General features: G+C 41.5%; 4 protein-coding genes across 7 annotated transcripts; 3 read left to right on the plus strand and 1 right to left on the minus strand.

Annotated features, from left to right (window-relative positions):
• The first annotated feature begins 28,128 nt into the window (after nucleotides 1-28,128).
• abcg4a (ATP-binding cassette, sub-family G (WHITE), member 4a) lies at nucleotides 28,129-159,534 on the plus strand. 3 transcript variants are annotated; one of them, XM_052040061.1, is made up of 16 exons: nucleotides 28,368-28,440; nucleotides 34,963-35,018; nucleotides 61,854-62,091; nucleotides 112,374-112,491; nucleotides 113,415-113,547; nucleotides 119,801-119,851; nucleotides 120,980-121,125; nucleotides 123,794-123,917; nucleotides 133,898-134,012; nucleotides 137,117-137,259; nucleotides 139,928-140,026; nucleotides 143,867-144,035; nucleotides 145,184-145,284; nucleotides 147,642-147,800; nucleotides 150,443-150,561; nucleotides 153,476-159,534. In XM_052040061.1, exons 2-16 carry the CDS (start codon nucleotides 34,983-34,985, stop codon nucleotides 153,699-153,701), a joined length of 1,977 nt encoding a protein of 658 aa, XP_051896021.1. In that variant the 5' UTR covers nucleotides 28,368-28,440; nucleotides 34,963-34,982; the 3' UTR covers nucleotides 153,702-159,534. The 3 variants fall into 3 exon arrangements, with proteins under 3 accessions (XP_051896020.1, XP_051896021.1, XP_051896022.1); XM_052040060.1 differs by lacking the exon at nucleotides 34,963-35,018 and having other exon boundaries at nucleotides 28,129-28,440; XM_052040062.1 differs by lacking the exons at nucleotides 28,368-28,440; nucleotides 34,963-35,018 and adding an exon at nucleotides 45,487-45,713.
• Nucleotides 159,535-165,277: 5,743 nt separating this feature from the next.
• On the plus strand, nucleotides 165,278-206,021 carry rnf214 (ring finger protein 214). Of its 2 annotated transcripts, none has more exons than XM_052039903.1 (16): nucleotides 165,278-165,410; nucleotides 172,278-172,513; nucleotides 173,688-174,210; nucleotides 177,474-177,533; nucleotides 179,218-179,358; nucleotides 181,885-182,024; nucleotides 189,120-189,188; nucleotides 190,437-190,533; nucleotides 191,543-191,631; nucleotides 192,045-192,126; nucleotides 193,300-193,398; nucleotides 196,337-196,593; nucleotides 197,971-198,085; nucleotides 199,055-199,195; nucleotides 199,693-199,788; nucleotides 202,071-206,021. In XM_052039903.1, exons 2-16 carry the CDS (start codon nucleotides 172,338-172,340, stop codon nucleotides 202,134-202,136), a joined length of 2,151 nt encoding a protein of 716 aa, XP_051895863.1. In that variant the 5' UTR covers nucleotides 165,278-165,410; nucleotides 172,278-172,337; the 3' UTR covers nucleotides 202,137-206,021. The 2 variants fall into 2 exon arrangements, with proteins under 2 accessions (XP_051895863.1, XP_051895862.1); XM_052039902.1 differs by lacking the exon at nucleotides 165,278-165,410 and adding an exon at nucleotides 165,428-165,474.
• Nucleotides 206,022-215,603: 9,582 nt separating this feature from the next.
• bace1 (beta-secretase 1) lies at nucleotides 215,604-320,751 on the minus strand. The gene is made up of 9 exons (XM_052039831.1): nucleotides 320,100-320,751; nucleotides 295,784-295,872; nucleotides 269,551-269,767; nucleotides 240,009-240,146; nucleotides 237,595-237,729; nucleotides 236,494-236,595; nucleotides 232,833-232,982; nucleotides 230,491-230,662; nucleotides 215,604-220,244 (listed from the first exon to the last, which is right to left on the minus strand). Exons 1-9 carry the CDS (start codon nucleotides 320,352-320,354, stop codon nucleotides 220,003-220,005), a joined length of 1,500 nt encoding a protein of 499 aa, XP_051895791.1. The 5' UTR covers nucleotides 320,355-320,751; the 3' UTR covers nucleotides 215,604-220,002.
• A 570-nt stretch (nucleotides 320,752-321,321) lies between these two features.
• Nucleotides 321,322-485,382, plus strand: LOC127583595 (centrosomal protein of 164 kDa-like). Its single transcript, XM_052039718.1, has 29 exons — nucleotides 321,322-321,503; nucleotides 341,272-341,381; nucleotides 361,963-362,074; nucleotides 367,822-368,023; nucleotides 390,534-390,701; nucleotides 392,994-393,107; nucleotides 395,656-395,733; nucleotides 406,851-406,961; nucleotides 408,446-408,943; nucleotides 416,822-416,893; nucleotides 441,254-441,318; nucleotides 444,261-444,461; nucleotides 445,365-445,496; nucleotides 448,259-448,475; nucleotides 452,926-453,003; nucleotides 455,581-455,700; nucleotides 459,116-459,238; nucleotides 460,158-460,302; nucleotides 465,405-465,561; nucleotides 466,351-466,475; nucleotides 466,967-466,971; nucleotides 467,623-467,684; nucleotides 468,996-469,203; nucleotides 469,852-469,959; nucleotides 472,037-472,151; nucleotides 474,201-474,554; nucleotides 476,273-476,339; nucleotides 482,985-483,107; nucleotides 484,976-485,382. Exons 2-29 carry the CDS (start codon nucleotides 341,300-341,302, stop codon nucleotides 485,112-485,114), a joined length of 3,981 nt encoding a protein of 1,326 aa, XP_051895678.1. The 5' UTR covers nucleotides 321,322-321,503; nucleotides 341,272-341,299; the 3' UTR covers nucleotides 485,115-485,382.
• Nucleotides 485,383-535,849: the final 50,467 nt, after the last annotated feature.

A 535,849-nucleotide genomic window follows, 5' to 3' on the forward strand; every position in this document is an offset into this window, starting at 1 on the left:
AAGCCTTGATCAACCAGTGGCTGATCACTGTGCACTTTCTCTGTAACACTATATTCTGCACTCTATTATTGTTTCTCCTTTTGTACCACCATAATGTACTTATGTATGGAATGATCTGTCTGGATGGCATGCAAACAAAGCTTTGTACTGTATCCCAGTACATTTGAGATTAATAAACTAAATACCAATTAGCCCTCGACCAGCAGTTCTGTAGATGGAGTGTTCTGATGAAAGCAGAGCCTAAAATGCATGCCATTTTGTTTTTTTTTGGGGGGGGGGGTGTGGGTGATCCAAAAGCTAAAAAGGAAGTGAAGAAAAGGAGAGAACTATGGTTTAGGAATGGGAAGAGAAGAAAAGACAGGATGCAAGAAAGCAGTAGAAGAGGAGCCAGAAGGTGGAGAGTGCTTAAAGGCTGTTACATTGCATTTAATTCAGTGGTGTGTCAAATATATTGTGTCATTATATTTGTTGCAGCTGTTAATTAGAGTTATTAGATATGTTTTAAGATTTATGGGAACTGTTCACTGCATACAGATGGCATTAAGAAGATGGTGATCCAGTGCAAGTAACACAAAGTATTTAGAGGGAGATAATTATCTTAATACAACAATTAAAGACAGGATGCCAGACCAAATGTACATAACATGTGGTTGAAGAAGCGATTCTGTAGAATTACCAAAACCTTTGAAAGACCCTTCAGAAATGTTCAGTGCAGCTTATAGTGAATAATTTTGTAGACAAGGAACTAAAAGACTGAGTGAATTTATAATTGGTCAAATTCATAGTTGTGGACTTTATATATCTGTCAATGATTTGTCAGTTGCATAAACTTCATGTTGATGGTTTGTATTTGTTTATTTTTTTAAGGGAAATCAGTGAAGTGTATAGAAGTGTCTAAGAACTGAGTGTACAAGTGGTATGACCATACTACATCGTTGTATCAGACACTGCTGTTTCATTTGGGAACAGCTGCCTTCAGTAAAAGATTTTCTGTTATTAGCTTTGTCTGGCCTGAGGGCGGCAATACTAGAAAAAAACCCACAGACGCTACTGGCAAGCATTTGCCGATTTAGTTACAGTAATCTTTGACAAGGGAACATTAAAAGAGCTTTGCAAAAGTGACAGAGAGATGGATCTAATTGGACAATTCCTTCAAAGTGTCAGCACAGCTACATCAGGCCAACTGTGGGTGCAGTAACATGGTAGTTATGTTACTGGTCCAGTAACTGTGAACACTGGGCAAATAATCAAGGACATGTGCTTAAATTGCACCTAACAAATTCTAACTAATTATTTAAATACAGAATTAAAATTCAGTCTCAGTAATGATATCTCTCTGTCAAAATAACCCCATCTAGTTCAATTATATCTGTCACAGAAGGAAATGAAACCTGAATCATCAGATACGATCCATAGTTAACCCTGCACCAACAGCATTGTGATTGGTTCTTAGCTGTCTCTGATAAAACTTAAATAAAGATAAAAATGTTAGTGTTGTGATCACAGATGTGGTCTGTCCTGCTGGGTATTACTAGCATTTTCCACTTTTATTTTAGATCTCCGGCACCTGCAATTTTTTTTTGATCTGCAGTTGTTTGATTATTTGATAAAACTTACCAAATTCAAGGCCATAAAAGGATGGACAATAGATACTAGCTTTGAGAGTGATGCCTACATCCTGTGAATGAATAGTTTTAATTTATCATTGCTCTGTTAGAGAAGACTGGGATTAATTGTCCATGTGTGGAACTGCTGTTTAATTTGTCCTTTCTAATGCTGAAGGTGTCCAGTGAATGTAGATTATAGACTCATAGGTGCATATCACCTGGTAATAAATGGATATGTGGATAATGAACACCAATAAGATATTCAGCAATGTAGAGCATTCAATAGAGTCCTGTCCTCATCCAATGAAGGCAGATTTCAGGACAGTAATTGTGAGCAAGAAGCCTGACTGTTTTTTGGCTTCTGTTATTAGAATAGAGATAGCAGGCCAGGTGCAGTCAGGAGCTAAACCTGATGACTTTTTAGTCTCTGTAGTATTACTGCAGAGGACATCTTCCCAGTAAACTATACAGAGAATCGAAAGAGAAATGGGTCTCATTCATGAGAGGTGCACGGTATAGTTCATGCAGTTATAAAGGGAGAGATCATCATAAAGTGGTAATTATTTTGGTAAATGCCTGCTTGAAACTGCTTTAAACAAACCATCCAAAAGATTCAGCATGCAACTTAACTGCAAACTCAGCAACTTGACTGACAGATCTAACGTGTCACTGGGTTAAAAGTCTACATGTAAAGGTCAATCCCTTTTATGGAGTGAGAGGAAGCTTATGCTTCACACACTGGCTCTATTTAATTTTCAATTACAAGAAAAAGATAAGAACATATGAAGTCGGAGCAGAAGTAAACCCTTGAGTCCCTTGAGCATTCAGCAACACCACAGCTGACCCGATCCAGGCCTCAGTTCTGTCATTCTCCATATTCCCCACAACTCTTGATTTTCCTAAATTCTAAAATCCTCTTTTAACCCTGAATATGCCTAATGAAAATGCCAAAAGGTAAGGGAAAAATCTTACCTTGTTGTTGATATCACTATTTAAAAGACCCTGTAGGCAGATAAGTGTCTAAGGAGGCAACAGCTAAATTAAGCAATGGTCATTAACTATAAACTCAGGTCACCACCTGAAGTTGAGTCCTTAATTTTATTACTTAAACAAAAGATATATTGAAGGGTTTAATCTTTTATTTCATTAGTTTCCTTCGCTTCCTCTGCTGGAGGAGGTTGTTAATTCTTTGCTGGCGATTTGACAAGCCTAATTTGTTGTCCAACTCAAGTAACTCCTACTTCCACGTAATTCTTGACATGAGGCAATAACGAGTTTACTATTGAAGCTTCAACAGACAGTCCCAACCCCGCCCGCACAACAGAATTATACTTTACGGTGCAGGAGAAGAACCATTTTGTCTGGCACAGTTCTTTGTAAGGTCAATCGTTTTAGTCCCGTTCTCCATCCTGCAAAGGATTAAAGGGATCGCAAGGGATCTGGAGTTAGTGGTGACTGGTGCTGAGGTAAAAGATCCGCTATGAACTCACTGAACAGTGCAGCGGACTTGAAGGGCTGAATGGCCTGTTCCTGTTTCTTTTTAGTGTGCTCTTATCCACTTCAACAAGACACATAGTTAAATGTTGTAGTGCATCATTGGCTCTCCTTAATGGAGTTACCAGTGGGGACACCATCAAATAGCAAAGCAAGAGTGTGCCATGGGTACCCACGCTGTATCCTTGGCTACAGAGGATTAAGGCCTAACCTCCACCTAAAACATGGTTCAATATAGCTAGCCCATGAATGAACTGCTGGAAGTTGACACACAGAGTTGAGCGCTAAGGCCCATACTTTACTGAAACAGAATCAAGTTTATTATCACTGACATATGTCGTGATAAGGTCCTCTCACACTGCAGGTTCTTTGGTAGTTCATTTACAGGCTATGGACATTGCTGACAGGGCCCATTCTTATTTTTAATGGAGTCATTCATATGATTTGGACATTGCTGACAATTGCAACATTTATTACCTATTTGAATCCAGATGAAGGGGCTCGACCCAAAACATTGACAATTTCCCTCCATAGATGCTACCTGGACCCCGCTGAGTTCCTCCAGCATCTCGTGTGTTGCTCCAGATTCCAGCATCTGCAGTATCTTGTTTCTCCATTTATTATCTATTGCTCATTACATCTGAACTAGGAAGCAGTAAGAGTCAGCCACATAGGTGGGTCACCAACACTCCAGAATGGGAAAGGACCGCAGATGTCCTTCCTTGAAGTAAATTAGTGAGACAGGTCGGGTTTGAACAGCAACCAGTTCTCATGGTTGCCGTCAGTGAGATTTTCTTACTTGATTTTAGATTCAACCACTATGCAATTCAAGGCCACATTGTGAGTCCTGGAGTCACTTATAGGGTTATCATGGGGTGTGGAGATGGGAGAGATGGGAATGTGGGGTGGATGATGGAAGGATATTCTTTCCTGAAGAAAGTTATTGAACCAAATAGGTTTGATGACAATTTGATTGTTTGATAGTCATTGTTGCTGAGTCTGGCTTTTTGCTCAAAACTTATTTAATTAATTTGGTTATTAACTAAACAAATTTCCCAGTTACCAGGGTGGAGTCTGAGTACTTGTCTCCTGTTCGATACTGCCATCCTCATGTTAGTTCACTCGTCAGCTGTGGCAGACCCAGACTGGCAGAAATGTCCTTCAGGATTTAGTCAGCTCAGTAAGTGGTGGTGTTACCTAGCTATTTCTTAGCGATGGATATTGAAGTCTCTCACCCAGAGTACATTCTGTTCCCTTTCTACTTTCCGTACTTCTCCCAAGTCTTGTCCAACATCGAGAACTGGTTCATCAGCCAAGGGAGAACAGTGGGTGGTAATCAGGAAATCTCCTTGTCCGTGTTTGCCCTGATACCATGTGACATCGTGGGCCTGGAGTCAATATTAAGGACTCCAAGAGATATTCCTTTCCACCTGTACACTACAGTATTGCGAGTGCTGTTGGGTCTGTCCTGCTACTGAGACCGGTCATATCTAGGGATTGAAATGGAGGAGTCTGACATATTCTCTGTAACGTATGATTCTGTGAACATGACTAGTCCATGGGATAGTCCTCCCAATTTAGGCAGCAGTTCTCTGATGTCGAACACCATGAACATCGAATTCTCCCACTTTATGTTGTCCCCACCCCCCTTTCCCCACACCCCTCCTCCCCACAATATTTCTTCTCTTCTTCCCTTTCTTAGCCTATCTCACTTTTTTCTACCCCTTTTTTCCTTTCTCTCCTTAACTTTGACCCATGCCCCAGAGGATCTGCTCTCCCCACCTCCCCCGCGCCTGCCTATCACTATCTCTTACCTCCATCTACCTATCACCACCTTGTGCCCATCCCACCTCCCCTCTTTTGTCCACCTATCACTGCTCTGCTTTTCCCTCCAGTATATTGGGCTTCCCCTTTTCCTATCTTCAGTCCCGAGGAAGGGTCCTGACCCGAAAAGTTAACTGCCTGCTTTTCTCCATGGATGCTGCCTGGCCTGCTGAGTTCCTCCAGCATCATCGTGTTTTTCAGTTCTCTGATGTCAGTATGGAGGACAATTGCAAGGTCGACTGGGCTGCATGGGACTTTACTATGTCCAGCTTCAGTGGCCGAATCAATGTCAGGTGGTCGAGCCAGCTTTATTCTTTTGCTGTTTCAACATAGTAGCAATGGTACAACTGAATAGCTTGCTGGGCCAGTTGAATAAACATTTATGAGGCAACTACGTGGGGCAGGTCTGCAATCTCATATCGGCTAGATCAGGGGATAGGATGGCAGATTTCTCCCCCAGAGGATATAGTGAACCAGATGTGCTATTGTGTCAATCTAGTTTTTGAGGTCACTATTGCTAAGACTAGTTGTGGCTTTACCAATTTCCAGATTATCAAATGAATTTAAACACCAAACCGCTTCCCCTTGTCTTGTTCAGCATTTGAAAAAAATTGTAATTCATTGCACAGCTACAAATAAATTGTTTTTAAGGAAGAAAAATACATTGGATGATTCTGCAGGTGTGTCTGTACACAACGAACGTCACTACTTCCTCCATCTCCCTTCAACTTCATTCTGTTTATTTGTTGTAATTCCCTGAGTTAACCAGATCCCAATTTATCAAAAAATATATTTCTGCGTGGTTTAACTATTTCTGCAGCAAAAATGCTTCTATGGGGAAAAGTCTGAGTGTCTGTAGAAGTGGTGAGTGGGTTTTATAATTCTGACATTTATTCTTTCAAAGGCTGATGGGGACAAACCCAAGTTGTGAAACTGTGGTTGCTGTCAGTCTGTTGACTTGCAAATCTTCATGGGAGCCACACCACAGGGACTTAGAGAAAAAAGGAGATGGCTAAACTTCAGCAAACCTGAAATACCCTTTCCTCTACCTTCTTCATCTCACAGTTTGTACTTTGAATGTTCATTACAGATCTTTTTGCTTTCTTAAAGTATGTTGGGAAATTAAACTGTGTGGGCCTCAAAACTGCCTTTACTGTGTGGCTGTCTGACCTTGTTACTGTAGGTTTGGTTAATTCTGTACTTGGTATGGCTGCTCTTTACTAGTTGCCTAGTTTTGCTTATATTTACTTTGCTTGTTTTGTACCCAAAGGTTTACTTAACCTTGCTCCACAATGTGAAGATCATGAAAGGCCTGCTACGCATTCAATTAGAGAACAAGTTTATAAAGATCCATCAGCACAGTGAATATTCAAGACATAATGTGAAAGAAAAAGTATTGACTAACTGGTAGGAAAAGAGAAGAATGTTAGAGTTAGAATCTGAGGAAGATAAATACAGTGAGCAAGTTTTTAAGTGACCTTTATTTTACGTGAATGAATAAGGAAGTAATGAAATTTTGCTGTATTTGTGCAGGTCTTTAATAAGACCACACTGGCAGTACTGCTGCAGTACTGCCACCATATAGATACACAACTCTATATCTGGATGGCGGCAGTGCACTGAATCCTGGGATATGGGAATTGAAATTGGTTTATTATTGTCACTTTACCGAGGTACAGTGAAAAACTTGTCTTGCATACAGTTCATACAGATCAATTCATTGCAAAGTGCATTGAGGTAGTACAGGGTAAATCAATAACAGAATGCAGAATGAGGTGTAACAGGTACAGGGAAAGTGCAGTGCAGGTAGACAATAAGGTGCGAGGTCAAAATGAGGTAGACTGTGTGGTCAAGAGTCCATCTAATTGTACTAAGGAACCATTCAATAGTCTTACAACAGTGGGATAGAAGCTCTCCTTGAGGCTGGTGGTATGTGCTTTCAGACTTTTGTATCTTCTACCCAAGAGGAGAGGGGATAAAGGAGAATGTCCAGGCTGGGTGGGGTCTTTGATTATGCTGTCTGCTTTACCAGGGCACGAGGAGTGTAGACAGAATCCATGGAGTTTCGCTATCGGAGTGGAAACAGCTAAAGCAGTGCCATTGGTTATAGGCGAAAAGAGGCATAGTAGAAAGATGAAGGGGCACATAGTGTTGTGAAGAATGTTGAATATTATTTAATCTAACATAATAGTGATACCTTCACTCCTCAGCAGCCCAGTCATCCCATAAATACAACAGAACAAAGCTGAAAACTGGCCAATGATTTTATTCATTTTAATGCAAAACACAGAGTACAGTGATCAATGGTTTTCCAGTTCACCAAAAGTTATTGCTACAGAGAGTTGTTGATACAAAAAGATTGCTTTGAGCATTTGCATTTCAAAGAACACAGTGTGAGATTTTGTACACCTGATTTTCTGTGAGATTGAGTGGCTACAATTATTTGCTTAATCTCTGAATTTGTTTTAACCCACTCCTAACAATGCTGATGTTCCTAATAACTTGGTTTCTAGACTTTAGCAGACCTTTAACATGTCACTAAAATAGCCACTTTTCACATGTGAATATAGTGAATAGGCTGTTAGCAGAGTCGCCAAAGATTTACATTGATGAATGTTGGTAGGGTTTTGAATAACCCATTTAATCCATCACTTTACCCTCTGATGCATACATAAGGCCATCTTCAAAAACAGAAGCTTCCTCCCTCCCTAACCCTAACTTGGATTGTCACTTGTAGAGCTCCTACTGCCCTCGTCACAGCCAAGATCACCATCATCCCATCCTTCTTACAACCACCCCATTGCCCCAATGAGATCAGGATTGTTCTGAGAAGTACCACTTGTCATGAAAAGGTTTTGGATGAATTACATCAGTAATTTTTATTCTTTTGGGATCCCAGACACAATCCTCCTCTAGACCACTTCTCACCATCTGATTGTTTGGAGGGCACCAAGCAGTGTCATAGCCATGACAATGCCATGTCTTCTGGAGTGGGTGTCGCTGGTAATCTATCTTTATGACTTTTCCCACATTGACTCGCAATTTAAGTACCACCCTTTGACTTATATCTAGTTCCAGTGGATATCTACTGGCTTTCCGGAGGTCTCGGCTAACATAGACTCCAGGACCAAGCATGCCATCCTTAGATCGACGAAAACCATTTTTCATGATTGATTTTGCATTTTCAGCACTGGTTCCATGGTACATCACATAGATCTTGTTTTCCTGTGGTTCCACGTAGCTTTCAAGACACGTTGGTCTAAAATCAAGTCCATCCTCTTCAGCCCAGATATTTTGAGAATAGTATGCCATGGTAGCGAGTTGAAGTTGAAAACTTGCCTATTGACAAGTTAAAAGAAAATAAACATAAAAAGAGTCATCTTAATTCTGTCCTGAGTTGTTAAGCAAAATCTGATTATACTTCCTTGGCATGCTGGTGAATCTATCAAATGGATTCTGGGAAAAGCATATCCTGGCACTTACTCAACCATAGTCCTAAATATGGAAAAGCTATTTAATGCATTATGATATAGAGTTATACAACATGGAAATGGGCCCTTTGGCCCAACTCATCCATGCCATCTAAGGCCCAATTTGAACATAGAACATTACAGTACAGGGACAGGCCCACAATGTTGTGTCAAACTAAGTAAACTAGTAATTAAATGCCTAACTAAACTAATCCCTTCTGCCTGTACAATGTCCAAATCCCTCCATTCTCTGCACATTCATGTGCTTATCTAAGAAACTACTACAACACCTGGCAGTGCATTCCAGGCACCCACCACTCTGTGTAAAAAAAAAACGTGCCCCGCACATCTCCTTTGAGCTTACCCCCTCTCACCTTAAATGCACATCCTCTAGTGTTAGACATTTCAACCCTGGGAAAAATATACTGTCTCTCTAGCTGTGCCTCTCACAACGTTATACACGTCTATCAGGTCTCTCCTCAGCCTCTGCCACTCCAGAGAAAACAACCCAAGTTTGTCCAACCTTATAGCACATGCGCTCTAATCCAGGCAGCATCCCCAGCACCTTAAACCTGTGTCCTCTTGTGGCAACCATTTCAGCCCTGGGAAGAAGCCTCTGTCTATCCACACGATCAATGCCTCTTATCATCTTATACACCTCTATTAGGTCACCTCTCATCCTCCGTCGCTCCAAGGAGAAAAGGCCGAGTTCACTCAACCTGTTTTCATAAGGCACGCTCCCCAATCCAGGCAACATCCTTGTAAATCTCTTTTGCACCCTTTCTATGGGCTTCCACATCCTTCCTGCAGTGAGGTGACCAGAAACTGAGCACAGTACTCTAAGTGGGGTCTGACCAGGGTCCTATATAGCTGCAACATTACCTATGTTGCTGCAAACATTACAATATGGTATGGAAATGTGCTTTAACTTGTACTTTGTGGTCTGTCTTTTTTAAATATTGGCTGGGTTATATGCTTTCAGTTTCCTTTTCTATGTAGAGAATAAGTTTGAGCAACTAATATGATTTTGTGATAGTGGAAGTGAAATTGCTTCTAGAACTATGGACCCAAAATTTGCTTAGCTCTCCATATAATGACTTTTTTAAAAACTTGTACCATCTAATTAACTTGCAAATAGTTCAACCTCAGTAGACCTGACCAATATTTCTATACCTTTCAAGTCAACTGCTTGAAATATCGCACAAAATTCTAAAAAATGGTTTCAATAACAAATTATACTGAGCTGTAATAAAAGCATAAAACACCATAAATACTCAACAGGTCAGATAACACCCGTGGAGAGAGATAAGCTGAATTAACATTACAGGTTGATGTCTTACATCAGAACTGACCACTTTGGACACAAATTGCAAGAACTGATTTTCTGAAACTAGTGAATTCATTATTGAGCCTGAGGGCTGCAGTGTACCCAAAGGGAAGGTAGGCTGATATTACTGTGAAAAGGGAAGTGGATGTTGTTGGAAATGTGAGATTAAATCGGAAAGTCTCTTCAGAATGCTGAAAGGGGAGAGGAGGGGAAGAAATATCTTCTGATAGCTTCATGTTGTAGCGGTTAGCAAAATGCTTTACAGCGCCAGCAACCTGGGTTCAATTCTGGCTGCTGTCTGTAAGGAGTTTGTACTTCTCCCCGTGTCTGTGTGGGTTTCCTCCAGGTGCTCCAGTTTCCTCCCACATTCTAAAGACGTACGAGTTAGGAGAGTTGTGGGCATGCTATGTTGGCACCAGAAGCATGGCGACACTTGTGGGCTGCCCCCAGAGCACTCTATGCAAAAGATGCATTTCACTGTGTGTTTGGATGTACATGTGACTAATAAAGATATCTTATCTTATGTTGAAAGGGGAGAAATTAGGGAGGAAATGAATATTACGGAAGTGCAGTATTTATGGAAGTTGTAAAGAATTCTAAGAAATAATCTTCCATGGAGCAGGATAGGGAAAGGTTTACAGAGTAGATGTGGCTAAGCTGTTTCCCTTGGTGGGTGAGTCCAGGACTAGAGGGCACAGTCTTAGAATTAGAGGTTTCAAACAGAAATGAGGAGAAATTTCTTTAGCCAAAGGGTAGTGAATTTATGGAATTCTTTGTCACATACAGCTGTAGAGGCCCAATCATTGGGGGCGTTTAAGGAGGAGATTGATAGGTATCTAATTAGTCAAGGTATCAAGGGATATGGGGATAAGGCTGGAAATTGGGGCTGGATAGGAATAGTTTTAGTTTAGCTCATGGAGCAGACTCGATGGGCCGAATGGCCTATTTCTGCTTCTTTGTCTTGTAACATTGTGCAGAAGACATGAAGGTACCATGGTTTAGGTTGGCAGGAAGCTGTCCTCATTTTCTTCCAGAGTGCACAAAGTCTTAAAATGATCCTCAAAGAATGACATTACTAAAAGTTCACTGAGTTTTGAATTCACTGAGTGAATTCAAAATTTAAAGTCAAGGAAATAATTACACTGACATTATTCACAAGTTGTGTGTCTCTTTGATTTCTTGTACTAGCAACACTAAGGTCTACTTCACCTCACATACCATTTATTATCCCTGATTACATCAGGTTTACCTTGCTGTTTACTCAGTGTACAACTTTTTAGTGTCCAGGCTCACCCTTTTTCTAACATTAAAATCATGAAACACAAGAAATATTTAGCAATAGATGTTTCCAGAGGAAATCCAAATTCAATTCTTGTGTGCTTGCAATAACAGAAAACAACTCTACAAATGTGTAGATCTGTTCATCTGCATTCTGAACAACTTATGGACAGAAGCTGGTTCATGAAGACTTCAGTTTTCTTAAAACGGTCTCATTTCCCCAGAAAAAAAGGCTTAACAGCTTTTAAAGCTAATATTCCCAAGAGAAACATTTTGTTTTTATTTTTGTGCTCCTTCATCCTTGCGACGTAGAGTGAACACCACTCAATATGCCGAGTGCGTTCAAACCATTATTCAATAGAACTGCAAGAGCAACATGGAATGTACGATCCAGAAGGAGTTTAATCAGCAATTCCCCTTCCCAAGCATGTAATGTTTGACAGAGTAATGCAACTAGTTCCACACACCCTGCTCTTGTTCATAGACCCATATTTTCATTCTTTTCAAGTAAATGTCCAATTCCCTTTTAAAATTTCTGCTTCACACTAAATCAAATGTGTAAAAATGTTCTCCTCTTCCCCTTGATTCCCTCACCACTTATATTTGGATTATAGAGACACAAATGGATAGTAAGAAATCATCTTGTAACTCACCTCTCCACACAGGAAGTAACTTTGCAGCAAGTCTGAGTGACATCCCGAATTTATCGTGAAATTTTCAAGGTTTCAGTTTCAATTCCCCTGAACTAATTTTACTTCAGGTTTCGACTTGAAACGTCCAGTAAACAAGACCAACATCCTGACTGATTCAAATTAAAAATTAACTCCAGGTGCTTGAAATCTGAAATGGAAACAAAGTGATGGAAATACAGAGCAGGTCAGGCAACATGTGGAGAGACAAACAAGGTTAACATATCAAGTCAGTGGCCTGATCAATAATGAGGGAGGACTATTGGCTTGTTTTTCTCTCCATAAAATGTTGATGACCCTTATTAATTCTTCAGTTTCCTTCTTCAGACAGCTTCTGAGAGAATTGACCTGCTGTACACTGCCAGCTCTCTCTGTTTTTCAGATCTTAACATCTTATTCACTTGATCACAAATAATTTCATTGCATTTGATCAATTTTGTTGTTATCTGAAATTAGAATTAAAAAAATATCCATATTAGCCATAGTTTATTCATAGCAGACAAGAGAATAGAGTCACAACGTTATACAGCAACTTGTCCATGCCAACCAAGTGTCTATCTAAGGTAGTCCCATTTGCCCACATTTGGTCCATATACCTCTAAACCTTCCCTATCCACGTACCTTCCCAAATGTGCAATATGAGATGATTTTTAATCCATAAATGGATCTCCAGAATGATGTACCATTGCACTTTCATACAATACCTTCAAGTCTTCTTTCAAGGCATTGGAGTATTTTCTGAAGTAGAGCCAATGTTGGGTGTTGTTCATTTGTCTGCCTCTGGCTCATTGTTGCTTTAAAGGACAGAATAAGTCAAGTCAACTCGAGATTATTGTCATGATGAGATGGGATGATGAGATGGACTCTGACCTCACGATCTACCTTGTTGTGACCTTGCATCTCATTGCACTGCACTTTCTCTGTAGCTGTGACACTCTACTCTATACTGTTATTGTTTTACCTGTACTACTTCAATGCACTCTGTACTAACTCAATGTAACTGGCACTGTGTAATGAATTGAATCGTACGATCGGTATGTAGACAAGCTTTTCACTGTACCTCTGTACAAGTGACAATAATAAACCAATACCAATACCAATGTGCACAAGTCCGGTGAGGTACACGTATAATGTAAAACTTGTTAGCAGCAGTATCACAGGCATGTAGGTACAGACAACATGGACATAGGATGGGGTGGGGGGGGCAGCGGGGGCTGAGGGGCCCATCTCTCTGCTGTATGTCTCTATGACTTTATGTCACATGCCAGTCCTGTTGGTATTTCCTCAGATGTTTCAAAGACCTCCATTCAGTCTGAGAAATGGCAGCGAAGGAATACCTACCTCTTCCAAAAGATCTGGAGAATGCTTATTTGAAAAGAACTCCTGAAGAATAAGAAACGTAACACTTTAACATGAAATTACAGAACAAGGCCTGGGTCTCAAAGCACTGGAAAGCACTCAAACCTTTTATAAAGCTCTGGAATGCAACACCTAGGATAGGATGCACTTCCCGAGATGGTGCTGGAGGCAGGTTCATAATATTTAAGAAGCATCTGAATGAGCATGGGTCAATGAGGCAGAAGAGGCTATGTTCCAAGTGCTGGTACATGGGAGCAGTATGGATGGGTACATGATGGTCACCATGGACACAGTAGGCTGACGGGACTGTTTCTGTGCTGTATGAGTCTGCAACTCTGTGACACCCAGATCCGTTATTAAATGCCCTCTGCTAAGCACCCTGGATGTTGGTATTGTGAGGTGCTGGCAGAATGCATGAATTATTTACAATGCGTGATCACAGAAATTAATGCCTGTGACATCCCAAAACACTTCAGAACCAGATTTATTTTCACCGACTTATATGAAGTGAAGTTTGTTGTTTTGTGGCAGCACTACAGCGCTAAGGCATAAAATTACGATAAATTACAAAAATAAATAAATAGATTTAAAAAAAGGAATAATGAGGTAGTGTTCATGGGTTCATGGACTGTTCAGAAAGTGCAGTTACAGGGAAAGTGCAGTGCAGGTAAACAAATAAAGTTCAAGGGCCACGACAAGGTAGATTGAGAGATCAACTGTTCAAGAGTTCATCTTTTAGCATATGAGAGGTGCGTTAAAGAGTCTGATAACGGTGAGATGTAATGATATCTTCGTAGGCAGAGCCACCAACAGAGCATCCTATACTGAAGGCAGCCATTCTCAGACTAAACAGGAGGGACTGGTACAATAATGCATCAAGATCACATCTCACAGTAAACTTAGTTCCTAATGACACCCTTGCAGTTACACACACTCTAATCACCTTTTCTTTTGTTCTGAGGTTTCATTCCTTAACTGGTTGAAGTCTAAGACCATTTACAGCTGTGTTCTTAATTTAGTCTCTTCAGGGGTTAATCATAAATCAAGATCCTCCGGAAACATAGAGCAACATTCTCTATAATGTGTTGCTGGATTAACCTCCTGATGAAGGGAGTTTCCACAAGGGAAGCTGCTGTATTAAGAAAACTACCAAAGCATGTTTAAACACTTGTCCGCACCACATACCAAAATGTCATAAGTACCACTGCCCAAAGGGCAAATGATCTTTCTTAACAGGAATGCTAGTGTAATGGTTATGTTAAAGATAGGGACCATTGATCCAGTGCTATGAATTCAAATCTCACCATGACAACAAGGGAAGTTAAATTCAAGCAATTAAATAAATCTGCAACTAAGAAGTTGGTGTCTGAAGGAGATCTGCCATCCTAACCCATTCTGGGCTATATGAGACTCTGACCAATGCGTTTGCCTCTTAACCATCTCTTCTTTAGGGGCAATCAGCGGTTGTCACAAAATGGTAGTTTTGTTGGTGCCTATGATATTGTATACTTAAAAAAAGTAACATTGAAAAATGCAGGACCATGGCAATCAGAAGGTGTTAGGTGTAGAATATTGCATCAGTTCTCTGAAGGGTTATCAAGGAAGTCATAGACATGTGATCTCCCTCCTCTCGAGCTGGGTGCAGTGATGCATAATCATTTCTGGCTGGAATTTTCTACGGTTCCAGGAATGTCAGGAAATCCAGCTGCCCAAATTAAGAAATTTCCTTCATCATCTTCAAGTGAGGATCTTCCCAACCCTGCGTGAACCTTCACACCAACAATTACCTGACCTCAGCTGGGATGGGGTTAAAAAGTCGACAACTGACCTTGGCACAAAAAGTATAAACGTTTGAAGAAAATTTTAAAAATATCATTGCAATGGGGGCTAATATTTTGGTGGATGGGCTTGTTGATATTTCAAAGCATCTGGGAGGATGTGACTGCACATTTTGCACTACATGCTGAGTTTTTAGTCTCATTAGGCAGGAGGTTGGGCAGCAGGTGAGAGGAGAGGGCTGCAAGAGTAGCACAGTCAGAAGTCTGGAATCAGATAGCTCACCTGCTCCCTCAGCTGGGGTTATTAAGTATTGCTGAGATACTGAGAAAATAAAGGCAAACTGAACTTCTTCTATCATAAAAGGATTTTGTCTTAATGATGTGTATTTTTGTCAATTATTTTTATTTAATGCAAAGGATCAGTTGTCAAGATACATGAGTTTCATGTGTCACATGGATACCAATCCAATGAAGACTACTGAACAGTCCCCTAGTACAATAAGATGGACTCTTGACCTCACGATCTACCCTGTTATGACCTTGTGCCTTATTGTCTGCCTGCACTGCACTTTCTCTGTAACTGCAGCACTTTATTCTGCATTCTGTTATTGTTTTACCTTGTAATGAATTAATCTGCATGAACGGTATGCAAGACAAGTTTTTCACTGTACCTCGGTACATGTGACAATAATAAACCAATACCAATACCAATACCAATGTGACTGGAACCAGAGGCAGCAGTTTGGACCAACATGGTTTCACAAAAGCTACATCCCTTTACCGAATGGTGGCAACTTTTAATACAAGATGAGCTGTATTCAATTTCCTCTAAATTTCACTTTAATATATTGGTACAGCAGAGGCAGTGATCATCCAGGACAAAAAAAACAAAATCATTGCAGCTAGTGGTACAGAATTTATTTTCTCAGAACCACATTGTTCAATTTATTCTCATAGCAGTCAATTTATGAACACAGAATTCTATTATATATTACACAGCATTATTGTAAACATATTAAGGATTTTGAATAATACCTATTACAAAATTACTAGTGCACTGTCATAGAAAATGACATTTACTTATATCGGTGTTATATCCACCTAGAGCACTATTTAATTAGTGTTATCTCTTTATTGATAAAAAGACAGTGATAAATGTGAAACAGTAAACTCAATACTGTATATTAGACAACATTATTGTTATAGCACAACACTACCACACCTTGTAACTGTGGGCTGCAACACAAAACAGAAGCATGATCCTTCCAAAGAGAATGGAACACTAGTTCACGTCTTCATCTATCTGTCTTCATTTGCCACAACCATCGTTCTCCTTCTCTGCTCATTGACTTTTGTGCCAGTCATCCATTGGCACTCATTGTGTGTTCACTTAGATAGTCAGGGATGGCTAGTTGTTATCACAGCATCATGGCCAACTCCAATATATTGCTTGTTTGAAGGTGCTCACAGATGGTCACCAAACCAGGACAGATTGGACTGAGAGGTGATCACAAGCTGGAACCTTGGGAGACCTTCCTACTCCTTTCTTGAATGATGAATGGGCAAATTGTAGCACCCAAAATGCCAGTCCATCTGAATGCACTTTATTTAACCTGGAAATGAGCCTTCGATGCTCCTAGACTGTACCACTCCATCTCTGGATGCTCTTATCCTTGTCATTTTTGGGGAAATCCCTTTAGACTTCTGAATATGAATGTTATTCTGGGCTCCTGTTAGATGAAAAACTTGAGTAATTTAATGTAAGATTCTTGGGGATTCATTTCCTCTGTAAACATACTCTCATTATGCACAAAGAGAAGGCAGCAAAACCACACAGTGAAAATCATTATACCACCATTGCATCTAAGCAACAGAAGTGTACCAGCAATAATAACACTACCTTAAAGTAAACGGGTGCTTTTGAAAGGATATTATACGTTGTTATCCTGTTAGATGGGTACATGAAAACAAAGTCAACAGAAATCTGCAAGGCTTGTGCCTGAACGAATTGTGTTCATACATATAAAATCCACATATTGGCACGCACGCACGCGCACGCGCGCGCGCACACACACACACACACACACACACACACACAATGAAAGAGCATGAAATTGTTGGAAAGTATCATTCTTTAGGACTTGTTTTTGTGTTGCCTGAAGCACTGTACCTGCTTAACTGCCTTGAGATCTTTTGCTCCGATACATTCTTAGATTGTGGCAACACCTTTTATCTCACTACAAAAGTAAAAAATGCTGGATATATCTACTTAGCAAGATGGGTGGCATCAGTAGGGATGGGGAGAGAGATTGAAGGGGGGGGGGGGGATGGACAGTCGGTTAATGCTTCCTGCTGATGAGCCTCTGTCAGAAATCTGGTTCTAATCACTGGCAAAAAAATTGTCAACGTAAAACATAAAAGCTTTTCCTCTCTTCACATGAGCTCTTAAGCACTTCCAACATTTTCTGTTTCCTTTCACCTTCATTCCAGTTTCTTCTGCATTCTGCTTTTCTCCATCCTTACCATCCCATTTGTGGATGTCAGGCAGGTAATCAGTTACACCTAATTCCAATGAAACAACCAACTTGTTGGGAGATACAAGACACTGCAAACGCTGGAATCTGGAGCAATAAACCATCTGCTGGAGGAACTCAGCAGGCCGAGCAGTATCTTGTTCAACCATTTTGTGACCAAGGGGAATGAAGCTTAGATCCACTTAGAGGTTTCTAAAGATGAAATTTCATTTATGAAGGACAAGTTAAAGGAAGTAGTTTAAAAAAACCTTGTAATTATATATTTTACACAGTCTAGAGTTTTCCAAATAACCTTACAGACTATTAAGTACTACTCAAAAGCAGTAAATATTGCACAGAAATGTGGCAGCCAGTTTGTTCAGTTTCTCTTTCTGAAAAACAGATTGTCCAACAGTACCAAACTCCCTCAAGACCACTACCGAGAATCAATCTGAAGTTCTGTGCTGAAGTTTTAAAATGGAACTTGAATAGGTAGCCTTCTCACTCAAAGGTTTGGATGGGAGGTTTATGGAAAATAAAAAGTGGGAAGAAAAGCCAGGAAAGGATTAGAATAGTGGAGATAACAAGACATTTACAAATGCTTCAGTAGCCTGCTTTGCCTTGTGTGGATAACAGAGGGTCAGAATGTTCAGTGCTCCAAAAACTGGGAAAAGTGGGCTGGTAGGAACTGAGCAGTGAGCTGGGTCCAGACAACTCTGCCCATTGTATGATCCAGACGTATCTAAAGGGGAGCAGGATAAAGGGATCAGACTGATGCTTTGGATCACACCCTGCCCTTTGAGGGCTAAGATCTGCATTCAATCACATTCTCTGATAATGTGAATTAAGCTATCTTTAATTGTTCCTGATTGAAGAAACGTTCCCCTGGCATTAATTATTTTGTTGCATTTCCGACCAAAGTATATATGTAAGATTTAGAACATAGAACACAGAACAATACAGCACAGGAACAGGCCCTTTGGCCCATGATGTCTGTGCTGAACACGCTGCCAAACTAAACAAATCCTGTCTGCCTGCGGATGATTCATATCCTTCCATCCCCTACCTGTTCATGTGCCTTTCTAAGTGCCTCTTAAATGCCACTATCATCTCTGCTTCCACCCTCACCCCTGGCAACGCGTTCCAGGCACCTACGCTCTGTTTAAAAACCTTGTCCTGAACATCTCCTTTAAACTTTTTCCCCTCACCTTAATTCTATGCCCTCTAGTATTTGGCATTTCCACCCTGGGAAAAAGACTCTATCTACCCAGTCTACGCCTTTCATAATTTGGTCTCCCCCATGCTTGTAGAGAAAACAATCCAAGTTTGTGCAACCTCTCCTTATAGCTTATACTTTCTGATCCAGGCAGCATCCTGGTGAACTTCTTCTGCACTATCTCCAAAGCCTCCACATCCTTCCTGTTACGCAGTGGCCTAAATTGAACACAATACTCCAAATGTGGCCTAACCAAAATTTTATACAACTGCAATGTGACTTTCTATACTCAATGTCCTGATTGAAGGCACGCATGGCATATGCATTCTTTACCATAAAGTAAACAAAGTTGTGACCAAAAGTATTGCAAAATATGAAGCTTAGATTCTCTAAGTTTCTAAAGATGAAGGCGTGGCGACTCACCGTCTAGTCGGGCGAACCGGCTCGGCAGTCGGGTCGCGCGGCGTCGGAGCGACGAGGCCCAAGATGGCGGCGGGCCTCGTCTTTCCGAGCGACGGGGAGAACCCGCGCGCGGGAAAGTCCTGATGACGTAGGACTTACATCATTGCCGGTTGTTTTGGGCGGGAACATTCTCCTTTAAAGGGCCCGCGCAAGGCGGGAAAATAAACCAGTTCTTGTCTGGCAATCCTCCGAGTAGAGTCTTGTTTTATTCCGCGGTAGCGACCGCTACATTGGTGACCCCGACGGTCCAAACGGCTTTTGGACCCGCGAAATGGACGACAGCGCAGCAGCCAACGCAGTGGCCCTCAAGCTGCCCACCTTTTGGACACTTCGGCCCAGTGTCTGGTTTGACCAGGCCGAAGCGCAATTCCACCTTTGGCAGATCACCTCCGACTCCACGAAGTACTACCATGTGGTTAGCTCTCTGGACCAGGAGACAGCCGCCCAGGTTGGAGACTTCATCCAGTCGCCTCCGGAGGAAGATAAGTACCCAGCTTTCAAAGACCTTTTGTTTCGGACCTTCGGCCTCTCCCGTCGTGAGCGCGCCACCCGCCTGCTTCATCTGGATGGCCTGGGGGACAGATCCCCATCCGCCCTAATGAATGAGATGCTGGCATTGGCCGAGGGACACAAGCCATGCCTGATGTTCGAACAGGCCTTCCTCGAACAGCTCCCCGATGACATCCATTTGTTGTTAGCTGACGCCGACTTCAGCAACCCCCGTGAGGTGGCCGCCTGGGCAGATGTTCTGTGGAGGGCCAAGCGCGAGAGCGGTTTGTCCGTCAGTCAAATCACCAGGCCGCGAGCCCAATGCCCGCCTCGCCCGGCCCCAGCAACCGAGCAACCACGCCCCAGGAACGCAGACGACGACACAGGTGACCAGCTGTGCTTCTACCATCAGAGGTGGGGTGCGGAGGCCCGTCGATGCCGCCCACCCTGCAAGTTTCAGGGAAACGCCAGGGCCAGCCGCCGCTGATGGCTACGGCGGCTGGCCGCCGACAGAGCCTCCTCTTCGTTCAGGACAAGAAATCTGGATGGCGTTTCCTCGTTGATACTGGAGCGGAGGTCAGTATTTTGCCCCCGACAGGCCGCGACACTCGTGACAGGCCACCAGGTCCTCTACTCAATGCCGCCAACAGTACAACGATACGGTCTTTCTGCACCCGTACACTTCAATTACACTTTGGCGGCAGCCGTTTTACCTGGACCTTTACCCTTGCCACCGTCGCCCGACCACTCCTAGGAGCCGATTTCCTTCGGGCCCACAACCTGTTAGTCGACCTGCGAAGGAAGCGGTTAGTCCACTCTAGCACTCTCCGGACCTATCCCCTGGGAGAAATCAGCCCACCAGCCCCGCGCCTGGACTCCATTTCCCTTTCTGGCGACGATTTCGCCAAGCTCCTAGCCGAATTCCCATCGATTTTGGCACCTTCGTTTACAAATTCTAGGCCCACACACGGGGTACGGCACCACATCATTACCACAGGGCCACCCCTTCATGCCCGAGCACGACGATTACCTCCAGACAAGCTCCGCCTGGCAAAGGAAGAGTTCCGTCACATGGAGGAGCTGGGGATTGTTCGCAGGTCAGACAGCCCCTGGGCCTCCCCCCTGCACATGGTCCCCAAAGCCACCGGAGGGTGGAGGCCCTGCGGCGACTACCGCAGGCTGAATGATGCCACCACCCCGGACCGCTATCCCATCCCTCACATCCAGGACTTCGCAGCGAACTTACACGGGGCCCGCATCTTTTCCAAAGTGGACCTCGTTAGGGGATACCACCAAATCCCGGTCCATCCGGATGACGTCCCCAAAACTGCGATTATCACCCCATTCGGCCTGTTCGAATTCCTTCGGATGCCGTTCGGCCTTAAGAATGCCGCGCAGACCTTCCAGCGGCTGATGGACGCGGTAGGCCGAGACCTGGACTTCGTGTTCATTTACTTGGATGACATACTGATCGCCAGCCGTAACCGCCAGGAACACCTTTCCCACCTCCGCCAGCTGTATTCCCGCCTCTGCGATTTCGGCCTCACGATCAACCCGTCCAAGTGCCAATTCGGACTTGATTCTATCGATTTCCTCGGCCACAAAATCACCAGCGACGGGGCAACACCCCTTACCCGCCAAGGTGGACGCTATCCGCCATTTTGCCCGCCCCGACACAGTCAAAGGCCTACAGGAATTCTTTGGGATGGTCAACTTTTACCATCGTTTCATCCCTGCAGCAGCCCGTATCATGCGCCCTCTGTTCTCGCTGCTGGCTGGTAAGGGCAAGGACATCACCTGGACTGACGAGGCTGCGGCTGCTTTCGTTAAGGCCAAAGACGCCCTGGCAGATGCCACGATGCTGGTACACCCAGGGACTGACGTCCCGACTGCCCTCACGGTAGGAACGCGTCCAACACCGCGGTGGGTGGGGTACTGGAATAGCTACTCGAAGGCCGCTGGCAACCCTTGGCATTTTTCAGCAAGCACCTTAGACCGCCCGAACTGAAGTACAGCGCTTTTGATCGGGAACTTCTAGCGCTGTATCTGGCGGTCCGGCATTTCCGATACTTTCTAGAAGGCAGGCCTTTCACCGCTTTCACCGATCATAAGCCTCTGTCCTGGATCTTTCTTTTCCTTCACTTTCAATTGACACAATCTCTTCCCAAAGCCATGGTTTTGCTCTCCCTTCCAATCTTTGTCTTCCTGATCCCAAATGATCAGTTCTACGGTTCACCACAGTGAATTCTGATGGAGGACCATTGACCTGAAACAGGAGCTGTTTCTCTTTCCATGGATGCTGTCTGACCTGCTGTGTGTCTCCAGTATTTTCTGCTTTTGTATCTCTAGCTAAGCCTTCGGTCATCCCTTCTAATCTCTCCTTCTTTAGCTTCCATTTTAATTGAATATCTAGAAGTGTTTATGATCTCTTTCTATGTTGGAACACAGTATAAATACCCCTCTATTTCACATTTTCAGCATCAGCAATATTTTGTTTTGGGTCCATAGTCACAGTCGAGTTTATTGTTATAGTACATGTCTGCGCAGGTGCAATGAAAAACTTACTTGCAGCAGCATTACAGTCACATAGCATTACATAAGCAGCATTCACAAGAAAAACATAAATTAAACATAAAGTATACACTATTTTTACAAAAAGAACACAATTAGAACAGAAAAATAGTCCATCTTAGTGTAAAGAGATTAAAGTGGTCATGGTGTTGCTGAACTCTAGTGATTAGGGCTTTGCTGGTTGGTTCAAGAACCAAATGGTTGAAGGAAAGTAGCTGTTCTTGAACCCAGTGGTATGGGACTTCAGACTTCTGCACCTCCTGCCCGATGGTAGCTGCAAGAAGATGGCATGGCCGGGATGGTGGGGATCTCTGATGATGGATGTTGCCTTCTTTGCCAGCTGCAGAATCAAAAATTACAGAGATAAAAGTTCTTCTAAAAAATGCTAATACCTGAAGCCTGAAAAAAAACAAGTTAATTCGGGAAGTTTATTTCAGGTCAGTAACAGAATAAGAATGAGTGAAGACAGTTTATTATTACATGACTAAAGTATCAACGTATGTTTCCTCTTTTCTGATGCTACAGTGTTTGCTTGCTTTCCAGCAGTTCCATTTTTTTGTACTCTCTGAACATCTTAAATTACTAGAGGAAGGTGGCGATAATGTAGAAATCTGAAAGGAAAACTGTAGTTAACCAAGGGGGAAGAAATACTTTGTGGGGTAAACAGCACCTGTGGAGAACAAAGTAGAGTTAACTCTTCAGGTTATTGGCTTCCATCAGGATGCCAAGGCAAAGAAGACCACAGGCCAAGTGCTGGTAAATAGAACTAGTAATTGTCTGTTGGCATGAACACGATGGGCCGAAGGGCCTGTTTATGTGTTGTATGTCTCCATGAGTCTATGAGTCATAAAATGCTTTAAAGATCACAGCGCAGGATAGGTAATGTACATCATATGTCAGGGATTGTGTGCAGCATGTGCATATATTTTCATCTCTTTATAGCAACAGGACCTGTGAAACGAAAACAATATTAAATGAAATAAAGCAATTCTGCAACTCAAATTAGGTAGAAATCTCTGTGGCAAAGTGTTGCTTTAAGTAATCTTTCATTTGAAATAGACATGACCATGAAGTAGTAAAGGATGGTTGAAAAAATAATCCAATGCAACGCTGTCTCTGTGATATTACTTACTTCCCATTTGTGGACTCCACATGTGACTTCATTCATCTTGCGGCTGCCTTCACAATCCATACAGAAGGGAGGTTTTATTGATTTATGGAATAGGATTTTAGAATTACGCCCATCATGCCTGTACCAAGTCCAAAAGAACAACCCACTCCTGTAGCCCTGCCTTTCCCCAGAGTCCCATAAATTTTATTTTATCATGTTAACCTAATCATCATTTCAAAATCATTATTGAATCTCTATCTCCCTTTCTAGATTATAACGACTTGGTCTGTAAGAGTAATTATTCTCATCTGGAGACACAGGAGACTGCAGATGCTGGAATCTGGAGCAACACACAAAGTAATGGAGGAACTCAGCGGGTCAGGCAGCATCTGTGGAGGGAAATGGACCATTGACTTTTAGGGTCGAGACCCTTCATCTGGACTTCATCTATTCTCGTCTCTCAGGTTTCCTTGCCAAATGTCTTCAATCAGTATTCGTTGGTTACTGCCATCTTGCAAATGGAGATGGCTTCTCCCTATTTGCTCTATCGAAGACTCCTCATAATTTAAACAGCTCTGAATGACTGTTCAGATTGCACTGGGCAGGCACGGTAGTGTAGCAGTTAGCGTAATGCTATTACAGCGCCAGCGACCCAGGTTCAATTCCGGCCACTGTCTGCAGGGAGTTTCTATGTTCTCCCAGTGTCTGCATGGGTTTCCTCCAGGTGCTCCGGTTGCCTCCCACATTCCAAAGACGTACGGGTTAGGAAGTTGTGGGCATGCTATGTTGGCACCGGAAGCATGGCGACACTTGCGGGCTGCCCCCAGAACACTCTAAGCAAAAGATACATTTCACTGTGTGTTTTGATGTACATGTGACTAATAAAGAAATCTTATCTTATATCCCAGAGTACAAATTAGGTCAGAGGGCACAAATAAACAAAGCTAAAGTTTTGCCGTTCTTTACTCTTCCACTAGAGGTCATCAGTTTCCTATACATGTGGTCCTCTCAGCAGAACCCTGTGGACCCAAGTATTAGAACGTAGAACAGTCCAGCACAGGAACAGGCCCTTCAGCCCACAATGTTGTGCCGAACCAATTACACTAGTAATAAAATGCCCAACTAAACTAATCCCTTCTGCCTATACAATGTCCACATCCTACCATCTCCCTCACATTCATGTGCCCATCTAAGAACTTCTTGAACGCCCCTATTATAGTTACTTCCACCGCCACCCCAGGCAGCGCATTCCAGGCACCCACCACTCTCTATGTAAAAAACTTGTCCCGCATATCTCCTTTGAACCTACTCCCTATCACCTTAAAAGCATGCCCTCTGGTATTAGACATTTCTACCCTGGGGAAAAGATACTTGCTATCTACTCTATCTGTGCCTCTCACAATCTTATAAACCTCTATCAGGTTTCCCCTCGGCTTCCATTGCTTCAGAGAGAACAATCCAAGTTTGTCCTATCTCTCCTTATAGCACATTGTGACTAAGGTTATTAATCCAGCGGTAATTTTGGTTTGGTGGGAGACAAAAACCATTTAGCTCTCACCAAGTGGCTGTTGCATGAATCCTTCTTTGTATCACTCTTTTTTTACAGTGCATGAGAAGCCTAGTCCTAAGTCTAGGGGCCCCATCAAGAATGAAAAGAACAAATGATGTGAAATAAGTGGGTAAGCTGTGGTTTGTTAACACAGTCATAACCATGAAAGATTGTCCACACGATTTAGCTCATTTTCAAACTAAAATATGACTTAAGAATCCCAGAAGATCATTCACGTAGTCCCACATGGGACTTGCACTGTGCCTCGCATTGTCACATTGACAATGTGTATGAAAACATGTTAAGGGAATCGGCCTCCTCACAAATCGTGAACTCGAACTCATGTCCTTCCAAATTTTATCAATTATAAACCTATATACTCATTTTTGCTGTAATCCTATTTCTTACAAGGGAGAAGCTGGGAGAAGAGTTCTGTATTTTGGGATATGGGGACTGAATAAGACTGACTGGCCACTCAGAACAAAACTTGAGCTATTTCAGAAGCACCTTGTAAATCTGTGATCTTCAACACTAACAAGAGACATATGGGAACACCATAGGTTCCTGTCCAAGTCACACACAGCGTCATTCGCTTTATTATAGGAAGCCAATCAGCCCATCTAGTCAATGCTAGCTCTTAGAGTATTCCCATCATTTCCATTCCCCTACTTATTTCCCTATGACCTATTCACTATCAGAATCAAAGTCAGGTTTATTATCACCCTGACATATGTCGTGAAATTTGTTGTTTTGTGGCAAGACATAAAAATTACTATAAGTTACAAAAATAAATAAATAGTGCAAAAGAGGAATAACGAGGTAGTGTTCAGAAATCTGACGGCGGAGGGGAAGAAGCTGTTCCTAAAACATTGAGTGTGGGTCTTCAAGCTCCTGTACCGAAAAGAGGGCATGCCCCGGATGGTGAGGGTCCTTGATGATGGATGCCGCCTTCTTGAGGCACCGTCTCTTAAAGATGTCCTTGGTAGCGGGGAGGGTTGTGCCCCTGATGCAGCTGGATGAGTCTACAACCCTCTGCAGCCTCTTTCGATCTTGCACATTGCAGCCTCCATACCAGGTGGAGACGCAACCAGTCAGAATGCTCTCCACCGTACATCTGTAGCAATTTGCAAGAGTCTTTGGTGACATACCAAATCTCCTCAAACTCCCAACGAAGCAGAGCCACTGGCATGCTTTCTTCATGATTGCATCAATGTGCTGGGCCCAAGATAGATCCTCCTAGATGCTGATGCCCAAGAACTTGAAGCTGCTCACCCTTTCCACCGCTGACCCCTCAATGAGGACTGGTGTGTATTCTCCCAACTTCTCCTTCCTGGTCCACAGTCTATTCCTTGGTCTTGCTGACATCGAGTACGAGGTTGTTACGACACCACTCAACCAGCTGAACTATTTCACTCCTGTACACCTCCTCGTCACCATCTGAGATTCTGCCTACAACAGTGGCGCCATCAGCGAATTGATAGATGGCATCTGAGTCGTGCCTAGCTACACAGTCATGTGTGTAGCGAGAGTAGAGCAGTGGTCTAAGCACACATCCTTGAGGTGCGCCTGTGTTGATTGTCAGCGAGGAGGAGATGTTATTACCCATCCGCACTGACTGTGGTCTCCCGTTAAGGAAGTTGAGGATCCAGTTGCAGAGGGGGTTACAGAGGCCGAGATATTGAAGCTTGTGGATTAGTACTGAGGGGATGATGGTGTTGAATGCCAAGCTGTAATCGGTAAACAGCAGACAACAGTATGTATTGCTGTTGTCTCGGTGCTCCAAAGCCAAGTGGAGAGCCAGTGAGATTGCATCCGCTGTAGACCTGTTGTGGTGGTAGGCAAAATCACATGCCCATCAACTCCCCCAGTCTTCCTACCATGCACTGATAGGGGTGATCTACAGTGGCCAATCAACTCATCAGTCCACACACCTCTGGGATGTGGGAGGTAACTGGAGCACCCAGGGGAAACCCACGCAGTCACAGAGAGAACATGCAAACTCCACACCAACAGCACCAGAGGTCAGATTCCAACCCCTGCTGCTGGAGCTATGAGACAGCTGCACTGATTCCTGAACTACCATGACACCCTTGGAACCTTATCACTGTTCTTTCAAACTCACTACTCGATAACACTGTGGAAGTGCCTCCATCAGCTGCAAGGAGACAGTTCATCACTTTCTCAAGGGCAAGTAGGGAAAGACAATAAATGCTGTGATTTTAAGTGATGCCAACAGTTGAAAAATGATTACATTTTAAAGAAAATCTCACATGTAGCTAAGTGATGGAATGGGAAGTATTCCCTTCGCTCCTGCACTTTGGAGGCATGGCCTTGATCCTGGTGCAAGGCCTCCACAGGCACCTCCCATGGGGTGAGGAAGCTGACAATCAAATCTGAATCTCAATTTGAGCAGGAGGCTCAGTAGTGCAGTGGTTAGCGTAACGCTTTACAGCTGCCAGTGACCCAGGTTCAATTCCGGCCCCTGTCTGTAAGGAGTTTGTACGTTCTCCCCGTGTCAGCGTGGGTTTCCTCCGGGTGCTCCGGTTTCCTCCCACATTCCAAAGACATACGGGTTAGGAAGTTGTGGGCATGCTATGTTGGTGCCGGAAGCGTGGCGACACTTGCGGGCTTCCCCCAGAACACTACGCAAAAGACGCATTTCACCGTGTGTTTCGATGTATATGTGACTAATAAAGAAATCTTAAAATATACAATTTTTTGAGAGGGAGTAACTCCGTATAAAATGATAAATTGAAGCACCATTCTCAATGTCTCTTTCAAAGCCAAGGCCAACATTTCATTGCCTATCCTGGTTGGTGCTTTGACATTGAATGTACGAAACTGAAGACACTACAAATCTATAAACTTAACAACACTGTGAGTGTATAGACTAGACGACACTAGGAATATAAAGAAAGCCATGTACTGTTTTGCATTTCTTTTATATATAAGGGTCAGTTTTGAAATCTTGGCATGAGGCGCTGGATGTGGTTAAGTCACTTCAGAGGGTAACTGGAGTGTGAACTGTCATGGGATTAAAGCAATGCATACAGCAGATCAGGTAAGGAGGCTGGATATGCAGGAAACTTGTTAACTCATTGGCTTTATATCACAAAAGAAGTTTGGAGTCACTCTAACAAATGCCTGGTTTTGCTTATATATTTAATTTCTCAAATGCAGCGGTTGGGTTTGAACTCATTATAGTTTCTATGGATCGCGAATCGAAGGCTCCTCATAATTAGCCCGGGAACAAGATTACTTTGCTGCCACATCCGTCTGCTGGAGACCATCTTGCTTACTGCACAAGCAACAGGTTGCAGAGGATGTGCATGGGGAAGTGATGACTTCCACAGTCAAATAGCCACCAGTGTAGAAGGAACAGAGGGTTGAGGGTTGCACCCCGGCGTAAGTTAACGCTTTCGCAGCGGTAACGAACGGTGCACCTGTTAAAAGGATGTGAAAGGAAGCGCCTTTCCCGTGCAAATCTCTCTGCAATCTCCCTGAAGAAATAACACCCAGGCAGTACGCGGTAGGCGCTTGCCTTGAGACTCGCGGACGGTACACGCAACAGTTTCGCAGGTGATTAACAGGACTGCTCCATCGCAAGCCCCAAACGACTGAAACAGGATTAGGAGACTGCCGCTCTGCATCCCAAATCATGGCATCATCCTGCTTCATCTCCGCATTATCACCGAGTAGGAAGGTGTGGTACATGTTTTATTAATATGTCTACGAGACCGACGGGTTTGAATATTGCATATTCCCGTAAACTGCAATTTATTCTAAAATTTAACGTTAAGATTCGAATATCTCGCAGTATTATTTATAGTTGGGATGATTGCTTTGTACATTCAAATGGAGACGGTGTACTGCAAACAAAAATAATATCGGTTGTATCCTCGTTAAATTATTCCGGCCATGTTTAGAAGTTGTGGCAATGTGAAATGAATTTTATCCTCTTTTTAGAAAAATATTTTGCTGATTCCTGGGTTTATTCAGTTGGGTTCCGCGGGGAATAACAGGTTGGAGAAAGTAAAAGCTTGTGACCGAGAGTAACCCCGGAGTGTTTTGACCGAGAGTAACCTCCTGCCTTGCTGCGGATTCCGAAACTGCGCTAGGAGAGGTGCAGACAGCCGGCGTCGTTTGTAATGGGCGCATTACACGCCAGGAGCTCAGTGTCAAACCCAAACACAGCAATTTGCCTCCAGCACATGTGCACGAATTGCTTATTGTCATTTCCAGTTGCCATTGTCCAAATCTGAGTAATGTTTAATGTTGCATTATTACCCTATATGTAATGTTGTACCCCGCCCCTCTACTGCGATGATGTGGAAGTTTTCCTTTGGCAAGTAACTAGGAGTAGGCCACTCGGCCCCTCGACCCTGCCCCACCATTCTCTAAGATCGTGGCTAATGTGCCACAAGCCTCCACTCCTCCTGTGTACCAGTTCCCCATAACGTCGAATTCCCCGATCTTTCAAAACAAATTATCTACTTCCTCTTTAAATATCTGCAGCGATCTCACCTCCACAACCCTCCAGGCTGGGGAATTGAAAATGCACCACCCTCTGCAAGAAAAAATTCTGATGATCCTCAGTTTTAAATGACCAGGCCCTTGTAACTATTGAGTCACTACTCACAGAAATAGGTCCTTCGGCCCAACTCACTCATGTCAACCAAGATACCTATCTAAACTAGTCCCATTTGCCCATGTTTGACCCACATCCTGTAAACTTTTCCTGTCTATGTACCTGACCAAATCTCTTTTAACTATGTCCTGTTGCTCAACTCTCCCACTAGTGGAAACAATCTCAACATCTACCCTGTCAGGCTTCCTTAGGGTCATTTGTGTTTCAATAAGATCACCCCTCGTTCTTCTAACTCAAAATAATACACTTCTAATTTTTTAGTTATTTGCATTATAACGATGCTCTCATCCTGGGATTTTGCCCAGTGAATCCTTTATGTCCTACCTCCAATGCCGGTATATCCTTTCATAAGTAAGTAAACCAAAGCCATATGACAACATTGTAAAGGAGGGAAGGAATGACTTGGGAGTTATTTTGGAGCGTGGACTGTATTCATGAGCTGTAGACATACAGCAGAGAAAACAGCCATTCAATCCAACAAGGCCACATTGACCAATAAGTACCTATTTACACTAATCTTGCACTAATCCTATTTTATTCTCCTCACATTCCGAAACAAAAGGAACCACATGTCTGGTATAGAGAATGGAAAACAGGAAGCCCTTCAAGGGTATAGAGGGTGCTTTTAAAATTAAAAAAAAAGGAAGGCAGTGAGGGGCACAAAATATCACTGGCAAACAGGACTAAGGAAAATCCCAAAACATTTTATTAGTATATTTAAGGCAAAAGGTTATCCAGGGAAACAGCAGAGGACAGAGGTGAGATAGTTGTAGATAAAGTCACGGGGCTCTGCAGCACAGCAATGGGCCCGTCAACTCACTACGTCCATGCCAATCCTTTTGCCCACGTGTACTAATCCCATTTGCTCCATTGGGTCCATATCCTTTGATGCCTTGCCTGTTTAAATGTCTGTCTAAGTGCCCCTTAAATGTAGTGATTGTATCTGATTCTACTCACTCCTGTGGCAGCAAGTTCCAGACATCAACAGACTGTATGCCTTAGCTATGCCTCTCATAATCTTTTATACTTCTGTCAGATCACCTCTTGGCCTCCTTCGCTCCATGGAAAACAAAGCACAGCCCATCCAATCTCTCCCCATAAGTAAAGTCCCCCGATCCAAGCAACATTCTGGTGACTCTTCACTGCACTCTCTCCAAATTTTAAATGAATACTTCTCATCTGTATTGACTGCAGAAAAGGATATTGCAGTTGAAGGAATTAGGGGGATGCTGAAATGTTAGAACAAATTTAGAATAAGGAGACAGCACAAAGTTTGATGGAGTTTGCCGATGACATGAAGATTAGTTGAATTGTTGACAGCATGGAGGCTAGTTTTAGGCTACAGGGTGATATCAATATGATAGAGAAATCGGCTGAGAAATAGCAGATGCAGTTTAATCCAGATAAATGTGAGGTGATGTGTGTTGGAAGTACTAATGAGGCTAGGACATACACCATGAATGGTAGGTGCTGGTTAGTATTGAGGAACGGAGAGACCTTTGTGTACAAGTCCAAATATCCTTGAAGGTGGCAGTGCAGGTAAATAACATGGTTAAGAAGGCAGTTGGGATATTGGCCTTGTTAGTCAGGGTGTCGAATGCAAGAGCAGGGAGGTTATGCTCCAACTTTACAAAGCATCGGTCAGACCTCAGCTGGAGTACTGCGTGCAGTTCTGGTCACCACACTTTGGGAAGGATGTGGTAGTGTTGGAGAGAGTACAGAGGAGATTTACCATGATGTTGCCTGGACTGGACTATCTCACTCATGAGGAGAGAATGGAGAGGCTAGGTCTGTTTGATGGAGTGGAGGAGGTTAAGAGAGGACATGACTGAGGTGTATAAAATCATGTGAGGTATAGATTGGGGAAAAGTTTCCTGCAGCTTCCCCAATCAGAGGTAGATAAAATTAGAGGACAAAAATTTAGGGTAAGGGGTAAAATAATTAGGAGGATCTGAGAGGGACCTTGTTCACCCAGGGAGTGGTGAGTTTCTGGAATGCACTGCCTGAAAGAGTGGTCAAAGGAGAGTAGCTGACAGCATTCAAGAACTATCTAGATGAGCATTTGAATTGCCCAGGAATTGAAGTGCAGGAAGGTGGGACTAATATGGATGGGAGCCCACTGATCAGCAGAGGTGTGGCAGGCCGATGGCCTGTTTCCATACTGTATAACTCTTACTCTGACTCTGAAAGGTGGTATTAAATATTTTAACAGGCTTAAAGGTGGATAAATTCCTGGGGCCTGATGAGATATATCCCAGGTTGCTGGGGAGAAGGGTGGGGGCAAGGGAGAAACTTGCTGGGAACTGACAAATTTTAAAACCTTCTCTGGTCACAGAGGAGGTGCCAGATAATTGGACGACAGCAAATGTGATACGATTATAAGCCAGGTAATTATGGGCCAACATCAGTAGTAGGGACAGGATTAACCTGCAGTTGGAAAGGCAGGGATTGATTAGGGATACTCAGCATGGCCTTATTAAGGGAAGGTCCTGTCTGACTAATCAGTTGGTAAGATGGGCACAGAAGCAGGAGGTGGAATTTAATCCTGAAGAATTGGAAGTGTTCCATTTGGAGGACTAATAGAGCTAGGATCTACACAATGAATGGAAGTAGCTGAAGAAGTATTGAGGATTAGAGGAACCTTGATGTACATGCTCATGATTAGAGTCATAGAGCAATACAGCATGGATACAGGCCCTTTGGCCCAACCAGTCCATGCCGACCACATTGTCCACCCAGCTAGTCCCAATTTCCTGCATTTGGCCCATATCCCTCCAAGCCCCGCCGCTCCATGTACCTATTCAAATACTTCTAAAATGATAGTATTGTACCTGCCTCAACCACTTCCTCTGGCAGCTCAGTCCATATACTCACCACCCTCTGCATGAAAAAGTTGCCCCTCAGGTCCCTTTTAAATCTTTCCTCTCACCCTAAATCTATATGCCCTAGTTTTGGACTCCCCTACCCTGGAGAAGAGACCCTGTTACTATCCACCTTATCTCTATGCTTCTCGTAATTTTAAACATTTCAATAAGATCACCCCCTCATTCTCCTACATTCCAAGAAATAAAGACCTAGCTTGGCCAACTTCTCCCTATAACTCAGACCCTCTAGTCCTGGCAATCTCCTCGTAAATCTTTTCTGCACTCTTTCCAGTTTAACCATGTCTTTCCTATAACAAAACTGTACACAGTACTCCAAGTGCAGCCTGACTAATGACGTGTACCACTTCAACATAATGTCCCAACTCTGTACTCAATGCCCTGACTGATGAAAGCCAGCATGTTAAACTCCTTCAACCCCTATCTACCTGTGATGCCGCTTTCAGCAAACTCTGCATTTGCACTTCTTGGTCCCTCTCCCCAGGGCCCTACCATTCACTGTATCAGTCCTACCCTGGTTTGATCTTGCAGAATGCAATACCTCACATTTATCTAGATTGAAAGCCATTTTCCTGCATACCTAGCTGATCAAGATCCCCTGTAATTTTTTATAACCTTCTACACTATCTACAACACCTATTTTAGTATCATCTGCAGACTTACTAACCATGCCTTGTACATTCACATCCAAATCATTTATATAAGTTACAAACAACAAAGGTCCCAGCACCAACCCCTGTGGCACACCAATAAACTCAGGCCTCCAGTCTGAGAAACAATCCTTGACCATCTTCCTCTGCTTCCTATCACTGAGCCAATTATGGATCCAATCTGCTCTCTCCCTGTGAATCCCATGTGATCTAACCTTCCAGACTCGCCTGCCATGAGGGACCTTGTCAAAGGCCTTGTTAAAGTCCATGTAGACAACATCCACTGCCCTACCCTCATCTACTCTCTTGGTTACCTCCTCGAAGAACTACAAGAGATTTGTTAGACATGACTTCCCAAGCACAAAGCCGTGCCAACTGTCCCGAATCAGACCCTCTCCAAATGTTGGTAGATCCTGTCCCTCGGAATCCCTTCCAGCAATTTACCCACCACTGATATCAGACTCTCTGGCCTATAGTTTCCTGGCTTGTTTTTGCTACCCTTTTTTAAACAATGGTACCAACATTTGCTACCCTTCTTAAACAATGGTACCAACATTAGCCACTCACCAGTCCTTCGCAACCTCGCCTATGGCCAGAGATGAAGCAAAAATCTCTGCAAGAGTCTCTGCACTTTCTTCTCTGATTCCTGAAGGGAGCAGCACAGTGAGATGCAGTGATTCCGAAGGCATATGGAACACTTGTTGGGGAATAGAACATAAAAGTGGGGAGGTTATGGCACAGCTTGGCCCACTGCTGGAGAATTGTGTGTAGTTCTTTGTCACACAATATGAAGGATGCGATTGCATAGAGAGGGTCCAGAGGATATTCACCAGAAAATTGCCTGGGATGGAGTGTTTCAGTAATAGAAGGGACTGCATCGGCAGGGTTTATTTTCTTTGGAATGGAGAAAGCTGAGCGGAGAACTGACAAATGTACAGAATTATGAGAGACATAGATAGGATACATACTGAGAAACTTTTCCCACTTGTAGAAGAATTCCTGACCAGAGGGCACAGGTTTAAGTTGCGCATTAGAAAATTTTGAGGGGATTTGTGAAAGAATATTTTTCATCCAGAGGGAAGTTGAAATCTGGAACTTGTTGTCAAAGAGGCAGTGGAAGCAGATATTCTCATAACACTTAGTAAGTATCTAGATGAGCACTTGGACTGCCATGGCATAGAAGACTGTGGCTGAGTGCTGGGAAATGATATTAATATAGATTGGTATTGATGGATGCCTTTAACATAGCGGACTGAAGGGCCTGTTTCAGTGCTATGTGACTCTATGACTATGACTCTACATTAATCACACCTGAAAAACAATTCATTGGCTCTAAAGTACTTAAAAACGTTCTGAGCATTATGGAAATTAAGTAGAAGTCTTCTAATCTTTCACTGAAAAATTGACCTTCCAATCATGGTCAACCCATCTCTAATGCCAAGATGATGGGCCATGCCTGACCTCCATCTCCAACTCACTTTGCCAAGTGGTTAGGATGGAAGAAGAGATGGTTCCTGACTCTCATCTCCTTCTCAGGAGCAAAAGTTCGGCATACGGATAGACGTGGGTGCCCGATGACGTCAGTACTTTCCCAGCACTAGAGAACAAAAAGTGACTCATTACAGTATCATAAATCAGTGATATTGAGTCATCTGCAGAGATGCTGAAAAGCCTTTAACTAATCAAGTTTTGATTTAAAATAATGTATATCTGGTGGTCAAATGCATATTTTCTTGGAGCCTAATGAATTTTTTTTGTTGTTTTTGTGTTCATATTTTGCCATTATTGCCAATGCTTTGTTTGACTTTAGCCCAGCTAGTTTCCTCCCCTTCCACAGTCTCCCTAGCTGTTGAGAATGTCACATCTGAAAAGAACACCTGATTATTGGTTTCATTCCTTTTCCCTGTTCTCCATACAAAGCTATTTCAGCATAACTGTATTTCTAACTTGTACCATTAATTTAACTTTTATCAATTTTATGTATACTGTATCAATGACGTCAAGGATCTCTTCAATGCTCACATCAATATGTTAATTTATTCCAGTTTCTTCCATTCCTCTCCTGATGGCAGTGATTCTTCTTGGGCATTGCTCCACGGATGTAAGAATATCTTCAATATCTTGTCTAAGTAATCGCTTTAGTGTGATTTGTCTATGCTTTCTTTACAATTACAACCTCTGATTAGGCTTCCAAGCACTCCAGTTCTCCTGCTTCATCAGTGACCTTGTCTCCAGCATGAGTCAGAAGTAGGATATTTGCTGACAATTGTACTACATTCCCTCTGTTTGTAACTCTTCAGATAATGCTTCATCTGTTCCTCCATGTAGAGTGACCTTCACAACATCCAGACTTAAGGTAATAAGTAGCAAGTCACAAGTCCCACCCGCTGCCTCCTGACCCCCCCCCCCTCCCCCAACAACCATTTTTATTCCCCTCCCCATTCTGGTTGTATCCATCTCCTACCCACACATTTCAATCTGGTCCTGGATCCATCCGCCTTTAACCTCTTTCCTAATGGTTCCCATTGTCACCTCCCTTTTTACTTTCAGATTCCAGCAGTGGTAGCCATTGTGTCCCTGCTTATCACCAGCTGTCTCCACCTTCACCCTCACACCTGGCTCCATCCTTTTTGTTTTGTCTGCCTACATCTGTCATCCACCTGCCTCTTGTCTCCCAGCTCCACCCTTCCCCTGCCCTGCTTAATCTGCCTGTCATCCTTCACCCCCTCCCCTCCCAGTCCACATATCACCTCTGGCCCCTGCCTCACCTGTAACCCCCCCCCCCCCAATACCGCCCATCTCCCCTCTTCACTCTTAGTCCTGATGCAGGGTTTTGACCCAAAACATCATTCATTCCTCTTCTTCCCCCCCCCCCCCACAGATGCTGCTTGACCCATTGAGTTCTTACAGCAGATTGTTTGTTGCTCCAGATTCCAGCATCCGCAGTCTTATGTCAGAAAGATGCATTTGTTCCACGCAAGTGCCAATCGAAGACCATCTCCAGCATAATGATATCGAGTACTTAACACCCTTGACGTTAAGTGGCATTGCTATCTCTGAATCCTCCATCATCAACATTCTGGGACTCGCTCATGACCAGAAATTTAAGTTAGTTAGCTAAAAAAGTTCTATCTTTACAAGAGCAGGTGGTAGCATTCTATAGTGAATGACTCTCCAGAAAGCCACAAATCAGGAATACCTGTGGAGAGAGAACCTGAGCTAATGTTTCAAGTTAATGACCTAAAATATTAACATTGTTACTCCCTCCACAGCTGCTGTATTTCCAGAATTCTGTTTTTATTTCAGATTTTCAGCATCTTCAGTTTTTTGCCTTTTCTTTACAAGTAATGGGAGATATTTCACTTGCCAAGGTAAATGTAGCTTCAACTTAATTAAAGTACCTCAGTACCATTCAGGACAAAGCAGTCTGTTTGGTTGGCATCTCACCTACTAGCTGATGTGTACAGTCTACAAAATGTGCTGCACAATCTTCCAAGGCTTTTTCAACAGCACCACCCTGTACCACCTCCAGGATAAGGGCAGCATGTCCATGGGAACACCACCACCAACAGGTTCTCTCCCAAGGTGCATACCATCATAACTTGCAAAATTAGAGTTATTACTTCATCACTGTTGGGTCAAAGGCAGGGAACTCTCACCAACTGCATTGTGGGAGTATCTTCCCCACCATCTTCCCAAGGACAATTAGGAATGGTCAATAAACATACACCTTTACACTAAAGTCGTCATACTGCATACCAATATGAGAGATTCCTTTCAAACCCCCTCGCCTCACTCTGACTCCAGCTGACACTCATATGCAGTCCCAGATTAAGTTCCACTTGTGTAACCTTAACAGAAAGTCTCTTTGGTCTACCTGGTCCACCACTCTCATACTTGCAAACCTTCACATTTGCCTCGACCCTCAATTCATCAAACCCAAAGGACTTGTTTCCAAATTGTCTAGAGCTTCTCCCTTGTGCTTGCATCTGGGCCATGTTGTTACCTGTCTCCTCCCCTATCAACAGCCGTGTGTTCTGTCATCTTGACCTTGCTCTTTGAAAGAACCTCTCTTTTTTTTTAATAAAATCACCTCAAAAGCCCCTGTGAACTATTTCACAAAAGCTCAAAGTCTGTGTTGTATTTTAAAGACATTTCTTCTGTCAAAGAACAGACACCAGCAAACGGTTTGCATTTTGACATGGAATAATGGCAATTAAGAACTTAATGCGAAGTATTGTCAATGGATTAGTGAATTATCCTCCACTCTCCTGAGCCTAGAAATTTCAAGCATTAAATTTTTTTCTTTATGTGCTCTATTAAAACTGAATTAGATACTTTAATAGAAGAAGCATCAGTGTACACTGATATACAATTTGTAAGGTAGGTATCAAAGCTTTATATGCTGCAAAATCTTTCTCTTGTACATTAAGAATAGATATTTTTCTCCTGTTTTCCCCATTCAATATGCCTAAGTCACAGACTCTCACTAAGTTATATTTCCAAAGCTACTATCTGTCATTCACCACTTCATACATTAGGCTGTTCTTTCTGGGTCCATAGACTTGTCTAAATTCTGCTGGGTTACTTAATTAAATGGGAATGATTGGCAATTTTGATGCTATTTCAAGCCTATGTTCGTAAACCACTGGGCAGACCCATACTTTCCCACAGGGGACATTGGTTGGTGTACGTTGGGGCAATTTAGGAACAGTTTCCCTTTACGTATTCCAGGGGAACCAAGGCCATTTCCAATCTATCACTGCACTTTGAGCAAGATCCATTAACCTGGCACAGAATGGAGAATATAGATTCAGATAAAGTGGGTGCATAAATTGCATTTCTCCAACATGAGTATTAAAATATTATGTTACAAACTCTCTGCATAGAGAATATTATATCTAAAACAAGAGTGGTGCTAAAATGAAATAGGCTGATGGGCTCCAGTCTTAGAAGCCCTTCCGGGAAGGCATGGCTTAGATACTGTGCTACAGAGAATGAAACCTCATGTGCTGAAGGAATTACTATTCATCTCTCTCGTTAACCAGTCAACAAATTGAGCTGATTTATTGATTTCTTTGCTTATTTAAACAAGGCAGCATGACCCAAACAACAAATGAAAGATTTCACATCCCATTTGTGTGCTGTTTCTCTATGAATAAGTGATGATCAAAGTGTATTCAAAAGAGATTTCCTCTCTGTATTGCAAACTAATGATGAAGATTTTGTTATGGCTAGTCTACCATGGCACATTAGATAGATTAGACATAAATTATCAAGAACTGGGGCCTTTGTGCTGTCTATATCATATACGAACCAAAGTATTACAAAAGTATTCTTTGATATCTCAACAACATTCTTACAATCCATCAAAAACTTTGATTTATTTTTTGATTGTTTATGAAATTTTGCTGTTTGTAAATTGGCAATCTTTTGGAAACATGGTAGTCTCTGAACTTCAAAGTAATGCACTGAATGTAAAGTACCTTTTTGAGGGGGGAAAAAACTGAATCTTTTATTTTAAGTAGTAATGATAATACAATTTAGCCAGTATTCCTATAGTAAAATACTGCAGATGCTGGAAATCTGAAATATGACAGAAAATGCTGCAAATGCTCATCAGGTCAGGCAGGGTGTGTGGAGACGCACAGGGTTAATGGGTTAAGGTCAATAACCAATTATCAGAATATGTCATCTTTTGATTAGTTGCTTTAAACCTTTTGGCCATCACCATATTCAGCAACTTCACATCGTAGCCACCGTTTGTTTCTCCTGCTGGTGCTAGTGATAATTCTGTTTGCTGTTAACACCTCCCTTGGGTTGATCTTTACTGTTTCATCACCTCCCTTGTTGCCGTTTAATCCCTCTTGTCCTCCCTTCACTCTCCCGCAAACCTACTCTTTTTTTTGTTATTTTCCTCTTCCAATAGCCCATTCTCCATCTCGTACAGCCTCTGTACCTCGTTGTACACTGGTCTTTCAGTTCCGATGAAAAATGATCAACCTGATAAACTCTTGTTTCCCTCTCCATAGAGGTAGTCAGATCTGATGAGTATTTCCATCTTTCTGTTTTTATTTCAAAATTTATCCAGTGCCTGTTAACATGAAATGGAAGTGACCCCTGATGAGATGTGTACTGGTACACTGTAAGGTGGTGTGGGAATTGGGAAAGGTAGTTCTTCATAATCCTTGCTCTTTACATTTACCATTGGAAGTATTGCTAAGTTTAAGTTGGTCCTATCTCCAAAACAATCCTCGGTGAAGTAGGAAACTTCATCCCAGAATGTTATGATTAAGTTATCAGCATTTAACGTGCATTCCTTGCAATACTGAAGGTTAGAGGGTGAATGAATAAGACCTGAAGATGATTAAAAGTGTAATGTAATTATGTAAAACTATCTTCTCTTGTGTGGGGCAGAGGGCATGACCTTAATTATATATAAGCCATTCAGGGTGAAGTTCACATAAAGGAGAGTGGAAACTAGAACAGTCTCCTGAATATCGGCTGAGTCAATGGATGATTTCAAAAGTGAACCAGATAAGTTTTTGTTAGACGGGGGCTGCTAAGGGTTAAGATGGATGGTTTTAAAATGGAGGGCAGGATTGATTTGTTGATAGAACATATTTTAGTGATGGTGTAGTTTTCTCATGATCTTGTGTTTCTATGTTCTGTTGAGCATAAGTTCTCAGACAGTGAAGCTAGGTTGACAATTGCACTCAGGATCCAGGATGACAGCATGGAAAATGAAGGCACCAGGAGATTTCTTCTAGGATTGGACTCTGATGCAATGTCAGAGTAAAGGAATGCCCAAAAATTTACAGTTGAAGTTGCATACACACACATGTCCTTAATGTTACAGAGGAAGTATATGTGTGTGTCTTTATAAACTCTGCAAAGCTTGCCAAACATCCAGCCCCTTCCCACCACCAAGCCATGTGTCCCTGGGTGGGGTTTTGAATTGGAGGAGCTGTGCTCCTCATCACATCCACACTACACCTGACCTGTCAGTGTTTGGTACTGATCCTGGATTAACCTGAATTAGCAAAAGCTCCACCTCCCAGCTGCAATAGAAACCTGTCTTTATTTCTGTTTGATAAACAAAATTGGTTGAAGGTAATTCTTACAAAACAAACAGAAATCTTCATTTCCATGAATGGAAGGGCACTAATTGAGAGAGGCTGATCTGTTCTTTGTCAGGTGGTTTTTATTGTACACAGTATAAAAGACCTTGAAACATGCAGTTAGTTCTCCATTGGTCTAATGTTGGTTGCCATTGCAGAAGCAACAAAAAAAAGACACCATTGCAATTAGTGGAAGTAATAATAAAGAGCAAATTATCTTTAAGAACCATCACATGGCCCTATACAATGATTGAGCATAGGTGCTTGTTCAATCCCCATGTTAATGAACAAGTAACATCTGTCATCTCATTATTGCAAAACTGGGAGGAAAGGGACATAGCACCACACAAGGGAGACACTTCGGTGATATTACTGGATTTGTTGCTTTCACATCAATTTTACTAAGTGCCTATGGAGTTCATAGGCTTCTAGAAGTGAAGAATTGATGAATGAGCTTGTTATGCATGCAAAGTTAAAGGATAAACTTTTCCTGGCTCTGCTTGGTTCATATAGTCATAGAGTGATAGTCATGGATTTGTACAGCACAGAAGCAGGCCCTTCAGCCCAACATGTCCACACGTACTGGCAATCAATCATTTACACTAATCCTATGTTATTGTCCCCCACATTCTCATCGACTTTCCCCAGATTCTACCACTCACCTACACACTGACAGCAATTTATATTGGCCAATTAACCTACCAATCCACACTTCGTTGGGATGTGGGTTCCATCACATTACTAAGAGTTAAGTTCAATGTGACATTAGCCAAGCTAAAGTAATCTCTAGTTTCCTCAGCCGCAGTAAGAGTAGATCTTATGAAGACCAGGAACTGACAAAACATCTAAGAATTTTACCTTGAGGTTATAAAAATTAGTGTGGCAGTCACTTAATTGAAACAATAATTGGACATTTGCAAAGAGTTAACAAAGCCCTTTGTTTTAAATTCATCCAGATAATTCATCCTAAATCTTAAATTTGGCTATCTGAAATTTAGCACTTGTGAAGAACAACAATATTTTTAATTCATGAGAATGCAATATTTATAACCGATCTATTTTTAAACTCAGCCATTCAGTTTTTGACAGGTCATTTTTTGGTGTAAGACTTTGATAGAAATGGGGAGAAAGTTGATTGGGGAAAAAATGTTATGACCAGAGCACATGGGTTGTGTTATATCATCTTTGTTCAGTTGGTAGCATGTTCATTTCAGTGAGGTAACTATGGTGCATACTCTACCAGCATCTCAGCTATTACTTCAGCTCAAAGCTAATGGATTCTATTGTTGGATGTGTCATCCTTCATTCAATAATGTACACAGTTCCATCTGTTCTGAGTGATGATTCAAGATTCAATTTGAAGAGAAGCCATGGGCACTCTCTGGGCAATGTAGCTTCAAGCAGTGACCAATGGGTTCACTTTCTTGATTAATCAGCTGCTGCTAGTTCAAAGCTGTCAAATCTGTGTATACAGCACAATGACTGCACTCAATTGAATAAAGCACATTTAATAGTTTAAACATATTTCATAAGTGTAAACCATTCTTTCCAAAACAATTTACACGTGAATTTTTTTTTGGGTTTCCCGAAGAGATTCAATGGAGGACAGTAAATCCTTACTGGGGAAGGGCAATTTCTGTAGTATTCTCTCAATTACCCAGTACAACTTGTGTGAAATCCTGAAGAAGGCAAAATCCATGGAGATCTGATTCCTGGAGACCACTTTCCCCCCCCCCCCCCACTTCTTTCTCCTCCTCCTCCTCCTCCACCCCCCCCCCCCAATCACACACACACAAGTTCCTGGTGCACATTCCTGCCTAAATTTCCGACCATCATTCACATTATGAAGTATTAAATTACATTGACGTGGAAGACCATGTTGGAATGACAGTCTTGTCCAATGGAGCCACTCCAGCACCACCACTGGAAGGAGGACATTGAATTAAATCACAGACTCAAGGGAGTAAACAGATCTATGTTCCACTACTAGACCAAAGAGGAAGGGGTTGGGAGCTTCTAAAATGAGACATAGAAATGCAGAGGAGCTTGTGTAAGCAGACAAGAATACAAGCATCCAGATAACGTTCCAAAAGTATAGCAAAAGTGCTACACTTTTGGAAGTTCTATCTTCTGGGGACAGCAATAAATTGTTCTTGTGTAAAAGAACACATGGCATTATTTTGAAGTTGCCCTAAGTGAGCTGATCAATATTTATCTTTTAGTCAACATTATGTTTTTAAAATTGACAGTTTGGTGATTATCACATTGCTGCTTGTGGGAACTTGCTGTGCAAGAATTGGGTGACTCTGCTTTAAAAATACTTCAGTTGTAAAGCCCTTGGAATGACCATAATCTGCAAAAAGTGGTTTGGAAATGCAAGTCTTTGTGGTTTAATCGTAATGCACAGGTGTCCTTGTAATTGTGGTCATCTTCAAGATGAATTTGATTGTTGTAAATAGAGAAGGGTCTTGCTGTTATCTGTCAAAAAGAAAGTTGTCACTTGGGGCCTCTCAACCTCCTTCTCCCAGTGGGTGAAAAGCTGCGCCCTAAATTGCTGTGTAGATTTGTGTCTAGCCAGAGGCACAGTGGACACCGATCTTCATCATCTGGCAACTCCAGGTAAAATGCAGGGGGCAGCATCATACATGGTCTTTTTCAACTTCACTAAAGCCTTTGACTTTAGTCAAAGGAAGGGGCAGTGGTGCATTCTCTTCAAATTGGGTTGTCCACAGAAATTTGTCTCCATCTTACCTTTGCTTCATGATGACATGCAAGACAAAATCCTAATCAACAGGTTCACAACCTCGATCAAACTGGTATCAAGCAAGCACCTGTCATTATCTAAACATGTTTCAAATCTTTCTTACTGCAATGTTGCAACTTGCCTCAAACAAACTTTGTGCTGAAGTGGGATTAATGTACAGGACTAATGGGAATCTGTTCAAACACTCCAGAATCAAGGTCACCCCAATGTTGGTATGAGCCACAATTTGCAGATAATTCTTGCATATGCACGTAATCAGAGAGTGAGCTCCATGTTATTGTCAACTCATTCACAAGTATATGAGAGCAAGGGCCTTGCATTTAATAACTGCCAGACAGAGGTCCTCTATCAACCTGCCCCCAGTGTGCAATAAATATCCACAGCAAGACCCTGGAAAACGTGGACCAATTTCCATATTTCAGGAGCAACCTCTCGGCAAAGGCAGACCTAGATCATGAAATTCACTGTTTACTTTTGGTGCACCAGTACATCTGAGGAAAGGGCTGTTTTAAGATAAAGACATCAAACCTGGCACAGAAACTCCGTCTACTGGGCAGTGGTGTTCTCTGCCCTCCTATATGCTTGGACAACTAACAGTAGAACCTCAAAGCACTGGGGAGATGCCAGCAATGCTGGCTCCACAAAATCTTTCAAATCCACTGGCAGTAGAAGCAACTAAATATCAGTGCCCTCTTCTGTACTAACATTCCCAGCAATGAGAAACTAATTACAGTCCATTGGTTCCATTGGACAGGCCACATCATTTTCATGGCTGACACCAGGCTCTTGAAATTGATACACCATTGAGATCTGTGTAACAGTGAGATGTTTTCAGAGGAGAAGATTCAAGGATGTTCCTAGAACCTTGTTGAAAAATTGCAACCTACCCACTGTTCCTAAGAGACTCTGGCCCATGGTCACTCTAAGTGGAGAAAGAGCATTCTGAATGGTACTGACTACCTGGATTCCAAATGGGAGCACACAGAGATCCAGAGTAAATAGTGGAAGGGAGCCCACCACCTCCCACAATTCCACCAAGCACTTCCTACCCCACTTGTTACATAGTGCACAGGTCCCATGCTGGCTTTATCCCATCCCACAGAATGAGAGTTGATGCAAGTCTTCCTCAGTCTGAAGGGGCTGCCTAAGGAGAAGAGCATCAACATGCAGAGAAAGGTGGGGAGCAGAGGAGTAGAATTGTTGGGAACATAAGGGTTTCTCTGCAGTACCAGATGGAGAGCTGGGAGATTCACAGCATGGAATGGTACCAGCCACAGGAGTGTGGGACACATCATGCCTGAGGGAAGTGAATCTGAAGGTGTACTTAGTGCATGGAATTAATGTAGGCATCCTCCATTATTTATGTAGATATATATTTTTATTATTCATTCAAGAGATGTGGGCTTTGCAGGTTGAACCAGCATTCAATTGCCCATCCCTAGTTGCCCTTTGGTGAGCTACCTTCTTGAATTACAGCAATATGGATATGGAAATGTCTAATAAAAAGAGTGTGTGATATATCACTGTATTTAAAGAATATGTATGGTCAGGCACGGTAGTGTAGCAGTTAGCATAACGCTATTAGAGCGCCAGTGACCCGAGTTCGATTCCAGCCACTGTCTGTAAGGAGTTTGTACGTTCTCCCCGTGTCTGCATGGGTTTCCTCCGGGTGCTCCAGTTTCCGACCACATTCCAAAGACGCATGGGTTAGGAAGTTGTGGACATGCTATGTTGGCACCAGAAGCGTGTCGACACTTGCGGGCTGCCCCCAGAACACTCTATTGCAAAAGATGCATTTCACTGTGTGTTTTGATGTACATGTGACTAATAAAGAAATCTTATCTTATGTGGTAGATCTAAGTCTTGTATCTTTGTACTTTACATATTCAGGACTATTTGAATCTAACCACTTTGCAAAGTTGCTGAAATAAGGCAGAGATAGGGAGGGAGTTGGTGTGAAATTATCATCATAGAATTATATAGAATGGAAACAGACTCTTCAGCCCAACTGATCCATGCCAGCCAAGATTCCTATCTAAGCTTATCCCATTTGCCTGTATGTGACCCATATCCCCCTGAACCTTTCCTATCCATGTACCTATCCAAGTGTCTTTTGAATTTAAAAACAAAAATTGGAAATAAAAACAGGAAATTCTGGAAAACTCGACGGGTCGGGCAGCATCCACGGAAAGAGAAGTTTCAGGTCTGGGACCCCTCATCTGAACCGAGAAAGAGAGAAACAAGTTAGTCTGGGTAGCAGAGAAGATGGGCAAGGAAAATGCTGTGTAAATCCGAGCAAATATTTAGTGGTATCAGCACACGGCGGGTTCCACCTTTGCAACACAAAACATATATTTTTATCTCAAATTTGAAGTCTTTTAGGCAAGTGTGATGCCCAAAGCAGCCAGAAAGGTTGGTTCGTTGTAGGTACGTTTCCGGTTTAAGTGAGAAACGAAGTCCTGCCCCCTTCTCATAACATTACCGCAACTGGGCGAACCTTCAGCTTCGGTCAAGCACATGCGGTGTCTGTTTGCTGTGACAATAACAATGAACAAATGGGTCAAAAATATGATCTGAAAGTAACCCACTGAATTTAAACCTCGGTGACTTATTCCGAGCAGGTTGGAGTCTGTTTAAGAATTTAATTTTCAAGAAAGATTGAGCAACTAAGAATTCTGCTCGTGGGATCATCAGCAATTTAATTGGGATTATTGATTTTTTTTTAAATCGTGCTTTAAACAAGGAAGGATTAAAACTGCTTTGTCCGTAAGACGCCAGAGGAGAGAGTGTGTGTGTGTTGTAACCGGAATTATCGGGAGCTTCAACTCTATGGGGTGGAGAAGGGGAAATCGGCCGTAGGAGAGGGTCCCCACCACCGCTAGAATCGACAAACCGCATTGATAACACAAAGGTATGGAGAGAAGCTTCTGCTGCGTCTACTTAGTAGATACTGGGCTTTTAAAATACATAATTCCAGCTTTTTTGCCAAATTAGTTTCGCAGTGATGATAATGCACATAATTTGCACATATTTTTGGTAAAAATAGTTTTGATTCCTTATGTATGTGAAATGTTTGCATTTTTTACACCGTGGCCGGCTTCGCGAGTCGCAGTGGTTATTTTTCCTTGTTACACATCATTCCCAAGGACATTCGCGGACTCCTCCACCTCCCTTTTAATGCGAATGAATATTATCACCGGGTGGTTCCTTTCTGCAAGATGATCTGTATTTCCTGAGGTTTGGGTGGAGAAGCGACGCGAATCCATCGCCGATTGATTATGACCTGGGGTTTGGAAGATGTGCTTTAATGGAATAGCAAGATTGCAACACGAAATGTTAAACCATCCCAGTTATGGTGTCGCAGCCTTGCTAGTTTGCATTCCTTTTAGGTTGGAAGCTTTAAATGGTGAAGTATAGTTCTTGAGATTTATTATATTATCCATATGTAGCGTTCTTTTGCTGAGGATATTGCTTTGTGCCTGCAGTGGAGAGCGAGTGCTCGGCAGTCATGCGGCCGATTAATAATTCAGAGGTGTGTTTAAATCAATACACTTAAGAGTTTATCTCCTGTTTTCTGTCACCCTTTTAAGTGCCCACCCAGCCCCAGTGCTACTCACTCTCCCTTATAGAGAGGAGATTCTCATTAGCTCAACTTTGGAAAAAGGTATGGTCTTCACTGAGTTATGATTTGGAAACTCATTTATCTACCTGGACTTAGGTCAAGCAGCTCCTATCAGTCAGGGAGGTATCAGGGGAGCAGTGGACAAGTTTATACCATCTGGTTCAGTGGATCAATATGGGTGATATAGATTGGCAAGGTCCTTGCTTCATTTCTGGTTGGTTGGTTGGCTTAAGTGATGCCCATGAAGGAGTTTTGGCTTCAATGGGAAATGGATGGTGTTGGCATCCAACTCTTGATCCCTTTTGGAAGGGAGCATAACCGTAAGGTTGGGTTGGGTTTCTCTGCAATGACTTGCACTCCCTCTGCCCAACACGTCAATATTTCAGTGGTCACAATCTCAGCATTTAGTGTTAAGAAGCTCATTGGTGTGAGGTATGAGAAACATCCGTTATTTCCTTTGGCAGCAGAAGAACCAGCTTTGGAGTGATTGGGTGATTAAAAACATAATAATCAGTTGTGAAATATAGTCGAGGGAATTTTACAGGGGAAAATGCTTTTATTGTGTTTGCGTCTGGAAAGGCAAAGAACATCCAGTGGTTGTGGACGATAATGGTGCCTTGGCTAATATTACATTCTGCTAATAGTCTTTGATGCTATGAGCAGTTGTTTTGATGATCACACAGACAATAATCTTCCATTGAATAAAAAGTTAGAATGGTAAATACTGGTTTCCATTGAGTTTTCTGCTGGGGAATAGAAAGATTATCATTAAAGGATGTTCTTTTTGTTTTTGTTTCTTTCTCTCCTCTTTTAAACATTTACTTTCTAGTGTTTTCTCTCTTTCCCTTGGAGGTTTTACCTGGAATAGTCCAATGGAGTGCATGTAGTTGGATCTCCACTCAATTCTTATTATGTAGGGAATTGGATAGAGATCATGCAATCATTTGGGGCAAGATTGGTGCAGCATTTTTTTTGTTAGTGTGGAGTTGCTTTTTTCCAAAATACTCACAGGCTTAAAAATTTTAAATGCTGGCAATTCACTTGTCCTGATAAAAGAAAAACTCTTCTAGTATAGTTCTAATTCTCAAAACAATCTCAAATTCAAGTGATGGTTGGTTACTGGTGTGGTGTTAATTTTTTGTTTTGGATTTGTGCCTTTTTGCTTGTTGCTGGAAAACATTGTCACAGCTGTGTAGAGCTCAACATTGTGTAGTGCTCAGTGGACATGATGGATATCTGAAATATTAAAGTTCTTCACTCTCCAACATGGGGATCTCTTATCTAGATGGGTACAACTTGGGGAGAAATTACAAGATATTTTGTGAAGCCACCTTGCTTCTCAATCAGTGTTATGGGTCCCAGCCCACTTTGGAGACCTGAGCTCAATAATCCAGCCCGGCACTTGCGTACAATTCTGAAGGAATACTATGTTGGCAGATCTATAGACTTGTAGATGCCTTAAACCTTTGACTTCATTCCCCTACCAGGTGAACATAAAACATTGCATCTCTAAGATTTATTACTAGCAAGGCACTTAGAAAATAATCATATGATTGGGCAAAGCTCGCATTGATTTATGAAAGGGAAGTTAGATTTGACAAATATGTTCCAAGTTCTTAAAGGTTGTAACTAGCATAATAGATAGAGGTGTACAAGATGATGAGAGGCATAGATCGAGTGGACAGTCAGAGACTTTTTCCCAGGGTGACAATGGTTAACACGAGGGGACATAATTTTAAGGTGATTGAAGGAAGATATAAGGGGGATGTCAGGGGTAAGTGTTTTACACAGGTGGGTGCGTGGAACACATTGCCGGCCGAGGTGGTGGAGGCAGATACATTAGGGACATTTAAGAGACACGTGAATGATAGAGAAATAGGCGGCTATGTGGAAGGGAAGGGTTAGATAGATCTTAGAGCAGGATAAAATGTCGGCACAACATTGTGGGCCGAAGGGCCTGTACTGTGCTGTAATGTTCTAGATAAAGGAGAACAAGTGGATGTGGGGTATTTCAACTTTCAGAAGGGCTCCGATGAGATATAATGCAGGGGATTATTAAACAAGGTTAGACCACACAGTATGGGGGATAATATGTTGGCAAAGATTGGGAATGGTTAACAGACAAACAGAGAATAGAAATAAACGGGTCATTTTTGGGGTGAGAGTCCATGACTAGTAGAGAGCCACAGAAATCAATGATGGGTCCTTAGCTGTTCACAATCGATATCGAAGGTTTGGTTGACGGAACCAAATGTGCTGATGATACAACTGATGATACAGAGCCGGATGATGTGTTGGTTGTGAGGAAGATGCAGAGAGGCTTCGGGGAATATAGAAAAGCTAAGCGAATATTTGAGGATATGATGGAGGGAATATAATGTGGAAATGTGAGGTCATTCAGCTTGGATGAAAAAGGAGAGAAGCAGAGCTATTTTTAAAATGGTGAAAGATTGAAAGGTTCAGTGGGACCTGGGTGTCATTGGAAATAAATCGCCGAGAGTTAATGTAAGGGGGCAGTATGCAATTAGGAAGGCAGCTGGTATATTGGCATTCATTTCAAGAAACTTTGAGCGCAGGAGTAAAGATGTCTGTTTTCGATCGTACACAACACTTGTGAGACCCACCTGTAATATTGTGCACAGATCTGATCTCTCTGTCTAATGAAAGATATGCTTGCAATAGAGGAGGGTGCACCAGATTTATCCTCGCAACGAGAGCTTTGTCATATGAGGGAACTGGGTCTCAACTCTCTAGAGATTCGTAAAATGAGAGGTGATATTGAAACCAACTCCTTGCAGGGTTTGACGGGACGGATGCAGGGATGGTGTTCCCCTAGCTGGGGTGTGTGGAGCTTCAGTCAAAGGCTCACAGTCAAAATGTATAGAGTTGTTCTGAGATGAGAAGGGATTTCTACATCCAGATTGTGACAAATCTTTGGAATTTTCTACCCAAAAGGTTGTGGAGGTTCAGTCACTGAGTACACTTAAGACAGAGATCAATAGATTTTTAGATATTAAGCAGATCAAGGAATATGGAGTTAGTGCAGGAAAATGGCACCTAGGTGAAATATTGGCACAATGATATTGAAAGGTAGAGCAGGCATAAATGACTGAATAGCTTATTTCTATTTCTTGTATACTACTGTAAAACAAAAAGTAAATGTTCTATTAAATAAATTGCTGTTTGTAGGAACATACTGTGTACATCCTAGCTGCCTTATTTCCTGCATCATGACAGTGACTGCATTTTAAAAGTCCACATAGACTTTGGGACATCCTGTCTTTGTAAATGGTGCTGGGTAAATGCAAGTTCTTTTGTTCCTGCAAGGTGGGGTCTGGCAATTCTAAGGAACCCACAAAAGTATTTTGTGAAGTTGCTCTTTCTGTCATTCTAGAACACACAAGTCAGCACTTCAAGCAGTATTTAAGAATTCTATTATTCTAGTTTTGCAGTTTGCCATCAAACGAAATTGTAAATGAAAGAAAGGGATGGAATGTGAGAAGCATATTGGTTCCTCCAGTAAGCAATTGAATTATGATACTGAAAGGGGACAGGGCTGGTTCCTAGTCCGTCTTACAGGATACAAGTTTGTCGGTAAAACAAGTAAGATAGAAAACAAAAATAAAGACCAACTGAGAAAGATTGTGCAGCAGAGTGCTCTCAACACGACATTCATGAAGTACAAAATTCTAAGAGGACTGGACAGATTACATGCTAGAGCAGTGCTCTTACTGGCAGGGCAGTGCAGGACCAGGAATTAGTCAACAAGGGGTGAGCCATTTAAGACAGAAATAAAGAGAAATTTCTTCTCCCACAATGGTGAACTTGTGGAACACTCCAACACAGAAAACAGTTGAGGCAATAACATTAAATGTATTCAAGAAGGAGTTTGATATTGTTCATAGGAGTAGAGGGACCAAAGCATATAGGAAGAAAGCTGGAATAGAGTGCCAAGTTTGGATGGTCATACTGTATGGTAGAACCTAGTCCTGCTCCTGTTTTCTATGTGTTCTACTCCATTCAGCCTGTTGTGTTCAATGAATCCAGATGACTTTATTAAGTACTCAGGAACAGTTTCTGCTCTACAGCTTAATTCCACCGATAGATAAAGGCCCAAAAAAATATGTTTGGAGCAGCCATCTCTCTTGTAGCATTGAGTTTGTATTAGTTTATGCTGCAAGTAGGTTATATTTAGAAATAAGGTTAAGTTTGTCCATAAGATATGCTCTTTTGTTAGACTGTCTTTATTAATGTTTTTCCAAAATATAGTGCTCCGTGAGAGGTCCCTTGTGTATCCTTTGTTCCTAGCTTCCTTCTCACCCAATGCCTCCATAACATCGGATTCCCGATGTGAATCCTCGCTACACATCACACAACTCTCTTGATGCCTCTGCGGTCTTGAAGGTGTCAGTCTGACTTCTGTAAGTCCAGTTCCGGATATCAGACAGTTTCCTCCAACTAAACACAAAATGCTGGAGGAACTCAGCAAGTCAGGCAGCATCTGTGGATGGAAATGGACAGCCAACGTTTCAGGTTGAGACCCTTCATTTGGACTAAGGGTCTTGACCCTAGACATCCACCTCCCTCCATAGATGCTGCCTGACCTGCTGAGTCCCTCCAGCATTATGTGTGTTGCTTCAGATTCCAGCACCTGCAGTCTCTTGTGTCTCTTCTATCTAAACATGAGTGAGACTGAAGTCACTATTTTCAATCCCTCCACAAATTCTGTTCCCTGGCCACCTCCACCTCCCTGCCAATTGTCTGAAACTATACCATATGTACTCGTTCTTACTGTTAGAGCACGTGTATCTTTCTTGTTCAGCTTGTATCATTGTTATGGTATCTCTCTTGAGGAAGGTGTCACTTCTTGACTCATTTTAGTGGGATCTTGTCACTAAAATCCACAGTTTCCACTGGATCAGCTTCTGAAATATAATTATTAAGGGCATCAAGTGCTCGTGCAGGAGAGTGTCAGCCATGGTCTTATTGTACGGCAGAGAAAGCACGAGAAGCCTATGACCTAATCCTACTTCTAATCTCATTGTCAGAAAACACTTTGATATTTCCCTTTATATCCCTTATTGGACTTAAGTGATTTATGCGTGCACTTATAAATTCGGTATCTCTTGTATTTTTGCACAATAACTCTCTACTGCACATTTCAGTAATCACTCCAACATTCCATTTCTGTCACATTTGAGAGGTGGTGTTAACAGAGCTCTGTCATGATGCATGAATTGTATCTTTCCACGCCTTGACTCAGAATTTTCAAAACGTCTCAATTGTCCCTCTTCCACACTCCCCTTGAAATTTGACTGAACTCTGCTCAATCTTGTTCTTGGCCTTTGACACATTAGGAACTCAGGAGTATAGCCATCATGGAATGTGGCATTATTTTCTAATGTCAAGTTAGCTAATTAATATCTTTTAAACTTGAGCATTCTCTGTAATACTTCAGTGCATTTTTTCCAATTACTTCAATGCTGCTTTGAAAATGCTCACTGGTTTCTCTGCCGCACCAGTTTGACACTGGATGGTATGGTGAAGTAACTTTGTGCTTTATACCATTTTGTTTCATAAAGTGCTCAAATAGCAATGAACAAAATTGAGGATTCAAACCTAGTTCTTCTAGTAAGCCATGGCTTTGAAAAGTGGATCTAATCTAATGCTTTGATGTAATACAGGAACCAACATGTTTCCAATCACGTGATAATCCATGAGGACTAAAAGGCCTCAATAATCATTTTGTACTGGAGATGTGTGGGGCAAGTTTTTCACACAGAGAGCGGTGGGTTCCTGGAATGTGCTGCCAGGGGTGGTGGTGGAGGCAGATACAACAGGGACATTCAAGAAGCTCTTAGATGGGCACATGAATGTGAAGGGAAATAGTAGGATATGGACATCGTGTAGGCAGAAGGCATTCATTTAGTTGGGTATTTTGTTACTAATGTAATTGGTTTGGCACAATGTTATGGGCCAAAGGGCCTGTTCCTGTACTGTACTGTTCTATGTACTCTTTGGAGTGGTCTTGTTGGCCACTTCCAAAGACGTCTTCATTGACTCTGTCCAGACAGTCCCAGAGAATAAACAAAACTTCCAGCTATTGTCTTCATGCTCACAATATCAGAATGTTCAGTGTGAAGCTCTTCTAAAATCAATCTCCTTTGTCAGATTGAGGATGACTTGCTCCTACTATGAGGTTTTGCAGGTTCTGAGGTGACTGATGAGACTAATGTGGCAATTCCAGACTCTCCCACAGATGGGGCAGGCAGGTGTGTGTTTTGTGAGGTAGAGTTTTGCTGCTTTTGCAGACTTCTATGTGCTGCTGCTCCGTGAACAGGAAGTTCTCAATACCATCCTGGATACTCCTCATCCACTTTGAGCAGCAGTGGGTCAGGGATTCACAGGAGTCAGTGGGGATGTTGCATTCCTTCAATAAGGCTTTAAGCACATACTTGAATCCTCTCCCCCATCCCCCTGGTAATCTCTTTCCATAAAAGACCTCAGAATAGTGTCCTCTCTGTGTACTCTGTCCCATTTAGTATACTCTTGTTCTGCTGACGACTCATATCCTTGGTTGTTGGATGGGTCTCAAGTCTTCTTCTGGACACTTCTCTGATTCATTTCATCCTTTTATTTTTTTTTCATCCACCCATTTCACAATCAATCTCTTTATGAGCACTTTTTGTGTATTGCTCCAGATTCCAGCATCTGCAGAACTTTTTGTGTCTTTATTATGAGGTTTCTCTGCTATCTCCATCGCTGTATTAGTATCTACCTTTTATCAGTGTGTGTGACACTTAACATGATTGGTGTTACTTAACCATTGTCCAATGGCACTTACCCTGTAATTTGAAGCATCACATACAAATGTCATTGTATTTGTTGTATCATAAAGATCTGACAAAGGTTTGCATCCCAGACTCCTTGTAGGTAAATTGAACAGCCAAAGGCAGACTTTGCCCCAGTTCCATTTTTTTGCCTTTCTTCAATAATTTGTAGAAATGGCATCAATACAGTTTTAAGGTCTGGAAAGACTCCAGCACAGTACTGCACCATGCTTAAAAAATTTATCTAAGTTTTGCAGCATTTTCAGGTTTCCTTGCCAAAGTACTCGTCCAGAAGCCTCTCAGGCTGCACTGTTTCCATCTTCTTACCCATTCTAATGTAGTCTCCTAGTTCAAAAACCTGTGGTTATCCAAAACTTTGTTGCCTGGGACCTAACTTGCTCATAGTTCACTTTCCCCACCCCATGTTAGCTGACTTGTACTGATCCCTGGTTAAGCCAGGGCAAGAATATTGACCAGAAAGTGAGTGTGACTCAGAATGAGCAGATGACGTTGGAATCTGTTTACAACACAAGCACATCGGATCACAGAAATGCACAAAACCCACAAATGTTGGCCTGTCGCACATCTAGAAATAACAAAAAAAACATTCTGCCAACGGTAATTTGTGAATGTATTCCGGCTTGATAGTTGTCACCCTCCACAAAGACATAGCCTGAAATGAAAACAGCGCAGATAACAAAAGATGATCAATTTAAATTCATATCTGGTTCCTTTACATTTTGCAAATTAAGGATAAAAAGAACATTTGTGTAAATGTTTCTGTTTTAGAAAAGTATTTAGTGTGGTTGATCTAAGCAATTATACTTCTGGATAGAAGAGCAGCAATGTAATAACCTAAACGTGTTGTATGGGAGAACAAATTAAAAGTACAGGGCTCATATTACCATGGCAAGTCACCTCGCATCCTGCTTCATCGTACACTGGTTCCTATAAAGAGAACTATTAATAATAATACATGTATCTTCATGCATTTTCAATACATGTCTTAATATATATAGGAGATCAATATAAGCCACAACCATAAAATGGTCTTAATAAGATGGAAAAACATTCTGGTTGCATCACGGCCTGGTATGGAAACTCCAATACACAGGAACACAAGAGTCTACAGAGATCGTTGTACCCAGTTCCATCTTGGGTACAGCTCTCCCCACCATCAAGGATATCTACAAGAGGTGACGTCTCAAGAAGGCATCCATCATCAGGGACCCTCACCATCTGGGCCATGCCCTCCTCTCGATGCTGCCATCAGGCAGGAGGTACAGGAGCTTGAAGTCCCACACCTCAAGGTTCAACAACAGCTTCTTCCTCACTCCCGGCACGCGCGTGCGCGCGCACACACACACACACACACACACACACACACACACACACACACACACATATATGTATCTCTCTCCATCTTGTGCTAGTGTTATGCTTATTTTGCATACACATAGTATAATTTGTGTTAATTTAAGTTTATGTTAACTTGTGTTTGTCCTTGCAATGTAGTATGCTGCTGCTGTAAAAAGCTAATTTTCTTGGCATCTACACCCTGTGTGTGTGTGTAGGCCTATGACAACAATAAACTTGAATTTTACATATGAGCATTTGTCGGATCTTGGACTGTACTCACTGGAGTACAGAAGAATGAGAGGGAACCTCATAGAAACATTTAAAATGTTGAAAGGACTGGACAGAGTAGATGTGGCCAAGCTGTTTCCCTTGGTGGGTGAGTCCAGGACCAGAGGGCATAATCTTAGAATTAGAGGGTACAGGTTTAAAACAGAGATGAGGAGAAATTTCTTTAGCCAGAGGGTAGTGAATTTATGGAATTCCTTGCCACGTACAGCGGTGGAGGCTAGATCGCTGGAGGTGTCTAAGGAGGAGATAGATAGATATCTAATTAGTCAAGGTATCAAGGGTTAGAATAGCTTTTTTTTTCATCCCCCCCCCCACCATTTCTCACTCTTTTTCTTTTTTTTTCCCCTTTTCTTTGGAGCAGACTCGACGGGCCGAATGGCCCACTTCTGCTCCCTTGTCTTGCGATCTTGTAAATCCCATAGGAAATTCAGGAGGGTGGAGGTGGTGGTGCAAGCATTGTCGTTGTTAAGGCAGCGATAGATCGATGCTTGAGAAACAAGGGGTTTGAAAGGAGGATGGGAATGAAAAGCTGAGGTTACAATCAGCAGAACAGGATTGATGGGCAGAATGACCAGCTCCTACCCCTTTATTTTATATTTATATGTTTTGTATAATGTATGTGTGCATACAAATGTTTAAGACTTGGAATGTATAATCTATAAACAGACCATGTGTTTATACTCCACATGAAACCCCTTTGTCTTGTTCTAACTCTATTCTTTCCTCATTCCCCAACTACCTGCATTTATCTAACTCTCCATCAAAGGGGTTCTATCCCGTCGGTCTCAAGAACTACAAACGGGAGCGAGTTCCACACAATCTCACCGTTGCCCTGAATTTCCCATGGGATTTATTCTAGTCTGTCTCTTGCAGCCACAACTATTGGTCTCGCCTATATGTTACATACACAGTCTTCAGTATCAGCTCGCTCGTTACCTTGCGTGAAAAGAAACTCACTTTTGTGCTAAACAGCTGGGCAAGGAGTTTGATAACAACTTGTTAGGAGTTCGTGCAGAAAAATACTTACCTTTTTAGATGTGTGTAGAAATTGAATGAGTCACAAAGCAAGGGATCTGCAGCATTGATTTGGAATCACTAATAACATTAACATCGTTTGCACAACTTGACGAGCACAGTAATATATTAAGTGTTCTCACCTAGAGAAAAAATAGACTTGCATTTTCACAGCCTCAGGGTGTCCCTTAGCACTTTGCAGTCAATTAAGTGCTCTTGATGTATAGTCGATAATGGTATCCGATAAAAGTTTTCTAGAGTATTTTTCCCCCTTTTCAATTTCCTTTAGTCTGGTTAGTTCTTGCATTATTCTTACCAGTTGATGTATGGCATTGAACAGACGTGGCACTGAGGGAGAGGTTGTTTGGTGCATGGCCACAGCCTCAATACTGGCAAGTTGGTAGTTGCTCTGATTTCCATCTGGATTCACCAAATAAACTGCTGGAGAAACTCAGCGGGTCGGGCAGCATCTGTGAAGGAAAATGGACAGTCAATGTTTAGGGTCAATGAAGTGTCTCAACCGGAAATGTTAACTGTCCATTTCCCTCCACGGATGCTGCCTGACCTGCTGAGTTCCTCCAGCAGTTTGTTTTGTGGTCCAGATTCCAGCATCTGCAGTCTCTTGTGTCTCCTGTCTGGGTTCACAACCCTCTCCTAAAAGAAGACTGACTCTTATCCTTTGACCTTGCTGCTCTTACAGAGACCCAGGATCTTTATTAGGGAGGAGAAATATCCAGCAAAAAAAAACTTCTGAAGAAAATCAGAAATAAATGAATAGTTAAAGCCTAGAAATTGAATCCATTAACACCTGTTTTACATGTGTAAATCGCACAAAGTAATTTTAACTTGCAGTATGTTGCCTTAGCAATCATTTCTGGGTAAAATCCTGCCCATTATGAATATGGCCCAAGACCCAATTCACCTTGGCGTGTCTGATATCTTCCCTGCATATGTAGTGATATCACAGTTGGCACTGTATCTTCTCCTTTACCAACAATAATTGGGACTTTTGAGTGCAACCTAAGACCTTGGTTGAACACTCACTAAAAAGCTAGGAGCACTTTGCGCTGAGATCACCAATGAGACGTCGTGTACAGGGGCTGACCTTGATGTCTTACACACAGCATCAGCCAGCTTCGGTTTATAATGGTGAGAGCTCTGAAACCTCATGACTGGTTGTTCCATCGATCACTGACTGCAACCTTCTTATAACCAGCTGCCGTCTCTGCTTCATGGACTCTTCCCACTTCATAATGGCAGTGTGGGACCCGATCATTTTAGTTTGTGGGAAGTGTCAACGTGTGTACAGGAGATCCCATTCCTTCATGTTTTCCCACACCTGCATGTCAGCCTTCGGTGCAGTAGCTCTGCAGCTCCCATGGGAAGAGTTAATTTAAAGTTGGTCACCCATCCCGTGGATCAGTGTGGCAAAGGCACAGCAGTGAGGAACTTTCCATGCATTCTCCTGTCAGGAACCACGTTACTCTCATTTTACCACATGATTCTGGATGTAAACCACAGTGGTACTGTTTATTTTAATCTGTTTCACAAATATTTTTCAGGGGACTTGAGTGGCCATTAGCACTATACACAACATATTAAGTGCATCAAAAAAGAGTGAATCCTGTTTCTTGGGATTAATTCACTCAGCAGATCCAAGGTGGGGGAGAGAGAGGAGAACGAATTAACATTCAGGTCAATCACCATCAGAATTGGCAGAATTTGGATTTCTATATCAAGTCTTCCTTGTCATCTGTTGCTTGATTCTTCAGAAGCTCAACCTGGTTTCCAACTGAGCCATCAGGTAGGGTAGCACATTGGCACAGCTAGTAGGGCAGTTTCTTAACTACTGTAGTGGCCCAGGTTCAGTCCTGACCTCAAGCTGTTGTGTGGAGTTTGCACGTTCTCCCTATGGTCACGTGAGTTATCCTGTCCTCTCCACCGTATTCCAAAGACATGCAGTTGGCATGTTAATTGGCCACTTGTGTAAATTGCCCCTTGTGTGAAGGTTAGTGGTAGAATCTGTGGGAGAATTATTGGGAACAGCAAGAACAGCATTAGTGTAAAAGGATGCTTGATGCTGGCCCAAAGGGCATGTTTGCACCACGTACGTCTCTACAATCAGGGAACTTTTAAAAATCTTTTTAATAGGATGACCGTTAAACCTATTCACTAACTCAAAACCAAAATACAGCAGGTGCTGGAAATCTGAAATGAAAACAAAAGATGATCAGGCAGTATCTGTGGAGCAAGAAACTGACTTGCTAAGTCAGGTCCACAGTATTTTTAAACCTATTTACTCTAGGTGTTAGTGAAAAGATTCTGCCATTCTTGAAATTGTTGCCAAGTTCTATGCTAGCATATTCACTGTTTGTGATTTGTAACCTGCAGGCCAGTGGCTTTTGACATGACTGCTTTGAATGTTCTTTTCCACTCACTATCTCCATGTGATAGCAGGTGCTGGGAGTGGCACTGTAAGAATGAATCAGACTGCAGATGAAAGGAGCATTCGTTTGCACTTTAGGCAGCAGTAGGCTTTTGGGAATCAATTCTTAAGGATCCTTCCTTTGTGAGGAAATGAGTAGACATTCTCTAATTGCTATAACCACTGGTTGTCTCTCCCTAGTGTCTCCTAGAGGGAACTGTTTAGTAGTCATAGGGGAAGAAACTGGCTGTGGTTCATTCCTCTCCAAGACACTCTTCGTTTTGATAAACACAGCTTGACATGCATGATATGGAGGTATAAGGCGATCGTCACAGGACGTGATCAAGACTGAATGGTGTTAGTTGGATGACACTAAGCCGAGGTTTTATAGGAGGAAGAGAAAACTGAAAGATAAGACTCAGAGCCCTAGATAGAATTAGATACTTCTCGAGTTTCACATGAATAAATACATACATCGCCTGAGCATTCTTGAAGGAAAGAAGGTCCTACTGGCATAGTGGGGGAAAAATTGGTCTTCGTTCATTTGAGCTATATGTGTGCAGAAATGTCATCTGCCAGTTGACGAGAAATCAGTTGTACCATAGTCTGAAAATGTAGGAGTGAGTCCAATTGCATTCAGTGCTTCCTGTATCTCACTGCTGCTGACGACCAAAGTGAACTTCTCCCACTGGACAGAGAGCAGATGAACATGGTTAAAAAAACAGTTTGATGGGTCCTCAAGAGAAAGGGTAGTCTAATTAGGTCCTAAAGCCCATTTTGTTCTTGACCTACCAAATTATGAATCTTGTCTTTGTATGTAGCTACTTATTTCATGGTAGTCAGATACAAAGGCAGCGAGATCCCAGGTGTCAGCTGCTCACTCTGGCAACCTGTCACGGCTGTTGATTGGCTTCTTGCTGGCACCTGTTAAATGCTTGTTCTCATTATAACAGATCTTCAAGCTGCATTTAAACTTTCTCTGTCATTTAATTCTGTAGAATCGCCTCAGAAACATCTCTTGGAAGATGCATCTCATGTTTACATTTTTCTTTTGAGTTTTACTTTTGTATTTAGTGCAAAATATTACAGTTACATGCTAGAAATAAGGACATTCTTGATTCATTGACCCAATAGGGTATTTGGCAACCCATAACATTACCCTGTAAGACTGTATGACGAAATACCTTCATTAATATGAGATCATGGTACCTACTAACAGATATTTGTGCTGCAACCTGTTAAGTGGCCAATTTTTTTTTTGACAGATTGTTGCCTTAAATTACATCCTTCAGAACAAACTTGCAGTCAACATGAAGAACATAATGTATTTGTGTCTCTGGGAAATGTAAACACCTTTGCAACTTGTGAAGGTTCAATAATAGCGTTAGAATTGTTGAGATGCTCCTCATTTGTTCAGTTTCTCATTTTCTATGATTAATAGGCTTTTCAGCTTCCAGTAAGTATTACCCAAGGCTTCAAATAAGATTGTTAGATATATTTTGGTCTTGTAGCAATTGCAAAACATTTTTTCTGGTGAGTTCAAGGTGACATTTACATGATGCTAGGATATTTTTTCTTTTTCTCTGTTTTCTACCTTCCCACGACTGAGAAAGACTTGCATTTCTATGTTTGTCACATCCATCAGAATGTTTTACCAACATTGCAATGATTGTTTATATATCAAAAGTAATTTTTAATTTTAATTACTTTAGCTCATTATTCTTTTTCCAGCTCTTATGTGTTGTTCACCAGATCGGAGTATGGGGAGACTTCCTGGGTATTTGAAGGGCTTATTTGCTTCTGTTGAGCTGCATGAAGTGTGAGATAAATGTGTGAATGATTGTAACGAAGAGCCTGCCATGTGGATACGCTGCATGGATGTCACACTGTAATATGGCGTAGCAATGTGGACTGTCGCAATAGCTAACACATTCTAAAAGCATTGGCAATAACACTGTGTCTCCAGATGTGCTGTGGACTGTAATTCTAATTTTATTTTTGATGCATGACTTTTGCACACTTTCATCAACATCACATCTGCACTCGCTGGGCATTTCTGTGTACTAAATAAGTAATGGATCCCCGGTTAGCTCAGTGTCCAAATGTGCTGCGTAATATGGCAAACATTTATTCTGGTGGGTTCAAGGTGATACTTGTGAAGTGCTAATTTTTTTTTTCCTTTTTGCCCATTTTCCATCTCTCTAGTAAGAAAGAAAGATTTGCAATTCTCTGTCCATCATGTCAGTTAAAATATTTGACAGGCATTGCAGTGATTGTTATATGTGAAAAATAATGTTTTAGTTTTAACTCCATGGCCCTGTGAGTCTGCTGATCTGTATCCCAGTATTGAGAGAAGACCAGGCAACATGTGTAATACTAATTAAGTTAAAGACAGTCTGCACCGTGAAAAAACACTTTTTCCAATATTCCAGATTGTGCAAGCAAATTCAAGCTACTTCTTTTAGGGGTGCTGTGGGATGCCTATCTCAATAGAATGTATCTCAACAATTGTATGTTATACACCATGTATCTCTGATATTTCAGTTTGAAGCCCTTTGTCTGAACTGAAAGATGGAGGGGAGATGGCCGTTATGAAAAGGTAGAGGGAAAGGGGGAGCAAGAGCTACTGAGGGATAGGTGGATCCTACTACCCCTCCTCACCTGGATCCATCAATTGCTTGCTGGCTCTTGCTCCACCCCTTCCCTTCGCCTTTTTATACTGACTACCTCCCCCCTCTCTTTCAGCCCCGTTGAAGGGTCTCGACCTGAAACATTGACTGTCCATTTCCCTCCATAGATGCTGCCTGACCCACTGAGTTCCTCCAGCATCTTGTGCGTTGATCTCGATTCACAAGATAACTTCTAGCACTCAGCACAAGCTGATGGTGATGGGACAGTACCGGTTGAGAACTTGGGTGGAAAGGTTATTGATCCCAAATCTCGCATCCACAAAAACAGACCAGAAGAAAATCCTACAAGGCCTGTCGACTTCACTGCCTAAATCACTGAGGTGTGCTCCCAGGGGATGCAGCCATGAAAGTACATGATCTAAAGCGTGCCGCTGTTGTTGCAGGCACCAGCAACATCTGTTGAATGTAGAGGCTGGTGGATGGATAGTGAGGACAAGGACAATCCTATCTTTACCCTGGGTGGAAGGAGAGTGGAAGTGTGGGAAATGGATCAGACGCGGTTTAGAGCCCAACCAGCTATGGAGGGAACGCCATGGTTGATGTAAAAGGAAGACAGCACTGGTGTAGAAAGTCTCAGAATTGATACGATGAAGATGTAGCTGGGAAAGTGGAATGGAGCCCTTGGAGACTGGGTTGGATGAGGTGCTGTAAAGATAGCTGTGGGAGTCTATGGGCTTGTAACCGATCAATACCCATTACCCACAGAAATGCATAACAGGAAAACCTAGTGCCAGCCTCGCTCAGTTCCCGTAATACGTTGGAACAGAGGACAAGCCAACAGTTCACCCATCCTGATTTAATTTTTCTCTCTTTTCCCCCACAGCGTGGAGTTATGGCCGAAAAGCCACTTGACGCTGGATGTGTGTCGATTGCTCTTGAAGACACTGTGTGCAACGGAGGGTCCCAGGACGCACCGCTCCTCACCACACACCTGAAGAAGGTGGAAAACCATATCACAGAGGCTCAGAGGTTCTCCCATCTGCCCAAGCGTCCGGCTGTGGACATAGAATTCAGTGACCTCTCCTACTCTATAAGGGAGGGACCTTGTTGGAGGAAAAGAGGTAGGGGAAGTTTCATTTTTCTGCTTTGTTTCTTTTATAATGTTTTTTGAACATATTCCCAGGGTAGGTAAAGACAGAAGTAGACCATTCACACCTTAACACTATTCTGTCTTTCATTTAGACTATAGTTTCATTCATGAGCCTTGACCCCTCACCTTTGTACCCTTGCTCAATGAAAACCTATAGAGAATCATGAAATCGTACAGTAAGGAAACAGGCCCGACCCAAGTTGTCCATGTCGACCAAGATACCCATCTAAGCTAGTCCCATTTGCCCATATTTGGCCCATATCCCTCTAAACCTTTCTTATCCATGTACCTGTCCAAATTACTTCTAAATATAGTCATTGACCTGCCTCAACCACTTCCTCTGGCAGCTCATTCCACATACACACCACCCCCTGTGTGAAGAAGTTGCCCCTCAGGTCCCTTTCAAATCTTTCCCCTCTCACCTTAAACCTATGCCCTCTAGTTTTTGATTCCCTTTCCCTGGGGAAAAGACTGTGCATTCACCCTAACTATATCCCTCATGATTTTGTACACCTCTGTAAGGTCACCCTTCGGTCTCCTATGCTCCGAGGAATAAGATCCTAGCCTGCCCAACCTCTCTCTGTAACTTGGGCCCTCGAGTCCACATAAACATTCTCGTAAATCTTCCTTGCACTCTGTCCAGCTTAATGTCGTCTTTCCTATGACAGAATGACCAAAACTGGACACAATACTCCAGTTATATATGACCATGAAAAACACGATGATGCTGGAGGAACTCAGCAGGCCAGGCAGCATCCGTGGGGAAAAGCAGGCAGTCAACGTTTCATGTCAGGACCCTTCTTCAGGACCTTCTTCAGTCCCGAAGAAGGGTCCTAACCCGAAACATTAACCACCTGCTTTTCTTCACGGATGCTGCCTGGCCTGCTGAGTTACTCCAGCATCATCGTGTTTTTCATCTAGATTTCAGCATCTGTAGTCCTTTGTTTCTCTATATATGACAATTCTAGTTTTGACCTTTTGGAAGAGGGAGTTCCACTATTCCATTTGAAGGACTGCTTGATATCACTACTGAATGGTCTGACTATGTTCAATTAAAATCAGCCAAAGAGAACAAGGATGAGGTGTTTAATTGTATGATCCAATATATTCCTTTGTTTATTCCATCATTGATAATGGATGGCTTTTCAGAGCAAAACATTTCGAGACACATATTCAGATGGAGAGCATCTGGTCTGATTAGCTTCAGTTTTGAGTTAGCCATTGGCTCCCAATGTGCTGTTTTACAGGCAAGGCTATTATTGTAACTTTGAAGCTTTGGGAGATTTTTGAAGTCTAGGAGTGGATAAAAAATCCTCTGAAGGATTGCAAACATGTAAAGTCTATTGTAGGGATCGGGGAAAAATTGGGATATGGGCAAGTATTACATGAGCCTTCAGGAGAAAGCAATGGGGCTACCATTATTCCTAATTCACATTTATGATCTGGATTGAGAAGCTCGGTGGGATTTTCAAGATGACACCAAACTAGGAAAGACCATTCACTTGAAAGAAGAGATTCAGAAAACATAGGATGAACTGGATTAAATATGAGTTTTGGGGTTGGTCGTTGGGGAAGGAGGAAGAAACTTAATATGGACCAATGTAAAGTACGGGCATTTTTGTTTTGCTTTTGAGGGATGATAGAACCATAGAACACTACAGCACAGAAAAACAGGCCATTTGGCCCTTCTAGTCTGTGCCGAAACGTTATTCGGCTAGTCCCATTTACCTGCACCCAGTCCATAACCCTCCAGACCTCTCCCGTCCATGTATCTATCCAATTTATTCTTAAAGTTCAAGAGTGAGCCCACATTTACTACATCAGATGGCAGCCCATTCTATACTCCCACCACTCTTTGAGTGAAGAAGTTCCCCCTAATGTTCCCCTTAAACCTTTCCCTTTCACCCTAAAGCCATGTCCTCTCATACTTATCTCTCCTAATCTAGGTGGAAAGAGCCTACTCACGTTAACTCTGTCTATACCCCTCATAATTTTGTAAACCTCTATCAAATCTCCCCTCATTCTTCTGCGCTCCAAGGAATAAAGTCCTAACCTGTTCAATCTTTCCCTGTAACTCAACTCCTGAAGACCCGGCAACATTCTAGTAAATCTCCTCTGCACTCTTTCAATCTTACTGATATCCTTCTTATAGTTGAGTGACCAGAACTGCACACAATACTCCAAATTTGGCCTCGCCAATGTCTTATACAACCTCACCATAACATCCCAACTCCTATGCTTTGATTTATGAATGCCAGGATGCCAAAAGCCTTCTATACAATGCTGTCTACCTGTGACGCCACTTTCAGGGAATTATGTATCTGAACTCCCAGATCCCTTTGTTTCTCTGCACTCCTCAGTGCCCTACCATTTACTGCGTATGTCCTACCTTGATTTGTCCTTCCAAAATGCAACACCTCACACTTGTCTGCATTAAATTCCATCTGCCATTTTCTGGCCCATTCTTCCAGTTGGTTCAGATCCCTCTGCAAGCTTTGAAAGCCTTCCTCGCTGTCCACTATGCCTCCAATCTTAGTGTCATCAGCAAACTTGCTGATCCAATTTACCACATTATCATCTAGGTCATTGATATAGACAATAAACAACAATGGCCCCAACACAGATCCCTGAGGCACACCACTATTCACAGGCCTCCAGTCTGAGAAACAATCATCCACTACCACTCTCTGTCTTCTCCCACACAGCCAATTTCGAATCCAGTTTACAACCTCTCCATGGATACCTAGTGACTGAACCTTCTGAACTAACCTCCCATGTGGGACCTTGTCAAAGGCCTTACTAAAGTCCATGTGGACAACATCCACAGCCTTTCCTTCATCTACTTTCCTGGTAACCTCCTTGGAAAAACTCCACAAGATTCGTTAAACACGATCTACCACGCACAAAGCCATACTGACTATCCTTAATCAGCCCTTGGCTGTCCAAATACTTGTATATACAATCTCTCAGAACACCTTCCAATAATTTACCCACTACTGATGTCAGGCTCACCAGCCTGTAATTACCTGGTTTACTTTTAGAACCTTTTTTAAACAACAGAACAACATGAGCTACCCTCCAGTCCTCTGGCACCGCACCTGTGGCTAAGGACATTTTAAATATATCTGCCAGGGCCCCTACAACTTCTACACTAGTCTCTCTTAATGTCCGAGGAAATGCCTTATCTGGCCCGGGGGATTTATCTACCTTTATTTGCTATAAGGTAGCAAGCACCTCCTCCTCTTTAATCTCTATATGTTCCATGACACTATTGCTTGTTTCCCTTCCTTCCATATCCACTATGCCAGTTTCCTGAGTAAATACTGATGCAAAAAATATGATGATACGCTGGAAAGGCCAGCATTTACTTATGCAGAATAAATTGGCATTTATTCTGATTGCACTTGAAGGTTGCGGTGAGCTGCAGCCTTCAACTGCTGCAGTCCTCCTGGTGAAGTTCCTCCTACAATGCTGTTGTGTAGAGTTCTAGAATTTAGACCAAACGAAGGAACAGGGATATATTTCCAGCTCAGGAGGTGTGTGTCAGGCAGGAGAACTTGCAGGTGGCAGTGCCTCCACACATACTGCCTTTGTCCTTCTTTGTGAAAGCTATTAAAATAACCAAGAGTGAAGTCAAAATAGATCTAAGAGTCTTTGTGAGCTGCTCAACGTGCAATTTATTAGAATATCAAACTTTGTAAGTATAACTTTATTTATGTAAACACTTTACGGAGGATTATCAGAACAAACTTGGCATTGATCCATAAAAGGAGATAATTGAACTGCAATAGCAGAGTGGGGTGAAGAAGTTTCATTTAGCGAAGGAAATCTCTTACAGGGATGAGGAAGCTGAGCAATGGGATGATTAATATCGTGGATATGCAAGAAACTAGAATTGGAAGAGCACAAAGATTGAGGAGTTGTGTACGACTGATGGAGTAACATATCGCTTGGATGAAGTTTCAACTGAACCGTAAACTGCTTCTGGGAAGACCACATGAACGGTGTATCCACTTGTAGCCAATGACAAATTCTAGTACTGGGGGTAATGCAGAAAAGAGTTTCAAGGCAGATCTGAAATGCTCAGGTTTGAAGAAAGACTGGATTCCCTTAAGGTTTTCACTGTGAAAAAGATATCAAAGACTGGACCTTGCATGCCATGAATGAGAATTAAATTTGGACTATTTTCATGTAGGGGTGAACGAGGAGGGGGGTTTGCATTTTTGATTAGGGAGAACATCATGACAGTACTTGGAGAGGATATTCCCGGGGAACTGTCCAGAGAGGCTATGTAGGTGGAACTCAGAAACAAGAAGTGGATGATCACTTTGATGGGATTGCACTACAGGTTCTCCAGTAGTCGAATGGGAATTAGGGGAGCAAATATGTACAGAGATTGCAGTTGTGTGAGTTGTTGGTGAGGCCACACTTGGAGTACTACGTACAGTTTTGGTCACCCTGTTATAGACGTGGTTAAACTGGAAAGAGTACAGAAAAGATTGAGGGTGTTGCCAGGACTAGGGGGCCCGAGTTACAGGGAGAGGTTGGCCAGGCTGGGTCTTTGTTCCTTGGAGCATAGTAGAATGAGGGGTGATCTTATAGAGGTTTATAAAATCATGAGGGGCATAGTTAAAGTGGATGGTAGCACTCTTTTCCCCAGGGTAGGGGAGTCCATATCTAGGGGGCATTGATTTAGGGTGAGAGGGGAAAGATTTAAAAGGGACTTGAAGGGCAACTTTTTCACGCAGGGGGTGGTGAGTATATGGAACGAACTGCCAGAGGAAGTGGGTGAGGCAGGTACAATAGTATCATTTAAGAAGCACTTGGATTGGTACATGCGGGGGGGGGGGGGGGGACTTAGAGAGAATGCAGCAAATTGGGACTAGATGGGTGGGCACCATGGGACTCGTTGGGCTGAAGGGCCTGTATCCATGCTGTATTGCTCTATGACTCTGAGATCGCAAATAGCTGTAAGAAGAATAATAGGGTTGTAATGATTTTAACCTCCCTAATATTGATTGGGACTGCCACAGTCCCAAGGGCTTGGATGGGGAGGACTTTGTTAAGTGCACCTGGGAAAGTTTTCTCAACCAATATGTAGATGGCCCTACTATAGTGGGGGCAACACTCAACATCCTATTGGGAAATGAGGCAGGGCAAGGGACTGAAATGTCAGTGGGAGAGCACTTTGGGATCAGTGACCATAATTGCATTAGCTTTGAACTGGTTATGGAAAAGAATAAAACTGCTCAACAAGTTAAATTCCTAAGTTGGGGCAAGGCTAATCTTGATGGCATTAGACAGGAACTTGCAAAGGTTGATTGGGAGAGGCTGTTTGCTGGTAAAGGAATGTCTGGCAAGCTTTTTGAAGAGATGACCAAGAGGATTGACGAGGGCAGAGTGTTAGATGTTGTCCACATGGACTGTAGAAAGGCCTTTGGCCAGGTCCTGCAATGGTGGTCTGGTGCAGAAGGTGAGATCATGTGGGATCCAGGGTGAGCTAGCCAATTGCATACAAAATTGGCTTGGTGGAAGGATGCAGAGGGGGGTAATGGGTTATTTTTCAGATTGGAGGCCTGTATGCCACAGGGATCGGTGCTGGGTCCACTGTTGTTCTTCATTTATATTAATGATTTGGATGAGAATGTATTTGGCATGGTTGTTAAGTTTGTGGATGATGCCAAAATTGGTGGTAAAGTGGACAGTGAAGGTTATCCAAGATTACAGCAGGATCTAGATCAAGGTGGAAAGTGGGCCAAGGAGTGGCAGATGGAATTTAACTTAGACAATTGCAAAATGTTGCATTTTGGTAAGTTAAACCAGGGCAGGTCTTGCACAGTAAATAGCTGGGGCCCAGAGAGCATTGTGGAACAGAAAGACCAAAGGGTACTTGTACACAGTTCCCTGAAAGTGGTGACATAGGTAGACAGGTTGGTGAAGAAGGTGTTTGGTAATCACCTTCATCAATCAGGGCATTGAGTACAAGAGATGGGATGTCGTGTTGCAACTGTACAAGTAGGTGGAGAGACCACACTTGGAGACTGTGTGCAGTTCTGTTTGCCCAGCTATAGAAAGGATGTCATTAAGCTGGAAAGGGTCCAGAAAAGATTCACAAAGATGTTATTCAGACCGGAGGGCTTGAGTTATAGGGAGAGACTGGATAGGCTGGGACTTTTTTTCCCTGGAGCATAGGAGGCTGAGGAATGACTTTGCAGTTGTATATAAAATCGTGAGGGGCATAGATAAGGTGAATGGTCACAGACCTTTGCCCATGATAGGGGAGTCTGAAAGTAGAGGGCATAGACTTAAGATGAGAGGGGAAATATTTAAAGGGGATCCAAGGGGAAACCTTTTCCACACAGAGGGTGGTGGGTATATGGAATGAGCTACCAGAGGAAGTGGTAGAGAAGGGTACAATTATAACACTTTAAAAGACATTGGACAGATACGTGGATTGGAAGGGTTTAGAGCAATATGGGCCAAATGAAGGCAAATTGCACCCGGTCAGCTAGGCAACTTGGTTAGCATGCACGAGTTGGGCTGAAGGGCCTGTTTTTTCATGCTGTATAACTCTATGATGATAATTAGCAAACATAGTGTGGGTCATATTTAAATCTTTTACTCGCTTCAATCTGGAACCATCGTCAGGAAATTCTTCAGTGAGCAAGAGATAATCAACATGTGAAATAGACCCAGGAAGATTGTTGGAGCTAAAATCTTTGAAGAAACAATTGGATATGCAATGCTGAAACTTTAGGAACTTTCTAGATAGATGAACTTGAATAGTGTGAAAAGTAGCACATAATTGTTTCATGACCTGGTACCAATTTCTAAACATGTAACCACCTTTTCCAATGTGAGGAGGCTCTGATTTTTCTGTAGTTCACAATGGAATTATTTCAAGTGACATCTTCACTGGCACGCTGTACTGCTTTCTTGTGGCTGGACATTACCAAATGGTGGAAAAAAATAATCTGAATAAAAATTGTATATTCCTTGTGCTGTTATTAGTCCTGAGCCAACCTTCAGTCTTCACAGTGAGGATTTTATAGATCTCCAGTCTAGTGAGATTGGCAAAACATTGATTCCCACAGAATGGGGAAAATAGTTGAGAAAATTCTTCCTGCTGATTAAGAAGTGATAATTGGTATCGACTGATTAGTACATGCAGATAGATACAGGTCTGTATTGGTTCAGTGTGAACTTAGGTACTCCAAATGCCTGAGAGGCCCTTGGGTGATTCACTGGGAGTGATCTGTGGCTGCCGGCCAGTTAATGCACCTCATTGTGTTTGCTGCACTCACTGTAAACCAAGTGAAGTGGTCAGCAATTTCTTGCTAGTGTAACGTGTAATTTGAACCTGGTTTTGGCGCTACACAAACCACACAACTTGCACACGTTGCTCTCCACTGTTAAAATGTTAAAGGTAAAAGCCCTGGATATTCTAATGTTTTGAAATTTGGACATTTACAAATTGTTTCATCGCTGGTCTTTGATCCTCTAGCACATTTTGCTAATGCACACTAATGTGCTTGATACAAATACAAAGACTGGAGAATTCTTGGGCAGTTTTGTCAAGATCTGCCAGCTTAGTTTTGGAGAGGGGTATGCTTAGAATTTATTCAAAGCTTAGTACAATATAGAAACAAAAGAAATAAAAGCCAAAATGAAACATACCATCCCTGAAGCCTGCTCTGGCATTCCATATTCCATGTGGGAAGGAAGGGTTAGATGGATCTTAGAGCAGGATAAAATGTCGGCACAACATCATGGGCCAAAGGCCCTGTACTGTAGTGTTCTATGTTCTATAACATGGCTGATCTGTGCCTTGTCCAGTTTCCCAACTGATCCCCATATCCTGTGACTTTATTTGTGATCAAAGATCTATCAGTCCTCAGTAGCTGATTCTTCACAGTCCTCTGTGGTAAAGAATGCCAAAGATTTACAACGCTCCATATAAAGACATTTCTTCTTGCCTCAGTTCTAACTGGCTGCACACCTAGCCTGAGATTATACTTCAAGTTAGTGAGAGAAAGCAACTACTCAGCATCTCCCCTGTCAACTCCTTACAGTGTTCCACATCTAAATGAGATCACTTCTCATTGTCTTAAACTCCAGTGAGTTTACTCTCCCTCAATCAGTCCTTGTGGGACAACCACCTATACCCAATAATCAATCCAATAAAGGAACATTGCACTGACTCCAGATCCTTTCTTTATGTACAGAGACCAAAACTGCTCAAGCAACACCAAGAACATAAAGTTTACCTTGCTGCTTCTCTGTATTACTTTCTGCATTTCATGAACCAGCTCACCAACAACCCTTTGTACAACATTTACAAATACACCACTGTTTTTTAAAAAAAAAAGTTCTGTTTGTAGAATCATACAGCACAGAAATGGGTGCTTTCAGTTCGCCTCATTTATGCCGACTGTGGTACCTATCTACACGAATCCCATGCCCGCATTACTCCTTTCCTTTCCAGGTACCTGTCCAAATGCCTTTTAAACGTTGTAATAGTATCTGCCTCCGCCACCTCCTCTGGCAGCTCATTCCAAATATTCGCCATCCTCTGTATGGAAAAACTTGAACCTCAAACCTCCTTTAAATTTCTTCCTTCTCACCTTAATCTTCTGCCCTCTAGTTCTGGAGTCCCATGCCCTGAAGAAAAATATTCTGACTATCCATCCTATCTATGTCACATAAGGATGTGCTTCCTGACACATTTTCCCATGTTATACTCCATCTGCCATTCCCACCCGCTTAATATCTATTTGCAGGCTCTTTGCCTCCTCTTTCCAGCTCGATCTTCACTTTGCTCTGTACCATGAGACTTGGATATACTCTATTATGCTGTCTTTTTAATTGTCAATAATTATAAATAGTGTACAGCTGAGGACCCAAGACTGATCCCTGTGGCACTCCACTAATAACAGCCTGCCAACATTAAAATAACACTTTATTCCTACTCTCTGCTTTCTATCATTTAACCTGTCTGTGCTCATGTAGTATTCAACCCTTGAGTCTTAGTTTCTGCAATTATTTATGTAGTACCTTACCAACGTATTCTGAAAAGTCAGTTCTGCTGATTTCCCCTTATCTATCTAGTTAGTTAGTTCACTAATTTATCAAACACAATTTTCCTTTCCTTATGAAAGACACAATGATGCTGGAGGAACTCAGCAGGCCAGGCAGCATCTGTGGAGAAAATCAGGTGGTCAACGTCTCGGGCCAGGGCCCTTCTTCAGGACTGAAGATAGGAAAAGGGGAAGCCCAATATATAGGAGGGAGAAGCAGAGCAGTGATAGGTGGACAAAAGATGGGAGGTGGGGTGGGCACAAAGTGGTGATAGATGCAGGTAAGAGATAGTGATATGTAGGTGCAGGGGAGGAGGGGAGAATATTCTTTTCTAACCAGAGCTTCCCGCCGACTGTGGTCGAGAGAGCTCGCACCTGTATCTCTGCATTTCTCGCACCTCCACTCTCACCCCCACCCCTCCCAGACCCAACAGGGATAGGGTCCCCTTGTCCTCGCATTTCATCCCACCAGCCTACCTATCCAACCCTCAACCATTTCCTTCCCTTAACTATACTGGTTTTTCCTAATCGTTGTATGGCTCTTTAAGTGCCCAGGATAACCAGAAACACATTTCTATTTCATTGGTTAAGATGGCCAAACCTTCATTTAAAAAAAACAAACTTTTTAGTTTGGACAGGTTTGGTGAGGATATTCAACAAAACCAGGGCTGGAATAAAGGGAGGTTGAATTCACTAAAACCAAGGGTGGAACACAAGGAGACGGAGTGAGTCAGAAAATGGCAGCATCTAAAGACTGTTCCTTGAATAAACCTGGTGTGCAGTGCATCAGTGATAATTTTAAATATTATTGGTTAAGTTGAGTGTACCTTTTGCAGAAGGGAAAACTGGCCCAACCACAATTCCTCCTTACTTGCTCTGTCAAAACTCCTCATGATTATGGTCAGGGCTCACTCTGTTAGTACTGGGTGCACCGTGCACCATCAACAGGACTTTCATTAGTTGTTGCCCTGTGTACAGCATTACAGTGCATCATGAGACCTACTGCAGTTGCTGCACATCAAGTACCTAAGTTGTTATCCAGTTTTACTGACGTCTGAGGCCAGTTGAGCAATGACATTAGCTTTTGATTACAGATGAAAATACAAAGAGGTTAGTTCCACTCCCTGCAAATTCTGCCTGTCTGGATTACTCTAATGCAATGCCATCATGGACTTCATGTGCCAAATATGTTTCAGAAGGCAAGCTGGCCCAGAGAATGATGTAGCAAGTATGCATCACGTTGAGCATTCCCTTGCACTGCAACCATACAAGCTCCTGGTTGGGAGGTTCTTGGGTGATGTCCCCACTTACCTCTCAAACTGCAGTAAAAGAGATACTCTGAGTGGCAAGGCTTGGTTTCCTACCACTCACGATGCTCAAACTTGGTTAGATGAGACTGGGCACTACTTTTCCAAGTAGTGCCATTCGTGGCGTGGTCAGCTGGTCTTGTAAAATTCTGTGTCTAACTAGCGTCTGGGGCAGTCTTCTATGCGAAAAAACAAGAGTTCACATAAGTGTTATTCCTGTCCAGCTTCTACACCACCTGCTATCCAAAATTGCCATTCTTTTTTTAAAGTTTTTACACCTCTGGACAGATGTTAAGGAGGTTTTTATTAAAAAGAGTTGTTTGGCAAAAAAAATCTCACCCCCAGTCCCAGCCACTTATTGCACAGCAGAGCCATGTGTCAATTTATATTCCACAACACACAACCTCACAGGATGTGCTATTGGGAGGGTAATTTGTCACCAGTTGCTATCACCAAGCATATGCGAGAATAACAACCTCTGTCATACTGACTTCCTCCCATACGTTTCACTTGGATCCCTTTAGCCCGATGTGTGGGGACAAGTACGTCACTGCTGGCTTGTGGTCACTCTGTCCCCAGTTGTGTTTTTAATCATTACAGTATATCATGAGTTGGTGTAGAAACCAATCAATTTTCTCTTGAAACTACTTTGCCATCATTCAGGATTTTGTAAATGCTTTATTACTTTTTGTTTTTTGGTTATTAATATGCTTAAATTAATATGATTAAAGAAAGAGAAACATTTGCCTAAAAATTCATCAGCAGTCAGAGGTTAATAGAATTGAGTTTGAGTCAAAGGACATCTTGCTGACTCTACCATAGAAGGTACTTTGATAACAAAACTTTTAAGTGGTGTTCTCTGGAGGATTACTGGACCAAAAAGGTGGATGTCATTTTAAATTATTATATTCTATCCTCACTTTTATATACTAGTTTGAATGCATTATTATGCACTAAATAGGGAAATTTAGGAATTGGAGAAATAGTTTGATAGGAGTCCTGGATGTGCTTTGCATTCACTGGCTGAGGAACCAAGAGACACCAGAGCACAGCCATTGACAGGAAGAGACAACTCCATGTCATTTTGGCAGTTTCCATTATAAATGTAATAAAAAGATATAAATGAAAATAATTGAAAGAAGTGCACATAGGCAGTAGATAGTACCACATTTTAGTGATACACGAGACTTCATAATCCATGTTTTATGTTAAAATGCAGAGGTCAATATGCTTCTGGAATCCCTTCCCCTGAGGGAGAGGTTGTGAGTTGGAGTTCCATGCCAATGGCCTTAATTCATAATCTCCGGAGTGACACTGAGGGAACGCTGAATTGTTGGAGACACCGAGCTTGAACTCTAGCTCGGTGCTGCCTGATCAGTTTAGAGAAATCAAGTGTCACTTTCTTTTTTTAAAAAAAAAGAGCAGGGAGTTTGCTCAGTATCTTGGGAATATTCCTCCTCAACTGGTCTTGACAAAAATAGGTTAATTCATTATTTATAATGTTATAATGAGATGTTCTGCAGAAACCAGCAGCATTTTTCCCATATGTAATAGCTACCATCTAATGCAGTTCATTTGTATATGATGAGCTGAAGATAATTTTGAAGTATCCTTCTGTCAGTCAGTAGCAATACCACAAACACACTAGTGCTATGGCACAATGGACATGTTTTAAGCCATATCTGTATTCATCCTCGCTCTCTCGCTCTCTCGCTCTCTCTCTCTCTTCTCTCCCCCCCCCCCCCACCACACACACACAGACAATCTCCCTCTTGCTCTCTCTCTCATTTTCCTGTTTCTACCTCCACTGCAGTTCACCTTTCTCTTCCTTTCTCCCTCCCCAGGTATTTCCTTCAGGGAGTGGATATGAAGCGCAATTTCCCTCCCGTGCTGCGTTGTGCCCCCTCTTTTGAAAATCTGTGATCTCACTGAGCTTCGGCCCAGTCATGAAACAAGGGCATGCTGAGAGAGCTTGTCCTCTGACTGTCATTGACAACCGCTTTCTCTGCAGACTGACTGCAAGCTATGTCAGTGTTAAAGCACTCGCAGAGCATTGTTACAATTTCTAATCAAAAATATTGTGACTCCTGATGTTCACTAGTGCATGCTTGTCGAGTTATTGTACAATTGTTGGTGCTGACGTCATTCCATTGATATATTGCTAATCCATGTTGCCCCTGAGCAACAAATAGAAATATAAAAGTGAGCTCTGTGCATAACTGGCATCCAGATAGATGATGCTACATCAGTGCCAGTGGTAGAGTTTGTTAAATGTCCTTGGCATCCTGGAATAGAAGAGTAGGCACATCTGTTCTCCATATTGTTGTATAGGTTCCCGCTGCAGGGAGGCGTGTGTGTGTTAGTGTGCTCTGTTGCATTTAGTCAACTAGTTGCAGGAACTGTCACTGCACAGGCAGGTTGTATTTTCACTTGATCAGCACACAGTGATTTTTCCCAGGTTGTCACACTGCCGATCTTGGGTAAAATCTCTCAAGTGCTTGAGAAACAACTTGATTCTCCTTACTCACTGCAATATGCAAATAGAGTGCACGTTTTATGTTCAGTGAGGCTTTTTATTTTCCTGTTTGTTTGTTTTTTTTGTGGTACATTTTAATACTTCCATCACTTTCCTTTCATGGCTGTGATGTTGCTTTTCAGTCAAGAAAAAGCCTGTAGTTCTACCAATGTAACTGTCCAAAGTCGTTTGGAAGGCCAGTTTGGCACATTGTATAAATAGAGTGAGGAAGTGGGTGGGGAGGTAGGTAAATTAGATGTGAGTGGAAGGTGATACTTGGAATTCAAATGTGTGTTGGTGAACCATTGTAAAACTGGTGTAAATATGTAAAACTAGTTGTGAGCCATGTAAAACTAGTCTTGTGTGTGTGTGGGCCTTTTTGAATATTGGAAAGAATCATCTGCAGATCAGGTTCTAAGTTACTATAGAGGACAGCACAGAAATAGGACCTTCAGCCCACCATTTCCACACCGATCATTGTACTTACATAGAACAGTACAGCACAGGAACAGGCCCTTTGGCCCACAATGTCTGTTCTGAACACAATGGCACATTAAACTAATTTCCTTCTGCCTGTACATGATCCATATCCCTCCATTTCCTGCAAATTCATGTGTCTATCTAACAGCCTCTTAAATGCCACTATCGTATCTGCTTCCACCACCACCCCTGGCAGCCCGTTCCAGGAACCCAACACTCTTTGTAATTAAAAAAAAAACATGCCCCACACATCCGCTTTAAACTTTCCCCCTCTCACCTTAATGCATGTCCTCTAGAATTTGATATTTCTACCTGAGAGAAAGATTCTGAGTGACTACCCTATCTCTGCCTCTCGATCTTATAAACTTCTATCGGGTCTCCCCTCAGCCTCCAACGCTTCAGGGAAAACAACACAAGTTCAACCTCTCCTTTATAGCTCATACCCTCTAATCTAAGCAGCATCCTGGTAAACCTCTTCTGCATCCTTACAGCACCTCCACATCCTTCCTGGAATGGGGCAACCAGAATTGCACACGGTGAGTGCAGCCTAACCAAAGATTTATATAGCTGCAAATCTATACTTATCTTTACCAGTCCCTTTTACCTGCATTTGCTCCATTGCCTTATATGCACTAGTGATTCAAGTACTTGCCTTAAATGTACTACTACTTAAATGTCATGAGAGTACCTGCTTCCACCACTGACTTGGTCACTTGAAATCCAGGCTCTCAACAGAGCAGTAATCACGCAATACAATACTGACCTCTCAACCCATATGTTAAATACCAGAAGTCTCCAGAGTGGTGCTTAAACCCACAATTCTGTGACTTCAAAGAGAGCCAGAGTTTTATTTTTCCTCCAGCTATTCTTTAAAAGAAGAGGGGCGCAAGTTGAAGGCATAAGGGTGGGGAAGTAGAATCTAGTTTTTATCAATATTACAGACCTTGAGAAAGAGAATATTGTCGAGGTGAGTAAGAATTAGGTCTGAGAGGGATTGATTAAGAACTCGAGCTAAATTCTTAGTACAAAATAAATGGAAACCATTAATGGACTAAGAGGAAATTGGCTTCTGAAGAATCTTGTATTCTCAAATCACATTCTTAACCTTGGGTTTAATTTGATTGGACCGAGTCCAAAAATGAACTAAGAATCATTCCCATCCATTAGTCAGATTGTTCAGTTTTCATTATGCATTACCTAAAAGCTGTATGGATTTTATGAGCTCTTGTGGAATCTGATCACGGTATGATCCGGGTTGGGAAATGGAGCTTTGCAATTTGAACGCAGGTTGAAGCTTGCAGCAGCTTGGAAAGGTGAACATTTGCCTTGGGTGTTCAGCAGTTGTAACAGTGAGTGGATTGAGATTGCCAGTCCTTTTTGTCCAGTTGATGGTTTAGGCTTGAACAGGAGGGCATGCAAAGAAATGCATTTTTGTAGCAATGTTCAAGGTCCTTTCAGAATGACCCAAAAACACAACACAGCAATGAAGTGCTGTTACTGTAGTGGTGAAGGGAATACCTCACCAATATGTGCACATTAAACTCCAGGAAATAGCATTGTGGTACAGACTAGATAACCTGTTGTTTTAGAAATGTTGATTTTAGGGGATTAATATTAGATTGTTGCTAGGGATAACTCCCAGAAAATGTTGAAAATACCCACCAGGTCAGGCAGCATCTGTGGAGAAAGGAACAGAATCAATGTTTCAGGTTAGTGTTCTTAAACTGAAAAAAGTTAGTAATCAAACCTGATCTAACCTGGAGGCAAGGGGCAGGAGTGGAGAGAACAAAGGGAATGTCTGTAATAGGGTAGAGACCAAGGGAGACTGAATGTGGTGGTGCTGGGTGTGAAAGGCTTTGTTAATCACTGCTTGACCAAAGGTACCTCACCTGCCAGATAAGAAAGCATAGGAGATGCTATTTCCAATGAGGTGGACACTCTTTCCACAACGATAAATTTTATAAAATGGATCAAATCTACTCAATCTTACTGAACAAAGTCTACCAGACCTTTTTTGACCAAAATGTGTTCATATCAACTATTAGTTTAGCTTAAAATGACAAAATTAGGAAAATATTTTAGGAGCAATAATTGACTTTTTCAAGCATTTATGCAAATGGAAAACATTAAAAATAAGACCATTAAATGTTGCCATGTATCAAATTTGCTGAAATCCTGAAGCATCTCCCCTCACCGATCCCTGCCTTGCATGTACCTGGGTGAGTAGAGTTATTGTTGCTGGAAGTATTCCTGTTAAGGTCATCCTGAAACTTGTGTTGCTGGCAAATTGCTGTGCATAATTTATGTAATTTAAGTTTATGTTAACTTATGTCTGTCCTCGCCTTGTACTATGCTGCTGCTGCAAAAAGCAAACTTTCTTGGCATTTATACCCTGTGTATGTCTGCCTATGGCAACAATAAACTTGAACTTGATAAGGATCAAGGAAATTAGGACTTGCAACCTGGAAATATACTAGACAACTAAGTTCTTGAGCTATGTAAGCTTATTAAGGAGAAGGTGATTTCGGCAACTGTCACCAGAAAATGGTTGGTAACCTTTTAAGTGAAACGTGTGTGCAAGAAACTTGCAGCTGGATTAATAAAGGCAAAAATATATGCATTCATTTAAGGACCCATTGGATGGTGCAGCGAAGAAGTGGAGTAGAAATAAAAACAGGCCGAAGTTACCTCCTGATTAATACGGTCTGTTGTTAACAGAATTCAGTGCCTATTATTGAAGTTGTCCATGGACTCTGTCTTTACCTCTCGCTGCCTTAATGAAACAGCCAGCATAATCAAAGACCCCACCCACCCGGGTCATTCTCTCTTCTCTCCTCTTCCATCAGGCAGAAGATACAGGAGCCTGAGGGCACATACCACCAGGCTCAAGGACAGCTTCTATCCCATTGTGATAAGACTATTGAACGGTTCCCTTATACGATGAGATGGACTCTGACCTCACGATCTACCTTGTTGTGACCTTGCACCTTATTGCACTGCACTTTCTCTGTATCTGTGACACTTTACTCTGTACTGTTATTGTTTTTACCTGTACTACCTCAATGCACTCTGTACTAACGCAATGTAACTGCACTGTGTAATGAATTGACCTGTGCGATCGGTATGCAAGACGTGTTTTTCATTGTACCTCGGTACAAGTGACAATAATAAACCAATAGCAATATGTTGCACCATCTGAGTGTGAGTAGGAGAGTGGTGAGGTAGATTCCAGTCAGACTACAGTGAGATACCAGACTTGAATTAGGTCAGTGCAATTGTTGCTAATAATACATCATGCATATTGACTATCCCCATTGCCAGTATTGGGGTCAGTACTAGACTTCATTTTGTTTTTCTTTTTGTTCACATAACCTCCTATTGGAGTAGGACTGAGTATATTTTTAATGGCAGTCTATCAAATTACAAGTAGATGAGGTATTCATTACGAGATGTAAGTCAACTACTCTCAAAGATAAGCTGGCGTTTGTAGTAAAGAACACTTTGAGCCTGACTAAAATTGAAGCTGATCTCAGCCCAGGGCAGCTGTGGAGAAGGACATACATAATACAATATAGTACGCCCAAAACAAGATCGATGTAAAATAGAAAGGCATAGGTTATAAATGGGGGGAAAAAACTGCAAGTGCCCTGAGTCTTGAGCACTGCATTGCCACTTTTAGTCCAAAAGACATTATCACAACAGATCAGATGCAGTTGCTATCCTGCCATTATCCAGCTGAGTTTGAAGACAAGGTCTTGATAGAATGCTCATTCAAAGCCTCTAATCATTGGTCTATCTGATTAGAGTTATTAATATTATATGCACATTTTTAACTTTGAAAGATTGTAAGCTTTTATAGGTTTGTTCGTCCCCAGCATCTTCAGGTTTGGTAAGGCTCAGGAGCTTTCCCTTTCAAACAAGCTGCCTTGTCTGGCCAAACTTGGTCATTGGTTTGCGTGGAACCCAAAATGGCTGCCAAGCTGGTTTCTGCAGCAGTGCTCAGTGCAATCAGCAGTAATTAAATGTCTGAAGCATTTCTGGAGAACGTCAGTACAAAGTTTTATGACTAACTGTTCATCCGTCTGTAGTGATGGGATAAAGAAGGTTATTTGAAACTCAAGGGATCTGACTAATAGGGTAACGTTGGACTTCTGCCAATTTGTATGAAGGTCCCAATGTTTGCTAAGCCAGTAAGTCACTTGTATCAGTGCATTGTTCATGTTTGATGCCATCAGGGCAATGCATTTGATTACTAGGAACAAGTAAGAAGGATCTAGGTTTATGTAGCACTCCACACAACATTAGAGCATTCCAAAATACTTTACAGGCAATTGAAAAGCAGGCAAGGATATATTATAAGATATGTAGCATCCAATATGTGCACAGCAAGCTCCCATAAGCAGCAATGTGGTAAGCAGGAAGAATGTCGAGGCTTTAGAGAGGGTGCAGAGGAGGTTTACTGGGATGCTGCCTGGATTAGGGGGCATGTGCTATCAGGAGAGGCTGGACAAACTTGGGCTCTTTTCTCTGGATTGGCAGAGGCTGAGGGGTGATCTGCTGGAAGTGTATAAAGTTATGAGGGGCATAGATAGGGTGGACAAGCAATATCTTTTTCCCATTATTGAGCAATCCAATACAAGAGGGCATGCATTTAAGGTGAGGGGGGTAGGTTCAGAAGAGACGTGAAGGGTAAGTTTTTTTACTCAGAGTGGTGGATGCCTGGAATGCGTTGCCTGATAGGGTGGTGGAGGCAAATTCATTGGTGGCTTTTAAGAGGCGCTTAGATGGGCACATGAGAGGAAAATGGAGGGATATGGGCAATTCTGTTGGAAGGAGGGATTAGCTATGTCGGCACAACATTGTAGGCTGAAGGGCCTGTTGTGTGCTGTACTGTTCTATGTTCTCTCCAGATACTCTGCTTGGACATTTAAGTATTAGGAACATTTTTCTTCAGGAAAGTTAAATAGGTTTTTATAACATTAATGTAAGAGAACAGGACCTCTGTTTAACATCTCATGTAAAAGTCGACACCTCCGTCAGTACAACTCTCCCCCATTGGAGTGTCAGATTATATCATGTACTCAATGGGACTTGAACTCATGACCTCCATTTTGGGAAAGTTATTGGTTGAGCTGCAGGTAGTACTAGTGTCAAAGGAGTAGAACAGTTCAATCTGCTTTCTGTTGATGACGTAAAAGATTTTTAAATAGACGAGCAAAAATTTTGTTTTCTCTGAATGACCCAAGACTAACATTTGACAGAGTCACAGGCATAGCTTGCAAAAAGGACGAGAGGAGGATCTACCTTGGGTGATATTAGTGATTAAGTAACTCTTTAGGTTTTAAAGCACTGCATGTGATAGGTTTGACAGAAAAGGTGAGAGACCTCTGGAATTTTATCTTTCAGGTCCTGTAAAACAATCATAGCATCATACAACATGGAAGCAGGCCACTTGTCCCACCAAATCCATGCCGACTATCAGTCACCCATTTCCACTAATCCTACATTAATTCCATTTTTTTTATTCTCATCAACTCCCACCAGATTCTACCACTCACCTACACACTAGAACAATTTACGGTGGCCAATTAACCTGCTGACTCATACATTTTTTTGAACATAGGAAATCGGATCATACAGAGGAAAGCCAAGTGGTCACGGGCACAACATGGAAACTCAGACTGCACCCGAGGTCAGGATTGAACCCAGGGTCTCGGGCGCTGTGAGATGGCGGCTCTGCTAGCTGCACCACTGTGCAGTCCTCATTGGTTAATGTGGGGGGTGGTGTTCTTTGCTGAGATGTTTACTTAGTTTAGTCTATTCATTCATGGTCGACAGTCTTGGCTTTTGGCCTGGTTGAAATCCCAAGTGGAAAGAGGCAGATGACAATACTTGTGTTCATTCAGACTCAGCTGTTACATGAATACTGAAAAACTGCAGATGCTGGAAATCTGAAATAAAGGCAAACAAAGGTAATATTGGAAACACCCATAGGTCAGGCAGCATTTGCAGAAAGAGAAGCAGAGTTAACTTTTTAGGTCAAAGGCTTTGTCAAAACTGCTTTTCTTTCCACAGATGCTGCCTGACCTACTGAGTGTTTCCAGCATTTTCTGTTTTTATCTCGGCTGTCATATGATGGGCACAGTTACGGGCAGGACAGTTACGGTAAGACTAACACGAGGGGGCATAATTTTAAGGTGATTGGAGGAAGGTATAAGGGGGATGTCAGAGGTAAGTTTTTTTACACAGAGTAGTGGATGTGTGGAACGCAGAGGTTGTGGGGGCAGATACATTAGGGACATTTAAGAGACTCTTAGACACATAAATGATAGAGAAATGGGAGGGAAGGGTTAACATTTGGGAAGAAGGGTTAGATAGACAGAGCAGGATAAAATGTTGGCATAACATTGTAGGCCGAAGGGCCTGTACTGTACTGTGCTGTAGTGTTCTATGACAGTTAGCGGTAGTGCTTCTCAGCACCAGGGACCTGGGTTTGATCTGATATTGGGTGCTGTTCATGTAGAATTTGCACATTTTCCCCATGACTGCATGGGTTGATTCATGGTGCTTGGGTTTCCTGCCACAACCCAAAAATGTGCAAGTGTGTTAATTGCCAACTGTAAATTAGTCCTTGCTGTAAGAAAGTCATTGCCGAGTAAGTGAAAGAGAATAAATTGCAGGAATATAGGGAAACAGGAGAGGGGGCATGGAACTAATGGGATCATTCAGCTGAGAGCCAGCATGGAACACTGAGCTGAATGGCCTCCATTATCATAATGTGTTATAATAAATAAGTCAGAAGCCTCCTGCAGTAATAGGACAACCTCGTGCACCAGCCACAATGATAGCACACGACTAGAAATTGAGCACATTCTCTGCATGTTGACAGAAAAAGGAGACATGGTGGGGTTCACACATTGTTTCATAATGTACTTGGTTGCACTTACAAATGTTGGGTTTGGCGTGCTTTCCAAATTGCTTTCATCAAGTCGAAGAAATCATCTGCTTAAAAAGAGATTTGTTCACTCAACTTTGTTTAGGTAAGTGTTCAGAGCAGCAAACCTCATCTTGTGGTGCCCAGTGTTCATCCTCTTCTTGGTTTACATACCTTGGTGTTGACTCTCAGCCTCAGGATGGGGAGAGGCAGTGGGCTGAGAGACAGTCAATTAGAAAGAAACATGAGCCCAGAAGTTAACATAGATCACACTGGGATTTACAAGTAAGAGCAATTGCAGCAGCAGCAAGCATCATCAGCAAAGATAACTTGGAAGGATATTAACTTGCAAAGACATTTTCAGACAAACATGGTAAAAGCAGATTCAAAACCTGCTGTCAGAAGGGAGTTTGATAAATACATAAAGGGTAAAATTTTGCAAGGCTCTGGGGGGGGATGGAAGGTAGGGAAACTCTTTCAAAAATAAATTGACAGATTCTTCTCCTAATGCAGGGTTTCAACCCGAAATCGTCAGTTCTTTTTCTCCCACAGGTGCTGCTCGACCCACTGAGTTCCTCCAGCAGATTGTTTGTTGCTTCAGATTCCAGCATCTGCAATCTCTTGTGTCTACACTCCCATCTATGGGCACCCGGTGGGAGGGAGGGTGGAAGTCAGTCAGGAAACCACCTCCTCTTTGGTCTGCTCCTGGCCATGACCAGGTTGGCCATTCAAGGTTCTGGCAGTGGGACATCAAGGGATCCATCCAAGCTGACTGCCTGCCCCTCTTCCAAAGGTATGCCTATGCCTGGTTGTCCTAAAGAGGGAGCACATAGTCTGTTGGCTTGCTAGAGGTCTTCCAGCACTGGTTGGTGTCATGAGGGCTTGGGGTACATCCTGGATGTTGAATTTGAGACTTGGGGAGGAAGTTTCAGAGCTTAGGCTTCAGGTGATGCCAGTGGTGACGATCATGTGGTGAGGTCAGAATTGGACCTATAGGGATGGAGGTTGAAGGACATGAAAGAGATGGGTAAGTATGAGGCCTCAAAGAGGAATGAAGCATGGGTGTGAATCTTAAAATTGGGGAATTGCTTCACTTGGAACCAGAGTAAGTCGATGAGCAAATGAAGGGGCTTGATGCAAACAAGTACCCATGCGGTAGGGCTTTGATGACCTGGCTTCTCAGAGGATGGAAAGTGGGAGTTCGGGAGAGAACTGGAAGAGTGAAATTTAGAGGAAACAAGGGCACGAACGTCGTGTTTCGACAGCAGATGAACTGAGGTAACTGATGAACTGGAAGAGATAGCAGGCACTTTTAGAGATGGTGCTTATAAGATAAGATATCTTTATTAAATATGTAAATCATTTTTAAATAACAGCTACAATGGCTGACTGCCCTCTATCTGTACCTTTATAATTTTCTTATAAGAGATAACTTGCAGAAGCAGGGTGTCTGCTTGCATTTTTTTAAGGGCAAATTGTGTGTGTCACAAAACTGCCATGAAATGTTTAAAGGATAATGAGCCAGGGAAATTACTTTACGTGGGGAACTGTTAAAGTTGATGAACGCTTGTTTTTTTTTGTGACAGGAACTGCAATGAGTTCAGCACAGCACTCTCAACCAATGAAAGCTATTTGGGTCATTGCTGGTTTATGACTTGTTTAAAAAAAATTCCCTTGCAGATGGCTATAATGATCTACAGTAGCCTTGCTGCAGATAAAACTTAATTGATGTAATCGGCTCATGCATGTTGAGCATTGCAGTGAAGAAGAGCAAGAGGGGATTTGGAATTATGCAGGTGTTAGTGCATTAAATAACTTGGATGACTTGCACTGGAAGTTGAAACTCATTTGAGGTTAATGTGAAAAGTTTACAGTGTAATTGTATCACCAGAGTTCAGGTAGTGAGGGACATGAGTTACAAAATAATTTACATTTGCATAACACCTTTGACAAAGCAAAATAGATTGATGGGAATGCTCAGAGAACCAGCATAGACTCAATGGGCTGAATGGTCTCCTGTCATGAGAAATAGATGAAAGTTTCAAGTTGCTTTAAGGGACATATCAAATAAGCTTGGCCCAGCTACTTAAGGACAGGTGACCAAAAGCTTGGTCAAAGAGAAACATCCAACAAGAGGTCAGCTGACACTTGGGGAGGAAGTTTCAGAGTTTAGACTTCAGGTGATGCCAGTGGTGATGATCATGTGGTGAGGTCAGAATTGGACCTATAGGGATGGAGGTTGAAGGACATGAAAGAGATGGGTAAGTATGAGGCCTCAGAGGAATGAAGGATGGGTGTGAATCTTAAAATTGGGGAATTACTTCACCTGGAGCCAGAGTAAGTCAATGGGCAAATGAAAGGGCCTTGATGCAAACAAGTACCCAGGTGGCAGGGCTTTGGATGACCTGGCTTCTCAGAGGATAGAAAGTTGGAGGTTGGGAGAGAACTGGAAGAGTGAAATGTAGAGGTAAAATGGGCACGAACGTTGTGTTTCAACAGCAGATGAACTGAGGTAAATGATGAATGGAAGAGATAGCAGGCACTTATGGAGATGGTGCTTATAAGATATCTTTATTAGTCACATGTACATCGAAACACACAGTGAAATGCATCTTTTGCATAGAGTGTTCTGGGGGAAGCCTGCAAGTGTCGCCACGCTTCTGGCACCAACATATAGCATGCCCACAACTTCCTAACCCATACGTCTTTTGGAATGTGGGAGGAAACTGGAGCATCTGGAGGAAACCCACACAGTTACGGGGAGAATGTACAAACTCCTTACAGACAGCAGCCAGAATTGAACCTGGGTCACTGGCGCTGTAATAACGTTATGCTAACCGCTACACTACTGTTGGAAGCTCATTTAGGGGTTAAGTATTTCACAAAGCTTGTGAATAGTCTAGTTCATGGTTAACCTTATAGAAGGTTGCCAGGTTGAGAAGGATATGGAGGGGTAGTTTATCATTGCCACATAATATCTCATATGTGGCTTTAAGAGCCATTTCCCTTCGGAGACAGCAACACACATTTCATTGGTGGGATTCAAACAGAGAGGTCCACAAAGGGTGGACACCAATTTAGAAGGTGACAGCACCTTCCAGGACTCTGGAGAGGAAAAATTGAGGAGATAGGGTGGGAGTTTGTAAGAATGGGGGATTAAAACCGGCAAATAGTTATGTGTTAGAAGGTGAGTAACTTCAAAAACCCATGGCCCATTCGCTGCCCCTACTCCATACTGCCCAGGAGCAATTCTATCAAGAATTCTCAACGGAGTGCAATCTGAACTTGACCTCGAGACACAAGTTTATGGGACTGGGTCATGCTCTATCCAACTTGCTGGCCAGACTCTTCCCATGGCTGCACCAAGTATTTGTAGCTCAACAGGCCATATTGTACTGGAGTCCTGGCTTCTGCAAAGTGGAGTCAGCCATGAGTGCAACTGGGCCTCAGGTGGTGGATCCTGAGCCCCAACCCAGATCACCCTGTAAAACTTTACCCAGCTTTATAGCATTAAGTAATTAAAAAAAAGAATTATTCAAAATTACTTTTAAATGCTAGAAATTAATTTTCAACATTAATATTTAGTGATATAAATTACAAATCTGCACTTTGCTTTACAATCAAGGTTGGATGTGCTGGCATCTGACTCCAGAATGTACCTGACCTGGGCTTTTGAATTCTGAGGAGTGTAATCCAGAGCAGCTGACCTATACTCTGCAGCAAGCTGGCAGCTCTCTGTGTATCTACTGAAGAGTGGCATGATGTGGTCCATCGAGGAGGTGGTGTGCGCCTTCTGGTGCAGATATGTGTCAGCCCATTTCCTGGCACAACAAGGTTGTCCTTGGAGACACAAGACTGCGGATACTGGAACCTGGAGCAATACACAGAGAGCCAGAGGAACTCAGCAGGTTAGGCAGCACCTGTGGAGGGAGAGGGACAGTCAACATTTCAGGTTGAGACCCTTCATCTGGTTGTCCTTTGCATCACTTTCATGAGACATATGCAGCAGTAACCTTGCCAGTGTTAAGACGAGCTTCTGCACCGTTCTTTGTGGGATGTACTGCAATAGACTGCAGAGCCTGTCTGAACTTTACTGAACATCTCTGACTTTCCATTGCAGACCTGATCATTAATTCTTTTTCTGGACGAGAAGCTCCACTTTGTGCTCCCATTGTCAATGTCAATTGTTCTACAGTTAACACAGCCAGTACAAGTTGTCTTTAATGCTGAAACAGATGAGCAACCCACTTTGCCCATGCTTACTGCCAGATGTGTTGTGGAAAATGAAGTCACGGACAGCTGGTTGCATAATAGGGAGGTCAGCAGGGGCAACCTTCTCCCCAACCCCCTCCACCACCAATAAAGTGTGTGAAGGATAACAGCATATATAAGTGTATAATGCATGTGTGTTTAAGATTTAAAATTATGGAAAGGTTTATTGGGATAGATCATGGAATCATACAGCATGAAAACAGACCCTTCAGCCCACTCAGTCTGTGCCAACCATCAAGCGCCCCCCCCCCCCCCATTTACAATAATTTTTACACTAATCCCATTTTATTCTCCCCACACTCCCAACAACTCCCCCAGGTTCTACCAGTTACCTAGATATTAGGTGCCAATTAACCTACCAACCGGCAAGTTTGTGGGACACAGGACTTGAGAGGAAATTGGAGCACCTGGGTGAAACCCACGCAGTTACAGAGAGAACATACAAACTCCACACATGCAGCACCAGAGATCAGGATTGAAGCCAGCTCTATCAGTTGCACCACTGTGATGATGTGGAGAAGATATTTCCACCTTAGGGGGAAGATTAAACGATAGAGGTCATAAATAAGAAAAAAAATCACACATAATCTGGTAGCAGACCCAAGAGGAGTTGACAAAAAGCACATTCTAAAGGAGAAAGGAATGGAAGAATACAGTGAGGGGATTAGTTGAAGAAGGATGGAACAAATCAGAAATGGACTACTACTGATCTATAAATTTAGTGTATTTTGTTGTGTTTATATATCCATACTCAATTCCAGAACAGCGTAAGATCCACCCCCGCATTACTCTCCTGAAGATGTTTGATCCTCTTGCCATTTCCATTGTCTTCAGCAGGTCAAAGAAATCCAGTTACTTTTTCCCCTTTACTCCTGTCTGAGGTATGAACGGACAAATTAGGAGCAGGAATGAGCCACCTGGCCCCTTGAGCCGCCCCCTCTGTTTAATAAGATCACAGTTTGATTGAAACCTCAACTCTGCATTCTCGTTTACCTGCAGCAACTTTCACCCAATTGTTTATCAAGTATCTACTTCTGTCTTAATATTTCAAGTCTCTGTTTCCACTGCTCTTTGAGCAAGAGTTCCAAAGGCTCGACAGAAAAAAATCACCTCACTGCAGTCTCAAACGTGTGATCCTTCAGTTTTAAACAATAACTCCCCAGTTCTCTCTCAAGAGGAACCATCCTCTCAGTATCCACCCTGGCTTGGTCTTAAAAGAAATGAGTCGTGAGATGGTTGATGTGTTTGTGAGATAGTTGTTGTCCCTTCTTGCTCTTCTGAACTCCAGCAGGTATAAACCTAGGCTGTTTAACTTTCCCTCACAAGACATGTTCATTGTATTAATCTTGTAAACCTTCTCTGAACTGCTTCTAACATACTAGTATCTTTCCTTAAATAAGACCAATCCTTCACAGTACTTCAGATGTGGTCCCATTAATGCCCTACATAACTGAAGCATAACCTCTGTACTTTCATTGTCAATTCGCCTTTGCAATAAACACTAACATTCTGTTGCCTTTCCTAATTACTACTTGTATCTGCAGACTAGTGTTGTGTAAATCATGCAATTGGACACACAGATTTCTCTGATCTTCAAGCTCTGTAATCTAACACCGTTAGATAAGTTTCTTTCTTTTTTTATTTCTTTCTGCCACAATAGATAATTTCACATTTTTCCACATTATGCTCCATTGGCCAGATCTTACTCCACACAACCTTTCTGTAATTCCTTTGTAGTTTCCTTTAATAACTTTTTCTACCTATCTTTGTATCACCAACAAATTTAGTAATCGTATATTTGATGTCTTCATCCAAGTCATTTATATAAATGGTTAAGTTGTAGTCGCTATGCATGCCACTCGTTACATCCTGCCAATCAAAAAAAAAACACCCATTGATTCTTTCTCTCTTTCCTGTTAACCAGCCAATCTTCCATCCTTGCCAATATGTTACCTCCTACACCATGGAATTTCATTTTCCGTGATGTGGCCCTTTATTCAACAACACCTGGAATTCTCTGTATGCTTCACTGATTCCTCTTTATCCACAGGTGCATGCTACTTCTTCAAAAAATTATAAATAAATTGGTCAAACATCATTGCCCTTTCACAAAACACGTTTGACTTTGCCTGATTATCTTGAACTTTCCTTAGTGCCCTGCTGTGACATCCCTAATAGTAACTGCTAACAATTTCCCTCTAACATATGTCAAGCTAATCGGTCTGTAGTTTTCTGCTTTGTCTCCCTTATTGAATAAAGTAATTACATTTGCTATTTTCCTATTTAAGGGCACGTTCTCTGAATCTTGGAAAATTAAAACAAACACATCAACTGTCTCACAAGTCACTTCTTTTAGGACCATTTGATGAAGTCCAACAGAACCAGGGACGTGTCAGTCAATTTACTCAATACCACTGCCCTGGTGATTGTATGAGTTCCTCCCTCCCTCCTAATTCCTGATTTATGGATTTCTCTGTGATGTTACTTGTATCCTTGATGATGAAGACCAATGCCAGGGTCATCACTAATTAACAGAACCATTCCTCCACCTTTTCCTTGCTTCCTTCCCTTCCTAACTATCATGTACCCTTCAAAATAAGGGTCCCAGCCTGTGTCATTCTGCAGCCATATCTCTGTACTGGCCATCAATTCATAAATATTTAGTTCTATTTGTGTTCTCAGTTTATCTGTTTTTTAAATGCTCTGCTCATTCAGGTACAAGGCTTTTAGTTTTGCCTTTTTTATTATTTTTATAACCTTTATCGACTGATTCACTCTTAGATTTGTACTCAGCGCCCCTTCTTATCACAGTCTAATTAACATTTTCCATACTAATACCATTCTCTCTAGTCCTGTCTCAACTCTTTGGTTTATTGTATCTTCCCAATTTTGTTCTTTTGCCCTCAGTTTAAAATCTTTTGTACTTCCCTAGGTTTGCTCAAACACTGGCCCCTGCCACTTTAATTCTCCATCCGATTTCCACTCTGACCCATGTGTGGCCACCTACATTTGCAATGAATCCCAACACAAGCTCGAGAACAACACCTCATCATCTGTCTGGGCACGTTGAAGCCTTCTATATGTCTTGCAAACCTGCGGAGCAGGCTCGACGGGCCAGATGGCCTACTCCTGCTCCTATTTGTTACGGTCTTAAGTACTTGCTATAGAAGTCTCCAACTTTATAAGAACTGGCCACCTCTGCCCGTCATCCATCTGTGTCTTTTGGATCAATTCATCCTTTCTCTCTCTAGTAGTATAGTCTGACCTGTTGGGCATGTTCTACAACTCTCATATTAGCAACACACTGCACAGACATATTTATTATTGCCATGTATATTGTTTACTCCATGATCTTCATATGAACAAGGAATTTCATTGCACCGTGGTGTATATGACAATAAACTAATATATTCTATCTGTTCCAGGAAACCAATTCCACCTCACCGGTCTTTGAGCCATGTATTTATTAATTTTATTAGCCCTGTGTTAATGTGAATTTGGCTCTGGTAATAATAATGGGAGTATAATCTTTTTGAGGTCCCTGCCCAGACCATTAACCATTTCCTGCTTACACATAAGGCTAAACTTTGCGTCAGCCACCATATATTATTATGGAGGATAAGTGAATAGAGCAACAGGAGTTTGGTAGCTGGAATGACATTTACATTGAAGCATCAGATAATAAGCAGCTTTGTTTTGTAATAGCAAATCATTCCCAATTGGGATGCTTCAGTTTTTTTTTTACAGTAAGTAGTTGGCTCATTACTGGAAATAATGGTGTGCTTGCCATGTTCAAATTGATTGAAGGCCATCTACATTGTCCACTTGCATTCATATGATAGAAACACACACAAGTTGTGGTTTTGAAGAGCAGAACTCAGCATAATCATGAAACCCAGCACAGTAATATTGTCAGAAGACCCTTGAGAGTTAAGTGCTGTCACTGACATGAAATTTCCAGAATGATCAAAAAGGACTTGCCGGTTGTACTCTCTGAGGAGATGTCAAACTGGCGCATAGTCTTCTCATAGGTACATGTGAAAGATCCCATGGTATTACTCAGAGAAGAGGAAGGAAGTTCTTCATTATGCTCTGTTCAATATTTATCCCTCAAACATCATCACAAAAGCTGGTTGTTGGCACATTGTTGTTTACGACATCTTGCTGTGCATGAATTAACAATTGTGTTTGTTGCATCACAAAAATGACTGCAATTTAAAAACAAATGATAGTGGCTGGTGGAAGATGCTATTGAAATGCATTTCTTTTTGTTTTCTATCTTTCTATTTCCCACACATCTGCTCTCATCCTCTCTCGTCCTGGGCAGACAAACATCAGAATTCCCCTTCACATTCTACTCCACAAGTTTCTGCATTCAACAGATCATTGGTAATTTCCACCAGCTCCAACAAGGTTCCACCACTGGACATGTATTCCTGTTCCCCCCTCCCGCCCCCCCCCCCCCATTTTTTTAAGAAGGGGATCACTCCCTGGTTCGTTTTTCCATCCCCACTAATCACCCCCTGACATATTACTCTTTCCCATGCAATCAGAGGAGATGCAACACTCATCCTTTTACCTTTACCCTTCTCACTATCCAGTGATCCAAATGGGTGCAGGAATGAGTTTCTCATTCCTAAATTAAAGTTTTACTCTTGGGTCATCGGTGTTTTCTTTCCTTGTGCCTGCCTGATGGGTCCCAGATCTCTGTACAGCAGAACAGCTCTGAGAGTAGAAGTGTTTGTGGCAGGTTGTCACTGCCCCAGTGAAGCAATGATTCGTTTGCAGTTCTTCCAGTCTAGTGTACGGCATTTGGTGGTCTTTATTTTGGAGAAACCAAGTGCAGATTGGCTCACACAGAAACACAAGAGATTCTGCAGATGCTGGAATCTAGAGCAACACACAGAGAAAATACTGGAGGAACTCAGCAGGTCAGGCAGCATCTATGGAGGGAAATAAACAGTCGACTTTTCGGGTTGAGACCCTTCATCAGGTCCTTCTGGTTGTCTGCCACTTTAATTCTCCGTCCGATTTCCACTCTGACCCATGTGTGGCCACCTACATTTGCAATGAATCCCAACACAAGCTCGAGAACAACACCTCGTCATCTGCCTGGGCACGTTGAAGCCTTCTATACTTCTTGCAAACCTGCGGAGCAGGCTCGACAGGCCAGATGGCCTACTTCTGCTCCTATTTGTTACGGTCTTATGTACTTGCTGTAGAATTCTGCAATTTTATCAGGACTGGCCACCTCTGCCTGTCATCCATCTGTGCCTTTTAGCTCAATTCATTCTTTCTCTCTCTAGTAGTATAGTCTGACCTGTTGGGCATGTTCTACAACTCTCATATTATCAACACACTGCACAGACATAATGTGCTTCTAACTGCCACGTTAACCCATTTGGGCTCACCGTCTCACTTTGACATTCACTTTGTACTACCCATTCCTCCCGCCATCTTCTTTGCAGCTAAAGCTAACTATTATTCTCTCTTTCTCAGTTCTGATGAAGGGTCTCAGACCTGAAAAGATAACTCTGTTTCTCTTTCCACAGATGCTGCCTGACCCGCTGAGTGTTTCCAGCATTTCCTGTTTTTATTTACCAGTCTTGGATTGTGTTTATTTTCCTGTGATTCCTCAATCTGCTTAACACTTGAACAGCACAGACTGTCTGGGCTGAAATTGGCATGTGCCCAGGAGCTGAGATAAGCACATCCCTAATGAGGGGAGCCTTGCAGTCGCATCTCTTTTTGCCTTCTCATGAGTGATTGTTAGGGTTGGCATGGACCAGTTGGCCTGTTTCTGTGCTATTTGACTCTATGACTCTAGAGACTGTCAAGTTTCCAGTCACCCAGGGTATGGTGAGGATGTGGTGAGGCTGCTGAAGCATTTGGAGAGCCAGAAAAAATAGATTTGGGGATGGCAGTGCAGTCGTGATATATTTATTGCAACACAGCCAGTATGCTTACAAACTGTGCTATAGATTGACTACATACATCTCCTCCTTGGAGAGAAGGAGGATGAGAGGTAACTTGATAGAGGTGTACAAGATGATAAGAGGCATAGATCGAGTGGACAGTCAGAGACTTTTTCCCAGCGCAACAATGGCTAACACGAGGGGACAAAATTTTAAGGTGATTGGAGGAAGATATAAGGGGGATGTCAGGGGTAAGTTTTTTACACAGAGAGAGGTGGGTGTGTGGAATGCAGAGGTTGTGGGGGCAGATACATTCGGGACATTTAAGAGACTCTTAGATGGACACATGAATGATAGAGAAATAGAGGGCTATGTGGGAGGGAAGGGTCAGCTAGATCTTAGAGCAGGATAAAACGTTGGCACAACATTGTGGGCTGAAGGGCTTGGTACTGTGCTGTTATGTTCTATCAGTGAAGACCCAAAATTTTAACATGTTATAGCTGGCCTGCATTGTTTAAAGGACACAGCTCTTCTTGCTAAGGCACCAAGCATTGACCTATATTATTCACTATATTTGCCACACAGTCGTTCTATGCTGAGGGTGGCTTCAGTAAAGCAATGCTGAAATCTGTTTCTGGTAAAACAGTACGTGTGCAATCATTGGCACCACACAAGCTAGGCAAACCTCATATCCCAGCAAACTTGTGTGCTCTGTTTATGCACTGGTCTCTCATAAAAAGAAATGCAATGTAGTTGGATCTCTTTGAATTGAGAGCCTCAAGAAGTCTTTTCATCATGTCAGACTGCAAGATGGCAATCTTGAGCTGCAGTCTGGAAGGAGCCAAGCTCACTAAAGTGTATTGCCATGGTTGCCATAGCACCTACTGGCAATGTGGTCCTTGCTCTGCTTGAGGTTTGCAAGTGTGGCTGAAGCAGGTGGTCTTTGAAGCATCGATCGTTCATCTCCAGTTCCTTGCTGATGCTCGGGAAGAGATCTCCCTGCCACTTTGTGTGGATAAGGCTGCCTACTCTGAACACCTCTGCCTTTCTGCTTTTCTTTGAGCAATTCTAAAGCCTACTTCTCATTCTCTCAGTCAAGCCAAGTTCCAAGAGGAATGTCTACTAATGGACCCATGTCTAATTACAATGAGCGGTGTGGACGTCAGCAAAAAAAACTTCAGTGCTAGCCAAAATTTTGCAACGTAAGCTACAGAAAATGCCACAAGTTTATAGAATTGCAGCATTTGTCTGAAGAAATCAGCCAGCAACCAGTGTGTAAGGAGTTGATGATCTCTTTAAATAAGATATTGTAGCGGCTAGCTACACTACTATAGAATAAAGACACGGAGTCTGTTGCTTGGAGTCAGGAGTCGATTGATCGACAGAAGCGCGGTGCGCCTTTTAATACCGAAATTCTTCCCGCGTTTCAGTTCCTGCGCTGACGTCACGCGCAGGTCACCTGACCTTCCCGCGTGCGGGCTTTCCTAGCCCAACGATGGAGAAGAAGGAGGGCCCCGCGCCATTCTTGGGTCAGGGCCTCCAACGACGTTCGTGATCTCGGGAGCCGGTTCGATACCGGTAAGGTGAGTCACCACAATATCTTTATTAGTCACACATACATCAAAACACACAGTGAAAAATACATCTTTTGTGTAGAGTGTTCTGGGGGCAGTCCGCAAGTGGTACAAGTTTACAACATAGCTTTATCGTAGAAAGTGGCAATGGAATGAATTGATGCAGTCCCCATTGGAAACACTGATTTAGTCATTTTGTTAGTTTTGTGATACCACTGTGTCTAACTTCTCAGGGTTAAGTTGTACAAACAAATAAATGTTACCAAACGACTCAGCACCATGAAATAGATAAAATATGCTTCCGGCGCCAAAGTAGCATGCCCACAACTTCCTAACCTGTACATCTTTGGAATGTGGGAGGGAAACCGGAGCACCCAGAGGAAACCCACGCCGTCACGGGGAGAACGTACAAACTCCTTACATACAGCAGCCGGAATTGAACCCGGGTCGCTGGTGCTGTAATAGCATTATGCTAACCGCTACACTACAGTGGTATTATTCTTGCTGCATAATGTGTGCTCAGTCGTGCAAATGTAAGGGAGGACATAGGCTTGCAGCCTTGAACTATACTTGCTGTGCATACACTTGGTGGAGATTAAACATGTGCTCACTAACACCCTCAGCAAGACGGCATGCAGCTCCATTTATGGAACAGTTGTTTCCTCATTAGCACGTGACACCTAAACAGTGGGTGCCAAAATTCCAAAAGTTGTATCCTTTTGACCAGACGTAGTAAAGGTTGTGACCAATTTGCTGTAAAATGTGACTAAAAATAGTTAAGACTAGTTGTCTTGTGATTTGACTAGTAGTAGCGTGCTGTCATAAGAGGAAGTCCTTTGCTCTATGTGCAAATTAATTTTAATTGAACTGCTGTTATTACATTCCTAATTTAATTAAATATTTTTTCTTTGATTTTACACAGAACTCCATAGAACCCTGGATGACAAAAATGCTCATCCTTCAGTTGTTTACTGCATTCACTCGTTTGGCTTAGTATCGAGCTTAACTTCACAGCAGGTGGCTTATTTTTGAATTGTTAAGCATTGCTTTATAGCTGAAAGATGAGAAAAATGGACTGAACAACAAATTGTTACAAAGAGCCATAAATTATAATCTGGAAACCAACATCAAATACTTGATCCTTTTAATATAGTTGCAACCAGGTGACTGAATCTCTGTGAAACTCTTTGATGTTAACTATGGGGGAAAAAGTATTATCTGGCTTAAAACAAACTGCTGGAGAGACTCAGCAGGTCAGACAGCATCTGTGGAGGGAAATAGATCCAGATGAAGGATCTCAACCCAAAATGTCAACTGTCTATTTCTCTCCACAGACGCTGCCTGACCCTCTGAGTTCCTCAAGCGGTTTGTTTTCTTTTTGCTCCAGAACCCAGCATCTGCAGTCTCTTGTGTTTCTATTATCTGTCTTGGCTGAAACATCAGGTTTTCCAAGGTTGGTTAGCTTATGAATATTGAATTTTTGTTGACTTCCAGTTCAAGTGGGATCCCAACTTGTGATCCTAAGGAGAACAGATGGAAGTTGATCCAAAGCAAATTGTCTTCTGTGTTGAGAATTCAGTTGTGAGGGATGTGAAAACCCTGGGCAAGTAGGTGGAGTACCTTTTTGTTTTGCATTAGTTTGGATCAGCTGGTAGTCTCAACCCTTAATGGGTAGATAGTGGGATCAAGCACCACGTTGTATACAAGAATGACAGAGGCACATGATGTTGTACTGAGGGCATGCTTCATTGGTGGATGAGCTCCTCTTTGGGGCGTTATGATGAAGCTCCATCCACCTTCTCTGGAGGCCAGATGGATATGAAGACCTGAGTAATACCTTCAGGTAATAACTGAATACCACAACTAACACCAATGTGATAAATGCCCCTCTGCCTCACCATAATCTGTTGACCTCAAAGCCTCTTTCTCCCAGTCATTGTGTCCTATATGTGATAATGCCCCATACCAATAGAACTGAATATTAAATACCCTGTGAAGTATCTATTATAAAAATAAGAAAAAAAGTCTCTTTAAGATTATGAAGGAACCCCTAGTAGCTTCATTATCTTAAAGGTACACCCCCAGAAACAATGCACCAAGAAGTCCAGTTCCAAATTATTGTTGCCTTGGTAAAACAGCTCTGCAATTTAGTACCTTAGCAAGAACGAAGCATCTTGCTCATTTTTTTTACTCAAGTAACCATGCAGAATGAGCAAATACATTATTTTTCTGCCTCAGAAAATTTGCAGTGGCCTCAGCGTTGTTTGTAATCACTGACTGATAGGCTGTGTGAACTGCATGCTGAGCTTAAATGCAGAAGCTCCCATCAGTGACAGCAAGCTGGGTTACTGGCAGTCGTCGACCTGTAGTAACCCTCACTGCAGAGGACAGCAGGCAGCTCTGCGCAGTCGCCTGGTGAGATTTAATGTGTGTTGATGCAAATCAGCTACTGCAGTATTGGTCTGCCAAAAGGAAATCAAATTGATACTTAATCTATTCAGTTAATATGTAGGCTTGTTCAGGTCTGGAAACCTGGTTTACAGAATAAGTCAAGTCAACAGAGCAATGTAAATAAATTTCTATTGTTACAGATTGTGTTTCTAATTACTTTTCCTGTACAATTTGTTCTTTACATATTGATTCTCCGCAGGTGCAAACAGCCCTCTGGTTCCTAATTGGCCATAAAAATCTTCAACACACTACAGGAATTGGAGAATTCCCCCAAGGAAACCTTGTCTTGTCCTTGCTGTGTGTCAGTATCCGTATGTTTTACACAGGAGTCACTGAATACCACAACTAACACTAATGTGATAAGTGCTCCTCCAGCACTAAGGACAGCTCTGCTTCACCGGATCTGTTGACCTCAAAGCCTCTTCCTCTCAGTCATTTCAGTTGAAATATTGACAGCCACCTGTGTGGAAGAAACTTCCAAGCCCAGATTGATCTAATCAGCCATCTTGATACACATCGCAACACTGTAGACTAGATGTCATGGTGTTATTCAAGAACAAGTGACGAACAACAACATTTTACACAGGAGTCACTGAATAGAGATCAAGACCAGGAATCCAGAGCAATTTGTCTTCTCCCTGAATAGGGGCACCATGCTAGTAGAGGTGCTGCCTCACAGCACCAGAGACCCAGGTTCAGTCCTGACCTCGGGTGCTGTCTGTGTGGAGTTTGCACTTCCTGGTGCTCCAGTTTTCTCCCATATCCCAAAGACATAGGTTGATAGATTAACTGGCCTCTGTAAATTGCCCCTAGTGTGTAGAATTGGGGGTAGTTTGATGACAATCTGGGAGAATGGACAAAATCAGATTAATATAGTATTTGTGTAACTGGGTGGCTGAAGGTCACTGTAGGCAATGATCTGAAGGACCTCTTCGTGCTGTATTTTTCTATGACTATGACTAATTGAAGGTGTCCATTGGCTGAACTTAGCACAAGATCAAGGATTTAATCTGGAATAGTTCTGGATTGTAATTTTACCCAATGGAACATCCGGGGAACAAAACAAAATATGATTGAGGAAGAGTAGGGCTGGGGAATTGGAACAATGCTAAAGTTGAAGCTGGGCATTGATGGAGAGGTTGTTAGGTATAGGGACTTGGGAGCAGAAGTAAGTTTGGGGAGAGTGCAATGCTGTAGGGTTGGATCATTTTGGTGCAGTTGTAGGCAGGGCTTCCAGAGGATTAGAAGTATGGAAGTCAAGTTACAGTGATTAAGAACATATAACAGTACAGCACTAGAACAAGCCTCTCAGCCCATGCTGTCTGTGCCAAACATGATGCCAAGTTAATCTAAACCTATCTGCATGCACATGATCCATATCCCTCAGTTCCCTGCAAGTTCATGTGCCTGTCTCACTGCCTCTGAAAGCACCACTATTGTGTCTGCTTCCACCCCCATCCCTGGCAGCAATTTCCAGGCACCTACTCTCTGTATTTTAAAAATAACTTACCCCCACATCCCTTTTTAAAATTTCCTCCTCTCACCTTAAAGCTATGTCCTCTAGTATTTGACATCTCTACCCTGGGGAAAAAATATTTCCCCTGTCTATGCCTCTCATAATTTTATATACTTCTATCAGGTCGCCCCTCAGCCTCTGATGCTCCAGAGAAAACAATTCAAGTTTGTCCAACCTCTCCTTACAGCTGGTACTCTCTAATCCAAGCAGCATCCTGGCGAACCTCTTCTGCACCCTCTCCAAAGCATCCTGTCTAGCACTGTCTAAATGTCCTGGATGTGGCCAATGACGGCCACAGCCAGGGCAGCTTGATCCAAATTTCCCCTCCTAATATTTTAAACAGAGCATTGCAGGAGAAATGGTGTTATCCCTTGCACAGTTGATACAGAAACAGCATTGGGCAAATTTTCTGGAATGATGTAGAAGATCTTTGTCATCATATTTCACTCCGGTAGAAGTCGATTTTTAATTCCGTAGTTCTGGGAAAAAAACAACGTTCTGTGATTAAATTTCTGGGCCAACGTGTTTATTAGTCTGTAAGAAATGTCCATGTGGTTTGGAAAAGCAGACCACTAGAGCGGAAGGGCTAAACCAGATAGCAGAGTATTGAGTGTTTAAGAGTGCACATATCAATTGAATGTAGATCTTGTGAAGTGCGTTAGATTGTCTCAGAAATACAGAGTCTATAACTTAAAAAGGGCTAGCACCTGTTTGTTACCTTTTGCAACCTTCAGTTGTCTTAAACACTTTACAACCAATGAAATGCTTTCTGAACTACAGTCATTATTGCAATGTACGAACATTGCAGGTGCTGCACTGAAAAGTGTTTTAGTTACTAAACCAGTCTAAGATAGTCATTGGGTGATGGTAACTTTGTTAACTCAGTCTTACTGTGGGGATTGTGGTGGTGGAAGGGAAGCAAGTAACTTCCCTATGTGATCAGAAGGCAAACTGGGTTGCAATTTACATTGCTCTCCAGACATTTTATACCCCCTTTGCATAAAATGGTAAATGCACTATGATGTATCTGAGTGGAACTGCTGTCAGGTGAGGGGAGAACAATCATTCTGAGTCTCTTGCCTGACCAGATACAGCTCTCTGTTAGTACTCTCAGTACTCCATGGACAGGAAGTGTGCACCTGTCTCAGATGAAAATCGGTTTGGTTTAGTTGATTGAATTTTCATTTCTAGAATCGGGAAATGGTGTTTAGAATCCCACAGTAACATTGGACAATTTTCCAGCAAAGCGTTGAAGGATTCTGCATTATCTGAGGTCTCTCACATGAAATTAAGGTCGGAACTGTTCAGTTTGATGTTAAAGCCTAGGGTGTGGGCTACACGCGTTTCAAGGATGAGATGAAATGGAGTACAGGTTGTTCACCATCCAAACCCATTTTGGAATTAAATCTGCAATACGACCCCACTCACTCACTCAGCTCTTCATCTCTGCAGCCTCCTCCAGCCCCACAACTCTCTCAGATACTGCGACTGCTCTAATCCTGGCCTTCTGGCTATCCCTGAATGTAATTGCTTTACCAGAACAACCATGCCTTCACGGTTACCAGTGCCTCAAGCAATGGAATTCTCCCACCAAACCTTACCACCTCCCTGCTTGCTTTTCTCCTTTAAGATGGTCTTTGAAACTGGTCTCTCTGTCCAAGCTGTTGATCACCTCCTATAATATCAAGTGTGGTTGAAATATTCACATGTGCACTGCATTGAGATGTATTGAAATAGAAATGGTTGTTGCTTCTACTGTAAAAGAAGCAATAAGTGTGGCAATTCCACTTGGATTAGTTTCTGGATTTAAGTTGGTATGCAGGCTGGATCTTTCTGTTCTTATTTTCAGTTTTCACTATCCGCAGTATTTTTGCTTTTGGTTTTTCTGTGCCATTAGCCGAGCTTGTCTGTCTCACTGAAAAATAAAACAGCATTATTTATTACAGGAGCCACATGCCAGCCAACATGCAGCTTGATTAAAATGTAAATGGAGTCAGTGATTTCTGTGCTTGGTTCTAGCCCCTGGTGTCCCTGAATCAAAATGATATCTCACTGGTTTAATGGATAAGTGCACCATAGGATGAGATACCAAGCTAGTCAGATAGGAATGTCTCAGTCACCAGTTAATGGTGAGTTAATTCTTGTCAGTCAGGGCAAGCATACAAAACCATTTCTGATGCTGTTGAATTCACTAATTAAATTATCTGAAGGTCCCTGCCTTTTAAAGTCACGATGACAGCCTGCTCAATTGGCTCAGGTTAGCGTTGTCTCAATATATTAATGAAATTGGGGAAATCGGGAACTAAAGTTACCCCAGTCAGACTGGGCTGAAAATATCTTGCAGACTTTTAGCTCCAGATCACTATCCTGGTGGTTTCACCTAGACTGGAGGTAGTTGGTGAGGATTTGAATCCGCTATCTGTGATCCCAACTTTGACGAGCAGGGAACTGTGGCCCAATAGCCTGCCATTAAATCGACGCACTAAATAGCTATTTTTATTTGAACTGAAGCTCTTGTTGAACCTCATTCTACACAAATTGACTACTGCATAGTCCCTTAGAACATAGAACATTACAGCACAGCACAGGCCCTTCAGCCCACAATGTTGTGCCGAAATTTTATCCTGCTCTAAGGTCTATCTAACCCTTCCCTCCCACATAGCCGCCCATTTCTCTATCATTCACGTGTCTACTTAAGAATCTCTTAAATGTCCCTAATGTATCGGCCCCCACAACCTCTGCAGGCAGTGCGTTTCACACACCCACCACTCACTGTGTGTAAAAAAAACACAACTTACCCCCTGACAATCCCCCTTATACCTTCCTCCAATCACCTTAAAATTATGTCCCCTCATGTTACCATTGTCGCCCTGGGAAAAAGTTTATGACTGTCCACTCGATCTATGCCTCTTATCATCTTGTACACCTCTATCAAGTCACCTCTCATCCTCCTTCTCTCCAAAGAGAAAAGCCCTAGCTCACTCAACCTATCCTCATAAGACATGCTCTCCAATCCAGGCAGCATCCTGGTAAATCTCCTCTGCACCCTCTCTCAAGCTTCCACATCCTTCCTATAATGAGGTGACCAGACTGAACACAATACTCCAAATATTTAATTGACTGTTAAATTCTTTGTGCCAGTCTAAGGTTCTTAAAAGTGCTACAAAAATGCATAACAGAAATGTCTAAAGCCAGGAGGAATGGGTTTAAGGTGAGGAGTAAGAGGGTTAGAGGGGATCTGAGGTAGTTTTGTTTTCACCCAGAAGGTGATTACAGTGTGGTGGAGGCAGGTACTCTCACAACATTTTAAAAAGTATCTTGATGTGGGCAGGCACGGTAGTGTAGTGGTTAGAGTAATGCTTTACAGCGGCGGTGACCCAGGTTCAAATCCGGCCACTGTCTGTAAGGAGTTTGTACGTTCTCCCCGTGTCTGCGTGGGTTTCCTCCGGGTGCTCCAGTTTCCTCCCACATTCCGAAGATGTACAGGTTAGGAAGTTGTGGGCATGCTATGTTGGCGCTGGAAGCGTGGCGACACTTGCAGGCTGCCCCCAGAACATTCTATGCAAAAGATGTATTTCACTGTGTGTTTCGATGTACATGTGACTAATAAAAAAGTCTTATCTTATGAGCACTTGAACTGCCAAAGCATAGAAGGCTACAGACCAAGTGGTGGTAAAAGGGATTATTATTGATGGGTACTCGATGGTTGGCTTGGTCTTGATGGGTCGAAAGGCCTGTTTCTATGCTGAATGATTCTAAGATGTAAACGTGTCATTTATTTGATGGTCAAGTATCGTGGTACCACTCACACATGAAGAATGGTCACTTGGGCAGGTCCTTAATACCCACAGAACCCCCAACATTTCAGCAGCTTTGGAGGGGGAAGAAGGCCAGAAAACAGGGTTGGAAAAGCAGTTAATTTAAAGCTAAGTTGTTTTGAAGCTGTTATACCAGAGAGTGGAGTGACGAGCGGCACCCATCACCTTGGGGTCTTAGCTGTTCTTGAACGTGCAATGTTGCAACAAAATACATTGCTGTTTTAAAATGATATGATCTGCAATGACCCAGTTGTTTACTGCAGGGACCATAGCTCAGGCGATCAGGAGCAGCGGTGGGACCAATATCGTCGTCTGATGTTAAATGTCAGCCTGGTGTACCACATACCCAGCACTGAGATTAGAGGGAAGTGAAGTAGAAGTACTTCAGATGTCACTAAAACGTAAAACTTAAAAGGGGGAATGTAATAGTGTTGAATTTTTTTTATATAAATTGTGATACTTAAATCAAGGGTCTAATGCTGAGGGTGCTGGTATTACTTAGACATTTTTTTGGAGGTTTTATAAGGCGACATACAGGCCTCGGAATTCAGCCCTGGTTGGTAACATTAATTCCATTATATAATACTGTCAATGCATTATACATTGAGTTCATTGACCTCTGAGGCAGCTCACTGATAACCCTATTCATCAGGATAAACCTCTAAGCACTTGTCACAGTTTCATGATTAAGACATGGAGACTGGCTTTAAACATGAAGAATCTGGGCCTGTTCAGTATAATATTGTGTTTAAACATTTTGAATATCTTTTCATTAAAATGCCACAAATAGAGTTGTATTTTGGGGATTTGGTCCAGAGAAAGGCTTGTGCTCCCAGGAGCATCTTTGGGTCTGAGATGGGGGTGGGGGGGGGGGTGTGAGTCTGGTGGGGGAGCTAGTTAGAAAATGAATACAGTGCTAAGCTTTATGCTGGAGATACTGACACACTTTAAGAGGGTGAAGCAGCGTGCAGATAATTTTTGCATTTTTAGATACATCCTCCCTACTAGGAAGTTGACATGGGAAAACCTCGCTGATGGTTCTTGCGTGTCCTTATTGGGATAGGTGTTGAGAATGAGGCAACTCCACACCCCAAGAAAGGACACAGCCAGGAAACATCTCCAAGAGTTTCCCTGTCAATCACTTGGGATGGCCAAGCATTATATGTGATCAATAAGCAGGGATCGATCTCATCGCTTCCCATATGATCTGATGATTGACAAGCATGAAGTTTGCCAGTGACTCAGTCTGTTGAACAGTTGGGAGTTCAGCAATCCCCTCATTAGACTGTGTGAGGCAAGCATTATGATAAGATATCTTTATTAGTCACATGTACATTGAAACACACAGTGAAATACATCTTTTGCACAGAGTGTTCTGGGGGCAGCCCGCAAGTGTCGCCACGCTTCCGGCGCCAACATAACATGCCCACAACTTCCTAACCTGTACGTCTTTGGAATGTGGGAGGAAACCGGAGCACCCGGAGGAAACCCACACAGACCCAGGGAGAACATACAGACTCCTTACAGACAGTGGTGGGAATCGAACCTGGGTTGCTGGTGCTGTAATAGCATTACACTAACCGCTACACTACCGTGCATTATGGCTGTAAACCATCAGTGAGATGGGAGTGAATGTCTAGGTGGATGATCAGGCCCAATGGTTATCCCTCAATCAATGTTACTAAAACAAATTATTGGATCATTATCACACTGGGAGTTTACTGTGTGCAAATCGACTGTCGATTGAATCTCAGCAAAACCACTCAGCTGAGTAATAGCAACTCCAACAAGGTAGGAATGCATCAGAACATCAGCCTAATCTTGTCCTCGAGTCGATGGAGTAAGACTTAAACCTTCTGATTTGGAGGTAGGAGTGTTTACTACACACAGATCCAGTACTAGATCAAAGCTAGAGACACGAGATTGCTGGAATCTGGAGCAACGGATGTAACATCAAAGATTCGCTTTCTCACCCCAGGTTCTTTGTGACAACTAATTCAAAGTTGCTGCAATATCCAAGATAAGAGCATATGAATGGATAGACCTTGTATGATGTAATGATTTTTTTCTAGGCAAGAGTAATGTTTTAATCTTATTTCTAAATTACATAAATGTATGACAAAATTAATATGTTATCCCCGTAGACCTGGTTAGGACTTGCTGATAGGTCGGCTTTTCTATAGAAAGCCTGTTGTGCTGGTCGGCATATATTTGTCTTCATTTCAGTTTTGCTGTATTATTAATAGGTTAGATCATCTTTTTCTTTTACTGGTTAATTTTGCTCTATTTTTAATGCTTTGGAGCATAAATTCTCCCTTTTCTGACAAGTTCTATTAAAACTATCAGTCCCATTAAACTATAAATAGATTGCAATAAAGCAACTGGAATTTTATTCAAAACTGCCGTTTCCATTTGTGGAGCTGAGAATGCTAGGAATAGGAGAAGGAGGAGCCATGCCTTTTGAGACTGCTCCTCTATTCATTCAGATCATGGCTGATTTTCTATTCAGCACCATTTTCCAACACTACCTGTGTTTCCCATCTCCCATTTCCCATGTTAATATCCTAACCTATGTGGTGGTTCAACTCGAAACAGGGTCCCAGACCCTGATTTCTTTTGACCCCACCTAAGGGATGCCAAATATCCTTGGTTCCCTTAAGGCCCAGAAATCTATTGATTTCTGCTTTGAATTAACATAACGACTGAGTCTCCACAACCCTCTGAGGTAGAGAATTCCAAGTATTCACCAACCTCAGAGCGAGGAATTCCTTCTTAAATCAGTCCTGAATGGACTGCCCTTAATTCTGAAATGGTGCCCTCTTATTCTAGAGTACTCAACAAGGGGAAGCATCTTTGCTGCATCTAAACTGTCAAGCCCTTTAAGAATTTTGTTTTGATGTGATCCCTTTTCATTCTCCTAGATTCTAAAGAATACCATCCCAGTCCATTCAATCTATCCCAGTGCATTAAACTTGCTCTGCTTGGAACCAGGCTAGTGAATCTTAAGTTTAAAAAAAAAACGCTGGCATTTTGTGTACACACTTGTAATTCTGTATAATCTGTATTTCCCCTTCAAGTAAGTGAAAATCAAAAAAAACAACTGCAGATGCCAGAAACCTAAAATAGGAACAGAAGATGCTGGAAATACTCAGCAGGTCAGGCTGCATCCATAGGAAGAGAAACAGACCTATCTTTCCAGGTCAAAGACCTTTTCCCTTCTGTCTCTCCCTTTGAGCACACCCTCCTCCCACCTCTAACTACCTACAACCCTGAGCTATCCACACAGAAACCTTCACAACACTACCAATCGCCTCTATAAAGCCTCACAGTGGCAACATGTCTGTACTTTTATTTTTATTTCTCTTCTTTCCCCACACCCAATTTCCCCTTCCTCACATCCCATTTTGTGGATGAGATGTATTATATAAAGTGCAGGTTGATGGATTGCTCAAGACGTTACCCAACAAAACCAAATCCAAGTATATTTAGATGTACTTCCTACCATGTTAAGGCAGTTCTTAAAATGCAGAAATCTAGGAGCTGAAATTCTTTGCTTTCTATTGCTATAAATCACATCAGCTAAAGCTTTCTGTCACATCTCTTAGTGCCAATACATGGGACAGAGCAGTGAGATTACGCACTCAATCAGTGTCGTATGTAATATTGCTAATGATATAAGGGAAAAGAAACGGAGGAGGGACTAGCACATCAGACGAGGTGTAATTAGACCGCGGTGTCAGGGATCAACTCAAACACGTTATTTGTAACTTTATTTTCAGATGTATTTTCAATAGTCACTCAAGGGCAATAATAAATGTGTTTGTTGGTGACACATAAATCATTGCCAATCCTGGCATGACTACTTTATTATGTCTCCATACAAGTACTAATGACTGTCCCAGTCCCATAAGAACTTCAGTCATGTTGAGGAATTTGTTCCCCTTTAGTAACTCCCAGTGAGATATCTTGTGCTTATTTTGGAGAAGTCACTGTGATGTGTGGCTTGGTATACCGTGAAAACCATTTTGTCACATGATCTTTTACCATCATGCTTACTACAACACAGAAGAGGGTCATTCATTCCACTGTCCCCGTGCAAGCTCTTTTGAAAGACTCTTCAACGATCCCCCTACCCGTCTTTTTCCCTGTAAACAAATCCTCCAACGGTCCCAATGCAGGGTTTTGACCTGAAACGTCGACAATTCCTCCCCCCCGACCCCCACCTCCCACAGATGCTGCTAGACTCTCTGAGTTCCTCCAGCAGATTGTTTGTTGCTCCAGATTCCAACATTTGCAATCTATTGTGTTTGCTCCAACTATATGTTCAATTACCTCTTGAAAGTTCTGAAGGAATCTGATTTCACCACCCCTTGCAGTATCATATTGCAGCTCGTAATGATCTGTTAACGACTATTTTGGAAACCCATATCCCTTTGGCAGGCATGGTAGCGTAGCAGTTAGCGTAACACTATTACAGCACCAGCGACCGGGTTCAATTCCGGCTGCTGTCTGTAAGGAGTTTGTACATTCTCCCTGAGTCTGTGTGGGTTTCCTCCGGGTGTTCCGGTTTCCTCCCGCATTCCACAGACATACGGGTTAGGAAGTTGTGGGCATGCTATGTTGGTGCCGGAAGCGTGGCGACACTTGCAGGCTGCCCCCAGAACACTCTACACAAAAAATGCATTTCACTGTGTGTTTCAATGTACATGTGACTAATGAAGATCTTATCTCTTATCTCTGTCACAATTTTGAATGTTAGCTCCAACAAAACCAATCCTATATTCTCCAGTCTCTTCATGTTACCTGATGTTAATCATCCCTGGTGGATTTTTTATTGGAGCTTATTGTCTACCTGCCCTGCAGTTTCTCTGTAGCTGTGCCACTTAAGTCTGCATTCTGTATTGTTCTATCATCATATCATATATATGTTTATTAGTCACATGTACATTAAAACACAGTGAAATGCTCTTTTTGCATTAACAACAAGAGCAGCCTGCAAGTGTTGCCACGCTTCCAGCACCAATATAGCATGCCCACATCTTGCTAACCCGTACGTCTTTGGAATGTGGGAGGAAACCGGAGCGCCTGGAGGAAACCCACGCAGACACGGGGAGAACATACAAACTCCTTACAGACAGGGGCCGGAATTGAACCCAGGTCGCTGGCGCTGTAATAGCGTTACGCTAACCGCTACACTACCGTGCCTCCCCTACCTTGTCCTACCTCAATATACTGTGTAATGAATTGATCTGTGTGAACAGTATGCAAGGCAAGTTTTTCACTGTACCTCGGTACATGTGACAATAATAAACAGATTCCAACTCAACAGGTACCTTTTGTGTAAAGGAAATGCTTGCCCTACTTTTTCATTCAGCAGCATTCTTTTCCAGGTCAGACCAGTATGAGTTAGACATAAGGTGAAGCATTTAGCTCAGCGGGGCATTGTACTAATTGGTGTGATGCATGGCTGTATATTTATACTATGACATGAATCCCACCACAGCCCCTCAGCATAAATCTTCTGGAATCTGTTCTACCTATTGGAAGGACTGTCTCAGAAAGACTACTTGTAATTAAATTGTATCAGGGCAATGTATTTGAACTGAGAGTGTTCATGGAACAAGGAGTCACAGACAATCTTTGATGGGAACCCAAATGATAGCACAAACTTAAAATATGAGTAACCTATTCCGCCCCCTGAGTGTTCGGTTACATCATGGTGCAACAGTCAGACTTGGCCCACCAAATCCACGCCAACCATCGGCCACCTATTTACACAAGTCCCATTTTATTCTCCCCACATTCCCATCAACTCCCCCAGATTGTGTCACTCACCCACAAGGGGCAGTTTACAGCGGCCGTTTAACATACCGATCCACACGTCTTTGGAATGTGGGAGGAAACCCACACAGTCAGAGGGAGAATGTGCAAACTCCACACAGACAGTACCCAAGGTCAGGATGGAACCCAATTCTCTGCCACTGTAAGGCAGCAGGTGAAGTAGCAACGCCACTGTGTCTTAACTCTATCCTTTGATTCTATTACCTTTAGCTTTAATGTCCTTGCCTATAGAAATACACTGGTCTCAATGTTGCAATTTTCAGCTAAACTCTAACCTCATTTCCTATTTGGTGGAAAAACTGTCCTAGATCTCCCACTGTCCTTTGTGTTAACAAGTGTTTCTTAAATAGCCTAGCTGTAATTTTAACATTATGCCCTTCCATTACCAGAGGAAATTACTTCTTGTAAATTCCTTAAATCACCTTAATACATTAATACCTCTATATAATGCCACAGAGTGCAACTTCACCTCCAAGTCGCATCATTTTAATAGGCTTGCATATAAATAAAAATCCCTGCCCAATAGCTTGCAGCATATAGATGGGGTTCATTCAGAATTGATTTCTTGCCACTTTGCTATGATGATAACATTGTATACAGGCTTTAATGTAGCTAAACATCCAGTGTGCCTCATAGGAGTGTTCTCATACCAAAGGTGACACTGAGGTGATTTGGGCGCAGATGTCCAAAATGGTTGAAAGCATCTGCAAGTGGAAAGATGGGGAATTGGAAAGGTTAAAGGATTAGAAGCTATGGTTCTCAGTGATTGAGTTAATAAGAAGTCTGAAATGGATATCTTGGAGGAATCCAGGCTGGCAGAGATTACAAAGTTGAGGAGTGGAGTGGGATAGAGCAAGGTTGCTGTTGAACTGATCATTGTTGGCAACTTTATTTCTGGCCTTGCACGATGATGTCACCTTCCCAAGCACAACGCTAATCATGTAACAAGATCTGCTCCTGAACTGAGATTTTGTTAGCTGTTGGCATCTAATTCAAGTGTTTAAAATTTGTCTGAGTGAAGAAAAGCAGTGTTTAAGAGCTAATCAAAAAGTCTGCCAGCTCCCTTTCATTAGCTGTTGACTTTTAGCCTGAAAATGCATTACAGAAATTAACATTCAGTTTTATATTAATTTAGATTTTGAAAGGAAATCTCATCAATTTGATGTAAAAGTTTTCCAACAAACTTTCTGAAGCTTTGATTCTTTTCATCACCTGCGAGTGATGACTTCTGGGTTGCATTTCCCCACCCTCATTCCCATCTTTATTTATAAAGTGTGAGTGTAGGTGGGCTCGTTGGCTACAGCATACACCGCACCTGACTCTCACCTTGTCAGCAGTTCATGTTCACACACACACACACACACACACACACACACACACACACACACACACACACACACACACACACACACACACACACACACACACACACACACACACACACACACACACAGCTTTAGGCAAGGCTTAGTGAATATTGATCAGTTTGGAAACTCCCTGCTAGTAATCCTTCCTCCTTCCCCTTTTCTAATTCAGGGATCCTGAAGGCAGTTACAAAAGTTATAACCGACCAGATGAATCTACATTCAAAATTGGGTATTGTATCTACCAGCAGAAGTGTCAGAACAGGGTAGCTCCTTGCAAGTAGTAGAGATAGATGGAGACACAAGAGGTTGCTAATGCTGGAATCTGGAGCAAAAAAACAAACTGCTGGAGGAACTCAATGGGTCAGGCAGCTTCTGTGGAGGGAAATGGACAGTCGATGTAGAGAGAGACATATCAGGCCTGACCACAATGGGTTTAGCTACATGTGGCAGTGGTAGACCAATTGTAGTTGCAGCTGTATACAAGGTATTCTGACCCATCAGCATTCTACCAGCTCCACTGTCTATTGCAGGGTTGATTCAGCAGCCTCTACACAATGAGAGGCAGAAAATTAGGTCAAAATTTTCAAACCTGCTACTGGTTTAAAAATAGTTTTTCCTTACAAGAATAATTTCTGAAAGGAGTGTTACTGTTGTGCATTTTAAACAAGAATTTACTTTATGATCCCATCAATTCTGATTACATTCTAATAAGTTGCAGTTCTAAGCTACATAGAAGCTATATACACATTTGTCTCTGTTCCCAGCTGAGAGAGCACTTGGGCACATAACAATTTAAAACTTGCTCTTATAGAGTCCCAAGGGGAAGCTGCCCTTTGATTTTCCCCTCCCACCCTCAGTTTGGATACTCTCTGATTTAAGAGTAGCAGCCCTGCCAAAAGATATTTGGAAAACGTTAATTCTAGGTCAATTATGTCATCATTGTACCAAGTGCAAGAGTGAGGTGCTGGGATGTTCCCTGGATCTCGGACATCACTGTGGATGGGTGTCACAGTATCATCTGCATCCACCTGAGATGTAAGACAAGGATCTGACTTTAACATCCTATCAAGACAAGACTTTGGCACTCCTTCAGTACCAGAGTGATGGCCTGGATCTTGTGCCTAAATCTCTGAGGCGGAGCATGAATCTACAGCCTTCAGGCCAGAGGTGTGTGTAATGAGAGAGACCAGCAGGAGCATGGATATGCTCTTGCAGTCATTATGTCTAAGAAGTCATTGAACCCAATACATGAGCTTGAATCCCGTCATGGCAGCAGAGAAGTTCAAATTCAACATTAAAGAAAAATCCACATTTTAATTTAAAAAGCTAGTCTCAGCTCTGGTAACCATGGAACTACCAGATTATCACAACACCCATTTGGTTCAGGAAAAATCTGCTGTCCTTTTTTGATCCGACTGATATGTGACTCCAGTCACACCAATGTGGTTGACTGTCTTAAATGCCTTCTGAATTCAGAACAATTGTGGATGGAGAATATTTTTTTAAAAAATCATGTTAAGTAATGGGCACATTCACATGTTTATAATTCATAGGTTTAACATCCCTCCAAGAGCATTCAGATTTAATTCTGGGTGTGAACTCTTGCTCCTGACTCAAAGACAAGTCACAGCCAATGCAAACACCTCAACACAGAAGTCAGGCAGGTCTTTGAGATGCCAAATGTTCTTAGCTACTTAAAACTTGTTAGATTGACCAATAACATGTGTTAAATGTAAGAAGTAGTACAAGAACTGTCCAAAATGAGGAACTACAGAACTTCAAGAAAAATCTGCCCCAAAGATTAATAAAATGAAAGTATCAGGGAAATTGGTAATTGGTTTATTATTGTCACATGTACTGACATGCAGTGAGAAACTTTGTTTTGCATGCCATCCATACAGATCATTTCAAAACGTTGAGTACGTTTCAGTACGTTGAGGTAGTACAAAGGGAAAATAAATAATAGAAAGCAGAATATAGTGTTACAGTTACAGAGAAAGTGCAGGTAGACAATAAGGTGCAAGGCCATGATGAGGTAGACTGTGAGGTCAAGAGTTCATCTCAGTAACACAGGATATGGATGGTTCAGTATAAAAAAGAAGTTTATGGGAGGAAAAGGGATTGAAACGAGGAGGTATCTGGTTGCTCTCTCAAGAAGCAAGAGGTTTGTAGAGCTAAATGGGTGGTTGATGGTGGGTGCAGCCTTAGTGAACCTGTTTCCATGTTTAATCTTTCTTTACATTTCTCTGCACAAATGACTGTTTCCAATTCCTAAATATATTCTCATCTTAAGTGCCCCATTAAGGGGAGATGGGAAATGATGTATTCGTGCCAGAGAAGGGAGCTCATTGGTGCTTCCTGACTTACACTTGTTGGTATCTAAAGAGCTACACTTCAGGGGTAAACTTAGTAAAACTTTGTGACTTAACTTGCAGTATTCTTGGCTTCTACCTGTGGTGTTCTGTCTCCATAGTTGAATTGCAAGCTTTCTTGCTTCAGAGTCGCAAGGCTTTAGTTTGAAGACTAAGCACAAGACCTTGGACATTTTAGTTTAAGATAAACCTCACGAAAAGTATTGCAGCAGCAATGCTGTATTCTCGGATAATGATCTAGCAACATTATCCCTTCTGGATCCTAAGGATAATAATAACACATAATCAATCGAGCCTCATTTAGGTAATTTTGGGGTCGGGTGACTCCTGTGGTGCTGGATCTGGATATTATTTTCATCATCTCTGCTGGGTCAGGCTTCATCGCAGTTTATTACTGGGAACGGACTAACCAATCATTTTAAATCTCTCCTTGTCTAACATAGCATTTATGTCTCATAGAAATTTAAAATAAATCTTATCCTTTTGCTAGAATGGGCATTCAGAGATTTTTTTGAAGCATATGATGTTAAATGTTCTACACTGCTTTAACGATGGTCTTTCCACTGGACCAAGCATCTCTGCTGTATTGGTTTGACTCTTCTACCCCCAAATCCCATCCTTCTGGACCTTTTCTGACAGTTTGATATCAATTTAGGGGAATCTTTATGCCTGTCCCTCTCTCTCACTCTCTCACTCTCACTCACACAAAGCAAGGAGACTTCCATCTATCTTGAATTCAAATAAATTTCCAAAGGATCATCCTTTCTGATTCAACCCCATTTTTTTCATGCACAAATTTAACTTTGCCTTTTAGGGTACAAGACTCTTTTAAAATGCCTTTCTGGAAAGTTCTGCAGTCGGGAGCTAATCGGCATAATGGGTCCCTCAGGCGCTGGGAAGTCTACCTTCATGAATATTTTGGCAGGATACAGGTGAGTGACAGATGCTTATTACTATTGATTCCTGTGTCATTACTCTGATTATCCATTTACCTATAGAGGGAAGATAGTAAACAGTAGTGAAGTTCATATCCTACATCTCAAACAGCTCATAAAATATATAAAAGGAAAAAAATACTGACTTCTGGATTTGGGAACAAGCATGAAATGGTAATTGTAGAATCTGGTGAACCAAAGTGGGCATCAATGGACAGACATTTCCTGCTCCAGATGTGTCTCATGTTTTTCTATACAAAATATTTACTCCAAAGCTATCTCAGACTAGCAACTGCAAACTAAAGAAAACTATCAGAGGACAACTGGGAGATAACAAGTCAAAATGGACCTTTCTTCATTTAAGTTACAAGAATCGAGGCTCAATTCAGTAGGTTATACACTCCCTTTAAGAACAGACCCTTTAAAATAATCTCTAAGTTCCATATTACATGTCCATGTAGCAGGAATTCGAGTCTGTGGTTTAATGGTGTATGCTGTGGCTGGATCAAATAATCTATAATAAGACCAATTTTCTACCAGAGTTGAAATGATTTGTGGGGGTGGGGATCTAGACCAAGAGGTTATACTTTTCAGAAGTGATTGAAGAACTTTGAATTTGTTTCCCTAAAAATAGTAAGATTGAGATGAGACTGACCAGATCTTTTAAGATTCCGAAGGGGAAGGTATTGCAAAGACATGGGTGAGACCAGAACTGCGAATCATATAGGTATTTATTAATAAATCCAGGTAATTGTTAGAATGCGGAAGAAGTAGTTAAGAAGAACACTAACAAAATATCTATTGGAAAGAGTATTGATACATGAACATCGGCCTGTTAGGCTGAAGGGCCTCTCTGCTTTTCATACTTAGATATTTCAATAAAAATGTTTTTATTTACACTTCCTTTGTGCTCCTTTTAGGAAAACGGGAATGAAAGGGCAGATCCTTGTAAATGGGCAGCCTCGGGATTTGCGAACATTCCGGAAGATGTCCTGTTACATCATGCAAGATGACATGTTGCTGCCACACCTCACAGTCCTGGAAGCCATGATGGTATGTGCTCAGCACGGACATGCTATTTTCGTACATGAAGTAGCAGCAACCTGTATGGCACGTATTGGAAACTTGCCTCAGTTGGGGAACCATGTTCAATTCTGGCTACTGTACTGTCGGAAAGACGTCAGTCCCCTCAAGTGGGTATAGTGATTTACTAGAACAGTGCCAGGGATAAGAAGCTTTACAGGTGGGTGAGCATATTGTCCACACATGAAATTGGACACTAGTTGCAAGAAGTGTCCAAACTAGAGAGGCACAGTGGTGGATTAGGTAGGCAGAAGTGCCAGTTTCCATGCTGTATTTCTCCATGACTCTCTAAGTTCTCCTTAGAGTTAAGTTAGAGCTGTTCAAAATTATGAACAGCTTTCTTGAAGAGAAACCTGCTGCATTGGTAGGTAACCAGTGGACTCTAAGGTGATTATCAAAAATGGAGGGTTTTTTTTTTACACACTGTGTCGGTCATGATGTGATGGAAGTATACATGGGTGAATCGTGCTGACTGTAGCTAGAAGCAGAGCCACAATCATCCAACTTTTCGAACCGGAAGGAGGTTCCTATCCTTGGCGAATGTGCTCTGAGGTCCATGGCTCACTTGCTGGTTCCAGAGCTCAGGGCCGTGATGATTGAAGTTAGGTAAGTTACAGCTCATTAGGTATGAGCCAAAGGGAGTGGTGGATGGGCAGGAGCCCAGAACTGCAGGAATGCAGAGTTCTTGGAGGGCAGAACCTGCTGCAGGTTACAGAGATGCAGAGCAGGGTGAGACCATGCAGAGGCTTCAACACATGGATCAGGGTTTTAACTGTGAGGAACTGGTGGGGCAGGAGAGTGCTGTTTGGAAAGGAGATTACACTCTTGGGATTTAATCAGAAAAGGATGGTTTTAACCTACCATCCACCCAGCTTAAAGTACTGTCAAGACTTGTTTGACAACTGCATGGTTTCTCTCTCTCTTTTGCCAGTGTTGTGGTTTTGTGCTGTGGGGTTATGGGATGAAATTGAACTTGACAAACTTTATTTCAGTTCGTAGGGTAATCTCCATGGAAGCAGGCCCTTCGGCCCAACTCATCCATGCTGACCAAGATGCCCATCTAAGTCAATCCTGTCTGCTTGCATTTGGCTCAAGTCCTTCTGAACCTATCCATGTATTTGTCTGAGTGTTTTTTAAATGTTGTTATCGTACCTGCCTCAACCACTTCATCCAGCAACTCATTCCATATACCCACCACCCTCTGTGTGAAGAAGTTGCCCCTTGGCACCCTTTTAAATCTCTCTCCTCTCACCTTAAACCTATGCCCTCTAGTTTTTGATTCCCTTTCCTGGGGAAAAGGACTGTGTGCATTCACTCTATCTACATTCCTCATAATTTTATACACCTCTATAAGGTCACCCCTCAGTCTCCTACGCTCCAAGAAATAAATTCCTGGCCTGCCCAGCATTTCCCACTAACTCAGGCCCTCAAGTCCTGGCAACATTCTCGTAATCTTCTGTGCACACTTTCCAGCTTAATAACATCTATCCTATAACAAGGGAAACAAAACTGTACACAGTACTGCAGGTACAACCTCACCAATATCTTGTGGGATGCTTAGAACCTATACACAGACAGGACTTGCAAACCAGATTGTACCTGAGCTGGAAAGGTGAACATCGAGCACATTCTGCTGCTCAATCCCTTGATGAACAAAAACTCTAGGTCCTAGAAACCTGAAATAAAAATATAAAATACTGAAAATACCCAGCAGGTAAGCTAGCATATGTGGAAAGAGTTAATGATTTGGGTTGATGGCCTTTTTAAATATAGATATTGATATTTATTTATTAGTCACATGTACAGTACATCGAAACACACAGTAAAATGTATCTTCCTGCGTTACTGAGAATGTTCTGGGGGGCAGTCCACAAGTGTTGCCACACTTCTGGCGCCAACATAGAATGCCCACAACTTCCTAACCCGTACGTCTTTAGAATGTGGGAAGAAACCAGAGCACCCGGAGGAAACCCACGCAGACACGGAGAACGTACAAACTCCTTATAGACAGTGGCGGGAATTGAACCTGGGTCGCTGGTGCTGTAATAGTGTTACGCTAACTGCTACACTACCGTGCTGCCCTGATGTAAATTGGAAATTGGAAATTTCGGATGTAAATTGGAAAGGCTGGTTACTTGAAATTGTTGAAGGTGTTTTGGACATTTAGATTCTGAGTGGCAAATGAAAGATCAAAGCTATCGTGATTGTGACATTCTCAATCTGCTCGCCCTTGTTTGCCAAACAGGGGAACTGGTTTGCAAATCAATTTACCAGATTACATTACCACTGAAAGCAAGATTAGGCTGGTCGCTATTGCATTACTGATACATTTCATGGATTGAAATAGCGTGGGATGGAGATCACCCTGCAAATATTCATCCTCCCCCGTTTGCATGCTGGTTTTGCTTTTTAACACTGTTGTGTGCCAGTTTTGCAAGTAATTGCTTTTGGAAGTGAGCAAACACAGGCACCAACGCGTTGAAGTGAAACTATCCTTCTGCGGTTCTTTAGAAACAAAAGAGGGGAAAATGCACAAGCTGAACAGGACACAAAAGGACAGGAGTAAATCCCTCAAGCAAATGGTCACCACCTGGGGAAAATGCAACATAATCTCCCACAATAGCTCCAGTCCCAGTCTCAGATTCCAAAGTTGAATAGTTCAAAAATGCTTCTCAATTCCCATTCATTTCTGATATTACTGTAAAATTCTGCACAGAAGATCCACAAGCAAAGCGGTTCTATTGACTTCAAATTCAACAGAAGCAAAGGATGCAGCTTAGTTACTGCTGTACATGTATGTTTATCACAGGTAATCAAAATGCACCACATGCTCAGAAGGACCGTGTTTGTCTACATTGGAAGAGTTGCTGCATCTCGGAAATAATTCATAGCAACATAGAAGAGCAAGACAAAAACAAGTTCTTAGCTCTTATAAGTGTGGAGGAACAGAGGGATCTTGGGGTCCACATCCATAGATCCCTCAAGATTGCCGCGCAGGTTGATAGGGTTGTTAAGGAGGCATATGGTGTGTTGGCCTTCATTAGTTGGGGTATTGAATTCAAGAGCCGCAAGGCAATATTGCAGCTCCATAGAACGCTGGTCAGACCACACTTGGAGTATTGTGTTCCGTTCTGGTCGCCTCCTTATAGGAAGGATGTTAAAGCTTTAGAGAGGTGTGAAAGATAGCTGGGAACACAAGGGTTAACAACTGGCAGTGTAAGGGTTAATAGTATGCTTTTTTTTAGTATGGTTCTCACTGTGAAAGGATTTTCAAGGTAAAGAATGATCTCATTATGGCGTGATTTAGTTATGTCTAGTTTAAATAACAGGCGCAAGTGGGAAGAAGTAGTTTTTATACCTATATCTTGTTATGTTCGAAACTTTATGTAAACAATTGCCTGTGTAAGAGTAGTTTCTCACCTAGCATTCCCACGTAAAAGGATATAAAAATACGCTGTAGCCGAGCCTTCTTTGAGTGGGTCTCGGTATAAAGTTAGAGTTACATGGTTTACTCTGTCTCTTTATTTTCCCACTCCCGCTAGCGAAAGCTAATAAAGCACTTATCGTAAGTTCTTTGGTTCTACTGCTGTCTGATTCTTTCCAGAAGCGCGGGTCGACTTTGACGGAGGGTGCAGAGGAGATTTACCAGGATGCTGCCTGGATTAGAGAGCATGTCTTATGAGGATAGGTTGAGTGAGCTAGGGCTTTTCTCTTTGGAGAGGAGGAGGATGAGAGGTGACTCGATAGAGGTGTACAAGATGACAAGAGGCATAGATCGAGTGGACAGTCAGAGACTTTTTCCCAGGGCGAACATGGCTAACACAAGGGGGCATCATTTTAAGGTGATTGGAGGAAGGTATAAGGAGGATGTCAGAGGCAAGTTTTTTTTACACAGAGAGTGGTGGGCGCGTGGAACGCACTGCCTGCAGAGGTTGTGGGGGCAGCTACATTAGGGACTCTTAGATAGCCAGATGAATGATAGAGAAATGGAGGGCTATGTGAGAGAGAAGGGTCAGATAGATATTAGAGCAGGATAAAATGTCGGCACAACATTGTGGGCCGAAGGGCCTGTACTGTGCTGCAGTGTTCTATGTTTAAGTCCAGAATCTATCTAGTCCACCTTCCCTAATTACAGTAGACCATAGATACAATGATATTTGAAAACAAATTGGCGAACTTTATAAGTGAGGTATTGCCTGCCTGGGAGCAAGCACGGGCAATGGGTGAAGAGGCTTTGTACTAAGACTCATGCATCAGAAGTTTGGACCTGCTTTGTTTTCTGGAGATTTGAGGATTTGAGAACAGTTGGTAACTGAGGAAGCGATGAGGGTTTCATCAGGAGATGAACCTTTATTTTCTTTCCTTTGTGCTGGGGAGCTATCAGCCTTTAGAGGCAATGCTCGAGATTGTTGAGAAGTGACCGTCTTGACGTAAATATAATCAACGTGCAGAATTTGTATGGAGGAGAGAGGGGTAGCTGGAAATGTGCAGATCAGCCAACATCTAATTGAATTGGGGAATGCTGTTCCTTTAATCCTCAAATATCGAAAGCAACTGTGCCAAAGTTTATTCGCAGAACGTTTCAGTTCCCACATGTGTGATCTTAAATAGTTGTATTCCTTTTAATGTTGTTGTGCTTTTTATCCTCAGCCTGTCGGCACATCTTTCTATTCCTTTCGCTTTTCTATTTTTGGAAGCAATGCTGGTCACCACAGTACAGGAAGGATGTGAAAGGTCTTGAGAGGGGACAGGGAGGAGGGTGGTCCCCAGAATGAAGGACTGCATTTACAAAGGTGGTCTACAGATATTGGGGCTGTTCTTCTTTGAGCAGAGAAATGGTGGAGGTTCGAAAATTGTAAAGGGCTGTGGCAAAGCGAATAAAGAGAAAGTGTTTGTGCCAGTGAAGGACATGAATTTAAAGTGACTGGACTAAGAACCAGGGTGTTATGAGAGGAAATCTTTGCAGTGAGCAGTTATCATTCAGCAGAAGCAGATGGAATGAAGATCATTGGATAGATACTTAAGAGAGAAAAGATGGCAGGTCTAACGAGGGAAGAGGACTGACTGAGTTGCTCTCACAGAGCGTAGCCATGGATTAGATGGGCCAAATGGCTTCCTTCCATGCTGTAACCACCTTGGCAGTGTGTTCGATTTCTAACCACCCTTTCAGCAAAGACTTCCTTTATCCTTTATTACTTTCTATTTCCTATGTGCTCTGCCAAAATTCCCTTCCCCTGTTATTTGCCTGAATGCCTAATATAACTGCCCTCAGCTGATGGAACCTTTAGCATCTCCTCTGCTACATCACAGCTCTGTTGCATGAGGAGACTTGTCCTGCACCAATGAAACTACTGGGGACACAGTTCAGTGAAGATAATTGTTTGAAGTGAAATAACTCTTAACAACAATTTTTCAGTTTTGGTCACACAAGAGACTGCAGATGCTGGAAATCTGGAACGTTCTTCCTGTGTTTCATTTGTTGCTTCGGTTTTGGTCACTCTGCTTTAGGAAAGATGCCATTAAGCTGGAAAGAATGCAGAGATTTAGGAGAATGATCCCAGGACTTGAGGGACTGAGTTATGGAGAGAGGTTGAGCTGATTGGGACTTTATCCATTGGAGCGTAGGAGAATGAGGGGTGATATTATAGAGGTGTACAAAATCATGAGGGGCATAGATAGGGTGAATGCTCACAGTCTTTTTTCCAGGATTGGGGAAGCAGACACTAGAGGGCATAGGTTTAGGGTGAGAGGAGAGAGATTTAATAGGAACCTGAGAGGCAACTTTTTCACCCAGAGGGTGGTCAGTATATGGAATAAGCTGCCAGAGGAAGTGGTTGAGGCAGGTACATTGACATTTAAAACACACTTGGACAGGTACACGGATAGGAAAGGTTTAGAGGGATATGGGCCAAATGCAGGCAAATGGGACTAGCTTAGATGGGAATCTTGGTTGGCATGGACCAGTTGGGCCGAAGGGCCTGTTTCCATGCTGTATGACTATAACAATCAGAGAAAATGTTTGCGTATGCATGTGTCTTGTAATTAATAACAGGCTGTAGAATTGTGCCCTTCCGTCTCTGGGGATTAAAGATTGTTAATTGGTGCATTCATTCCTGTGAGCAAGCATACTTCAAGTAATTTCACAATCAGCACTTTGATTCTTGAGTTATATTTTTCTACTTTTACTTTTCTGAAGTGTTGAATGTTACTGTTTTATTTAAAGGTTTCAGCCCACCTTAAGCTGAAGGAGAAATTGGAAGTTAAAAAGGAACTGGTGAGTCATATAGTTCTTTTGATAATGGGTTGAAGTGAATTTGACCAGTTTGGTTTGTGCTATTTATTGGAGCTATTGACTGTGAATCAAGGGGTTTAAAAACTGAAAGCATAAATGTGTCTGCACTTGGTAAATCATCAGTCAAGCTTGCCTCAAATTATGCAGCAATCTTCCAGAGCTGGGTCACATAAATAAAAATATGTTTTATTGATTGGTGCTCCTGTGAGGAAGCTTTTCATGACAGGCAGCATGTGCAGCCTCAGAGAGGATGCATTCAAGATTCACCAACACCCTTGCTGGCAGCTTTGGTAAGAAGAATGAGGAGCAGTTTGAACTAAATGGTACTGGTTGGTTGTGTAAGTAGATAGTCACCTAGGGATTCAGATTCACAATTTTTGGAGGTGATGCGACAGGCAACTGTTATTATAAGGTACACAAACAAGGAAGAAATGGTCAGCCTTTAAGGTCAGGCTGCAACAGTTGTGCTCGATTCTAGTTATCACATTTTAGAAGGAAATATCACGGCTCAGGACAGGGAGTGGAAGTGAGTCACTAGAATGGGTACCAGGGCTGAAGGACTTTGACCTTGTGGAGCAACCAGTGGGGCTGAGGTTGTTCTACCTAAAGCAGGGAAGATGTAGACTGTAGCTCAGTTGAGGAGTTCAGTCAACTCCTCAAGATGCTCACCCAAGGGTGTGGTGTTTGGAGAATCATTCAACAGAGGAGAGACAAAGGACGTACTAATGTTCTCCTGCCCTTTGAAGTTTATCATTTTCTAAAGAAATCAGATATGTTTCAGACAAAAGCCAAACATAAACTACTACAATCTGGTGGCTAAGGATAGAGGCACATGAATATCCAGAAAATGGAGGGATATGGACCACGTGCAGGCAGAAGGGATTAGTTTAATTAGGCATCATTAGCTTAATTAGTTTAGCACAACATCATGGGCCGAAGGGCCTGTTCTTGTGTTGTGCTGTTCTATGTTCTAAAATGACTGTAACCATTAATGCTTCTTTCAAAGTGCTTGCACAGGTAATCATGGGCTGAATAGACTCCAATTGTAAAGTGTTGTAATCTGTAGTTATTTGCGTGGTTCTAACTCTTTGAGCGATTTCCTGTTGTAAGGTGAATGAGATTCTGACAGCACTGGGACTGCTAAAATGCTCAAACACCCGGACCCTCTCTCTGTCTGGTGGACAACGCAAGCGGCTGGCCATTGCGCTGGAGCTCGTCAACAACCCTCCCGTTATGTTCTTCGATGAGCCGACCAGGTAAGAGGAGGGGTATGTTCCAAAGAATTGGGTCACTTCTTGGGAGTTGGAGGACATGTAACCTTTGTTTAGTCTACGTCTCAAGCTACATCCATACTGGAGTGTGTAATGTAGAGGAGATGGGACCAATGGGTCCCATAGCAAACCATGCCACCACCAGGTGTGTTCTCCAGCTGCAGCACACCCAGGAAAACCCTTAAGGATAGAGGTGGGGTGGGGGGGTGCCACCAATAAACTCATTGCAACATGGAACTTTCATGCAGGGCTCGGTAGAATAGATGCAAGGAGAATGCTTCCCCTGTGTCTAGAAGCAGGGAACATAGTCTCAAAATAACGGGTCAGAGACTTGGAGAAATTGCTTCTTGGGGTCCAAGACCATAGCTCCTTGAAAATGGCTGCACAGGTCAATAGGGTGGTGAAGGAGGCCTATGGCATGCTTGCCTTTATTAATCAAGGCATTGAGATCAAGAGTCAGGAAGCTATATTGCAGCTTTATAAACCTCTGGTTAAGCTGCATCTGGAATATTGCATTCAATTCTGGTCACCTCATCTTAGGAAAGATGTGGAGGCTCTGGAGAGGGTGCAGAAGAGGTTTACCAGGATGCTGCCTGGATTAGAGGGCATGTGCTATAAGGAAAGGTTGGATAAGTGGGTTGTTTTCTCTGGAGCGGTGGAGGCTGAAGGGAGACCTGATAGAAGTTTATAAGATTATGAGAAGCATAGATAAAGCAGACAGCCGGTATCTTTTTCCCAGGGTCGAAATGTCTAATACTAGAAGGCATGCATTTAAGGTGAGAGGGGGGTAAGTTCAAAGGGGATGTGGTGGGTGCCTGGAATGCTTGTGGTAGTGGAGGCAAGTCTGATGGAGGCATTTAAGAAGATGTTAGATAGGCACATGAATGTGCAGAGAATGGAGGGATATGGGCATTGTGTAGGCAGGAGGGGCTACTTTAGTTAGGCATTTAATTGCTAGTTTAGTTCGGCACAACATCGTGGGCCGAAGGTCCTGTTCCTGTGCTGTCCTGTTCTGTGTTCTTCACTGGCAGGACAGTGAAACTTTGGAATCCTCAACCCAAGAGGGCCATGGAGTACATTCAAGGAAGAGGTTAATAGATGTCTCGATGTGACGAGAAGCCGGGGAAATGGTGTTAGTGCAGGAAGATGATGCTGAGGTAAAAAGTCAGCTGTGATCTTACTGAATGAGCAAGTACAAGGGGCTCAAAGGCCTACTCCTGCTTATTTCTAATGTGATTTCCCTTGGGGGTGTCAGAGAGAGCAGCCAGCCAGTTCCTGCAGAGCATTAGTGCAGCTTCTGCACATCATTCCCCAGAGGATCTGAATCTTTATTGCATTGAAGCTGTTGCCTTAATCACCAAAGCTGAAAGCATACCTCAGCACAGCACGATGATGGAGTCCACAGTTCCAGCTCCAGATAGTGATCATGTCATCCATCTGAATTACTAAAAGTATTGCAGATAAAGAATTATCACTGAGCTGGAGAAGGAGATGTTGGTGCAGAATCTTCGTCAAACAGAACTTAAAGAGAATCTTAACCTTTTTAAGTTTTACGATGTTCCTTAAGAACTACCTGTTAGTAAGGTGGAGAGGGATGGGAAAGAAATCCAGAGTGTAGAGTCTGCCTGGTTCGATATATGGCAGCCAGAAGTGTGGCAAATCAAGCAGGAGATGCACAAGAGCCTACAGTGGATAGATTATGGAACTCCTGAGGGTTGAAGGGCTACGGAAGGTTATAGAGAGATGTAGGTCGAGCCATTGAGGGAGTTTGAGCACACAGCTGAGGATTTTGAAATCCAGATGTTGCCTGAATAGGTTAACAAGACGGGGGATGAAGGGTGAATGGATGTATGGATTTGGTGATAGGAAGCAGAACTTTGGACGAGCTTGTTTATGAACCTGTGGAAATAATCTCCTTTTGCTTTTACCCACGTTAGTTTAACACCCAATCCAGAATTTCTGTTTGGTTCTTTATTCCTTGGAGTTTGTTCTGGCTTTAACAGTGGTTTTGGCTGAATGGGATTCATCGCTCCACAGACATTGTGTGACCCACCTACCACCTCTTCCTATCCGGCAGTTGGAACCCTGCCTGTATTGGTGTGGAGGTGGCTAACTGGGCTGATATTTTCTACACGTGACTGATAAGCCAATAGTGTTGCTGGCTCTGGTTTGATGAATTCTTGAAGGTTTCATTGTGGATCCTCTGGTTCCTACATCCCTGCACAGCCAAGTAATCTTTTCACAACCAATGAACATCTTTTGGAAGGCAGAACCAAACAAAACATAATATTCTTTAATGATTTTTCTGTAGGGTTGCTCAGTGCATTAACCAAGAGATTCTTCATTTAATTCCTTCCTGTTGGAAACACTAAACAACTAACCAAACAAAAATGGTTATCAATGGAGCTTTGTTGAATGGGCAGTGAACAGCCAGTGACACAGATACATCAACTTCCATCAAGGCGCTGTGGGAAGAGAGGAACAGGGAAACAAATGACCATTGACTTGTATCATGAGCACTGGACGAGCATAACTATATTTATAATCGCTCTCTCTCTCTCTCTCTCTCTCTCTCTCTCTCTCTCTCTCTCTATCTCTATCTCTCTCTCTATCTCTCTGCCCCCTCTTTCTGCCCTCTCCCTCTGCCTCTCAGTGGTCTGGACAGTGCCTCTTGCTTCCAAGTTGTGTCGCTGATGAGGTCACTAGCTCAGGGCGGGAGAACCATCATCTGCACTATCCATCAGCCCAGCGCTAAGCTCTTCGAGATGTTTGACAAGGTATGATTTATTTTCAACTCCCTTAGTGATGAAGTGAAAACACAACTCTTATCTGTGAAATACTTTGTGTTATTTTTGGAATCTGATTTTACATCAGTCGATTTTACATGGCCTGCTTCATCCAGTCCTGTCAGTTTCTCTTTTAGTCCTTTCTCCCTCATCTACTCATCCAGCTTCAGTCCTCTTCACTGCGACTAGTCTCTGTGGCTGACTTCCACATTCCCACACCTCCATGAAAGAATTCTCCTCAATTCATAGAAGCATATCAGCTTCACAACACTGAAGGAGACCATTCAGCCTATCATGTTTGTCTTGCTTGCAGAGCCTAATTCCAGCTTCCAATACTTGTTCTATAGCTCTGTGGGTCATGGCTCTTCAAGTACACATCCAAGTACAGTGGAAATGTGATGTGGGTTCCTGCCTCCAACACTCTTTCAAGCCATGAGTTCCTGACCCTCTGAGTGAAGGAATACTTCCTCATCTCCCCTCTAATCCTTCCACCAATTACTTTAAATCTATGCCCCTATGCTAGGAGAAACATGTCCTTCCTATCTATTCTTTATAAGTCCCTCATAATTTTATACACCCAAATCTCTCTTCAGCCCCTCTCTTCTTTGTGGACTAATTGTCAAATAACATAACTTCTGGTCATTAATTTTGGTATATCCTACAAGAGTAAACATCTTCGCTGTGTCTGAATCAATTAAGTCCTTCCTAATTTTAGACCACTAACAAGTCAGCCTCATTCTCATTTCTGAAGAATAGGAACAGGTTCAATTTGACGTCACAGGTAGACAGGGTGGTGAAGAAGGCATTTGGCACGCTGGCCTTCATTAATAAGGGCATTGAGCTTAGGAGTTGGGACATTATGTTTCAGTTGTACAAGACGTTGGTGAGGCCGCATCTGGAGTATTGTGCACAGTTTTGGTCACCCTGTTATAGGAAAAATGTCATTAAGCTGGAAAGAGTGCAAAGAAGATTTACGAGATACAGGGAGGGGTTGGGGAGGTTCGGATTTATACCTTGGAGCATAGTAGACAGAGGGGTGACTTTATGGAGGTGTATAAAATCATGAGGGGCATAGATAGGGTGAATGCACACAGTCTTTTCCCCAGGGAAAGGAAGTCAAAAACTAGAAGGCATAGGTTTAATATGAGAGGGAAAAGATCTAATAGGGACCTGAGGGGCACCTTCTTTACACAGAGGGTGGTGCATATATGGAATGAGCTGCCATAGGCACTGGTTGAGGTAGGTACAATAACAACATTTAAAAGATACTTGGAAAGGTACAGGGATAGGAAAGATTTAAAGGGATATGGGCCAAACATGAGCAAATGGGACTAGCTTAGATGGGCATCTTGGTCGGCATGGATGAGTTGGACTGAAGGGCCTGTTTCTGCGCTGTATCACTCTATGACTCTAACCTGTATTAAAAAAAGATCTGTCTATGCCAAGCAGGCAAACTGACCTTGCCCCATCTCTGAGACTGGACGCACTGAGAGGTTTATAATTTAGTGGTGGGGCATGTAATTCAGTTAAATCTCATAGTATTGTAGGTCCTGATTTGAAATCAGCATTGAGGTTGGGTTTAGTAAATATCACTTGCCATTGTAAGATGCTGTTTTCATCTTAACATGATAGGGTGAGAATTTATTTTCTCAGTTCCCGTGGTTCCTCAGGTCCTGGAATTACACTGGGTGTGTTTCGTGTGTATATCCAGACAATAATTCCTGTCTGCTGATTTGGCTGTGGGTTGCCTCACAACTTGTCCTTGTTTGTTACCTGTCTATGTGTGGTTTACAACAGGTTTTCCTGAGGGGCAGACACCCTGGCTAGTTCATGGACACTCTAACACAAGTCAGATGCAATACCCACGCACTTTGAGTTCAGCTGATCCAGTACAAACCAGCATTCAAACTTGGCTTCACCTATTATACCAGGCATTGTATTGGTTCAGTGAGCTACAGAGGGAGCAAGATTAAATACAAATATAATTCTTTCATTGATATAATACAGCGTAGTAGTGTGATCCTATTAACAGAGTACCAGTGCTCTTGATTAACAATTCCGCTGTGGTCATGTGAGAATTTGCAATCAGTTTTAACAATCTGCAAGTAAAAAAGCTGGAATTGGTTGAGTGACTGTGCAACTGTTGAGGTGTGAAAAGCAGTGGGTTCACCAGCCTCCTTTAGGGCAGGAAATCCTACCCAGTCTGTAAAACAAAAATATATACATATAAAATAGTGTACAAGATGATTAAGAGGCATAGATCAAGTGGACGTCAGAGACTTCTTCCCAGAGCGACAATGGCTAACACGAGGGGACGTAATTTTAAGGTGAATGGAGGAAGGTATAAGGGAGACGTCGGGTAAGTTTTTTTTTACACAGAGAGTGGTGGGTGTGTGAAACACACTGCCTGCAGCGGTTGTGGGGGCAGATACATTAGGGACATTTAAGAGACTCTTAGATAGTCACATGAATGATAGAAAAATAGGGGGGCTATGTGGGAGGGAAGGGTAAGATAGATCTTAGAGCAGGATAAAATGTCAGGACAACATTGTGGGTTGAAGGGCCTGTACTGTGCTGTAGTGTTCTATGTTCTAATATATATATAGACTCCCTGTCCTGTGAAATGACCTTCAACAACTGCAAAGGTTCAAGGCCAAGTATACCTACCTCTATAATATTCCTTGTATCCCACAAATAAATTAGATAAGGGGAGTCCTGGTTAGCTAATTACTTATATCAAAACACTTAAGCAAGGAATGAATTAAACAAACAAGCAAGCAATAAAATATTCAGCTGTGTGCCCTGAAGTTAACATTAACATTCTGGTTGGGGATAGGGCCCATGAGAACCATGCTCAAGAGTTTTCGTCATTTACAGGGTTCAGGCCTCTGTCTTCATTATCTGCTGACTGACCTTAAGGTAATCCATTGATCTGAGTTGGAGATTTTATTTGAAGAGTTCTCCTGTTCACCCATTCCTCCTTCATTCAGCATCACCAAGAACACTCAACTGCTCATTTGCCTCTTTAGCCTCCATGTGTGGGTTCTTGCTGTGTAAACATTTGTCAACACAACGGTGCAATTCCCGGTCTGTGGGGTGCATTGAGCAGGTTCTGTGGTAAGCTGCCTATCCCTTGTAGCCTCCACTGAGATGTTTTGTACCAACAAATTATTTTTCAGTACCTAGGGGCACTTCCTTTCACCCTAAGCGTCACATTATCTCATTTCATTTTATTTCTTATATTTCTTATGATTTTGAAGGAGGCCATTTGTCCTATCGGGTCCCTGATAGCTCTTGGAGCAGTCCCATCAGACTGATTTCTCTGTAGTCTATTCCCCTCACTTGAGCCTCATCTCCTTGAATGCGTCGCTCCATAAATGTTTAACACAGACCTAAAACAGCTGTCTTCACCCATTCAGGCAAGAACAGAAAATCTTCAGGGAGAAGATGTTTAATTTGACACTAACTTGTTTGCAGACTGGTAGAGTTTCCTTCCCCCATGTGGTTCTAGCTCACAGGGCATGAGCTAGGTGGCAAACCACTCGAAGTATTTTTCAGAGACCATTTCTGTGGGTGCAGTATGCTAGCGATAGACCTGTGGTTTCCAAACCCTGTGGAGGTTTCTCACCTTATTGCAGTAGCTGCTGTAGGCTGCGTGTTTGAAAGTGATCCTTTAGCGGATGGCAAAGTGATGAAGTTGACACACTTTGGGCTTCTTCCAGCTATTCTTCTTCCTGTGTGACTCATAGCAAAACTTCATACTGGCTGCTATACGGTGGCAGGGGCAGGCACGGTAGTGTAACGCTATTACAGCGCCAGAGACCCGGGTTCAATTCCCTCCGCTGTCCGTAAAGAGTTTGTGCGTTCTCCCCATGCGTCTGCGTGGGTTTCCTCCGGGTGCTCTGGTTTCCTCCCACATTCCAAAGACGTACGGGTTAGGAAGCTGTGGGCGTGCTATTGTTGGCGCCAGAAGCGTGGCGACACTTGCGGACTGCCCCCAGAACACCCTACACAAAAGATGTATTTCACTGTGTGTTTTGATGTACATTTGACTAATAAAGATATCTTATCATATCTTATACTATCTAAGGATATAGAGCATTGGTGAGGATGTATAGAAGGTTTATATTTCTCATGATGTGGACAGAGACCATCTGTCTAATCAGGTCTATACTGGCTCTTAGAACAATCTCATCAACCCCATTTCCCCACTTATTTCCATGTAAGGTACATGGATAGGAAAGGTTCAGAGGGAAGTAGGCCAAACATGGGCAAATGGGGCTAGCTTTATTGGGCATGGATGAAGTGGGCCAAAGGGTCTGTTTCCATGCTTATTACTCTATTCTATACTATTCTCTTTTACTTACCTATCGACTCCTTCCAGTTCTCCTACCACCCACCTATGCTGCAGGCAATTTACAGTCACCAATTAACCTACTGCCAGCACATCTTTGGGACATGAGAGGAAACCAGAGCACCTGGGGGGGAAACCCATGCAGTCACTGGGAGAACGTGCAAACTCTGCCCAGATAGCACCGGGGGTCAGGATTGGACCTGGGCCACTGGAGCTGTGAGGCAGCAGCTTAACCTGGTATGCCACTATACCACCCAAAGGGGTAGGGAGTACATTATCAGGGAAGGAGGTACAGGCTCTTTTCTCTTGAGATCTTATGGAGGTCCTCCTAAAATGTGGAAGGTTTTGGTGGAATGGATTCAGAGAGAATGTTTGCACATGGAGTGAAGAGTTGATCAAGAGGCTGCCAATATAAGACGCTGCTGGGAAATCCAATGGGGAATTCAGAAGAAAGGAAAGAGGTAATATTTCAGTTTGATCTTTCTGAAGGGATGTCATCAACCTGAAATGAAAACCCTGTTTCTGTCTTCACAGATGCTGCCTGATCCAAAGAGCAGTGAGAATATGGGGCTCGTTACCACAGAGGGTGGTTGAAGTGAATAGTAAAACTGCATTTATATAAAACAAAGGAGATAGAGGGTCAAGCTGATAGAGTTAAATGAAAAAAGGCAAGGAGCATTTAACTCCAGCATGGATAGGTTGGGCCAAATGGCCATTTCTATGCCAATTACACTCTGTAATTTACTTGTGGTTTGAAGAGTCAAGGCGGGGTGAATTTCTTACTTAGCATAAGGATGTTAGCATGAGAGAGCCACTTCCATTTTAGTACTTGGTGCCTCAGTAGTGTCCCCGGAATGGGTACACAATGGATGAAAAAAGGAAAACTCCCTCTTCACTATCCCATCAAAACCCTCCCAGATCAGGTGCAGCATGGGTTAGGTATGGGGAAAAATCCCTCCCATCCCATCTCCCTCAGAAGACCTGTGGCAAGTACAGCACCAGTTTAACACACAATAAACCATAACGTCCCTGTGTAGGGAGAGGGAAAGGATAAGAATAAAGAGTGAAATCTCTTTTGCTGCCACAGATTCCTGACAGCTGTCCAGGGCCAGGGGAGGTGCTGGGCTGGGTTGAAGTAACATCCAACTGGGTTAGGTGACCAATCCAGATTTTCGTAACGTCAAAATTGACTCAAAAACTATGATTGGGTTTTTATTCAAGCAAACTCCCAGATTCAAGATTTATCTGTACCTTTCAAGATTTGTTTGCCCCGAATGTCCACACTTACCCAGTGAATGCTTCCTGTAAGATGTTAGTCTGATCCTCAGCGTCGAGGCCTTGTGTGCATGTTGGTTGTCACGTTCAGTGTGTGTGTGTGTGTGTGTGTGTGTGTGTGTGTGTGTGTGTGTGTGGTTGGGGGTGGGGGGTAGAGCAGGGGAAGAGAGTGAGTAAAAGCTGCACCCACTAAACAGCTGAGTAAAAACTTTAGGCAACTGACTAAGCCACACCCAGGCTTAGCCAGCTGTTAAAACTATTTCTGCCATTCAACATTAAATAAAAATATTACAAATCATAGGATTAAAAATATGTATAATTTATTTGAAATTTTAAAAACATTTAAACTTTTAATAATACAAAAATAATTAAGAGCATTTAATTAAACTCAATTACTTGTGTATTATCTATTGCTTATCTTGCTCCCTCATAGCCATTCTTCTCCGTTCAAGGCACAGTTCTTGCATCAGGTCAAACCCAGTACAGATCTTTGGGTGGATTCCCCAGTGGATCTGCCACAGCTTCACACTCTACCACAGGAACACGTGAGGAGTCCGGTGTTGTGGCACAGCTATGAACAGGCTGGCAGAAGATGCCAACAGCTTTCATTCCTCTCTGTTCGTGTGCACCTACACCACGGTCCTTAACAGTGACAGTTGAGTGCTGAACTTTCGGCTTTTCCTGGCAAAGTTTGGGCCGGTGTTAGTTGATTTTTGTTTTGGGTTTGATGCCACATTCTCACGAAATGAACAGCTGTGCTCATGGATCAACAGTTGCACTGTCTTGCCCATTTATAACATTTGGTCTGGGTAAATGGCTGTGCCCCATGTGGGAGTATCTGATATCTGAAATAAGACGATTCAAGATTTGGGGACCTGGGAAAATAACAGGAGAAAAAAATGGAGTTCTTGACGCACTAGTACCAAGCTTTGCAACAGTTTTATTCTTGTCCCTGATCTACAGCCTGTTGGCGGGTCTGCTCGTTCAAATCCAAGTGATTCCATCCCAAGAAAAATACGTCAAGCATCAAAGAACTCATTTCCGCAATTCAATCCTGAACTTTGGTGTTGACTGCCACCTCCTGTTGCATGCTGGCATTACAAGTCAAAAAAAATGACCAGAAGTAAGGCGGTCTTTGTCCTGTGTTAAAATGTTTTGCTTATTAAATCATAGAAAATAGAGCAATACAACACAGGAACAGGCCATTTGGCCCACCATGTCTGTGCTAACCATGATGTTAATCTAACTAATCCCATTTCCCTGCATGTGGTCTGTATTCCTCTGTTCCCTGCCTGTTCATGTGTCTGTCTAAATGCCTCTTCAATGTTGCTATCATGTCTGCTTCCACCAGCTCCCCTGGCAGCTTGTTCTGGGCACCTACCATTCTGTGCCACATGACTCAAGCCACATGACTGAGGGGCACATTTACAGTGTTGATTTGACTTGGCTCCTTCTCTCTGTAGCTTATGAGTCAGTGCTCATTGCTCTGTATGAGGAAAAAGCATTCAAGTGCTGCACTTTTGGAGACGAGGCCCGGAATGAGTGGAGGTGGGAGGCACCCGGGGTTAGGGTGGGATATGTGACAATGGAGGCAAACGTAATGGACGCTTGACCAAAATATCTACAGTAACGATAACTGCTCAGGGAGGACAGTTGGCAAAGACAGCAATAAGATTTCCCTGTCAACTCTATCTTGGGATGACTAGACATCCAACAAAGCAGCCAATCAGGAGCAGAGGTTACAAGCTCACATGAAGGATGGATCCGTCAGTATTATAGCACTCCATCGGTACTGCAGTGGGCTGTCAGCTGGGATTTGAACCCACAGCTCTCATTAGTCAGAGGAGGGAACAGAACCAACTGAGCCATGTCAGAAAGAAGATTGGAAAATGGTATCAATCGTGCTCCCAGTTAGTAGGTCTTCTTTCCTGCAAGGTGTTAGTGAAGCAGAGGGAGGTTTTACAACAATCAAGTAGTTAAATGGTCACCATAAGAAACAGGAGCAGGAGTCGGCCCACTGGCCTGTCGAGCCTGCCCCACCATTCAATAAGATCATGGCTGATCTGGCTGTGGAGTCAGCCTTTTCTCCATAACCCTTAATTCCCCTACCATGTAATAATCTAACTGTGTCTTAAGTATATTTAATGAGGTAGCCTCTACTGGTTCCCTGGCCAGAGAATTCCACAGATTCACTACTCTCTGGGAAAAGCAGTTCCTCCTCATCTCCATCCTAAACCTATTCCTGCAAGTCTTGAGGCCATGTCCCCTAGTTCTAGTCTCACCTATCAGTGGAAACAGCATTCCTGCCTTTATCTTATCTATCCCGTTCATAATTTTATATGTTTCTATTAGATCCCCTCTCATTCTTCTGAATTCCAGCGAGTATAGTCCCAGGCGACTCAATCCCTCCTCAGGCTAACCCCCTCATCTCCGGAATCAACCTGGTGAACCACCTCCACGCCGCCTCCAAAGCCAGTATATCTTTCCTCAAGTAAGGAGACCAGAACTGCACGCAGTACTCCAGGTGCAGCCTCACCAGTACCCTGTACAGTTGCAGCATAACCTCCCTGCTCTTAAATTCAATCCCTCTAGCAATGAAGGCCAACGTTCCATTTGGTTTCTTGATAACCTGTTACACCTACAAACCAACTTTTTGTGATTCATGCACAAGCACTCCCAAGCTCCTCTGCACGACAGCATGCTGCAGTCTTTCACCATTTAAATAATAATCTGATCTTCTACTTTTCCTTCCAAAGTGGATGACCTAGCATCTACCAACATTGTACTCCATCTACCAGGCCCTTGCCCACTCACTTAACCTATCTATATCTCTCTGCAGACTCTCTGCATCCTCTGCACATTTTGTTTTTCCACTCAATTTAGTGTCATCAGCAAACTTAGATACACTACAATCGGTCTCCTCTTCCAAATCGTTAATGTATATTGTGAACAGTTGCGGACCCCCCCCGCTGATGCTTGTGGCAGTCTGTTCTCCACAGATTGCCAACCAGAGAAACACCCATTTATCCCAACTCTCTGCCTTTGATCGGTTAACCAATCCTCTATCCATGCTAATACATTATCCCCATATCCATGCATTCTTATGGATAAGTCTTTTATGCAGCACCTTATCGAACGTCTTCTGGATATCCAAGTAGCCAACATCCACCTGTTCCCCTCTATCCACTGCGCCCATTATATCCTCAAAGAACTCCAGTAAGTTTGTCAAACGGGACCTGCCCTTCCTGAATCCATGCTGTGTCTGCCTAATGGAACTACTTCTATCCAGATGTCTCTCTATTTCTTCCTTAATGGTAGCTTCAAGCATTTTCCCGACTACAGACATTAAGCTAACTGGCTTATAGTTACCTGCCTTTTGCCTACATTCTTTTTTTCAAACTGTGGCATGACATTTGCTGTCTTCCAATCCGCTGGGACCTGTCCAGAGAATTTTGGTAAATTATCACAAACGCCTCTTCTGTAACTTCCGCCATTTCTTTAAGTACCCTGGAATACATCCCATCAGGATCAGAGGACTTGGCTACCTTTAGGCCTACTCGTTTGCTCATCACTACCCCTTTAGTGTCAGCGATTGTATCGAGGTCCTCACCTCCCATTGCATCCATAACATCTCTTTTTGGCATGTTAGATGTGTCCTCCACCATGAAGATCAACACAAAATAGTCATTCAAGGCCTCTGTCACTTCCACACTACCCAATATTAATTACCCTTCTCATCTGACAAGGGACTCACTTTCAAGAAACTATGATTATCACCAACATTTTATTACAGTTTGACATAATTGATTGAATTTATTTCTTCCAGCTTCTATGATGGAATTGAACTGGCATCTCAGGATCAGTGATCCAGGCCTCTGGATGTTAGTTTGGTGATTTTAATCAGTAATTAGTGTATCATTAACCCACCCTCATTATAGCATCAGCAACTGTAACTCCATCAGCGTAGCCTACCCCATGTTCTTGTGCCAACTATTGATACATGCAGTGATTTACAGAAATGATATAACTGGGGAAAGTTTTCCACACGCAGGGTGGTGGGTATGTGGAGTGAGCTGCCAGAGGAAGAGGTAGAGGTGGGTACAATTGCAATGTTTAAAAGACACTTGGACAAGTTTAGAAGGATATGGGCAAAACGAAGGCAAATGGGACTAGCTCAGGTAGGCACCTTGGTTAGCATGGACAAGTTGGGCTGAAGGGCCTGTTTCCATGCTGTATAACTCTATGACAAAAAGTAAAGAATATGGTTAATGTGGCTGAGTTTAAAGATGAGGCGTGTTTAACTGTGTGCAGTTTAATTCAAGTCTCCTTCCTCTCCTCACAGCTCTTCATCGTGAGCCAAGGGCAGTGCATCTACAAAGGGATTGTTCCCAACCTCATCCCCTTCCTTAAAGGACTGGGACTACATTGTCCGACCTATCACAACCCTGCAGACTTCAGTACGTAAGGAAAGCATTATAGGGGTTTCGACAAAAGCTTTGGTGGTCAGAACACAGGACCCCAAGGTCTACATCCTGTATGTAATGAGTTGCCTGATTTTGGTCAGATGCTAGCTGGGATTTGCCTTCAGTATGTCATGTGAGGTAGGAAACAGCTAAGGCTACCCCACCCCCAGCCCTTCCTCTGTCCCCAGTTCGTCTGCATGTGTGTGGACACCTATTGGATCAGGATCAGATTTGGTTGAAGGAGCGGCATCGTGGCATCACTGTTAGAGCTGCTGCCTCACAGCTCCAGTGACCCAGGTTCAATCCTGACCTCGGGTGCTGTGTGTGCGGACTCTGCACCTTCTCCCTGTGACTGCATTGGTTTCCCCCCAGCACTCCAGTTTCTACCACCATCCCAGAGACATGCAGGTTAGTAGGTTAATTGGCCCCTGTAAATTGCCTCTACTGTGTAGGTGAGTGGTAGCGTCTGGGAAGAGTTGATGGGATTAGTGCGAATGGATGCTCGATGGTCAGTGGGGCCGAAGGGCCTGTTTCCGTGTTGGACGACGCTTCACCTCAGCTCACAGGTGATTAGTGTCTTGCCTGGAACCAGGGCTCCAGAGTGTGACCCTTTGGAACACACGCTCCAGGTCCACACCTTCAGGAAAGGAGAGGCAATGGGAACTGTGGAGTACTTCAACCTAAATTCACAAATATTTTACAAGAGCCAAGAGGGTTTTTAATATTTCATTTATTTCCTCTACATATTAATTGAATAACTTTTCTCCCATTTGTAGCTGGGTAATGTGACCTAAAGAGGCTAAATAGGGAATTAAAAAATAAAGGAAAAATAGAACTTCAGTCTGTGTTTGAACACTAATTGCATTACAAACAATCTGATGGTGCTGCTTGTGTAATACTCATTCAGTATGTTTGGGCTGCTCCAGTTATGATTAAGTGAATTTCAGTCTTAAAAATGCCCCCATTGCTTTGCTGTTCTAATGAGCTTGGGCCTATTTTAGTTCAGATCTCATGGGTAACCTGTATAGCTGATAGTTTGCTATGTGATAGTTTATTTGCTGGTTTGGGGGTATTATTCTGGTACTAGTGCTAGTGTAGAGAGTTAGAGACCTACTGCATTAAGTCTTGTTCTCACTGGAAGTCCTTCAGGACCAAGGGTGACTGGCTTTCACTCCAGTTCTGTGGGTTGTGATGTAGCTGATGAGGGAACAGCAGACTCTTCCACAGACAGGGCAGGTGGTCACTGAGCAGTGGGGTGGGATGGATAGGGGGGCAGGTGCCTAGTTTGTGAGGTGGCTCACTCCTTCCATGGCTTAGGCAGAGCTTCTACGTGCTCCCGCTGCACAGCCTCAAAGTTCTCAATACCACCGTGAATGCTCCTTCTCCACTTTGAGTGATCATGAGCCAGAGGTTCCAAGGTATCAGGGAGATATTACATCACTTCAAGGAAGCTTTGAGTAATCCTTGAATTTTTTTTTTCTCTGTTTTGTCCACCTGGTAATCTTCTCCTACTACAGAGCTTGGAATAGAGTGTCTGTTTAGAGAGTTTGGATTCAGGCGTGCAAGTGATATGCCTGTTCAACATAGCTGACTGAGGGCTATGTTGAGCTAGGGCCTTAATACAGGGAATGTTGGCCTGGGAGAGGACGTTGACATTAGTCTGCTCATCCTTCCAGTGAATTTGGAGGAGTTAGCAGGAACAGCATTGGTATTATCTGGTGTCTTGAGATGCCTGCTGTAGGTAGTCCAGATCTCAGAAGCTTATAAGAGGGTGGGGATCACAGCTGAATGGTAGTCCATGAGCTTTGTGCCAGTGCTGAGGTCTTCATCTTCAACTACCCTTCTCCTCAATTGACCAAAGGATATGCTGATGCATTGAAGGCAGTAGTGAGTTTCATCATCAGTGCCTGTCTTCGCTGAGACAACTGCTGGAACTACTCAGCTGGTCAGGCAGCATCTGTGGAAAGAGAAACCAGTCAATGTTTTGGGTCAACAACCCTTCCTCAGATCTGGGAGAAGAGTGGAGGGGAGTCAGTTCGGAAAGCGGAGCTGGGGTGAGGAATGAGGGGCAAGACAAAAGACTGGGGAGACTGGCTCAGACTGATCAAGTGATGAGGAGCATGAGTACTAGTCATGAGCGAGATATTTTAAAGAATGAGGAGAGAAAGGAACAGAAGCACAATGATGGGAAATGATGAGAGAGCAGTTTACTTTACGTTGGAAAATTCAGAATTCATTCCAGAGGGTTGAAAAGTGCCCAGGCAGAAGATAAGATCTGTTCTTCTAATTTACATTGTCTACACTGTGGAAGTGGAGGAGGCCACAGACAGACAGGCCAGAATAGCAGTGGGACTGGGAATTAAAGTGGCATGTAACAGGAAGCTCAGGATCCCCCCTGTGAACAGAGTACAGGTACTCTGCAAGACAAAATCACCCAATCTGTGAGAAACAAAGGACTGCAGAAGATGTAAAACACGACTATGCTGGAGGAACTCAGCAGGTCAGGCAGCATCCATGGAGAAAAGCAGGCAGTCAACGTTTCGGGTCAGGACCCTTCTTCAATCCTGAGGAAGTGTCCTGACCCGAAACGTTGACCGCCTGCTTTCCTCCATAGATGCTGCCTGGCCTGCTGAGTTTCTCCAGCATCATTGTGTTTTTCACCCAATCTGTGTTTGGTTTCTCCAGTGTGGAGGAGGCCACATTGTGAACACCCAGTGCAGTACACTAGGTTAGAAGACGTGCAAGTGAATCGCTCCCTCACCTGGAATGATTGTCTGGGTAGACCCCACCCAGGGTCTGCCTTCACCGAGACTACGGTGTAGTCCACAGAGTAGGGGCATGCTTCAGTGCTGACTCACTGAGTAGAGGGTGCTGGTTCCTGAAGGTGTTGAGTTACAACCTCTAGCGCCAAACTTGGCTCTCATCTCTCCGCTTGTTTTTTTTAAAAGTTTGTGTTGGGGAAGCTGCATTGTGACTCCCTCAGAATCCAAAACCTGGTGCATCTGCTGGAATCTCCATCCAACCCCTACTGTTGCTGGGTTTTCAGATCCAGGCTTTTCATTTCCAACCATGACTACTGCTTTTGTTTCTTTGTCCAGTCATTGAGGTGGCTTCAGGTGAATATGGAGACTTGAACCCTCTGCTCTTTAAAGCTGTGCAGGATGGAATGTGCACCATGGCAGAGAAGAAGAACTCAACCAGTGGCAGTGATCCATCAGGCTGGAAGAGCCAGAGCCTCACGGTAAGAACTAGCAGGGACCGGATTGTGACCTGTAGAACCGTGACACCGCGTATCAGCTCGGAGGAGCTTTCAATGGCTGCCTTTCATGGTAAAAAGAACTAGGCCACCCAGTCTCTTCTGAACTGTCTTATTTGAATAAAACTCTTAGAGAATGCTGAATGGATTTAAAAACTACAGTGCATATCACCACCTCAGAACGTGTACTTTTAAAGTGCAGATACTTTTGAAGTGTAGGAAACGCAGCAGGCAGGTTCCTGCAGGTAATGACTACATAGGACACTACAGCACTGTACAGGCCCTTTGGCCCACAATGTTGTGCTGACATTTTATCCTGCTCTAAGATCTATCTAACCCTTCCCTCCCACATAGCCCCCCATTTCTCTACCATTCATGTGACTATCTAAGAGTCTCTTAAATGTCCCTAACGTATCTGCCCCCACAACCTCTGCAGGCAGTGTGTTTCACACACCCACCACTCTCTGTGTAAACAAAAAAGTTACCCCTGACATCTCCCTTATACCTTCCTCCAATCACCTTAAAATTACATTCCCTCGAGTTAGCCATTGTCACCCTGGGAAAAGGTCTCTGACTGTCCCCTCGATCTATGCCTCTTATCATCTTGTACACCTCTATCAAGTCACCTCTCATCCTCCAAAGAGAAAAGCCCTAGCTCACTCAACCTATCCTCATAAAACATGCTCTCCAATCCAGGCAACATCCTGGTAAATCTCCTCTGCACCCTCCCTAAAGCTCCCACATCCTTCCTATAATGAGGCCACCAGAACTGAACACAATACTCCAAGTGTGGTCTGACCAGAGTTCTACAGAGCTGCAACATCACCTTGCGGCTCTTGAATTCAATACCCCGACTAATGAAGGCCAATATTCCATATGCCTTCTTAACAACCCTATCGACCTGCGTGGCAACTTTGAGGGATCTATGGACGTGGACCCCAAGATCCCTCTGTTCCTCCACACTGCTAAGAGTCCTGCCATTAATCTTGTATTCTGCCTTCAAATTCAATCTCCTGAAGTGTATCACTTCACACTTATCCAGGTTGAACTCCATCTGCCACTTCTCAGCCCAGGTCCGCATTCTATCAATATCCTGTTGTAATCTACAGCAACCTTCTACACTATCCACAACACCACCAACCTTTGTATCATCAGCAAACTTACTAACCCACCCTAGTGTACTGCACTGGGTGTTCACAATGTGGCCTCCTCTACACTGGAGAAACCAAACCCAGATTGGGTAAAAAACACAATGATGCTGGAGGAACTCAGCAGGCCAGGCAGCATTCGTGGAGAAAAGCAGGTGGTCAACGTTTCGGGTCAGGACCTTTCTTTAGCCCTAAAGAAGCGTCCTGACCCGAAACCCTACATAACACCAACATGCAAAGTAGGAGTAGGATTGGACCCTCATTGAGAGGCTGAGGATCTGCCCCTCAGCCCTGCTTCGCTATTTAATGGCATTCTGGCTGATCTGATTGTAATCTGAACTCCACATTCCTGTCAACCCGCGGTCACATTTCACCCTCTTTGTTTATCAAAATAGTCAAGGACTCTGCTTCCACTACCCTTTGAAAAAGAGAACTCCAAAGATAGTCGCCCCATTACAGGAAGGATGTGGAGGCTTTGGAGAGGGTGCAGAGGAGGTTTACCAGGATGCTGCCTGGATTAGAGGGCAGGTGTTATAAGGAGAGGTTGGACAAACTGGGGTTGTTTTCACAAGATCACAAGACAAAGGAGCAGAAGTAGGCCATTCGGCCCATCGAGTCTGCTCCATGAGCTAAACTAATACTATTCCTATCTAGCAGTGGCGGAGGCTGAGGGGAGACCTGATAGAAGTTTATAAGATTACGAGGGGCATAGAGAGAGTAGACAGCTGGTATCTTTTTCCCAGAGTTGAAATGTCTAATACTAGAGGACATGTATTTAAGGTGAGAGGGGGTAAGTTCAAAGGAGATGTGCAGGGCAAGTTTTTTTTTACACAGAGGGTGGTGGTGGAGACAAACATGATAGCGGCATTAAAGAGGCTCTTAGATAGGCACATGAATATGCAGAGGATGGAGGGGCCTGGACTTGTGGAGGCAGGAGGGACTAGTTTAGGAGGCTTTTAATTAGTTTGGCACCACCTTATGGGCTGAAGGGCCTGTTCCTGTGCTGTACTGTTCTATGTTCTATGACCCACAACAGTCTGGGAGAATTAAAGAAAGTCTTAAGTGAGGAACCCTTTATTTTTCAACTATGAAGTGATCACTAGTTGTAGATAATCTGTACAATGATGCTGATTAAGGCTAAATATAGGACAGGGCGCAGGGCAGAACTCTCCTGAGCGTTGAACCTGTGTCATAGCACCTTTAATACACACCAGAGAGTTTCTGTGTGTCTCAATTTAATGCCACATCCAGACATGGCTCCCTCAGCATTGTCCCAGAGCAGGGAGGGGTTTCTGATATTGATATGCTCATGGAATAGGTCAAGGGTGTACTTCTGTGAAAGGCAGTCATGAAGTTGGAAAAGAAGAGCCTTCCTCTGTTTCAGGCTCTATACACAGGGATCCTCAATGTTAACATTGAAGGGAATCCGTTCCAGCTCACTGCAATGGCATTCACAATGTGACTATCAAGCGATCCACTCTGATTCTCTGTCTGTCTCTATCCAGGACTCTGGTCCAATTGAGAGCCGCACTTTTGCCATAAGCTCCTTCGCTCAGTTTTGTATCCTCTTCAGAAGAACCTTTGTTTCCATATTGAGGGATGCGGTAAGTCCAGCTGCCTTTGTCATTCTGTTTTAGGACCTTCAGTTGTGTGACACGAAAAGCCTTGAGTTTGACAGTCCATACAATGGCCTCTTGAGTTGCCAGGAGGAGGAATGAGGTGTTTCCCGCTCACCTTGGCCAGTTGATGTGCTGGATTCCATGATTGGGGATTCTGGCCACAGTTATCATTGAGGTCATTGAGCATCTCCACTCGTTGGAGCAGATCCTGGTCTGGGCATGTCCAGCTGAAGGCCAACCAATATCTGAGGGAAGTTGAAACCAGGGATCTTGACTTGTGGGGTCAGTACTGAGGTCAATATTCTGCAACTGGATGTATCCCATCCTTTTCAAAGTACAAACTACTTTGAGCATTGATGTGGAGAGAACATTCCGATTCACTTCACCTCTTAGATGGTGAGGGAACTTTCAATATACAGGGATCTCGTCCCACCCACTCTACTTGAGAGAGTATGTGAGACCAGGATCAGAAAGAGGACTTTGGGAACCTGAAATGAATGCAGAAAGTTGGACATGCAATGGAGGGTCAATTCCAGATGGGGAAAGGCAAGTTGCCCAGTATTTCGTCACCCATTACTGATACCTAAATATAAAGTCAACAACTGTGAGGGTACAGAGGACAGGACTGAACACTGTGGAAATGTCCGTGGCAGTTGATCCAACAAGCTTCACTGAAGCAAAAACACATCCAGGACATTTAACTTAAAAAAAATCAACAGATCAGGCAGCAGCTGTGGAGGCAAAAGCATTGAACATTTCAGGTCAATGATCTTTCATCAGAGCTGGAAGCTGGTAAATGTGAACAGATTTGACACAAGACAGGTTTGAGGCAAGAATAAAGGAAGGGAAAGAGTGGTGAGGAAAGTGAGTGAGGAGACAAATTTACTTTTCCCTCACTGATTCCACACCTAAATTGTGGAATAAACTTAACAAAAAAATTAAGCCAAGTTGCGGACAAAACCTAATGAAGTTGTGGAATGGTAGAATTAACTTATTTTTAATTGCTCAGCGTGGTGCAGCTAGTAGAGCCTCTGCCTCACAGCGCCAGAGGCCTGGTTCAATCCTGCATTCGGGTGCTATCTATGTGGAGTTTGCATGGTCTTTCTGTGACCACATGAGTTTCCTCTGGGTGTTCCAGTTTCCTCCCACATTCCAAAAACGTATGGGTCGGCAAGTTAATTGGTACTACTGTAAGTTGCTTTAGTGTGTAGGTGAGTAGTGGAATCTGGTGAGAGCTGATGTGGATAAAATAATGGGATTAATGTAGGATTGGTGTAAATGGGTGGTTGCTGGTCAGCATGGACTCTGTGGGCCGAAGGGCCTGTTTCCATTCTGTACCTCTCTATGATTCTATGAACTAGAAATGGGAGTAGGCCACTCTTCCCCTCAACCCTACTCCACCATTCAGTGAGGTCCTGGCTGATCTGATTAATTCCACATTCTTGCCTGATAACCATCTTCACTGTCAACGATTCCACCTATTTTAGTGTCGTCTGCAAACTTACTAATCATGCCTTGTACATTCTAATCCAAATCGTTGACATAGATGACAAACAATGGGCTTAGCACAAATCCCTGAGGCACTCCACTAGTCATGGCCCTCCAGTCTGAAAAACAACCTTCAACCATTACCCTCTGCTTCCTACCTTCACACCATTCCTGCATCCAGTTAGCTAGTTCTCTCTGGAACCCATGCGATCTAACTTTCCATAGCAGCCTACCATGCAGAACCTTATCAACGGCCTTACTGTGGTCCATATGGACCACATCTACTGCTCTGCCTCATCGACCTTTTTAGTTACTTCTTCAAAAAACCCAGTCAAGTTCGTGAGACATGATCTCCTACGTACAAAGCCGTGCTGACTATCCCTAATCAACCCCTATCTTTCCAAATGCATGTACATCTTATCCCTCAGAATCCCCTACAGTAACTTAGCACAGATGTTAGGCTTACTGGTCTATAGTTCCCAGGTTTTTCTTTGCAACCTTTCTTAAATAAAGGCGCAACATTAGTCACCCTCCAGTCTTCCAGCACTTCACCCTTAGCTAATGATAATTCGTACATCTCAACTCCACATTCTTGCCTACACCCAGTATCCTTTCACCCACTTATCAAGAATCTATCTTTCTTTGCCTTAAAACTATTCAAAAATTGCTTCCAACAGCCTTTGAGGAAAGTTCCAAAGATTCACAAACAATTGAGAGAAAATTTTCATCTCACTTCTGTACGAAATGGGTGAATCCTGTTTTTGAACAGTCGGCCCTAGTTCTATATTTTCCAGCATGAGGAAACATTCTCTCCACATCCACCTTGTCGGCATCTGATTTGGATCAATCAACTCTCTTCTCACTATTCTAAACACCAGTGGATACAAGCCCAGAGCAACAAACAATCTGCTGGAGGAACTCAGCAAGTTGAACAGCACCTGTGGGAGGAAAGGAATTGTCGACGTTTCGGGTTGAAGTCACCCACTGGCCCCTGTCTCACCTCTTAAAGCTGGACATCTTCCTCTCCATCCTTAGCACTGATGCAGGGTTTTGACCCAAATCATCAACAATTCCTCCCCTGCCCCCGCCCACAGATGCTGCTCAACCCACTGAGTTCCTCCAGCAGATTGTTTGTTGCTCCAGATTCCAGTATCTGCACTCTCTTATGTCTCCACGGCTACAAGCCCAGCTTGCCCAGTCTTTCCGCATGAGGCAGGCCATCCACTCCTGGGTATCAGTCCAGTGAACCTCCTCAACTGCTTCTAACATCCTTCCTTAAATTAGGAGCCCAATACTGACCACAGTCCTCCAGATGTCTTAGCAACGTCCTTTACAAAAGATGCATAACTGCCCTCATTTTGTATTCAATTCCCTGAGCAACAAACAATAACATTCTGGTGGCTTTTCTAGTTCATGCTATATTTGCATGCATTAGGATACCAAGATCCCTCTGCACCTCAGAGCTCTGCAATCTCTCACTAATTGGATAACACACTTCTATTTTATCTGCCAAAATCAACAATTTCACAAACAGCAAATCCTGGGAGTGGCCGAAGGTGGGGTCAGAGATCCTGGGAGTGGTTGAAGTGGAGGCTCAAGATGGCAGGGGTGACCATGACAGAGGTCAGAGACCCCTGGAGTAGCCAAGAAGGAGTGGCGGAGGTGGCCATTGACCCTGGGAGTGGGAGGAGGATGGAAAATCTGGCCCATAGGTCCAACACTGTGAAATGCAGTTTCTTCAATATCACATTTTAGGTAGGACTTTATTAATTAATCCTTCCCTTCATCCTATTATGACACTCTCTCCATTTTTCTTTACCTCCTCATATTTTCCTTGACTCTGTACACGCCTAAAAATGATTCACCACCAGCATCTCCCAGCTCCGATTCCACCACTCCCACCAGATTCTACCACTCACCTACACAGTGGCCAGTTAGTCTATGCACCCATACACTTTTGAGATGTGGTCGGAAACCAGAGCTCTCGGAGGAAACCCACGTGATCGCAGGGGGAGCATGCAAACTCTAGCACCCATCATCTTGCGGGTCATCGACCGGAGGTGTTAACTCTCTCCACACCTGCTGAGTATTTCCAACACCTCCCTGCCTTTCCCTGCATGAAAATTGGTGACTCAGCCAAAATGCCCGGGTGCTGCTGAAGGAGCAAACTCTTGCAAAGGTGGAAAAAAAAATTAAAAATTGAATATAGTATGTTGTGTGTTTATGCGTGTATCTTTTACATGTACGAGTGTGTGGCATTGTACACATGACCATTTGAAATATCTTCGACCTTGGCTGGAAGTCTCACGGTGTCCCCATTTGTCTTGCTCACCGTAGGTTCTGACCCATCTGCGTTTCATCTCCCACATTTGCATTGGAGTCCTGATTGGTCTACTGTACCTCAACATTGGTAACGAGGCAGAGAAAGTATTTAACAACACAGGATGCCTCTTTTTCTCCATGCTCTTCCTCATGTTTGCTGCTCTGATGCCGACTGTACTGACCTGTAAGGAAAGATCCTGTCCTCCCCTGATCATAACTGGTCGGATGTAACTTTATGATTTGATTCTCCTGAACGGTTAAATACTAATAATTAAATACTGAGTGATTAAATGCCAGGGAAGAAAGTCATCCATTTATATAGAGACTTTAACAACCTCAGGACGTCCTAAAGTTTTTCGCAAACTATGAAGTTGGACATAGTTGAGCTAACTCATGCAAGACTTCACAAACTGGAATGCACTACTGACCAGATTATTTGAGTTTTAGTTTACGTGATGCTGATTTAGGGATAAATATTTGCCAGGAAACCAAGAACAACTTCAAAGTACTCTCCTGGGAACTTTTCCTCAGCACTAGCTCAACTCACATAGCAGTCTAGATTTCATGAGAGGAATTTGCAGCTGCAGCCACGTTACACGGTGAATGCTGATTCACACGTCATTAATTGCACTGGACATTTTTCCTGCATTGTGTAATTTTTTTTTATCAATGATGTAAAGTTGACCATTATTGTGTCCACATTCAGAAAAAGTCCATGTCTACTTAGACCACACTCTATCCGTCTTTCCATGAAATTATTCTCCAGGAAAGTAGTTCTGTAACCAGGAACAAGGCTTTCTTAGTTATAAGGGGTGCGGTAGTTTAGTCGCTACATTCCTAGTCTTGTATCTAGAATATGTATGTTCAAATACCACCAGAGAACTGGGGAATTTAAATGCAGTCAATTAAATAAATCTGAAATTGAGAAAAATAGCAACCATCATTGATGAAAGCTATGAACCTACCAGATTGTTGTAAAATCATATCACTGATGTCCTTCAGGGAAAGAGATCTGCCATACATACGCGTCGGGCCGATATGTGATACTGGACCTGCCAGTGTGGTTGACTCTTAACTGCCCTCTGAAATAACTCAGTTGTATCAGACCCAAGATGCTGAGCGATGCATCTTGCTTAATTCTTATTGCATAAGACACAATAAGAAGATACACTGTCCACCATCAATTTAGATCCTGACCAGTACTAAATGGGTAGTGGCAATTAGGGATTGGTAGTTACGCCCAGGCCTTGTGAATGAATTAACAAAAATCATTAATTTAAATCTGTGCAGAAGGAAATTTTGATCATTTTTTCTTTTTCTCTCTCATTCCAGTCCCTCTTGAGATGTCTGTTTTCTTGAGGGAGCACCTCAACTACTGGTACAGTCTCAAGGCCTACTACTTAGCAAAAACTATGGCGGACGTTCCTTTCCAAGTATGTACTGATTAAACATCTATTAGCTTCTGCCATTGAATAATTATTACGTTGTAGAACATGAGAACGAAAGCCATTCAAACCCTTGAGCTGGTTCTAAAGTTCAAGGTTATCATGTTTTATCCAAATCATAATTGCATCCACATACTTTGGCTACATTTCCTTCTTTCATGCTCTGAGATAACACTGTTAATTGAGCGAGTATCTATTGTTCAACCGTTCTACATTGTGCTGCTGAAACTGATGTTGACAGAATAGCACTGGAGAAAACCACGCAATCAAATCCCCAACCCAGACACACATCTTCCTAATTGAAGCCACGATCCCACAATTGTGGTTGGGGACACGGGCCAGTGATGTTACAGGTTGGGGGCCACGATCCCAATCCCAGCTTTCCATTTGCATCGTTTTGGTGCCAACGTATTGTTGACTTGGGGCATCCTGTTCTGGAACCTTTGAGTCATAGGGTCATACAGCACGGAAACAGGCCCTTCGGCCCAACTGGTCCATGCCGAACAAGACGCCCATCTAAGCTAGTCCCATTAGCCTGTGTTTGGCCCATATCCTATCCATGTACCTGTTCAAATGTCTTTTAAATATTGTTAATGTACCTGCCTCAACCATTTCCTCTGGCAGCTCATACCACATACATACAACATACCGTGTAAAGAAAAAAACAAGTTGCTCCTCAAATTCCTATTAAATCTTTCCCCTCTCACCCTAAACCTCTGCCCTCTAGTTCTTGAATCCCCAACCCTGGGAAAAAGATGGCGTGGATTCACCCTATCTATGCCCCTCATGATTTTATACACCTCTATAAGGTCACTCCTCATTCTCCTACGTGCCAATGAATACACAAAAAAAAGCCTCAACAACTTCCTCTGGCAGCTCATTCCCTATAGTGACCACCCTTTGGTGAAAAGGTTGCCCCTCCGGTTCCTATTAAATCTTTCCCCTCTCATCCTAAACCTATGCTCTCTAGTGCCTGATTCCCAATCCTGGAAAAAAGACTGTGCGCATTCACCCTATCTATGCCTCTCATGATTTTATACACCTCTATAATATTACCCCTCATTCTCCCATGCTCTAATGAATAAAGTCTCAGTCTGCTCAACCTCTCTCATAACACAGCCCCTCAAATCCTGGCAACATCCTCATAAATCTCCTCAACACTTTATCTAGTTTAATGGTATCTTTCCCATAACAGGGTGACCAAAACTAACATCCCAACTTCTATACTCAATGCCCTGACTGCTGAAGGCCAGCGTGCCAAGAGCCTTCTTCACCAGCCTGTCTACCTGTGACACCACTTTCAGAGAACCATACATTTGTACTCCTAGGTCCCTCCGTTCTATAACAGTCTCCAGGGCCCTACCATTCACTATGAAATTCCTACCCTCCTTTGTCTTCTCAAAATGCAACACCTTGCACTTATCCAAATTAAACTCCATTTGCCATTCCTCAGTCCACTCTCCCAACTGGTCAAGATCCCTCCGTCACTCCTGACAACCATCTTCACTGTCAACAATTCCACCTATTTTAGTGTTGTCTGCAAACTTACTAACCATGCCTTGTACATTCTAATCCAAGTCATTGATATAGATGTCAACAATGGGCCTAGCACAAATCCCTGAGGCACTCCACTAGTCATGGCCCTCTGGTCTGAAAAACAACCTTCAACCATTACCCTCTGCTTCCTACCTTCACACCAATTTTGTGTCCAGTTAGCTAGTTCTCTCTGGATCCCATGCGATCTAACTTTCCATAGCAGCCTACCATGCAGAACCTTATCAACGGCCTTACTGTGGTCCATATGGACCACATCTACTGCTCTGCCTCATCGACCTTTTTAGTTACTTCTTCAAAAAACTCAATCAAATTCGTGAGACATGATCTCTTACGTACAAAGCCGTGCTGACTATCCCTAATCAACCCCTATCTTTCCAAATGCATGTACATCTTATCCCTCAGAATCGCCTACAGTAACTTAGCACAGATGTTAGGCTTACTGGACTATAGTTCCCAGGTTTTTCTTTGCAACCTTTCTTAAATAAAGGCGCAACATTAGTCACCCTCCAGTCTTCCAGCACTTCACCCTTAGCTAATGATAATCTGTATATCTCAGCCAGGGTTCCCGCAATTTCTTCTCTAGCTTCCCACAGTGTTCTTGGATCAGGTCCCGGAGATTTGCTCTGTACTGAAAGGCCTCCCTTTGAGGGAATAAAAATGTTTCCTGCACCATCAATAAAGCCAAATGATTTTTAATGTCCTAAGCAGGAAATGATGCATGAAGCTTCCTGGGCATTGTTCTGAAGGACATGTTGACCAACCCCAATAAATGGGTCTTCCTCCTGCAGGTGATCTGCCCAATTGTGTACTGCAGCATTGTGTACTGGATGACGGCGCAGCCTCCCGAGGCTTCACGGTTCCTCTTATTTGCTGCACTTGCCACAGCGACTGCATTGGTGGCCCAGTCACTTGGACTCCTGATCGGCGCTGCTTCCACGTCTTTACAGGTAACGCTGTGCCTCGGTGTAGATGCAGGTCTACCTGCACTGCACTTCTCTCTGTAACTGCAACACTATATTCTGCATTCTGTTTTCATTTTACTACCTCAGTGTAATAATTCTGTCGGCATGTTCTGTCGGGATGGCATGAAAAACAAGCTTTTTACTGTATCTCGGTACATCATAGAATAATACAGCACAGAAACAGGCCCTTCGAACCAACTAGTCCATGCCGACCACAGCATCCTCCCTGCGAGTCCCAGTTGCCTGTGTTCAGCCCATAACCCTCCAAGCCCCTCCCCTTCATGTACCTATCCAAATGCCTCTTAAATGCTGCAATTGTACCCATCTTGACCACTTCCTCTGGCAGCTCATTCCAGGCACTCACCACCTTCTGCATAAAGAAGTTACCCCTCAGGTCTCTTTCAAATCTGACCTGATCTGAATGTAATCTTGTCTCCGCTGTAACTATCTGGGCCATGTGGCAATAATAAACCAATACCATTGCCACTCCGAGTTACCTAAAGATTGCTTAATCATTCTGTGACTGACACACAAGAAGGCCATTCAGGCCATCATGCCTGTACTGGTCACCTTTATAGTGCCTGAAAAATAAGGAATGGATTGTGGATGGGGCTTGACTTCCCTTGTTGGAAGGATTCCATCTACTCGCCACCAACAATTCCTGAAGGATTGGCCCAAAGTTGGTGACAGTTTGTGTCAGGAATCACTGACCACGATATCTAGGGTGTCCTGCAGGTGGACTGAGATAAAATATTATCATGGAGTCATTCATTTTGGGACCCAGCCCCTGAGGTGATCTCTGAGTGAGTGCCGAAGTTGATGAAATGCTACAGGAATTTTATCGATGCACCATAGAAAGCATCCTATCTGGATGCATCACGGCTTGGTATGGCAACTGCTCTGCCCATGGCCACAAGAAACTGCAGAGAGTTGTAGACGCAGCTCAGCCTTCCCTCTATGGACTCTGTCTATACTTCTCGCTGCCTTGGAAGAGCAGCGAGCATAATCAAAGACCCCACCCACCCTGGACATTCTCTCTTCCCCCCTCTCCCATTGGGCAGAAGATACAAAAGCCTGAAAGCACATACCACCAGGCTCAAGGACAGCTTCGACCCTGCAGTTATAAAACTATTGAATGGTTCTCTAGTACGATAAGATGGACTCTTGACCTCACAATCTGCCTCGTTATGACCTTGCACCTCATTGTCTACCTGCACTGCACTTTCTCTGTAGCTGTTACACTTTATTATGCCTTCTGTTATTGTTTTACCTTGTACTACCTAAATGCACTGTGTGATGAATTGATCTGTATGAATGGTATGCAAGACAAGCTTTCCACTGTAGAAAATCCGGGGACCCAAAGAGTCCTTTCAGGTGAGACAGAGATTCACCTGCACCTCCCATAATATCATCTACTGCATCCGGTGCTCTCAGTGTGGCCTCCTCTACATTGGTGAGAGCAAACGCAGACTAGCTGACTAGTTTTGCAGAACACCTGCCCTCTGTCTGTAACCGTGGCCTGCATCTTCCCGTTGGCAGTCACTTCAACTCCCCCTCCCACACTATCAGTGAGATGACAGTCCTTGCCCTCCTCCACTGCCAGGAGTATTCCAAGCGCAAACTGGAGGAACAGCACCTCATTTTCTGTCTTGGAACCTTGCAGCCTAACGGCATGAATATTGAATTCTCTCACTTTAGGTAATCCCCACCCCCCTTCCCCACAAACCCTCACCATGCTTCTTCTCTTCTTCCCTTTCCTAACCTCTTTTTTTCTCTTTCTCTCCTTACCTTTGACCCGTCCCCCGATGGATCTGCTCTCCCCTCCTCACCCGCACCTACCTATCACTACCTCTTACCTGCATCTACCTATCACCACCCTGTGCCCACCCAGCCTTCCCTCTTTTGTCCACCTGTCACTGCTCTGCTTTTCCCCCCTATATATTGGGCTTCCCTTTAGTTCCTGACCCAAAACATTGACCGCCTGCTTTTCTCCACAGATGCTGCCTGGCCTACTGAGTTCCTCCAGCATCATCGTGTTTTTCATCAAGCTTTTCACTGTACCTCGGTACATGTGACAATAATAAACCAATTCAAATTCCAATTCCAAACTGAGCTTCCTGTGCCAATATTGTACAGGGCAGGGGTTTCCCCATACAGGACCATTGAACCTCTTTGAAAGACATCCTACATTTAGCAACACTAGTCCACTATTTCTCCACAATCTTCTATATCTTTCCTCTTCACATATTTACCCTTTTAAAATGTACTGTTAAATATTTCCAACCCTGACCTCACTCTGTCAGAGATATTCCCTTCGTCTTACCCACATCTCCCCCACCGTCTCTGCATCTTGATACTAACTTGTTTTTTCTCCTTCCAAGTAATGAAGAAGGGTGTTCAACCTGAAACATTAACTGACTCTCTTTCCGCAGATGCTGCCTGAACCTACTGAATGTGTTTTCACTATTTTCTGGTGAATCCTGGGGCTTGTTGTAAACTGTGCCTGCCAACTCACCAAAGCCCAATTCTGAAATATTAGAAACATTGCAAGAAAAAAAAAATCAATGTTATATCTAAATAGTATGTGATTGATTTGAAGATTTAATTCCAACTCTTCATCCATCCAGGTTGCCACATTCGTGGGCCCTGTCACTGCTATCCCCGTGCTCCTGTTCTCTGGATTCTTTGTTAGCTTTGACACCATCCCCACATATCTACAGTGGAGTTCCTACGTCTCTTATGTCAGGTACATTTTCGCTTCTCAGCTCTTCCTGGCTTCTTCACCCGCTGTAGTTCCTAAATTCCAAATCGTCCCTGCTCAACTTGCATGCTTAATTCCTGCTGCCTTGACATTTAGACATATCCCCCAAAGTGTCAGTGGATAATTAGTTTGGTTCTGTGTTGTCAGAGAGGGTGTGGGCCCAAGCCATAAAAATTGGGCATGAATATCTGGACTGATGATCCTGTGAAATACTGAGGGGGTGCTGCATTGTCAAATGTGCTGTACTTTGGGTGAAGTCTAATGTCCTATTTACTCTTCCAGATGGATGCATAAGATCTCATGGCAGTGTTGAAGAACGGCTAGAGAGTTATCCCCAGCCAATGTTTCTTAGTGAGCCAATTTCACTGCAATGAGTTAATCTGGTCAGTTTTACATTGCTGGATGTGGAATCCTTCGGTGTGAGAAATTGCTGATGAGTTTCCTACATTATTAGTTTCCTACATTCCTACAAAGTACACAGTTAATGGCAGGACCTAGTGTTGACGTTGATGAGGGATCTTGGGATCCAAGTCCATAGCTCCCTGAAAGTGGCCACACAAGTTGATAGGGTGGTATAGAAGGTGTATGACAAGCTTGCCTTTATTGGATGAGGAATTGAGTTTAAGAGTCAGGAAGTTACGTTGAGGCATTATAAAACGCTGGTTAGGCCGCAGCTGGAGTATTGCATTCAATTCTGGTTGCCCCATTATAGGAAGGATGTTGAGGCTTTGGGGAGGGTGCAGAAGATGTTTACCAGGATGCTACCTGGATTATAGCGCATGTGCTTTAAGGAGAGGTTGGACAAAGTAGGGTTGTTTTCTCTGGAGTGGCAGAGGCTGAGGGAAGATCTGATAGAAGTTTATAAAATTTTGAGAGGCATAGATAGAGTAGACAGCCAGTATCGTTTCCCTAAGATCGAAATGTCTGAATCTAGAGGGCATGCATTTAAGGTGAGGGGGGAAGATCAAAGGAGATGTGCGGGGTAAGTTTTTAACACAGAGGGTAGTGGGTGCCTGGAATGTGCTGCCAGGGGTGGTCGTGGAGGCAGATATGATAGAGGTGTTGAAGAGGCTCTTAGACAGGCACTTGAATATGCAGATAATGGAGGGATATGGACCTTGTGTAGGCAGAAGGGATTAGTTTAGTTAGGTGTCATTAGCTTAATTTGTTCGACACAGCATCGTGGGCCAAAGGACCTGTTCCTGTGTTGAACTGTTCTGTGTTCTATTATATCCCCATCTACCCTTCAGAAGTATTGTATTGGTTGTGAAATGCTTTGGGAAGTCCTGAAAGATGCTACAGAAATGTATCCATTTTTTTTGCCATGTGTTCTTTTCAGGAAATGCTCCAGTAGTCCTCCAGATTTTAGTGCTCAGACCTGGTATCATGCAACATTTTTCTGATTTCTTTGTGCCCTCTCTCAGGTACAAGTCAGGGGACAGCGCTCTGAGTCAGATTGCAGGAGTGGTTCAATTCCTGCTCTTAACAATTTGTGCCACAAAATTCAGGCTGGTTTCAGTGTAGCGCTGGGGGAATGCTGCACTATCGTCTTACAGAGGAAACCTTTTTAGCAACAGCCTCATCCATTTTCTCAGGAAACCATCCAGAGAAAAGCAGGGAATTTCTAGCTGGTAGTTTCCTCTCAACCAACATCATTAAAAATAGATCATCTAGTCAGTGTCTCTTATGGGTTTTATGTGGTGTCTTGTTGTGCATAGATTGGTTCCATGTATTACAACACTGACTTAATTGACAGTAAAGCACTGTAGGATATCCCAAGGCCAGAAAAGGCATTGCATAAATACAAATACTGATTTTTCTATTAATTCCCTATACAGATCCCTCTTTTAACTGTTGGCGTACTAAGTTGTAATCATAGTCAAACTTGTGTTGGGTGTGATATTTGACTCTGCTCCTGACTTCACCTTTTGCTCACGTATTTCTGGAGAGGGCCTTTTTGCTATCCTGTACAGCCCCAATTTTAGGCGTTCCACTACCAGTGTAAAGGTTATTATACAAATGCAAGTTATTCTTTCCTTTAATCTTTTCTGGGACCTCAGAACTGTAGAACTCTGCATTTCTTCTTTTTCCTACACCATAGACAGAGGCTTCTTCTTTAAACCTTTCCAAGTCTCTAATCTCTTCCTCCCTTAAAGGTACTACTTCAAATCTGCCTATCTAACCAAGCTCTGTATTAGCTAAACCTGTGATCTCTTTCTATGCCTCAGTAACAAATGTTGATTGAGGCGTCTTGGATTGACTTGCTGTGTTAAAGGCTCTGCATGCAAGTCTATGTTTGTTAAGGTCTGCGGTGGGATCACCAGCAGATTTCTTTCTACCACCCTTACTGGTCTCTAAAGCCTCAAAGGCTGTGATCCGCTTTATCATTCCTCACTGGAGACACCATAGAGTCAGATGGCATCTATTACACAGAAAGAGGCCATTTCATCCAGTCTTCTTGTGCTGGTGTGTATACTCCTCTCAAGTTTCACCTGAAGTGGCTTAAAAAGGTGGCTCACCACCACCTTCTCAAGGGATGGGCAATAAATGCTGGTCTTTCCAGAGCCACTCTGATCCCGAAAATGAAACTTTTTAAAAAGACTTTCTTCTACCATTCCTTACCTAATCCTATTAGTGTATCTTTTGCCTTGATCTGGTTATCTCCTTCCCTGTGTGTTAACATGGATGTAATACAAATGCATAAGGTTAACATGGTAAACATTGCCATGATTTTCTCGATGGTGTGTAAGTGGATCTCATGGGATAATATCGAGGTTAAGGCATTCTATGTGGGTAATGAAGAGTTCTAGGTATAAAATAGGCAAAAAGCCTTCTAGAATATAAGTCATTCTGAAAGATTAACAATGCCATTTGTTTATTTACTTGCTTGGTGAAACAGATACGGCTTTGAGGGTGTCATCTTGTCAATTTATGGATTGGACAGAAAAAACCTGACCTGCAATACCGAGTTTTGTCCTTATAAGGAACCAAAGAAAATTCTGCAAGAGTTGGATGTGCAGGACGCAAAGCTTTACATGGACTTCATTGTCCTGGGTATTTTTTTTGTTATTTTGCGTTTGATGGCCTACCTCGTCCTGCGTTACAAAGTCAAATCTGAAAGATAGAAAGGGAATTGCATACAGGTGGATATTTTGCGGCATTTCGTCACACTGTCTGTGAACTGGATCCATTCTCGTGAGGTTTCGGAATTGCTGAAAGCCTGTGTTAAGATTGGGAACTGCTAGGCCGTAAAGCCTGAACGGTAATCTCTAAAAAGGAATCTTCAAACATCATGATGGCTTTTGACAGGCCTTTTGGTTTTCTGATTTTTATTTTTTGCCTCTCTAGTTTTCCTTTTTGAATCTTTATCAATTCTCACCCCGCGTGGAAGATGGTTTGTCAGAGAAAACGACCTATATAATGAAACAACTGTGCTTTGGCCTTCTGCACAATGACAATGTCAGAACGATGCACCAACAACTGTTGAAAAAGCCCCATTTGTGAATTGTTAGACAGATGTTACTCTGAAGTGTATGTTTTTTTTTAAGAAGATACAAAACAGAACTTTGATTTTAGAACCAGATTGTGAATAAGCACAGTTTTTGTAGAACAATGTACGCTTTAATCTGTCACCTTGAGCATGTTTGCTTATAGCACGTTTTGTCAAATTATACTAAATGTAAGTTTAAATAAGGAAGCAAGGCATTACAAACTAGGCTTTAAATATTGTAGTAGGCATTGTGGAAAGTCTCTATTACTTTTTGACATTTTAAAAGTATATTTAAAAAGCTACAGTCTCGAAAGCGTAAAACATTTAAAAAAAAAGGTAGTGTTAGCAATTTTACCAAATTTTGTATTAGTATTATGGTTTTTATTTTTTTTTGGTACTTAGAGATTTCCTTTCTCGGTTATTAAATAATATCTAAATTATGTCTTTCTTCTCCCCCACACCACAGTATTGTTTTTTTTAGGAATCTTTTAATCTCTTGAAAGCAACTCCCATTTTGTGTAGCTGCACTGCACTGTATCCAGATGTTTGAACAAATCACTGTGCTTATCATTTTGAATTGCTCCATTTCTTTTCTAAATTTAATGCTACTTCAGTCCCAGAGCAAAAGGGACAATAATCATCATTTCATTGTGACATATGGTTCTAGAATGTTTACTCTTCAATCAAGTTCCAGTAATTATAAAGATTCATCTTCATGAAGCATGCAGAAACTCCTGGTAATGTCCTTACACTATTATAGAAAATAACATTGCAAAGCTCTTAGTCAATATTGCAGTATTTTATGGTCTAAGTGTTCATGGTCTGTTGACACTTTGACTTTATCTATGTGGCTGACTATGGTGTGGGAGAGTGTACAGTTTTATAATTTTAATTTCAATACACATAAGTTCGACTTTTTAAAAGAGCAGTATCCTTACTGCAGGCTTGCACATTGAATCTCCAATGGTTAGCATTTTGTTTGTGGCTTAAATGTCATTTTCCTCCACAAATATCTTTTCATACCAGTTTCAAATCTCTATTTTTCTCTCCAACAATTTGTACATTTAGTCTAATTTATTTGATTGTAAAATTCTCAACTCTGCTCGTCGGAGTCTAAAGTGTGCATTGAGGACAGAAGGTAAAATATAAGGCTGTTTTAAAAAAAATATATTGACATTTTGACAGTGATCCTTTCAATCCTGTTTCCCAGCTCCTGCTTTCTCATAGACCACACAAAGCCAAAGTCAATGCTGAGTTTATTGTTATATGTACATGTATGCACAGGTGCAATGAAAAACTTGCAGCAGCATAAGGGCTCCCTCAACTGCAGGAGAAAAAACAATTAGTCCACAGTCAGTGCATTGTGTCCAGTTCTGATCACCACACGTGAGGATGGAAGGTCTTGGGTAGGTGCAGAGAAGGTTAACCAGAGTGGTTCCAGGGATGAAGGTTCTCAACTACAAGGTCAGAGAGGGGTGGCTGGCGCAGTTCTCATGGAGCATAGAAGCAATTGAGGAGATTTAATGGTGGTGATAGACCCCGAAGGATTTAAATGTAGAGAAGCTCAACCCATTGATGGATGGTTGTAGGACTTGTGAGGGGAAAAAGACAGAGGCAATGTGGGGAAAAACCTTTTTGTTTAGACCCAGGAAATGGTTTTGATCCAGAGCTTGTTGCCTTTGAGCCTGGTGGAAATGCAGTCATTTCGGGCTTTCAAAAGGAAGTTTGTTAGGCATTTGAGGAAGAATAATACACAGGACTACAAGAGCAAAAGAATTGGGTTGAATGGATTGTTCTACAAGAACTAGAATTGGGTTAATGGGTTGATGGTTCCCCCCTGTGCCATAACAAGGATTTAATTCTGTTCAGTAATTCAGATCCTTCAATATCAAAAGGTGTAACTCTACCCAAAACTCTGTATTTAAGTTGTGCAACTTGGATCTGTTGTCTTCTATGTGACTCTTGAATGGTCCCAGTAGCTCAGGGAATTAGTGCATTCCAAACAGTATTCAGTAATCTTCATTGTTACATTCGGTGCTCTGTACCACCAATCCCTTGGTTAGACCCATTATTGTACCTCACCCGTCTGCCTCCTTTCCATTATCACCATCTGCGGCTGGTATCTTTGCCTCAGATCTAATTCCTGTTCCTTTTGAGGTTAAGTCTTGTCCAATTGAAGTAGGCAGATGAGAACATAAAAAAGAGGAGATTGAATTTATGGCACTGCTGAAGTTGTATTCAAAATTCAAGTTGCAGTTTAATGAAGACAAAGACAATATTAAGGTCTTGGTAGGAGGAATCTGTGTTTGACATTCATTCCTGCAGCTTTTCAACCCATTTGAACTTCTGCATCAAATGATTGCTTCATAATTTTATTAAATTTTGCATTTATGTTTCTAAACCTACATTCTGCAAAATTGATTATTTATGTGTTCTTTAGGAACCAAGTGGATTTAAAATATTTCTTGTGCAAGCCTGGCAAGAGGGGAGCTGCCTCTTTGTATTTGCAGAATCAATGCAATTGTAAGATTTAACTGCCATATATGTGTAAATAGAGCTAAACAGTCTGCAAGGATGTCAAAGAATTCAGCACGTTCACAAGACCCATTTGCACTGTACGAATTCACTTGGAAATTAACGCTGTGGAATTTTGGTATTATACTGTTTGAGCAACATTTAAAGTAATTTTTGCAATCATAACAGATAGAGCCTAGCCAATCAGGAACACCTTTTTCTCAGAGACACATAGATAAAGGAAATGAAAATTTGCAAGAAGTCAGAAATCAAAACAAAAATGCTTTACAACTTAATTTTTCGATTCAAATCAAAATGAGAAAACAAGACAAAATTTCCAATGCTCTTTTAGTAAAGAATGCAAATTGTAACGATGTTATAGCCAGGTGGATTGGGGAAATTCCTGTGTCAAGCAAGTGACCGAGATTGATGTTATGTGCAGAATGTATATGTAACTACCTTCCATTCACCATCTTTCTGGGAAAATTATCCTTTTATGGAGGGATTCGCTTTAGTTTCTGTTTCCTTTGCTCTTTAAACAGACTCTGTTTACTAAGTGAATTGGCATTGTTTACTAATCAACAGACCAAGAGTTAAAAAGTCTGCCCCACCTCCAACTCCTCGGATGTAGCATGGCTGTCAGTGAATGCTCTTTATTAAAAGTGCTTAGTTCAAACTAGCAGGTAAATTAAATGTTTTATTGAACAATAACAACTTAGCAACTAATAGATGTATGTGCTAGTCTGTCAGAGCAAAGCTGATTAACAATTTTTGTGGATCTATTAGCATAAAGGAAGAGACCAACTCAAAGCACTAACTTCTCTTCCTGGTTCAAATGTAAGTCATGATATTTACTTAAAAGATTTGGGATTTATTTTAAACTTTCGTTTTTCTTTACTGGGAGTTCTTGTTCAAGCATAGAGTATTCTCGCTGCTCCAGGTGAGTAACAATGAGAAGTGACTGATACCGTTGTTGTGGGGGAATTGACTGGGATCATTCATCTACCAGGATTTCTGCTCCTCTTCATATGGGCACAACCTTGTGGCTCCTGCTAGGTAGTTTGTATCAGTGGATGTTGGATGACAACAGAGTTATAACTTGATGGGATGCAGTCTATGGTCCAATAGCCTGCCAACACTCACTGCGTGCACAGACCCAAGCAGTATGAGCACTTTTGAAGGCGTGACAGGGTTTTCCCAGAGCCCAAGGAATGTTATCTGAACAAGGCAGAAGTGTGGAGAATAGCAATGGTGATAACAATCACCGAAATTAATCCTAATTAGCAGTCATTTTAACATGGATCCCGATGGTGAGTGATCCCTCTTTACAATATTTCTTTTATTACTTTAATGACTGTTTCACAACTCTTTCTTGAGGTAGGGGACAGAGAGAATTAACAGTAGGATCCCACCAAATTAACATCTTTGAAGTAGAGGAAGAAAAAAAGAACAGGTGTTTCTGTGTAGTTTCCATCACTACTGTTTCCTTGGTGAGCTGACAATCATTTTGCTTTGACCCACAACTGTCTCTCCTCCCCATTCCCTGTGCATTCCCATCACCGTGCAGGGCAGTCCTCTTCAAGGAAATATTAGGAGTGCGGGTCAGAGAGAGAGAGAGAGAGAGTGAGAGATCGCAAACCTGTTGGGATGTTGGGAATCTTGACATGGAGCTTGGGTCATGCCCCATACTGGTGCAGGTTCCCAGTTTAGCTGCAAAGATTGCCATGTCTGTTCCCCTGACCTGTGTCCCCTGTTGTCAATACTTGGCCCAGAACTTGGGATCTCTGACAATCTCCCCTCCAGGGCTGCATCAAAACAGGTAACAGAAAATCTGCTGGGTTCCTTGAGTAAAATGTACTTGCACGATATTGACTCATCACGGACTGTAGCTGGAATGCGATAGATGTATTCTGAAAAGATTGGGTCCCCAGTGAGCTGAAGACCCTTCCACATCCATGCCAATCTTATTCAGTCTGTAAATGAAAGTAAGAAAAATGTGCAGATGCTGAAAATCTGAAATATAAACAGAAAATGCTGGAAACACTCAGCAGGTTGGGCAGAGTCTATGTTTCGAGCATTTTGTTTATATTTCAGTCAATAGTTGCATTTAATCAATTTCTGCAATGAAGCAAGAGAGATTATTAATTTTCCGTTCTGGGTGGTTTGCACATTAGTGTTAAAAGAAAGATATAATTTTACAACTTTGGAGAAAGATATTTAAATCAGCACTAGAATTACAAAATCCCAAATTAGTCTGTGATGTTCAGTTGGCACTGAGTACCAGCTCACAGTTAAGAACGCAGCTAACAGGAAATCCTGAAAGGGTTTAAGCACTGCTGTTTTTTTGTTCCACTCCTATCGAGGTCCAGTGTTGTGCAGGTAGGAAGACCCTTGGTGCAAGTGGGATAGTTTGATACCGTTTGAGAAATTGGGATGTGGGTGCTGATTTCAGCAACACTTAAAGGCTTGGCAGAAAGGGAAAAACAAATCGACCAGTGGCCCTGCCCCTAACTGATGTTCAGTAGCTCATGTAGAAAACTCCTGCATATTGCATCTCTCCAAAAGAGATTGGCCATGAAAGTGGGACGTACCACAGGTAAATCATCTACTGAAGATCAATGAATGCCTAGTTTGCTGATAATTTTACATCAGAGGAGGCTGTGCCTTTAAAAGAGAAAGAAAGGATTTGATGGAAATGCTTTTAGAATGTTTTATTTTAGAGAATGAATCAAATACATTTCCTTTCCATGGCTTATTCTGTTTATATTGCACGTGCTAAAAACTTGACTGTCAGGCTGATTTTTGAACAGAACTAAAGTCAACACACGGGTCACATATTAATAATGTTTATGCAAATCAAAGATGTAATGTCCAAAGTTGCTAATGAATATTTATACCAGTGACTGTTGTTGGACTGTATGTTACTTTCTGTAAGAAGTTTCTGTTAACATATTACTAATAAAACAACTATTTATACCCTGGGCTTTTGTTCTTTATTGTGTTACTTTTATGAATAGTTTTAAATATTTGTGTAGTGTTACTTCAGAATCAGGTTTATTATCACTGACTTATGTAATGAAATTTGTTTTGCAGCAGCAGTACAGTGCAAGACATAAAAATTAATATAAGTTACAAAAATAAATCAATAGTGCAAAAGAGGAATAATGAGGTAGTGTTCATGGACTGTTTAGAAATCTGATGGCAGAGGGAGGAAGCTGTTCCTGAATCACTGAGTGTGGGTCTTCAGGCTCCTGTACCTCCTCCCCGAGGGTAGTAACAGGAAGAGGGTGTGCCCCGGATGGTGAGGGTCTTTAATGATTGGCACTGCCTTCTTGAGGCACCGCCTCTTGAAGATGTCCTCGATGGTGAGGAAGGTGTTGGTGCCCATGAATGGAGGCTGGCTGAGTCTACAACCTCTTGATCCTGCTCATTGGAGCCTTCATACCAGGCAGTATTACTTATTATTTTGGCTCTAAGCAATTAAAAGTAGACTGGATTGAAAGGTGACGGCTGCCTCACATCACTGCCTGAATTCTACCAGGCTGTTCCTGGCATGAGTGAAATGGTGCACTTTGATTGAAAGGAGAGGGAGAGAGGGAGAGAGGGAGAGAGGGAGAGAGGGAGAGAGGGAGAGAGGGAGAGAGGGAGAGAGGGAGAGAGGGAGAGAGGGAGAGAGGGAGAGAGGGAGAGAGGGAGAGAGGGAGAGAGGGAGAGAGGGAGAGAGGGAGAGAACAGAAAGAACAGAAAGAACAGAAACAGGCCCTTCAGCCCAACTCGTCCATGCCGATCAAGATGTCCATCTAAGTTAGTCCTATTTGCTTGCGTTTAAACTACATCCCTTTTAAACCTTTCCTATCCATGTCCCTGTCCAAATGTCTTTTAAATGTTGTAATCGTACCTGCCTCAACCACTTCCTCTGGCAGCTCATTCCATATCCATACCACCCTGTGTGGAAAAAGTTACTCCTCAGGTCCCTCTCACCTTAAACCTGTGCCCTCTAGTTTCTGATTCCCTTTCTCTGACTGTGTGCATTCACCCTACTTATGCCACTGATGACTTTATACATATCTACAAGATCACCCCTACAAGCTCCAAGGAATAAAGTTCTCCCCTGCCTAGCCTCTCCCTATAACCCAGTCCCTCAAGTCCTGGCAACATCCTCTTAAATCTTTTCTGCACTCTTTCCAGCTTAATGGCATCTTTCCTCTCGCAGCATGACCAAAACTGAGCACAATACTCCAAGTGCTTTTTAATGGTCTTGTTCCTGCACATTCTTTACAACTGTGCTAGTCCATAGAATAAATAGTATAGTTCTAAAGAATGTGCAAGAACATTTAAAAAACAAGCAGGAAAGGGCCTTCAGGCCTTTTCATTAGCCGAACTGCCATTCATCAAAATAATAGCTGATCTTCATTTTCCTGCACTTATTCCTTGATCTCCTTAATTCTGGAAAACTATTGACGTCTATTTTGGATAAAATCAACAATTACACCTCCACAGTCCCCCAGGGTAGAGAATTCCAAAGATTCATCAGTCTCTGGGTTTAGAAATTTCATAGAATTATGGAAAATAGGAACAGGAATAAGCCATTCAGGCCTGCTTCACTATTCTACACCATTGTGGCTGATTGTCCACTTCAGTACCTTGTTCCCACCTTTGCTTTGGCATTAAGAAATATCTACCTCCTTGAATATATTTAATGACTTATTTTATATTTATTGTAAAGATGTAAGTATCTTTGCATCCTCCTCAGAGCTCCCGCTAAGCACACAACCTCCCTAGAATCATTCCAGGAATGAGGGATTGCACTGGGTAGAATGGAGAAGCTGGGGTTCTCTTTGGAGCAAAGAAGGTCGAGAGATTTGGTAGAGATGGATAAAATCATGACAGGCCCAGCAAAGAATTTGTTCCCATTAACAATGGTTTTAAGACTGGGGACACAGATTTAAAAGATGAGCTTTTCTGACAGTGTTATGATCTGCAATCCCTTGACTGAAAGGGTGCTGGAAAATGAATCAATCGTAGCCTTCAAGAGGGAGTTGGATAGAGGGCTGGAGGAGAAACAAAAACTTGTAGGGCAGTAGGGAAAGATCAGGGTACTAATGGGATTGCTCCACTAGGAGTCAGCATAGTGTTGAAAGGCAGAATGGTCTCCTATAATGTAACAATTCTATGATTCTTTGAGCACTGAGGCTGTGAAGGGCACAATATGAAGGCAAGGATTTTATCCCTTCCTGTGAAACAATTCATCCACCAGCAAGACTATCTTCCAGTTCATATGGCCATGTGGACCACGCAACATTCCGCATGAAAAGCAAATGACAATCCTCCCTCTCCCACCATTTTAATATTATAGTGGTGGTCCTCCATTTTAGATGGAAGCTTCTGGAACCTCTTATCATTGCCCAAAACAAGGGAAAATGCAAAGGGTGCAGATTCAATGTTACACATGATCCCAGCCCAACTCCCTAATTTTTCAATCAGATTCAAAAATTTGAGGAAATGGGTTTAGTAAACCCATTCTATGTATTACAAAATACAAGTCATCATTGTCTAATCGGCATGATATCTTTAAGCAAATGTTACAATCTGAGTAATCACCAAGTGTTTAATCAATACTTCCTGACTGACCAGAGCTTAGCCATTTTGGGCACTGCAACATAACCGACTTGGGAAAGAGCAGGGAAAAGCTGAGAGTCTTCCTGCTTCAGATCATCATCTCACCTACTCAATACCATCACCAGCTAAGATGCACTGGAGTGATCCAATATCATCACTTCAGTTCTTGACCTGCTGACTTGGTGTGGAGGCAATTTAGCAAATTACAGGTAATCCAGTCCTCCTCTCTCCCCTGAGCTAAGATGCTTAGTCACTCCAAGTTCCACATTGACCTTTTGCACCAAGATCTCCAAGAGAAGAATGGTTCGTTTCTCGAAGGAGAAGCTAGCATAAAAGGTCTCACCAGAAATACTAACCATTATCCTCGCAAATATCAACAGATCTTTTCTAGTAATCCAGTGCTTACCATCAATGCAATATGTAATCATAGAACATTACAGCAGCATAGTACAGGCCCTTCGGCCCACAATGTTGTGCCGATGTTTTATCCTGCTCTAGGATCTATCTAACCCCTCCCTCCCACATAAACCCCCATTTCTCCATCATTCAGGTGTCTCTTAAATGCCCCTAATGTATCTGCCTCCACAACCTCTGCAGACAGTGCATTCCACGCATCCACCACTCTGTGTAAAGAAAAATTACCCCTGACATCCCCCTTGTATCTTCCTCCAATCACCTTAAAATTATGTCCCCTCGTGTTAGCCACTGTCGCCCTGGGAAAAAGTCTCCGACCGTCCACTTGATCTATGCCTCTTTTCATCTTGTACACCTCTATCAAGTCACCTCTCATCCTCCAAAGAGAAAAGCCCTAGCTCAATCAACCTATCCTCATAAGACATGCACTCCAATCCAGGAAACATCCTAGTAAATCTCCTCTGCACCCTCTCTAAAGCTTCTGCATCCTTCCTAATAATGAGGCGACCAGAACTGAACACAATACTCCAAGTTCACCAAAGCTTGTCACCAATCATGTCACCAAAGCTTGTTAATTAAGAAATCTCAGTTAGTAGATATTTTGGGTGCACATTGAAGTATCATGTCCTGATTAATAGGCATTGATTTTGAAGTTATAAGGCCGATCTGCTTCAATTTCAAATCACCAGGAATTATCATGTAGCCCTTTTATGTACCAGTGTAAATCAAAGAATACACACAAAGGTACAGCAGTTCAGTGGATGCATGGCAAAGATAGCCAAGTTAACATGAGAGGTTTTGCAATAGTTAAAGGGAAAATAATCCCTCTAGCGAGCGATTAAAATAACTGCAGGTTGGAATTAAAATCAATACCAAAAGATTCAGAAGAGACATCTTATCTTTTTATAATGACACAGAGTTAGAACGTAGGACAGTACAGCACAGGAACAGGCCCTTCAGCCCACCATGTTGTGCTGAACTAATTAAACTAGCAATTAAACTTGCACCTACACAATGGTCATATCCCTCCATTCTCTGTACATTCATGTGCATATCTAAGAGCCTCTTGAACACCTATTGTATTTGCCACCACTACCACCCTTGGCAGTGCATTCCAGGCACCCATCACTCTCTGTGCCCCGCACATCTCCTTTGAACTTACCCCCTCTCACCTTAAATGCATGCCCTCCAGTATTAGACATTTCAACCCTGGGCAAGAGATACCAGCTGTTCATTCAGCCCATTGGGTCCATGCCAGCTCCCAAGTCAGCAATCCCATTGATGCCATTTCCCGCTCCTATCTCCCTATACCCTGCAACTTATTTATATAAATTATCCTTATGAGAGAGAAGGTGGCCATTCAGCCCATCGAGTCTACAAGGGGTTTCAGGGCAATCGCATTCATTTCCCTGGAACCTATTGTCTAAACCTATTATTATCTCTTGCCCCACCCGATTCTCCTCCCACTACACACCTATATCAGGGTTAATTTACCGCCAACAGTGTTTGGCATACACATGGAACCAGGGGCGCCCGGGACAGACCCACGAGGTCACACAATATTCTCTCTCACATATTTGCCCAGCAACTCTCCTTTGAATTCCTCACTAAGATCTAACGCGTCTTACCTGAAGATCTCACCAGAAGAGCAAATCGGCAACACCGGTTTGATGGGCCGAATGGCCATCTCCTGTACTTGAGGGTTCCATGATTCTCTGACTGCAGCCCTTCAGGATCAGGTGCGGTGGATTAAGTTACAGGATACCTGCAACAGTGATTAGGAGGCCCACCACAGCAGCTGCAGGCACTTTAAATTCAAGTAATTAAGTATATTGGAATAAAATGCTAGCCTCAGCTATAGTGACCACTAAACCACAAAACTGTCGTTAACACCCATATGGTCACTAATGTCTTTCAAGGAAGGAAATGTGCCATCTTCTGGTAACCACACCAACGTAATTGGCTCTTACCTGCCTCCTCAATGCCCGGACAATTAGGGATGGACAAAGAACGTTAGCAGGGCCAAAAAATACACAGTCCATAAATTAACATTTTAAAAAAAATCCATGTTTGCTGAAAGCTGTTATATCAAAATAAAAGCAGAACATGCTGGAAATACTCAGCAGATTTCCAACATCTGCAATTTTAATTTTGATTTACATCAATAGCTTCCTTGCTATTCTGCTCTAGATTATTTTTTTAAATCCGTGATTGCTGAAAGCCGGAGACACAAGAGACTGCAGATGCCGGAATCTGGAGCAATCTGTTGGAGGAACTCAGCGGGTCGAGCAGCATCTGCGGGGGGTGTACAGCATTGGATCGGACCCCTGCACCAGCTGCTGAAAGCTGTTACATCAACAGCTTCTGTCCCAGATTTCAGGATATCTCATTCATCCAACTCTCTCGAACTTCGGTAAGTATTTTGCGAGCATTCACTGTGGTATCTTGTCAACTGGCCAGCAGAGGGAAGAGTTTAACCTCAAACTTGCTCCCACACACGATCCCATTCTGTAGTTTTACGACGGAGTGTCCTGCTGGAGTGCAGCATCGAAGCAGAGCAGACTTCACTCATCTCACACCGCAGGACCTCGCTTCCAGCATTCCTTCAAACGCCACTTGAAACTAACGTGTAATAGTCAGAGCAGGGGAGGAAATGACATCAACTCCAGAACTACCAAGGGCTCCAGTCTCTCGGAGACCAGCCCATTGAATTGTTGAAGCCGTCTAATTGGTCTGCAGCTCAGAATAAGCCTGGGTGGATTGTCTAGGGCTGCTCCAATGAGCTGTATTGTTGCAGGTTGGTGTTCAGTGATCCCAGTTCAGTGGAAGGTTGAGGGTCTGTGTGCAGAGCGGTACCACTGGTAGGTTTAAAGCATAACGGTTGTCAGAATTGGTATTACGTTTTGTGTTTTGGAAGAGGTTTGCTTTCCCGATGGTTATGTAATCTAGTGTGGGAGGGACATAAATTAGTTCTGTTAGATTAGTGAGGGAGAAAACTGTAGGCTCGAACAAAGTTAATTAACTGTTCTGGTCCTGAAAAGTTTCTTAAATATCACAAATGAGGCTTTCAGATGCACTTAGGAACCAGCCATTTGGTGCGTGTGACCCTCTTCCTGTGTGTGTGTGTGTGTGTGTGTGTGTGTGTGTGTGTGTCTGTGTGTGTGTGTGTGGAGACAGCCCCCTCTCTTTGACTCCGTGTGTCCATCTGTACAAGAACACAGAATCAGGTTTATTATCACTGACATATATCGTGAAATGTGTTGTTTTGTGGCAGCAGTACAGTACAAGACATAAAAATTATTATAAGTTACAAGAATAGTGCAGGAGAGGTATAACGAGGTAGTGTTCATGGACCGTTCAGAAATCTGATGACAGGGGACAGAAGCTGTTCCTAAAACATTGAGTGTGTGTCTTCGGGCTCCTGTACCTCCTCCCCGATGGTAGTAACGTGAAGAGATGCCTGGGTCAATGTTAGTTTTAAATTTAAGCATTACAGAGCCATTTTTAATGCTAAACAGCCAATGATTAACTTCTGATCTTAAGTTTCTTAGATTGTATTACATGCAGCATCAATGTGCCTCCAACTTCAATGCTACAGTGTGGATTCAAAATTGGCTCGGAGGTAGGAAGCAGAGGGTGGTGGTTGAAGGTTATTCCTCGGAATGGAGACCGGTGACTAGTGGTGTGCCACAGGGGTCGGTGTTGGGACCCTTATTATTTGTTATTGATATAAATGATTTGGATGTGAATGCACAAGGCTTGATCAGTAAGTTTGTAGATGACATGAAATTAGGAGGTGGTGTTGATAGTGAAGAAGGTTATCGTAGATTGTAGGAGGATCTTGATCAGTTAGGGAAGTGGGCTGAGGAGTGGCAAATGGATTTCAATATAGTGTGAGGTGATGCATTTTGGAAAGTCAAACCAGAGTCGGACTTGTACTACAAATGGTAGGGCACTAGGGAGTGTAATGGAACAGAGGGACCTTGGAGTCCAAGTGCATAGTTTGTTGAAAGTGGCATCACAGGTAGACAGGGTAAAAGGCATTTAGCTCACTGGCCTTCATCAGTCAGGGCACTGAGTATAGGAGTTGGGACATTATGTTGCAGTTGTATAAGTCGTTGGTGAGGCTGCAGTTGAAGAACTGTGTACAGTTTTGGTCACCCTGTTATAGGAAAGATGTGGTTAAACTGGAAAGAGCGCAGAAAAGATTTACAAGGATGTTGCCAGGACTAGTGGGCCTGAGTTATAGGGAGAGGTTGGCCAGGCTAGGGCTTTATTCCTTGGAATGTAGGAGAATGAAGGGTGACATTTTAAAAGTGTTTAAAATTATGAGGGGCATAGATGTGGATGGTAACAGTCTTTTCCCCATGTAGGGGAGTCCAAAACAAGGGGGCATAGGTTTAAGGTGAGAGGGGAAAAATTTAAAAAGGACCTGAGGGGCAACTTTTTCCACACAGAAGGTGGTCAGTATATGGAACGGGCTGCCAGAGGAAATGGTTGAGGTAGCTATAATAGTATAATTTAAGAGGCACTTGGATAGGTACTTGGAGGGGAGGGGCCTGGAGCAGTATGGGCCAAACGCAGGAAATTGGGACTAGTTAGGTGGACAACGTGGTTGGCGTGGACTCGTTGGGCCGAAGGGCCTGTATCCGTGCTGTATTGCTCTGACTCTGTAACTTATATAATTTGATAGAACATAGAACAGTCCAGCACTGGACAGGCCATTCGGCCCATGATGTTGTGCCAATTTTGTGCCAATATAAATGTCCTCCTCCTGTGTATTGTCCATATCCCTCCATTCCCTTCATATTCATGTGTCAATCTAAAAATCCTCTTAAACTCCATCAAACCACCTGCTTCCTCTCCCCAACCTTAAAAGCATGTCCCCTAGTGTTTGACATTTCTACCCTGAGGAAAAGATTCTGACTGTCTACCCTATCTATGCCTCATGATTTTAAAAACCTCCATCAGGTCTCCCCTCAGCCTCTGACGCTCTGGGGAGAACAACCCAAGTTTGTCCAACCTTTTCTTATAGCTCATATCCTCTAATCCATGGCAGCATCCTGGTAAACCTCTTCTGCACTCTTTCCACGGTCTCCACATCCTTCCTATAATGGGGTGACCAGAACTGCACACAATACTCCAAGTGCAGTCTGACTAAAGTTTTATGTAGCTCCTGCATGACTTCCTTAATCTTGTACTTAACACCCCTACCAATGAAGGCAAACATTCCATATGCCTTCTTTACCACCTTATCCACTGGCATAGCCACTTTCAGTGAACTATGGACCTGGATCCCGAGATACTGTACCTCAGTGATTTTAAGGGGCCTACCATTAATTGTATACTTTCTCCTTTCATTTGACCTCCCAAAGTGCAACGCCTCACACTTGCCTGGTTTAAACTCCATCTGCCAGTTCTCTGCCCATATCTGTAACTAATCTATATCCTGCTGTATTCTTTGATAGTCCTTTAGAACATAGAACAGAGGTCCGGGCACCAATCCTTGCAGAACATCACTGGTCAAGGACCTCCAGCCAGAATAACAACCTCCCACCCCTACTCTCTGTCTTCTATGTGCAAGCTAGTTCTGAATCCAAACTTGCAGTTCACCCTGGATCCCATCCATCTTTATCTTCTGAATCAGCCTACCATGAGGGACCTTATCAAATGCCATACTAAAGTCCATGCAGATAATGTCCACTGTCTTGACCTCATCAAGCACCTTTGCACCTCCTCAGAAAAACTCAGGTAAGGCATGACTTACCCCGCACAAAACCATGCTGACTGTCCCTTGGTAGGCCATGCCTTTCCAAATGTGCATAAATCCTATTCCTCAGTATCCTCTCCAATAGCTTCCCTGCCACTGATGTGAGGCTTACTGGCCTAGAGTTACCTGGATTACCCCGATTTCCCTTCTTGAACAGAGGCACAACATTTGCTACTCTCCAGTCCTCCGGGACCTTGCCTGTTACTAGTGAGGATACAAAGGTCCTCGTCAAAGCCCCAGCAATCTCCTTACTTCTTATGGGGACATCCACCTTAATGCTTTTCAGAAGACCCAGCACTATCTCCTCCTTGGTATCAAAATGCCCCAGCACATTAGTATGCCCCACTCTGTTTTCACTATCCTCCAATTCCTTCTTCTCGGTAAATACCGACGCAAAGTACTCATTTAGTACCTCAGCCACTTGCTCTGACTCCAAACGCAAATTCCCTCCTTTATCCTTGAGTGGACCTACCCTCTACTTAGTTATTGTCTTTTGTATAAAATGCCTTTGGATTATCCTTGACCCTACTCGCGAAGGATATTTCATGGTCCCTTTTGGCCTTGCTAATTGCCTGCTTGAGCATTATCTTTATATTCCACAAGGGCCCAGTTTGATTTTAGCTTCCTGAATCTTGCGTATTCTTCCTTTATCATCCTGACTAAATTTATGACCACTCAGGTCATCCAAGGCTCCCTTACCTTACCATCCTATCCTTAGTCCTTACCGGAACATGCCGGTCCTGAGCTCTGCTCAGCTGGTCTTTAAACAACTCCATGTCAGACGTGGACTTGTCCAACAGCAGCTGCTCCCAATCAATGCCCCTCAGCTCCTGTCTTATCCTGTCGTAATTTGCCCTCCCCCAATTTTTTACCTTCCTGCAAGATCCAATTTTATCCTTACTCCTAACTGTCTTAAAACATAATGAGTTGTTGTCACTATTCCCAAAATGTTCACCCACTATCAGCTCTGTCATCTGGGCTGGCTCATTTCCCAAAACTAAGTCCGGTATGTTCTCTCCTCTAGTTGGACCCTCCACATACTGTTTCAAGAATCCCTCTTGGATGCACTGAAGAGATCTTCTCTATCCAAGCTTCTTGTATTAAGGAATTTCCAGTCAGTACTGGGGAAGTTAAAGTCCCCCACTTTGACAACCCTTTTATTTCTGCACCTTTCCATAATAGTCTACATGTCTGTTCCTCCACTTCTCGGTGGCTGTTGTAATATTGGTTGAGGGATGGCTATTGGTTGGATTCTCAGGAGAACTCCCATGCCTTTCCTTGAAATAATGCCAAAGCTCCTTTTGGAGTTTGCTTCTGAGAGTAGTCACATCCTTTGTTTCGAGGGACTGAAACTTCCTGAAGTGGTGTGTTGTTTGGGATCCCTTCCCACCAGGCCCACTCTCAACTTTACTGGGGTGCTGGAACAAACTAGCTCTTGTAATAAGTGTCTGTACAAACCCTGTCCATGATTAAATCACTCCATAGGCTGATCCAGCTGTCCATCTGCTTGAGTGTTTGTGTGGTCTAACCAGAGTTTTATAGTCTGTCCTGGTCAAATCATGTAGATGCCATGGCCAAGAAAGCTCACCAGCACCTCTACTTCCTCAGGAGTCTAAAGAGGACATTCTCTCTTCTCTCCTCTTCCATTGGGTAGAAGATACAGGAGCCTGAGGGCACGTACCACCAGACTTTAGGACAGCTTCTACCCCACTGTGATAAGACTATTGAACGGTTCCCTTATACAATGAGATGGACTATGACCTTACGATCTATCTTGTTGTGACCTTGCACCTTATAGCACTGCACTTTCTCTGTAGCTGTGACACTTTACTCTGTACTGTTATTGTTTTTACCTGTACTACTACGATGCACTCTGTACTGACTCAATGTAACTGCACTGTGTAATGAATTGACCTGTACTATCGGTTTGTAAGACAAGCTTTTCACTGTACCTCAGTACAAGTGACAATAATAAACCAATACCAATAGAGCTGCAACATTACATTGCAGCTCTTGAACTCAATCCCTCGACCAATGAAGGCCAGCACACCATATGCCTTCTTAACCAGCCTATCAACTTGTGGGGCAACTTTGAGGGATCAATGGACTTGGAAAATATCCCTCTGTTCCTCCACATTGTTAAGAATCCTGCCATTAACCTTGTACTCCACCTTTAAGTTCAATCTTCCAAAGTGTATCACTTCGCACTTGATTACCCTGTAGTCTGTTCTCTCTAATGCCCAGTATCACCCCCTGATTCTCCTACAACCTATCTGCTCTGGAGTAACTTGTGTTAGCCAGTCAACTAGCCAACCAGTACATCTTTGAGATGTGAGTGGAAGCTGGCGCTCCTGAAGGAATCCCATGCTGTCATGAGGAGAATATGTAAACTCTACACAAACAGCACCAGAGGTCTGGATCGAACTTGGATTGCTAGAGCTTTGAGACAGCAGCACTACCTGCTGCAGCACCGCGGCACTCCTGTTACTGAGTTACCTATGTTTTGATGGAGAGGCTGTGGTGTGGTGTAATCATATAGGCTTTTGAGAGAGCAAATGAAGAGGGACCTTTTCCTGTCTCAGTTGGCCTACTAATCAGAATACACAGTTTTAAGGTCATTTGCAGTCATAGAATCATATAACACTGAAACAGACCCTTTGGCCACTCGTTCATACCGAACATCAGGTACACACTACAAGTTAATCCCATTTACCAGCACTTGGTCCACAGCTGTTGTGAGAGTACGTTCCTTCAGCACCTTCTCAGGCAATGTGTTCCAGATTGCAACCTCTCTCTAGGTGAAAACATTTTTCCTCAGATCCCCTCTAACCCTGCCACTCCTCACCTCAAACCCGTGCCCTTTGGTTTTAGATATCTCCAGTATGGGGAAATGTTTCTCGATATCCACCCTATCTCTGTACCTTTATCAGGTTCCCCCTCAGTGTCCTCCGCTCCAAGGGAGCCAAACCCAACCCTTCCAGTCTCTCCTCATAATCGAAACAAAGAGGATAAAAAAAATATCCAAGGCAACATGAAACTTATTTTATGCAGTGAGTTCTGACCCGTGTTGTGTTGCCTGAAAGAGATTTAATAACTTTCAGAAGGGACTTGAATAAATGTCTTTGTAAGAACACAGCACTTGGAGCAGAGGGAAGGAATCAACTGGATGGCTCTTCCTCAGAACTAGCTTAGGATTGATGGGCTGAATGGCCTCATTCTGGAAGGCTATTTGTGATTGTAGAATGAAGATTGTAACTTTCCTGTTTGAATTCCAGATCTTTGTCACCAATTTGTAGATTGACACAGACATCATTTTGTCCTCTGCACAGTGGTGTGGCTGCTTCAGCTCCAGCAACCGAGGTTCAATTCTTGCCTCCAGTGTAGAGTTCGTGTGTTCTCCCTCTGACTGCATGGGTTTTCCTGGGTCCTAAGTACGTGTTAGTTGGCTGCTGTAAGATGCCCCTAGTGTAGGAGGGAGGGAGCAGTTGATGGGCATGTGAGAGGTAATAGGTTATAGGGAAATAAGTGGGAGAATGGGGTTAATGGAATTGCTCTGAGAGCCAGCATAGATTTGATGGACTGAATGGGCATCAATGTCATTAGGAGATAAGATATGAAGAAGGAAAAACCAAAGGGTTAATCAGTGACTGTACAGCGCTTGGTCCATAGCCTTTGTGAGAGTATGTGCCTTCAACACCACCTTACGCAGTGTGTTCCAGATTGCAACCTCTCTCTAGGTGAGGAAAAAAAATCATCTGAAAGCTGAAGGTACGATTGAAGTGTCTGGTATCACAGTACCTCGAAGCTTGTCACTGGGCCTGTGGCTCATATGTATACAGTTTATCAAAGTGGGGAAGAATTTCACAAAATAAAATACTTTTTTTTTAAATAAAGGAGTGAAATCAAATTTGTGGACCTTGTGTAGCCTGCAATATCCGTTACTGTTAGTAACACATGGAGTCTGCAGAAGTCCTGGATTCTCAAGAAAAACCTGAGAAGACACCTGCTACCCTGAACCTAGAACCAGCAGATCAGGATTGTGATGCCTCGTCCACTGATGTTCCCGCAGAGACTGCGGGGAGTGTTACCGACCCGGACTGTGGTGCATCACTGGCAGCCCTGGCTCTAAGGTACCCACAAGCAATCTTACACTTCTCTTTATGCCACAGTAAATGGTTCCCAGTATATGCATTTTCATTTTCCAACAAAAGAAAGACTTACATTTATATGTTGGCCTTCACATCCCTTTCCAAACTTCTAAGGCTCTTTACAGCCATTCAGCATCGATGCATTAAAAAGGAAACAAATGTGGTACCTATTTTTACACAAAGATTCAAGAGAATCTGGAGCAACACACAAGATGCTGGAGGAACTCAGCTAGTCAGGCGGCATCTATGAAGGGAAATGGACAGTCGCTGTTGCGGGTCGGCAGCCTTCATCTGGACTGAAAGATAGAGGGGAGGTAGCCAGTATAAACAAAAGGTGAAGGGAAGAGGTAGAGCAAGAGCTGGCAAGCAATAGGTGGATCCAGGTGAGGGGTGATAGGCAGATAGAGGAGGGAAGGGTGGAGATAGCGATGGAGGCTGGGCGGTGATAGGTGGAGGCAACAAAGACTGGAAATGTTAGAATCTGATGGGAGAGGAAGGTGGAGCGTGGAGTCAAGTATGGGAGCTAATTTTACACAGTTGGCTCCGGTAAATAGGAATATGAAAATGATTCAAGATTTGATGTATTAATCAAGGGGTTAAATACGTTGGCTAGGACAGAGTTCCCTGATCCTCTTCAAATGACCACGTATTCCTTTGGGTCCACCAGCAAGAGCAAAATATCAGTTTACCACTTCATCTGAAAGACTGCACCGCTGACAATGCAGCACTCCCTAGCACTGCAGTAGAATATCAGCTAACACACGTGTGTGCAAAGTGGAACTTTAACCTTGTATCTTCTAACTCTGGGATGAGAGGGCTACTGACCATCTGTCATTCAGCCATTCCTCGTGAACACTGTGTTGCTAAAGGCAGGTTCAAATGTAGCTGTGTAAGGTGTGTATAATTTAAATAATCATGATGCTATTGTTTTACTTTGATAACCTGACTGAAAGTCAGGCAATTGCTTGGAGTATGACAAGGGTAGCTTCGATCTGCTCTAAATTATTTTAATAATGACATTGGATTGTTGTGCTTGAATTCTTTTCAATTGTGAGTGAATTGGAAATTCGATTTTGATTAATCATCCAATTAATCTGAACTTACAATGGTATCAAATAAAAATGCATGTATAACCATGTTGTTTATTTTGCTCCAGTGATTCTGACCTCCCCCCAGCTGATCAGCAGCCCCCCAGTGCGGATTTGGAAGCAGCAGTGCTCCCTGCTCCAGGTCCACTTGCACAGGACTTCGACGACATTTACAGATCTGACCCAGAAAATGAAGTGGAGGAAGAACTGGCCATTTATACACCAGACATGCTGGGTGCCCATGGTGTACCCGAAACAGTGCTTGGAGACCAACAGCCTGTGCCCTATTATATTGATTGTGGAGAAAGCCTGCCTCCGGACTTCTCAAACTATCCAGAACACAGCTGGTTGCCTGATGCAACCCAGGGCCAGTTCCCCAAACCTTTTGCTGATGAATCGTTAGGGCATTCTGCCATGATGGCTGGTTACTGGCAAAATGCAGAGGGGTGGAATGTTGGCATGGTGCCAGCTGATGAAGAAATGATGGTATCAGCGCTGTATGAAGAGAAACCAGATAGAGGTTCTGACACAACATCCAGTGACTTGAAGGAACCGCCGCCCTTGAAGTCATTAGCAGATTCTGCAGTACAGGTAAGGCAAAACAAGAATATAAATGGTGTCGTGCATGGAAGGTTCTGGGTTCCTTTGTTTGAAAGCTCTCAGGATTGATCCAGTCTCCAGAAGCATCATGACAGGTCACCAGAGGCTTTGTTTCGCTGCTGGTCATTCCAAACTTGGGTCAGATCATTCCCACAAGCCCTAGTTGAGTCGTCCTTACCTGATGTAATGATGGGTGGAGTGGAGGTCATTGTCGGGTATGGACGGGGTTATGGATGGACTGGGGCATGTGGTATCAGGGCTTTGATGTTGGTGTTGTTGAGCTTGCACCATTTGGAGTACCAGACCTGAAACGTTTGGGGTCAGTTCACTGGAAAGATGCCCAGTCCAAAGGTTATCAGCTTGAAGCCAAGGCTGATGGATTTGGTGCAGTACTGCAGGAGTGCTGCACTGCTGGAGGCATTGTCTTTCAGATGATGCTTTAGGGTCCATAAACCAACGTGAGACCATGTGTATCCATAACATCTCTTTGGTCAGTTTGCTCAGTGCTGGTTTGGATTAGTTATGTGAATCAGCCCAGGTACCAACAAGGTCACTAAGTTACCATGAAACCAGTTTTTTTCCCCTCATGTATTTTAGCTTGGATCGGTTCTGTGCTGAATAAACCCAACAGATTTAAAACTTTGATGTAGGAAATGGAATCGTGTGGCGCATCCAGGAGGTGTGTTTTGTTAAAGGATTAACTGGAAATGCAAATTGTTCACAGAAGGAACAGGCCATTTAGCCTATCATACTTGTGCCAGCTATCGTGCCAAAGAATAAGTATGATAAAATATTGATAAGAGGAGATATCTTTATTAGTCACATGTACGTCAAAACACACAGCGAAATGAATCTTTTGTGTGGAATGTTCTGGGGGCAGCCCTCGAGTGTTGTCACACTTCTGGCACCAACATAGCATGCCCATAACTTCCTAACCCGTGTGTCTTTGGAACGTGGGAGGAAACCGGAGCACCCGGAGGAAACCCACGCAGACACGGGGAGAACGTACAAACTCCTTACAGACAGTGGTTGGATTTGAACCTGGGTTGCTGGTGCTGTAAAGCGTTACGCTAACCGCTACTAGTCAAAGGAATTTCAATGATATCTTTTGAGTTTGTAAAGAGCATGAGGTTAACTAAGGAGGATGAGGGGTCTACTAGGGATCAAAGTGGTAACCTGTGCGTGGGGCATAGGATATGGGTGAGGTTCTCGAAAGAAGGTGATGATGCCAAAATGGTAGTTGATGATGGATGGATAACAACTGAAAAGGAGGAAGTATCCAGGGGTTTGCATCTTTAAAAATGGATGTCATCGGCCCTGGATGAAGTGTATTCCAGGCCATTAAAAGAAGTAGCGGAGGAAATGGCAGAGGTTCTGACGACTGTTTCCCAATCCTCTGTTAGAAGTGGCACTTGAGGGTTAGCAGACTGCTCTTGTTTAAAAGGCAGGAAGATATAAACCAAGCAAATACAGGCTGTTAAATTTGATGGCAGGCAGACCATTGTAATATGTTCTAAGAGACAAAATAAGCCTTCATTTAGAAAAGCATCAGCTTAGTTGGGACAGTTAGCATAGTTAAGGGAAGATCTTACCTGACTAACCTGATTTGTCCTCAAGAAATCAATGAGGCAGTATGTTCGACGTAGTCTGTGTCGATTTCTGCAGTGTTTTTGATAAGGTCCCATGCGGCCGACCGGTCAAAAAATGTAAAAGCCCACTGGATGCAAGGTTGAAGTGAACTGGGTCCTAAATTGGTTCAGTGGTGGGAAACCAATGACAATGATTAATGGGAGTTCTTGTGACCGGAAGGCTGTTAACAGTGGGGTTTCATAGGTTTTATATTTAGTCCCTTGCTTTCCGTGACATGTATTAATGTAAGGTGTAAATCTAAGGCGCAGGGCACATGATAAAAGTTTGCAGACAACACAAAAATTGGCAGTGTGACTGACAGTGAGGAAGAAAGTTCTTGGACTGCAGTAAGATGGACTGGGCTGTTGGGTGAAACAATGGCAAATGGAATTTAATCCAGGAAAAAGTGAGGTGCTGCATTTGAGGAGGTGCAACAGGTAAGGGAATTGGCAGAATATTGAGTGGGTCTGAAGGAACAGGCACCTGAAAGCCTATGTCCACAGACCTTTAAAGGTAGCACAGTTGGTCAATAAGTTGGTTTAAAAACACATGATGCTTTTCTTTATCAGCTGAGGCACAGTATATAAGAGCAAGGAGGTTATTGCTAGCACTGTGTACAGCATTAGGCCACAACTTCAGTATTCCTACAATTCTGGTGCCTGCATTACAGGAAAATTGTGATTGCTCTGGATAGGGTGCAGGGAGAATTAGGATCTTTCCAGGACATGAAAGTTGTCGTCCTGAAGGAAGGTTGGATAATCTAAGGTTTTTTTTCTTTGGAACAGAGGAGGTTAGAGAGGGCAATGAGGTCTGGAAAAGGTAAATAGGAATGACCCATTTCCCTGAGCAGAGGGGTCAAAAACCACAACATAGATTTAAAATAATTAGCAGAAGGTTTAGAGGTGTCACGAGGAAATATTTTTATTTTACTCCCAGATGGTAGTAGGGATCTGGAATTATCTGCCTGAAAAAACAGTGGAGGCAGACACAATGGAGCCAGATGGTTTCCTGTATCATAAATGTTCTGTTTCTATTTCTGTAATTCCATTATATCCAATCATCATTGACCTATAGTTTTTTTTTGACCAAAAGAAGCCTTCAAATATTTATCCCTTTCTTCTTTTAAAAGCAAAAGTAGGTCTATTCCTGGTGAGTGTTCCATTTTTCCACCCTTTAGAAATATAAATAAGTTCTCCAATACTTTCCCTTTTGACTCTTTTACTGTAACTAAACAGATTTTCTGGCCAGCATCTAATTATCGTTTGTGGGTCTTCTCTGTGTACAAGCTTGCTGCTGTGATTCATCCAGTGTAGCATGTATCTCCTTGTTTCTTCATATATATAATTTTGAGCCTTTCCATCAGATCTTCAATTAATTATCTCGTCTATGTGAGAGAATGCAGTTGTTAGAATGTAAGGATATATATCAGTGCCCACACTCCAGAAAGTACATTATGATTCCCTAAGGAGATGGTTTGTGATGTTAAACATTTGTGACAAATGCATTTAATAATGTCAAAGCTATTCTTTTGATTTAATTGTCTGAATTAAATAAGATTTAACAAATGCTCCACCAGCCCTGAATCTGCTTGGAGCTGAACCTAAGCAAAGTCTTTTCCATTTCAGACTGATTGTGTTACTGTGGATGCAGAGGTCAGTACAGATCAGGATGTTGAAAGATACATGGTAAGTGAACACTGTTGTCCTGCTGTTAACTCTGGTGCTGAGCAGTAGGGTTCTGTAATTCCCATTTCCTCATTCCTTGTCCTCTAGAGACTGGTTAAAGCCCCTACACTTTCTACTTGGTTCACCACTGGGCAGATTAAAATGTATTCAGATGGTCATTTTGTTTGCTGAGGGGTGGCAGGAGGAGACCAGGTTTTTTTATTTCTGACTTATTTTGGTAAATATAGAAATTGAAGAAATCATCAGGGAAGGGAGTCCCTGTGCCAAATTATTGCTATATTCCATCATAAGAAGTGATGTGCAACAATTAGTGAAAAGTGAACAATTCCCCAGCAAATAAAGCCATCTATTCTGTCGTGGAATAAAACCTATTCAGCTTAGGTAGCAAGTAACATCTGTGAATTAACAGTGCCAGACAATGACCTTTTCCAACAAGTGGTAGGGAGAGTCTAACACTACCCTTGACTTTACCATCATCGAGTCCCCCATTATCAACATGCTGGAGGCCATTGACATAATTAATCAAAGACCCCACCCACCCGGGACATTCTCTCTTCTCTCCTCTTCCATCGGGTAGAAGATACAGGAGCCTGAGGGCACATACCACCAGGCTCAAGGACAGCTTCTACCCCTCTGTGATAAGACTATTGAACGGTTCCCTTATACAATGAGATGGACTCTGACTTCACGATCTACCTGACCTTGCACCCTATTGCACTGCACTTTCTCTGTAGCTGTGACACTTTACTCTGTACTGTTATTGTTTTTACCTGTACCACATCAATGCACTCTGTACTAACTCAATGTAACTGCACTGTGTAATGAATTGATCTGTACGATCGGTTTGTAAGGCACTGTACCTTGGTACAAGTGACAATAATAAACCAATACCAATACCAAATTGAACTGGACTAGCCCCACCCATTCTGTGGCTATTAGATCGGGTCAGAGGCTGGATCTCCTGTGGTGAGTCCTGACACCCCAAAGCCTACCCACCTTCCTGATGAGCGTCAGTGAAATACTCCCCACTTGCCTGAATGAGTGCAGTTTCAATAACACTCTGAAGAAGCTCAGCACCATCCAGGACCTGGAAGACCATTTGATTGACATCCTACCCACTACCCTAAGCATTCATTCCCTCCACAACCGGTACACAGAGGGTACCATCTACACATTGTACCACAGTTACTTACCCAAACTATTCCACCAGCACTTTCCAAAGCCACAACCTCCATCACCAAATAGAACAAGAATGGCAGGCACATGGGAACACCACTACTTGCAGGTGTTCCCTCCCAAGTCGCACACCATCCTGGTCTGGAAATATATTGCCCTTTTCTTCAAGGCGAGGTCTAAATGGTGGAATTCCCTATCCAGCCGCACTCTGGGTGTATCCTCACCAGCAGGGCTGCAGCAGTTTAAAAAAACGGCTCACCACCACCTTCTTAAACCACTGCAGGTAGGGATAGGAAATAAATGCTGTCCTTGCCAGTAAGAAACAAGTCTGGAAAAAAAAGAATGAATAAGCAAATTTGTAAAGTAGCCAAGCTTGGGTTCCCAGTTTGGGTCAGCTGATCATTCTGAGACCAGTCTGCGTTATTGCTGGCGCATTGAAGGCAGGATTTCCTCTGCACGCGGCAGGTAGTTACTTTTCTTTCTAACCTTGCATTGCGGGTTGTTTCAGAATGAAGTGACAGCTGAACGGGAGGTCCTAAAGGACAAGTATCAGGAGGTGTTGGATCGACAGACGCAGGTGGAGAACCAGCTCCAGGTCAAAGTCCGTCGCCTTCAGCAGCAGCAGGAGGAAGAGGAGAACATCTACCAGGTAAATGCACGTAGAAAGAAACAGAGACTTGCATTTACATAGCACCGTTCGCAGCCTTGGTAATTCCCAAAATGCCTTGCAGCCTACAAAGTGCTTTTGCAGCAAGTGAAATCCCTGTTGTAATGTGGGAAATGCACCCAGCTTGTACACAGCAAGTTCCCACAAATAGTAATGTGACACTACCAGATTATTAATCTTTTGGTGACTTAATAATCTGGTAGTGTCACACTCCTTGAGGGCCAATATATGGAGAAAGCATTTATCTATTTCCTAGAACATGTTGAAAAGGCACCTGATTTAGCTTCATGTCCATGCTAATGGGCCTGCGCTCCCAGACCATTCCATTGAATGAAGTGCCAGGAAAGCTTTGTTGCAATGACATTGTATGCCAAAAGCAGTGTGCACTGTGTTTAGATTAGTCTGAAATCAGTGGGACAAACTTTTCAGTGACTGGGGTCATACCAAGCACAAAGTAGACAGTCCAGCCCAGACCAGTAATCACCACCACCTGAAAGATGGACAGCGCGTCAGAAAGCAATTGCTTCCAGGTAATGCACTGTTAAGGCCTGGGAAACAAAGGACTGCAGATGCTGGAATCTAAATGAAAAACACTATGATGCTGGGGGAGCTCCGCAGGCCAGGCAGCATCCGTGGAGAAAAGAAGGCGGTCCAAGGGCCCTGACCCGAAATGTTGACCGCCTGCTTTTCTCCACGGATACTGCCTGGCCTGCTGAGTTCCTCCAGCATCATAGTGTTTAAGACTTGGGGAAATTGCCTTTCTGTTTCTTCATTGTGATTGGCCAGAACTGTGGTACAATGACACCACACTGGCAATGCAAAAAGTTGCCCCACTACCACCTGGAGTTGGACAATAAATGTTAGCCACATCCCAAGAACACATTTTAAAAAAAAGCCTGCATAACCTTTGGAGCTTAGAATGTGTTTTCTACTGACCATAGGCATAGTACTTTTCACCTAACTTATACATTTTAGGCTGTGCTCAAAATTGAACTGTGCCAAATGTTATTTGAGCAAGAATTGTCCTTGAATTAGCATGTTTGTTCTGAATTTTCCAGTTGCTACGTAGTGGTTTAAAGTGAAGATTTGGCCTCGTTTGACAGAGCTGCAGTTGGAACAGCCTTGTATCTTTAGCTATAGCTACCACTGCAGTGGTTCTCCTGTGTCCAAGGGTTTTTGTATAAACACAACCATATAAGCATTTTAAAAGTCAGCGGCCGAGCAATTTTTCTGAACTGAGAAGGTGAATTAATTGAGTGGTGCGCAGTGGGTCCACTGTCATGTTTGTGCATGTTTTTGTTATGTCATTAGCACATTAGTTGAACAGAATTCCCCTTGTTCTGGTTAAAAGTTGGTGGCCCAATTGCAATGCCCTGGATGAGGTTTTGTGATGACATGTAAAGTTGATCAGGTGGCTCCCTACTGCTCCTCAGAGATTCCTTGATTGGTGCAGGCCAAGGGGTTGGGAGTTGGGGTGGTGTGTTTTTATTTTGCCCTGGTTTAGGGAGAACTGATCGACCTAATTCTACTTTTTGCCATCCCATTTGGTGCAAAGGATGATTCCATAACCACAGAACTGTGGAAGCATTTTGCAAATCTGTCTGGAATAGAAATACACCATTAGAACACAGAACATAGAACAGTACAGCACCAAATAAACTAGTAATTAACTGCCTAACTAAACTAACTCCTTCTGCCTACACAAGGTCCATATCCCTCCATTTTCTGCACATTCATGTGCCTACCTAAGAGCCTCTTAAACACCTCCATCGTATTTGCCCCCACCACCCCTGCCAGTGCATTCCAGGCACCCACCACTCTGTGTGTGTGTGTGTGTGTGTGTGTGTGTGTGTGTCTATATATATAAAAAAAAATTGCCCCACACATCTCCCTTGAACTTGCCCCCTTTCTTGTTAAATGCATGCTTTCTAGTATTAGATATTTTAACCTTGGAGAAAAAGATGGCTGTCTACTCTATCTATGCCTCTCATAATCTCCTAAACATAAATCTTATAAACTATCAGGTCTCCCCTCAGCCTCTGCTGCTCTAGAGAAAACAACCCTAGTTTGTCCAACCTCTCCTTATAGCACATACGCTCTAACCCAGGCTTCATCCTGGTAAACCTTCTCTGCACCCTCTCCAAAGCCTCTACATCCTTCCTAGAATGGGGCAATTGAATGCAGTTGCAATTGAATGCAATACTCCAGATAAAGTTAGTAATGTAACTGAGCTTAATTTAGTGGTACTGAATTAACATTCGCTATTAAACATGAAATCCCCAAGGCTGTAGTGCCATTGATAATTCGAGTCCCACTCCCAAGCTCAGTAACTCTTTTTGAAGTTGATTACTGATAATGCAGTCAGCATTTATAATTTAAATTAAAGTGTTCCATTACATATAATCACCAAAAATGAAGCTGCTTTTAGTAATATTTTCCTCTCTTTGTGGCGGCTGAGTTGCACAACTGCAATGTGAATAACCTTTTCTCTCTCTCGCAAAAATACAGGATAATGTTAAGCAGATCAAGGAGATGAAGGTAAAACTGGAGGAGCTGAAGAGGAAGTCTGAAAAGGAGAAGAAAGAATTTGCTCAAAAAGAACAAGAGTTGAAGAATGAAGTTGAGAGGCTGTATGAGAATGGGAAGCGGTACGTAAACCTTTGTTTCAGTGACTGAAATGGCAAATACCTAATGCATTCAAAACCTTAGAAAATTGCAGCTTTATTGGTTTTTTTTTTGCTGGAAACACTCAGCAGGTCGGGCAGCATCTGTGGAAAGAGAAATGGTCGACGTTTCGGCTCCGAGACCCTTCATCAGAAAGTTCTGATGAATGCTCTTCAATCTGAAACATTAACTTTGTTTCTCTTTACACAGACTTCTCTTTCTGCCTGTTGGAATCAATCTCAGGATATCCAGTAAGGCAAGAGAGGAGATTGCTGGGACCTTAACACAGATCTTTGCATCCTCTTTAGCCATGGGCAAGGTGCCAAAAGACTAGAGAATAGCCAATGTTTTTCCTTGGTTTAAGAAGGGTAACAGGTAGGCGGAAATTATGGAAGAAATTTCTGAAGGACAGGATTTACTCACATTTAGAAAAGCATAGACTTGTTAGGGATAGTCAGCATGCCTTTGTGGGGGGAGGTCCTGTCTCCCAAATTTGATCGAGTTTTTTGATTAACGAGGATGATTGATAAGGGTAGGGCAGTGGATGTTGTCTGCATGAACTTTAGAAAAGCACTTGACAAGGTCCCTCACGTTCGGCTGGTCAGAAGATTAATTCACATGGGATCAATAGAGAGTTGGTAAGTTGGATCCAACATTAGCTTGGCCTTAGAAGAGGGTAGTGTGGAGGTGTATTATTCTGACAGGACGTCTGTGACCAGTGGTGTTCTGCAAGATCAGTGCTGGGACCTCTGTTATTTGTAATACACATTAGTGATTTGGATGAAAATGTAGGTGGTCTGATTAAGTTTGCAGAGTTGTGGATAATGAGGAAGATTGTCAACGGATACAGCAGGAAATGTGGGCAGAGAAATGACAGATGGAGTTTAATCTGGACAGGTGTGAGGTGTTGCATCTTGGAAGGTCAAATGCAAGAGGAAAGTATACAGTTAATGGCAGGACAACTAGGAGTATTGCTGTGCAGAGGGATCTTGTGGTGCAAGTTCATAGCTCTCTAAAAGGTGCAACCCAAGTGGCAGAGGGGCAACCTGAGATAGGTATGGGTAGAGTATATAGGCAGAGGCTTTTTCCCAGGCTGGAAGTGTCACATATTAGAGGGCATAGGTTTAAAGAGAGAGGGGGAAAGTTTAAAGGAAGTTTGTGAGGCAAGTTTTTTTTTACATGGAGTGGTAGGTGCCTGGAATGTGTTGCCAGGAGAGGTGGTAGAACGGTGTATGGTAGCAAAGTTTAAGAGGCATTTCGGCTGATACATGAACAGGTCTGGAAATGACCGTGTGCAGGCAGATGGGATTAATTTAGATTGGCATCATGGTCAATGCAGACGTGGTGGGCAGAAGGGCCTGTTCCTGTGCTGTACTGTTCTACACTCTGTGCAGATGCTGCTGGACCTGCTAAGTTTTTAAAACATTTTCTGTTTTTAATTTCAGATTTCCTGTATTTGCAATTATTTTCATTCTTATTAGTTTCTGAACTCATGGTCCAGTAGCCTAGAGGAATGAAAAGGTCGCTTTGTTTGAAATCCCACCAGCTGAGGATTTTAAATTTGGTCAGTTGAACCAAGAATTAAAAAGTTGGCACCATGAAACTTGTGGATTGTCAGTTAAAATCCTGCCATGCCTTGGGCAGAGCAGTTGGCCATCCTTACCTGGTCTGTTGTGTCCATGACTCTAGACCCAGACCTGCCTTCCTGAAATGAGCTTGCAGGCTAGAACAGCACCAGAGGTGGCTCACAGTCACCTTCGTGGGTTTTTTAAGATGTTTGATAAAGTGCCACATAATAGGCTTGTCATTGAGACCGAAGCGGATTAAACAAGAGTGGCTGCAACAATTTGGGTGGAAAATTAGCCAAGTGACAGGAGCAAGAACAGTAGTGAATGTTTCTTTGTTTTTGAGTGTAGCACAAACATTCAGTGTTCCGCAGGGGATAGTACTGCAACTTTATTTTAATACATATTTGTGCCTTAGACTAAGGTACAATTTGCAGATGATGTGACAGTGAGAGTCATGGTAAACTGAAGAATGTAATAAGTAGTAACCAAGGGGATATGGACAGGTTGGTGAAAGTTAAAAGGATGTGAAGTGGTACATTTTGGTAGGAAAAATAAACTAAATGATAAAAGAATGGGACAATGAAGTGGCAGGGCAGGTTGAAAAATTTTTTAAATAAAAAAAAATGCATGAGGTCACAGGGCAAGCGTAAAGAATTTCTTTCAGGTCCTAGTTTGGCTAAAGTTGAGATATTGTGTCCAGTTTTGGGCGCTACACTTTATGAACAACATGAAGGCTGTAGAGAGGGTGAAGACAAGCTTTTCTAAAATGATTCTAGAGATTAGGGACTTAGGTTACAGTGGAAGTTTGGAGAAGCTGAGGTTGTTCTATGTACTGGAACGCACTGCTAGGGGTGGTGGAGGAAGCAGGTACGATAGAGGCGTTAAGAGGCTCTTAGATAGGCACATGAATATGCAGAGAATGAAGGGATATGAATCGTGCAGGCAGAAGGGATTAGTTTCGTTAGGTGTTATTCGCTTACTTAGTTTGGTACAACATTGTGGGCCAAAGGGCCTGTTCCTGTGCTGTACTGTTCTATGTACAGTGACAATTGAGAAGGGACCTGATGAAGGTTTTTGAAATCGTAGAGGATTTAGACAGTAGCTGAAAATGAATTGTTCCTGTTGATGGAAGGATCAAGAATTGAAGGACATAGAATGAAGGTGATTGGCAAAAAAAAAGGTCAAAAGTAAAATGAGGGAAGTATTTTATGCAGAGGGTCAGATTCTAGCATGTACATCCAGGAGATATTCAATCACAGTAATCCAGGGCAAACTGGATAAGTACTTGTAAAGAAATAGTTTCAAGGCTTAGGGGAGCAGGACATGCTGGATTGTGTTTGCATAGTGATGGCACCGACAGTGAGGGACTGAATGATCTCCTATTCTGTTTTAAGGGCAAGTTAGGATTGGTGTTAAACACTGCCTTTCCCTGCACCTTCCATGTGCTGAGTATATTTAGTTTTATTTTGTTCTCAAAATAATTGTTCTCAAATAAAACTGTATATATTTTTATCTTAAAAAATATAGTTTTTTTTAGAACAATTCCACACAAGAAACAAAATGGGCTGTGGAAATATTACTATTGGACAGAAATGAGTTGGATCATTAAATGTTCACACTTGAAGCCAAATATAAGCAGTATTTCTATTGCATAAAGAGTAAGAAGCTGAAATAAGGCATTTGAGACCAGGATATTGAACTAATTTATGAAACTGCCAGATATATTAATAGGAAAACAGTGGGATATATATTTTGAAAATGTATCATGTGGCTTCATTGAAATTAGCTTGAGTGCTTTTTGTCAGCTGGCATCTGTTAGCAGTGACAAGTTTTAAGCTGCAAGTCTTTACCGGCATTCAGAAGAATTCTTGATGCTGCTTTCTCTCCCTGGGGTTTGTCTTTAAAGGAGTGCTTCAAAGCTTCTCCAGCTGCCTGTCAGACCATATCTAAGCCCTAGTGCAAGTACAATTTCAATATTATTGTTTTCTACTCGAGTCAGGGGAAGAGATCTCTATGGAGAAAATCCAAAGTTGCTATTGATAAAATGCATAGGAGCAAGGGTCATTACTCCCTTGTTCGTTCATCCAGAAAGGTACTAATACCCCCTTCTCAACTATAGCAATTATATTAGTACCTCCATGGTTTTTACCTTCAATGTTCCACATGGATGTTTATTTTATATATTGATCCCTACTTAAAGGGCCGGGGGGAGGGGGTGGGGGTGATTTATCAACTACAGTTGCAGAAAAAAATTACTTTGAAGATGCAGTTGTATTTCAAGTGATGCATTCATTTTCCTCTCTTGACAGATTTGCAGATTTTCTTTATGTGAGAGTGCCTCTCTGAAACTTCTAGTCACTGCCTACATTTGCATAAGGAAATTTGAGTATTTCTTCTGCTATAATACGACACTGATGTACCTTATTGCCAAGAGCAAATGACCAAATTTCCTTTCTAACTGGGCATCTATATTAGGTGTGAAAAATATTGTTTGGCATTTTGTGAACATGTGGGGAACCCTGCAAAACTAAAAAGTGCTTTCAAAATGGAAGAGATGAAATGGTCAAATTCTTTTGCGTCATTATCTTTGGAACCATATAAGTGGCGAAGATGGCAGTGTAACCAGGGAGGAGGTGAAATGTTCTTAACTTGTGGCACTTAAACCCCCTCTTGTTAATATTTACACTGAGAAAGTTGTAACTCTTGCCTTTCATTACCATTTAACTGTAGACACTTGATTGGAGCTACTTTTATATCTGAACCAAAGACTCATAACTGGCTCTTCCTTCTAAAATTGTCTTGCAAGCTACAGAAAGTGAACTTAGTCCCAATGTAAAGTTACCTTTTGAGCCAAGTTCTTTTGCTTTATGATAGAAAACTGCTTCACAGGAAGAGATTTCCCTAATAACTTCCGTGTATATGCAGAGTATTATTTTGTTGGGAGAGATATTGACTGAATAGTCACAAACTTGATGGTTTGAAGGAAATTAATAAACAGCATTGCTTGTGCATCATGGACTGCTGCCTCTTGCCTGCTAGAGTCCATTGCCGATATTGTCATTTATTTACTCGAGATTGTAGTAACCTAAAGTCCAATATTACAGCAAGCAGCCTGGTTTATATTTTTCACTTGTGTATAACTAACATGGAAACTTTGTTCTTGGAAAATCAAGAAAAACTGCAGATGCTGGAAATCTGAAATAAAAACAGAAAATGTGAGAAAATCTCAGCAAGTCGGAGAGCATCTGTGGAAAGAGAATCGGTCAACATTTTGGGTCTGTGAGCCTTTGTCAGAACCGTTCCACAGATGCTGCCTGACTTTCTGAGCTTTTATAGCATTTTACAATTTTGTTTCATTATTCTTTGATTTTGTTTTAGGAACAGCTAGGAAACCTTCCTGAGCTAAAGTCCCACCACAATCAATTTCAAAGTGTAGCAGGAAGCCTTGCTGTTTAATCTTTAGTCCTACCTCAACGCTACCCTACTTCCTGTGGCTAGATGTGTGTCACAAAAAAAGCTTGCAAACCTGCGTGTGCTGTCCCTGAGAAGATTGTGCAGATAAGATTACCACAGAATCATTTTCACTGCAACATTTGTGACCTCCATAAAGCTATCAGAGATGCCAAGAGACAATACCAGTCCAAAATCAAGACCCTGACCAGCTGTCAGTTGCAGCAGGGCTTACGTGCTATAACGGGCTACAAAATGAAGTCGGGCAACATTGCTGACAACAGCGAATCCCTTCCTGATGAGCTTAATGCATTCTATTCACGTTTTGAACAGAAGGGGATTGGAATGTCCCCACCTCCCCCAACAGCACCTATGCACCTGAACACAAAGGCACCATTGTAAGATTAGTCTTCTGGAGAGTGAACCTGCAAAAAGCATCTGGCCCAGATGGTGTCCCTGGACGTGTCCTTAGATTCTGTGCAGATCAGCTGGCGGGAATAGTTGTAGACATTTTTAACCTTTCCCTGCTTCAATTTGAGGTTCCCACCTGCGTTAAGAAGGCCACTATCATCCCGGTACCTAAGAAAAATAAGGTAATGTGCCTTAATGACTACCGCCCGGTGGCTCTGACACCCACAATCATGAAGTTCTTTGAGAGGCTGGTCATGACACACATTAACTCCAGCCTCCCAGACAATCTTGACCCACTGCAGGTCACCTACTGCCGAAACAAGTCTACAGCGGACACCATCTCCCTGGCCTTACAGTCATTTCTGGAGCATCTAGACAGTAAAGATACCTACGTTAGACTACTGTTCATTGACCACAGCTGTGCCTTCAATACCATAATTCTAAGCAAACTCACCTCCAAACTCTGAGACCTGGGACTCAACACCTCCCTTTGCAACTGGATCCTTGTCTTCTTGACCAACAGACCGCAATCAGTAAGGATAGGCAGTAACGCCTCCGCCGTGATTATTCTCAACACTTGTGTCCCACAAGGCTGCGTCCTCAGCCCCCTACTCTACTCCCTATGCACTCATGACTGCATGGCCAGATGATACCACTTTAGTAGGCCATATCTCAAATAATGATGAGTGGGAGTATAGGAAGGAGATAGAGAGTCTGGTGACATGGGGTCATGAGAACAACCTTTCCCTCAATGTCAATAAAACAAAAGAGCTGTTCATGGACTTCAGGAAGAGGGGCAGTGCACATGATCCTGTCTACATCAATGGTGCTGAGGTTGATCACAAATAGCCTCTACTTCCTCAGGAGGTTAAAGATATTTGGCATGTCCCCTTCGACCCTCACCAATTTTTATCAATACACCATAGAAAGCATCCTATCCGGATCCATCAAGGCTTGGTATGGCAACTGCTCTGCCCGTGACTGCAAGAAACTGCAGAGAGTTGTTGCACGGCTCAGCACATCACGGAAACCAGCCTCCCCTCCGTACTTGTCACTGCCTCGGTAAAGCAGACAGCATAATCAAAGACCCCACCCATCCCAGACATCCTGTCTTCTCCCCTCTCCCATTGGGCAGAAGATACAAAAGCCTGAAAGCACGTACCACCAGGCTCAAGGCAGCTTCTATCCCACTGTTATAAGACTATTGAATGGTCCTCTAGTACAATAAGTTGGACTCTTGACCTCACAATGTACCTCGTTATTGACCTTGCATCTTATTGTCTACCTGCACTGCACTTCCTGTGTAACTGTAACACTTTATTTTGCATTCTGTTGTTGTTTTACCTTGTACTACCTCAATGCATTGTGTTTGAATTGATCTGTATGAGCAATATGTAAGACAAATTTTTCACTATACCTTGGTACATGTGACAATAATAAGCCAATTTACCATTTGCAGGTATAGAAATTTTGGGGTGGTCTTTTTCCAAATAAATAATTAATTTCTCCTTCAGAAATCAGACACAAAGAAATCATTGTTAGTTCAAGGAAATTGATTTTTGTAGTTTAGAAAACACAGTCCTCAAACCCATCACAGATTGATAACAATTTTTTTTTTCCCTGTTAGTTTAATATGTCCCTCTATTCTAGGCTGATGAAGGAGCAAGAAGAGAAGGGGAAACAGGTTGCCATCCTGATAAGCAATCATTCGGACAAAAAGTAAGTCTTTGCCTCATTGTCCTTCTTTCTTGAGACGAGGTTGAAGGGTCCCATGTGACCCAATCAGTGTACAGCTTCAACCCACGTTACGCACAGGGCACTTTGTGAGCCGCAAGAGTAACCCACTGTGGAAAATAGGTTGAGTACAACTGTTCCAGGTTCCGGTGCTAAATAAATTAGCTAGTGCTGCTGCCTCACAGCACCTGTGACCCGGGTTTGATCCTGATCTTGAGTGCAGCTGAATGTGTGCAGTTTGCATGTCTGCCCTGTGGCTCTGTGGGTTTCTCTCCAGTGCTCTGGTTTTTTTTCTCCAACTTGCTGAAGATGTTCTGGAAGGTGAAATGGCTGCAGCAAATTACCTCTAGTGTGGTGGGAGGAAAATTAGAGGAGAGTTGATGAGGTGTGAGAGAGAATGGGTCAATGGGTGAGTTGGACTGATAAGAATACTTTGAGTGCTGGCATAAGCTCAATGGGCCAAGTGGCCTCTAGTGAGGAAAAACAAAGTGATTGACTTGTAGTTTCAGCTAGGTGTTGCAGGTTTGGAGAGCTTTTTTGTGGAAATCTGCTAAATCAGTGCACTGATTAAGGAATTTTGCATGTAAATTATGTTCTGCGTATATCTAGTTTCTGTTGTCAGTACATCGGTGGCACTGACTGTTGGTACAACAGCCAACAATCCCAGATGAAATGAATTACTTCATCTCCACCCAAATGCTGCAGCATCTGAGCTTCATCATAGCTGTGGCAATACAACCCTGGAGAGCACTAGGTGACAGGAAAAGAATCATGGAAACATTCTGGTGGAGTAAGGTTAACACAGTGTTCTATAATGTGGTCTCAATCCTACACCATGGCTGCATGTAATCCAAGTGTGAATTCCCACTGTAATGCAGGAAATGTTAGCAGGACAGGGCTCGCTCACGGGAGTCATTGTGGAGCCCATGGATGGGGATCAGACAGATTTCTACTTGTGCTGATTTGCTAGCACAAGTCAGCATGGTTGTCTCCAATCTTTTCTCACTGTGTATGTTCTGATTGTGTTCCAGCCTTTGAACACTCATTATTTTTTTCACCTTTTTATATTTTAAGTATATGGTGGACACCGATGGTTTAGATATTTTATGTGGGGTTTTTATGAGAATATTGGATGTTGCCAGAATCATCTGAATCTGGAAGTCTGAGCCATTGAAAACTGCAATCTATTTTCTTGCAAATTCACTTTTAATCTTGGCTGGCTGGTTGTTACAGGGAGAAGCTGAATGAGGATTTGGCAAAACTGCGGCTCCAGCATAACAAGCTCAGTGAGAACATCTTGGAAGAGACGGAGCGCGCCTTAAAAGCTGAGGTTGATGTCTTTGTTGTATGTTCTGGGGTTTGGGTATTCTGTCAGGTACAATGGTACCAGTCACGGGCACGGACAACTTTTACACTTGCAATTACTGTCTGGTATCTAAGATTTTAAGATATCTTTATTAGTCACATGTACATCAAAACACACAGTGAAATGCATCTTTGCATAGAGTGTTCTGGGGGCAGCCCTCAAGTGTCGCCACACTTCCGGTGCCAACATAGCACGCCCACAACTTCCTAACCCGTACGCCTTTGGAATGTGGGAGGAAACTGGAGCACCCGGAGGAAACCCACGCAGACACGGGGGAGAACGTACAAACTCCTTACTGGCAGCAGCCAGAATTGAACCCGGGTCGCTGGCGCTGTAATAGCGTCACGCTAACTGATCTTGTGTAACACGATCCCTAATGATGGCATCTCCTGTGATCTGAGCTTTGTCATATTTGTATTGAGTCTTAACAAAGGCAAACGATGGTAAACAAGCCCAGATGTGAATTGTTAAACTATTTTGTTTTGGGGGTTAAATGCATCTTTAAGGAGATCTGATAGTAAGTAAGCTGTATTGTCTGAATTAAGGCTGGCACTCCAGTGCAGTAATGAGGGAGTGCTTCACTGTCAGAAGTTATACCCTTTGGATGGGACTCTTCTGCTTTCATTCACTTTTTAATTTTTTTTCTCTCCTTTTTGCTCTCATTCTTATCATTCCATAATAAAAACAAAAAAGTGAGCAAGCTGTGCTTTTTCCCATCAACGGGTAACCCAGCTTCATGCATGCGAACTAACTCTTTGATTATCTTCATCGTGAACCTGAGTAACACGTCAATTGTCTTTGCTGGGTCCTAATTAACCCCATGTGAAGCTACCTTCACTATGTGACTCAACACTACCACCTTGAGGGCAGTTGGGGGTGGGCAATAAACGTTGGCAATGCCTGTACCGTGAGGATGAAGGAGAAATAAGTGTCCACATTATCTTACAAATCGTTAATGCTTAAATTGTTGCAGGTTCAATCCCTAGAGAGCAAGAGAGAGATTGCAGTTATGATGTTGGACCAGGCAGCTAATGAGGCAGAACTACAGATTTTCAACTTAAGGTCAGAGTCTATTAGCTTCAGATTTTTTTTTTCTCTCACCAATTTATTACATCCTCGCCCAACTGGGCAGCACTTTCATCGAACAATCTGAAGGACATGGAGCAAATGTAAACCATTCATCAGACCAGTATTCCGTGAAAGCTGAAGGGGTTTATTGACAGACCGGCTCCAAGATGAATTGTTTTCATTTCCTCTGTGCCCTTCAATTCATTGCAAAGGCAGCATCAAAGTTAAAGTTTAGAAAAAGCCCCTTTGGCACAGGGCATTAACAAAATACCAAAATTACTTTTGGATCACTCCAAACAAGAAATAATGCTTTTTTTTTCCAGCCTAACTTGGTTTTTAACTTTTCATGAACGTATAAGATTTTGCTGTGTACCATCAACTTGTAGAATCTTTTTTTTTGTTCTTAGGTCCATAACAGGAAGTTCAAACCTTGCGCGTGAATGGCAGAGAAGATTGAATGACATCCAGGTTCAAACAGAGAATATAAAGGTGAGACTGAGACAGCAGCTGTATTGTCAAGAATTGTGGTCCAGTGTCTATAAAAGTGGGCGACTGGCCCACACAGCTGTTTATGTACACACTGAGCAGCACAGGGAGTGTTGCTTTATTCTAGCTGTGTCGTTAAATACGGGGCAGCTAGAAGCCATGAGCTTTCCTGAAATTATAAGGAGTCAAATTAGTTAATACTGGCAGGTGGTCATTCAGAATCTCAAAGGAAACTGTAACAAGGTAGAGTGGGAATATGTATTGTTAGGCTGGGTTCTTTCAGAATGGCAAGAGTTTCAGAATAGTTTTCCAGTTTATTTTATCTGTGGTTCTTTATTCTTTTGATCAGTAGACTTCACATGTAGTTAAACAGATCAGATTTTTACCTGACTCTCAGGAGATTATCTTTCTCTTTTGAAGTGCTGATGACTTCACTCTACATTTCCAGCAGTTCTTTTTGTTACAAATTTCCTGCACTTGTGGTTTTCTTTTTTTCCTCTCTCCTTCCCTGAGTATGCAAATTTGTCACAAATCCAAGTAGTTTTTGTAAGTACTTCATCTGGCCACCAGATGGGGAATCTTTTCTGTAAGAACTGCAGCGGGAGATCAAATTTATGACAAATTGCCTCTTTGTCTTGGGGCCAGGCTGGTGGCTTGCTTTTGGAACTTGCTGAGAAATCTATAGCTTGGATTATTGCGCCTGCCTGCTGGATTTGCACAGAGCGTGAGGAATATTGCAAAGTTTCTGCAGAGCACTTGGTTCTCTGTGGTTAGTTTGTGTCAGTTATGGCTCAGTGTATCACCCTCTCATCTCCTTGAGCTAAAAGGTGATGACTTCAGGCCCCATTCTGAAGGCTGGAGCACAAAATCTAGACCTGTGTGAAACTGAAGGTGTTTGACTTAGTCAGAGGCACTATCTTCTGACTAAGATGTCTAACTGTGGCTGTGTATGACCCACTTCAGGTGACGAAAGATCTTCCAATATTTATTCCCCATCAAATATAACATAACATGATTTGATCATTATCTCATTCTGTTTGTGGGCGCTTGCTGTGTACAAATTTACTGCTGTTTCTCTATGTTGAATTTAAGAATACCACTTTGACTTGCTAATGGTACAATTATAAATGCAAAGATCTTTTTTTCTCATTTTTAATCTGCAAATCTTATTCACAGAATCAGTACAAGGATCACATTCAGATGGTCAAGAACGGTGCAAAACTCAACAGTCTACCTCCCATACAAACGCCAACACTGCCGCCTCCCCCTGCAGAGGTAATTGTAAGGAAGCCAATACAATGATGTAATCCTTTATTCGTTCAAAGGATGTGGGTGGTGTTGGCATTTTTTTTTGTCTGTCTCTAATTGCCCTTGGACTGAGGGGGCAGTTAGGATCTGAGGTCACATGTCGGACAAACCAGACTATGGAAATCTGATAGTTTCATGATTGCTGTTACAGAGACCAGCTGTGTTTTTTTTTAAGATCCCAAATTGATTTAATTACTCGAATTTAAATTCCCCAGCTTCTGTGGTGGGATTTGAACTCTTGTCTCTGGATCAATGATCTAGAATTCTATCTGCTAGTCCAGTGACTTAACCACAATGCCACTGTTCCCCTCATTAACTAAAGAGTAATAGTTTCCTCATCAAATTCAGACATCTGATAGTCAGCTGTGTTCTGTGTTCCACTGTATTAATTGAAATTCTCTTTTTCAATAGCAGTAATTTGTCTAAAATAAGTAATCCATTAAAATAGTGACAGGATCAATTTGATAAGTATGTGTTAATTCTGGGAACGAAGGCAATACTAATTTCTATAGCATTTCATTAACCTCCAGAAATGGAAGCAGTACAACCCCTTGAGCCTGCTGCACCATTCAGTAAGGTTGCGTCTCAAGTGCCGGGACTGTCTCCTGTGCTGTCCCCATGTCCTTGATTATTTTCTTAATTCAGAAATCCATTGATCTTGCTCTGGAAGATGCATAATACTCCAAACGTCCCCAGCCTTCTGGGGCAGAGTGTTTCAAATACGCTTAACCCTCTGAGTAAAGGAATTTCTGTGCACATCAGTTATAATTAGCCCTGCTCTCATCAATCAGTGTCCCATAGCTCCAGACACTTCAGCCAGGCAGAACTGCCTCATCACCCATGCTATCAAGGCCTCTGAAGAATTTTCTTTTACATTTCAATGAGTTTACATTTCAATGAGTTCACTTTTCTCATTCTTTTATACTCCAGGCAATATAGACTCGTGCTATTTATTTCCATTGGATCAATCATTTTCATACCACACATCTAGCTAGTTGTTTGACGTAATTGAACCACAGAAACACTGGCTTGAACTTCCTCAGAGATTCTGCTGGCTTTGCACCATATAAACTCCAATCAGAATGCGTGTGAAATTTTACTGAACATTATCCCATTTAAAAGACCAGTATTCTTAAATATGCCGTAGCCATTTGATCGGGTGAGCTTTGATCTTAAGCAACAACCAGTCCACTGGAGGAACTCAGTGGGTCGAGCAGCATCTGTGGGAGGAAAAGAATTGTCGCTGTTTCAGGTCGAAACCCTGCATCAGGACTGAGAGTGGAGAGGCGAGATGGCCAGTATAAAGAGGAGAAGGGGAGTGGTGAGACAGGAGTCCGAGGTGATTGGTGGACTGAGGAGGGTGTAAGATGATAGGCAGGTTGGTGCCAGATAGGAGCGGGGAGGGGGTGGAGTTGGGAGACAGTGGCAGGTGGGTGATGACTGGAGGCAGATGACATGCCTCCAGTATCTGCAGTCTCTCGTGTCCTCATTATGTTTTGATCTTATCCCATGTGCCGTTTTTGACAAGTTCCACTGGTAATGTAGTTGTAATCATGAACGTCCTTAGATGTACTTTTTTTTGTGTATTGGTTTATTGTTGTTACTTGTACTGAGGTACAGTGAAAAACTTGTCTTGCATACCAGTCGTACAGGTCAATTCATTACACAGTGCAGTTACATTCGGTTAGTACAGAGTGCATTGAGGTAGTACAGGTAAGAACAATAACAGTACAGAGTAAAGTGTCACAGCTACAGAGAAAGTGCAGTGCAATAAGGTGCAAGATCACAACAAGGTAGATCGTGAGGTCAGAGTCCATCTCATCGTACAAGGGAACCGTTCAATAGTCTTATCACAGTGGGGTAGAAGCTGTCCTTAAGCCTGGTGGTACGTGCCCTCAGGCTCCTGTACCTTCTGAGGAGAGAAGAGAGAATGACCCAGGTGGGTGGGGTCTTTGAGTAGGCTGGCTGCTTCGCCAAGGCAGCAAGAGGTAAAGACAGAGTCCAAGGAGGGGAGGCTGGTGTCTGTGACGTGCTGGGCTGTGTCCACAACTCTGCAGTTTCTTGCGGTCCTGGGCAGAGCAGTTGCTGTACCAAGCTGTGACGCATCCAGATAGGATGCTTTCTGTGGTGCATCGATATTCATTGGCACATAGGAGAATGAGGGGTGACTTTATAGATGTGTATAAAATCCATGAGGGGCATAGATGGGGTGAATCCACGCCGTCTTTTTCCCAGGGTTGGGAATCGAGAACTAGTCGGCATAGGTCTAAGGTGAGAGGGGAGAGATTTAATAGGAACTGAGGGACAACTTTTTCACCCAGAGGGTGGTCGGTATATGGAATGAGCTGCCAGAGGAAGTGGTAGAGGTGGGTACAATTGCAATGTTTAAAAGACAGTTGAGGCAGTTACGTTGACAATATTTAAGAGGCACTTGGACAGGTACATGGATATGAAAGGTGTAGAGGGACATGGGACGAACATGGGCACATGGAACTGGCTCAGGTAGGCAACTTGGTCAGCATGGAACAGTTGGGCCAAAGGGCCCATTCCCATGGTCTATGACTCTATGTTTACAGAAGATGGAAGTCACTGGCAATGCCAGCATTTATTGTCTATATTTGATTGCCCCTGAACTAAGGAGACAGTTTAGAGTTGACCACAATGGTGAGTCTGTGGTCTGCAGACTGGGTAAGAATGGCAGATGCCCCCCGCCCCCTGCCGAAGAACATGAGTGAACCAGAAGGATTTTAATGACAATCTGGTAGTTTCACGGTTATTGTCACTGTGACTAGCTTTCCTTCAAATTCCGGCTTAATTACTCAAGTAATTAGTTTGTATCATTGCCAACTCTGTTCTGTCTCAAGCCCAAGGCTCATAATTCTTTGTGTTTCTTTTAAACCTACAGCCTGATTTTCTGTCCCAGAGGAACTGGCACCCCTCTCCCACACTGCCCCCCTTTTTCCCTAGTAGCCTGCCTCCTTTGGCAGCATTTCCCCCCGTTGCCTTTTACACCCAGCCCGTCCCGTCTGCTCCAGGTTTTCCGCTGGGATTGGGGCATCCAGCTGAGGTGGAAGATCACAGCACCCCGGTTGTTGCCAGCTCAGCAACAAAACTGGAAAAACTTCTCGGCAAACTGGAGTTGAAGTTTCCAAACTGTAGCAGGTATGGCCGCCTAAAACCCCAGACTTGTTCTGGTTCAGTGGGAATTTTAATTAAATCTTAACTGGGTCTAACCTTCAAAGAGCTCTGTGCGACTTTTATCCCCTCTGTGTGTTATCCCAGGAAGAAGGATCCATTTTGGAATCTTAACTTTAACCAATTTATCCATGGAAAATTAGAGAGTTAATGAAGGTGTGGGTGGGGTGGTGGGGAGAACAGAGGATGGAACCAACTGTCCAGCAGAGGCAGAATGGGCTGATCACTGGAGCCAGTGGAGCTGCTTCCTCGCACTCCAGTGGTCAGAGTTCGATCCTGCCCTCCGGTGCTGACTGTGTGGGTTTTGCATAATCTCCCTGTGACCTCTGATGCTGTCTCCTGAGTACACCATTTTCCTCCTACGTCCCAATGACATCTGGGTTTGCTGGTAAAGTGTCCACTTTAAATTGACCCTGGTGAGGGGGTGGGGAGGAGCTGATGGGAGAGGGGACCATCATTCCAAGATTAGATGGGGGTCATTTAAAACTGAGGTGTGTAGGAACAACTCCTCGCAAGCATAGTGAATCTCTGGAATTCTCCACTTCAGAGGATTGTGGAGACTGGATCATTGGGGGTATTAAGAGGAAATGGATACATTTTAGGAAGATCAAGGAACGAGTATGGGGAGGAGGAGATGAAATCTGGGGCAGATCATCCATGATCATATAGAGCAAAGAAGATTTACGAGAATGTTGACTGGACTCGAGAGCCTTTTAGGGGGAGAGGTTGGGCAGGCTAGGACTTTATTCCTTGGAGTGTTGCTTTTATTTTTGTGAATTCAGAGGAGATGACCTTATAGAGGTGTGTAAAATCATGTGAGGCATAGATAAGGTGAATGCACATAGACTTTTCCCCCAGGGAAGGGGGATCAAAGAAGGCATAGTTTTAAGGTGAATGGGGAGACCTTTAAAAGGGACCTGGGGAGCAACATCTTCAGGGAGAGGATGGTGGGTATCAGGAATGAGCTGCTGAAGGAAATGGTTGAGGCAGGTTCAATAACATTTTAAAAAGACACTTGGACAGCTACATAGATAGGAAAGGTTTAATGGTATATGGGCCAGACGTGGGCAAATGGGACTAGCTTCGATTGGCATCTTGGTCAGCATGAATGAGTTGGGCTGAAGGGCCTGTTTCCCTGTTGTATGACTCTCTGAATGGTGGTACAGGTTTGAGGGGTCGAGTGACTTAATCCTGCTTCTGTTCTCTTGTGTTATGGTACAGAGAAACCAAATCGGGATTGAGAATTGCTCTGTGTGCCAGCAGAGACTTCATAGACTGAAATGGCCTCCTATTTCTAAAAGGGGCTTTATGATTCTATAACTAACAACTTCCTATTCTCAACAGACCGCAGCTGATGCACATCCTGCAACGGATAAAGACTTCACGTGGGTCTATAGCTGGCCTCTCAGTGGAGGAACTAATTCAGCAAGTGGGTGAACGTCTCAGTGACCCAGACCAGGTACTCTCTGGAGCAAGAGTCCAAAATTCAAACCAGTAGCTGAACAAGAAGGCTGATATTTTCTGATCAATGCGTTACTCCGTTCCTCACTGAATTTGACCTACTTTCTTAATAACTTGTGTTTGGGACAAAGCAACTATCCTAAATTTGTTGCTGCTGTTGCTATCGTGATTGGAATTTGCTGGCTGTGAGAGAACTATAAACTTTCCATTATAACTGGGTGTCAGAGGGTGATGCAGTAATGAAATGTGCATGGATAGTGATCGGTGATGGCTCAGACCCTGAGAACGATTTCAGAGCTTCTGGCTGTTGCAAGGTGGGATTTGTATGTGGGTTCACAGCATTTGGTTAATCAGACTTCTGAAACAATCACCTCTTTCACATCCCCTTTCTGATAGTGCTGCCGTCTTTTTGAACCCTTAATTCTACCTCTTTGGTTATAGTCGCTTTATCATTTCTTTTTGCACTCTCTCAGTTTGTACTGCTATACTTTGCACCATTCAATTGTTCTTCGATTTTGTCACTGTATTTGTAGTTATATTCATTATTACCATGTGTATTATTTACTCTGTGAGCTTCAAGTGCAAAAGGAATTTCATTGCACCTGGTGCATGTGACAATAAACTAATGTGAATCTAATGGCACCGACGACAATGTCAGTACACTCGGAAATTAGCCCACTTAAGGAGCAGAGGAAAGAAACAAAACTGCAACAACATCCCCTAATCTAAGCAGGATATTTTCTCCAGAAACGCAGAGAGTGCAGACAGTAATTATATAGCTCAACCTTGAACCTCAGCTTGACTGATGGTAGAATTACCCAATCACATCAGGTAGTGTTGTTAACCTTTTTTTTAAAGAAAGAGAAATGGTTTATTGAGTGAGTGCAGAAGCTTAAATGCAACGTGCAGCTGTTTCCAATGCTACTGAATGTCAACTTAAAGTGTATTTTCTCTCCTCACCAAACAGTGTCTGCCGTCAGGCCCCCCTGGTGTCTCTTCCAGCATGTCTGGGCACTTCCCACCAGCTGCTACTCTGATCAGTCCTTACATGGCCTTGCCCAAGAGCAGAAGTGGAGCTCTGCCTTCATACCAAGAGAGACCAGCACTGGTTAGTACACTACCTCATCTTCACAGAGCGATGTTTTGGTTTTTTTGTTACTCCACTTTTTGTGAGTAACTTCAAGTCTGTAGGACATTATTTTCTAGAGACTTGCTTTTTGCAGGCTTGATAAAAGTTGGGAGAGCTGTAGGTCTAGGTTTGTGTCCAAATAATAAGTGTTGTTAAGTGATATGAAGAGTGTTGTTTGTTGCTGCACTGTGGCTTCACTGTACATACGAACTCTGTCGTTAAAACCGAGCTAAGAGAAGCTGCAAAATACAGAGCTGGGGCGCAAATCACTCAAGGCAGATACACAATGACCTGAAGTAATGGGGTGCTGTTGGACTATTAGCATTAATGGCGCTTTAAGAGTACTTAAATATAACTTGACAGATTCAGGCTTGCCTTGTTTTCGTGACTTTTAAACAAATTGCTAAATTTAATTTTAAAATATTCTAAGTGTGCCAACTGGCCTTAAACATGAATTGGGTTCCTCTGAACTTCAGGTCCCTGGGATCCCTCGACTGTGTTTGATGTGTCAGAAGGTTGTGCCCGTCAGTGAGGTGCATCCAATGGCATGCTCCCACATTGTCCACAAAGAGGTGAGTGGCCTGTTTTCTCCTATTAATCAAGATGCTGATTTTTCACTTTTACTAGCTGTGGCTCACTTGGTAGCATGTTGGCATCTGTATCAGGGACTGGAGCACAAAATTCCCGGCTGATGCCTCCAAGGCAGCACTGAGGGAGTGCTGCGCTATCAGAAGTAACATCTTCCCAATAAAATGTTAAACCGAGGCCCTGTTTGCCCAGTTGGATATTTTGAAGAGCAGTACAGGAGATCACCACGGAATCCAAGCCAATAATAATCAGTGTTTCTCAAACATTGCTGTTTGTGAGAGCTTGTTTTTGCACAAATTATCTGCCATATTACAAGCATTACAGTGATGACTCCATTTCAAGTGACCGTAAACTGCTTTGGGTTGCTCTGGAAGGCTCCACAAATTGCAAGTTTTTTTTTAAACTTTGGTAAAAAACTTAATCCTTTTGTTTTAAAATGTGAAATATTTCACTTGAGAGCTGGATTGCCTTTCACTACTTAGCAAAATAAATAATCATTATGCAAGTACACATAGTCTAAAGTGGAATAATTCATCAAGTTTATTTCTGTTCCCTGTGCTACATTTCTTAGCTAATCATCTACATGCTAGAGTTCTGTTAAGAGCAGGTGTCGTTACCTGCGTACTCCTATTGGAGGTTGGCATTGATTGTTTTTGGGTTTCATTAGAAGGTTATAGGATTAATCACTAATCTTCGGGGTGCAGCGGGAGAAGGTTGACTTCAAAAAGGAAAAAAATTCCTACTCTTGATATTTCGGTTCCACTTTGGCTTCAAGGAGAACTTGCACATCTTCCATTCACGGGATAATGGAAATTGGTTGCAACAGAGGAACCTATTTGGTCCATTGTGTCCACGTCAACCAAAAATGAGCCACTGAGACTTGCTCCATGCCTCAGGAGGTTACGGCACTTCAAATGCCCACTGAGGTAAATGTATCTCCTCCACCTGAGTTCCAGACCACCACCACTCTTGGTTGAAAAAATATTTCTTCAACTCCCCTCTGACCTTTATCCCCGTTACATTAAATCTATTCTCGCCAGCTATTGACCGCATGTGTATTTCTCCTTGCAATCTGTCCTGGTCTCCCCTTTGATTAATTCCTTGCTCAGCCACCTCCTGTTCTGGAGAAAACTCTACTCTGGCCATTCTTATGGCTGGAATTCTCTAGGGATATAGCAATGTTCTCAAAACTCTTCCATCTCCTCTAGCCTATCACATTCTTCCTGTGATATGAGTAGGACTGTACCTAGTACTCTGGACCCCATTAGTTTTAAGTAGTTCTGCTCTGACTTCCCAGGTTTTCTCTCCATGCCTTGTTCCAACAAAGGAAAGTCTCCCCTTATTTCTAGGCTGGCTTTGGTCCATTCCATCCCCTTTCATATTTTGTATATTTTCCTTGCAACTTGAAGGAGGCCATTTGGCCCATCGCATTTATGCCAGTTTTTGGAGCAAACCAATCAATCCCATTCTCCAGTGACTTTCCCTGTAGCGTAATCTTTCTCTCGTGCTCACTCTCCCTTCGTTCTCTTACCAGCTGTCTGATTTACAGGAGCCAATTAACATACCAGCATAAACTTAGGATATGGGAGGGAATCAGTATCCAAGAGGAAAAAGCTTGCAAACTCCACGTAGAGAACATTTGGAGGTCAGGATCAAACCCATTGCTGAAGCTGTGAGGCAGTAACTGTACTTGCACCACTGTTCTGCTCTCTCCCTATCCTCAGTGCCATAGGTCTCCTAACTGCAGTGACCCAGTGCTCTGTCTTGAACTTAAGGAGGTGGTTTGCCTGTGGCTTTGGAGCTTGGATGCAAAGGGTGGCCCAAGATGTGTGCACAGGCTGGTTGGGGCAGAGATACCTCTTTGGTTCAGTACCTTGCTCCTTCTGTTACATAGTACTATATGCAGTTTATGTCTAACCAGGATTTAGAGGCGAAATTAAGTTCTGTGTTGTAACTGACCATCCAGGTCAACACAGGCAGCTTCCAGCTTAGCAGGTTATTAATGATCCCTTCCAGAAGGTCATGCTGACAGAACACAGTTTCCTGTGGTTACTGCTTTCATCTTTAAAGAAAATGCACAACGTCCACTGAGGAAACTGTAATGATCAAGCCACTTCTGTCCCTGCAGATAATTGAGTAAGCCTTCAGAATATGCAGTGGGTTTTATATGATGTGACATTTGCACCATTACACCAGCTCTGGATGTCTCACTTATTGGGCAATATCTCGATCTCTGTTTTTTAACAAGCGTTATCTCCTCCCCCAGTGCATCAAGTTCTGGGCACAGACCAACAAAAACAGCAGCTGTCCTTTCTGCCCAACACCACGGTGAGGGACATTTCTGGACTCTTGGGCTGGAGGAGATGGAGGAAGATGGAAGTGAACTTTGAGGACTGTGCCAGAGCCGAACAACACGAACTATTTATGTTAAGAGAAAGGATCCACACCATGGGAAATAAATGGATATATTTGTGGCATGTTGCCCATTTAAACCAAACTGGCACCAGTGTTCTGAACATGTTATAAATGACATTGAAGTGGATCACTACAGCTCCGTGTTCTGGGAGTTAAGACTACCATTAAGTTTTTCAGCTACCTGAAGAATTAAGCTGACTTTAAGTGATGAAAGATTATCAACCCAAAATGTTAACTGTGATTCTCTCCCTGCAGATGCTGCCTGACCAGCTGGGTATTTCTAGCATTTCGTTTATTTTAGGTTTCCAGCATCTGCACTACTTTTGATTTTTATTTCCCAATTACTTTGTGTAGTTGTTGACCATATTTTGAGTGCATTAAACTTTTATTTACATGCTTGCTATTTGGCAACAGTGGTACACAGTACACAAAATGTTCCTGAATATATTACTTTGCAGGGCTGAAGTTCGGCCATAAAATAAAAAGCAACAGATAATATTTAATATAATTGGCACTCCAGAGCAGACCTGTCTCCAAGTATCTGGCAATTTCTCCAAATCCTGTACCTTAATTGAAGAAATATTTAGGTTGACTGATTGAAGATAGACCTTAAAGTGGGTAGTTTACTGTGTGCTTAGGAGTAGCTCATTGTTGAGATCTTGTGGTTAATCATATCCCTTTACCACCAGAGACTGCTTTAATGTTTTCTGTGGATACCTTAGGGATAATTCTCACAGCCAAGGTGGCCATGATTAAACTGAAGGTGGATGAGCCATTTACCTGTAAAGCTGTCAGAAATATAAGATTAACCTTGACCCCCTTCGGTGATTGAGGTTACATTTCCAGCAACGTTCAAAATCTGGAAATTTCCCCTACCGCCCCTCCCCAATCTTGTTCTCCCTTTTCACCACAGGGTGGGTGCCCTCTTCCAACTGGCCCCCTGACCCAAGGGCTGGGGTTAATGTGCAGCATCAGCTCCCATCCTTGCTACAAGCAAAGATAGAACAAGCCACCGTAACTCGCTGTTTATTAGACACTCGTTTCCTTCACTACACTGTGAAATCCTCAGTGATCCGAAATTCTGTCTATAGATTGTCTTGTAGAGAATGTGGAAAAACAATTTTTTATATAATTAATTTATATGGTTCTGACCTTGCAGATCAAGCTGTTGCCACAGATAATGATGCCAAACAACTTCATGAGCATAGCCTTTTGTTGCGAGCCACCTTGTTGAATTTTGTAAAGGGTAGAATGTGCTGACCTCTAAGAATAAATGGGGACTGGTATGAATTCATAGTTCCTATCCAACAGTCATTATTTAGGCTCTTTCAGCTCCCTACAATAACTGCCCCTCTTATTTTGCATAATTTAGTTCTGTATTTAAACTGGATACTTTTATAATTCTTTGATTTAAGAAGTTGTAATTGAAGAGAGAACATTAGTTAAGTACACCATTTGGCTTCTGCACCAAGTCTACTGACCTGACAATTTTTATTTATAGACTCAGTTGAGCTTGTGTGATGCATTTATCATAGAGAGATGGCAGGAACCACTTGAGAAAAGCAGTCATAAGGTGACTGAAGAACAAACCAGTGGCAAGGAATCGGTGTTACTTGTTCCTTGGCATCTGTTTACACCATCCTTCACCAAGCCAGCACTATAAGTGTCCTGAGGCACCTCGCTCTGACAAAGTCCCACGCCCTACCAAAACGCAGTGCAGATTCAGAACCTCTGCATTAAATTGAACACCTGCTGTTCCAGACCACACAGATAAGTGACAGAATGTTCATCCATCTGGCAAACTGTTTTAATGATTCCTTTAACTTCCAAATGTGATTGGGTTAAGGACAGAGAAATGTTTTTAGAAGCTTAATGGAAGATTTTAATTTTGGTGATGGTCTAGATGGATCATCATGGATCATCATGCCAAGTGGATCATCATGCCCACCCAATTGAATGGGTTAATTCCCCACAAAAGGATCGTCTCCCAATCCTCCAATACTTTACCCAATGGCCAATCTTGATTCTACACTGGTGATCGATTTTCTTTTTGACAGTGGACACTACGCGTGCTGAACCCAATCCTGTCGACTGCAAACATGTTCTAGCAAGGGACTGGATAGCAGTCAGAGCCCCAAGCTGAGTTTGTCTTCCATTTTTGTGTGCGTCATTGACAAGGCCAGTATTGATCCCACATGTCTTAATTTCCTGGTGGGGAGCATTCAATCCATGTGGTGAGGGTGCACCCGCAGTGCTGCTGGATGGGAATTCCAGGGTTTAGACCCAGGGACAATAAAGGAATGGTAATGCATTTCTGAATCAAGGTAGTGTGTGACATGGAGAGGAATTTCAGGGTTGTGGTGTTCCCCTTCATCTTCTGTCCTTATCTTTCTAGCTGGTAGAGGTCATAGGCTTGGGAAATCCTATTAAAGAGGCTTTGGCAAGTTAATTCCATTTTAATGACATAAGGTATAAACTGGAGCTAATGGTTTGCTGATTGCGAAGGGACAGCGGTAGCTGGGATGGGTTGCTGGTTGAGTGTGCTGCTCTGGAGATGAGTATTATGGGAGCTACAGTCATTCAAGCAAGTGAGAATTATTTTACCACAATCCTGACTTGTCTGACTAGCTGCTCTCTTTTTCCTCCACTCTAGAAACCAAATTAGACACTGAAATTCTTTAAACCAGTGGTCTTGTCGTTTGGGCAAAGCAGCTGCCCTTTTGCAATCAGGATTATATTGTTTTTGCAGAACCATCGAATTACCCTTAAATACCAGATTAGAAATAGTCTCACTATGTATTGGAAAAGGATTCTATCTGATGAATTGGTTTTCTTGCCTAAAATTTTCTCTTTGCCTTCTGGAATGCTTGTCAGAGCTGGCACTGGTGTAGGGCTGTGTGAGTTGAATCAGTTTATAATGTTATTGTTTTCATAGCTCCCTCTTCTCTGGATATCCCCGAGCCTGCCTTTGAACCTTGCCTGCAATATTTTTTTTCAGCCATCCTGTTTGTTACACTCACACATTTCTGACATTGATTTAATAATGCTTTTATAACATAACATTGGAAAGCGGTAGCCCGACGCTATAATTTTTAATGAGTAACACTGACAGTTTCTATTCAGCACTTTTATGTGAGTATCCTGAAGATCAGTGTTTGCCCTCTCAGAAACCTCCAAGGCAAACACCATTTTTTTTGAAGACCTTTTGATTAAGGCTACAGGATGTTCTGTTCTTTAAAAACATGATTCTGATGTAAAGACACAAGAGGCTGCAGATGCTGGAATCTGGAGCAGCAAACAATCTGCTGGAGGAACTCAGAGGGTCGAGCAGCATCTGTGGGGGGAAAGGAATTGTTGACGTTTTGGGTTGAGACCCTGCATCAGGACATCCGAGATAGCTCTCCAGTTTGATTTCCTTTGAAAATAAATGTACAGAACAATTTTGCAGCAGTCCAAATTTTATAGAAGATAGGTTGTGGTGAGGAAAAGCAAAATATTAAGGAGCAGGAAGAAAATTGTAATTTCGACATGTACCGTAAGTTATAAAATTTATACTTTGTTTCTCATTGTACTTTCTTCCCCATCTCCTTTCCTCCAACATGGTCCCTTCTGGGTTATTTAAAGCATAGCTGCTCCTTTAGTGTAAATATGATACTGTTTATCTTTGCAGCAAAAGGACATTGATCTCCTAAGTGGGAAACATAAATCTTCAAATAAACAGGGTAAATGATGTGCAAAGAAGAGTGCCTTATCATTGGAGGATTCTTGGCTCTTGCGCAGCCACATTACCCTGTCGGAAGATGGAGCCCATCCCTTTATCCCGCCGTGGCATTGTGTTATCTCCCTCCTATATATGAGGTTAGAAGAGTTTAGCACCAGATAAAAGCTCATTTGGAAAGAAAATGGTACAACCAATTATGCCATGTGTATTAGCTGGTGTTCTGTATTCTTTCGAGGATTTTAGGTGTTCTGTTGACTTGCCCTATTGCAGGGCATGGCATAAGGGTGGCTCAGATGCTGACTTGAAATCATAGAATGGTTAAGATAAGATATCTTTATTAATCACATGTACATGGAAACACACAGTGAAATGCATCTTTTTGCGTGGAGTGTTCTGGGGGCAGCCCAGAAGTGTTGCCACGCTTCCGGCGCCAACATAGCATGCCCACAACTTCCTAACCCGTATGTCTTTGGAACGTGGGAGGAAACCAGAACACCCGGGGGAAAGCCACGCAGACACTGGGACAACATACAAACTCCTTACAGACAGCGGCCAGAATTGAACCTGGGTTGCTGGCCAGAAGGGGTGCCTCTTTCTCTGTAGATATGCAACTTTTTTCTCTTGTAGGTTAGAGTGAAACCTGCCTCCCACACAACTCCAGGCAGCACTTTCCAGGTTCCAACCACACCACATTTAACCTACTTTATTCCTCCAGCAGGGTGAGTTACTACTTATGAGGTTTTGCTTTATTTGAAGAGTGCACCAGAGCAAATTTTAAAATGTATTATATGTGGTGGGCAGCTCTAAACCTATTATAACACCTCCATTTATTTTAGTAGTCTTTATTGTGTAATTTTGGCCATATTGAGATGTCATTGTCATGTCTATCATTTCCTTTTCTTGCATAGATGCAAAGCAATTTTTTTGATAAATCCTTTTTAGTCGACTGAGTTAGACCTGTTTTCTCAACAACAGGAATGAGTTGTAAGTAGGCATATGGATTTCCCCTCCTCCCGATCACCACAAAGCACATTAAGGACACGAGCACGTGTTTAATGTAACCCTTCCAAAAGCAGCAATGTTTAGATTCCTATGCACTTTTACCTGTAGTGTTGGGTGACTGCTGATCCTGACTAAACAAGGAAGACTGCCAGTTGGGATAAGTTTTCTTGTGTCCAGCTTTGTAATTGTATTGGTAGGGCTGTTCTAGTGTTCCCACTTTTATCTCCAGAGTAGAATGAGCAGCAGAGCTGCAGTTTAATGGCTCTTCTAAAAGACCTTCCACAGTTCAGCACTCCCTCCATACTGCACAAGATTTTCAACTTAGATTTTGTGCATGAGTCTATGTAGAGGGACGTGAACCTAGATTTCTTCTCTGACTGAATATTCTTGCCATGCATTCTTATCACTAAGCCTTTCACCTTCAGTGCTAGAAATTAGATGGCTCCCTGGACAGATAGTTCCAGAAATTAGTGCATCTAAAGAAGGGGAGAAAACGTGGGAGAGCTTAAGTTCTGGAATCTAGGATTTAATTTGCAATCAAATTAAGATGGTGTGAATTTGTACACATTTTCTTTCATATTATTGAATTCCAATAAACAAGTGATTACCTCAAAGGCTTTGGAGAGGAGAAAAACACACATTGTAATCACCTGATAAACCATTTTAAATCTCAAGGTGTTTTTTTCATCATACAAATCATTCTTATGGCTTATGTACATAAAATCAGACATAACAATTGCACATTACAGAAACATACCAGCACAAGGGTCTTTACATAATACATAATCAAATTTCTATGTTGTACAAAGTTTCCAAAAGACATTCACTTAGATTGGGGCAAAAATTGTACAAAATGTTTAATGTTGATGATAAAACTTATCCTCTTTTCTAACGGTGTTGGGACATGCTGTTCTATATACCCACATTGTGACTTATCAATATTGCTCAGATTTTATTATTGAAGGCAATAAAAGTTATTTCCTGTCCATTCCAACTCTCCAAATTTTGCAAGAGTTGTATAATGTTGAAATTATGCTCATCAGTGAGGATGAATACAGTCAGATGCAACTTGCAAAGAAGAGTGAATGCTTGGATAGGGAAGCAGAAAAAAGTGTTAACTTCAGTATTAAGAAGGAATTGGGCAGGCATTTGGTGAGAAAATCAATTGATGGGATTAACTATTGAGATGCATAATTGGTTTTTGGAATTTGGAGTCTGCCAGATAGGAAGAAGTGAAAGCCTCTGCTGGCCCATGTGTATGTAAAGGTACATCCCATGTATACACAGATTAATGTGATCTTTGTGTACCTGAGATGCACAGACTGGCATCCTATTTCTGGCACCCTGCATATCCCTGAATTTACTATTGCTGGCCATGCTTTCTGTTGCTCATGCTCTGTGCTCTCTATTTCTTTCTCTATCACTGTCTCTACACCTCTCTTTCCTCCTCATAAAATGCTCCCTAAGGGAAAAAAAACTACCTCTTAACCAAACTTTTAGTCATCTTTGCTAATATCTTCTGATATTGTTCAGCATCAGACTTTAGTTAAATACCTTGGCCATTTTTGCTATGCTACATAAATGAATGGAGAGATTGGGGATTGTGAGTGTCGGCTTTGCAGCTGTTTATACATTTTAACCTGAGATGTAATTGTTAAGGAAAGTTCTCCATTACTTGAATTTTAAATTCAATTCTAAAATCCTGCAAATGTTGATTATGTAAAATGAGTTAATGCAGAAGCTTTACCACAGAGATTTAAATGGCAGCTGTAACCTCATCAGGGTTTTGCATACTGGCTAATCTGTTGTATTTTCCTAACATTTTCTATTGGACCAAATTGGCCATAAGTTTCTGGATTTGGATGATCTAGACCAGATTTCTAATGACATCACTATAATTGATCTCCATTCCCTGGTCATGAAAACTACAGCCAAGTTTCCTGAGTTTTAGTCTCCTGCCGACCAATGTGGGAATTACAATTATAAACCTTTGTCTGAAGATCGACCTGGCTCTCACTCGTGAATAGATAGCTCAACTGATGGTTGACAGTACCTTTTTAGAATCGTACCAAACGAGCTAAGAAGGGGATGTGAAAAGTGGTGAACATAACAACAGGTAAAGCTCTCCTGGGTAAGGATGTAATTTGGCTCCAGCTTGCATGATACATTTGCAAAGAATAGAACCAAGTGACAATACTGAACAAGTTCACCGATAATGTAAAGTTAAAATGCCAAAGCAACCTACTAGTAAGAGGATATCAATACAATGACATACTGCTATTCATATTTTCACCCTATCAGAGAAATTTCCTTTATTCCACCCATCGCCTTCCCCACCTAGATTAACTCTGTTTCTCTCTTTTTCAATTCTGATGAGGGGTTCCATATCTGAAACATTAACTCTTTCTCTTTCCACAGGTGTTGCCTGATGACTTTTTCAAGCGTTTTCGGTACTGATTAGAAATGTGAGAAGCTGCTTCCAAATCTATGCAGGGATAAGCTAAATAGTAGATTAGGTAAATAATTAAGGGGTTTTGGGCAATACAGATGTTTTGATTGCTTCAGTACTCTGAAGAGCATGCAATTGTCAGGCATCATTGGAGGGAACTATACAGACCAGCACAGCTAGAATCATGCCTTTCGCTAAATATCAATGTGGATTTTAAAAAAAATTTGCAAAATTAGAGAGAGAACAATTACTGTTACCATGCAAGTTATTTTTTTTTAAATATCTAGTGCAGGATTTGGATCTGTTCAACCTGATCTTCACCAGCCTACAAATACTTCCCACAAAGCGGCATGGATCGGGAAGTACCAAGCTGTTGCATAGAGATTGTTACTGGACCATATTTCAGAGGCTATGATTGGGGAATTCTGTTTGAATCTCAGCACAGCAGCTGAGAAATTCAGTTCAAGTAATTAAATAAACCTGGAATTAAGACGAGAGTGTCAGTAATGGTGACCTTATCTGGCCCACAAACATCAAATATCCTCTGGGGAAGAGAATCTGCCCTCATGCTATGACTCCAGAAACACAGCAAAGTGGTTGACGCATACATACCCTCTGAAATGGCTTAACAAGACATTCAGAGTAGGGGTAATAAATGCTTTCCTAGTTGTTGAAGTTAATCATTCTGTGAGTAGATTTTTTAAAAAAAGAGGGATAGTTTCTGTCATAGAAACAGTGGCGTCAGGCCATTAGCTAGTCTCCATTATTCCAAAAACATCACCGTTTCTATTCTATACAAAATGACCAATGAGATTTGAAATGGAGCCGCAAATCTTATTTAATAGCCATGGGAACTGGAGAATGACATTTAACCCCTTGACCCTGTTTTAACATTCACTTAGCTCATTGCTGATCAATATCTTGATTCCATTTACCTGCCTTTGCTCCACAGCCCTTGTTTCCCTTACTCTTGTGAAGATTGATGGATTGAAGTATTGAAAGATATTGCAGCCACAGCCTTTCAAGAGAAAAGTACCAAATTACTGCTGCTGTTTATTTGAAGCTGTGCTGACATAGCTATTTCAACAGCAGTTACGGCAGCCAGATATTTGTGACCTGCACGTCACATTTTACCAAGGTGAAGGAAAGGCGTTTGTTGTTGACAGGCGCTGTTGGTATTGATATGTAGTTGAGCTTTCAGTCAGCAGTTCACAATCTGAAACACCTAAACTCTACTGTGAACTGCCCCTTTATTGTGACTTGTATTCTCAACTGGCACTAATGTACAATGTCCAAATTCTACCTGGCAAGATGATAAATGTGAATATGCTAGTTTGCATTGGGAGAAGTTGATAAGGGATCTATGCAGGGATAAGTTAATTAACACAGCTTGTGTCAATGCTCAAGACACTTTTTTAAGAAACGGTCAAACTATGAAGATAGTTAAAAAGAGAAATAGTATTCGATGATACTAGACTGGAGCTGGAGTTCAAAATCACATTGCAGTAAGATATGTGAATTTAATATCTGCTTGTTTGTAGGCTGACACAAAGGGAGGGAAAAAACATATGAAAGTTGACAGATTTGTTGTGGAAAGCCAAATGTTTTGGTAATAGCTTCTGGAAAAGTGAACTTGTTGCCTTGATTCTCCTGTATCATTCACCAAATAGCTTTTTTTTATATAATAAATACTCTATTTGTCTGATGTTGCTAAGCATCTTATGTTTTGTTGCTGGCATCAGTTCATGGGCTTTGCTGACAGTTATCACCTTGGTTAGAGTGGGAAAGGTTTTCACATTAGAGACAATACTATATTGTCTCCTCTTGTATTCTTGCCACTTTGTGTTGCATTTAGGCATTATCTGAAATATTCCCTCCCTCCCTGAAAGAATCAGAGAGAAGCCTGACAAAAGGTAAAGCTCCTATCTTATGAAACAGCACAGAAAGAGGCCAATTGGCCCATCCGATCAATGCTGGCTCCAGGAGAGAAATCCCATTAGTCCCGTTCCCTCTCCTTATTTCCCCTCTACTCCATTGCAAGTTATTCTCTTTCATACATGCCCATCAAGTCTGCTTTGTGCTATTTACCCACTCTAATGAGTAATTTACAGTGAAGACACAAGAGACTGCAGGTGCTAAAATCTGGAGCAAAAATAAACTGCTGGAGGAACTCAGCCATTCAAGCAGCATCTGTGAAGACAAAGGGATGGTTGATGTTTCAGCACTTTACAGTGGTCAATTAACCAACTAGCACAAATTTAGGATGTGGGAAGAAACCGGAGCACCTGGAAGAAACCCACATAGTGACAGAGAGGAAATGCAAACTTCACATAGACGGCGTCTGAGGTCAAGATGGAACCTGGGTCCCTGGAGTTATGAAGCAGCAACACTAACTGTGTCTCAACTGCACCGCCCTATTCAATCTTCCCAGGGTAAGTGCATGTATTAATTGATAATTAGTTATTACTCCAACACATTTTAAATTGTTATTATTTTTCAAAACTAATTTATTTAACATCTAGATCCCTATTTTCAAATGCTGATTCCTGTGATTTGTGTCTTTTTTAGTACGTAGTGGATTCCTCCCTGACCATTGGCTTGTGGTATCTGCACCAACAGACAGCTTACCACAGGATCAAAAGGTTGTGTGAGATGTTATAATTTATTACAATGTTTTTAATTTCTCTTAAATATCTGCTGTTTTACTGTTCCTTCCATGTTTGTTTATTTCCATTTTCAATGGGTAAGGGAGCCCTTTGTCAGTGAGACAGAGTGTTAAGACACTGGATAGCACAGTGGTGCAGTGAGTCACAGCTCCAGAGACCAGGGTTCAATCCTCTGGCACTGTCTGTATGGCATTTGCACTTTCTCCCTGTGACCAAATAGGTTTCCGCGGGTGCTCCAGTTTCCTCCCACGTTCCCAAATATGTGCGGGTTGATAGGTAATTTGCCCCTAGTCTGCAGGGGAGAGTTGATGGGAACGTGGGGAGAATAAAATGGGATTAGTGTAATTGAGTGGTTCACAGTCCAAGGACTCATTAGGCTGAAGGGCCTGTATCTCTCTATGACTCTATGAAATGAAAGGAAGCAAGGAATTGTTTCCAATCGCGGGATGTAGATGCCAGTCAAACAGGCATGACAATGAGCTGTGAATTTAAACATTTTAACTATCGTAGTAACAGCTTTCCAGCTCAATACTTAACTCCTGCAAGATGTTAGGACCAGTGAAGCAGGCTGAAATTCATTTAGTTCCTGTTCACACTGCAACAGCCTTTCTCATTAAGTCATTACAGAATTATCTTATTTGTTCATAAAATAGATATTATTATCAGCTACAGGGTTGAAATCATTGTGATCGATATTGGCAACCAGCTGATGAAATTCCTAAATCCATTGGTTTTCCAAACATGTTTATTCAGGACAAGTTAATGCCATTACCAGAAAATGGGATCTTATTACCAATTTCACCCAGTGTCTCCATTGGCCAATTGCAACTGATTTACAATGTTGGAAAATGACATTTTAGTACTGAGACTGCACGTGTTAAATTCTAAAAATGGGATTCCAATATTTTCCAGAGTGAATGTTTTGGGATTGCAATGTACATTCTGCCCATTTGTAATTAGGCTGATTGGTTATGGGGACTGAATAACTTGAATTCTGTTTCAATATTTGGGATTCTGGGACCTTGACCAATATGTTGGGTTTGTATTCTGCAATTCCATACATCTTTCCCCACAAAATGCTAAATTACTCTAGTAAGCAGTCTTCCTCTTTGCAAATTTGCTCCTCGCCCCACTGTGAGCTTGCATGTTGGTGTGCATTCCTTGCTGGATTAGACCCAGTGCCAGGCAGACTTGAATCCCTACCAGTAATTTGCACGTGGTCATTCCCTATAGATGGACTGGGTAATAAACTGGATGGCAAGGGAAGGCTGCCAAACCCATCTCTGCCCACTCAAATGCTGTGGCTGAATAGGAACCCAGGGTAAATTTTATCCCCTCACTGTTGCAGAGTGTTGAGGCTAACTTGAGCAGCACTATTTTCAGTTAACCCCAACAGCAGACTGGCTGTGGAACTTTGAATTGCCCTCTTTCATTAGATATTATAGCATCTTACAGGATAAGTACTTCAGGGAACTGGATTAATGATTTTAAATCCCACCATTGCTTAGGAATCTTTAAATGAAAATAAATTAATCTGGAACAAAATGTTATGGTTAAAAATGGTGGCTTTGAAACTGCCAGATTAATGTAAAAATCCAACTAGTTCAACTAGTAGAACAACAAGATGGCGCCAGAGTGTGGTGACTTGTTGCAAGCTGCTCTCTGCGGTTCAGTTGTGTTCTTCAGGGAACGAAATCTGTCATCTTTGCGTAGCCTGGTATAAATGTAACTCCTGTCCCACAGTAAAGTGTTTCACTCTTAATTACCCTCGCAAGGGCAGTTAGGGATGTGATTTGTGCCAATGACTCCACATCCTGTGAATGACGATGTAATCATGATTTTATCACATGAGTTCCTAGAGAGAGTCCAACCAAAGTCTGGATGTCCAACCAAAGTTGTGGATGTTTTCAGGGGGGGCTCCAGAACATAAGATGGTCTCTAATTGAATGGGAAAATCTAAAGGAATCTCTTTACCCACAAAATGGACAGAAGAGGGAGAACATAAAAGAAACCAAGGGGTGAGATAAAGGGTGTGAAAGGACTCCTTTAGAGCACAATCACAATGTGAATTTCCTTCTGTAAATACCATACAACAAATTCAATCTATACAAAATGAATTTTATAGCACTCGTCAGAATCAGAATTGTAACAGTAGGAGGCTATTCAATCCTCTGTTAGCTCTCTGAAGGCCCCTTTTGCCATATCCTTTCATTTTCAAGAATTTATCCATTTTCCTTTAAAGACTTTTGCTTTCGCCTATGAATTCCAACAGGGTAATCCATACCTGAATACGCTTTCCTCTCTTTCTTCAAGGAAACCTAAGCTCTCTACCTTTCTGTTTTGCTGAAGACCTCAAGCAGCCATGTCTGAATCCTGTAAAATATGATTTTTCGTAAGTGAGTGTATCAACTAGCTGGAGGAGGATCTCATGTTGACACCAATGGTTGCAATACATCTCGAGGACGACAAGGTTGTATGTTATGTGTCCATTCCTGCCTCGGGCCATGTAGACGGGTATGGAAGCTATGAAAATAGCCTGTGTATCTCCTATACATTAACATAGTGGAGAGAAAGCTACAAGTAGAGCCTGAAGATGCAAGGGAATCCATTGTTTTCTGATCAATATCTCCTTCAAAATTCATGGTACACGTGTGCTTATTTCCCAAATTACGAATTTCCAACTGGGCGATGCAGTTGTTTCGTAAATTAGACTGGGCACATCCTTTCTTGATTAAAGTGCTGTCATTGGGAGGCTTGAGTGTGGGGTTGGACTCCAGCTGCTTGGTCAAATTGATGTGCATTTGCTACAAATGCTCACTGTAGCCTGCATCTTAGAAGCGCGACTTCTTGCGGGGATAAAAATTTAAAGCCTTGTAAACTGAATTGCAGTTAATAGCATTTTCTAAAGTTCAGTGGGTAGATTGGCTCCTGAGTGTGATTCTAAGCTGTTTGAAGTTTTTTTTGTTATTCAATGTCTGGCTGGTTTAGAATTAGTTCATTCTAACCACATATCAGTAAGGTCACTTAAGTAAGCACCCTTAGTGTAGTCTACTATCCATTGACTTTAACAAAACAATGAACGTAGAAGGTTTAAATTTGTCTTTGATTTTCCCCAAAGACACATCAGTTCGTCCAGGCTAGTGGTTTACAATGTTTTCTTTAGCATAACCCCATCTAAACACTGACATTTCGTTTTGTGTGATGTAGGCAATAAATCATAAATAGGCACTACACTGCTCATTAAACATCTTTGTCACCTCAGATTAGGTCCCAACACCAAGGTTGGGAGCCACTGTTCTATGCTCTGCAGAGGATGGTATTTCCAATAATCAGTTTCAGAGTTAAACTTCTGAACTGTTTTCGACAGATGTGCCCTGACTCCAATCTCTTAACATGCTTTCCCGTGTTTTATTAATTTTCCCTTACACCACAAATAATGTTAAGAAATTGAGGTGAGGTTGCCAATTTTGTGCTTTCTTCCATGTCCCAAACTGTACCCAGATTGTGCTGAGCACATTGTAGCATAGAGACACATTACCATTCAAGTGGAATGTCAAGTTCATATATTTGAGGATATTTCACAAAATGCAACAACATCCTTGTATCCCTTCATACAAGCATTTAAAGATGTTCCCTAAAATATCAATGTTGCAATATCCATAGTGTTAATTCAAAACTGGAAGGTCAGAAATTTAACAAGATCTTTAGGGTGGCAGTGAGTTCTTGAAAATGTTCAACCACAGGTAGTTCCTTTTATTAATCATGATGTACAGTGGTCATACAGTAACTGGGTTTGGGTAATATCGAGTAGAGGAAGATAAGATCTCTGCACAATCCATTTAAGAGAAAGTGGACCATATTGTAAAAGACTGTATTACTAGAACATTGACTGCTTCAGATGAGCATTAGTTGGTACCAATTAACTTTGCATTTGAGCTGAAGTCAAGCTAAGATGGATTTAATTAGGGCCTCTTTTTAATATATAGATTCCTTGCAAATCCAAAGGAATCCAGAGGGAAAAGCTTAATGGAAAAGGAACAAAATCCCAATGAACAAGAATCCATGTTCATAACCTGTCTGTAGGTTTAATTTATTTTAAGGTGTTTGCTGCAATTTCTTAATTAAGCACGTTAAAATTTAGGCTGGTTTACAACCCCTCTGAGATGAAAATAACCTTTCTCAGAGACTTCTACGTCTCGACAAATATAAATTTTCACGACTAAACAGAACCATTTACAGGTGCAGGAACTGAGTTGTTCTTTTTGTTTAAAAATCTGACATCCTGGGATAATTTCGGATCTAGATTGTACTTGGAGAATGTTTAGCTGGTAAACTGAAGCTTTGTTTAACCTGGGCTATCCCTTTAACTGCAGATTATGCTTAAGAAACGGTGGTGTAATTAAGATTCTGGACCCATTTGTTGGGGAATTTCTGCACATAGGCAGATGCTTGTTTTTAAAAAACTGCTGGTTTTGTCTTTGCAGAGAGACCAGGTCATGAGTCATAAACATCAGTTGGACGTGACTTATTTTTCTTTAGGATGTAAATAATGACGGCACTTTGAAGTGGGATATTGGCTTTCTGGAAGGTGCAGATCATGGTGCAAGAATTTTCATTACTAGACCCTGTCCCATTTGTTTTAAAATAATAAGCCACATTCGTTTGACTGCAGAAGATTCTCCTTTGCATCTCTGATAACTGTTGAAAGCTTAAAAAGTTGACTTGCCTTTGCCAAATCCCTTGCAGGATCAGTAACGTGCCTCTCCTGAGCCAACCATTCTTCCCTCCTCATTGAGTATATTCTCTCCCATTTGCCTGTCATATCCCTTCCGTTACCACTTGTATACTCTCCCTTGTGCTCCCTTTCCCATCATTGCCTTACCAGCTGTTTTTTCTGTCATTCTGTATCTAGTTCGCTGTCAGTTGGTGGGTGAGATTGCCTTTGCCTTTGTCCTCTTGCTTTGTGGCTCTCAGTGTCTTCTCTGCTTGCTACTGGAATCTGTACCAGACACTTTATGACCTTGTCATTGTACTGTCCTCCTTTGCTCTTCACTCTTGCTGTTCTGCCTCCTCTCAAATCCTTCTCACAACCTTTTTCCTCTCTTTACAGTTCTCTGACTGCAACTTAGCACAGGCAGCATACAAAACTGTATTATATTACAATTGGTAGCACTGCCTTGACCTTGTTTCAGGTAGCAACTACTCTCCATAAGTGGATGATTTTATAGGGAGACAGAGCAGGGTTGTCACCCTTAGACAAAGAACATCCCCTTACTCCAGACCTTCTGAGACTTGCAATAATGGGGCCTCCAACCATGAAAGTGTTGAAAGTTACCTGGGTTTTCCAACTATCCTTGACAAGTGTCTAGTTCATTTAATGAGCGGTTGTTTCTATTGAACATGTTTTGAGAGTAATCGCAAAAAAATCTTAATTAATGCTAACACTGAAACATTCCAGATACTGAAAATGAGATGAGGGACTAAATTAGGAGGAGCAGATTGTAGTGTTCTCATTGCTTTAATCCTCAAATTGCACCACATTTTTATGAAAGATATGGATGAAATAATGTTGTCTACTTTAACTCTGCCACCAGTTTGATATGTGGTGTAAACTTCAGCAAGTTAACAATTCAATGTTGCTTAATCAGTGCTAGTGTTAATGTCATCAAAAATCAAACTGCTGGAGGAATTCAGCAGGTCAGGCAGCATCTATGGAGGGAAATGGACAGTGAACATTTTGGGTCGAGACCCTTCATCTGGTCCAAATGTCAACTGTCCATTTCCCTCCTCAGACGATGAATTCCTCCAGCAATTTGCTTTTTGCTCCAGATTCCAGCATTGTGTTTCCAAGGTGTTAATGTCGATGGAAGTCATTACCCCATTAGCAGGACATTCGTTTTAGAGTGTGTAGCATCTGGGTTTGAGTTCTGCTCCAGAGACTTGAGTGCAATAGTCTAGGCTGTTGGAGCCTGGAGTTGCTGTTAAATCAAGCACTAGTCTGATATTTTTAATGGATCCCATGACATTATTTTGAAATGCAGTGAGAGAGATGAGCCCTATGTTAATCCTCCAATCAATATTAACAAAATGAGACAGAGTAGCTTATCACATTGGGAGCTTGCTGTGTGCAAATTTGTTTTGTTGTGTTCCCTGTGTTCCAATAGTGAGTACACTGAATGATGTGCTGTTATTGTGTGAAGAGCTTTGGGGGGACATCCTGTAGGGCAAACTATAGGTGCAATTCTTCCTCAACAAAGATAACAGATTGGCAGTAAAATATGGTATCCATGGAAATAAAGCAGAGGTTGTTAGCAAAGGCTTCAATGTTAGCTTGCTGGTTTATATTTGAAAAGCTGTTGGATTAGTGTGGAGACTACAAGAAATTACTCCTCGATAACCGTTGACCTCTTATTTTAGGAAAAAAAACAAGCTAAATATAGTCTCCCTTTGTGGCTCAGTTGATGAAAATGCCCTGTAAACCCAGAAGTCCTGGTTCTGCAGTCTATGTTGACTTGCCAGATTAAATTTTAGAATAACAAAAAGGAGTACAAATTGGCTTTTATTATTTCTGGGCCAGGTTAGGGATAATCAGCCATGGTTGTCACCACTGCATACTATCTGGTACTCACATTGGGTTGGGGGCAGTGGGTAGCACCCTTGTGTAAATATAGAGGGAGACTCCAGCTCTCTACTCTCAATAAACAATCTGCTGGAGGAACTCAGCGGGTGGAGCAGCATTTGGGGGGAAGGAAATATGGGCGTCTTGGGTCAAAACCCTGCATCAGGATTGATGCAGGGTCTCAACCTGAAATGTTAACCATTCCTCTCCCCCAACAGATGCTGCTCGACCCACTGAGTTCCTCCAGTGCTCTGTGCGTTACTCCAGATTCCAGTATCTGTAGTCTCTTGTATCTTACTACTGTCACCTTGGCTGTTCCAAAAATGAGAGGTCAACTGTTATCCAGGAGTAGCTCCGGTAATCAGACAGCATTTTAATAGCAATGGCTCATGTATAAACTGGCAAGTTAACACAGTCAGGCTTAGCTGGGGTGAAATCCCGGATCACATTACTTGTTGACATTTATTATCTGGGCTTGGCTTAAATGATTTTCTTTCCACAAGTACTAAGGATGGCCAGCGTCCATTAGAAAGTACTTTAGTAAGGAATTGGGGGTCTTCTGGAGGAGAAGGCGAAAGCCCCTTGCATGATCATTGTCATTATGCAATGGTCCATTGCTGTTCTGTAAATGATGCTAAATATAATGAAAATTAAATATGCAATACTGTAATGTGTACATTTATAGATATTTACACACAAATGTATACATCACATTTCCACAGTTTAAATGTTGATGCTAAACTTACAGTAATGTAAAAGTGCTGGTAGTGTAAAACCATATTGCACTCTTTGTAGGAAATAGTGGCCACACTAGGGCTACACATGCCAGAAATCAGCGATAATCAAGGAGCGGTATTTAACAATCATTTCTATTGCTCATGTATTTTCCGTTAGTCCAGTGGAACATATGATTGGTTGTGACCCAAGATGAGGAATTAAACAGATAAAAAATATTTCTGTGGCTTGTATTTACAGTTTCTTTTGGAGATATCTTGGTGGATTTTGTCTTTTAAATTCTATGTTGCAAGTGTAGAGAATTTGCGTACCTGTTGAGTTACTTGACTCTCAAACGTCACTGCTGACCTGTGGGTATTTGGACACAGGCCTCGAATGATCTGACTAATTGAACATGTGATGAGGAAAGGCAGGTACAAATGGGAAGTTACCTTGCATACGCTACAATTGTTGTTAAGTCTCAAACCAGCCATATGGCTTTCGACTTCAATACTCTACACACCTGCCCTTCTGTTCCGCACTGTAAACTGCCACGTGTTTAAAAAATGGAGAAAGAAAAGTTTTCTTCCATCTTGAAGAGTTCTTCTGCTGTCACTTAAGCAGCGATATGTCATCTGCAAAGTCATCGTGCTCACGGCGAAGGCAACGGAAACAGCGCCACTGAAAGACCATCAGGCACAAGGGCAGCATGAAGAGAGCGCAGATGGCCGCCATCACATACGCAATTGTCATCAGCGTTGACTCGTCCGTCTGTGGAATGTTGTAGCCACAGTCCTCCATGTTTGTACTGAAGAAGGGACCCTCCACCGTGGCTGAGCGGAACTCATCGTGCACTGAAAGCAAAGGGTTAGGGAAAAGATTAGCCTCCAAGCTGGAGGTTTGTCCTGTGTAATCCTTTATGTGGGTTAGTCTACTGTTTGCCTCTTTACATTCTGCTGGTGTTCAAATTCGTCCATGGGCTCGACCCTCCCATGCTCTGTAATTTGCAGCCCCACAACACCCAAAGGTAACTGCACTCCTGTAAACTCTGACTCCTTGATCACACCTCAGTTTAATCACTCCACCACTGGTAGCCATTTCTTTGGCTGTCTTCGTTCTCTCGTAATTTAAGACCCTGTTTACAACCTACCTCTTTGTAGGCACCATCTCCTCGTGTGACTCAATACCAGTGTTGATGGCACTCCTGTGAAGTAACGGCATGTTTGGTTGTCAGAGGCGCTATCTAAGTGAACTCTGGAACGGGGGAACGTCTCTCTTACAGAAGGGCTTGGGTCTGAGGCTGACGATTGTTCTTGAAAGGATGCTCACTAAATCATTCCCTGGAACGAGGTTAGTGCTATTGGAATAGTGTGACCTAATTTAAAATGTTACATAATGACTTGAAGCATTCTGTGTAAGTTGGATGGTATTGTCAGTTTCCTGATAAATGTAGAGTTGGATTGACAGCTCTCTAGCTAGAGTGAGATAGGCAGGAAGATTCAATTTTCAATGTTAAGACAGCAAAAGCCAGACCCTTGGTGCAGTGACTATGAAGGACCAGGTCTTGTTGGCTCAGCTCCCACCCCACGAACCCCTCCACCCCAAATCCCAGTGGCACAGCTAGTAGAGCCACTGTCTCACAGATCCAGAGACCCCAGGTTCAATCCTGCTGTCTACGTGGAGTTTACACATTCTCTCTGTGACCATGTGGGTCTCCTCCAGTTGCCTCGCTTTCCTCCCACATTCCCAAAGCTGTATGGTCTAGTAGGTTAATTGGTCACTCTAAGTTGCCCCTAGTGTGTAGGTGAGTGGTAGAACATGGGGGGAGTTGAAGAGAATGTGGGGAGAATTTTTTATAAAACGAGATTAATGTAGGAGACACGAAAGACTGCAGAAGGTGGAAATCTGGAGCAACACACAAAATGCTGGAGGAACTCCGCAAGTCGGGCAGCATCTATGGAGGGAAATGAACAGTTGACGTTTTGGGCCGAGACCCTTCATCAGGACTGGAAAGGAAGAGGGCAGAAGCAAAAGGGTGGGGGGAGGGGGAGGGGGAGGTGGACAAGCAGAGCAGGAAACGCCACCAACGCAGTCTTCAACGTAGTGGAGAAAGAGTTGGGGAGCGTTACCGGTGTAGGTTTGAAACATGGATTGTTCCACATAGCCAACGGAAAGGCAGGCATAGCTGAGACCCATGCGAGTGGCCTGGCTACACCTTTGGTCTGGAGAAGGTGGGAGGAGCTGAAAGAGAAGTTGTGAAGGGTGAGTACCAGTTCTGCCAGATGGAGGAGGCTGGTGTGGTGGAGGGGAACTGGTTAGATTTGTGGATCTTGGGTAGGAGGTAGAAATAGGCAGTGTGGGGTTGGGGAACAATGAGGTTGGAGGCTGTGGAGGGGAGATCTCTGGAGGTGATGAGGTTGGTGATGGCGTAGGAGACAGTGGCCTGATGCTTCTCAGTGAGGTCCAGGTTCAGGGGTAAGTAAGAGGAGATATCTGAGAGCTGCCGTCTGGTCTCCGAAAGATAGAGGTCAAGCTGCCAGACTACAACAGCACCGCCCTTGTCTGTGGGTTTGAGAGTGAGGTTGGGATTTAGTGCGGAGAGAGTGGAGGGCAGCGTGTTCAGAGGGGTGAGGTTGGAATAGGTGAGGGGAGTGGTTTAGTCGAGACGGTTCATGTCCCATCAGCGGTTAGAGATGAAAAGATCCAGAGCGGGCAGAAGGCCAGAGCGGGGCTTAAGGGAAAATCCTTGCCAAAGATGTAGGCCTGGAGATGGAAGAAGAGCTTGGCGTCATGCCGGGCGCAGAACTCGTTAAGGTGCGGGCGCAGGGGGATGAAGGTAAGGCCCCTGCTGAGGACGCAACGTTCCGCCTCAGAGAGGGGAAGGTCGCAGGGGATAGTGAAGAATCGGCAGGGGTTGGAGGTCAGGGGTTAGAGGGTCGGAGGAGGGTTGAGGTGGGTTTAGTGTAAATGGGTGGTTGGTGATCAGTGCAGACTGGTGATGGGCCGAAGGGCCTGTATCTCTCTCTGACACCACTCAGAGTCTCTCTCAGCCATCCTGGTCTGGCTGCAGAGGGTGTAACTTGCTATGCTAAAGCATCTGTGCCTCCAGTGGTTGCATTGAGTGGCAGCAGGGACCAATGTTGCATTGAGGAAGTCCTGCCCCAACAATACCACTAAAAACTCTCACAGCTGGCAAAGGCCTGTGTCCAGCTTTTGCTGCCTGTCAAAGTGGATGTTCATTCCATTGTTCTTAAATATCACTGCCATTCAGTAATGTTTATCCTGTAATTAATTATAACATTTTAATCTTTAAATTTTCAAACTAAAAGCTTAATTAAAATATTGAACTAAAGCAAGAGTAACTGTTATACATGGAAACTTGCTTCCCCTTGCCTCCTAATCACATTGGGCTGTCAGCTCCTGTGCCAGGTCTGATCTTGTGTAAATGCTGAGGAATTTCAACAATGTTGAGTGTTTGGAATCCATGAGCGAGTCCATGGTTTCCACATTCAACTGGGCGTGACTGCAAGTCCCAGGCTTAGTCATACAGTTACACAGCATGGAAACAGGCCCTTAGGCCCAACTCGTCCGTGCTGACCAAGGTGCCTTCCTGAGCTAGTCCCATTTGGCCTGTATCCTGCTAAACCTTTCATATCTATGAACATGCCCAAATTTCTTTTAAATGTAATTGTACCCGCCTCTACTGCTTCCTCTGGCAGCTGCTTCCATATACCCACCACTCTCTGTGTGGAAAAACTTGCTCCTCAGGTCCCCTTTAAATTTTTCCCCTTTCACTTTAAACCTTTGTCCTCTAGCTTCAGACTCCCCTAACCTGGGAAAAATGCATGTGACCATTCCCCTTGTCTATGTCCATCCAAAGGTCAATCCTCGGCCTCCTTTGATCCAGGGAAAACAGTTCCAGTCTCTCGTAATAACTCAAGCTCTCCAGTCCCGGCAATATCATTGTGAATCTTTTCTGCACCCTGTCTATCTTAATCACATCCTTCCTATGGTAATGACAACCAGACGGTGCACAGTATTAGAGGTGCACTCTTACCAATGTCTTGTACAGCTGTAACATGACGTCCTAACTCTTGTACTGACTGCCCCGTTCAATGAAGGCAAATGTGCCATCTGCTGCCTTCACCCCTATTCTGTACCTGTGCCACTTTCAGGGAAGTGAGGGGATGTGGACTTGCTGACATGCTGTTGGATGAACGCTGGTTGATTCATTCAGAACAGCCAAAGTTAGCCAATGAGACCCAGCCCATTAGCTACAGGCCCCCTTGGTTAAATAAGGGAACATCAGACTGATTACCATCTTGGGTATAGTCTCAATCAAGGATACTTTGGAGTTTGAACTGAATTAATTAGTCTGAAACCAACCTGGGTTTATCAAATCAAGGCAATCTAAAAAGAGGTATATCAAGAACGATGGTTGGACCAAGAGGTCCAAACCTGCCTCACAGCTCCAGCAATCCGGGTCCAATCCTGACCTCGTGTGCTGTCTGTGTGGAGTTTAGATAGTCTCCCTATGACTGCATGGATTTCCTCTGGGTGCTCGAGTTTCCTCCTGCATCCTAAAGATGTGCGGGTCGGTAGGTTAATTGGCTGCTGTAAATTGCCCCTCGTGTGTAGGTGAGTGGTAGAATCCAGGACAAATCGATGGGAAGGTGAGGAGAATAAAATGAGATTCATGTGAATGCGTGTGTGATGGTTGACATGGAGTCGGTGGGCTGAAGGGCCCTGCTGAGTGACTGTGACTCTGACTAGTGGCAGTGAGACTGAACCCAACAAAGTCAGGAGATGTACCGTGAGTCCTTGCTGTTGGCCAAATCTGCCTATCCAAAGTTGTGCCCATTGCAGCATAATCCTCCATCAGTGGAAATGTTGCCCAAGTAACCATTGTACACATAGTGCAAAGCTATTCTGCAAAGGAAAGGATTGTTCTCATTCTCCTCTTGTTTGATGCAAGAGAGACTAAGAAATGAGAAGATCTGGATGATTCTCAGCCCGGAGATGATTAATAGCCCTGCAAACAAGCCCACGGTTGCCAAACAGTTAATTCTTCGGGACTGGTTACTGTTGACCATTTCTCTTTGTCCTCATTGCCCTCTTCCTCTGCCACTGTCATTCCTTCGGCCCCACATTCAGGTTCTTATTCAACTGAGGCAACAGCTGGTGGTTTACATACTGCGACCCTAAGTTCACTCCTGTCCTCGTTCAAGCCCTTGTCATACAAGCAGGAGAGCTATGCCATTATCTGGATGAGTCATGCTATTTAATCAGCTATTTTAATACCAGAACTGTTTTTTTAAATGTTCTACTCATTCATTAGCTGAGTATCTGAAGTACGATGAACTTTAAGGTTGAATCCAGGACCTTTTTGAGCATCTACAGAACACTGCAGGAGGTAAAAAACATATTACAAGGGATTGAAGCAAAAACAAACCACTGGGGGAGCTCAGCAGATCAGGCAGCATTTGTAGAAGCAGAGGCAGAGTCGACACTTTGGGTCGAGAGTGTAGAGGGGAGATGGACAGTATAAAGAGGTGAGGGGGAGGGACTAGGCAGACGGTAAGTGGAACCAGGTGAGGAGTGGTATGATGGGCAGAGGGACCCTGATGGGAAAAGAGTGGAGTTAGAGACAGAGGTCGGGAAGGTGATAAGTGGAGACACAAGAGGCTGCAGATTCTGGAATCTGGTAAGTAAGGAAGGCGGTAAGTGGAACCAGATAAGGGAGGGATGTTGGGCAGATGCAAACAGTGGGGGGAGAGCATAGGAGACCCAGTGGGTTAAATGTGTGTGTGATGGAGGGAGGGGAAGGGGAAAAGAAACTGGGTAACAGGGGGCTGATGGGGTGGGCGTGGTTGAAGGGAGGGAAAGGGGGGTGAGGGAACCTGGGTGGATCGGAAGAGAAAGGAACACAAGGGTGTGCGTTACCTGAAACTGGAAAGTTCATTTTTCGTATCAGTGGGCGGAATATGAGGTGCTTGGCCTCACCCTGGCAGTGAAGGAGACTGAGGCCAGACAAGTCAGCACGGGGACAGGGAGGGCAGTTGAAATGGCCTGCATCCAGCAACTCAAGGTGGCCATTGTGGATAGAGCACAGAGTGCTCAGCAAAGCAGTCACCTAGTCTGCACTTCGTCTTGTTGATGTGGAGGAGGCCACATCATGAACCACCTAATGCAACAGACCAGGTTGGAGGAGGTGCATGTGACTCACCTGGAAGGGCTGTTTTACGTCTCTGGGAGGTGGTGTAGGGACAGGTATTGCACCTCCTATGGTTGCAAGGGGAAATGCCAGGGGTCAGGGTGGGGAGGAATGAGTGAACCAGAGACTTGTGGAGAGAGTGGTTCCATTGGAAAGCAGACAGTGGTGGAGAGGGGAAGACGAGACTAGCGGTGGGATCGCCTAGTAGTTGGAGGAAATGACAAAGAATGATGTACTGGATGTGGAGGCTGATGGGTAAAGGGTAAGGACTAAGGGAACTATCTCAACTATCCCCCAGATGAGGGGTGGGTGAGAGCAGAAGTGTGGGAAATGGAGGAGATGCAGGCGAGGGCTCCATCTACGAAATGTTTCCTGAAAAAAGGAGGACATTTTAGATCTCCTGGAACGGAAAGTCTCATCTTGAGAGCAGATGTGGCAGTGATCGAGAAGCGGTAGGTGTGGCTGGGGCCCATGTGAGTGCTCATGGCTACACCTTTGATTTGTAGAAAGTCAGAGGAATCGAAAGAGAAGGGTAAGAACAAATTAGTAGAGGGGAACTGGTTGGATCTGTGCTCCAGAAAGAAGTGGAGGGCCCCAGGACCTTCCACGTGGGGGGGGTGTAGGTGTATAGGGACTGGACGTCCATGGTGAAGATGAGGCGGTGGGGACCAGGGAATTGGAAGTTGTCAGAATGGTGGAGGGTATGTGAGGTGTCCTGTATGTAGATGGGAAGGGATTGGTCAATGGGGGCAAGATAGAGTCAAGGTATCAAGAAGCAAAGTCAGTGGAGCATGAGCAGGGCAAGTAACAATGGGCCTACCAGGATAGACCTGCTTCTGGATCTTGGGTAAGAGATGGAAGGAGGCAGTGTGGGCTTGGGGCACTATCAGTTTGGAAGCTGTGCAGGGGAGATCTCCTGAAGTGATAAGATCTGTGATGGTCTGGGAGGCAGTGGCCTGGAGTTCAGTGGTGGAGTCATGGTCCAGGGGTTGGTATGAGGACATGTCTGAGAGCTGCCCTCAAGCTTCTGCAAGGGATTGAAATTTGCCTGAGGTTCACATGCAATATCTATGTGATGTGCTAGCATGTGTGTTGCTCAAATTCTGTTCCATTTGTAGCCCAAGTAATATTGAATGGGGACCCCTTGGAGTATTATACACAGTTCTGGTTGCCATACTACAGGAAGGATATGGTAGTAATAGAGCGAGCACAGAAGAGAATCACCAGGATGTTGCCTGGAATGGAGGGCTGCAGTTATAAGGAGAGATTGGGTTTATTCTCACTGGAGCATAGTAGGCTGAGGGGTGACCTTATAGAGGTTTGTAAAATTATGACGGGCAGAGACAGGACAGACAGAAAGAATCTCTTGCCCAGGGCAGGGGAGTCTCGAACTAAAGGGCACAGGTTTAAGATGAGAGGGGAAAAATTTAAAGGATGTTTTTTAAACACAGATTGTGGTGGTTATCTGGAACAAGCTTCCATAGGAGATGGCAGAGGCAGATACAATTACAACATTTAAAAGGCTTTTGGACAGGTACTTGCGTAGATAAGGTGTAGCGTGATATGGGCCTAATGCGGGCAAATGGGATTAGCATAGATGGGCATCATAGTTAGCATGGGCATGGTGGACTGGTGCCAGGCAAATGGTAGAAATTGTTCTATCCCTCTGTGTTCTTTTGTTTAACAGAACATTGTTTAGATTAATTTACCAGCTTATCATTCAGTATGTGAGTGAGAGACACCGCCTGACAGTTTTCACTCAAGGAATCAAAGCTCAGAAGCCAAGTCCAATGCACAAGTGCTATGTATCGCATTTAGTAAATACGAGCATGGATGCAAACATAGGAACAAAACAAACTGTCTGACAGCCGGCAGTTCCTTAAGCAGTTCCTGTTCAATTTGTTTCTGACTTCTGCATGCTCGGTCAAACATGAACCTGGGGCTCAGATCCCAGTGCACCTGACCTCCTGCTTCCCCAGGTGATTCACCATCGAGTTCCCTGCAGAAGGGGGAGGGGGTGGGTTGTATACACTTTGTGTCCAGCCAGAGGAGCCTCACTTTTGACCCTCTGCAAAAAGGTTTTCAAATTCTTTATTTTAGTGTCTTCAATTACTTTTTGACCATTTTACAGACTATCAGATACATTTAAATACTATCTTATCCTTTGCCCATGGGGGAACAGGACCCCTGAGATCTGTCAGCTGAAGCCTACTTGCTGAACAGAGCCTGCAGAACACTTCAGGTGTTCCGAGCCAACTCATCTGGCCCTCTGCAAGTAGAAAAGTTGGTTTCAACAGGCAGGCAGCGGGGTCAGTGAGTCTGGTCAATGGGCATAATCTGTAATGCAAGACACAGAAGAGTAGGCTGTTTGGCTCCTCAAGCCTGGTCTACTATTCAATAATTTTCTATACTGTTATAAGACTCCCTAATACGATAAGATGGATTCTTGACCTCACAATCTACCTCGTTTATGGCTTTGCACCTTATTGTCTGCCTGCACTGCACTTTCTCTGTAACTGTAACACTTTATTCTGCATTCTGTTATTGCTTTTCCCTTGTACTACCTCAATGCACTGATGTGATGAAATTATCTGTATGGATGGCATGCAAAACAATGTCTTTCACTGTTCATCAGTACATGTAACAATAATAAACCAATTTACCAAATTTCTTTCCTATACTAGCTCCATATTCCTTAACATCCAAAACACTGTCGATCTCTTTTTTGAATACCCAGTGACTAAGCCTGATGAGGTAAAAAAATCACATGTTCACCACTGGGTGAAGGAATTTCTTTTCATCTGTTCTGAAGTTTGACCTCTTGCTTTGAGAGTGGGACACCCATCATCTCTGAGTAAACCATCATTATGGCATCTGTCCTATCATGTCCAGTAAGAATTTTGTGCATTACCTCCCAGTCTGTTTAATCTCTCCTCATTGTAATCTCATAGGGCAATACCTCTCCATTCCCATGAATCAATCGAGTGAACCGTCACTCGTGTTTCCTCAAGTACCATGGCAAGTACTTTTGGACCAATAAAGAGAGTTTGTTTCTTTGGCTTTCCATGCAAGGAGAGATCTGCTGTCTAAAGATCTCGGATCTGAAAGGTTTCTCTTTCCACAGGTGCTGCCTGATCTGCTGAGTGTTTCCAGCACATGTTTTTATTTCAGATCTCCAGCTTCTGTGGTTTTTTTTGCATCAGTCTCAATACAACCCACATGCTGGTTATGGTGGGTGCTACCTCATTTACATCTGAAAATGAATAAATTTAAGATGTATCAAAAATCTTGTGTTCACTAAATCATATTTCTGTCTTACTTCATTGCTTTCATTTTCGTCCTGTTCCTATAATTTATTCTAATCTTTAGTTTTCTGACCTTGAGTAAGACCTTTAATACCGTCTGCTCAGATGGATGTAAAGCTCCCTTCAACACTGCCTGGGAAGAGTTCAGTTTCCCCTGATATCTGGCCAACATCACGTACCCCCACCAAAAAGAGCCATTAGCTGGGCAGTGGCTTCACTGCTGTTTATGGCACCCAGCTGTTCTCAATGCCAACCATGTTACTTCAACAACAATAATCATTGCACTTCAAAGTTAAATGTTTGGTGGAACAAGCTGTAACATACAGGGCTGCCCTTAAACTTCTGTTCTTTCCCTCGCCTTACTGTGTTTCACCTGCCAAATAAATCCTCAGTCCAGCAGGAATTCCTGCAATGCCTAAGTTTTGAGTGATGCAGTAATTAACTTCTCCATGTCACTGCTGGCTCCAACACGTGACTGCAGTCATTTCTTGATGCTGTGCAGAAATTGAGTAGTAACTCAATAAAGCCAAAAGTGGCAGCAGTCAGAGTCTGCACAGCAGAAGAGGTCGACAATGTACATTGTGCTACGTGAAAAAAAACACCCTAGCAATTACAGGGAATCACGTCCTCTACCCATGAGTATTTCTAAGTTTACTGCTGAGACACCCAATAAGGCACTATAATAAGTGGGTGGGCAAAGTGCAATGCACAGCCAGAGACAAGTACCAATAACAGGTTTAGCAACGGCACCATAACACACTACCTCAAGTACAAAGTCTTATGCAGCTCTCCCAGTTTCACGGTCCTTGCACTTGCCCCATTCCTCTGCAGTTCTTTTTCTTTTTGAACCATGCATCTGACTCCCGTTTGAATGATCTTATGGGCAGAGGAAATGAACCCAATCAGCCATTGCGATCCATATCCTAACTGCTTCCTTGCCTAATAGGCCTGTGAGATGTTCCGATATTTTCAGCTGTGAGTTGTGCCTGATGTGCAGTGTCTGAAATCTGGTGTTATAATTTGGATTTCTGGCTGATGAACTTGCGAGGTTTTATAAACTACAAAGCCTAGGAAAGGGTAGATTTGCTTTTACCGGGAATATTTTGTGGTTATTAAAGTAAGGGCTGCCTAAGCTCTGTATCATGCAAGGCCAGGTCCAATTAAATATAGAGTGAAGCTCCAAACGCCTCAACAAACTGCATCAAATACAAACTACTTTGACTTTTCCTTTAGCCTGTCCCTCCCTTTTGAGGTAACCAATTTGCTTTATGGTAGTTTTGTGGCCTATACTAGCAACCAGGTTGAAGTGATCCACTACATAGTATTGAGGAACAGGATCGTGGGCTGGTGCAGTGTTTTGCAACAGTGCTACATGGCATGATCTCGGCCTTGCTGAGGTGAGGAGGACCTGCTGGAGGGAGGCAGGCACCTTCCCATGAAAATGCGAAGAAAGCATTGGAGGCCCAGTCTCATGTTTTGCTGAGTTGGAGTGGTAACTGGTCATTTTTATGAATGTTATACTTGGTCTGGGATGAGAAACAGGACCACGCAAGGCAAATAAACAGGGTTCATCACACTCACCGTGACAGGTGCTAACTGCAAATCCAATGCGCTTTCGGGCACGGTCGAAGACGACATAAAACCCCTCCATGATGACGGCCCCCATCACAGTTCCTGTGGTGGACTGGGAAATGGCAAACTTGTAGCAGTCATCCTGAGAGGTGGCCACGTCTTCTACTGGACGTAGGTATTGCTATGTTTGAGCGAAATGAAGAATTGGAAGTCAATCATATGTTCACAATTGAGTTGTTTAACCAGATGCATTTCACTGAGCAGAAGTAATAAAAGCAGTCCACTCTTTGATGCTGCTCTGCCATTCACTAGGACCGTGACTAATCTTCTACACGACTGCTATTTTCCTGCACTATCCTCATATCTCGATTCTCTTAAATGTACAGAAATCTGTCCATCTGTTTTGAATGAACACATCAACCGAGCTCCACAGCCTCATGAGGTAGAGAATTCCAAAGGTTCTCTACCCACTTAGTGAAGTAATTTCTCCTCCTCTCAGTCCAAAATAGCCTACCCTTCATTCTGAAACTGTGTCCCCCTGATCCTAGACTCCTCAGTCAGGGGAAACATCTTCCTGCTCTGTCCTATTAAGCTCTTTAAGAATTTTGTATTTTTCAATGAAATCTCCTCTCATTCTTCTAAACTCTGGAGAATACCATCTGAGTCTATTCAGTTTCAGACAGTAAACCCACGATCCCTGGAACCAGTTTGGTGAATCTTTGCTTCACTTCTATGGCAAGTACATTCTTTCTTGGGTAAGGAGACTAAAACTGTATGCAATGCACCAAATGTGGTCTCCTCAAGGCCCTGTACAACCGTAATGAGACTTCCTTTCTCATGTATTCAAATCATCTTGTAATAAAGGCTAATGGACCATTTGCCCCCTTAATGACTTGCCTACATGTGGGCCTTCAGTGATTTCTGTATAAGAACACTAAGGTACCACTGATCATCAACACCATTCGGCTTCTCACCATTTAACTGATACTCTACCTTGTTATGTGTGGCAAAGTAGATAACCTCATATTTTTCCATACTTAGCCCACTCACTTAGCTTGTCCGTATCCCCTTAGAGCCTCTATATATCATTCACTGCCCTCATTATCCCACAGTCGCACTTTGGCAGTGAGACTTCTCTTAGCCACTGCACAGTGGAGATTTTCATCTCATCAATTCGGGCAGAGCGGAGAAACATCCTCGTAGCTATGATCTTTGCTACTTATTGAACTTTACAACCACAGTTCCAATTCTTTTGTTAATGGATCTCAATCAAATTAGTAATAAGGATGTAACAATTGCCTTTGTTGCCCTTGAGTCAACATAAAATTCACCCTCTCGCCCTCCTTCAGTAAGGTCATGGCCTTAAAACGTTCACTGACCTCGTTCACTTTCCTTCCAGATCACAATCTCTGCTGATCTCTTTCAGTCCTACAATTTATTGATTCCAACCTTGAATAACCTTGAACTGTTCACAGTTCCCTGAGTAAAGAATTCCAAAAATTTACAACCCTCTCCATAAAGACCTTTCTTATTCAAGTCCCAACACCCAAACCTTTTTTTTCTGAGACGATGCTCCCTTGGTCTGAACTCTTTACTGAAGAAACAACCTCTGCATCCACTCCGGCAATCTCTCTGAGATTCAAATAGACCTTGCTGAGATTACTTCTCATTTCTTCTAAACTCCACAGTGTAAAAGCCAAGCTGCTTCTGTCATTCTTCAAAGGACACTCGTCTCGCCATCCATCTTACAAATCTGTTTCATTTTTTTGCTTCATTATCCAACACCAGACACACATCCCTATGCAGGCTGAGTTATAAAAAGCAAAATAGAGGATAAATGAGAAGAAAAAGCGAAGAGAAGGCTGGATTAATGGTTCCAGTTCTGGTGATGGGACCAGGTATATTGCAGAAACTTCAACTCTGTTCTTAGATAGATATTAGAGCAGGATAAAACATTGGCACAACATTGTGGGCTGAAGGGCCTGTACTGTGCTGTAGTGTTCTATGTTCTTAGTGAAGATGCTGCCTGAAATGTCGAATGTTTCTAACATTATTCTCTTTGTATTTCAGTTTGCCAACATTATTTGGTTCAGTCTATTAATGAAACCTGGCTTTCCTGCAAGATAGTTTAGCACTGTTAATCAGGTTTTTAGTTTGGCACAAACATAACCATGACTAAAAACCTCATGCCCAAGATCCATCCAATAGCAGGAGCTCTGGGAGCTGCATAAAAAGATATTTGAGGTGGGGGTGGTGTAAACCTTACAAAGAAAAGCATAGGTTCAAGGAAATAAATGCAGGTTTGAAGTTAAATGGGTTGTACGTTGTAACTGGATGTCTTTCTGACCTACTTGTGGTAGGATGGTGATTTGGAAAGATTGATTGGTGGCCTCTCCCATGAGGTACAGTGATATTGTAGGGAAGATGTGCCAGGGCGTGGTGCCAACCTGCCAGCATACCAGCTGCTCACCCAACCAGAACCCATCAGGGAACTTCTCCGTCTGTCAAAAGAGAGAGAAAAAAAATTAAAAAGTGAAGGTAGTAATGACGATCATGAATATTTCATTATGCCAGGAGTCTTTAATCAACACCAGATGTTGTACAAGTTTCCCACTACAGTCATTTATCATTTAAAACATATGTATGTGTGATGTGTATATTAAGACATTACACGAGGGAATCTGTTCCGCTGCAAATTCTTGAGACTTTTAGATGAGGAATTTACAACTGTGTCCTCAGTACATCAACTATTTCTTACATGAATTCAAAAACTTGTTTCTCCCAATACCTCTTAAGGAAGTCATCAATCTGCGTAGAAAGTCCTTTTAGAAAGTCCTTTTGATATCATTTTCTTAGTTTGCAAAGCACCTTGAGAAGGTTTGGTATGCTAATGATGCTATTTAAATACAAGATGTTATTGTAACAATGAAGAAGAGAAACTTGCATATATTGTCTGCTGCATTGGTCCTTTATCTGATGAGGTGTCTGAGACTTTGCATTTTTATACTGCATACAACACGAGTACCCTCCGTGGGAATGTTTCTGAGTTGCTATCCTTTAAGGCTGGAAAAGTTGGAATCAGTCCTTTGATAATGGGAACCTATCTCTTGGCATTATTTTTCACTGTGTCCCTGGGTGTTTCACTAGCTGCCAGCCCAGACCAGTAAGAATACTGATGGGGTAAGGCTGAGCAACGTGCAATTTATAGTTGCTTTCCTTCACCCGATATTACCTGTATGATTCACCATCATCAATGGCTGCATTTTAACAACTATGCATGTTGACCTCAGCCTCGTAATATCCCAGTGAAACACTTGGCTAATTCAATACCATTCACAGACTACTGATGGCACCCACCATTTTCTGGAGGAAGGTTATAAACTTAGGACATAGAGCACAGAACAGTACAGCACAATACAGGCCCTTCCGTCCACAATGTTGTGCCGACCTTTAAACCTCGCCTAAGACTATCTAACCCCTTCCTCCCACATATCCCTCTATTTTAAATTCCTCCATATGTTTATCTAGTGAATTTGACCAACGTACCTGCCTCCACCACCGCTCCAGGCAGCGCATTCCATGCCCCAACCACTCACTGGGTAAAAAACCTTCCTCTGATATTTTCCTTGAACTTCCCACCCATGACTTTAAAGCCATGCCCTCTTGTATTAAGCATTGGTGCCCTGGGAAAGAGGCGCTGGCTGTCCACTCTATCTATTCCTCTTAATATTTTGTACACCTCTATCATGTCTCCTCTCATCCTCCTCCTCTCCAAAGAGTAAAGCCCTAGCTCCCTTAGTCTCTCCTCATAATGCATACTCTCTAAACCAGACAGCATCCTGGTAAATCTCCTCTGCACCCTTTCCAACACTTCCACATCCTTCTTATAATGAGGCAACCAGAACTGGACACAGTACTCTAAGTGCAGTCTAACTAAAGTTCTGTAGAGCTGCATCATTACCTCATGGCTCTTAAACTCGATTCCACAACTTACGAAAACTAACATCCCATAAGCTTTCTTAACTACCCTATCCACCTGTGAGGCAACTTAACCACTGGCTGATCCACTATGTATTTTAGATTATTTGCAGGGCTTTGGGTGAGGCTATTATGAAGTTTGATCAGATTACATTTCCATGATTCCAGGCCTGTTGCTTTCTTCAGCTTTTTACCCCAGTGGCAAATTGATCTTCACCACCCTTGAAGATGGAGAAAACCTGAGATCATGGAAACCCCTCAGATTCTCTCCTGAACGGTAAGTGCGACCCAAACTACAGACCATACATCAAGAATATTTTGAAAAACACGTGCCTGTGTCAGGGGAATCATCCTCAATACTCCCCAAGGTGATACCACAGAACTTAACTCATGATTAGGTTAGCTGGCTCCCTAAAAGAAAATGTTACTGTAGGATTCTCAGTTGTATTATACAGATCCATAGTTAATTGGCATTGCACCTATCATGACCTTGTGATGTCCCAATGTGCTTTATGGTCAATGAAATACATTTGAAATGTAGTCATTTTTGTAATGAAGGAAATGTGGCTGCTAATTTCTGCACCGTAATGTGATAATCTCCCTTACTAGTCTTGGTCTTGCATAAATTTAGGTAAGGTATCAAAGAGATTTCCTTTGTTCCTCTTAAAAATAGTGCCATTGGGTCCATTATCTCCAATGGAAAGGGCAAAATGGGCCTTAGTTTAATAGCTTTGTTGAACGTTATCATGTGCTGAATGCCTTAGGTGATGTGTTTTGCTGTCCTCTACGTCCAGATTCTGTACTAAGTTATTTTTCTCCATTTCTGCTCTGTACCGACTCACATGAGCTGGAATTACGCAAGTGCAGGCTGTCTCCCATCTAAGGTATCTATTCAGTAAGTTGGTCTTAAGTGTCATCACAGTGCAAGATCCAAAAATATCAGAAATAAAAACAGAAACTGCTGAAAACACTCAGCAGATCAGCATTTATGGAAAGAGCAACAGTTAAATTTCAGGTTGAAGACTCTTCATCTGAACTTTTGATTTCTAAAAAATATCAAACATATATGTACCAGAACGAAAGTGATCAGAAGTAAACATATACACTTTTTCTCTTCTCTCTTCCTACTAAACAAGCAAACAGCTCTTCAGCTGTGACAACTCCTTGTGACTGAATGGTTTTAGTCTCCTGCCCCTTCCTCATAGCCCTGCAGAGAAAACAGTTGCCATTTCAGGTCAACACATTCCGTGTTACCATTTCAGATCAATGACCTTTTATCAGAACTAATGAAACATCATCAACCTGAAACATTAACTGTTTCTCCCTCCACAGATGCTGCCTGATCTGTGGACAATTTCCAGCATTTGCTGGTTTTTGTTTTTATTTTGGATTTCCAGCATTTTCCATTTTGCCTTTTGGTCTCCATCATTGCCTGGTTGGGATCTGTTAACTCCCCACAAGCAATTAAGTCAAGAACTTTTGGAAGGTTTAATGTACGGCATTGTATAGTGTGCATCTTTACAATGAATCATTAAGAGATTCAAGGCAGAAGGAGGCAATTCAGCCCATCATGCTTCTGCAAGCTCCTTAAACCTTCCATCCAATGAATTCTACTCTCCTCCCCTTTCTTCCTAGCTCAACATGGTCTTCCATTTCAAATAGTATCAATGCTATTCTGATAGCAGTCCCCAACCAGTAATTTCTACCACCAAGAAGAACAAGAGGAGCAGGCACATGGAACACTACTATTCAAGGGCACGTTCTCCACCATGTCACACACCAGTTTATAGTGGCTCCTTCATAATCACTGGGTCTAAATCCTGGAACTCCCTGGCCAACAGTATTGTTGGAGTACCTTCATAAGAAGGACCACAAGAGTTCAAAAAGACAGCTCACTGCCATCTTCTCAAGGGCAGCATTGCCCATATACCAAAAATTGAATAAAAAAAACATATTTTGAGGACGAAATGGGGAGAAATAAACAGTTTAAAAGAATACATCGACTTTCTTTCCTTTTAAGAAACAATACTCAACAGAAGACGCGGCCTTGATGGATTTCACTGCAGCTTGGAAGACCTTCTTGGGCAGCCTGAGGTTTGTGGTTCCACTGTCTACGATGCTCTTGTCGTAGTTGTACTGAAGAAACCAGAAAGTAAAACAGGAGAGAGATAATGAGTTTCAAACCAAAGACACAGTGAGTGATGTCAGTGAGGATGTGAAATCCAGAGGATTAAGACGGGGACTTGTGGCATCATCAGTCTGAGCAGAGGACCAAGGACCAGAATTGTTGCTGGCTCATCTCTACACCTGATCCATCAACAAGTGGGGGCTGCCACAAATGTGCAGCACAATTAGACACTCATTTTTTCAAAATTCTACAATACATACAAGACCTGAGGAAACACTGAGGCAGGTCTTAATTGGAGGGTTAAGGTCTCCTTTGAGGTCACCTTTTTCTTGTTGGATGTCTTCTTTGACTTTTTACTGATTGCACTCCCGACCCCATCCATTCAACAGCTTCCCCCCCCCCCCCCCTTACCTCTGTGTGATCCTCTCCCCAGTTACTATCTCCGCCATCTCCACAATGGTGGGAGATCATGGACAAAGGGCCTGTTCCACCACACACAATGCCTTTGGCTCCTTGAATGGCTAAAGCCTTATGGAAGACCACGGCAAGAATTCACTCAGGCTAAATGTGGCACATGAGCCATACTTTGAGCATCCTTGGGGGAGCTTTGGGAGGTTATACAATACTGATACACACATACAATTGCCCAGATCGGGATAATCAGTTACAATCTTTTACTCAATGTCACCTATTATTCCATGTCTAATACATTTCCATTGCTATTTGATAATCCTCAAAATTATTTTGTTTTGTACTACTGAAGTATAATTCAGCATCAGGATACAGTAGCAGGGTACGCCAGCACAAGGGTGCTTTTGGTGCAAGGTTGTGGAACAGGCCCAGGGACATGTATGATAGTATATGCTGGGCCGGTCACTCAGTGTTTGGGATTCAGTATGTGCTATGCATGTTAGTGTGCAGCTCGTTGGATCTGGGGATGTATATAGTGTGCGAGGAAGGTGTGGTGTCTGGTGCAGTATGGGGTTCAACAAGCAGAGCTTCCTCACCTCCTTACAGTCCAGATTCAGGTCTTGTCCATTGATCTCAATCTTTACTATAATGACTTCATAGTACCACTGCTTCCTGATTGGTGTGAACCAGATGTTGCCCAGATACAGGGAAGAATCAACTCCACCTATTATCTACAACATGGCAGGGAGAAAGTAAAGAATGGTCAAGGGTATTCCATCAAGCCTTCCTTAACTCAGCAACATTATTTTTTACTTAAGAATAATGGTTCATATCTGTGGTGATCCTTATGCTTTATTTGTCTGCCTGCACTACACTTTCTCTGTAACTGTAACGCTATATTCTGCATTCTGTTCTGTTTTCCTTACCTTGGTGTAATTATGCATGGCATGATCGGTCTGGATGACAATGAGAAACAGGTGCTTTTCACTATATCTCAGTACACGAACACTACTTCGTTATCGATTTCTCTAACCTCCAGTAGCCCAACCCTTTCTTTTTCTATCTCCCCCCCCCCATTCCCTTGTCGACGCTTATTCCTATGGCTCCCTTTCCCCACCTTGATGACCTGCCCATCTCCTCTCCTCCCCCCCCCATCCTTTATTCCATGGTCCACTGCCCTCTCCTAATGGATTCCTTCTTCTTCGGTCCTTGGCCTCTTCTACCTATCACCTCTCAGCTTATTACATCTTCTCCCCCTTCCCCACCCACTACCTTCCCCCCTCACCCGAACTCACCTATCACCTGCCTGTGTGTGCTCCTCCCCCTCCCCCTACCTTCTTATTCCGGCTTCTGCCCTCTTCCTTTCCAGTCCTGATGAAGGGTCTCGGCCTGAAATGTCGACCGTTTATTTCCCTCCGTGGATGCTGCCTGACCTGCTGAGTCCCTCCAGCACTTTTTGTGTGTTACTACTTTGTTATTCACTTTATTTTGCACTATTTATTCTGTAATTTATCGTAATTGTTATGTCTTTGCACTGTACTGCTGCCGCAAAACAACAAATTTCACGACATACAAGTCAGTGATAATAAACCTGATTCTGAAATGATAATAATAAACCAATAATAATATTAACTACTAAGCATAATCTTTAAAGTGCTACAGCAGCTGACATTTATCAGCAGTTTTTTTTCTCTCTCCCTCTCTCTCTTACACATGTTACTTCCTTTCCAGTGTGAGATGACTAACTAGGATTCAGTCTAACAGATGGCATTGCCCTTCACTGCCTTGCCCATTCTGGCAACGTTGTGCACAAGTCTAGACTCTATTGGTATATAGCTCAAAGGGAGAGGAGTAAAGCCATTGCATCCCTCACCAGACATACATGCAGAAACCATTGAGTGGAGACCAGGAAGGGTGGCCCTGACTTATCTTGTTAACTGGAGCAGATGAAATGGTTGCCATCCCACACGTATTGCCTGGAATGAGAGCAACTAACCCCATCTGGAACAGTCAATGGAAGCAGCCCCAGAGTATTTCCCCAAAAATGGCACGGAGCAAATGCACCTCCTCCTGTACTGAGTGATTCAGGGAAATGCCAACTCCATTTAATATCTGCTGTGTTGTAGGGAGAAGGCAACCAATGCCAGGAATAGGCAAACACCATTCAGCCTCTGTAGCCAGTTCTGTCACACAGTCAGATCATGGCAACTCCATCTGCTCCACAGAGACCCAATAACCTCCAGTTCCATTAGAGAAGGTACAGAGGAGATTTACCAGGACGCTGCCTGGATTGAGAAAGCTCCTGGTCTGAGGAGGACACAGTAGACTCACCCATTAGGAATAGGAGGGCATTAACCTTGGTCATTGGCCACCCTACCAATATCTACCAGCACCCATGAGCAACTTGGGTAAACCAACAGCTGGTTGGCAGATAAGAAATGAGAAACTGCTGCTGGCTCTGTTGAGGAATTACTTTCAAAATACTGATCTTTTTCTGTTAGATTCCAACTGATTTCATTTCAGATTACAGACCCTTGGACACTAAATCAAGAAATGAGGGAATGAGACGGGACAGGACAATGGGATCAGCAATGATTTTTGAATTAAAGTACCGTATAGCCTACTCCCAATCTTGTTACTCGCAATCACATTTTATTTTTCACACAGAAATCAGAAGTACACTCGATTTCCTCGATGCAGAGTATCAGGAAGAGGTAAGGGTAGTGGAAATTCACACAGATGCACCAAGCACACATTTCTTGTCGGTCTTATACAAGCCAGAGAAGCATCTGCTTTCAGTATCCCTCACTTTGTCTCAGATTTTGTTTCTGCAGTTCTTCTATTGTCAAGGCCACCTCGTCTCAGGGCCTGGATGGTTGCCAATCTAGATTACGTACTGGAGAAATAAGCAAGATTAGCAATTTTTCCCTGAATAACTGATTACAGCACTTAACTGCACGATGCCTGAATTCAAGAGAAGTACTTGCAGTGGAGAAGAGCTGTCACTCACCATGCTTCCTCCCACAGATGATGTTGCATCCGTATCATTCAGGGTAAAGCCTGCTCCACACAGCTGCAGTGAGAAGATGTTGGGGACCTGGGTCTGCTTCACCAATGAATCAAAGAAGGGTTCCAGGTTTTCATCAGGCTGTGGAGAGAATAACGGGAGTGGGCAGGGAGAGTGGGGAGACAAGGGGAGGAGACAAGCAATGGTTTAACATCAAAATCATTCTTTCTTACATGGTAAACCTGATCCGTCAAATTTGGGGCAAGATCTTTTAGCCCTTAGTCTGGATATCCAAAATCAGCTTCATGTAGACAGGCAAGAAACAGAGAAAGGTGCCAGAAGAAAGGACCTTGCAGGTAGAACGTATCTTAGAAAGATGACAGCATCCATTAACAACCAGGTGAACAGAAACTTAAGAAAACCAGTCACATAAATACTCCAACCCTCAACAGCAGGTCAGAGATGGGGTATCCTGTGGAGACTGGCTCAGCTCTGCACTCGCCTAAACCTTTCCACTATCTACAAAACACAAGTCAGAAGTATGATGGAATACCCTCCACTTGCGTGGGTATGTGTGGCTCCAACAACACTCTGGAAGCTTGACACTTTCCAGAATAAAGGAACCCCCTTCATTGGCACCACACCCACCAGCAGAAAGGTTATTCCCTTTACCACTGCTACACTGTGTACAATCTACAAAAGGCATTGCAGTTATGGAAACACCACCAGTAACGGCAGCAGAGGGACTGTGGTGGTTCAGGAAGGTGTCACCTCCTCATTACAAATGGGCAGTGAATGTTGGAACTGTCATCCTGAGAATGCAAACCCAAAAAGAACATGATTTTCAATATCACTCTTAGATCTACTTTACAAAGAGCCACAATTTTCATAACAAAAATTAATTCCTCATCATCTGGTTTCTTCTGATTGTGTTCATTATAGGAAGGATGTGGAAACTTTAGAGAGGGTGCAGTGGCGATTTACCAGGATGTTGCCTGGATTGGAGAGCATGTCTTATGAGGATAGGTTGAGTGAGCTAGGGCTTTTCTTTTTGGAGAGGAGGATGAGGAGAGGTGACTTGATAGAGGTGTACAAGATGATAAGAGGCATTGATCGGGCGGACAGTCGGAGACTTTTTCCCAGGACGACAATGGCTAACACGAGGAAACATAATTTTAAGGTGATTGGAGGAAGATATAAGGGGGATATCAGGGGTAAGTTTTTTTACACAGAGAGTGGTGGGTGCGTGGAACGCACTGCCAGCAAAGGTTGTGGGGGCAGATACATTAGGGATATTCAAGAGACTCTTAGATAGACACATGAATGATAGAGAAATGAGGGGCTATGTGGGAGGGAAGAGTTAGATAGATCTTAGAGCAGGATAAAATGTCGGTACAACATTGTGGGCCGAAGGGCCTGTACTGCGTTGTAGTGTTCTATGTTCTATCTCCAAAGTTCCCATCACAGACATTCCTGTAAATCCACTTTACTTTCTCATCAGGTTCCCAATACCTTTCTTACCAGATGAACTTGCAAAACCTTTTCCCACTCCCTAGTCTAGCTACAGTCTAACCCATGTATCATGTTAACATATCTCTTTGCTTTTGTTTTAATTTAATTTAATGATTTGCCATATATTTTTGTATTGAACAAGGATATTCCCTATTAATACTGCTATGTCAATGAAATTATCCATGTTTTGAGAGCTGACATATAAAACCAGCTGTGTTTTATATGGGATCTTTTAAATTCATAGTGTTTCAAAGTTTTTACTGTCACTAAAGTAGTTTCAATATGTGAACATTGTTTTAATGTAGGATACCGGGCAGCCAATTTGAACATAGCGATGTCCCATAAACAGGTATGTGACAATGACCACATAATCTGTTTTTAGTGCTGTTGATTAAGAGATAAATATAGGATAGGACACCAAGAATAGCTCATCTGTTTGTCTTCAGAGTAGTATTCTTCACATCCTTCTGAGAGCAGTCAAGGATGTCTCACCCAAAAAGCAGCATCTCTAACAGGCCTGCACTAAACATCAGCTTAGATTTTTGTTCTCGGGTCTCTGAAGTGGGACTCGAAACTGCAGCCTATTGAGTGAAGAGGCAACATTGCTACCAACTAAGTCCTGGCTGTCACTCAGTAACTCTCTACCTTCTGCAGTAAGCCATAGGATAGCAGCAAGTTTCCAGACAGTATTAGGAGCATTCTGAAGGGACTGTTCTCAACTGAAGCTGCTGCAGTAACACTAGATAGTTTGCAAGAAACTGATAGCAAAATTACAAAAAATACATACAAATATTATCACAGCAAGGGGAATGGTCAGTTAATCACTTAAATTGTAAAACTGAAGTTAGAAAATGTATAAATTGTACATATAGAAATTGGGAGTTTAATTTCCAATTGGTACTATCCTTACTGAAATTCCTAATGCACATGTTGACCCATTTAAAGTAAGATCAATTCATTCTATATGCAAACCTGGAGTACAAAATTGCTCATTGGGTTGAAAAACCTCGCCCTAAATGTTAAAAAGATGACAGAGAAAACTTTCATGATGAATGAGTTAGTGGCTTCATTGAAAGAGCTCAGAGAAACTCGACACTGTGCACAGGAATGTAAACCCACAGGTGTTAACTATTTTCAGACAAAGGCACCATGATGATTAGAACAATGAGCCAACAGAGCTGGCCAGGTCTAAAGGCTATAAATAGAATGCTGAATGTTAAATTTGTAAATACAAGCCACAGTCATACTGTTACTCTCAAAATATAAAAATAGCAAAGGCATACTTTCAGAGTTTAGGTTATTATGCTGACCTTCTAGCATGGAGAGCCATCCGTTCAAATAAATGAGCCCATCTTAAAGCCAGCATGCCACAAAACCATGCACAATCTGCTTGTCATAAACTCTGCTAGTACATTTATTTAATTGCCTGCTGGAAAGGTCATTTACAAATCAGTTCCTCATGCTCAGAAATCATCCAGAATATTCCTCTGCGTAACAGTCAAGGAGTAATACAGGTTGGCAACAGGCCATTCAGCCCATACCACCAGTGGCACCCATCCATACTTACATCATCTTCCAGTGTTTGGCCCATAGCTTTCTATGTCTAGGTGATTCATGTGCTCATCTACACATTTTATGAGTGCTGTCAATGACTCTGCTTCCACCACTCTCTCTGGCAGTGTATTCTAGATACTCCCCACTCTTTGGATGTAAAAGGCCCCCCTCAACTCTCTTACCCCTTACTCCAAGCTTATATCCTCTATTTTTTATCAACCTCTGAATGGGGAAATGATTCTTGCAGTCTACCCTATCTATACCCCTCATAATTTTATATACTTCAATCACATCCCCTCAACCTCCTCTGCTCCAGTTTAAACAGACCTAGTCTCTCCAGTCTCTGCTCATATCTGAAACTCTCCATTCCAAGCAATGTCCTAGTTTATCTCCTCTGCACCCTCTCCAGCGCTATCATATCCTTTGTATAATGCGGTGACCAGAGCAGCACACAGCCGAGGTCTGACCGATGTTTCATAAAGTTGAAGGATAACGTCCTAGTTCTTGTATTCCCTGCCCCAACTGATGAAAGCCAGTCTCCCGTATGCTGCCTTAACCATGTTAACTACCTGCACTGCCACCTTCAAGGATCTTTGTACACAAAGGTCCCTCTGTTCTTCAGTACTCCCCAAGACCCTACCATTCATGGTGCATGTCCTAAACCCCAAAATATATCACCTCACATTTACCTGGATTAAACTCCATCTGCCACCTCTCAGCCCATTTCACCAACACTTTGATATCGCCCTGTAGCCTAAGACCATGCTCCACACTATCGACAACTCCACCAATCTTGCACTCTGATGATTCTCCCCTCCCCCTCACCACCATCTCTTTTTATCCTTCCTCAATCTCTAAACTGTCAGCATGCTTGTCCAACAGATCAGGCAGAAGAGTACTCCAACTAAATCCTGGAAACACCAAAGTGATTGCCATCAGTCACCAACACAAACTCCATTCCCTGGCCAACGACTCCACCCCTCTCTAAAGCTTGCTGGGAGTGGTGGTGCGGCATTTTGAGCTGCTGCCTCACAACTCCAGGGATCTGGGTTCGATCCCGATTCGCAGCGCTGTCTGTGTGAAGTTTGCACATTTTCCCTGCGACCGTGTGGGTTTCCCACGTGCCCTGGTTTCCTCCCACGTCTCAAAGATATGCTGGTAGGTTCATTAACTACTGTAAATTACCCCAAGTTCAGCTAAGTGGTAAAAAGAATCAAAAGGGAACTGATGGACATATGAGAAAAAGAATAAGCAACAAGAAAAAAAAGGAGAGGGGGGATAGGAATGTTGGGATTTGCTCTGCTGAGAGCAACATGATTCAATGGGCCAAATGGCCTACTTCTGTGTCATACTATGCAAGTACAAATCTGTCTGGAACTTAACAGGTTCAGACCACATATACAAGCCATTATTAGGTCTGCCTCAAATTACCCTACATTGCTCTTGCCTCACCTTACCCTCATCCCTCTCTTGATCTGACTGTTGTATCACCATCTTTCGCATTCCTTAAACTCCATATCCCAACTTTCACCAAGACCCATTCACCCGTTATCCTTGTGTCTTCTGCCTGACATCAACTCCTGGTCAAGTAAAGCCTCAATTTTAAAATCCACATCTCATTTTCAAGTCTGTCCATGTTCATGTAGACGCCACGGCTGAGAAAGCTCACGAGCGCCTCTAATTCCCCAGGAAGCTAAAGAAATTTGGCATGTCCCCTTTGACAATCACCAACTTTTATTGACGCACCATAGAAAGCATCTTATCCGGACGTATCAAGGCTTGGTATGGCAACTGCTCTGCCCAGGACGCAAGAAACTGCAGAGAGTTGTGGACACAGCTCGGCGCATCACGGAAACCAGCGTCCCCTCCATGGACTCTGTCTATGCTTCTCACTGCCTCGGTAAAGCAGTCAGCATAATTAAAGACCCCACCGACCCCGGACATTTTTTCTTCTTCCCCCCTCCCATCAAGCAGAAGATACAAAAGCCTGAAAGCACGTACCACCAGGCTCAAGGACAGTTTTTATCCCGCTGTTATGACTATTGAACAGTTCCCTAGTACGATAAGATGGACTCTTAACCTCAAATTCTATCTCATTATGACCTTGCACCTTATTGTCTACCTGCACTGCACTTTTTCTGTCGCTGTGAGACTTCACTCTGCACTCTGTTATTGTTTTACCTCAATGCACTGTGTAACGAATTGATCTGTACGATTGGTATGCAAGACAAGATTTTCACTGTACCTCGGTACATGTGACAATAATAAACCAATTCCAAGTCTCTCCCTTCCCTGCCTCTGTGACCTCCTTCAACCTTGCACATCCTCAGACATACCGGCACTCCTAGTTATACATTATAGTTTCATTTTGCAAGGCCTGAAACTCCAGAAATCCCTCCAAACCCCTCTACCTCACTTTCTTCCTTTAATGCTTATTAAAACCACCTTCTTTGCCAAGGATTTGGTCATCTACCCTGATAAATTGTTCAGCATCTACATCCTGTGAGGCACTCCAGTATGTTAGAGGTTCTGAATATATGCAAGTTGTTGTCATTAAAGATGCTAACTAAATATAATTTTTTTGAATACAAACACAACAAAACTTTGAATCCCAGTACACCACTATTTCAGAACTAATCTGAACATCTTTTTAAAATTAATTTTCTCACAGTGAACAAACTTCCTAGTGCTCCATTATAAACTGGTTTAATTCTCTCTCTGATGTTTCAGCTGGGGACTGTCCTGAGGGACTGAACTATAAGTTGCTATGTAGCCTAAAGCAATTTCTTTGAAAAAAGCAATAAGGCTCAATTAAAAATATAAAATTTAGATGAAATGATGGTCAAGAGCTGACTGAATAACCTTCTATAAAATAAAGTTAAATATCCATTCTTTTTAAACTGATTTTATTGGCCAGATTTATCTCTCGTATTATCTGGGTGGCAAAATGAGAATTCAAGCCAGGCAAACCCTCTGTTACAACAACATAACTTTCAGTAGGTAATTCTGGTAAATAAACTGGATAAAAAAATTGAGTCTAACAATGCTAAGAATAATAATTCTGGTGAATCTAGCAATTAAAATGATTGCATCTGATGTACTACAAGCCCTTTAAATTTGTCTTGTGGGTCCTCCAGTTTATAATCTGTCCTATCATGCTGGCTTTGCACTAAACCCCTCTCACCATCCGCTCAAAAGATTTTTTTTCATTACTCTGTGAATTGGATCTTGTCCACCTTAATCTGTTTTCTAATGAGAATCGATTTAGGTTCCTTCTGCTAAGTTTTCAGCAAGCTAAAATAAAGAGCAACTTTCTCCTTCAACACAGGTTTCTGAATATCAAAAGTAAGCTCCATCACTTTACATCCTGTTATTATTTCTGAATGGACTTTATGTACCCATGCATGCACATACGATCTCCAGCAATGAAATGCCTCCAGTTGATGGCTGACAGTAGATTAACAGTAATCCCTGCAGTTCTTAATTCTTCCACATCTTCAGAACTAATAGTGCAAATGCATTTCTTTCTCAAGAAGTAATGGTGTAACCTCTCTCAGCATCTTACAACATACACAGCTGTAAGTCACTTCCAATCTTGGGTTAACTATGCAATAAGGATACCCAAAACTGTTTGCTTTACATGGGGCTACATTCAATGTTCCCAATTCTGGTCCTACTCCTTCCCTGATTTTCATCACTCATCGGCAGTGCCCCTTAGGTACCATGTCCTAAACTCTAGAATTCCCTTACTTATCTCAACCCTCCTTCAATTCCCAGGGACAGCACTGGAGACAGACTCAGTTGTGGCGTTTGAAAGGTGTTGGGTGCACCAACGCTCTTGAAAGGAAGAATTAGCAGGGCAGGGGGAGAGGGTTGGGGAGTGGGACTAGCTGGATTGCTCTTGCACAAAGCATAGGAACATATAGAGACAGAAGCAGAAGGCCATTCGGCCCCTCATGCTCCCTCTGCCTTCCAATGAGGTCATAGATAACCTTCAACCTCAGCGCCACTTTTCTGCACAAATCCCATATCCCTGGGTTCCCTTCATATCCACCTACAGTTTACATCAACTGGAATGAGCCAAATGACCTCTTCTTTGATAAGGAATTATATTTTCTTTCATCCTTTGATAACTTATGTAATTTCATAAAACCTATCTCTTTGACCAACTTTTTTTTGTCACCTCTCCTAACGTGGCTCCGTGTTTATAATGTGTGATAACCTCTCCATTCTACAAAATGCCTTGGGGTACTTTAGCATAGTAAAAGCATTCATGTGTTCAGGTTGTAGTTCATTAATGTCTCCAGGAAAGCAAAGCAGTGCTCCTAATCAACAATTGTCAAAATGGCTTCAAATCAAATCGCTTCTTCCTCAAACATCTGTTTCCATGTAATGTAATATTCGGGACAAACTCACAAAGTCAACTCGTTAAGTAGAGATGTGTTCTGACATGGGCCGTAGATTGCTATGCAGTCACAAGATGAGCATTCTCATTCACTTGCCATTGTTGAATGTGCCAAGTCCAACAACACTCTAGCCTTGCTGGAATTGGCACATTCAACAATGGCAAGTGAATGAGAATGCCCATCTCATGAGAGAGTAATATAGCACTGAAACACCCTTTGGCCCAACTCGACCATGCCAACCATGATACCCATCTCAGCTAATTCCATTTCCCTGTGTTTGGCCCATATGCCGCTAAACCTTTCCTATCCATGTACCTGTCCAAGTATCTTTTAAATGTTATTATTGTACCTGTCTCTACCACCACCTCTGGGCTCACTCATTCACCAGAGGTGCATGGCGGCCCTGGTGTGTAGCACCTACAAAATGCACTGCAGTTACTCACGCAGGCTACTGCAACAGCACCTCCCACCACCAAGAAGGACAAAGGCAATAGGTACATGGGAACACCACCAGCAATTGCAGGTTCCCCTCCAAGTTACGGAGTATCCCTACATGGACATATATTGCCCAGACCTTTGCTGCAACTGGTTCTAATTTATCGAACCCCCTTCCCCACCAACGCTGTGTAGGCACCTTCCCTAGAAGGTCTGCAATGGTTTAAGAAGCACCCCGCCACCTCCTTCTCAGGTCAATAATTAATGAGCAGTCTTGCCTTGCCAGCAAAGCCCAGATCCCGTAAAGGGATATAAAAAATTGCATCATCAGTCTAGCACATTCATTTTCATTGTTGCATCCATCTTCACTGACATTCTCTATCATCCTGAATCGACTTGTACTGACAATAGGTATAACCGATGTTTGGTGACTTGGTGTTTTACCTCTGCTAAGGAGAATGAGTGAAGAAGAAAAAAAGACATGTACTTCTGTATCCCACTCCTGAGGGAGGAAGCCAAGCAAGTAAAACATTTGAGGGTAAACAGTATCTTTGCAATTCAAGTAGAACTGTCAACTGCAGAGAAATGTTGAGATTGATATTTATACTCAGCAAGTGGAAGATAGTTTGCCACATATTTAAACGCATGAAGCTAGGCATCCGTCAACCTTTTGTGAGTCAGTCCCAGTGAGGGATGCTCGGTAAACCTTAAATGCCAGGTACTTCTGGCTGTTCTGACAGGACAGGTACACGCACGCACACACACACACACACACACACACACACAAATGCAGCTGCACACTGAGACACGCACACACATGCACGCACGCAAACATATCTTTACACACACACACACAGCTGTACACTCAGACACACACACACACACAGCCACATGCACGCATACACACACATACCTACACACACACACGGTGCACACAAACACACACACACACACACAAATCATGAACCTCTGTAATCTTCCAATTTACCTCCATTAATCTTTCAGAGACAGATTTACCATATCCCTAAGATCAATCCCTACACTGAGAGACTTGATTTGTTTTTGATGAAGTTTACATTGTTATTATTTGATACACAATTTAGCTAATTCCAATGGACTGGAAATAACTATTTTTGCAACTCATGAATGCTTTGCATTTTGTTAAATGAAATCTTATTTCTTTGAACTGATTAACACTTTCCTTGATTTTATTCTGCTTAATATTTTGTTCCTTACCTTTCCTTTCCTTTCCTGCTGACTGTTTCTGGGCTATCGTTCTATAGCCACATCAATATTCCTCCTGTAGCACCAAAGGTTTGAAAGAATTTAAAGATCCCTGACTATCCAATTAAGAGCACTGGGCTCCTTCCAAGTATACGGACCGACATTTATGCCTGAAACCAACAGTACTAAATTACTTGATGATTTCTCCATTTTTGGGGAGCTCACTATGCACACAATTGTCCACCGTATTTCCTAACTAGTTGTGAAACACTTGAAGCATTCTGAGGTAGCAAAAGGCACTATATAAATGCAGGATCCTTCTTTTACCTCTTTTGGAAATCTGCTGAGATAGGACAGGTTCACACCCAGTGCCACTACAGTTCAATGGAACACCAACCACAAGAATAGTTGGGCATCAGCTTGTTTATCCAAGAGGACATTTTCTTGTTGATTAAGTCAGGGCTCCACAGAATAATTTTAATGGCAAGATCAAAAATTTAGAAACATATTTCTGAACAGCTGCTTCCTCAAGTCATCACAATTAACTTGTCTGTAAGTAACACTGATAATGCATGTTTGGTTGTGATTACTAAACTGTAATTGAAAGAATTCAGATGACGATATAGATGGTGAGAATTACTAATGAACCACTTAGTAAGTAGAAGGCTCCTGAGGATGTGTACACTTTGCAAGTAGTTGGTTGCATAGTAACGAGAAAAAGGTGACATAGAACTTGGATTACATTTACAAATTAATCCTGGTCTCAACTGGTCCATCCTGTACTTAACTCCCTCCTTCACATAAATTCCTCAACATAACCTTGTATTCCTTCCCTTCATCTCTATCCCCCTTCCCCCTGAGTGCATCACTCGCCTCTATCATTCTTTGAAAAAGCAAATTCCCCCTTCCCATCACCTTCTGGATGATCCTACGTCTCCCAATGTTTCTGAGCTCTTGTCCGAGAATGATCGACAAATGCAATGCAATTCCAAGTCAGGAAGTGAAAGCTTAAGTGTGGAATGATCGAAGTAGCACTTGGATGACGTTGGCAGTGAGGTGTCCGTGCAGGCTCAGTGTAGGGATCACACACAAGCTAACGTGTTTGATCCCTGTTTTCCTTTGCAAACGCAGGAGATGCAGCACCTGTCCTTTCACCTCTTCCCTTCCCACCATCCAGGGATTCAAACAGTCCTTCCAGGTAAAGCAGCGATTCACTTGCACTTCTTCCAATCTAGCGAACTGCATTCGCTGCTCACAATGTGGTCTCCTCTATACTGGACAAACCAAGTGCAGGTTGGGTGACTGCTTTGCCCAGCTCCTGCATTCAGTCCACGGGGGCAACCCCAAGCTCCCCGTTGTCCGCCACCTTATTTCCCCAGCCCAGTCCCACTCTGACCTTTCTGTCCATGGCCTCCTGCATTGCTATAACCCAATGTAAGCCTGAGGAACAGCACCTCGTCTTCCACCTGGGCACATCACAGCCTTCTGGACTCAATACTGACTCCTCCAACTTCGGGTAACTAAATTTCTCTGTCCATATCTGAACGGGCCATTTCTGCTGCAGCCCATCCAAGAAAGCTCACCAGCGCCTCTACTTCCTCAGGAGGCTAAAGTAATTTGGTTTGTCCCCTTTGACACTCACCAACTTTTATCAATGCACGATAGAAAGCATTCTATCTGGATGCATCACGGCTTGGTACGGCAACTGCTCTGCCCAGGACCGCAAGAAATTGCAGAGAGTTGTGGACACAGCCGAGCGTGTCATGGAAACCAGCCTCCCCTCCTTAGACTCTGTCTTTACCTCTCGCTGCCTTGGCGAAGCAGCCAGCATAATCAAAGACCCCACCCACCCAGGTCATTCTCTCTTCTCTCCTCTTCCATCAGATAGAAGATACAGGAGCCTGAGGGCACATACCACCAGGCTTAAGGACAGCTTCTACCCCACTGTGATAAGACTATTGAACGGTTCCCTTATACGATGAGATGGACTCTGACCTCACGATCTACCTTGTTGTGACCTTGCACCTTATTGCACTGCACTTTCTCTGTAGCTGTGACACTTTACTCTGTCCTGTTATTGTTTTTACCTGTACTACCTCAATGTAACCGCAATGTGTAATGAATTGACCTGTACGATCGGTTTGCAAGACAAGTTTTGCATGGAAGCAATAATAAACTAATAATAAACCAATACCAATACCATTTTGTGAAATTGGCTCAGTTTTTCTCTTTCCATTTTTACCTCCTGACCTGCTGGGCACATCCCACAGCCCTGCTATTAGCAACACTTCTTTGCCTGTATTGTTACCTTCCAATTGTCCCCATTAACCCATTTGACCTAAGGACCCCTACAGTTCTTCCCTATCGCACACATGACCTCAGCCGATCATATTATTCCCTTTGTCCTAATCCATCCTTCACCCCAATTTGTCTGCAAATTAAAACTACCTTTTTTTAAAAAAAGTCTTTTGCAGTTCTGACAACTGAAACATTAACTCTGTTTCTCCCCCCAATGATGCTGCCTGACCTGCTGAGTGTTTGCAGAAATTTCTGTTTTTTTAAAGGTTTCTAATATCCCTTTTTTTGTGATTTTCAGATGATTCAATTCTTGTACCCTCCAGCCTCAAAAGTGAGAAACTCACACGGATGCTTACAGGAAGGCGGAACTTGTGACTGCAAGGTACAAGATCCACCAATCATTTCAGCTCATCCACATTTTCGGAAGAAAATACAGATGAGCTAACATGATTGGCTCCCATTCCTTTACCTTGCACCCTCAAAAGTGAAGGATCTTTGGGGTGGTATAAGCAGATTGAACTGGTGACTGAGTTAGTTCATACAAAGATAAATTAACCCGGTGGGTTCTGTGCACTCACAACTGTGCACATTGCTCACTCACTGCCTGATTGCTTAATGCTGCAGCTGACAGGAAACCATCTTCACTATTCTTCAGTTCTGACTGATGAAAATAATTGCTCACCTATTGGTCTCAGACTATAACTCCATTTCCATCACTCACTCGTACTCCGTAAAAAGCTCCTTGACTTGATATATATTCTTATTAATAAAATAATTGCAGCGATGTATTATGTTCCAAGATTCCACAGGAGCAACTAAATGGGTTACTTTCACCTTGTCAAGCGAGATAGACAGCTAGACAGGCAATTTCCTCGCTGTCAGTTGCGGCATCGTTGCTGCCAGGCATAATGCACAGACAGCTACATGGGGGCTTTTTGTGCTGTCAATTGTGACAGTTTGGATGGTTAAATGGGGTACTTTTACGCCATCGACAGTGTCAAAAGCCATCACCGACCCTTGCTGTCGGTGTTCTTATTGTCCTGATATAGGCAGCCCTTTGCATTACTTTCTTTGCTTCCATTAAATATGTAAAACAGAAGAGTGTCCTTCATCTGAATTCTACACAGCACACAGCAAGCATTGAGCTCAACCCCTCAGCAAATTAATTAAGGTTATGAGACAGTGTGATAGTTTTGTTCCCTCTTTACACAGCTTGATTGAAAACTGCAAATAGATAAATGTTAAATAAAAAATGATTACAAATATTGTCGTAAAATAAATAGCTTGTAAATGGACAAATGAGGAGTGAGGGAGAGAGATAATTTTGTGATATAAACATTGACACCAAAATGCCCTGGACAATTTTCATCCATTAGCCAATGGTACTACACTGCTACTTGCAGAGAACTTGCTGGGTGCCTATTGTCATCAACTACGAGGTTCTTGAACTGACCTGCACACCCCCAACCCTAACTCAGCAACGGAACACTACAGACACCTTGCACTGCATTGGACTTGTCTCTGATTGTGGTTTTTGTTTTTTAGAAATGTCTTGTTTTGGAGAATCTTTTTTTTCTTCAGTCTTTAGTATAATTTATGTACATTTATGTTCTGTGTGTTGTCTGAACCTATGTGTCCGTGATGTTGCTGCAAGCAAGTTTTTCATTGTATCTGTAGCTCACTGTATGTGTGCATATGACAAAAAGTTGCCTTGAATTGATTTGTCCGCTGCGCTGCCTATGTGACAACAGTGGCTGCGCTTACAAGAAAGCACTGTGATTGTAAAGTAGAATGGGAAATCCTGAGCTTGTGGAAGGTACAATGCATAAATCCATATCTTCGAGCGTTCTGGAAGGTGAACTCACCCTCACATTCTTCCCTTCCAATCGCCGCACCGCCAAACCAATCTGCTTTAGCTGAAATACTCAGCAGGTTAAGCTGCTGGAAATACTCAGCAGGTTAAGCAGCAGCTGTGAAGAGAGAAACGACGCAAGCTGACATAGAGAATGGCGCCTCCTCTTCATGTACTGACCTCTATCAGATGTTTTTATCATCAGCCCCACAAAATAAACTTTTGATCACTTCACTACTATTGCAAATTAACAGCCATTTCCAGCCTCCCTTTCCCCTCCAAAGTCCTTAGTGTTTCTGCCTCCTGAATCCCTACTCACCTTTCCCACAAGCCCAGGTCGGAACTTCTGCAATGACGGCTTCCAATCATACATCACCTTCAGGGCAGCAAAAATCCCAAATAAAAAACAACTTGATGCTGAGATACATAAGGAGATGTTAAGCCAGAAGACCCAAAGTTTGGGTCAAAGTCATTGGGTTTTAGGAACGATCTTAAAGGAGAAAAGAGAGGTAAATGAGTCAAAGATGCTCAGGGTGAGAATTTCAGAGTTGAGGGCTTGTTAGCTGAAGGCATAATCTCCGATCGCATGGTGATTAAATCTGGGTAGAAATGACAGAACCTGGTGGATTGTACGGTTGCAGGAGATTACAGAGGTAGGAAGGAACAAGACCATGGGGCTCGGTAAACAAGAATGAGTATTTTACAATTATGGCATTGTTTAATGGGGAACTGTACAATATGTCATATCTGTTGTGAACACTAATTGTTGCCTTAATATGTTTTTTTTCCAATAAGGGTTATATCAGGTGACTAAATGCTATGTGGGCAGTCCATGAGGAACCCTAAAATAAAGAGGATGCACCTTATTCTGAGTTCCTTGTGCGTTTGACTACATACTCTACAAATGGATTTTGTCAGCTGTTTATCCACTGAGAAAATATCCTCGAGAAGCCAGTGTCAGTCCCAGTGGTTCCACTCAGGTTCCTGCCCCTGAAGTGCACCCAGAGTGCAGAGGCAACACCTGTGACTATGATCGTGGCCTGATTTACCCTCAGATAATTCTTGGTTTCAATTGTGCTATGTCAGTTAAGACAGATTTTGAAACAGTCAGGGACAGAAGAAATGTATACTTGACCATCGCTTCATTGCTACCAATGTCATGTTCCAGAGGTCCTGGAGCAGTTTCCCTAGACCAGCAATAATGACTATTCAACAGAAGAATGGAGACTAGGCAAAAGCAAGGAAAATATGGACAAAAAATCTCTCTTAAACCTTTTGCCAAGTCTGCATTTACCCAATTTCCGATACTAGTTATGGAAAATTTCAGGTCAAATCACTTTATCCAAGTTTCCCTGAGGGGATTACAAGGTTTGAATCGCGATGAATGGTTTTGTTCTGATTACAGAGAAGGATTAACATCTTTATCACAACTCTTGTCATGCTTACTCAAGTTTCTCTGCCATATCAAAGCAAAGGGCTACACGACAAGCTTGATCAAGACTCTAGCTTTCACTAACTGTGAAATTAAGTTGCCTGGAACCAAGCTTTGAGCCATAAAGTTATTGGCTGAAGTCCTACTCGAGATGTTGGAGCACAAAAAAAACTCGTCTGTTCCTGAGGAAGTTGTACACTCTCAACTCTCATCTCAGGTGGATATTAAAGATCCCCTGGTACAATTTTGAAAAGAGTAGAGGAGTAACGCCTGGAGCCCTATCCAGTATTTACATCTGATCCAACGTCATAAAGTTGGTTTAAGTGACCATTTTCACATTGCTGTTGCATCTTGCTGTGCACATATTAACTGCTCTATTTCTTATATTACATTAGTGACCATACTTCATTTGCTGTGAGATGCAATAGGCATGTGCTGAAGTCATGAAAGGTGCTATAGAAATGCAAGTTCTTTCTTTCCTTAAGTCTAGTTCCTTTGATTGGCTTGTAGTAGCACAGAAATCTTAATTGCCCAGAAATTCATCCTCACTTAATGTACTATTGATTGCACAATTTCATGTTAAAACTTTTGATCCTAGTCCACTTCAGCCATGCAAAGCATCCAGCTGCAGAATTACAAAAACCTTCAAATTCAGCAGGAGCCTGGAGAGAGCTGGGGACTGTCACTATAGAGTTGGGAGTGGCAGTGATAATGACATTCATTTACTGGAGACTTTGAGGTCTCACATTAAGGGTAACTGAATAAAAGAAAATAATTAGGTGAAAATATTTCATGGAACATAGACCAATACAGCACAGGAAGAGGCCCTTCAGCCCACTATTACCATGCTGACCATGATGCCAATCTAACTAATCCCAACTGCCTGCACACCGTCTGTACCCCTCTATTTCCTGCCTGTTTATGTGTCTAAATGCCCCTTAAACATTGTTATTGTATCTGCTTCTACTGCCTCCCCTGGCAGTGCACTCCAGGTACCAACCACTTTCTGTGTAAAAACCTTGCCTCACAAGTCTCCTTTAAACTTCTTCCCTCTCACCTTGAATCTATGCCCTCTGGTATTTGACATTTCTACCATGGGAAAATATCTACCCTATTGATGCCTCTCATAATTTTATATACAGGTCGCCCCTCAGCCTCTGACGCTCCAGGGAAAACAACCCAAGTTTGTCCAACTTTTCCTTGTAGCTAATATGTTCCAAACCAGGCAATATCCCGGTGAAAAGATCCATTCAAGATGCATTTCCACAGGGAAACACAGAAGCAACTATAAGGTAAGATTTCTTTATTAGTCACATGTACATTGAAGCACACAATGAAATGTATCTTTTGCGTAGAGTGTTCTGGGGGCAGCCCGCAAGTGTCGCCACACTTCCGGCGCCAACATAGTATACCCACGACTTCTTAACCCGTACGTCTTTGGAATGTGGAAGGAAACCGGAGCACCCGGAGGAAACCCACGCAGACATGGGGAGAACGTACAAACTCCTTACAGACAGTGGCCAGAATTGAACCCGGGTCGCTGGCGTTGTAATAGTGTTATGCTAACCACTACACTACCGTGCCTGCCCAGTGCACAGTGAGATCCTTCAAACAGTGAATGCCATGTCAGCAGTGAACATATTTATGGATGAGGGATGAATGTTGGGCAGGACAAAATGGGAACTTTCTGTTGCCCTTCAACAAAGCCTTGTGGCAGTTCAATGCTCTGATCACAGAACTTTAAGTGACTTTTTAAAAATGTACTCGTTTACACATTTTATGATATCACTGAATGGGTCAGCATTTATTAGTCATCCCAAACTGCCAAGTTAAGGATACCTGCCACCCTGGCTATTCTTTTTTCTCTCTTCTACCTTCTGTGTGAAGATACAGGAGCTTGAAAACTCAAAATTCAGACTTAAGAACAGCTTCTTCCACATTGCTATCAGATTTCTGAGCCAATCACTCCTGTCACACCCCTTCCCTTAACACTACCTCGAACTCTTAACACTGCCTCTGGGTTATTCCATTATTCTCACTGTAGCATTTCCTTTTGCACTACTTTAAATTGCACGACAATCTTTGCATCATTCTGTTGTTTTGCACTCATCATTGCATTTGCATTTGTTATTTCCATGTATACTGTCAACTTTGTGAGCTTCATGCAAATAAGGAATATCATTGCACCCTGGTGTATATGACAATAAACTAAACTAATCTAATCTAGTTAACTGGCTCACCAGGCCTTTTCCGAGGGTAGTTGACAAACACACTGTTGCATCCGCAGGATGGCACCTCTTTCGCTAAAGAGTCAGCCCAGATAATGTGTTGAGAGTGAAGCCTGAACCCAAAAGCCTATGACTCAGATGCTGCAGGGTTACCCAAGGTGATACAAGAAACATTTCATCACAAATTAAAATGCTTCATTCAGTGCAATTTACCCTTCATTGCAGTAGCGGAGATCGACTAAATAAATCTAGTGATGACACTACTGGGATTGCTGTACTTCCATTTATAAAGCATGATTGATTCCTCCGCACCAGTGTTATGCATATTGATGGTGTTCAGACAGAACTCAGTGAGTTTGCTGACAAGCTCAATCAAACTCTCAGGTATTGTTCCTGGGGAGAAATGTACAATTAGGTTTTTTTTATACATGCAAGTCAGATCGGTGCTGAGCTGCCACTTTAGCAGCTCTTTAATTGCATATTCATGCACAAATCAATAGAATAGTCCCATCTATATTGGAGTCAATATAATCCTCAAAGAGCTCACTTGCCCTCCACTCAAAACCAGGGGATTTAATTCATTAGTGTTCCAAGTTGACTTTTCTGAGGGACTTTCAATTCCTTTTTTGTCACCTCCTTAGTCTTCAGACAGGACCAGAGCTTTGTCCATCATTATATCCTCTCTGGTCTTTCCTCATTCTCCCCATGAGCTTTCATCACCATTGAGCACTTTGTGTGCAATTCCTCCTCACCATGTATTCCACTGACCAACTTGTTTCCTACTGAGATTATCTACACTGAGGAGCTTCCCGTGCTTATTTAGGCCACAATTGGAGTATTGTGTTCCATCTTGGTCATCCTGCTATGGGAAAGATGCCGTTAAGCTGGAAAGAGCACAAAGGGGACTTAGAAGGATATTGCCAGGACACGAGGGACTAAGTTATAGGGAGAGGTTGGGCAGGCTAGGATCTTTTTTCCTTGGAACATAGGGGACCGAGGGGTGAGCTTATGTATAAAATTATGAGGGGCACAGATAGAGTGAATGTGCACAGTCTTTTTTCCAGGGTTGGGGAATCAAGAACTAGAGGGTATAGGTTTACGGTGAGAGGGGCAAGATTTAATAGGAACTTGAGGGGCAACTTTTTTTGTTAACACAGAGGGTGGTATGTATATGGAATGAGCTGCCAGAGGAAGTGGTTGAGGCAGGAACAATAACAATTTTTAAATGACAGTCGGACAGCTACATGGATAGGAAAGGTTTAGAAGAACATGGGCCAAATGGGACTAGCTTGGATGGGCATCTTGGTCAGCATGGACCAGTTGGGCCAAAGGGCCTGTTTCCGTGCTGTATGACTCTGCAATTCCATTCATTCCATCATTGCTCTCCTGTCCTCTACGTTTAAGGTTTAAGGTGCTGGGGAGTAGATACAGAGGAGATGTCAGGGGTAAGTTTTTTACTCAGAGAGTGGTGAGTGCATGGAATGGGCTGCCGGAAACGGTGGTGGAGGCTGATACGGTAGGGTCTTTCAAGAGACTGTTAGATAGGTACATGGAGCTGAGTAAAATAGAGGGCTATGGGTAAGCCTAGTAATTTCTAGGGTAGGGACATGTTCGGCACAGCTTTGTGGGCCGAAGGGCCTGAATTGTGCTGTAATTGTTCTACGTTCTAAGTATCGATGTCAATGTCACCCAGGAATGCTGCTTAAATTTTCTGAGTCACCTGCACTCCTGGAGTAAAAAATAGCCACGAGAATAGATTGCTCCCAATCCAGTGTGGTAAGCTCATCTCTGTCCTGATAAGAATCTCAGCCTGTCTACGACAAAGTCTGATGAAAATCAAAAAATTACTTATACTGGAAGGCTGAAATGTAAAACAGGAAATGCTGGAAACTCTCAGCAGGTCAGGCAGCTTCTGTAGAAATAGAGATAGAGTTAATGTTTCAGAGTGAAGACCCTTTATCAGAAGAACTGATAAAGTCTGTCTGCTTCTACCTTTATAACCACATTACCTTCCCCTGAAACCCCCATCCATTCTTCTGGTAGCTCAAGACTCAACTACTTTGGTGCTCCTTTGACCAGACTCACATCTTCCAATTTCCACCAACTTGTTCTCATCCTAAACCTCTGCTGCCCTTGCCCAGACTTGCACTAAGCCCTGTTCACCATCACCTCTCAGTTTATTGATCCACCAAGACCACAGTCTTAAACATCCTCATAACACAGTACCACGGTGGGTAAGGAAACTGGACTAATAAACCAAAGGCTTGAGGTTAAATCCTTGCAATGGCAGTGGGGAATTTAAAATTCATTTAATTAAATTAATTTGGAATTGTAACAAAGCTACTATTAATAATGAGAACCATTAAACTATCAGATTATCATCAAGAACGATTCTGTTCATGAATAACTTTGAGGGAAGGATATCTACCATTCTCGCTTGCTCTGACACACCCAGAGCAATGGCTCAGCAACACACGGTGCAAGGGAAATTAGGTAGGAACAGTAAATGCCAGCAATGCCCACATTACGCAAAGGATTTACTTGCAAAGTTAAATGCCTCCACGATTAGAATTTGAAGTTTCACCAAAAAGAGTGCCATTTTCTAAAGAATTATTAAATTAATCATCTTTAATGGATCAGCATTGAACACTTACGAATTGCCTTTGCAGGGAGAACCATACATCACTGGTGTGCAATTCTGAACAGTGATGTTGAATCTATTTTGCTTTCCAACCATAACGGTTCAGATTAACCTGGGATGAATTGGTGCAGATTTTGCTGATTAAGGTGACAAATGTTTGTAGTTAAAAAGTAATCATTGTTGACTCTGCGGCCAGTGGTGCATGCATTTGTTTGCTCACAGTTCATTTGCCTGAAACTCACTTCCATTTATAATGCCATTGGGATACTTTGTGCTTGAATTCTAGCTTAAATTCTTATTTCAGCTGTATTCACTTCAGTTCAACATCATCTACTTCTGCTGCAGGGTTGCAACATTCCAGATGTTAATCACGATAAATCCAGTGTTCACCTGGGCAGTCTCCCACTCAACACTCACGGTAAATCTGCTACTCATTCACATGCACCCCTGTCGTTGCTGGCTTCATCAGCTCTCAGTCAGACCAGGCCTTCATTTTAAAATTTTTGTCCTTTCCATCTCTTCATGTCCTGATCTCGATAATCTCCTCCGGTCTATAACCCTCCAAGTTCTCTGTGCTCTTTTGCTCTGAGATCCAAAGCCCTGGTTGGGCTTCTCTCTCTGACATTTTCTACCTCTCTTCAAGATGCTTCTTTAATGAGTATCTCTTTAGCCAAGTTCAAAGTCACCTGCCTAACATTTATGTAGCTAGGTGCCAAATTTTGCCTGATCTCTGTAATTCCTTGAAACATTTTACAGACATTATATAAATACAAGAATTTAGTTCTAATTGTGTTCTTTCTTGTAAAAATTGTGTTTAATTTATGGTTTTCTTGTGAATGCTGCTCATATGATGCTATGTGCCTGTGATGCTGTTGCAAGTAAGTTTTTCATTGCACCTGTGCAGATGACGATAAACTTGACTTTGACTTAAAATGGGTATTTTCTATGATAAACGTGTTGCTGCTGCAAAAAGCTAACTTTCATGGCATTTATACCCTGGGCATATATGCCAGTGATAATAAACCTAAACTTAACAATCTTTACCAAGTTGCCAACTTTAAATATAAGTGTTTGTGGATTGAGGGGCAGGAATCTTTCAAAGTTTGGGTAAAGACACATTGGGGGGGCGAAAGATTTCTTTTGAATGGTAGAAGAATAAATGTTATGATTTTGCTCCACCTAATGCATGGGGGAAAGTTGCCCCATCTTTGGGGCAGTAAGGTGACAGCTTTGCTCTGGGTCACAGCCAGACCTGAGAGTGTTAGATGGTGACCCTGCCTGCCAAGAGTTGGAAACTATTCCATTACCATCCAACAGACAGAAAAAAAAACTTGGAAGTTTAATGATTGCCAAGAATATCTGTGCAGCAATCGATGGCTGTTCCCAATAAGTAGCTGGTATCCAACCCGAAACAGATTTTCCCTGTGCCATTTAAACTGTAAAAAGTGAATTAGTGCTTGGCTATAGTTACTGTAGGAGTGCTCTGCATATTAAAGTCTGAATTGCTACATAATCTGAATGATTATAAAGGGAAGTGGATCACCCTCACACTTTCTGATATCTGTAACCACATCTTCTTCCTTAAAGTAACACTGTCCTAATAACAATTAGCTCAAACTGTTTTTCATAACTATCCAATGTAATAAAATAAATTGCATTAAGATGGATCACCAGCTGTTGATTATTGTGACAAGGTCAGAAGCTGTTTATGCTTTGCATTCAATTGGTTTGTCAAACATTCTTTCATGCAGAAGCAATTCCTCTTCACCCATTAACCCTAAGATCACTGACCTTCAACCCTGAAGCTTGCTGAACTTCACCAAGCTCAGTGACCTTGACTGGGTCTTAATCATTAAACAACTTGATTTTAAAATTTCTATCCTCCTGTTCACATTCCCCCTTGAACTTGCCTGTCTCTAGCTCTGAGACCCGCTCCAGCCCCACCCTTTGTGAGTTCTTCAACTCGTCCAATTCTGATTTTTGTGTTGCTGAAATTCTTCGACTCACCATTAGCTGCCTTGCCATCAGTTATCCACGCCCCAAGCTCTAGAATTCCCTCCATAAAACTTTGTCTCTTTTTTCTCCTTCAAAGTGATCTCTATAACCTAACATTTCAGTTTTGATCACCTGCATTGTAATGTTTCCTTCTTAGACTGAATGTGCTCCTGTGTAGCACCTTGCAGTGTTTCTCCATAGAAGCATAGAATAATCATAGCTCAAGTGGAGGCTTTTCATCCATCAAGTTCATGCTAGCTCTCTGGAGGACCATTTAATCAATCCTGTTCAGAGTAATGCACTATATGAATGCAGGTTGCTGTTGTTAAAATGCCCCTTTAAGAATGATTGTTAAAGGCAACCTAGATACAGTTGTTGGTACAACAGCATTAATGTGATTAAATGTCTCTCCATCCCAATATCAAAGGGTGGTTTACATCTATCTCCATGGGAACAGGAATTATTACAACAACAATATAGGAATTAAAAAACCAGTGAGTTATCAGAAGATACGTGAAGAAATTTTATATTGCTTGGCTACATGGACACAGCAGAGGGGAATCAGCAACCATTTGGGTTATTTGCTCCGTACTGCAATTGACTGGGTGCAGCACCTGTCCAGGGTGGGGAGAGGCTTTTGCTTGTAGCCACGGGCCTGAATGAACCAGTGTTGTGTTGGGTGCATTGGATGCCTGCAGTTCAGAAGATGAGGGAGTAGTCCGAATGATTTGCGATCAGGAGTTGGAGGGTTAGCGGTGGATTCTGGGACCAACAATTATGTGGAAGGGGAAGGGAATTAGATCAGGATCCACGTGGAGGTGCACTGTGTGGTTGTGGAACACCAGATCGAGTGGTAAGGGTGCAGGTTGAAGGTGGTGAGATGTTGCTGCACTGGTAAGGTGAGGGTCAGGAAGATGAAGGTAAGTAACTTACTCTCCTGGAAGGATGTGAATTGAGCATTCCACTGGGAAAACCAGGCTGTTCCCAGAAATGTCCAATGACATGGCGTGGTCCAAGTTCTAATACAGTAACATGCATGGGGTGTGGCGTCATTATATGAATCCCCAACTTGGAAACTGTGTCAGTTTAATAAGGGTGATTCACACCTGGAAGCACTCATTGAAATTTTGAAGACTGATGTCAAATCCCTCAGGAATAGTCTGTTTTGCTTTCCATTTTAGATGAAAAATTGATTTTCATTTGTCATCTATCCCAGTATTTTCTTACGTGGTACAGAGAAAACAGTGTCATGTGACTGAATTTCTCGGCATACATGTGATGTCTAGAATAAATGGTCTGTTCTCTTAAATGGAAATTATTTAGAACCTGGATTTTCTTTCTAATGTTAGGCCCATTCTTGCTCAAGCTAACACTTCACAAGGAAGGAACACCAGCATCTTTACTTTCTTAGAAGATTAAGGAGGTTCGACCAAACACTCTAACAAACTTCTACTGATGTACTGTTGAAAGTACCTTGACTGGTTGCATCATGGTCTGGTACGGCAATTCGAATGCACAGAAATGTAAGAAGCTGCAGAGAGTAGTGGACTCAGCCCAGTACATCAAGGGCACATCCCTCCCCACCACTGGTAGTATCTACAAGAGGTGCTGCCTGGTAAAAAAAATAAAAATAAACCTTTATTCTCACTGAAACCTAAGAGGCTGAAAAGTGACCTTATAGAGATTTATAGAACTATGAGGGGCATAGATAGGGTAGATAGAATCTTTTTCTTTGGGTGGGGATGTCTAAAAGTAGAGGGCACAGATTTAAGGTGTGAGGACGGAGACTTAAAGGTGATCTGGGGGCAAATTTTCCACAAAGAGGTGGTAACTATCTGGAACTGGCTACCGGAGGAAGTGGTAGAAGTGGGTACAATTACAGCGTTTAAAGGGCACTTGTACAGGTAGTTGGATAAGAAATGTGTAGAGGGATATGGGATGTCTAATTATGTTAATCCCATTTGCCCGTATCCCTCTACTCCTTTCCTATTCAAGTGCCTTTTTTAATGTTGTAATCTGCCTCCACTACTTCCTCACCTCCCTCTGTGTGGAAAACTTACCCCTCAGATCTCCTGAAAAACTTACCCATCAAATCTCAGAAAATCGTAGGACTAGGAGGATGTTGAAGAGGTAAGCAGAGAAGGAGGCCATGAAGAGATTTGAAAACAAGGTTGAGAATTTTAAAATTGAGGTGTTGCTGGTCACCAGCCATTTTAGCTCAGCAAGTAGGTAAATGCAAGTTATAGCTGTGGTTTTAAATCTCACCATCCCATTCACCCAACACCACAATACTTGCTGTTAAGTCTTCCACACATAATTTTATAAACCTCCATAAGGTCACTTCTCAGCCTCTTAGGTTTCAGTGAGAATAAAAGTTTATCTTTATTTTTTTTTACCAGATCTTAATGTTAGTGCATTGAAGGCATTTGCGAACAGATAGTAAAATTGAAAGCTTTGACAGCTGATGAACCTGGCGGTGCAGTCTCACTGGTTAAGGACATAAGACAAGATAAGATGTCTTTATTAGTCACATGTACATCGAAACACAGTGAAATGCACCTTCTGCGTAGAGTGATCTGAGGGCAGCCCACAAATGTCGCCACGCTTCTGGCGCCAACATAGCACGCCCAAAACTCCTAACCCGTATGTCTTTGGAATGTGGGAGGAAACCCGAACACCCGGAGGAAACCCATGCAGACACACGGGGAGAACGTACAAACTCCTTACAGACAGCTGCCGGAATTAAACCCGGGTTGCTGGCACTGTAAAGCGTTATGCTAACTGCTACACTACCGTGCCTATCAGCTGTACACTATCAGCTGTGAATGCAGCTGATACTTTGCCTAGACTGCCCCTGTGCTGCACTCAGCCACAACAAAGTGGTGGGAGGCAGGGGCCTAGTCAACAGTGGACCAAACAGTGTGAACACAAGGGACAAGTGGCCCTTGATCTTAGGTCAAGAGAAAACCAGCCCGTGATATAAATGCAAGTTGTAGCTGTGATTTTAACAGCAGTATTAAAAAAAAATTATACAGATGGATCATCTCAGCTACAGTGACAAATGAGGAAGGTTTAACTTCAAATTGCTTCTATTTCTTTCATGTGGCAATTTGGAAGGTTTTGGAGAAGAGTATGGGCTGTGTGTTTACATTCAACCAATAGCGAAAGGAGTCTTAATTTGATCACTCTAAGGGCGTCCTGTGAAATATGTTTCAACAGCTTTAATCCAGAAGTTTGCGGGTACAGAATAAAACTACCCTTAATGTGGTTAGTGTCATTCAGAGAGGTCACTGGGTGCAAAGTGTGGGAAGCAGAAACTGCAGTGAGTTGTGATCACAATATATATCCAAGGAAGGACATAAATCTGGTAATGTTGGCAATACAGAAGGCGTTTGCTTTGGATGTATCTAATTCAGCTGCAGCTGGCAGTGACAGTGGGGATCTAAAATCTGTGCCGATTTCCATCTCCTAGCTTATGTACAAAAATATAATCAGTATGTCAGAATGAAATGTGTGCTGTTCAGCTAAGTGCTTTGAACTGTACCTGCCCCCAAGGCTGCATTAGCTGAAACACTATAGAGTGTGATCTGCAGCACAAGACTGTTGGTTCAATGTGCAAATCACTTGTTAGAAGCTGATAGAGGGACTCCCACCCATTGCAGCAAGGGAGGGAGGGAGGAGACAGTTACAGTGTGAGAAGCAGCTTCTCTCAACAGGAGAGGAGAGATACTGCAGCCTCTTGCTTGGCTACCAGTGCGGTTATCAAAGGCTTTATCGTTGGAAAAGAGACGACTTGTGCCTGGGCATTGGGTACTCTTGCTGAAAACAGAATGCATTTCACTAAATGTGGTGGGGGTGAGGGGACAATGTCCTGCTTTTTTCTACAACGGGCGAGATGGATTGGAAGGGCAGGTGTCTTTAAAGGCAACAAAGTGGTGGAGCTGGGGACCCAGCAGACGCTTGCACCTGGGGATGCAGTGGAACAAACAGTGTGGCCACAAGGTTCAAGAGGCCCTTGATCTCAGGTCACCAGGAAATCAGCCCGTGATATAGCAAGTTGTAGCTGTGGTTTTATACAAAAACATACACAGATGGATCATCACAGCCTCAGTGCCATTTGGTTTAACATCAAATTGATTCAGATTCACTCTAGTTCTTTCATGTAGCAATTTGGAAGGTTTTAGTGATTTGTCTTTAAAGGACACCTGGCAATGTGCCACATAAATACTACAGATTATCACCACTGAGGTTTAAATTAATCCTGTCATTAAATGCACTGAAACAGGCTTTTTTACCCAATTCCATTAAATTCCAGCTCGCTGGCTTTGTGTCAGCCAATCTCAACTGTGAGTCACAGACGGAGAAGGCACTGTGGACCCAGGTTACAGGAGTGGAGAGAAGCAGCCTGGGTTCCCACTCTGGAGGGATGGTAACTGAGAGGATTTTGGATGTGGTCGAATCAGGTTCAGTGGGTAGTGCTCTCAGCAGGAATGCTGTGGGCTCTTGCCCCAGGGACTTTAGTGCATAATTAGTGTTGGCATTTCAGAATTGAGGTTGTGCTTCATTCCTGAATTTCCGAAGAGAGTTTAAGCCAAGGCTGAAGGTTTGTCTCCCTGCTGGGATGTGGAAGATCTCTTAATTTTCCCTGGGACCTAGATAACAACCTAAGCCACATCAGAAAAGACAGATCAGTCAGCCAGTCATTCCATGCAAGAGCTTTTTTATAAAACCATCCATGGGATGTGGGTGTCTTTGGTATGACCAACATTTGTTTCCCATTCCTAGATGATGAAGAGGGAACCATCTTCCTGATCCACCAGAATGTGCGTGGCGAAGATGTGCTCACAATACTGGCAGTTTGGGAGTTCGGTGATATTTACCCACACACCTTTCTTGCCCCATCCACCGGAAGGGAGGTCATTGATGAGGGATCTGAAGATGGTTGGTCCCAGGAACTTGTGCAGCAATATCCTGGAGCACTGCCCAAAAAATATATGTTGATCTCAACTTTAATTAAACAATGACTGAGAATTCACAGCCATCTGGAGCATAGATTATGATGCTGGAGGAACTCAGCAGGCCAGGCAGCAACCGTGAAGAAAAGCAGGTGGTCAATGTTTTGGGTCAGGATCCTTCAGAACGTTGACTGCCTGCTTTTCTCCACCGATGCTACCTGGCCTGCTGAGTTCCTCCAGCATCTTAGTGTTTTTCATCTAGATTCCAGCAATTGCAGTGCTTTGTTTCTCTGGAGCATAGATTTCCAAAGATTCAGGAGATGGATGGAATACCCTCTACTTGTTCAGTTCAGTGATGCTCCAACAACGCTTCAGAAGCTCAACACCATCCAGGGTAGAGCAGCCTGATGACTGATACCCATGCACCATCCTCAACACTCATTCTCTCCACGAACAGCGCATAGTGTCTGCAGTGTGTAACATCTACAAAATGCACTGCAGTTGCTTGGCTAGGCTACCCTGACAACAGCTCCCAAATCCACGGGCTCTACCATGAAGGGCTTCAGACAAATGAGAACACCACCTCCTGCAGGTTCCCTACAAACTCACAATGCCATCTTGATTTAGAAATCCATCACGGGTCCGTCATCGTCACTGAGTCTAAATCGTGGAACTACTTCCCCATTGGCTTTGTGGGAGTACCTTCATCAGTAGGACTTAAGAAGATGGTGGTGACTTCTGAGAGACAATTACCACCTCCTTTCCAAGGGCAGTTAGGGACGGCAATAAATGTTGGCCTTCCCAGTGATACTCAGATTCCAAAGTACAAACAAAGAAAAAGAGATGTGCGAGCTAGGCAAGTGAGTTTGAGGTCAAAGATCAACCACGATTTCAGTGAATGGTTGGGACTAAGCAGCCTGCCCTTGCTCCGATGTGCAATGCTACCTTCCTGAATATGAAACCATGAGTCAGCTGCCCTGTGGATCTGACCGTAATTATCACATTATGCATATTAAGCAAAAGAATAAATGATTAGGCAAAACAAGAATAAAGGGTTACATAGGCCTTCCTTTCATAACTTAACCATGCTCACTCTCTTCAGGAAAGGAGGATTTAAAGTAGCAATCCACTACCCTGGTAAGATAGCTTTGAAATCAATCACCACTGGAGAGACCAGTCAGTAATGGGTTACCGAACTAGTACCATACAATCTCTTGGTAATTAAGGCCAATAGATAGAGGATATTAATTGTACCTTTTTGCAGCATTTACACATTCCCTAAATATTTGATGCAAGGGGACAGGATTTACAGGAACTGACTGCATTATTAATTTCTGTGACTAAATCCCAATATTTCCTGTCAGCGTACAGGCGCCAATTGGTTTGGAACTTAATCTGGATAGAGTATGAGATTCTGTCTCACTCTGCCAGTTCCTGCAACCAGTATCCAGTGAGAGGAAATCACTGTTCAGCAAAGTAAACACTACACTTCCTCTCTCACCCACACCACAGTCAATGGCTATGACATCCAAAAATAACCACGGCACCATCAAACCTTAGGCACAATGCCAGACTGCACAGATAACGGGTTTACAACAATTCTGCTCAGGGACAGATCTTGTTTGGGATTTTGAGAAACTGCTCATCTGGGCCCTGCAATAAAAATTCAAAGTTGCTAAAAAAAAAATTAAGTGGAAAAATCACACACAGGGGACTGGCAGCAGAGATATTTCTTTTATTTACTCTGAGAGATTAGCATTGTTGACTAGGGTGACACTTACTGCCAATTCCTAGTTGCCCTGGGGCGATGTGATGAGTCTGCTTCAGGAACCATGTGGGTTGCTGGCCATTTCTAATGAGTAGATAAGTTGATAAAATCCACCAGACATAACAGTTCTGTGGGTTTAAATACTTGCAATGATATTTATGTCTGATCTTCCTACTTACTTTATCCAAAGCGGAAGGATGCCATTCAGCCAATCAGGTTCCAGCAGAACAATCCCATTCCCCACCTCCTTATTCCCCTGCACCCTTACTAATTATTCTCTCTCCCATGATTAAATCCCCTTTGATTATTTTGTCACTTGCCTGCACACTAGGGGCAATTTACAGTGGCCAATTAACCTACCAGTACATATTTGGGATATGGGAGGAAACCAGAGCACCTAGAGAAAACCCATGCAGTCAGAGGGAGAACATGCAAACTCCACACAACAGCACCACCATTGTGCTGCCCAAGAATCAGTATTATCAACCGTGACTTAAAAGAAAGGTGATGAATTCATCCACTAACTCAACCAGTTCCCACGTTTCTGCTTATTCAATACTAATATAAACATTTTGAAAGAAACTCAGAACTTACCCTGACAAGGGGCAATTAAAAGTCTGTTTTGCAGTAATGAAACTCAAGTCAGACATAGGCCAGTCTAGGAAAAGCTGGGATCAATCTACTGAAAGCAGCCTTTTAATTCCAGATTTGCTTTAAAAAAATAGCAAATGCATCCTATTTAAAGTCTGTGAGAGGTGTTGTCTTTGATGGTCCTTCTTTAAAGTGGAGATAAAGAATCTCACAGCACTACTTTGAAGAAGAGGGGAGCTAAAACACATGATCTTGCCACTTATTTCAGCACTTGCTGTAGAAGCTTGCTATACTCAAATTGGCTCCCTTCTCTCCACATTACCCCATTGACTACAGTCTACAAGTTCTCAAATGAGGAACATTTAAGGATGTCTGAAGGTCACCAAGCTCTTTCTTTCTCTCATGAGCAACATAATGACAATACTACCATATATTTGCTTAGAACGGCTAAATAAAGTAGCAAAACCCACTATTTTAACCATAACTAAATCTATGGACTTGCATACTTCCAATGACACAAATGAGTCAAAATAACACAAATCCCTATATCTGGCTTGAAATATGAAAAGTTAATGAGCCCTTCCAGTAACACATTTTCATTCACCAGTCTTGGCAGACATTAACATCATTCATTGCAGCAAGCGTAACACTTACCCTGGCAATTTCAGCATACGCCAATCCCAGTATCCCCTCCCAGTTGGAACCATTGATGAAGAATTTATCAGACTCTGTGATGGCAGCAATGTTTGCTCTGACCGAGACATTAGGACCATGTGGAATGCTGACAATGTCTGTCCCGAGCTCCCCTTCCCACTTCCCCTGGGTGTAGGGAACGTAGACACTCTTCCTCAGATCTCGGTAAGTGCTGGAGCTGAAACACAAAGGAATTTGGGCTAGTAAAATAAAGAAAACAATGGCAAAAAAAAAGAATTGGGATGTTGACCACTTCAACATCAATGTGATAATCATCACAAAAAATTATGCTGTTTCATCTATTGTGATTGGTGAGTCTGACTCCGAGTGAAGCCTTGACCTTTGAAAACTGACCAGACACAAGAAAGCAAGATTACCTCACTTTATTCATTTTACTTTGAAGTCAATTTTCTCTCAATTAAAGCTAAAATATAATCTGTCATCAATTTCATTCTAGGCACATTTTCCAAATTCTCATCCTCCACAGTATTTTGTAACACTATCGTTTCCCAGACCAGCCTCCCTCATACTTTTGTCTCCCTTGGTCGGCAAATATTTCCCAGAAAATTGCGGCCAAGCTAGCCTTGGATGGATGGCCATTAACAAATAGATCAAGGTTCCTCCATTCATATCTGTCTAACATAACAGAAACGTGAACTTCATTCCGGGATAGGTTTGAAAACTAGCTGTTAAACAGGAAAATGTGATAGATTTCAATGTAGGTCCCAGTCTGAAAATGCCTCAACCCAAATTTTTCTCCACCTTCTCCGATCAGTTCAATTTTGTTTTAAGCAAGCTCCCCACGTGCTCTGCTCAGCCATATTTGTCCAATTTCTGGTGAGAAGATTCTCCATTAATTGTCAAGAAAAATCTCAGAACTATTTAGAAGCGCAAATATATCAACACCAGGTGTATTAACAGCATCAGTTTGTGTGCAGACTTATTCTGTCACAGGTAAAATTCTTGAACCAGTCATCAATGAATGATCTTCACTGTCTGTTTCCCTCAGATTTCTTCACTTTTTCTTCTCCTTATGGTTTGTCTGAAGCTGCCGTGAGAATTTAAGGTTGGGGAGAGATCAACGATATCACATCAACCTTCTACGACTGTTTGTTCACTGAGGCTGTGTGTAATAGACATGAGGCCAGGGAGATGACAAGGGACTCAAGCCATGATGGGAAAGTACATTTCAAACTCAACTTGTCATCAGAGTCACGGTGTGACACTTGACGAGGGAGCGGATGGAGATCATTTCCCAGGAGTCAGCTTCAACTGTGTGACACAATGGTGAAGCAGGTAGTTCTGCTGTCTCAAAGTGCCAGCAATCCGGATTCAATCCTGACCTCCAGTGCTATCTGTCTGGAGTTTGCACCCCCTTCCCTGTGGGTTTCCTTCCACATCCCAAAGATGCACAGATTGGGAGATTAATTGGCCACTCTAAATTGATCCTGGTGCACAGCTAAGTGGTGGTATCTGGGGAGGGTGGATGGAATGTAGGGAGAATAGGTTCTGGGAAAACCAGTGAGGAATGGGATTGTTCCGAGTCAGCATAGACATGATGGGCCAAATGGTTTCCTTGTACGTTGCAAGGAAATATGGGAATAAGTTAGTCTCAGCACCGCAGTCAGGAGGTGAAATTTGCCTTCGGAGGGTGGACGAGGCACATCCCTGGATCAGAGGGGGCTTACCGTGCTCAAATGTCCAGTCTCATTCGATCTTCCTGTCTGGGCATAATATTCTGTAAGTGCCTTTGGGTCAGATTGTGAATGAAATGAAGTACAGGTCCTCCCAAGGTTATAGGCACCTGACTTATGTACACACCAGTGCATATGAATGAGCTCTCATAAATATTATTAAATTCAAACGAGAACCAGTCCTGAAGAAAAACCTGTTTCCATGTAACCTCCCTGCAGTAATCAGACACCATTGTCTCTGAGGAACACAGGCTGTCAGTTTCATCATGGGTGGCCACTTAAGAGAGTTACTTTGGAAAATGACAAGCAATCACTTATATTGATTCTTGTGCAATGATGCTCTATTTAATAATGTGACAGCCACTGATACTTCAAGCCCATCAATGCCAGCCACTGAGTGTGGGACATTCTGATTCTGTACCATTTTAATTAGGCAGGGGAAGACAATAAATAAATGCTTATGTTAATTGGTTGTCATCAACACCATTCATTATACTGTGGAGGTCTGGTTACCGTATCGAATAATTTTGTGTATTTTCTGACTTATGGACAAAATCGATTTATGGATGTCACCCAACCCAAGTCCCTGGTTTTGGGTTGGGTTCACAATGGCCGTGGCTGGGGTGGTTTGGATTGGCCATAGTAGGGTTGGTTTTGATTGGCTGTGGCTGGGTCCAGTCAGATTGGTTGTGGTCAGGTCAGGTTTGGATTGGCTAGAGTAAGGTTGGTCTGCATTGGCCACGATTGGGTCAGGTACACAACAAAACCTGGTTAACAAGATCTGTCAAACACATTTCAGACTAACAACCGGTCAGCAAATGTTGTTGAAGGGAAATAATTGCAAACTTTGCGGATTCTGGAAGGGCTGGATGTACATTTTAGACTGTGCGCCCTAGCCCTAGACTCTGCGACCAATAATACAGGTAACTGTCCACCTGATGAATTCTCCTTAAGAGTTCAAAATAATTAACCATTCATTTCCAAATTCCTGGTAACGCAGCCTCATTAGTGTAACCTCGCTTTGTCCTCCCAAGTCTGCAATACTCACTGGCACACTCAGGCAGAGCATGATGCCACTTGGGAAGATCAATATCCATTGTCTCTTTTAGAATCACCATTTACACCATGGGTGGTTACTCAGCCCATCATGTGTGTGTCAGGAGTCCTAAAATTAGTCCGGCCTCCCTGCCTTTAACAATTGATTAATTAAATATTGACACAGTCATCAATATACTGAGTAAATTACAGTGTGCTTTATCTTGGTTCAATCATCAAAATTAATGCAATCCTTTAAAATCAATGTGTTGGCACAAATTTAGTTGATTCACAGTGACTTCATGCAAACAGCCTCATTATTGGTACAGGGCTATTTACAAGGTGTGCTCAGGCAGTTAACCAAAGTGTTTTAGTTTCTCTCCCAGAAGGTATGTTGCTTCCTCTTCCCCTTATAAACTATTGGAACATTTGCTTCATTCACATTGCAACCCTCTTTCCAACTGTGGATCTCATCTCTTGTGAGGTTGTGAGTTGAATACACACTCCAGAGGTTGCAGCATTTGAACCTACGCTGACCCCCTAATGCAGTGCACTCAGTTATGCTATCGCTGATCCACATCCTCGAGGTCAGCGCCAGGTGCCATCTCAATTTTGTTCTAACAAATATATCTATATACAGTACACGTACACATTGAGGAACCAATCATTGTCTGTATAAACAAGGTATTCCATTTCTAGACCACTTGTGTTAAGTGGCTCCCTGCCTTGCACTCCTCTAATAGATAATGGTCTTTGTTTATGTAGCTGAAGCTTGTGACTTCAAAACTGATCACGGCTATTAAGTTCTAATGTAAGTAATTTTTTAACTAATATAATTTCCTTTTAAACATTTTACCGTGTTTATTAATGTGTGCTTTTAAAACATATTTATGTTTATTTGGGGGGGTATATTGGGGACAAAGGAGAAAGCCTGAGTGGTATCTGAATTCTTTTATATAGCTGTGGGGAGTCCATGCCCCTATCTCTGGTGGGTACCAAGGACCAAGAGACAGTGCACAATCTTTCAGATGAGACATGGAACAACTCTCCTCTCTGATGGGCATAAAAGTCGTCACTGTGCTGTTTGAGCAGGGGAGCTATCCTTGGTGTCTTGGCTAACATTCAACAAAATAACAGGGAAACAAGCAGATTGATGTACCTTGGGACACCATGAGTCCATGTAAATTCGAGTTTACCTTTAACATAACAACTAGATTCAATCTTATCACTCACAATACTTTGGACTACCCCTATGAGCAACATTTTGCATCATAGAACAGAGGATATGTTGTTTATATACATCCTGTAAGACTGCACTCTGTTATGCTCCTAATCTACAAACCCTGACCGTTAAAAACTAACCGACCATTTTTAATGCACTACATAATTAACCACTCTCAGGCATATCTGCTTACATTTGGGAAATTTTAGTAAATCACCTGGGTTTTAGCTTTCGGGATCAAACGTGGTTCAGTGGGCTGTACTCTTGTCTCTGAGCCAATAGATTATTGGTTCAACTTCCAATTATGCAACTGGGCTATAAATGACTTGGCAGCTTATTACCTACATGGAGAGAGGTTGCAAATGAAGGGGTACAGAAGGATCTAGGTGTTCTTGAATCAGAAAAGGTCAGCAGTCGGGTAGTTAGGAAAGCAAGTGGCCTATTGGCCTTTATTGCAAGGAGGTTGGAGTTGAGAAGTATTCCATTCCAATTGTGTAGGGTGTTGGTGAGTCCTAGGCACAGTTTTGGTCACTTTATTTGAAAGGAATGTACTAGTGTTGGAGGCAGTTGTACGTTCCACTCTGATTCTGAAATGCAGTAACATTGACTTCACTGGAATCAAATTTCAGAAGTGAAGCAGCATGATGTCTAGCTGCAACTATATAGCACACTTCGCATTATTGACCTGGGGTGAATTTCTGGACAATTAATCTTGTTATTGTAGAATCTTAGAAAATGTATAACACAGGCCTTTCAGTCCAATGGGTCTTTGACAATCAAAACAGCTTACTCTCATCTTCTGGCACTAATTCTGTCATCCTGCAAGTCACAGCTCTTCAAGCATGTTTTAATGTGACGAGGGATTCTGTCCCTACCACCCTTGAGTTCCAGACCTCCAACATCCTCTAGGTGGAAAGAATTTTTCTCATCTCCCCGAATCCTTCCACCAGATGTTTTAAATATTAAGGCTCCTCTGCCATGACAAGTATGTTCTTCCTATTTACTCTGTGCAGAGTGCGTCATAATTTTATACACGCAATTAAATCACCCCTCAACTGTTCCAAACAAAGTAACACTGGCTTATCCACTCTTTCCTCCTAGCTAAAATTTTCCAGTCCTGGCAATGTCCTCGTAAATCTTCTCTGTGCCCTCACTGGCAACCCCACCTCTCCTGAATATGGTGACCGGAACTATAGGCAGTGTTCAAGATGTGGTCTAACTAGTGTTCTGTACAATTCCAATGTAACCTGTTTGCTTTTATAGTCCAAAACATCCCTTATGCTTTTTAAACTAATCTTATGGACCGGTTCTGCTACATTTAAGGATCTGTGACAGACAGTCCTAGGTCTGTCTGTTCCTCCACATAATCTCAAGACTCCCCCACCTAATGCATAATCCCTTGCCTTGTTGCACTTCCCTAAACAACATTTTTCTGAGCTGAATTTTATCTGCTAGTTTTCAACCCAGCTGACCAGCCTATCAATATCCTCCTGCAACCTGCAGCTTTCTTTTCACTGTCAACCAAACACGGTCACATTTTATATCATTTGCAAACTTCTTCCTCATGCCTCCTACATTTTAAGTCTAAATATATCACAAACAGCAAGAGACTAAGTACTGAGCCCTGTGGAACCCCGCTGTAAACATCTTTCCAATTGCAAAAACACTGACCAAGCATTACCACGGTAGTGTGGCGGTTACCGTAACACTATTACAGCGCCAGTGACCCGGGTTCAATTACACCGCTGTCTATAAGGAGTTTGTACGTTCTCCCTGTGCTCCAGTTTTCTCCCACATTCCAAAGACGTACAGTTTAGGAGCTGTGGGCATGCTATGTTAGCGCCAGAAGAGTGGCGACACTTGCGGGCTGCCCCCAGCACATTCTCAGCACACAAAAAGATGCATTTCACAGTGTGTTTTGATGTACATGTGACTAATAAATAATCATCTTATCTTTTGCTTCCTGCTGCTGAGCCATAACACCAAGTCACATAAAACAAAAGATCAAAGTCTATCGCGCAACCTGTTCCCTTTTCTTGCAACAAAACAATAAAAAAAAGAAAAATCAAATCGGATAATTCTAACATTACAAGTAAAAATACAGCAGGCACCACACTTGTTCACACTTCACATCAGCCAATCAGCAAAGTCGTCCATTGGTCTCCTTCCCCCACCGGCCATCGTTTGGTCATGACTTGTTCATAAGCAAGCTCAGAGAGGAGTTACAAGTCGGTGTAATTTAAATTACTGGTTTATTTATTAATCAGCCATTTTTTGGCTTAGTTTTTTTGCATGTACAATTTCACTTAATGTCATTATCAACCCATCAAAATGAGCTAGATCTAACAGGCATACTTCCATATTTTCATCCATCCCTATGCATACTCATATGTAATTCCTTCTATAATGTAATTTTAATTGTGGTTTCCAGGAATACACGCCTTCATGATATGAGGTATTCCTCTACCTTCAAAATTCTCTCTTGCTAATTTTCCACCTCTAATTTCCTCCTTTCTGAATCTATGCCTAGCCTTCTATTCCTCTGCCAAACTTGTAAACACTTCCCAACAGCATGAGTAAATACACCCAGGAAGATATTGGTCAGGATCCTGTTGAAATGCAACCCTTCTGTCTTATGCAAATCTCATCTTCCCACCATCACTTGCTACTTGAGAGACCTTGCCACATTGGCTGCCCTGTTTCCTAGCTCCCAATGGGGTCTACACTTAAAAAAAATGCACCCTGGAACGCCCAGAGTTTTTGATATACCCTGTATAATTGCAAGTCTTTTTATTCCCAGGAACTAAAATGGGGTTTGTGCAACATGGAAACCTAGTTTTATCTCTGCTGCCTCAGATCTCAGAAGTACTAATAAAGAACACTTTCTTAATTAGACTCTACTGACTGATGTGTACCAGTCAAGATTTATTTGGAGCACAGAACCTCCCCTTACCTCCTCCCACCCCCTCCTGAGACTTTCAACACATAAGCAAAGTGGTGTTTGCAAGACTCGCATCATACAGAATAATACTGATCTGCACTAGGGAGCTGGGCCCCATGACAACCAAGGACATTTCTGTTTGCTTCACTTGTTTGTTTTTACACTCTCTTCCTTTTAACCTTTCCATGGCCATGTTTCCATTTCAAACCATCAAATATACTCCAAGTCCTTGCCTGAAATTCCCAAGAGGGAATTCCTCTTTCAAGTTTCTCTTGAAGACAGGGTCTCACATCAAGCGCTTGCATTAAAATACTCATCAAAAAGAGTACTCACAAACAGAAGCTGCATCTAATCAGAGCCCCTCTTATACAGATTACTTCCTCAGTGGAAACTGGTGTATGTACATAGCATTGTTGTGCAAAGACTTAAGTTACAAACTGAATTTGCAGGAATATTTACAAGCTATGAAATATGAACTAGGAGCAGGAGAAGACCACTCGGCCCCTCAAACTTGCTTTGCCATTTAATAAGCTCATGGCTGATCTGATTGTAACCAGAACTCCACAATCGCCTTTCATCCCTTGTCTTACAAAGTGTCTGTTTCCATTGCCCTTTTGAAGAGAGTTCCAAAATCTCACGAACCTCTGAGGAAAACAATTGCCTTGTTTGTGTCTTAAATGGGCGATCCTTTGTTATTAAACAGTGACTCCTGGTTCTTGATGCTCCCAAAAGAGGAACCATCCCCTTCACATCCATCCTGTCTCCTTACGAGCGCTTAGCGCGACGCTATTACAGCGCCAGCGATCGGGGTTCAATTCCCGTCGCTGTCTGTAAGGAGTTTGTACGTTCTCCCATGTCTGCGTGGGTTTCCTCCGGGTGCTCCGGTTTCCTCCCACATTCCAAAGACGTACGGGTAGGTTAATATGGGTTTAAAATGGACGGCGCGGACTCATTGGACCGGAAGGGCCTGTTACCACGCTGTAAATAAAATTTTTTAAAAATTTAAATAGTTCAATCAAGTCCTCTCTCACTGTTCTAACATAGTATAGATCCTTTCCAGAAAGAGTAATAAAACTATTACTAAGGTGGCATCATTTTACTCCATTCTTTATGATCATTTTTGTTTAACTGGAGTTTGTGTTTGCTTAACAGTAGTTTCTGTTTGAATGGGTTCCTGACGTTTAATGTTGGAGAGTGAATCCTAGAGATTTAGTCAGAAAAGCATCAACCCAATCTGTTAACTAATTTAATGTTCTTCCTGGCCAGTATCACATTTACGTCATTGGCGCTATGTCAACCTTGGGGGAGGACACAGTCAGAATGTTCAGCAAATCCCTCCTCTACTTGCAAGAGCTGCTGGTCATGTGATTACGTTTAGGACAGATGATGCGTATTTTGAGAATGTTTAAAAATCTAAAATTACATATAACCATTTTAATGCGGAACTTCTGGAATTGGTTTAATGACATTAGATGTGCTCATACTTGGCATTAAAACCCTTGCTCAAGAAGAAATTTTTCTTGTTCAATTCTTGGCTCAGGTGGCTGGTTGTGGTTATCAGAGACAGACACAGCTAATTTTGTTGAGCAAAATTCTGATGCTCCTATTGAAATAGGATTGCTTTATCTTTTAGGTCTTGTAAGTTCACCTACATCTATTGGTCATTTACATAATCAAGGTCCCAGTTATCCTTTCAGGCGGATGTAAAAGGTCCAATAGTACTGTATCATAGAAGAGCAAGAAAATTATCCCTGTCAGACAGCCAAAAGTTCTCAGTCCATCAACTTCACTGACCCAAATTGTCTGGTCATTAATTACTCTTCGTGGAAGTTTGTTAAGGGTTAACTGGTAATTACGATTAAAGTACCTACATCATTGGCTGTGAGTGGTTGGGATGTCCTGAGGTTCTGAAAGGGGCTGGAGAAATGCCCATCTAATCCTCTTTCACTTTAACCTAATTCTACAACAATTCATTATAATCTCTCTTTTTGAGAGGTCCATCTAATGATCACTCTGCCTCTTATACCCTTCTCGAGATGGAAGCCAAAACTGATAAATCTCTCCCATCATATTCTCTTTTCCTCCCATGGGAATTATCTAAATGTTCGGGTCAGCGTTTATCATTCAACCAACGTCATAAAACAGATATCACTTTACTATTCATGGGATCTCACTGTGCATTGATAAACTGCACACCAACAGGAACTGCCTTCATTGACCAAGAAATGCAATTCAGCCATCTTTAACCCATGACTGGCGCAACATTTATGCCAGTTCCTTCCTTCATTTGCTTCTTGTCCTCAAGTTTCAGAGTTACCAAAGTGTGCCAATTTGCAGTAAGATCTGGAGGTCGGTGACCAGTGGTGTTCCACAGGGATCTGTTCTGGGACCCCTGCTCTTTGTGATTTTTATAAGTGACTTGGATGAGGATGTGGAAGGGTGGGTTAGTAAGTTTGCTGATGATACAAAGGTTGGTGGTGTTGTGGATAGTGTAGAAGGTTGCTGTAGATTACAACAGGATATTGATAGAATGCAGATCTGGGCTGAGAAGTGGCAGATGGAGTTCAACCCAGAAAAGCGTGAAGTGATTCAATTCGGAGGTCAAATTTGAAGGCAGAATACAAGGTTAATGGCAGGACTCTTAGCGGTGAGGAAGAACAGAGGGATATTGGGGGTCCATGTCCATAGATCCCTCAAGGTTGCCGCGCAGGTCGATAGGGTTGTTCAGAAGGCATGTGGTGTGTTGGCCTTCATTAGTCGGGATATTGAGTTCAACAGCCGCCAGGTAATGTTGTAGCTCTATAAAACTCTCGTAAGACCACACTTGGAATATTGTGTTCAGTTCTGGTTGCCTCATAATGTGGAAGCTTTAGAGATGGTGCAGAGGAGATTTACTAGGATGTTGCCTGGATTGGAGAGCATGTTTTATGAGGATAGGTTGAGTGAGCTAGGGCTTTTCTCTTTGGAGAGGAGGAGGATGAGAGGTGATTTGACAGAGGTGTACAAGATGATAATAGGCATAGATTGAGTGGACAGTCAGAGACTTTTTCCCAGGGCAAGTGGTAGGTGCGTGGAATGCACTGCCAGCAGAGGTTGTGGGGGCAGATACATTAGGGACATTTAAGAGACTCTTAGATAGCCACATGAATGATGGAAAAATGGAGGGCTATGCAGGAGGGAAGGGTTAAGATAGATATTAGAGCAGGATAAAATGTTGGCACAACATCGTGGGCTGAAGGGCCTGTACTGTGCTGTAGTGTTCTATGTTCTATCTCCACTTCCAGTCACTGTACACGATATCCTACCCAGCATGAATCCATGTCAGGTTAAACCTGCTAAAAAGTCTTTGGAGAATAGGCAACAAAAAAAAACTGGCTGCTAGAACTGAAAAGAAACAGACATTAAAGCTTCAATGTAAGATTCATCTTCTGTCTACCTAGAGGCAAAGTGAACATGATCTTCTCTACAACTCCAAGCGGAACGCAGGGAGCAGCACCAGGCACAATACAAAGCCTCTCGATCTCACTTAAACCTTTGACTCCATCATTTAGGACGTGATGTGGAACTCTCTTCACATTCAGTTGCCCACCAAAATTCCTCGCCATCTTACGTTTGCGCCATGGTGACATGCAAGCCATGATACCAACCAAAGGGTCTATAAACAAACCAAACTCAGTGAAGACTGGTGTCAAACTAGCTGCATCATTGCCCCAATACATTCTTCAACCCTTCTCGCCCCAATGTTGCAGCTCACCACCAACAAACATCACCAAGGAGTGGAGTTAATCCTCAGAATTAATGGGAACTGTCCAGTCCACTGTGACCGCATTCCAGAACCAACACCACCAGGCCTCAGTAACCGAACTGCAGCCTGCAGAAGGCCAAGTTCCAAGCCATCATCGACACTTTCACTTAAGCATACAAGAGAATGAATCTTACCCTAAATATCCACAAGACAAAGGCCCTTTATCAAATTGCCCACACTGTTCTCAACAATAAAGATTCACAGTGCCGCTGTTGAAAATGTGGAACACTTTTTATATCTCTTGAGTCACCTCTCGGTGAAGACCTCAGGCTTGGCACAAAACTCATGGTCTTCCAGGCAGCAATAATCCCCGCCCTCCCACATGCTCTGCCACCTGGACTATCTACTTACAAAAGGCATTGGAAAAATATCACCACCATCATCTCTGCAAAATCCTCCAAGTTCAATGGAAGGAGAAAAGAACCAGTCAGTGTCCTCTCCCAGGCCTCCTGGAAGGACACCATCACTTTCTCTTAGTTTCTCCGCCTCCATTGCCTCTGTTCTCTAGATGAGGCTTTCTGCCCTAGGACTTCTGAAATACCTTCCTACTTTGGGAGATGTGGCTTCCCCTGACATAGTTGATGGAGCCTCACACACATTTTCTACATGTCATCCCTAGGCAGAATAGAGTTCCCTTGGCCCTCATCTTTCACCTCACTAGCCCCTGCATCCAGCACATTATCCTTCACCATTTCCACTAGCTCCAACAGGATCCCACCACCAACCACATCTTCCCCTTTCCCTCCCCCTTTCTACTTTCCCCTGGTCCACTCATCCCTTCCCATCCCTGGAACTTTTCCCTGCAACTGTAGGAGGTGCAACACTTGCCCCTTCACCTCCTCCCTTACCACCATTCAGGGACCTAAACAGCCCTTCCAGGTGAGGCAGTGATTCACATACACCTCCTCCAACCTGGTCTATTGCATTCAGTGCTCGTAATGTGGCCTCCTCGACATCGGCAAGACCAAGCGTAGACAAGGTAAGCATTTTACAGAGCACCTGGCCTCTGCCCGCAACAGCTATCTTGAGCTTCGGTTGCGTGGCATTTCAACTCCCCTTCCCCCTGTTCTGACTGTCCTCAGCATTCTCCACTGCCACAGTGAGGCCAAGCGCAAACTGAAAGGACAACACCTCATATTCCACTTGAGTAGCCTACAGCCCAGAGTTATGCACATTGAATTTTCCAATTTCAGGTAACCTACACCACCAGTGTTCCTTTCCCATTTCTATCAGTCCACCCAGGTTCTGTCTCCCTTTTCCATCCATCCCACCCCCTCGTTGCCAAGACTCATCACCCTCCCCCACCCAGTTCGTTATGCCCATCATCCCTCCTCCATCTGGTTCCACTTACCACCTACCAATCTCTATTGCCACCAGCCCCCTTTCCTCCCCCACCCGGTTCCATCTGCCTATCTTTGTGTCCCTTACCTGTTTCCACCTTTCACCTACCAGCCTTTGTATCAACAGGACCCTCCCTCACCTGCCCATCATCTCCCCCCTCATCTGGTTCCACCTATGAGGCTGTCTCACCCCTTCCTCTCACCTCTAATATATTGGCTCTCTTCCCTCTCTGTCCTGATGCAGGGTCTCGACCCAAAACGCTCACCAACCCTTCGCCTCCACAAACGCTGCCTGACCCGCTGAGTTCACACAGCAGGCTCCTTGTTGCAGCACCTGCAGCCTCTTTTGCCTCCTCTCCCTGGCCAACATCCCCGATATATGTTACACTCAGTCTGTTCTTTGCATGCCAGACCGCAAAGAAGATGGTCTCTGGTGAACTCCATCGTGGGAAGCGACTCAAGGATGGGTTCAAAGTTGTCCATGCATTTCGGGCACACTGAAACTCTGAGTAAACAGTGAAGGGGGTGCACCACCTCAGAAACTACCCATCTGCCCAACCCATCAGCCAGCTCCTGCCCCATCTGCGGCAGAGATTGCAGTTCTCAGTTTGGTCTCATCAGTCATCCCAGAGCTCACAAAACCGGAACAGAAGCAAGTCATCTTGGATCCCAAAGGAATGCCTAAGAGGAAGAAATGCAAATGGGTTTCTAATGGTGAATCTCCCTCTTTAAAGATTTTAACCAATGAAGTGTAGATTCTTACTATTAAGCACACTGCATTGCACAAATGTTCAAATGGTCAGTGAAATATAATATCCATTATTTTCAGTATTGCAATCTTCACCCATTGAAGTAATTCTCTGCTCTTAATATTTTTGTTCCAACCAGAACTCCAAGCATATAAAATCCATTAACTCACAATATTAAAATGAAACTGCAATTTATATACAGTAATAGCAAGTTCAATCAGGAATCTATGCATATTGAAGTAATAAGATTCAAAGCATTTCGATATTTCAATGCAATGATGTCAGGCATCAAGGAAATAAATGGGTCTAGTAAAATGACAAAGCATTCTACTTCCCTACATGACTCCCTGAGCAAGTCTTACATCTTAATCAGATGAAAGTACACCAGTCAGCTCATGCTTCAGGGCTCTGATGAACCGTGTATCATTAGACCCACCGTATCTTTCTCCTGACCTCTCTGTTGCTAATTCGTGAATGAGCAGTGCGACGCACAACTCATCAATCCCATTCATGGGGTGGAGGCTGTGAGACCGCTTGACCAGCTTAGTCAGAATGGGAACCAGGAGAAGGACTGGATAATGATAGGGCAAGGAACCGAGTTACAACAGATGCAGCTCCAAGGGGAACCCAAATCCTGTGACTGACCAAGGAGGCCCAAGTAAATTTTGACCTCTATTGGTGAACATTTTACAGATTAAGGATTCCCCTAGACCAGCCACTTCAAAATCAAACCATTACTTTTTCAAAATACAACAGATTCTGGAGTGGTTTCTGCATATGGGAAAGTAGCAAAGATGATCGCTATACTTACAAAAGGAATGAGAGAGAAAAAAAATATAGAGAACTTCCAATCTGCTATCTTAACATCAGTGGTAGGGCAGAGGAAAAGATTCATAGAAGTGCTCAGTGCCCGCTTATAGAGATGTAACATCTCCACTCGCACTGTCCCAACAGGTACCACCTGCCCAGTCAGGGGAAGAGTCTGTAGTTACCACGATGGTCCCATCAGCCACCTCAGAAACCGGAGTGGAACCAAGTCATCCTCAATCCCAAAGGAGTACTCAAGAAGAGGAGGAAAATACCAGAATCTATAATTAAATATGTATTAACAGAACATCTTGAATTGAATAACCAGGTTGAGCAGAGTCAGCACGGATTTCTGAAACAGAAATTATGTTTGACTAATCTATCGGAGTTCTTTGAAGATGTGATATAGAAAAGGGGGAACCAGTGAATGTGGCACACTTGGATTTTCAGAATGCCTTCAATAGGATTCTCCACAGGAGTTTGGACAACAAGGTTAGAGCACATGGAACTGAGGGTAACAAGCTGGCATGTATAGAACATCAGGCAGAATGCAAAGAGTGGGAATAAACATCTTTCTCCAGCTGGAAGGCTGTAGTCAGTGGGGTTCTGCAGGGACCAGTGCTTGGGCCCCAGCCTATCTACCTCAATGAGTTGGCTGAGGGAACCAAATGACATGTTTGGGGAGAATGCAAAACCAGATGGGACTGTGAGAAGGGAAGAGAATGCAAAGATATTAACAAGCAAAGTGAGTGGGTGAATTAAAGGCAGATGGAACATATTGCGGAAAAGTGTAAGGTGATCCATTTTGGTGCAAAAAAGCAGAAGAGCAGAATAATGTTGATGTTCAAAGGGTGTCTTTGCACACAAGTCACTTAAAATTGACATGTAAGCGCAGTAAACAATCATGAAGGCAAATGGTATCATGGCTTTATTGCAAGACGATTTGAGTACATAAAGATGTCCTACTGCAGTTATATATGGTCTTGTTGAGATTCCACTTGGAATACTGTCTAGATTCTTGATCTCCTTAGCTGAAAAGCAATATACCAGCCATAGAGGGAGTACAACAAAGATTCACCAGATTGATTCCTGGAATGGCAGGTTGAAGAAAAATTGAGTAGACTATGCCTTTTTTTCTCTAGAGTTTAGAAGAATGAGAGGAGATCTACTGAGAAAAAATTCTTACAGAGCTCCACAGGGTGAATGCAGGGAAGTGTTTCCCTGGCTGAGAAGTCTAGAATAAGTGCTCACAGTCTCAGAATAAGATGACGATCTGAGATGATGAGACAGTTCTTTACTCTGATATTGAATCTTTGGAATTCTTCAACCTTTGGATTGCAGAGGCTCAGTTATTGATAAAGATACCTTTAGTCACATGTACATCGAAACACACAGTGAAATGCATCTTTTGCGTAGAGTGTTCTGGAGGCAGCCCACAAGTGTTGCCAGACTTCTGGCACCAACATAGCAAGCCCACAACTTCCTAACCCATATGTCATTAGAATGTGGGAGGAGACCAGAGCACCCGGAGGAAACCCATGCAGACACGGGGAGAATGTACAAATTCCTTACAGGCAGTGGCCGGAATTTGACCTGGATCGCTGGCGCTGAAATAGCATTATGCTAACCGCTACACTACCGTGCTTGCAGAATGAGTTCATTCAAAACAGAATTCAAAGGCTGTCTGCATGTTAAGAGAAAAATGTGATATTAGGACAGAGCAGGAAATTGGAGCCGAGTAAAAGGTCAGTCATTATCTTGGTGAATGGCAGAGAAGATACAGCTCCTAATTTTATGTTCTTGATACCATGGTCAAAATCAAGCAAACATCAAGTTCACACTCTGAAAGTGAGAAGTATACTAGTTGATGGAAAGTAAGAAAAACTATTAAGTGGGGAATTACTGCCCAGTGTTATTTTTCAGGTTATTGCATTGAATTTATGTGGTGCAATCATTAGTGTACAATTATATACTATACTATTTACTTCCTTTTCACAAGGCCCCAAAAATTCTTCACTCAAAAAATGCCATTAAACTAATAATTTAATTTTTAATTTGTCAAATTGTTGTTTCTCTTTGAAATCCTGTGCTTTCCAATAACACGAGGAGCAAACAACTCAATCCTCCAGACCTTCAACACCATTCCCCATCAAGCTACCTGTTAAATCCATTTTATTTCCTGTCCTCCATTTTCTCTGATAACCTTGCTGAACAAAAACTAATCAATCTCCATCTTTAAACCTTCATCTCTCCCCTCGCATCCATACCCTGTTTGGGGGAGGGAGTTACAGATTCCTTCAAACCTTTCTGTTTTGCCGAATTCTTTTCAGAATAGGTTGTCCTGATTCAAGTTTCCTTGCTCTCGACTCTCACCTCATTGTGCTTGAAACAGGAGACCTTGAGCTCTCAGGTCATCAACTGAGGATCTTTTTCTCCCACCCATCCGAGTCAATATCCCGCCCATTCCCCAAAAATTCCTGAAACTGACCTTACAACTGGAACCAAAAGCAATTTCAAAATCTTAATTGTGAAGGGAGGTTCTGGCTAGTTCCCAGCGAGAGGCAGATACATTTTTGAAACAGGAGGGGATTGAGAGCTATTTATTTAGGATAGTGATAGTGAGGCCACTGAGTTCACTGACAAGGAGTAATGGGGAAAAGGAGCACTTTGAATAGGAGGGACTTGTGTGCTCCATTAGCCAGTGAACCACCCAGTACGAAAGAGCACTTTGCAAATCGAGAAAAGGGAGATTCAAATCCACGGTTTGATTAAGTTAGCTGATCTCAGCCAGGGTAAGTGGTGTGGGTCCAAAAATTAGCTTCTACATTCTTGGGCTGATGATTGGACCCAGACTGCCATTGCTGACTGGTCTCCAGGAGATCCCTGCCAGGAAAACACTGGCATGGATCCCATGTATGGGCAGCAGAGCACCAAGCTGTGATGCCGCTTGCAGTCCAATAGCCAGTCAACATTTACCACCAAGGTTCACCAATGAAAATGGGAGTGGTAACAATGGTCTTTGAGTCCCTAAATTTGTCATGGGAAGAGAGCTAAACATTCAATGTCTCCTTGAAAAATCCAACATCTCCACTCACCCCTGGCAAGCTCTGGTCCATGACTGCTCAAAGCGGAGGAGGAGTGTTGGGGTTCGAGTCCATGTATCAGGAACACACAGAGGCCTTGCATAAATGGCCAAAGGCGCAAATCACCTCACAAGCTCCCCACCCACCTGCTCTATCAGGCTCCTCTACCCCATCTATGGAAGAGTCTGTGGTTCCTACCTTGGCCTCACCTGGGAACTCACGGAACCAGAACAGAAGCAAGTCATCCTCGATCCCATGGGACTGCCTAAAAAACAATAGAAGCTCTTCTTTATGTTGGAGGGAGGGGTGTCAGGTGGAGGGGCTGGTGAAGATGCAAATCATCCATTTTTTTCTTCAGTAATAGCCAAATCAATTCCCAGGATACTTTAGGGTGATAATATAAAGAAAGAACGCAAGGTATTTATCATATTTACATAATCTCTTATCACTGATCACACTTTCTCCAGTTGAATTGTCTCCAGCGTCTGTATTCACAGAAACTCTACTTTAGGTCCTAATGACTGTTTCCAAGCTGAATTATCAGGTCAAACTCATTAATTCACGTGATTCACTTAGTGTAATGAGTATTTTGTTCTACACTGCAGACACCACTGGTCCACAGATGCTCATCATTTCTTGCATACAATCCCTTAAAAGCTCCATTTCCTACTTGCCTTTTTTCTAAATGACCAGCTTTTCTGACCTACTCCTGTTGCTGAGATACTGGAGAGATGTTTTAACCAATTCAGCTTGCTGGGAAACTGATGAGGTCGAGTCTTCTTCTCATGTCTGTCCATCAGCGTCAGGGATCCTTCCATTGGTGGACAGAATCAATGACTGGTGAGAGCAGGATAGGGATGTAAAGACTTCCAGGGCCATGATGTAGTCAGTCCTGCTGGGACTGGGCAGAGTACTGATCTCACACCTTGCCAATTTCACCCTCCACTGAAATTCTGGACCATGATACTGGGAGGAGTGTAACATTGATGCTCCACCTAATCCTGTGCAATTCACACCTATTGAGATAGGTTAAAATGTGTCTATAGTTCCACATGTTAGATAGCCTAGATTGTGAGTGATGGTGGTCTCCCTGACAAGGCAAGCATCACAGCATAGCATAATCCCATTCTTACTGCATCACCATGTAAGAGTCACCGGATAACAATCAGGATTGGGAATCCTGGGTCTGGAATGGCCCTGAAGCACCAGAGAGATGTTCAGCAACCAAGCTTTTGCCCAGCTTGGTTGTACTTTTCTAAAATTATTTTAGCACCGGGATGGATGCACCATTGGAGGGTGCTATCTTTTGGATGTTAAAATGAGGCCATCTCCTTCCCTCACAGATGGATGTAAAAGATCCTACTTTGAGGAAGTGCAGAATCTCTGATGTCTTGGCCAATATCTATCCCTCAATTCAGCATCATTAAATTAGACTGTCTGGTCATTATCACCTGGTGCTTGTGGCAGTTTGCTGTGTGCAAATTAGTTACCACATTTCCCTTGTTACAACTTCTCACTGAGTGATACCCTGAGGATGTAAAAGATGCTGCTTAAGTCCAGATCCTTCCCTTCATTAGGATGTCCTAACAATGGCAACAAGCTTCAATATTACAGTCATTTCAAACAATACAGTATTTATCCAACCCAAACTGGAGGAGAATGGCCTCCTCTACTGCCACGTTGAGGCCAGATGCAGGTTGGAGGAACAACACCTCATATTCTGCTTTGGGAGTCTCCAACCTGATGGCCTCAATATCGATTTCTCTACCTTCCGGTAACCCCACCCCTTCTTTTTCCTCCCCCCCCCCCCCTCCCCACCCCCGTCTTCCCTTATTCCTGTGGCTCCCTTCCCCTGCCTCGATGACCTGCCCATCTCCTCTCCTCCCCTCCTCTATCCTTTATTCCATGGTCTACTGCCCTCTCCTACCAGATTCCTTCTTCTTCAGCCCTTGACCTCTTCTCCCTGTCACCTCTCAGCTTATTACATCTTCCTCCCCCTCCCCCACCCACCTACCTTCCCCCTCTCACCTATCACCTGCCTGTGTGCACTCCTCCCCCTCCCCCCACCTTCTTATTCTGGCTTCTGCCCTCTTCCTTTCCAGTCCTGATGAAGGGTCTCAGCCCGAAAGGTCGACTGTTTACTTCCCTCCATAGATGCTGCCTGACCTGCTGAGTTCCTCCAGCATTTTTTGTGTATTGCTCCAGATTCCTGCATCTGCAGAATTCCCTGTGTCTCTGGAGGAGAATGGTGCCCCATTCTACATTGAAGTGTAGTGAAGAAGCATATCATTACCAACAAACTGAATTCATTATGTTTCTACCTTCATCTGTCACATCAATAACATGAAGGCTGAAGTGTCCATCATGTTGGAGTAATGTTGTTCCTGCATCTGATTATACCTAATGTTCCTGAAGGCCATCCATCTCTAAAACAACAATAGTTTCCCTTTAATGTGTACAATATATCTATAATTATGTTACTTCTGAGACATATTGTATTTGCAATAACTTCATGCAGATTTGACATGTTTAAAAAAAATACTTGGGATTTATTCCTCCTCTTGTAACCTCAAGACTCCCCCAGGCACTTTACAACCAGAGAGTTATTTTTAATATATAAATACTGCTGTATGTGGGAAATCTGGCAACATATTTTAGCACAGCAAGATTCCACACACAGCAACATCCAAATCATTTGTTTAGTGGTGTTAGTTGAGTGAATGTTTAGCAGTGTTAATTGAGTTAATACATATTGATCTACACTCCATGAATGCTCCTCCAGAGGTCCCATGAAACATTCACTCAAGTCGGCAGGAAGCACCTCTAATGGCTCAAGACATTATTCCAGAGGTATTTCTGACAGTGCTGCACTCCCTCGATACCACACAAGGCCACAGTACTGTGTCACGGAATGGAATTTGGACTTGTCGTATTCTGATTCAAAGGCAAGAGTCCTTCCAAATGAACCACAATCGAGAATTCTCTTGCCTGTGGTGGCCATATTTCTGACACAGTCTGAGTCAAGTAAAGATTACCGTCCAACATACAGTTTAACAGAGACAAAACTATTTTCTGTGTACATCTGATGATGTAAACATAGCAGGGTCCCTGTGCATCTGACAGCACCCATTGTGTTGTAAGGTATCTTACATACTGAATTTCTAAATCTAGCCAATTGGTTTCTAGCCAGTTTTGTTGCAAAATTTCAGTTACAAGCTGGATGCCAGAATTTTTTCATGTTGCTACTTTTTTGTGATGAGGAGGTTCAGTCTGTAATGCCACCCTTGGTTTTAATAAATGTTTAATCAATAAGAAAGCAAACATTGGAAGTCAACCATGATGCCATCCCTCAGTTCAACTCCAGTGGTAGAAACACGAAGTTGCTAATCATTTGCCATCTCTTAGTTAATTTCTCTTTTCTCTAAAAAGGACAGACTCTAGGCCAGACACCTTCCCTTAGGCTCTACAGAGAAGTGACGATATTCACAACCAGACTGGAGATAAATGAGTAAGTTCCCTGCCAATAAAGTCTTTTGACTAATGATTGAGATTGGCTTTATACACATTTGTTGCATGTACTCATGTTCCACTTACTGTATATTCCCCAGAGAAATTACCTTGTTTTTATTGGGGGAAGATGTTGTAGTCGTGTTCTGTTTTTTTCAAGCAGACTTTTTTTTTGTGAATAAATTTACCTTTTGTTATAAAATCTTCTTTTTTGCAGTGAGCCCAGACATAAACCCCACCCTCCCTCCAAATAAAGGACTGACAGTGCTGTTATTCATACTCTGTTTACTTAAATACACCTCAAATCTGCTGCTCTGCCCTGCCACACACTGCTCCCCCCCATAAAGATGTCATTGAACACCACACCAATTTAAGGCATGTCTACCACATGTCCTAGTAATGAAGTGGTAAGATAGTAAAGAGACAAGAGTTTAGCAAGTAAAGAAATCTTCAATGCTTCTTTCCTTGCTGGGCCTGGGGCTGATTAAATGATCAAATAGCCATCTTCCCTGTCTAGAAATAATTTTTCCCCTATCTCCTCTACCAGAAGACTTCCACGATCTTAAGTGCACATAGACTATCTCGGAATTGTGCTGCATTTTACCACGAAGGGTATTGGATTCTCCTTTTATTTATTATTGTGATATGGTCATCATTGGAAAGGCCAACACTAATGCCCATCCCTAAATGAGCTTGGGAAGGTGTTGGTGAGTCACCTTCCTGAACCATTGCAGTCCTTGAGATGAAGGTAGCGAGACTGGGCCCATGATGATGAGGGAATGGTGAATATTTCCAAGTCTAACTTTCAGGAGTTCAATTACCAATAGGAGCCATGATCAAGCAAAGAGGAGAAGCAGATTTCAGAGGTTTAAGCTGGAGGCCAGGATTTTTAATCTAACTTACCTTTCCATCCTCTGCTCTGAAAGCTTGCTGCGGTACCTGAATCACAACTATCAGCAGGCAGCCTAGAAAATAAGCCTGGGACCAGCATCCTTATTATTTAAGGAGAACACACTTTGTTCTTCCACGGATCTGTAGTGTTAATTTCTAACGGAACAAAAGCTCATATCAGAGCTGAGGTTGGCTGGTTTTAATAACCCGCTGTTTAATTATAAAGGCCTAATTTCTCTCACAGCTTGCACTATTAATTGGCCAGGATCTCAAGAGGTTCATTAGCAAGAAACAAGCCTGGTGACTTGATTTAAAAATAATACGCCTGCTTTTGTTGTTCAACAGAAATAATTTATTTTTTCAGAAATATAATCTACCTATGGTACTACACTATGTCTGTGTGAGTGCTCAACAGTGAAGCTGTCAAATGTGGTCTCTGGAACTGTTGTATAATCTCTGTTTGCTGTATGATACACCTGATATTGGAGAACCCTACTCTGTGTTGCTACAATATCAATGTCCATGGTGTAGGGTCCAAGTTTTGTTGCTGTGGAATGCCTGGTTATGGTATTATTGTATTCAAGCTTCCCTGCACTTGCTAGAATTTTAGCACCACCATCTCAAGCCCGAGTTCCATTCCTAACCTTTCATGACAACCAAAGCAGAGGGGAAGTTCCACTGACATAGAATGGGTGCATGGACTGAACAGAGCAGAAAGTGTAGCAGAAGCAAAAAGTAGCGAGGCTTGAATGGAAGGACTGGGGTGATGTTACTCAGGCCTGTCACTGTAGCAGAAGCAGAACAAGCTCAAGGCTGAGACAGGTTCAAACTCTTCCCAGCAACAACTAAAGCTTAGCATTGAGAATAAGAGAGATAACTGGAACAAGGCAACAAAGTGAAAGGACGGCAACTTTGTTTCTCCAGTCTTTGAGATGTAAGCATTGTGCTGAAGGTCTTTGGTGAAACAGAAGATACAAGAGTATATCCATAATGACTCTCAAGCCTACTTTGCCATTCAATAAGATCTGGCTACTCAATGGCCCCAACTCCATGTTCTTTCTGATACCCATAACCCTGTGATTCATTGTGGTCTTTTCTGAAGTATTGAACTCAGCTTCACTTAAGACTTGGGATCCATGGCCCTCTGGGTTGGAGAATCTCAAAGATTCACAGCTCTGACAGGAGAATTTACTCCTCATCTCAGTGGAGGTTGCTGAAGTCCACACATCATAAAGTCACCTTTGACAGACAACACCAACAATAGTTTAATAGCAAGTAGGCGAGTTGGGTGCTGCAATGCCACCTGTCAGCACAACCTCTAACTCCAGTTCCTATACTCTTCCATCTCAACAAAACTGGCTGACATCCTGAGAATATGCCCCCTGATTCTAGATTCCCACTTTCCTCTCAGTAGCTACCCAATCGGGGACACTCAGAGACTTACATGCATCTCAAAGATCCCATTTCATTCTAAACTCCAAAGGATAACAGCCCATTCTGCCTACTGCTTTTTAATGTAGTCATTAGTTTAATGCAGGGAACATGGCAGACAATTTATGCACAACAAGCTCCCACAAATTCAAAATGATAGCATGCATAAAATGTGTTTTTTTTTGTGTTGTTCAGTGTTAAATAAAAACAAGTAAGGACATTGTTAGGGATTATTCTGGAGTTATGAAATTATGGATCGTGGATATCAATTAAAATGAAAACCATTCTTCAGGAAATAAAACCTGTTCACTATTTAACTTCAACTGATACCTTAAGGCTGTTGGAACCAATCATTGGGTGTGAGGCATTCTGATTCTGTTCCATTGAAACTATGCAGGAGAAGACAACAGACGAATCTTCGTATTAATTGGTGGTCATTGAAAATATAATTGTGTGATAACCTCAGGTCGGTGCCTAAATTCTTCAATTTTCCAATGTGGGGACGAGATCCGTAGACCCAGAATACTTGCAGGTGGTCCTAAAGATTCTCCCGTGTTCTAGTGGAAGGAACTATAGTTGTTGGTACCTTTGAGCAGAAGCTGAAAGTGAGCTGATTCTCATACAGCAGAGAAACAGGCCCTTGGGCTCACCATACTCTCTGCAGCTCCCAATTATTTTGTAGATATGGAACATTGTCCCCAGGGATTCGACTGGCTTGCAGTCTCCTCCAGAAGACCAGCAGGATTCAGCAGACCTCGCAACCATTTCCCCATTCCCCAGCTACCATTCTCCAATTGGCTTCTGTTGGTCACAAAGGTACTGCTATGCTCTGGGGACTTCTGTGGATGCTCGAAGCCTTTTGGTATTTTGCCTCAGGGGCATGTTCTTATGTATTAGAAGAGAACAGGAATGAGAGAAAGAATTCTACACGGCTGCTTGAGTGTAGCACATCACAGACCAGTCCAGGAGCATGTTAGGAATGTGACACTCCAAACATATACATTCTGGAGACACGCCTTTTCTTAACGTGCTTAATGATTGTAGGGATGGCATTTGGTCCTACTGCTCCCATGCCCCTTCCCCATTCTAATTCTGTCCTCACACAATGAAGGACAGTGTGGGAAGAGAAACAGTGAAATATTTCATTTTCCTTTTCACAGATGCTGCCTGAGCTTCTGAGTTTTTTCAACATTTTCTGTCTATATTTCAGATTTTCAGCATCTGCAGTTTTTTTTTGATTTGCACACAACGAGATTCTACATGTTGCAAATGAAGATGAGCGACTGATTAAACTGCTTTTACTTGTGTTGTTTAAATCAGGAACGTTGGCAAGGATCTCCAGAGAATACCCTGCCTGAATAGGCAAAGAGTGCTCTCAGCTTAGAGAATTACAGAAAGTCAGAACCTCCACTAATGCAGCACTCCCCCAGGAGTAGACTGAAGTCTCAGAGTTATACTACATGGGAGCAGGCCCTTCAGCCCAACTCGTCATGCTGACCAAGGTGCCTGCCTGAGCTAGTTCCATTTGCCTGTGTTTGGCCCATATCCCTCTAAGCCTTTGCTATCCATGTACCTGTCCAAATGCCTTTCAAACTTTGCAATTGTATCCACCTCTACCACTTCCTCTGGCAGCTTATTCCATACACCCACCACCATCTGTGAGGAAAAACCTGCCCCTCAAATCCCTTTTAAATGCTTCCCCTCTCACCTTATGCCCTCTAGTTTTAGACTCCCCTCCCCTGAGAAAAAGACTGACCATTCACCTTATCTATGTCCCTCATGATTTTAAATACGTCTATAAGATCAATCCTCAGCCACCTTTGCTCCAGGGAAAATAGCCCAAGACTATCCAGTTTCTTCTTATAACTCAAGTGTCAGCCTATGTAATGAAAGAAGGACTTGCACTTATATATCGCCATTCACAACCTCTGATATCCCAAATGAAGTGCTTTTTATTGTAGTCACTAGTTTAATATAGGAAACATGGCTGACAATTTATTCACAACAAGCTCCCATAAACAACAAAACGATAGCAAGCATATAATCTGTTTTTCTTTTGTTGTTCAATGTGGAATAAAAACAAGTGATGACATTGTTAGGAATTATTCTGGAGTTATGAAATTATGGCTAACAGATATCAATTAAAATGAGAACCAGTCTTCAGGAAATAAAACCTGTTCACAATTTAACTTTAACTGATACTTTAAGGCTATTGAAACCAATCATTGGGTGTGGAGCATTATGATTCCATAACATTGAAACTATGCAAAGCAAGACGATAGATGAATGTTCGTCTTAACTGGTGGTCATTGAAAACCAGGATGAGATCAGGGAAGCATTAAGTGGCCATCTCCTGTAATAACACATTGTTAAAGGCATATCCCTGCCACTTAATGCAAAGTTCAGGACAGGTCTGTTATGTCACTTAATATTCTGGCTGGTTGTATATTCAGCGAGCCATCCCTCAACACTATAACAAAAGAGGTATATTTTGGGCGTCTGGAGTTTGTGCTCAGAAGCTCTTGGACCAGCCACCAGCATTTGAATATTCAAAGGGGTTCTGTAGTTGGGATGTGCTAACATTATAAATATGTAATTCTGGTAAGTTACCCGTCTACGTTCAAAATGTTAAAGATAAGTAGGTAATTATAGCCACTGAAACTATAGTTAATTGTTTGTTGTTCTGGCTTCTGCCCTCTTCCTTTCCAGTCCTGATGAAGGGTCTTGGCCCGAAATGTCAACTGTTTATTTCCCTCCATAGATGCTGCCTGACCTGCTGAGTTCCTCCAGCACTTTTTGTGTATTGCTCCAGAGTGTGGGAATTGACTACTGCATCTTCCTGCATCATAAGTGATTACACGTTGGTTGTGTAGTGTTCTGGGAGGTCCTGGACAGGAGTCCCAGTTCCAATCCCTGTGGTATACCACTGGTCACAGGTTTCCAATCACAATGACATCCCTCAACTATATTCCTATCAAGCCAAGTTTGAACACTATGGGTTCTTGTCTGGGATCTTGTAAAAGGCCTCACTGAAGCCTCTGTCAACTACATTGACTGCACTACCCTCATGAAACATTTAGTTACCTCCTCAAACAAGACAATCAAATTAGTCAGTCAGAATCTCCCCTGAACAAAGTCATGATGACCATCTGTGATTAATCTCTACATATGCAAGTATAATGAGCTATCCCCTAAAATCCAGTAAATACATTCCTAGTCATCCCAATCTCTCCTCATGCAAGCATGCCTCTATCTCAGGAACCAATCAGGTAAATCTTTGTTGCAATTATTTTGTAAGTATGTATTTTCTTTTTTCCTCAAGCTAGGAGCTACAGAAATTTTATTTTATTTTACTTATTTGCCAAATGTTTTATCTATCCCTAATTGCTTCCAAACTGGAAACAGTTGAGAGTCAATCCCATTGGCACACCTGTATGTAATACAGCCTGTTAAAAGTTGCTGGAAGCTCTCCGCTTTCTCGGTCTTGATGTGGGAAAAATTAAGTGCCTTCCCACCAACAGTATGAGGAAAATCTTCCCCTGATTTCTCTGCTGCATGTTTGTCCCCCTCCCACTCCAAATAAAACTGACTATGAAGCAGGTTATTGAGCAGGGGCAAGGGTGTGGGGTGGGTGCTGCATCAGGCCTGTTGATGCAATTTCATCGTACGTGCAAAGAGTTTGTACTTACAGACTGCGGCGATAGTACCTCTTCAGGAATGGATGCGCTGCTGCACCAACAGCAAAGTTGCTGCTACCCGTATCCACCAGAATGTTCAGCTAGTACAGAAAGAGAAAGCAGTTACTTCAGTCCACTCAAACAGGATCCTGTGTTGTGATCCCTCTGTTAAAGAACACATGTACCAGTGCTGTTTGTTGGGCTCTTTGAGTGTGTTGGTACCAGCAATGTCACACTACTGCTTTTTGTGTACAAGAGAAGGGAAGGTGTGATGATATTGAGTGTACCATCCGAGAGCGCTAAACTTAAGTCAAGGCTAAGTTCTGTCTGGCATAAGCATCTTCGAGTACGCTCACTCTAGGGAGATTATACTGTATCAACCTACACTACAAGGACTAGTTTACTTCACTACAGTATTGGTATTGGTTTATTATTGTCATTTGTACCGAGATACAGTGAAAAGCTTGTCTTACAAACCGATTGTACAGGTCAATTCATTACACAGTGCAGTTATATTGAGTCAGGACAGAGTGCATTGATGTAGTACAGGTAAAAACAATAACAGTACAGAGTAAAGTGTCACAGCTACAGAGAAAGTGCAGTACAATAAGGAAAAGTCTAGCTGTCAAGAATCACTATTTCGAGCAGTGGCTCCCTCCTCCCAACCAAGGAGAAGATACTTTGAGCTAACAAAGCAGTTCAAACACAATTTATTTTCTTTTAAGTGAGACACATTTAATTCTAATAAGTAATTCTTAACAATGACTTGTAATTTACAAAGGATTTCCAAACACAAGAACAATTCTTACAAGCTAAAAAGTCATACCAACAAGTTGCAGATGAACAAATCGTCCATCACAAAAACCAAAGGCTGAGGAGGGAATTCTAAGTCTTTCTATAACCCCTTCTCTCTGTCATCCCCCACCTACCCTGACTGCTTTCTAACATTTATACTGTTTTCTCACTTCGTTGACATAATTGGCATGTGATCTTTTCTTAACCACATTTCCAGACCGGGTGAGGACTGTTTAATTCAGTAAATGTGGATCCCATTGTTCTCTTGCTTATATTGAGAGGCTGAGCAGGGAATATTGGCTAGAAGTTTTACTTAGCAAACGGCCTTGGACAATTTTTGCTGTTTGTACAAAAGGGATTTTAGCTTAATGAACAACCACTTCTTGACCTTTGGACAGGTCATGCTGTTGTGATAAAAAGCTAAGGTTAGCAATAAGCCTTTTTGGGGCGTGGAAAGTGAATATCCATCACAAAGGTCGGTGGAGTGGGTCGTGGGGACAGATGGGTTGATTTAGATTCTACTTCTTTAGTACTCAGGGCTTCATTTGGGTCAGAAATGAATGGATTGAAGCCACAACCAATTGATGTGAGAACACAGTCCAAGCCAGTTCTTCACGACTGAATAGATGCTGTACTTGCTTAAGGTTCATCTGCAGTCACCAATGTAAAAGTTCCCAGATTCAGGGAATCAGCCCAGTGGGACATCTACTCTGTTGGTTCCTAATGCATGCACTGTCACTGACCAATCCCAATGAACAACACTTTACCAGGTCTCTCTGGGTACTTGGTTAATGAATCGGGCCAGGCTACACTGGGATCGGTCAGTCGCATTGTCTGCAATAGGAGTCAACAGAGTAAACCTCCCACTAATACCAAAAGAATTCCAGTACCGTCAATGCTCTTCATTCATTGCTTCCGATCACTCCAACTGCTCCCGTAATCACTCGCTTGAGATGCACGTGGTTATGTTCTGCTCAAACACAATCCAAGAATACATGGGAATGTCTGAAAGATGTTTTACTCCATTTAACTGGATACGGAAGAAGAATCTTACATATCCTCCTTCATATTGATATTGTACAGAAATCATTTGGGCGAAAACAGGCGAGAGGGACATAGACTTACTTTGAATCTGGCTGCAGCAGTCAATCTGGACTTTTACATAAACATAAGGACCCTGCTTCGACAATACTCGAGATGCTGAGCACCATCGAGGACAAAGCAAATGCCACCTCCCGCAGGTTCCCTCCAAGTTGCACACCATCCTGACTTGGAAATGTTTTGCCATTCCTTCATTGTTGGATCCAAATCCCAGAAGTCCCTCCCCCGGAAGGCCTGCAGCACTGAGAGTAGGCAATTCACCACCATCTTCTCAAGGGCAATCAGCAATGGGCAACGAATGTTGGCCCTGCGGTGAGATCCACATCCCGAGAAATGAATAAAAATAACTTATGTGGAACCTGAAATTTTATTGAGATTGACATTTATTTCAATACAATCCATGTTTTTGCTTATTTTGCTGCTATAAACTGGTCACAATTCTACAGCTCTCACCATGGTTACCAGCACCACGAAAGGATTCTTTGAAGACGACTGCAGCTTTTTCAAAAGAAAAAGCATGTGATAGGAAACAATGGGTGTAAAAATAGATCCATGTCCCATTTTATTTAATCAAAAGCCTCGGTGAAGGTTTGAGTCAGAGGTACGGCGGTGGTGTCGTTAAATGACTGGGCTAAGAGCCAACGTTCTGGACCACTAATCCAGGGACACAAGCTGGGGATTTAAAACTGAAATAATTAAACAACTCTGAATTTAAAGAGTAACAGTAACCATGAAACTGTCAGATTGTCATAAAACCCATCTGGTTCACTTATGTCCTTTGGGGATGAATAGCTGCTATATGTGACTTTAGACACTCCAATGTAGTTGACTCTGAAATGCCTCCTCAGGGGCAGTTAGGGATGGACAATAAATGCTGGCAATGTCAGCGATGGGCACATCCCACACATGAATAAATGAAAAAAGGAAATCACAGTGACAAGGCTGAATAGTCAAAGACAAAGTAAATTGCAAAGTAGAACGGACAACTTTTAATCTATTGGATTCTAACATCCATCTCAGGATACTGAGACATTCTTGTGGTGGTATGTGAAGTCTATGAGATGTGACAGTTTCAACTGAAGCTCTAGATTGTTCAGATACATTCAACATGGTTGTTGAATCATGGGGCCCAGCATGAATGCTGAAGACAAGTCTGAAGTGTTCTCAACCTTGTTCAGCCAGAAGTGCTCAACAGGTGAAGCATCTTTGCTTTCCCCTGATATTCCCACCCCGCCATTACAGCGCACCATCCAGCATCCCTACAGTTCATTCCTTCCACCTCCAGTGCATCGAGGCTGCAGTGTTTACCATCTACAAAATGCACAGCAGTTACTTGCCCAAGCTACCCTGACAACACCTCCAAAACCCACAACCACTACTACAAAGCAGGACATGGGCGGTAAAGAGCATGGGCAACTCCACTACCTGCATGTCCCCCTCCAAATCACACACCAACCTGACTCAGAAATATACTGCTGTTCCCTCATTATCACTGGAATTAAATCCTGAAACTCCCTTCCCAAGAGTCCCTTCACCAGAACTACTGCAGGCCTTCAAGAAGAGAGCTCACCACCACCTTCTCAAAGGCAATTAGGGATGAGTAAGAATTGCTGGCTTTGATAATGACGCCTAGATTCTGGAAGGTGAATTTATATATAACAAAAATGCTGAGGGCCAAAAATAGGATACTGAGGGGATGTGTCAATGAACCAAAACGGAGGTATGGTAACACAGTAGTTATGTCACTGTACTAGTAAAACAGTACCCTGTTCTGGAGCTGTGAACTCAAATCCCACATGTGGATCAGTTCAGTTCATTGATTTAAAACAATAGAAAGGCTAGTAGTGGTAATTAGTGACTTTGAAACCAGAAGATAGTTGTGGAATGCTATCTGGTTCACTGATGTCAATAGATGAGAAGGTCAACCACCTTGACCCAGTGTGGCTCCAGCTCTACAGCTATGTGGTTGATTATTATTGGTCTTTAGTAGTGACCCAGCTAGTCATCGAATTCAAGGGCAATTGTTGAAGGACAACAAAAGCAGACCTTACCAGCAACCTTACCAGATCATGTGAATTTGAAGATATGTTCTTTTATTGTCAACTGGACCTTAGAACACAAGAGACTTTTCGCTCGTTTCTCTACACTGGCTCATAAACGGGCTATCCCATCAGTCCCCTTCCCCTGCTCTTTCCTCATTGCTTTACACCTGATGCAAAAGACACCAACGTGACATAGATGCAGATACTAATGGCATTTGGGTGGGAAAAAGATAAAATTCTATATTATCTCTGCCAATAAAGGCCATTTGGCCCATTAGTGTTCATCAATCTTCTGTCCTAACCCTCCCTTGAGGAATTGAATTGTACTTCATAGAATCGTAGAATTATACACCACAAAATTAGGTTATTTGGCTCATTGCCTGTGCTCTAAATATAGGAATAAGAAGTAATTAACCCAAACACCCATCTTGAGTGCAGAAGGAGTCATTTATTTCTTTTATAAAAGCCGACATTATAAATGTGGTAATCATGATATCCACATAAGAATCAAACTGATTATTATGTATCTGTATTTGGATCTTTGAGGAGGGATTCTCATTTCATCAATGAAGCAGTTTTTTAACACTGGAATGATTTTCATATTATGTTAATGTATTTATCTATTAATTGCTTATACTGTCAGCATCATCACTTTGCTGTTAGTTGGCTTCAGTAGATTTTCCAGTCTTGCAGTTTTACAATTAAGGGCATGAAGTAAGCAGATTTTCACAGAAAAGAAATGAAACATTTATACAATGGATTATCACATCTTCCAGTAATACTTTAATGTGCTTCATCATCTATAAATTTTGATGAAGTGCATTGACCACTGTTATGTATATAAGTGTAGCAAGTGCTTTATGCAAAGATAAATCTCACAAATTACTGAGTTGTCTGCAATTTTTAAAAATATTTTTTATTGGTTGAGCTTTATCCCAAACCCTGAAGTTAGTCAAGGAAAATTCCAGAATATTAATTTAAACCCACAACCGATCTTAAATCTCCAACCTGACGACATGAACATCGATTTCTCTAACTTCCGGTAATCACTCCCCTCCGTCCCCCTTTTTACCCCCCTTATTCCACTGGCCCCCATCACCCCACCTCCTTCCCCTCCCCCACCATCTCCATCTGCCCATCACCCACACATTCCTCCTACCGGTTCCCCCTTCACCGTGGAGAAAAGCAGGCCGTCAACGTTTCGGGTCAGGACCCTTCTTCAGGACTGAAGATAGGAAAAGGGGAAGCCCGATATACAGGAGGGAAAAGCAGAGCCGTGATAGGTGGACAACAGAGGGGAGGCAGGGTGGGCACAAGGTGATGAAAGGTAGATGTAGGTAAGACACAGTGATAGGCAGGTGTGGGGGAGGAAGGGAGAGCAGATCCACCCGGGGATGGATCAAAGGTAGGGAGGAAAAAAGGGTAGAAAAAAGAGAGATTGGCTAGGAAAGGGAAGAAAAGAAGAGGCATGGTTGGGGGGGGGGGGGGGTGGGGGGGGTGGTTGAGGGGATTACTTAAAGTGGGAGAATTCGATATTCACGCCATTAGGTTGCAAGGTTCCAAGATGGAAAATGAGGTGCTGTTCCTGCAGTTTGAGCTTGGACTTCTCCTGGCAGTGGAGGAGGCTGAGGCCCCACTTGGAATTAAGGATCAAGAAGTGTGCTTCTTAGGAATAAAACAACTTTAAATTCATGACAAGTTAAAGTATACAACTTACAAAGGAATACTGGAAGCATGGATATGAAGCTGACTAAGCAACAGGCAACAGAATGGTTATTTTCTGGACAGTAGGAAGACAAAAATGGCATTCCCCAGGGTTTTTGCTTTAGTTTGATCTATATTAATGATCCAGGCTTGAAGGTGCAAATTACAATTTCTAATAACACAAAACTTGGCAGTAGTGTGAACTGTGAAGGAGATAGTGATAGATTGCTGAAGGATACAAACTGACTGGAGGAATGGGCAGATATATGGCAGATGAAGTTCAATGCAGAGGTACGTGAAATGAAACATTTTGTGGGAGGAATGAGGATAGGCAATATAGAATGAAGGACAGTATTCTAAAAGGGGTGCTGGAGCCCAGAGAAGAGGGGATATGGATGCATGTCATTAAGCATGACAAAGCATGTTGAAAAAGTGATTAAAAGGGTGTATACAATGCTGGGCTTTATCAATAGAAGCACAGAGTATAAAAGTAAGGAAGTCATGCTGAACCTTTATAAAACACTAGTCTTGCCTCAATTGGAGTATTGTGTTCATCTCTGGTTGTCTGGAAGGACGTTAAGAGAGTCCAGAAAAGATTTACAAAAATGGTTCCTGGGATGAGGGACTACAGCTAGAAAGATATATTAGAGAATCTGGGACTGTATATAACAGTTTACTTCAGAGAAGGCTGAGGGGAGATGTGACTGACATAAATAAAATAATGAGGGGTCAGAGTCAATAGTGGGAGGCCATTCCCTTTGGTGAAGAGTTTGAGGACTAGAGGTGACAAGCATAAAATAAAGGGAAAGAAAATTAAGAGTGACATGAGGATAAACATTTTTAATGCAGCCTATTGTTAGAATCTGGAATGCAGTCTTCAGGTGGTGGAGGCAGGTCCCATTGTGGCCTTCAAGATAGAATTGGATGAATATATGGTGAAGAAAAATTGACAAGGCTTCAGAGAAAGGGACAAGTGAGTGGAACTAATGAGTTCCTGTGGTAAAGAGCTGTAACAGCTATAACAGGCTGAATGGCCTCATAGCTCTGACTAAATAAATTCCAAGTTATTTATCCCTAGTATCTTCCTTTTCATACAATATTGAATTATCACCCTTGGATCTGTTCCATCCAACTCTATCAATAAAGAGTGTAACATACTTATATATAAAGTAAGACTTACATTTACATTTCCCATCCATTTTAGGACATCCCAAACCCTCCACAGAGGTGGAAAAAGACAAGCCACAAGCCTGTGGGAAAAACATTCTTCAAACCTGCAGTCTGCAAATCAAAGAGCAGTTTCTTTTTATTTCCCTCCAGTGTACAGAGTATTAGGTCAACCAAGTCATGCAACATAAATCGAATGCTGCAGTTCTTTGTCAGGGATGAAAATCGCCCTGGATTCATCAGTTAATGCGTTCTTTGACGTTTTCATGGTCATTATTGGGTTTACTTTAAATGGGCTAATAACTGGGTTAGAATCTGCACACATGGATTGGATAGGAACTCATGAATCACTAAAAATAGCACTGTGGTATCCTGGCATTCTTATATCCTCAGTTTGGAGGTCTTCACCAAGAGGGTGGTGGGAATTTGGTAGCTGAAGTGAGCACCATGGTTACATTTAAAGGGAAGCTAGCAAGATCCAAGAGGAAGAACGAAAATGGTCATGAGGCGAGATGAAATCAGCTGTATCGAGGTTTTAGATGTTCGTAAAGAATGATTTATGATTTTATTTTCTGTGTAACCTACCCCAATACCCCAGGAGATTTCAAAGGCTGGTCATCAGAAAGCCAAGTAGTTGAGAGAAGTAGTCAACTCAGCTGAGATATAGGTTCAGACAACTCTGTTGAGCTGGGGGATTGATTTTGTGCACTCTTCTGGGTTTGCTAGTCCTGTCGGGAAATTCATCTCCTTACTCGTTGAGCAGGATTTTCATCCTGTCCAGGACTTTGTCATGATATGAAACTTCCCCAATCACAACAACAGTAGTAAAACACAGAAAATTTACCTACAGGGAGATTTTCAACCTCACTGGTTTTAAAACTGGAGCTTACTGTCATAATAACCTTAACTTTTACTAACCCCAGCAACACACAAAACGCTGGAGGAACTCAGTGGGTGAAGCTTGCTGAATTTCTCCGGTTTTTTGTGTGTTGTTCCAGATTTCCAGCATCTGCAGTCTCTTGTGTCTCCCTTTTACTAACCACACTTTTCCCAAAACCAACACTCAGACTTCATTCTTTGTCCTCACTGAGATCTGTGGCCGATAATCTCAAGTACAGCCTCACGTGCACTTCACTACCTTACCTATTGACGTCAGGTTTACGGTAACTCTGAGGTTACCAGCCTCAGTATCACCCTGAGCCGCTAATGATCTCTGCCACATCTCGCAGTTTGTTGCAGATTGCAATGTTTTGGCAATCTCCACACTTTAAGAGCAAGACACTTGCTCTACTTTTCCTTCAGCCCACAGGTACAGGGATAACAGGCGCTCCAGATCTCCCTAAAGTACAGGCATTCACATTCTGTATTTACGTTCTTACAGAGACCTCTCAAGCAACCTCATGCCAAAAGCACTAGCCTGCAACCCTAGACTTTCTTCTTGGCCCACAAAAGAACGTTTCACCTGCAGGTATTGTTCTTCACCAGATTGTCTAGGTCCCTCTGTCCCTTTGGGAGCAACCTCTGACCCCCTCCCAATATTGAGCCTCCACTCAGTAGCAAAGCTCCCTGTAACTGGAAGAGTGTTACTTGAATAGTGGTATGTCTCTTTAAAAGCTGGCTGCAAGATCACCCCTGCTGGGTTACATATTGATCTGTTATATCACTATCTCTAAACTTGTGGCTACAAAGTTGCAGAATAAAGAAAAGATTAGGTTTCCAATACAACCTCCCAATTCAACCAAATGCTTTGTACATGGATCTGCATAAAAAGCACATTCTCAAGATTTTAGGCTGTGTGGCTCTGGAGATTTTGACACATGGTTTTCTGCAACAGAATCTGTTGGTGTTGTCACCGGGTTTATTAAGCATTTAGTTTCCAATTCACTGAAGCAAAATTTGAATTTCAGTCCATATGCTTCTTGTGGGGCACCAGTGTTACTACTAACTCATCATTGTGCTTACTCCTATTGTTTATAATAACCCGTACTTCAACTTAATGTATTATATTTGTTTAAATGCATTAATAGGAAATGGGCATTAAGCAGCCAACGTAACCCTCCTACCCTGGACATACTCTCTTTTCCCCCCTCCCAATGGGCAGAAGACACAAAAGCCTGAAAGCACGTACCACCAGGTTCAAGGACAGCCTGCTATAAGACTATCAAACGGACCTCTTGTACGGTAAGATGAACTCTTGACCTCATAAACCACCTTGTCATGGCCTTGTACCTTATTATCTGCCTGCACTGCACTTTCTCTGTAACTGTAACACTTTATTCTGCATTCTGTTATTGCTTTTCCCTTTGTACTACCTCGATGCACTGATGTGATGAAATGATCTGTGCGGATGGCATGCAAAACAAAGCTTTTCACTGTACTTTGGTACATGTGACAATAATAAACCAATTACCAATTATTGTAAGGCAGTACACAAGAATGTAAGAAATAGCAGGAGTAGGCCATTCAGCCCCTCATGCCTCCTCTGCTATTCACAGCTGATCTTTTCTTTCAGTGCCACTTTCTTGCATTAACCCCAGATCCCCTGAACATCGAAAAATCAAGAGATTGCTTTCTTGAATATACTTAGCCACACCACAGGCCTCCTGAATAAAGCATTCTAAAGATTTATCACTCTAGGGTGAAGAAACATTTTCTCATCTCAGTCCTGACCCATTATTTTGAGATTCTGATCCTTAGTTCTCACAAGACAAGTCAAAGGAGCAGAAGTAGGCCATTCAGCCCATCAGCCCATCTAGTTCTAGACTCCCCAGCCAGGCAAAACATCCTCCATGCATCTACCCTGTCAAGCTCTGGAAGAATTATGTGTGTTTCAATGAGCCTGACAAACTTGGGTTGTTTTCTCTGGAGCAGTGGAGGCTGAGGGGAGACCTGATAGAAGTTTATAAGATTATGAGAGGCATAGATAGACAGCTGGTATCTTTTGTCCAAGGTCGAAACGTCTAATACTAGAGGGCATGCATTTGAGGTAAGGGGGAGTAAGTTCAAAGGAGAAGTGTGAGGCAAGTTTTATTTTAGAGTGGTGGGTGCCTGGAATGCACTACCAGGGGTGGCAGTGGAGGCAAATAGGATAGAGGTATTTAAGAGGATCTTAGATTAGCACACGGATGTGGGGGCAGAAGGGATTCGTTTAGTTAGGCATGTAATTAGTGTGGCACAATATCGTGGGCTGAAGGGCCTGTTCCTGTGCTGTACTGTTCTATGAGATCACCAAAATTCAAGAGAGTAAGTTGATTGTGGGCATCCTTCTTACATAAATGGCAGAGGTGCCTTGTGAGCCCAGTACAGAGGGCAATAAACTCAAATGGGATGAAGTGCAACTTGAGTCAAATACAGGCTGCTCGACCCACTGAGTTCCTCCAGCAGCTCATTTTGTGCTGCAGATTCCAGCATCTGCAGTCTCCTGTGTCTTAAATACAGGCCAGACTGGGTAAAGGCAGCGGGTTCCCTCCCCTGAAGGACAATAATTAAGCTGCTTTGTCTAAGTATCAGTCTAACAGATTTGTGGCACCTTTCCCAGAAACCAGCAATTTTTATTTTATTTTTGAGATCTTCTTTTAGAGCTAAATTCAAATTCTCAAGCTGAAGTAGTGAATTCTGAACTCATACTTTTTCCAGCCTGTGGATGACTAGTCAAGTAGCATAACCACAATGCAGTCGTGTCTAACAAGCTCAAATTGAGGAAGGAAGGAAGGGAAAAAGGAAAGACTTGTACTTTTATAGCCCCATTCATATCCTGAGAACCTGCAAAGAGTTCTTCAGAGCCAAGAAATTACTTTTGAAGTGTAGTCATTGTTACCTAAATCAAACAGTTGTGAGCATAGCAAAGCCGCACAGTGAGATCAATGATTAGGTAATGTAATTTTAGGTGTTGGAAGAGGGACAAGTATCAGCTTGGGCACTGGAAGGAGTCGATGGCTTTCCTTCAAAGAGCATTTTTGGATTTTTTCCCTGAGTTGAGTGGAGCACATTCTTATCATATTACAGATGTTTATCATAAAAGAGGAAGTGTATACAGCAGCAGGAGTAAGTTGTTCAGCCATTCGAGCATGATCTCCCATTCAACAAAATCACTCATCTTTCCTCAACGTCATTTTCCTGCTCTATCCCCACATCCCTTGGTTTCCAATGACTGCACTTGCAAAGCCCTCTTACTAGAAAATTCCCAAGATTCATCATCCATTAACTGAAGACATTCTCCCTATCTCAGTACTAAATGGCCTACCCCTTATTTTAAGACTGTGACCCCTAGTTCTAGATTCCTTCACCAGGGGAAACAAGCTCCCTGTATCTACTCAAGTCAAGCCCTTTTATGGATTTTCCAGTGATGTTATCACCCATTTTTCTTTCAAACTCTCCTTATATGGAATACATGACATCACAGCCTGGTGAATCTTTGCAGCACATGCTCTGCAGCAAGTTACAGAACAGAAATAGACTATTTCAGACAGCAGATCCACACTGGCATTTATATTTAATACGATCCTCATTTCACCAATTTTCATCTCTGAGCATATCCCTCTACCCACTTATATGGGGAAGTGAGCCAAGCACATATGATTCTATATGAAATACCTCACTTACTCATCAAATGAGTTCCATCCTCTCACCACTATTTGAGTCATTGATTTGTTGTGAAAATCCGTACTGGATTTGTAAGTAACTTTACATTTATGTCCCCTCGTTCCAATCTTGTCCTCGACTGGAAAAATCTACCATTACTCCATCAAAACCTTTCATAATCTACTAAGTCACCACAAGAAAAGAGCCCATCTGTTGAAACATAACTAAAAGGTGTAGCTTTCCAGGTGAGGAACATTTGTTTTTGCATCTTCTCTGGTGCTTTGATATAACATGGAATAATGTGATTGGTTCTAGTCTAAGCATTGTGTAATAAAATAGAGGAACATGGTAGTGATGAAAAGAGAATGTCCTCAATGTTTAGCAACTGTGAATTAACATTTGATGCAGGTGCAGATGCATGGTGGGCCGAAGGGCCTGTTTTGTGCTGTTGTACTATATGGTTCTATGGTTCTATGCTTCATGCAATGCAATTGGGATTATGATTGTCATGGGTTAACGTACAATTGTTATTTTGATATCACCAATGCGATCACAGATGGTGCTCAATCAACTTTGGACATTCGTATTTGGCCATCGTGTAAGAGCTACTAATTAATTGCACTCCCCTGTTGTTCTTTCACGAATGATTCCCTCTTCAAATATTTATGAAGTAAAGTGCTTGAACTGTGAAGGAAAAGCCACCCTTATGTTATCCAGAAACACTCCCATGATGTGGCTCTTCTTATAGACAATTTACATGCAGAGGAAGCCAACTGAGACTTTTCTGCATCATGGTGCAAACAAAAAAAGCTTCGGAACATCCCACGGGATGACATTTAGAATGACATTAATGTGAACACCAGCACCTGCAGCAAAAACAGAACACAACCAGTCAACCAACATCTGTGGAAAGAGAAACCAGTTGATGTTTTTGGTTAGGGACCCTTCTTCAGAACAATTACTCAGACTGATTAACTGTTTTTTCTTTCCACAGATGCTACTTGACTGACTGAGTTCTTCTAGCATTTCTGCTTTTGTTTCAGATTTCAGAATCTGTTGTTTTATTTGTTTACTAACACCTGCAAGTTCCCCCTTATGTTACACACCATCTGACTTGGAAATATATTGTCAGTGCTTCACTGATGTTGAGTCTAAATCCTGGAACTCCCTACCCAATGCCATTGTGGGAGTATCTTCAATAGAAGGACTGTAGCAGTTCAAGAAGGCAATTCACCACCACCTTCTCAAGGGCAATTAGGGATGGGCAATAAATGCTGGCCTCGTTGACAATACTCAGATCCCATGAATGAAAATAAAAAAATTTGGATTGTTCTTTTTAAACCCTAATACTTCAGAACAAATAATTCCATCAATTTTGCCACCAAATAGTCATTGAGAACTCTGCTGGCAACGAAAACAAGTCAGGCCCACAGTTAACATATCTACTGCTCCAAATTGTGCCTCAATTTTTTTTGAAGCTCACGTATCATGCGTGAAATGAAGGCAGCAAATTTACATGTTGCAAGGTTTTACAAACAGCAAATGATACAAAGACCAGATAATCTAATTGCTTTTCTTGTGCTTTAGACTGAGGGAGAGCCGCAAGCCCAAAACGACATGATGAAGAAGTTCATCGGCAGTACAGATCCTTTGTGAAATGTGTTTGCAGAATATCATCACGGGTCATGGACCCACAGTGGAAAAGCTGCCCCTAATTTAGCAACTCATTAGTACTCTTACATGAAAACACCACAAGGTAACTGGTACAGGAAATGGAAAAATGTCAGCCTGGAGCATTTTGATGAGCACCGAGAGAAATCTTAAAGCAAAATTCAAAGCCATATTTTTTTCCTTTTTACAGTGTGCGTGAGTGTTGTGGAGAAGCTGCTTAACAGGGATGTTATGATTCAGAAGCACATGGTTATACAGTTCAATAGAGTCAGTTCCTTTAGCACAACACAAGGATTGGGAATGATTTAAAGATTTTTTATGCAATGGTTACATTCACCAGTAGCAGTCCTACTACAATGAACCCATAGCACAGAAACAGATCATTCAGCCCAACAGCTCTGTACTAATGCTTTTGCCCACAAGCCTCATTCCAGCATCTCACCCTATCAGCAAGTTCCTTCACTCTCCTTAAATTCATCCACCATTCTCACCTCAACCACTCCAGGTGGTATTAGTTTCCATATTTGATCCACTTTCTGGGTAAAACTAATGAGAAGTCCGTAGGTCAGTAACTATGAAGCATAGATTTAAATTAATTGGTATGAGGACTAGAGGGAAGTTAAGAAAATATATTGGTACAAGTCAGGAGTTTACTGTCCGAAAGGGTACTGGAGGCAAAAGCCCTCAACTTGTTTGAAAAGTACCTGGGAGAGCAGTTGGAGAAGCATAACCTGCAGGACAACAGACTAAAAAAGAGTAATGTGGGATTGGCCCAAAGTCCACTTGTGGTTGGCATGGACATAATGAGTTGAATAATTTCTACGATACCATGAATGTATTTAATCAACAAAAAGAAGAAAAAAGCAGGTAGCAGAGAAATGGCCATGGGAATTGAGATATAACCAGCTGATTCAGAGGGGACACAGATGCCGGAATCTGGAGCAACAGACAAAGCCTAGAGGAACTCCGCAGGTCCGGCAGCATCTATGGAGGGAAATGGACAATCACAGAGGAGTTGGTGGACATAGTGACGGGAGATAAATGTGTGCACCTCGGCTGAAATATCTCACCAGCTTTTTGGCATGTCAGAAACCACTTTCACATTCTTTCTGCTTGAAGGATTTTTTTCATACTATCTTGATGCTAATACATTCAAGGAAAAACAGACACTTAAGGCAATACCAAAATCATTACTTTAAATTGCTGCATCAGCAATGATGGGACCATGATCATCATGCTTGAAATGTTCTACAGTTCAAAAATATTCTTCCAGTATAATGACTAAAGGCACCACTGAATTACATGCAGGCAAACACACTACTGAAAACGAAAAAAATATATACAATGACATGAGGTGGAAAACAGAGCATAGTTTTTTTTTCCCCACTTCCAGCTATACAGTCACTGTTCGCCTTCAATTTTTGCCTCTTGCACATTCTGGAATTCCCTCACACATCAGCGGCTGAGCCTTCAGATGCCCAGGCACTGGAACTACCTCCCTGAACCACTTCTGTCCCCTCTTTGGTGATGATCCTGAAGAGTTGCCTCTTTAAACAAGCTGTTGGTCCCCAGTATGAACACTTGAATAGACAGCTCAGTATCAGATTTGGTTTGGCAATTGTTCTTATGAAATACCCTAAAATTTTTGAAGATTTTAATGCTGCAAATTTAATGCTATATTTAATGCTAATGTAAGTTGTTGTTATAGTCTGTGATATGTGAATTGACGAATACAAGAGAATCACAATTGGGTTGGATTTGTTCCAACTCAACTTTAAGGTAGAGTTTCTTCCATTGACGGAAATTACAGTCCGACATACAGCCTTTATGTTCTGATGAAAGGTTGTGGTCCTAGAATATTGACACTTCCTCTGCCTACAGAGATGTCTCCTGACCTGTTGAATATCACCAGCATCTTCTGTTTATTATAGATTTTCAGCACCTGCAGCAGTTTGCTTTAGATGAACCCTCTGAGAATCCAGTGTGCTTTTGTATTAAACCTGGATGAAGATCCTATGGTCAGAATTGCCAGAGCAAGGTTTAATGGAATTGGCTGGAGGTCACAAGGTGGCACAGTGGTACAACTGGCAGAGCCACTGCTCCACAGCTCCAGTAACCTAAGTTCAATCCTGACCTCGGGCATCTGTGTGAGGTTTGTACATTCTCCCTGTGACCGCATGGGTTTCCTCCAGGTGCCCCGGTTTCCTTCCAAAATGCGAGGACTGGTAGGTTACTTGGCCACTGTAAACCCTTCCCACTGTGTAGGTGAGTGGTAGAATGTGGGGGGAGTTGACAAGAACATAAGGAGAGAAAAGACACAGGCGACAGAAGGTGCTGGAACCTGGAGCAAAAAGCAACCTGCTGGAAGGACTCAGCAGGTCAAGCAGCATCTGTGGAGGCAAAGGGATCGTCCGCACTTCAGGTTAAGATGCAGGGTCTTGACCCGAAATGTTGACTATCCCTTTGCCTTCACAGACCCTGCTCGACCTGCTGAGCTGTTCCAGCAGTTAATTATTTTGCATGCAGAGTGAATAAAATGGGCTAGGATAGGATTAGTGTAAAAATGAATGCTTGAAGGCTGGCATGGACTTTATAGCTCAGATAACCAGAGAGCACAAGACTTGCCCCCTCCTTGTTAGGTGTGGCAATAAAGTTGGGCTCTTGTGGTGCCATAGTAAAGGTAGGATGTTACCATTGAGGTTACTAGACACTTTCAGAGAACTGACAAGGAAATACTGAGTTACAGGAGCTGGGTCAGTGACCGACTAAAAGGCAAGCATAGCATTTAACACTGCACCACCTCAGCAAGATAGTGCTCGTTGCTGACAGGAAAGTTACAGTTTTCTTATTCCCACTGCCTTGCTTACTGAGCAGTAAACTTTAATGTATCTCTCGCTTGCATCTTTGGAATTCTCTCCCCCAAAGACACATCAATAATTTTGATTTCTAAGGAAGTCAAGATTTATGAGGGTTGGGTAGCAAATTGGAGTCAAGGTACAAAATCAGCCATGATCTTAGTGAATAGCTGATCATGCTTACTGCTCCTGATTCTTCTGTTAGAGTGTAAACTGTAGTGTCAAGATGATGTTTCAGAATATTATCTCAAGGAACCAGAATTAACCTTTGATGGGCAAAATTGAACAGGTCTGACATTGTGCAAGATTCAGTTTACACTTTACACTGTAAACCTTCCAGCTTTTATTAATAGTCTTCCAGAAATTGGCACATTTCCAATGAAGCGGCTTGGTACAGCAGTGTTGCAAAGGCCATGATGTTATGAAAGGTGTTATAAAAATGTAAATCTATCTTCATAAGAGACAAGATCTGGTAGTAGTGTGTAGGTGGTCACAGAGTAATCTACATGTTCTTGAAATTTTAATCACATGAGCTTCCAGCCTCTAACCTCCTGTCTTCCCCAGTCATACAAGCTTACTTTATCTATCCCTAAAACATTATAAGTAAAAAAAAACAAAAAAAAGAGGAAAAATCACACCTTTTTAATAATTTTCCTGAGTCATTAGCAGCAGTGTCATGGAGATTAATTCCCAGAGAAACCAGGACAGTTCTGGAGAGTTGGTGACGTGAAGCACAGTGTCACTTCAACCCAGGAACCTCTTCACGTCCCTGGACTGTAATGTGTAGATCTCCAGGGCTTGCCTGAGCGCCCCTTTGAGGGATGAAAGCAATTTGTTTGACGATTCTTTACTGGCTATATTCCCATTATTTCCCCTTCACCCCACCATTAGTGATGTGTCTCCAGCTATCTTGGTTGGAGGTGGTTACTAAGATGCCATTTAAAGGTTGCAAATTGTTGATGCTGTCACTGCCATGTTGTCTTCATGTCACTGTACTTCATTAATACCAGGCATTATTATTTTCCTTCCTGAGTTTTACCAAGCAACTTGATTTGGAACCCATCAACTACCTTAAACACTCAGTTCCTCTACTGCTGGTGCACCGTCTTTACAGTGTGTATTATCTACAAGATGCTCCCAGCAACCCACCGAGGCTTGTTCCAAAGTACCTCATTAATTGGTAACCTCGACCAATCCAGCATGACAGGTGCAGCAGTTCATTGGAAATCCACCATCTACTGTATCCTCTTCCAATCAGACTCCACCCTGACCTGAACATATTGTCATTCCCTCAGTGAAAATTGCCAAAATCCTTAAGCTCCAGACCTAACATCATAATGGGCACCCTTACACTACAAGACCACGTGGTTCAAGAAGGTGGCTCAAAACAAACCTCAGAACAAAAGATTAGGAACAGGCAATAAATGCAGCTTTGCTTCATGCACCTTCATTCAAATGAATTAAGAAGAATGCTTTATACGACTTGGAAACTTTGCTTAAATGGGGCATCCTCTGTCATTGACTCTTAGCCCAAGACCGAAAAATTGCAGAAGACTGCTATGTTCTTGGTATTCCCCACCACCTTGCAATCTACTGGCTGTTAAATTCTACTGGCTTGGAATCACCTAATTGATCCATCTTGTTTTCCCTCATGATTTATCCCATTATCTTGTCAGCCTTGATGATGTCCCACACTGTGAATCTTCCCCCAGCTATCTTAATTTATGGTTCAGGGAATTGGCAGTGGTTCTGTAAAGAGCTCCCTGTGATTGCTCATTCCTGTTTTCCCTTGCCCACAAGAAAGTGTTTTCAGTGCTCAATCACCACCCAAGGTTTCATTCAGCTCTGTCCGTGACAACCTTCCAGCAGGACATACTGTTCTTTTGGTTGAAGGATCGTAGACTTATCTCTGAGCAATGAATACTTATTTGCTTTAAGTAGGCTAACTTCTGGAAGTACAGCTAATTTGCTGGAATAATAAGAATAGTTAATGACTTTTATGCAGTGAAGTGCCAGCCAGAAGCTTGAATTTTGGAAATGCAGTAGAGCAGGATTAGATTGATTACACATTCTCAGTTATGCAATCCACCATGATTAATCCTCCAATGCAGACTCAAGATAACATCAATAGCATTGAGCATTCTGTCCAGACCAGAATGACCCTGATTCGATCCCTGGCTGCCATTGAGTTTACTCATCACTCCATCACAATTACCCAAATTTTCCAGAGGGCGAAAGTCAGCTAGGTTTTCCACACCTCTTTAACATCAGTTGGAACCTCAAATTAGAAAGTATACAAGTGCATCATGAGTAAGAAGATCATTCTCTCCTTAGCTGCGTAGTCAACCAACACTCACTGCCCGTGATTGCAAAGATAGACATGAACAGAGGAGGCGAACAATAATAATACACAAAAAGGAGCTTAAGGGAGAAAATGTTTTTTTGATTATATATATTTGGCATCAAACCATTGAGTGATCTGGATTCCTCCCACGTCCCAAAGATGTACTGGTAGGTTAATTGGCTACAGGACATTATCTGAAAAAAGACCCAAAGGGGAGTTGATGGGCATGGTGGAGAGAATAAGTTGTAAGGTGCCACAGAAATAAGGAGGGGGAATGGGACTGCTCTGTTGTGAGTCAGCATGGATCTTATGGGCTGAATGGTCTCCTTCTGAAGCATAGTAGGTAACTAACTTAATAATTATTCCTTACACTTGTCTATCTGGAGAACTAGCTCTAGCTGATCAATAAATAAAGGAAGAACAGTCCCTGAAACAGTTGACAACTTGAGCGCAGAGGTAATTAAGCTACACTGTGCGAGGCTCTATAACTTAAACGACAACATTCAGTGGATCATTGGCTAATGTAGGACTGCAGTAATAGATGTAATGGGCAATAGTAATAGCTTACAGGTAGCAGTGTTTTGAATGAGTTGAAATTTATGGAGGGTGATGGTTGCAGGGAACATTTAAGTAGTTGCCTGGAGATTGGATGCATGATTGAGGTGAAGCAGAGTTGAGAATCTTAGTGATAAGAAGATTTATTTTAAAAACATCATCTGGTTAATTTAACCATGCTTATATTTCAGAATTGGTAGATATTAATCAGAAAAATGGAAAGGATGGCATTTGAATTTTCAACAGAACACCACTTTCCCAAAGGTTACCTCAACAGTTCCTCAGTCACGTTCAACCCCTCACCAGTTCACTGACAATTTGTCAGTTACTCTGCCCAGCTGAACTGCAATACCTGCATGCAAACTATAGAGGAAAATTGAGCAAGGAGATACCCACCACAGTAGTGGTGTTTTAGCTACATTTTAGGTTAATAAATTTACAATTAGGCAAGCTGCCTTCCTAATGAGCAGTGCTCTGTATTCAATTATTATCTGTATGCTAGGTCCAATTGACCTGGTACAGCCAGGCAGAATAACAGGAAAATGAGCCCAACTCTACAACATTTCACCATTTGATGGAATATTCTCAGCTCTTCCAAATGGTTGATTCTTGGCACACTTTTCTACCCTCTGTTGAACTAGGGATTTTCATCCTCCCGCTAATACATTGCATCCCACCCTAATTTGAGCATATAACTATAATCATTTTCCATTTGGATTTAACCTCACACTTTTCTCCTCCTGCTACTCAGTTCCAATTGGCTGCTCTCTTTACTCTGTAACCCCATTCCAATTGGCACTATTGACACACACCTATTGCAGTTCTTTCCTACTCTATAAAGCCTTCTGTTCAAGTCTGCACACACACCTCTCTGCATGTAGTTGGCACTTGCTCTCTTTTAGACAATTGCTCTTCCCCCTGTTAAGTTTCTCATTCTTTCTTCACCCTGTGTGGGTGAAGAAAGAATGAGAAAGAGATCCAATTCACTGCAAATGCAAGCAGGACTTCCTGATTTTGTGGAAATGCAGTGGCAGGATCCTTTTTTTTAACCAGTAGCAGGATTCCCATAGGAATGGAACTACTGAAAGAAGAGTGTGACACTCACTGATTTTTGTCGATTTTTGTCAATTTTTGTCAATAAGTATGATTTTATAACGAATTCTCCAAAATGCACACAACTTTAATGATTGACATGCACCTTTGTGCAAAATTATGGGACTTTTCGAACCTGCATCTACTGAAAATGGATAAGACACTTCAAATTAACTTCCCTTAGAAGACAGAGAGAAGATTCTCTCATTTAATTGGACTGGACTAGCTTCAAATCTCAGTAGCTTTAGGACATTACCATGATATACTGTTCCCTCTGGCCCCAGTGCTACAAAATGAAGAACGTTTAACACAATGACTGAATATACTTTTGTGTCTTTCAAGGTGACATTGTTATTGTCCTTTGGCAAAAAAAAATGACAAATATTCACACATTTGTTAATATTGTGCAATATTGTTCTAATATAATTCCAGGAACCATCCTCGGGTTAGTTCCAAATGAAATCTACAAAGGTCACTGAGAAACTAAGAGCTATTAGTTCAAACTCATGTTCACAGCAATCTAGACATCAAAATATTCTCACTACACTGCCTTTAGAACAAGCTCTAACAATGCTCAACTAAAGAACATCCATCGGCCCAAGTTCTCATCTTTCCAGCTGCTACCACCCTTCAACCATATAGCTGCTGTATGGTTTCCCTCAAGAAGCCTTACTAAGAATGATCTGATCCAGTTCCCCTGCTCTTCCTACATGCAGCATTGCACAACCATGCAACTGATGGAACTACATGACTAATGCTGACGTAATCACACACTTGTGACAAATTCTCTGGAGGCTCCAATATCTAGAAATAAAATCCTTCAAGGAATTTCACATCCTTCTTTCTCCCAAGACACAAGCTGTACGTGAAAGACAATCGAATCCACTTGCTGTGGTTAAATCTGTGGGATCTATTGTTCATTGCTTCAAATTACGCAAGTCTTTTCAGCCTTTGCAGGGAAACCATATAGTTTAGTTTGGAGCAACACACCCAAAATGCTGGAGGAACTCAGCAGGTCAGGCAGCATCTGTAGGGAAAAATAAACAGTCGACATTTTGGGTTGAGACCCTTCATGAGTCCTGATGAAGGGTCTTGACCCAAAACATCGACTGTTTATTTCCCTCCATAGATGCTGCCTGACCTGCTGAGTTCCTCCAGTATTTTGTGTGTGTTGCTCCAGATTCCAGCATCTGTAGAATCTCTTATGTCTAGCTTAATTTGGAGATTTTAAACTATTAATGCAAACTATTAATGAAAACCAGTAATTTTTTATGACGTGCTGTAATTTTGCATGACATGCTGCAATTTTTCCACGATTCAGAGTGGCACAGGGGTGCCGCACACTTCTGCCCTGCAGCTCCAGTGACCCAGGTTTGATCCTGATCTCCAGTGCCACTTTAACGGAGGTCACAGAATCTCCCTGTGACCACAAAGGTTTCCTCCGGATGCTCTGATTTCCTTTGCACCAAAGGCACGTGGGTTGGTAGTTAATTGACCACTGTAAGTTGCCCCTGGTGTGCAGGTGAGTGGTAGAATGATGGGGTTGGGGGATTGGCAGTTAATAAGAATATGGAAAGGATAAAATGGGATTAGTGTATTAATTGTATAATGGCCAATATGGGCTTGATGGGCTGAATGGCCTGTTTCTGTGCTGCATGACTGGACCACTGAAGTATTGGTGGCTACAGTCCCAGAGGCACTCTTAAATAAAGGTGGTACAGGGGCAGATATCACAGACTGTCACGCAACCAGAGCTGTAATATTTCTAACTGAGAATACTCAGGGTACTCATGCTAAAGATGAAAAGACTAAAAACAGTAAATGACAAATGTTTTTTTAAAAACTTCTGAAGATTCCAGGAGGGAATGTATCTCATGCAAGTGGAATAGAAAAGGAAAATTCATAGAAGTACTGATTACGATGTTCATAAAGTTGAACATGGCAAGGGTGGTTTGGATGGAGAGACAGGGAGCCGGAAGCTACTGAAGAAAGTTATCCTGAGAAACCCTCTCACCAGCACAGACTCAACAATCGTAAAACTTTACTGAACAGAAGGGGGCCATTCAGCCCATTGTATTCATGCTGGTCAAGAATGTGCCAATCAGCTTACTTCAACTTCCCAGCTCTTGCATTTCAAGTGCACATCCAGGAGCTGTTTAAATGCAATTGGGGTTCTGCCTCCGTTGCTCTTTGAGATGCCCACCACCTTCTCGATGAAAAAGAATTCTCTTCATTGCCTCTCTAATTCTTCTGACAAATGGTTTAAATTGTTGTCTTCTGGTTATTGATCTCTTTGCTAGGGGAACCAAGCCCTTTCTTTCCACTTTAACTGAGCAACTTACAATTTTATACCCCTCAGTTAAATCTCCCTTCTGCCACAATAAACCCACCTTTCTCTTGAGCTAAAGACCTCAACCCTGGCAACATTCTTGTAAATCTTTACTGCATTCTCTCTACTACATTACATCCCTCCTGCAATGTTGTGACCAGAAGTGTGCACAATACTCTTTCTGTAGTCTACCTACTGTTTGTCATAGTTCTACAATGACCTCCCTGCTCTTATATAAACTGCCTAGGCTAATAGAGGCAAGTATTCGAGAACTGCCTATTCCACTTAGAACCATAGAACACCACAGCACAGAAAAAAGGCCATTCGGCCCTTCTAGTCTGTGCCGAAACTTTATTCCGCTAGTCCCATTGACCTGCACCCAGTCCATAATCCTCCAGACCTCTCCCATCCATGTATCTATCCAATTTATTCTTAAAACTTATCCAGCTATTTTCAAAGATTGTTAGACATGCATTCTAAAATCCCTCTTTTCCTTCATAATTCTCGTTATCCTATAATTTAACTCTACCACCACACTTCTCAATATCCTATTATTTATGATGTACTTATTTGCTCTACTTGCCCTCTCCTTCTCCAGATTGAATTCCATTTGCCACTTCTCTTGAAGTAAATGAAATATAGCAGATGTGAAAGCAGGATCTAAGCCCAAAACAGAAATGTTTGTTGGGGATACAAGATCTGTTCAGCCAAAAAAAGAAAATAAACTTGTTTGGCAACATTCATATTTATGATAGATTTTTCAGAGATCAGTGGAGAAAGTGACACCAAGAACATGGGGGAGAAACTAAATGTGATAGTTACTAATATACTTGCAAGCAGCGTGAAAAAGGTTTGTTGTAGAATTTAAAGATTTCCACTTCTCCCAAATGGGTGAGATCAAGGAGGAGTAATTTAGGCATTGCATTGAAAGAGAAATGGACAGTGTGTTAAAAATGACCACGAGATCACGTGGGCAAAGTTGTAGACCCCTATAAAGGAATTATCACCAAGATTAATGCGTTGGGTCTTATAATTCATGGAGAACATTGTTTCTCATAAAACAAATGAAGACTGATAACCTCTGTGTTGACGTAAAGTAACTTGGAGGTTGACAAGTTATCGTGGTGAAACTATTAATTGAAATTTATATTGAACCCAATTAAGAAGATACAAACCATTTAGGAATTGATACAAACATTCCTCATGTGTTAAACTAGAAACAGAAATAAACTGTGGCAGAATCACAACCAATCTGAACCTGCTCCCAACCTCCAGCAGAAGTGACTGAATAGCCATCAGTAATGGGAATGCTGCCCGATTTCTTAAATCAGTTCCTCAGTAGAGCAGCCCTGAGGCCTATACTAGGACCCGAGGATTGATATCAAAGAGCCCTCTGCAGATAACCATCAACTCTGCTGCTTTTTTTGTGTGTGCTTTATTTTTTTACATTTTACTGATCCAGGGACAGTATTTATTTTGATTTTATGCTAATTTGCAAAGATTACAACTACAGAATTTTTCCAGTAATTGAAGTCAAATGCAGATTAGCATATTGTTAGTTCAATACAAACATTGATTTTGGGCAGTACAGTGGTGTAATTATTCCCAAATCTATTTGTCAATTTTATGTTAGTTTCAGAACAGAAACATTTCTGCGCAAGGGACCCATTTACATGAAGAAGTATTCTGTAAAACCTCTTCTTTAAAAAAAATATGTTTAGGAAAGGGAAGGGGTTATGCATCACATTTGTCACACTACAATAAATCCAATGATGCATTCTGGTGAGATTGATGTCATGGTACCCTGGAAGAATATTGGACTTGCACTCCCATTTATATCGGTCCTTTAAATCCAAACCAGGTGGGAGCCAAATGCACTACTGTCAAAACAAAAGGTACAATTCTGTATAATTAACAAAAGATGGAAAGGAAAGGCATTGCCCGAGAATACTGCAATCATTTACAGTAACAATTACTACTAATGCGTTATCATTAAATATATCTAATGTAATTATACTATGATAACTTGTTATTGTCATTATTAGATGCAATTTACTGCAGAGAACATTATTTAAAGAAGCACCAATCTTACCTTCTGAGGAGGTGTTCCTATTGTCATCTCCACATAATAACCCTGCCCGGATTTCCCTCTGAGGTTATCAACCATTTCCATAAAATTGATACTTTGTCTCCGATCAGTTCCATCAGCAGCTCTGGGCACCCTGCTGGAGATCCCGATGTCATTTTTCAGAGGGACCCTGATTCCAGACGGCTCTCCATTGCAAAGCAGCCATACACTCAAAGAGCAAACCAACAGCGGAAAACGAGAAACGGGACAAAATTTCATTTCGACAACACTTTCTCGGTCTCTTTCTCTCTTCCGAGAAAAGCAAGTGCAATTGCACAGCAGTTGCTTCCAAAAAAATATTTATTCAACCCCCTCTCGCCCTACATCGAGAGCTTTAGAAGAAAGCCAAACGCGCAGCGTCGGATGCTTCATTGATGGATTTATTTTGAATAAAAGGCATTTTTTAAAAAGGCAAAAAGTAAGATATAATTACTCCTTTGCATTCAAGGACCTTTGTAAAGAGTCAGGTAAGCTACAGCAAATGCCATTATTTCGCATTATTCCGTTATTTCAGGTGGTGATTCGGAGTTTGATAGAATAAACGGGGATGGGTTGAGACAGCAACAGCGAAGCTTATACAGTCTTCCCACTTCAGCGGAAGAACTAGTGTGGATGCAATTAAATGCAGGAATGACGCTGGGAAAAGAAGGGGGAGCAAGGCTCATCAAGCTCCCTGGGTGTTGTAGTTTTACATTTTGTTGCTCTAACGTTTGACTCTCTTCTGTGGAACCCAGTGCCTCCTCCTGGTTCTCCCCACTCCTTGCAACCCATGGAGGGTGCCAATGATTCAATCCACAACTGCACTGAAGGGTGCAAGCTGATAACTCCCTCCAAATAAAAGCTTGATAAACTCCCTCCCGCATCTGAAAGGTTTGCTTGCAATCAGACCCGGGGGATGTTTCTGGGCTCACCCACTCAAACCCCTCTGCCACCTCCCTTTGCGTCCACCCCTTCCCTGCAACCGCGTCCCGCCGCTAGACTACAACTCCCAGCATGCTCCACTAACTCGTCGCGCTTGCGCAGATGTTTCCATGGCGCCGAAGGACAGACGCGGGGCGGGACCGCAAGGTGGTGAAGATTGACAGCTGTAAGAGCCATACAAAGTGCAGGGCCGCGCTAAATGACAAGCGCTTCTACCCAATGGCAGCACAAATGTAGTCGAGGGCGGGCATGTACTTGTGTTTGAACTGCGACACCGGAGACAGTTGTGTTATTTTTTTTGTTGTATGTTTCGCCGCGGTGCCGTTAGGAAGACGGTGAAGTCCGGCGGCGGCGGCGGCCTCCGGTCACCGGGGGACGTGGAGCCCGTCCGTCCCTCAACGGCGCACAGCCCGCCCCGTCCACAGCCCTCGCTGGCCTGTGCCTCAGGTAAGCGGCGGCGCCCGGTTGCTATGTTACCGCCGGCGGTTGTGGGGGAGTGAGTGAGTGAGCGGGTGGGATCCCCGCACAGCTCCCCCTCCCCGCCTCTCCCCCACCCCCGGCCCTCACTCCCCTTCTCCCTCTCCACCCCCCTCCCCTCTCACCCACCCAGCCCTCCCCCCTCAGCCCTGTCCTCCACCCACCCCGGCCCTTCCTCGCCACCATCCCGTCCCGATGTCACCCCCCCCCCCCCCCCACCACCAACCATCCCTCCCCTCCCCAGGCCCAGCCCTCAAGGACATCCGCAGTTTAACCCCCACCTCCGGCACCCACAGCTTCAGTCCTCATTGACATCCACAGTTTAAACCCCCAGTCATCCGCAGCATCACCCTCCCGACGTCTCATGGCTGAACGGACCCCAAACTCCCACAGCTCCCAACCCCTTGACACCCACTGAACCTTAAAAGACCGCACTGACACCTGCAGCTCAAGAGCCCCCTCCCCACTGCAGCTAATTCTGCTGCCCTAACATTTCAGCATTTAAATGCCCCACAACTGAACGGAAACATTCACTATCTGTCTAAATCCACAGCATTCGCCAACTGCTGCTGCATTTCTTCACCTCCTGCAGCTAAATCCCCCCCCACAATTTAACTCCCCACAGCTACAACCCTGCTCCCCAAAATCTATCTAATCCCTACATCCTAATGTGCAACAACTGGACCTCCCAACAGTTTAACACCCCAGAGAGGAACCACCAGCAACTAACAGCTGCTGACCAAGTGTCCATTGTCTAACCCCCTCCCTTTTTTCATATATTTCAGAAATAAACTTTATTCATAATAAAAAAAAAGTGTATACAGAAGAAGAAATATTGTAAAACTCTTTTATGGTCATTATATTCAGTAGTTTTATTATTTTTTTAAAAACCATAGCACCAATACCACTCACGTGCCCCCCCCCCCCCCCAGTGATAAACCCTTTCAATGTTTAGGGGGGCTTCCCCACCTGACTCAGCTCCTCCATGTGCAGCAGCAGAAAGAGCCTAGACTGTAGTCCTTCCTCACAGAGTCTTTGTAATGGCTGCAGCATGCTTAAGTGCACCCCTTGGCATGTGCTCCTGCAGCCTGGAATGTGCCAGTTGGTTGCATTCCCTCATGGACATCTTGCTGTGCTGGAAGACCAACAAGTTTCAGGCAGACCAAAGGGCATCTTTCACCGAATTGATGACCTTCCAGCAGCACTTGATGTCTGTCTCATTGTGTGCTCCTGGGAACAGCCCTTAGATCAGAGAGTCCTCTGTTGCGCAGCTGCTGGGGATGAACCAAGACAACGACCCTTGCTGCCTCCTCCACACCCTCTTAGCAAATCCACCATCTGCAAGAGGTGGGTGACACACCCCACCTCCAAAGCTTTATACCCACAACTTAACATTCAGCAGCTAACCCTCCTGACTTTGAAGATCTTAACTGCCCCACTTGCCAAAGCTAAACATGCAATAGCTAAATCTCCCTAACATCTAAACAGCTACACTCCCATCCCACTTACTGAATTCTCCAATGTCAAAACCCTCCCATGTCACCTCCTGCACCCACAGCCATCAAATCTCCATCGCACCACCCCATTCACCTATTTCACGGTAAATGCTGTTCCTTAGCCATACATCTTCTCCCATTTCCTTGATATCTTGAATACGTATGCCCATCTGTCTTACTCCCCACTGTACTCCACCCATTTTCCTGCCACCCTGAACCCCTGCATGCCCACTTCCCCATCCATGTTGCCTGCTCATCCTCCACCACCTCCCACCTCCCAACCCTTCCTTGTCTCACTCCTATACTAGGCCCTGTTGTTTCTCCCCACCATTCAGGACTCTCTCTTGCCACCCCTAGTTTCTTTCACATCCCCCCAACCCTCTACATCTCACGTGCTGTCTTTTTCCTCAAAAGTTCTCTATTTTTGAAATCGTGTGCAAGTTGTTTTAAATAAGTCCTTTTAAGTGATTCACAAAAAGCAGACTTAATGGGTTGCATTCACCTTTAATCATTTACCTTGTTTTTAATTGAGGACTCGTCAATTCTCTATTTATTCAGGCAATTGCACGCATCAGACAAACCATGTTATGGTTGATCTGCAAGTTGTATGAGTATTTACGTATCATAATTGCCATTGAAATGTCATAGCTGATTTGACATTTTTCACATGCAAACCACCTGGATAACATTGTCAGGAGGAGGAGATGGATAGAATGGATACTGGAGGCAGAGCAGGGGTACACTTTGAAAGTCTGGGAAAGAGATTAATTCATGTGTGTTCCTTCAGCTGCCTGGATCCTGAGCTGTGGAATTCTCTATTGAAATCCTTCTGTTTCTCTGTCCATTTAAAATGTTCCTTCAAACCTTGCTCTTTCACAATGCTTTTGACCTTCCCTTTTATTTCCTCGTATGGCTTGTCTTTACACCTTATTTGATGCTCTTCTGAAGCAAATTGAGACACCTTAAAAGCGCTTTATGAATGCAGATGATTGTTAATCAGGTATGTTAGAAAGCACATTTATAATATACTGTATTGTTATGTGATTTGAGTCAAGTGTAATAAGGGTTTTCTGTATATAATTTCCAGCATGTACAGAGTAATATATAGGAAACATGGAGAATTCAAGGTTCATCTTTAGACCATGTGTCAGCAAGAAACTATAAGCAAATATGTTATACTTATTTACATATACCTAATTCTTAGAGGAATCCACAACTACAAAAAAGAATTGTGCTTTTCCAAATTTAAATTTCAACTGATTCCAACAATTGAGCAATATTTATAAAATTATCTCGTTTGTTCTTCTCTATTTATGATAATGCCTGTTTCTGTGGTCACAGGCTCACTCTACACTTGTAATGGTACCAGCTGTAGGGCTTTGCACTAAGCAGAGTGATACTTCTTTGAAAACTACGCATATGGATGTTGGGTGAGACTAGATCATTTGTAATGCATTCAGCGGTCAACTTTTCTGCTGCCACTTGCTATTTGGAATTATGAACAATAGCAGTTTGGCTACTGGGAGATAGGTAGCAGCCATGCAGCTATGTTATAGCAAAAGCCAGTGTCATCAGAAGTGGAGAAAATTACATTTCAAGGTATATACCTTAATCCTAATTGTTCATTTTAGAAATCATATCATTATATAATATGCTCTTTTCATTGGTCGTTAGTAATTATGTGCTTGTGTAACTTTCTCATTGACAATTGATGCAGTTGTTCTATAGTTCAACGGAGTTCTGAGCTGGTGGTGTTAAAGATGGACAAAGAGTGCAGGCCCAATTGGTTTTAATCCCTTGTAATAGCTTCTTGATCCATTGTAAGGGGATGATTTCAATAGCTAGCATTTCTGATTTTTCTTGATTAAAACACTTATTGAAAATGTAAAATATGGCATTGATTTGAGATAACCATATGACTCTCATGGAATGAAATCACAAAGACTCTTTGACATCACAGAACAGTATCAACTAACTTTATACGCACCAAACAAAATTCCTTTCGGATAAATATTTCTCCAGAGTTGTAAACAGAATATTGACTGAGAGGGGTGTTCAATTCTTTGCTCTTGTATAAATTAACAAAGTTGTGGTAATTACATAGGAATAATTGAATTGAATATAGAAATGTATAAGATGTTTTGCATTACTCAAGGCAACTGAATGGAAAGAATCTTTAAGATGCCTTTATTTGTCACATGTACATCGAAACACTGTGAAATGTATCTTTTGTGTAGAGCGTTATGGGGGAAGCCTGCAAGTGTCACCAACATAGTATGCCCATAACTTCCTAACCCGTACATCTTTGGAATGTAGGAGGAAACCAGAGCACCCGGAGGAAACCCACGCAGACATGGGGAGAACGTACAAACTCCTTACAGACAGTGGCCGGAATTGAACCCGGGTCGCTGGCACTGTAATAGCGTTGCGCTAACCGCTACACCATGCCTGCCCTACCATTGTCCTTCGTGAAAGCTATTCACTAATTATTGTAAAATAATAAATTTGTTGAAACAGTTTAATAGCTGCTTGCATTTATGTTCGTTTGTAAAATGTTACAGGGCGTTTCATAGGGACATAAATTAGACAATAGAAATATTGGAAATGTAAGTAATTAAAAATTTGGTCAAATGACTTGCTTTTAAGGAACATCTTTTAAAAAAAAAAGCAGAGGTAGATGGGCATAGAGTCAGCATCTAAGCAAATGAAGGAATAGCCAGTGGAAAATCATGATTCACAAGGGCCTAACATTGATTTGACAAAGATATCACAGAGAGCTGTTGTTCTCGAGGAGAAACAGATGGAAATGGGCAAGGCCATGGAGTGTATGAAAGCAAGGTTGAGAATGTTTAAATTGAGACAGGAGCCAGCATAGATCAGGAGTAGCTAAGTATATTGGGTGAATGGGACTTGAAATGAGTTGGGATGAAGAGGAAGAGTTCCAGATGAGCTCATGGTCACAAATATTGGATGCATTTAGATCCTGAAAGACACAAGTTGCATGATTCTGCGAGCAACACATAAAAAGCTGGGGGCCTGACCCACTGAGTTCCTCTAGCTTTCTGTGTGTTGCTCCAGATTTCGGGATCTGCTGTCTCTTGTCTCTGTATGTTCCAATGACTGTTTTAACGCAAGTGATACTATTTGCCTACAATTTTGCAAAATTTGGGTGAGGTGTGATTAACTTATTTCCTGTGTGAAACTTTTTAATGTGGTAACGTATGACATCTTAACAAAACCATCCTAATTTTTTCAAAAGCAAAAGCCTGTAGATGTTGGAAAGCTAAACTAAAATCAGAAAATGCCGGAAATACTCAAGTTAGTATTCTGGCATTTCCACAGATGCTGTCCAATGTACTGAGTATTTCCAGCATTTCCTGTTTTTAATTCTGTAATGGTTATTCTATTATGTAAAGGATCTGTGCTCCTTTCTGAAGCTGTTTTTGCATAACACTACACCTGGGAAAATTCTCAATCTTCAGTTATGTATTCCTTGAACAAGTACTTGGACCAATGGCTGAAGCCATTTTGACCCAGATTAAATTAAAATCCAATTTTCTTATATTGATGTATTATTTTTCTATTCAACATCAACTCCCTTTTATAATCAAAAAGAAAAAAAAGTCTGCAGGTGCTGGAAATCTGAAATAATATCACTGTTACACTGTTCTAACGAAATCCAATGTAAGTTTGAGGAACAGCATCTGATCTTTTGAATGCCCACATTACAGTTAGTTCTGAAGAAAGGTCATCAATCTGCGATGTCAACTTAGTGTTTCTCTCCCTATGGATTCTGCCTGAGCTCTTGGATATGTACAGTATTTTATTTCAGATTTACAGTAATTGCAGTGTTCCATATTTCAGTTCCAGTATTTTTAATTTCCTTTCACCTCTGCCCTGATTTTATCTTTTATTTGCATATCTTCCAGTTAGATAATTTGCAATTAACAAGCTGCTTCACCCTCTATCAGCTGAGACCACCATTATTTAATGGTGATCTCTCTTGCCACCACCCTATCACAGAGTTCCTTTGTTCTCTCCACCCCTTTCCCTCCTCCAAGTTAAAAATGTGCGCATTTTCTAACTTTGCCAAGTTCTGTTGAAAGGTTCTCAACCCGAAAAGTTAACTCTGTTTCTCTGTCTGCTGAAGGTCTATCTCCCTTCACCCGCTGAGTATCTCCACCACTTTTTTTAACATTTTATTATCCCTTAGACGAGGGTTCTGTAGCATGGGCTCAAGTTTAGTATCATCATAAGCAAACATGTATTCTGATAAAACCCTGCAGTAACTCATCACTGAGTTGTCAGACTGTCCATTCTTTGTTCAAAGACCTTAATATCTCCTTATCTGATCAGATATCAAATGTTGTCTTGGAATTTTTTCTGCCAATAATGCACCTCTATTAATATAATCTACTGTTGTTGCTGCTGCACTTTTAATCTGGATTTTGACATGGGAAGAAACTCTTATTCCAGGTTTAAACAGATTTTAAATCTAGATCATTGGCAGATATGATGAATAAGGTAGCCTGGGTCATCTAATCAAACTGTAATAATGTTCAGAATCAAGAATTTTCCAGCATGGCAAAGGAAATCAGAGCTAGAATTGAGATGACAGTTTTTTAATGAAAGAAATTGTGATCTGGGATCTGCATTTTTGGGAAAAATGATGGAAGCAATTTTAAAAGTAACTTGCATGATGGAATTGGGGAAAATACTTGGAGAATATATTGCCTGCCCAAGGGCTGGACCAGGGAACTGGAACCTTTTAAGATGCTTGTGCAGGTCCTCCTCTAGTTATGATCCCTCTACTTATGGACACCTCGTACTTACAAATGTGCATTTGGGAGACCGGCGGGATAGATGGGGATGGATTTGCCAGCTGTTGTGGGGCTGTAGATGTCTTCTGCCGGGTGGGAACAGGGCATTTCTGTGTGCCTTCTCTCCCTATCACCCCTCCCCTGACCCACGACAATCAGGCTGGACTGGGCTGAGCCGAGCCTAGCTGGGAGCGCTGAGCAGACTCACTCACTGAGTTGGTGAGGTTGGCTGGTGGTCACTCTCTCCATGCCTTCTTGCTCTGCTGTTATAGCTGTTTCTGTGATCCTCTCCCACACACTGTTTTTGTTCATTTCCGATTTGTGAACGGTTAAGGTTATGAACAGTTCTCAGGAACAGAACTTTATCGTAACCTGTGGACTGCTTGTACGGTAACTTTTTGTGATTCTTTAAAACCTGCAATAATTTTCAATAAATTGTCAGTTAACCCAACTGGTATCTGTTATTTTGTTGAACAATCCTCTCTCTCTCTGCCATATCCCATCTAATATTAAAGCCTTTTGCATGGGGTCCCTAATTGTCAGCAGCTTCAGAAACAAACGATGTGTGTAGAAATAAAACACGTTGTTTGTTTCTGAGGGGTTTAGATGACTGTATAAACAGCATAGTCTTAACGTTCTAGTTCCAGTCAGCAGTATTTTCACATGACCAAGTTACCCTGACCCAGTGGGTCAAGCAGCATCTGGGGAGGCAAAACGAGTTAGTTGACGTTATAGGATCAGGTCCTGAGATCCTGCATCAGGACTGAGAGGGAAGAGGAAAGACTGCCAGTCAGCAGAAAAGTTGTGGAAAACCACAAAGGGAAAATGGTGAGGGGGAGACTCTGAGGTCCCATTATAGAGAGGAGGAAAACTTCTCCAAAGTGGGCATGCCTTGAAGCGAATTCACAGCCCAGCAGTAGTATGAAGACAAAGGAGACTGTAGATGTTGGAGTCTGGAACAAAAAACAGAATGCTGGCTGAACACCTTGAAGAAGTTTACCTCTCTATGATGGAGTTTCCATGAGTCTCTCTCTAACTGTTCTCTCTCTCATTTCTGCTGTTCTTCTGCTTACTGGTAATCTTTCCTCTTCCCTCTCAGTCCTGATGCAGAGTCTTAACCTGAAGTGTTGACTTGCATCTTTTACCTCCACAGATGCAGCTTGACCCACTGACATCTTCCAACATTCTGCTTTGGTTCCAGATTTCAGCATCTGCAGTCTCTTTTATCATCTTGCCCTAACCCAGTCTCTATCCAGATCTCATGTGACTGCCTCGCCTTCAAGTGCCGTGTTTACTTTTATTCTATGTCCATAACAATTTGGGGCTTAGCTGAGAATCATAGGGGGTGTATGGTTCTCTAATAGTGTCATTTAATCAGTCCTTCTGCTTTCTTGTTCCCCAAAGCTCTAAATTTCTGTCCCTCAACTAATTATTTTGTCAGTTCCTATTGAATCCTCCACTTTGGAGGCAATGTGTTCCAACTCTATTTGATGGGTAAACATGTTTCGTCATGAAGCATAAACAAACAGAAATTGCTGGAAATTTTCTGCAGGTCAGGCAACATCTGTGGAGATAGAAATGGTTCACATTTCAGGTTGAACGTTTTACTTTAATTTACTCTTTCAAATGCCTTCATGCTTTTGAACATATAACACATTTATTCTTAATCTTTTCTATGCTAAGGAAAGTTGCATCTATGACACTTCATCCAGCCAAAAATTTCCCTAATCCCTGGTACCATTCCAGTAAATTTATGCTAGTCTAGGCACCATTCCTACAACAGCAGTGCCCTGTATTGAAGACAAAACTTCAGTTGAGACTTAGAGGTTTAGCATAAAGGCATACATGCCTTTGTATTCTTTGTTTTAAAAAAAAATCCATGAGCTCTTTTTGCAGTTTTCCAAACTCCAAAACCATTTTGAAAAGTTGTTAAATGCATTTCAGGTTTCTTGGGTCTCAGTCACATGGTTTAAAATTATACCATTAATTCTATATTGTTTTCTCTTTTATCCTACTAAGTTGACATGTAATTTCATCTGCAAGGAAGCTGCCCTTTCAAGCAATCTCTCTTGGGCTGCTGTTCTTATTTCTATTCCTCAGTTATTTGCTATCTGCAGACTTTGAAATTGCTCCCAAACCTTCCTTGACCAAACATTGCTTGGTAGTGATGTAAATTAAACTGCTCCGCTCTCCCAGGAGGCGTAATGAGACACAACTCCCAATTAGTAGGAATGGAGGTCAAATACACTATATGAGAAGGTAGTGGAATCATCTGAATGTGTTGACAGCTTAGCTGTATATATAAAGATAATTGTATTGATCTCTGAACCTCTGAGAGCCCAATGTACTCCTGATACATTTTTCAATTGGATCTAAAAGAAGCACTATCATTAAGATTAAGAATCTTGTGTGATATTGCAGTCACGTTGTATTAATGTTTTAGCTGCATGCACTAATTTCAGCTGAAAGTTGTTTATATATATCAATCAAAATTGAAAAAAGCTACAGATGCTGGAAACTTGAAATAAAAACAGAAAATGTTGGAAACACTCAACTGATCAGGCCAGAGATAGTGTTACAGGTTGCTGATTTTTCGTCAGAATTCCAAAGGCTGGTTATTTGAAATTATTGAATTCAGTGTTTAGTCCTGATGGTTCTAACATGTCTTTTTGGAAGATGAGATGCTGTTCCTCGAGGTTGTATTGGGTTTCATTAGAAGAGCATAAGAGATTTAAAAAAGAATCTGAGTGGGATGGACAAACAACTGGAAGGTCAGTCATTCATGCAGAATGAACAGGCAGTCATCCAACCTGCACTCTATTTCTCCAGTACAGAGAGATCACATCGTGAATACCAAATGCAGTATGCTAAATTGGAAGAAAAACAGCTATTGACTGCATCACTGGAAGTATTTGGAGCCCTGGTCATTTTTAGACTTCACAAGCTTAAACCAAGAGTCGTCGCCAGAGTTAATGGACAAAGGTCTGAAATGTATCACGGCCTTTGGGGAAATTAGTTTCTTAAAGTTCAACCCAGTTTTTGTTCTTCAGTCTAAAGTAGTTGATGATTCACTGCAAACTAGGCAGTAGCTGCAGAGGCTGTTGAAGTTTTTAGTGAGGAAATTGGGAATATCACATTAGTGCAGAAGGGGTAGAGCACTGTAATTTTCAAATGAAACCAAGAATTAGCTAATGTCCCAGCTGATGGCAAATTACATAGAGTAAAGGGAATTATGAAGTATTGCACATGAGAAATTAATTGGGGGAGGGCATCAGACAGGAACTTTCAAAAGTCGATTGGGAGAGACTGCAGGTAAAAGGATGTCTGGCAAGTGGGAGGCTTTTAACAGTGAGATGAGAAGAATTTGTGACCAGCATGTTCCACTTAGAGTGAAGAGCAAGACTGGCAAGATTAGGGAACCTTGGTTAATAAGAACATAAGAAGTGGAGCAGGAGTAGGCCTGTTGATCCTGCTCTGCCATTCATTAAGATCATGGCTGATCTGGCCGTGGATTCAGGTCCACCTACCTGCCTTTTCCTCATAACCCTTAATTCCCCTATTGCTAGGGGAATAATGAGGTTGCTAAGAGATAATAAGGGTTCGTTCAGGAAAAAGAGGCATATGTCAGGTATAGGCAGCTGATATCAAATCCATTGAGGAGGAGAGGGATGTAGGAGTACACTCAAGAAGGAAATTGACAAGGCAAATGGGGCTGGCAGATAAGATAAATGAGAATTCTACAAGATTCTCAACATATTAAGGGCAAAAGGGTAGATGGGGAGAGGGTAGATCCTCTTAAGGATCAGTATGGTAATCTGTGTGGAACCACAGGAAGTGGGTGAGGTCTTAATACTTATCTGTATTTATTGTGGAGAAGGACATGGAAGTTAGTGAGTTCAGGGGAGGCAACAGTGATAGTTTGGAACATTTCAACATTACGAAGGAGGAGGTGTTGGAGGTCTTGAAATGCATAAAGGTGGATAAGTCCTTGGGGCTTGACCAGGTGTATTCTAGGATGTTATGGGAAGCAAGAGAGGAGATTGCTGGGGACTTGGCAGAGATTTCAGTATTTTTGTTAGCCAGAGGTGATGTACTAGAGACTGGAGGATAGTTAATGTTGTGCCTTTATTTGGGAAGGACAGCAGGGATAAGCAAGTGAACTACAGACCGTTGAGCCTTGCATCAGTGGTGGGAAAGTTATCTGTAGATATTGAGACACAATTTACTTGCCTTTGGAAAAGCAAAGGCTGATTAGAGATAATTAACATGGCTTTGTGCATGGGATATTGCGTCTCATAAATTTGATTGAGTTTTTTGAAGAAGTGACCAAGAAGTTAGTAAGGCCTTTGAACATAGAACACTACAGCACAGTACAGGCCCTTCGGCCCACAATGTTATGCTGACATTTTATCCTGCTCTAAGATCTATCTAACCTTTCCCTCCCACACAGCCCCCTATTTTTCTATCATTCATGTAAGGTGCTACATTGTAGACTTTTCTGGAAGGTTAGAACATACGGGTGAGCTAACAAAATTAGGTTGGTGGTAGGTGGCAGAGGTTGGTAGTGGAGAGTTGTTTTTCAGATTAAAAGCCTGGGAACAGTTGTGTATTGCAGGGATCAGTTTTGGGTCCTCTGTTTGTAATGTGTAAATAATTTGGATGAGAATGTAGGTGGGATAATTAGTACGTTTAAAGATGGCACTAAAATTGGTGGTATAGTGGACAGTGAAGGTTGTTAAAGATTACAGCGGTATAAAGATCAACCGAGAAAGTGGGCAAGGGAATGGCAGATGGAATTTAACTCAGACAAGTGTGAAGTAATGCATCTTGGCAAGTTAAACAAGGGCAGGATATACACAGTGAATGGCAGGACCCTGAGGAGTGCTGTCAAATAGAGACACCTCTGGGTACAAGTACATAGTTCCCTAAAAGTGACAATATAATAAACAGGATGATGAAGAAAATGTGTGGCATACTTGCCTTCATCGGCTGAGGCATTGAGTATAAAGGTTGGGACATCACTGTATATTTGTACAAAGTGTTGGTTAGGCCACACTAGAAGTGTCGTATGCAGTTCTGGTCACCACAGTAGAGGAAGAATGTGGTTAAACTAGAAAGGGTGAAGAAAAGATTCATAAGGATGCTGCCTGCATTGAGGGGCTTGAGTTATAAGGAGACATTGGATAGACTGGTTCTGTTTTCCCTGGAACAAAGGAGGCTGAGAGGTGTCACGATAGAGGTATATGAATTATGAGAGGCATAGATAGGATAGGTAGCCATTGTCTGTTTCCAATGGTAGGGGTGCCCTAAACAAGAGGGCATAGGTTTAAGAAGAGAGGGAGGAGGTTTCAGTGGGATCTGAGGGGTAACATTTTCAGAGTAGTTGGTATTTGGAATGAGCTGCCAGAGGTGGTGGTGGAGGCAGGAACAGTAACAACATTTAAGAAGTATCTGGACAGGTACTTGAATAAGCAAGGTATTATAGGGTATGGAATTAATGCAGACAAGTGGGATTGATACAGATAGGCAAGATGGTCGGTGTAGATGTGGTGGGCTGAAGGGCCCATTGTAGCACTGTACCACTGATTCAATGCAAAGTTTCAATAAAAGAATGGGAAAATAATGACACTTGGGCATTGAGAAACCCAAAGAAAAAAATGCAACATCCACAGCTGTTCACTGGATGTGGGTTAAGGTTCAAATGAAATGCTGAACTGATAAAACAGTGTTTATAACTTGTGCTATTTCTAATGTTCTTCTTGACCAAATAACTTTTCAGTCACCATGAAACAAGGGTTGGCATTCAAGGTTTGGTGCTGGTGCCTAATATCAGAAAACTATTCTGACAAAAACATGGAAGGTTTGATCCTTCGGAACATCATTGAAAGAGCATCTTATGGACGTATTCTGCACTGTTGGAGGTGCTGTCTTTCAATGAGGTGTTAAATTGAGGCCTTAATAAGATTTCAGATGTTCTTTTTAAAAAAAAGTACTGTTATTTTGGAGAACAATGGGGGAGCTATCTCTGATATCCTGGTTGATCTCCCCCAATCAACGTTAATAAAAACTGATTGCAGTTCGCAGGAATACACTGTGTACAGATTGACTGCCACATTTCCCTCATCACTACGGTAACTGCACAAAGTATTTTATTGGCAGGAGATTAGTTTGAAAGATATGATGTAAATGCATGTGGAAAATGAATAAAACTGCAGGTGGTAGAATCTGAAACAAATATAGAAATGCTGGAAGAACTCAACCAGTCAAGCAGCATCTGTGGAAAGGAAAACCAGTCAATGCTTCAGAGCTGCAGAAGGGTCACTGCCCCAAAGTGTTGACTGGTTTCTCTTTTTACAGACACTACTTGACTGGCTGAGTTCTTCACAGTATTTCCATTTTTGTTATGTTAAATGCATGTCTTTAATTCTGTCTTCCTTTCTCAATTATGTCATGGCACACCTTTTACAATGCTGCGCCAACTGAATTTAATGCAAGGCCATTGTGGGCAACTACTTTTGCATAATGTCCAAGACTGAGCTGCCACTTGGATCAGAATCCCATCCACTGCCCTAACTAATCAAGCACTCCCTCCAGCAGCAACACGCTGGATGCAATGTGCACCATTTCCAAAATGCATTGCTTCTAAGATTTATTAATCAGCACTTCTCAGATCTGTGTACTCCACCACCTAAAAAGAGAGCAATATCAGATATGAAGAATCACCACCCCTTGCGTAATTCCCTCCAGGCCTCTCACTATCTTCACGTAGATATGTATTGCCATTCCTTCATGATAGAACAATCTCTGGGTGAATATTCCTGTAAGTACATATACAACAAGACTCCAGAAGTAGCTTTATCACAAGATCTGCAGTGATTCAAGACCTCAGCTTTTTACCTTGTCAAGGACAGTTAATGTAACACTGTCACCACTACTCATATTCTATGAATTAAACAAAATACAAAAATCATGCGTAGGAGGAGGGTGCAGGTCCAACTGCAGAATCACTGCACCCTCTGCAATTGGAGCTGCATGTAATGGCTGAAGCATATCTGTAATTTTTTTTCTATTCTATATTTGAGACTGTCTTGGGTGAGTACAGACAGCCTTGCTGCATTGTAAATTTGTTTAGGTTGTGACTTTGAAGTTTCTGGGAATGCTGGACACTGCAACTCTAAACCTTTTCTCATACGAAGTATCTGTTTTCGCAATTTACTCTTGCAATCTCTGATGCCAGTGACATAAATTATTAAACTTGCTCAGGTGTTACATGTTTCACTGGAACCAAGGAACTGTGGATATGAGCTAGAGTAGCTATGGGCATCTGGAGGTTATTTGATTCTGTACAATCAGTGAGAATATTCTCAGTTTTTGTTTTGCTGTAGGTAAGTGACCCCTTCCCTTCCCCCTTCTGATACCGTAATTCCTGAATTCTACCTGAATTTAAAATTGGTTAAGGCTTGCAAAGCTTGTTTAATTGTTTATTATACTTATAAATATCATGACCAATACTAATTGGCTGTTGTCTTTAACAAGCTGTTCATTTAACTTTTAATATTACTCATACGTACAGTTTTTAACGAAGTGACTTTGATCACTAGTTGTACCAGTGGTCACCCAGAGGAATTTGTTCCTATGGGTACAAGGAATCAATTATTTTCACAATTTTTTTTGCAATTTACTAAAGTTTATTGTGAATCCATTCTAACACAAAAATTACACACTTGATAATTTAATTGTATCAACTTTATCTTAATCTTCTGTTTGCTGCAAGTCTGTGAAATGTCTCCTTTTTATTCCTGTGTTACTGGGTTAGTCTATCATTCCATTTGATGTTTTGGGTGTTATCATGCAAAGGTGTTTTATTGGGAATAGTATGGAGTTTTATTAACATTTTGAAGGTCAGAGTAGGTTTTGCTTCAGCAAATATCTGATCATTAAAGTTCCAAAAGTTTGTGAGAATTAACCTCGACTTGGTGGAAGTATGACTGTTACGTCTCTGGATTTGTAAATCTTGCGGTCAGCCTGGCCACAAGAGCTCAATGAAGGAAACAAATAGTAAAATTTCAACAAATGTATATCATAGTGCGATCTGATCAGTGTGAAGTCCATTCTGCTTGTCTCTCAGTATGTAGGTCCACCAGCATTTCTTTAAGCTCGCATCAGGTTTTGAGGGTTCATTTAAAAGTCCATTGGTTCCTCAGAGCATGCTAGTTAGTATATGATGTTTAGTCATTTTTATTTTGTGTGTCAAGGCTATAAAGTCTGACCCTTTAATGTTTGTTTTGAGTTAAATGGTTCTTGCTGTAAGTTTGGCAACACCACCCATGTCTAAACTTTCCAGAATATTGCTATGATGCTGACCAGACTGGTGAGATAATTAAAACTGGAGCAGTTCAGATTGGATTGGTTTCTGTTGACCTGCCAGGCATGAGGAGATAGTGTGCTGGCAGAAACTGAGAGTGCAGTGCTTTCCATCCCTCCACCAGTATTGTTGTGCTTTGTCACCTCTGTGTGGTCAGAAACATGTACTGCACCTACATGACAAATTGATAGACAAAATACTTAAATTTATTTTAGAAGCAGTTCTTTGGAGTCGAGGGTAACTTGCTTTCAATTGAGCTCTGTGGGTTGGAGAGGCTGAGTTGTATGTAGAATTCACAGACTTCACTGTAGGGCAATTGGTGCTCCACCGGTGGGTTGCTTGGGAAGAACTGTTTCTCCTTTTGCTGTTTGTTCTGTTTGCACTTAGCTTCCGTATGCTCCCCTTGTGGAGGACTGGGGTGCTCAGTCCCTACCCAGATGCTGCTTTTCAATTTTGAGAACTAATGGACTAGGAATTCCATGAGTTTTCTTCCAAGGACTTGGGGGAAAAAAACTTGAAGGATATTTTCGGTGTCTTCCTGGAAATCTGTTGTGATGGAGGTTTAAAATGTCTGGTGTCAGCCGTGAATGATACAGTTTGTCATCTGAAGCTAGTTGAATCTGAGCAGAGCCTCAATGTTGTGGATGTTCACTCCAAATCCAAACCCATTGTGGCACTACCAAGGTCTGAGTTGTGTCAGATTAATGGAGTTTTGCTGTACTTGTGAAATATAGTTACTGTTGCACTGTGGAAAATACATTGGCTATCACCCATTCTTGCCCCAAACAGCACTGAGATATCCATATATTGAATTTCTTTTTCAAATGTTGTTGGCTTACAAATAAGTATTATTCGGAACTCCTATGCTGCTTACTGAAATGTTGTCCATGGGACCTTTTGTATCTCCTGAGAGGATCTACAGCCCCTCAGCACCTCCATCAGTGCAGTGCTCCCTATGTCCTCTGCTGGATTTTCACGCTCTGGTCTCTGTAGTGGGACTTAATGAAAAAACACTATTTTTAGAGACTGTTCTGTCAGTTGATGTCACCTAACCTGCTAAGTGTTAGAATTTCAAACATCAGCAGTACTTTGCTATTTGTTCACATGTTCTGAGTCAGTCTGTTATCTAATTACAAGACCTTACTGGATGCTGTGTATTTGATGAACTGTTTCTGCCAAATGTGTTTACCTGTCTTTCTGTTAATGACCTGCATTGGTTATTTGCAAACATCTGGATGTTGGAAAATAACAGACAAAATTAGGAATGGGAGCAAAAGTTGGCCATCTGGTTTCTTGAGCTTTTGCCATTATTCAGTGAGGTTATAGTTGACCTGATTTTGGGTTCAGCTCCACTTTCCTCCCTGTTCCCCTATTGACCAAAGATCTGCTTATCAGAGTTGTGAATATATTCAATGATTCAGCTTCCATGGCGCTCAAGTTAATGAATTCCAGAGCATCGTGATCGAAGAAATACTCTTTGTATCTATCTTAAATGGGCTACCCCTTATCCTGAAATTATATTGCCTAGTTGTAGGATCCCCACAAGGGGAAGCATTGTGTCAAACCCCCTCAGAATCTTTTATGTTTCAGTAAGATTACTTCTCATTTTTCTGAACTCCATTGATTATAGGTCGAAACTACTCAAACTTTTCTCATAAGGGATAAACATTTCATTCCAAGAATCTACCTAATGAAACTTCTTGGAATTGCTTCCAGTAGTTTTATCCTTCAAATAAGGAGGCCAAAATTGTATTCAATACTCACCAACATCCTGTACACTGGTGGCAAGATTTCCCTACCTTTTTTTATTTCATCTCCTCTGCAGTAAAGGCCAATGTTTGCCTTCCTAATTAACTACCATATTGGTATGCTAACTTTACAAGTTTTGTGTACAAGGATCCCTCAGTACGGTAACAGTATTGGAACTGCTGTGGTTTTGGAAAAAATATCTACACTAAATAAAACAAAAAAAAGCTTAAAGTTCATTCAAGTGCACAATTACATTCTCATAGTGTGTTTTTGGCTGCACAACTGTAATCCTGCCAGATGTTTATTTCTTTGAACTTGGCAAGTCTTGGTTATACAAAATACACCCAAGAATCTGGGTTTAGACTGCCTTTGTGTTTATTTTCTTCTTCTTCTTCTTCTTCTCTGGCTGAACCTCAGGATCATAAATGACATGGTTCCATTCCAGTTTTGTGGGTTCTGAGGTGGCTAATGTAGGAACTGTGGACTCTCCTGAAGGATTGACAGGAAGTGCTTGATGGGATGGGTGGGAAGGTACATTGAAAAGTGTTGCACACCACCTGATTCTTACTCAGGGGTTCTGTGTGCTCCTAATGCATAGACTTGAGGTTGTTAATATCATCCTGAATGCTCTTTCTCAGCTTTGAATAACCATGATCCAGAGATCCCCAGGAGTCATTAGGGGTGTTGCAGTTCTTCAAGCAGGCTTTGAACTATTCTACTGTCCACCTCGTAATGTCTTCCCAAAACAGAGCATGGAATGGAGTGTCTCTTTCGCGAATCTAATGTTGGGCATATGCATGCGGTCACCTGTCCAACGTAGCCAACTGGGATCTCGATGCTGGGGATGTTGACTTGGAAGAAGGCATTGGTGTTGATTTGTTTATCCTTCCAGTAAAGTTAGAAGAGAGAGTGTTCCAACACCTTGAGATACCTACTGAAGGCAGATCAAGTCTCAGAAGCAGGGATTTCTACGACCTGGTAGATGAAGACCTTTATGCCAAATCTGAGATCTTGATCTTCAAACACCATTTTCCTCAATCAACCAAAGTCTCTGCTGACACATTGCAGATAAGGGTGAATTTCACCATCGATATCCACTTTCACTGAAAGGCCAGAGCCAGAGGGTTGGAATGTAGGCCCTGTGTGCAGTCAGAAGCAGGCATTGGAAATGTGGGCCAGGTGTGTGGCCAGAGCCAGGAGATGGGTTGTGGCCAGAGCTTGAGACATGGGGCCTTCGGGAAAGACAGAGAGAGAAGTCTAACTGATTAATGGATTTCAATTGAAGCTGTAGAAGTAAGTAAATTTTCATTCAAATCCCCTGTATCAGTCAGTGCTGTTTTTTTTGCCTCTTTAGCTTTTACACATATGCAGAGTTATCTTGACTACAGTATTTATTAGCACCAGTCTACAATATGCTTGTTGGTGGCAATGTGGTTGCTAAGGAAACAACTTTTCTTATTTAGCATATTACTTTCTTTAACTACTGTTTTCAATATAAGCATTCAGCTTGTTCTAAGTTTCCTGCAGAGGTTTTAAACTCAAGTTTTGAGACTTCTTGTGTTCCCAATATTGCATTTTGGGCTGAATTATGCAGCTTTTCAGAAATGTAACTTGTACTAAGATTTGTCTTGAGGTAAGATCATCTTTTGTTGGTAATTCAAAAAGATGTTGCTGGTACCTTTTTTAGGTTGCTGTTTTTCCGAAAGCCTAGTGGATGTTTCTGACTTTCAGCAGCCGTGACTGAGCCCTACATGCTGACAAATAGATATTCTGCAGAACTCTTGAGATATCCATCAAATCAATGTGAGAGAGAGCTAGGTACATAATCCATGTAACCTTACAAGTCCTGGTTAATCCTATTGTTTGTGGATTTGGCAGCCATTACTGCACGGATATCTCAGTGTGGAGCTGACTGTTTAAGCTTTTATTCATTCTTTTGTTCGTTCAGTAAAGGAACACTTTGCTAAATGGACCATGGCTTTCTAACAATAATGACTTATTTGTTGTAGGTGAATTATGATTGGATTTTAATCTTGAGGTAATGGGTTTGCTTTTGCAGTGCTGTGTAATTTCTGTGCACAATGAACTCCATGTGGAATCTGTTAATGAGTGAATATTCTCATTGAATCAGTTTTAAAAATCAAATGATTAAGAATCCTTTAATTGCTCATTTGGTTTAAACAATTAACTGAGCCACACAAACCAGGAAGATCCCAGTCTTGCCAATTTGAGGAGTTATCCGGGTTTTCACTCAATATTCATCCCTTAATATCACTAAAGTGAATCATTTAACTGATTATTGTTTGTGGGACCTTGCTGTGTGCAAATTGTTTCTGTTTTTTCCGTACTATAAGTGGTTACTGTTTAAAAAGTAATTATTTGGTGTTGTAGAGTTTTTTTTGTCATCCTAGGATTATGAAAGACATTTTATGATTATAATTATAAACATGCCTTTCATAATCCTTATAATTATTTTAATTCTTAAAAAGTTCTGAAGGTTTATTATCTTGAACTTAAGCATCTACAAAACTTCTGCATAGTTTTAAATACCTTTTTAATTGCTATTTCACAGTACTGTGTGAAAGAATGAGACATCATATTGTTGTACATTTCTGTAAAGTGTCAGCCTGGCTCAATTAGTGGCACTTCCACCTCCGCCCCTTAATCATAAGGTTACAAGTTGAAGTCCCACTTAAGAGACTTGCACGCAAACCTCTACTTGCCACTCCAGTCAGTGTGAATGGTACATTGTCAGAGGTGCCATCTTTCAGATAGAATGCTAAACTAAGGTTCTCTTTGCTCTCTCAAATACCTTTTAATTTTATCTCAAAACACGCTTCAAGTCCAGTTTCACTACCTCCCAAAACTGACAAGAAATTAGGAGGTTATCCTCATCTTCAGTCATTGGAAAGTCATCCTCAACTCTGAAGTGTGGAAGAAGGAAAGAGTGTTAAATATGTACTTGAGTGTAAAGTTCCTTCTGATGTCCTGACAGGGATATGAAGGCTATTATCTAAGAGTAAATGCTTTTATTTTTCTTCTATACGTTAAGATTAGGATGCTTGTTGACTAGGCTGGGGTCATGTCTAGTCAAGGTGCATTGGAGGCCTGTGGTGAAGCACAATATTAAAAAAAGAAGCAACATCTTCCTTCAAATGAAATATGAAAAATTTATTGATTTTTGATTCTAGTATCTTACTGCAGTCGTTCTAAGCAGTCACATTAGCATTTGAATTAAAATGAAATGTGTTTTGTCTCAATTTTACTTCTGTGGTTCAATTCATGTAACCTTGTTTTTCATTTCATAGGCAAGCACCATCACACTTTTAGACTGAAATGACAGCAACTGCACTACGGATAGGGGACCAAATAATCCTTGAAGAGGATTATGATGAAAACTACATCCCCAGTGAACAAGGTATGTGAACACCAGTTTGCTATGTATTGTGTTTGCTGATTTGAATCTTAAATCCCACAAGCAGCAGATGGATGAATGTGTAGTAATAGGAATCACTGGACAAGAAAGACCAAGGCTGGTGAGTCCAAGGCCATATTTGGCAAGAAACCAAGCACTGCACAGACAAGGTGCACATAGGCCAACATTTGTTTAAAATTGGTGTTTGGACATGATTGTTTTATGTATGAATTGTTAGTACCTCTGCAGCTTGTGCATTGCAAAGGTGTATTTTTGACAACTTGCTTCACTGCCACTATCCTGAAGGTAGCTTCTGAGAAGTAGGAATCAAAGCAACTGCAGATGGTAGAAATCTAAAATAAAGAACAAAAATTGCTGGAAAACTCAGCAGATTAGATGATGAAAATCAGAAAAAAACAACTGCAAATGCTAGAAATCTGAGTTTTTCCAGCCTTTTCTGTTTTTATATCTGAAAAGTGGGAGCCAGGAAACATTTTTGGAATTGGAAAAGGAAGGAAGAATTTTAGTCAGGACACGTACTTCTTCCTCACTTCCTGTGCTTCCATGGAAATTTTTATCATATTTTTTAAAAAAAAGCTTGCTTTTCATTGGTATTCGACAGCAATAAAGAATCCTGAGTGAGGAAACTGCAGCTGTCTCACTGATAGGTCTCCTAATTAACATATACATTGAGGTTGCATTGCCTAAGTATTGGGCATAATAATTTTTCCATTAGCCTGAACATTTGTGCAGATGAAATCTATGTCATTTTGTTGCTTGCCTCGACATCACAGAGCCTGTTTTATATTTTAAAATAAAAAGGACACTTTTGGAAATATTGATCCCCAAGGTTCATCTAATTTTGTTATCCTTGTGGATGTGCAATGAAGTAGGAATGGACTCTTAATTAGCCCTCTATTCATCTATAACAGACCCTGACAGAGTCATAGTTATTCAGCATGGAAATAGGCCCTTCAGCTCAACTGGTCCATGCCAACCAAGATACCCCATCCAAGCTGGTCCCATTTGCCAGTGTTTGGCCCATAAACTTCTAAACCTTTCTTATCCATGTTTCTGTCCAACTGTCTTTTAAAAGTTGTTAATGTTCCAGCCTCAGCCACTTCCTCTGGCAGCTCATTCCACATAGATACCACCCTTTGTGTCAAACAAAAAAGTTGCCCCTCAAGTTCCTATTAAATCTTTCCACTTTCACCTTAAACCTGTGCCCTCTAGTTCTTGATGTCCCAACTCTGGGGGGGGGGGGGGGGGGGAAGAGACCAAGTGCATTTACCCTATCTATGCCCCTCATGATTTTGTACACCCCTATAAAGATCACCTCTCAATTTCCTATGCTCGAAGGAATAAAGTCCTAGCTTGTCCAACCTCTCCCTATAATTTAGTCCCTCAACTCCTGGCAGCATCCTTATAAATCTTTTCTACACTCTCTCCAGTTTAATAACATCTTTCCTATAGCAGGGCGACCAAAACTAAACACACTCCTCCAAGTGTGACCTCACCAGCATCCTGTACAACTGCACCATGACCTCCCAACTTTTATGCTCAATGCCCTAACTTATGAAGGCCAGCGTGTCAAAAGCCACCTTCACCCTGTCTACCTGTGACTCCACTTTCAGTGAACCATGTACTTGTACTCCAAAGTCCCTCTGTGCTAAAACACTCCCCAGGGCCCTGCCATTCACTCTGAAAGTACTACCTCGACTTCACTTTCCAAAATGCAACACCTCGCACTTATCCAAATTAAACTCCATTTGCCATTCGTCAGCCCACTTACTCAGCTGATCAAGAACCCCTGTAATTTTTGATAACCTTCTTCATTGTCCACTATACCACCTATTTTAGTGTTATCTGCCAACTTACTAACCATGCCTTGTACATTCTTATCCAAATCGTTGATATAGATGACAAACAACAATGGGCCCAGCACCAACCCCTAAGGCACACCACTAGTCATGGGCCTTCAGTCCTAGAAACAGCTTTCTACCATCAAACCAATTGTGTATCCAATTAACCAACTCTCCTCGGATTCCATGCGATCTAACCTTCCAGAGCAGCCTACCATGTGGAACCTTATCAAAGGCCTTACAGAAATCCATATAAACCACGTCTACTGCCCTGCCCTCATTAACTTTCTTGTCACATTATCAAAAAAACTCAAGTTCGTAAGACATGATCTCCCGTGCACAAAGCCATGCTGACTACCTCTAATCAACCCCTGTCTTTCCAGATGTACCTCAGAATCTTCTCTAGTAACTTGCCTACTACAGATATTAGACTTATTGGTCTATAGTTCCCAGGTTTTTCTTTGCTGCCCTTCTTAAATAAAGGCACAACATTCACTACCCTCCATTCTACCAGCATCTCACCTGTGGCTAACGATGATGCAAATATCTCAGCCAAGGCTCCCCCATTTTCTTCTCTAGCCTCCCACAGTGTTCTTGAATGTACATGGGCAGGCCCTGGAGATATGTCTATACGTATGAAAGTAGACAAATAGACATATGTCAAAGAAAACTGCCAGAGGTGAGGCCTGTAGGTCCAAAGTCACCCTCTCTTCCCAAGCATTGCTACACTGTCTGCTTATTAGTCTTGAGGTACTTAAATTGTGTGTGGGACCTAAAATTTTGACTCGACGCGGGGCCTGATCAGTGGAGGCCGTCCCGAAGCCCGACCCGACGTGAGTCCCGACCTGCGGGGATGCCTGATACCAGGGCTCTTCCGGATCAGAAGCCCGACCCTACGGAGCACCTGGGGCCAAGTCCTGATGCTGAAGCCCCCCAAGACGCCCCCACTTACCTGCTGGGGCAGACCACTCCTCTTTGTGACCTTCAGACCTGTATGGGAACAACAGCTTGCCTCACAGGCCAGCTGATGCCATTCCAGGTCTTCCGAGTATGTTCTCAAGCAGTCACTTACCTTCCAGTCCAGGTGAATCTGCTCCAGGTCTTCAAGGTCTCACAGAAGAAATTGCTTATCTTCCAGTCCACGCGAATCTCCTCCCAGGTCTGTCCTTAAGCAATCACTTATCAGATGGCTCCACTCCAGGACTTCCAGGACCGACAAGTCGCAGCCACTTGCCTCGGAAGCGTGGTAAAAGGGCTGGGCTGCAGGTCAGAGTGAAACAGCGTGGATACAAAACACCCCCCCCCCCCCCCCCCCCCCAACTCCCCAGCATACTACTAGCTAATGTCCAGGCCATTGAGAACAAAGTTGATGAACTAAAGGCAGGACTGATCTACCAAAGAGAACTGAGGGACTGCTGTGTGCGATGTCTTACGGAAATGTGGCTTACACCTGCTTCACCTGACTGCCATACAACCTGAGGGCTACTCAATCCACCGAATGGACCGTAGAGCGTCCTCGGGCAAAGTTAGAGGTGGAGGGGTCTGCTTAATCAATAACTCATAGTGCTTGGACGTGACAGTCCTGGCGAACTCCTGCTTGCCCAGCCTGGAATATCTAACTGTGAAGTGTTGCCCATACTATCTGCCATGGGATTCACTTCAGCTATCCTGATGGCAGTCTACATCCCACCCCATATGGACATGAAGCTTTCACTCAATGAACCATACTCTGTGGTCAACAGCCTTGAAACAGGATACCCTGAGGCCCTCTTCATTATTGCAGGTGACTTCAACCAGGCCAACCTCAAGAGTGTGTTACCAAAATATTACCAGCACATCTCCTGTCTCACCAGGGGCCCAAACACCCTTGACCATTGCTATGCAACCATCAAAGATGCCCCACCCTCACTTTGGTAAGTCAGATCACTAGGCTGTGCTCCTTCTCCTTGCATACAAACAGAAGCTGAAATGGGAGGATCCAGTACAGAAAGTTGTACAGTACTGGTCTGGGGAAATAGATGAGCTTTTACACAACTGCTTTGAGTCAGTGGACTAGTCCATATTCAAAGACCCAGCTTCCAGCCTAGATGAGTATGTGACCGCTATCGTGGACTTTATCAGCAAGTGTGTTGAGGACTGTATCAAAGAGGACAATATGGGTGTTCCCAAACCGGAAATCATGAATGAACCGAGAGATCCACTCCCAAATGAAGTCGAGGACTGCAGCGTTCAAATCAGGTGACCCTGACCTTTATAAGAAATTGAGATACGACCTCTGTAAAACTATCAGAGATGCCAAGAGACAATGCCAGTCCAAAATCAAGTCCCAGACCAGCTGTCAGTTGTGGCAGGGCTTATGTGCTGTAACAGGCTACAAAACGAAGTTGGGCAGAGTTGTCAACAACAGCGCATCCCTTCCTAATGAGCTTAATGCAGTCCATGCACGTCTTGAACAGAAGGGGATTGGTTTGTCACCACCCACCCTGACAGCCTTCAATGCACCTGAACCCATGGTCACCACTGAGGATGTAAGATCAGTCTTCTGGAGAGTGAACCCACGGAAAGCATCTGGATCAGATGGAGTCCCTGGCCGTGTCCTCAGATGTTGTGCTGATCAGCTGGTGGGAGTATTTGCAGACATATTTAACCTCTCCCTGCTTCAATGTGAGGTTCCCACCTGTTTTAAGAAGACCACTATCATCCTGGTACCTAAGGAAAACCAGGTAACATGCCTTAATGACTACCAACCGGTGGCTCTGATATGAAGTGCTTCGAGAGGCTGGTCATGGCATGCATTAACTCCAGCCTCCCGGAAAACCTCGACCCACTGCAATTCACCTACCACTGAAACAGGTCTACAGTGGACGCCATCTCCCTGGCCCTACACTCAACTCTGGAGAATCTGGACAGTAAAGACACCTAAGTTAGACTATTGTTTATTGACTACAGCTTCAATACTATAATTCCAAGCAAACTCATCACCAAACTCCAAGACCTGGGACTCAACATGTCCCTCTGCAACTGGATCCTTGACTTCCTGACCAACAGACTGCAATCAGTGAGGATAGACAGCAACACCTCCAGCATGATCATTCTCAACAATGGTACCCCACAAAGCTGGGTCCTCAGCCCTCTACTCTACTCCTTATATGCTCATGACTGCGTGGCCAGATTCTGCTCTAACTCCATCCACAAGTTTGCAGATGAAACCACCACAGTGGGCCGTATCTCAAATAATGATGAGTCAGAGTACAGGAAGGAGATAGCAAGCTTAGTGACATGGTCTCATTACAACAACCTTTCCCTCCATGTCAGCAAAATGAGAGCTGGTCATTGACTTCAGGAAAGGGAGCGTTGGTGCACATGCACCTGTCTACATCAATGGTGCTGAGGTCGAGAGGGTTGAAAGCTTCAAGTTCCTAGGAGTGAATGTCACCAATAGCCTGTCCTGGTCAAATCACATAGATGCCACGGCCAAGAAAGCTCACCAGTGCCTCTACTTCCTCAGGAGGCTGAAGAAATTTGGCATGTCCCCTTTGACACTCACCAACTTTTATCATTGCACCATAGAAAGCATCCTATCTGGATGCATCGCAGCTTGGTATGGCAACTGCTCTGCCTGGGACCACAAGAAACTGCAGAGAGTTGTGGATACAGCCCAGCACATCACGGAAACCAGCCTCCCCTCCATGGACTCTATCTTTACCTCTCGCTGCCTTGCTGAAGCAGCCAGCATAATCAAAGACCCCTCCCACCTGGGACGTTCTCTCTTTTCCCCTCTCCCATCAGGCAGAAGGTACAGGAGCTGGAGGGCACATACCACCAGACTGGAGGACAGCTTCTATTCCACTGTTACAAGACTATTGAACGGTTCCCTTATGATGAGATGGATTCTTGACCTCACAATCTACCTTGTTATGACCTTGCACCTTATTGTCGATCTGCATTGCACTTTCTCTGTAACTGTGACACTACTCTGTTATTGTTTTTTCTACCCTGCACTACCTCAATGCACTGTGTAATGAATTGATCTGTACGAACGGTATGCAAGACAAGTTTTTCACTGTACCTCGGTACAAGTGACAATAATAAACCAATACCAATGTTACCTTCCAATTTGCATATGAATAAATCTATACTATTTTCTTCCACTTTTGCCCTAAGGAGACTGTTCCATAGTTTTAATACTTACTATCTGAAATAATGGAGGATGGTCTTAACCCTGTCTGTCCAGCAGAAACCAGGTGGGTGCACAGTTAAAATTGTTCAAAATAGTTCCCTATCTCTGGAGAGACAAGGAGATGATCGTTGCTGATTTTTATCCAGACCTAGTGAACAAAATTTAATGGACATTATTTCAAAGTTGGTGAACTTTTGTACAGATGCATGCCAGGCACTGACATAATTTGGGTCTGACTCCAATTTTAATTTGGGAGTCAAAGTGGCAATCCACAATGATTTTACCATCAGATTGGGGAAATGAATTGAAGAAGCCAAACAGTAGCCTTTTAAAATTTAATTTTTTTTTCATTTGCAGACCTGTGAGTATATGTAGTGTTCCTCCTCGGGTTTCAGGGAAACTGCATTTTCCCTGCTGCAGACCAGTCAAGTACCATCCTGACTCTCAAACTCATACCTTACAAATGCACCAGACTCTTCTGTCACAATGCCTGGCACATCCTGTCACATCAGCAAGACTGACCCATCCAAGGAAACACCCTTTGCCTTTCAGCTTTCCTGTGGAGGCCCTGGCATCCAATCCCAACTTGCACCTAGTGTCAGCTGCTGGCCTCAGGACCCTACTATTTCTTCGGCACTTCTTACCCAAAATGATTGCAGATTCATCTGACAGAACTTGGGTACGACAGTGGTCCAGAGGCCCGGACTAGCACTTTAGAGAATAGAGTATGCATCTCACCAATGTGATCAACATTTAAGTGCCTTCTGAAATGGCCTAGCAAGCCATTAACACGATGTTCAAACAAAAAGAATTAAATTGGATGTACCATCTGGCATTAACCTTGGTACTGAAATTGTACGCAGGAAAGTCACTTCCAGCCCAGTCAATCTTGCAAGGTCCTTTTTGCAAACATCTAGGAATTGGTGATTAAATTAGGAGAGCTGTCCCATTGACCAGTCAAGTAACATACTGACATTTGTTCTCTCAAATGTGGCAGACTGTTACATCATAATGCCTGGTATGTCCTTTCCCACTGGCAAAACTGGCCATCTGAGGAAAGCTTCTAAATTATCTCCTACCATCCTTCCTCAGCGGATGAATCAATGCTCCTCCATATTATATAGCACTTGGAAGAAGTGCTGATAGTAGCAGAGTCCAGATACGGGATTTCCGGGTCCTTCACTGAACTGGGCTGGTCCAGAAAGATATAGCTGCCTGACTTAGTCTGCAGCAGATGGTAAGCGAACAAACACCAAGGCTAAACCTACTTAGCCTCATGCTCTCAAATTTGGCCATGGCACTTGCATATGTCCTTGATAACATTATTAAAAGTTGCTGCCTCAGTTTTGTGGTGACAAAGCCCCATCTTCATGTTGAGGGCACTCACCATCATTATGTGCCACTACAGTCATACTAACTGGGATAGACTCAGAGCAGATATGGCAGGACTAAACTGGGCTTCCATCTGGCTCTGTGGACCAATAGCAGAAATGAACACCTCCACAATCTAACCTCACGGGCCTGATATATCCCTCACGAGTATTGCTATCAAGCCACTGGATCAACCCTGATTCAATGAGGAGTGCGGAAGATCAAGGCATATCTCAAAATAAGGCGTTGCTCACTTAAGCTGCCACACAGGACTACAAGCATATAAAACAGCAAAAACTCCATGCAATAAACAGAGCTAAATCTCTCAACCTACGGATCAGATCAAAGCTCAGCAGTCCTACCACATAACTGAGTGGTGGTAGACAATTACAGGAATAGAATGCTCTAAGAACATCTCTATCCTCACTGATAGTGTCTGTGCTAAAGACAAGGCTGATGCACTTGCAACCACGTTCAGCCAGAAATACCATAGACATGATCCATCTTTGCTTTCTCTTGGGATCCCTACCATCACAGAACGTAGTGTTTGGCCAGCTTGATTCTCTCCATGTGATGTCAAGGAGGAGCTAAGACCATTGGATACAGCAAAGTCAATGTGACTTTTTTTTAAAACAAAAGCCCTCCATGGACTCTGTTTACATTCTCGCTGCCTCAGTAAAGCAGCCAACGTAATCAAAGACCCCAGATATTCTCTCTTCTCCCCCCTCTCAGTGGGCAGAAAATACAAAAGCCTGAAAGCACAGGCTTTAGGACAGCTTCTGTCACAGTGTTATGAAACTATTGAACAGTCCCCTAGTACAATAAGATGGACACTTGACCTCACTATCTACTTCAAATGGCCTTGTGCCTTATTGTCTGCCTGCACTGCACTTTCTCTGTAACTGTATCATTTTATTCTGCATTCTGTTACTGTTTTTCTCTTGTACTACCTCAGTGTACTGGTGTGATGAAATGATCTGTATGGATGGCATACAGAACAAAGTTTTTCACTGTACCTTGGTACATGTGACAACAATAAATCAATTTAAATAATATATTGTCTTTTGCACTGCAGATCAGTGTTCCAGAACTATCTGCTCCTCTTGCTAAGCTGTTCCAGTAGTTATAATACTGGCATCTATCCAACAATGTGGAAAATTACCCAGGTTTCTCCTGTTCATAAAAAGCAGGACTGGTCTAATCCAAGACAGCAGGCATATGGGAGCACCACCACCTGCAGGTTCCTCTCCAAGTCACATGTTATCCTGATTTGGAAATGTATCTCTTGTCCCTCATTGTCACTGCTTTTAAAAAGTCAAACTCCCTCCCCTACAATAGCATAGGAATACCTTCACTAGGGGCTCTGCAGCGGTTCAGGTGTGGCAACTCACCACCATGAAGGATGATTAGGAATGGGCAATAGTTGCTGGCCTTGGCAGCAATACCCAGATTCTGAAAAATGAATAACTAATAAACCTTCGGAAAGCTATCGGGGCTGCCAAGAGGCAGACCACCTGTTGGTTATGACAGGGTTTACGTGCCATAACAGGCTACAAGACGAAGACGGGCTGCATGGTTAACAGTGCATCCTTTCCTGATGAACTTAATGCATTCTATGCACATTTTGAACAGAAGGGAAGTGGATTGTCACCACCCAACCTGACAGACTCTAATGCAACTGAACCTGTGGTCACTGTTGAGGATGTAAGATCAGTCTTCCAGAGAGTGAACATGAGGAAAGCACCTGGCCCAGGTGGTGTCCCTGGTCGTGTGCTCAGATCTTGTACTGATCAACTGGCAGAAGTATTTGAGGACATACTTAACCTCTCCCTGCTTCAATCTCAGGTTCCCACCTGTTTTAAGAAGACCACTATCATCCCGGTACCAAAGAAAAAGCAAGGTAACATGCCTCAATGACTACCGACCAGTGACTCTGACATCCACCATCATGAAGTGCTTTGAGAGTCTGGTCATGGCACGCATCAACTCCAGCCTCCCAGACAATCTTGACCCACTGCAATTCGCCTATCGCCGAAACAGGTCTACAGCGGACTCCATTTCCCTGGCCCTACACTCAGCTCTGGAGCATCTGGACAGTAAAGACACCTACGTTAGACTATTGTTTATTGACTACAGCTCTGCCTTCATTACAATAATCCCAAGCAAACTTGTCACCAAACTCCGAGACCTAGGACTCAACACCTCCCTCTGTGACTGGATCCTTGACTTTCTAACCAACAGACCACAATGAGTGAGGATAGGCAGCAATACCTCTGGCACGCTTATTCTCAACACTGGTGCCCCACAAGGCTGCGTCCTCAGTTCTCTACTCCCTATACACTTGTGACTGTGTGGCCAGATTCTGCTCTAATTCCATCTACAAGTTTGCAGGTGATACCACTGTTGTAGGCCATATCTCAAACAGCGATGAGTCAGAGTACAGGAAGGAGATAGAGAGCTTAGTGGAATGGTGTCATGACAACAACCTTTCCCTCAATGTCAACAAAACAAAAGAGCTGGCTGTTGACTTCAGGAAAGGGGGCGGTGTATATGCACCTGTCTACATCAACAGTGCTGAGGTCGAGAAGGTTGAGAGCTTCAAGTTCATGGGAGTGAACATCACCAACAGCCTGTCCTGGTCAAATCACGTAGATGCCATGGCCAAGAAAGCTCACCAGTGCCTCTACTTCCTCAGGAGGCTAAAGAAATTCGGTTTGTCCTCTTTGACTCTCACCAACTTTTATCAATGCACCATAGAAAGCATCCAATCTGGATGCATCACGGCTTGGTATTGCAACTGCTCTGCCCAGGACTGCAAGAAACTGCAGAGAGTTGTGGACACTGCCCAGCGCATCAAAGACACCAGTCTCCCCTCCTTGGATTCTGTCTTTACCTCTCACTGTCTTGGTGAAGCAGCCAGCATAATCAAAGACCCCACCCACCTGGGTCATTCTCTCTTCTCTCCTCTTCCATCAGGTAGAAGATACAAGAGCCTGAGGGCACGTACCACCAGACTTAAGGACAGCTTCTACCCCACTGTGATAAGACTATTGAACGGTTCCCTAATACGATGAGATGGACTATGACCTCACAATCTACCTTGTTGTGACCTTGCACCTTATTGCACTGCACTATCTCTAGCTGTGACGCTTTACTCTGTACTGTTATTGTTTTTACCTGTACGACATCAATGCGCTCTGTACTAACCCAATGTAACTGCACTGTGTAATGAATTGACCTGTACGATCAGTATGTAAGACAAGTTTTTCACTGTACCTCAGTACAAGTGACAATAGTAAACCAATACCAATGAAACTTGAGGCTGTGAATTAAAATTCCCCAGGCCATTGCAACTGGAACACAAATTGGGTAAAAGTCGGCTCAGAATTAAAATCAGACTGATAGATTGTTTCTGGAGATTCATATTGAGATATTTCACCTTCAAGAACAGGACGCAATCTCTGGTTCTATTGATGTCAGTAAGATGAAATAGCTATGTAGCCTCTTTAGAATTCTGGAAAAAAAACAGTTATCATCTCTCAATTTTCTTCATTCCAATGGGAACATGTTCCAATTTATGAAATCATTTATCAGGTTCCAATTCCAATCATTTTGGTCTCATTCTTTTGTTTTCTTTCAATTGCTGCAATATCTGTTTTAAATTGTAATGACCAGAAGTATATAGATATTTTAAGTGCAATTGCACTAATGGTTTATTGCTTCACTATTTGGACTAATTATTGGCCTTTGAATAAATGACAACATCTGATGGTTTCTGTTCTTATGGCTAAAGGAGGATTGTTAGCCTGGATGAACACTTTGTCCTCGCCATCAGTAATTCCAAACAAAAACTTGTCAAACACCTGATATGTCTTTTTCTACTAAATGGCTATTGAAAATGGAGAAAATGGCAGCTGGGTTTGCATCTTATAATCTAGAAATTATTGTTGAAATCCCAGTGGAGCAGCGGCAGACTGAATTTAATAAACAACATTTTGCCGGACTGGTGTCTTCCAGATTGAGTTGTACAATTAAACAATCACTGGAGCAGCCACTAATAAACTAAGGCCTTCAAATAGTAATCCAAAGTGCTGTGGTCAACTCAGTGCAGTTCTGCAGCAGATATTTTTTCCACTTTTCTAGTTCCATTGTGTTTTTTTTAAAATCAAAACTTAAACACAGAAATACAGCACAGAAACAGGCCCTTCAGCCACTGAGTTCGTGGTAACCTTCGTGCACCCATTTATACTAATTCTATGCTCATTCTGTTTTTATTTTCCCCACATTCCCATCAAATACCCAGACTCTACCACCTACCTACACACTTGGGGCAATTTACAGTGGTTAATTAACCTACTAACCCACATGTCTTAGGGATGTGCAAGGAAACCGGAGCACCTGGAAGAAACCCACTTGACAATCCGAAAAGTTCATGACTTGCTTCAAGCTATATTCTTTCCATAAGCTTTGAGGACAGGGCTCTATGCTGGACCGATTAAATTTAAAGATGAGCAGGATGCCAGAGTTAGATAGGTGTGAAAATCTCAGGGGGTGGTAGAGCAAGCAAAATTTACAGATGTATGGAGGGATTAAACAATGATGGAAATTTTAAAATTGAAGTATTGCTTAATTGTGAGCCAATGTACGTCAGCAAGAGCAGGGTTAAGGGAAGCAAGAGTTTTGGATAACCTAGAGTTTATTGGAAAGGAGAACATGATGCAATTTGATGGACCGTGCTATAGCTGATTGGTGCCAAACATTGATTTCAAATATGTTGCTTTGGGAAAGAAAAGACTATGACCCACTGGGGGAAGTCGCAAAGTATAAAGTGCTTTTGCTAGAATACTGGCAAGTCTAATTACTTGACAGTGGATAATTCCTCCAGATTAATATTGAAATAAACATAAATTGAAGCTCTAAGAATATGGTGCCGATCATTCTTGCCTAAGACTATCTAACCCTTCCCTCCCACATATCCCTCTATTTTAAATTCATCCATATGCTTATCTAGCAATCTCTTGAATTTGACCATGTACCTACCTTCACCACCACCCCAGGCAGCGCATTCCTTGTCCCAACCACTCTCTGGGTAAAAAAAACCTTCCTCTGATAGCTCCCTTGAACTTCCCACCCATTACTTTAAAGTCATGCCGTCTTGTATTGAGCATTGGTGCCCTGGGAAAGAGGCGCTGGCTGTCTACCCTATCTATTCCTCTTAATATTTTATGTTATTAAATGTTTTCAAGGAACTTCCAAATGTTGAATTATCAAAGAGGAGCCAATAAGCAATTAGTACATGACCTATGTTTTTGAACACCATCTTGCTTCTCCCCCCCCCCCCCACCCCCAACCATGCCAATAACCTGGGGTTATAAAGTCATGCAGCATACAAATAGGACCTTAAGTCTAGCCATCTACACTAATCCCAGTAACCAGGACGTGGTCCATAGCCTTCTAGCTGTTGGCAATTTAAGTGCTTGTCTACTTAAATGTTGTGAGAGTATCCATTTCCACCATCCACTGAGGCAGTGCATTCCACCCACTCCAAGGGTGAAAAAATGTTTCTCATATATTCTCTGAACTCTTTTCCCCTTACTCTAAATCTGTGTCCTCTAGTTTTTGACACCTCTATTAAGGGGAAAAGTTCCTATTGTCTAAACTGTCTGTGCCCCTCAAAATTTTGTGCCGGCCCCGCCCCACATCTGCTCCACTCTAAGGAAAACCAGTTTCTCCTCTTAAGCGAAGCACTCCATCCCAGGCAACGTCCAGGTAAATCTCTTCCCTGCTCTCTTCAGTGCATTGACGCCCTTCCCATAGTGTGGTGATCTGCATGCAATACTCCAGCAGTGGCCTAATCAATGTTTTATAAAGCTGTCTCATAATACCTTTGCTCTTATGTTCTGTGCCTCGGCTAATGAAGGCTGATCTATTGTACACCTTGTTCATCACTTTATCTACCTATCTTGCCACCTTCAGGGATTATTGGATTTGTTCACCGAGGTCCCTCTATTTGTCAACATTTGGGGCTCTTCATTGTGTACATCCTGTCCTTATCAGTCCTCCCAAAGTGCATCACCTCACACCTATTGGGATTAAATTCCAGATGCCATTGCTTTGCCCATTTTACCGGCTGTTCCTGTAACCTAAGACTAATCTCACCAACAACAATTTTTCTGTTGTCTGCAAAATTGCTTATCATACCTCCTACATGAATATCCAAATCATTAATATATGTGACAAACAGGGCCCTAGCACGGATTCCTGTGGTACACCATTGGCCACAGGCTTCCATTCACAAAAACAACTCTCCACTGTCTCTTACTGTAAGCTAATTTTGGATCCAATTTGCCATCTTGCCTTGGATATTGGGTCTAACCGTTTGAACCAGTCTCCCATGTGGGACCTTGTCCTTACTGAAGTCCATGTTGATTACCTCAACTGCACTGCCCTCATCAACACATTGTTACCTCTTTGAAAAATTCAATCAATCCAGGAGAAAAAACATTTTAACTTTTATATAAACATTACATAATTCACACCATCATTTAGCTCATGATGAGGTCATCTTTTGGGGACATTATTCCTCAATGTTGCCAAAAATGCAAATTGATTATGATGTAATTTTCTAAGCATTGCATCTGGGAATCATGGCTGTCATATCTAATGGTCTATATGCTTAATTAATGTAACAATAGGGATAAAGAAAGAGAAGAGATGGTGGTGATGCAAATACTGTGCACTAAAGTCAAGTTGCAGATGTAAAGAAATGCACAGATAGGAACTGGATTAAGAGGGAAAGAAAAAATATAGAAACAAGAAAATAATTTAAAAATACCAAAAACTTTGAGAAGAATTAACCATCTGTGGGATTAAGACTCTGAAGTTTAACTTGTTCTCGTGTTTTTAGAGACTTATAATTCTTTTTCAAGAAATGCAATATTAGCTCACCTGTATACTGAGCAATTAAGGCAGAAAATGGAATCTTGGCCTCTATTGCAAAGGGGTGGAATATAGGGGAAAAGTTTTGTTGTAGCTGTACAGGGATTTGGTGGGAGCACATCTGGAGTACTGCATCCTGCATTCACCACCTCATTTGAAGGTTACAGAATACTTTTAAATACTTTTTTACAGCAATTGGGATGTTATCACAGCTGATATAAAGCATATTGCAGCAGAACAAATATCACTGCCCTATTAAAGAATTTGGACCTGGTTGGAGTATAAGTATTAACAAATAAACAGCCCATTGAAAACGTCTTCTTGGTGATATCATCCCAGGACATTGCCAAACAGGAAATGCCAAGAGTTATATAAGAAAGACTTAATTGAGCTGTTGTCTCCAACTAGGCAAGGTATGGAATAGTTACAGGATGTAAGCAAAATAAAAGATTTCACAAGCTTATTCCCAAAGCAAACAATCTCTGCAGGAATGCAGATGTACTTTTTTCACCCTTGGAATGGGTGGAATGTACTGCCTGAGTGGATGGTGGAAATGGGTACTCTCGCAACATTTAAGATGTACTAGGTCTGAGAGAACAGATGGTCACCCAGAGGAAATGTGGCTATTAATAACTTAAGTACAAATAACCCTGAGAGGGATGTAGCATTGATTAATTGAATGAATAAATCAAAGGGATGTTTTGTTATGATCAGGCATTGACCAGGGGAAGGTTTCTCTTCTCAGGCTGGACAAGATGTGAAAGCTATATGTTCTACCTTAGTCAAAAAAATGCTCATCTATGTTGTGTAACATTAGAATTAGATGACATCAGTCACAATTATGCTTAATGTGTAATCACTGCACAAGATGTGATTCTTAGGTCATCCCAGATCACTGTATCTGGGTAGCTTCCATGTATATGTTTAATCAAACTGTCAAACAAAGGAACCCGACTGATTCTGGCAGGGGTGGAGGTTGATTCTACTCCCACAACATCATTCATAAAAAGAAATGCACGTCTTAAGAGGCAGAGTAGTTGATATTTCACTATATTGATCTCTGGGATGCACATTTGCCCTTTCATGAAAGATTGAGCGGGGTAGGCCCATAGTCTCTGGATTTTAAAAGACCGAGTGACAGTTTCATTGAAACGTAAGATTCTGCGAAGGGTGGATGCTGTGAAGGTGCTATGAGGTGGAGAGTCTTAGAATTATGGGCCACTTCAGGCTGAGATGGGGAGTTGTGAATCTTTGGCATTCCTTACATAAAACAATTTTGGTTTCTGAGTCATATTTGTTCAAGACTGAGATAAAGATTGCAGAGGATCATGGATTATGGGGATCAGACATGGAGTTGTTGTGGCAAAAGGTCAGATCACTCAAAATATTGAATGGTTGAATCGTCTCAATAAGCTGGACAACTTAGGTTCTGATGTTCAGATGCTACCCTTTATCCTGATATTTCCAGGAACTTGTATTCATTTGAGATTTTGAGCTTTGTAGTATTTTGCTTTTGCTCTGGTTAATATTGTATTTTGTGATGTCCTGTCCATCATAATTGAGTTCTGAGTTGAGCATGTAACTATTGCATGTAAAATAAAAATTTCAACTCTTGCTTGTGGAGGTTATAAAGTTAGGATGGAAAATTAATACTTTGGAGGAATGCTAATTTGATGTTTTTGATATGAGCTGTAATGGTTGGAGCTTTAAAGAGCATGCTTCACTCATTAAGCAGCTTTGCTGCATCCGAAATGGGACTACTTGCTCTTACACAAGTGGAAAGAGTGGAGAAATGTTCCATTCTTTGGAATCCATCTTTTTAACTATGATGGCACAGGTACCAAAATTTACTGCTTCTTTTATATAATGGCTAGTGTAGTTGAGTGGCAAGATGTCAGTAGATAAATCTCCAAATAGTTGACTATTGCCAAACCATTCAAAATTGTGGCTATAATTTCAATGAAATATCACTAATGTGCTGAGTAGCTCTGGTGCACTAAGTGGCTTTATCTAGAAAGTATTATGGATGCTTGTGCTGCACATGTGAGTTGATTCAAGCCACACTGTAAGGTTTTCATTGAATGACGGTGAAACACTAGACCGCCTACAATTCCTTTATATTAAACACAAGACATTACTTTGTACTTGCCATTTTTTAGACCACCCATAATTCAGAAAAATAATTGGTCTTCCTTGGATGCAAAAAGTAGTACAGGGTGGGTGGGAAAATCCCAATGCTTGATTGCATAGAATTCAGACTGTGTTTTGGCCCTGAAATTTTGAGTCACAAAACACTGTCTGTGTACCTCCCACATGACACTAAAAACCCAAGCCTAATCATTGCCCTTTGCTTACCTCCTTTTTTTTGGTATTACAAAAACCGTGATATTTTTAAAATAACATGTATAAATACTAAAAGCAATCATCGGTGTTTTGGGCAGGCAGTTTTCACTGTTCTATTACTCTTGCCGTCTGACCATAAAGTAGTAGGCTTTCAAAATCCTATTCAATCTTTGTGCAGTATATAATCTGTTAACAAATGATTTCTCTAAGAATTTAGTAGTTAAAGAATTGCAGTTGCACAGGATGTTTTCAGTAACAAATTGCTGAATAGCCTAGTTGAAATTTATATTTCGTTAACAAAGGTTTGAATTTAATTTTCTTAGGTAACACACCATTGCTGGAGGGTCTAACTGGCATTAGCAATTTCCTTATCATTAAAAAAGCATTCAGATTTGGATCAGAATTTCCAACCACAAATGGGAGCAGGAAGGAAGAGAAAACTTGAACAGGCTGAGCAATTTGACAAAATTTTCCTGTCAATGGACTGTAGCTGAATAAATGTAACAAATGATCTGATGCTACTCATACTGCACTGAAATGAATTCATGCTGCATTCTATCTCCAGCTGCACATAACTGTATGACTATTCATGTTTGCGATGCTACATTTATACAAGTGAAGCTTTAATGGTCATTCCAGCAAATTAGTTGAACTCTAACCCAATCTTTTCTAAGACTTTGATTCTTGACTTCCTCTGTATGCCTCATCTTAAAACACAGGCTTTTAAAATGTCAGCCTAACTTCATCAATATTGTTAACATCCTTGTATTTCTCAAACAATATTATCTCCTGCTCCACATTAATATTTCCATAATTTAGAGAGAAGGTCGGGGGGAGAAAGTTTGGTGCAGTAGTGGAAATAAATACAGAGATTCCTTACGCATACTAATCCATTGGCTGTGAAATCCTTTGGGATGCAATGAAGATGTAAAATTGGTTAAAAAAATCCTCCTTCATCAACAATAATGACTTTTAACCTTTTTTTATAAAATGCTATATATGCGTCCCTGATATTAACTGTTTGGGTATTGCCTTTTTCTTGCCTCTAATTTAGAAATGCAAACATAACAGTGCAGTGCGCTTAAATTTATGTAATACTTCAATTTATGTATTTTATTTTCCCCACTAATCACTTCATATTTTTTAGAGAAACAGCAACTATTGTAATGTTTACTGTGCCATGCATGGCTTAGGATCAAATTATAATGAAAACCTTTCTGAATTGTAGTTACTGTTGTCAAAAAAACAAATTTTGCCCATTTTAAGCCAGAACATAATTGGTGTCAACTTTAAACACAAAATATTGCATAATTAAATTATTGTTAAACATTGGCTGATGTAATTATAAATGTAGCTCGTATTCACAGCCGTCCACCATTTCACAGGGACAAGGTTCAGTGCAGTAGAGGGCAGTATTGTTCAAATAATGGCTAGACTTTAACTACATGGTGATGTAATTGGCCAGATAAATCTTCAATCCTTTATGGCAAAAATAAGAAATTATTTAATAAAAATGTGATTGATGGTGTTTAAATGAGTGGTTCATGGTCAGAACAGACTTGGAGGGCTAAAGTGCCTGTTTTCATGCTGTATCTTTCCACAATTCTATTGACACTTCTTAATTTGTGACTTGAAAAGAACAATTTCTGAGAAAAAATTTTGTTGCCTAATTTTATTCCCCAATCCCGCCTTCCTGTTACAGCACTGAATCTGATTAGAGAATGGTTTATGAAGATGGTCATTTTCCAGTGTTTGCAGGATACTTGATCACAAAGTAGGAAATTGCACCACAGCTGCCAATTTTGATCCTCCTTTCAAATATTTTACAGATTTCAGTTTTGTTTTTTTTTTGGCTTGAGGTCAGGGTTTTCAGTCCTTATCCTGACTGAGATTAATTGATGATGCGAATCCGAACTCAACCATTAAATCTGGGTCCCTTTGGTTTGTAAATTTAAGAAACACATCAAAATGAATTTGCTAATGAAACCATCTAGATGTTCTGCTCATTGTAACATATTTATTTGCAGCACATTTTGTATTTTTATACAGCTTTTAATTTACTCAGACTGACCATTGGGAAGAAGGGATGGGATATCATGGACAAAGGTTTTGAGGAGGCTTTTGTAGATCAAGAAACACAAACAAATTAACCCCACTTTTTTGCCATAATCAGTAAAAGCAATTTGGTTACAGTTTGAACTTTATTTGTTTCACCATTTTATTTCTGTTTTCACACAAGGGATTGCTATTCTTCTGTTTTGCATAACAGACTAGTAGGCCACTGAAACTGTGATTCAAAGCAGCAGGAAATGGGTTTTGAGTTTTCTTCCACACAAGAAAGGCATAATCAGTGATGTAGTTGTCAATGGATAGATCTCACTGAGACAGCCAGTGCTGACTGATGATGATTGGAGCCTCTAGTGGAGAGTGTGTGCTGCCTTGTTTTCTTTGAAAACTGCAGGTTTTCCTATGGTTCACAGTGCAATTCATTCATTCTCATCCTGGAGTGGAAACCTATATATTTTTAAAGTTTTTCATTGGAACAAAGTATGGGGTAGAACTTCAATTTTCAGTTGGCTGATCTGATACCCACCACTATCAGGCCACACCTGAAGACTAATGTTCCACTTGGACTTTTTAGTTTTCATCCAGAATTCATTTTGAACATAAACAAGGATGCACAATATCCAACTTGTCATATGTCCAGCATGCCGGATGGTTCTTCTGGCCTGCCTCAGTGAACAGTGAATGCCCATCTCTGCCCAAGTTTACTGTTGGCAAGAACTCCCCCACCCTCTCCATTTTCCAAAGAAATTGAGGAATCCTGACTTCACAGTTATATAATTCAGATATTTAATAAACAAGTATATTTTTCCTTGGACTCAAATATATTAAGCCAACCTGTTAATAAACGATTCAGTTAATTTTACTTTGGATCTCAAGTAATTGACACAAACCAGTTTCAATCTGACTTTGAGATTGTGTCATCGCAGCAAAAGGATTGTCTCTAGATGAAGCTGAAGTGTTCAATGTCATGAAAGTTCAAGAAACAACTGTTACTGCTTATTGCATTATTATTTTTTAATGCACACTACTTCCATTTTAACCACTGATACCTGAATGATTTTAACAGGTTGAAATGGGAACTATGTGCATTAAAATTGACAACCCAGTTTTGCTTTCCTTTGACAGTTGGTTAAGCCACGTCCCAGAATTTGAATACTTATAACTGTCTTCAACATTCATGTATATTGAAAAATAAAATTTAAAAATATATTAAAAATTCTCATTAAAAGTATATTTTTCAAAAAAAAGACAATACAAACCTAAAACACAAAACCATAGAAATTGCAGAAAAATAATTAAATACATTTAGTTCAATTAAACCCAAAATATAAATTACTTCCCCTTTCGGAGCTGTTGCTCTCCAGTGAATTGATTGGAGCTACTGAACCTGTACTGCTTCGATGCCCAACCTCCCCAGCATAACTGCTGTGAAACTGCAGGGAGTCACTCATGTAACCATTGGACACTGTGAACATTCATGTTGTGCGAGTGGACCTCAGAAATGATTTAGATTGTCAACCTGGCCCTTGCTGCAAAAAAAACTTGAGTGTAACTTGTTTAATGCTTGGGATGTCTAAATAATGAAAAAAAGAAGGAAATCTTGCTTGCGTCAAATACCTAAACCATTCCTGTTGTCCTGGGTCAGTTGGAGACCAGCACATTAACTCTGAACATTATCCTAGGGTCACTTGGGGGCATCTAATTGCCATGGCGTCCCATCAGAATTTAATGATATTGGAGTAACTAGCACACACTTGTGCATTGTGCCTTTCGTTTTACAAAAAAAATTATAACAGTTTATATATAACTTTTTTTTCTTCAGAAATCCAAGAATATGCTCGGGAGATAGGAATTGACCCTGACAATGAACCGGAGTTAATGTGGTTAGCCAGGGAGGGCATAGTGGCACCTTTACCACAGGAATGGAAACCTTGGTAAGATGGCTGTAGATTTTTACTGTTTGTAATATGATTTCAGTAAAGTATAATGATTCATATGACATTTTAAAACTTACATATTTAGTCCTTGCAACTTAAGCTGAGTTGTAGGAAGACATTAGAGCTGTGCTAGCAAGCATTCCAACATTGCAGTTTTTTTGCTTTCCCTGGTCTGACCTATTCTTAAGTTCAGTATTCATTTATGGGCCACTAATTAAGCAAAGGTTTGCACAGTGAAAATCACTTGAATATACTGGGCTAAATTATTAAGTAATGAGGACAGGCTGCAGAAACTTAATTGTATCCCTGACAAGATTGAAGTTGAGCTTACTGAGCTGTGAAAATTGCAAAGGAACATATAAGAGTAGATACAGACAACCCGCCTGGAATGAATTGGAACACTTTTAAAATGGTAGCCAGGCCATCACCAGTAATTACAAGAAAGATTCCAGATCATAGAATTGTGGAAATATGGATCTCTCTGTTTAGCCCACCACACAACAGCTTATAGGTATTAGGTCAATTGGAATTTATAAGATGGAGATCAATAGGTTTTAGTTGCAAGGATACAAAGGCAAGTTAATTGATTTGAAGTACATACCAGCCATGATCTGATTGAATGGCACAACAGGCCCAAGGGTCTGACTCCTGTTACTGTCCTAATCCAGTCTTGTGCAACCATTATTTGTCTGCCTTAGCCTATTCCTCTTTCATTTCCATATCTACATACATGTTTAAAAAAGGGTTGCATGTTCTATCATGCTTCGACCTTCCATCTGTTAATGGCCTTTTGGGAATTCAGCCATTTACATTTGGGACATAAATCTTAGAAAGGTGAGTCGTAGTATCTTGGGTGAAGAGCTTGATTTCTGTGTCTACCTATTATGTGGTATTCTTGTCTCTAAAACCCTAAGAGTATACTAGCTTAATTAAACAGTATTCCAGATGAAAGAGGGTTATCATGATTTTAAAATTTATCTTCTTCATCCAATATTAACTTTACTGTTCTATTACATATTGTTGGATACAGGGTACTGTGCCAAAATCACAAGTTGAAGAATGTCTCATGAGTAAAATAGTTACTGTGTGTCTCCAATTTCATATACATCTTAAATGTTATTAGATCCTAACTAAAGTTTGCAATTTGCAAAGTTATGTAAGGTCACCTCCATTGAAATGAAAAAGGGAGAGCTACAGAGGAAAGAATGGCAATCAAGTGAAAGTGGTGGGATGGGGAGAATTTGACAGTTTCTCCAAATTGGGTGTGAATGCACTTTGTATTTGACCAAAGGAAAAATGAAGTTTAATGGACCCTTTTTAAAATGTCTTTATTTTATTAGAAAATGCATGTTCCCTCAAAAAAATGTAATGTGAACCAAATGTTGGCAGCCCAGGGTTTGCTTGGCAAAAAAATAAAAACAGCTGCTGCCTGATGATTAAATGCCGGGTAGCACACAAGAGCCATTTATTCTTTTGTACACTCGGGGCTACCGACATTTATTGCTTAATTATAGGATTCTGTGTAGAGTAGACAGTGTTTGTTTAATCATAAATGCACCATTTCAAAGTTCAGTGGAGCCTACATAAAATCAGCTTTAATAAGGTCAAATTCCACTTAAAGAAAATTTGATCAAGAATGTGGTAGTTTTATATTGTGATGAATTGATCTTCAATGACAATCCATTAAAGTTAAAATTTAAGTTTCATTTGTGAATTAACTTTTAAAAGTGGTTGTGTTTCAATTAAACTAAATTTTTAATGAATTATCATTAAAGATGTATTCCTCTGTCATCCTTTGTCAGGGAACAGGAACAAGCTGGTTGGCCAGCCAAGCTTTTTCAAAAATTATAGTCGTGGTGCTTCTCATTGTATTCCTGGCTCTCAGCATTTTTTGCCATGGACTAATGTTCAGACCAAGACGCTCCCAATGAGGAACTGGCACTCAGAAGGAAGTGCAATCAGAATTACACGTTTCTGCTTCTGGCCTCTGACACCTGTTTTTGTCCCTGTGGAATTCATCTTGCTATCAAGCAATACCTTTTACTTCACGAGTATTTACCATTTTGTTTTCTTTTTTCAGTGGTTATTATCTTTGAATTAATAATCTTTGAGGCAATCGTATTTCTGTGTGAGGGTACTTTTTCCTTTTTCATTTTTAGCTGGTGCACCTTAAAGTCTAGAAAGGTGTATTTTTTGCTTTGAATTTTGCATCTAGATGTAATGGTCATTGCCTATCTTTTTTAATTGCATTCATTATTTAAGATCTTTACTTTTGGGGGATTAACTCAAACTTGCCAGTTCCTTCATTAAATCCCCAGTTCCTTCATTGTATCAGTCTCAGAGAGTTACCTTTATATCTTTTTTTATGTACATATTAAGATGGCCTTTATATCCTTCCTAAAATGATGTACCCACAACTGAATACAGTATTCTGAATGACATCTTTTAACAGATTATACACAACTTGTATTTATATGTTTCCTTTAACATTACAACACATCCCAATTTTCACAGGCACATTATTAAAACAATTTGATACTGATTTCAAGCTATTGGTGCAGATGACCAAAAGCTGGTCAACTGGGTAAGTTTTGAGAGTATCAAGCAAGAGATGTGCTGAGGAAGAGAGATTTAAGGATGGAAATACAGATGGGGATTGGTCTAGGAAAGATAAAGAGAAATGTAAAGAAGGTAGGAAAAGTGGAGATAGAAGTGAATGGGTTTAGTCCCATTTCTCTAATTACACTGTATTTATTAAAATGAAACTATATAAAACACAGAAAAAAAGGAACAAAGGCATTCAGCTGAGTGATATCCTTTCATCTTCAGTGATCTGCACTAATCCTATTTCATTGTACTTATCCCCATGTCCTCCTAGACTATTCCTTTCAAATACACATTGAGTCGTTTCTCAAACTGTTTTTTGCAAAATTATCCATTCATATCTTACAAATATTTGTCTTGCTTTTATATTCAGTTACTGTAGTTGAAAGTCAAAATCTTTTCAGGCCTATTGGCATTTTCTATCTGCATCACCTTTTGACCTGTGTATCTGAGCTCCTAATCAATTTGTTTCCTTTATTAAGAATTTTCCCATTTTGTACATGTTTTTCACTGTACTTTTTCTCAAAATAATCAACATAAGATTTTGAATTGTTAGATAAGCTGAATGGAGTATCCAATGAGATAAGAATAAATTGTGATCATTTGATCTTTTTTATTTCCTTATCTGTTTCCACCTATCACTCACCAGCCTTTGTCTCTAAACTCCATCTTCCCTCCCCCATCTGGCTCCATCTGTCCATCATCCCTCCCTTATCTAGTTCCATTTAGTATCTTTTAGCCCCTGTCCCATCCCTCCCTCTTACCTCTTTATACTGGCTATCCTACCTCTACACTCTAGGTTCTGATGCTGGGTCCTGACCTGAAACATTGACCATCCCATTGCTTCCACAGATGCTGCTTGAGCTGCTGAGTTCTTCCAACAGTTTGTTTTTCTGCTCCAGTTTCCAGCATCTGCAGTCTTTTGTGTCTCCAATCATTTAGTCAACTTCAGAAGATTTTTGTTCTGGAGCCAGAACGCAAGTCTGATTTGATTGTAATCTCAACTCTGCTTTCCTATTTACCCATGGAAATCTTTCATCTCCCTGATTATCAAGAATCTCTCTAATTCTGCCTTAAAATATTCAGACTATTTTTCCACTGTCCTTTGAGGTAGAAAGTTCCAAAGACTCTCAGCCTTCTACTCTCTCAGAGAGAAAAGAAAATGACTCATCTCCAATTTAAACAGTAACCCTTGGTTCCAGATTTCTCCACAAGCTGAAATTTCCTTTGGTCATTCATCCTCATGATCAGTCAACCATTTCAGGAACTCCTTGCCCAACTTCCCGCTCGTCACAAGAAGGACCACAGTGGTTCAAGAAGCCGGCTCAATAATTTTATTGGGGAAAATTAAGGGATATTAAATAATAATTAAAGGGATATTAAATGAAGGGTGGCACAACATGGTGGGCCAAAGGGCCTGTATTGTGCTGTATTGTTCTGTGGTTCTATGGTTGATCTTGTCAGCAACCCCCTCAAATGAATAAAGAAGTAATTAAGTGGGTGATAAAATTCCTCATTCCTCAAACACAAGCCTCCTCAAATGCTGTTGCTTAGAAATTCACCCCTTAATACTACTATAACCACTATACTATAATACTATACTATAATATATAATACTACCATATACTGATATATACTAATATATACTATAATATATAATATATAAAATATAAAAAAATATATAAAATATATAATATAATATATAACATAATATGTACTAATAATATAATACTACTATAATATGTAATACTATAATATTATAATACTACTATATACTTAATAATGCTAAAGCCTCCAAGTAGAACTGAATTTCATTGGCAGACCAGAGTGTGCTGCTGATACTGTACAGCACATTCAGTGTTGCTGATCGGGAATGTGGATTTTCCCTAGAAATTTTGGGTGTGTTATGCTGCTTAGATCTATTGAAAGATGAATATCCTTTTAGTAACTTTTATGTTAGACACATTTGCATGTTCAAGTGAAATTATTCATGTCTACGAATGTTAATATCTTTGACAACTTATTTAAGGAAACAAAACCATGTTAATACTTTGGTTTTAGTGTGTCCTTCCTGTGTCCTACTAATTAATAGTTTTTTTCTGTTGGTAAAGGAAGAAAATTTACTTCGGAGCCTTGCGTTCTTGATTGCTTAATTTAACCACAACTGGTTGAAGGAAATATCTGATTTTTTAAAATGAAGAATAAGTGATTGAGAGTGGTTTAATAATTGCACTGACATTTTGCTCTTTATCTGTCTGTAATTTTTTATCTGACTATATTTGTATGTTGAAATGAATGTAGGCAATTCAGGGTACAACACTAATTGCATCTTCTGAAAGCTAATTTGTTATACAAACTTTAAAAAAACATTTTGCCATAATAATATGAGTAAATTAAAATCTTCTAGATATTATAAAAGCAGCTACTTGTAACTTATTAAAACTCATTATGAGGAGGACATGCATCTATCTTACTCTCGATAAAACTGCTTTGGGTAATCTATGATCAGTGTCACTATTTTCACAGTTTAACTTTATTTACTCAAGTAACAACACATCTTGTACCACTTCCGGTTTATCAGTAATAAACCAAAAATTTTGGAAAGTCTCAGCAGGTCAGGCAAGATCTGTGAAGAGAGGAACAGAGTTAATTTTTCAAGTAAATGAACTTTCATCAGAACCGATTAAAAGATTATCAACCTGAAATGTTAACTCTGTTTTTAGCAATTACATTTGCAGTATTTTGTTTTTGCATTTCTTTTTATCAGGGGTAATTAGCACATTTTAGTGTTGTCAAAGTGGAGTTTGTTGTCATATGCACAAGTACATGTTATGTGCAGGGGCAATGAAAAACTTACTTGCAGCAGCATCACAGGCACATAGCATCATATAAGCAGCATTCACAAGAAAAACATAAATTAAACATAAATTGCACACAATTTTTACAAGAAAGAGCACAATTAGAATGAAAAAAAAACAAAGTCCATTTTAGTACAAAGTGATCATAGTGTTGCTAAACGGTAGTGGTTGGGGTTTTACCGGTTGGTTCCTGTTAGGAACATAAGCAAGATTTATAATGGCTTTTGGGATGTGATTTGAAGTGTATATTTTTAAATAAGCATTTTACTTTTCCCGAGGTAGCCAAGATGTCACAGGTGATGTCTATTACTTCAATTTTGTATCGGGCCATTCAACCTGGGACCATCCATGTGATGAGCAATACAGAAACCTGGTTTCTATGGAACGTGAAAAACTGCACGCTCTAGGTGGAAGCAAAAAGAAAGAAAAGAAAAAGAAGAAGGAGAAAAAAGAGAAGAAAGAGAAAGATGCACTTAAATCTACAGTAAGTTTTTATTCTTGAAGCAAAATGTAATAATATTGGCATCCTATTTTTCTTATTTTTTTTTCAAGCCTGTTTTTCCTCTCTAAAAGGCATTGATTCCTTTTGCATATTGTCTCAATTGTGCTGGCTGCCATCTTGAACAAATGCACACATGTGAGCTTTCAGACTGAACAAGAGCAAGTTATTTGCCAGATTCTGACCTCATCCGTCATTCATACTTGCAGGCTCATTGAGTAATTTTGGAATGGGAAGGCTGCTGATTTGTATTGCCTCTATCTTATACCTAAGCCAAGAGCATACAGGCCAATTGTAACTTGGCAAATGACTGAAGTAATCTAGCACGTGGTGGGTAAATACCAACGTTAACCAGTTGGGCAGATTGTACCATTACTCAGTTATATCTTTCCTATGTCTGTACATGCATCTTGTTGCTATGGCTTAGCTCCTCATTGTACCAGGGGGCTGAGCAACCAGACACGTTCTTTCTTAAGGTTCTTTTGATGCACCAAAGACTTGTTCAACTGAAATCTCACTCGTAGCTATACTATTATAAATTAACTATTTTGCATCATAGTATAAAAATCCTTATCAGCCTTTACTGCAACTGTTTGAACTACCATTTGTGTTCAAGTAATATTCACAGTGAATACTTAATTAGGATTAAGTGAATAATTTAATTTTCACAAGAAATATATTTAATTCACATGTTGGTTCGTCCTAATAATGATTAGTTTTATTGAAGACATCTTACAAAAGATGATATAAATATTGTCATACCATTTGGGATAAATATACCTCATGTAGTATAGAAAAAAAGGTGGGTGGGGCTTTGATGCATTTGATTTGTAAGTATTAAAATATGATTTTAAAGTACTTAAAATAGTGTTGAATTGTAAGGTAAGATCTTTCTTAAATAAAGATTTTTGCATTCAGAAGGGAAAGCTGAAACTACAGTTTATGGATGGGGCAAGAAACAGTGAAAGGAAAAATAATCATTTTGTAGCAAGGGACTAACATTAATGATATTTAAACGGTACGGGTAGTTTTACATTTTGTTTATGTGCTTCAATCATTTCAATCATGTACTTTTCAAATACAAAACACGTACTGTGTCTATCCTTTCTCCATTTAGTGAACTGGAACTTCATTGTATGCTATCTTGTTATTTCAAATGATTTTTACTTTCTTTGGGGTTGCATATGCAAGGTTGGTTCAGGTCCAACAATGATGTGGGAGGCAGGGCATGTGGCAAATCATCTCACCACAATAAAACAATGTTTTTTAGTATTCTTATAAAAAGAATCGTAACGTGGAAGATGCGGCATTGTTCCCAATACATCAAATATTTTAAATACCTCCTAGATAAATTTCACATTGTCTTCAAGCTTTTTTTTGTCCTTTGTTTAGGGAAGCCAGTTAGAACCAGGAGTACTTCCTTCTCCATCATACTGTAGCCTAGCTTGCTCCTCTCATGATTCCCTTCATCACTTTACAAGTCGTGAGTATTTGCATAATACTCAGAATGAGGATACAGACCAAATAGATGCTAGCACCTTGCAACCATCTTTGAAATCAATGCAATTCAATAAATGTATAACTGGCAATTTCCTGAGTAATCTACAACCTCTGAGAAGGGAAAGTGGTCATCGAAAAATATTTTCCGATGTTGAAAAAATTCTAGGAAGAACTCTCCCTTTTGGTCAAAGACTTGTAGCTAGTGATCTACATAGGCCAGAAAAAGCCAGGATGGCTGTTGAGGCAGGTAGATGCTGGAGTTTGTCTGAATCCAATTTGGATAGACTGAGTTTAGGACATTTAACAAATAAAGAACCAGCTAACATACCAAAGAAGCCAGTAGAATATAAAACTGCTGAACCGCTACTGTCTGACAACAAAAGAATTTCATTTGCACTTGAGGAGCAGGTAATTGTATTCAATGACACAGAAAATAAGAACTGTCCAATTGAAAATCTTCAGGAAGGTAATTCAATTCAGAATAATCAGCCAATTGATGAGATGCCACAAAGTAATATAGAAGAAAACCAGTGTGCTGAAAACTTGCCAGAGGAGTGTGATGAAGGGTCTGTAGTATTGCCAGTTCGTGACATAGACAATTTATTTTGCTTTAGCGATGATAATCAAATAGTGCCAAATTCTGCTGTTGAGCAGAAAATGATGACAAAGGTGCAAACTAATCAATGCAAACTTAATATGGTAAAGTGTGAGCCATGGATGCTAGATACCAAAGCCATAGACAATGAACAAAACACAGAACTATCTGAAAATGTGGGAGCAATAAACGTCCCCCTTAAACCATTTAGTCACTTTGGTGAAATTTTAACTGCAGGAACACTTTTTGATAAAGAAGACAACACTAAGAGAATAGTGGGCAATTTTAAAATTTCTCAAGCAAGTAACAGTGAAATAGTTAGCAAAAAAATTACTGAGAAAAGGAAGGTAAACTCTCTTAACCAGATTAGTGCTGCAAGTTGTTTGATGTATAATGTGTCAAAGAAAGATGGCCAAGGTCTGTGTGACGTTCTTGAACAGAATGAAGATCTTAAGTCAGAAAAAAACATCTCATCAGCCACCATAGATGTTTATAACCCTCATATTGATCAAAGCTTGAACCATTCAGATAAAGAAACTGACTCCTTGTCCTCTTCATATTCATCACTGAATCAAAATCTTCCCACTGCTTCCAACAACTGGCTGCAAAGTCCATCCAGCAAGAAATGCGAGGAGTCATCCTATTCAGAGGAACAGAAATTTTACCAGGAAATACTCAAAAAAGTTAAAGCAAGCCGAGAACTCAAAGAAGACTTTTCTGAAGATGCAGAGCAGATAACAAAAAGACAAACTCCCAAGAAACAAACTGAAAGTATAGCTGATGGGTTTGATTCACATGTTTACAATGATGGGTTTCAGTCCATTCTTTTAACTACCTCACACTGTGAAGAGAAAATTATTAGAATAGATCATGGAGTAGCAGTATCAATGGATGAGCTTCATGAAGCAATTGAATGTTCAGGGTCTGAAGAAGTAGCCTTCCGGAACCACCAGTTTTACCATCAGCCTGGGCAGATTACCCAAGCATTGGCAGAACTAGAAGAATGTGATAGGAATGCTGATCATGAGGTGGGCAACAACGCTAATTGGAATCTTAGAACTGAGGAGCGACATAGAGAGGGCACTGGAAAGGCAGAAGAAACTGTAAGTAAGATGGTTCCTGCCTAAAGATAGTCTAGAGATGTTGAATTATAAAGTAAGGCTTTCCTGGCTATTAGGCAGCAGAGAAGTATGCAGTTTATGGAGGTTCTTCACCACTTAATGCAGTTGGACTTTGTGAAACAAATGTATTTTGAAAAATTATTAACCTGAACCTGATTTTTTTTTAAGGTTGTCAGTTATGCAAAAGTAGGAATTTTAATTCCTGTCATTGATAGCATCATGATTGCAAACAGCTATAAGTACAAATACCCCCTGTTAGGAGATGGTAATGCCTTTTTTGAGGCAAGGGTATGCAATGTTCCCAGGCATTTGATGAAATAGTTCATTTTTCAATGAAGTGCACCATTTTTGTGCGTGTTTGTTTATTTAGTTGGAGTTTGTTCTGAAACCTGTCACCGATGAGCACATTCTTCCTAACCCAATAAATTGGTATTAGTTAATCATTACTTCCTAATTTGCTTAATCTTCTATATTTTTTGTCCTTGTTGATGTTTGGGATCTACCTTCCTCAATATTTTATTTCAAATCCCCACCTCTTTGAGTGACAGTAATTAACAGCTTTTAAAAAAATCTGGAATTAAACAATAGGATTTCCATGTCAAATTTAAAATAAACCAAATAATTTGGCAAAGGATCAGTATAATAAAGATTACTCAACATTAAAGCCTTAAGCATTCTTATTTACCCAAGATTTTGAGTGCCAGTAATCTGCAAATCTGGTGTTCAGCAATCTCATTTGCTTCCTTGTGTCTCCCTACTGCTGTGAAGCCAGGCTGGTAGACCCTTTCTTGTTGATTTAGCATAATAAATCTTTCTGCCAGGGTATGCTGGTTATAAGAAATGCAACTACTGTTGTTTTGTCAACAGTGGTTGCACTTGCTATTTGCCTCCACATGGTACAAAGCATTTGGATTTCAAATGGAATTTTGTCAGGTCTTCATGATTTCATTTGGCAGTTCTATATCTAAGCAAAACAACTAAATAAAAAAAATCATTGTAGTAAAGAACACAAAATTAAAGATGTTGAGGTTGCTGTGAGCTGATTTTATAATTTAAAAAACTTTTTTTTTATTTACAGCGTGGCAACAGGCCCTTCCGGCCCAATGAGTCCGCGCCGCCCATTTAAACCCAAATTAACCTATCTGTACGTCTTTTTGCAATGTGGGAGGAAACCGGAGCACCTGGAGGAAACCCACGCAGACACGGGAGAACATACAAACTCCTTACAGACAGCGACGGGAATCGAACCCCGATCGCTGGCGCTGTAATAGCGTCGCTCTAACCGCTACGCTACTGTGCTGCCCCTTAAGTATCATATTCCCATTGTAGACTACTGCAAAGAATTCTGTGTTCCTTGCTTTTCATTGTAGCTGCATCTTAAATTATGCAATAAACTAAACTCTACATTTCTAATTGCTGAATAAAATTTATAGAATTTCGTTTTTTAATAAAGATTTCTGATTTTTTTTTTGAAGAATATTGATACCAAACCAAATTTAGGGATTTTATTCATTAGGAGTGGAACCCTTTCTGCTTTAGATACCTATTGGCAGCATTAAATGCTCCCAAAACCAAATGTCTGCTTCAACAGTGCACCTTACTCCCAGCTCAGAAGAGTACTTTGCACAAATATATTATTTCCATTCCAAGTCAGCTTTATGTTTGGATACCTGTCCTTGAGGGACCAGATTAAGACTGCACATTAGTACAACTTCAGTTTTAAACATCACTTTTCAATTTCTGAATTATTGAAATAAGTTTTGAAGGAATTTGTTTGATGTTCACAAAAGTAAGAAAAAGCTTTTGAGTAAGACATCAATTTGTTCCTCTACCCTTTCCTAGTGCTTTCATTTCACTCCGTGTTTTGAAGAATAAAAGACTGCTGCGGTAGATATGAAAGTAGAGCAGGTCTAAAGTGCCGAAAGCAATTCCAGTAAACCAGAATCTTCCAGTTCATTTCAGGAATCGCTCACTTTTACATTTTCTTTTTCTTTTAATGTATTTTTCCTCTCTTAGCTGCTAAAGATTCACCCTAGGCATTGTGAGGAATTGATATGAAATACCTCATTGATGCATTTCATTCTTCACAATCACATTCACTTTGTTTTGCATGATCTTGCTTTCTGACTTAACCGATATGAACAGCCTGCTGATTAGGGTAGTTTACATGTGATTGACAGTAGAGGCTGTGTTGAATGCTCTGTATTACTCCCATTTGAAAATACGATTCCTTTTCTATTTCATTCTTGAAAATTAATATTGAAATCGAGGAATAAAAAGCAAATTGCTGGACAAGATCTGTGAACTGGTAGTACTTGAAGAAGCAATGGATAAGGTAACGTTTTGGGTGTAGACAGACCCAATCTTCATATCCAAAATGTTAACTCATTTATTCTTCCTACAGGTCATGCCTGACTTGCTATGCAGCTGAAAAATTTTATGTACTGGAAAGCAAACTAAATGCTGGAGGAATTCAGCGGGTCAAGCAGCATGTGTGGAGTCAAAGGGATGGTCAATGTTTTGGGTTGAGACCCTGCATCAGGACGAGGTAATATTTCTACAGTCCTGATTCAGAGTCTTGATCCTAAACGTTGACCATCATTTGCCTCCACAGATGCTGTTTCACCTGCTAAGTTCTTCCAGCAGTTAGTTTGTTTTTTGCTTCAGATTCCGGTATCTGCATCTCTGTGTCTCCACAGAATTTTATGTTCTTGTTTTAAATTTACAGCATCTGGAATTTTTTTTTGTAAAATTGCCCTGCCCCTCCAGAAACTTTATCCTAATGGTGTCTCTCCAAGCAGTTACAGTTGAGCACCTGAAGGATAAAAAGTGATATTTGCCCTTTGGTTACCCTTTAAATACATCGCTCATTTAATGGTGAAATTTTAACTGTGTTAAGTATTCATTGCTAGCAAGCAACCAATTTGGCTGTACACATTTACTTTTAACATTGTAACGCATGTGCCCAGCAGTTGTATTTTTGCAGAATTTTAAAGTTTTTTTAAAATTTTGTCTTCTTTATCTCGGCCCTGTTCCTAGTTTCATTTTCTTTTTGTTGGTTTCTGTATGAGATTGCATTGAAAAAACATTTTTACATTCTTCATTATTTGGGCTCTTTGGGTTAAAAATTTGATTTCCATTGTTTGTGCTAAACCCGCAGTAGGCACATAACACGGTTTATGTAATTCTGTTCCTTGGACTTCAATGGAACCAGGTTTCAGAATTGGAGCTCAACATACATATGTTTCCAAATTGTGCATTTAGCACTGAAGCCAAAGCCAAATTTTTGCTGCTCCGTGTCTCAGTAAAGATTCTTCAACCCATGCTTAACCTATTTGCCAGGTTCTGTGAGGTGAGTAAGCTATAATGTTGATTCTAATCACAGCAAGTCACAATGCAAAAAATCCACAACATCTTTGTGTAATTGCCAGTGCCTTTTGTTCACTAGTATGAGCAAAAGCCAGGCTATAATCTTCTTTGGATGAACAAGACGAATTTTAAGTTGTTATTCATTCACTATCAGAGGCTGATTTGATACATTCACAGTAACATTGGCACCCAACCCAGGAGTGAAAATGTGAAGATATACAGTCCTTCAGTGTTTCAGCAGAAGGTCTCAGATGTCTATTTATTTTTAATATTCAGAATCATGGAAGTGAAATAACCATTTCCTCCTACTCAGCCATTTGTCATCCCAAGTGATGCTCTATTCCCCATTTTGAATACGAGGTCCAAATGCCCAGCTGGAGTGTAAGAACTAGTTATAGGAAATCCGAAATACACTGCTATGAACATGCAGCAGGTCAGTGAGCATCTTTGAAGGAGACATTTCAGAAGTGGACCCTTTGCCAGTACTGGTCTAACGAGATAATGTGTTTCATTGTGTTCAATCATGGCCAATTCACAGTCTCGGCATAGTTGCTGAATTTGAACATGGTTAGTATTCCAAATGGTTGCTGCCTTGAATGAAATTACTTTGTAGATGTAGTGTGAGTTTAGAATACTGAAAGAATATTGCAATGGAATAGGACCTTGGTGAATTTTAACCGTGAAAACATAGACAATTTAATAATTTAAAGCCCTCTCTTTAGAGTTGCTGGAGCAATTGCCTATCTGATGAGGAAATGTAACACTTTCTGAATTCTAGGTATCGCCCTTGTAAATCCACTGTGATTTCTTAGAATCTTCTTTCAGATGCAATTATAGAGTGATGTAAACAGTTGTAAATTTCCTGTACTGCTCTCATTTTCCTGATTTAATTTATTATCATCAGTAAGCCAAATGTGTAAAGATGGTAGAATAAAAGAGAAATGGGAACTAGAAAGTTGATTTAAAGTGAAATGTTCTCATCAGGAATTTGTTGACCAAGGCCTACCAGATTTTGTTTGTTTCTTTAAAAAAAAGAACGTACTGGTTAATGTATTTGCCTAAGCTCCTTTTGTAGGTCCCTGGTGTTCACTGAGAGGAGGCGTAAATGACCTGTACACTGCCCTGCAACAATGGAAATAGGAAAATATGGTAAAGCACCTGAAATGACTCTCCAGTCTTCGAGCTTTCCTCCTCGTTCTTCCATGAACACTGTTCATGTGAGAGCTTTAACCACAATTATTGGCAGGCTCCTCAGTCATGTAGGAAGTGAACACCATTACAGCTGAGCTAAATTCCCACCTATAATAAAAATGGGAATTGATATTTTTTATGACTTTAGTTTGGGTAAATTAAAATTGCATCAGCCAGCTGTGACTCTTCAATCTACATGGAATATTCTTTGTTTTGTGACAATATCTAATTGGTCAGTACCACAATACTTATATTTAAATGGTCTCAAATAACATTGGAGAATAGCTTCACAGTGCTTGACAGAAGCATAATAGGATAAAATTGAAATGGGCAAGGGAGCAGGAGAGATGCAGAGATATGGGGAGGAATTTAAGAGTTTAGCACCTAATTGGCCAAAGACAGAGAGGTGAAGGGGCATGAAGAGATCTGAAAATGAAGATGAAAAATTTGACATCAGAGGAATTAATGCTGTTTAGGTAATGAAGGAAGATAACCATGGTGAGTGGGATGGTCCTTGTCAGACTAGACAGCAGAATTTTTAATGAAAAAAATTATTGATAATGGAGATTTAGGTGCTGATAAAGGAGCATTGTCTGAGCTAACGTGGGACACAGGAACAGATAGATGGACGGATGTAAGATTGTGTGAAAGGAAGGTCATGTTGTGACAAAGCTAAGCTTGTATGTAATGTGTATGGAGAGAACCAATAGTACACATGGAAGTCTGTGTTGCAACTGTGCCAGTCCACTTATTCACTGAGGACTTTTGTTTCTGTATTGGTTTGTGAAAACACATCTATTGTCCATGTATACGATTTTCTAATATTGCTACTTTGTCCACAATAGTTTGAGAAGGTAATTTTCTGAGGTGTAGATGTAATAGCCATGCTAGCTCAACTGGTGGTTTCATTCGAGAAAAATTTTGGTTTTTTGAACATGTTTCTTATTGTATTAGTGACATGCATAAACCAGCTTAGATTTGATTTTTAACCATTTTTTTTATCTTGGGGATAAAATGGTCTAGCACTCTAATTGATATGTGATACTATTATTGAACACAACATATTTGCCTGGAGAATGGTGACATGGATACAGGACATTGGTGTATTATATCTTTTCTTTTACTACTGTTGTGTGACAGACTCCCCTGCTGGCTGCAGAAGCTGCCTACTGGACCAAAGTTACATCTAGATAAACCACGCCTACAGCAGATGAGAGTCTAGCAGGGATACTAGGGGCTGCCTGCATGAATCCAGGGCAGGTATTCTGGGTACTCAGCACTAATAAATAAAGTCAAAGTATTTTTTAAAATTTTGCCAGCACTTAATGATGGTAATGCCATTGAATGTCAAGGGTAGATGGTCAGACTCTCTTGTTGGAAAATGGCTATTGCCTGGCTCTTCCATGCATGACTTTTACTTGCTCCTCATTAGCCCATGCCAGAATGTTGTCTAGATCTTGCTGCATGCAGATAGCTGCTTCATTTGCTGAGAGATTATGAATGACATTGAACATTGTGGCATTAATAGCAAACATCCCTACTTCTGATCTTATGACTTGAAGGAAGGTCATTCATGAAACAGTGGAAGAAGGTTGGGCATAGGATTACTGCCTTCATGTTCTACTGCAATGGGGTTGGTTGGCATGCTTGACATCTTTTTAACAAGGTATGACTCCAACCATTGAAATGTTTTCCCTTGATGCCATTTTACTGGTGCACCCTGTATCCCCACTCAATTAAATGCTGCCTCAGTGCCAAGGGCAGTTATCTGAGCTCTGCACTTCAGCATTTTGGCACGTGTTTGGAATAAGGTTGTGATGAGGCCTGGAGCCTAGTGGTTCTGGCAAAAACTCCAACTGGGCATTGGTGACAAGATGATTAGAGTGTAAGTGCTGCTTGATAGCACAATCAATGATCCCTTCTGTCACTGTTGATTGTTGAGCATAGACTGATTGGGCAGTAATTAGCCGAATTGGATTTGTCCTGCTTTTTGTGAGCAGGGCGTAGCTGGCAATTTTCCACATTTGTGGGGTAGATGCCAGTGTTGTAACTGGACTGGAGACTGAAACTGAATCTCGTTCTAAAGTGCAGGTCTTCAGTACGATAGCTCGGATATTGTCTGGTCCAATAGCCTTTTCTGTTCTGATGCTCTCAGCTGTTTCTTGATATTACATTGGCTGAAGTCTGGTTTTTGTGATGATGGGGATATCAGGAGGAACCTGAAGTCTGTTTTTTATGATGATGGGAATATCAGGAGGAACCTGAAAGTCTGGTTTCTGTGGTGGTGGGGATCTCAAGAGGAAGCCGAGTTAAATCATCTATTCAGCACTCTGGCTGAATGTGGTTGGAAATGCTTTAATCTTGTCTTTAGCAGTCATATGCTATGTCCAGCCATTGCTGAGGATGGGGATGTTCTTGGAGCCTTCTCATTCCCTTAGCTAGTTAATTATCTACTACAACACAGAGTAAATGTAGTAGGACCAAGGGGCTTCTATTTAATTTGTTGGATGTGAGGTTGCTTAGCTCCATGCATTGCAAGCTGGTTTTGATGTCATGTACTGCAGCCTCACCAGGTTGCATCTTATTTTTTTTCAGGAATTATTTGGGCTGCTTTATTGTTGTGCATTAAGGTCTTGTTCTCTGCATAAATAATACTGTAGGAATTTAAGAAAGAACATTTAATGGTTGTACACAGATGATGCTGCACATAGATTAATTTTTTAAATTCTTCTCTGAAGTAATCTCCTAAACACACAAAATTCTTGAATATAAACCTGGGGTTTGAAAATAAAATTGGGGATTAACCCAGAATTCTGATCTCTGACAAGATGATATTTAAATGTCAGTCATGCTGCAAACTCCCTACTGCCAGCACAAAACATTTAATTACACAGTGTTTATTATTAAAGATGTTTATTGTGTTTTTTAATCATTGAAATTGAAAGAAAATCAGAATCTTGCCAATAGAAAATATTTTTAGTTTTGGAAAATTATCCATATTATCAGCATAAATTAGTGTTTCAGCTTGATTAGGCATCATTAGTGCAGCATCAGCAGGCAACATTAATCCCTTCAGTCCAGGCACTGAAATTGACTGGCTGTGCTGCTTCATAAACAGTGAGCCACAAAGCTGATAGAGTATATCGAATAACATCTTTGCTTTACAACATAGCAATTTGGGACTCTCAACCGAGTAATAGTTTAGTATGCAGTGTGAGAGAGATGTTCTTTTATCTGATCCTATCTCCAAAGTACTCTATATCCCAGGTCTGTGTTCCCATGGTCTATTTTCTGTTTGCAAATCTGCTACAATTTTTCCACAAGACGCTTAGATTTCAGGGATATATTTTGGAAAATATATTCTTATATGCACTAAAATCACGATTCTTTTGTATTGCATGCTGTGTGTTTCTGTTATTGGACAGCAAGAGTACAGCAATGTCTGTCATAAAGAGAACTGATTTTGTGCAAACCTATTAGCAGAAAGAACTTTATTTCATTATATGAGCTTCAGCAAACATGATGAAAAGGGATAGTATGTTTGACAAACCTTTATTTAGTGGGCCATGTTTTATCCTGTTCATATGAATAAATGGAATTGTAATTAATTTAGAACAACTGTCTTTGTTGCTGAAGCTTAAAGTATTTTTTTGTAAAAGCTATTTGAAATCATTGCAACATGATTTCTGGATAGATTCAAACCTTAGTGTATTTGAATTTAATGAATTCAGTTTATAATAATAAATCTTTGTCCTTTGGCATACATCATTCCCTGCCTTTAAAAGGATGACACTGAGACAACTTGTGAGAGTACAAATCATGTCATTTTTAACTAATACTGGGGGACAGTGGCTGCCTTTAGTTTTTCATCATGATATGACTGAGATGAGTAGATGAAAAATCTATGCAGATTCTCCGTGCACACTGTTAGAAGGGGTAAACAGAGACCCTGTTTGGTCTTTCAATTGGATATAAGATCCCAAGATACAATAATGAAGAAATGCAGGTGAATTATCCCCAGTGTCCTAGTCAATATTTATCCCTCTCTCAAGAATACCAGAATAGATTAGCTATTGTTATGATGTTGTTTGTGGTGTGAAAATTGGCTGTGTGCTTTTCAACATTACAATGCTAACTACACTTTGGATGTACTTCATTGAACATAAAGCACTTTGGGGTGCCTGGAGTGAGTATGAAAAGTGCCATAGTAATACAAATCCAACATTTATGGCTGATCACATTGATGCTCTATACACACTTGATAGGCTAACAAGGTCCAGAGAGTGACGAGGCCGGGACCTTTCCACTATGGCATAATGGAGAGGTCCCAGCTTGAAACACCTCTGACGTGCATTGACAGAAGGCAAAACTGGGGAAGGAACTGTGACTTTTGAGGCAATTCAATTGTTTCCAGATTTCTCTCTACATTTAGGGACTTCTAAAATCTATTAAGATTGATGTCAATGCTTCAAAAAATTATTCTTACAATTAAAAACATTGACAAATAATTAAAATGCATTAAACTAATAATGATATAAGACATTTCTCTCTTCAAATTACCAGGCTGCAGATTCTGTGTAATATCTGAGTGGCTACTGAACCCCAGTCGTGGCTACTACATCCCAATTGGGGCGTAGTTAACAGCGAGGAAGGCTATCAAAGCTTGCAGCGTGACCTTGACCAGCTAGGAAAATGGGCTGAAAAATGGCAGATGGAATTTAATGCAGACAAGTGTGAGGTGTTGCACTTTGGGAGGATAAACAAGGGTAAGACTTACACAGAGAATGACAAGGCTCTGAGGTGTGTGATAGAACAAAGGGACCTGAGAATACAGATCCATAGTTCCTTGAAAGTGGTGTCGCAGGTAGATAGGGTCGTAACATGAGCTTTTGGCACTTTGGACTTCATAAATCAGGGCATTGAGTGCAGGAGTTGGTTATGTTTTTGTGAGTGTGGAGAATCTGTAATCTATTCAGACCATAGATTTATGCACAGTTTCAAATGATGGGAATCTCAGCAAGGGGCAGCCACTGTGAAGATCCAGTTGGCTTCAAGATACTGAGGAAAAATTAGTCAGCATTTCTAAACCTGAATGATGTACAGTAATCCTTGCTAAGGGGTACAGCTTGGCTATGGTTGATGAGCTTTCTGGCCTTTATTTTCTCAGCATATGGAATCCCTCCAGAATTACATAAATTTGAATGATATAAAATTGGTTTACTATTGTCATATATACCGAGCTACAGTGAAAAACTTTGTCCTGCATGCCATCCATACAGATCATTTCATCATATCAGTGCATTGGGGTAGTACAAGGGAAAAACAATAACAGAATGCAGAATAAAGTGTTACAGTTACAGGGGAAGTGCAGTGCAGGTAGACAATAAAATGCAAGGTCATAACAAGGTAGATTGTGAGGTCAAGGGTCCATTTTATTGTACTAAAGGACCATTCAATAGTCTTATAACAGCAGGATAGAAGCTGTCCTTGAGCCAGGTGGTGCATGCTTTCAGGCTTTTGTATCTCCTGCCCGATGGGAGAGGGGAGAAGAGAGAATGTCTCGGGTGGGTGGGGTCTTTGATTATGTTGGCTGCTTTACCGAGGCAGCAAAAAGTATAGACAGAATCCATGGAGGGGAGGCCGGTTTCTGTGATGTGCTGAGCCACATCCACAACTCTCTGCAGTTTCTTGTGGTCTTGGACAGAGCAGTTGCCGTACCAAGCCATGATGCATCTGGATGGGATGTTTTCTATGGTGCATCTTCAAAAATTGGTGAGGGTTAAAAAGGACATGCCAAATTTCTTAAACCTCCTGAGGAAGTAAAGGCACTAGTGTGCTTTCTTGACCATGGAATCTATGTGGTTGGAATAATAGAAATGGAAATGTTTACTCTAGAATGCTATTTAAATTGCACCACAATTGCAGGATGAGCTGACAAAATTGTAAGAGACATTGCTTAGAGTACTGAAATAAGATCCTGGTATGGTATTGGAAACAAAATTGTGCAGTCATTCAAATGATCCTTGGATGCTGCAATTGGGAGGTCTAGATTTCTCCATGGGAGGCACTGAATAGCCTCTCCTATCTGAAGACACCTTTCTAAAGAACTTGTATGTAAAGAAAAAGAGGTTCATTAGTGTGGTGGGAGAGAAACTTGTCTGGATGATGGACACCAGCTTGTGGCATTGAAAAGAGGAATCAAACACACAAAGAGGTGGGAAAATTTGCACTGATGTAGGAACTAGTGCTGTAGTAGGTGAGAAGGCCAAGACTGAACAAGGAACACAAAGACAGTTTACACATGAGCACTTCAAACCTAAGTGTGATTAATAAGACTGATAAGCTGCAGGCACAAATAGCTCTTTGGAAATCTTATGTAGCTATGATAAATAAAACAGGGCCCAGCTAAGAACAGAACTAGCCATTTAATATTCTGAATATTCGCGTGTACAAGGTGTGAGGGAGAAAGGCATTAGGGTGACATTATTGAACAAGGATGATATAGTACAGGAGAGAGAACTGTCCTTGAAGTGTCAAGAACATGATCCATTTTATTAGTGTTAATAAGTGATAAAGATACTATTATGCTGCTACAGAGGATTCTTTTGACCACCAAATAGTGAGAAGGTGAAAGGAGAACGAATCTCTAGGGAAATGACAGCACTGGAATTGTGTTACTGATATGGGGAGACTTCATTTGTGAAAATATTGATTGAAATAATGTTGGCTGAAAGAAAAAGAAATTTCTGGTGTGTTCAGGATAACTTTGATCATTATGTTTTTCAGCCCAATGTCGAAGGAAATATTATTGCATTAGTAATGGAAGCAAAATACTGCAGATGCTGGAAATCTTAGACAAAATGGAAAATTCCAAAAACACTCAGCAGGTCAGGCAACATCTGTGGAGAGAAAAGTAAGGCCAACAATTCAAGTCAATGACTTTCATCAGAACTACGTCAGACATTCACTTTGTTCTCTCCATCCCTCCTGCTCCCAGTAATTTAAAACACACACTAATGTTTCTCTGTCTATAGATGCTGCCTGACCTGCTTTTTTTTTGGCATTTTTTGTTTTTATTGCTGGATATGTTTAAGGACAATAAAGTGAACCAAGTGGCATTGGGAGAATACTTGACTAAAATTGATTCTTATATCATGAGGTTTAAACGTGTAGTGGAAAAAAGCGAGGAGTAATCTACATGAGAACAATTTAATTGGTGGAGGACAAACTGCAATAGGATGAGAGGGGATTTGACCAGGTCAAATCAAACCAAAAATTGGCAGATGAAACTGTAAAGGAAAGAAAGGGTGGCCTTTAAAGGGAAGACCCTTCAGGTACAAGCTAAATAGATTCCCACTAAGAGGATAGGTGGGAACCAAAGTCAGGGATTCCTGGATGATAAAAAATAGAGAACATAATGGAAGAAAAGCTGTAGAGTGCAAGTTTGTTCAATCATATAAGAACCAGACTGACCATAGTGAGCTGAGGGAAACAGAAAAGGAAAAGAAGACAATGTGAAAATAGAATGATATTTAATATAAAAGAGAATCTTAGGTCGTCCATGGGCTTCCAAGCAGTAACTGGGGAGTAAGAGATGGATGTTAAAGTGACTGGCAAAGGGGAGATGCAGATCGCAGTTACGGACAGAGTGCAGGTGTTCTGCGAAACGGTCACCTAGTAAGAGATGGGATAGGACCAATTAGGGACCAAAGGGATGACCTCTGCTTTTTATCCAGTTTCAGTATGATAGGCCAAGGTTAATCGAACCAAAAATCGGCAGTTGAAACTGTAATGGAAAGAAAGAGTGGCTTTTGAAGGGAAGACCCTTCAGGTACAAGCTGAAGGGTCTTCCCTTTAAATGAATTCATGTTGCCTTTACCAAGGAAGGGGACACTGCCAAAGTCTTATTAAAAAGGGAGGTAATAGAGATGATAGTTGGAATGAAAATTGATAGGGAAGGGATACTAGAAAGGCTGACTATACTTAAAATAAGTAAATCATGTAGTCTGAATGGGTTGCATCCTAGACTGCTGAAGGAAGGAGATTTCAGAAGGGCTTCCTTTTATTATGCAAGCTTCCCTCGACAGAAGGGGATGCCAAAGGACTGGAAAATGGCACACATAACACCATAATTCAAAAAGCAATGTAAAGACATGCTTGGCAACTGCAGACTGCTGGGAAATTAAAAAAAATACAAGAACAAAATTAATGGACGTGAGTAATACTGAGTTAATAAAGGAAAGCCAGTGTTTTTCCTGAAGGCATATCTATGATATTGGCTCGGTCTTTCTCTTTCTATTAGCACAGCCTGATCTGTGGGTCTGCATCTTGCATTTTTTTCATGTTCCTTTGTTTGTACTGTCACTCTCCAAATGCCCTCAGCTTCTAGCTTTTGTTCATGCTCATTCTCTCCCTCTCTTCCCCCCCCACCTCACCCCCCCCCCAATAAACCCATTGACCAGTTTTGATTTACACAATTCAAAAGGGTCTGCAGGAACAGAGGAAACTGAGGAGGTAACTGCCTTCTGTACATTGGTGAGACCAAATGCAGACTAGGTGACTGTTTCTCAGAACACCTGCGCTCTGTCCGTAACCGCGGTCTGCATCTCCCTGTTGCCAGTCACTTCAACACTCCCTCCCACTCTATCACTGTCAATCCTCGGCCTCCTCCACTGCCAAGAGAATGCCAAGCGCAAACTGGAAGAACAGCACCTCATTTTTCATCTTGGAACCTTGCAGCCTAACGGCATGAACATTGAATTCTCCCACTTTAAGTAATCCCCACACCCCCTCCCCCCACCCCCCCAACCATGCTTCTCCTTTTCTTCCTTTTCCTAGCCTATCTCTCTTCTTTCTATCCCTTTCTCTCCTTGCCTTTGACTCATCCCTTGGTGGATCTGCTCTCCCCACCTCCCCCGCACACCTGCCTATCACCATCTCTTACCCGCATCTACCTATCACCACCTTGTGCCCACCCCGCCTCTCCTCTTTTGTCCACCTATAACTGCTCTGCTTTTCCCTCCGATATATGGACTTTCCCTTTTCCTATCTTCAGTCCTGAAGAAGGGTCCTGACCCAAAACATTGACCGCCTGCTTTTCTCCACGGATGCTGCCTGGCCTGCTGAGTTCCTCCATCATAGTGTTATTCATCTAGGTTCCAGCATCTGCAGTCCTTTCTTTCTCTAGGAACTGCATGTAGGTGTACATCCTTGAACTGTGTTGGAATAGTCAATCCTGGTCAAAAGGCATGGATAAATTTAGCTGATGTTCCTTTGGTAGAAATAGGCAGAGTAACTGATCATAGAATGATGAACATAAAGAGTAATAAGAAAGGTCACTTGGCCTATCATATCAACACAGGCTAAAAAGCTTAGTAAGAATAATTCCACCTCCCAATATGCAACCCTTTGTACTAATTCAAGTAAATGTGGCAAAGGTTTTACCTCTTTGAAGGAAAAGTTCATTGTCCATTTCCTCCAACCCTCTTGCCAACGTTAGACCTCTTGTATTTTATACCTAGGCACATAAAGAACATAGAACAGTACAGCACAGGAACAGGCCCTTCGGCTGACAGTGTTGTGCCAAACTAATTAAATAATATTTAATTAATCAAATCCAACTAAACTATTCCCTTCTGCCTACACAATGCCTATTTTCTCCATTTCCTGCTCTTCCATGTGCCTACCTAAGAGTCTCTTGAACACCTCCATCGTATCTGCCTCCACCACCATCCCTGGCAGCGCATTCCAGGCACCCACCACTCTGTGTAAAAAAAAACTTGCCCCACACATCTCCTTTGAACTTACCCCCTCTCACCTTAAATGCATGCCCTCTAGTATTAGACATTTCAACCCTGGGAAAAAGATACCGGCTGTCTACTCTATGCCTTTCATAATCTTATAAACCTCCTCAGCTTCCACCACTGCAGAGAAAACAACCCAAGTTTGTCCAACCTCTCCTTATAGCACATGCCCTCTAATCCAGGCAGCATCCTGTTAAACCTCTTCTGCACTCCCTCCAAAGCCTCCACCTCCTTCCTGTAATGGGGTGACCAGAATTGAATGCAATACTCCAAATGTGGCCTAACTAGAGTTTTCTAAAGCTGCAACATAACTTCCCGACTCTTGAACTCAGTTCCTTAACTAATAAAGGCAAGCATGCCATACGCCTTCTTTACTAGTCTATCAACCTGTGTAGCCACTTTTAGGGAGCTATGGTCCCAAGATCCCTCGGCACATCAACACTGCTAAGGGTCTTGCCATTAACAGTGTACTGTCCCTTTACATTTGATCTCCTAAAGTGCAACACTTCACATTTGGCCGGGTTAAACTCCATCTGCCATTTCTCCGCCCATATCTGCAACTGATCTATATCCCACTGTATCCTTTGGCAGTCCTCTACGCTATCCACAACACCACATACCTTCGTATCGTCTGCAAACTTACCAACCCACCCATCCACATTTTCATCCAGGTTATTATTAACATCACAAACAGTAGAGATCCTAGTACTGATCTTCGTGTAACACGATTAGTCACAGACCTCCAGCCAGAATAAGTCCCACCGGCCACTGCCCTCTGTCTTCTGTGGACAAGCCAATTCTGAATCCAAACAGCCAATTCACTGTGGATCCCATGCATCTTAATCTTCTGGATGAGCCTCCCACGAGGGTCCTTGTCAAATGCCTTACTAAAGTCCATGTAGACAACATCCACAGCTCTACCTTCATCAATCACCTTCATCACCTCCTCGAAAAACTGAATCATGCTAGTAAGGCATGACTTGCCCCGCACAAAGCCATGTTGAGTGTCCCTAATTAGGCCATGGTTCAGAATCAGCTTTATTATCACTGACATATGTTGTGAAATTTGTTGTTTTGCGGCAGCAGTACAATGAAAGACTTAAAAGTTACTATGTTACCAAAAGAAATAACTAAAATAGTGCAAAAGAGGAATGACGAGGTAGTGTTCATGGGTTCGTGGACCACTGTAGTGAGCCATATCTCAAATAACGATGAGTCAGAGAACAGGAAGGAGATAGAGAGCTTAGTAATGTGGTATCATGACAGCAACCTTTTCCTCAATGTCAGCAAGCCAAAAGAGTTGGTCATTGACTTCAGAAAGGGGGCCAGTGCGCATGCTCCTGTTTACATCAATGGCGCTGAGGTCAAGAGGGTTGAGAGCTTCAAGTCCTGAGGAGTGAACATCACCATGGATGCCATGGCCAAGAAAGCTCACCAGCACCTCTGCTTCCTCGGGACACTAAAGAAATTTGGCATGTCCCCTTTGAAACTTACCATCATGGCTTGGTATGGCAACTGCTCTTCTTGTGACTGCCAGAACCTGCAGAGTTCTGGACACAGCTCAGCACATCACGGAAACCAGCCTCCCCCTCCATGGACTCTGTCTATACTTCTTGCTGCCTTGGTAAAGCAGCCAACATAATCAAAGACACCACACACCCCAGACATTCTCTCTTCTCCCCTCTCTTATCGTGCCGAAGATACAAAAGCCTGAAAGCACGTACCACCAGGCTCAAGGACGTCTTCTATCCTGCTGTCATAAGACTATTGAACGGTCCTCTGGTACAATAAGATGGACACTTGACCTCACAGTCTACCTCATTACGACTTTGCATCTTATTGACTGCCTGCACTGCACTTTCCGTGTAACTGTAACACTTTATTCTGCATTCTGCTATTGTTTTCCCTTGGACTACCTCAATGTACTGATGTGATGAAATGATCTGTATGGATGGCATGCAAAACAACGTCTTTCACTGTACCTCGGTATACCAATTTATCAATTTTATGGAGCAGATGATCTTATTCTGCACGTCTTTTTATGTTTATAAGAACTGACAGTTTTGGGAAGGATGGGTGGAAGAATTTATAATTGTTTTTCCGTTTTATTCAAGATTTTCTCCTTTGCTGACTCCTGGAAAACAATTCCTCACCTCCGTTTCCATCTTTGCTTGTGTAAGGGCAGATGGTGAATGTCATAAGACAGTTTGACAGCACAACAGCTGATCCCACCTACATTCATCTGACAATGCACTTCTTAGTTGAGATTCCAGAATAATAATCAGGATATGCTACTGTTTGATGTTAACCCCGACCAGCCCAAAAAGCATCAGTCTAATGCCTTTGCACCTGTTTCCACATCTCCTGAGGACAGCCAAATCTAGTCAGAGGTTAAACCTGCACATATTTAACACTGGTGTATCATTATTTTGAATAATAAAATTGTCTGACCCTTTATTGTCCAAAGAAACTATGTTCCCAAATGGTGCTTTTCTACTGATGGTTGTTATGCCAAAATCAATGTCCAGCTACATTTAGCTGATTCATAATCACAACCCATTGTGCAGATTACATTTGCAGAATTTTTATTGCAAGATTGAAGGGACTTAATATGAAGTAAATTAATGATTTTGTGTATAATGTAGAAGACAAATTTCAAAAAGTCTGCCAGAAGAAAAATTACACTGCAGTATTTTAATGGATTGACAGAATATTGAGTAATAGACTGCCTAGTTTTGTAATTAGTGATCGAATTGTCTCACCATCCCTCGCTGCACAACTTTGTATCCTTTTATCTGGGTTATGTTTCTGAGTTGTTCTTGTAAAATATGCTGCAGTGCATTAACCTACTTTGGTTTACCTGATGATTGAGCAATTTAACCCCATGTGTTACTGAGCCTTACTGATCACAAAAGCTTCACATTCATTCTTATGCTGATGTAACTTGACTCTACGGTTGCAATTAGCCTCAGCAGTTTCAGGTTAGATAGAGAGAAATTAAGCAGCAGTTCTCCAGCTGACCGCTATCCAAAAAACACTTGCTAGAAATACTTGTGTATAAGCATGAGAAAAATACTGCAGATGCTGGAAATCAGTAAAACAGGAAGTAGTAGAAATGCTCAGCAGCTCCAACAAGGCTGCAGAGAAACAAGAGTTACTATTTCAGATCAATGACCATTGATCAGAGAATGTGTATGTTGAATAAAACAAGGTGCTACTTGCATTTGATCACATCCAAGCAGGGAGCTGTTATCTTAGGTGAAAGAAGGGCACGTAGGAGTAAGTTCACAAATACAGACCTGATAGTTAGCAAACTGATGACTTGTGCAAATCCAGCCTTGTGTGTATGTCATAAATTCTGAATTTTCAGTCAGTAATAGAGAAGCCTTTGTGAAGATTTGGCAGTATGGGTCTTTCTCAATCCCTCTTGGTGTGTGCAGTGATGATTTTGGTATCTGAAGTATGTGAGGGAAAGGAAACATCCTCACAACGGGAACAAGCATCAAAGTATGGATTGGAAAAAACCCTAATTTTGAATTTGCCTATCAACTTGCGAATAATGAGATGTTGAAGCAGCCTATTTTAAATTATTAATTAGCAGATTGACATTTGCAAGGATTAAACATTGAGGCCATTAATCTGTGGCATGAGTGTACATTCACTGCATGGACTAGACTACACAATGAAAGCAGAAATTCTTTTTCCACAATGTTTCAAATTTTGCTGGAAAAATCAGGTTTGGCAGCATCTGTGGAAAGAGAATAGAGTTAACACTTTAGGTCAAAAGGTCTGTTCCTCTTTCCACAGAAAAAGTCATAGAGCCGTACAGCACAGAAACAGGCCCTTCAGCCCAACTGATCCATGCCGACCAAGATTCCCATCAAAGCTAGTCCCATTTGCTCGCATTTGGCCCATATCCTTCCAAACCTTTCCTATCCATGTACCTGTCCAAGTTCCTTTTAAGATGCTGCTTGATCTGCTAAGTGTTTCCAGCATTATCTGTTTTTATCTCAAATTTGCAGTTTTATTGATTTTCAACGTTTGCTCTCAGTTTTCCATTTCACAATAAGTGGTTTAAAATAGTACAGGTGTCAGAAATCCAAAATAAAACCAGGAGAGAGTGCAAATAGCAGGTTAGTGGAGAAAAAAGCTGAGTTAACATTTGGATTTAATCTATTACACGAGTTATTGATCACAGAATGGTAGTTACTGTGCTGATTTTACTTCAACTCCAATTCAGGCAGTAGAATTCAAGATAGACAATGGTCAATTGTGTTTGCTGTAATGTGCAGAGCTTTCAGTGCTCCATTGAGATAAATGTTAAATGCGTTGTGAAGTATGGGTAGGAACACAAGAATACACAATACTTGAGTAATGACTAATGTCCAAGAATCTAGGATGTCCAAAAAACCTATCCAGCGTCAGATCTTATTACAATATGAAAACTATACCCCATGCAGTGTCAAACCTAAACAATCTGATAATGTCTGTTCAAGGATTTGTATATTCAGTCTAAAAAACAACTTCTGAATTCTTCAGTCCAGAAGTTGTTGCATATGCATGCTTAAAAGCAGCATCAGGCTTTGCTATGACTTTTCCCTGAAGGTTGAATAGCCTTGTGAATTGGAGTCTCCAAATTCCCCAGGAAAGATGGGTACAGTTAAATTCTTAGTCTGTCTGCATGTTTGGTATAGTACCCTGGTTAGTGTCATTAGGCACAGATGGTAGAAATAAAGAAGAACGAAAGCCCCTCCTAGTTTTTATAGGTTTAACGTAGATATTAGTAGGGGTGTCATTTAACAGCACCACTTTAGTATTAGGACACATACTTCTTTGCTTTCTAAACTATTGTCCATTTTGTGCAATTAAAATTGTCACAATATTACCACCCATGTTCCTATCTTTATCTTTCTCAGGCACTGAATTTACCACCGACTCTTGTTATGGCACCTCAAGGAAGCCTTGCTCCCCTTCGTGGCCTTGGGGAGTTCTCAGCAAGTACACTCTGTGGTTCTTTGGGCAATGCATCTGCAACTCCCGGGGGACTGATGAAGAGTTCTCTTGGAAGTTCTCCGGCATTTGGGGTAATAAACACTATTGTATTGAAGGCTGATTTATTTCACGTATAGAATTATGAACAGATAATAACTATGAATGTTACTCATGGTATGAAAGAAATGCAGCAGCTGACTGATCAAACATTTACTGAGCTGACCAGTGACAAATAAAAGATACTATAAGTGTCTTGATTCATCCAGTGTGGAATTAGAATCAGGTTTATTATCACTGACGTATATCGTGAAGGTTGTTGTTTTGTGTCAGCAGTACAGTGCAAGACATAAAGATGTAAAAATTACTATAAGTTACAAAAATAAATAAATAGTGCAAAAGAGGAATAATGAGGTTATGTTCATGGACTGTTCAGAAATCTGATGGTGGAGGGGAAGAAGTTGTTCCTGAAACATTGAGCTTGGGTCTTCAAGCTCCTGTACCTCCTCCTCAATGGTAGTAAGGTGAAGAGGGCATGTCCTGGGTGGTGAGGGTCCTTAATTATGCATGCTGCTTTCTTGAGGCACTGCCTCTTGAATATGTCCTTGATGGCAGGGAGGGTTTTGCCTATGACGGAGATGGCTGAATCTACAACTCTCTGCAGCCTCTTTAGATCCTGCACATCGGAGCCTCCATACCAGGCGGTGATGCAACCAGTCAGAATGCTCTCCGCTGTACATCTGTAGAAATTTGCAATAATGAAGTAGAGCCGCTGGCATGCCTTCTTTGTGATTGCATCAATGTGTTGGGCCCAAGGTAGATCCTCTGAGATGTTGACGCCCAGGACACAATAGCTAATGAACAATAGTTGTGAAGTTGCAACTCAAAAACAAGTGGATGCGGCAAATTGTAAGCATCACCTTAGTTTTGTTTCCACATCACAATATTTTCCCTGTTAATTTTCTTCCTTTCCCAAACCAAGAATGCATGATGATTTCTTGTTAGAATACATTTCACAGTTGCTCGTCACTCTCTAATGCTTCACATGACCATGTATCATGACTGTGTTTAGACGGGAAGAATCAGCAGATGTTCACCAACAAGTGCCATCACAGGCGTTTTCAACACATCTGCATTTTCTAGCAGAGCTCAGGTGGCGTTTAGTGAATGGTTTGTCTCTTTGTTGAGTAATCATAACAAACTTTTTTTTTAACTAGACCATGTTTCATATTTTTATAATGTCTTTCATATTCACTTCATTATATCTCAAAGTGTTTTATAGTCACTACTGTATGTTTTTAAGGGAATATTTCAAAAACAATGTGGTAATGACCAAGTAATCTGTTTTTAGTACTGTTGATCAAGGTACAAATGAAGGCCTGAACACTGCAGAAAGTGTCCTTTTGAAATTCTGCCATGGTATATTTTACATTCACTTGAGAGAGAGGGCTTCAAATTAACTTCTCACCTCCCTCAATACTACCTGAGGTGTGAGGCTGGATGTTTGTACACAAGTCCTTTGGGTCAGATCCAAATTTAGATCCTTTTGATTCGAAGGAGAGCCTTCTATCAACTGAACAACAACTGACATTTTACTGCTATCAAATTTAGGCCCACCATTTTCGGATCAAACTGAGGTGAAAACCTAGTCTACGTGGCTCAACTTTTGTTCTCCTTCATCACCATTGTTCTTTACCAAAAACGCATACAATTTTATTTAAACTGAGTTTCAATTATTGCTTCTCTTTGAGCAGCATTGGACCAGCTTCAGATCTGCCTTGGACCTCCAATCATGCCTGCCACATGCAGAAGCAATATGAACATACAGAATGAAAATCCTAAATTCACCCTTGAAAGTAGTACCCGCTGTTAGTTTAGGTTCTCTTGATGATCAGCTTCAAGTTTATGTTGGGTAACGTTAGGGAAAACAGTGAGAAGTTACTGATTTCTTCTTGCACAGGTGGCATCTTGAAGTGGCTGAGGACAGGATGCTGAAGTGGGAATATGACAGGATGATTAAACTGGGAGTTTTAGCACCCAGCAGGCCAAAGAACTTCTGTCATCTAAATAGACAATATGCAGTGAACAAAACACAGGATGGTGTAGTATACTTGGAGTTCTAAAATGTGACCTCTTTAATATTAAAACTAGTAGATGAGTTGTTGAGATTTGTAATCTTCAGTTTGCTGCTGATCTTATTATAGCAATTTAATTAAATATTCAGCAGAAGCGATAAAACTGCTGTTCTGCTGTTGTTTTCTGTCAAAAGAAAACTGGTCTGTACTGGTGTGCATTGTGTAATTATAAAAGTTTAATAAAAATGTTTAACCATTTCAGCACAAAGTTATTGCATGACTAATAACCATTTTGTTTGTGTGTCACTAAAGATCCCTAAAACATGTGGCCTTACCAAAAGTCTTCTGGGAGCAAAGCTTGAAGAGAAGATATCCCTGCACTTAGCTGACCTCAGTGAAGATGATGAAGACCTAAGTAGAGATAAGGTAGCTACATTGGTGTTGTGGCTATAATACTAAGTTAGCTGATGAGAAATGATTTTGTGCCATTTCCACTGAGGCAAATATTGAGCTTGAGAAGCAGGCTGTTGGGCTGTGAGTTGACATCAGAAAGGTGGTAGAAAGCAGCCAGAACTTAATCATAAACCAGCACGTTTTTCCGGTAACCTGGAGGAAAGGAAATCTTGCATCCTTGCCCAAACTGGCGAAGTGTAACTCCAGTTCAACAGCATGTAGTTAACTTCTCAGGTGCTATAAAGTGGTCCAACCAATTTTATATATAAAAAAATTACAAATGAAAAGAGCCCACAGTTACCCGCAGCACTTAGGGAAAGACAATCTTTGCTGGCATCACCCAAAGCCAAAATAAAATTTTTAATAAGAATTCCATTTAATGTAAAGGTAGATGTTCTTGTCTTCAGGTTCAAGTTTATTGCCAAAAAGTTTGTAGCTGGGCCTCAGGAAGACTGCTAGAAGGCATAGGCATACAGCATGTAGCAGGCACCATGCCTTCATAATTCAAACCTGCCAAGTCTTATGGCTTTATTTTTAATATTTTGCCAATTTATGGCCATAAGATAAAATTCTTACGAGGAATCATGCCTGTATGCAGCCTAGACTCGAGGTGCTGTCTATCCCCTCCAACAATGGATGTGACCAAGAACCTCTTCCAACGTAAGGTTGGAAGCTGCTGAGACACACTCCCCATCCCTTCTCTTGGCCCCTCACTGCCCCTCCTTTTTCATGTTCCTCCTCCCTTCTCCTGCCCTCTCTCTCTCCCCTTCCCTTCACCTGCTTCCTTCATTCCCTCTCCCTTCTGAATCAGAATCAGGTTTATTATCACTGACGTATGTTGTGAAATGTGTTGTTTTGCGGCAGCAGTACAGTGCAAGACATAAAAATTACTATACGTTACAACAAAAAAAAGTGCAGAAGAGGAATAACGAGGTAGTGTTCATGGGTTCATGGACTGTTCAGAAATCTGACGGCGGAGGGGAAGAAGCTGTTCCTAAAACGTTGAGTGTGGGTCTTCAGGCTCCTGTGCCTCCTCCCTGATGGTAGTAATGACAAGGGGGCATGTCGCGGATGGTGAAGGTCCTTAATGATGGATGCTGCCTTCTTGAGGCGCTGCCTTCTTGAGGCACTGCCTCTTGAAGGTGTCCTTGATGACGAAGAGGGTTGTGCCTGTGATGGAAATGACTGAGTCTACAACCCTCTGCAGCCTCTTTCGATCCTGCACATTGGAGCCTCCATACCAGGCTGTGATGCAACCAGTCGGAATGCTCTCCACCAAACATTTGTAGAAATTTGTAAGAGTCTTTGGTGACATACCAAATCTCCTCAAACTCCTTATGAAGTTGAGCCGCTGGCATGCCTTCTTTGTGATTGCATCAATGTGTTGGGCCCAGGATAGATCCTCTGAGATGTCGACGTCCAGGAACTTGCAGCTGCTCACCCTTTCCACTGCTGATCCCTCAATGAGGACTGGTGTGTGTTCTCCTGAATTCCCCTTCCTGAAGTCCATAATCAAAAATCCCTTCACCTGCCCCACCTCCCCACCTACCTCTTATGCTGCCCCCTCCATTCCATAGCTTCTGCTTTTTCCTGCCTCCCCTCTCTGTAACCCCCTCCCTCTGTTTTCATTCCATCATTGTTCTATAATACAATTAGAGCTGCAATTAACTTTTGGAATTGCATGAAGGATGATGATTTTCAGCAACCTTAATTATGTTATAATGTTAATTGTTGATAATGTCATGTTGTACAATGTTAAAGTCAACAACCGACAAAACTTATTTTGCAGTTTCCAGTTAATAAACTGGTCAAAGTGTTATATTTTCTGCTATCATTTTTTAATACCTTGATTTTGTGTTAGTGTTAGATTTTGAAATTTCATAGCCAAATATCTGAAAGCTCTTGTATCCAGGGTGGCTTGAAAAAGTTGACTGGTATGAGATTAATGATTCAATTTCTTTTGTTTCTCTGAATTTGCTGATTTGTTAACACACTCTTTCTCTTCCTGTATTCGATGTTTTGAAACTTGAATTCTAGAAAGGTGATTACTGTGTTTCATCTGCAAGTATTTGTAAATGGTGCCTGGGTACTCAACAATCTTCATGAAAAATTTAAATGCCACAATGCTATTCTCAGCGGTCTTTTTCAAAAAAAAGTCAAAAGGCCACCTGGGTTTAAATTCTGTGCCACGTAGATGACTATATGATTTTACCACTAGACCATGAGACTAATAGTGAGCCTTGATCAGACAGTTCTTGTGAAAGGGGAGTTGTTGCATGATGTTTCTGAATGTTAATATCATATGCATTATTTATGGAGGTTGGTTTGATATGTCGTGGGATGGCATTTGTAGTCAAAAATAGCATCTTTCAAACTGATTTCATGTAAAGTAACTTGGCTGTTGCTGCTTAGTTCCTTGTCATCATTAGTATTGCAGAGAAGCCAGTTAAAGAAGAGGCTAGGTGGTTTCTTTGAGAAATTCACATTAATAAACAACTCTTTTCAAATCATTTGTTCTCAGAGTCCCCCCAATACTGCTCAGCTCATGAAAAACCTCCATATAGATGTGGGATCCCTTGGCATTGGTTTTGAATATGAGGTAAGTTGATGTTTTAATTTTCCTTTTGAAGCATAACCTCTCTATCAAAAATCAAAATCTGATCACAGTGCCCTAATTTTTTTATTTTTACATAAACATGTGTGATTCATTCTAAAGTTGCAGTCCAAATTCATAGTCTGCTAAATTCTTAGATTATAAGGAATCTTAAAAAAAGTTATAATTGGTTGTAGAATCTGAAAGATTTAAGCAAAATGTTGCAATCGCTGCTGATATTTGTCCTTATTACGACTTCCATTCTCTGTTTCTGCCGACCTAATTTCAATCGTTACTCATGTAATAGGCACAAATGTTGAAATTGCAAACACTGAATTTAATTTTAACTGTAAATGTGAAGCTAATGACTGGCAGTGTTTTAAGTCAATAATTCACTTCAATTCTGACAGTGTACAAAACCACAGGAGGTCAACTTCAGTTATAAAAGTCAGCAAATCAGCATAACAGTCGCATTCAGCTTATGAAAAGGAATATCATTGTTTAATCATGAATACTGGTAATTCTGATGTTTTAAAAGGTGGAATGCTGAAAGTTGTATCAAGCTATAAAACTAACACAGTGGCAAGGATTTTGAGCTAATGTGGTTTGCATTAAAAGGAGCAGACTAGCTTTAGTTGTATGGTAGGTGTACTAAGCAGTAGTGTAACATTAAAAGAAGATGATGCAGACAGTAACAACATAGGAGCTGAGTCTCAGCTTGGTTAGGTAATAATATGTTACCAAGCTTCTATTTGCTTCCTAGGAACTGATTACTGACAAATGCACACGGGATTATTTATATTAACTTTGGAGGATTATATATTGAGTGCCTTTTCTATTAAAAAGCTGAAAATATATATTTGAAGTGAAAACTTCAGTGTGGGTAAATAAACCAGATTTTTAAAAATGTCCTCAGGAACAAGAACATTTATTATTCACCAAATCACTCCATAAGCCTTGCTGTGTTCAGTTTTGTGAAAACAATACAAACTGTAAAGTTCATTAGGGCAGAATAGCTTTGACTTTTACCACGATTTAAATGTTTCCACGTTTCCATTTTGGGGGGAAAAAACTCGAGTTTGACTTTGATAATACATGCCTACAATAACTTTTCTTTCTCTTGCTCTGAAAAGTTTTGGACTGAGTCTTCCAGAAGGGGGCAGTAAGACACAACTGAGAAGCATTGTCCAGATCAGGCACAAGCTAACCCACAGCTTTGAGAATTTGCCATCTGTTGTTTGTGCAGCTCCTCAGATAAAATAGAGAACAAAGTCCTATCATAATCAATATACTTTTGCTGTGACGTAGAGTTGAGCAAAGCCAACTTTCATTTTAGCTTTATCACCTGTTTTTGATGTTAATAACTGCAAAGTCACTCTGTCTGCTTGTTGCCTATTGTTCACTTCCAACTTTATATGCTATTTGTTTGCAGTAGCCACAGATTATTCAGCACTGTGGATATTTTTTAATATTGATGTGTGTGTGAGAGAAATTGTTCCCATCATTTTTGAAGATAAATTTATCCTGGTACTTGGGTGGTTTTGATTTGCCATTTGAGGTCTGCATCATAAAATCATCTGAACCCTTCAATATGCTTCTGTCTTACAAGGCACTTCAGTATGTTTGAAAGATACTCAGCCACCTCCCTTTGTCCTTGTGTATTTTCTGTTCTTTCTCCCTCGCTGTGCTTTGATCATGAAAGGTGATTTCATTCAGGATAGCAGACAGTGGGAATGTTCAAAGGTGAAACAAATTCTAGGTGTGCCCTTTGTTAGAGCACTTCTTTGTAGAGAAGTGAAAATGTAATTTTTAAGTGTTTGTTTTACACTGGGCCTCTTTCCCTCATGGGTGCACTGTGCTGCTTCTAATACTGATACATCTATCTATCCAGCTCCACTGACAATATCAGGGCTGTATCTGGGCTTGTAGCATCTCTTTCCACATTGAAAATTGTCCTGAAAATCTCTCTCTGACCATAACTTTGACCAACATCCCCCCTCTCAGTACTGATCCTCCCTGCCCCAACCCAAAACCCCCAGGGGACCTTAATACATTAAAGGCAATACATATAAGTATGTTGTTATTGGCCATGGTGACGTTGAGGATTCCTGCTACTAGTTGTATAGTCGTCATACCCAGTCAGCACACTTGACTATTGCTAAGTAGGGTGTATCCCAGTCAATAGATGCCATGTTCAGGTCCACATCCAATAACCCACGTATGTTTTTATTTCAATTTGTTTGAATAATTTATCCTGCACAACCAGAGTGTTTGTAGTTCTAAGTAGAATTAATTTTCATTGGATCTTTCTTACATTTTACCTACTACATATAACACTTCTGAGCATTTCAATAGATGTCTCTCCAACACTTGAAATTATCTGATTTGTCCCAGTTGCAACAAATATCAAGTAAACCTCTTCGATCAGGTCCACACCACATAGTGCCCACTGACAGAAAGCAGTCTATATTATTATCCTCTCCAGAGCAATAGAAGTTAATTAACAAAGCCACACCAATCAGTGAGTGGGAAGAGTTATTTCTGAATTTTATACCAATTGCTGACTGGAGGCTAACATTATGTTCAAGGGATTCATTGGATGTTGAATCTATATTGTGGTATTTAGATTTTTATATGTATAATATGAAAAATGTTACTGTAGTAACATAGAATATTTTACTGTCGTATGAGAGAAAAGAAAAGCAAACAGCAAACCCAAGGGGGAACATTTAAAAATACTCATCAGTAGCTTGGACCAAATAGGGCATTTTAAGGAGTTTATTAAAGAAGAGAAGGATAGAAAGGCAAGTTAATTTAGAAAGGTACTTTCAGGCAGTAGGACCCAGATGACCAGTGCATAGCCGTCAATGGTGAAGAGGAGGATGGAAGGATGTAAAATACCAGTCAAATCTCATCTGTGGGACAAAAGAAGAAAGTAGAGGAGACGAGAGAATGTTTAATGAAAAATGAAAATTTTAATTGTGATAGACTGCTTGGCTTGGATCCAGTATTAGTGAGCAAAGGCACGAGTCTGACTTGTTCTTCTTGTGGTATTTGTTACAGGCAGGAGACTTGTGGGTAAACTGAAGTTTATAATGGGTGAAAAATGCTGAAGTCATTGGGGTTATCAGATCTGGAGATGACAAAGGAAGTTTTCAACAACAGGGTAAATCTAAAGGTTACAAGAAATTGATGATCCTTATTGTGAAGAATTCATTGTTCAGGAAAATTAATTAACTGAGCACTTTTCATACCATCAACATGACCCAAAGTCCCCTGTAATCAGTTAATTAATTTTGATGCCTACCTTGATTTCCATATGGCAGGGCCCATAAGCATCAATTTTCTTTTAATGGTGTTTGTTGAGAAAGGACATTACCTAGCATAGATGCCAGGAGAACAGTGTCAAAGTACTGCTGGGCTGAGTTTTGCACTTTTCAATAAGCAGATGGTGGCTCAGTTTAACATCTCATCTGAAAGGTAACATCTTCAACAATGCAGCACTCCCTGTGTCCTGTATTGAAGTAAGAGCCTAGAATCTTCCTCCAGGATGGTAGAGGATCCTGAACCCACAGTCTTCAGATGTGGATCATTTTTGATCTCAAACAATTCTCCCGCTGAGAGTTTTAAACCAGCTGCAGCCAAAGAAAGGAAGAGCCCTTCAATATCCATTGGCAAATAGAGCATAAACAATGGAGTTTCCCCATCAAGGCATTGCGGAAGCTGTACCAAGCTTCAGTATATCCCTCAGTACCTTGCATTGTACCAGTCTGTAACAAAGTAGTTAGAGATCTGAATGGGGAGTGGTGGTGGGTTGGATGGCTGTTTGGTGAGAAAGAGAGAATTGAAAAATGAATTGGAATTTGGAATTGGTTTATTATTGTCACTCGTACCGAGGTACAGTGAAAAACTTGTCTTGCATACCATTCATACAGAAAGGTAGTACAAGGTAAACAATACAGAATGCAGAATAAAGTGTAACAGTTACAAAAAAGTGCAGTGCAGGTAGACAATAAGGTGCAAGGTGATAACGAGGTAGATTGTGAGGTCAAGAGTTCATTTTATCATACTAGGGAACCATTCAATATAACAGCAGGATAGAAGCTGTTCTTGAGCCTGGTAGTACATGTTTTCAGGCTTTTGTATCTTCTGCCTGATGGGAGAGGTGAGAAGAGAGAATGTCTTGGGTGGGTGGGGTCTTTGATTATGCTGGCTGCTTTACTGAGGCAGTGAGAAGTATAGACAGTGTCCATGGAGTGGAGGCTGGTTTCCTTAATGTGCTAAGCTGTGTCCACAACTCTCTGCAGTTTCTTGTAGTCACAGGCAGAGCATTGCCAAAGCAAGCCAAGATGCATCCAGATAGGATGCTTTCTGTGATGCATTGATAAAAATTGGAGAGGGTCAGTGGGGACATGCCAAATTTCTTTAGCCTTCTGAGGAAGTAAGCTGGTGAGCTTTCTTGGCCGTGGCGTCTATGTGGTTGGACCAGAGCAGGCTATTGTTGATGTTCACTCCTAGGAACCAAGCTCTCAACCCTATCGACCTCAGCACCGTTGATGTAGACAGGAACATATGCACCACACCCCCCTTCCTGAAGTCAATGACCAGCTCTTTTTGCTGACATCGAGGGAAAGGTTGTTGTCATGACACCATGTTACTAAGCTCTATCTCTTTCCTGTTCTCCAATTCATCCATTATTTGAGATACGGCCCACTATGGTGGCATCATCTGCAAACTTGTAGATGGAGTTAGAGCAGAATCTGGCCACACAGACATGAGTGTATAGGGAGTAGAGTAGGGGGCTGAGGACACAGCCTTGTGGGGCACCAGTGTTGAGAATAATTGTGGCTGAGGTGTTGCTGCCTATTCTTACTGATTGCAATCTGATGGTCAGGAAGTCAAGGGTCCTGTTGCAAAGAGAGGTGTTGAGTCCCAGGTCTTGGACTTTGGTGATGAGTTTGCTTGGAATTATAATATTGAAGGCGGAGCTGTAGTCAATCAACAATAGTCTAACGTAGGTGTCTGCACTGTCCAAGTGCTCTAGAGATGAGGGTAGGGCCAGGGAGAGGGTGTCCATCCTGAGAGTAATCCCCTGGTATCTCACAGTACAATTGAGCTGTTCTTAGAAAGTGGCTTGATGCTTGCACAACCTCTGACTTCTGCAAATTCTAAGGGGAACTTGCCTTGCAAGAAATCATTATACATTTGAGAGACAATTAACATTGCTAAATATGTAAATTGGTATGGAAATGAGCGTTTAATATTCAAAGGGATTGTCATTATAATTTTGAAATGGATTTCTGTGATTGAGTCTGTTGACTGACTTTGGTAAGTGTCAGTTGTCTTTTTCATATTTGTTTCCTATAGAAAAATACAATAGTTAGATATATTAAAGACAATGGACCAGTATGGTTGCTGGTGGGATGTTGTTTTATTTGATTTCAGAGTTTAGTGCACAATATGTATGATTTAAGACATGTGTCAGTGTCTTTTAAATGTTGATGTAAGCAAGAGTGAAGCTTCAGTGGTGTAACTGCAATTTGAATGGGTCTGTGTTTTTAATATGCACCGTGAAGTTTATTGGAATTGATTTGTTTTTTTTACCCCACCACTGAAGATGGCTGTCATGTCGATAGCAATGCCCAATTGTGCACTGATAGCTATCAAATAATACAAACACCAGAGGACTAACAGTTGTGACTTAATTGTTCCAGATTGGCTGTGTATCACTCAATGTTTGATTGCTGGGTATTAATGCTGGGAGCAATCACATGGCACCATTGTTTTTCAGTCATTTACATAACCTTGAGAAGCTTGAAAGTTTTATTTGTTCATGGCTGTCCATCATCTGAGGACATTAATGTCTTTGAATAACTGTAACCCAAAGAGGCTACAGGTTTTGCGTTTTTTATATATGTATATCATACGGCATCAGCTGTATTTTCTTTTTTGGGTCTGTTTTTCCCATCACATCTTGTGTCCGAAAGATCCAGAATATGCTGGGATACCTTTCTGTATTAACTGATTGGAATCATGATTGATAGATGGCAAAGATGTGATCACTCCAAATGGAATTGTTCCATTATTGTTAACTTAAGAAAATCAGAAACTTACAGTACTGAGAGGAGATCTTTTGGTTCCTCTATATTCGTCTATATATGAAGAGGGTTTCCACCTCACTACCCTCTCAGGCAATGAATTCCTGATTCCCACTATATTTTAGGTGACATTTCTTCCTCAGTTTTCCCCTAATCCTACCTTATGTCATAAATCTATGCCCTCTAGTAATTGACCTTTCTGCTATGGGAAGTGGATCCATCCTAATCATCCTATCTAGATGTCACATAATTTTGTACACTGCAATTAAATCTCCCCTCTTTTGTTCCAAAGAAAACAACTCCATCATACTCTCTTCACAATAGTTCTCAAGCTGCGGCAATATCCTCATAAATCTCCTCTGCACCCTCTCCAACATTGTCACATCCTTCCTATGGTGTACTACCCATAACTGTAATCTAACTTGAATTTGATACAATTCAACATGATGTTGCTTTTAAAAATAGATTGCTTATATTTATATCATGCCAGGCCTCATATATAAATAGCTTTGTTTAGAGACAGTTCTGTGACTTAATTTTAACACTATCAGTTTATTACTTTGGAACAATGTACTTATTTTCCATTCTTAGAAAGGAATTGAAACCACAAATGTGCTATTCAGGCTAAAAGCCCAAATATCAGTGGAAGTCCCAAGCAGCCCCACAGTACTAGCAATCCATCTGCCTTCTTGAGGCCTGACTCAAGATGCTACAATTGATTGTATCTGCCATTTCTGGCATCCATCTGAAAATAACAGAGGTATTTGTACTTTAACTGGATGTTGTCAGTTTATTACTTAGCTGAGATATTTAATGAGAGACAATCCTGTACATGTGGAACTAAAAATGCACAATTTCACATAACCTGAGGTGCTCCCATTTACTTTTCCAAGGAACAACAGTGACTTGCATTTATATAGCACTTACAACTAAAGAAAGCATTATAGATTATACAACATGAAACAGGCCATTCAACCCACCACACCCACGCCGACCAGTGGGCAGCCATCTGTATTAATCCTATTTCCCAGCACTTGGCTCATAGCCTTCTATGCCTGGACAACTCAAGTGCTCATCTGGACACTTATTAAACACCGTCAGCAACTCCGCTTCCACCAGTCTCTCAAGCAGTGTATTCCAGGTAGTAATCCTACCTTGTGTCATAAATCTATGCCAATGTCTTCCAGTATATTCCAGTCTCTCAAGCAGTGTATTTTCACTCTCGGTGAAAAAAAGTCACCTGCAAATCCCCCTTAAAATTCTCACCCCTTACTTTAAATTCATGCCTTCCAATTTTATTCACCTCTGATAACGGAAAAAGGATTCCTGCAATCTACCCTATCTATAGCCCTCATAATTTTGTCTACCTTAACCATGTCCGCTCTTAACCTCCTCCACTCCAGGGAAAATAGACCTAGCTTTTCCCGTTTTTCCCTCATAACTGAAATGCTCCATCCCAGGCAGCATGCTGGTGAATGTCCACTGCACTCTCTGCAGCACTATCACATCCTTCCTATAGTGTGGTGACAAGAACAGCACGCAGTACTCGAGCTGAGGTCTCTGACCAATGTTTTATAAAGGTAGAGCATACTCTCCCTGCACTTTTATTCAGTTCCCCTATTAATGAAGGCCAGTACCCCTTATGCTTTCTTAACTATCTTGTCTACCCTGGCGGCCACCTTCAACGATCTTTAGATTTGTACCCCAAGGTCCCTCAATACTCCCAAGGCCCTTACTATTCATGGTGTATGTCCTACCCTTATTATTAGAATCAGAATCAGGTTTATTATCACTGAATTGTATGTTGTGAAATTTGTTGTTTTGCAGCAGCAGTACAGTGCAAAGACATAAAATTACTATAAATGACAAAATAAATATAGTGCGAAAAATGAATAATGAAGTAGTGTTCATGGGTTCATGGACCATTCAGAAATCCAGTGACGGAGGGGAAGAAGCTGTTTCTAAATTGTTGAGTGTGGGTCTTCAGGCTCCTGTACCTCCTCCCTAATGGTAGTGGTGAGAAGAAGGCATGTCCCAGATGGTGTGGGTCCTTAGTGATGGGTGCCACCTTCTTGAGGCACTGCCTACTTGAGGCACCTCCTCTTGAAGATGTCCTTGATGGTGGGGAGAGTTGTGCCTGTGATGGAGCTGGCTGAGTCTCCAACCCTCTGCAGCCTCTTGAGATCCTGTGCATTGGAGCCTCCAGGCTATGATGCAACCAGTCAGAGTGCACTCCACCTTGCATCTATAGCAATTTGCAAGAGTCTTTGGTGACATACTAAATCTCCTCAAAATCCTAACAAAGTAGAGCCACTGCCGTGCCTTCTTCATGATTGCATCAATGTGTTGGACCCAGGATAGATCCTCTGACATGTTGACACCCAGGAACTTGAAGCCTTACTCCCAAAATGCATCACCTCAGACGTATCTGGATTAAACGTCTGTCATTCCTCAATCTGTTTCACCAACACATCGATATTACCCTGTAGCCTAAGACTTCCCTCTACACTAGTAACAAATCCACCGATCTTACTGTCATCTGCAATAATGCCACCTACAGGTATGGGTAGACTGGTTATTGCATAAGATCCTTTGGGTATAATTGAATAGGTAAGCGAAGAATGAAAAGATTTTCTGCTCAGCTAAACAAAGGGAATAAACAGTCGTGCATGTATACTTACCCATGTACAATCTGAAGATGCTCGTATCTTCCCTTTAAGTGTGTTTGATTTCTGTTCTCAGACACTTGTATAGGAAAAGTGACAAAACATCAGAATGTCACCGGCTGAGGAGAGTATCTATGTCAATAATGATTCAAAAGGAGATGTATTTTTCTATGCATGACCTGGCAACAGTGGTAGTTACTTCCTCTGCATTGACTGTTAAAGTAGAATAGGAATCTATGAAGCCCACTAATTGCTTCTTTAATTTCCAGCCGTTTTTATATTATTTGAGGCATGTGTGTAGATACTTTTAATATTGCCTTACTACTCACAGGGTTAAAGATTATAACTCTAGTATATTCTCCAGCTGTGGTATAGATGAAATACCACCCCTGCTGGCAGAACGAATCGGGTAACAGTAATTAGATTTTCCCCTCTGGGATTCACAAAAAGCAACACCAAATTAATTCCTAGTTGCTTGAGCAGTTTAGTAATTATCTGAGGTGTGTGTGTGAGAAAAAGAAAACGAAAGAGCTCAGCAAATTCTTTCACCATCGGTGTTTTATAAAATGTAACTCATCAATGGTTTAGATTCACACATGTCCGAAGTGTAGCCCACCCTACCATCCACTATTTCTTCAGTGGATTTGGATTTTCACTGTGTGTCAAATAAAAAATGAAAGAGTTGGAAGTGGAGGATACAAATATGCTACCTTTAAAACCCAGATTTTAAAAATTTATGGTGCCACCTTTTTCCGCACGCGAGCCAAATTTATCGATCCTCACGTGTATACACAGAAGTCTTGCCGGTCATATTGCATTTTCTGCACTGACCAGTGTTAATGTATTGAATGCAAGTAAACAATGGAGAAGTGAATTTGATTTAATAAGAATTATCTCTCTGGTTTACTACAGTTATTACATAGGATCGCATAGAATTTTCAGCACAGAACAGATCTTTCAGTGGAACTGGTCCTATATGATGTTTATGGTCCACTTGTGCCTTCTCCCACACTATTTATCAAACCTGATTTCCATCAGTTTCTAAATGCCGTTATGGTATTCCCTTCAGCCCCCACATGTGACTGGTTCCTCATTCCAACCATTCAGCCAAAAGGTTTCTCCTTAATTTCCTAGCATCTTCTTTTATAGTTCATGGTTTTGTTCTCCCCATGTGTGGATTCATCTTATCTACTTCTGTCTTGCTCTCAGAAAACTGGACAAAGTAAACTAGTTTCAACTACCTTATGTGGCTACATATTTTTTAATAATTGGTTTACCTCCTATGGCATTACAGACCGCAAGTTGTTGCCATTTGGGATAATTTAAATCTGGCCTGAATAATTAACCTAAAAGCTATACTTATAAAATGAAGTTCAATGGAATTTCTGAAGAGTCTGTTTGTGGAGCACTAATCTGATTGTGCTTTATGACCATGGATATTCTAACCTTTATTTTTACGTGTTTTTGACCTGTTGAGGGGCACAATATGAGCAAATGTCAGAAAAGCAATAGGAACTTTGAGGAAAAGATCTTGGATTCTACTATCTTATTCTTTCATAATATGTAATCCCAAAGAGGAAACAAAAAATGTTAATAATGTATTCTTATCTGGATTTTATAAATGCAGTATCTCTTCATTAGTAATCTGTTTACAAATATTATCCAAAGCCAGCCATCAAACTATATTTATTACATCTGAAAAATACTTATCAACCTTTATATCGCCTTTATCTAGTTACTGCAGCCAGGGCTTCCTTTGAGTGCGTGGGTGATGAGGTGAATTTTATCTACTCATTTTGCACAAGCCAAGATTCTCAATCTACGGCTAAGTGGACAATCCTTAGGTACATGAGCTCCAAGAGATCTCCTTTACTTATAGAGGGAAGGCTAATGTAAACTTCCATTGTTCATTTTGGGTGCTGCAGTTTACAGGAGTAATACAATTTGAACACAAGTTATTCTCTGCTTGGATACAGTAATCAGTAGAATGAATTTGTGTTCTTTTATTTACTCTTCACCACTTACAAGGATAAAATGAAATTTATCAGTACAAGTTGTATTTCGATCTTCATCCTCAGTACATTGATATGTTTATTTAAGTTTGGCACAATAGTTTTCACTGCATTATAAGCAGGGGAATCAGAAATTCCCCATGAACTTTTCTGAAATCGATGTGTATTTCAGCAATTAAGGTTATTCTTGTTTGACTCTTGATTATGCAATTTAAGGATATGTGACAAACTTGCAAATCCATACGGGTTTAACATTAGAGTTCCTTTAGTCATTTAGTTGGAGTTAACAATGTTGTATCTTTTCACTCGCATTGATGTCACCACTGGACATTTTATTAAACATTCAGGAAAGTGCAGAGATCGATGAGGATGTGGATCAGGACCGTGTCGATGAAGGGACTGAACCTGAGCTTCAAAACCTCCCAGTGTCTGATGAAGAAGCAGAAAGTCAGAAAGAGGTGATTTTTGATTCGCTCTTTAGCATGAGACTGTTGTCTCTGAACCCTTTCACCCCCATCATGCTGCTTATTCCCTTCGTCAAATTTTCTTTTTAGAGGTGCTGGATTTTATATTTGTCGAATGGGCAAAACTGGACCCTAGCATTTTGCACTGTGACACCTAAATTTTGCATTTTAAAAGTTAGTAAATATTGATATCAAAAGAAATAGGATTTTGTTCCAAATTTATAGGAAATATCTTGCTTAAATTTGGAAAAAAATCCTATAGAGCACATTGCAAAGCATGATTATATGCCAGATCTGGATCAATACAAGTTAAAAATTCTTCCTCAGGCCGGTTACTCTTAGGAAGATAACACAGTAAAACTCTAAGCTGCTGTCCAATTGTTTGGAAACCCCAATGGTTCGACATTTGGCTCAACAGGACCCTGTTTCCTGTGCTCCCTTTAAACTCATCAGGTTCACTGGAAAATTGATTATGGTATTGTGTAACATCTTTTTCTTAAAAAGAGGTAAATTAGAAGTGTATTGGGGTATTAGCAGGAGTAATATCTAATACTGGGATAATCTGTCAGTCCGGCACCACCAAAATCTCAAGGGTTCTGAATTATCAGAGTTTTCCTTTATAATTTCATGCATTTTTGAATCCATTGAAGAAAAATGTCAACAAACATTATTTCAAAACTATCCTTGGAATGATTTGTTTGCTATACAGCAGTGAAAAAAAATCACCAATTTTGCTTTAAGTGTGAAATATTCTCCAACTTTTATGATTCTTCACTGTTTCCTGGAGCCATTTACGTTACCTAGGAGCAGGAAACTTTTTGCTGGTGTAAATGATTTCCCCAGAACTAAATCTTGTTTATTTTTACTAAAGACAATGAAAATAAACAGTAAAATAATAATGGCTGGAGAAGTTCAGTGTCTGACTCACCCAACTTCCAAATTGTAAAATGTATTTTGCTCAATGAAACCTTATGGCTGAGTTGAGACATCTGCTGTGTTTCATTTGTTTTTTTTTTCTTTGATGTTTAACTGCATTCAGCTGCAGTGTTTGTTGTCCACGTGAATTTCAATAAATATCACATCTCAATTTTTCCTGATAACCATGTCACCTCTCATGTTGAAATTAATTCACACCAAGTATCAAACATACTTGTGACAAGTGTCTTCATTTATACTGGGAGGTGATATATGCCCCACGGGTGCTACCAAATAATATGTATCACAAATTTGTTATCAAACGGTATGGAGAATGAACTGGTATAAGACAAAAATTTGTCCATGCAAAATGGTTAAAATGCATAGATGTGTTTTTTTAAAACCCTATGACAGTGTATGTCACTCTTTTATTAGTCATATGCATGTTTTAGTTTAACTTAACCTCAACAAAGTAGTAGCTTATCAATCAGTTGTGGCTGCTGAATAGATTTTACTGACCTCTTTTTTTGATGATTTATAACTTGCAAATGCAAAAACGAAAGGAGTTGTTTGAACAAAGCCACGGAGGAAGCGAGCCCAGAAGCATGCTTGATTCAGAAAGTCGTGATGTTCAGCCTCCAACCCCAGATAAGTTAACTTCTGACAAAGAGGCTGATGATGATGATGACAACATCGACCCTAATGACGAAAAGCTAGAAGTCAAAGGTAAAAGTGAGAGTGACACAGAAGATGGTGTTCTGATCAGACCTGTACAACCGGGGCATCTGGGGCGTGCAGTGGCAATTGATGAAGCAGAAAGTGAAGAAATTGGAGCAGGAGATAGTAGGTGCAACTCAGTCGATGGTACATCAAAGTTGTCTCAGGTTGGAGATGTGGACTTGAAGTCTGAGAACAAAAGTGAGGGAGACCCGATACTGACTTGCGCTGATGAACAGCCAATTGTTGTAGAAGCAGAAATCGATAAATGCAATGGACCAAACGAAAAGAAAAGTGTTATGCCTTCCAATAACCCTGATGAGCCACTTAATCCACCTCAAAAGGTATGATTCATAGCAGATGTATTATCCATATCCTGCAGTATTTGGAAGACATTTGTGACTGTGGGACATACATTAACATGCAAATTCATCTGAGCTTTTCCATCAGTGCTTATTAAAGCACATGTAAGCTCACTTAGTTTTCAACTGAAATCATACTGTTTAATGACTGTGAGCTGAAAAAGGAAAATTATTTTCAATTACAGTAAAACCCATTTTGTAGTATTTATTTCTTAGTGCAATTGGTGAGGTTGTTAAGTTGATTCTGTCCTTTAAGTTAGACTATCACCCCCTTCCCTGCCCACACTAATCTGAATGATGGAAGCTAACCATTCATTTGCACAAAGCTCTGAAGTCTGAATGCCAAAAGAACTAAGCTGATATTGGGAAGTTTACAGCTGAAAATGTTTCCCTTTTGTCAACACCTTTAAGTGAACTTAGCTTTATAATCTATCTACTTCCATCATAAAAAAGCCTCTAATTTTCATTTCATTAAACAATATTACTGTTGTTGCTATAGTAAGATCACTGTTCCCTATCCGTATTGGTTCATCGATGTTAAAGTAGTAAATTGTGGTCTCTCTGATGGCCACATGTCATTTCACTTAAAGAACAAAAATGACCACAGTTAATATTATTCTTTGCTGCAGCATGACACTGGTATCTCACTTATATGTACAGGATGCATTCCCAGGAATTAGAGTGCTAAAAGAATCAGTGCTAATAGGGGTCGTTATAGCATTATAAATAGAGAGCTGCATGACTGACAACTCCGCTGTATCGGGAAAGTGATAAGATCTGCCAGATAGGAGATACCGTTGGAGAAATGGTACCATAGGAGAAAGCTCTGGCTGGGGAGAGCTGTGCAGCCAAAGGAAGTGAAGGGGAGTCAATATCTCCTGTCGTATCTTAGCAGGTACCATTGCTGCACACAGCTGTGTTGGGAATTTGGCATGAATCACAGCTCACTATGTAGAAGCTGCCTGTTTGGCTGCTGTTGAGCAGGCCAGGGCAAGCAGTGTGGCTGTTCGCCGCACTGATGTCAAAGTCGAGTTTATTGTTATATCCACAAGTATGTGTATGCATAGGTGCAATGAAAAACTTATTTGCAGAAGCATCACAGGCACATAGCATCATATAAGCAGCATTCACAAGAAAAACATAAATTAAACACAATTTTTATGAGAAATAACACAATTAAAACAATGAAAAACAAAGTCCATTTTAGTGCAAAGTGATCAAAGTGGTCATAGTGTTGCTAAACTGTATTGATTAATGTTTTGCCAATTGGTTCAAGAACCGAATGGCTGAAGGGAAGTAGCTGTTCTTAAACCAAGTGGTGTGGGACTTCAGGCTTCTGTACCTCCTGCTCAGTGTGGCTCAGAACTGTGCCTGGCCAACAAGGTGACTGCAGACCATTGCTGGGTGTTAGGCAGCACACGCACTATGTTTTGATAGACCATCTGGATCTGATGGTCTCTCTCATCACCCACCAAAAGTGATGGGAACTGCTGTCTTCCCCTCTCTTTGTTTGGCTGTGTAGCTCTCCTCAGTCCAGAGTATTCTTTATGGTAAATGAAAATTTTAAAAAGACTGCAGATGCTGGAAATCTTAAAATAAAAATCAAAAACGTTAGAAATATTCAGCAGGTCAGGCTGCGTCTGTGGGTAGACAAACAGAGTTAATATTTCAGTTTGACCTGAAATGTTAATTATGCTTCAGAGATGCAGCCTGACCTGACCTGCTGAGTACTTCCAGCATTTTCTGGTAACAAGCTCAGCAGCCGGGAGCCACCACTGAGTTTGTTAGTTTTCCCGGCTGGGGAGAGCTGTGCACCCAAACTAAGTGAAGGGCAGGCAATATCTCCTGTCACATTTCAGCAGGAAGGGATGAGTTGGATCCCTAGCATCCAGGTGGTCTGTCTACACTTGGAGCAGGGGCAGCCGATCCCCAGCAATAGCCCACACTCACTGTGCATCCTGGGCACAGCCCTGAGCTCCACTCCTCAGCATCGACTGGCTGTATCACGTGACCCAGCTGGTCCAACACTCGCCCTCACAGGCAGCCTCTTCACACCGTGGAGTGATTCATTGCTGGGGCTGTACCAGTGGAGGACAGGGATTTGTGTCAGTTTCCCAATGCAACAGCAATGAGGGCAAGGATTGTACCAGGTACCCGGTGCGCTGCCCAAGAATAGAGGAATGCATGCTTTTGAGTGTTCGGACTCCAGGGCCAGTAGCACTATAACGAATCAGTGGTCTGCTGGGTCATGCCAAGCACTGTACCAGTGTAATATTTAAAAGAACATTTTACACATTCTTTGGATGTGAGCAATGGGCATTTACTAGCCTTCCTTAACCCTGAGAAGATTGAGGTAGATTTTTTTCTTATGAACATTTGTTTTAAGATAATAGGAATTTCCTCAGAGTCTTTTAAATGAATTAGTTTGGTCCACCAATATAAAGGCACTTGATTTGTTACAGATGTACTCTATTGAGTCTACAATTTAAAGTAAAGCTGCCTGTTTAATTTTTGTAGCAAATGTTCCTGAAGCAAGATGTTCCTGAAGCACTCATTTTCTTGCATCATTCATTTCAAAATTTTCTGCGTGAGGTGTTAATGGGGGCAGTGGTGATCATGGACCAATTTAACCAGCAAGATTTGAGGTTTGAGAATACAAGGGCTGAGAAGAAGGTGAATTAGAGTGGGTGAATTCTGTCAAAATAAGTACAGAAGTTCAGAAAGAATGCTTAGATTAAGAAGGATTAAAAGAGAAACAAAAAGAAAATGGAAATTTTGTAAATTTCTAATTGAAGAAATGATCCCCTATCATTAATTGTTTTTGTTTCTTTGGCCTGAGAGGTTGTTAGAAGGAAACATTGTATGTTCTCTTAATTATCTGACTTAACTTTATGTGGTGAGTTTAATAGACAATGTGGAAATTTCAGCAGATACAAGGTTGGCTGCATAAGTGGCTGGTCAATACGATAGGTGAAATAGGAAGTTCTGCTTTTGTGAAGCTAACAGGAAAGCAGCACAAATGATCTGTCAACGTGCAGCAACTCGCCAATTACTGATTACCTTTTGCTTGCTACAAATTGCTCGTCAATTTGTACATTAACAGCAGCAGGAATTGTTCACGTGTAGTTATTAATTCCAACACATTCTAGTCCTTGCAGTAAATTGCTAGCATATTCAAGAAGCAAATCTGTAGCAAAAATAACCCCTCTCCCCACCCCTTTTAATCAGCAGGATTAAAATGTTAAAATGCAGGATTCAGTGGCTTATGTTTAAGAGGAGTCATCTCTTTGTGATTGTGATACATGATGTTTTATGAATATGTCAATTTGGTTACTTTAATAGAGTACAGAAAAAAGAAGAAAATAATATATTTGACTTTCAACCTACAATATTATTTGCTAATTTATAAAACTGAAAAATGGCAGAAATAGTATAGTAGGAAATATTGTGGGAAGGAAATTATATCCTCGGATATTGGACTTTGGCATTGGAGGAAAACATCATAATGCATTCATTGTTATGCAATCTGTCCAAAATGCAGTCCCATTGACTTCAGTAAAATAGAATATCAGATAAGGTACATAAACAGAAATCTGATGTGATATCGCCCACTTTGTACATTAATGTCCAAAATCAATTCCACTCCTTTGGCTTTCCATAGCCAACAGTCTATTCTGACCATCCATCTTGAATCATGGATTGTACTTCAAAAAAACCCTTGCATGTTTAAGTGGGTGTTCCACATAGATTCAAAACGTGTATAGATTTATATATTAGTGGTTTGCTTCATTGAATCTTTTTAGGATCTTGTTTCAAGAGCACAGTCTCTAACCCAGAAAATGGAAGAAGAGAAAATTTAGCAAGTAAATGTGCAGCTTGAGGAGAGACTTTAGGCCTGATCTTGCTTCTCCATCCCATCCCCTTTCTTTGCCACACTACCACTCTCCTGCCACTCCTCTGCCACCGCTTTCCCCACCTCCATACCTGCAACTGTTCAGATCCAGAGGGCCGAATACATTGCATACAAGAATCCAACAACACGTTTTCAATTATAACAGAGTCTCTGATGTTAGAGTGAAGAAACCCCACCCTCTGAAATGCAAGGGGTGAAAAAATTGAGGTGGGGTTCTTAAACAGAGGTCAACAGTCAAGAACTAGATGTTGAGAAATGAATATTTCTAGACAACCAACAAGCTTTTGAGACCTGTTTACCTTAATGTAGAGAGAACAATAAGTACTAGAGGATTTAGCTTAGCTGTGATGCACTGTATAACTGAATAGCCGTAAAAATTCTCTGATCTGGTTCAGGAACATAATGGTCACTTGCACTTGATTCTGAAGGATAGTTAAATTAATTCTGGGTCGACCTAACAGCAACTGATGGACAGCGTGGTTTCTATGTGTTTGCCATTTATAAGAACTATACCAAACAGGAATCAACACCTGCAGAGAGACTGGGCAAGGAAAGATAAGTTCAGATTAAAAATATAGATCTCGCAACTAGGATTTCCAAACCTACAATGCCATGCTGCTATTGTAAAAATTATAATTCTGAAGCCACTTCAGGTTCATTGTCTTGAGAAAATTGTGTGCAATTGTTTTTACTTCACCTAATCATGCAAACACTCCTGTACAGGACTGAGAAAGTGCCACTCCATCTGACGTGTAGCCTTTACCTGAGATCTGCCATCTCAAGTGGAGGTAAAAGGTCCCATGGCTACATTCTGGCAGTTCTCCCCAGTGTTCTGGCTAATATATATCGTAACTTACAGTATGTCACTATACTACATTAACTGGTCATAATCTCATTACTGTCTAAGGGACCCCTTTTATGCACAAATTAACTATTGTGTTTTGCCACGTTAAAACAGTTTAAAAGAATTAATTAATTGCCTGTAAAGCAGAACAGTAGCTTTAGAAAAAGGGGCTATATAAATGCAAGTCTTCCTGTTTGCCCTTAAAATGAACTGGTTTCCAGGGATTCTTGAAACTTGAACACGTCATTTAGAATTTCTGCTCTATATCACTTCCCTGTTTCCTTGGATACAAAGCATCCTCATCAGCTTAGCAAAGTGCATTTTACCTGCTTGCGATATGGTTTCTAAAGCCAAAAATATAAATGCAGCACAAATGCATTCCAACTCAGATTGAAATTGTATTTTTTAATTGTTTTAACTAATTAATTTGTCAAGAATTCCAGCCAAGTAACCACTACTAACAGCTGACAACACCATTAGTCTTCATTATATTTGTTTTACAGGCTTTTGAAGTACAGTAATGCTGAGCTTCAAATAAGATTTCTGGAAATCAATTGCATTCAGATTTAATTAGTCTACAGTTACCATTCCTGTAAGTTAATTAGTTCAGTGCCTTTCTTTAAAAAAAAAGTAGTTTGAAGAAGATTAATATTTGTTCTCTGAAGGGCAATTCATTCTTATGGCCTGTTCTTGCCAAAAACCATCAGCGTTCCTTAGTATTTGTAAGATATTTACCTTCCTGGTCACTGAACCTGTTTTGGAATTTCATGTTTTAACCTTCATTCTTAAAGTATTGTAGAATATTTTATAACCAGACCATACAAATGGAAAGAACTGCTTACTTTTTTTCTCAATAAAGTTGACAACATTATTACATTTGGATACTTGATGTTAAAAGTTGTTGAACTTACCTACCGTCATCTCTTTACACTTTATGAAGCGAGTGCCCTTAAAACTTTGGAACATACCTTTCCGTTGTGGCTTCTGTTTCTTTCTGGACAAATGGCCAGATTTAGGACAAAAATACTGAGTTAGGTGAGTAGCACTTTTATTTAGCAACACTATACCCCACATAAATATGATGATACTTTTTTTTCCCAACCTATTTCCATGTGATGGCCATATGATTGGTGGCCATCATTTTGTTAGAGGAGAATACAATCAGCAAGGCTGTACAGTAGCGGGCAATTGCCAAATGCCAGGGAAGGATGTAATCAATGCAGCAAATCTTTTGTGATAGCCTGGTTTAATCTAGGTGAGCTATTTTTTCCAAAGGATTGTTAAATGTATAACAATACACCTGGCATTATGTAAGCTGCTCCGAGCAAGTTCCTGGCAAAGATATAATTAGACAGCAGACAGCAAATACCATCTGTAATCTATCCAAGATGTTCTGGCCCATCCCATTATTTTTGAAATTCACTTTACTGGATGGTTTTTGCTAGGTGTTTATGAGTAACTCATTATTTATTTCACATTTTGATCCTAGCCAGGTGGGTACCTGGTAATAGTAGTGGAATGCAAACAAAAATTGTCTTGCTAAGTTTGCAGTTGATTTTCTCGGCATCATCCCAGCCTATCAATGGAAGCACCTGCAGATTGCATTTTACAATCCAATCCAGTGGGAAGCCAAAAAACACACATATGCATCTGTTCAATAAATTGGCAATCACTATCCATGTATATTTCAACATGGAATAGCAGTCAAGATTGCATTACAAAGGTATCCATCATTTTTGTTGTGGATGCCTTCGTAATGTAATCTTGATTGCTATTCCATGTTGAAATATCACATTTTCTCTAATTCCAAAGAAAAATGGCATTCATATTCAAACACGTGTTGATATTGGAACATGTCCCCAATAAATAGTTGCACTGGTATTTAGGAAATAGTTCGTCTCTTGAATGTTAGATATGTTTTATTATCACTGCTGAATCCCAATGTTATAACTATAGCTAAAGATAAACATCTGAGGGGAACTTTCTTTCCCTCCTGATTGGGTGTACCTCTATCAGTTAATTGGGAGAGACTTGGGTGAGCTGATCCATCAGAGGTAGGTTTTAGCCCTAATGCATGTACCACTCAAACACTCACATGAGCTTTCTCTTGACAAGGCAGCACTTCTGTGATCATCAGTTGCCGTGTAGTTCGTCTCACTTCCCCAGTTAAAGACAACTGTCTGTGAAACACTAATGTTTAGGAGATGAATTAACTAAATAAGGGAGCAGCTACTGGAATAAAAGACTTGCATTTATATTGTGTCTTTTAAACATTTCAGAAATACATGCTTTTGAACTCCAAAGCAATATAATTTCAGCATCCACTTTACACATGACAATAGTGGGCAAAACAATAGTTTAAAAAAATCTAATTGATTTGTTTCACTAATGTTGGTTAAAGGAGAAATATTAATCAGGACATTGGGTAGGTTGTGGAACAAATGGTAGAATATTTCTGCATCCAGCTGAACCAGCAAGAAGATGTCATCCAAAAGAAAGATTGGCATGTCCTCATCATTGCATTGAAAATCATCTTACACTCAAATTCTAGAGTGGAGTGTGAAATCACAATCCTGTGAGTGAGATAGGCCAACTGAGCCATGGTAATGGAAAATGAACATGTGTTGAGCCGGCCACTATAGTGTGCTTAAAAAAAGGAAGTGTTCTGTTTATGTAGTGCACTTGCTCAGAGGTGTTTTCCAATTTGGGCAGCTCTGACTCGGGACACAAGACACTTTGACGTTATATGTTAATAAATTTCTAAAACAGCCATTAATTGTAGAATTGGCTAACTGTAACGAGGCAGGGGTAACTTTCACCTTTGGCATTTCCACAGGTCAATTTAAAATTACTCCCAAGGTTTGGTGTAACATCAGGTAAAAAGTAAATGATTTGGTCATTTAATCATGTAATGAAGTAGGGGAAGCATTTTCAGAGAATAAAGGGCTAGCTTTATCTTTCCCTTCCCCTCTAATGGATCTGTTAACAGTCTGGATAAATCAAAACTTTTAACTTGCCTCTGATTAAGCAATTAGAACAACAGTAAATAACAAGAGTTTATCAAATATGTTTTAAAACTAAGTTCACTTTAATTCGTCCACAGGACTCTGAACCCAGCCAACAACTTAAAGATCTGCAGGCTTCTGAAGAATCAGATGAAATCGATAACAATTTTGTAAGTGCATTATAAACATTGCATATATATCTAAAAGCTAATTTTGTTGCTCAGAGGAGTTGAAGACAAGATAATTCTTTAAGGTAAATTAGACTCTTCGCCATCCATCTACAGCTTGTTAACAGTAGCATTATGGTGCAGATTACAAAATGAAACTGATTCTGTGGTGAGTATTTTTTTAATGGAGTTGTCCTTTGATTTATATAATTTGCTCTATTCCAAAAAAATATTTTTTAGAACTGAATCACCATGAAAATAATGTAAACTATCTTATTCTAACTGAAGAAGTCCTTATTTAACTAGAGGATTGGATCTGCCAAGCCTGCACAATGTTAGCACATGAAGGATGACTGGATAACTTACGAGAAGGTTGTGGCTATTGTAGCCTTAGCTGACCAGCATTGAAACACAGACCAGTAATATAAATTAAGTCGAGATGTTCTTGTAATTTAATAAATCATAAGATTACAGCTCAAGTGCTTTATAGCTGTGTTGAAGCCTGAATACAGTGACTACCTTGTGTTGGTCAAGCCAATTTTCTCTGCTGTAGTTTTTTTGTAAATGTTTTGGATTTCATCAAATTTGTGATAAATTTATTAATGGGATCAAGGTTTTAGGAAGCCATTTTTCAAATTATTGGTAATAGAAACAGTTTGTTTTGTAATTGATGTGCATGATCTGAAAATTCCAGCAAGCTGAAGTTAAAGGTTTAAGGTGTCACATGGTGAATACTAGAGTGTTATATTTGTCTTTATAGCACACAGAAGAAATAGAGTGTGAATGTTGTGGATATCCTACATTTCCTCACAGGACAGGGAATCTGCTATAATTGGCCCTAGCATCTTCAGCAGAGGTTTACCAGCATTGGCCAGGATTCCTACTTGTGGTTGCTTTTCAGTTATTATTGCTTATAGAATAGAGATGTTACATTGGTAGATTGGAGTAGGATTAAACACAGCAACCTATTGTAGAGGAACTCATTGGCACTTATTTGCCTCATGAATAGAAATGCCCCATTTGATAAGCTGATAGAGTCAAACAACAGGGGAGAAGGCTGCCAAATAGTCACGTTTTATAAAAGAAACGGACAGCTTTCTGCTCCATATTTCTTTGTTTGAAACTTTCCTTATAATTGCAAAACTTCATGAAAGTGTGGTTAAGCATGTTTTATTTAAATTGTTGATTACTACATTCTACAGAGACTTGTTTTAAAAGATTAAGTACCCTTGCAGCTGTGCGCTATTTAAATATACAAAACTAACAGATTGATCCCTCAGCCTGCTTCAGATAAGCTTTTTGAATATCTTAATATCCTGGCCTGTTTTCACTGCAGTCCTTTCTTATTCCAGATTTCATGTATACTAAAATGTCGGGCCCTGGTATATAATTAAACCTATTTAAAATGCAGAAAGTGTAGGCACATGGAGAAGAAGAAGAGTTAAGCCCCTTTAACATCTGCTCTGCTCTGCAGGAAGTGACATCGCCACCTGCCAGTGGGAACAGGGTACACCACATCACTGTTGATGGGAAAGCATAAAAGTATTTGTAAATACTAATGAGCACTCTGTCAAGCTACATACAGAGCAAAGTGGTCAACTGACGAAGCTTCTCACTACTTTCTCTTGGGTTTTAAGTGCACTGTTATTTTGTTAAAGTATGAGATTAACTTTTTGTTTTGTTTCTCTTATAAATGCACACTGCATTTCATATTTCAGATTTAATTCTATCAAAAACTAATGAATCATAGAAACTGTTAAAGCAAGAGCAGAGCATAAAAAACATGTACATTGGATTTTGTGTCTTCCTTAAAACAATATATTCTGCCATTGAACAGTTGTCTGCATGATCACATGTTACATTTCCACAGAATAAGCTTCTAGTTGTTCTTGTGCGTTTGGGAAGAGGTTTGTAGTTTGAAATTAGCTGCCTGCCCCACAGAGAGGAGGAATATCATAAGGCTTCTAACCCTGGTTTTTATTAACAGTTAAAATATCTTATATCCATCCTGTCAGGTGGAGTATGTGAATCAGAAAATAAGGGAATGGAGTTCACAGTAAATGTTCTACTTATTTGTTTTTGGTACAGTACCACAATTCAATTGGAACCTTCAGTATTCATTTGGGAGCAACAACTATATTTTAATTGTCATCATAAATCCCAGATAATAGTTCCAATTCCAGATTAATTTGATCATGTGCTTCCATAATTAATCATTCATACAGGATTTTGACAAGATAAATTTATTATGCTGATATTTCTGTGTATTAAAGATAATTTTGTGAATTATTCACAGTTATATTTTGGCTTGTTTAAATATCTTCAGAGGTAGATGCTATGTAGAATGCATTGTTGTAGTTGGTACAAAGATTATGTTTCAAACATAACAGGTGCTTCTGGTTTCTGGATATTGTAGATAGAGGTTTGTAGTTTGCCTTTTCAAGTTGGTGGATAAGTGTTTTAATAGTAGTTACTCTTACATTTCCTATATTATTCCAGATTTGAAGACAATAAAGGAGCTATGAGTGAATACTGTCTTGTTACTTGGTATAACATTTATGGTCATAGTATTGTAGAATGCTGTTCCTATTGACAGCAGCAAATAATGAGTATGGTTAATCAAACTCAGATCAGTAAGCTATTCAGCACCAGAAATGCATAATCTGTTTTGCACAAGGCTCTGGGTTTGGGTATTTATTTATGAGTGTTATTCCTGAGTAAACTACTTCTCATTAAGAATTACAGGTTCTGAATTAGTGCCTCTATTAGTAGCCACTTGATTTCTTAAAGAATGGCAAGCACCTAATGCTAATCTCATACAAAATCCCTGTTAAGGTCAAGTTATTAATATTACATTTTTCTGATTTCTGGGTTGTCCTGCTGGTAAACCAATGAAATGAGCATCTGTCACTTAAATAGCTCATGTATTTATGTAGCACGATAGCCACTGGAATACTTTTGAAGTGTAATCGATATTATTTTGAAGGCAGGTATGGCAACCAATTTGCATGCATCAAAGTCCATAACAAGGGAGATAACCAGATAATTATAAGATATCTTTTTTAGTCACATGTACATCGCAACACACAGTGAAATGCATCTTCTGCTTAGTGTTCTGGGGGCAGTGTTGCCATGCTTCCGGCGCCAGCATAGCATGCCAACAACTTCCCAACCTGTATGTCTTTGGAATGTGCAAAGAAACCGGAGCACCCGGAGGAAACCCAGGCAGTCACGGGGAGAACATACAAACTCCTTACAGACAGTGGCCGGAATTGAACCCGGGTCGCTGGCGCTGTATTAGTGTTATGCTAACCACTACACTACCGTGCCTGCCCTCAGAGATGCTATTGCATTGGCTGGGAATCAAACCTGGGCCTCCCGCGTGGCAGGCGAGAATTCTACCGCTGAACCACCAGTGCAAGTGATCCACCAGTGCAAGTGATTTGGTTGGGGTTTAATTTTTCCCTCATCATCAAGCAAACTCCCCTGTTGCTCTTCAGGTGGTGCTATTGTATCTTCTCCCTCCACCTAAACTGGCAGATGGGATCTTTGTTTCGTGTCTCATCACAAAGAGAACGTCACTGACAATGCAGCACTCCTTTTGTACTGGCTAAATTGTTAGGTGACATTGCATGACTTGAACCCTAAAATATTTCTTGAACCCACAGTCTTCTAAATTGGAAGGAAGAATATGCTAACTGAATGAGGATGGGAAATGATTATAATAATGCAACGCCACTTTTTTTGCCTTCTCATCGGAACAGATTTTGATATCATTGTACATTTTGCAGCTCTCCTCAAAATGTACAGTGAAGCAGAAAAGCATTGTAGAGCACTGTACATTCTGGACCAGCACGAAGCGTGTCCCTCGTCAGTGCAACAAACATTGTAGCCGTAGGCCCTTTAATCGCAGGGGTTTTAGCTATGAGTTTTCCTGTGTAATTTATGGTTATAAAAATATACAAGCAATAACTTTGATTTGGGATAATAATTCTATATATACCAGGAAACCTAATCATGTAAAATGCCACAGAGGTAGCAAGAATGCTAATCGTGGTGATTTTCCAGTACTTTAAAGTTGCCACTGTATGAGAGATGCTGCTGCTGGTTTTGTTGGCCCAAAGGCATGCTGCAGTATTTGTAATAGCAGTCCAATCTCTCTCCTTAATGTCGCTTTCCCTTCACCTGCCGTGCAGTTAACATTACCTGACAATCATTTGAGGACCATTATAGCACTTTACACTTATGAATGGGCAGATCTTTTTGTGCTGTTCAAGGTTCAAAGAATGCTTGATGCTTATGGGCCTATTGGCTCCCCATAATCCTCTTGCACAATTTTGTCTACAATGACTGCAAATCCCAATGTGTCCAAGTGAAGATGGCCTGAAGAAACACAGATAATTTCTTACAAAGCAGAAGGCCATAAATCTCTCTTTGTTCCCCAACAGACCATTGTCTTTAACACCGAGATGTTGCTGTTGTGGTTGTGCTTGAATAAGGAAATTAATTCATTTGCACTAAAATACTTACTGGTATGCCCCAGTTTAAAAATTAATATCTAAGTATGTCAGATCCATCAGAATTAACGGATCTACATTTTTTTTTACATTTGGTACAATGTGACATTCTGCAGAGATTTGATTACAAAATCTAGGTTGACACTTTGGTGCAGTTCTGAGGGAGTTGAGATGTTATTTTAACTTCTCTACCGACCTGTTGGAACTCTGGTCTTCAATAAGATATTAAACTGCTGCTCTGTCTCCCATCTCGATTAATGTAAAATATTTCATAGCCCTTTGATGAGAAATTAGTTCTCTTCAGCATCAGAAGTTATTGCAGAAAATAAAAACTTGCAATGTAGGGGGCAATATATTGGCATGAATAATATATTGGCTGGCTAACAGGAAACTAGGAGTTGGCATAAATGTCTCTTTTTAGAGTTGGCAAGATGTAAAAAGTGGCATGCTGCAGGGATTGGTGCCAGGGCTTCAACTACTTGAAATTTATATAAATGACTTGGATGAATGAGGTTGATAAATTTGCTGATGACACAGAGATAAGTGGGAAAGTAATTTGTGAAAAGGATGTGACGAGTCTACAAAGGGATGTTGGTGGGTTCAGTGAGTGGGTAAAGATCTGGCAAATGGAGTAGACTATGGGAAAGTGCGAAATTGACCATTTTGGCAGAATAAAGAGGGATAATACTTTAATGGTGAGAGATCATAAGGTTCTGAGATGCAGAGGGATCAGAGTGTTCTAGTGCATGATTTGCAAAAGGTTTATATGCAGATAGAGCAACAAATTAGGAAAGCTAGCAATGTTATTGTATATTGCAAAGGAAATTGAATATAAAAGTAGGGAAGCCTTGCTTCATTCACAAAAAGCAATAGCCAGACCACATCTGGAATACTGTGTACTGTATTGTACTTTTTTAAGAAAGCAATTCAAAGAAGGTTTACTGGACCTTGAATGGCAGGTCTTCTTTGAAGAAAGTTTGGACAAGCTATGCTTGTATCCACTGGTGTTTAAAATACTGAGAAGAGGTTTGATTGAAATGCCTAAGATCTTGAAGGATCTTCACAGATTTGATATGGAGAACTAGGGGGTCACTGTTTTCAAAAAAAAAGGTTCCATCCAGTTAAGACTGTGGTGAAAGCAAATTGATTTTTTTTCTATCGGGGGTCATGAGTCTTTGGAGCGCTCTTCAAAGGGCAGTGAAGCAGAGGTAGATAAGTCCTTGGTAAGCAAGGAGTTGAAAAGTTGTTGCAGGAATGTAGGGTCGAGGTTACAATCAGAGCAGCCATGATAATAGATGGTAGAGCAGTCTCAAAGGGCATCAAAGCATCTGAGATATTATTTTAACTTCTATATCGATCTATCTTTCCTTGGTCTTCTCCATTGCTATGGAGAGGCAACTGGGAAGAACAATGTTTTGTATTCTGCTTGAGAAGCTTACAATCCAATGGTATGAACATTGAACTGTCCAATTTCAGGTAAGGCACACCCCCAGTGTTCTCCTTCCACATACTGACCCATCCATCTGGTTTCTTCGCACTTTTTTTCACCTCTTCCTTTCCCCAACCTGTTCCATCTGCCCATTATTCTTTCTGCATCTGGTTCCACCTATCACATTACCTGCCTCTATCCCACCGCACGTTGTTAAGGTCAAAATCGAGTGTATTGTCATGTGCATAAGAACACGTATGCACAGGTGCAATGAAAAACTTATTGTAGTAGCATCACAGACACACAGCATTAGAGACACAACACTCACAAGATAAACATAAATTGTGCGCAAATTTTACAAAAGAGAACACAATTAGAACAAAAAAAAGTGTAGTGCAAAGTAGTCATAATATTGCTATACCATGGTGGTGATTAGGGTGTGCACTTTGGTTCAAGAACCAAATGATTGAAGAGAAGTAGTTGTTCTTGAACCTGGTGGAATGGGACTTCAGGCTTGTGTACCTCCTGCCTGATGATAGCTACGAGAAGATAGCATGGCCCGGATGGTGGGGATTTTTGATGATAGATGTTACCTTCTTGAGGCAGTGCCTCATGCAAATGCTGCAAGTGATGGGGAGGGATGTGCCCTTGATGTATTGGGCTGAGTCCACTACTCTCTGCAGCTGCTTATGTCACTTGCCATACCAGACAATGATGCAACCTAGTCAGGATACTTTCAACAGTATATCTGTAGAAGTTTGTTTGAGTGTTCAGTGACAAGCCAAACCTCCTTAACCTTCTAAGAAAGTAAAGATGCTGGCCTGCCTTCCTTGTGATTGCATCTCTCTGCTGGACCCAAGACAGGTCATCTGATGTGTTAATGCCTGGGGATTTAAACCTGCTGACCCTCTCCACCGTCAATCCACCAATTTAGACTGGGGGTATGTCCACCCTCCTTCCCCTTCCTGAAGTCAACAATCAGCTCTTTAGTTTTGTTGATGTTGAGCGAGAGGTTGTTGTTGCAGCACCACTCAACCAGGCGTCCCATCTCACTCCTGTATGCTGACTCATCACCACTGTGATTCGTCCAACAACAGTAATGTCATCGGCGAATTTGTATATGGCATTGGAGCTGTGCTTAGCCACATAGTCTTTCTTTTTCAATCTTTTTATTAATTTTCAAATTAGTACAAAATAATATATACAACATGAGTAATTATACATATGGTGCTGAGAGATCTGGATAGCAATCATAACAGTTAATATATATAATCACAAGGAGTAAAAAAAAGTAATCTAGACCTCCCGTTCTCTTATTAAGTGAACAAATATAAAAGGAAAGATTGAAAAGAAATGAAATTTAATTATATGAAAGAACCCCCAAATCCAAAAAAATGTTAATAATAAACCAAAAAAAAACAAAAACTTCAAAAAAAAAACTGCACTGATATTTCTTCAATTAAAAAGAAAAAAAATATTATTATGTCGTCAGCTCCGCTCCTCTGTATTCAAGGGTTATTGAAAGGGATCTGAAAAAGTTCAGCTTATACCATATGGGAATATTGACTAAATGGACTCCAAACTTCCTCAAATTTAAGCAAAGGATCAACAGTAGCACTCCTAATTTTTTCTAAGTTTAAACATGCTATAGTTTGAGAAAACCACTGAAAAGTAGTAGGAGGTATTGGATCCTTCCATTTGAACAAAATGGATCACTTGGCCATTAATGTGACAAAGGCGATCATATGGCAAGCAGAAGCAGATAAATGGCGAGATTCCATCATTGGTAACCCAAAAATTGCAGTAATAGGATGAGGTTGTAAATCAATGTTCAATACAGATGAAAGCCACATAGTCATGTGCATACAGAGAGTAGAATAGAAAACTAAGCACACAGCCTTGGGATGCACCTGTGTTGATTGTCAGCAAGGAGAAGACGTTATTACCGATCCGCTCTAACAGTCGTCTGCCGATGAGGAAGTCGAGGATCCAGCTGCAGAGGGAGGTGCAGAAGCCCAGGTCTCAGAATCAGATTTATTATCACTGACATATGACATAAAATTTGTAGTTTTGTGGCAGCAGTACATTGCAAAGACATAAAATCTATAAATTACAAGAATAAATAAATAGTGGAAAACAAAAGGAATAATGAGGTAGTGTTCATGAGTTCATGGATTGTTCAGAAATCTGATGGCAGAGGGGAAGAAGGTGTTTCTGAATCATTGAGTGTGCGTCTTCAGGCTCCTGTACCTCCTCCCTGATGGTAGTAACGAGAAGAGGGCATGTCCCAGACAGTAAGGGTCCTTAATGATGGATGCCGCCTTCTTGAAGCATCACCTCCTGAAGATGTCATATCTACGATCTTTTCCCTCTCAGTCCTGATATAAGGTCTCGACTCAAAGTCAACTTACACCTTTTGCCTCCACAGATGCTGTTTGACTCGCTGAGTTTTTTGTTCAAGGGGTTGAGTGTCCCACTCTGCTGCTAATTTGTATGTCCTTTTGTCCAGATAGAGGTGCACTTATTTTGATAAAATTTGATAAATGTGGAGGATATGTCACTGAACTTGGTTTGGAGAGCAAAACTAGAGCTTACAAATATAAGATGGTCACTAATGTATCCATGAGGGAACTCATGAGAAACCTCATTATACAGGGAGTAGTTAAAGAGTAGTATTAGCTGGCTTTTGTACACTTTCCTCTGCAATAGATCCTTTTAAAGAGAAGCTTGATAACTGTGAGGCAGAAAGGAATAGCTGCACTTTCTATAGAATTCTATTAGCCTACATTTCACATCCTCTAAAATCCAAAAATCATAAATGCCCACTAGTGTGCAGTACTCTTTATTAAAAACTATTCCAATTATTAAAAGAGAATATTATTGTAATCTTCAATGAAATATCTACCATGCCTGTTGAATAGTCAATATATTTTCTTCATTCTGTTCATTTTTAGCCCTAAAAGTAAAATTAATGTAATAACGAAAAGGAAAAAGTTATACCAGCCATAATTTCATATTCTTTCAGTTTTTATTCCCCATATTGATGTCCATTGTTGTGTCTGTTATAATTAGATGTCAGCAAAAAACAATCTGCCTGAGGAGCTGTGGGTTGAGCAGCATCTGTGGGGGTGGGTAGGGCCGGGGAGGAATAGTCGATGTTTCCAGTCGACACCCTGCATCAGGACCATTCTCCAGCAGATTGTTTTATTTTGTTCCAGATTCCAGCAACTGCAGTCTTTTATGTCTCAGTTAGATGTTAGCGTTAATTTATTGGTCAATGTGCACAAAGCTCTGGATTTAAGTCCTGCCACAGGAACTTGAGCATACAATCTAGGGATACATTTCAATACAGCACAGGAATTTTGGAGCTGTTACCTCTCAGTAAGACATTGAACCAACGCCTGTATACTGTCTTTTTGATGTAAAATGACCATTTTGCAGAAGAGAAGGAAGACCTCTTCAATGTCATTTGTGGTCATTTATCACAGTATTGTTCACCAAACCTTGTTTTGGCTGCTGTAATATTTTCTATATTGGAAGAGTGACTTCATTTTTAAAAATATCCCAGTTGGCTATCCTGAGATTGTTGACTGTACAAATGCAAGTATTTTTTTTTACACATTTCAGTTCAATTCCTCCCAATATTGTAGCACTACTGCAACAACTGATTCTATTGCACCCAAATATAACCTGTAGATGGTGAAAATCTGAAATAAAAGTAGAAAAAACAACATCTGTGGGAAGAGCAAAACAGTTAATATTTCAGGTCCATGACCTTTCATCAGTTCTGATCATCAGGACACTCAGTTGAAAATGTGAATACTATATGGAGAACCTGAAACATTAATTCTGTTTCGTTCTCACAAATACTGCCTGATGTATTTAGAACTTCCAGCATTTTCTGTTTCTGTTGCTCCAAAACTGATTGATAAACACTGTTGAGAAAGGCAAAATGAAACACTAGAGGTGATGTTTGGGATTACTTTTATAAAATTGCATGCCAATTACCTGAAGTAATCACAATAATTCATGCACTTAAATTACCATTGATCTGCTTTAGTCTTTGTAAGTTTCATTCCAGTAGTAATCCCAACATTTTAGAAGTGTCCCAACAGGTAATTTCTGAATACAGTATTTAGATTTTACCTCAAAGTAGAATTGTTTCCAGGGAACAGTGATGCATTTTGTGATGTTCCTAATTTTTGTTTTCATTTCAACATGGTGAGCATTTTCAAGCTGCAGAATGATGCCTGACAAATTGTTGACAAAAAAAGTCACAAGAGATTTCAGGCCAACCTATATTTTTATCAATACAGGCCATAAAAGTGATCAGTGGGACATTCCACAGCAGTAGAAGTATTTTCTTAATCTTCATTGCAAGGCAGCAATGGAGATTAAGAAAATACTCCGTTAGGAATCACTTCAAAATTGTGGAAAGCTTCTTGATGCTACAGTCAGTTTCCTCAAATGATCACCTGTATAGGCCAGTAGTGTGCCTGGTTTGATTTTTGATGATGCTTCATTGATTGATTTTAGAAGGAAACTGATTGTTATGTAACAGTTCTTCTTGGGGTCTGTGGACTTTTTGGGGACAGGGCAGAATAAATTACCCACTGCTGCATGCAATCCACCAAGCTTTGCTACTTATCCAATTGAGTCAGCAAACAAGGTACCAATAAGGCAGCAGGGAAAAGAAAAAAATGTTCAAAAGAAGCAAGTTTAATTCCGACAGTCTGTTTGCACCCTCTGAGTCATTCCAAAGTATTCTACAGCCAAATGCGTTTGATGTCACTGTTATATGTAAGGAAATAAAAGCTAAATTATGAACAGCAATGTTCCACAAATACCAGTGATGCAAATGGATAAATAAACTTTTTTGTAGCCTTCGATGTGGGATATAATACTGCAGGACTCCCTTCTTGTGCCATGCTTATGCCATGACACTTCTTGCATCTGCCTAGGTAGTCAGACAAGAGAATACAAAGGATCAGAGATAGGCTGCCCTCCATTTAATGTTGTATAGTCATAATCATAGTCATACAGCACAGAAACAGGCCCCTTGACCCACCATGTCCATGCTGGTCAATGAGTACCTCTCCATACTAATCCTATTTCCCAACACTGGGTCAGAATCAGATTTATTATCACTGACATATGACGTGAACTTTGTTGTTTTACGGCAAAGACATAAAATCTATAAATTACAAAAATAAATATATAGCCTGGGATGCCTTGACATAGCCTGCAATGCCTTGATGATTCAAGTACTCATCCAGATGCTTCTGAAATGTTGTGAGAGGACCTCCCTCCACTTCCTTCTCAGGCAATGCGTTCCAGGTTGTAACCACCCTTCGTGTGAAAATATTCTTCCTCCAGATCCACTGTGGCCTGACTCATCTCAAACCTATGCCCTTTGGTCTTGGACACTTCTGCCATGAGGGAAGGTTTTTTACTATCTACCCTGCCTATGCCTCCCGTAGTTGTACTTACCATGTTTCCCCTTCAACCTCCTCTGCTTTGAAGAAAATAAACCCAGCCTATCCAGTCTCTCCTCATGGCTGAAACGTTCCAGTTAAAAGTAAGGACAGTAAGGGTGGGGAGAGCCAGCCTTGGATAACTAAGGAAATAAAAGAAGATGTCAAGCTAAAAGCTCATGCATACAAGGTCACCAAGAGTAGCGGGAAACTGGAAGATTGGGAAAATTTTAAAAAGCAACAAAGAACCATGAAGCAAGCAATAAGGAAATGGAAGATAGATTATGAAAATAACTAGCACAAAATATAAAAATAGACAGTAAAAGTTTTTTTATAATTATATAAAGCAGAAAAGGGTGGCTAAAGTGAATGTAGGTCCCTTGGAAGATGAGAAGGGGGAATTAATATTGGGTAATGTGGAAATGGCCGAGGCCTTGAATTACTATTTTGTGTCGTCCTTCACGGTGGAGGACACGTCTAACATGCCAAAGAGAGATATGGATCCAATGGGAGGTGAGGACCTCGATAGAATCGCTGTCACTAAAGGGGTAGTGATGAGCAAACTAGTGGGCCTGAAGGTAGACAAGACCCCTGGTCCTGATGCAGTGCATCCCAGGGTACCAAAAGAAATGATGGAAGTTATAGTAGAGGCGTTTGTGATAATTTACCAAAATTCTCTGGACTCTGGGACTGTCCCAACGGATTGGAAGACAGCAAATGTCACACCACTGCTCAAAAAAGGATGTAGGCAAAAGGCAGGTAACTATAGGCCATTTAGCTTAACGTCTGCAGTCGGGAAAATGCTTGAAGTGATCATTAAGGAAGAAATAGCGAGACATCTGGATAGAAGTGGTTCCATCAGGCAGACACAGCATGGATTCAGGAAGGGCAGGTCCTGTTTGACAAACTTGAGGATACAAGGAGCGCATTGGATAGAAGGGAATAGGTGGATGTTGTATACTTGGGCTTTCCAGAAGGCATTTGATAAGGTGCTGCATAAAAGACTCATCCATAAGATAAAATGCATGGAGTTGGGGGTAAGGTATTAACATGGATGAAGGATTAGTTAACCAATAAGAAGGCAGAGAGTTGGGATAAATGGGCATTTCTCTAGTTGGTGACCGGGGTGCAGCAGGGGTCAGTGCTGGGCCCGCAACTGTTCATGATATACATTAACAATTTGGAAGAGGGGACTGAGTGTAGCGTATCTAAGTTTGCTAATGATACTAAATTGAGTGGAAAAGCAAATTGTGTAGATGATGCGGAGAGTCTGCAGAGAGATATAGATAGGTTAAGTGAAAGGGCAAGGATCTGGCAAATGGAGTACAATGTTGGTAAATGCAAGGTCATCCACTTTAGAAGGAAAAAAATTGAAGATCAGGTTATTATTTAAATGGTGAAAGATTGCAGCATGTTGTTGTGCAGAGGGACTTGGGAGTACTTGTGCATGAATTGCAAAAGGTTGGTTTGCGGGTATAACAGGTTATCAAGAAGGCAAATGGAATGTTGGCCTTCATTGCTAGACGGATTGAATTTAAGAGCAAGGAGGTTATGCTGCAACTGTACAGGGTACTGGTGAGACCACACCTGGAGTACTGCATGAAGTTCTAATCTCCTTACTTGAGGAAGGATATATTGACTTTGGAGGCAGTGCAGAGGAAGTTCACCAGATTGATTCCAGAGATCAGGGGGTAAGCCTACGAGGAGAGATTGAGTTGTCTGGGACTATACTCACTGGAATTCAGAAGAATGAGAGGGAATCTTATAGAAACATATAAAATTATGAAAGGGATAGATGAGATAGAGGCAGGAAGGTTGTTTTCACTGGTAGCTGAGACTAGAACTAGGGGACATAGCCTCAAGATTGGGGGGAATAGATTTAGGATGGAGATGAGGAGAAACTGCTTTTCCCAGAGATTAGTGAATCTGGAATTCTTTGCCCAGGGAAGCAATAGAGGCTATCTCATTAAATATATTTAAGACACAGTTAGATAGATTTTTGCATAGTAGGAGAATTAAGTGTTATGGGAAAAGGCAGGTAGGTAGATCTGAATCCACGGCCAGATCAGCCATAGTCTTATTGAATGGCGGAGCAGGCTCAACAGGCCAGATGGCCTCCTATTTCTTATATTCTTATCCCAGGCAACAGCTTGGTGAATCTTCTCTGCACCCTCTCCAGTGCAATCACATCCTTCCTAATCTATGGTGACCAGAGCAGCACTTAATATTCCAGCTGTGCATACAATATTCTATAGATGCCATGTTTTCAAGATCCAGTTCTCTCTGATCCACATCAGGCGTTTCATCTACAGAATCCCCGATAACAGATTCTGTCCTCACCCAAACCCATTTTTTGATATGGTTTTTGGATAGCGATGAGGAATGGGAATTTCAGATGCCTCATGATTCATCGCATGGGCACAGTGGCCATTTATTGTCCTGTGACTACTTCCCTGGCTACCATCAGCTAAGTCCTTGCAAGTTGTGAATTAACCTAGAAACGTAGAGCATATCAAAGGCTGCACAAAATGGAACATTTGCTTAGGTGTCCATTGCATCATTGATGTGCCTTTAATTTGAAAAAACCCTTGTAAAGCATTACTTGATGGATATTGCCATATAAGGCTTGCATCATTATTGTCCTACCATGCCAATAATTGCGATTCTGTTTTTAAAAATAATTTTTCATGTTTTATGTCCTGGTGGGAAACATTATTAGTTATCTTAATCAAAGATGTTTCCAATGGATAAGCATCAAATCAGTTGAGAGTTGTAAAGTTGCTTATTGTGTAGTTGAATTGCTTTGCATCGCCAGCCCTTGTACTAATAATTGTGTCTGTGTGAATTCTTTGTAAGTACAACCTGACAGGGTTTTCCTCAATTTATTTCAGTAGAAACCAATGACATATGTTCGGTCTGTTGAAGGAATGCAACATAAAATTTAAATAAAACTGCAAACATTGTGCCATCCATTTTCTAATAATGAATTGGGTTTACAGCTGCTGGTTCTTCATAATTCTTTTGGAATAAGTTCTCAAATTTGTGGCTTGCAGTTAACTGCTGATTAAATAATGATTTACAGCACTGCAGTAGTCTGAACAAACAGCTTTTTTTGGGGGGGATGAGATGTGTAACATTGCTCAATTATAGATCTGCTTCAATATCTGCTTCTTAAAGCCTTGTAGCTTGCTTTTTACTTCCAGACTTGATTGTCCAATCAGTGTTGGTCAACCTCCATTCTTCTAACCACCTCAAATTTGAGATCATGTTGCCTATAGAATCATAGGGCCATGCAGCACAGAAACAAGCCCTTTGGCCCACCATGTCTGTGCCAACCATCAAGTATCTATCAATACTAATCCCATTTACCAGTCATTGGTCCATAGCCTACAATACTATGCTCATCCAAATGCTGCTTAAATGCTGTGAGTACCCACCTCCACTTGTGCATTCAAGCACCCTCTGGGTGAAAAAAGTTCTTCCTCAGGTTCCCTCTGAACTCCTTATCTTCATCTTAAACCAATTCCCTCTAGTCTTTACTCTTCCTATCATGAGGGAAAGAAGTTCTTACTACCTACCCTATTTATGCCTCTTATAATTTTGTATGCTGCTGTTAGATCCCATTCAACCTCCTCTGTGTCCTACCTTGCACCATCCCATTCAGCTGTCAGCACAATGCTCGGTGACCTTCATTAAATCCCAGTTTTTCAGTGCCTCCATTTTAAAACTCTTAATTCTTTTATCTTTGTAACTTCTTACAGCCTTGTAACTCTCTGAGGTCTCTGCAATCCTGCAATTCTGTTCTCAAGATTCTTGCTGAATTATTCCTTCTCATTGACTTGTGTCTGAAATAAGAAATAAGAGCAGGTGTAGACCATCCAATCCTTGGAGCTTGCTCTGCCATTCAACAAGATCATGGCTAATCTTCTACTCAGTACCATTTGCCCTAAATGTCCAGAAACTTTTTGATCTCTGTTTTGAATAAACACAATGACTGAGCCTCTGCAACGCCCCTGGGGCAGAGAATTCCAAAGGTTCCCCACCCTCATAATGAAGAAATTTCTCCTCATCTCAGTCAATGTACCCTTTGTTCTGAAACTCTGCCTGCTGGTCCTAGACTCCTCAGCCAGGGAAAAAAAAACATCTTCCTTGCATCTAGTCTGTCAAACTCTTTCAAAACAAAAAGTTTGCAAGTTTCAGTGAGGCCTCCTCTCATTCTTCTACATGCTAGAGAATATAGTCCCAGTCTACTCAATCCTTCATCATATACCAAACCCACCAAGGCTGGAACCAGTCGTTAACTTTTCTTTGGCTGCCATGACCCTGAGCTCAGTCTGTTAAGAAACTATTTAAAGAAAAATACTCTTGTTATTAAGATTTTGTTATTTCTATAATCTCCCTAAATAGCAACGTTTAGATTATGTTTGAAATATGGGTGAAGTTCTTTGGGACGTTTTACAACCTTAACAGTGCAATATAAATATATATTGTGTTTTTTTTTCTTTCCTCTCCCCATCTTTTCCTTTTAGCTATTTCACCTTGAGACCGCATCTCTTATTGGAGTTCTTTCCATGAGCAACATTATCTCATCACGTGACTAGTCAGGTCCAAAGGCAAAGTTCCACCTGCAGTCAATAGACTTGAGTTTAAACAGAGGCATTTCCTTGCTAGTTCACTGTTCCAGCTGTGCCAGTTTTGCTCCCCATAATATTGCTTAACTTGGCACAGATGTTGAACTACACTTCAGATCTACCAGTAATATTGGACCAATACTATATCACCTCGCACTTGAACCATTCAGGAAATCCAGATGATAATTTAGTATGATCCGAGAACCTATTTTTCATGTCACACTACCCTGGAACTGAGACCAGAAACTATTTTTCAATTGTGTTATGCTTCTTATTAACAAATAGTTTTAAATAGTTTTGGCAGAAATTCTTAAGTCAAGTATTGTGTTGTTTCAACAAAAGAAGGACTGGTTAACCACAGTTGTTACCAGCCAGCTTTAGTTTGCTGTGATTACATTAGTTAGTGAACATGAACGCATTTGTTAAAATAACTAACAGGTGGCAGTGGATGAAGAACACTGACTTGAACCACATCATTTTGATAATAAAACAGTTCAGTTTTTTTTGTGCATTAATAGTTCTGCATTGCTTTCAACATCCTAAAAATCGTAATGCAACTTGCTCTGTTTAAAATCTCCCTCTAACAATAGATGTGAGGAACTGATGTAAACTTATCCATGTTGCTCCCCATGTTAAGCACATGATTCTATCATCACCAGATATATTGTTTTATGCTTCCAAAATATTTGTTTAGTTTATAACTGTTGTTTAAAAAAAAAGCTCTTTACAAAATAAATAATTTTGTCATGAGTGATATTAAGCAAGTGAAGTGGTTAATTTTATACTGCAGTAGCACTTTATTGCAGTATTGAAATGTTAAATTTAACTTATTCTTGAATAAAAGTACACAGTAGCCTCAAAAACATTGCTGTCTAAAGCTAATCTACTAATCTCTAACCTACAAACCACAAGTAATTAAGAGAAAAGATTTTGCTTTATATGATGATCTTGAAATATTTCAAAGCTCTTTACAACCAATAAATCAGATTGTGATATATTTGTTGTTTTAAATGCAAATGTGATAGCCAATTTGCATGCAACACCTCAATTAACAAAGAACCAGATAACCTGATTTATTTATAATACTGAGGGTAAAATATTAAGCAGTACTAAGGAGAACTAACTCCCTTCTCCTCTGCCATTATCAAGAGACTATGTGCCACAAGTAGAAGAGGCATTTGTAGCCTCCAAAAAATGCTGTCTTCTGCTTAATCTCTCTCAGAATCAAGAGTAGTATGACCTGAGCCAAGTCTGGAGAAGTCAATTTGAATTAACAAAACCATAGAGAAGGGTTTTAGATAGGAGCAGAGACATTTCACATTGTGGAGGTGTAAGATTTTACTAACAATAATGGATGGAATATGAGCCTTGACCCAGGCTTCAGGTCAAACATCACACAATGCATGATACTTGGTTCACAAGAAGTAACAGATTTATCCACAGCACATCCATCTGACAACAATGAGAAAGAGTGCTTTAGGTGCTACAAATGTCATAATAACTTCACAAGTGACCTATCTTGATGAAAACATTGCTTTAGCTATTGGTGATGCTGGAGAGTATTGGGCAAGGAGAAAGTTAATTTTTAAAGAGTTTGCTGGGAGTGAAGAGTGGGTGAAGGCTGGACTTGAAATGAGGAGAGAATTAATTTGAATAGATTTAGTTGGAACACAGATAAATGACATTGCAGTGATAGCCACCAATTCTCAACAGAAGTCTAATTTTTTTTTTGCTCTTTGCTCTAGCATTTCCATTAGACTGTCATTAAATCTTAATCCTTTAATAAATATGTTGGAGGTTATTTTTATTTCTGAAGTTTCCATACAAAGGACTCCCATTACTCTAAACATCCTATTTGAGAGTTAGGGATGCATATTCAAGGGATGGAGGGACTTGTGAATATTGAAGCTCTTTTGCCTGCATTGGGGCTACAACTTGCATCTGAGGCAAATAGATCAAATATTCTAATACTTCATTATTTTCCTGAAGTGCTCTCTAACTCTTTGCAATAGCACTTGTTTCCTCCCTGCAACCCCCATCTGCTTCTCGTTCTGGTTCCATCTGCCATGCACCTCTCCCCAGTGGTTCCCATTCTCACCTCCTTTACTTATCAGTGTCGAGTACTGTTAGCCCTTTGTTATCCTGCTTTATCTCCCTCCAGCAGCTGTCTCCAACCACCCTCCTCGCTCTATCTGCTTCTCATTTTCTTCTCCCTCTCTGTCTACCTCCATCTATCATCCACCTGCCACTGTCTCTCAACTCCACTGCCCTCCCCTCCCTTACCTGACAGAACCTGCCTGTCATATTACACCCTTCCTCCGTCCACCAATCACCTCGGAATCCTGTCACACCACTCCCCTTCCCCTCTGTATACTGGCCATCTCCCTTTTCCACTCTCAGTCCTGATGCAAGGTTTCGACCCAAAATGTCGACAATTCCTTTCCTCCCCTCCCACAGATGTTGCTCAACCCACTGAGTTCCTCCAGCAGATTGTTTGTTGCTCCAGATTCCAGCATCTGTAGTCTCTTGTGTATTCACTTAATTTGAAATGTTACTGTTTTGGGAAGTTTTAAATTGTGAACTTCCCTTCATTATTACAGTGCAGCCTTCTGTGATTAGTCATTTGTGGGCCCTATGGTTAAAGACAGCAGTTGAGCCATTTTTCCCACTCCCCTTCAAATTGCTAATTGTCCCTTTGTTCTTTGTTTTGACACTGAGTTGCTTTAGTGAAGCCATTATATTACCAACTAAGTACAATTTAGTGTATTTCACTGTCTTCTCCCTCTCCCTCTCCCTGCCAGTGTTAGAGAGAGAAGTTAGGAAGAGGCAAATGTGACAGTTGGACTGAACGATGGCTTTCCTATCAATGGAAATGTTATATGATAAGTTTAATTGACATTCCAGTTTAGCATGTCCTTGTCACTTTAATATCTCCAGTTCCTAAATGAAATACAATGGTAGTTTAGTTTAGGCCAAGGAGGCAGCTATCAGCGTGGTTTATTCATGGGTCAAATGTGTCAGGTTAGCTTTTTTGAAAGTCTCAATGTAAATACGTTTTTAATAACAAAATTAACAACGATACCTTATCCAGACTGTGTCGGCAGTGGATTAACATATGAAATAATTCCACAGCCTGCTGACTGGCAGGAGAGTGTACAGGGGAGGTATCCCCTTTGAATTAATTTGCATTTTCATATAAATATTATGCTAGCATTCTGTTCATTGTGGGCTTTGGTGACTGCCATTCATGCACCCCTCCACTTCCGGACTGAACATGGGCTCATCATTATATCATTCATTGTAATTGATCTGGAGATAGCATGGAGACCACTGAAATGATCGAACTGAATGGTGCCCTGTTCTAAACATTCTTTGAAGGTTCTTCTGGTAAATGCATTCTCCATTGTGTAAATGGGCTATTAAAGTTAACAACTTCCTCAGACCATGATGTACACTGGGTTTGCAGATGTTAGCCAGAGTGTTGATAAGATTGATGCCACTGAACTAGTGTTGCCTTAAAGAAAACTGTGATTGTTTTTTCCCCTTCTGAGCACTGGAAATGGCACATGGAGATGTCAGTGACAATACTGTCAATTTTGTCTTGTGTGTTCTTCACAGTTGAATAATCCATTGATGCTTGCTATTCAGGCTTGTATAAAGAATAGCTAGAGCCCTTGGAGTCATGCCCAGTACAGGTCAGAGCCCAGAACCTTTGTGAAGAGAAATACTTCTCAAATTCATTCAGAAGTAACTACATTTACCTTCCATGGAGGGATGCTATTTATTGTGAGAATGATAACGTTGTCAGCTTGGGTAACTAATGTAAGCCAATAGCTTTATAGAAGAAGGTAATTGAGTTTGTCCAAAGGTAATCATTCAACGTAGTTATTATAAGACATTGTTTATTTTCAGTAATACATTTCTTTTAAAAAATCTCATATACTTGGTATCCTTTGAAGGAAGTATTCCAATCTTGCAATATTTTTGGACAAGATCACAAACTGCTACCACAGTCCAGGAGGAATTATTTAATGGAAAACAATCAGTCCTAAAAAAAATTGAGTTTAATTATATTTTAATGGCATGATGCTGGGGATTCCTTCTGTTGGTTCTGTTAAGAAATTCCCATGACTTGTTGACTATTTTAGAAATTTCTATTTGTGGACTGTCTGTCTGTGCTGGCACCCCAAGACCAGATGGCAGAGTCACCTTCTAGGTACTAAAGGGTTATAAATGAGGACTTGACGAACTCCATTCAAGGATTTGATATTGTGTACGATAGCGTCACTAGCAGCCGCATTCAGCTGTCCCAAATGTCAACAGAAATATTCTTTAACCTTTTAATTTGCAATTTTAATAAAAATAAGTATATTGTGCGAATTCTTTGGAGGAGCAGAGCATTTCTCATTTTTGGCTCTCCATATTGGCATCGACCAATCAGATTACCTAAACATAAAGTTCACCCTGTTCTTATGCCTACAGAGTGCCTCATCTCCAACCTCAAAGGAGTACTTCTACTATACATGTGACATTGTTGCCTTTGGGCAATCAAACATTGTATTCAGCATTTTGCAATCTGGTGTGAAACTGAATGCAGAAGTTCAGGTTCAGAATCAGATTTATTATCACAGACTTATATGACGTGAAATTTGTTGTTTTGCTGGCAGCAGTACAGTGCAAAGACATAAAATTACTATAAATTACAAAAATAAATAGTGCAAAAAAAAGGAACAACGAGGTAATGTTTATGGACTGTTCAGAAATCTGATGGCAGAGGGGAAGAAGCTGTTTCTGAATAATTGAGTGTGGGTCTTCAGGCTCCTGTACCTCCTCCCTGATAGTAGTAGTGAGAAGAGGGCATGTCCCGGATGGTGAGGGTCCTTAGTAATGGATGCCACCTTCCTGAGGCACTGCCTCTTGAAGGTGACCTCAATGGTGGGGAGGGTTGTACCCGTGGAGGCCAATTCACACTTCTCCATCCAGTATTCTTTCAAGTTACTCAACAAATGCACCCACACAGAGATACAACTTTTTATTAGTTTGTTTTTGGCCTAACAGTCATGATAAGAGTGCAGAACATATTGTAACATGTTGAGATGGCATTGTCTTCAAACTGTCAAAGTTTCAACTCCATCAGGAAGCAGTTATACTTTATAAAGTGTTTATTGACCATTGCACATTTTTTCATTTTTATTGTCTGGGATGCTCTGACAAGCAGCAGTGTCAGGCTCTTGTGTTTTTATATGCAGAAGTATATTTATTGGAAGCATCACTGTTCCTTTGTAATATAACAGCAACAGCTTCCTTTTCTATTAATTCAAATAAACTTTGAAGAAATATATAGAAGTTCACCTTTAAGAAACATAGGAGCCATGAAGGTTAACTCACTCTGATGCCAAATGCATGGTATTTCATTAAAGATTTGGACAGACCCTTCCCATCCTTCCCTAACTGAAAGAGGGTCTGTAGGTTAATTTAAAATATCAAAGGCACATTGATTATCCTCCTGAAATGCCTACTTTGGCTGCTTTGCTTCTCAATGCTGCTTTTTCTATTCTTTTATCTCCTTTGTCATTTTCTGCTTCATTTATTCTATTACATCTTTTGTTTTTTTTTGCTTTATCTTCTATTTGACTGCCAAGTGAATACAAGTCCGAATTGTGCTACAGATTGGTAGAGCACCAACAAATACAAGCTTCCCTCAGCTAGCTGTAATAACCTTGTAATATTTTGGATGGATCGGGAGGAAATAAAAGTTTGTAAATTGTTGCTTAAACAGCTGGTTTTGCTTTTGTGGATGGTCAAGTTTCAAAGCAAGCTACCCATGTAATTATCAAAATCTTGATATTCAACTCCTATAGTAATACATAGGAATAACAACAGATCTTAAGAAAATGAAAGCAGGCAGGGAAATCCACTATATGATGTAATCTTCTACCTAGTGTCCCTCTTCCATGATCCCCATTACTCTTAATTTCCTTGTCATCCAAAAATTTATGGATTTCAGCCTTGGTTGTTGTTGATGACAGAGCACTCACAGCCCTCGGGGATAGCAAATTCCAAAGCTTCCCAAATCAAGTCAAGAAATTTTTCTCAGATCTGACTGTTTATCCTTGTTCTATATTCTCCAGCCAGAAGAAACAGCTTCTCAACATCAATGCACCAATTCCCCTCACTCCCTTTTACATTTCAGTGATACAGTGCCTCATATATTCGAGATGCAGGAATTGAATACCCCACTGATTCAACCTAGGTTCAAAGTACCATTTGTGCCTCTGAGCCAGAAGATCATGGGATCTAGTTCCATTCCAGTACTTGATCATTTTATATAGGCTGGCACTGCTATGTGGTACAGATTGGAGCTGGTTGGAGGTACTATCTTTAAAATGGTTTGTCAAAACTATGACTTCCTAACTTGGGTAGATGTAAAATTCCCCAGAGCATCACTTGAAGAAAAGCAGCAAGATTCACCTAAAATTTCGGCCAATAATTATTGCTTAACTACTGTCAATCAAATAAATCATTTGAGCATTTTTCTTGTTGATAGAATCTTTCTGCATGCATATTGGTTGCCACATTTCCCTGTATTGCAATAGTGATTACACTTGAAAAATTCTTCATTGTCTATGAAATACTCTGGAGCATCCTGTGGTACTATCTATAAAACAGTTCATAGATGCCAGTACCTTTAATCGATCGAATCCTTCTCAACTGTCAGATAAAACCACTAACCATTTGTAATGCTTACACATCATACTTATAAACAGTTTCTGTATTTTTGGTGCATGAAAGTAGTTGAAAATATTGTCAATCTGCATTTACTTGTTTTTAAGGAGATATTTTGTTCATCACCGTGGCTAAATTGCTTTCAGGGGATTAGTCTTTTAACCTGCAGTTAAAAGACAAATGCTCTGAATCTTTGGGAGGACAACCTGCGTTTTAACAACAGTTCTAAGAACTAGTCCCACGAATTGAAACCCAGTAGTTTTAGTATCAAGTGGTATTTTAGGTCTTATTTCAGTGGGTTATATTGATTGCATTAACTCTGAAAGTTATAGAAAATATGAGGAATAGGAACAGTGACTGCACACTTGATAACATGTGAGCTGAATAGAGAAAGCCAACATAAGTTGTAAAAGGTGGTCTATGTCCAACAAATCAAATTGAATCTTTTGAGGACATAATTGAATGGTGGATAGGAGAATGTTTATTGATGTACCAGAAGGCACTTGATAACATTACAAGCATTTAGCTAACATTACAAGCTCAAAGAATTGAAGGCAAAATATAAAAACATAATAAGTTAATATATAGAGCTAGAAGTAGATCACAGAGCAATTGGGGGTCTGAATTGCCATTCTGTAAGTTAATGTTTATCCTGTACCTCATAGACTTTTTTGCTCAATCTCCATAACCTCTGACTCCCTCAGCTTCAATGTACACAATGACAGTTCAACCAGAAACTTGTAGGGTAGAATTTCAATGACTTAAAACCCTTTGCATGAAGAAATTACTTCTGAGCTCAGGTGCACATGGCCAAGTCCTTATCATGGACTCAATTCCATGGCTAGAGGAATCAGTTTCTCACCATCTGTTTCAGCCAATCTCTTTCAGAATCTTGTATGTCTCAATGAGATCTTCTTTCATTCTTTTAAGCCTTAGTGAGAACAAGCCAGTCTTCATCAACCTTTCTTCATAGCATTCCCTTCTCACAGGAATCAGTGTCCTGAGTCTACACTGCAGTCACTTTAAGGCTGGTGTATACAGAGACCAAAACTATATATTTTATTCCAAACAAGGTCTCATTGATTTGTGCAATTTTATTGACCTGGTTGGGCTATTAGCTGGGTAAATGAGGTTAGAAAAGTACATATTTCAATTAGAACTAAGTACTTAATATAATCTTTCAAGAATCTGCACTGTGACCTTAACTGTTCATTATATTTTGTAATGACTGAGAAAGTGCTGTAGGGTCATACATCGAAGTTTGCTGTTGGCACAAAGTCTGATGGTATGCTAATGTATTAATGGAATATAGAAAGTACGAAATGATAGATTGAATGGGCAAAAATGAGGCATGTGGATTTAGAAGCAGTTAAGTGCAATGCATTTCAAGGGAAACAAAAGATAAATCTTAATTATTCTTTAAATAGTGAAAAGCTAGATCAGTGGTGGTCTGGAGAGATTTGGAATCTGTAAACACTGATTTATTAACGTGCAACAGCCAGGCACAGAAAATATTGACAGAATGTTTATTTTATGAAATAACTCCATAAATAAACATTGTTCTGATCTCGTATTTTTATTCATAGGTGGAGGAAGACACCAAGAAGCTAAATCTTGAAGAAAGAAGGAAAAGAACAGAGGCTTCTGAAAGGTACATATTTGGTAGTCAAGTTCTAACTTTTCATCATTTGTACTTGAATTGTCAACCCAAATACCATCCTATAGCCACGGTTTTATATTATTAATCGCACACAAGGTCAGGGCACCCGCTCAGTTTGTTTATTGATAGTTTCCAGATTAAGTAATTTCATTTACTCAGGTATAAGTATGCCCTATTTCTCAATGGCTGGTTTATTTGTGATGCCTTCAAACCACAGAGAGTGTGCCTACCATGTTAATCAGTTGTGAAGATCCTTAACCATCTTCTGTTTGTAGCTGCTTAATTTAATATTATTAGTAATGTTATCATAAATAATTTAGAGATTTCTAATTTGATTTATTGGTTGCAAGAGCTATAATATTGCCAACATCTAAGAAATCACTTTGCTTCATTAATTTTGATCCTAATAAAATATTTGCTTATTATAATTCCATTATGAACATGAATTTCCATTGGTGACGTTTGTGTATTTACCCCAGTAGTTTCAATAGACAAATTGATGAGAAGTGGGCCCTTTGAGTTTTACCAGTATCTACCTGCTTAACTGCACAATGACCAGCAGAAGAAATCAAAAAATAAATACAAGAGCAAAACACCTTTGTAACTATTGTCCCTTGTATGGCTCATGATCTACACCTGCCCTACTAAACTTACCAAAAGCATTCCTGCCAGCCTAGAGCTATCATGAAGTAATTTTTTTAATGTTAACTTTTTACAAGCAAGCTTAGTGCATCCATGATAAAAGACAACTGTTTAATCTGAGTTACATAATACCGGAATGTTATGGTTTTGATAACATTCAGCTAATTTGAAGATGTGTGCAGCTGAATCAAGCTGCACACATCAAGAGATAAACTGCAATATGAATCAGATTTGACTGGGGACAGCTGAACTTACAAGGATCAGCAGTGGAATCAGTCTTTTGAGACGAGTGGCCATTTCTGATATCAGCAGAATAGGAGTAAGAACAGACAAAGAAATGAAATAACTCTCTTCAGCCATTAACATTGGTACGGTGCTTTCAGTAAATGATTCATCTGGAAGATAAAGAATAAGAAGGAAAAAATCATTTGGGGAGGGTTGTGAAAGATTAGTCCCTACCATTTTTAGATTATGTCTGTTTGCGTATTACTCCCTCGGCACCTTCCCAACTCCATATTCCGGGACTGAGGAATCCAGTGATTTGCTGACAGCTTGTCTGCTATCAGATGGTACTAGGATGACTGAAGCTAACATCATCTTCATGGAGCTGCCATCAGGCCTTGATAATGTGAGAAAACTGCGATGGTTTGTCATAATAATAGATTCTTCTGCGCTTGGTCCTTACCCTTCCTCTAAATCCCTGTGAAGCGCGAATGAGAAGATTACACATAATAACAGACACAAAGATGAAAAAGGCGAGAGTCTTTTAAGTAATCTGCCAGACAAGAAAGAAAATGATGATTGCCCTAAGGATAATGGAAGTGCAGTGGAACTAATGGCCAGCCAGAAGCAGCCTCCTGCCCCTCTGGAACTGTACAGCTTCTGAATATAGCTACAGCGTTCTATATTTTGATTAAATTATGTCATTGCATTATGGTGCCGTGCATTTGCTTTGACACTGAATGTTTGTGTTCTGTACCTTGCCTCTGTGTCAACAGGCTGTCTTTAACTGAATATTATCTACTTGCATGTTCCACAATTTTGAATGAAGTTCCATTTGTCTCATTGGCTTTCTGCCTATTTTTATACCAGAAATTGAACGCAGATTATCTGGCTCCAGCGGCCTCCTGTCAGAAAGGGTAAACAGTTGTTATATAATGATAGAAGGCAACAACACAGAAGGTGGCCGGTTGATCCACCGTACCAGTGCTGGCTCTTTGAAAGTGCTGTCCACTTTGTCCTACTCTTCTGCTCAGTAGCTCTGCAATTTTCTCTCCAAGTATATGTTCAATTTCCTTTTGAAAGTTACTATTGTATCTTCTCCCACTATCCTTTCAAGCAGTGCACTTCAGTTCATAATAACTCATAAAGAAATCTCCTCGTCTCTAGATAATAATGGGTAAAAGAGCTTCAGCAGTTAGGATGAATAATCTTGTTCGTAAAAGTGTCATTTTTGAAAAGTTTAAAGATTATCTTCTATATGGAAGCTTTTAGGGCAAAATTGTCAAAGGCTATTATCAAAAAAAATCCTTGAGAGATTCAACAGCTCCAACCCATTGCTCTGCTTTACTCTGTTAACGATGTTACAGAAAATTCTATCTCATTCTGTAAGACCATCAGTAGTCTAAACATCAATTCCCAACTGTTTTAGCTAACACTAGGAGTAATTTGGATCATTGATCCTGTAAAATATGATGTGTAGAAATATGTGTTGCTATGATTTTAATGGTTATCTGCTGGAAATTGAGAAAGGCAGAGAAGCAAAAGTGTTTTTCTGATTTGCAGTCAAGTCAGCATGAACTAATTCTATGAAGCTGTGTCACTGTGATATACTGTTAGTTTTTGGAGAAGGTGCTGGTTCAGCTTTTGTCTGTTTGTTCCTAGTTGGGAACCACAATAAGTACAGTAAATAATGATTTCATCAAGTTTTGGAATTGAAATTGGCCAAGTTATCACTCAGTAGAAAAATATCATTGACATGTTCTAAAAGTTGAGAAATACAGGTTAACAGCCTACTGTACACCACAAAACAAGGCATGGGTTAAGTGGGATAAAGTTTAACTCAAAAATCAAATAAAAAGATGGAAGGCTGCTGGGTCGACCCAACATATGCCTCGCTGTGTGTTATTGGCATATCCTAATCCAACTCTGAAGTTAGCCTTATTACCATAACAGTATATGTGGTATCTTTGAGCTTTGGTTGACCCATCGAAACTGGAAAGAAATTTTGAGCAACTTCTTAAAATGTGTTTGATAATCACACTCTGTTTGCTTGATTGCCTTAAAAATAGATGCATTTATCAGGAGCAAGAGAAGGACAAGGGACTGCTGCAGTCACAGAAATCGAAGGAGGAGTCCTATAAGTTGAACCAGGAACTAGAAGAGGAAAAGAATCAGATGCTCAAAAAGAGGGAGGAGCAGCTTTGTAAACTCGAGCAACAGGAGGAAGCGGAAGCCCAGCAAATTTATCGAGATAAAGAAGAAAGACTCAGGTATAAATACTGTGAGAAATAGTACGTTCTCACATGACACTGCTGGAAAAAAGCAAAAGCTGACACTTACACTGCAGTGTGCTACATTAATTGGGAAGTACCATTCCTCTGAAGGTTGTCTACTTATTCAGGTGGACATTACATATCCCATGGTGCTATTTGAGAAGGTTGATGGATTTACCCAATATCCACCCAACATTTCTTCATCAACCAATATCATCAAAAACAGATCAGTTATCCCATTACATTTTGAAGGATCCGGCCACGTGCAAATTGTTATATTAGTCTACCTAACAGCAATTGATTGAGGATAACTTTACCAAACATGATTACAGGAAAATCCATTGGGGTCAGTCAGAATTCCAATTTTATACTAATAATGCAGAGTAAATCGAGCTAAGTATAAGGCAACAATGCAGTCAATCTTGTCACTTTCCCAGTGGCTAGGTTAAGTTACTGTTGTTCAAGAGCTCTTTCTTTTGTAATTGACGTAGGGAGGCAGAGAAGCAAAAGTGATGAAAGTCTATTGGATATTTCCCAGTAAAAATTACTGGAATAATCTTGGGGATTCATTTTCAATGTATATAATTTATAACTATATTCTCTTAGTCAAAGAAGTGACTTTAGAGTGCAGAACTTGTTACGTGCCCCATCACTGCAACCCTGAAAGTTGCCTCCTGGTTCAGCCTTAAGCAACAGTTGAGTATATATATGATATAATGTGCATAAATAACTACTTACTGCCATTGTATACAGCCTAACTATTGGGAGGGATGTGGGGTGGCCTTCAGGATCCATCTGTGGAAACAGTTCCATGACACTTATTCTGCCAAAGGATGTAGCCAAGCTATTTGGCCATAAGAATGAAAGAAGCTTAACAGTTTTCTATTTTCAATCCTCAAGGTTATTAAAAGAAAAACTCAGGACTGAGCGAGAGGAAGAGGAGACACGACTGAAAGAAGAGCAGGGTAGTGCATTGCTCAAACTCCGAGACCAGGTTAAGACTGAAATTGAGACAACAGAGAAAGAAATTGGGTAAGTGTCATCAGAACAGATGAACTGGATAAAAAGTCCAGTGCCTGCTTTAAATACTGTTAGTTACATTACACCTAAAAATTTTGAAGCCTAAGTAAATTACTAAGGATGACGAAAATCCAAACTAAAAACAAATGCTGGAAAGACTCAGTAAGTCAGGTAGTGCCTACAGAGCAAGAAAAGAGTTAACATTTCAGGTCAATAACATTTCATCTATTTTTAAATAACCATTTGATCATTTATTTGTATCTTGGTAGCTATGTAATGAGTCTGTGATTTCTAAAGCAATTGTTTAAGAAAGGCTCGAAGAGTAAACCGGGTAATTACAGGCCAGTGAGCCTGACATCAGTAGTGGGTAAATTATTGGAAGGTGTTCTGAGAGATAGGACATATAAGTATTTGGACAGCCAAGGGTTGATTAAGGATAGTCAGCATGGCTTTGTGCTTGGTAGATCGTGTTTAACGAATCTTGTGGAGTTTTTTGAGGAGGTCACTAAGAAAGTAGATGAAGGTAAGGCTGTGGATGTTGTCTACATGCACTTTAGTAAGGCCTTTGACAAGGTCCGACATGTGAGATTAGTTCAGAAGGTTCAGTCAATGGGTATCCATGGAAAGGTGGTAAACTGGATTCGAAATTGGCTGAGTGGGAGAAGACAGAGAGTGGTTGTGGATGGTTGTTTCTCAGATTGGAGGCCTGTGACTAGTGGTGTGCCTCAGGGATCTGTGTTGGGGCCATTGTTGTTTGTTGTATATATCAATGATCTAGATGATAATGTGGTAAATTGGATTAGTAAGTTTGCAGATGACACTAAGATTGGAGGCGTAGTGGACAGAGGGGAAGGCTTTCAAAGCTTGCAGAGGGATCTGGACCAAATGGAAAAATGGTCCAGAAAATGGCAGATGGAATTTAATGCTGACAAGTGTGAGGTGTTGCGTTTTGGAAGGACAAATCAAGGGAGGACATGGTAAATGGTAGGGCACTGAGGAGTGTGGAGGAACAAAGAGATTTGGGAGTTCAGATACATAATTCCTTGAAAGTAGAGTCACAGGTAGACAGGGTTGTAAAAAAGGCTTTTGGCATCCTGGCATTTATAAATCAAAGTATTGAGTATAGGATTTGGAATGTTTTGGTGAGGTTGTATAAGTCATTGGTGAGACCAAATTTAGAATATTGTGTGCAGTTCTGGTCGCCGAACTACAGGAAGGATGTCAGTAAGATTGAAAGAGTGCAGAGGAGATTTACAGGAATGTTGCCGGATCTTCAGGAGTTGAGTTATAAGGAAAGATTGAGCATGTTAGGACTTTATTCCTTGGAGCGGAGAAGAATGAGGGGAGATATGATAGAGGTTTATAAAATGATGAGGGGCATAGACAGGGTTAATGCAAGTAGGCTCTTTCCACCTAGATTAGGAGAGATAAGTACAAGAGGACATGGCTTTAGGGTGAAAGGGGAAAGGTTGAGGGGGAACATTAGAGGGAACTTCTTCACTCAAAGAGTGGTGGGAGTGTGGAATGGGCTGCCATCTGATGTGGTAAATGTGGGCTCGCTCTTAAGAGTAAATTGGATAGATACATAGACGAGAGAGGTCTGGAGGGGTATGGGCTGGGGGCAGGTAAATGGGACTAGCCAAATAATGTTTCGGCACAGACTAGAAGGGCCAAATGGCCTGTTTTCTGTGCTGTAGTTTTTCTATGGTTCTATGGTGTAGAACTGAGGGGGCTTTGACTTCTGTGCCCTTTATACAGTGACATAGACACAAATTAACTACCACAGAACAGTTGATAGTCAAAATCCAACTTTCCTCCCAATCTTCTGCCACTCTACACACAACCTTCTTCTTGTCATATTGAGAACTGCTATTGGGCGCTGCGCTTGCATGAGTCATTGAGCTGTCTTATTTTCTGCTCCCAGACTTGCTCTGTTGAATTTAGTACTTTGTAAATTGGGGAGAGAAGAATCTTTGTAAAATGGTACATAATTTTTCTTTGCCCATGTTAGCATTTGCCTCTGTTCTCTTCTTGGCAGCATACAGACAACCTTATACATATTTCAGGGCATTGACCTCAAGTAGGCAAACAAGAAAATGGCAACAAGGGTAATGTGAAAGAGTAGTTGAAAAAATAATGTTGGCATTGCTTTTCTTTAACCAAAATGTAATGCAGAAGATTGAATTGTATTTACATCTTGCAATGAGGTCAATTCAGAGGAGCCCATTAGTGAGCTTTCACACTTCTTACTGCACATTGTTAAGAATGTTCCTTTATCAATAACCAGTCATTGAGACTGTAACATTTTTAATAACTAAAAGGAAATAAACATTCTGCCCACTTCAGAAGTAAGCTCCTTTGAAATTATAAAATTAATTTGTTAATTTACTAGCTAATCCTATCAAAAATTAGTGCACATTGCATTATATTTAAAATTGGATATTTAATATTCTTCCCATTATGTCAAATTTATGAGGAACATAAAAAGCAAAAATCATGGCAGCCCTAATTAAAAAAGGCATTGCACGGTATCTTTTATTGATCAATGCAATATAGAAGTAAAATTATATTTCAGTAGCTGTTTCCTCTGTTCAAAAGTTTTACCTTTGTTTAAGAAAAAACTAAAATAAAACTCTTAACAAGCCCAAAGAGTTGTTGGTCAAAAAGGCAACATTACAGCAGTTTGATGGTATTCTTGAGAATATTCTGTAGGCTGTATATATTTTATAATGCCATTTAATATGTCAGGTAATTTTATTTTTACTGCATTCCAGGGCTGAGAAGGAAGCAAAACTGGTGCAGCTCAGAGCAGAACTGAAATCATTTTTAACAACGGAGCAGCAAAATTTAGAGGCTGAAAAGTATGCGGTTGTGGAGCAGATGAGGAAAGAGATGGATGAAACCTTAAAGGAAGAGAAGGTTCTGCTGGAAGAGAAAAAAGAGGAGGCTCTTGGTGAGCTAAGGGAAAAGCTAAAAAAGAAAACAGAAGAGGTAAGCTTCGGCCCTTTTAACAATCAGTAATACTGAAGTAGATTTTCTTCTCCACGAAAAGGTAACTTTTCAAGCAATGCTGGACATTACATGACTGGATTTATTCCTGAGTGCTGAATGCCACTGCATTTTACAACTTATTTCTCTCCTATCCAAGAAGACAAATAGACTATTATGAAACGAAAAGATGATGCTGTTTACTTGCATGTTAAATTCAGCAACTGAGAAAAACTTCTAAGACTGCACGTAGTGTTAATGTTAGATTTTTGCAGTGTAATGCTGTCTGTGTAGAAATCACATGATTCTTTTCCATGAACTTCCAAGCTGATGGAAACAGTTGCTTTGAGAGTGTGATATGTGCTTGAAGGTAGTGCCAGCATTGAAAAATACATCAAAAGGTTTGATATTACATCCAGAAGCTGCTTCTACTTCGTATGTTTTATATCCCACTTATTTTGAGTCTGTGATGTCTTTGTCTTCCTTCGACTAGATAATACCATTCATTAGGAGTATACTCTATGAAATGAGAGCTAGGTTTAATTTGTAATATCTCCAAGGAAACATAAGGGGGGAAAATGCAGTGCAGCAGCTGCTTAACTGCTTGCTCTTCTTTCTTCTTTCTGTGAAATTCAATGAAAGGTGGAATTAAGAAAAGTTACTAGGAAAACCTCAACCTATAATTCTTGATTACATGTTTGTCCATTGTCACTGGGATTTCAGGGTTAAAACTGGAAAACCTTGAGTTCTCCAGAACCCAAACCTTGTTCAGGAATCTGTTCTGGATCACTGCAATACAACAGTTTTGCTATCCATCTCAGTCAAATGCCATATCAGTTGGTCTTTCTTAGTTAGAGGTCATCATTATCTCGGCTGCAGTCATCGTATAGGTACAATCACTGCGTTTCAGGATCATACAAAATTTACACAGGAGCAGAGCATTCAGCTCATCATGTCAGTGCTGGCCAATAAAGAGTTGCCCAATCTACTCCCACCTTCCAGCATTAATTCCATTGCTCTTCAGATCACAGTTCTTCAAGTACACATCAAGTACTGTGTAAATGTGCTGATGGTTTCTGCCACTACCACCCTTTCAAGCAGCAAATTCCTGACCCGTCTGCTAAGGGAAATAGTTCCTTACTATTCATTCTATCTAGGCCCCTTGTAATATTATGTACCTCAATTAAATCTCCCCTCAGCCTTCTCATTCCTGGTAAAACAGTACTCAAGCTGTGGTCAAACAAGTGTTGTGCACAATTCTAGCATAACCCTACCTGTTCTTATATTCTTATATCTTAGCAAATAGGGGAGAGCATCATATATGTGCTTTTAAACACCATATTGACCTGTTTTATTACCTTTAAGGATATGTGGACATACACTCCAAGGGCCCTTTGTTCTTCCACACCACTTGGTGTCCTGCAGTTTAGTGTATACTGCACTGCCTTGTACATTGTACATTACCTTGCAGTTCTCTGGATTGTTTCATTTGCCATTCTTCTGCTCAGCTAACCAGACAATCCGTACTTGCTGCAGTCCAAAGCTTTCTTCTTCACTGTCGACCACACGGCTAATTTTTGCATCATCAGCAAACTTGTTGATCATGCCCCTTGCATTTAAGTTTGCATCATGTTACCCCACTGGTTGTTACCTTTCAGTCAAAAAAAACCCACATGAAAGCCTGGAATTTAAAGGAGGAGGTGTGTATGACAAGTTTTTCACTGTACCTCAGGATATGTGACAATGATAAACCAATTCCAGTTTGTCCCTTTGAGTCTACTCCATCATTCAACAAATCTTGGCAAATCATTTACCTCGGCCCAACTTCCCTGCATTATTCCTATATCCCTTCATCCCTTTAACACTTGAAACCTTCTGATCTCAGACTGAGTCTGCACAGTACTCTTGGGTGAAGAAATTTCTTCTCATCTTGAATAGTCAACCTCCTATTTGGTGACTCCTAATTCTAGACACCCAGTCAGGGGAACCATTTTCCCTTCATCTTCCCTGGGAAGCCTTGTAAAAATTGTGTATATTTTAATGAGATCATCTCTCATTCTTTTAAATTCTGGAGAGCATGGGCTCAGTCTGCTTAATCTGTCCTCGGGACAAACCAACCATCCTAGCAATCATTCTGGTGAATCTTCATTGCACTCGTAATACAAGTATATTCTCCCTTAGTTTGGCAGGTCAACCTGTACACTATATTCCAGATGCTGTCTTACCAGTACCCTATATAATTCCAGTAAGATGGTTTTTACTCAAGCATTGCACTCAAATCTTATTATAATAAAGGCTATATGCTTTACTACCCCATTATTCTTGCTCTCTGTTTAGTGTCCATTACCCATTCCAAGTATTGCCCTTTACTTCCTTCCACTGACCTAATTTTGCATCCAATTTGAAACTTGCCTTGGTGCAGCAGGTGTCATTAGCTGAGGGTACTTGAGTGGTGTGCTTTGAAGGTTGAACAGTCAATATCTTGCAGTCCATCTGTGAGGCTGAGCAGTCACCCTGTACCTCGCGAGTGCAGTCAGAGATGGAACAAAAGGCATAGAAAACAATGTTTAGGAAGTAGACAAGGAGTCTAGCTGTGCTTAACTTTGTCTTAAAATGTTAAGGAGTAGAGTGTGTAAGGCCGATGAATTGGGAGCATGGACATGTGAAAGTACAATATTTTCGTTATCATGAAAATGTGACTTAAAGGAGGGCAATAATGGCAGCTTAATACTCCTGGTTCCTGTGTTTTCAGATGGGATAGTGAGAGAAATAAAAGGGTGGCAATATTGATTAAAAAAAACATTTCCAGTTATGAAAAGTGATAATATGTTAGATCATAAAATGAGGCAATATGTGTTGAACTAAAGAACAAAAAGCCCATTACTCTGGGAGTGTTCTGTAAACCGTCAAACAGTCTGAGGAGGTAGATGGAAGGAGCAGGCAGGTAGTTCAAGTGACCCCTACATGCTCTCTTACCAGTGTTCATTTTTTAATACTGCTGGAAGTGAACATTCTCCTGCAGAGAGCAATCAGAGTCAAGACCGCAGCACCGTGGGTTGCTCAGCTGTTTACAAAGTGAAAGGAAAGATCAGGAGAGTCATAGTTATAGGGGATTCTGTAGTTCAAAGAGCAGGCAGGCATACCTGCACTCACAGATGTCATTACCTCCTTGGTGCCAGGATCATAGATATTACTGAGTGGTCCCTGAACATTCTGGAAATGGAAGGTAAATAGCCAGAGGTCATGGTCCACATCAGTATCAACGGAATAGGTAGAAAAATGAAGGAAAGTCCTGCAGAAAGATTTTAGACAGTTAGACAAGAGATTAAGCAAGACTTCAAAGGTATTAATCTGTGGATTACTCCCAGTGCCATGCACCAGTGAGTAGAAAGAGGAGCACAGTGCAAATGACGGCATGTCTGGAGAGGTAGTACAGGAAGGAGGGCTTTAGATTACTGGGGCATTGGGACTTGTTCTCCTGAAGGTCAGGGAGATGGATTGCACCTCAGCAGACCCAAGACTAATACTGTCATGGGTGGGCTTGCTAGTACTGTTTAAACCATTTGGGGATGGGAGGTTGAGCAAAGATTCGGAAGGAAGAAAATCACCACTGGAAGTAAAAGGCAGAGAGTTATTGAAACTTTGGAAGGTATAGAAAACAAAATTTAGAAAATGGACAAGGAGTCCAGCTGTGCTTAATGTTGTGTCAAAATGCAAGGAGCAGAGTATGTAAGGCAGATGAGTTCAGAGCACAGATAGACCTGTGCAAGTAGGTTTTATTTATTCTGAAAATATGGCTTAAAAAGCGGTAGTAATAGCAACTTAATACTCTTGGTTACAGGGTTTTCAGATGGGATAGAGAGAGAGGAATAAAAGAAGAAAGGGTGGCAATACTGATTAAAGAAGCATTTACAGCCATGGAAAGTGATGATATGTTAGATCATCAAATGAGGCAATATGAACTAAAGGACAAAAGGATGGCAATTACTTTGTTGGGAGTATTCTATTAAACAGTCTGAGGGAGACAGAAAAATAGATTTGTTGCCAAATTTCTGACAAATGCAAAAGCATTGGGACAGTAATATTAGCAGACTTCATTACCCTTGTATGAACTGGGATATAGTCAACATAGACAATAAAAGAGGGTCAAAATTACATCCTGGAGAATCTTTTAAGTCTGTATGAGGCAAACCCAATAAGAGAGGGTGCAATTCTAGTTTCTGTTTTGGGGAATGTAGCTAGGCAGATGAAAAGACTATCAGTGGGACAGCACTTTTGTGGCAATGATAATAATTTGGTTAGATTTAGCAGTTATGGAAAAGGACAAAGTTAAATTGGAATAAAGAATTCCAAACTGGCCTAAGGCCAATTTTTCTAGATTTAAGGAATACATTAGTGGTGTCATGTATAAGTTTGAATTTTCTCTTTTTGTGTAACTTTATTTCTCCTGTAGGAACTGGAGCAACTGAAGAACAAACACTCGATTGACCTTCAGGGACTGAAAAAGACAGCTGAGGAAAAGCATCAAGAAGTGAGTTAATAAAAGAAAAAATGTGAATTGTTAAAAGTTCAGAAAAAGAAATATTTCCATTAAAAGAATCCAATTCACAATTTCAACTGTAGATGATGGGAGGTTAATTGAATCAGTAAACCTACCTTACACCAGCGAAGATGAATTTCTCCACATGAATCTTTATTTCATCCTAGTCCAAGTTCTTTGGTACTTGTAGTGTCTTAAGAAGTAAATCCCAGGGTGATCAGATGGAAGGGATCCTGTTGTGCATCAAAAATAATGAGTGCAAGAGCTGTTAATATTCAGTATACATCACAGAATTTTACAAGATAATTTCCCTCTATAGCATCACTGCACTTGTCAATGTATTTCTTTTATTTTTGCTGAGACTCTTTCTAAAGGCCAATATTATTGTATGTTCCTTTCCATTCTTGTTTCTTCCCAAGTCATACTCCAGTCCAAGCCAAAAGGGTAACCAATCAATTCTGTCCCTGCACTTAAGGAAAAGTGTGCTAGAATAACCCACCCTGACCATATATCATACCCCGCTCCCAGTAGAGATAAGGCTTTCTGTTCAACTGGTTCCCAGAATGGCACAGTTTAAATTAGGGTTACAACTATCAATGCCTCAGGTGCTGCGCATTGATCTACGCTTCATGTCATATTGATGCCTGTACCCATTTCTAATGACTGTAAATGCAACACTTTCGTCAAGTGTAAGTTATTTGGTAGCTCTCAGCTCTGTTTTGGGTTATAGGCTTTAGTATGTAATGCAAAATGTACGGTGACAATACAATACTGAGGGAGTGCTACATCATTTCAGTTGCCATTTTAAACCAAGACCCTAGCTACCCTCTAAGGTAGATTTAAAAAATCAATGTTGTTCTCTTAATGGAGAGTTCAAGAGTTCTTCCTGGTGTTCTGATGATAATCTTTTTAGGTGTTGGTTGAAGATAAATAGTCTTTATCACCTTGCTGCTTGTAGGAAAGCTCTGCTTTTAAATTGACTACTGCATTTTCTACCTTACGGCAGTAACTACTGTTAAAGTACTTCATTGGTTGTGCAGTGCTTTGAGACACCATGAAGTCATGAAATACTACAAAAATTCACCTTTTTTAAAAGCATTTACACGTTAGTTGAAATCTTAAATTGGAAATATGTTGAAATTTGTGGGTATACTTAACAATGTAGAGGATTACACCAAAATATAAGCAGGCAGGCTTGTAGCATGGGTGGATAATTAACGTTAAATTCAGTATAATGTAATCTAACAGTGTTCTGTTTCTTGTTGGAAGAATAAGGGGACCCACGTTCTTTGGAAGCCAAATGAATTAGGAATATTTGATGTCAAAAAGTGCACACTGTACCAGCATTTATTTCAGGAAGAATGTAGTGCAAGCATAAGAAGAAAATCTAAGACTTATGCAGAACCTTCAAACTGCAGTTGGATTAATGTGTGCAGTTTTGGACTTCATACTATAAAGCAGATATTGATAAATTGCAAAAAAAGATTTCTGAGCAGGTTAGCAGGATTGGGAGGATCCAGAAATATTGAGCATATTGGGATTCTTCATTTAAACTTATGAAGCAGTATGATAGGTTGGATGTGGAGAAATTGCTTCTCTTATTGAGTGTCCAGATCTGGAGGGAGAAAATTCAAGACAAATTTAACAGACTGAATGTTAAGGAGGAATTTACTCAGTATTGAGAATTTGAAATGTGGGGTGGTTGTCTTGACCACACTAAAGAGGGGCTTGCTTCACACAAGAAGGAGAAGGGAGTACAAGGATATCAGATGTTGTTAGAGTTGGAGGACTTGCACGAATTGTAATCACTCGCATAATCTGACTAAACAGTTTCTATAATGTATATTAGATGTAATACCAAGTACAGGATTTTCACTGAATATTTTTTATCTTGTGTATTTTTTATCATGTGCATGTCCATTAAAAATAGAGTTTTTATTATGACAGTAAATGTTGATGAGTTCAGGGAAATTTGTCTTGGAAAAATAACTGTCAAAATACAACAAAGCTAAATTAGCAAGCACTGTTGGAACAGCAAGGATGCTTCTGCTTTATCTATGTTCATTCAGCTTGCCCATTTTGTTGAGTACATTCACTTCCCCGTTTTAGCACTGTTATTCATTGTTGAATATTGACTTACAAAAAAAGAGGATCCGCAGCAGTGTGTGAAAATAACGATGCAAAGCTGATTAATTATGGTAGAAATGCTATGGCATTTTTAGCACTGATAATTTACTGAGTGACAGATGAGCAGTATGCCAATGCCAGCAGCAGATTATCAGTAATGTTTAAATCAGCTCCTTGATTCTGGCATTTGGAGCCTTTTATTAAATTATGTTTTGTACCCCAAGTATTGCTGTTACATCCAGTGCAAAACCCAAAGATAATCGTTTTTAGACCTCCAGAGGAATAAATGGTGCTCATGGATGCATATCTCCATTTGAATATTGCTTAACGCAAGAGCACCTTACCAAACTGAAGAGCTTTGAGGGTGACTTTAGAGTTAACCACACAAGTCATTTTGCAAGAGTGCCATTGGAACAATTTCTCTTCAATTCTTCTCCCAAGGCACTTTCCAGTCTCCAGAAGCAGATCACTGATGCCCACAATCAAGAGAAAGTTCATGTGCAGGAAGATCTCGATAAAGCACAGAGAAAAATACAACAAATTGCAGACTATGAGCGAGAGGTGAGTAACTATACACTCTCCTTGTTCTTATCGAGGGATGGTAATACCTGAGAGAGACAAGAGACTGCAGATGCTGGAATCTGGAGCAAAGAAACAAACTGCTGGAGGAACTCAACAGGTCAGGCAGCATCTGTGGAGGGAAATGGACAGTTGACGTTTCAGGTTGAGACCCTTCACCTGGACTCTAGATGAAGGATCTTGAGCTGAAACGTCGACTGTTCATTCCCCTCCACAAACACTGCCTGACCCATTGGGTTCCTTCAGCAGTTTGTTTTCTTGCATGGTAATATCTGAGCATATTTTCAACATGAATTTAAGAAGAGAAACATCTTTCAAAATTCTAATTTTGTAATAAACAAGTTCCATTTGGGTACACTACTATGTGATCAATTGGCTACTGTTGAACTATAACGTTAAATGTAATGTTTAAATTAATACTGCAGGCTATGGAGTGATATCTAGTGTGTGTTGTGCAGCAGCACGTCCATTCCTATTATGCTGGGTTTTAAACATTAATTAATAAGAATTGGGTCATCTCCCCGGGGTTAGATTTTGCAGACCAATTAGGCTTTATACAGGCCTGTCTCTCAAACTGAGCCACTGCACCACTGTACTAGTACCCAGCCCTATTTTTATACTCTGCTGTACACCAAAATAGCAATTCGCAGGGTGAAGTAGAATTTTTTTTTATACTAGTGAGACGCAAGATAGTGATCTACACAACATGTTCAGGAAGTAGATCGAATTGTTATGCTCACATCACACAGCTCTGGCACCTATAAGTGTCCTCAGCTCTCCACATCCTTCCTCCAGCATGTAGAAATATCCCAAATCATTCTCTATATCTGTTGGCCAACTAATTTATTGCAAACTGCCAGACACTCATAATGTAGAATGGGAAAAACCTAGGGTAGGCTAATGCTTTCAGTTTAACAAAAGCGCTATTAATCCCCACCATCCCTACCCACACCAGCGGTACTTTTTAAAATGGTAGCAATTTTGAAACATTCTGGGTGCAAGTTTAACGACCCAGAAATCTGGTAGACATTAGATTGCATGGCACCCATTTCTCAAAGTGCCTGAAACTGTATCCTTGAAGGAGATATGCTATTTTATAATGAAGTGCTCAAACAAGTTTATGTTAATCCCCTCCAGGAAACTAGGAGCAGAGCAAGTGTAGGGCCAACTTGACCTTTGTTTTCCAGGGATAAGATGGCCCAGCAAGTGCCTGGCATCAAAAGCCACATAAAATTGTTCCTGTACATCTCATGGAGTGCCCCTGGGCACAGGAACATGCCTCCTGTCTACACAACACTCCCAACAGCCATTTCCAACACATGGTAGGCTCTTCCCTTTCATCCTCTTTTCCCGCTGCACTTGGGAATTTGCCCAATGGTTTTTGCTAGCAAGGTAGGTCACCTGAAACTTAGAGACACGAGAGACTGCAGATGCAGGAATCCTGAACAAAAAAACAAAAAAAAGCTGGAGGAACTCAGCGAGACAGGCAGCATCTGTGGAGGCAAAGGGACACTTGTAGGTGCTTGAGCTGTGTGATGTGAGGATAACAGTTTGATCCACTTGCTGAACATGTGTAGATCAATGTCTTACGTCTCAATAGTATAAAAAAATTCTTCTTCACCTTGCGAATTGCTATTTTAGTGTACAGCAGAGTATAAAAATAGGGCTGGGTACTAGTACAGTGGTGCAGTGGTTCAGTTTGAGAGACAGGCCTGTATAAAGCATAATTGGTCTGCAAAACTAACCCCGGCTCGATGTTTCAGATTGAGACCCTCATCAGGACTGCAAGTGTAAAGAGGAGATAGTCAGTATAAAGAAATGAGGGGGAAGGATGAGGCAGGAGCTGGCAAGTGATAGGTGGATCCAGGTGAGGAGTGGTTGATAGGCACGTGGAGCCAAGTGGGGGAGGGAGGGGTGGAGATAGCGGCAAAGGCTGAGAGGTGATAAGTGGAGACAACAATAGGCTGCAACTTATGGAGTCTGATAAGAAAGGGTGATGAGTGGAGCCAGATAAGGGAGGGATGGTGGGCAGATGGGATCAGTAGGGGGAGAGGATAGGGGGCCTAGTGGGTTGTGTGTGTGAATGATAGATGAAATGAGGTGGGGTAGGTGGGGTAAGAAATTGGGTAATGGGGGGGTGGTGTTGGTGAGGGGTTTGGAAAGAAGAGGATGTGAGAGAACTTGGGTGGATCAGAAGGAGAGAGAAAGGAACAGAGGGTTGCAGGTTACCTGAAATTGGAGAATTCAATGTTTGTGCCATTGGGTTTAGACTATCCAGGCAGAAGATGAGGTTTGGCCTCATCCTGGCAGTGGAGGCCAAAGGCAGACAGGTTGATGTGAGAATGGGAGGGGAGTTCAAATGACTTGCAACCAGGAGCTCCAGATGGCCATTGCACATAGAGCGCAGGTGCTTGGCAAAGTAATTGCCTAGTCTTTGCTTAGCCTCACCGATGTAGAAGAGGCCACATTGAGAATTGAGAATGCAGTAGACAAGATTGGAGGTGGTGCGTGCAAATCTCTGCCTCACCTGGGAAGGGCTGTTTAGGACCCTTGATGGTGGTGAGGGAGGAGGTGTAGGATCAGGTGTGGTACCTCCTGCGGTTGCGGGGAAAGTGCCTGGGGAAGTGGAGGGATGAGCAAACCAGGGCAATTTATCTACTTCAAATAGGAACGCTACCTAACATAACCATTTTCAATTCTCATCCTCATGCCCATCATAAGTCTTTCGGAGTAATATATGAAACATATACATGGTTTGGGCATGGCTTCAGATACTCAAGGGCATAAGCTGTATCAGATGTAACATTCTATTGCAAAATATGTTTGTCCTCATCCCCAGCATGACGACAAACCACAGCAATTTATTCATCAACCTAACTGGATAAAATAGTCTAACCATGAATCTTCTAAATGAGGGAAAAAGAGGGATGTTAGACTAATTTGCACAGTTCTTCTGCAAAGGCCAGCACGTGCACAGGGAACAGTTAGTCCCCTTCTGTTCTTTACCATTCCATAAGACTGACCAAATGGGATGAAAATTAATATAGTACTTCACCTATTCCAGCTGTTGCCTTTCAAGTATCCAGACTAATATTTCCAAGACCTAGGCAGTTACATTATCTTAGTCCCCAAGGTAGGCAAGAAAATGCAAATATGCTGAGCAACTCAATAGTTTTCACAATTCAGACTTGATAATGACATTAAATATGCTGTGGGTTGCTGCATTTTCTTCCCTTGTTTAGATCTGCATAGATTTTATTGCTTAATGCAATAGTTTTATTGCTGAAGGTGTTGTCAAACAGAAGTTGCCATAAATCTTTCTACATTTCAATTCTTTTCAAATAAAAGTGTTGGTAACTGTTTGATATTTGCTTCATGCTGTTATTGGTGATTGTAGTTAAGTGATTTGCTAAAAGAAAAACGCGACGAGGTGGAGAAGGATCACGAGAGGAAACTGGAGCAGATTAAAGAGGAGCACCAACAAACCATGGACAGAATTAGAGAAGAGTATGAAGAAAAGGTGAGAAAACATTCACATCCACCATCCGTTCTCAGGTCGAATTCTTAATTCTGTGTTTTTAAAATGTTTAACGTGCGCAGGATATGCTGATTAAGTAATTGGACTGACAGCAAGGATCTAACCAGTGTTCAGGATCATAGAAAAGTAAACCACATTGAGCAAGTGGCCTTAACTCATTCCTTATTTATTGCGTACAGGCAGTCCTCTGGTTACCACAGGGTTCTGTTCCTGAGAAATATTCATAACCCAAACTGTTTGTAAGTCTGAAATGAACAACAGGTGTGTGGGAGAGGATCACAGAAACATCTTTGATGGGAGAGTGAGCAGGCATGGGAAGAGCAGCCTCCAGCTGGCCTCACTGACTCAGTGAGTCTGCTCTGCGGTCATCTGCTGGGCTTGACCCAGCCCCCGATTGTTGTGGTTGGGTGGGGGTAGGTGGGGAGAGAAGGCACACTGAAATGGCCCCATTCCCACCTGGCAGACGATGCCTGCAGCCCCACAGCTGTGGGCGAATCCATCCCCATCCATCCAGTGGTCACAGGTGTCCATTGATCGAGCATTTGAAATCCAGGGAGGAGCTGTATCTCAGTGTCTGTGTTAGAGGTCCATAGAGTAATAGGCCCAATTTGTCCATGCTGTCCATGATGCCCACAGAGCTAGTCCCATTGCCCATACTGGGAGCTTTGGAGAAGACAATGGCATCAGAAAATAGTTGGGGTGATGAAATCTGATTAAAGGTGCTTACGAACAGTTGAAGAACAGCCAACAATATTTGATCTAATTTGTCCCAGTCTCATTTCTTCTGCTTAAATCCATTATATTTTCCAAAATAAAACTGTAAATACTTCTGCATTCCAGTATGTATTTCCACTCCATCACTTTGCTGGCCCTGACAAGTGTGTTCATTCGTGTTGTTCAGGAGCGACAGCAGAGGAGTAAACTGCTACAGCAGCTGCAGGAAGAGCATGAACGTCTAACGAAGTTTCATGAGCGAGAGATTTCAGATCTTCGGCAGGAGCCTAGAACGAAGACTCAGCGAGTTGCGAAAGTCGTATGGAAAAAAAGTAAGCATGAAAGCAGCTAATCTCAATGATTTGGAAAATAACAGCTTTACAAAAAGTGCAGATTAAGTATAAGGCAATTTGAACACTTTCCCAATGGCCAGTCCAATAATACCCTTCTCACTAACTTAGCTACCCACTAAGGAACAATGTGAAGAATGATCCAAATGAATAACATTGCCAGGTAAAGGATCGCTCATATGTTAAGTTTGTTTCGGGAATTTTTCAAATAGGTTGATCAGTAATTTCGCATCAAGAGCATTTGGGTAGAATCGATTATCAGTTGTATGTGCTAAACATGGCATTGAAATCTTCTTCTGAAATTCAGTGGGCATATATTGCCACATTGCACGTTTAGTGCATACACCAGAGGTTGAACCTTTCATCCCTTTTTAAAAGGAGGGTAATTTCTTTGCAATATGCAATACTCTCCCACAAATATCTTATTAACATCAAAATCACAATGTCAGTAAAATCCTTAAAGGCTGAGTTCTGTATCTTTACCAGGAAATGCAGAGCCTTGGAGGCAATAGACAACAGTGGGGAAAGGAGTCAGCTGTCAGTAGATCTGGCCATACCACATTTTCCAATCAATGTTTCAGAGCATAAATGGAGTATGATAGCTTTCGGCATAGGATTTATTAAAATAGGATAGTTATATATTTGCTCCTTGCCTACATTTCCATTTGTGTACATGAGATCATTTACGTTGTAATGGATGTATTGGAATTGAGGGGGCAGCCAAGTACAAAGGAATCCTTTTATTTTGAAGAAAAGTAGAATTGAAACAAAACTGTATTGGAAAATATGGGTGCACTCTGTTCCATAGCTCAGTTGACTTTGTGGGGATCTTTAGTTTTACCTCTCCTCAGGCCCTTGCAGCTTTCATATCTTAAAAAATAAAAGCAATAGTTCTAAATTTCTATCAACAGAAGATGTTTTTTGCCTTGCTATACAAACATGCAAATTAACAGCAAGAGTAGGCCACCATTGTTGACGCCATTATTCCCCATTGTCACAGGTCTGGTTTGCTTCTTTGGCCTCCTCTGTGCTGCACTTCAGAAGGTTATTACTCTCCTTAACCATTGCATGGACACATTTTTTCACAGCCCAACAGCCCTGGCTATTTAATGCATTTTCAGGGAGTGGAAGCCTTTTTGTGATATCCTGTTTCCCTTGGATCTTTTCCACAGCTTTTAGAATGTAATTTTAATTTATTCAACACTCATGATGTAGTAGATACAAGGTAATTTCAAACAAAAAGAAATCTATTTTGGAGCTTAAAATTTACAAATCAATCTAATTGCCCTGATAAGGGGTTACCTGAATTTTCCAACTTAGAACAGTATCCTAATGACAAAAATTGCAGCTAAACATTGCAACATTTTCAGAACTCACAATTTTTCCTCTGGGCAATAGAAAATAGGTTAGTACTTCAATTTATTTACACAAGAACCACATTTATGATTTATCAATGCACCTGCAGGAACTGAAAGTTCAGAAGTCTGAGGAGCAGCTGGAGATGAGAAGCAAAGAACTGAAAGCCAAGTGCAATCTGCTGCAAAACCAGGTAGGTGACACCTGGGGCTGCATGGTACCGAGTCCAAGAACCAATCCAGTCTCAATGTGACAGGTCCCCTATTTCAAAGCTACAGAATTTAACCTTTGAAAAATACCAAAACAAAATCAGTTTTTTCTTCCTTTTGAGCTTTAGTCATTATTGCTGTTGCAATCTCTTCTGATCTATAAGGTGCCATTACATTGCAGTGTTATTATTTTAATAAAATGTTTGGAAAAAATGTGTTCAGAACTTCTCAAGTCATTACTTTCAGGAAAGGACTTGAGTTGTCACTGAAATTAAGACACAAAATGTTGGAGACCTCCAATAGCCTTAGGCAACATTAGAGAAAGAGAGCAAGTTAATGATCTTCACTCATAATTGGAAGATTATAAAGATGGAGAGCTTTTCAACAATGCAGAATCAAGAAAATATTGAGAAGTGTGGAGGCCAGGAGTGATTAAATAACAAAAGGAAAGAAGTGAAAAGCAGAAAGGAGATGAAATGGAGAAAAACCAAAAATGGATCCAAAACTTGAGTCAATGGTTGAAACAGAACAGCAGAATAGAAGGGAAACATTCAAATTCTGTCTAAATCTAGAGAGTTGGTGAGGTCCTGGGCTTTGGCAGAAACAAGGCAAGCAGTTGTCACTAGTGCAGATGAGCACCACACCAAGAATGAGTCTCCATATACTCCATTATCAGAACCAACTGCCCAAAAGAAAATGGGAGCAGCTGTTAAGGTCTAATGTTAAGAAACTCTTTCAAACTCAGGTACAATTGCAATATAAAAGAAGACAAGAGAAAACAAAATAGCAATCTCAAGAAATCTAGGTGCTATAAGACCTTGAAGCACAAGTCCACAGATCCCTGAAGGTACCGAATAGATTGAGAGGATGCGTAAAAATGGCTCTACAACATATTATACTCTATTAGTCAAGGCATAGTGTATAAATGCTGGGGACCTTTGGTAGCTGCATTTTTTTTATCAAGGTTAGTTTACAGCTTGAGTACTGTGTGCAATCTGGGCACCACACCACAGGAAGGATGCAACTTCTTTAAAAATAAAAGATTGTTCAGAGATTTACAAGGATTTCCCAGGAATGAAGTATCTTAACCGTTAGGAAGGATTGGATAGGCTAAGATAAGCTGGAACATAGAAGATTGAGATTGGATTTAATTGAAGTGTATAAAATTATGAGCTGGAGATAGAGGAAGGACCTAGAGAAACAAAGGACTGCAGATGCTGAATCTAGGTGAAAAACACGATGATGCTGGCCTCACTTGGAGCACCAAACACTTGGCCTCCTCTACATTGGTGAGACCAAACGCAGACTCGGTGACTGTTTCGCAGAACACCTGCCCTTTCTCCATAACCGCGACTTGCATCTCCCTGTTGCCAGTCACTTCAACTCCCCCTTCCCGCACATGTCACAGATATGTCAATCCTTGGCCTCCTCCACTGTCAGGAGAATTCCAAGCGCAAACTGGAGGAACAGCACTATATATTCCATCTTGGAACCTTGTAGCTTTACGGCATGAACATTGAATTCTCCCACTTTAAGTAATCCCCACACCCTTCCCCACAATCCCCACCCCCCCCCCGCCCAATCATGCTTCTTCTTTCCTTCCCTTTCCTAGCCTGTCTCTCTTTTTACTACCCCCTTTTTTTTCTTTTCTCTCCTACCTTTGACCCATCCCCTAGTGGGGTGGGTCTGCTCTCCCTGCACCTGCCTATCACTATCTCTTACCTGCATCTACCTATCACCACAATGTACCCCATCCCACCTCCCCTCTTCTGTCCACCTATCACTGCTCTGATTTTTCCCTTCTATATATTGGGCTTCCCCTTTTTCCTATCTTCAGCCCTGAAGGAAGGTCCTGGACCCGAAGCATTGACTGGCCTATTTCTCCATGGATGCTGCCTGGCCTGTAGAGGAAGGACCTATGTCCTTTCGCCAGAGAAGTTGAATCCAATAATTTTGGGCAATTCACTTTCTCTGCTTGTGTCAGGAATTGGCCATTTTTCTGTGTTAGTCACCTGTGATATTAACCTTGTTTCTCGCTCTCCATGGACCCTGAGTGATGTGCTGGGGCATTTGAAACATTGTCCTTTTGGTTTCAATTCTCCGCAACACCCTTTACCTGCATTTCACAGCTTTAACACTTCCCTTTGTTTTCTCTCTTTCTAACATCCCTCATTAATCTATCAACCAGATGGCTCCATGGACATCACAATCACCTTGGCAACCAGGCCTCAGCCCGGAATTCTATCCACCCTCCCCAAGCTCTGTATAACTTGAAGCATGCTTGTTTTCTTGCTCCTATTGACCCAAAATGTTAACTCTGTTTTCCTTTCTATTGATGCTGCTCGATATTCTGAGTATTTCCACCGGTTTCTGTCTTATAAAAAAATAAAGCAGTAGCACAGCATTCCTGGTGATCTAGATCTATGCGGTTGACTTTGGGTACAACGGCTTCTTTCGTACTTTTCAGGAAATGTCATTGAAACTGAAGAGGCAACAACTCCGTGCAGAGGAGGACCAGCTGCACAGGGAACAAGTGTAAGTGCTCGCCTCATCTTACTTGCAAGGTGGTATGTGCACTGCTAAATTATGTTGATTAATATTCTGGATGGAAATTTTTCACATAAGTACAAAACTTTAATGTATCTCTTTCCATTGGGCTTGACCTGCATTTACATCTTTTTTAAAAAATTTTTTTCCAATTTCTGCTTGTCATTTTATTTTTTACTGTCCTTTGAGGAAATCAGGGAGAAGAAGAAGAAGGGGTTGCTGGGTGTGTTTGCCAAAGGAAAGTAACTGTGACCTGCATTTCGTGATTGAACATATTTCTAATGCCTGGGCTTAGGAACCTAGCAGCTAGAGGGAGGTGGTAAATGCTAGACGTAGCAGGCCAAATGCTTGTGGGTTGGTGAGGAGAGCAAGAATACTACACCTGGCTCCCAAACCTATCTTGACCTGTGAACTTTCTCCTGATCAGTCAGCTCCCTCCTCCCTGCAACACACACAAACCCTTCATCATGCCCCATTCTTCTCAGTGTGATCATGATGAGCCCCAGAATTGTTGCCCCTCCTCCTGGCGTTGCCACCTAGCTGCCGGTCAGCATCTCATAGTTTTTAAAAGGTTTTTTTTATTGGGATCCAGCTGTTAATTTCACAAAAGCAGAGATCATGTTGAAATTTCCAGCTGCAACCTACTCGGTCCCCATCTTCCCAAAAATTGTCCTGGTTATGATCTCAAACATTCAGCGCAATATGTAAAATCAATACAGTTACTGCATCTTCAAAATTGAGTTTATTGTCATATGCACAAGTACATGTGTGCACAGATGCAATGTAAAACTTGCAGCAGCATCACAGGCACATAGCATCATATAAGCAGCATTCACAAGAAAAGTTGAATGTTGAATGAAAGTTCAATTGAATGTTAACCATGAGATTTAATTCCTTTGAAAATAATCTCTCAAACTTGTTAGCAAGTAAACTTGTCTTCATCTGGATTTTTTTTTTGATTCACATTCACAGGAAATAATTCTTTCTCGACCAAGCATGCAAGAAGTAGAGCAGCAAAACATGAGCATTCCTCATTGCAGGAATCAATCCGTCTGTCCCTCCAGAACCTGGATAAGCTACAGGGCCAACAGGTGGAGCTACAACAGAAGTTGACACACTCAGAAATGAAGTCAGCGACTCCAGAATAGAATCAGGTATCTTGCCGTTGCTCAGTTGAGTTGAAGGGATTCTGATAGGATGAGAAGATGGAGGGGGGCACAAAACATAATGTGTTAAATATGAACATTTTGTAATGCATCATCAAAATAAGGGATAGATGCGGAAAAAAGAACAAATATAATGGTGCCTGATCCCATGTCTCAGAGATGTCTCCAAGGATTTCACATACAGTAACTTGATTTGAAGCTATAGTAATGTTCTCAAGGAACTGCAGCAGCTGCTTTCTTCACCATAAGCTTCTATCAACAGCCAAGAGATGAATACTTCGTTATCAGATTTTGTAGCTGAGGGATTGGTGGCCAACATTATCTTTGTTTCTTCACGTAGTGATACTGAATCATACTGCCTCTAGAATCATGATAGGTAAGGCCTCAGCATAGTTCATAACTCTTACTTTAAAGGAAAGGGAATGAAAAACATGAAGCTATTATATAAACTACTTCATATTCAAATATTTTTGAGCTGTGTAAAACATAGACACTATGGACTAACTTTAAATGTGTAATGACTAGATTTTCAACCTGGAGATGCCACTCTTTCCCCTACAGGTGTTATCTGAACAAAGCTAGAAGGAGGCGGGTCCACAATATAGAAGCATAATTTTTATTCAATGCTTATAATTAGAATGGAGAATGGAATCCCGACCAGAGTAACATGTCTTTCTAAAGTGGGCCACAATTTAAGACATCTATGAAATGTCTGCCGTAATGTAAATGTATGATGAAAAATTCTCTTCTAGTGAATTGGAGGCGACAATCAAAAAGAAGCAAAATACTCTAAACGAAGAACTCATAATCAACGGAGCCTCTGGTGGCACGGAAGGGGATGAACTTCATATTGAGGATTTTAAGTTCATACAAAAAAGTAAGTACAGTTTAAAAGCAAATATGACCTTTTTTTTTCAGTCCAGTATTTTGCCAAAATTGTTCCTTCTCAATCTGGATCCCAAAGTCTCTTATCATTATACCTCATTCATATACCATACATTTCAGGCCTAAAAAGATGGATCAAATTTCTCCAAATGGCAAACCACAGCACCCATTGTTTATTAGAGGTCTGGTCTTCCATTTTGAGTTTTTAAATCCAGTTTAGCCATATTTACAGACCAGACTATTTGTGTCTTTTGTTTGACAAATGCTGTTCATAATAAAAAGATGGTGCTATTAGAAATAGCAAATCCACCAGGAATCCATTCATATTTCACAGTTGGATCTTTAATTCGAAATTTTCTTTGTCAGATCTCTATTAAAAATATACACATTTTTAAGATGTCAAGGATCTGCTCTGTTTTTCCTGTGTTTTTTCCTATTATTTCAGATTTTAAGCATTTAATTTTAATTTTCTTTTACTTCAAGAATATGTTTGTAAGAGATTTTCCCCCTCAATGCCCTTTTCTGCCTCAGGCATTCCCATTTCATCCATGCTTCAGCCAGAAATGGGCAAACCTACTGCAACTTGCTCATGATCTCAAAAGCAGAGTATTTCCTCCCTTACTAGTGAAACATTTTTCATTTACCACAGCATCCACATTTTAAGGACTGCCTGAGTAATATTGCCTCATTAGTGTTGGGCTTTGCTAAATTTTGAGCAGCTTTGTGCTGCTAAACCCATTTTTTTCGGAATGGGTGAGACAGTTCATGTGAAATTATCATACAATTAAACAGGAAGGAAAAAAACCATATTGCACACCAGCTAATTAGACAACTTGGAAGAATTATGGTATGTCCACATGAGTAATAAATGACTTTGAGGTATTTACTTCAATCTGCCACCTTATCTCCTGTATAAAACTTTGTTTCTAGGTGATCATTACAGATGAACAAAATGTTAAAATTTTCTTTCTTCTTCTATAGTTTGTCAAATCCAAGAATTTAATTTTAGTGTTTCAGGCAAGCAACCATTTGGAGTTTAATCTGTATGCATTCATTCGGTTGTCTGATTCACTAGTTGATTAGCTTTTATAGAATTTCAATGCACAGTGATAAACTTTCATTTGTTTTTAACTCTGCAGTACCCAAATCACAGCAGCTCCCCCATTCCCAGATCTGAGGACGAACAAGTCGACGTGGATAAGTATGTGTGAAACATACTATATTTTTAGATTATTGTCTTGCTTTATTTGGAGGTTATACTGGTCCATTCTAGCCTGATGTAAAAGTTAATAGTAGAGGGTAGAAGTGCATGGTGGTTAAATTACTGGCCTAGCATGCTGAGGCTTTCACCAATAATCCAGGCACGAGTTCTGAAGCAACAAACAATCAGCTGGAGGAACTCTGCAGTTTGAGCAGCATCTGTTTCTTTCGACAATTCCTTTCATCCCACAGATGGTGCTCGAACCACTGAGTTCCTCCAGCTGATTGTTCGTTGCTCCAGAGTCCGGCACCTGCAGTCTTCTGTGTCCACGTGAATTTTCAATCCCATTTTGACGTATTTCAAGTAACTAAGTAAAACTTGTACTCATGAATACCAGTCATGGTGGCTTTAAAATTACTGGATTGTTGTAAAAATTCATCTGGTTCATTGATATCCTTTGGGGAAGAAAATAGGGGCGTCCTTACCCAGTCCAACCTCAATAGTCCTCTGAAACGGCCGTGAACCCATTCAATCTGGGGATAATTGGGATGGACAATAAATGTTGGCCTCGCTGGTGGTGCTCATGTTCTGTAACTGAGTAAGGAAAGTTACAATGAAGTCACTTTTATATTGCCAACATGATCGCATTTTGCCAATCCCTGTTGAGCTAACTGAAAGATCAATAGTTTGTAGCCCCCATATTTGGCATTACTTCCAATGACAGCATTTGGAGCCCATAAAAACTGGGAGCTGAACATAGATGGAAACTACTTTATGTTGATTTTGTACATTTGTCAGTGGGAGTACCTCCTGTCAACTATCCATTGTCAATATATAAATGCCATATTGAATATAGAACCAATAACACTTTACAGCTTCCACATAAAACAAAGGAAAATGTTTAGAGGAACACAGTTTAGCACATCTTTCGGTATTTTTGGGAACTGCAGTCAGTTTAGGCCATTATACAGTAATAACATACTTGGATATTGAGTTGACATCATTCTATTCTTTCATATTCTAACACTGAAAATTTCTGACAATCACCCTTGATCACATCACCTGTTGAGAAACCAATAACAGTCAAGTCTTATCAGGCAGGCTTTAAGTGTGAAGGTATTAGGAAATCAGGATGAGGCATTTTAAAAGTGTAAATAGAATGGCGGAGATTTTCAGTGGTGAAAAAGAAAAGTCAAGGAAAGCTTTGATTTCAAGAACAAACAAAGAACAGTTCTGATGTCAATAAATATTTGAAGCTGACTCTGATTTGTATCACTAATTGAAATGACTGACTCATTTACCCTTTGTCAGTGTGCGATACTATATCTCTGCTGAAGGACTGTCTATCAATAAAGCCAAGGAGTTCCTCATGAAACAAACCCGCTCACTTAGGAAGCGACAGACAGCTCTAAAGTCAGCTAAGCAGCAATGGAGGCATGACATGAGAAAAGCACAAGAGCAGGTGCAAGACCCAGAGAGCTCTCAAATTCTGCAGGATGTCTGGAAAAACCTGGATCAGGTGAGGAGATCAGAAATGCCCAGAGGCCCTATCTTATGATAAAGGAAATTCCTCCCACTTAGCATTTTGCTCATTTCCACAATTCTTTGGGCCTTCCATGAGAAAAGTTTGAATATATTAGAATATCTTTAAGAGGGTGATATAAATTTGTTACGCGTTTAGCCAATAAAAGTGAGGTTCTTTCTCTCAAATGCAGGATATTTTCATTTTAAATCTAATTCTCTTTTTAGTTTTATCATTGTTAGGATTTCATAGCCATTGGCAACTTTATAGTAACCTTGTCAAATAATCATTGTTTGTCAGCCCAATGAATTTCAACAGGTGATAGTTTCTATCCTTGACATCTGCTCTCACCCTTTCTAGGTATGTGCTCTTCCCAACAGTTGTGGCTGGACTAAGACTGGCACTAAGTTTGGGACCTGATTCTTTTTTGACGAAACACCACATGAAGTTGCATGGACCTTCTTGGGCCTCAGGGAACAAATTATCCACATTAAGACATTAAACTATAAGGCACCCTTTTTATTGATTAGCAAGGATGATCGCCAATAGTGCAAGTTCCACTGTTGGTGTGAATATTAAGAAGAAAGAGCATTGTATCTCCTTGGGAGCTAGGCTCATTACTCCTGTTCTTCTACTTTGCTTTAGGAGGCCCGGCACCTGGATGAGATGAAGTTAACAATGAAGAAGGGGCAGGCCTTGCTACGAAAGAAGGAAGAGAAACTAAATCAGCTGGAGTCGTCTTTTGCTGAAGGGGTGGGTTTCTTTTGAGGACCCCTGCATGGAATTAGGAGGCACAGAACAGGGGCTTACCCCTGAAACCCGCAGAAGGGAGGGCTACTAAATATAAGCACAGACATCTCATGGGAGGCAGTATCTGAGGACAATTCCCCTTGCTTTATTTTAACTTCTCACTTTTCAAGACTTGTGCATCACTGGCTAGACCAGCATTTATTGCACATCCTAAATTGTCCTTTAGAAAATGGTGGTGAGCAATGATCTGCTGCAGTCCTTTTAGTGAAGATGCTTCCACAGAATTGTTGGGAGGAACTTGAAGGATTTAAACCTAACCACAACAAAGGAATGGCAATATATTTCCAGATCAGGATAGTGTGTGACTTGAAAGTGAACATGCTGGTGGCAGTTGTCTGCATGCACATGCTGCCCTTGTCCTTTTTGATGGAAGAGATTGCAGGTTTGGGAGATGCGAGGGATGAAACTGCAGTGTGTTTTGTTAATGATACACACTGCGCCTTCTGTGCTTTGGTGGTAGAATGAAAGTTTAGGGTGGACTGGATGCCAATCAAGACTGCTGGGTCCTGGATGGCGTCCAGCTTCTTGCAGATGTTTGGAGGTGCACTCAGCAGGTTGTGCAGAGAGTTTGTGGAAAACTAAAAGCTCATAGTGTAGGAGACAACATATGAACAAGGGTAAAAGATTGTTGGCTAACAGGAAACAAAGACGAGGCATAGATGTGTCTTTTTCTGATTGGCAAGATATAACAAGTGGTTGCCACAGGAATTGATGCTGGAGTCTCAACGTTTTCCTACTGATGTAAATGACTTGGATGAAGGCACCAAAGTCATTAAGTCATTTTCCTGATGTCATTAAGATAGGTAGGAAATTGTAAGTTATGAAGAAGGAAGGAGGGTCATTGATGAAATGGCTGAAGAGGTCAAGGCAGGAGCCTGAGGAGCACTGGTAGTGATGTCATGGGGCTGGGATGATTGGCCTCGAACAACCACAGCCATCTTCCCGAGTTTGTGATGTTACCCCAACCATTGGAGTATTTTCCTCTTCATGCCCAATTGACATCATTTTACCAGATCCTTTGATTCAGTCAAATGCTACCTCAGTGTAAAAGACAGTCACCCTCACCTCATTTTGGGAAGTTGGTTATTAAAAGCAGAAAATGCTAGAAAAACTTAGCAGGTCAGGCAGCATCTGTGGAAAGTTAATGTTTTGGGTTGAAGACCGTTCATCAGAACTGACAGAAACAAGAAGACACAAGAGAGTGCAGATGCTGGAATCTGGAGCAACACACAAAGCACTGGAGGAACTCAGGAGGTCAGACAGCAGACATTTCAGGTCGAGACCCTTCATCTGGGGACTTCTTGATGGAACACAAGTTCTAACAGTGCTTTGTGTGTTGCAAAGAGAGAAACAAGCTAGCAGAGAAGGTGGGGAAGGACAATGGGTGGAAAAGGGGGAATTTTGTCATAGGGTGAAATTATAACGTCATTAAATGGACAGTTGAGCTCCTTTGTGTAATATGTTGCAAACATCGTGAAATCTGGGGATGTGCCCTGCAGACCAGAATATACAAATGAAAGAAGAAAGGAAGAGAGGAATGGGAAGCAAAAGTGGCAAGCCCTGATACAAACAGAAAGAACAACCAAGTTGTCTAAAGTTGGAGAATTCAATATTGAGTTCTGTAGGCTTCACCATGCCCAGGTGAAAGATGTGCTGCAGAGCAGTTGCCATACTGAGCTGTGATGCCTCCAGATAGGATGCTGTCTATGGTGCATTGATAAAAATTGGTAATCTGTCTCATCTAATATAATTGAAGTACCACATAACACCATGGAGACTGTCCTTATTGTGAAGGCAGGACTTTGGCTCCACAAGGACAGAGTGGTGGTGACTTCTACCATTGCTGTCATGGACCTTTACATTTGTCAGAACAGTTGTGCCTTATCTGACCTAGGGGTGTCATTCACCAGCCGCTGTCCTGGATGAAGTCAGCTAACCGAACACACGTCAGACAAACTATATTTTTATATACCATTCTGTAGTGGGTTCAAGAGTGAATTTAAGCATTCTAAATTGTTAGCTTTCAGATGAAGACTCACCAAAAGTCACAGAGGGCAAGAAAGCTGTTACCTTTGACCTTACGGACTCCGATGATGTCAGCAGCACTGTCAGCATCGACCTTCCTCAGCAGAAAAGTGAGCATAAAAACAAGTATTCCCAATTTGACATTAAACGGTATTTCCTCTGCTGTTATCAACAAAATGCTGCAAATACTCAACTATAGAGCAAGCATTTATGGAGAGTGAAATGGAGGCAGTGTTTCAGCTCAATGACCTGAGGTCTGATGAAAGATCAACAAGTTAAAATTCTGTTTCTTTCTTCACAGATGCTGCCTGGTCTGCTGAGTATTTACAACATTCTCTGTTTTTATTTTGGATTTTAAGCTTCTGCGTTGATTTGCTTTTCGATTTTGTTTCTCCCCTGCTACTTCTAGTTTGTGGTTCCCTTGTTTCACCTTGCATGCTGCATATAACTGTGGCATGATCATTTTTTCATAATTCTTTTACCTTTTCATTTTTCCTTTGTTGACCTTTCCCTCACCTTGAATAATGACCTGTTTTGCTATTGGACCATATATCTAGCCTGAAAGCTGACTTAAAGTAGTTTATGTCGGTTAATATGTGGGACCAAGGGTACACATAGAACAAAACCAGTGTTTGATTGATTGATCAGGGCAAGATTAGAAGCTCTTTGATGGCTTTGAATTTAATTCACTTTGCTCTTAGAAACATCAACTAGCAATGATTTCTAAGTTTTCTCTTAAAAAAGATTCACTTTTCTTTCTACTGGGTGTTTTGTTTTTTATGATTCTTACATTCATATTTCAGTTAAAATGTAACAAACAATCCTGGAATTGTCTGAATCAAATGTCTATAACCTGATCAAAATCAGGTGCATAAAAACAAGAAGTTGCATGACATTGTGATATATCGAAGGCTCAGGTTTGAAATGTCAGTATAGAGATTTGACTCGTGATTTCTCATGTTGTGAGCTATTATTTCCATGTCAGTAAATGAAACCAGTACATGTGGATTGGGATTTGTGGTAGCCTGAAACTGTTAGCTTGCAAGTGGGAGAACTCTAATAGATGAACACATTAATGGTAAGGCATCCAAGAGTAGTTTGTACTGTTAAAAGGCTAGTTCACCATAGGTATTACATTAATAGATAAGATATCTTTATTAGTTACATGTACATCGAAACACACAGTGAAATGCATCTTTTGCGTAGAATGTTCTGGGGGCAGCCTACAAGTGTCGCCACACTTCCAGCGCCAACATAGCATGCCCACAACTTCCTAACCCGTATGTCTTTGGAATGTATTTCACTGTATGTTTCGCTGTACATGTGACTAATAAAGATATCTATCTATCTATCTAATGTGGGAGGAAACTGGAGCACCCAGAGGAAACCCACGCAGACACGGAGAGAACGAAGAAACTCCTTACAGACAGTGGCAGGAACTGGTGCTGTAATAACGTTACACTAACCGCTACACTACCGTGCCTGCCAGTAGAACTATTTACTGAGTTTTTATGTTGATATTTGCAGCAACTATTTGCATCTGATTGCATTAATGTAAAGTTTCAATTAGCTGCTTTTAAGAAAAGCAATATATTCTGTATTTCTTTTTTGGTTTAGCCCTGTTTTCCCTTTTTCTGTGATCATTGAATATGCATGGTCTACCCCCAAGTGACCAGTGATAAGGTACAAGGCTGCGCTGTGCTTCCTGGATTTTCTAACTGACTTTGTTTTAGTAATCTTTCAAATTTGTTGTCATTGCACCAGAAGTACTGTCAATAGCAAGATCCATGCTGAGTACCAGTAATGCCACTGTGATTTGACTGTGAGAGAGCATTGCAGTCAAGCTAAACCTACCCTCAGCTGATTATATGAACATTATATGATTGTATGAACATTAATGAACACGAACCAGACTCCTGGAGGAGACATGAGATGGAGGTAACCTGATAGTTTCCTCTAATAAACCCAGGGCAGCATGACAAACTGATGCACCAGTTGATCAACTAATTTAGCACAGGTAGTGGTCTCAAACCAGTGATCTTTTATAATTGCCCCTTAGATAAACCCATAAAGCCGCAAAACTATTCAGAGCTATAATGAGTGTGTGTCTGTGTTTTATTTATATTTGTCTCAATTTTTGAACTAACCTCATTTTACAGCAGAGTTGATGACGGAGTGGCCCCTTGCTCAGCATGCCAACATACAGTACCTCAGCAATTCCATTCAGAAAATCACACACGACCTTAACGGTGTTCTTTCTGTTCTTGGATCAATGGGAATGCAGCGATCACCAGTTTTCTCCACAGCACAGACTTTTAGCGTCCCTACTCCTGGTTGCAGTGTGCCTTTGTCTGTGTATGCCTCCCAGACCAGTGGGTCTTTGTTTTCCCCCAACACCGTTCCCTTGTCTTCACAATGGACCTGGAACAGAGCAACAAATCCCACATTCCACCATCCCACAGCTCAATCTCTGGACGACGCTTTAAGTGAGAGGTGGCGCAAGTACTTCCCAGGTCAGATGTTAACCATTAATTATCAATTCTTAGGTTTTAATAAAATACTGCATTCTTAAATAGTTTGCTTTTTTTTATTCCTATTTCTACCTGCCATGTGTTTACATTGGGTCTGAACTGCTGTCTTTTGGATGAGATGCCTTTTGGATAAGAACATGCTCTCTCACGTGGATATAAAAGATACCACGGCACTATTTTGAAGAAGAGTAAGAAGTAATCTTTAGCGCCCTGGCCAATATTTATCCCTCAATCAACATTCTGGAATAGATTTTATGGTCATTATCACTTTGCTGTTTGTCAGCCCTTTCTGCACACATATTGGCTGCTTCATTCCTCTCATTACGACAGCAGCTACCCTCAAAAGTGTTTCATTCTCTGTAAGGTACTTTGGTGCATCCAGTAGAGAGATGAAAGATCCAATTTAATGTGGGTCTTTTTTTTGCTTTTACTACCTAAGTGGGAAACATTTATTGGTCATGATGGAAATGCACATGTCTTTTTATTACCTTATGTGGAAAAGGATCTAGGTTTCCCAGGTTTCCGGATCCACTCCGAGAGATTTGCACTCAACTGTTAGACATAGTTCAAACCAATATAAAGTGTATTTTTATCTGTTTTATACTAAAATTCTTAAATGCAAAATTGTTCAATCTATATGTGATGAAGTTAGATTTTGTTGGAGCAGGTTACTGCTGCCACAAAACAACAACTTTCACGTCATATGAGTCAGTGATAATAATTCTCATTCTGATTCTGACTCAGCTGATATTACACACTTACAAGGAGAGTGTAGCAAAGTGAATTTAAAGCGCTTCCTATTATTGAAAGCATTTTTAGGTGGATGCTCCTTACATGGATTGATGCTAACAGGAATCAAATAAAGTATGACTTGTGTTTTGTTTTTGAAGTTTTCAGAATTGTTTTGACAGAGTAAGTAGTGAAAGAGTCCTTTCACTAATGGGTGAATCACTAAAACCGCATGAAATCAAGGTTATTGATCGATGAATGAGGGTGATTTTTCTTCCCACTAACACTAAGCAGTATTGGAATACTAAGTACAGAAGAGCTATTGAAGTAAAGACCACTGGTTAAATTTTTCAAGTTCCTAGGTTACTGGCAGAGCCTCTCCGTAACCCAGGACATACAAAAATCAATGTGATGCCCCATGTTTTCCTTCCATTGACTGATAGAGCAGTTAAAGTTGTCAAAATTGAATCAATACTTCCTGATTTATCTTGCCTTCTCTTTGAAAGTCTTCTTATCGTACAATGTCCTGTTCAATGCTACTTGAGTCTCACTTAATTTCCAATTGGGGAAAAAAAGGAATTGCATAATAGCAGCTCACCTGTCGTCTCTTTGGACTTGACATGATGTGTAAAAGAGAGAACCAATTGAAGAGCGAGTGGAGAAAGTAAACATGCCTAGAATTTCACCCTGGTCATTGGCGCCTAGAGCACTATCATGCTGTGTCAGCTTGTTATATTCTGCCTCCAAGCCATTCCACTGACTTCAGCAGAAATAATTTTCAGAGAGGGATTGCTCTGTGTTGCTGCCTGTTTAATACTACAGAAAGGGGGTGAATTTATAAGCAGTATCAACTTTGCTGAAAATGATTCTTGAGAATTAATTAAACTGGAGTTTCATTCAGTTAATGAATTGTAAAATCAACATGAATTCATCTGCTTATTGCAATTTTTTTAAATGTTCTCCTGTAACAGGGGGAAGACCAACCCTAAGTGGAAGACCAACATCTACTGAGAGCCGGTTAGGATATGTTTCAGCAAGGTACCACTGTTATATTTGGATATTTTGCCTTTGTAGTTGTCACATCTGAGGGTTTTTTTTTGCCTTTGTATGCAAGTCAATCAGTTTAATTGAATAAAACTTTACTATGGCCATGGTAATGAGGTAAGGCTGGGATCATTCTCCAAGTTTTTTCCTTATTTCATCAAAGAACCTCTAGATTTCTTTGGATGTTTTGTCTATGATGCTGCAGGCTTCTTCTTTCACTAAACTGAAGCATTCTGCTGATCTAACATCAAATTTGTCAATAGACAGGAGCTCTCTGAATTCAGGTCAACAGATTAAGCTGCTGGACAATCCCAGAGCCTTGTAAGTACGGATCTGTTGCTAAACCATGAGGCTTTAACATTCATTCATTAATAGTCATTGTGGAATATTACCTCACCAAAATGAAAAATAAATCTTCAAAACAAAACTGATTCTACATTGAGTAATCTTTAGCATCGAGATTGCATGGGAGTCTCCTTGTGTGGATGTTACACATCAACTAGTAGACTTTTAGAAAAATGTTGCCTTTTGAACCCAGCCCAGATGAACTCTCATATAAATTTATACACTTGTTGATCTTACAGAAGATGAAGTCAGAACAACATCTGAAACTTCCATTCCAATATTGCCAAGCTTTGTTCAACCTCTGAGCATGCAACAAACTTCCTTCCCTCTTTGTCACCTGATGTCAGTGGACAGAAGTTTCTTGTGCATATTCCTGTGTGAAGAATTAATTCGACCAAATTTACATAATGGCTGCATACTCCATTATACAGTAATCTCCATTCCCAGTAAAAAATAATCATTTGAATATCTCCTGTCATCTGACTGCTTGTGAAACAAATATTTCAGCATCCTGGTTCTCAGACAGCCTAGGTGATATGCAAACAGTAATTTGCCAGTAACATTACACTATGCAAACACACAGATTTAATTAATGTTCCACTTGCTAAATATCAGCTGCAGAAAAAAAATCAGAAATTGTTTTTTTTTACAAGAGTGAAGTTTTTTAAGTTTTGTTTCCTTTGAGTGATAATTTTCCAAGGCTGTTGCCAATAGAAACATAGATGAGAAGGATTAGCTTCAGGAGATGAGAATTTTGCACATCTCAGTATCTGTATGCACTCTTCAGTTTGTTGGCTACTGTTCAGAATTTTCAGGCACAAAAACAACTAACTGTGGAAGAAGTATATGGAGCAGTGATGGCGTATTTCAGAGCTGTATTCTCTTGTCTATTAAGATCTTGAGTGCACTATATAGATTGACCACTGTATATTTGTCTTTGCAACAGTGTATATCTCAAGATTCTATTCAAGTCTGTAGGTTGAAGCTTGCTGCTAATTTTTTAACAGTTTTATATATATATATCTTTCCATGCAAGTATAGTTGGCTAAATTTCATATGCATGCAGAAGTGGTTTAGGCATACACTTCCACTGACTTAGAGTCAATGGAAATAGGCCCTTCGGCGCAGCTGGTCCATGCCAACCAAGGTTCCCATCTAAGCTTGTCCTATTTGCCTGCGTATGGCCCATATCCCTCTAAACCTTTCCTATCCATGTCCCTGTCCCGGTTCCTTTTAAATGTCGTTAATGTACCTGCCTTAACCACTTCCTCCGGCAGCACATTCCATACACTGACCACCCTCTGGGTGAAAAAGTTGTCCCTCAGGTTACTATTAAATCTTTCTTCTCTCACCTTAAACCAATACCCTCTGGTCCTCGATTCCCCAACCCTTGGAAAAAGACTGTGTGCATTGACCCTATCTGTGCCCCTCATGATTTTATACACCTCTATAAGATCACCCCTCTGTCTCCTATGGTCCAATGAAAAAAGTCCCAACCTGCTCAACCTCTCTCCATAACTCAGTCTCTCAAGTACCGGCAGCATCCTTGCACATCTCCTCTGCACTCTTTCCAGCTTAATGACATCTTTCCTGTAGCAGGGTGGCCAAAACTGAACACAATATTCCAAATGTGGCCTCACCAATGTCTTGTACAACTGCAACATAACATCCCAACTTCTATACTCGATGCCCCAACTGATGAAGGTCAGTGTGCCAAAAGCCTTCACCACCCTGTCTAGCTGTGATGACACTTCAGAGAAACACGTATTTGTACTCCTAGGTCCCTCTGTGCTACAATACTCCCCAGGGCCCTAGCGTTCACTGTGAATGTCCTACACTCATTTGTCTTCCCAAAATGCAACACGTCACACTAATCTGAATTAAAGTCCATTTGCCATTCCTCAGCCATCTTATCCGGCTGATTAAGATCCCTCTGTAAATCCTGATAACCATCTTCACTGTCAATGACACCACCTATTTTAGTGTCGTCTGCAAACTTACTAACCATGCCTTGTACATTCTCATCCAAATCATTAATATAGATGTCAAATAGCAATGGACCTAGCACTGACCCTTGGGAAACACTACTAGTCACAGACCTCCAGTCCGAAGAACAACTTTCTATCACCATCCTTTGTTTCCTACCATCAAGCTAATTGTGTATCCAATTTGTGTATCCGACTTGATCAGCTGTAATGCCCAATAGATTTTGGTACCTATTGCCTGTTACACGTGTTTTTATATAAGCATATTTCTTAATGAGCTTCCACTTTATATCCCAGCTTCAATCACACAGTTTTAGCTTCCTGCTCTCTCACTCTGCTATTTCATTCCTCCTTTTGATTTCTTCCCTCCTGCTCTCTTTCAAATCTAATTTCTTCTGAAAGGTCATCAACCTGAAACAATTGCTTCTCGTCTCCACAGATCCTGCCTGATCTCCTGAGAGCTACCTGCATCCTCTGTTTTTATTTCCATTATCCAGTATCTGCAGTCCTTAAGGTTTCATGTGGTTTGTTTGCTGAGCTAGTAACTGAGCTCATCTCTGATGCACTTCCCCAGTATTTAGAAGTTATTCCATCTGTGTTAAGCAGCCTATGATGTCTCTCTTCTTTCACTAATATAATTTTGTAGCCTCTGATTTCTTGGAAGCCTCTTCTGAAGCTTCTGTTTTGTCCTTGTCCTTTTACAGGGAACAGAATCCACAGTTTGTCTCTCATCAGTGCAATACTGAACATTACATTATGTGTGAACTATATAATTAACAACGATATTTTGGGGGAACCTTTTGAGGGGGATGATATCCACTCCAACAATGGCCATTTTGGAGCAGCCATTGTGTGAGTGGACAGTGTTAGAGTGGGGAGCTGAGGCTTTGGCTAAAGAGGCTTCGGCGTGAGGAGGCGGAGTAGGTGAGCGGAGGCTTCTGATAGGTTCTCTTTCTTTCGCTGTTATTTGTAAGTTTCTTTGTATAGAACAGTGGGAATGGCAGTCAGGGCAGAACAGTGGGAATGGCATTCAAGGCAGAAGTACGCTCCTCCTGTAGGATGTGGGAAATCAGTCTCCCTGACGACTTCACCTGCAGGAAGTGCATACAGCTGCAGCTCCTTACGGACCGCGTTAGGGAGCTGGAGCTGCAGCTGGATGAACTCCGGATCATTTGGGAAGCTGAGACGATGATAGGAGTTACCAGGAGGCAGTTACATCTAGGTTCTGGGATGTATGTAGTTGGGTGACCGTTAGAGGAGGGAAAAGGTATAGGCAGTCAGTACAGGATACCCCGGTGACCGTTTCCCTTGATAACAAATATCTCGTTTTGGATACTGTTGGGGGGGCAGGGGGTTGGAGGGAGGTGAGTCTACAGTGGAGAGCCACAGCAGCCGGGTCTCTGGCACAGAGTCTGGTTTTGTGGCTCAGAAGGGAAGGGGCCGGGGTGGAGAGGAGTGTGATAGTGATAGGGGATTCGTTGGTTAGGGGGACAGGCAGGAGATTCTGTGGACAGGAACAAGACTCCTGGATGGTATGTTGCCTCCCAGGTGCCAGGCTCAGGGACGTCTCAGATCGCGTGCACAGCATTGATAAAATAAGATATCTTTACTAGTCACATGTACATCAAAACACACAGTGAAATGCATCTTTTGCGTAGAGTGTTCTGGGGGCAGCCCGCAAGTGTCGCCATGCTTCCGGTGCCAACATAGCATGCCCACAACTTCCTATCCCATATGTCTTTGGAATGTGGGAGGAAACCGGAGCACCCGGAGGAAACCCACGCAGACACAGGGAGAACGTACAGACTGCTTACAGACAGCGGCCAGAATTGAACTCAGGTCGCTGGCGCTGTAATAGCATTTTGCTGACCGCTACACTACCGTGCAGGAGGGGGAGCAGCCAGAAGTCGTGGAGTTGAGAAGGAAGCTAAAAAACAGGACCTCAAGGGTAGCAATCTCTGGATTGCTGCCTGTGCCACATGCCACGGAGGGAAAGAATAGGAAGATACGGCAGACTAATGAGTGGCTAAAGAGTTGGTGCGGGGCAGTGGTTCAGACTTGTGGATCATTGGGATCTCTTCTGGGGTAGGTATGACCTGTACAAAAGGGAAGGGTTACACTTGAACTGGAGAGTGACCAATGCCCTTGCTGGCAGGTTTACTGGAGCTGTTGGGAAGGTTTAAACTAGTTTGGCAGGGGGATGGGAACCAGAGTGTCAGATTCGAGGATGGGTCAATTTGGCTTTGTGAGGGGCAGGTCATGCCTCACGAGCTTAATAGAGTTTTTTTGAGAAAGTGACAAGACAAATTGATGAAGGTAGTGCAGTGGATGTGGTGTATATGGATTTTAGCAAGGCATTTGACAAGGTTCCCCATGGTAGGCTCATTCAGAAAGTCATGAGGTATGGGATCCATCGAAAATTAGCTGTGTGGATTCGAAAATGGCTTGCCCACAGAAAACAGAGGGTGGTTGTAGAAGGGCAGAATTCGACTTGGAGGTCAGTGACTAGTGGTGTTCCGCAGGGATCTGTTCTGGGACCCCTGCTCTTTGTGATATTTATAAATGATTTGGATGAGGAAGTGGAAGGATGGGTTGGTAAGTTTGCAGATGACACAAAGGTTGGTGGTGTAGTAGATAGTGAAGAAGGTTGTCGTAGGTTGCAATGGGATTTAGACAGGATACAGATCTGGACAGAGAAGTGGCAGATGGAGTTCAATCCGGAGAAGTGTTAAGTAGCATACTTTGGAAGAACGAACTTGAAGGCAGAGTACATGGTTAATGGCAGGATTCTTAGCAGTGTGGAGGAACAGAGAGATCTTGGGGTCCAAGTACATAGGTCCCTCAAAGTTGCCTCACAAGTGGATAGGGCATTTAAGAAGGCGTATGGTGTGCTGGCCTTCATTAGCCGGAGGATTGGGTTCAAGAGCCGAGAGGTAATGTTGCAGCTCTATTAGACCACACTTAGAATATTGTGTTCAGTTCCGGTCACCACATTATAGGAAGGATGTGGAAGCTTTGGAGAGGGCGCAGAGGAGATATACAAGGATGTTACCTGGGTTGGAGAGCATGTCTTATGAGGAGAGGTTGAGCGAGTTAGGGTTTTTCTCTCTGGAGCGACGGAGGATGAGAGGAGACTTGACAGAGGTATATAAGATTATGAGAGGCATAGACAGAGTGGACAGACAGCATCTTTTCCCCAAGGTGGCAGTGGCCAATACTAGAGGTCACCTGTTTAAGGTGCATGAAGGAGAGATGTCAGAGGTAGGTTTTTTACACGGAGAGTGGTGGGTGCCTGGAATGCGCTGCTGGGGGTGGTGGTAGAGGCCAATACGATAGGGTCATTTAAGAGGCTACTAGATAGGCACATGGACGAAAGAAAAATAGGTGGTTATGGGAGGTGAAGTAGAGAGGGGGATAGATTGAAGGGGATAAAATTTATATAGGTTGGCACAACATTGTGGGCTGAAGGGCCCATACTGTGCTGTACTGTTCTATGTTCTATGTATTTGATTATTTTAAATTTGTTAATTTAGAGTATCAGAAATCATTAGAATTACATAGTAGTTTCCACCTGCATCTGAATAAAGAAGTAAACGGCTAACAGGTTCAGTATTCATCCACAGACAGAATTTCCTGGACCTTGATTGGCCCTTGGAAAACAAACAACTGAGGTGTCAGTTTTGGGCAGGGTGTAAAGCTAGTATTCCACCTTTTAATGTGGATATTCTGCCAGACAAGTGCGATTCCCAATTGTGGTGAATTCCTTATCAGAGGCCCTATGTTTATATCCCAGTAGGGACTAAATGAAAGAGGGCTTGGAAAATCTGCAGAAAAGAAGCAGGTATAAAATGTGCCTTTTTAATCCACTTCCAGAGATTTGGTATCTACAAGAGCTGCCTACTATTCAGCAGCCTAACTAGGTATGTTAGACCCAGTTACTGCGGTCAATACACCTGCTGTGTAACCTTGCCGTGTAGCTCTTTTGCAGCTGCCTTTACTTTCATTGTGTTTTTTTTTCCCTCAAGGACTAAAACACATGTATCAAATCAATCTTACTTTGGAACAGCAAGCTTTTGGGTCGTAGGAAACAAAACAGCAGGGGCAAATATAAAGCCTTATCTAGATTTGGCCATGATGAACTATTGACTGACAAAAAGGACAGTGGGTAGATCCAGCTTGTCAAGATGTTGTTTTCTGTTTTAATCCTTTGGTAAATGATGGACGTAAATCTGTGCAAACTTTATTTTATGCTAAGCTTTGATTTTAAATCATAGTTTTATAGACATTTCATGGATGTTATTTCTTTCAGTGACCAGGTGAAGATGTTCCATCAGTCCCACTCTAAGATGCCTCAAAAGAACGGTATCTGTATTCAAGAAGTGATCGAAGCTAATAAAAAGTGGTTGGAAAGTTTCAGAAAAGACCCAAAAATGTATCCTTCAAACGGTTCAGAAATCATATTTAAGGCTCAGAAACACAGCTAAGAAGGACTTCTGATGCCTTTTATTTATCATGTAAATCATTTGATAAGTATTGATGTTGGTTCTTTTCAACAACAGAAATGACAAATATCGTAAAAATTTAGTTTTAAGAATAGTTCAGTAAGTGAAAGACAAAACATAATGAAACTGTTTCTGGAAACGTGGCTGCTTATGATTAAGGAAGAGTGGAGGGTTCTGTAATCGTGAAATAGATCTTGTCATGAAATACTTCTGTTGTACTCAGACTGCAGCAGTTGTGATATCAGAAGAGGAGAAGGAGCTTGCCTGCATTTGTTACGGAGTTAATCCATGGATCATGAAATGTAAGATGTCAAAGGATATCCCCAAAAGACTGAGGGCATGATAACATAGATGGAGTTGCAGAGTATAACAGTTTTGATACTTATATTCTAAACAATGTTGAATGCCAAGTTCCAGAGACAAGATTCAAGACATACTGAATCATGAAATGAATTTTTTACCTTGTATAGTTACTTGTTCTAGTACTTAGTGCTTGTTATTACCTATGGCTTTATTTGAAGGTATTCTGATTTGTCCAAATGGACACATTCTATCTCAACTAGCTGGTTTATCTGATTAATCAGGAACAGCAATTTTGCCTTGGTAAAGTTCAAGGAGAATTGTGAATTAGTCATGTTGAGGAGGGAATACAAAAACAAATGCTTTGTGTCAGAGCAAAATTAAGATGATATCCTGATATAGGTAACCAAATTTAAGAAGACCAGCCCAAAGCACATTACAGTCCTCTAGCTGAGAGGTAGCAAAGCATGGACAAGATAATTTTTAAGTCAAATATTTTTGGGACAGGCATTATCGTAATGATATGAATCTCTCTGAAATTTCATCTGCCTCATTCTCCCTGATGTTCCTGAGCTAAGCACCAACAGGAGTCAAATGATTGAAAGGAGATCTGCTCCTTGGGGCTATAAATGTGGCATTGCACGTCACTAGCGAGTGTATAATAAACCCATTAATGAACTGTGAATTTTCTCCCCTCTCACATCCGGTACAGTGGGAATGAATCATTCCACAAAAGAAAAAGGAAACATGTTTTAAGCATCCCTAGATACTGTTTTATTTTCATGCCTTGTACAGTTATAGAGACACTGTATCGCCCTCAGAATAACTGCCAAAGTAATCTATCACATCAGGTGACCTCCTTGATTCGTGAGATACTGGAGGCACACGTTTTTAATGGTGGTAGATCTGTCACTGTGCTGCTCTGCTGAAAAACAATTAGCCTGTTTTTGTTTGAGTTGAACCAAACTAGTGACGTCATCAGTAGAAAGGGCTTGGAGGGGTCACCATGCCTAATGGCAAAAGGTAGTTGAATTAACACTTAGTAAGAAGCAACCCAGGACACTTCAACTATTTAACAATCATCAGCTGAGCACCTTCACATTGTTTGACTTAGTAATTCCTTAGTTCTTGTCCTAACTTCAGCAGGATAAATCCACAATAAAAGGTGGTAAGAGAATCTGAATTTTTTTTTGATGTTTTATTTGCCCCCATTATTAATAATCCTCTTTATAATGAGTAACATTATTCTAAATTCCTGCTGTGATGTCTCCAGTTTAGATTGCAGTGAGTTGGTTTGAAATATTAACCAAATATAGTACATTCAGGAGATAATTTGAGGGGAAAAGAATTTATAGAGAATGCTTCATAAGACTTTCCTTTAGAGCATGATGGACTCTAATATTTAGTGAACATTACTGGTTTACATTCCTGCTATTTTGTGCACAGTGAGATTATGCAAATATCAAAGCTTGTAATTTTCCTTGACGTATATCTTTAGGTCTCTCGTTGCAGCAGCAAACAGTTTCTCCCTTGATGGAAGGTCTAATCCAGCTTGGACTGGACGGAAAACAATCAAATCAGAGTCTACCAATTTTAAAAAGCAGAGGACTCCTAATAGTAGCATTACTGTTATTTAAACGAGTGCAGTGAATAATATGACATGCTGTATAAACCAGCCCCAAGCTTCTGAAAAGTGCTATTTCACAAACTATAATAGTAATTAATTTGAATCTGTTATAGTTAGCAATAAAATATTTTCTACCCAATATTTTTCTAAGTAACCCAACTGATTATTTTTTAGCATGTTATTTGCAAAATACCAAAATCTCTGGTGTAGCTCACCATGCTTTCTGCCAAAGGTATAATTAATTAAAGTGTGCATAAAATGCTTTATTTATTTTCAAATTCAATGGCTTGTGTTTTTTTTTGTGTGTATGATAATACAGGTTTATGGCCGTATCACATTGCCCTGAAAAATAAACTTGAGTCTGAACAGAGAAGCCACAAGTAATTGTATATGGCTCAGGCATTATAGTCAGTGGTTCACACTGGTAAGGTCCACAGTGCTTCCAGGTGTTGGGTGTAAAGACTTTACAAATTTTTCCTGGTGCTTCACTTTCAAACATTTTCTCGGTTATGTTTGACGGGCAGGTTGTTGCACATCTCATGTATTTCCCCAACACCAGGCTTGAAGTCATGTTTCAGGGATTTATATCTCACCCATGCCATTTTTTAATCAGTTTTAGGTTAGACATTAATGTCCTTTTCATATATCCTCAATAATTTTTTTGCCAGAAAAATGGTATGGCTGGGCACGATTACAAGATTTAAAAGACATTTGGACAAGTACGTGGTTAGGAAAGGTTTAGAGGTATTTGGGCAAATGGGACTAGCTCAGGTAGGCACCTTGGTCGACATGGACGAGTTAGGCTGAAGGGCCTGTTTCCATGCTGTATAACTCGATGACTTTGCAGAATCACATTTAGTTACCTATTGTATGTTTATATTTTTAGAAAATTTTTTGACACAATTTCACATAGTTATGGGTGTGGTGAAAAAAAATAAGTTACAAAGGGAATAATAACATTATGATACTGCTTTTTTAAAATATATTTATTCAAGTAATGTGGGCTTTGCAGGCTGAGCCAGCATTTAATTGCCCATCCCTAGTTGCCCTCGAGAACGTGGTGGTGAGCTCCCTTCTTGAACTGCTACAGTCTTTTTAAAGAAAGAGTGAGGTAACATTGTCATCTGTCTTGCATGTACTGTACAGGGCCTCTAGGATTTAGGACTTACATTATTTGTTTCCACAGGTTTTGCTGATAACTTCTTCCACGTTCTGCAAGAAATGTTTATGAGCCGTCCTCTCTTAGTCCTAATTATTTTGTGGCCTTTGGACAGGAGCCCTCGTCAGACTGAACAATTTGCATGAATCAATTATCTCAAACCTTTTCCTAATTATGAAATCTTCCAGGGGTCATCACGAAGTCTTTCATCTAGGTCTAATTGTGTTAATCTTTCCTCATAGCTTCATTTCAGCTACTCTTCTACATTTTTTCAACGTCGCTGAAATACTCTTTTCTTTTGTGACCAGACTGCAAAAGGAAATTACAGATAAGATTAGAATAACTCATCATACAATATCAAAACTTATGATTTATACTGTACCTTCCACTAGTCAGTGCCTTTTTTTAATTCTAGTCAAACACTACACTAGACATTCTCTTACACTATTGACAATAACCTCCAGATGCTTTTCTGTATTGCATGGTTCAATTGAGCAATCATTCTTTTAGTATTTTATTCTATTTTACTTATTGTTACTGCACCCACAGTCTCTCTAAAGGAAGCATATCCCCTGAGCCCTGCTGCTTCTGACTATATGCCCTGCTTCCAATTTTAGCAAATTTGCAGAATGTATTACATTTTCCATATCTATTGTATAGAATTTACAAGACCGATGTGTGATGATGAAGTGTTAACCTGCTATTTCTTTATAGGACAGTGCCATATAAGACTCCCTCATTTTGTGGTTTATTTTCAGTCGAGTTTATTGTCATATGCACAAGTACATGTGTGCACAAGTGCAATGAAAAACTTACTTGCAGCAGCATCACAGGCACATAGCATAGAAGCAGCATTCACAAGAAAAACATAAACATAAATCAAACATAAATCATATCAACACCACAGCGATTTTGTCAAAGACTAAAAATCTAGAAAAAAATAAAATCTGAAAATATAGACAGGTAACTTTCATCATCCTGCCCATTATGTTAAAAATCTTTGAAAACACCAGTAAAATTCATCTTAACATGCCATTGGTGAAGGGTTTGACATCAGCTGGGGAGAAAACTGGGCTTTAAGCTGAAGATCCCGATGTTTAATCACTCATTCCTGAGGAATGACCATGTGAATGAACCACTAATGTAATATTTTGTCAGCTCCCAATCTTTCTGCATCCCTCCCAAGTTTAGGAACATATACCAGTAAAATTTAAATAAAACACTTTAATTTCCTCATGATTTTTTAACTCTTCTATGTTGTCCAGGTGATGTATATTATTTTAAGAGCAGTAATTTTTCCATAACTGCCATCACTCTCTCAGGCAAGCAATGAATCAAACCCAGATTTAATCTTCAGAGAAGGATGAGGATTCAGTCCCAAGTTAGATGGTTTTATTTGTATTTTTGTACATTTCAATTGCATATATTACGATGTCTTCTGTGAGAAAGGAATACTTTCTCTTATTGGTGCTGCTGCACTGAATTGGCAAGGTCTTGTGTACACAAGTATGCAAATGCAGTTTTCATAATGTGTATTTGGGAATTTACAAGGGGAGTAGGTGGGATTTATGTTGTCTGGCTGCCAGTTTATGACTAGTACCTTAAGTCCAAAATTCTTCATTGATATATATGAATGTAAAAATCCTTTACAGTTTCTTGATGTTATCGGTAACACTACATTCAGCTCTGCAATATCTTTATTGCTTTTGTTCAGCTTTGAAAATCTTCTGTCCAAATTTTATTGTAACCACGTTAACCCTTATATCTGCTGAATGAATTAATGCTTAATGAATGCCAGAATGAATTTTGATGTAATCAATACCTGGTTATATATTTTCTATTTATTCACAGGAAATGATTATGTTTATTCTTAAATCTAATGGAGAGCCATAGAGTAATACAGCACAGAACACAGGCCCTTCATCCCAAATTGTCCATGCCGACCAAGGTGCCCACCTAGGCTAGTCTCATTTACCAGCATTTGGCCCATATCCCTCTAAACCATTCCCCTGTTCTTTCATAAAGCTGTAATCAGAAAGTGAAGAAAGGTTCCTCCTGTATTGGTGAAACTCTGGTGCTTGCCTTGCAAGCGAGGGGGGAAGCAGCTGTCCCGTGGTGCGGCAGGTAGTGCCTCACAGCTCCCGCAACCCAGGTTTCAACCTGACTTCTGATGCTGTGTGGAGTTTGCACATTCCCTCTGCAACCTCATGGATTTCCTTTCATTGGTCTGATTTTCTCCTACATCCCAAAGATGTCCTGGTCAGTAATTTAATTGGCTGCTGTAATTTACTCCTAGTATAGGTGATCTGAGACCCAGGGAAGGTAATGGGCAGGTGAGAGAGAATAGGTTCAAGGGAAGTAAGTATGCATGAGAGTCATGGCGTTGTTCTGAGGACTGGTATAGACTCAATGGGCCAAATGGCCTCTACTACCTCATAGGAAAATATGAGATAGAAAAGAGCCATTCTACACCCTGAGATTATGTACCATGAGGTTTCCTTTCACTGGTCAATGCCACCTGAAATTTTCAATGGAATTAGTGCTATTTCACTACTCCCGGGCACTACTGGGTTAACCAGAGAGCTGGACAGAGACACACAAGCAACGTGCCAGCAGCAGAGATAAAACCAGCCTTCAACAGATTTAGCATGAATTCAGTCATTTTAATAACACAGCCCCTTTTACATTTGCCCATGAAATGGACAATTAAGTCAAGATAAGCAACTGTGACTTGGAAGGGTTTGTACGGCTGCTATTCTGACATTGACTCAGTATTTCTCCATCTTAGGTTTAATTCTGGAACCACTTATTTATGTTATGTGAGAAAACTTGCACCTTCCCCATTCCTGTGGGAATTATTTCAATGCTACATGGCTATGATGTGTATGCTTTGCATCAATTGCTTTATATTTTGGGTGTCTTTTGCAGAGTGTAACTTAACCTCAGATCTCCATCTCCTGACACATACCAAACTCATCCTTATATCTGGTATTTTCTGGTACCTTGAAGCTGCATTGCTCAAGGGTACAAAAATAGACAAGCTATGCAATGCTTTGGAAAGTGTTCTAATTCAATTGCTTGGTTTGGAATTAGAAAGACTACTAATTTCAGCATTTCCCAAGGCAAAAGTGTGACAAAGTGTGCTTGACGTTATGCATATTTCCTTAGACTCTGCCCCTGTGTGGAACATATTTGCCTCCCTGACCCTAATTATCATGCCAGTTGAAATGTTAGCTTCAAAGTGTGATGAGCATGATTGGACTTGGGAGAAAAGTGCTGAATAGCAAACTATTACTAATTAGGAATGAAAACCAAAAGTACTGAAAACTCTGAACGGGTCAGGAAGCACCTGAAGCAAGAGAAATAGAGTTAACATTTCATGGAAAAGAGGGGAAAAGAATGTTAGTTGTCAGTAGCAGGGAAGCTGTGGGGGGGGGGGGTGGAGATGGGTAAAACAAGGAGAATATCTCTGATAGGGTGAGACCAAATGAATTAATGTGGCATTTGGAAGCACATTATGCTGCTTTCATAGAAATCATAGAAAGTACAGCACAATACAGGCCCTTCGGCCCACAATGTTGTGCCAACCTTTAAACCTCACCTAAGACTATCTAACCCCTTCCTCCCACATATCCCTCTATTTTAAATTCCACCATATGCTTATCTAGCAATCTCTTGAATTTGACCAATGTACCTGCCTCCACCACCGCCCCAGGCAGCAGATTCCACGCCCCAACCACTCTCTGGGCAAAAAACCTCCCTCTGATATCTCCCCTGAACTTCCCACCCATTACTTTAAAGCCATGCCCTCTTGTATTGAGCATTGGTGCCCTGGGAAAGAGCGCTGCTTTGATTGGGTTATGTGTTCACAAGATCACAAGACAAGGGAGCAGAAGCAGTAAATAGCAAGGCAGTGGGACATGCCCGGCAGGCCTGGTTATACTTAAGGAGAAAGAAAAACTGAGCTAAAATCAGAGAGAGGTGACTGGGAGGAATCACCAGTTCTGATACAGAATGACAGAAAGAAAGAAAGTTAACTAAAGTTGGAGAATTTGATATTGAATCTGTAAGGCTGCGACCTGCCTAGATGGAAGATGAGGTGTTGATCCTCAAGCTTGCATTGGGTCTCGTTGTTATAATATAGGACACTATAGACAGGCAAGTCCAAATGGTAGTGGGATGGAGAATTAAAGTGGCGGGCAACAGGAAGCTCGGTGTCACCCTTGAACGCAGGTGCCCTGCAAAGTGGTCACGTTAGTTTCTCCAATGTGGTGGATGCCATATTGTGAATCCCAAGTGCAATTCATCATTAATGAGGCACCAGTAAACATTTGGGTTTACCCACAGAAGTAACTGCCAGTCAATTTCATGGGAAAACATAAGACCAGTACTCAAGATAGAGCCTAAACTGGAGGAAGGTGAATTTCAATAGTGTAAGACAAGACCTAGCGGAAGTAGGTTGGAGGCAGCTGCCTGAGGGGAGTACAGCATCCAATAAGAGGGAGGCATTTAAAAGTGTGATAGTAGTTCGAAGTCAACATGTCCCTGTAAGCAAACATGGTTAACAAAGGGTACTGAAGGTTTGATCAGGAAAAAGAAGGAAGCGTATATGAGGTATAGGAAACGGGCAGTGAACGCGTCCTTTGAGGTTTATAGGGGATTTTGAGACGTACAGCACAGAAATGGGGCCTTCCGGCCCAACTGGTCCATGCCCACCAAGATTCCCATCTAAACTGGTCCCATTTGCCACACTTGGCCCTTATCCCTCTAAACCTTTACTGTCCATGTACCTGTCCAGGTACCTTTTAAACATTGTAAATATACCTGCCTCAACCACTTCCTCTGGCAGCTCATTCCATATACTGACCACCCTCTGGTGAAAAGATGCCCCTCAAGTTCCTACTAAATCTCTCCGCTCTCACCTTAAACCTATGCTCTCTAGTTCTTGATTCCCCAACCCTGGGAAAAAGACAGCGCGCATTCACCGTGTCCGTGTCCCTCATGATTTTATACACCTCCATAAGATCACCCCTCACTCTTCTACACGCCAATGAAAAAAGTCCCAACCTGCTCAACCTCTCTCCATAACTCAGTCCCTCGAGTCCTGTGAATCTCCTCTGCACTCTTTTGAGCTTAGTGGCATCTTTCCAACAGCAGGGTGACCAAAACTGAACACAACGTTCCAAATGTGGCCTCAACAGTGATTTGTACAAGGAGAGAACAATACACATTTGGCTTTATATAGGAGAGAATTAAGAAAGAAATTAGGAGAGCCATGAAATGACTGGTGAGTGGGATTAAGGTGAATCCTAAAACCTTTATAAGTATATTAGAAGCAAGAGAGTAGCTAAGGAAAGAGTTGGTCCCCTCAGGGACCAGAGGGGCATTCTCTATGTGGCTGGCGGATATGAGCTAGGTCTTAAATGAATACTTCTCATTGGCATTCACCATGGAGAAGGATGTGGAGGCTGGAGAGTTAAGAGACGGATGTGTTGATATTCTGGAGCGTGTCTGCTAAAAGGAAGGTGGCAGTGTTAGAAATGTTGGAGCAGATAACTCCGAGGGCCGGAAGAGATCTATCCCAGAATGCTAAGGGAAGCAAGGAAGGCAACTGCTGGGCCTGATAGAGATTTGCATCTCCGTTCGCCACAGGTGAGGTACCAGAAGACTGGAGGATGGCTAATATTCTACCCTTATTCAAAAAAGGCAGTAAGGATAAGCCTGGAAACTACGGGCCAGTGAGCCTTACCTCAGTGGTGTGGAATTTGTTTGAGAAGATTTTAAGGGGCAGGATTTATGCCACGTGGAAATGCAGGAGCAGTTAGCATGGTTTGGTGCAGGGTAGATCATGTCTCACAAATCTGAGTTTTTTGAGGAGGTAATTAAGAAAACTGATGAAGGCAGTGTGGTTTACATGGACTTCAGTGAGGCTTTTGACAAGGTCCTGCATGGTAGGTTGGTCCAGGAGTTTAAGGCACAAGGGATCTGAAGCGTGTCGGCAAACTGGATCCAAAATTGGCTTGGTGATAGGAGGCAGAGGGTAGTGGTGGAAGGATTTTTTTAACTGGAAATCTGTAATAAATGATGTACCATGGGGATTGGTGCTGGGGCCCTTGTTGTTTAAAATATATAAAAATGACTTAAATGAGAGCGTACACGGTATGATTAGTAAGTTTGCAAACGACATGATAATTGGAGTCGTAAATAGCGAAGAGTGTTGTCTAAGGATAAAGGGGGATAGAGATCAGCTGGAAAGTTGGGTGGAGTGCTGGCAGATGGAAGTTAATCCAGACAGTTGTGAGGTAAAGCACCTTGGGAAGTCAAATTCTGTTAGAGCATATTAAGTAAACATCAGGGACCTTTGGAGCATTGATGTACAAAGGGACCTGGGAGTGCTCATCTATAGTTCACTAAAAGTGGCGACACGGGTGGATAGGGTCATAAGGAAGGCATTTGGCACGCTTGCCTTCATAAGTCTAGCCATTGAGTGTTAGATTTGGGTCAGTGTGTTGCAGCTATGCAAAACATTGGTTAGACGGCACTTGGGTGTACATTTCTGGTCGCCCCACTACGGGAAGGATGTGGTAGCTATAGAGAGAGTGCAGAAGAGATTCACCAGGTTTTGCCTGAAATGAAGAGCTTTTATAAGGAGAGTTTGGATAAACTGGATTTTTCCCCACTGGAACATAGGAGGCTGATGGGTGACATAGAGGTTTATAAAATTATGAGGGGTATAGATAGGATAGATAGTCTTTTTCTCAAGGCAGGGAGTCTAGAACTAGAGCGCACAGGTTTAAGGCCGCATTTGGAACATTATGTTCAGTTTTGGTCACCCTGCTCTAGGAAGGATGCCACTAAGCTCGAAGGGAGAAATTTAAAGAAGATCTGAGGGGTCAATTTTTCCACATAGGGAGTGGGAGGAACAAGCTGCCAGAGGTGATGGTAGAGATAGATACTATTACAACATTTGAAAAGACAAGTACTTAGGAAAGATGCATTTGGACAGGAGCCTGGATAGGCAAGATTTAGAGGGAAACAGACTAATGCAGGCAAATGGGATTAGCATTGGTAGGCATCACGTTCACCATGGGCTGGAAGGGCCCCTTACTGTGCTGCTTCCATGAATTTTCCAAGTTCTCCTTACAAGAATGATGACATTATCGATAGCTGACCCAAGGGATGGAAGAGGATGGTGACACTGAGCAAGAAAATGTCTTCGGAACTGCAGTATGTAAAATGTAAAGTGGGAAGGAAACTACATTTATGTAGCACCTTTCACATCCCCAAAGTACTTGCTGATAATGAGGAAAACCACATGGCAGCTGTTTTGTGCACAGCAGATTCCACAGACAGCGATAATAAAATGACTGGATAATCTGCTCTCAAGATGTTGAGAGAAGCATTGAGTCAGAGAACTTCTTGCTGTTCAAGCAGTGCCTTGGAATTGTTTTACATCAATTCATGAGGCTGGGTCAGATGTAGTTTAACGGCTTGTTGAAATGAAACCTTCAAGATTGAAGTAGCCGCTCAGTATAGTACTGAACTATCAGCTCAAGGCTTTGGAGGTAGTCACAACCCACCAGGGAGTCAGTGGTACCACTGAGCCAATATCCTTCATTTGGGTATTAATTTCATAAATGCGAAAATGTTTCCTTTCAATGTCTTTCAATGGCATTATTCCTATTTAGGTGTTCTGGGTGCAAAATGGTACATTATGATTTGTCAGATCATCGTGTTGTCACCATGGATGCCTTGGATCATAGTGTACATCTTTCTGTAGACTTTCTGCCACTTGTTGCCAAGGAAGTTGGAAAAAATCTGGAACAGCTGGTGTTTGGGGCAGCAGAATACAAGTTCTAGTGCACTGAATCCATAACTTGTCTCATTCATAATTACTCAGACAGCCAGGTAATAATTTCAGATTTGTCATCATCGACTAACAGTGTTCGGATATTATCTGAATTAATCAATGATTGGTACATTGTTTTCATTCCTAGATATTCAATTTCTTTGTATAAACTAGAAAATCCACTCAATATTACGGTTTCATAATCATACGCCATTGATTTCACTTTGCATGTAGCTGTGTCCTTTTGCTGTTTCCTGCCTTTGTCCCACAGTTACCAGACACACCTTTCCAACCGCTGGGTTTTATTTCAGAGCTTCTAGCCACTCCAAAACCGAGTTCCACCTACCCTCTCCCTGTACAAGAGTTGAGTGGGGTGAAACGTTTAACTTCCTCTCACGTCGCTAAGATGAACATCCTAACGGTGACTTTCCCCATCCTTTCTGTGATAGTGCATTGAAACGTCTTTCTGTGTGAGTCCCTGCTTTTTGGAGTACTTTAATGTAGAACGGAATAAGAAGATACCGTAAAGATGGCCTGTTTTTATTACTAATACAAGTTGAAATTGAATTAGACAATGAGGCAAGTGATTTATTGTTAGTTTTAGAAAAACTGACCTCATTTCTGTTATGAGATAATGCTGCATTCTGGAGGGGGTGTTAGTGTCCATAAAACTCCACTGACCATCTTTCTTTTCATTGTTAGCACCTGATTCATTGCAAGTTATTGGTTTTTATGCTCTTAAATTTTCTTGCACTCCTGAGTTATATCTTTTATTTACTCATTTGAAATGTGAACGTTGTTGGCCATGCTGATATTTCCTGTCTGGTCCAAGTTGCCACTGAACTGAGGAGGCAGTTAAGAGTCACCCCTTTGGTGGGTCAGGAGCCACGTATAGGTCTGGCCTGGTAAAGACGGCAGATTTCCCGACCTGAAGGACGTGGTAAATTCTCTTGACTATATAATGAATGCTTAGACATGGAATAACATGGGAATTCCTTTAAATATTGTTGCTTAATTTTTATTAATTTCAATAATTTTCCGTCCCATCTGAACTCTATTGCAAAATCTACTTGGTTTCATAATTCATCTATAACTGTTTCATTTCTGATAAGTTCTCGCCAATTGCAAGAATGAATTAGATCCACCTTCTCCAAAGGCCATGCTCATTTCTACTTTATACTGTTGCAGAGCTATTTATTTGGTAGCTCATTTACACTATTTTACTACCTTTTTCATATTATAATTTAAACCAGCAGTATTGGTGAACATGATGATAGTTAACCCTTAGTAAATCTAGGGCAGGTCAGTGGCACAACTAGTGTTGGTGCCTCACAGTCCCACTGACCCACATTGGATCCTGACCTCAGATACTTTCTGTGTGGAGTTTGCATGTTCTCCCTGTGAATGCGCGAGTTTCCTCCAGATCTCTGGATTCCTCCCACATGCCAAAGACATGCTGGTTCTAGGTTAATTAGTTTTTGTAACTTGCCTCTGGTGCAGGTGGGTGGCAGGAGAGGGGTTGATAAAAATGCAACGGTTAAAAATGGGATGAGTGTAAATGGGTGCTTGATGGCACGGATATGATGGGCTGAAGGGCCTGTTTCTGTGCTGTACTGCTCAGAGGGTACGTGGCAGAGAAATACCTAGCAGTCTGCATGGGAGTAGGAGCAGTTTGGGAGGTTCCTCAGTGAGCTCAGGAGCAACTCACCCAGTGAAGGGTGGGGCATACAGGATGTGGGCTTCAGGAGTGTGCACTGGGATAAGAAAGCTCCCAACCATTTCAGCAGCACTGGTGCTGGAAATGACTGTTGTCTTAGTGAACCAAAAGTTGTGGGCAGTGAACTAAGCAGCCACTGAACAGAGAATCTTCACACATTCTGATCCCTTGTAAATGTGATCAGAAGAAGACAAAATGGCTGCTCAGACTCGGGCTGCTTACATTGGCAACTGGTGTATACAATTGGGTGCATAAGCCTTTCAGTTTATAAGACCATATGGGAATGTGTTTTAGTGTAAGTAATAAACTGGAAATGGTTGGCGATGCTGAGAATGTGTCTGCAGAATGCAATGCTATTCAGTAATGAAGGAAAGCCATTCTTCTAACTGAAATGACTTCTGAAAGAGAGAAGATATTTGCAAATCTTCCAAAGCCACAGAAAGCGAAAGGTGATTAGTGAAATTACAAGAACATTTCAGTCCCAAAATGTCAGAAATCATGGGGAACTACAGCTCCAGAACTAGAAAGCAGAAGTCAGGTTCTTCTTGAAGGACCAGTTGTGGCATTGCAACCTTGGTTAGGCCTTTGTTAGACCATTTGTTGTGTCAAGTTTTTTTATGGTTTAACTGAGCAAATTCAATTGGTTATAAGATAAGATATCTTTATTAGTCACATGTACATCCAAACACAGTGAAATGCATCTTTGCATAGTGTTCTGGGGGCAGCCCGCAAGTGTCTTCAGCTTCACTGTGTGTTTTAATGTACATGTGACTAATAAAGATATCTATCTATCTATCTATCTATCTATCTATCTATCTATCTATCTATCTATCTATCTATCTATCTATCTATCTATCCATCCATCCATCCATCCATCCATCCATCCATCCATCCATCCATCCATCCATCCATCCATCCATCCATCCATCCATCCATCCATCCATCCATCCATCCATCCATCCATCCATCCATCCATCCATCCAATGTAGGAGGAAACCGGAGCACTCAGAGGAAATCCACATAGACACACGGGGAGAACATACAAACTCCTTACAGACAGCAGCCGGAATTCAACTTGGGTTGCTGGCACTGTAATAGCATTACGCTAACCGCTACACTATCATGCCTGCCTGTTACTAAACAGATTACCCATTTGATCTGGGGTGCAACACTGCTACTCCTACAGCAATGGTGTCGAGAAATGACAAAGAATTTCATACAATGAAATACAATTACAACTGCATCCATTGTCATCAAGTGGTTGTGAAGGATAGAATTCCAAAGCAGAATCTGGAGTACATGGCTGCGGTTGATGGGAATTGACCCACTGCAATTTGCCTACTGCCGAAACAGGTCTACAGCAGATTCCAAGCAAATTCCAAGCAAACTTGTCACCAAACTCAGATCTAGGATTCAACAGCTTCCTTTACAACTGGATCCTTGAATTCCTGACCAACAGGCTGCAATCAATAAGGATAGGCAGCAACATCTCCACCATGATTATTCTCAGCACTGGTACCCCACAAGGCTGCATCCTCAGCCCTCTACTCTGCTCCCTATACACTCATGACTACGTGATCAGATTCTGCTCTAACTCCATCTACAAGTTTGCAGATGATACCACTGTAGTGGGCCGTATCTCAAATAATGATGAGTCAGAGTACAGGAAGAAGATAGAGAGATTGGTAACATAGTGTCGTGACAACAACCTTTCCCTCAATGTCAACAAAACAAAAGAGCCGGTCATTGACTTCAGAAAGGGGGCGGTCACATGATCCTGTCTACATCAACGGTGCTGATGTCGAGAGCTTCAAATTCCTAAGAGTGAACATCACCAACAGCCTGTCCTGGTCCAACCACATGGACGCCATGGCCAAGAAAACTCACCAGCGCCTCTACTTCCTCATGAGGCTGAAGAAATTTGGCATGTCCCCACCAACCCTCACCAATTTATAAACCAATTCCAATTCCAATTCCAACAGAAGCCATCCTTCATACATCTGCCAACTCAAAATAGCAAAATGTTTACATAGAATCACACAGCACAGAAAGGGGCCCCTTCAGCCCATCTCATCCATGCCAACATGGTGTCTACCTGTGCTAGTCCCATTTACCTCATTAGCTCTGTATCCCATTAATCCTTTCCTATCCAAGTACATGTCCAAATGTATTTTAAACATTGTAATTGTATCTGCCTTTGGCAGCTCGTTCCATATAACCACTAGCCTCTGTGTGAATGAATTACCAGAATACAAACATGTACCCACAGCATGCATCCAAAGCTAAGGTAGTTAACCAAAGCAAGGTAGTTAACCAAAGGTGTGATTTCCTCATTGAGGGCAAAAAGCCACGGGGGAACAGCTTACACTGTATGGAAGCTGGTGTGAACATTGGAGATTATGCATTTAGAGTTTTCACCTCAAGGCAATGGCAGAAAGCATAACAACTTTAAGACAAAAGTGTGGTCAATATGGCAGCAGTTTGTTTTCAATTATTGGAAAGGGCACAAAACTCAAAGGGTACCGTGAGATTGAAAACATATTCAGGGGAAGCACTGAAGACCTTTGGCCAGATTAAACATTTAGCGAGTCAGAACAGTCAGCAGACAGACCTCTCAATGGTTGGAGCTGATTATATTAATTGAACAACACTGGACAAAAATTGGCTGAGGAAATTGAAGTTTAAATGGATACAGGTATTCAGCATGGAAGTTTCAATATCAAATTACCTTTGAGAGAAATGTTCAGGGATACCCACACAGGTATCACGGATTACAATGCCCATATCCATGCTAAGTCAGGTGCAAAACCAGTCCATCACCTGTCAACTTGTGCTCCACCCCACCCCCTACCTTTTTATTCTGGCTTCTGCCCTCTTCCTTTCCAGTCCTGGTGAAGGGTCTTGACCCGAAACTTCAACAGTTTATTTGCCTCCATAGATGCTGCCTGACCTGCTGAGTTCCTCCAGTATTTTGTGTGTGTTGCTCCAGATGCCAGCATCTGCAGAATGTCTTGTGTCTCAGTGTAAGGATCACCCTGTCCCATATGTGTTGAAGGTTCAGGTGAAGGAAAAGTGGCTCAGAGTTCTGGTGGAGGCAAGCCAAAATGACCAGGCAACACCAACTGCAGCTGTACCAGAAACAGACAAGACCATTTGACAACGTGATGTTTACAAGATGTCGTTGAACCAGGCAGTTAATGACGAGCAGTAACTATTGCCTGTTTTACAGGATCCATTTGCAGAGTTGACAGGAGCTGAGGTCCTCACCAAATTAGATCTGTCACCTGAATGTGGATATGGAAAGTCAACAATGTTTGATAAATAATACACAAAGGTGTTTATTCATACACAGTGCTGCCTTATGGAATGAAATCACCACTGAAGATATTTCAAGATATCACGAGATATGGATCATTGTCTAATCAATCAAAGTGATGCACTAATAATTACATGTGCCAAAAAAAAATTCAATTCTTAGAAGTGTTCATGCTGTGACACAAAAACAATGTAAAGCCCAAAAGAAGGAATGTGGGTTTCTGCAGAAAGTTGTTAATCTCAGGCTAACAGAATATGCTAATAAATTGCAACCAGTCTAAAATAAAAGTGGAAGAGAATGTGAAGGCAGGGAAACCTGAAAGCATTTCAGAACATGGGTGGCACGGTAGTGTAGCGGTTAGCGGAATGTTATTACAGCGTCAGCGATCTGGGTTCAATTCCCACCGCTGTCTGTCAGGAGTTTGTACATTCTCCCTTTGACTGTGTGGGTTTGCTCCGGGTGCTCCGGTTTCCTCCCATATTCCAAAGACGTATGGGTTAGTAGGTTAACATGGATGTAATTGGGCGGCGCAGGCTCGTTGGAAGAGCCTGTTACCGTGCTGTATAAATAAATAAATAAACTTATGTCATTCCTAGCCTCGGTACAGTAACAATGCTGCATGTTGACCAGATCATGCAGTTGTACTGACACCAATATATCAGATATAAATGCAGAAACTACTGGAAAATCATCAGCAAATCAGACAGCATCTGTGGAAAGAGAAACAGATGGGTCTGTTGCATGAAGGTTTGGTATTTCATCTGGGCATGTTGTTGACTTCTGATCTATGCTATATATTGAGTCTGCCTGATAATAAATGAAGGTTGTCTTGTGGGACTATGGGGAACTTGGGAGATGACTAACACATTACCTGCATGGCTGAACTGACTTAAAGTGGATGCAAACACTTCCAATTTGTCTTTTGCACTCATATTGGGCTGGAAAATTCATGGATGTTCCTCTTGTTGCTTTTCAATTGTCTACTGTTACTTGTGGCAGGACAGCAGACTCTGATTTGATCTGTCCATTGTAGGATTGTTTAGCTCTGTCCACAAAATGCTGCTTCCACCATTTACCATGCAAGTAGACCTGGGTGGTTTCATCAAGTTGTTACCTTTTACTTAGGTGTTGCTGGTTGTGCTTTATCACACTCGTCCTTGAACTAAGTTGACCTCCCATCTTGCTAGTAGCGGCAGAATGAGGGAAGTTCAAATCCAAGCTTACAGATTGTGGCGGAATACAATTTTGCTCTCACATCCCTACCTGTATACCCAAGTCTTGCATTGTTAAGACTGCCTGGAATCTAATCCATTTAATATTGTGAAGGTGCCACACAACCTTATCCATTGATGTACAGACTTTACACATGAATGATTTGTGGATCAACGTATTGCGACCTCATTGGATAATGGAAAGAGGAGGCAACTTAAATATCTGCAGATCAATTATCTTCATCATCACTTGTTTAAAGCCTGCTCTTACATATCAGAAGCATAAATTTGCATTGGTTTAATAGATCCACAAAACAACACAAATTGTCAAATATATAAAAGTAAGCAAATTTTCATGAAGCTATGATTTTGAAACAAACTTATTTTGTGCTAATCAAAGGTACTTCAAAACAAGTATCTAAAACTAAAGGGTTTAGGTTTAACTTAAGAGCGAGGAGGTTTAGAGAGTGTCCGAGGAAGAACTTTTTCTACAAGAGGGTGATTGGTATCTACAATGCACTCCCCGGGTGTTGGTGGCAGCAGAGACTTTCACAACATTTAAGAAGTAACTAGACAAGCACTTAAATCACTTGTAGACCAAGTGCCAGTATGGATAAGTACCTAATGATCAACATGGACATGGTGAGCTGAAAGGCCTGTTTCTGTGCTATATGGCTCTAGCTCTATTGTTAGGAATTATGAGTTCTGGAATTTCATGGATATAGGGATTAAAGCAAATGAGAACCTGTCTTCCAAAAGCCTGTTGAAATGCAAAGTAGTAATCAGTTTTCAAATTAAAAGGACATCTATGTAGACAAATAGTGCTGTCTGCAGAGCACAGGCTGCTGATCCACAGCAGAAGGCAGCTTGAGAGATGTGGTTTTTAAACCGATATGACCATGAGACGTTCCGTATGCACCAGCCAAGTATAAGACAATGGGATATGTTAATTGGCTTCCATCAAATCAGACACCAGATAAGTTACTTCATCACTTCACACTTAAAACACGGTCATGGGTATATGTGCTCTGTTCGTAGTTGGGATATTTGTGTACCAGAGAGTCGGCCCTCACAACACTAATTTTGGGCGTCTCAGATTTCTGTCCTCAGAAGCTTTTAGACCATCCATGTGAATTACTTTGTCCCGGCAAAGGTGTTTGAACATTCAGAGGTGCCTTGTCAGTTACATTGTGCTCCCACTGTAAGTATGTACTTCAATGGAACATGTTATCAGACACAAAATATTGAAGTAAACAATGTCATTGTAGCTATTGAAATTGTATTGAATCACCTGCTGTTATCTTTAGCTGAAACTTGATGCACTTTGAGTTTGGAGATATTCTGAGAGGGTCTCCGAGAGAATGTCTGCTTGTCATATCCACCAGTTTCTCCAGTGACTTAATCGCAGTCACAACACTATGACTCCATGAGAAAAAGATATTGTTCTACAATGAGTGTAAGAGGACTTTAAAATGATGGGCTGAACCAGACAGATGTCCAGATAAAGGCAAGAGATTGTACTATAACTGGCAATCGATGATACGTTGATGGAACAAGGTTGTGTTAAATGGGAACACAGAGTTATCATACCAAGTGTGTTGAGAAGACACGTTTCAGAAGAGCTTCGCATTGATCATTCTGGTCGTGAGTGTGAAGGCAATTGCCTGAAGTATATCTGTCTGTATTAGATAAAGATCTCAAAGACCAAGGCAGATAAGTGTACTATCTGTCAATATTGTGCATACAAACTAGCTAAAACACCTTTGCAGAGATGGAAATGCCCAGTGAGGCCTTCCCAAATACCTTTCCATTGATTGTTGTGAGAAAGGGATTGATAACAACTTAGTACTCATTAACAATCGCTCGAAATAAATGTTGGGTTCTGCACTGAGTGTACCTTCACAGAACTGTGAACATTTCCTTGTATCATGGCTTAACAGATAAACCAGTCTCAGACAATGGTCTTCAGTTTTGTTCATTGTTATTAGAGGGCTTTGTGCAACAAAGTTATTTCGCTATCATTCAGCATTCAGTGGTTGATAAAGGAGCACCAAAGTCTACAGGTGCACAAGTTTAACAATACAACAGTGATCAGGTAGCTTCTTGCTAAACTATATAATGAGGCCATATTCCATGAAAAGCTGTCTTCCTGCTGTGTTACTATGGATATACATTTAAGGTGAGAGGGGGAAAGTTTTTTTACACAGAGAGTGGTGGGTGCCTGGAATAGGCTGCCAGAGGTGATGGTGAAAGCAGATACAACAGTGGCATTTAAGCTTTTAGATAAACACACGAACATGCAGGGAATGGAGGAATGTGGATCATGTGCAGGCAGAAGAGATTTAGTCTAATTTGGCATCGTGTTTGGCACACACATCATGAGCTGAAGGGCACGTACTTGTGCTGTACTGTTCGATGTTCTATGTACTAGTGTGTGGAAAAGCCTGAACAGGACTGAGTTTAGTTCAGCCAAGTATTGATGGGGGGGAGTGGGGGAGAAGCAGCTGATACATGTAATGTTGACTCAAACTAGAGAAAGAAACAATTTAAATAACATGATAGAGTTCATGTGTTAATGGCAGAGAGCAAATCTGACATCTGGAAATGGAATGGTGGAATAAGAATTGAAGTTTGCAGTGCAAGGTGAGGGAATTAGAAATGTACACATACATTGAATTTCTGCAGGAGATACACTATACAATGTTGAAGAGCAAAGTGACCAGGAACGTTTTACAGTAGAAGCTGCAAGAAATGAAGAAAGATGCTACTGAATGGAGATACTTTCCTCTTCAAGGTTTGCATGTGATACTAATATCGCATGTCCTTTTGAAAGGATCGAAGAGATATGGAAAAGCTGTGAAGCGGTTCAGCCTGTAAGTGAGATATAAGATTTCTTTATTAGTTACATGTACATCAAAACACACAGTGAAATGCATCTATTGCGTAGAGTGTTCTGGGGGCAGCCCACAGGTGTCGCCACACTTCCAGCGCCAACATAGCACGCCCTCAACTTCCTAACCTGTACGTCTTTGGAATGTGGGAGGAAACCGGAGCACCCGGAGGAAACCCACGCAGACACAAGGAGAGTGTACAAACTCCTTACAGACAGCGGCCGGAATTGAACCCAGGTCGCTGGCGCTGCAGTAGTGTCATGCTAACCGCTACAATAATGTGTCCATCTCGAAAGGGGGAAAGCAGTGTAAGGTATGTAAATGTGGGACACATGCATAGTGTAGACGGAGCATTGAGTAAAGCCATGGCCCATCTTCTAGCAGCTTTCAATGTCTCCATGCTCCTCCACATTCTCCCCCTTACTACAGGTATGGTAAGGAGTGGCTGTATTCACACATATGTTATGGAGTTTGCTGGGAGTAATTGTTTCAAATGGCGGTACAGTAGATCATCATTGATTACAGGCTTGGGGCGAGGGGGAGAAGAAGCAAAGGCATCAAAGGGAAACATATTTTTGTACAAATATTTGAGACCTGAAAGACATTGCCTAAAAGGATGTGTCACAAACCAGCAACAAAAGAAACACACTGAGCATGATTCAGTGTTAAAAACTATTTTATTAATCACTACTTATGATAATACGTAAAATAAAAGTAAAAATGTTAGTATGTTAGAATTCAAAAATGTTAAACCTCGAACATTAACCCCAAAACTAAACTCTTCGTGTGTGTGTGTGACAAAGTCCAAAACTCCCAGTTCCTGAATGGTTCTTAAAGTTCAGTTCCGCAAGCCATAAGGTGAAACATGAGCAAGGGCTTCTTCAACAACCACCGTTGTCTGAAGATAAGATGTAGATGTAGAAAAACATAGAGAGAGTACATACGAAATCCAAATGTTCCACGATGGAACCCAAACGACACTCCAGTGTTTACTCGGTAGTGACTTCCTCACCCCGAAAAGCATCCGAACCGTGGTCGTCCACACACAAATACCTGTTTCCTTCTACAGGTCAGCAACAAAGTGAACTCCACTGGATTACTTCCAACTTCCATACATGGATTTCAGTGGCAAACACAGTTATTGTTTCTCATCCATCGATAGAGAAAACAAGCAGGCTGGTGTCTCTCTCCCTTCTCTCTCTCTCCTTCTTCTTCTTCTTCTGACTTCTCCAACAACGTCATTACGTCCTTTATCTTCTATTGACGTAAGCACGCCCCACACACACATACACACACACTCTCTATCTTAAAGGGACTTTCACTGAGTCCGTAACAGATGATAAAAGCAGATTTAAAACTACATTCAAAAGAGGATTAGATAAATACTCCACGGGAAACAATTTATGAGACTAACTGGAGAGAACAGGAAAGTGGAATGAATTACATGGTTCTGCCACGGAACAAGGACAGGGATGATGGGCTGAATGGCCTTCTCCTGCACAGCATTATTCTACAGCAGAATTTGCCCAGAATTGGTCGTTCCCAGGTTACAATAAAACTCTTGAAAGTGGGAGATGCACTCTATGTTAGGTAACCTCTATCCGTGTGAATGGCTCCAGAGGTGACTAGTTCTGCAGGTGCCAAACATATGGAAAGCCAAGAGAATGTAATTTATTTTGGCCGAGAACTTACACTTGGTCATTTCCAGACAACGTTTGTTTGTACATTATTATTTTGTTCTTTAAACAAGGAAATTAATCTACATATCCTTGAAATAGACACATTTTCCACAATCGCAGCGCCCAGTATTCTGGTGTTTGCCTCGAGTCTTTTTACTGAGTCTGTTAAAATTTACTTTTCTAAAAGAAAACTCGATTGCATTTGTCAGTTATAGCGTTGTAGATTAGCTCATTAAAAAAAAGATCACATGCGACTAGATTCGTGTATCTATTGACTGTACAGTGAACTCCATTTGTGAATTCCCAGGAAATATTGACATTCTCCTTGGAAATCCTGACCCAACTTTAAGGCCAAGTCAGCTATTTAGAATCAAAAGCTACATACATAAAAGAATGCCAGCAATAGAGATATGTTAATAAATCAATAAAGCAGAAACATAAAGAACTGGGAATTCCCAGCACATGGTATTGGACAGGCAGAAATCGAATGATCTTGCACATCCCTGTGATCTCCTTTCCCATTGCAGTGTGAAAGCTATGGAATGTAAAGACAGAGGGATTGAGTTTAATCTAAGGTCCATACAAGTGGGCTCCTAATAAGCAATCTGTCCAAATTTTAAGCAGATTACAGTCCCCATGTCATCTACAAATTTATGCCAACTCAGGTTCAACTTTTCCATTGTTACATGCATTATTTTTCTGTTCCAGATAACCTTTGGAATCATTTTGTGCACAAAAATAGATTGAGATTCCAAACAGAAAAAAAACAAGCAAGACTCAAACTACATAGTCAGCTCAATGCCACTAGAAGAATCCCAAGCTAAATAATAATTTGTTTCAGTTATCTTTGATATGATTAGGAACATTTGTCTTTAAATCTATATGTCAGATATAACTGCCTCCCACACATGTTGAGATAAATCATCCCATGCTATTTCTATCTTATTTTATCTTGGTTCATGATGGTTAATAAAACACTTTTTAAAGAAGGGTCATATATTCAAGAAATAAATCACAGGATTCATTTTTTTTACTGACATGTGTTTTAAAACTTTTTGTCCTGATATCATTGTAAATACCTTTAATCTGTACATATGATCTATTTTATTCAGAATATTCGAGCAAAAAACAACCCATGAAAAATAATCAAATGTCTTTTATTTAATAGGATTAATACATTTGGCAAAAAAAATAGTGCGATGCCATCTGTACTGGGAGACCAGGAATACCATCTACTTATCTCATACCCTAAATATATCTCATACAGGAACAGGGGTTTTGAATAAATTTGGCTCCACCCAATGTATTAGAGAGAATTTACCTGGCTACAAACGTCTGCCAAGTGGTCTTTTGTTAAACATATAAGCTGTTCAATTCTGCAATCATGCTTTCCTTCTCCACACACGTCTGAATTCAAACTTTCTACCAAAGGTGTTGTCTTTAAATTTCCATTTATCTTACATTCATTACACTGGACATAATGTTACTGAACACAGATAAACCAACGAACAGGAAACCATTATTGATTTTGTTGCAACTATTTTTTCAGCCAGTTTCCTTATAAGCTTGTTAGAACACCTTTAGCAAACAAAACCTAAGAGAAACAGCTGTTCAGCCAGGCTGCAGTAGTTACACAGTGTGGCCTTTGCATTCGGGAGTATTTGTATTATCTGTCACAATGCAATTTGCAGATGGCATGAATTCACATACTGGGTTTTGAAAGGCTTTGTTCTTTATCATCCATGGACGAAATATATTCAGATTTTACATAGAGGTCTTGTTTATTCAGGTACTGGTGACTTAAGTACTTGTGGACAAACTAGATTAAGATGCCATCAGCTTGACTGAAAGAAGCTCCAAATCTATCATTTTGTGTGTGTGTGTGTGTGTGTGTGTGTGTGTGTGTGTGTGTGTGTGTGTGTGTGTGTGTGTGTGCGTGTGCACACAAAGGGGTAGCTGTGGAGACAGGGGTTGGTAAAGAGAAGGGAAGTGTTTAGTTGAATGGAAATCTAAATCAAAAAATATCCTGCAGTGTTAACATGTCCTCTCTCTGTACAGATTCATTGTCAGTTTTATCTCTATGAGTAATAAGGAACGATATTATAGGTCACAGGACATTGTTTACATAAAGTTTAATCACTTTTTAAAAAAATTCTCCTACTTCCTAACAGTTAGTGAAAAAGCATAAGTGAGTCACATTTTGGGGCATGGTTCAGTACTTGACATAATTGACATAATTCCCACATTGACATAATCCAGTACTTTTCATGCATTGAATAGCTGGTTATAAACAGGGACAATGATTTTGTAGTGAATACCTTGATTTACAGCATTTAGGTATTTTTCATCTATATTTTTGGACTCACAAGATACGGAAACAGAAGGTTATATCAATAGCTCTTTACATTAGCCACCAACCGCTCCACAGCCTCCAGTCTGATAGTTCCCCAACCCTGCACAGTCCAATTCTACATCCTCCCCAGCAGGACTGCCGGGCACACCTATTGTTCCAGCCTGCTCTTGACCCACTGAACTTCTTCTTCCTACCTTCTCTTTCTCCAGTCCCCTTACACTTATATCCATGAAACCTCCATTGTCTCCATGTCTGACAGTTTCCTGATCCCAACTAGCTCATCATCACCATGGGCGTCCTATTTCATTACATCTCCACCCCACACTAGAATGGTCTGAGGACCTTTTGCTTCTTCCTTGAACGGAGACTCAATCAGTTCCCTTCCACCATCACTCTCCTTCGTCTGGCTGAACTTGTTCTCACATTGAATAACCTCTCCTTCAACTCCCATTCTCCAAATCAAAAATGTATTTCAGAGATCATATTCCTAGGAGTGAACATCACCAATAGCCTGTCCTGGTCCAATCATGTAGACGCCATGGCCAAGAAAACTCACCAGTGCCTCTACTTCCTCAGGAGGCTAAAGAAATTCGGTTTGTCCCCTTTGACACTCACCAACTTTTATCGATGCACTATAGAAAGTATCTTATCTGGATGCATCACGGCTTGGTACGTCAACTGCTCTGCCCATGATCTCAAGAAACAGCAGAGAGTTGTGGACACGGAAACCAGCCTCCCCTCCATGAACTCTGTCTTTACCTCTCGCTGCCTTGGTGAAGCAGCCAGCATAACCAAAGACCCCACCCACCCGGGTTATTCTCTCTTCTCTCCTCTCCCATCAGGCAGAAGATACAGGAGCCTGAGGGCACATGCCACCAGGCTCAAGGACAGCTTCTATCCCACTGTGATAAGACTATTGAATAGTTCCCTTATACAATGAGATGGACTCTTGACCTCACAATCTACCTTGTTGTGACCTTGCACCTTATTGTCTACCTGCACTGCACTTCCTCTGTAGCTGTGACACTTCATTCTGTACTGTTATTGTTTTTACCTGTTCTACCTCAATGCACTCTGTACTATCTCAATGTAACTGCACCGCGTAATGAATTGACCTGTATGATTGGTATGCAAGACAAGTTTTTCACTGTACCTCGGTACAACTGACAATAATAAACCAACACCAATATATCTGAGTTTTAATTTGTTATACCATTTCCTTCCTTTTATTAAACTATGATTGTGTATTTTGTCTGTAGGAGTTATATGGGCAGGCACAGTAATGTAGCGGTTAGTGTAACGCTATTACAGCGTCAGCAACCCGGGTTCAATTCCGGCTGCTGTCTGCAAGGAGTTTGTACGTTCTCCCCATGACTGCGTGGGCTTCCTCCGGGTGCTCCGGTTTCCTCCCACATTCCAAAGACGTACGGGTTAGGAAGTTGTGGGCATGCTATGTTGGCGCCAGAAGCGTGGCGACACTTGCGGGCTGCCCCCAGAACACTCTACGCAAAAGATGCACTTCACTGTGTGTTTTGATGTACATGTGACTAATAAAGAAATCTTAAATCTTATTTTATTTTATGCATATAAATGTAAATATCAATAAAGCTTAATATCTTCCAATGCTGCAATCTAAAGTAACAAGGACTTTAATCTCACAATTACTGTAAATGTGATAGTTTTCTTTGAAACCAGCCTGCCTGATTATTCAGGTGTTAGTACTTTTTACCCTATGGTATCCACTGAAAAATGTTTCCTGTAATATAATATTCTGAATATTTTTTCTCTTCAACCTTTGGTTTCAACATTTCCCCTAGGATTCCAAGGTAGCCTTGATCAATCCCTACAACGAATGCTTTATGCCCTTGTATTGGATTTTGTGCTGCACTCCCTACTTCCGCTATCCTACTCAATAAATCACTTTGTTTTGCAGATCTCGGTAAATAAGTGCTCTACTAGATGAGAAGGCAGACTCAAAAACTGCCCTAAGGTAATCTTACCTCCAGGAGTGTGACCAAAATCTTCTTTTAGTACAATGCAGATCTCTCAACATCGAATCCACACAACAGGTTGCAGTGTTTTTTTTGCCACCATAGACCACTTGCAAGTGGCAGTGGGTCAGGGAGGGAAGGTGTTGATGGCAGTGTTATTGTGTCACGTGATGAATTACTCATCTCACCGCAGATGGTAGCATCGCTAATTCAGCTTATTTCAGTATCAGTTACATAAATGATTTAAGTGAGAAAAACTTCATTCTAGTTCTCTAAGGGTTAACATGTTCTGTTGTGTTATAACACCATGTTGCTCTTCTAATTGGATTTTATTTCTTAAAGTAGGTTCCTGCTGGGAGCAGATCATAGAATGTTCCACAACTCAGACCAATGTTGAACACATGTTGTCAGCAGTGATTCTATAAACACAGCTAACGGTGTTAATGCAAATGTGCTTTCTTTTACTGTAAAGAATGCAATGCTTCATGTGAGTCTTGCCTCTGGAAATAAAATATTTTCAATTAGAAATTTGTTTCTTTTGTTGACTGCTGCTCAAGAGCTGAGTTTCCACTTGATTATGAATGGGTTTACATTTTGCATTGTGAAATCTATATTTAAAAGGAACCCTGTTCTGCATCTCAGGCACATGTCCACACGTACATAGAATTCTCCAAGACTAACCCACCCTGAACCAGGGGTATGTAAGGGAACAAGCATAGATACAGGGTATAAGGGTCACAATGATCAGCCAAATGGAGGTGGATGCACATGCTCTCTCAATAAGGATACACTTCCAATAGTTGGCATATTTATATTCCTGCACAAGTGCCTGCTTTAATGTCCTAGTTTACATGGGTCCTTGCCTCTCTCTTCCTCTCCCCTGTCTGTTTCACCCAACAGGGTGCTAACTCCCACATACCACCAGGCTCAAGGACATCATCTATCCCGCTGTCATCAGACTCTTGACCGAACCTCTCATAGGCTAAAAAATGAACTCTTGATCTCCCAGTCTACCTCGTCGTGGCCCTTGCACTTTATTGGCTCCCTGCACTGCACTTTCTCTGTAACTGCAACACTATGTTCTGCATTCTGCTTTTCATTTTACTACCTCAATGCACTGATGTATGGCATGATCTGTCTGGATGGCACGCAAACTTGCTTTTCACTGCATCTCGGTACATGTGACAATAATATGTCAAGATCAATACCGGCTGTTCTGGATTCATTACTGGATGCAGGAACACAATGTAGCTTTTTTTAACCATGTGTTGATGTTTAGTACTGGGAGAAATTGGCTGGCAGCAAACTCACTCTCACACATAAGACAAAATCTTGCATTTATATAGCCGTAGAATATCTCCAAACTTTTCAAGAGACTAGACCTAGATCTTTCAAGAGACTAGATTTTAAGAGACTAGTTATCCTACTAGATAACATGATCTCATTTGTGCACTGCAGGTTTCACATACAGCAAAGTAATAATCAGCAGATAATCTATTACACAGATGTTGCTTGTGAGATACTTATTAGTTACCACACTGTGGACGAAAATACCTGCCATGGGATTCAGGAAGGTGAGGTCCCATTTGTTCTGTCGGGTAAATATAAAAGAAAATGCTTATTTCACTATGAAACAGAACTTTGTGATTTAATTATTCTCTTAATTACAGTGCGTGCAGGAGAATGTGAAGGAAGATGTCTGAAATGTTTGTAATTTTTCTGGGAAGCATTGCAAATTAATTCAAATTTGCATACAATTGTCTTTTCAAGGACATTTACATTTCTGTTGTTTGGTACTTCTTAATTGGAAATCTATTGCAAACATTGAGAAAACAAGATACGGTCTAATAACGCATTATCAGTATTGGATAAATTCTTTCCTGATTACCAAATCCAATGTTAAGTTATTGATTAAACATAGACCTGTATTATACCAACTACAAACTTTAAAATGTCTTGAACAATATGTCAATATTTACATCCATAACAGAATGACGAAAGTCTCTTAATGATTATAAGTTTGGGTATTTTCACTCTATAATTCAAGATTGTTAACACATACAAAGAAACTATAAAGATTGTTGCTACGGGAAGGACAATGCATAAGTTTGTGGCTGCAGAGGTTGTGAGTGAGGTAACTGTGGACTGATCATCAGATATCTCATGATATACTCTATAGAATATATTACATGCTATGTTATGTAATATAGCATACATCAAACAATGTGTTGTATGATATCTAATATAACCAGCCAGAGAATAGAAATCTGCTCTGTTAAAAATCAGATTCCCACACTGTTACCTGCTCATCTTTAATGTAAATATTAATTTCCACAAACAAGTGCATTCTGCCAATAGATTGAACTTGGGCCTTATGTACATAATTCCGAGGACTGCTGTACCTTGGACAGAGAAAGGAATCCTTTAACCACTGGAAGGTAGAACAGAAAGAGCTCAGGATATGAGGATAGCCATTCAGTATCTCTTCCAGAGCAATAAAGGCTCCAAAATGACAATTTTCTTTGGTAACATTTGATCATGAATCATAAAGTCATACATAAAATTGGATCCCACAGATTTGTTTTATCAAGGTGAAAAAATACAATCAACTTAAAAAAAAAGTTAGAATCTTGGCTATTCAGAGCAAATGTATATTCAATAGTTACGCAAAAAAGACTTGGTCGCTGTGGGATTCTGACAGGAACCGTAAAAGCTGGCCAAGTGACCGCCCAGTTTTTAGCATTAATCATTTCTGTTGCTTGGGAAGGCTTTGAAATGTTTATCGCTTAAATGAATCCCCGTAAACAAAGATGTCAGGTGAAATTTGCATCTGAATATTCAAAAATGTTCTGTGTTCTTCCCCTCCCCCACCCCTTCCCTCACCTCTCGTATGAAAACAGATGGTGAAATGTTTAATGTTGTGAAGCATTCTGGATGGTGCTGCATCTACATTGCAAAGATTGCTGGAAAATACAAGTGAAATTTGTTAAAATGGTCTCTCATTAGTTATTACCAAATGGGAGGCTTTACCCTAATGTGTCTTATTTAAAAAAACCTACTCAGACAGTAAGCATGATACATGAAGATACCACAACATTTAGGCGAAATTCCCAAGACCTGGTTTTGTGATCTCACGGGCTTTCTGTGGATTAAGCCCTGCAATTTCAGGAGGAGGATGTTTTGCATTGGAAGTTGGTGTCTGATGAAATAGAGTAAGTAGTCAGTTTTCCAACACCATAGTTCTTCATTTTGATGAGGATATCTAAAAGGACAGCAAGAATATTATGTTATGCAAATAGACTGAATTTCCAACATGTTCTGCAGTCTCAGCTGATCTATATTTCATGAGCTATTATCCCATGGAAGCAACATAAGGGTACATTGCAGCTGACCTGTAACGCAATCTGCAATCATTCTAGTTTTTAAAAAAAACAACAAATATTGTTCTATAACATTTCATTTTTGTTCAGTGCAATTTGTTTTGGACATTTTAATCAGCCAAGTTTAATACCTGGACTTTTATTTATTCGTGAGACATGAACGTCACTGCCAATGCCAGATTTATTGTCCATCCTTCAGTTCTCCAAGACAGTTAACAGTAGACCATATTTGTAGGTCTGGAGTCACACATAGACCAGACCAGGTAAGGAGCACAGATTTCCTCCTGTGAAGAACATTAGTGAATCAGATAGGTTTTCACAACAGTAGTTTTGGGGCTGACATTACTGAGGCAACTTTTTAAAAGAAATACAGATTAGTATACAGTTAATGGCAGGACACTCAACAGCATAAATATACAGAAGGATCTTGTGGTTCAAGTCCATAGCTCACTGAAAGTGGCCACACGTAGATAGGGTGGTGAAGAAGGCGTATTGATTGCTTGCCTTCATTGGTCGGGGCATTGAGTAGAAGCAGAATCAGAATCAGAATCAGATTTATTATCACTGACATGACATGAAATGTGTTGTTTTACAGCAGCAGTACAGTGCAAGACATAAAAATTGCTATAAGTTACCTATAAATAAGTAAATAAATAGTGCAAAAAAAGAATAACATGGTAGTGTTCATGGGTTCATGGACCGTTCAGAAATTTGATGGTGGAGGGAAAGAAGCTGTTCCTAAAACGTTAAGTGTGGGTCTTTAGACTCCTATACCTCTTCCCCAGTGGTGGTAACGAGAAGAGGGCGTGTCCCAGGTGGTGAGGGTCCTTAATGACGGATGCCACCTTCTTGAGGCATCGCATTTTGAAGATGTTCTCAATGCTGGGCAGGGTTGTGCCCGTGATGGAGCTGGCTGAGTCTACAACCCTTTACAGCCTCTTTTGATCCTGCACATTGGAGCCTCCATATGAGGTGGTGATGGAACCAGTCAGGAAGTCATGTTGCAGCTAAATAAAACTTTGGTTAGACCGCACTTGGAGTATTGTGTGCAATGCTGGTTGCCCCATTACAGGATGGATGCTGAGGCTTTGGAAAGGGTGCAGAAGAGGTTTACCAGGATGCCGCCTGGATTAGAGGCTATAAGCTATAAGGAGAGGTTGGACAAACACTGCTCTTAGCTTATGGTGGCAATTTTTTAAAATGTATTTTCTCACAGGATGTTGCTACCACTGGCCATGCCAGTACAGTTTATAGGAAAGTTAAAATGCAGTGAGAGGGGAGGGTGTGTGTAGGGGAAAAGGGGTCATATGTAGGCATAGCAGGTAAAGGTGGCAGGTCATCTCCTCTGAAAGACATTAGTGAGAGGCAATCCAGTATTTCTTGAACCCTAATACAGTGTATACCAGCATTACAGTTGGGCTGCATTCCTAGAAAACTATCCATGTCATAATTTTCCATAATGTGAACCCTTTCTTCCCATTGAATCCAATGTTATGTGGAGCTATGTTCCTACAGGAAGTTTTTCTCTCAATGGTAATAACCCCATGGTTGTGCGATCTATAGGCAAGGGAATTCTGACTATATTGTGGACAGAAAAGAAAGTGTTGTTGTTTAAATTAACTAGAAATGAATGTCATATTGTTTGATAAAATATTGTTGTACAAGTATCAATAGAAGAGATTGCCATGACAGTTTCCAAAGCAAATCCCTTTAGTGGCCTCCCGCTGTGAACCGGTGGCCTGTGATTGATGTCCTAAGTAAATTAGTTCAGTTCTCTGTTTGCATTTTGTGTTTATTTATTTATGTTTTTTACATATATTCTGTAAGAGTGAATTTTTATTCCATATCTCAAATTTTTTGGTAGCAATTTATGAATTCTATAAGCGCAAATTTCCATTACCCAAACTACTGTTACACAGGGGTACACTGTACAGATACTAGTGCATTATTCCTCATTTACTTAAATTGAACTTAAATTCCACAATTGCCATTGTTGGATCTAAACTGATGTCTCTGGAGTATTATTCCTGGCCAGTGAACAATACTCCTACAACTTAACCACCATAGTTTCCTCACTGGTTGGTTTATTCTGCTTACATGGTATATGCGACTGCAATGGTTTGATAAACTATTTGATTCAAGCATAGGTACAGAAGGGCAAGAAATGTTGACATTGCTAATGATGCCCACGTCCCATAAATGAATAATTTATGATCTTGATATTTGGAAAAGGCAGTTGCTTTGTTAAATTGGAACATTAGACCTATTAGTAAATTGTAGAAAACCTTGCTTCTTTCTCCATGTTGTGTTCAATGTTCCATTGTTTGAAACTTCATAGCTTAATTCCTCTTAGTCATAGAGTCATACAGCACAGAAACAGGCCCTTCAGCCCAACTGGTCCATGCCGACCAAGATTCCAATCTAAACTAGTCCCATTTGCCTGTGTTTGGCCCATATTCCTCTAAACCAGTTCTATCCATGCACCTATTCATCGCCCCTATTATTACCTCTTGTTTTGTGTAATTGGACTACTCCCCCATTTTCTGCTTTCAAGGATTGTTGGTAGTAAAATTAATTTTTTTTTGGTTTTTTTGGGCAATCCCTTGGGATTGAGGACTACTTGCTTTCAGTCTGGTTTTGTTGGTTCTGAGGTGGTTGATATGGGAACTGCAGACTCTTCCATAGATGGGGCAGGAGGGGTCTGATATGGCAGACCCCTCCTTCTGCCACTTACGTGGGGTCTTGAAGTTCTCAATACCATCCCAAACGTTCCTTCAATATATTGATTATTTGTGGGCCAGAGGTTCCCAGAAGAGAAGCTTTAATCCACAATCCCATCATCCACATCAGAGTGGAGGGCACACCAGGGGATCTCAGAGATGCTATAATCGTGACCCTCTTCAAGAATGGAGATATCCAACTGTGATAACAACAGAGGGGTCTCCCTTCTGTCTGCTTCAGGGAGTTTCATCACCAGGGTCTTTCTCAACTGCCTCCTCTCAGTGGCCAAAGAGCTCCTCCCCAAATCACTGTATGGTTTCCATCCATCTAAAGGCAGATTGGACATGATCTTCAATACACAACAACTCCAAGAAGAATGCAGGGAGCGGCACCAGCCACCATAGATGGCCAATCTTTGACTTCATTAATCAGGATGAATCATAGGATACACTCCTCAAATTCAGCTGCTGACGGAAATTCATCTTCATCTTACTCTTGCTCCACTCAAGCCATGAAACCAGTGAATAAGTCAACAACAGAATACTACCCTACAGCAAAAACAAGGTGAATCAGCCCATCCTGCCTCTGCTGTCTCTTTAAAGGAGGCAAGTCAATTAATCCCCCTCAACTGCTCTTTATCACAATCTCTGCAATCTTTTCAAGTATCCATCGACTTCATAATTAATTAATTTTGAATCTGCTTCCATCACCCTGTCAAGTAGTGAGTCCTGGATCATAAAAACATACAGGAAAAGAATACAAAAGAATGTTAAGATGGAGAAAACAAGAGCGTAAAAAGATATTCAGTCACAGTGCAAACTGCTGCTTATAAATATATGCCAAGTCTTTAGATAATAATTCGTTTAATTAACTGTACATTTCAGGAGAACCGTAATGTTGATGCCATTTATATAATTTATCCAATGCAGACAAAACTAGCAATGCAAATCCCATCCACCATTCCCCCACAGTAAGGCAAACTGCTGCAGTGCAGGCCCTGTGTGTGGTATGGTTTAGCATGTAACATTAATCATCCTTTTACAGATCACTAGGGATCGAGCTTTCCAATACAAATTATGCATAAATAAATAAATGATAACGGCATTGTCAACACCACAGAAAGAAATGTTTGTAGCCCTGTCAACATGATGAACTCAATTATATATTTTATCTGTTGTTTTCGCTGCTATTTAAAAAAAATAATTGCAGAATTACCTTTTAAAAACGACTGTATCCATCGCACAGGATAATTTGTTGTCCTTCATATTGTCAAGGAAAAAAGCATCATCATGCCTTGCTGTCATCAGCAACTCATTAAAGGGTTGAAAGATGTCATAAAATTTTCAGTCCATGATGACTCCTATTCCTCCCCACCCTTATTAATATGTTTATATATAAATACTAAATATGACTTGCAGCAAAATAGCTGGGCCAAAATCTGTTTATTATTTATGAAATATAATATATGCTGGTTCATTTCCATTATTTTCTTAATGCTTCTCATGATGCTCAATGCTGACTTGCTCCTTCTCTCTCAAAGAGCCTGAGATGTTTGCTTCTTAGCACCATTTTATCAGCTATTGATGAAATATTTAGGCAGAAAGTGATTTGGCTTCAAGCTCTGACAATTCCTAACCAGGAAGAGCAGTCAAACAGTAAAAATATAATAACAGCAATAAACAAACAGTGTTATTAAAACCCAGGCTGACCCAACTTCCCATTCAGTCCAGTGGTCGTAAGCAATGGGAATACAGAAGGGACAGGGGAGGGAGCTGAAGCAGAAAGAAAGCCCCATTAGAACTGAATAATTTATTGTTATTTATTTGTAAGATGTGCATATTGTTGGCACAAACAACATTGAATGCCCATCTCTAACTGTGCTTCCGCAAATGGTGGTGAATTGTCTTCTTGAATCACTGCAGTAGTTAAGAACATAAGAAATAAAACCAGGACTAGGCCATTCATCCCCTTGTGTCTGCTCTACTATTCAATAAGATTGTGCCTGTCCTCTTTATTTAGTTGAGGAACTACAGGAGGAGGCTCAAACGAAGTATAAACATTGGAAATAGCTTGTTGGGCTGAATGGCCTGTTTCAGTGCTTTATATCCGATGAAATCCTATCCAATTTTGGGCATTCTCTGCCAGAATAAAGCTCCCCTATGTCCGAAATTGCAGATTAAAGTTCCGCAGTATTCTTCCAGCAGGTTTTCTTTTCCATCAGGGATATTTAACTCCTTGCACAGTTTTTGAACCACTTAAGAAGATCACCTAATTTATGATAACTCGCTGTTTGATGACAAGGCCAAATAGAGGTTGAGTCAACAATTTTACTGACAGCCAATAATGTCTCCACATTACAGCTGGTCTCCCCTTTGTACACTTCTCTTCTCACTGTGGTGTATGCACTGTGTCAATGTTTAACACACACCACAACTAAACAATTGGCATTTCTTTTTCAAAAGATCAAACTCGAGATAATGTCCTTTAATCTTGAAAGTCATAAAAATGCAGATGCTGGAAATCAGAAATAAAACATAAAATGGTGGAAACACTTAGCAGCTCAGGCAGCATCTGTGGAAAGAGAAATAGATTTAACCTTCCAAGCTGAAGAGCCTTCAACCTGAAACATTAACTCTGTTTCTCTTTCCATAGATGCTCTCTGACCCACTGAGAGTTTCTCCCATTTCCTGTTCCTTAATGAAGGATGTTTGTGTCTGTTCTGAGTGCTTCTCAATGTGTCCCAGTGATGGGCACCAGGATCCATCTTTAATTTCAAACAAATAGTTTATTGGAAAGTTTTATTCAATATAACCATACTTGCAATACTATTTAAGCTTTTCCTTACCATTTCAAAGAGACTACATTATTGAAAAAGGATTGAGAGAAGATTCAACAAGAGGAATGTGATGCACAGAATGTCAAATTGTGAAGATCTGACAGATTTGAACAAAGATTACAAAGGATTAATGGTCCAGATCCTGTACAACAACCTTTCCCTCAATGTCAACAAAACAAAAGAGCTGGTCATTGACTTCAGGAAAGGGAGCGGTGTACCTGCACCTGTCTACATCAATGGTGCTGAGATCGAGAGGGTTGAGAGCTTCAAGTTCCTGGGAGTGAACATCACCAACAACCTGTCCTGGTCAAATCACATTGATTCCACGGCCAAGAAAGCTCACCAGTGCCTCTACTTCCTCAAGAAGCTAAAGAAATTTGGTTTGTCCCCTTTGACACTCACCAACTTTTACCGATGCACCATAGAAAGCATCCTATCTGGATGTATTACGGCTTGGTACGGCAACTGCTCTGCCCAGGACCGCAAGAAACTGTAGAGAGTTGTGGACACAGCCCAGGGCATCACGGACACCAGCCTTCCCTCCTTGGACTCTGTCTTTACCTCTCATTGCCTTGGTGAAGCAGCCAGCATAATCAAAGACCCCACCCACCCAGGACACTCTCTCTTCTCTCCTCTTCCATTGGGTAGAAGATACAGGAGCCTGAGGGCATGTACTACCAGACTTAAGGGCAGCTTCTATCGCACTGTGATAAGACTATTGAATGGTTGCCTTATACAATGAGATGGACTATGACCTCACGATCTACCTTGTTGTGATCTTGCACCTTATTGCACTGCACTTTCTCTGTAGCTGTGACACTTTGTACTGTTATTGTTTTTACCTGTACTACCTCAATGAACTCTGTACTAACTCAATGTAACTGCACTGTGTAATGAATTGACCTGTACGATCGGTATGCAAGACAAGTTTTTCACTGTACCTCGGTACGAGTGACAATAATAAACCAATACCAACACCAATACAAATGTTGTGGATTTAAGCCTTCTATTAAATGAAGAATGGAGTGATCCAACACTGGAGAACAGTATTAAAGATTTGTATTTACATTAATCATAAACTACTACAATGAAAAATATCTTGTCAGGGTCAAAGCCTCTTGTTAGAAGGGCAATTGGTTTAGACATTTGCGATGTTTCTGAGACTGCATTACACTATGGGAACAGGGAAGTGGATGTTACTCTGTATCTCGGTTATTGTATACCTTACCTTAGAATATAGAACATAGAACATTGCAGCACAGTACAGGCCCTACGGCACATGATGTTGTGCCGACGTTTTATCCTGCTCTAATATCTATCTAACCCTTCCATCCCACATAGCCCTCCATTCTTCTATCATTCATGTGCCAATCTAAGCGTCTCTTAAGTGTCCCTAACGTATCTGCCTCCACCACCTCTGCCAGCAGGGCATTCTGCCAAGTTACTATCCGTCCTTGTATTTCAGCCCTGTGGCTATGTTGAACATGGAACAGTCCAGCATCGTGACAGGCCCTTCGGCCCACGATATCAATGCTGACCGTGATGCCAAATTGCACATCTGTCTGCACATGGTCTATATCCCTCCGTTCCCTGCCTATTTATGTGCTTATCTTAAAGCCTCTTAAACATTGCTATCATATCTGCTTCCACCATTACCCCGTCACCTACCACTCTGTGTGTAAACAAAAGCTTTGTAAATCTCCTTTTAACTTTCCCCCCTCACCTTAAAGCTATGCCCTCTGGTAGAATACAGAACCATAGAAATTTCATTTCCGCCAGAAGCTATTCCCTTTATTCCATGTCCCCTGTCCTCTCCTATCAGATTCCACCTTCTTCAGCCCTTTGTCACTTCCACCTATCACCTCCCAGCTTCTTACATCATTCCCACTCTCCCCCTCCCTCACCTGCCTATCACCCCCCTTACCTGGATCCACCCGTCACCCGCCAGCTCTTGCTCCATCCCTTCCCCCATCTCTTTATACTGGCCCTCTCCCCTCTTTCTTTCCAGTCCTGATGAAGCGTCTCGACCTGAAACGTCGACTGTCCATTTCCCTCCATAGATGCTCCCTGACCCGCTGAGTTCCTCCAGCTTTTTGTGTGCTGCTGCTAATTGAGCTCACCCTTCAAAGAAGCCTCTTCACTACAGCAATCCAAAGATGATCACCATGGTCTAATCTTCACCTTGCATCTTTCTCTTCTTCAAACTTATATCTAATTTTTCCTTCAAAGATCTAGAAGTACCCGCTTTAACCGTACCCTGAGGCAAAACATATCATTTCTCAAAGTTCTCTATATGAAAACTGTCTTCAAACATCCTCTTTAATCACAAGAGAGTTTCAATTGATGCTCCATCACTGAGTTCCAAACAAGAGCATATCAACTTTTCATGATTTTAATTCAGGATCACAACACACATTCCCCAGTGCTACATTCTCACTGTATGAATCTTTCAAGCCTGACTCCAATATAGTTCAAAAGAACGGGAAGACTGAATGAGATGAACATCATTTTGATATATAACCTTTGTTTTGACCAATTACAAGTGACTTGAAAGATTTGGTAACTGTAATATCGAGAGGAAATCGGCTGAGAATATGGTACATGTACTCCTGGGTTTAACAGTATAAATGACAGATGTTATTGCTCAGAAATTGGATTGCATCATTCTTGTGTGTTTAACTGTGGCTGCATTTAGCACTTGTGTCCAGTCAGGTCCCTGTCAAAAAAAATCACGAAATCCAGTTTGAAATAGCACGATGGTGTTTTACGTTCAGAAACTAGAGTCATACAGCATGGAAACAGGCCCTTTAGCCCAATTCATCCATGCTGACTAAGTTGCCTACTTGCTCTAATTCCCATTTTCCTGCGTTTGGCCCATATCCCTCTGAACCTATTCTTTGCATGAACCCGTACAAATGTCTTTTAAACATTGTATTGTACCTGCCTCTACAGCTTCCTCTGGCAAAAACAGGATCTCCCCAACAGGACCTCACCAACCCGCATATGAAACAGACCCTTCAGCTCACCAAGCCCAACAGCCCATCATCAAGCACCCATTTACACTCATCACATTTTCTTTATAAATTCTCCCACATTCCCGTCAACTCAGCTCAGACTCTGCCACTCACCAACATACTAGGCCCAACTTACAGTGACTGATTAGCCAACATGTCTTTGGGATGTGGGAGGAAACTGGAGCACCCAGAGAAGCAGGGAGAATGTGCAAACTCCATACAGACAACACTGGAGGTCAGGATTGAACCTGTGTCACTAGAGCTATGAGGTAGCAGCTCTACTCACTGCGTTGCCGTGAGGCCCTTTCTCCCAACACTATACAGCAACCAGAGGAGGATGTGGGACCTTAAAAGGCTGCAGTCTCATGGCAGCCATACATTTTGGTTGCTATGTATAGAGAAGGCAGTTTTCTCCAAGAGTGACAATCATTGGAGAATAGAACAATGTTAAAAGAAATTTCATGTCCTCACAAGACATGTCCAGGTGGTCCACCTAATGTATTTTAAAGACCTGAGTTCTTTAAAACTGTCCACCTGCATGTACTGTTCCCCAAGCTCTTGTGTTACTGCTGCTGGGTTAGGAGAAGGGAGGAGATATCATAGAGTCAGAGAGCAATACAGCACAGATACAGGCCCTTCAGCCCAACCAGTCCATGCCGATCATGGTGCCCACCCATACCCCACATTTGGCCCATATCCCTCCAAGCCCCGCCCCTCCATGTACCTATCCAAGTGCTTCTTAAATGATGCTATTGTACCTGCCTCAACCACTTCCTCTGGCAGTACATTCCATATACTCACAACCCTCTGCGTGAAAACTTGTCCTTCAGGTTCCTTTTAAATCTTTCCCCTCTCACCCTAAACCTATGCCCCCTAGTTTTGGACTCCTCTACCCTGGGGAAAAGACTGTTTACCATCCACCTTATCTGTGCCTCTCAGAAATTTGAACACTTCTATAAGGTCGCACCTCATTCTCCTACATTCCAAGGAATATAGACCTAGTCTGGCCATCCTCTCCCTGTAACTCATTTTCCTAAATGTTCTCTGCACTCTTTCCAGTTTAACCATGTCTTTCCTGTAACGGGTGACCATATCCGTCAACACTCCCTGATTATTGTCTGCATGGAGAGCTGTGATGTTGGATTATTGAATGAAATCACATCACTAATATCCTTTGGAGAAGGAAACCTGTCTCCTTACCTGCTCTGTGACTCCAGCCCCACACGAACGTGATCTTCATTAAACTCAGCACTGACCCAGCAAATCTCACCATGGTTCAAATGGAGGAACATCCCCACCTCCAGAAGCCAAATGGGGACCAGCAACAAATGCCAGTGAGGCCCACATTTTGGGAATGAATTTGAGAAAATTTTAGCTGGGAGTATGTAACTCAGCACAGAACATGTCCTGGTCTAATTGTGTTGGACTTTATTAGCTTGACCACTGAGGAGCTTGTCGTTTTGGAGGTGAAGACTGGTGTAATGAATTTCTTTCTCCACTACATATTCTCCAAAAATACTTTGTTTATAATGGGCCACCCATTCACTAAGAGGAATCGAAGCAATAATGGTGCACTGAATTCACGCAAAATGCACTAACCCTTGCAGTGAACTTACATGGCAGAAATTTTGTCAAACTGTTGGCTTCATCAGTTTCCTCCTAGCCTACTTCATCTTCCCCATCACCATATCCTGCTAGTCCTGTCTTCATCATGAGCTTACCTAGTTTTCCCTGAAATCCAGACAATCTCCTCAAATATTCTTTGTGATTGGAAGTTCTTCGGCATAAGCACACTTTTGGTAAAGAGGTCTCCCCTGTATTCCCTATGGGGTTTGTTGGTGATAACCTTACACCTAATGACATGAGTGTGTGTCTTTCCAACCCCCTTCCTTGCTGAATCTCATAATCCTTGCCACCCATCTACACTCTCTGCCCCCTCCTCTCTAACCCTCCCTACCACCACTACCCCTTTTCTTCCAGGGTATTTCCTGACCATGGAAGCACTGGGTGGAAAGCTCAAAGAGGACATACCAGACAGACCCTGGAGGATATCCACATTCACCTGCTCTCAGCTCAAATGACGGCAATCGGAGACCAACTAATCCAGTCAGGGAAGGCTGCAGGGAGAATGGGGTAAGGACATCACAGGAGGTGGAAGGTAATAAGCGCACTGGAGGTAAAAAAACAAACTGGAATCTTACATTAAAAGTCTTATAACAGTTCGCACTTCCAGTTGTCAAAGTTTGGTCATGATAATATTAATAATTTCCCCTCATTGTCAATGCTAGTCTATAATTTTATACAGGGAGTTGTACATGCAAACTGATCATGCTCTTCCACTGATGATGGCTTGGTCACATGTCCATTTAACATCTCCATGACCTTTCAGTCCATACATTCTCTAAGCAACCATACTTCTTTACATCCCAGATTGCCATTAAGATTTTAGCTTCGAAGCCACTTTATTGTGGATAATATAATAAAAGTGAAAGAGCTATTTTAAAATAAAACAAAAATAAAGGCTTAAAGTTCATCCGTGCAGCTTGCTCCAATTGTCCCCAGATTTTATTCCAATATAACCTGAAGCTAGTGACACGGACTTGACAAGCAGTGTTTAATGTCATGACTGATTGGAATTGTGTTAAAGCAAATGACTCAGTGGTCAGCCTGATGGGGTTTCGGAACTAAACACCAACTTGAAGTAAAATCAGAAAATGGTGAATTATTCAGTCCTGCAGCATCTGTGGAAAGAGAAAATTCCTTTGCATTTCAGGTGATGGGACTAGCAAGTGGTACCAACTGGATATCTCTTTCAAAGAGCTAAATGACCTGTCTCTGTATTGTGACATTGTATAATTTCTAGGGCTTAATGGTCAGGAGTGGACTTAACGAATGCATATACTCAGCATAACCTATGGAGCATGGCAAGAAGGTTCAGGGGCAAATTTAGCCACATTGTTCAAAAGTGAGTGAAGGGATTTAAGATGGGATTAAATATCCGACCATTGCTTGGACTACCACAAAGAGTTTGCTCATTCATCTTCCATTTGTGGTGCTATAACATATCTGAATACCATTGAAGGATATTGCAGCATGAAAGCATTTATATTGTGCTTTTCACAACCTCAGTACATCCCAAAAGTTTTGCAACCAATGAAGCACAGAGAAACCAAACGAGTAGGAAGGGTGAGAGGGTGGGTTAGTGGTGGGGATGGTTACTAGTCCAGTCTCTTTCTCCCATTCCCCCACAGAAAAGGAAATCCTCAAACAAGCTGCAAAACTTTCTTGTGAATCATTGAGTTTTAACAGAAAACAAGAAAATTCATCATGAGTTTGAAGAAAAATACATGTAAACACCATCAGTGTGACATTGGTAATGAGAGGTTAGGAGGGCGGGGGAGTGGATTTGGGGGCAATTGCAGGCCCCGAATTAATTAATTAATTAAATTGCAACCTTCTGGTTAAGCAGGGCCAGCTCATCCAACCCCTCCTCACATTTACCAACTCTGTACTTTAATTAATTAAAGAAATATAAAACTGTTCCAGGGAGAGAGTTCCTATCCAATTACGTTGTGGGTAAGGTCCCAGTGGATGTAGATCGACTGTGGATTATTCAGACTAATAGCTATACCATTGATCTGTTACCTACCTCTGCCACAGCTCTGAGCTAATTACTCCAGCTGGGAACCTCACGCTCCACATCTATATCTCATAGCCGTTAGATTTTTCATTCGGGCTTGACAAATGATGAGTGTATAACATGAAAATGTCATAGTGTCCCAGTTTATAGCTCTTTAATATAGCTGCTTCCTTGTACATTCACTCTAGATTGTCAAGCATCCAGAAAATTGCCTATATACATGGTGAGAGTGAAGGGGAGTTTCACACTGTAAATTCCAGAGCCTGCGATCCTGACAGTAGTTTTTTGGGAAGGATATTTTTCACGAATCATTATCTATTTGTTTTAACATTGTTTTCTATTGATCAGTGGCATAAGATTGTACTTGTATTTTTACAATCTTTCTGTTGCTTACTTGGAATGTAATTCTCATTTTTTAATGCAAATACATTGTCTAAAACTCAAGCCAGTCGTTTTCCTCTTGCATTGTACATGGAGAATCAAGACTAAGTGCAAGATTAGGTCAAGCAAGCTGAGTGGATGGTGAGAATTGGATTAGGGTTTCCAAGAAAAATTGTCCTCATTTTAACCAGTTGTTTTGTCACAAGCAACCTAAGCAATCTTTATAAGTCATCACCTTCTGGTTATGTAGTACTTTTAATGTTGTAAAATGTCTCAATGTGCTTTACAGGAGTGTCATTGAAATGATATTGGGGCAGGTGACCAAAATCTTAGTCAACGAGTTGGGGTAAGAGGCAGAGATGTTAGGGGAGGAAACTCCAGAGTAGGGCCAAGGCAACTGATGGCAAGGCTGCTTGTGATGGAACAGTGGCAGCCAGAACTGGAGAAGCATAGATATCTCAGATGATTGTAAGAGGCTGAAGCAAATTTTTTTAAAAATTACACATTCCCACCAATGGTGATATTGTGGCCTCTTGACTAGATGGATTACTTGATCACTCTGCAACTTAAAGTGAACAGATATGAATTACTAACAAGAGGTTTAATAAATTATATTCAATTTAAGCTTCTCCCACTTACCATTATGCTCAATGTACACCACTTCATGTAGTAGAACGTGGTTAGGAACTTTTTATGGTGGGTATTAACTTTTCTTTACCAGTTGTGATGAGTGTAAACCTCCAAAATGATCCAATATATTAAAATCTTACTCCTAATGATTTAAATGTAAATGAAGGGCCTCAGTCCTGCACTGGAGTATTCACTGAGACCACAGAGGTAATTATAAACATTAGAGGTGTTTGCACCATTTGCCCACTTTACATTACCCGGTTCTACTCTCCATTTACAGGTATAAACCCCCAAATGGAATCCATCTGAAAAGATCAGTTAGAATTACTTCAAGTACCAGAATGGGGCTTGACTCTATAATCTTCCAAGCTGGAAATAATGAAGAGGAGCCAAATTAACGCCATTCAGACTGGTTTACATTACTGGCAGTTTTTTGTTCTTCTTCTGTTAACGTTTGCCTCTTTTAAATTTTATTTCTTTTTCTAGTCACGACAGAGATGCCATTTTGGAATCAGTGACTGAGAAGATACACTTCTGTTTGTGAGTTTATATCAGCAGATGTGAACATGCATACTGAAGTATTTTATGCTGTTCAAGTTCTGTAAGCTCATTTTCAACACCTTCTAACTTGCTTTCTCTACCTTTTGGGACCACCTGGAAGTTAATTGGTCAACTTTTATACTTTGTCCCTTGCCTACGATCGTGGTTAGTGGTAGACATCAATCAGCTGGCTTGTCATCTGAAATTCAGCTGGCCATGGAAACATTGACTAATCTCATTTTAGAAGAGGTTTTGAAACTAAATCAATGTTATTTTCAGGAAGCGTGGCCTTTATTGGGCATAATCTTTGAAAAGGCTATCCATAGCACCTAACTATCCTGGTCTGTTGCTATTTTAACAGCACTTCAGTTGCCATTTTCATGAACTCTTAGAAAGCAACAAGAAAATTCAAACTTTTTCTAGCTTTCTGCCAACAATCATCACTAATTTGATATGGTTTTCTGATATCATGATGTTACTAATCTGGTATTTAATAAATCTGTCTACGCAATTCTATCCCACATCCATGATGGGTGGTAGATCCAATTAATATTAATTACCAGGTGTTTATGTTTTCTTCTTGATATTTACCTACCGCAGTATGAGATGCATTTATTTTTTATATATCATCTTGGTAAGTTGAAATTCCACTGTGCTCAAATTAGCATGCCAAAAGCCTTCAGTTTTCCTTTTTTGAATATTTGAAATAATTAGTTATTTTAGTTTCAGAAATTAGCTTAAAATATTGAGATGTATTAATCATAATGTTGTTAATCTGCTATATCTACTTCTATATAAATCTCCCATATGCCTTTACCTTAAGATAAATATATAGTCCTTTGGTACATAATTGGCTTGTCAGAAAATCATTATCTGTGGTGAACATCCTATGGTTTTGCGGGCAAATAGGACTAGTTTAGATGGGTATCTTGGTCAGCATGGATGAGTTGGCTGAAGGGCCTGTTTCCATGCTGTATTACTCTATGACTATGGTGGATATACCAGTGATAGGAGGATATTGTTCACCCCAGGGCATATCAAAGCACAAATTGCATTAAATTATGCTTTATAGGAAGCTTTGGCTTGCCGATGGAAGCATTCCTTTGCAATGAGCATGAACATAAAGTATTGGGAGAAAACTCACATTACTATCAAGTACACTTTAACTAGATATAATATACCTTTCTAATCATTCCCCATTTGGTACTGATGGGTATGGAACAAAAATACATCAGAATTATCATATGACAGTCATTTGGAGCATTGGAATTCTGATAAAAGTGAATTCAATGGTAATTACTATGCATCCCATATCAACAAGGAATTAGAGAGTAAAAGCTTTTTGCATATTGTTGGTATGAGGAGTAAATGAACATATATATAAGATTTCATGTCCATTTGTACTATGTTATGGCTTGCTTAGTGAAAATTTAGTATCCAGTTTTGAATATTCCTGATGTGATTAATGGGAAACTCAGTTTCTTTGCTTTTTTGCTTGCTTCATGAAGGCAAACCAATTTTTCTCCACTTTTATTTTTCAGTTGATGGTTAAATATGTTACACAAATCAGTTTTATAACAGCTATACCACCTGCATCCCAAGGAGATCCCATTGTAAATGGGAGTCGCTGCTCATTCATCACATGGCATAAAAGATGCAGTAATTTGATACTGGGTAGCTTCAACTTCAGATACATGGTTTACAAAAAAACATAAGGACTTAAGAAACAGCAGCAGGAATAGGTTACCTGACTCCAGTGGCCCTGCTTCGCCATTCAGTGAGACTGTGGTTAACCTTATAACCTGTGGTATCACTGTGGAGACCATGGTATTCCATTTTTCTGCCCCACATATACATGCTCATTACAAAGGGAAGCTTCCTTACTGCTTAATTTCTGAAAACGCCAAAAATCTAAAACCAAAGATACACGTTGAAAATATAGGCCAACAGACCAAATTCACAAGTAAAGAATGCATCAAAGCTCTAGCACAGGATTTTAAACCTGTCACAATTCTGCTCGCAAAGAAACTGTGTGCTGATTTTACCCGTGGTATTCCAAAGAAAAATGAGTCCATGGTTGAGAAGAATTGATGTAACAGTGGTAATAAAACCTAATGCTTCCCCCCATTGTCACCTACCACCCCCAACCTCCCACTCTAATACTGACCTTGTCTCTTTCTCTGGTTTCTTTCTCATGACATCTCAGACCCTCTCCAAGCTCATCTTGACCTTCATACCAAACCCTCATTAGATCATTCCATTGAAAGCATCCTATCCTTATGCATCACAGCTTGGTATGGCAACTGCTCTGCCCAAGCCCGCAAGAAATTGCAGAGAGTTGTGAACGCAGTCCAGTCCATCATAAAAACCAGCTTCCCCTTCACTGACTCCATCTATACTTCCTGTTGCCTTGGGAAAGCAGCCAAGATGATCAAAGCCCCCTCTCACCCCAGTTATTCTCTCTTCTTCCCCCACCCCTCCACCCCCAAACAGGCAGAAGATACAAAAGCTTGAGAAGACATACCACCAGACTCAAGGACAGCTTCTACCCTGTTGTTATAAGACTCTTGAACAGCCTCCTGTATGATAAAGATCGACATTTGATCTCTCAATCTCGCAATCATGGCCCTTGCACCTTATTTGTCTACCTGCACTGCATTTTCTCTGTAACTGTAACACTATAGTCTGCATTCTGTTATTGGTTTCCTTTAGTACTACCTTGATGTACTTATGTATGGAATGATCTGTCTGGATGGCATGCAAACAAAGCTTTTCACTGTAACTCGGTAAATAATAAACCAATTACCAATCCCCACTAAACTGGAGACCATCCAGCTTCTCTAATTGTACCGTGTATTAGCTGATAGTTCTCTCTTCTCAGCTCCTGTCCAATTATCCCTCAGATCTGCTGTTCTCACACCTCTGAGCTAAAGTAACAACCTCCATTTATATAACACCTTTCATGTTGCTAGAGCATCCCAAAGGGATTCACGGAGATGTTATCAAAGAAAAAATTGATGCCTAGACACAGAAGAGGTAATAAAGATGTACAGCACAGAAATGGACCCTTCAGCCCATCATATTCATGCTGGTCTTTTTGCCCATCTACACCACTCCCATTTGGTATATTAGGATGCTATCCCCCTATGCCTTGCCTATTTAAGATTCTGTCTAAATAACTCTTATATGTAGTGATTGTACCTGATTTCACCACCTCCTCTGGTAGCACATTCCAGACATCAACCACTCTGTGTTAAAAAAATTGCCCCCTCAGATACCCTTTAAAACTGCATAACAACAGTGAGTGTACTTCAAAAAGTACTCAAAAGGCTCATCAGAGATCTCAAGGCAATGGAAAAATATCATCAATTGTGTCTCTGCAAATTCACTAGAAGGATAAGTGAACCAGTATCATGTTCTCTCCCAGGTCCATATTCCCAGCACTGAGGCCCCATTATTATACAGTCAGATACATCATCTGCATAATGTATGAGGAGTGTTTGATGGCTCTGGGCCTGTGCTCGATGGATTTCACAAGGCTGAGGGGGATCTCGTTGAAACCTAGTGAATACTGAAAGGCCTGGATAGAGTAGGTGTGGAGAGGACATTTCCATTAGCAGGAGAGTCTAGGATCTGAGGACACAGCCTCAGAATAAAGAGGTGTCCCTTTAGAACTGAGAGGAGGAATATCTTCCGCCAGAGAGTGGTGAATCTGTGGAATTCGTTGCCACAGAGGGCTGCTGTGGAGGCCAAGTCATTGGGTATATTTAAGGCAGAGATTGATAGGTTCTTGATTGGTAAAGGGGTTAGGAGCTAAGGCAGGAAAAGGGGTTGAAAAAAAATCGGGCACGATTGAATGGTGGAGTAAACTCAATGGGCCAAATGGCCTAATTCTGCTCCGATATCTTATGGTGTTATGACCAACACCAGACTCCTGATAAAGACACTATATTTTGAGCTCTCTCAAGGTGAAAGATTGCCAGGCGGTCAGAGGGAAAAAAAATCAAGGATGTGTTCCAAGCTTCCTTGAAGAAATGCAACATCCCCACTAACTCCTTGGACTCTCTGACCCATAACCACCCAAAGTGGAGAAGGAGCTTTCAAGACAGTAATGAGAACCTCGAGGCCATGCATAAGGAGCTGAAAGAGGCCTCATGTAATTGGGGAGGACAGCACCACCTCACAAACTATCCATCCACCTGCCACATCAGGCACCTCCTGCCCCACCTGTGGAAGAGTGTGGTTTCCCACTTTGGGCTCATGTGCAACTCAAAACGCATGAACCCAGAGTAGGAATGTCATTCCTCAATCCTGAGAGACTGCCGAAAATATGAAATGCTTGTAATATGCATATGATGCAAGCTAATCTTTCCTTTCTGGGATTAGGACCGGTGGGCTGTCCATTCTGACCAGAAAGGTTCACCAATGTAAAGTGCCCATTTGGGAACAGTGGCAGGGTAAAGTTGTCACTGGGAGGCACAGGTCAAGTTTATTGTCACATGCACAAGCGTGCTGAGGTACAGGTACAATGAGAAACTTGCTTGCCACAGTATCACAGGCACCTAGGTGCAGGCAACGTATAGAATATAAATTATACATAAATTACAGGAGGCAGTGAAGAGAGAGAGAAACAAGACTGTGCAAAACAAGACCTGTGTGCAAAAAAAAGGCCACAATCAGAGACAGGTCCATGGTAGTGCAAGAGGTGGTCTGTACTGTTTCATTGCCGAGGTAGGGTTAGGGTTGTACAGGTCAGTTTAAGAACCTGATGGTTGAAGGGAAGTAGTTGTTCCTGAACCTGGTGGTGTGGGATTTCAGGCTTCCGTACCTCCTGCCTGATGGTAGCAGTGAGAAGAGGGCATGACCCGGATGGAATTGGAATTGGTTTATTATTGTCACATGTACCGAGGTACAGTGAAAAACTTGTCTTGCAGACCATTCATACAGATCAATTCATTACAGCAGTACATTGAAGAAGTACAAAGTAAACAGTAACAGAATGCAGAGTAAAGTGTCACAGTTACAGAGAAAGTGCAGTGCAGGTGGACAATAAGGTGCAAGGTCATAACGAGGTAGATTGTAAGGTCAAAAGTCTACCTTATTGTACTAGGGAACCATTCAATAGTCTTGTAACAGTGGGACAGAAGCTGTCCATGAGCCTGGTGGTATGTGTTTTCAGGCTTTTGTATCTTCTGCCCAACGGGAGAGGGTGGGAGGGGTCTTTGATTATGCTGGCTGCTTTACAGAGGCAGTGAGAAGTGTAGACAGAGTCCATGGAGGGGAGGCTGGTTTCTGTGATGTGCTGAGCTGTGTCCACGGCTCTCTGCAATTTCCCAGGCAGAGCGGTTGCTGTACCAAGCCGTGATGCATCCGGATAGGATGCCTTCTATGGTGCATCGATAAAAACTGGTAAGGGTTGACGGAGACTTGCCAAATTTCTTTAGCCTCCTAAAGAAGTAGAGGAACTGGTGAGCTTTCTTGGCCATGGTGTCCATGTGGTTGGACCAGGACAGGCTACTGGTGATGTCCACTCCTAGGAACTTGAAGCTCTCAACCCTCAACCTCAGCACCGTTGATATAGACAGGAGCATGTACACCACCCCCCTTCCTGAAGTCAATGACCAGTTCTTTTGTTTTGCTGACATCGAGGGAAAGGTTGTTGTCATGACACCCATGTCACTAAGCTCTCTATCTCCTTCCTGTATTCTGACTCATAGTTATTTGAGATACGGCCCACTACAGTGGTATCATCTACAAACTTGTAGATGGAGTTAAAGCAGGATCAGGCCACGCAGTCAAGAGTGTATAGGGAGTAGAGGGCTGAGGATGCAGCCTTGTGGGGCATCAGTGCTGAGAATAATAATGGCGGGGGTGTTGCTGCCTGTCCTCACTGATTGAAATCTGTTGGTCTGGACCTCAAGGATTCACAAGGAGGTGTTGATGGTGGAGATCCTCGATGATATATGCCACCTTCTTGAGGCAGTGCTTTCTGTAGATGCTGTCAGTGGTGGGGAGAGACAGACCACGATCTGACAACTTCAGCAGGAGAGGAAAAAATAATTCAACAAAAACGTACATTTTTTTCTAATTTAGTGTTCCTTTAAGGATGTACATGGTAAGGGGAGGTTAAAAGCCATTACTGTGCGAGTTTTAATGTTAACCAGAGTAGGTCTCTCTCGCTCCTGTGTTTGCCTGTTTCCCAGTCTCCACAATCCACTTGTTTCGGAGCTTGGAAGGAGCAGAGTTTTCTTGTCCTGTCTCGCCCTTTACATGTCGGGGCATGTTTCAGCGCTGCCTGTTATCCCATTACTGATAGTTCGCGCCTCAGATCTTGATCGACTTCACAACAGGAGTTGGCTGCTTCCACGTGAAAACGTAAAAATAACTTTTAAAGTGGCAGTCCATCTTTAACTTAGTGCGCATTCGGACTTTTGGTTGACGAGCAACTTCTCCCTTCCCGCTTCATGTCGCCTCACCAAATTACTAACTACATCTTTGAAAAGTCCGGATACCACTTACGCAGTATCTTCCGTCTGTCTCACGGATTTAAAGTGCCTTTTTTAAAAATAATCCATAATTCCAATCAAAATATGGTAAAAAAACACTATCAACTTCAATGATATCAGGAATCCATTGTGTTATTAATTTTGCACATGTGATTGACCAGGAATATCAGCTTCTATTTATAAATTGCTGCAAAAATCAGTAATTAAAAATCGTAAGATTAAACCGCAATATCTATTGCATTAATGAAAAAAATGCAATGATTGTGGCAGAATAATCTCGTCACGTGTGCATTTAAAATGCATTGTTTTAGAGATGATCAACATAATCTCTCAATGGAGTTCAGTTCTTTTGTGAAAATCAGAATTCATAGGCAGAATCTTTTATGATATCCACAGGCGGTGGGACGTTGGGAGAGGTGGGGGGGGGGGGGGAGGTGAGTAAAGATCACATTTGCTGTTCAATCACCCCCGCTTGACACTGAACCATCCGGACACAACAGCGAATCTGGTCGCTGTGAAGAGTTAATCATTTGCAGTTTTCAACGTCAGATCATGCGATTCAGAATATTAGCCACGGGTCTCGGCGATCATGGGTTGGCCGTTACACATTCCAGGAAGAATATATATTCATAAAAAACGGATTCACTGCAGATGTGCCCGCTCGTTGCAAAGTTGGAAGATTCATTTAGATGATTAAATAAATGGTTTGTGTTTTCGTTAATGTATTTGAAGCATTCTCAGTTTACTGGTTGAAATAATTGGATTTCGGGTTGAATACAATGATAAATTTCACCTCTTCGCCCCAAACCCCTGTCCACAGACTCGAAGTCAAGCTCTCGAAGTAAACCCAGTTCAGCATTTTATTTCTGGTCCAAGTATCAGGGAATCGATTGGAGTGTTCCTGACGTGTGTTTGGCAGGGCGGTGGAAGCAGATCTTATTTTAAGAAAGATTGGTGGGGTGAAAATTGCAGGGCTCTGGGATAGGACGTTGAAAGGGCTGGCACTGTGCGGTGGGCTGAACGGCCGCTGTCTGTGCAGTGATTCTAATCGCGCTGGCGTTTGGCAGCAGGCAGACTCGGCGAGGAATCGCTTCCTGCGCTATTGAGTTGAACCAGTAGAGGGAGCCTAAAGACGCGGGGCCCGCGGCAGGAACTTTTACAGAGGTTGGAAACTTTCTCTCCTCATTCTGGGCACGGGGTCAAGGCGAGACAAGTGCACCTTCTCTTCTGAGAGTTTCGTGGAGCGCCGAAATTTGTTGCCCTTCGGAAAACGTACGGAACTCTTCACATTTTCTCAAGCCCTTTAGAAATTAATAATTAAAATTCAGGAGGCTGGAGTTGTTTCTGGCGGATCTCGGCGCGGCACCGGGTCAGTTGTTTGTCACTGAAGATTATTAATGTGATTTGTATTTTCACCGCCCAGTGTTTAACCTCCTTTGTCGAACCTTTATCTCGCGTCTGATAGTGGCGAATGCTGCGGGTTTGGGCCATTCAAGATGCACCTGTCTTCCTATAACAGAGTCTTTATGTTTAATTTATGTTTTCCCCTTGTGAATGGTGTGTCTCTAGTGCTATGTGCCTGTGATGCTGCTGCAAGTTTTTCATTGCACCTGTGCACACATGCACTTGTGCATATGACAATAAACTCGATTTTGACTTTGACATTTGATGATCTCGTCCAGCTGTGAGTCACTTATGTTAGCGACGCACAATCTTGCATGGTGTCTTTTGTCGATGGCATGTATACAAATAAACATATACCTGTCTTCAATATATTCCGTTAATCATTTCACCATTGACATTTTAAGTATGACATTGTGGGTTTAATTAAATCGCTTTAATTGAAAACTTAAGATACTAATGGGTTCTAGCGCCTGGTTCGGCGTCGACGCTGCCTGTGTGAATGTGTGGATAATATTTGGCGTATTATTATCTGTCTCGTCAGCTTCTCCATATCACACATCTCCTGAGGGGTATCCCCCTTTCAGTTCAAACCCACCGCTGCCACACGTGCGTGGATGTAAAGGCAGCGATAATAATCGGGCGAGCGGAGGTTGGTCGGATGCTCCGCGCTCCGTGCAGTGCCTGTGGCGTGCGCGTTATCTCCAGATTTCTGTGACTGGGCGGGGCGAGGTGACACTTCCCACCTTTGCAAACGATGACATGTCCCGGGTAGGCTGTCGTTGGGGAACCGCCGTTACCTTCACCTCGCAGTCTCCGACAACCAAAGCGAGGGATCAGAGCTCTCTCTCAACCGCACTGAGATATAAGACACACACACACAGGGAAATAGGTGCTGTTTATGGCATGTGGCTTATCAGTCTAATCCTGCTGTACTCTCTAACCCGAGGTACGTCCTGTTTCTTTTCAAATGGTTAAATAATTAAAAATTGCAATATATTTGTGAGATATAGACAAAAAGTGAACCATCTGTTATATTTACTCTGTAAACTATTAAGCTCTTGTGCCTGTGATAATCTATATAAAATATTCCAAAGTGAAGATATGGTTGATTTTTAAATGAGTTTCGAATATGCAGACTGTTGTATCTCCAAATACAAAGCATGTTTCACTTGAATATCATAGAATTTTAATCAAACACGCACTAAAGCAGCCTCTACTTCCAGACTGCAATTTAGGAATCGATCTGGGGTAGAAGAAGCTACGGTAAATGTAACGTAGCGACCGTATTAAGATTAGAGGTTTCGCTTACACAAATGCAATATACCCACGCATCGGGCGCAGTTGCTGATAGAATTAAAATGTATTTCTTTTCATTGCAAAGGGTTTGCGTTGAGTTCTGGACTCGGTTTATAAAATGCATGTTTTTTTGTGTGTGTTGGGGTTGGTTGGAATGTGTGTATTCTTTTAAAAAATCTATCTCGCGTGTTATTTCACAGGGTTCTATTTAATCTTCTGTGCAACCCCCCC

The sequence above is a fragment of the Pristis pectinata genome, chromosome 27, assembly GCF_009764475.1.
Source record: "Pristis pectinata isolate sPriPec2 chromosome 27, sPriPec2.1.pri, whole genome shotgun sequence".
Classification (NCBI taxonomy): domain Eukaryota; kingdom Metazoa; phylum Chordata; class Chondrichthyes; order Rhinopristiformes; family Pristidae; genus Pristis; species Pristis pectinata.

Excerpts from the sequence above, each read along its gene's own strand:
- bace1 (XM_052039831.1), bottom strand. The coding sequence starts at position 320,354 with ATGAAATTTTGTCCCGTTTCTCGTTTTCCGCTGTTGGTTTGCTCTTTG. Across the intron at positions 237,730-240,008 it reads CATCTGTGGGAGGAAGCATG|ATAATAGGTGGAGTTGATTC; the intron begins GTGAGTGACAGC and ends GCCATGTTGTAG. Across the intron at positions 236,596-237,594 it reads TGAATCTGGACTGTAAGGAG|TACAACTACGACAAGAGCAT; the intron begins GTGAGGAAGCTC and ends TGGTTTCTTCAG.
- LOC127583595 (XM_052039718.1), top strand. The coding sequence starts at position 341,300 with ATGACAGCAACTGCACTACGGATAGGGGACCAAATAATCCTTGAAGAG. Across the intron at positions 362,075-367,821 it reads CCACAGGAATGGAAACCTTG|CCAAGATGTCACAGGTGATG; the intron begins GTAAGATGGCTG and ends TTCCCGAGGTAG. Across the intron at positions 467,685-468,995 it reads GAACAAGTCGACGTGGATAA|TGTGCGATACTATATCTCTG; the intron begins GTATGTGTGAAA and ends ACCCTTTGTCAG.
- rnf214 (XM_052039903.1), top strand. The coding sequence starts at position 172,338 with ATGGAGTCTGCAGAAGTCCTGGATTCTCAAGAAAAACCTGAGAAGACA. Across the intron at positions 191,632-192,044 it reads CTACAGATTTTCAACTTAAG|GTCCATAACAGGAAGTTCAA; the intron begins GTCAGAGTCTAT and ends TTTTGTTCTTAG. Across the intron at positions 192,127-193,299 it reads TTCAAACAGAGAATATAAAG|AATCAGTACAAGGATCACAT; the intron begins GTGAGACTGAGA and ends TCTTATTCACAG.
- abcg4a (XM_052040060.1), top strand. The coding sequence starts at position 28,396 with ATGGCATCATCCTGCTTCATCTCCGCATTATCACCGAGTAGGAAG. Across the intron at positions 112,492-113,414 it reads AATATTTTGGCAGGATACAG|GAAAACGGGAATGAAAGGGC; the intron begins GTGAGTGACAGA and ends TGCTCCTTTTAG. Across the intron at positions 137,260-139,927 it reads GGAAGAGCCAGAGCCTCACG|GACTCTGGTCCAATTGAGAG; the intron begins GTAAGAACTAGC and ends GTCTCTATCCAG.